Source organism: Lissotriton helveticus, chromosome 7, assembly GCF_964261635.1.
Source record: "Lissotriton helveticus chromosome 7, aLisHel1.1, whole genome shotgun sequence".
Lineage (NCBI taxonomy): Eukaryota > Metazoa > Chordata > Amphibia > Caudata > Salamandridae > Lissotriton > Lissotriton helveticus.
The window spans coordinates 280,543,366-281,120,081 of NC_136068.1; the positions used below are offsets into that span (position 1 = coordinate 280,543,366).

At 44.1% G+C, this 576,716-nt stretch overlaps 1 protein-coding gene across 1 annotated transcript; it reads right to left on the reverse strand.

Annotated features, from left to right (window-relative positions):
- Positions 1-78,970: 78,970 nt before the first annotated feature.
- LOC144766735 (protein-glutamine gamma-glutamyltransferase E-like) lies at positions 78,971-440,723 on the reverse strand. The gene is made up of 13 exons (XM_078650488.1): positions 440,598-440,723; positions 326,845-327,021; positions 292,868-293,092; positions 259,690-259,808; positions 258,633-258,761; positions 209,268-209,445; positions 165,785-165,920; positions 139,194-139,297; positions 127,217-127,459; positions 117,290-117,619; positions 116,950-117,110; positions 81,977-82,110; positions 78,971-80,127 (listed from the first exon to the last, which is right to left on the reverse strand). Exons 1-13 carry the CDS (start codon positions 440,620-440,622, stop codon positions 79,965-79,967), a joined length of 2,124 nt encoding a protein of 707 aa, XP_078506614.1. The 5' UTR covers positions 440,623-440,723; the 3' UTR covers positions 78,971-79,964.
- Positions 440,724-576,716: the final 135,993 nt, after the last annotated feature.

Here is a 576,716-nt window from a genome sequence, read left to right on the forward strand (position 1 = left end):
TGTATTTATTCTCAAAAAGGGAAAATGCTTCTTTGTTATATGGGATATGTTCACACTCAAGAGAAACAGAAAGATATGAAAGTTTTTTGGAAGTGTACAAAATACTATTCTAGCAAATGTTATGGTAGAGCTGTAACTCAGGAAACCACTGTGACTTATACTAAGGAACATAAACACCCACCCAATGTAACTGAAATAGAGATCAGAGAAATGCTTGATTCCCTCAAAGAAGCTAGTACTAGTACTAATGAACCAACAACTGCTATTTTGAAACATCATTTAAGTCTACTGCCCCAACATGCTTCTAGCCAACTACCATCTATAGAATCCCTTAAAAGAACTATAGCTAGACAAAAAGAGCTACATCAACTACTCCTCCCACACCTACAACTTTTGAAGAAGTGCAAATTCCCCCTGAACTCTCTGTAACTCACAGTAAAGAACAATGTATGCTATATGACAACACGTCAAAAAATAAAAGAGTTATACTGTTTGCCACAGAAAACATATGACTAAACTTAACTAATGCCAAACTTGGATGATGGACGATACTTTTTCTGTATGTCCTAAACCTTTTTACCAATTGTACACTATCCACGGTCATTTCCAAAATGCAAATATTCCCTTCCTATATGCCCTCCTACCAAACAAACAGCAATCTACCTATCAAGAAATACTAACCCAAGTCAAACAACATACTAACGACTATTTTCCACAAAGAATAATCATTGACTTTGAGAAAGCAATGATAAACAGCATCCTTAAAACATACCCACACACAGCAATACAAGGTTGCTATTATCATTTCAATCAATGTATATGGCGACATCTACAAAAATCTACATTAAGGGGTCGATTCCGATCCGGTAAAACGCGCTCCGAATCGTCGTACGGAGCGTTTTTTCCCCGTACGAATCGTACCCGTAAACGTCCCGTACGTACGACGAAGTACGATCCGCACCAGGAGCCGAACTCCGTACGAGTCGTACAGGACTCCGTACGACTCAAATCTCCGTACGAGTCTCACTCGGAACCCGCTGTACACGACATCACTACTGTTCGCGGCTGGTTTTTACGACCCAGCAAGTACGATTCGTGTCGGGTACGCACCGTACGACCCTTTTCCTACGGGAGCCGAAAACAGTCGTAAACGCAGAGTTCGCGCCTAAACAGGTACGGAACGCCCCCCCCGGGTACGGCACGTACCCCGCATGATCGCAGGGGTACACGCCGTACCCCTGTGATCATACGGGGTATGTGCCGTACACCCAGCGTACATGGGGTACGCGCCGTACCCCATGTACGGTGGGTGTACGGCACGTACCCCATGTGCGCTGGGTGTACGGCACGTACCCCGCATGATCACAGGGGTACGGCGCGTACCCCTGCGATCATGCGGGGTACGCGCCGTACGGTGTGTAGGTGATCGTGCGCTTTTCCGTACGAATCGACGTGTACCGTACGAATCGCGACCGGGTCGGACGATCGGGATCGGAATCGTCCGGTCGTACGGCGTCCGTACGAGTCGTACGGAAACGGCTCCGGATACGAATCGTACGGACGGGGATTTTACCGGATCGGAATCGACCCCTAAGTGTCCAGTACGCCACAGATAGCACCTTTGCTTATCAAATCAAAAAACTAATTTCCCTAGCCTATGTGCCTATGACAGATGTTGCTGAACACTATAACTTATTAATAGACAGCCCCTACTATAAAAGAAACGAAGAAAGACTAAGCCCTATGCTTGACTACTTCGAAGATACATGGGTAGGAAAGCTACACCGATCTGGCCATAGAAGACAACCGAAATATCAAATAGCCTGGTGGAATGTCTACCTTAGCACACTAAATAAGGAAGCTAAAACAAACAATGCAGTTGAAGGATGGCATAATGCCTTCCAATCAACTACAGGCAGAGGGACACCTACCCTTCACAAATTAATACAATCCTTACAGAAAGAGCAAAGTTACCAAGAGCTCCGAATGGAGCAATCACTAACCCTGATTGGACCTAAATTAACCAAAGAAACTAAAAAAAGTATAACACACTCCAAAGCCAAGTTACCCTCTATCCAACTACCAGAGGACTGGCATATCTCTCAATGATAGCTAAAACTATTCTATAAAACATAACATAACTATACATGCAACATTAGCCACTTCTAAATATAACAATTCCTACCTTTGTTATATCAATCAAATTGTAATTAAATTATCAAATACATTGTAAAAACATATATTAAATGTATTATGATAATTTTTTTTACAAAATGTTACATATAACATAACAATATAACAAATTAAAACAGTTTTCCCACCCAAAAGCATTTTTTTAAATACTTACATTTCCGTTGCAGCTTGAAAATTAATCCAATGTCAAACAATCCATACCAAAGCATTCAAAATGTCCATACAATCCAAGGAAGCCCAAAGGAAAATGGAAAAATACAAGCAAATCCACAGCGACTCCTCTCCAATGTAATCCACATGATGTACCCTTCAAAACCCGAAAATAGTAATTAAAAAAAATAAACGCTCCTGGAAAACCCGAAAAACAAAGTATGTGTGTAAAAATAAGAGTATATAATACTCGTCACACAACTTTTTTTTTTAAAACGGACCTCCTCCAAAACATTAAACCACGACGATAACCTGAAAAATAGAAACATACATACCCACCCACACAAAAACACCCATACAGATATAAAAACACATATTTATACTCTAAACATATCCATTTACAAACATTTAAACATATTAGCATACCTCACACACCTAGAACAGAAACACGGTAAAAACCAAATACCGTAGACTCTACCTAACACCTAAAACACAATCTAATATCGATAATACTATCTCAATAAACCTAAACACACCACACATACACTTAAAATAACTTCATTAACTTATAAAATATAATAAAAACAAACGTACCCTCTCCAACGCGAAGCAGCATCCAACCGCGAGCTGTTCCGGCACCAAATGAGCCAAAATAACATTGCGCGATTAAAAAATAGTCCCTGTATATGTGAAAAGGCTATTTAATTTCTATTTTTCAACACTTTAAAATTAAAAACCTAGTCTTACATTATATGTTATTAATACTGAATATTTCTTTTAATATTTATAAAATATCCTTTGTTAAAAAAAATGTTCTACACTGTTATTTAACTAACTGTTAAAAAGATAATATTATTTATATGTACACTTTGTAATTAATTTAAATGTAAAAATTACTTCTATATGTAACTTTGTGTTAAACATTATGTTTATAAATATGTTAATATTATTTTGAAAGTTACCTATGTATTTAAATATTTTTTTGATTATTTACCTATGTAAAAATTTATATTATTATTATTTTTAATATTAATTTTAGTAATTTCCAAAATAAACTATTACAATTTTGTAACCTACAAAAATGTTACTATTGTAAAAACTTTATAAAAATGTATCTATCAATGTTCTCTACTTTAAAAGATGAAAAATGTATGTACAACAAATATAACAATTATTTTCAACATGTTTATTATTAAAATAGTTCTAATTTGTATGTGATTAAAATAATTGTTATTAAATAAAATGTACAGTATGTTATTATTTTTGTTATTAAAAATTACAGTTAAAATATATTTGAATAAACATAAACATTATTTAAATGCAATTTATCATTTTTTTTATAAATGTATATATTGACTTGCTATATTTTTTGAGATAATAAACACTATTTACTTATTAATTTATACTGCAAATAAAAATGTTTCCTCTACTTCCCATTTGTTTTTCCATCTTGATAAACTGTTTTTCAATTGTTCCATTTAACCCTGTGTGTGTCTACTTTTTTAATATTCAAAAGAAATGTTAAATAAATATAAAATGTAATAATTGGAGATACTTTTTTTAATTTCATAATTATTAGAATGTATGTATCAATTTATTACTACACTAACAATAATTATAATTACTACTATAGTTTTTATATTTTATACAAATAATTATTACAGTATTCTACCAACAAAAAATAATTTTTCTACAAATCTTTTGCTGTTCCCACTGCATCAATTTTAAACTCACAAAAGGTACTAGACAGTAAACCCATAAAAATTACTATTCCAACTCCACCAAGTATAAACTCATGGAAGGGGCTGGACACTATACCCATATACATTTCTATTCCATCTCCAACAAGTATGAAGTCAGGGAAGGTGCTGGACACTAAACCAATAGAAATTACTATTCCCACTCCACCAAGTATAAACTCAGGGACGTTGCTGGACACTAAACCCATATAAATTACTATTCCCACTCCACCAAGTATAAACTCAGGGAAGGTGTTGGACATTCAACCCATATAAATTACTATTCCCACTCCACCAAGTATAAACTCAGGGAAGATGCTGGACACTAAAACCATATAAATTACTATTCCTACTCCACCAAGTATAAAGTCAGGGAAGGTGCTGGACACTAAACCCATATAACTTACTATTCCCACTCCACCAAGTATAAAGGCAGGTAAGGTGCTGGTCCCTAAAACCATACAAATTACTATTCCCACTCCACCAAGTATAAACTCAGGAAAGGTGCTGGACACTATAACCATATAATTTACTATTCCCACTCCACCAAGTATAAAGTCAGGGAAGGTGCTGGACACTAAACCCATATAAATGACTATTCCCACTCCACCAAGTATAAACTCAGGGAAGGTGCTGGACGCTAAACACATATAAGTTACTATTCCCACTCCACCAATTATAAAGTCAGGGAAGGTGCTGGACACTAAACCCATATAAATTACTATTCCCACTCCACCAAGTATAAACTCAGGGAAGGTGCTGGACATTCAACCCATATAAATTACTATTCCCACTCCGCCAAGTATAAAGTCAGGGAAGGTGCTGGACACTAAACACATATAAATGACTATTCCCACTCCACCAAGTATAAAGTCAGGGATGGTGCTGGACACTAAAACCATATAAATTACTATTCCCACTCCACCAAGTATAAAGTCAGGGAAGGTGCTGGACACTAAACCCATATACATTTCTATTCCCACTCCACCATGACTATATTCAGGGAAGGTGCTGGACACTAACACCATATACATTACTATTCCCAACTATTCCCACTCCACCAAGTATAAAGTCAGGGAAGGTGCAGGACACTAAACCCATATACATTACTATTCCTACTCCACCAAGTATAAACTCAGGGAAGGTGCTGGACATTCAAACCATTACAAATAGTATTCCCAATCCACTAAATATTTATTGATTGAAGGTGCTGGACATTAAAACAATTTAATACATTTTTTTGTTACAGATTAATTTATTTCTCAATATTATATTTTGTACCACACTATTCCCATAAAAAACAAAAAACAATCCTAAAATTTTTTGTTTTAATACCAAATTAAATATTAAAAATTTACTAAATGTATTTTTATAAATTAAATTATTTTTTAAACAAATATTAAAAATATTTTAAAGTTTTTACCAAACTATTCCCAATAAAAATCACAAACTAATCATAAATTTTACAGATTTAATAAAATTTCAAATTTTAAAATATTTTCGAAATTTTAAATTAATTTTTTTAATTAAATATCAAAATTTACATTTCAAAAGTTTAACAAACATTCCCACCCTAGTCCACTATAATACCATGAAGCAATAATAATACAAATATTCCATACACAAAATAAAATGTTCAAATATTTTTATTTTTAAATTTAAATACATTTGCAAATTTACTTCCGTATACAAATTTAAATTGTACATTTTTTTTACATTTAAATTGAAATAAATTTGCAAATCTATTTTGAAATATTGGAAAAAATATTTTACAATTTAAAATTAATATAAATTTGGAAATAAAAAAAAAATTATACACTTCCCACCCTATTCCCCTAAAAACCCACAACCCACTCCTAAAACATAAATATTTGCAATATTTTCCTGAATTTTTAAATTAAAAAAAATTTGAATATATATTTTAAAACACTTCCCACCCTATTCCCCTAAAAACCCACAACCCACTCCTAAAAATTATTATACATTTTTAGCTATATTTGTTTTTTTCCTCAAATTTTTGTATAATATTTGCTATATTTTACTCATTTTTAAATTTTATCTAAATTATTTAATATATATTTTAAAACACTTCCCACCCTATTCCCCTAAAACCCCACAACCCGCTCCTAAAAATTATTATACATTTGTAACTATATTTTTTAAATTTTTACTAAAATATTTAAATATTTAATAACACAAAATTAACTAAATTAAAAAAAATATTTAACACGAAAATAACTATTGCAACTTTATAAACAGTCTACATTTGAAAATTCGATATTCTGACAGTCGATATTCTGACAGTCTATATTTTAACTTTCGATATTTTTGACTAATTCAAAGAAACAATGTTTTTTACAGTCGATATAAATTAATCGATATTTCTAACTTCGATATTTTAAAAAAAACATAGAAATCGATAAAAATGACATCGATATTACTTACCTCGATATTACTGCCATCTCGATATTCTGGAGTCGATATTCTGTCCAGTAAAAAATAAAAACTCGATATTTTGACTGCACACCGCAATGGCCACTAGCTTGTCTAAAGCAGTCACAATAAAACACTGTTAATTTGACTTAGTGGCTCTGGATGAATTTTTCTTATCATAAGTGGCTCTTTTTATAAAAAAAAGGTTGGAGATCCCTGGTCTAGGTGAAATTTGATTTTGCTGCTCAGTCCCATGGCAGTGTGGCAATATCTGAATTTTAGGAAGGTATGGAGCACTCAGGATGGCGGTGGTCTAGGCTGCTGCCTGCAATCGCCTTGCCATTTCACAGCCCTACGTATAACGAGGTTGCATAGATTGCCTCAATGACCTTAGCTGAGTTCTGAGATCTATATATATAGTTTTTTCTCTTTGCTGCATCAAAATAGCTATTTTAAGCATCCTACAAGAAAGACAGCAGAAATGTGTTTTGTGTGGCTAGAAACTGAATTGTAAATTCTAAAGGTAGGAAGAGCCCTTTTTGTATGGTCACCCTCCCCCACTTTTTTCTCCAGTGCTGATGGTTATGACTCTGATAGTGCACTGGACCCTGCTGCCTAGGCCCCAGTGCCAGTGCTCACTCCCTAAGACTGTTATGTGTAAATTGGCAATCCCAATTGACAAGAACTTTATCCCCCTTATAAGTCCTAGTATATGGTCCTATGGGTACTCGGGGCATGGGTGGTAAAGGGGTATCCAGGGCTTGCAGCACTGTTTGTGCCACCCTAAGTGATGTAAATAAACTACTGACATCAGGCTTGCCATTGCAGAATGCAGGAGAATTGCAAACTGCTCAAATTCGACTTTACCCTCAACATGTGTGGCAAAGTCAATGTACTATCTTTGATATATGCCAGTAATCTTTAACGAAGGCCCCCTAAATCCCAGGAGTCAGAGTGCATTATATCAAAGGTGTGGACATGTAAGTGCAACCTTATATGACTTTATAGTGTCCTTTACAATTAAAATACATTATAAGTGATAGACGATCCATAGGATAACATGGGCTGGCACCCATGCAAACCCGAAGTTGGCTGCTCCATTATGGTACGGACTAAATATGTCTGTGTTTGGTATCAAACAACGTGCCTTTTTACCTCTGACTCTCATCTCGTGTTGTATTTGATGTGGCATGCACCCATATGGCTACCTTATATGCTGTCCACCTGTTTGCCCCAGCTTCTCTGTGCTCTAGCTGGCAAGCCCGTGCTTCCTGCACTTGCTGACACCAAGACAGAATTCTAACTTCCTGCCAGACTCCAAGGAGCCAGGAACAAAGGCCTGGGCAGGAAGGATGTTACACCTCCTCCCTTACAAGCAGGCCAGTGAAGTGGCACATCAAGGCGATAAGCTTCAAAAACTGCACCACCTCTAATATTCATCAAGGCTGACTCCCGGAGGCAGAAACAGCCCTCCACCAGCCCCAGGCACATTTGCACCTGGACAGGCAGGAAATCAGATAGTCAAGTAGGTGTATACCCCCAGAAGGATAGCCAACATCTCCAGGGTGGTCAGCCCACTCTGTACACTGGAAGAAGGGTTCTGCCATTAGAAGTTGCAGAATAGAGGGTTAATCTCAGGGATGACTAGATGTAGGGAATAACTGCCCATTGACTACTTGCTCCTACACCCCAAACTCCCCTAAATATAGGATTTAAGGGACACCACTGACACCAGAACCTCAGTCCCGAAAATCTGCATCAAAGTGGACAGAAGAAGAGACCTGTGTCTGCAACAACAGGACTTGCACAAAGCAAACGAGGGATACTCTGCACCTGTGGCAACACTCCTGGAACTGCCTGATCTAGACTCATTCTAGGCTATCTTTCGGTTCCCCCAACCAGAGGGACCCTTGTGGAAGTCGGAACCACCCTCCCTTCGCCTCTGGACTAGTGTCACTAGTCCTCTGAAAACTGCAGTTAAAAAAATGCTCTGGTTCTGAACAATCCCTGACCATGGGGCCTTCTGAGGAATTGCCCAAATCCAGATGGTCGAGTTCATTGTGGAAACTGTAGTCCTGCCTTCCAAACATAACAGGAAGTTACTGCGTTCCCAAGGACCACCAGACGCCAAAGTAACTTTCTGTTCACCTTACCGCTGCTAAGGTGTGTTGGTCACCAGGCAGGAAACTCCCCCATCACGCAACGCAGCACCTAGAGGGAATGTCATCTGACCTTTGACCAATGTCAGCAACCATCCGTTGTTGTTTTTTGTATCTTTTTCCCCTGCAGCAACACTTCAGCGCCAAAAACAGCTCTTCTGTAGCTCCTGTTCAGCACCAGGGACAGCCAGGGCAACTCTGCACTCGGGCTCCAGGGTAAAGGTGATGTGGGTCCCAAGACCAAGTCTTGGGACCCACATCACCTTTACCCTGCAAGCTTTCCATGCAACCTGACCTGCAAGTGACCGCTTATCACTAATGGTTTCTCCACTTGACCCCAATAATACAGTTTCACTGTATTGTTTTGCACTGACTATAAATTGCCTCAAAACTCTATAACTCAGTTATGTACATGCTATTCCATTTGTTTTGGTGTCTGAATTAAGATAAAAATACACTCTATTTTTAGAAATTGCTGTTGAATTTCCCTTGAGTCGTGTCAGTTACTTGGCATTTGTGTTGGTACTCTGAAATGCTTAACACATGTGCGTCTTTTAAACCTACCCTAAACCCTAAAATTATCCCTGGTACCCCAAAACCCATAACCACCCTGAACCCCAAAATTAACCCTTGTACCTCATAACCCAAATGCACCCTGAATCCTAAAATTACCCCTGGCACCCCAAAACCCATACCCACCCTGAATCCCAAAATTAACCCTTGAACCTCAAAACCCAAACTTACCTTGAACTCTAAAATTACCCCTGGGACCCCAAAACCTATACCCACCCTGAACCCCAAATGTAACCCTTGCACAACAAAACAAAAACACACCCTGAACCCTAAAATTAACCCTTGCACACCAAAACCCAAATACACCCTGAACCCTAAAATTAACCCTTACACCGCAAAACGGAAACCCACCCTGTGCCCTAACGTTACTCCTGGCACCCCAAAACCGAAACCCCCCTGAACCCTAAAATTACTGTTAGCACCCCAAAACCCTCCCTGAACCCTAAAATTACCCCTGGATCCCCAAAAACCAAAACCCACCCTGAACCCCAAAATTAACCCAGACAGCCAAAGACCCAAAACTACCCTGATCCCTAAAATTACCCCTGACACTCCAAAACCTAAACCCACCCTGAACCCTAAAATATCCCCTGGCACGAAAAAAACCCATACACACCCTGAACCCTAAAATTACCCCTGGCACCCCAAAACCCAAACCTACCTTGAACTCTAAAATCACCCTTGCTACCCCAACACACATACCCAACCTAACATTTTAAATTACCCTTTACAACCCAAAACCAAAGTCTACCCTGAACCCTAAAATTAACCTTGACACCCCAAAATCTATACCCCTACACCCCAATACCCAATACCCAAACACACCCTAAACCCTATACTTACCTTATACTTACATGTAAAACACATATACCTTTACCGTTCATGCCTTTACAATGAAATTTGTTGTAAAGACATGTATGGTAAAAGCATATGCATTGTAATGCCTTGCTTTGTAATGGCTTTGCGATGTAATTGTAATTGCGTTGTTATAACCGTGTTGTAATAGCAACATGTTGTAACATCCCGTTGTAAACGTTGTTTCCCCTTTACCAAGCATGCCTTGGCATGTGTAGTAAAGGCATATACGATGTAAAAGTGTGCGTTGTATTGATAACATGTTGTAACAGCACTTGCGTTGTTACAACCGCATTGTAATGGCATGCGTAATGTTGGCATGCGATGAAACGTCATATATTTGCTTTGGAACGCAAAAAACAATGGGGCATATTATCAACAACTAGCGATATTTATCGCTAAATAAGCTTAGCGACTTTTTTTTATCGCCGCGCATCGCCGGATTTTATCGCAGAGATAACGTGCTATTAGCAACGTTTATTTTTCAATGGGATAAAATATCCGGCGATAGCGGCGAAATGCGCGAATATCGCTGGGAATCCACCGATATTCAGGCATTAACGCCAATAGGGTCTTAACCTGAATATCCAACTCCCATTTGGATATACAGGTTAGGAAGTGGTCTGAGCAGGCGTTAGTTTCAGCGATATTCGCTCTTAGCGTGAATATTTTAATCGCTACGCCTGTGTTGATAATAGGCGATAGCGATGTTAGCGACTGCTTTCAGTCGCTAACAGGTTGGGTACGCCCACTTTGCATGACATTAGCGATAAATATCGCTGACATGCAAAGCGGGCCCCAAACCCCTCGCTATCACCTAAAAGCTGTTGCTAACTGATGTTAGCGACAGCTTGCTAATAGGGCGATGAAATTATCGCTGCTTTGCGGCCCAAAACAGCCGCAAAAGCGGCAATAATTTAATTTCGCCTGCCTTGGTTATATGCCCCAATGTCCCTGACATGCATGGAGTTTTCTCTCTTTTTTTGTGGGCCACTGTGTGGACCCCCATCCGGAAACACTATACCTTGGAGAAAAAGTGATGGTCCCCTTGTTCGAAATAGTGCTAGGCAACTATCACTATTCTCTTAGAGCGTTGTGACAGTCGGGTCTTCAGGTCAAAGGTATTAGCTGGCACACCTGACTAAGGCTTCGCCAGTGCAAAGCTAGCAGATCATGAACTCTAAATACAGGAAGAGAACCATGGATTCAGCAAGGGTGTGAAGTGCCAAATTATCATGTTTCACCTACTTCACTGTTTTTAAATGAACCCTTTACTCTCATGCAACTACGTTATTGAGCATTGAGGGGCTTATTTAGGAGCCCTTGCTTCACCTTTGCTCCACTGGGACGTCTCTTTTTGTGACGCACCAAAGGGGTGAAAAATGCACCATGTTGCATCATATCTTCAAAGTGACGTATCTAGGTAGATGCGTCACTTTGTAAACCCCTGCGCCACATTATACCTGCGCCAGGTATAATGTATGCAGGGTGGTCGTTCTGACGCAATTAAGCCTCGTAGAAGTGACTCTGTGAAATCTATAAGATTTCACTGCGCCACTTCTAGGATCAAATGCGTCAATATCTTACGCCTGCCTCATGCCAGGCTTAAGACTGACGCAGGCACATTTCACATGGGACTTGCCCATGTGTAATGAACCATTGTTAGAGTTGCGTCACTTTTGTGACACACTCCAGCAATGCGTCATTTTTGCGCCTATAGATACGTCAGAAATAGTGACGTATCTGTAACTCCTTGCGACATGATGCGTCATACTGTAAATATGACGCATCATTGGTATCGCAAGGAGATCGAAATGAAAAGTGACGCATCGCTGTTTTCTCGCAGCCACGCATCACTTTTCATAAAGGAGGCTCGAGTGTGGCAAAAAAGTATACAAAATTAAAATCTTACACGTTGCAGACTATTTAACGTGAAGACGGTTATGTCATTGACTGTTACACTTACTGTATTTTAGGTTTAGAATAGAACACTGCCTTGCATGATATCTAAGCGTGGGCGCAAAATTCGTTCCGTTCGCGGAATTTGCGGATTTTTGGCAAATTCGCGTTCCGTGAATCGCGTGAATTTGCCCCAAAATCCGCAAATTCGCAAGCTGGCGAATTGTTTTGCTTGGTCGCGCTTGAAAAATACAATATCGCGCGCGCGTGTGACTTACCGTGATTCTGATTGACATTTGGCTGCACTTTTTTGTGCAAGGAGTCCATGTTTGGGGGGGTGGGAGGAAGGAAGTGCCCCAGAGTCTCCAACTTCCTGTTCCTGTCCAGCAGGCTCCTCCCAGTGCTTTGTCCATGTCCTGGTCACTTTTGATTTGGATCTGGAGCTGGAAGGATTACTTTTTGTGGCTTCTGCTGGATATTTGTATTTGAGGACTTTTTGGACTTTGGAGTTTGGTGTTGTTTGTTTGGGGCATTGCAGTTGATGCAACTAAAATTGTAAAACTTTTTCACAACTTTAAAAAAACATATATTGCGGGTAGCCACAGTATCCAGAAGCCCCAGGGTTAGTCATGGGTGCATGACACAACTGTTTCTGTGAGTTTGTTTTTTAACTTAAATCTCATTAATATGTCCTGGAATTTTAGCTCACTGTTATATGTGGATTTTTTTTTTGGGGTGCCTGTACAGCCTCACTAGCCAGTAGGCCCAGGGGTAGTGAGTGGTGCATGGACCAAGTCTTTCTGTGGGGACTCTTGAATTTGAACATCATTGAGGGCATGGATGGCATTGGATTGTGGTGTTTTTGTGTGTTTGTCGAATTTTTGTGGGTGCTGTTGGGGCCTGACCATGTGGGTGGGGGCCATTTTGAGGCCTGGTCCAGGCAGGGCCTGGCCATGTGGCTAGGGGCCATTTTGAAGCCAGGCAGTGTGCTTTGAGCCATAGGCCTGCACCCAGCCTGCCCTGCTTTCACCCATTATGCCCAGGGGTAGTGAGTGGTGCATGGACCAAGGCTTTCTGTGGGGCCTCTTGAATTTAAACATCATTGAGGGCATGGATGGCAGTGGATTGTGGTGATTTTTTGTGTGTTTTCAACTTTTTGTGGGTGCTGTTGGGGCCTGACCATGTGGGTGGGGGCCATTTTGAGGCCTGGTCCAGGCAGGGCCTGACCATGTGGCTGGGGGACAAGGGGCCATTTTGAAGCCAGGCAGTGTGCTTTGAGCCATAGGCCTGCACCCAGCCTGCCCTGCTTTCACCCACTATGCCCAGGAGTAGTGAGTGGTGCATGGACCAAGGCTTTCTGTGGGGCCTCTTGAATTTAAACATCATTGAGGGCATGGATGGCATTGGATTGTGGTGTTTTTTGTGTGTTTTTCAACTTTTTGTGTGTGCTGTTGGGGCCTGACCTTGTGGGTGGGGGGCATTTTGATGCATGGTCCAGGCAGGGCCTGGCCATGTGGCTGGGGGACAAGGGGCCATTTTGAAGCCAGGTAGTGTGCTTTGAGCCATAGGCCTGCACCCAGCCTGACCTGCTTTCACCCATTATGCCCAGGGGTAGTGAGTGGTGCATGGACCAAGGCTTTCTGTGGGGCCTCTTGAAATTAAACATCATTGAGGGCATGGATGGCATTGGAATGTGGTGTTTTTTGTGTGTTTTTTTACTTTTTGTGGGTGCTGTTGGGGCCTGACCATGTGGGCGGGGGCCATTTTGATGCCTGGTCCAGGCAGGGCCTGGCCATGTGGCTGGGGAACAAGGGGCCATTTTGAAGCCAGGCAGTGTGCTTTGAGCCATAGGCCTGCACCCAGCCTGCCCTGCTTTCACCCATTATGCCCAGGGGTAGTGAGAGGTGAATGGACCAAGGCTTTCTGTGGGGCCTCTTGAATTTAAACATCATTGAGGGCATGGATGGCATTGGATTGTGTTGATTTGTGTGTGTTTTCGACTTTTTGGGGTGTTTAACTGATGTTCCTCTGGCTTCCTTTGCTTTTAGGTGCACAAGAGAACCACCAGTGCCAGGAAGAAGTCCTTCAGTGGTGTGTGCAGCACAAGGTCACGTGTGGCCACAGACAACTCTGCAACTCGTGCAACTGCGGCCTGCTGTTCTGACATCTGAAGAAGAAGGGCCCAAAAAAAGGTGGCCATAGCTCCTCTACAAAGAAAGTTGCCACTACCAGTAAGAAGTAGCAGAAGAAGCAAGTGGTGCCACTTACCAAGGAGACTGGTGTGCCCACAGACACTTTTTTCGGGAAAATAAAACAACGCCTGCATCAGCGGGGTCCACCGGGGACCAAGCTGGGAGCAGCACCTCCGCTTCATTGGGCTCTGTGCCACCACACTAAGTTAGGTCCAAGTCCATGAGTGCTGCAGAGGCAGCCACTTTGGTTGTTCAATCACCATCGACGAGTGATGTTGGCTCTTCGCAAGAAAGTAGCACCCAATCAACGCAGGGTGTAACTCAGCTGACGAGTGTTCAACAGCTACAGCCGCAACGACAACCACAGGTGCAACTAATACAAGGGGAGGCGCAAGTACATGCGCAAGGAGAGGCGCAAGTACATGCGCAAGGAGAGGCGCAAGTAGAGGCGCAAGTAGAGGCGCAAAGAGAGGCGCAAGGAGAGGCACAAGGAGAGGCGCAACTAGAGGCCCATGGAGCGGCACAACTGCCCACAATGCTTGTTCCTCCAGAAGTAGGAGCACATCAGGAAATTGAGATTCAAGCGGAGGTATCATCCGAGGAAGCCACTCCTCCTGAGGATGATCCATTGTCATCCAGATCCCCAGCAAGAAAAAGGTCAAGGAGAACTACTACAAGTTCTTCTTCAAGCACCCCTCCTTCTGATGATCTTGATCTTGATTGGAACCTACAAATGCAGTCTGAGGGGGAGGCACGCCATGACCCGACAAAGGTAGCTAAGCCTAAAAGAAAAGTTCCCGCAAGGCTTTCACTTATGGCTGATGATGACGATGAGCAAGAAGTGGTGCATGCTGCTGATGAACAGTCTGACGACGACCCAGTCATCACAGACGTCACTCCAGCCCCAGCGGGCACGCAGCAGACAGACATTTTTACCCTATCCTGAATTGCTGCTGAGCGAGATGTGGGCGGCGTGGCACTGGTACCACCACCAACGCATTTAACTACTACACCAATATGACCTACAGCTTCCATATTTTCTCTTCAGAAGGGCCGGCAGGCACCTCTATCCAGCTCGACCTCCATTACCTCAAATAGTGGTGCTGTAAGTGCACAACAGAGTCGAATTCAGCCACGCCCATCCTCCACTTTATCTGGCATTGAAACTGAAAGTAGCACCTCCACCACCAGCAGACATTTCCAGTACCCAGTTTGGGACTTCTTTAGTGTTAGCCAAAAGGCAGAAAAGATAGTCGTTTGTTCAATTTGTAGAACTGTAGTTAGTCTAGTAAGCTTGGTATCAACTATGGTACCGGAGGCCAGAGAGGTTATCTCCAAAAACACCACACTCTCATTTGGGAGGCGTACCTTAGGAAGATCCAGGGAGCCAAAAGTACAACAAATCCAAATGTATCCATTCATATTGCAACTGATGATGACGAGGGGCTGATCATGCAGGGGGAAGTGAAGAAGCGACAGACATTTTTTCTGGTACACCCAGTACCCCTGGCAGCAGCACTGCAGTGGTAGCACCCACACCCTCTAACCCTTCAACATGTATGAGAAACACTAAGAGTCTGGGAGAGACACCAATGTGAAAAAGTACATCAATGAGCCTAACTGGTTTGAAGAAGTCTGCATCATCATCATCACTTAAAACAGTCCAGACCACCATTAGCAGAATGTTTTGTTTGGATGCGCCATTTAAACGCAACTACCCAACGGTACGTCTCTATAACGCTAAGCTGGCTAAAATGCTAGCATTGGACCTTTTCCCTTTTTCTTTCGTGGAAGGGGTGGGTTTTCTAGAATTTGTGGCAACAGTCTGCCCTAAATGGAAGGTTCCTAGCCGGTCCTATTTTGCAAGGGTTGCTGTTCCAGCACTACATCAAGATGTGAAGGAGGTGATTGGCGCAGCTATTCAGAAGAGTGCTGTTCACACTATCCACCTGACAACAGACATGTGGACCAGTTGCCAAGCCCTTGATTACATGTGCATCACTGCACAGTGGGTCTCTTTTGCAGTGGTTAAAGACAAGTTAAAAGTAGGTGTTGACACGGACACAGTTTTTCAAGCTACTCGGAAACATGCAACAATAGCCATGTTTGCCATGGAGAAAACTCATACTGCACCTAACCTTTTTGGAGGAGTTTGATAGGAATGTCAATGAATGACTGCATCCAACAAATCGCATAATTGGTTATGTTTCCACGGATAATGGCAGTAATATAGTTAAGGCCATGCAAGATGGTAACTACTTCAGAGTGCCGTGTTTGGCTCACAGTATTAACATCGTGGTGCAAGATTTCTTGAAAAAAGAAAGCACAGTCAGCAAGTTACTGACCACCTGCTGAGGAATCTGCACACATTTCAGCCATTCTTTTAAGGCCCGGAAGGAGCTGAGGAGCATTCAACATGAACGTAGACTGCCAGTCAAAGGACTCATCCAGGAGGTGGCAACACGTTGGAACTCAACCTTTTACATGCTTGAGTGTCTGTCTGAGCAGTTGGGGGTAATCAATGAGTATGTCTATAAACTGGGTTATTCTATAAAAGACATGAGGCTAGAGTTGGAGGAATGGAAGCTAGTTGCAAGCCTGACAGACATGCTTCGTCCTTTTGAGGTCTTCACGTGTGAAGTCAGGAGGGAGGACTGTTCTTTGGGTAAAGCTATCCCATTGTTGCGCATGCTAGAGCACCAACTGAAGGCGGTTTCTTCAATGTTCCGAGATGATCCTGAAAAGCAAGACGCATATCAGTTGGCGGAGAGGTTATTAAGCCGCCTAGTTGCCAATGAAAGGCTTCAAAACATACATACAGAACAACATTACATTTGTGCCACTATTCTAGATCCACGGTACAAAAAGGCAGTGGCCAGCAAAGCATTCATTCCTTTTGATGAAGCAGATGTTTCAAAGTACAAACATTGGCTAGCTGTGTCAGCCAATGGGTTCGAAAAAGTGCGGCAGAAAATTGAAGTACAACTGAATCAGTAGGCCATCGGCGTCAAGTTCCACTTCTGAATCTGTGGCCGAAGGGAGTCACTTTCCCTCACAGCCGTTAACGACACCAGCAACCGTATCATCATCCTCACCTGCACCAGGCCCAGCCATAATATTGTCGGAAGCGGATTGGCTAACTCATCAAGGGTTTGCTCGTTCCAGTGATGCAAAGGCCACAGATGGTACGCAAAGTGGAGCAACCCTGGAGAACCTTGAGTCGATGGTGCAGGCCTATCTGGATGACCCAACAGAGGTCTTTGTTAATCAGAACCCATTTCTGTATTGGTATCGGAAAAGGCCTCATTGGCGACTGATCACCAACCTGGCTCTAAATTACTTGTCTTGCCCACTCGCAAGTGTGTCTTCTGAACGTGTTTTCAGTGCTGCTGGTGCCATTGTAACTTCAAAAAGGACCCGCCTCTCACCCAAAAATGTGGAGAGGTTAACACTGATCAAGATGAATCAGCACTTCATACCACCAGATTACAAAATACGTGAATGCACGCAGGAAGAAGAGGACACCGACTTAGGTGACGGAAGTTCTTCTCTGTTAGCTGACCTACTCCCGTCTCAATTCATAGAGTTTGAGGACGAGCTCTACTTCCCTGACACCGAGGCCTGAAAATGACTTCCTTTTTTATCGTCATTATTCACTTTTATTCCTGTGTGTCTTTCTTTGTTTTGCAACTTTTACCACAACAAAACTCTAATCACCTAATCACAACAAGTCCATCAGCAGCACTGTCTTCATCTTCTTTCCTTATTGATTTGAAGGTGCCGCAGTGTGCATTCCTGAGGTTCACAAGTTTACAACTCAATCATGCTCCTCTATCCTCCTCCTCCAGACTCCCCCTATCCATTTCCCTCAAGGCAGATGGCTGGAGTACACAGAATAAAGAAACTTTGTCTTCGTACTCGTAGACGAGTCCCCTCAAGTGGGACTGGAATTACTGAATACATGCTTGCTGATTGCTGACAGTTACTTCTGAAATTGATTGACAGGAGAGGCTGCCCTGCTGTCCCGCACTTTCAAAAGAAGATGCGGACAAAAAGTGGAACAGGTAATGAATAATGAGAAGAATATGGCATGCAGAGGACATCAATGGCTGTCTGGCTCTGATGAAAGCAATTGCTGTTTGTTTGTTGTGCATGAAATGAATCATATGTCTTCTGTTATTATTTATTCTTTTACACACTAAATGTAATTCAAGTCTACTCTGCTTTTTTTTACCTTGTTTAATTCAAATTGTACGTCAACTGCAGGGGCCACTACGTTGCATTTTCCAATATGAAAAATGTCCTTGGACTTACTGTTTGCCAATATACCATGATGATTGATTAAATATATATTTTTTTTCTTTACAGTCAGTCACTGGGATGGATGGATCATCAGCGTCGGTTTAGGGAAGAACTATGGCCAATTCATGAGTGTCAAACAGGTAAACCAGTCTACAACAACTACTACAGCAGAACTACATGTCTGTCTAGTCGTGGTATGGAGTGGTCGAGGCAGTGTAATGTTGTTATGCCAGGCAGATTACAGAGTACAGCAGTTCATGTAAAATTGGGGCTATGTGGCTTGCTGCATACAACTAGAATTGCTTTGTCTGTCTGTGTCAAAGAGCCTAGGTATGCTACATCAGGTTGCTTCACTCAGTGGTGCCTGCCTTGACCATCTGCATGGCCCTGCCACAAGCATGGGCCAAAAATCTGTTACGCTCAAGAGTTTGCGAATTTTCAGCAATTTCGCAAGATTCTTGGGTTGTGCATTTGCCACCGAAAACCAGTAAATTTCGCGAGCGGAACGGATTTTTGTTTTTGGCCCATGCTTGCGGCAAGGCCATGCAGATGGTCAAGTCCTTTGGCCAGGTGGTCCTGTTGCTCCCTGCGGAGGTTCTTCTTGAGCAGGGTTTTCACTCTCTCCATCTCCTGCTCAAGGTTGCACACCCTGAGGGTTAGGCGGTGGATGCGTGCCTTGCACCTGCTGTGGGGGGCAGCTGATTTTTTGGCTGCTTGGTGGTGGCGGGTGGCTGCGGTACCACGGCTCCGTACCACTGGAGGCTTGCGCTGACTGGCTGACACAGGGTGCGCGGAGGAGGATGCAGCTGTCGTGGTGGATGTTGTTGTGGACTGAGACTGCGTGTCCTCCTCTTCCTGGCCCCCCAGCCGCCGATATTCGGCGACAATCGCCTCCAGCTTCCTTTGCCGGGCCCGTCTAGCCAGCTCCTTCCGTGTTGGTTTGGAAGGAGCATCTATATGAAGAAAGAAAAACATACTGTAACCAATGCTCTTTAAGATTAACACAAAATAATTCCGCAGAAAGTTGTGTCACAGTAGCACTAGCAACTTGCAAGCACAGTACATAACATTTGTGGCCTGTATCTGTCTAACCTCTCACTTCGTCGGCCTCTGCTCTAACATTAGTGGGAGTTTCAGGAATCAATTCTACTAGCACTATATGGACTCACTACATTAGACTCAGACAGTACACCAGTCTTCTTCTTCTTCTCTCTTGTTTAGCAAAATTGGTACGTAAACTTCTGGAAGCCGGCATAATGCCAGCGCAGTCAACTTGCACCCGAGAAAAACAGACGCAAGCCATGATGACACAGACTTGCGTTACGTTACCACTCTAGTACATGCAGGTAGTGAAGCTCTTACTTTTCTATTACGGATGGCACTGGCCATACTCTGTTACAAGGGCTACTGTGATTGTGATTCTGAGAAGCATTTATATAGCGCATGGCTACCCAGAGGCATCCCAGCGCTTGATTAATTTAACTTTCACCCTGCAGTGCCAATGACTACTAGAAAAGGAAAATGAAGAAGATAAATAATATGATTATCTATCCCTTCACAGGATATTTGCTTACACATGGGATGCTTTGTTTTTTATTGAGTGAACACTGATAGGCTACACATGAATGACAGAATTGTAATAAAATTATTAACAGAGGTAGTGAGTGGCCCCTGAAATGGCAGGATATATGCTGTGCTTGCAAACTACTGTTACTAGTCATGGTAGTATTCTGATAAATTACATCTTCTTTTCATCGCCTTTGCTAGACAGGAACGGACGTGCGGGTGCGGTTTTAAATGCTCTTCTCCTCCCTTAAAGATTTATGATTTTGGAGTCACAAATTTTAAAAATGTATTGCTTTTGGTAGATTTAATTATCTTTGTGTACTCTGGTAATTTGGATTCGAATATGTTTTTCTGATTTCTCTTATTCTTTTTGTTATTACTCATTTAGCACAATGGGGTGACCTTCTCCAATTTTTCCTGACGCTATCTTTTCTTTTCACCAACTACCCTTTTCAACGAGTATAAACAGGATTCCCTTTGTCATCTTCATTGGAACTGATTTCAATCATGGGCTTTGCAGGCAGCACAAACATATCGAATTTGTGACATTAGGTCAAGACAAATACGTCCATCTCTTAGGTAAGATACAAGGGACTCATATGCCGAATTTATTATACTTGACTAGTATATGACGTTTATTTTCCTATATTATCAGTAAATGATCGTTTTTATACAGGCGATGAAATCATCTCATATGGGGTGGTATACTCTATCCCCCTGTCCATTTTTGACAATTTACCCATATTTCTCGCAGTATTCTGCACGATACATCTCCACTCAAATATGGCTGCCATACTTGCGCGGATTCACGCTGTAAAGACCTGACCTAGCATAGTCACATGGAGGGCCCACGTGATCGGGACTCCGATCAAAAGATCCACGCCGGGAATGGCGGGTTCTGTTGACTGTCGATTCTGAACACAGATTAAGGAGCAGGCGGTGCCGTAAACCCTATCAGAGGTAAGCACTATGAGATTAGATTCCACATGCCTAGATACGCGAATAGGCTTATCCATCCGAGACCGGACCATTATTATTCTTTTGCACAGGTACCACGGCAGGGCTTCACACTGCCCTTAACAACTTGAAAGTACGCCGTTCGATATCAAGGCAATACCTACCTATAAGAACCGTTGGCGCAAAGGACATAACACCCCCCTTTGGTAAACCATTTACTCTTTAGTGTTAGCATATTATGTTTAGGAGTACTATTTGTAACATAAGAAAGAAATAATAGGAAGGGACTTTTTGGGTTAATATGTTTGCCTAGATGTTGGGTATACTCTTTCTGTGTATCCGGGTTATTGGCCAGTTTCTCCAATTCAATCCTCACCATGCTGCACTTGGAATTTTAGAGCGGATGTATTTTAAGTCCATATTCCTTTTGTTGAAATGCACTCTAACTGCTGACATTACTATTAGATGTTTACGATACGTATGCCATCTATGTGCCATATGTCCACATTATTGAGCGTGATGTTACCACTCAGTTAAAACATAATCTATTGTCATCGATGATGTTAGAATTCATGTAGATAGATCTGTGCTACTGAGCACTACTTTGCCCCAGCAATTTCGACCTATAACGCTATATTTGTACGCTTTTTACCCAGGAGGCAAGATCCATTCTTCGCTCTGTTTACGAACACTACTATTCCCTACACAAGGAGGAACTAATTTGGATTCCATTCAGGAATACTATCTTAATTAAAGGTATTTGTCTCCCCCACCATAAAATAACAGACTAGCAATGAACCTGGGAATTGTTTGATGTCATATGTTTGGGATGCTAGGACGATTCTCGACAAGAAATGAACATAAGAAAAGGTATTCCTTTTTAGTGGATTCTGTTTTACGAATGACAATTTTTTGATCATGGATTTAAAGCAGAAAAGATACCGGTCACACGTTGGTATGTAATAATGCCGTGTGTTTATATAAAGTAAGGTTCTTAGAAACAGCATCCAAATTTGTATGTGGTTGGAACCAGTAGATTTTTATTGTTATTTTCATCATTATTCTCGCTTTTAGGTACTGGATATTTGGGTATTGAACAATATATAAAATCTGCGTCCACGGTGAACGTGCAGCTTATCCCTTGAATTATGGGACTCAGATGATGATAATTTTGGTGAGAATCCTGTTGAATTCAATTTCCTTATATGACTTTGGATCACAACTAGGGAGGAATGTTTCTTCTCACTTCTTTCTTTTTATTCTGGTGCGTCGTAATACTTGTGCACGATCTTTTCATCTCTTTTCTCTTCCTCATCTATTTTTTCATTTGTCTGACTGGGCTTATCGGCACCCTATTCTCTTGTTCCACTTGGCCTTTGCTTTGGATGTCCTTTTTCCCCTATGGGCATCTCAAAACAAATGGACTTGGTTTGATTCAATACCTAGGTGTGTATAATTGAGACACACACCTTTTTAATTTTAATGTTTGAGACCATGCACGGGTGAGGGCACGCGTGTTTTCAGACAGATGATGTACATGCCGTTCGGCATATGTATCTTTTTAAAAATCTCTTTGTCTATTGGAATATCCTTTAGTCATTTTTTAATTTAATTTATGTATTATGTATGTCAATGTTTGTGTCTACATATGAGGCGAATGTGTTTACGTATGTAAAAAATTCTTTTGCAGCCCTGACGAAATTCCCAAGGCACGAAAGGGAATGAAACGCATTGGCTGTGCCTCTGTATTTTACAAAGAATGAAATAAAGAAATCAATAAAGAAGGAACAGAAGATCCATAAATCTTATGAACTTTTTTGCAAACCATACTATTGAGTGCACCTCTCAAACTTTCTGTAAATCTTCTGTATAGGGAGAGGTGTGGCGCCGCGGCCAGGGCGCCTGACGCTGGAATCTGGGGATCAGGGTTTGATTCCCGGCTCCGGCGGCAGGTTAGCCCAGCACCATGTGACTCTGGGCAATAGCTCGCTTAATCTTCCCGACGGCCCCCAGCGCCTAGAGACCCTTACAGGTGATTGTGCGCTTTACAAATGTGGATTATTTGTATATCAGACATCCTTGGCAGTGGATGTGGAGAGTGGTTGCACCACAATAACTGACGAAACAGAGGAAGTTAATGTGCTAAACCTTGGTCTCCTGCTGTGTAGCTTTGGTTTTGGAGCTCTTCAAAGTAACACTTACTTCATCCAGTGACCATCTACTCTGTCTACATACACCTATGCTATCTATGAGTAAGATAGTACTATAATCCAGATATCCATACATTCAAAGTAAATGTCAATCATTCTTCTTAATGTCTCAACTGGACAAACCTTAGTTTTTCTCACGGAAAAACAACCTTTTTTATTTTATTTTTGAAACCGCCAGCCATGCATCCGTGCTTGACTTGCATTTGAATTTGAACCAAAGGATATATTTCGCACACATACAGTTTCTGTTTCACCCACCCAGGCAGTCCTCTTCCCTTTCTCCTTCCACCCATCCTTGCTTCAGCCTTCAACCGGCCATGCATCATATTCCTAGCCAACTCGGGCAGCATTCAAAAACACGTATCATTCTTTCCCAGTCATTACTTTTAACTCGCTCGTCCTTCCTTACACCCTTCTTTCCCTTTTCGTTCATCCCGTCCATCAACTTCATCTCTGATCTGACTTGGCTTCTCGATAAAACTTTCACAGCTGAGTTGAAGTCAAATTTAGAGGAGGCCATTGGTTACTCGTCAACTCCTGCCGCTAATGCTATTGCTCATGCGAACTCAAGGGTGAATGTCTTCTACCTGGTTGACAAAAACTTACTTCTAAATGTGTAAGTCTTCTTAACAGTAAAGTGTACTTGTAATGTACAACATATACACCCCTGCAGAGAGCACACTCTGCAGTCTGCAACCTCAATAAGTAAGAAATATAATAGCTTACCACTGCCCGCCACTACCGTGGCATCCCCCACAGCAGTTCCCGATGGCTGTTCCACCGCCTCCGCCCCAGGAGTGTCCACCTCCGCGCTGGCCCCGGCAATGGTGGATGGCTGTGCCGATGTTCCGCCTAGAAAATACATTTCATATTGTTAGATGCCATATACACCACTCCCTATTTTTTCTAGGAATGAAAAAATTTTACTAGTACTACATAAACAAATTTAATAATTTGTGACTCTCTAGTCTCGAAACTACAAATTTCCCTTTCTTCAGGGAAGGTTTTTTTGTTATTTATGCTTAGCCGTAACATGTCTTGCTACACTTTTTAGCACAACTTATGAATGTTTGCTTTTTAACACGCAGACAAGAGCAAGATCAGATCATCATCACTTGGAGTCAGCAACGATTCATACCCACAAAGAAGACTTGAAGTTCCAACCAGGTGAGGGCTCGCCAACAATTAATGTGTGAAATCAGCCACTTTTCAGTTTTGAATCCTTCACCGTTTACCTTATATGATGAAGTTGATTTTAATAAATGTTTTTACTTTTAATAACGCTTTAAAACTTACATAGACTCTGTGGTTTTTGGTCATGAGTGAGTGAGCGAAAGGGTTTGCAATCTGCAAACATGAGCCCGTGGCTCAGAGAGGTCGGGACTCTGACTCCGTAGTCTTATGTCCTGTGTTGTACAATCATTTGGGATCAATCATCGCTGCATTCGGGAGCTAACATAATGACTCTGACACATTAGTTAGTCAGTAAGGAGATTGGGGGTTCAACTTCTGTTATGACTGAGGTATGTGGAAAGTCTAACTGCGCCTATTATAATTTATAACCAATGCCCTATTTCTTGTCCATAGTTCTGTTTGTGCAGAATAGTCCCTGCAACAGTAGTAGTATGGATTGTGCTCCTATCCAATCAAAAAGTAAACTAGTATCTTATTCTTGGTGGCCATTGACATTTTATTGTTGGGAATTGTCAAAGCATAAACATTTAGAAGACTTCAATAGACAGTAAGGACTACCCAGAGGACTGCACTAAGGGGCATATTACCAACAACTAGCGATAATTATCGCTATGTTGGTTTAGCGGCGATATTTTTATCGACGAGCTGCGGGGATTTTTATCGCTTAGGAACCTTGCTATTGGAGAAGTGGAGAAGCGTGGCTCAGTGGTTAGAGGCCGCAGACCCGGAAGCTGAGATCGACCGTGGACCAGGGTTCTATTCCCCGCCTCGGCGGGTCTCGGGCTCAAAATTCCACGGACTCGACAATTCTCGCTCTGGTGCCTACTCAACTCACGGGGTCACATCCTGCGACTCTGGGCAATAGCTTGCTTAATCTCCACTATGGGCCCTCGCGGCGGGATGCCTGGCTTTCACCTTGTCGACACCCTGCCAGGGTTTCTCACAGGGGAATACCAGGACGGGTTCCTTAAGCAAGCGCCGGGACGCTTACGGGCAGCTGTGCGCTTTACAAGTCCAGCACATTTACATTTACATTTATTATCAAGGTTTATCTCCTAAGCGATAAAAATCGGCCGAAATGCATGAATATCGCTGAAAAGTCAGCAATATTCATGCATTACCGAGCTAATGCTCTTAGCCATGTTATCCACCTACCATTGGATAACATGGCTAAGAACTTCTCAGGGGCAGGTGTTAGCTTTTGGAGATATTCGCGCTTAGCGCGAATATCTCCAAAAGTTGGTAATAGGAGATAGCGATGTTAGCGACTGTTTCCAGTCGCTAACATCTTGGCACGCCCACTTTGCATGTCATTAGTGATAAATATCACTAACATGCAAAGCGGGGCCCAAGATGGTCGCTATCTCCTACTAGCTGTCACTAACTGGTGTTAGTGACAGCTAGGTAATAGGGAGATAATTTTATCTCCGCTTTCTTGGCTTTTAAAGCCAAAAAAGCGGAGATAAACGCCCTTGATAATATGCCCCTCAGTGCATAGCGCTATTGCTGAATAGAATAGGAGTTTTGTTTAACACCTTTTGCCAACTGTGCAAGCTTAGTTAGATACACAGACAGACTATTAACAATCTAGTAATACCACAGGGGGTCATACTAGAGGCAGGATAAGAATTTAGAAACAGTCTACAAGAAGATCAAAGACGATTTAGGAAAAAATAGAATGAGGAACGTTTGGAAAAAATACAGGTGCTGTTAAAGATAGAAAAGTATAATTATTAATATTAACAGGAAAACTTACTGGGGCCCGCAGAGGAGCCCTCGCCGGACTGATCCTGGCCTTCCTGCTTTTGTCCCTGCACCGCCGGCGCCGCTACCTCCGCCTGTGTCCCCTTGCCCCTGAGGGAAGCTGATGTACAACATGAAAGAAAGACACAAACATGGATGATTTTTGTCAACCACATCAAACATTTAAAAAAAACAATAACAACTTATTTCGGGGAAATAGACAACAATGGCATTACATTTATTTAACTATCTTATGTGGTCTAATAGTATATTGCTGGATTCGCAGACCGTCTACTTGGAAAGTTATGTTCTTCACTAAACCAACTCCAAAAAGGTTCTACTAGGACTGGCAGGCAGCACTCCGCAGCACGCAAAGTGACAGACAGTCTGTCATGATCACCACCACTATATCTTTTTGGTGGCAGGAGTACAAATGAAGGGCTGGACTTGAGCCTCTAATGTCTAGCATTACACAGTTCTGTAAAGTACACTGATACATAATCATCATCCTGGCCAAATGAACACAAAATTGAAAACAAGTAAGCACCGCCAGTGAGCAGGCCAGCACCTGCAATCACAGAAGCTTTTGAAACATAATTTACCTGCAATGTAATTGGCAGCATTCTTGCTCTTCGGAAAAAACAAACATTTGCAATATGATAACATAGAGCAGGAGAAAACAGAGTAGTGATTAAATAGCTACTACTACTCACCAAGCCCAGGGATCTCGACGCCTAGCAGGTCGAGCAGGTCATGTTCCAGGTCCAGGACTTCGGACCACCAGTGCGTTGCCTGGCTGTAGATGCGCCAGACCCCAAAATCACGAGACATGGCCCGGCACACCTTCCCCCATAGCTGGCGACGCTCCCGGAGCCCGTACCCGGCACCAGGCCTGCCGCGATGGTTTTGGGGAGGTGGCGCTGAATGAAGATATTTGATATTTGATATTTATTGATCTGTATAACGCTGAATCACTCATGAGGGTATCTCTGCGCTTGTGACGGAGGAACGTCAGAACTAAAGGGAGGGCATTAGAAGAGGTGGGTTTTTAGCATCTTTCTAAATTGAGCCAAATTTTGTTCTGAGCGTAACTGAAGAGGCAGTCTATTCCAGAATCGGGGGGCAAGATAAGAAAATGCCTTGCCACAGCTACAAGCCTTTCTGATTCTGGGAATGGTGAGCAAATGTTTGGTGCTGGACCTCAGAGTTCGTGCCGGGGTATAGGAGGAGCGCACAAAAGGAGATAGGTCCTTGGCGGGGCTGAGGGAGGGCTGGACCCTATATAATGAACAGACAAAAAAGTTGCCCCCTTCTCAATTCACTTTAAGTTAGGGACCAAATAAAAATTCATTGAATCTGGTCCGGTATATTTATTTATACCTGTTACTCATATTATTTCATACAAAAAATTCAAATAGCAGAATGAGAATACACAATACAAACAATTACTGACAATCTTACTAAATTATTACATAGACGACGTCTGGCTCCTGTGGCAGGGGAGCCAGACCGAGCTCTTGGCGTTCCATGACTGGATTAACAACAGACATAGTGACATTAAATTCTCAATTGAGACAAGCACCAGCAGAATGACATTTTTAGATGTCGAGGTCACCTGCGAGGATGGAAAACTGAAAACATCCCTATATAAGAAACCGACTGATAAAAACACTATTTTACATCATAAAAGCTACCATCCCAGAAGCCTGAAGGCCAATTTGCCGTACGGACAAATGTTACGTATCCGGAGAAATTGCTCCGAGATAGGGGACTACGACCATCATGCCCAGGTCTTCTGTAACGAGATGATCCATAGAGGGTACCCACGAAAGCTCTTGAAGAATTCGTACAAAAGGGCTAGGTTCACCCCTCGGGAAACCTTACTACAAACCAAGGAGAAGAAGGAACTAGACCGATTAGTATGCGTTACCACCTTTGGGCCTGACACGCACAAGCTTAGACAAGCGGTCCTTAAAAATTGGCACCTATTGGAAAACTTGGAATGCCCTTTTCCGCGCCCCATTTCCGCATATAAGAAAAATCAGAGTTTGGGACAACAAATTGTGCGAGCGGATCTCCCAAAGTCCCAACCAAAACATGATCTTCTTGCACTATGGGACATGAAACCAATAGAAGGACACCATCGGTGTGGTAATTGTGTTTCATGCGGCAGTACTATCGAAGGAAACGAGTTCCAACACCAAGGGGTCAAGTGGAAACACCTTGGTTTCTCAAATTGTAAAACCAAAAACGTAATTTATGTAATCATTTGCCCTTGCCCTCGGATCTACATAGGCAAAACAAATCAGCAGGTGAACCTCCGAATAGGACAACACAGATCAAGGATCAAAAACAAAATACTCACAGCCCCTATGGTGGAACATTTTGTTGAAATGTCACATAATGAGAATGACTTTAGGTGGTCTGTCCTTCACACAATGAGTAACGTACAGCGCCCCGCTGACATTGAAAGGATGCTACTTGAGAAGGAAGCATACCTTATTTTGAAATTTAACTGTATAATGTCTGGCTTAAACAATATGTCAGAATTGTCAAGAATATGAGACTTTGCGTCACACTGCCTGGGTGTCTTTTGCTAAGACTGAAACAATCTGTTAGCTACTATGCAATTTTGAAAAATTGTGCAAACTAACATCTAATTGCTCTAATACCTTTGCTAATGACACACCCCTGCCCCCCACTTTGAAATATGTGGGACATATTATAGAACTTCTACTCGCAAAATACGTACATGTTTATAAGGCGTTTATAATAATACACTACAATTCCCATAATACATTTGTCTAAACAGTAGTTCTTTTATACTTTGGCAATATGGCCGTCGGCTTCACAAACAAGCAGTGAGCGACCAGGAAGCAACGCGTGAACGCAGCAGAAACAGACTGCAGAAGCAGGTAATGCCATGCAGACGACTGCGCGGGCCGTTTTTAATTTATTACAAGCCCGCTACCCGCGAGATATTTGACAATTCGTTTCTCCTTCTAGAGAACGACCGAGTTTTTGACACAATCGGAACACGCGAGCACTAAAGGGAAGGCGAGTCCGATATACCTACAGCCCCGGACGGGGCGGTAGACGGGGGGTGAGAGGCGGTGCCTCGTTTTCACAGCAATACAGGTATGTGAGCCTTCGGACCCTGCTGCCAAAGTTGAACGAATTGCTTGATGATAAGTTTGAAAATACTTGTGTACTTACAAGTGTATTGCCCAAACAGGTAGACGTGGCAACGCTTAATGAAAATACGAAGCTGTTGATCGCGATTAAAACGGTGGTGTGCACTACAGGTATGAGAAGTAGATTATATATACTAGCACCTTGAGTTTCATCAAAACAAAATGGGTTGCTAAAAGCAGGTTATGTGTCGTTTTACTAGGATTTAAAGCAAAAGCAAAAGAAAAAGAAACTCCTCCGCCCCTCCTTGCATCGCAAGATTGCTCAGATTAAGGTATGAATTCCCTAAATATAATATTAGGTTGAACATAATGCCCCATGATCACGTCCTGTAAATGCGGACAATTTGTTGTTCATTTCCCAGATTGTTAAGTGGAAAAGGTTGTCCCAGTTGAGACCTGAAGAAAGGATTGATTCAAACAAATCATTTCAGGTCAACTACATAGCAACATACAGGTATATTTATCCCTTATCCGAACTGTGTTATTTTAGAAAAGAGGCCAATAGGTGTATTAAAACTTCGTTTTTTTGCATCCTAACAGAAAAATAACAGAGCCCTGATGATGGTTTGGACATTAATGGCCCGAACTTGAAACGCGTCGGCAAATCCAGCAAGAGCCAACTGTAACATCTAGTGTGTCTTAGGATAACAATGATTGATGCATTTCTTGCTCTTGTGATGAAGTAACGAAATGGTTTAATATAATGTAATATTATTGCATCGCAATTTGTATGGTTCGTTGGATGTAATATTGATGTTATTTTCTGTGGATATTTTTGTAATATGTTTTGTGTTAGTCGATAAATTAGTAAGATTGTCAGTAGTTGTTTGTATTGTGTATTCTCTTTCTGCTATTTGAAATTTTTGTATGAAATAATATGAGTAACAGGTATAAATAAATATACCGGACCAGATTCAATGAATTTTTATTTGGTCCCTAACTAAAAGTGAATTGAGAAGGGGGCAACTTTTTTGTGGGGTATAGGAGGAGAGCTTGTTGGTGAGATACCTGGAGCCCTTGCCATTAAGGGCTTTGTGAATAATACAGCCTATTTTAAACTTTAGCCTTTTCTTTATGGGGAGCCAGTGAAGTAGATTGAGGAGGGGTCCGGAGGGTGTTCTAGATGGGGCATTGTTGGTGAGTCGGGCAGCAGTATTCTGCACCACCTCAAGTTTATTAATGGCGCTTTCACTGGCCGACAACAGCAGGGCATTGCAGTAGTCAAGCCTACTCAATATTAGGGCCTGCATTAGTGTTTTTTTAGTGGAGGATGGTAAGAGTGGAAAAATCCTACGCAGGAGGCCAAGAATATAGTAGCAGGAAGCTGCAATAGTGTTGGCATGTATGTTATGTGTGAGTCTGTGATCAATCCTGACACCAAAGTTCTTAACCACTTCTTTGGGAGTGGGGCGTTCCCAGCACTTCCGGCCACCAAGTAGGTGACCAGTGAGTGGTGGCTCCTCCAAACAACATGATCTCCGAATTGCCCCGTTTAGTTGTAAATAGTTGTTACGCATCCAGGCAGCGATAGATGTCATGCCTTCGGAGAACAACAGATCAATGTTGGGTGTGTTTTTGTCAAATGTTAGAAGGAGCTGGGTGTCATCAGCGTATCAGATTGGAGTGAATCCCAAGGATCTCATGAGTCTGGCCAGGGGGTGACATATATGTTGAAAAGGGTTGGGCTTAGGCAGGATCCCTGCGGGACCCCCCTGCTCACTTTGGTAGTGGCAGATGTAAAAGATCCCGTGGTAACTGTTTGTGTTCTATCTGTAAGAAAGTTGGTGATCCACCTCAGTGCTTGCCCCTGAATGCCTAGGTCTTGGAGCCTTTCCAGAAGGATGTGATGTGAGATGGTGTCAAATGCCGCTGACAGGTCAAGCAGCACCAAAAGCGCTGCTTGACCATTGTCGGCAGCCATGCGTATGTTGTCGGTGACCTCAATAACGGCGGACTCGGTGCTTTGTTTAGCCCGAAACCCTGATTGAGAAATATCTAGTAGTTGGTGGGTGGATTTCCAAATAATTAGACAAGTGTCTATTAATGTGTTTCTCGATGAGTTTTGACAGTAAGGGTAAAAGGGACATGGGTCGATAGTTATTGATTTCGATGGTCGGGACCTTGGGGTCTTTACATATGGGTTTAATTTGTGCATCTTTCCAGGCCGATGGAAGGCGGCCTTCCCTAAGGGAGCAATTCAGAATAGAGCAGAGAACATCAGTGCGGCCACCTCCACTGCGCTGAAAATCTCCCGGGCTATAACTGCTTCCCCCCTTAAGCACCCGCATGGGAGCCGGGTACGGGGTGCAGGACCCTTCCCCTTGCTCTTCCCGGCTCCCTTTGCCATGGTCCTGGATAGCTGCAAAAAAAAAATAGGAAAGAATAGGGAAAAAGTTAAAAAAAGTAGCTTTAAGAGTAACCAAAAGTTAGAAAAAAACACAAAATAAAGATGTAGAAAAAGAGAGGGATAGATAATGAGTAAAAAAGATTAAAAAAAAGTTCAAAGAAACAAAGGATTGCAAAGATTAGGAGAGAATTGGAAAAGCATGCCCAGAACCATAGCAATGAATGAAAAACAAGATGGCCGCGCCCATTGAGGACCGCGTGGGTAAGTTTGCGCAATATTTCCCACGCGAGCATGCAGAAACGCACGCAAACACGTAATCGCGCCCCGCGCACAACGCGAGCATGCAAATAGCGACCATGTACGACCGCATGGGTAACTTCGCGGTTGATGCGCTGCAAGTGGCCCGTGAACACGCAAAAAGCCCCGCGAACACGCAAAAAAAAATCGCACAAATTCGCTGATTTTGCGGATTGCGAATTCGCGCAAATTAGCGTACCGCGCATTTGTGCATTTAGCCATACTTATTGACATTTAGAAAAAGAGAAATGCTTTGATTCCCATTAACCAAGGTGTGGTAAATAAATAAATAATTACCGGTACTATTTTTCTATGCATTAACTGAAAAAGGATAGCTCAATAAATAAGAGGCAGAATCCGTGGTATCTAAGTCATACGGGCTTTAATCAGATGGCTCGAGCCAATGGACCATCGGGTTCCATCACCTGCAAAGGTTCAGGAAGGGACAGACACAGGACAAAGGGAAAAAGCCTAATGTCATATTAACATCATACAGTATATATAGTAAAATAGTACAATTGCATTGAATACAGTAGGCGTAACAAGTGACAAACGGAAGATAAGAACATATGGGCGTAAAAAGAAGGCGTGCACAGGGCGTGCACGGAGACATGTGAGGTAAACGTCACAGAAGTGTCATAAATGGGTGGATACATTGAGGGGGCTACCTGGGCAGCTGGAACCTTTAACCTACTGGTGCGCGCAAACGGGCCATGACGTGTAACTGGGGAGAGCTGGGGGCTCTGACTTCTGGCACTAGAAGAGGAGACTAAAGTCTGGGATGTCAGGACGACCTGTACCTATAGCATATCTGATATCTTGTGTTTGGAGTACATGTTGCTTGAATCTAAAAGTCATCAGGGCAAAGGCTACTTGTCACTAAGGCTGGTGCATGCATATATTTCCTAATGTATTGTGTGTGCTATGAATCTTCTATGGATATTAATTCAGTAATTCTCTTGCAAGGAGACAGAAAGACTAGACTATAGATGAAGATGTTTATGCAGTTCGTTAGCTAGGAATGTGAAGCCGGGGAGCTGAACTGATAACTGTAGGCATAACATATTCTTGGCAGACAGGCAGGCAGGCCAGGCCGGGCACCGCGCTACTTGGCAGGAAGTAAGTGAAGGGTCAGGGATGCGGGCGGGGCGGCATCGCTCCTCGGAGTGGTTTCAGGAGACTTGAGGCTCGAATCTGGTGTCCGGGCCCTGTGAGGCCTAGAAACGGGGACAATTCGATAATTTAACGTGCACAATGTAAAAGACGTTGGCAACATAGGCCTAGAAGCCTAATTCACGTCGCTTTCATGGGGACTGGATAACTAACATACTAACGTTGGACACAACTATAAATGCGTCTTTATTCGGTGTAGGGGGTAAATATGCATATTAATCATGCACATATAACATACGATGGGGAACACGTAGGGACACATGACAGGGCAAAATTCAATTTTCCTCATTCCCTCCTTGTTCCCTACGTTTCCTTCAGGAAACATCAATATTCATGAGACCATCTATCTGTTCATAGAGCATCATTTGCTCGTCTTTAATCTTCTGGGAATGGGACTTTGGACTTGGAATACAAGAGGTAGCGCACAAGCCGCAAATCGCAGGGCCACATTGTAAACAGAGACAACAACTGAATATGATCATTACTACTACTCCTAAAAATGACAGTACTTTCCATCCCCAGGCAGATATTATATTCCAGAACCAACCGGACCATGTCCAGGTGCCTGGATTCTGGTGTAGCTGATGGGCTATTTTATGAAGTCTAGTTATTGCTGAATATACAGACGGTGCGTTATTAGGAATGAAAACGCAACAACTAGATCCGATGACTCTACAAGCTCCGCCCCTATCGGCCAGTATGACGTCAAGAACAAGGCGGTTTTGAAGAACGACAAATCTCATAGCAGATTGCTCTTCTGTTAAGTTACCTAGAGCGGAAGTAGTCTCATTCACTACTGCTTCAAGGGTTCTGGTTAACCTGCGTATTAGCTTACTATTCTGGATAGGTCCTATGAAGAAAAAGAAACCTGTATTGAAATCTGTATACTGTTCTAATGCAGTTTCAGTTTGATCGACAATTGGGGACTCGATCTCCCTTTTATGTCTGACGTGTACTAGATGTGTATTTCTGTGATAATCGGATGGAGCTAGGAAAACTGGTGGCAGTAGGAAAGCAATGTAACATGTTCCATCCCATTCGAGGGGCAGACGTACATATGCGGTCTGACCACATACAAAATATGAATGACGTGAGGCTTTGAAAGTAGATTTCCCACTGTCACTATACTCGACCACAGTAGTACAATCACTGTGTCCTAGAGGTACTGAACCATTCTTTCGGACACATAATTCGCCTTTCACTGGTAGAACTGTTATAGAAGGCAAATCTGGAGTAGTCTCGGACTGAACATTCAAAACCATGAAGTTGGAGGAAAAATTACCTAGATCGTATACTTCATTTTCTAGATCTAACCCTGTCCTATGGGAAAGACCTTCCTTGTCTGGAAAACATGTTCTATTCAAAAGGGACTTATCGTCTAAGGATGATGTTATCGTAAACCATGCTCCACACGAACCATTGTGTGAAAACGGATAGGGAAAGAGTGGCAGAACTCCCTTCGGTGTCTGGTAAGGGGGGAGTCGACCACACACCCAACAATTAGTGGCATTGCTGGTCTGGTGTGAATAGTGTAACATACGGATAAAAGTATTGTTGCGCATTGCAAGTCGATAGGATAACTCGTGAGGGGGTAGTTCACTAAAAGTGTGCTCTACTGTATCATTAGAAGAAAAATGTACATGCGGACCAAGAGGGGGAAAAATACATGTAAAACATAACTTATGCATGTGATCGTAAGACTCAGAAATAACATGAACAATAAAGTAACAACACATCGGCTTCGCAGACTTTTACAGTAACGTATTTTCTTGGAGTTTCGTCTAACTCTCTCACTAGGGGGGTCTATCTCATACATGTCAGGAACCTGTCTAACCGCTTCACCCGAGAGGGACTTAAACAATTAAACTGTCTGACTTGCTAGACCTTAATTTGAGTTTATACTCCTGCTGCGGAGTTTTCTCTAACAGGGGAAGTTTAGAGTCAGTATCGGGGCAGTCCTTGAAAAAAGTCTTTGGACGGAGTCCATGGAAATGCTTGATGTGGCTGGAGTGTAGCCAGCCCTTCCTGCCTTCCAGTTTCACGGCGGTCCTTGTGGTCATCAGAACAAGTTTCGGCTCCTTCCAGCGGGGTTCCAGAGGGCTTGAACGATCAAAATTCCTAACGAGGACGAGGTCGCCTGGAATGACCTCGTGCGGTTTCACCTGGGTGTTGTCTGGAAAGGCAGCCGCGACCTGTGAACGACAAGAGAGTAGTGCAGACATCAAGGAAGCTAGGTAATCTGTCAGCATATTACTGTCAACATCGGTAATTTTACGTGGCATAGGTGTACCCCACATGTTTGGGGGACGACCAAATACAACCTCAAACGGTGACAGACCTGATCGGGAGTGAGCGACCATTCTCATGTAGAAAAGGGCGACTGGCAGGGCTACCATCCAATCTACACCTTTCTCTGCACAGACCTTTGCAATACGTATTTTCAGAGTTTGATTGTGTCTCTCGACGAGGCCAGCTGCCTCGGGGTGTCGCACGCAGTGGAACTTCCACTGGTACCCTAACAGAAGTGATACTTGTTTCATGAGTTCGGATGAGAATGGCTGTCCGTTGTCTGAATACACGACCCTGGGCAAACCATAGCGTGGGAAAAACTCACGAACCAACTGCCTGGCAGTGGTCGCGGCAGTGTAATCTGGGACGGGATATGCTTCTGTCCATCTGGACAAAGCGCATACAACTACAAGGACATACTTGAAACCTCGACATCGATCCATCTGGATATAATCCATCTGGAGGACTTCAAAAGGGTGGTCAGGAGGATGGAATCCAGCTTGTTCCACCGGAACACCTTTACCTGGATTGAACTGACAACAGATCATGCAGGTACGCACTTTCTGTTTCGCTGCTGCTCATAAATGCTTGTTAAACCAGAGGTTCTGGATACTGTCTAACATGGCTTTTTCTCCTAAATGTGCTGGACTATGTGCGGTGGTAATAATGACTTGAACCATGGATTCGGGGAGAAACCATGTGGTTTTTCCCTTCGTCAACCATCCCTGATCTGTCTGGACCCCTCCTTGTTCAGACCATTTCTTGATCTCTTCTGGGGTAGCATGTGACTGTATGTCTAGTACGTCTTGTGTAGGGTCCTTAACTGTCATACAAGTCGTCTGGACTGGAACATCTGTCTTTGTCGTGTTAACTGGAATGTCTGGAGTCTGAGCTGTAAGCTTGGCTGTTCGATCTGCCAGATCGTTACCTTGGGAAATGGTGTCAGTGACTTTCGTATGTGCTTTGCACTTCATAACGGCAATGGCTGTCGGCAAATGTATTGCTTTTAACAGAGCTTGAATGAGGGAACCATGCTGTATCTTGGCTCCATGAGAGGTCATGAAACCTCTTTCTTGCCAGAGGACTCCAAAGTCGTGAACGACTCCGAATGCATAACGTGAATCTGTATATATGTTTACTTTCAGGTTCTTAGCTCGTATGCAGGCTTGGGTCAGAGCAATGAGCTCTGCTGCTTGAGCAGACAAGGTGTCAATACGATGTGTTTCTATAACTTCAGTTTCAGTAGTCACTGCATACGCGGCTACTAACTCTCCTGTACTTGTTCTCATACATGAACCATCCACGTAAAGTGTCAGGTCTGGGTCAGGTAATGCAATATCCGTCAAGTCTTGTCTTGGCTTTGTCATGGTGTTAATAACTTCCACGCAGTCATGTGTGGCAGGGCTTGATGTAATCGAGGGTAACAGTGTAGCAGGATTTAAAATGTTGCAGCGTCTGATTTCTATGTGTGGCTGAAACAGTGTCAGTTCATATCCTGTTAAACGTGCAATTGTCAAGTGCTGAGTCTGTGTTCGGTTTAACAGAACTTCCACGGAGTGTGGAACTTGTACTGTCAGGGAGTGTCCTAACACTATGGAATCACTTTGTCTGATAGCTAAAGCTGTGGCTGCAACTGACTTGAGGCACGCAGGCAGAGCCTGGGCTACTGGATCTAATGTGCTAGAAAAATAAGCACAAGGTTTGTGTTGTCCTGCTTGATCTTGCGTGAGAACAGATAATGCTGTACCATCACGTTCAGTGACAAAAAGTGTGAAAGGCTTACTGTAGTTTGGTGTCGCTAACACAGGTGCATTACATAAAGCTTTCTTTAACTCATTGAAAACAAGTGTATGTTCCTGGGTCCAAGGGAGGACAGTCGATGTGGCTGCCTCCTGTGTTGTCAACTGTATCAGTGGTTTGGCTAGATATGCGTACTGAGGAATCCATTGTCTGCAGTAAGAAGTGAGGCCGATAAAAGCTCGTACCTCCTTCTGTGTCTTGGGCTGTGGAAGATGTGCTATTAACTGGATGCGGTCAGGTGTCAACTGTCTACCCCTCTTGGACAGCAAGTGTCCAAGGTATACCACTTGCTGGACACAGAATTGCAGTTTCGAAGGGGACACCTTGTGCCCCATGTCTGCCAGGAAATACAAGACTGTCAGTGACGCACGTTCGCAGTCACGTTCTGTACGGGCTGTGATCAATAAATCATCGACATACTGGAGCAGGGCAGTGCCAGTTGGCATGTGAATACTGTCTAGTTGTCTTTTAAGTGCTTGACTGTAAATACTAGGACTTTCTGTAAAACCTTGAGGTGCACGTGTGAATTTATAGCTTCTTCCATTTAAACAGAATCCGAAAAGAAACTGGCTGTCTGGATGAATGGGGACACTAAAGAATGCGTTCTTGAGATCAATAACAGTAAAGAACGTAGCTTCAGAATCAATGGCAGTCAATAGGGAAGAGATATCTGGAACCACTGGGTACTGGGGTATGATACATTTATTGAGTTCTCGGAGGTCAATCACTAATAGATAAACTGGAGGTGCATTTGGATCAGTACGTTTAAGAATCGGAATGATAGGAGAATTACATACATTGGAGTCAGTTTCTACAACTACTCCTTGAGCAATGAGCTCGTCAATGATTTTCGATAAGGCTGCTACAGCCTCAGGTGGCAATTTGTACTGTCGGATTCGTGGTAATACAACACCTTGTTTCAGAGTGACACGATACGGTGTAATGTGCATACAACCTACATCAGTTGGACCTTGCGCCCATAAATGCTGTGGTACATTCAGTAATCTTGGATCAAAATCACGTAACACATAATGACCTTTAAAATCACGTAAAAACAATCTCACTCCTTCCGGAGAACAGCATATAACGGCACCTAACTCTTTCAATGTTTTAATACCAAGTAAATTTTCAGGACATGATTTCGTAAGTAACAAGTCTGTAGTTCGGGACAATGGACCAACTTCTAGGGAAACTGGTTTCGATATTTCATTAACAATAGGCTTTCCTGAAAATCCCAGGGAAACATTTCTTGAGCCTGAGAGCGGAGCCCCTGGAACCTCGTCATGACTGATGGTAGTCCTACTTGCCCCTGTATCAATCAGAAACTTTCTGTCTTTCCCTAATACTTGACTGTGTACATAGGGACCCTCTTGATCTACAGGAATCTCGATGAGAGGCAAGCCAACCTCCCTCTCAAGGCTGTTTCATGAATACTGCTGATATTCTGGATAATCTGACTGTGCGTACTGGTACATCTGTTGTGTAACGTGTTGTGTGGCAGCTATAGGCTGCGGTACTGTAACTGTCTGTTGTGCGTTCTGCGGTGGTTGCGAATTTTGCGGAACATGTTCCTGTCTAGGAGGACGCGGTCTCTCTTTCGTCTTACCTGTGGCTATGTTATGTTTCAGAACTGCACATTCGTTTATATAATGACCTGGCTGTTTACAGTAATTGCATGTCCCTTTAACGGGAGCTGCAGAATGACTAGTTTGATTCGTACCCCTCTTCTGACTATCTGCTGGAACAGACTGTGCAACTAGTACTTTCATTTTCGTATCTTTCATATGTCTCCTTTCGTGTTCTTGCTCTTCCCTGATACGGTTCTGGTGATACTGTAACATCTGTAGCATTTGGGACGGGGTATTAGCTTGCCATGTACTCTCGACTTTTAATACTCGATTTTTAACTTGTGGTAAAGAATTTTCAACTAGTTTGGTAACAAAAAGATGTGGATATGACTCACTACTTGTTTTCAGACCGCTATTAATAATGAAATATTTCTCAAATCTGGAATAAAAATCACTAGTGCCTTCGTCTTGTTTCTGTTTACAGGCTGAGATGGCATCCCAATCTTCCTTTTTCGTGGCTAGCAATCTTGGCAAGACTTGTATTAACAGTTCGGGCAACTCTTTGGCTTTATCCCCAAGACCAGTACCTGGGACTCGTGTGTTATCTTCGTTCTCTAACGCGGTCCAATCTATCTTTTTCTCTCCCACCTCCCATTCTTTTTCTTTGAGTTTTTCATATATGCCCGCAGGCAACAGGACCTTTAACATTTTGATGATATCAGGATACGTGTATTCTCCCATACGGAGCATATCTTTTAATTCACGGTGGAACCCTGCTGGATCTTTATCGTGACAGGGCACTAACTTTTTCATTTCTAGTAGTTCTATTTTTGTTATAGGGGTGTAAACAAATACTCGTTCGAGGTCACCCCCCGTTCCCTTAACAGGATGCACTTCTCGCAACGGATTCTGTCTGTCTATGTAGAATGGGGGTGAAACAGGAACAAAATGCGGAGTCAGGAACGTTCTGTCTTTGTGGCGCTGTTGTAGAATGACACTAATTAAATCGGTACCTAGACCTTTCCATCTGTTTAGGAGTAACTCGTTCAATACATTATATAATGGACCTGGATCAGAATGCTGATCCTCATACAGTGTAATGAGGTGCTGGATCATGTACATACCCACCAGTTGCTGTTCGGTTGGGGGCAGTTTCAGAAACATTTGAGCCACTACTTTGTCTGAATATGTGGTAGAATCGCTAGTCCACCGAACTGCTGATCGGGCGAGTTCCTGTTCATGCATGGTACTAAGCTCACTGTAACCTATTCGTAGTTTCAGAACATTATCGGTAGCCTGGAATAATTGTTCAAGAGAACACTGTTCTGGTACGGGAGGAGGAAAAGCTTTCTTGTAGTCTAGGCGTGTGTGTCTATCGGAAGGTCTCATCCTACCTACATACGCTATTCTGGTGGGATTCTCGTTGTCTACCTCTTCGTCTGAAGAGTCGTTCTCTTTCTCTGCTATTATCCTTGCTTTCTCCCTCTCGTGTATGCCTATAATTTCTTTACGAATCTTTCTGTACATGGATTCTATACTATTCTGTGTCTTGTGTTTTCCGTCTGCTATATTGTCACTCCATCTTATCAGGACTTTCATCTCTTCTGGATTTTTATCAGGGCGATCCTGGTCTCTTATTAAACAATTTATTAAAAATTGTAAAATCATGCTTTGAGTCTCGACTTTCCTGTATGCCATAGCTTCGTGAATACTTTCTGGTTTCTCCCCTGTTCGGATGAAATGATATATTCTGTCTAAATGTTCTTTCATATCTGATATGGTAATCAAGAAGTTTGCAACTCGTCGTAAACGTACGGAATACAATATCATGTGATCTTCACCTGGCACTGGGTCATATCTACAATCAGTAAGGTACCTTTTGAGTGCCTCGTACGTAGCCACTTTTGGCGTACGCTGTAATGCTGCGTCTCTCAGCGTCAGGCGTTTTGTTTGAGGTGGGGTAATAGGAATACCTCCCCCTGCTCCTCCTGGACTAGAATCGTCAATTAATACTGAATGTGCGACTGCTGGTAATGTGACTGGTAAAGTAGGTATACGTAATGCGGGTTGGTCCTGGGGTACTGGCACATGGACAGGATTCCCGGGACCAACGACTGGAGGCACAGTAATTACGTTATTAACGGGAGGTTGAACTTGAACAGGCGGAGTAGGATTCGTATTAGCATATTCTGGGATAGTGTCGTCTAGATAGGAAGAAAGGAAGATTTCGGCTGCGGTCGGTTTATGACGTAGCTTAGTCGGGACCAATGGTGGTGGTAAATTACAGAGTGTTTCCGGGGTCGCCTTAGGCAAACCCTCGGCGAGAAGAGGATACATACCTTTAATAAGGGCATTTCTCTGTCTGTCTGATTGTTCTGCTCTAACTCGTTCACCTTCTTCTAGTAATTCCCTTTCTTGGGCTTTTTCGGAGGATTCTCTACTTAATTCGGCTTTTCTGAATTCCTTTTCAGTTCTTTTATGCGATTCTTTACGCCACAATTCTATGGCATCTTTCTGGGATTGTCTGGCTTTCTTTTTCCATAATGCTTCTTCTACTCTCATGATGCACTCGGCATCCCATGTTCCCGAAACAGGCCATCTATATTTCTCTTCGAGATCTTTGGTGTAGTCCACCCATAAATCTAGATACAGTATGGCATCTAAGCCATGCTTATGATACATGAAATGTCCAGGACTGTCCCTAGGAGGGACAGGAACTGATTCTTCGAGTAACCCTTTTCTGGTTTTTATCTGACGTAACTTTGAAAAAAAAGGCATATTTGAACCGTACTTGAACTTGAACACAATACACAATGAACACAGTAATGAATAGCAAACAAATCACTCATACCACGACATTAAAAACACATTAATAACAGTTCGAACAGATACTACCTAATACATTTGAAACATAATACTTGAACTTCTCGAGAACAGACTTACTAGAATTACTGGATGCACTGCTAAAACAGTACAGAACATACCGGTCTCCTAAAGAGACACGTCATACCGTATCCACCTAAGTGAACACGTCGGACCGGATCTGTGTACCCAAACCCGTCGGACCGGGCACAAATTAATGAACCCGTCTAGATACGTCCCAGCAACGGTACTCACCGGGAAGCAAAACTGAAGGCCTCGGACTGGACTGGACTGCTACGACGTCTGGTTACTGCTACGCACTACGCATGCGCCTCGGGCTTCGGGCTTCGGAAACAGGTGGGCCTCCGGATACCTCGGACCTTGCTCTCTCGGCTTGGGCTCTGGTCGGGACGATCCGCCTTCCTCACCGCCTCGTCTGGATGCCGGACCGCAGTCTCCGTCTCCTCCGTGGGCCTGAGGGAGACTTGAAGCAGAAATATCTGCACGTGCACAGTAGGGGTCCGTCACGGCTGTAGAAGGGTCAGGGGGCCTGCGTTACATCGCCGGCGCGTGGGGAAGGGGCTCGTTCCTGTTCGGGCGCCATTTATGTGGTAAATAAATAAATAATTACCGGTACTATTTTTCTATGCATTAACTGAAAAAGGATAGCTCAATAAATAAGAGGCAGAATCCGTGGTATCTGAGTCATACGGGCTTTAATCAGATGGCTCGAGCCAATGGACCATCGGGTTCCATCACCTGCAAAGGTTCAGGAAGGGACAGACACAGGACAAAGGGAAAAAGCCTAATGTCATATTAACATCATACAGTATATATAGTAAAATAGTACAATTGCATTGAATACAGTAGGCGTAACAAGTGACAAACGGAAGATAAGAACATATGGGCGTAAAAAGAAGGCGTGCACAGGGCGTGCACGGAGACATGTGATGTAAACGTCACAGAAGTGTCATAAATGGGTGGATACATGGAGGGTGCTACCTGGGCAGCTGGAACCTTTAACCTACTGGTGCGCGCAAACGAGCCATGACGTGTAACTGGGGAGAGCTGGGGGCTCTGACTTCTGGCACTAGAAGAGGGGACTAAAGTCTGGGATGTCAGGACGACCTGTACCTATAGCATATCTGATATCTTGTGTTTGGAGTACATGTTGCTTGAATCTAAAAGTCATCAGGGCAAAGGCTACTTGTCACTAAGGCTGGTGCATGCATATATTTCCTAATGTATTGCGTGTGCTATGAATCTTCTATGGATATTAATTCAGTAATTCTCTTGCAAGGAGACAGAAAGACTAGACTATAGATGAAGATGTTTATGCAGTTCGTTAGCTAGGAATGTGAAGCCGGGGAGCTGAACTGATAACTGTAGGCCTAACATATTCTTGGCAGACAGGCAGGCAGGCCAGGCCGGGCACCGCGCTGCTTGGCAGGAAGTAAGTGAAGGGTCAGGGATGCGGGCGGGGCTGCATCGCTCCTCGGAGTGGTTTCAGGAGACTTGAGGCTCGAATCTGGTGTCCGGGCCCTGTGAGGCCTAGAAACGGGGACAATTCGATAATTTATCGTGCACAATGTAAAAGACGTTGGCAACATAGGCCTAGAAGCCTAATTCACGTCGCTTTCACGGGGACTGGATAACTAACATACTAACGTTGGACACAACTATAAATGCGTCTTTATTCGGTGTAGGGGGTAAATATGCATATTAATCATGCACATATAACATATGATGGGGAACACGTAGGGACACATGACAGGGCAAAATTCAATTTTCCTCAAAGGGGTTAACTTAATACCATTGAAACTATGCTCCTTTGTTGTGCAGGCTTCCCTCTCTTAGTTGGAAGATCTTCTCTAAACATCAATTTCTTGGTGTAAAGATCTTCTCTAAACATGTACCTGTATCGGCAGCTGCGGTTAAGTTTGTTGCTCTAAAATCTGACTGCCTGGGCCAAGCTGCCTTGCCTTGGCTTCTAGTGCCCCATCAGATGGTTGCTGAGTCACCATACCCTGAGATTCACGCTGGGAAAGCACAAGATCATAATTAGGTCCCGTCAGGACTATGGCAGATACTTTCCCTCCCGATAACGGAGCATATTAACAAGCCCCTATTGCCACCACAATGTCACAAAAAGTGACGTTGAGGTGACAACAGGGGCTTCACCCTATTTACAAGGCAGCGTTAAGCCACTTAGCATTGCTTAACGCTGCCTTGTAAATAAGGCACCCTTTCACGCTGTGCTTAGTGTGAAAGGGGAGAGCAATGGGTGATTCAGTGTCCGTTCCACCGCAACACCCTTTTTGATTTTGATGCTGTCCCCTATTTACAAGGATGGCATAAATAGGAGGCGCTGCCAGAATTAAGATCAGGGGAAAACCTGTTCTTAAACAGGCAAAACGAGGAGAAATGCTTTATTTCTCCTTGTTTTTGCTGTTTCCATATATGCTGCATTGTACAGCACACATTGAAACTGCACATTGCCCTTGATTGTTTACGTGCAGGAAGGTGACCCTTCCTGCACCTCGCCAAATGCAATGCAGCACGTGCAACAAAATTAGTTTTTTCCCCCGTTACTTACCTGAAATCGTCCGTTTCCCGCATTTTACAACTCCCACCCTGCCCCTCCCCCGCCCCACGTCACCGCCCAGTGGAACGCCTTACACGGCCGTGGCTAGTATTAACCACTGACAGAAGAGGAGAGATATAAATCATATAATGGTCTTGAGCATGCTGGGAGGATGATGAAGTAGATGGTACAGATAGAAGCCAAGCTGCCTCAGGATCCATACTTCCCAAGACTTTATCCAAGCTTTGTGGCTTGCCACTATTGTCTTAGGCCTAGGGACAGATAATGATGCCCCCTACTTTGCTGTGGGTACTTTGGCAGTATCTCCTCGGCTACTTGTCTGACTAGCACTCGCCTTGCCACGCTGCAGTCTCTTTTTCCCTGTGGTCTGTGGGCTATTGATATCAGGACGAGTGAGAGCAGCCCCCGATGATCGATTTTGAAGGCATCCTTAATACAGCGAGACATAGGGGTGAACGTGGGAACTTGCTAAGCCTGAAATTCAGGCAAATGTTTAAAAGTCACGAGCAAAGCCAGCTGGGCTACGTTGGACAGTCATATGTCTGCCTGGTCTCCGGAAGCTCAAGAACACCAACGGCTTGACTCGACCAGTGCCTCTCAGGAGATAGCTCCGTGCACACCTAGTGCCATGCCATCATGTTTCAGACACTGAGAGCTTGTTTGAGTTTGACTCGGAAGTCCAAGAAGCATAAGGGATCACTGTGATGAGTAGACTTAAGGATTGGGTGCCAGCTAAAGTCACAGGGGTCACCCGACTCCAAACAGCAATGGAAGGGAGGTCCCATAATTTGGGTGTTGTGAGCCTCACGCACTCTTAAACTCAAATGCAACAGCACCTACTGCACTAATTATAGCTTTGGCCCTTAGTAGCACTCTATCTGCCCTACCTCTGTGCAAACTTAGACAAGGGCACTGAAACATTTACATGAGCACTAGATACTCACAAGGTAAGAGTCATGTTTTTTTAGGAATAGAGAGAGTAAGTGATATGCCCAATACTGGGACTTGAACCTGATTCCCCAGTTCCAAAGTTCACAGCTGTTTTCCTTAGTCCACATCCCCTCCCTTTTTGCAGCAAAGGTGACATCTGCTGTAGTTTTACCAAAGAAAATGAACTTGCATACTCTTTATTGGCTGAAATGCAGTCATAATTGTGATACAGGGTGTCCCTCGGTCCCCTGAACTGCAGTCAGGCTGCACCTGCTTTACAAATGATAGCTGTTGCCTTGCGAAGAGGGCTGTACTTTCTGCCTTTTGTTAAAAACATGGGATCCCACCTTCCCCATCCATTTCACTCCCATCTTTCTGATGCTTAAAATAAGGTGTCTCCTCTGCTTCCTTCCAGTGGGCTGTTTCTCTGAGGCTCAAGGCAACGCTGGTACAGCAAATGTGCACTGGGGCCTTATACAAGCAGGAACGAATAGTGAAACAGCCATAATTAGGGGTTAATCAAGGCCACTAGAATTATAAGATTTTGTGGCAACGGTGTTCTTGGTATAGTTATGGATTTGCCATATTTGCCACAGAATCTGTCATGTGCTGCATCAACAGTAGGTTTTAACAAAAATAATTAGTTTGTAACTCAAATTTAAGAAAAGTTAAGAAAATCACCGCAACAAGTTTCAGCACATTAAATGGCCCTTTGCAAAGGTTAACTGGTCACTTGTCTGTTACTTATTGCTGCATTTGGGTGTTAAGCTAGTACGAACGTGATTAAATTTATACCCACAGTGTTAACAAATTCTTAAATGACAAGATAATGAACTAATACTATCACAAAATGTGCTACCTTATACCACAAACGAACACCCTCGATGTCAAGGATGAGGACACTGAGAACAGAGGGGATACTAACTTTCGCCCCCAATCTAAATTTGTACCACCGACGGGCAGCCTTCCTATTGAAGTAGCGGCTTTGAACAAGCTGTGATCTGCAGCGTGGAGGCTTTGGCCACAGAAGACAACACAAACTATAAGAACTTAACCAGAAAAGAGAAACTAGCCCTGGATGAATTGAAAAACAACCCTGAGATCGTGATCAAACCGGCGGATAAGGGGGGCGCAATTGCCATACAGAAAAAGTCCTTGTATGATATGGAATGTCTACGACTACTCTCGGACTGAAGGAATTATTCCATACTCCGCACTGATCCCACTGAAGAAATCAGGAGGGAGATAGCCTCGGTGGTGGTAGAGGCAGTAAACAACGAATGGATTACCACAAAAAAAGGCAGTTTCTTGTGTCAAGGAGAACCAGTTACACCTTATTTTATATGCTCCCCAACGTGCATAAGCCAACACGCCCTCCTCCAGGAAGACCTATAGTGTCAGGGATAAGGTCTTTACTAGAACCTTTGTCCCAGTTTTGTGATTATTTCCTAAAGCCTTTGGTACAAAGCAGGACGGCCTAGCTAAAAGACACAATGGATGTGTTGAATCTACTCCAGGAAGAACAATATGATCCAGAGAGAAATTTCTTAGTCAGCTTGGACATAGAGTCTCTCTACATGAATATCCCTTGAATGGAGACTCTATGGGTAGTGGAGGAAATCCTGTTCACATTGGACTGGGATTACCAGACACCGAGACCTTTCATTCTCCATTTAGCTGTGATAGCTCTGACGAGGAACTTCTTTAAGTACCAGGGGACATTCTATTTGTAAACACATGGGACATCAATGGGGAGTGTTTTTGCCCCCAGCCTGGCAGGGCTCTATGTAGCAGCATTCGAGGACCAACATATCTATGTACCTGGGGGCCCTTGGTATACCAATATAAAGCTATGGAGGCGCTACATAGATGATATCCTCCTTATCTAGGAAGGAGATGACAATTCCATTCAGGCTTTCCTTGAATTGTTGAGCACCCAGAATCCCTTCCTCCACTTCACCTCAACCATCTCAAAGGAGGAACTACCTTTCCTGGATCTAGTTATTTACCCACATGGAGGATTCCTACAGGCCAAGATGTTTCACAAATCTACAAACAGAAATGGATTACTCTTATTTGGGAGTTTCCACCAAAGTCCTTAAGGGAGAATTTACCGGTGGGTCAGTTCCTGCGGATTCGCAGGAACTGTTCTGACGCAAAAGATTTCAAGACAGAAGCGATTGCTCTAACAAGGAAACTTACAGAGAGAAAATACCCATGCCAAACGTTGGAGAGGCCCTACAAGAGGGCTAGCAGTTGCAACAGAGAAGCACTCCTGGAAACTAGGGAAAAATCCCCCACTGACAAGTCCATCTGTGTCACAACGTTTAACACAGCTTCAAATAACATCAAAAGGAGTATCCTGAAAAATTGGAAAATCCTTAACTCGAATGGCCTTGCTTTGGAATAACCACTCTTTTCATTGAAACAGAGTCAAAAGTTAGGGACCAGCTAGTACATACTAGATCGAGGGTGTTCTCCACCAGACACAGCCCTTCCTCAACAATCAAGAACACACGGACATTCCTCCGCCTTGTCTCAAGACATTCTAGATGCGCTGGTTGTGACGTGTGTCATCTAACAACAAATACCAAAATCGTGGACGTAGGACTGAAGTATCCTTGGGAGAAACGACAGCACACTAATTGTAAGACCTCAAATGTCGTCTACATGCTGAAATGTCCATGTAACCTTGTCTACATCCGCATGACAACAAGAAAGGTGAAGATAAGAATTATGGAACATAGGTCAACATTTAGGTGCCAGAGGACAGTGAGTGGACTGACCAGTCACTTTAAGGAGAGAGGGCATCTGGCCGATGTTTTCCAATGGATGATTCTGGACAGGCCGAATATCAATACCACACGTAATACAGAAAACACCCTCTTCCTAAGAGAACAAAAGTGGATCTACAAAGTCCGGAGTCATGTTGAGGGGCTCAATGACAAGATTCCCTGGTCGACTCTACACAATCCCTGAGAGATCTTTCTGAAGTTTGGGGCGATGAGGTAACCTCTATGTGCTTTACACTACTAGGCAGTTTTATTAAACTTTAGCCCCTTGTACATTACCCTCCCCCTTTTTTTCAGCAAAATACCCTGGATTTTCACACACTGAAGTTGGTTGTCTTCCTTTTGGGTCTTTTTAAGTGCCTTTACCGTTTTTTCTTTTACCCCATTTATCTAAGGGCACCCAGCTTGGGGAGGCATTGCTCATTCTGATTGCCTTTATTGATATTGAACATTTACTCTAACATCATGAACGAGTGTTCTCTACTTTTTATGGATGTTATGTTTAATATTGACCTCTTTTCATCCACCTTACATATTTTTTGCATTACTCAATACTAGCAGAAATGATGAGGTTTCTTCTAACATAAGAGTGGTCTATAACCCGCTACTCTATTCACATCTGCAATGCTACATACACTACATCTGCCATGACGAGGTATCAGGAGTCCTCGCATCTAGAGCCATCTTAGGGATATTTCCCTCCTGCGCATGCATGCAGATAGAGTGCCATACACTCCCCCCACCAGTATGGGGATTGAGAGTTGCCCATCTAGTCCGTCTCACTGGCCTTGTGACATCTGCCAACGCATGCATCTGACATTCTTGCATGGCTCAAGGTGAGACGGTTTGAAACTTGCTAAGACCAGTGAGGCCGATGACCTACACATCGATGCGAAGGACGGCTTGGAGGCAAACAACTCACCTTGATGAAGTAAATGCATTCTTTATGGGGCGGACAGTGATGACATTCTCTCAGTCCCTACGGGCTTGCTCAAACTGTTCACAATGGACGTTTCCTAGGAGCTGGTTTTAATGCAAGATTGATACTGATCATTTCTATACTCATTTCAACAATGTTGGATTTGAGTTTTACTCCAACATTTTGATGCTTACGAAAAGTATAACCACATGACTAGTCTCAATATCACCCAATGAGCTGATGTGTTATGTATGTTTCAATCTACTTTTTTCTGCCATAACGTGTCTTACAGAGTTTGTCTACAGAGAGTTGTTCTCACTCCCCCGCCATTTCGAGTGTTGAACATCAATAAACTCGGTAAGATCAACCGAGTGCATGGGGGTGTTTACTTTCTCTCCCGAGCAGTGATGGGTGGATCTTTTAACCCCTTCGCTGTGGGGGTTATTCCCCCGCTGTGCTGGGGGGCGTGCACAGCGCTCCAGTGCTGATGACGATCCCAGCTCGTCATCAGCCACAGTGCTCATGTGCTGATGACGAGCTGAGCTCGTCACGGCCACGCCCTTTCCTTAGAACGCTCAGCACAGTGGGGCAATTATCCCTGCGTGTGAGCGTTCTAACGGCCATGACGAGCTCAGCTCGTCATCAGCACACGAGCACCATGGCTGATGACGAGCTGAGCTCGTCATCAGCATGGGAGGGGTTAAACCCATTAGAGGGTACAGTGACCTGATATTGTGTTATATGGTGCAATGGCACCTAGTAGGACGTTTTTGGTATTCCCACTTACACTATGGGGCCAACACTAATGGTTATGTTCTATAATGTTGCGATAATGCCCACTGGGGTGCACTACCCAGGATGTTTGGTATATGTGTTGTCACTATTATCACAATAGCAAATACTATATCACCTGACACTTGTTTTTATGGGTCTTTTTGCATGTTCCCCATGGAAACCGCCCCAACACATTTGCAGGGAGTATTCCTTGAGAAGGGGTGCCTATTCCCTGCTCCTTGGTTCTGGACCAAGGAGCTAGGGGTAGTACCCATGGGATCTTTTCTTCCTTGTGAAGTCCTGAAGAAAGCTGTGGTAATGATTGATTGAATCTTTTATTCTGCTGAAACATGTTGACGTTTGCTTGTAGAGAGGAGGGGTAGGTGATTCAGTATAGTCCATCATACCTTCATCCACTGGTCAAATTCTTGACCTTTTTCTTTTTACTCTGGGCAAGGGAGTCCATAATTAAATTTGGATTGAGGACATCCTTTGATCCAGTTTTATATCACTAGTTCTGCACCTTTATTCACATTTTGATTGCGTGTTTTGTATTTTCTTTATGTGTTGTAATGTCTTCCCCTCCCTGTTGCTCATCTCCAGCTTTGGTGTGCGCGGAGGTGTGTTAGCAGCCCTATGATGAAGCATGACACAGCTTGCTGTGTGTGAGGGCAGTTTTAGACACTTGGGAACTCTCCCTGGGAACTCAATAGATTACAGTGATCCAACTTTAAGAGTACTACTTTTTTTGTGTTTTTAAAGCATTGGCGATATCAGGGGATTTACTATCGTCCAGCCAGGTTTCAGTGATGAATACTACATCAGGATTCATCTCCTTTATAGTGTCCCAAATTTCAAGGGAATGCTTGGGTACCGATCTAGCATTAAAGTAAATGCAGGTCAGTTTGGGCTGATCGTGGGTTTGTCTGTGTGACCAACCTGCTTGTACTTGGCTGCACCATTTGCAGTTGAGTCAGGAAAAGGGTCCTCCATGTTCCCAGGTAAGGCTTTCATACATGGTGATTTTTTTCCTAGAATGTACTTTGATAGTGTGAGGAGTCTGTTGCTAGATTAGTGATAGTAACCCCTGTTGTCTGGTTCAGGAGGGGCAGGGGTCCTGGCCCCTGGTCCCGGTTGGGCGTGGACGGGCGCAGATGGGCGCAGATGGACTTGCCTTAGGCACGCCATTGGCGCGCCAGCAGTGTGCCCGCTGCCAGTCCACTTGTACATCTGACAGATATGGGGGAAAGAGCAGCAAAAACTGATCCGCCCCTCTCCTCCGGAAGTGATTGGTGGTTGGCCAGGTGCTGTCTACCACACCCTCCACGCAAACGGCAGTGCCGCGGTGGACTTGTTGCATAATTATAGTCAATCCTACCCATTGATCTGCTACATAATTCTGGTGGGCCTCAGATTAGTTGGACCCTCATATTGCTCGACCCTGTGCAGTTGGTTAAGCACCAAGCATACAGGCTGCTTGGAAGCTGGTATATTCTGCAATTGATGGAGTCCCTTGGAGCTCCACCTTGACACATATTTACTCCTCTTGAGTGGTAATGTAAGGATGCTGTCAGCTGAGATCTAGAGTGTTTCCTTTTAATGGACACATGCTTATAGGTATATTCTGAATACTTATAACTAAAATATATACATATAAATGTATATTATTTTATCAATGCACAAGCTAGGAACAACATCCCTTTTGCAGTCCGAACTAAACCCAATCTTTTAAGATTCCATAAGTCCCTGAAAAGCCCTTCTGTTTCAATCCTAACTCTCCTTCAGTCACATCACTATTCACCTCTATATTTCCATATTGTATTCCCACTTGAGCACTAGGACACCTTTGGGTAACTGCATGCTTTATAAATCAAATCTTAGAAATAATGATTTACATATGCACAGTTCTTTTAGTGTCAGGATGGGACCTTGTAGCACTATAAATACACAAGTCACTATTACCTACTGATCATACCAGGATTCACTTCTGTGACCCTCTGGCCGCACACAGACATCTGCACTGATCTCATTAGTAAACAGACTTGATTATATAAAAGAGTACACGTTGGACCAATTAATTTAATTTCATATATTTTTATTTAAGGTGTGTGCATGCTTCTTTTATATTCAGTTTCCTTACATAATAGTTTGTTATTTTTAGACACAACTTTGACTCCACCACCCCTCTCTCTTACTGTTACTCCAAGGCACTCATGATTACTGTTTGACTTTTTTAATTTACTTCAACTTCCTAAAAGCCTGTTAATATGCCCATCAAACAGGTTCGCCCTTCCAGGCCATCATCATGGCTCGCTCTTCCAGGCCATCATTTGGCAATGACATGACATCAAGTCATTGCCAAATTATGTGTGCCTCCCCCTGGGAATGGAACATAGGTCTCAGAGGGGCGCGCCCCAGAGACTGAAGACCTCTGCTCCACACCTACAAAGGGAATGCAGTAACCAGACATGTTGGTTCAAGCTGTATAATCATGAAAAGCTTGATATTGCCACGACAAGGAAAAATGAGGCTGTTCAAAACCTAATGTGAGGGCACTGAATTAAGCCTCACCAACCAACAAAAGTCAATGGAACATGTGCAGATAGTTGATGTGAGCAAGCAGATCATCCTGACCGAATTCAGTGGGTGCAAACATTAACATTAAATTGTAACGGTGTAAATGTGCAAACAGACACACCCTACTAATATTGCAGTCTATGCATTGCGGTGCTATGTAATTACCTAAACATGCAGAAGGTTAATACCCCACCTGGAGAAACAGGCTTAGGAAGGGAAAAGGGAAGAAGTTGTTCAGTCACTATGCAAGAGTGTGTGAGACATCTGTGTGTGCGAGAGGAAAACGTTACTCTTAATGCTTTTTCTAGGATTGGAGGAACAGGGGGATTTGAGCATCTCCTGGAGTTGCCAGTACAAGATGCTGCATGTCTACAGGAATAGAGATCTGCATTAAGAAACTGGGTTTGCACTAGCTTCCCAAGGTGAAAATGACGCTGTAATGCAATCACTTTGGGAAGAGAGTTCAAAAGAGTGGGGAATATGTGATAATTTGAGCAAACTTGCAACAAAAGACAGATCTGGTAGCACTGTAGAAGAACACATAAAGGATCTATTCATGTTGCTATGCATTACAGAAAAGGTAAGGGACAAGTTATGGAGAAAGGATGATCTCTCACTAAAGGCAGTGCTGCTGATATCTAAGAAATGCAATTTCAGGATGGCATGTGTGCAAGAACTGAAAAGAGACAATGGGTATGGAAAAAATTACAAATAGTTAAGACAATATGTAATGGAAAGGATGGTGTGAAGTTTCAATGGAAGTGTTTCAGCTGTGTAATGCCAGTACGCATGCTGAATAGTAAAAGGATGGAATGTGACATATAGGATATGTGGATGAAAGGACACTGCAAGAATTCAAGAACTAGAAAAAGGTAAAAACAAGGTCAGGGAGGTCTGGGAGGAGGCAATGATAATGAGGAAGTGGCATTACAAGAATTGGGCAAGCATAAGAATGGGCCTCGGGAAGACATGCACATTGAGAAAGGTGGTGTGAAAATGTTTATTGATTCAGGGTGAACATATAACATTGATCCCAAAGAAAGTATTTGAGAAAGAAAGGAGAGGTGAAGTGAAACTGTTTAACACTGACATATGAACCAAGGATATGGTGGTCTTCCAATCAAATTAAATTATTAGGACAGTTTATTCGCGTAATTCAGTACAAGGATCTAAATTATCAGGGAAGGTTTTCATGTTAATATGAGGGGGTTCCATCATTAGCTGGTTCCACCCAAAAAAAAATAGGGGTTTACCTTGATCCAACCGCAGAGTCACTGGTTACATTGAGAGAAATACCAAATATAAGAGAAGTTAGAGTGCCTAAAACCAGGTATGAGGAGGAGTTCCCTGAGACTAGGATGCCTCCAAAGATATGGCTAGGTCCAAAGGAAGAGTTATAACTCAGAGCTTGAAAGGTTGGGAGTGTACCCATTTTGGCAGGGGAAGTCATCATGCAGGAGTTAAAAAAACTAAAATCAAATGGCATTAGAGACGAAGTTGAAGAGGTGGAATGGCTAGCCATTTCGACTGAAAAAAGAAACATTTTGCCAGGCCCAAATCTTCCTTTTTAATAATTATAGGTGTCCTCCAAGGTAGGCCCTGGAGGCTCATAATGCAGGTTACATGGTATTTAAAAAGTAGGACATGTGTACCTAAGTTTTATATGTCGTGATATTAAAAAACTCTCAGTCTTTTTTCACTGTAGCAAGACTACCTCTCCCATAGACTATGCAGAATACAGCACACATACAGAGAGGAAGTAACAAGGAGAAGTATACATATATTTCTGCTCGTTATGCCAGCATCTGGTAGGCAAACCATTTTGCCGCAAACCATTGTTTACTAACTTCAGTAAATATGGGCTTCCTTCAAAATACATGGTTGGATGCACTAGAACACCCATGCTCCACCCATGTAACATCTCTGGGATGCAAGGTAGGGCAAGGCAGCCCTATGTATTACTTTTGGGAAAACATCCTGAGCAAAGTTGTGTAAATCTTAATGTGCATGGTTTGGTAACTGCCAACATTGACTTTGCGTCGGAAGTGTCTGGTAATATGTTTCTAGTTCTGTTACTGCATGTGTAGTAGTGTGTGTGCAACTGCGTTGTTTGCACAATCTCTGCCAGATACAGATCCTAACAGTATGTCTCAGAGGTTTGGAGGTGGAAGTTTGTATGTCTGCTTCACTATGTGTGTTTGTGTTTTTAAAGTGCTCAGCAGTAAGAGATTTGCTGGGTGTGTGAATGTAGCTGAGTGCCTCGACATGGATCAGTAATTTAAACCTTTACAGCAGAGAAAGCTGATAAAGTGCAAGTTCACGAGTTTGAATATCCACAAAGCCGATGCAGACTTCCATCCTTTCCAAGTAAATACATTTAGTATGATCAAATTGTCAAAAAGTACCACATGTTATTTACAGCACTTTGAAACGGAAGAAGGTTGGAATGAATCACTTTCTAACAACAAGTTATGATAAAATCTGACTTTCTGATTATATATTTGGCTGCCTTGCGATTTGAAAATGTAGTTCAATCAATAAAATAGCGCTATTAAAAACAATTATGATCATAATGGTAAATGCATAAAAGCACGCTTAATTATAAAACCATTAAATTGATACTTTTAAATCCTGCCCCGATCAAGGTAGTTGTAGGGAATCAATTTAATCTTTCGAATGGGGCAACACAGATCCTTGCACCGCCAGTGGATGTATTTGAGTTAGCACTGCACATCTATTAAGAAAGACTATTACGTTTGTTACACGTGCAGTGTTTCCTCAATACATAGCCTGTATCGTATTGGATTTATAGAGGCCCTTCTGCAAGGCATGCACTATTTTGTTGGACACATATTGTTAGCCTTTTAATTGCCGCAAGGCACTGTGGAAATCCTTCAGGTACTGGAGTAGTTAATGTACTCCCCTTCAGACATTCTTCTACGTCTAATTTCTTAACAGGAAATTACTTCTAACCCAACGTCTGTTTGTGTTCACACACTCCAATATAAAGTTTTCAGAAATAATTGGCCTGATTTGGGCCATAGCCCTTCTCTATTATGTTGCCCCGTTTATTAAATACATTGAGTTACCTGTCTTATTTAGGATAGGTCCGTTGTCTTATCCTTCAGGCCTAATAAGTTCACAAATAAAAGTTAATGCCTTCCAGAGCTTAATTTGTTTCAGAGAGAACGATTGCAAATGTAACACAATTATGAAAGAGGGTTAAAAATGAATCTGCAACAGTGAATTTGCTAGACTTGAAATGTAGGGAGGTGGAATCAAGACTTGGCACTGTGGGTACAGGTAAAGCCTGTCATCCGGCAGCACTGACAACAGGCTCCTGAGAACTATGGGGCATATTATCAACAATTAGCGATATTTATCTCTAAATAGGCTTAGCGAAAAAAAATGTATCGCCGCGCATCGCCGGATTTTATTGCAGAGATAACATGCTATTAGCAACGTTTATCTCCAAAGCGATAAAATATCTGGCGATAGCGGCGAAATGCGTAAATATCGCTGAAAATTCAACGATATTCAGGCATTATCGCTAATAGGGACTCAACCTGAATATCCACCTCCCATTGGATATACAGGCTAAGAAGTTTTGGCGATATTCGCGCTTAGCACGAATATGTTAATCGCTACGCCTGCGTTGATAGTAGGCGATAGCGATGTTAGTGGGTACGCCCACTTTGCATGTCATTAGCGATAAATATCGCTGACATGCAAAATGGGCCCCAAACCGCTCGCTATCACCTAAAAGCTGTCGCTTACTGATGTTAGCGACAGCATGCTAATGGGACGATGAAATTATCGCCGCAAAAGCGGCGATAATTTCATTTCGCCTGCCTTGTTAATATGCCCCTATTTTCGGTCCCACCGCCTATTTTTTATTATCTTTTACAAATTAAACAATGCTTTCCAGCAACAAAAGTTTTTACTACCGCAGTAGTTTATATTTCTCGCGCAAACTAACAGTACTCAGCTCTGTTTATTTTATTAGTTTTAAAAATACCTTAAAAGAGCACCATGTTTGGCTTCGAAATGTTATCTCAAGGGAACACTTCAAAACAATGTGGCAACACCTTAGGCAACCTCTCGCCCAGCCCTCCGCGTTGCCTCAGAGTAATCTATGTACACATATCTCGTCCCTTTATCTCTAATTTCTGCAACTCCATTATCTGTCTCCTTCGCTCGTTTCATGATGCCACATTTGTTGCATGCAGACTTATGACATTTCCAAACGCAGTGACACTTGCACCAGCAATAACGATTTAAATGTTGATAAAGATTAGCTACTACAGAAAAAACACGTTTTATGGTCAATTTAAAAAGTGTGATATATACAGTACCCGACTTTCTTATTTATTATTTATCTGCCCATGTAACAATAGACTCGTTTTGAGGCCTACAAAAACTGGAGAAATTAATGGCAACCGCATAATTACTGCACAGTTGTTCCTTTGCTGTGGAGTTTTGAGTCATGTGGTAATAATCAGCCTGATTCATCAAGGTACCGTTTTGCGAGTCTCTAATAGAGATTCATAAGGAATCGCTATTAGAGACTCGCAAAACGGTATTCATGTAGGAATTGCTAAATTAATAGCGATTCCTACACATTCCTTATTTGCGAGTAGTAAATTGCTACTCGCAAATAAGGAATAACTCCCCATTCATTCCTATGGGCCAAAAGGCCCATAGGAATGAATGGGGAGTATTCCTTATTTGCGAGTAGCAATTTGCTACTCGCAAATAAGATAGCGATTTAAAGGGTGCCAGGGGTGTCCAAAGGACACCCTGTAGCACCCCTTAAATGCAAATTGGAACAGGTGTTGCGCACACACATGTCCAAAGGACATGTGTGTGTGCAACATGCAACTTAGAAAAATGCTTTTAAAAGCATTTTTCTAAGTTTTTGCTATTTACCGAGAGGTCTGACCTCTCGGTAAATAGCGGCCCGAAATTGCGAATTAGCAATTTATAATTGGTTGATGAATTGCATTTAAGGAATCTCTAATAGAGATTCCTTAATGCAATTCTTCGCACAATAGCGAATTCTGTAATAGCGAATATTGTATTTGGGATGATGAATCCCAAATGCAATAATTGCGCTCGCAAAGGGCCAGATTCTCAGAATCTGGCCCTTTGCGAGCCGATTTTCGTTTCATGAATCAGGCTGAATGTGAAGCTGCTGGGCCTTCACGTGCATGGGAAGCTGGAGCTATGAGTGTGGGGCCCACCACCTTTATCCAGTGGGTTATAGCTGAGGGCACTCCTCGAAGCCTCCACCCAGGCACACTGAGCTTTCCTTCAGGGACGATTCAAGGGTGACTTGTGCCCTAAAGCATTCAAGAACAATACACCCTTCCCACTGTTCTCTTTCTAAAGTACAGCCACAGTTGGGGTGTAGTGGGACTCTCACATCCATGGGCTCTGGCGCCACTGTACCTACTGCACTAATAATAGCTGAGCCCCTGCCTGTTTCTAGACAGTGGAGAAGTGTATTTTTCCTGTCTCTTGTTCTCTTTAGGTGGAATACCCGGCATAAATTGAAGCAGCACATACGCCTGCTTTCGGTTACCACAGGAGCAAGCAGGTTACCTGACTGCGGCCTGTGTGACGTTTGCTTTGGCCTCAACCCAAAGAGCTCTGTTTGCTCTGAGTCTCCTGCACGGACCCCTGGCGTCCCAGGGCCCTTCCTGTCTCAGAGCCTGCCTCTCAGTTTCTAAGCACCTGCAGCACAAACAGAGGTCCATTTTGGTGGGACAAGAGAGATTGTGTCCAGTTAGGGGGCACACTGAGGAAGAGATTTGTATGTTTTTTTGTGGGGTGGTAACGGGAAGGTTCCACATCTGCTGTCTGCGCTGGACCTATTTTGTATCTGAGGTAAACTTTTAGGGCCTCATTTACGAGGTTTGAGGCAGGGCAGCGCCGCAAAGAATCCAACAGCGCTGCCCTGCATCAAAAGAAAAGGGCAGGAATGTGCTGTATCTATAACATACAGCACATTATTGTCCTTTTCCCCTGAGCTGGCGCTCAATGGGGTGCCAGGCAACAATGCAAATGCAAAAACAACAGTTGATGGACATAATGCAGAACAATGTCATACATTCACCCCAGTACAGAGATCTGGGCCAAAATCCATAGTTTTTTTGCTCACCATGCCATTCCAGTTTTAACCCAGCCATATGCAAATCAGTCTTGACCCTGTGCCTCATGGGAACAGTCCAGCCTGAACTGCCAAGCCAGGTCCTCCCTGGACTGGAAACAAGCATCCTAAGACCAGTTTTGGGGTTTCAACCCTCTTCAGCCAGAATAGCTTGATTCCAGTGGCATGGAGAGCACAGGACCCACGTCAGGACGTACCCGTCCCACTCAGGGTGACAAATTCAAAAACTACAGTTGATGGAGAGAATGCAGAACAATGTCATACATTCACCCCAGTGCAGATATCTGGACCTAAATCCATCATTTTTTGCTCACCATGCCATTCCAGTTTGAACCCAGCCATATGCAAATCAGTCTTGACCCTGTGTCTCATGGGAACAGTCCAGCCCGAACTGCCAAGCCAGTTCCTCCCTGGACTGGAAAAAAGCATCCGGTCCTAGGATGCTTTTTTACGGTCCAAGGAGGTCCAAGGTCCAACTAGTGAAGTAGCTAGGTTGTAAAGGATGATGTAAAAATAAGAATAATGTTTACAGAAAATGATTTGAACTAAACTGAAAGGAATGTTGTAGTAAGCCCTGCTGAGTGGGCACTGAGGTCAAGATGTTTAGTTAAAAGTAAGGAACATTGACAGGATGGGACAGTGCTCAGCCTGTGTACTTTATGGTGCACAATACTAGGAAGGGTACCTGTATGCCCATGATAATAGCGCATCACACTTTTTATTGTGGTTAGCAGATCTTGAAGAAAATATAGCCCTGCAGGAATTTATTTGTAACAAGAAGTTTTTGCTGGAGAAGTCAGTTTAAATTTGAAAGGCTAAATAATTAATAATTTTAGATTTCTTGCAACAACCATAAACGTAAAAGGAATGGACACAAGAGATATTAAGTATGCTGGAAATTCCTAGAGGTGTTTGCAGACCTGCACAACAATGAAGGTTCATGAGTGAATAATATACACAGATGTAGAGATTCAGAGTATCCATATTATCTTCCTTTTAAGTAAATGATACATATTTCCCCAGCTGCTTGGGATTGGGAGAGAAAACTAAATTGTGTAACGTCTTCCCCTGCCAGTTCTCTAAAAATTTGTTTTATACTCACTACTGAATTCAGGACGCCCTCCAGTCATTGGAAGAGAGAGGTTGGACGCGATGCACAGCCTGGCTGCTTGTCATGAAACGCCTATGACCACGACCAAGGTGGAGCCGCAGAGCAAAGATATGCTGGACGAGGCACTAGCACCGACAAGAAGAATGAAAGAGAGAAGGGTTGTCCAGAAGCCCCCAGCCTGTTGGTCTACTTGTGCCTGAAGTCTCAACCCATTGGGCTTAATTGGTGGGCTCACTTGTGTGGAGTCTCTGCCCCCCTTGGTCCATCTCCAGTCTGACCCCACTCCACCCTCTCTTTCTTTGACTCCCCCAACCCCCTTTTTCACATGGGGTTTTAATCCACTTGATGAAGGAACAGTGCACGAAGATAGAATAGGGTTAGTAGGGATGGACTTCACGGATCAAGAATAAGGTGCGGGTACCCTGTCTAAGGTACCAGCGGTAGATTAGTTAGTGAACAGGGCAAAGGGACTGTGATCCCAGAGAAAGAACGACCTCGCCCTGCAACGTGGAATCTGGATCTGAGCTGGTGCTCAACAGCACCAACACTAGATGAACAATGGGAACCTACCAGTGATGGCTCACTGTAAAGGACACTGGAAAGAAGAGCTTTGACAAAAATCATTCCCTGACCATCAATTATATTAGGTAGAATTTCTCTCCCAATCACCTTGTATTCAGTATGCCCCAAATGGAAAAGAAACGGTTTTCCTTTGAATTTCTACATCAATTGCATTCATAGTGTCATTGTATTAATAATAGCATAGGAATATCATACCATATGGATGAAAGAGTAAACTGTGTATCACAAGGATTATACAAAGCCAGTTGCCCTCATAATTATACTTATTTGTTTGGCTCCTCACACAGTCCAGTTCTCAATAATGCACTTAGTGGTCCTTATCCTACAAAACAATTAGTATGAGAAACTCGTTTTTCTGTTAGAATGAATTTACTGCATCATCTAGGAATTATGCTTATCACCAAGTTTAAACGTGTGGTACAGCAAAAACCCTTTTGTATACACTATCTCCCAGTTTGTTACATTTACTGCATAAGTTATTGACAATGCTGTTTGTACTGATAGCGATCTTCTTCTCCTGCTGTCTGTGCATCTGCCTGTACAACCTGTATGCCACCAAAGACTACAATGAACAGCCCAACTGAATGTTTATCTATGGGGCTGGAAGTAAAGGGACTTATGGTGATAAATATTGACAAAGAAAAATGGACTCGATAATGATACCATCCTCTCCTCTACCACCCTCATTCCCCTTCAAACGATTATCATTGTTGGTTACCCACCCTCAGCTTCATGTATAATCATGTTAACGTGTCCACCACCACAGCAGATGAACCTGAACAAAAATGACCTAGCTTATGTTAAAAAGCAGGACTGTTAAAATCGATAATCTTTAGCTGTACATAAGCGGCGTTCATTTATGTTCACCACAGCCTTATTGTTAAAAGTAAAATGACGATCGTGAACATATCCTGCACCATCTTGTTTAGTGGGAATTTCTATGTGCACATAAGCTGCAGCCATTTTATCCATCACAGCCATTTTCTATTCTGTTGGTCACCTTTGTTTCACCCTGCCCTTACTAGCATCCCTCTGACCAACCTGGTATGTGAGCTGGGGGCTATAAACTCTATTGCCACGACGAACATCAACACCACTTGCTGCCACAAACTCGTTTTTCCTCTCATCTCTGTTTACAGGCAAACCCTTGGACAGTCTTACACAAACAGGTTCCAAATACCAAACAGACTCTTGGTTTATTGATCTGCAAACAGCAAGACTTGCTTTTGCCAACAATGGGACCTGTTTTTATCAACAGGACAGACTCTTAGATCTGGCCGGTCTCACATGTTTTAGACCCTGAAGCAAGGCCCTGCTGCACGATAAAATTGTCTGTTTGGCCTGGGTGGGATGATGAAACAATGTTGGGCTTGTGTGACAACCTGCCCGGGGCAGGGACTCAAGCTTGTGTAACCATGTTGATGAAACAATGTTGGGCTTGTGTGACAACCTGCCCGGGGCGGGGACTCAAGCTTGTGTAGCCATGTTGATGAAAACAAATGCATTGTGTCAAACCTGTATAAAATGAAGAGCCAAAGGTGTTGCTGGTAGAACACCTCCCTGAGACATCCCGGTGTCTGCAGTTGACATGGTCTCCTCTTGAGAGTAATAGAACTTTTTATTGCTTTCAAGTTACCAGCGCCTGCCTCATTATTTTGATAGCGAATCCAAGGTGAATTAAAGGTGATCCTGCGCCGGGCAGCATTGGGGGTCTTAGGAGACTCGCTGCTTTTCACAATACGAATGCCTTAAATCAGCAATGTAGCATCACCATCACTGCCTCCAATTTGTTAAGGACGGTACCTAGCCTTTACTACTTTTGGAAATACATTTTACCTGCTCAGCCATCAGGTTTGGGTAAATTATATTTGTGGTTATAGGAGTATTCTTCTTCTTCTTATAAATGGACTCAGTTAACATTCACACATAGCCTACTTAATTATGTCTTGTTTTCTATGAAGTTTTCAAGCTCATCTTCCTGCTAGTGGTCAAGAAGACTAAGAAATATCTGGCTTCATATTTTAATGGGCTTCAGCATTACTAGTACATTGCTACCCACCTAAATCTACTGTATACTTTATTCAACAGGATTTTGTCATATTGGAAACATGTTTGACAATATTTTAATGCGGTATGTGGTTCTATGTGAGACAAATTTATCTATGTAATGTTTCTTGTGGATGACTGACTGTTAGCCCTGTCATCCTTAGGGTGGTTTTCTTTTAAACGATTTGCCTGCTTACCTCCTCTTTTTGCTGATTCAATTTTGTGGCCCTAGGTTTCTGGGCACTTTACCACTGCTGACCAGTTCATGTACTACTCCCATAAACATGGAAACATTGGTGTACACACAAGTGGCATATTTAGTTTCCTTATAAGTTCTTTGTAAAGTGGTATACCATATACCCATGGCCTGTAAATCACATCTTAGTGGGCCTGCGGCACTGATTGTGCCACCCACACAAGTAGCCTTCCAAGCCTGTCTCAGGCCTATCAATGCAGGACCTATCTGTGCAACTTACTGGTACTTTACCTTGGCCTTGAAAACACTTTTCCGAGCCTTAAGTTCCCATTTTATAATATATTATAACACTTAAGTCACCACTAAGGTAGGCCCTTGGTGGCCCATAGTGTAGGGTGATGAGTAAGTAAAAGGTAGGACATGCAGGTTTAAGTTTTGCATGTCGTGACAAACACCCAAATCCATTTTTTCCTTCCCATATGTTAACATTGGGAATTCCTTAATACACCTTTAAATTGTAAGAACTGAGTATCTGTGTCATGTTTTATAATTTTGGGGAATGGTACTGTTAAATACTCTTTACTGGTAAAGTTGGATTTAACATTCCTATTTTAGAAATGGCACTTTTAGAAAGTGAATATTTTTCTGCTCTTACTGCCTTATGTGCATGCAGCCTGTCTCCAATACACACCTGGGGTTGGGGGCAGCTTCATTTTGTGCAGTCCCTCTAGATAGCCACAAACACAGTAAGGTTAGTTCCATAGTGCCCAACTACATTCTGATGGCTCATACAGGGCAGGAAGGGAGGGAGGAGCTGACACTTGTATCTGAAAAGGCAGTGTCCTATGCCCACTCACACAGCTGATTACCCTGATAGTCCTGAGCCACAGCTGGGAAGAAATAACCTCTGTGCAATTCAAAGACCCTTCTTCAAAGTCACTCCCACTTCAAAGGCACAACTGAGTATAAGTGCTCGGTCTCTGACCCCTCCAAACAAGGCATTGCTGGACCTGTGAAGAAGTCAGCCAGGAGAAAGGACTGCTGTGCTGTTACTAGGACTGCCACTCTGCTTTACTGATGCTCTGGAAGAACTGTTTTTCTGCTCCGCTGTGCTGCTTTCTGCCTTCTGCCTGCTACCCTATGCCCTGCTGAGGAAAGTGCTGGAACCATGTCAAATGAACCCAGAGTGACTCCAATGGCATGCTGGCTTGCCTCCTGTTCTGAAGTCTCAGGGACATCAAAGACTTCCTACAACCCTGCAACAGCACCTGGACACTGTCATCTGTGAGACCCTGCCCTGCCAAGTGGTGCCAATCCACTCAGGAGCTTTAAAAATTCATAACTCCAGTTCTGCTTAGTGGATTTTTGTCATTTTGGTCTTGTTTTATTCATCAAAGAATTGTCTATGTGTTTAATTTTCTGAGGGATCTTTTATAAGCCTGGGCGGAGTTACGCTACGCTGAACTTCGCGAAGTGCAAAAAAAACCTCTGCCGAGCTACGCAGAGCACCGCAAGCAACAGAGTGGGTTAAATAAATGCTATTCTCAGTGCCAGGTGCTTGTTCCAACCGTGCAATCATCGCGAACCACACCATGCACAGTGCAAGCAGGCACTGCTTTCTTTCTGCCACTCGAGCATACGCGACCACTCGCAATGAGAAATCTGACCACCCATATTCAGAAATCTCACCGGGAGGTTGATTTTCCTCGCTTGCGCTCGCCAACTTGACGTTGACAAATGCGAGTGAGGAAAAACAACATTTTTGAACATATGTACAAGCCCCTATCACCATGGGAACGTCACTTTTTGTGACGTTCCTGTGGCGATAGGGGCCTTGCCTTATGTACAAGGCTGCGCTAAGTCACTTAACGTGGCTTAACGCTGACTTATACATAAGGCACCCTTTTACCCTATGGTTAGCATGAAAGGGGCATGCAGTGGGTGTTGCGGTGGGCGTTCCACCATAACACCCATTGTATTTGACCTTGCCTCCTATGTACAAGGGTGGCGTACACAGGAGGCTGCGCCAAAATTAAGACCAGGAAAATCCTTGCCTTAAGTTGGCACAACTATGAGAAATGCATTATTTCTCCTCGTTTTTACTTTTTCCATGTGTTCTGCCTTGTGCAGCACAAATGGGAAAAGCCAAATGATGTGGTTTGTTTATGTACAGGAAGGTGTCCCTTCCTGGTCATCAACAAACCTTTGAAAACAATTCAATTTTGTAACTTTCATGTGTGCTGCATGAAGCTGCATGCATGAAAGTTACAAAATGGTATTTTAGGATTATTTATGTGGAGGAAGGGACACCTTCCTACACATATAGAATCCTCCCCTGCACCCAGACACCCTTGCACTCCGATGCACGGGTGCCTGCATTGGCGCTAAGTTGATAAACTTAGCACCATCGCAGGGGGAAACACAAGGCTGCACCCCATTCTTGTAAATAGGGTGCAGCCTTGTGTTTCCGAAGTGGCGGAGCGTGTCGTTAAGCCCAGGAGGCTAACGACACACTCCGCCACCTCATTGTACATACCCCCCTTAGTCTTTTTGAGGTGTTTTCATTGTGTTACTGTGTGTTGTGTTGCACAGATACCATACACATTGCCTCTATAGATAGGCCTGACTGCTCTGTGCCAGCCAACCAGAGGTTGAGCACAGGTTATCTTTTAGTGTGTATCTAGCCTCCCCTCACTATGATTGTGGTCCCTACTTGGACAGGGTGCATACCTCTGCCAAATAGAGACCCACGGGTATATTCTCAAGCAGTTATTGCCGCGTTAGCTGCACTTTTTTGCAGCTAATGTGGCAATATTTTTATAGCCCTATTCTCAAGCTGTCGCTAACAACCGTTAGCGACAGCTTTCTGGCATTAGCGGCCACTATTAACATCGCCAACGATGTTAGCAACAACTAACGCTAATCATATGCAATGTAGGCGTTCCCATGTTAAAACGCACGCTAACCCCCTTCACGATATTCTCAACCATCGGCGATGTGATCTAAAACAACTGCTAAGGCCCGTTATTTGCTGGAACTTAAGACCAGAAAATAGTTGGTCTTAAAAATGGGGATAACACTTGGGGACACATCTCAGCAGGTTTTGGGGCTGGACAGCGCAGCAAGCAATGTAGCAGCGCTGCCCTGTGACAAAACTACAGCGCAGGAATGGGCACAATCATTAAGATAGTGCGCATTCCTGGGCCCCAGTCATGAAAAGTGTTGCAGTGCTGCGACAAACAGCGTTGCAACAATTCTCACAATGCCCTTCTTGCCACAGCATGGATGCGCTGTATTCACTGGACAGTGCTCCATTACGCAAGTAATGACAGATATGTCAGGAATCCTGACGTATCTGTCTGTGCTAAAGTCACGCATTGCTGCAGTTGCTTCACAACCATGACGCAACTCCTTCAATATATGGGGCCAGCCTATCCCTGTGGTACTGAGTCACCCTCAAGCCTGCCATCAGGCAGGTGGAAGGTACTGACAAAGTGCCGTTCATTCGGGGGTGCCCGAATGTCGGCGTTGCTGGAGATCCATCGGTGGCGGTTGCACGCTGCGGTGTCATTGTTTGGAAGCATTGGTGGAGTGTTGGTGGGGAGGGATTTGACAAGACGTTATTCGGTGGCCTTGATCCAGCTGCAAGGAGGTGCGATGATGGCGATGGCGTTGTGTTGGCAAGGTGAAGACGTGACGTTACCAATGATGGTCGGTCCAGGAGAGTCCGAGTCGTCGCTGCAATAGGAGTTCCCGCTGGTGGAGGTGACGTGCTCGACCATGTGTCCTGCTATGTGGCTTGCTGCGGGGACTTGCTGCTTGCGTCTGATGTAGGGGACCTTCCCCATGAAGGATTAGTGTCCTGGTTACTGGGGTTGTCCAGGTGGAACTTGAGTTCACCAATTCCGATGTCCTAGGTGGATGGGAGACCACGGGGTGCAATGAGGTCTACAATAGTATAGGAGAATGAGGGGCCATGGCCCTGGGGGCCTGCACATGAGGGTGCCGCAGAGAATGGGCTTAGACTTTGTCTGGATCTGGGGTTTGAGGTGGTCCATGGTCACCCTTAGGCCATTAGAGTGCGTGGTCAGTCGGAGTGTGCTTCTGTAGGTGATGGTAAGGCCTCTTCCTTGATGGTCGGGGTGCTCCTTGCGGGTGAAACTGCAGTCGTCAGTGATGGCAATGGTGATGTCTGGTCCGGAGCAGAGGTTGGTCCTGGCAGGTGAGGTAGCATCCAAGGTTGATGGCGAGGAGGGTGATGGCATTGTAGCAGTGGAGTGTCTAAGAGGAATGCTCCTTGGTGCTGAGCACGGTCCAGGGGCAGATGGACGCAAAAGGTATAGCCTATGGGTTGCCTTTTGGCACCAGAGACAACCATTACAACGCAGGCAGTAATCGTTAACAAAGCAACTCCGACAACTCAAATGCCTTTTCATCGTATTTGATGACAACACATTGTGAGGTCAGTAATAGGGTAACATAAAGTGTTCAGGTGGGTATGGGTTCCGGACGTAAAATATGAAAAATGGGGTGTGCTTAGGGGTAAAATTATGAAAAATGGGGTGTGGTTAGAGGTACAATATGAAAAATGGGGTTATGTTTAGGGGTGAAATATGATTTTTGGGGGTCAAAAAGGAATTACAGTGTTCATGGTTGGGTTTGTGGTGCAAAGGCTAGCTTTGGGTTGCACTCACTGAAGTGAGAATAGTGCTCTTTATATCTCTGGTATGCAACACCTACTCTACTGTTGCAATGTGCCTAGTATCAGTATGCATTGGAATGGAATGCAATTGTGATGGCATGCGTTGCAACTACATTTGTGCCTTTGGCACACAAGTGGTACACCTGAAGTGCTGGGGGGGCTGGACAGCTGTGAGGTGGTAAACGCCGGAAAGAACACTGGAGGGGGCATGGACACTGGGATGTGTGTGTGAGCGAGTGTTGTAAAAAGAGTGTTGTAAAAAATTATAATGAGGGAAGTCTTACCTTGAAGCCGGATCATGTGTTTACATAGCTCATGCTCTCCTGCTTCTGCTTCCAGGAAAAGGAAATAGGCAGCCAGGCTCCCTCCCAAAGTCAATCACAATGCTGCAATGCGGCAATGAGATTGGTAATTGGCAACTTGACAAGCCATGCAGCCAGGGACTGGAAGGGTGGGCATGTTCTCCATGCAGGCTGTAATGCAGACTGCATTGCGAACAGGAAAGTGGCATGACTGGTTTGGGTGGCCTGAGTGGGCCGACCAAACAGTCATTGCGCACTTGAGTGGGCATGGCAATTCGCCCATGCCCTGCTCCGTGTTGGAGCAGTCCTAACCACCCTCCCACCCCTTGAGGATACATAGCATGATAACATCAGTTAGATATCCCTTGTTTTTCTGTTTTGAATCTGTTTTGTTGGCTGCTCTGAGCCCGCGCTTCCCGCTGCTGTTGACCCTGCGGCCAGCATTCCCTCAGTACCTTGAAACCCTCACAGGAGAGTGGCATTCTTACAATTCCCCCGATTGTTTGATTGATTGAGTGAACATCATGTGATGATTGATCCTTTTCTGCACTGCTTGAGGCAGTGGGGCAACGCTCTTCCGCAATAGCAGAAGAGCCGTCACTGGGGGTGCGTCTTCTATGTGTGTTAGGCCAGAGAGGCTCGTGTCCCCCCCTCCTGCACTACGAGTCCCACCTTCTCCTTACCTGGACATTGACACCGTGGCGCTATCCACTGCACTCTCTCCAAATATGTGACTCAGCCAGCAGGAGTCTCAGCCAGGTGTTATTTCACTGGGCTGGGTACAGCAGTCGCTGCCTGGTCCGCTGTGGACCTCACAATACAATACAGTTGATGCAGCATGGCCCCCTTAGGCGTGGAGTTGCATCGCTCACACAACACAAGTTTGGCGTAGCATAGGGGCCTCACTCTCCACAGCGTACGGCCAGCCTAACATCATCTGCCCTGTGATGCAGGGAGACGGCACACACCGTTGGTATTCCCCTCCATGCACACGGTGTAGTTATTGATCGTAGTATGCGATGCTGACCTCACTAGGTTGGTGCGCAGGAGCGCCTCTACCATCAAAAGCTTCAAGGGTCGTAAGGTGGTTTTCTCACACAGGTCAGCAATGTGTCTCCATGCGACTTGCCAGACTTCACTACTAGGTATGGCCGATCGCTGCTCCTCAATGTCTACCGCCATGGCTCATAAACGCCACAGCTCCTCCGCATTCCACTAAAGGCTCCAGATACAGGTCTAGTGAGGCATTCAGGCTCCAGACACAGGTCCAGCGAGGCATCCGGGCTCCGGATGCAGGTCCAGCGAGGCATCCAGGCTCCAGGCGCAGGTCAAGCGAGGCATCCAGGCTCCAGACGCAGTTCCAGCAAGGCATCCAGGCTCCAGACGCAGGTCCAGCAAGGCATCCAGGCTCCAGACACAGGTCCAGCGAGGCATGCAGGCTCCAGGCGCAGGTCCAGCGAGGCATCCGGGCAACAGATGCAGGTCCAGCGAGGCATCCAGGCTCCAGACGCAGGTCCAGCGAGGCAACCAGGCTCTCATCCTGGTCAGCCTGGATGTTCGGTGCCTTGAGGGGGTTGTTGATGTCTGCTGCACTTGGCCCTGGCTGCTCCATGCTGTTTTTCTCTTTTTTGGGGGGCATATTTTCTATTGGGGGTAGACTGATAGGCTATTTTTTCAAATAGAGATAAAAAAGCTCACGTTAGGCTGACTAACGTGCGCTTTTTTTTATCGCTAACAGGTCTTTGGTTGGTTTTCACCAGCTAACGCTGTGACCGACCTGACTCCATCAGAAGCGATCGCTCCCCACGGCCCCTGGCCCTTGCTGCTATCTCTGTGCTGCTCGCATTGCTTTACACATTACGACTGTACTATTGCCTGCATTGGTATTGTTGTGCTGCTCGCTCTGCTCTGATTGTTTAATTCTGTTGCCTGCATTAGCATCGTTGTGCTGCTCGCTCTGCATTAATTGTTTAATTCTTTTGCCTGCATTGGTATCGCTGTGCTGCTCGCTCTGCCTTGATTGTTTAATTCTGTTGCCTGCATTAGTATCGTTGTGCTGCTCGCTCTACAGTGATCAATACTGGCGCATGCATTGCCTCATTGAGTATTCCTGCCTCTGCATATATTACACGCTTCGCCTCGCGTTAGCGCTCGCATTACCAGCTAGACTCAAATGTAACTGTGCCTATTCGTGATAGTGCCTCTGACTACAACGTTTTAACTTTTGTTGCCCCAACCGGTTCCGGTTTCGATTCCGCTGCCATTTTGTTGTTGTTGCGCCTCGGAGCCCGTCCTCTCCACCCCGCCCCCGACTCCCAGCTGCTCCTCCCTCGCCCCTCCCCCTCCCCTATCCACATATGACAGGAGCTTTTTCGCGCAGCCTTCACGTGCAGCGGTCGCGCCCCATGCGCCCCGAAGGTGCGCCAAAGGTAAGCCCGTCTACGCCCGTACGCACCTGGACAGCGCCCAGCGTCAGACCCTCTGGCCCTCGCAAAACCCACCCCGCTCGCATAACATATGACGCCGCTACCCTCCTTGCCCTTAACCCCGGTCGCACACCACATTGCTGCGAAGCCACCCCAGGACACACCCATGGACCATTCACCTGCCACTCCTGCAAATTCACCTGCATCAGGACCCACACCAAATCAACTTCCTCCAAACACAATTCCGACTCTAACCACCTGAAGTGCATCCTGCTGAACACCCGCTCGGTCCACAGACACGCCACTGAACTCTGGGACTTACTCGACACTACATCGCCGGACGTCGCCTTCCTTACAGAAACCTGGATGAACGCCTCATCAGCGCCCGACATCGCCATAGCCATCCCGGACGCTTACAAGATCATCCGAAAAGACCGCACCAACCAGTCTGGAGGAGGCATCGCCATCGTCCATAAGAACACCATCCGAATCACGACCAGCTCCGACGATAACCTCGCGACCGCCGAACACCTTCACTTCCAGATCCACACCGACCCCAGGACCACACTTAGAGGCACCCTCATCTACAGACCACCAGGATCCCGCACACAATTCAAAGAAGACATCACTGACTTCATCAGCCCACATGCCATCACATCCGAGAACTACATTCTACTGGGAGTCCTCAACTTCCACCTGGAAAAGAAAAACAACAGCAACACCAACACCCTTCTGGACAACCTGGCCAATCTTGGACTCAAACAACTTGTTGACACCCCCACCCACTTAGCCGGACACACCCTCGACCATATCTTCACCTCCAGCAAACACATCTCCTTCAATCACACCACAGCTCTCCATTGGACGGACCACAGCTGCGTTCACTTCAGCTACAAAAAGACCTCGACCCGCAACCCCCACAACCCATTCCTCGAAGAAACTGGAACAAAATTACCACCGACCAACTCTTCACATCACTTAACCAAAACTCCCCTGCCAAATCATCGGACCCAAACCAAGCTGCCGACAAATTCACACAATGGATCACCCACGGCGCTGACGAATTAGCACCCTTGAAAAACCACCAGATCAAACATGGTAGCAAAAAGGCCCCCTGGTTCAACGATGACCTTAAGAAATCCAAGAAGCTATGTCGTACCCTCGAGAAAACCTGGAGAAAAAACCCAACCACTGACAACCTGACCACCCTCAAGGACGCCACCCGCAAACACCACCAATCGATCCGATCCACCAAGAAATCAGCATTCAAAGATCGACTCGACAACAACGCCCACAATAGCAAGGAACTATTCAACATAGTCAAAGAATTTACCAACCCCACCGCCGGCACCAACGACATCCCTCCCTCCCAAGACCTTTGCGACTCTATATCCTCTTTCTTCCACAACAAAATCGCCCACATACATAACAGCTTTGAAAACCAGTCCGAAGAACAGACCACTCCACCCACCCCCGAACCAAAACAGCACTCTCACAACCTTTGCGCCTGGAACCCAATCACTACTGAAGACACCATCCGCCTGATGAAATCCATCCACTCAGGCTCACCAACCGACCCTTATCCCCACCACATCTTCAACAAAGCAGACTCCATCATCGCACCCCATCTCCGCGATGTCATCAACTGTTCCTTCAACTCCGCAACCTTCCCGGAAAGGCAGGAAACATGCCGAACTCAGCGCCCTTCTGAAGAAACCCACAGCAGACCTCTCTGAACTTAAGAACTATCGCCCCATCTCACTCCTTCCATTCCCTGCTAAAGTCATTGAGAAGGCTGTCAATAATCAGCTCGCCGCCTTCCTTGAATCCAACAACTCCCTCGACCCCTCACAGTCCGGCTTCCGAGCCAAACACAGCACCAAAACCGCCCTCATCGCTGCTACAGACGACATCAGAACGCTACTGGACAACGTTGAAACAGTTGCCCTTATCCTACTTGACCTCTCCGCCGCCTTCGACACAGTCTGCCATAGCACCCTCATACACGCCTCAGCAACGTCGGAATACAAGGAAAAGCTTTGGACTGGATCATCTCGTTCCTTGCCGGAAGAACCCAGAGAGTCCGCATCCCCCCTTTTAGATCAGAGGCCACCAAAGTCATCTACGGCGTACCACAAGGATCATCACTCAGCCTCACCCTCTTCAATGTTTACATGAGTCCCCTCGCATCCATCGCGTGACAAGACAACCTCAACATCATCTCCTACGCAGACGACACAAAGCTGATCCTCTCCCTCACCAAAGACCCAAACACCGCCAAAACCAACCTACACGAAGGAATGAAAGAAGTAGCCGAATGGATGAAGAACAGCCGTCTAAAACTAAACTCAGACAAAACAGAAGTCCTCATCTTAGGATCATCCCCCTCTGCTTGGGACGACTCATGGTGGCCACCAACCCTGGGTACAGCACCCTTACCTACAGATCACGCACGTAACCTGGGCTTCATCCTAGACTCCTCCCTCTCAATGACCAGACAAGTCAACGCCGTCTCATCATCTTGCTTCAACATCCTACGCATGCTCAAAAAAATCTTCCGTTGGATCCCCATCGAAACAAGAAAAACAGTCACCCACGCACTGGTTACTAGCCGACTGGATTATGGAAATACCCTTTACGCCGGAACCACAGCCAAATTACAGAAAAAACTCCAACGCATACAAAACGCATCAGCCAGACTCATACTGGACATCCCCCGTCAGGCTCACATTTCCAGTCACCTGAAAGACCTCCACTGGCTCCCCGTCAACAAGAGAATAACGTTCCGCCTCCTCACCCACGCACACAAGGCCCTCTACGACCTAGGACCCGAATGCCTCAACAGTGTCCTTCTACACACCCACCCGCCAACGACGATCATCCAATCAAGCCCTCGCCGTAATTCCGCGCATCCATAGATCCACCATGGGAGGAAGATCCTTCTCCTACTTAGCGGCCAAAACCTGGAATTCTCTCCCCACTCACCTCCGCCTTACACAGAACCACCTCTCCTTCAGAAAGCAGTTAAAAACCTGGCTTTTCGAAAAGTAATGCACCCACCCTCCTTCAAGCGCCTTGAGACCCCCTGGGTGAGTAGTGCGCTATACAAATTACTGAACTTGAACTTGAACGCTGGAATTCCTGTCGCCATCACGCTAATGGTAGCGGCAGTTTTCACAGCTGATCCCTATAGCTATCGCCATGTAGCGACATGTTGTGAATACGTAGCTAACAAGGCAATAGTTTTCAGTGATACTCGGCGATAAAAAAAACTGCAGCTAACTGGGGTTTGTGATAGTTATTGCCATTTGTTGAGAATATGCCCCCGGTTTCTAACACTGACTAATGCCTACATTGCTACATTACTCACCTGGCTAATCAGCTGCTTGCACTTGGACTTGTTTTAGTTTCATTCAGGCGTGTGATATTAATGACTGACCTTAATGCCTCCTCCCAAGTTTGGAGAGTGAGATCAGAAGCCACCTCACTGGCTAGATTCCTAGAGTGTGAGTCCCTCACAGTGCACTTGAGTTTATTTTTTAAGTTTTATTGCAGTCTGTTTCATAGTGAGGATGAGTGGACACAACCTTGACCTTACGCACAACTTTGACACAGATTTTCAGCACATTTCAAATTTCATCTGTGCAGTTCATAGTGACAAGATGAAGTGGTGTTTAAGCCTGAAATTTCCAATTTCTAAATTCTAATTTAACCTTTTCTTTCCCAAGATAAATTCCTCCTAGCTACAACTGCCTTCTTGCAGGTAGAAGTAGGGTAACACATGTTGGGTGTGGTGTGTCCATTATGCATCACTGCCCCATGTGTCACATGGTGATATTGTGTTTTCTGTCTATTTCTATTGTTAGATGTAATACAATGTTGTAGAGAACAGTGCTTAACAAACCTATTTCTCATCAGTGTGAAGTGGTAGAGGTAATGAGAGAATTGTGTAACAATATCTAATCGAGTATATTTATTGATATTGATTTACCAACAAAGGTCTATGCTATGTCATGGTAGTAATAATGTTGTTTTAACATAAAAATAAGATCCCCAATGTACCACCATGGCAAACATGAGAGCGTTTTACTGATAGCAAGGAAAAGGACGAATGTGGAACCAAAATAGAAGAGAAGAGTGGGATAAGAACGTGGACAAAGGATCGGGCAATATTCTCGGTCATGATTCCTGTTTTTGATGCTTCGTCCTATTTATGCACTTGGGGCCTCATTTATGAGGCTGTGCGTCACTTTTACACCTCACTTTTTGTGACGCACCAGTGGCCTAAAAAATGCACCTTGTTGCGCCATATTTACAAAGTGACGCATCTAGGTAGATGCGTCACTTTGTAAACCCCTGTTCCACATTATACCTGTGCCAGGTATAATGTATGCAAGGGGGCGTTTTGGCGCAATCAAGGGTCATGGAAGTGAAGCAGTAAAATCTATAAGATTTCACTGCGCCATTTCTTGGCCGCTAATGCGTCAATTTCTTATGCCTGCCTCACAGCAGGTGTAAGACTGACGCAGGCCCTTTCACATGGGGCTTGCCCCATGTGAAAAGACACATTGCTGGAGTGGCGTCACTTTTGTGACACACTCCAGCAATGCGTCACTTTTGCGCCATACAGATACGTCAGAAATACTGACGTATCTGTAACTCCTTGCGCCATGATGCGTCATACTGTAAATATGACGCAACATTGGTGTCCCAAGGAGGGCGCAGTGAAAAGTGACGCATTGCTGTTTTCACGCAGCGATGCGTCACTTTTCATAAATGAGGCCCTTGGTATTTTCAGCTGCGATATGACCAGGTTCAGTAAACTTGTAACTGGTGTTCCTGTTTATGGACGGGCCAGGAATACACGTCATTACGAAGAGAGTAAGAAATAATAGCAACACTTGAACTATTTTGGTAACAGCAACAAGTTTTTGTATTTTTTTCCAAAAGAGGCAGTAATCCTAGTCCTCTATCCGATATTCTGGGAGGATACATCAGTGACAAAGCCCTTGAGAGAAAAATATTTGAACAATTCCTGAAATGCTTTCTGTGATAATCGATGTGTGGTCCCCGGTTAGGCAAATAGGTTCCCTGGGCCCCTCACGAAAGAGGTCTCCATGGTGACCCAAAACGGTCCGGCAATGTTGGGAGCCACTGCAGAGCCTCATGAACAAAAGGTGCATGAACTATGGTCTTGGTTTTTAATCTGGTCCGAGAAGGAAGCCCCACTTCTTCACTACTTTAACTTTAGATGCATAAACACATCTATTTAATTAAAAAAGAACGTTTGCTTTTTATCATTTTAAATAACTAGTTGGTTTAGCTTTACAACTTAGTTCCGGTAATGGTGGATTTAAGACTCCATAGGCTCATATTTAGCTATCCCACCCCGTGAAGTCAGGTTGTGCTCAGCTGTTACACAAGAAAGGTTAAACAATGAATATTGATCCTACTTTTTTACTATAGGCTCATACTTAATAGGCATATAAGGCCCTTGCAGTAAAGCTTTTTCTGCTTTCTACATACCAACATGCTACAGTACATATCATAAAACTCAAAATAAGTTTCCAAAAAATGGTGGAGGAAGACAAATGTACAGAGATAGTCTTCTTTTCTGTCTACTCTCCAACAGTCCTTCCTCACATAAAAAAAAATCCCAAAATCAGCGACCTTCTACCTACTCCACACCAAAACCCTGGCTAAAAAGCCTCCCTCTCGCTCACCTACAACATTGCAAAATGATTTATCTTTGTCACTTCGACTCTACAATCGCCGTCCTGGTAGGTATCACGCACACCATGCTGGACCCCATCAAAGCAGTGTTCCATTCACTGCTCTTTTACTGGCCTCTGCATGCAAAGTTGATCATACTTCACCCATTCTCAAAGAACTTCATTGGCTACCCTTCCCTGCTAAAATCAAACCCAGAATTAGATCTCTCACCTACAAACCCATCCCCCTAAACTGTTTCCCATACCTTTCTGATCTCACGATATCAGGAAGAGAAGAGGTCTGAGGAACAGATCCACTTTACTCATGTAAGTGGACCACATTTAAGGACCTCAAACACAAAAAGGACCTTCTGTAGTGCAATAGTCCCCCTCCCTGAACTCCCTCCTGACTGAACACCAACCCTACTAAGATTCAGGAAAAAATGTAAACTGCATAATTTCAGGATATATATGAAACTATCAACTCAAATGTAACAGCACTCGCTAAACAAATTCCAATCTGTTCTAAGCTCCAACCTGCAGTTGCATCTTGCGGCACCACTGTTACAAGTGATACTGGACGGACAACCAACCTACCCTACCATTCCCAATACTCAAATTTGACCTTTATTGTTTCATTGGCTTTGCTACTTCAGTCCTCTAGCTCGCTGTATACGTTTTGAGGACTTTGTGAAGCTCACAAATAACTCACCCTGAAAAGGTGCTCCAAAAAATGCAAAAATAAATAGATGATTCTAGCACACATAGTAGAAGGCGAAATTGAACTTCAACTTGGAGAGTATCAAATCGTATAACTTTCATCAATCTGCACTTTCATTAACATATTTTACCCAGACGTCCACACGAGGTAGCACTGTATAAGCCTAGAGGACATACATATTTTCCCTAATTAATAAGGTTTCTTTTATATTCCAATAACTGCGTTTATTTCTGTTGACTGCTGTCTGTAACGTTGTGCTAATCCAATCCAGATGTGCAGTAGTATCTGTAAGTATACATTAATTGTTCTCAACGTACGTTCTCGGTTGTGACTGTCCATGTTATGTCCGTATTAATCTTTGCTGAAAATTACTACTTTTGTTGTGCTAATAAACATTATCAAACTGAAAAAGCATTTCCATGTGTTTTCAATAGTACATATATTTACGATTTAACATATAGAATTTTTTCACAATACTGCTGAGTATTTCTCATTTTATTCATTTTTATTCATTTCTATCCCAGAAATATCTATGTACATGTCAAGGTAGAGTAGGGTTGATGAAAAAAAAAATGAGATATGCCTGCTATAATGTGTTTTGCGTGGAAGACCATTTTAAAATAGTGCTTAAATACGGACTTCATAAACGTGTTTTAAAATATGAAAAATTTGATGAATGTTGAACAAATGAGTATCAGCATAGGTGTATTCCAGAATACTGTCCAATATCATGCACATGATAAAAATAATTTATCTCCAGAAAACAGTAGATTGACGTATGAAGAAAACGTTGGTGTCACTAAATTGAATAGCTGGTATCTATAAGCAAAATAATGATTTTTTTCAAAAGAAAACAAGCTGGTGTTTAGGATGAATTGCATTTTCTAGCACAAAAACACAAAAAATTGAATTTTCAAGTAAAAATGTAATTATTTAAACCAACTCCAGGTTAAGTGTTAGTTGCTAAATTTATTACCAATTAAAACATTTCATTTAGAACCAAAAATAAATCTTCGAAACAGAATATGATTTTCTTTGTCAGAAAATTAATTTATTAACTATAAAATTACTAACTGGCATTTGGAGACAAGAAATTCAAAACCTACTGTTCAAAAATGTTTCAGGAAAGGATAACTTAACCTTAACTGTAGCAGTGCTATTTAGAAGATTCACTATTTGCACAATGACATTAGACAAAAAAATAGGAATTGTACACGTTATGGTTAACTGCTCATACATAACTGTCTTCCAATGCTGTTATAATTGACAAAAGCTGAGTGGCAGAATAACTATTTCATAAATACTATGTAGAGAAAATCCAATAACCGTTAACATACAACATTACCAAAGGTACTTGACTTTCTCTTCTAAAACATCTTCAATTTGTACAGATTCTCCTAGTGTCTAATAAAGTAGGACGCTCATTGGTGGCCAAATTATTTTAGTTGGATATTTCACCTCAAATTACCAGGTCTACAAGGTTTGGTATTTCTCTTGGATGAAGGTACCGGTCCATTCAGAGATTAATATTTTAGAATGGTGAATAACATACATGTGTCATTTTACTCCATGTTTCGAGATGCAAAACCATTGTGAATAGGGCACTTTTGGAACAAATGTCATCAGGTTTTTCCTGGCAAAATGTTTGTGGATTAAAACATTCTTGAATTGTGTGAAGGTTACAACTGGCTTATAAATCTGTTGGTGAGCAAACTCCTGTTATGCATTTAATGAGGACTTAGATTTTTGACCTGTTCTTTCAGGTCTGCAGATCCCCACAGGCTGGATGACCTGCATGATAAAGTGTTGTTCCTTTATCTGTAGATTTTTGATAGTGACCCCTTACACAATGCCAATGCCACAACTCCCCTAAACTCTTAGGAGCATATGTACAAGCCCCTATCGCCATGTGAATGCCACTTTTTGTGACGTTCCCATGGCGATAGGGGTCTTGCCGTATGTTTTACGGGGCTTACCGCTGCCTTCTACATAAGGCACCCTTTCATGCTATATTTAGCGTGAAAGGGGCGTACAGTGGGTGTTACGTGGGCGTTCCACCGCAGCACCCATTGTATTTGATGCTGCCTCCTATGTGCAAGGGTGGCGAAAATAGGAGGCAGCGCCAAAATTAAGACCAGGAAAACCCTGGTCTCAAGTTGGCCAAACGAGGAGAAATGCATTATTTCTCCTTGTTTTTGCTTTTTCCATGTTTGCTGCCTTGTGCCGCACACATGGAAAAAGCAAAATGCAATGGTTTGTTTATGTACAGGAAGGTGCCAATTCCTGTACATAAACAAACCTTTTAAAAAATGCCTTTTTGTAACTTTAATATGTGCTGCATAAGCAGCATACATAAAAGTTAAAAAAAATTGCATTTTAGGATTGTTTATGTGCAGGAAGGGACACCATCCTACACAGTAGCGGACAATGGTAGTAATGCTGCGGGGCGGAGTGGGGGTGGAGCAGGGTGGGGGTAGTAAACTATGAAATACGTCCCAACGGAGGTAAGTAAATAAATAAATAAATAAATAAAATTTGTTGCGTGCACTGCATTGCATTTGGCAATGCTGCGTACGCATCAAAATTCGTTTTATTTATTAATTTGTTTACTTACCTCCGTTGGGCCGTATTCCATAGTTTACTACCCCCACCCTGCTACAGCCCCGCCCAACCGCTCGCACCACTCCCACCACCGTCCGCTACTGTTCCTACACATAACCAATCCTCCTATGCACACAGACACCCTTGTACTCTGGTGCAAGGGTGCCTGCGTTGGTGCTAAGTTGTTAAACTTAGCCCCATCGCAGGGGGGAACGCAAGGCTGCACCACATTCTTGTAAAGATGGTGCAGCTTTGCACTTTCAAAGTGGCAGAGCGTGTCGTTAAACCCAGGAGGCTAACGACACGCAACACCTCTTCTATTGTACATATATTCCCATAGCATGGCCATTCATATCTGTTGTGGACATAATAATTTCCAGGACTCTAAAGCCACAAATAGATGTGTATGGGTTAAGGAACTTCTCCCCCATGATAGTCTTAGTAAAACCCGTTTTTAATTCCAGGCCCTGTTCATTAGTTAATTCTTAAAGTTCTAAAATTGAGATGCAACTATCAAATGCCTCTAGGCAACAATTTTCATGTACTTGTATAGGTACACTTATTTGGTTAACATTGGATTATTTTGTTCGTAAGAAACATTAACATATGAAACATCAAAGCAGGTTATCACATATTTTAATGCAAGTTGTGAGAAGATAGATTAACAGATGGTTACAGATTCCGCTGTTGCTGTTCAATAGTCTTGTGAGTGGCTCACAGGCGTGGGGCTTTTTCAAGGTGCTTCAAGAGAGAGTTTCTTATGGCAAGAATGCAAAAGTCACATGGTAAAAATAGTCTTAGGAACATATGTCTGGAAGAATATATTACTTTTAAATCATGGGTCCATGTTCACATGTTTGGTTTTATGTCACTGGTATTACAGGGTGCAGGAGCCTTAGTGCCTGCAGGTGATGTAATGCCATGAATCAGAAGGTCCAGGGAGGTACCAGAGTTGAGAATGCACCCTGTCTGTTTTATTCCCAGTTTCAAAGTCGTCTACTGAACTTGACGTCAAATTGTTTAAGATAAGAAAAGAGGAGAAAGAGAAGAGGTATTAAGACCTGCAATGCAAGATACCATCATATTACAAACTACCTTTTGTTCAACTGGAAATTTTATCTTCAACTACCACAACTTCCGCAAACGTTTTTACATTGCAAAACTTGTTACAAGAGAAGTTGACTCCAAGCTGCTTGTTGCCCATGGCAATGGGGCTGAAGTCAAACGAAGTTTTTAAAGTCTCCTTTGGCTTTATTGAGATTACTCTGAAATGATAAAAAAAAGTAACAGTTAATGCACGCAGTTTACCCGATGGAATGGGCACTGCAGAAGAGAAGCTCACTGAAAACCCCTCAAGTAAAGCATCCATATTACACTTGTAACACTAAGAGCCTGATTACGACTTTGGCGATCGTCCCGCAGAGTGCCACCCCAGCAGTCAGCGGGAGGTCCACCAAATCTGTAGTGAGACCGCCCTCCGGATTACGACTGGAATCCAGGTCAGGCGGACGGTGCTGCAGCGGTGCCTTTCTAAGGCTCAAAGGAGAGATTAGAAAGGCTCCGCTGTGGGACTGCCGCAGCACGTTCCGGCACGGGAGAAAATGCACCATGTAATGCATTCCTTCCATGCAGGAACTGGGGGCGGGGTTGCAAAAATACAGGGGGCACATCATGTGCCCCCCTGCATGCACCCATTTTATTTCTATTGATTATCTACATCAAAAACACCCTATTTTGGGAAAAATACGAGTAATTTATCTACACTATCGCCACTTGGTCACAGAATAGTGCATGACTCAAGCCAAAGTTAACCTTAAAAGATTGAACAAGCATATCTACCTTTAACAGGAGAGCTGGTTGACAAAGTCCAAGAATGCCCTCATGTCACACTGGGAGGGTCCATGTTGTGGCTCTCAGCAAATGAGGCAAAGTACCCGTTTCTGAATTATCAAGGCTAGCCTTTATAGAGGCAGTACAAGAGAATTCCATAGGCACAGAAAGGTAAGATGTAAATAATGTATACAATGACTATTAATTGTAGGAGAGTTGACCTCAATTTAGGTGCTAGGGTTGTGGAAAGTCATACATTGTCAATTCTATGCCGCTGACCCACCAGGCAACAAGGCAGTACAACCACACAATTTACTCTCTCAAAAACAACAGACAGGCCCAACCCAACTGAGTGTATGGGCCCAACGTGCAATAGCTAAAATACTGCTCCGCAACTCTTGAGCAATGCCTGACACTTAATAGAGAGGCAGGGTCCAACACTTAGTATGGCAGGAAAACTCATTTCCCTGAAGCCCGCCTCCTCTGTTTAGCAGTCAGAGAGTGAAGACTCTTCCTCCTGGGGGGCTGGGCAGCAATGTGAGCCTGGGTTGTTTTTCCTGCCAGTCCAGACCAGATAGCCTCCAATCAATGTTTTGCAGCAGTAAGCAACAAGGGACTCTTCTACATTCCCCATAAAAAATATGGGCCTCATTTGGATTTTGGAGGATGGGTTACTCAGTCATAACGGTGGTGGATATCTCGTCCGCCGAAATATAAATCCCATAGGACATAATGGGGTTTATATTTTGGCAGATGGGATATCCATCACCGTTGTGACGGACTAACCTATCCACCAAAATCTAATTCAGGCCCTATAACTTGATATTTTAACAATATTGCTCCCTTTTCGAAGGGTTTGTCAATGAGTGAGGTGCTGCAATAAGGTTATTTTGCAAATACATTTTTGGAAACACTTTTGGTGTGTTTCATGCTACTATGGCGCCCATCCCAAGTATATTGAAAGTTCAGATTTGGACATAACTGAGAAGTTCTTTCCTAACCTGGATTATGATGGGTCGTTTAATGTAAACTGCATCTAACTTCACACACTTAACCAGTAAAATAATAGTGGAAAATATCCAGTTCTCGGAATGTTAGAAATTCCTGTAGACATTTGAGTGCTCTAGCCTATTTCTTTGGTTATTCCTCATTCAGAGGTTTAAAACTCCCAATACTATGAGCATTTTTCTCTTAAGAGACACTGAACACCAAGGTCTTGTTATTGACATTTGTTAAAACACAGGCAGAACATCTTACATCATGAATAGTTCATTGTCTACTTACATTATCTCTAGTACTGCGTTTATCAAGGAGGCACCCACAATAGTCAGTTTGCCATCTGTTAATTCCTCGGAGAGAGGGTTGGAAAATGTGACTTCCCCTTTACCAGGCTTGTTCACAACAACTGGATCAAGCACCTGCACGACAAGATAAAGTGATTTAGTACAGAGAAAAACATGGAAAGCGAATGTAATAAAGAAGAATGAAACGTGGGGAGAAAGTGAGAATAGGGAAAGTAAGGTGGGGACAAAGTTGATAGAAACAATATGGGACAGGAAAAAAGGAAGGCAAAAGTGAAAGGAAAGGTAATGAAATGGGGAAATAATTAGGTAGAGTTATTGATAAGTGAGCAGAATGGGGCTACGGGATCTGAGTGAGACTGAAGCACTGAGGGAAGAAAAGATAAGGGGGCATATTATCAAGGGGGTTTATCTCCGCATTTTTGGCTTTAAAAGCCAAGAAAGCGGAGACAAAATGATCTCCCTATTACCTAGCTGTCGCTAACACCAGTTAGCGACAGCTAATAGGAGATAGCGACCATCTTGGGCCCCGCTTTGCATGTCAGTGAAATTTATCACTAATGACATGCAAAGTGGGCGTGCCAAGATGTTAGCGACTGGAAACAGTCGCTAACATCGCTATCTCCTATTACCAACTTTTGGAGATATTCCCGCTAAGCGCGAATATCTCCAAAAGCTAACACCTGCCCCTGAGCAGTTCTTAGCCAGGTTATCCAATGGTAGGTGGATAACATGGCTAAGAGCATTAGCTCGGTAATGCATGAATATCGCGGACTTTTCAGCGATATTCATGCATTTCGGCCGATTTTTATCGCTTAGGAGATAAACCTTGATAATAGCAAAGCTCCTAAGCGATAAAAATCGCCGCAGCTCGGCGATAAAAATATTGCCGCTAAGCCAACATAGCGATAATTATCGCTAGTTGTTGGTAATATACCCCAAGATTCATTAAGAAACAGATGCACAGAAATTAGTCATGGGTGACAGTGAGTGTGGAGAGAAAAAATATGTAGGTCATAGAAAGATATAAAATTAATGATTTTTGAGAATACTTATTTGCTCCTCAAAATCATACGACATTTGTTTATTTCGTACGGCCATACTGCCATTAAAGCTCCTGATCTCATCTGATTTCAGAATTTAAAATAACGTTATGGTGACTTTACTTTTTAAACCATGGACTACTGATTGATTAAATGATGCCATTGAAAACTCTACTTTCATTTGACAACACTGCTTTAAGAAAAAGGAGACAATATAAAAAAAAGAATGTTGCTAAAATACAGACGTTCCAGTCTGAATATTAAGACTTGCGAAGGATGGGTGAACAGAGGAAAACAACAAGAGACTGAGAAAATTGCACGGTGAATCAGACATCCCAATAGGTGAAGAGTAATGTGGAAAAGTAAATTTTGCCATGTTCTGTGTCACCACGCCTCATCCATCATATGTTATGTGTGCATGACCAATATGCATATGTTATTCCCCATGTCCGATTAATGACGCAATTACAGTTGTGTCCACCTCTAGTATGCCAGTTTCCAGTCCTCGTGAATACTACGAATATCAGGCCTATGTAAAGTAATGTTGCCACGTTTCTCAGTGTGCACGTTATTCCATTATAAAGTCCCCGTTTCTAGGCCTCAAAAGGGCCTGGACATCAGATTCAGCTCCTGTCTCCTGAAGCCTCGCTAAGGAGCGATACAGCCCCCACCTGTATCCTCGACCTTTCACTTACTTCCTGCCTCGCAGTGCCCGGTGCAGCTTGGCTCTGCCTCTGAGTCTGCCAAAAGTATGTTATAGTTCCAGTTATCAGTTCAGTCCTCCTTCTCTGCATTCCTAAGCTACTGAACTGCATCAATAGTTCCCGTCATTGTCTAGCCTATGCGGCTCCACGTTAGAGAAATACTGCATTTAATGGTCATTTAATATTCTTCATCACGCACTACATGTAGAATAATGCATGGTCCAGTCTTAGAGTCAAGTTAGCTTTTCCCCTCATGACTTCTAGTTTATATCAACATGTTCCCTAAACATCAGATACTAGATAGGGTTTAGGTACATGTCGCTCCGACCCTCCAGACTTTAGTCTCTGCTCCTAGCACAGAGTTCATAGCCCCCAGCTTCTCCTAGTGATACGTCATTGCCAGTTTGCGCGCACCATCAGGTTAGAGGTCCCGGCTCCTTAGGTAGCCCCCTCCTATGTTTCCGCCCCATTCATGACCTATTCTGTTACGTCTGCACCACATGTCTATGTATACGCCCAGTTACACCTACTTTTACTGTTATCTTTCGCGACTGCTACGCGTCACGCCTTCTGCTCCACCCACTGCTACGCCTACTGCAATGTAATACTATGTGTTTGCGTTATGTATATAAGTTCATGCATTGTTATTAGAAGTTAGCGCGCTCATCCCAGACCCAGCCCCGGCAGCTGCCGGGCCACTCTAGCCCTGCCATTCTGTTCCTATGCAGGTTGCCCTGATCCTGTCCTTATGCTGTAATAAACCTGCAGAAACTCCTACTACCTCGAATCTTGACTCTTATTTATTGAGCTATCTGTTATGATATATGCCTAGTCAAAAATAGGGTATTATTTATTGATTTACCACATAATGGCGCCCGAATAGGGACTTGCCCTTTCCCCACGCGTCGGTGAAGCCACGCCGACCCCCTGACCCTCTGCAGTCGTGACGGAACCATACTGGCCAAGTGCAGATATTTCTGCTTCAAGTATCCCTCAGGCCCACGGAGGAGACGGAGGAGGCGGTCCAGCATCCAAACGAGACGGTGGAGGAACGCGGCGAGTCCCGACCAGAGCCCAAGCCGAGAGTCCAAGGTCCGAGGTATCCGGAGGCCCACCCGTAACTGAAGTCCGAAGTCCGAAGTTCGTCGTCATCAGTCCAGTCCAGTCCGAGGCTTTCCGTTCCGTGCTGCCCGGTGAGTACCATTGCTGGGGTAGTATCTAGACAGGACCAATCTAAATTGACTCCTGGTCCGTGGGTTGGTGGTACCCAGACTCACAAACGAAGTGTTCACCTAGGTGGATACGGGTCTTGATGCGTCCTTTTATGGGACCGGTATGTTCCGTACTGTTACAGCAGTGCATCCAGTAACTCTAGTCTGTTCCGTTCTCGAGAAAATTCTTGTATTTCTGTTCTCAGTATTCCAGGAAATATTCTGTTCGAACTGTTATGTTATGATATTGTTTAATGTATTTTCAATGTCGTGGTATGCCTGAATTGTTTTCCCAATTGTTATTGTTCTTTGTGTATTGTATTGTGTTCCGATTCAAGTTTACAATGCCGCTCTTTTCCAAGTTACGTCAGTTAAAAACTAGAAAGGGTTTATTAGAAGAAGCAGTTCCTGTTCCGCCGAGGGACAGTCCAGGTCATTTTATGTATCAGAAACATGGCATAAGCGCCATATTGTATCTAGATTTATGGGTAGAGTATACCAAACAGTTAGAAGAAAAGTATAGATGGCCTGTATCGGGTACATGGGATGCCGAATGTATCATGCGAGTAGAAGAAGCATTATGGAAAAAGAAAGCCAGACAGTCACAGAAAGATGCCATCGAGTTATGGCGTAAAGAAGCGCATAGAAGAACCGAAAAGGAAGTCAGAAAGTCAGAGTTAAGTAGAGAATCCCAAGAACGAGCCCAAGAAAGAGAATTAATCGAGATAGGTGAACAAGTCAAAGCCGAACAGTCAGACAGACAGAGGCATGCCCTCATTAAGGGTATGTATCCTCTTCTTGCCGAGGGCTTGCCAAAAGCGACCCCAGAGGCATCCAGCAATTTCCCGCCACCATTAGTTCCGACCAAGCTACGTCACAAACAGACCGCAGCTGATATTTTTATTTCGTCCTATTTGGACGACACAGTCCCAGAATATGCAAATCCTGTTCGCGCTCCGCCAGTCCCTGTAAATCAGGCACTTCCCGCTCTTCCAGACACCGGAGTACCTGCTACGGTACCCCCGGTCCAGCTAGCATTTCAACTTCCCGCTCCGCCACGAAGAATGTCCGTCGATGATTCTAGTTTAGGGGCCGCAGGAGGAGGTCCTCCTCAAACCCCGCCGCCACACAAGCGTTTAACGTTAGCCGAATTACATGCACAAGCGTCACAGCGTACGCCTAGACATCAGACTGTAGCAGAAATAAGAAAATCCCTTGCCGAATGTGTCTATGATCCAGTCCCAGGCGAGGATAATATGGTTTTATATTCGTTCCGCGTAAGAAAGGTGGCTGAGTATCTAGTCGCCTTACCGAATATGAAAGAAGATCTAGACAGAATATATCGTTTCATCCGTACAGGGGATAATCCAGAAAGTATTCACGAAGCCATGTCTCAAAGGAAAGCCGAGATCCAGCTCATGATATTAAAGTTTCTGATTAATTGTCTAATAAGAGAACAAGATTACCCGTCTAAAGATTCTGCCGAAATGAGAATCCTGACAAGGTGGAGTGATAATATAGCCGAGGGTAAGCACAAGACCGTCGGTGCCATGGAAAGTATGTACAAGAAAATCCGTAAAGAAATAATAAAGATACACGAACAGCGTAAAGCAGCACAAGTAAGCGAGAAAGAAAGTACCTCTGATCCTGAAGAGGAAGACGACGAGAATTCCGCCAGAATAGCGTATGTAGGAAAATCTAGATTTCCAGATCGCCATTTACGTCTAGAACCCAAGTCTATTTTCCATCATTCAGTACCAGAACAAGGTTCTCTAGAACAAGTGTTCCAAGCTACCGATCACATTCTGAAATCACGAATCGGTTACAGTGAATTAAGTACTATGCATGAACAAGAACTAGTTCGATCAGCAGTCCGATGGATTACTGATTCTACCACTTTTCCAGACGAAATAGTGGCGCAAATGTTTCTGAAATTGCCCCCAGCCGAGCAACGACTGGTGGGTATGTATATGATCCAGCACCTCATTACTCTGTATGAGGGTCAGCACTCTGATCCAGGCCCGTTACATGATGTCCTGAACGAGTTACTCCAGTACAAATGGAGAGGTCTAGGTACCGATTTAATTAATGTCATTCTAGAACAGCGTCACAAATATAGAACGTTTCTGAACCCGCATTTTGTTCATGTCTCACCCCCAGAAAGTAAACCGTTTTACATAGACAGACAGAATCCGTTACGAGAAGTCCACCCAGTCAAAGGAACGGGTGGCGAAATGCAACGAGTGTTTGTATACACTCCGATTACAAAGATGGAACTTCTCGAGATGAAGAAATTAATTCCTTGTCATGACAAAGATCCAGCAGGGTTCCATAGAGAATTAAAAGACATGCTCCGTATGGGAGAATACACTTACCCAGATATCATTAAAATGTTAAAGGTTCTGCTACCCGCAGGGGTGTATGAAAAGCTCAAGGAAAAAGAATGGGAGGTGGGAGAGAAAAAGATAGATTGGGCAGTTCTAGAAGCTGAAGACAAGGCACGAGTACCAGGTACCGGTCTTGGAGATAAATGTAAAGAATTACCAGAATTATTAATTCAAGTTTTACCCAGATTATTAACAACTAGAAAAGAAGACTGGGATGCAATCTCAGCCTGTAAACAGAAACAAGATGAAGATATTAGTGATTTTTATTCTAGATTTGAAAAATGTTTCAGTATTAACAGTGGTCTCAAGACAAGTAGTGAGTCATACCCTCACCTTTTCGTTACTAAATTAGTCGAGAATTCAAGTTCACCAATTAAAAACCGAGTTTTGAAAGTCGAAAGCACCTGGCAAGCAAATACTCCGTCCCAGATGCTCCAGATGCTTCAGTATCACCAGAATAGAATCAGGGAAGAGCAAGAACACGGGAGAAAACGTATGAAAGATACGAAAATGAAAGTGCTAGTTGCACAATCTGTTCCTCAAGACAGTCAGAAGAGGGGTCCGAATCAAGCCAGTCATCCTGCAGCTCCCGTTAAAGGGAACTGCAATTATTGTAAACAGCCAGGTCATTTTATAAATGAGTGTGCAGTTCTGAAACACAACATAGCTACTGGTAAGACTAAAGAAAGACCACGTCCGCCTAGACAAGAACAAGTTTCACAGATTCCTCAGCCACAGAATGCACAACAGACAGTTACAGCACCGCAGCCTATTGCTGCAACACAGCATGTCACATCACAGATGTACCAGTATGCGCAGTCTGAGTATCCAGAGTACCAGCCATATTCATGAAACAGCCTAGAGAGGGAGGTAGGCTTGCCTCTCATCGAGATACCTGTAGATCAAGAAGGTCCCTATGTTCACAGTCAAGTATTAGGGAAAGACAGAAAGTTTTTGATTGATACAGGGGCAAGTAGGACCACAATTAGTCATGCCGAAGTTCCAGGGGCTCCTCTCTCAGGCTCAAGAAATGTTTCCCTTGGATTTTCAGGAAAACCTATCGTTAACGAGATATCTAAGCCAGTCACTCTAGAAGTAGGTCCATTGTCCCGCACTACTGATCTGTTACTTACTAAGTCATGTCCAGAAAATCTGTTAGGCATTAAGACACTGAAAGAATTAGGTGCAGTCATTTGCTGTTCCCCAGAGGGAATACGTCTGTTCCTACGTGACTTTAAGGGTCACTATGTATTACGAGATTTTGATTCAAGACTGTCTAATGTTCCGCAGCATTTATGGGCGCAAGGTCCAACTGATGTAGGTTACATGCAAATCACACCCCATCGTGTGACTCTAAAACCAGGTGTAGTGTTACCACGAATCAGACAGTACAGATTGCCACCCGAGGCTGTAGCAGCCTTATCCAAAATTATAAACGAGCTCATGGCACAAGGAGTAGTTGTAGAAACTGACTCCAATGTATGTAATTCTCCGATCATTCCAGTCATGAAACGTACTGATCCAAATGCACCCCCAGTATATCGATTAGTGATTGATTTACGAGAACTTAACAAATGTATTATTCCTCAGTACCCAGTTGTCCCGGATATTTCTTCCCTGTTAACTGCTATTGATCCCGACGCCATGTTCTTCACTGTCATAGACCTCAAGAATGCATTTTTTAGTGTTCCCATTCATCCAGACAGCCAGTTTCTTTTCGGATTTTGTTTAAATGGAAGGAGCTATATGTTCACACGCGCTCCTCATGGTTTCACAGAAAGCCCTAGTATTTACAGTCAAGCACTCAAGAGACAACTAGACAATATTCACATGCCAACTGACACTGCCCTGCTCCAGTATGTCGATGATCTACTGATCACAGCCCGTTCTGAACGTGATTGCGAGCGGGCATCACTGACAGTTCTGTATTTCCTAGCCGAGATGGGGCACAAGGTGTCCCCTTCGAAGCTTCAATTCTGTGTCCAGCAAGTGGTATACTTAGGACACTTACTGTCCAAGAGGGGTAGGCAGTTGACACCAGACCGTATCCAGTTGATAGCGAGTCTTCCCCAGCCCAGAACCCAGAAGGAGGTGCGTGCCTTTATCGGCCTTACTTCTTATTGTAGACAATGGATTCCTCAGTATGCATTTCTAGCCAAGCCACTGATACAGTTAACGACACAGGAGGCAGCCGTATCGACTGTCCTCCCTTGGACATCTGAACATACACTTAGTTTCAACGAGTTAAAGAAAGCCCTATGCCAAGCCCCAGTTCTAGCTACACCGAACTACAGTAAGCCTTTTACACTTTTCGTTACTGAACGTGAAGGTACAGCATTATCTGTTCTCACACAAGATCAAGCAGGTCAATACAAGCCCTGTGCTTATTTTTCTAGCACACTAGATCCAGTCGCCCAGGCATTGCCTGCGTGCCTCAAGTCAGTTGCAGCCACAGCACTAGCTATCAGACAAAGTGATTCCATAGTTTTAGGACACTCCCTGACAGTACAAGTCCCACATTCCGTGGAAGTTCTTTTAAACCGAACACAAACTCAGCACTTGACAATTGCACGTTTAACAGGTTATGAATTGACACTGTTTCAGCCACACATAGAAATTAGACGCTGCAACGTCCTGAATCCTGCTACACTGTTACCATCAGTTAATTCAAATCCTGACACACATGACTGTGTGGAAGTAGTCAACATTACGACAAAGCCAAGACAAGACCTGACAGACATTCCGTTACCAGATCCTGACCTGACACTTTATGTGGATGGTTCATGTATGAGAACTAGTACAGGAGATTTAGTTGCCGCGTATGCAGTAACTACTGACACTGAAGTTATTGAAACACACCGTATTGATACCCTGTCCGCTCAAGCAGCAGAGCTAGTTGCTCTGACACAAGCCTGTATACACGCCAAGAACCAGAAAGTTAATGTTTACACAGATTCACGTTACGCATTTGGAGTTGTACACGACTTCGGAGTGCTCTGGCAGGAGAGAGGTTTTATGACTTCTCATGGAACCAAGATTCAGCATGGTCTCCTTATTCAAGCTCTGTTAGATGCCATACATTTACCGACATCCATTGCTATCATGAAATGCAAAGCACATACGAAAGTTACTGACATTATTTCCCAAGGTAATGATCTAGCAGATCGCACAGCCAAGCTTACAGCTCAGACTCCAGACATTCAAGCTAATCCGACACAGACACATACTCCAGATCTGATTACATGTATGACAGTTAAGGACCCTACACAAGATGTCATAGATATCCAGTTACATGCTACTCCCGATGAAATCAAGAAATGGTCTGAACAAGGAGGGGTCCAGACAGATCAAGGATGGTTAACAAAGGGTAGAGCCACATGGTTTCTCCCCGACTCTATGGTTCAAGTCATTATTAATACCGCACATAGTCCAGCACATTTAGGAGAAAAAGCTATGTTAGACAGTATCCAGAACATTTGGTTCAACAAGCATTTACGAGCTGCAGCTAAGCAGAAAGTCCGTACCTGTATGATATGTTGTCAGTTTAATCCAGGTAAAAGTGTCCCGGTGGAACAAGGTGGTTTCCAGCCTCCTGACCACCCTTTTGAAGTCCTCCAGATGGATTATATTCAGATGGAGCGATGTCGAGGTTTCAAGTATGTCCTTGTAGTTGTATGCGCTTTGTCCAGATGGACAGAAGCATATCCAGTCCCAGATTACACAGCCGCGACCACTGCCAAGCAGTTGGTTCGTGAATTCTTCCCTCGATATGGACTCCCTAGAGTCGTATATTCTGATAACGGTCAGCCATTCTCATCTGAACTCATGAAGCACGTTTCCCTGTTGTTAGGGTACCAGTGGAAGTTTCATTGTGTACGCCATCCTGAAGCAGCCGGTCTCGTTGAGAGACATAATCAGACTCTGAAAATTCGAATCGCCAAAGTATGTAAAGATAAGGGTGTGGACTGGCTAGTAGCTCTGCCAGTTGCTTTATTTTATATGCGCATGGTCGCACATTCCAGATCAGGTCTGTCCCCGTATGAGGTCGTTTTCGGCCGCCCCCCTAACATGTGGGGTACTCCTAGACCCCGAAGTATTACCGATGTTTCAAGTAATATGCTGACAGATTACCTAGCTTCCTTGATGTCTGCCCTCAACTCATGTCGTTCACAGGTTGCCGCCGCATTTCCAGACAATACCGAGGTGGCACCGCATGAAATCGTTCCAGGTTCGCTGGTGATGATCCGAAACTTTGACAGATCAAGTCCGCTGGAACCTCGTTGGAAGGAGCCACGTCAGGTCCTCCTCACCACCCGTACAGCCGTGAAGTTGGAAGGCCGGAAAGGATGGATACATCTTTCTCATGTAAAACTTTTCAATGGATTAAAACCCGTTTCTAAAAACATTTCCAAGGATTCCCAGGATTTTAAGGACTGCCAGAATATTGTTCCTAAGGACTGTCCCGCAAAAGACATTGACACAACCCCTCCCTTGGTAGAGAAAACTCCGCAGCAGGAGTATAAGCAAAAGTTAAGGTCTAGTAAATTAAGTCAGTCAGTTTGATTGTATAAGTCCTCCCCTAGGTGAAACGGTTAGACTGTTTCTGACATGTATAAAATAGACCCCCATAGTGAGAGAGTTAGTAAAAACTCAATTCAATGTATCGTTTTTCTAAGTTTCATATTATTCATCAGCATAATGATTTCCTGCACCAGTTATGCATTTTTCCTGTATTTTCCAATTCCTCATGTAAATAAGTCTGCTAATGTTACAGTAGAGCACACGTTTAGTGATCTGCCTCCTCACGAATATGCTTACCGCCTCGCTATGCGTAACAACACATTTATCCGTATGTTACATTACTCACACCAGACCAGCAATGCCACTAATTGTTGGGTGTGTGGTCGACTCCCCCCTTTCCAGACCCCGAAGGGAGTTCTGCCACTCTTTCCTTATCCATTTTCACATAATGGTTCGTGTGGAGCATGGTCCACGTTAACGTCATCCTCAACAGATATGTCTTTTCTTAACAGTACATGTTTCCCAGACAAGCAAGGTTTCCCCCACAGAACAGGTTTAGATCTAGAAAATAAGGTATATAATTTAGGTAACTATTCGTCGAATTTCATGGTCCTGAATGTCCAGTCTGATACTACTCCAGACTCACCTGCTATTTCAGTACTACCAGTCAAAGGCGAATTATGTGTCCGTAGTCATGGTTCTGTACACGTAGGACATAGTGATTGTACTACTATTATCCAGTATAGTGACAGTGGGAAATCTATTTTTAAAGCTTCACGTCATTCTTATTTTGTTTGTGGTCAAACTGCATATGTTCATCTGCCCCTCGATTGGGAGGGAACCTGTTACATTGCCTTCCTACTGCCACCTGTTTTTCTAGCCCCACCTGACTATCATAGAAACACACATCTAGTACATACTAGACACAAGAGAAACCTCCCGATTGTCGATTATACTGAAACTGCCGCAGAACAATTCATTGATATTGATAAAGGTGTGTTCCCTTATTTAGGTACAGTTGTAAATAGTAAGCTAATTCGTAGATTAACAAGAACCCTTGAAGCTGTAGTAGATGAGACTGCCTCCGCTCTAGGTAACTTAACCGAAGAGCAATCCTTTATGAGAATTGTCGTTTTACAGAATCATCTCGTCCTTGACGTCATACTGGCCGATAGGGGCGGGGCCTGTAGAGTTCTCGGATCTAGTTGCTGCATTTTCATTCCTAATAACGCGCCGTCTGTTTATTCAGCTATAACCAGACTCCATAAAATTGCCCATCTGTTACACCAAGATCCAGGCACCTGGACATGGTCCGGTTGGTTCTGGAATATAATTTCCGCATGGGGATGGAAAGTCCTGTCCTTTCTAGGTATTGCAGTAGCGATCATATTAAGCTGCTGCCTCTGTATACAATGTGGCCCTGCGATTTGCGGCATTTGTGCTACCTCTTGTATTCCTAGTCCCAAGCCCCGTTCTAAATCCCGTCCCAGGATAATTCGAGACGAGCAAATGATACTATATGAAATGATAGATGGTATCATGAATATTGATGTTTCCTGATGGAAACGTAGTGACAAGGAGGGAATGTGGAAAAGTAAATTTTGCCATGTTCTGTGTCACCACGCCTCATCCATCATATGTTATGTGTGCATGACCAATATGCATATGTTATTCCCCATGTCCGATTAATGACGCAATTACAGTTGTGTCCACCTCTAGTATGCCAGTTTCCAGTCCTCGTGAATACTACGAATATCAGGCCTATGTAAAGTAATGTTGCCACGTTTCTCAGTGTGCACGTTATTCCATTATAAAGTCCCCGTTTCTAGGCCTCAAAAGGGCCTGGACATCAGATTCAGCTCCTGTCTCCTGAAGCCTCGCTAAGGAGCGATACAGCCCCCACCTGTATCCTCGACCTTTCACTTACTTCCTGCCTCGCAGTGCCCGGTGCAGCTTGGCTCTGCCTCTGAGTCTGCCAAAAGTATGTTATAGTTCCAGTTATCAGTTCAGTCCTCCTTCTCTGCATTCCTAAGCTACTGAACTGCATCAATAGTTCCCGTCATTGTCTAGCCTATGCGGCTCCACGTTAGAGAAATACTGCATTTAATGGTCATTTAATATTCTTCATCACGCACTACATGTAGAATAATGCATGGTCCAGTCTTAGAGTCAAGTTAGCTTTTCCCCTCATGACTTCTAGTTTATATCAACATGTTCCCTAAACATCAGATACTAGATAGGGTTTAGGTACATGTCGCTCCGACCCTCCAGACTTTAGTCTCTGCTCCTAGCACAGAGTTCATAGCCCCCAGCTTCTCCTAGTGATACGTCATTGCCAGTTTGCGCGCACCATCAGGTTAGAGGTCCCGGCTCCTTAGGTAGCCCCCTCCTATGTTTCCGCCCCATTCATGACCTATTCTGTTACGTCTGCACCACATGTCTATGTATACGCCCAGTTACACCTACTTTTACTGTTATCTTTCGCGACTGCTACGCGTCACGCCTTCTGCTCCACCCACTGCTACGCCTACTGCAATGTAATACTATGTGTTTGCGTTATGTATATAAGTTCATGCATTGTTATTAGAAGTTAGCGCGCTCATCCCAGACCCAGCCCCGGCAGCTGCCGGGCCACTCTAGCCCTGCCATTCTGTTCCTATGCAGGTTGCCCTGATCCTGTCCTTATGCTGTAATAAACCTGCAGAAACTCCTACTACCTCGAATCTTGACTCTTATTTATTGAGCTATCTGTTATGATATATGCCTAGTCAAAAATAGGGTATTATTTATTTATTTACCACAGTAACAGGAACACTAAAAGAAAACATTTCACAATTCAAAAAGTATTGGGCAAGTTTACATTTATTGGACCTTTGTGTGGAGAGAAGTTTCAAGATTTTCACAACTAACTTATATTTGTTACCGACATAAACGAGTATAATTTATTGTGTCACTCACTGCGAGATGTCACCTTAGGACTGCACAACAACAGTGGAGGAAGCAATTAAAGATTGTTCTAGCCTTCATTTCACGTTTCCCTTGTACATATGCTTAGCCTGTAAAATAACAAACAGGAATCCTACATTTTATTAAGTGAATAGGTATGTATGAGTTGAATATATGTGCATTGAAGTGTCACTGGTGCCCATTCACCATACTCGGACCACTAAAGAAAAGGATATAACCAATATAGTATGAATAATCTTTGACGCTTTAGGGCCAAAATAGGAATTAAAAAATAGGAATTAAAGGGGTGTTATGCTCTAAATTTACATAATTATAACAGGCCGTGGTATTATGGATGGTTTACAGATGGTGGAGCCACAGTCTTGGGGAGAGTATTTTCTGCAAGACTCCAGTTTAACAGGGCCACCATTAAATGATTCCACAGTATAAAGAGAAAAGCATGACATGTGACAAATGTGCTTCTGGTTGCTGGCACATTGGTTTGAAGAAACATTTTAGGGGGTGTAATGCTCTCTTCTACAGTTAATGAGCTTTTGTGTCCCACAGTTTTGATTAACATTGCAGACTTCTCCCTGAAGCTTCATTAAAAAGTCCCAGAATGCTTCATTTTCAAGTTTTGAACATCAGAATTTACATATAGGCATCAGGCTATTTGCCCGCTTTTCTGGGAATGGCTAGACGGGTAACAGCATGGGTAAGATTTTTCGGATTTTGTTAAAAACTTACATGTATCATTAAATCAGGATCACCTCTGGGTCTCTGTTCTGTGAAAACACTGAAGACTATAATTTAGTTGGTGGGCTTGCCTTTTCTTAATGCTGGGAGCCGTAGAGGGCTACACAACACCGCCAGCGGGTCACTCCCCTTCTAAAAAAACGTTCAGCCCTTGATTGTGACTAGCCTTGCAAAATCTGCCCAATTTTCCGTTGATCAGTGAAATTTTAAGACCTGCCTCATTGATCCTTGCTCATTTCCAGGAAATGTTCAAATTCATTGTACCAGTGAATCAGGGTTGAGGATGGTCCTGGACAATGTGTGATGGAAGATGGATGGCAACAGTGTTAAACTTCCTGTGGTGCAATACCAGAAATCTTGGCTCTCAGTGACTAGCATTGTAAGCAGTGAAGAGTAAAGGAGGACATTGGTTTGGACTGCCTAACTTCCCGTAAGTTTCTCAGTGGGCTGGGACTGATCAAGGTGCATGAAAAAGCGTAAACTATGTGTGTGTGTGCCTGTTTATCCCGTTACCTTGGCCTCTGTTGGCTGTCAACCACAGACTCCTGGCAAACACCTAACTCCCTCCTTCTGTAGTCAGCCCTGACACAGGGTGCTCCTCCGGTGTTTATTATGGAATGTTATTTTATAGTGAGGCAAAACATGACCAACATTTGGTGGCATCAATCTGTATTTGCTGGGCATCTCTTCCATGGAATTGCAAACATTTGCATGTGTGTTAAGGTCTGCCATCTGAGGCAGTAGCCTATGTGAGTGCTTCATATAACTGATATTTTGGTATTTGGAGGTTGAAATCACAGACTCAGTGAAAGTTGGTATTTGGGTAAGGGTAGTAGATATTTGGTGGATTTCTTTCCCAAAAGATATGTAAAACTGATGTAAAACCATTTCCTTTTGAGTTGGGGGCAATTATTGCAAATGGTATTTATTACAAATGGCACTTGAATCTATATCTGCTATTTTATGAGTCTCAAAAACCTTTATGTTTAACCAATATATTTAGTAAAGTGCACTGTAAAACGTGCTGTGTCGTTATTTTCCATAATATTTTTCAGGTTGGACCTCCCCAAACCCTGAGGGAAGGGTTGAATAGCAGCGCACTTGCTTTGCCCACTCACTTGATGCGATTTTGGGTCAGTATTGGAAATGTTTATACCATAATGGCAGGACCTCTATCCAGGCCCCTGGATCGGCCACTACGTGACCACATTCATCTCTCAGTCTCTTCACACATGAACTTTACCTCTTCATTGGGGTGGATCAGTTATGGAGGACATGTTCTGCTACACCAAAAAGCTGGAAGCAACTTAGATGCCAGGAAGCTCAGCTCATGGCATAAGGCACGTCGCTGTTAGACCTCCTCCCAAAATTTGTGTTTAAGCTATAATAGATAAGTTGGGAGCAGATGAGTGAGTTTATCTGCAATGCCTCATTAACGCCAGGGATATTTGTATTGTCAAGCACAAAAATACAAACGCTGAGGGAAGCTATGTATCATAGCAGAAAACATTCTGCTCACTGTCTATATTTTAACTACCCTGTGGGATCGTATCACTGAAGTTACTCTATGATTTGCCCTCCAGAGAAATGCACCCTGGACTTAAGTGATAACTTGTATGTCACAGGAAAAGAATGGAAACCGAGCAGTGTCTGTTTTCCTGATAATAGATGTGTCCCTCTCTGGCTTTTCACCACCATCTGTATTTCAGTTATGCCAAGGCAGTTGATTGGTGGTATTACATTGTGATCTGCCATGCCTGGTGGACCTCACACACTCCTTGTCTCTCTATACATTGCTTTTGGACCTGCCCCTTTCTGCAGGGTGCCCCCAAACCTTTTACTGTCCTTCTCCCCTTTTTGATGAATTCGTTTTTGTTGGCTTGACTACTTTTGGCACCGTACCACTCCTGACCCACCACAACGTGCATGTGCTCATTCCCTAAAACATGGTTATATTGGCATATCCACAATTGCAATGCTTAATTTACTTATAAGACCATAGTAAAGTGCACTACATGTGTCTGGGGCCTGTTAATTAATGCAAGTAGAGGCCCCGCAACACTGATTTTGCCGCACATTTCAGTAGCCATTTAAACATGACTCAGGCCTACTGCCGAAGAGCCTGTTTGTGCAGTTTGAGTGCCATCTCAATTTGCCATTTGAAACCCCTTGCCAAGCCTTAAACTCCCCTTTTATTACACATACGAAACGCTTAAGGAAGGTCTTAGGTAATTCATAGGGTAGGCCGCTGTGTAAGGTAGGACATGTACATTTTAGTTCTACATGTCCTGATAGTGAAAAATGCCAAATTTGTTTTTTACTACTGTGAGGCCTACCACTTTCAAAGTTTAAGATTGGAGATTCCTTAATAGATTTATTACATACAATTCCTGATTGCTAAAGAGTAGAAAAGTCATGTTTGGTACTATAGACTTGTAATGAGGAATCCTCTTTAATAGCACATTGGATTTATGATTACCACTGGTGTGGGGCAAGAGAGGCACTTTTGAAATTTAATGTGTTGGGTTCTGTGTTGGAAGTAGGAGGTGAACCAGTTTAGGACAGTGCCATTAAGGCCAAAATGATCTTTGAGTGCGTTAAGTAAGGTTGAATGGTTAACTCTATCAAATTCAGCAGTGAGGTCGAGGAGAATGAGTAGGGAGGTCTCGCCCTTATCCAGGTCGTGGTGGATGTCATCAACTATATTTTGCAATGCAATTTCAGTGCTGCAGCCTTTACGGAAGCCGGATTGTAGGGGGTTGAGCAGGTTGTAAGTGTCAATATGTTTATCCAGTTGAAGTAGTGCACATTTTTCAAGGGCTTTGGAAAGAAGGGGGAGGTTGGAGATAGGGCGGACGTTGTTAGGGTCGTTAGGATTGGCTTTGGGGGTTTTAGGAATGGGTGTGAATTGTCCGAGTTGGAGGGAGTCAGGGATGCACCCCATGGAAAGGGAGGAGTTGATGATATTGGTCCAATAAAGGACAATGACGTGCTTGAGATCTTGGACAAGGGTAGATGGGAGAGGGTCTTTCGTGTGAGAGGACGGTTTTAATTTGGATAAGATGTTAAAGACTTCAAGTTTCGAAATGGAGTGGAAATTCTGCCAGGAGGCATTCTTTTTAAGTTGTGGGTTGGTGAGGTAGGATTCAGGAGGGGTTGAGGAAAGTAGGTGTGGGGAGGAAGCGGGGGTAAAATCAGGGGGAGGGTGGTTTTGAGGTAGCATCAAAGGATAATTGGGGGTGGGAGGGATCTGAGTTAAAAGGAAGGATTGATCAATTTTGGCAAATTTTTCGGAGAAGAAGTTAGCAACTTCTTCACATTTCTTAGTGGAGGCCGTCAAGTTGAGGGGGCAGGGGAGGTTTGGTTTCTAACAATGTTCAACAGTTCTCTGGGTCTATTTTTGGCTCAGGCGAGTTGTGAACGAAAGAAAGATGCCTTTTCCAAGAAAATGTGCTTCTTTTAGATAGATCTAGCCGTTCTAAGGAGGGCAAGATGGGAGAAAGAAGGGTGTGGTCTCCATGTTCTTTCAGCTAGTCTAAGTGCACATCTTTCATTGTTGAGGTCTGAGTTAAACCATGATTTGGAAGGGATATGTTTTTGGGTTTTAAGTTTGGGATGGGCAAGTTGATCTAGAACCTTGGAGTCAGTTTTATTAAAGTGCTCAGTGAGCTCATTGGCATTGAGAGAGGGTGGGGTGAGACGAAGTTGAGTTTAGAGTTTGGACTCCAGTACACCAGGGGGATATGATTAAGATGTCTGGCTACTATTGTGGCTTTATTGTTTTTAGCTGGGGTGGGAGGTGCGGAGGGGGAAATCATGAACAATATGAGGTGGCGGTCAGACCAGTCAATTGGGATGATGTTGGATAGGGATGCCAAGTCAGTGTTTGCAATGATGGCGTCAAGAATAGCCCCTTTAGAGTGGGTTGGGGAATGGCAAAGTTGTTTGAGGTCGCTAATCTTGAGAAGATTAGTGAGAAGGTTGACTTTGGGATCCTCGAGTTCATTCTAGTGAAGGTTAAAATCTCCCAGGAAGAGATTTTTAGAGTTAGACAGTAATATTTGCATAAGAAGGTCAGATAGCAGATAGTTCCTCAGCGAAGGGAAGAGGATCACCAGGTGTGTGGTAGATATTGGGTAGTCGTATTGGAGGAGAGCCTTGAATCTTAAGTTTGGCTCCAAGGTATTCAAAGGTTGTGTAGTCAGGTCTGTCTTTTCTGATGATAGAGTAACCAGGGGAGGGGAGGAGAGTAAGTCGAGGATGGGTGTTGAGTGATCTTTGAGCCAAGTTTCCGTTAGAAAGGCAACACCAATATCTTCGCTAAGAATGGTTTCAGATATTTCTGTTGCATGTCGAATAGCCATGCGGCAGTTCAAGAGCATGCAGGCCAGGAGTTTAGGGTTAATTTTCGGGGTAGAGCACAAGTGAATGGTGGTAAGTTGAGGGGGATGTCTGGGGGAGATGGCAGAAGAGCGGATTCTGCTAATCCCCATAATAAGTGGGATGTTGGAGTGAGGAAAGGAAGGATCCTTAAGGGCGCATTTTTTAGGTAGGAGTTGCAGAAGTCAGAGAGGTCAGAAGCGGAGTAGTCACTCAAGGTGCGAAGAGGCCTGTGTGTACGCTTCTGTAGAGGCATGGTTTTCCAATGTTTGGGATAAGGACACTTTTGAGGGCCAGAGCATGGAGAGGAGGACCACGAGGGGCGGGTTCCAGGGTTGAGGGATTTGAGGTTTTTGAAATCCTCTTTATGTCGGGCAAGTTCGGTAACCTAGGTAGAAATATTGCAGTCAATGTCGCAAAGTGACTGGGTTAAAAGAGTGAGGTGGGATATGGCTGGGGCAGATGGAGGGGAGGAAGTATGTTCTGCGTTGTCCGGGGAAGGAGGTTTGGTGTTCATAGAGGGTGAGAGGCAGGGGGGGGCGAGAGGAGTACTGAGACTGTGATAGTGGGGGAGGCCTGGGTAGAGGAGGGAGAAGTGATCCGGCTTTGGGAGGGAGGGTGCGGGGTGGAGAAGGACAGGACATGTTATAGAGGTAGGAGATGGGAAGTGAGGAGAGGGCATAAGGGGTGTGGGGAGACGCAACATCAGGGTTGGGGGTTGGAGTGTAGTTCGGCGGAGGGAGGAGTAGGGGCATGAGGATGTATAGTACTGCGAGCTAGAAAGGGAGCTTGGGGGAAGGAGAGGGGTTTGAGATGGGTTTAGGGGTTGGAGGGTATCGGTCATTGGGGGCATGGTAGTTTGGGGGATGGTGTGTGAATTAGAGATGTTGCAGGGTGGATTCAAGAGAGGGTGATTGAATAGAGGTCTTAGAATGGGATATATCATTAAGGTTTGATATGTCTAGGGGGAGAAGGGTTAGGGTCGAGAAGGCAGGGAGAAGAAGGAGGAGTCTTGGGGTTGGGAAGATGTGGGGTGAGGAGTAGGTATGGACAACTGGTGGGATAGGGTGCTGAAATGGTGCTCGAAGATGGTGAGGTGGTGTTCGGAGGCTCTTATCAGGATGTTACCAGTTTTGAAAATGTAGATGTCAATTTCACATGGAAAACTTGGGGAAGGAGTAGTAGATAGTTTGAAACCGTAAGGTATTTTGGTCGATTAAGATACTGGGAGGGGGCGTAGGAAGGTGCTCTTCCATTTGGAGGGGCGTTTGGAGTAGAAAATGTAGTTGGTTTTTATAGGGGACGTGAGGCTGTGGTAGGTATCAATAATTAAGGTTTCTGGATGCCGAATTTATGTTTAAAAATTTTCATGCCATTTTTGGAAAGATTAGGAGGGTAAGGAATGGTCCAAGAGCTGGGGCCATGTTTGGTGAGGGAGTGGTCTTTGGAGGTGAGAGCAGGATAGAGGTGGGACGATCGGTCAGTTGGTTGGAGGTGTCGGGGAGAAAAGAAGGGAGGGTGGAGTGATATAAAGAGATTTAGGCAACAGCGAGGAGCAAGGCGTAGGGGGTTGGTGTAAGAGTGTGAGGTATGTGCTTGAGGGAAAGGATAAGGAGATTTAGTGACAGGAGTGTAAACTCAGTGAGAGAAAGAAAGTGAGTGGAAAAAATACAGGAAGTCGGATTGACAATTTGGAATGATAAAATTAGAAATTATTAGAAAGAGATTAAAGACCTGGACGGGGTTGGATGCTGGAAGGAGTAGTGGGAGAAGTATTTAGGGGGATTTGAGGAAATATGAGTAAGAGTTCTAATGGGGAGCAGCATTCCTACTGGTGGTGATGGAGCGAGATAGAAAACAGAATTCTGTTTAAACTCGTGAAGTCACATTTCCATAACATAAATAATAATATTAACGTTTGTGGTGTGTTTTGCTAACACAAACTAGATTAAACTTTACACATGGGGTTGGTAACACGTGTGCTCATAAATGTGCATAAATGTTGCATCTTTTGTTCGTGCAAAAATAATAAATTAATTTGTCGTTTTCGTTTTTGTCAATACTAAACTGCAGCGGATTTTAAAGAGCATGTGCTTATTTTGCTTTCCTTGTCTATGTGATGTCATTTCTACTATTCTAGGTGCACATAAGGTTTCATGGATTCATGAAGACTGGTAGATATAAAATGCTGCTTATATGTTGCTTGGTGCTAGGTAACGTTAGACTAATTGGGTGGGTTAATCAATTAGTAAATGAAGGGTGGATACAGAATAAATGACAATTCTTACATTAATACCTTCCTTGTGTTTGTTTTATACTAGAAAAATAAGTTGCCTGCTTTTGGGCCTAGTTTGCTCGAGTTTGCTAAACGATGAATTTAATTCTGCAAGGAGCACGAGATGTCTCTGAGAAAGAAAAAGCTTTCCATCAAAGTTGCATTCATTCAGCAAAGATGATGTGCTGTCATTATTCTGGCGGACGTGGCCAAGGTCAGAAACCGGTAGAAAAGAACTTTTGCTAACTTGGCATCCGCGGAAGTGCAATGGAGTCAGTATGAACTTTTGTTAAAATTGTTGCAAACCAAGGAAGCTTGGGAACACGTACAAGAAAGACAATGGTCCCAAAGAATATGACCGAATGGAAGTTTTGAAATGTAGGTGACATGTCACTTGTCACCCTTCATCCAATAAGATCTTGTCATTTGCAGAAAACTTTCCTTTACTTAGATTAGCTAGCATAGAAAGGTATAAAAAGTCCATGCCCTGGGGATGGGCTGGCTGCTGCTTTCTGACTTTCCGATGAGGGTATCGTGCTGATGGACTTTGCGTGGAACACGTAAGAATCCTCAAAGAACTTTACTTTATTTCCATTTTATTTAGCTCAGTTAGGAACTTAGGTTTTTAGAAATGCTAAACTTATATTTCCTTGCTTAAACTATATTTTCTCATGATACTTTGCAAACATGCTTACTATATTGCTAATAAAATTGCATTTATAAAACTATATTTTGAATTATCCACAATTAGTTAATAAAATCTTACTTTTGAAACAAGCTGGTCTTGGTTATTCAGAAGCGTAGGTTACTATTAGCTAGATGCCATCGCCATGGTGGTCATTTTAATAGTTAGGTTTTGTTCATATGACGTCAGCAATTATCGCGGTTGTATATAATGTGTATATAGTTTGTGAATAAGGTGTATATAGATTTAATTTGATCACCTGATTCAGTGGGTCAAATATGTCATGTTTGATTAATGGGTCCATGAGTTAGAGTAGTAATTTAGGTAACAGGTTATAGAGTTAGTTAGCGTTGGTTATGGCATATTTCCTATAGGCCGCTGGATCAATTCTTCTGGTAGCAGAAATTGATGGTTGCTAAGGGTAACCAAGGCGTTGCTAGGGGTAACTAAGGTGTTATTGATATGTTATGGTATAAAAATAGGATCGATGTTTAACATATGTTGAGTTAGTTTTCGTGCTATACGTGAATTGTACCAGTACAGATTGTGTGATGAGAAGGTAGTCACGCAAGACATCTGATCTGTTTGTGATATCGTCGTGTATCACAGGTGATATCGTCGTGTATCACGTGTTGTGGTCGTGCAACACCGTGTTGTGGTCGTGCAACACAGTTTTAGGGCTAGGTGTGAATCTTGTTTAGTGAGGATTTTCTAAGAAATTTGAGCAGCATGAGAATAGGGACAAAGCGCCTGTTGTAAAACTCACTGTGATAAGAGTATTAGTTATATTCGAGCTTGAGTGAAGGGTAGGATAGCGTCGGTATATGATTACCTATAAACAGGTGAGAGTCCTGTAAGGGTACATATTTTATATCTAGAAACAGGTGAGAGCCCTGTAAAGATAACGTCGTTATTTTGCTAACGGTGCATGATTTCTATAAACAGGTGAGAGTCCTGTACGGATTTCATGTGTGTTTGAAGTCAGGGAATTTTTTTCCGTGTGAAAGTGCGTGATTGTTTTGTAAGAAATGTTCAAGTGGAACTTTCGAACAGTCACTTAGTTGTGCGTTCAGAGGGAAATGAGTTCATATTTTACTTGATAGAAGGGTAGAGTAAGAGTTGCTCTACTGGCGAGTGAAAATTATTCTGTGAGAATAGCGTTGACTATTCCAAGTTGTGAATACTTGAATGCATGTAAACTATCCTAATTAGAGAAACAGTCAGATGAGTCCTTATTGTCATTGTTAAAAATTAATTTTAACAAAGAAAGTGTTCTCAAAATGGCGCTGTGAAGAGATTTTGTGAAGGAGGGGTAAGCGCAAGGAGTGAGAAACGAGAAACCGCAGCTGCTGTGTACGTCACAGAGCCGTGCTGGGATTGGGTGACATACGTCACAAGCCGTGCTCTGATTGGTTCTTGAGTCTCTGACGAACTGTAAGCCGATTGGTTCTTCAGAAAATCTTCATTTTTATTGGTTGAGTAGAAAAGTGACGTAGCTCAACCCCCATTGGCCTGTTGGTGTGTTTCGCGCACGGATTGGTTGTTTTAGCGGAACATCCCGGAAATATTTTACGAACAATTTTGTTAATTGGAATTAACTCGTAAAGATGAGTTATCATTTTAAACACGTTGAGAAAAAGCCAACGTTGTTTCAGAAACTTAAAAATTGTATATCGCCTGACAAGAAAATTGAAACGCGAGGTGGTAAATTACTTCATAAGTACAAAACATCTGCAGCGTATATGGAAGGTGAATATGGTTATCATACTGTTTTGTGGTTTGACGCCTGGAAACAATATACAAAGGATGACGGTGTTTTAGCCTGGCCTGATGATGGTTCATTTAATGTAAAGGTTTTGAGAAATTTGCGAGAAAAAATGAATGCTCTTAAACCCAAGCCAAGACCAACTCAATTTGAGGCTTTAGTTGAGTGGGAAGATGAAATGTACCAGTTACAAAGGGAAGCAAGTGGAATGAAAAGATCTTCTAAACCTCCAAGTTGGAAGAGAGAGACACATGAAGACAGAATGCGAATGTGGAGACAGGGAAACATGAGTGAGGGACTTTTTGTAATTAGAGAAATGGTTTCAGGTTCTCCTACTAGAAAAGAAACCGAAAAAAGAAATAGTGCTCCTTTAGAAAGTGAATCGGAAGATGCAGTTTTAGAAGAAATATACACTACAGATAAAAGGAATCAGTCTTTTAGACCTCCTAGGTCATGGTCTACTCCGGTGGTTTCTACAGAAACTTCACCAAGTGCACCTCCAATGAATGAAGCTCCGAAACTTTATCCAAATAATTGTGAAATTGTTGAAACTCCAAAAAGACCAGAATTTGAAAATGTCCGTAATGAGGGTAGATATTTTTCAGCGACTCCAAGAGCAAGGGAAGCTCCAAAGAATTATGTAAGAGAAACTAGAAATGTTGAGGCTGTTGATTCTTCTGAGTATTTACGATCAAAAGAAGAATTAATTCGACAAATAACAAAAAGCATGGAAGCTGTGACAGTTCCGGTAACTATTGGTCCTGTTCAGCCTGTTTTTGAGCAAAGAGAAACTAATAAGACAGGGTTAACTGTTCCTTTAAATGCAGAAATCCAGAAGGTTGCTGGAAAATTTTATTCAGATTTATCTGAAATAAACTCTTCAAGATCGAGAATGCCTGATTTAACTTTTAATGAGGATTTATCTCCAAAAACACCGATGGGTGCAGAATCTGATGCTGAGAGTCCTGAAGTTAGGGTGACTAAACCTAAACTTGATGTTGCAAAATTAAAAGCAAATATTGAGGAATTAATAATTGGTACGATTGGTCCTGACAGTCTGAATTATTATCGAGATGATGAACTACTGTTCATTTGCAAGAGTATGCAGTGGAAAACGAAAAACAAATATGACCAGTTGGAAGAACTGGCAGCTGAACTAGAAATTGATGTGAGCAGACAGAAGAATTTTGCAAAACATTACAGATTAGACTTTTCAGAAAGTGATATTGAAAGTTTGAATTCTATGGGAAGAATAATGCATATAAAAGACCTGATGGTGTATATTAAAAAATTAGGAGAACTGAATAAGTGGAGAGTAAAATGGACTAAAAAGAAGGAAGATGAGAAATTGGAAAAATTGTCAAAACAATTTCCAATGAGAGAAATTGCAGGTGGAGGATATGTTCATGTCCCATGGTCAAGACAAGACATACTACTGTTCACAAATGATTTTCCAAAACTGAGGGAAAAGCCAGTGGAGTGGTATAGGCAGGTGGATAGGTTTATCAAAGTCTCAAAAGTTCTGTGGATCGATCTGGATGGATTTTTTGACATAGTTGTCCCATCAGATCTTTGGACAGAATGTAAAATATCCATAAGCTGGCCAAAAACGGAACCTGAGAGGGTTAAAGAAACAGGTGCTCCAAATCCTCTTGTAATGGATTTCTACGAAAAAGTGATTTACTGGTTGAAAAACAAAATTCCACCAAAAGAAGTTGATTGGGTTAAAATAGAAAGAACAAACCAGGAAACAAAAGAATCAGTTCATTCGTTTTATGAAAGGTTACTGTTGATTTTTAAACAATACAGTGGCTATGAAAAATTAGACGAGAAGGATATGAGTCATTTCGTCTACAGATTTGTTTATTGTTTAAAACCATAAATTGCAGATATGATCAGGAATAGTATTGTTGGATGGCAAGCACTATCTGTTGATGACATTTTGAGAAAGGCAAAGTACTGCAGTGATGAGCTGGAAGTTAGACAAAAGAAGCTCAAAGAAAAAGCCATGGGGCTCAGGTAAAGGTGGCTGAGCAACAAATTGCCAGTCTTGGTAATAAAAACACAAATTTTGTGCAAACTACAAATCCGAACCAAGGGCAAGGAAAGTTTAAAAATAATACTTTTGTGAGAAAATTTAATCCAAAAATTGAAGAGATGAAACAGAGATTACCTTGTTTTAATTGTGGCGAAATTGGACACTGGAAAGACGAATGTAAGAAACCGCCTAGAAATTTAAAAAGCCCATTAATAAATCCACAGATGCAGAATGATGTTGACCTGCAGCAACAGCTACAGTTGCAACAGAGTCTAAACGAATTGAGTCTTCAACGACAGTTGCAGCAACAGGTAAATCAGCAACAGGTGAATCAAGTGAATAACCGTCAGAATCAATTGCCTCAGGCACCGTTTCCAAATTGTGGGGGAACACAGAAATATAATGTAGGTGTGGGATTTCAAGGAGAAGATCAGATAATAAAACCGAAAAGGCAGAGAATACAAAATACTGCACAACAGTTTTTGTTAACAGAAGGACAGGAGAGTGATTCTGATGATTGTTACTGACGGAGCCCGAGAGAGGAGGAAGAGTGTGTTGTTGGAGCCACTCTTGAGGTTGACCAGTCTGGTCCATTTGTAAATGGGAAAGTTAATGATGTAGACATCACTTTTCTAGTGGACACTGGTGCTACTCGTTCTACTGTTAGATCAGTGGAAATCGAAAACCTACCTCTCTCTGGGGATACCATCCAAGTTGTTGGAGTAAGTAATCAACAAATCAGGACTGATTTGACTGATCCAGTACCAGTTGAAATTGGAAATTTCAAAGACAAACACAGATTTGTGGTTTGTAACAGTAGTCCGGTGAATTTATTGGGCAGAGATATATTGTGTAAAATGAATTGCAGAATATATTGTTCTCCTGAAGGAGTTGAATTACAAACAATGGAAGAAGATGGCTTGTACAGATTAACAATGATGTTAATGGAAACAGAGGAAACAAAATTGTTTCCTGCATTTGGAAAAGAAAATCTGCCAGGAGAACTCAAAGAAACAGTAAAACCTGAAATATGGGATTTGACTGGGAATGAGATGGGTCTGATGAAACATGTTGATCCAGTCAAAATTACACTGAAGCAGGGAATAGAATTTCCTAATATACCTCAATACAAAATGAAAGCAGAGACAATTGAGGGAGTGATACCTGTGATTGACAAATTCATTAAACAAGGTGTCTTAAAAGAAATTGAGAGTAGCTCTTGTAACTCACCGATTATGGGAATTAAAAAGTCAAATGGAACGTATCGGATAGTTCAGGATTTAAGAAAAGTTAACCAGATCGTGGTTCCATGTTGTCCTGTGGTTCCAAACCCAGCAGTGATTTTGTATCAGATTCCACATGATGCTGAATGGTATACTGTCATTGATCTTTGCAATGCATTCTTTACTGTTCCTTTACATCCAGACAGTCAGGAGATTTTCGCTTTCAGATTCCAGAGTAGGACCCTCGCATGGTGTAGAATCCCACAGGGGTATACAGAGAGTCCTTCTATCTTTAATGAGCTGTTGAAAAGATCCTTGGAGAATTTGGACTTACCTGGCAGGTCTACGTTGGTGCAGTATATTGACGATTTGTTGATAGCTGCTAAAACGAGAGAGAATTGTGTGACAGACACAATAACACTTTTGAATCATCTTGCAGATGAGGGACATAAAGTGTCTCCAGCAAAATTACAGTTTTGCAAACAAGAGGTGAAATATCTTGGTCACAGGATTGCAAAGGGAAAAAGACAGGTGACAGTTGAGAGAATTAAAATGATTCAAGCAATGCAACCACCCAGAACACAGAGACAGGTTCGAATGTTTTTGGGAATGGTTGGCTACTGTCGACAATGGATAAGTGGATTTTCGGTAATTGCGAAACCACTACAGAGACTGACAAGATCAGATGTGAAAGATCCAATTATTCTCAATGAGGCTGAAATGGAATCTTTTGAGAACCTGAAAAAGAGCTTATGTCAAGCTCCTGCTTTGGGCATGCCGAATTATGAGAAAGATTTTGAATTGTATTGCAGTGAGAGAGAAGGATGTGCATTGTCTGTGTTAATCCAGAGACATGGGAATCTAAAGAAGCCCATTGCATATTTTTCTGCAGTTCTCGATCCCATTGCAAAAGCATTACCAGGTTGTTTAAAAGCAGTTGCAGCTACAAGTGTCAGTCTTGAACAGAGTGAAGGAATCATAATGGGATTTCCTGTGAAAGTTTTTGTGCCTCATTCAGTTGAAATATTACTGACAAGAGGTAAGACTCAACATTTAACAAGCAGCAGATTGACAAAGTATGAGAAAATCATACTATGAGCAGATAATGTTTCTATTTCAAGGTGTTTAAATCTGAATCCTTCAACATTACTGCCTGATTCTGAAATTGTTGATGAAAATGAAGTGGAACATGAGTGTTTGGATGTCATGGAATTTTGTACCAAACCAAGGCAGGACATTAAAGATGTACCTTTGCCTGAATCAGATGTTGTCTACTTTGTGGATGGCTCTTGTCTGAGGACAGAGGGAGGTGTTTTGAAAGCATCATATTCTGTCTGTACAGTTGCAGATGTTGAAGAAGCATCATGTCTTGAAGGAATTCGTTCGGCACAGGTGGCTGAATTGATTGCTTTGATTCGTGCATGTGAAATATCAAAGGATATAAGAGTTACCATCGTTACTGATAGTCAGTATGGGAACGGGGTTGTGCATGATTATGGACAGCTCTGGTCTCAGAGAGGCTATTTGACCTCAGCAGGCTCACCAATTAAAAATGCAGTCTTTATTAAAAGATTGATTGAAGCCACACAGTTGCCGAAAGAAATCGCAATTGTGAAGTGTGCTGCGCACACAAAAGGAGTGGATTATATCTCAAAAGGCAATGCCTATGCAGATGAGACAGCAAAATATTGCGCAAGAAAGGGTTGTGCATACAATCGGGAAAAGAGTAAAGAAACTGATTCAAATTCATTAATGCTAACAACAGTGGTAGAAACATGGAATGAGATCAGAGACTTACAAAATGAAGCAGATGATGAGGAAAAAGATCTATGGTTGCGATCAGATTGTAGACCACGTGATGAGGATGGAGTGTGGGTCTATAAAGATGGCAGAGTAGTTTTACGAAATTGTTTGATTGCTGATATGGCCAGATTGTATCATGGTCCAGCTCACCTTGGAAGAGATTCTATGATCAGACTTTTCCGAGAGACTTGGTTTAACACTAAATTTAGAACGATTGCAGAGTCTTTTTGTCAAAGGTGTTTGTCATGCCAACAAATGAACCCAAACAGAAAATCAGTTGTGGGTACAGGGATAATTGGTCGAGAAGGTGGTCCCTTTACCAGATTGCAAATGGACTTCATTGAAATGCCTCTACACAATTGTTTGAAATATGTTCTTGTGATTGTTTGTCTGTTTTCAAGGTGGGTGGAAGCGTTTCCTACAAGACATTGTGATTCAATCACAGTGGCTAAACTGCTGCTGAGAGAGATCATCCCAAGGTACGGTTTTCCAGTCACTATTGAGAGTGATGGAGGAAGCCATTTTGATAACAAACTGATGAAGTTGATATGTGAGGCATTAAGCATTGAGCAGAAAATACACTGTGCATACAGACCAGAGGCATCTGGGGTGGTTGAGCAGATTAATGGAACAATTAAAAACAGAATTGGAAAAATGTGTTTAGAGACAGGTGTAGAGTGGACTGATGCACTTCCACTTGTTTTAATGTCATTAAGAAGTACACCTGATAAAAAGACAGGTTTGAGTCCTCATGAAGTACTGATGGGGAGAGTCATGAGACAGGCTTTTGTACCTGTAGGCAAATTGTTGAGTATAAATGACAGTGCTATTTTGGATTACTGTAAAAGGTTATCTGATATAGTGACTTCTGTGTCTAATCAGGTGGGAACTGAAGCACAATCAAATGAGAAAGTTCTAACACATGATTTGAGACCTGGTGATTGGGTCAGAACAAAAGTACATCGGAGAAGAAATTGTCTGGCTCCTAGGTGGCAGAAGCCTAGACAAGCAATTCTGGTTACTACAAATGCAGTGAAATGCAGAGGATTGAAAAGGTGGATACATCCTAGTCATACCATTCCTGTGCCTACTCCTGAGAGTTCTGATGTAGAAAGTGATACTACAGATGATTCTGATTCAGAAGTAGAAGGTGAAACAAATCCAGAGACTGAAGATCGACAGGGAAGTCGACATCTGGAACCTGTGCCTGTGAATGAAGGATTAGTGACAAGAAAAAGCTCTGAAATAATTGAAATAGATTCTGGAGAAGAAGAGAATCTATCAGAAGGAAAAACGACTGAGGAGTCAGTCAAGAAGATTAATGGAGTAATTTCCATTGAAGACAGTGAGGCTGAACCGAAAGAAATTTCTGACCAGGAGAGTATCGAAAAGCAGAAGTTAAGCTCTGAAGTAAGGAACAGAAGTCCAGAATCTGGGAAGTTGGAGGTAATTGAAGAGGAGGAGGAAGACGAATTGCTGAGTACCAGTGATGGAAGACAAAGTGTTCCTGAAGGAGTGAAACTGCCGAATAGAGAAGTTCCTGAGTCAATAATTGAAGTTTCAGACAGTGATTCTGGAGAAAGTGACGTGGATGGTGAAAATAGAAGTCCAAAGAAAAGATCCTGGAAGTCTGACAAGAAAACTTCAGAACCAAAAAGAAAGTTTGTGAAAAAAGCAGATTACTGGCCTGGTGGAAGATTGAGAGTTAGGTTGATAAAGAAACCGAAGGACCAGGTGGAAGAAATCAGTAGTCAAAAGGATTCTGAAAAGGAAGTTGGAGTTGGAAGGAAAATTGAAGTTGTGACAAGAAAAGGAAAGAGGATTGTAAGGCCAAATCAAAAGTACAAATCACCTGAGTGGACTTATCTAGTAATTCCACCTGTTATTGACATTTACGATAGTAGTGAAGAAGAAGAAAAAATCGAAGAAATTAGTGACAATGATTGAGGTACAGAAATTTTAGTTGGGTTTTGGGTTTTTAGTTTTTGGCAAAAGGCTGAAGATATCTTGTTAGGTGACACAAGGTCGAAGAAAAGTTGTTTAGTTGAAGAAAATTCATTTGTGACATAAGGTCGAAGAAATACTGTTAGGGTTTAAAAAAAAAAAAATAATAAAAAAAAAAATATTTTAAAAGGGGGGTGTAAATATTTAATTCTTTTAGTTAAAATTTTAAAATAGTTAAAAAAAATTTTAAGGCAAAAACTAATCAAAGATGCCTTACGTTATGGAACAAAGTACTTCGAGATGTTCCATTTTTAAGAGATGCTGTAAGATGACTCTGGTGTGTTTGCTCATTTTAATTCTGCTCTGGGTAGTTTTAGCTGTTATTATTCCATTTGAATATAACAAAAATTTTCACAAAGTCAATATGACAAGCAAAGCTTCAGTTAGTCAAAGCAAAAATAGTGCAACTGGCAAAGTTATTGATCATCAACCTAACATTCATCAGGATAATTCAATTAGTGATTTTTCAAGCAATACATTCACAAAGCTTTTGAGTGAATATGTCAAGGTAATGGATGCAAAAGACTGCTACGTCTGTGTCAAGTTACCTGCGTCTGTTTCTGAGGGAGTGACATACAATATGCTTCCTCTTACATATGGTGTGACATGCAGTGTGTTAGCTAGTCTGTTCTATCAGACTGGACGTTTAGAATACTATTATTCAGATTTTGACGAGATTTTTGCTAATTTAAAAATTGAGGGTGCTTTGAATAGGCATAAGAGAGCTAAACAGATGAGGGAATTTTTCCTTGTTACTAATGAACTTACCTATGAGTATGCTTACAAAAATAATTTAACTTGCAAACTAAGCGCTGAGGGAAAGAAGTTTTTGAACCTGGTTGAAGAAAGGAGAGCAATTTATAAGAGAAATGAGATAGTCAAGCAGACTAAATCCAGGTTCTGGCAGAAACAAGATTAGAAGCTAAATGGCAAAATGCTTGATAATGTTGCAATTCATATAGACAAACCAGTTAGTGGTAAGCTTTGCATTAGAAGAGACAATACACTTTTTGATAACTACTTTGTGGGTGCGAGTAACTGTGAAGATACATATCAGATCATGGGAGGTTGGGGATTCAAAGGTGGAAAAGATCCAATTTTCCCTGGGATTTATTTTGTGTGTGGTGATAAGGCTTATTATAACCTTCCGGACCATTGGTGCGGAACCTGTTATGTTGGGATTGTGTTTCCTAAGATATTCCATGTTGACAGAGATTCAGAGGGTTTGTTCAAAATTCATAATCATGTAAATAGAGTTAAAAGAGAATCTTTTACAGAAGTGATGGGAGATATTTTCCAAGCAGTAATACCTATTGTAGGTATAACCCTGAACTCAGGTAGAATCAGAAAATTGTCCACAATAGTTGATAGACTGTCAACAGATACAGCTGATGGTTTCCAATTAGTAAACGTTGAGGTCATTGCAATTAGATCCATGGTGATTCAAGATCGACTTGCTTTAGATATACTCCTGGCAAAAGAGGGAGGAGTCTGTGGCATATTACATGTGCAACATTGTTGTACCTATATCCCTGATGAAAGTAAGAACCTTGAGATGTACATTAAAAACATCACAGAGATGCATTCAGAAATAATTCCGTTAGAAGAAGAAGATTTTTCAGAAAGACTTTCAAAAAGGTTCCAAGCAATTAAAAATTGGTTTCATGACATTGGAAGTTCAGTTCTTGGCAAGATTTTGGCACCTTTGATTGTGATAATATTTATTTTTATTTTGACAAAAATTGGTTGTTTGTTGCATAAGAGAAAGAGACAAATGAGAGAAAAGAAAAGAATTTATAAACTCAAAAAAGAAGAGGAGAGGGAGATTGAGTTGCAGGAATTACACAGAGTTCGTTACGATAATTGCAAAGATTTTGCAGAAACAGATTTTTAGAAATACTGACACAGATGAATTTGAATCATTTTCCTGTTAGTTTAAATTTCCAAATTTTGGGTGGTGGTGTGGTGATTTGTTAATCACCAGATGAGGGAGTTGATGGAGCGAGATAGAAAACAGAATTCTGTTTAAACTCGTGAAGTCACATTTCCATAACATAAATAATAATATTAACGTTTGTGGTGTGTTTTGCTAACACAACCTAGATTAAACTTTACACATGGGGTTGGTAACACGTGTGCTCATAAATGTGCATAAATGTTGCATCTTTTGTTCGTGCAAAAATAATAAATTAATTTGTCGTTTTCGTTTTTGTCAATACTAAACTGCAGCGGATTTTAAAGAGCATGTGCTTATTTTGCTTTCCTTGTCTATGTGATGTCATTTCTACTATTCTAGGTGCACATAAGGTTTCATGGATTCATGAAGACTGGTAGATATAAAATGCTGCTTATATGTTGCTTGGTGCTAGGTAACGTTAGACTAATTGGGTGGGTTAATCAATTAGTAAATGAAGGGTGGATACAGAATAAATGACAATTCTTACATTAATACCTTCCTTGTGTTTGTTTTATACTAGAAAAATAAGTTGCCTGCTTTTGGGCCTAGTTTGCTCGAGTTTGCTAAACGATGAATTTAATTCTGCAAGGAGCACGAGATGTCTCTGAGAAAGAAAAAGCTTTCCATCAAAGTTGCATTCATTCAGCAAAGATGATGTGCTGTCATTATTCTGGCGGACGTGGCCAAGGTCAGAAACCGGTAGAAAAGAACTTTTGCTAACTTGGCATCCGCGGAAGTGCAATGGAGTCAGTATGAACTTTTGTTACAATTGTTGCAAACCAAGGAAGCTTGGGAACACGTACAAGAAAGACAATGGTCCCAAAGAATATGACCGAATGGAAGTTTTGAAATGTAGGTGACATGTCACTTGTCACCCTTCGTCCAATAAGATCTTGTCATTTGCAGAAAACTTTCCTTTACTTAGATTAGCTAGCATAGAAAGGTATAAAAAGTCCATGCCCTGGGGATGGGCTGGCTGCTGCTTTCTGACTTTCCGATGAGGGTATCGTGCTGATGGACTTTGCGTGGAGCACGTAAGAATCCTCAAAGAACTTTACTTTATTTCCATTTTATTTAGCTCAGTTAGGAACTTAGGTTTTTAGAAATGCTAAACTTATATTTCCTTGCTTAAACTATATTTTCTCATGATACTTTGCAAACATGCTTACTATATTGCTAATAAAATTGCATTTATAAAACTATATTTTGAATTATCCACAATTAGTTAATAAAATCTTACTTTTGAAACAAGCTGGTCTTGGTTATTCAGAAGCGTAGGTTACTATTAGCTAGATGCCATCGCCATGGTGGTCATTTTAATAGTTAGGTTTTGTTCATATGACGTCAGCAATTATCGCGGTTATATATAATGTGTATATAGTTTGTGAATAAGGTGTATATAGATTTAATTTGATCACCTGATTCAGTGGGTCAAATATGTCATGTTTGATTAATGGGTCCATGAGTTAGAGTAGTAATTTAGGTAACAGGTTATAGAGTTAGGTAGCGTTGGTTATGGCATATTTCCTATAGGCCGCTGGATCAGTGGTGAGAGAAACAAATCGCCATAGTAGCACCAGAGTAGTGTAGAGATCACACTACTTAGCAGAGTGGCAATAGGAAAGAAGAGCAACAAAATTAAAATTAGTAAAAGTTAAATACAACAACAAAAATTGGGCACTTTGAATAGAGCATTTTAGCATCAGTCAGATTATTACAGGCAGTTACTAGTGTTTAGAGATCAAACTAATTAGCAATGAGGCAATAAGTAAAATAGAGCAGCACAAAAAGTAGATCAACAATAACACCCGAGTCAAAAGTACAGAGTCAATACGTTAGGAGAGGGTGAAGGTGACGCAGCGATGATATCTGGACAGAAAGGCCCGGGCGGGTGGGGGTGCGCTCAGTAGTCCGTGGAGGAGTGTTGGAAAACGAGGGCTCATAGGTAGTGGAGGTAGATCAAGTCATGGACCTCCTTCAGAAAGCAGACAGCTGGTAGAGGTCTGCAGTTTCAGAAGTGGGAGGGAAAGGTCAGTCACTATTTTGGAGGGATTTGTCAGAGCTCAGGGGCCATGGCGTCATGACAAGGCCAGGATTCCCCAAAGATGGAAACTGGCAGGATTTGGTATTCCCCAACCCGGGATCTCGTTGGGAGAACTCCTACTCGGTGGCCATTTTGCCCTCACATTGATCCTTGAAGGACTACCTTATCTTCATTCAACCCTCAGACTAAAATATTGTGCTTCACTGCTATAACAATGGATATATCTAAGAGTATTGAGTAATGCCCATTCTAATGTTCTCTAGATGAAAGGTAGCAGAAAGGTCATATGGTGATTAGCGTTTTGGGTTACTGTAATTATGCGGATTTGTTAGAATTTCCAAAGAAACAAACAGCCAAATCACCTGCAGCCAAGAAATAAGGACCCTTCTCTGAAGGCACCACTAAAACTAATTCTGATCAAACCATTCACTCACAGAGACACTACACGTAATCGTCTGTTCAGCAGCTACAACCACAAACAAATAGCCTCATTTTAATTACAGTCATCTGTCAGGAACAATAAAGTGGAAACAGGTATTTGGTATGACTATGGATCAGCAGTAGCATTGAATGATTGGCAATGAGCCCGAACAATCCTCAAAGTAGGCTAGTGAAGTTTATTCAAATTAAAGACACAGTACCATAGAAAATAAACTAAATGTGGGAAGATCAGTAAAAAAAACACACTTCCATGAATAAGTCAAAAAATGGAAAGAGATGACAGTCAGAGAAGCTAGAGGATGGGAAGTAAACATTAGTGTCTAGATACAGAGAAGGCATATCTCAGATCATTTAGAATGGGTGCAAAAGTAGTAACTGGAGTCAATGATTAAACTAAAGGCATAGAGGTGAGGGAATGATTTGTAAAGAGATATAAAATAAACAGTAAACGGCTCAAACAATGAAGCAAGAAAAAGCAGAAAGAGACGACATTAATGAAAGTTGAGGAACATGAGCAAAGAGCTAGCTGGTTACAACTGAGATAGAAGGATCTTATGACTGTGGATCCATAGACAGTTATACACAGGAGTAAACAGTAGGGGGGGGGGTTAATTATTGGAAAGATGTTGCAAAGAAATGCCTGGCTACTCACACTGGTTCCTGGAATGACCAAAACCCAGCAAAGGAAAATGTTGCCAGGCGCATCTCACACCCCATATGTTTCTCAGTCATCACACTTCCCTGTTTATAAAGCACCATGATTCATTTCTCACCTGGAGGCTAATTGGAGGGTGTTCCAATGTGATTGTCTTTTGCACCAGAAATGTTGCCTGCCCTTCAGCTTCACAGACAGCATTGAAGTGGACATTGTAATTATCTTTTGACAAATACTTTTCATATTGGCAATAAGTAACCGTAAATGGAATCTCCTTTTCTGTAAAGATACAGCAATTGACAAAAAATGAGTGCTCTAATAAAATTTTATTTTTTGATCTTCCATATATAACACAGATTATTAAAATAATCCTAAGGCATTCAAACCACCACACTACACTTAACTATTGAACTGCCAAAGAAGGAAAGTGGAAAGAAGCCAACTATATGGTAAATTACCTTCTGCAGGACCAAGCTTGACTGAAGTTTTCTCCCCAGAGACCTCAGTTGTCATTGTCCCATTGTACAGCATGGATGAGGCACAGATGTTCACCACTACATTCTTGGCATGCTCTGTGCTTGAGTTTTTCAGGATGAGGATCAGGTTGACATCCTCACCAAAATGAATGGACTGAATGATCTTGAATTTCCCTGAGACAGCTAGCTTGGCTGATGCAGTGGCATCGGCACAAGCATCAGCTGCAGCCTTCCCCCTTGATGTAGGTGGAGGAGTGGATCCAAACAGCTTGTTATATGCCTTTGTGAAAACGTCTCTCTCCTTCTTGGAACCTGAGCAGAAGCAAAAGAAAATGGAAAACTCCATGAACAGATTTAGTATAAAGTACAGCATTGTGTTGATTCTGTTGCTGCAAAGACAGCATTGCACTCATCTGAAGATGTTACTGCATATATATCTATCTTCCCACATGCTGAGAGAAACAGGAAAGTTGAAGTGTTCCCATCAAGACCTTATGAGAAACACCATGCAAGACTTCTAGGGAACACATTTTGTATGCTTCAACAAACCCTCCCTGCCTGGTTTTATGAGATGCACAACCTCCATTTTGTCTGCAACAATATCACCATTATCAGATAACTGGTGCTTACATTGATGTGTATGTTGAGGCCTAGGAGAAAACACTCATATATGGTCAGTGGTAGAAGCACATTTATGAAGGGGCAAGCATCGCTCATTTTAGGCCAAATTTGGAACTCACTTTTATTCCATATAGTCTGCTCGCAAATGTGTGCTACGCTGGTAATGCCAAGTGTAAGCTAACTGTTGGAAGCGAAATTTATGCCAGATGGCAAAGAAGCAATTTGAAACAGGCAACATAACTGAAGAATAAAACTGACATGATTACTATACCAGGAGTTTCATTCTAGTGTCAACTAGAATTGTATATACCATAATCCCCAGGGAACTTACCGAGGACACATTCAGGTGAAAAGGGAGACACGCCTTGCAGCATGAGTTTGGTATTTTGAATCTTAGCATGAGGAGAAGATAATGTGTTTTCCCCTTCATGCTACATAATTACTCATATTTTCTTGGAAAGGATTCTCTTGATCAAGGTGTTTCCCAGCCACTCTTTGCAGGTGTTCTGGGGGAAGTCCAGTTTCCTTCTAGTGGTGAAGACAGTTCCAAAGCACACGGTTCTCACGCTGAAATCAGCCTCAGTCCATGCAGGTAAGAGAGGTGGGGCCGGGTGGGTGGGAATTCGACGGACTATGACGAGGGGAAATGATTTCTTAAATATTCCCTTGTGGTCATCTGTTAAATCCCCCCCAACCCTGCCTCACCCACTACCACTCTAACCTGCACGGGCCACTCCTGGCTAAAATTTCATTCCTTGATACCTCAAGGTACACTGAATGGATGCTGTTTGGGGGGGTTGCATTCCTTTGGGCTGACATGCCCAGCAGGGGTTTAAATTCCAGAGAAGAGCGCATTTCAAGCACAGTTATTTCTATTCTGATTTCTGATGATATACAGAATCAGCTTCTATATTTTTGTTTCTGCTTTATGCTAAAGTGTTCTGGAATTCATAAAACAATTCCCATGTGAAATATTGCTCTACAAGACTTCTTTAAGGATTCTGGAGAAAAAAAGTCAGAGGAAGTGCGATTCTTGTTTTTTAGGTCGAGCCTGGGCAGCGCATTCGCTGCTATGCGAGCCATGCTGTATTGGAGTATGTACTTGAAGCCCGCCCACTCTCCGCCCATATTTGGCATTGGCTTGTCTCATTGTCCTTCGTAAACGCTGGCTTGTGATTCGATATTAGGCTTGTTACTCCCTCCTTAGTACCTCCTTGTCTTAATTTGTAACCCACCATGAGGACTGGCCCTTTTACTTTGGTTATTACACGGTATGTTTTCTTTAGTCTGTAAGCACTATTTTCTTCAATGAGTTTCTCTTACTGCAGGAGGGTCTCTCGTGTGCAGTTGTGACCACCTGGTTGTTTATTTAACTCGTAGCAAACAGGGAGCTCTTCAGGGGCCATGGGAGACAGAAGGGGGAAACTCCACAATGCCTTCAAGCATTTGAAATGCAACAGGTCTCGGATTGGTGAGAGTTTAAGTTATTGGCATTGTGAATGACAATGCCTTTTATTTATGTTTTAAAAACCAAAACATAAATAAAACGCATTCACATTTACAATCCAATAGATCAAACTCTCGTTAATGCGAGGCCAATTGCATTGCAGAAGCTTGTTTTCTTTTCATGTAGTGTTACAGTTAACAAGTGCCATGAAACTTTCATGGCAACTCATTGCTATATTAAAGGGATCCCTCACTTTGGATTTAACATAAAAGACATGTACCTTCCAGAAACGTTGCTGCAGAATTGTGTGATATGGTGCACTGACAAGAGGAAACCAACAAGGAAGTAGTGCAGACTATAAGAAATTATTTTGATGTCTTCCTCTCCCCATATTTCTTTAGAGAGAACATATGGAGGACCTGGTTATTAGCCATATAAGTTAATACCCATGTTTACATCAGGTATAAAACAGAGGGAGTTGAGGTAATGCATGAGTATACATATTCATCGGTAAACTAATGATGTCAATTTTCATTTTGTCATTTCAGGCCTCTTTCCCCGCTGTTCCCTTCTCCTCACCCGGCACCCCTAAGGTCCCGTCTGAGTCACTTGGGAACTCTGTTGTGCCTGGAGGTCGGCCTTTACTGAGTATCGTGCCATTCCTTAGAAGTAAATAGTGAAAATCTTGACCGTCCTGACAGAAACTGCTATTCCCCATTCTATCCAACAGTGAAGTGGAATTGTCTTGTGCGACCTCTGTAGCTGGCACTGTCAACACCTTCCTCCTGAGCTAATCCTTGTGTCACCTCAACCATAAAATAAATATTGATAAGCACCACCTTTCTTCGCCCTTCCAATATTGCTTATCCTTGATCTTTTAGAGAAAGATATAGGTCACTACAATGTCTGCATCCACTGTGGAGGGTTTATGCAAACAGAATAACTATAGTCACTAGAGCTGCTAGGCAGGGCATGTACGTCATCAGTGTCAATGGTGCACCACTATTCACAGATGTGGTGACTCCATTTACTGCTGGATGGGGGTCTGTGGGTCAGACATACTCCCTGATAGGATCCTGCATCCTCCTCTTAAAGGATCTTTAATATTATTCATTTTTTCCTTTACTTCTCAAATAATCTGTGAGGAGTAGCTCTTACAGAATGACTAAAGGGAGAAACAATGCAGTACTTATCCTCTCCCACTTGTGTGTCCAGTAGCGAGTAGTGACAGAGGGACCAGGAATTGAAAGGGAGACTCGCAATGCAGAGCAAACGATCTTGCAGGGGAAGGAAAGATGCTTTCCATAAAACCTGTCCATTATTGCCTCTTCGACCATTTACAATACTTGTGACCCAGGCCTGCCCTAATTAATTTCCTTTTGAGAAAGTTGCCTTTAACCAAGATCATGCAGACACACAAAAGGTGCATTATTTAAAAAGAGAGACTGATTTTCCTTTCACAAAACAAGTGACAGTGATAAATGAAATCCTGGCAAAGACAGATAAAAAGAAAGACCACTGAAAAAAAGAGTTAGCCAGCATCATATCATCATGACAAGCTATGATGTACTGTTGAGAAATGGAAATGCTGAATGAACCTACAGCTAAAGAGGAAGCAGTAAAGGGAAAAAGAGACAGAGAGAAAGAAAAAATGAGAAAGAAAAAATATATGTGTGACGGAGCGGATCCGCTACCCGAGTCCGCTGTCGAATGGTGGTCTGCCGTCCCTCCATCTCTCCCTCTTGTTTCCTCTCAGCAGGGTGACTGGCGACCATCTGCACCTTTATTATCTCCCGCAGAGACTGAAAGCGATCATGGCTCCTTCAACTGGGGATTCCACTGGGATGAAAATCCACCCCCATCTGACATCAGAGAAGCTCCAATACCAATAAGAGCGGATGAATCCCGGAACAGGGCGTGTGCCACCACCGGAGAGGAGTAAGTCGAGTTAGGAGCATGAGCGTTTGTGGTATATGCCGAGAAACCCAAAGAAGATGGAGGGAAGCGAGAGAGAAGCCCAGCCGAGGAGAAGCCAGGAGGCCAACATTCCCACGCATGTCTGTCACAGGTACAGGACAGGTTCTCATGGTGGGTTGGGAGGAGAGGTCAACCCTCCTCCTAAGCCTGATTCCTAGCCCTCCTGTTTTTAAATCACCTCACATCACTTTCACCTCCCTACCGAGCACCGTACCGCCGCATCACGTTGTTCACCAGAGTGCTTCACAATGTACACAAGTGTATGGTGCCTTCTTCACCCCCTGCCCCATGTGAGTGTGGCTGATAAGCCGAGCGTCCTCCTGATACCATTTTGTTTTCTTTACTTTATGCCTTCAACTCCCCTCCTCCTTTGACGGAAATCGGAAGGATAATGGAGATTGGATACCGGAAGTAGGAACGCGAAGCTGGAACCTACCGGATTGAATCAAGTGGCACCAGCCAAGACGGATACCACCCAAACGTCTTCAAGAAGAGCAACAACTCGACGCAAACATGTCTTTATAAAAATAAAACCTTATCTAAGTAGACCTGTTTCTCGAGTTGTTAATCCTACCCCGCCACAATATGGGACACACTCTACAGAACATCTCTTTTCCCTCCTCCCTCAATAAGACACACATTTAAGTTTCAGTGAAGGTTGCTTGGGGTATAAAACTATATGATTTTATTGAAGTAGATATACAATAGTACAGTTAAGGGATTGTTATCCAGTTAAAGTAAGCCTTTGATAGAGAAAAAATTGACATATGCATAAAGAAAAAAAGGGTCAGTGGAAGGAAGGAGCACTCTCAGGAAAAAGATATAATGAGAGTGGGATGAACACAAAGAAACTCAAAATATGGAAGCTGAAAACAGAATAAATCAAAATTAGCCCAAAAATAACTGGGAATGGGATGATGAACTACGTATAGTGAAACTGTTTACTTTCAAAGTGTAGATATCAGGGTGTGGAGGAGAATTTACAGTTGAGAGCAAAGCCATATATGCTTAACTGTTGGAATTAAAATAGTAATTCCAGGTTATGAGTTTTTATTGAGAGTGAGAACCTAGAAGATAACTACCAATCTGATTAGAGGTACATACGTGGATTATAAACTGTATATGTGTCTGGTTTAAGTTATATTCTGCTATTATTGATAATGATCCCTTTCCCGTTAAAGATTTCATGAATGTATATGCCTTTTTTGACATCGTAGACAACACACTACTGATGAACTTCTTGGTGTCTGTTGTCTGGGCCCTGTAATGTTTTCTAGAATGTGTATGTTCTGTTGTACCAGAGAGGCAGCAACAGGACACAAAAGGAACTTTTTTGTCACCAACTTCAACAGAATTTGTTATGTGGAGAATCACGTTCCCTGTCTTATTCACATCTGTTTGATCATTGCACGATCTTAGTGAGCAATGCAGTATCTTCCATTTATATACAGGCAGCCTTTAGATATGTCATTTTAACATGGGATCGTTTTTTCCCTAGTTTGAGGTGGGAAACTCTGAGGGAGAATTTTTTAAAGATAGAAGTCTTTCTACTACACCACAATTATCTACATGAAACCACTGCTGTTGGGAAGGGGGTTATTAGAAGTGGCAAATGTGTATCTGCCACTGGCAATAAGGACATTAACACAATATAGGGCCCAGTACAAGTCTTAGAAAATTATTCCCATGCTCAACCCTTGGTAGCTTGGCTGCGAGACAGCAGTCTTAACTTCAAAGACAGGTATGTAAAGCATTTAAAAAAAACAATCCAATAAATAATTAAGATACACTCACAACGCAAATCCAACACGCATTTATAAACATAGGAAACATTTGTATCTTTAAAATGACGCCGAAACAAAAAGAATCCAATGTAGGAAGCAGGAGATTTGATTGTTTAAAGATTTAGGACTATATAGCACATAGAAACCTATAGCCACTATTCGGACATCTCATGATGCTAGACCGGGTCAAAGTTTCAGGCCGACCACGACGGAGCCCTGCACACCTACCCCTCATGGTAGGTCTAGGTCAAAGTTTTTACCTTCTGACTTAGAAACTTTCCTGGAGCTTTTTTTCCCAGGGTCCCTTGTAGCTCTTAGCCAGTGTGGATTTGGTGAGGGTTTGCCGGCTTGCCTTGCAATGAGCTCCCGGTCAAACTTATGGAATTCCGACCTCTGGAGCTTTCCAGCGGGACGAACCAGGGATCCAGGCTGACTCGCAGTTGAAGGTGGGTGCTTTGGCTCTCACGGTTTGACCCGGTCACCTTTTCTATGTTCAGACTTAGAAACTTTTACTGAGCCTTGTTTTGCGGGTCTCTCGATGCTCTTCACCAGGCTGGATTCGGTGAGGGTTTGCAGGCTTGAGTTTCTGCCTACTTCCGGTCAAACTCTGGAAGTCGGACCTCCGGAGCAGGATGAACCTGGACGGTAGGCCCGCTCGCATTTGAGGGTTGCCGGCTTGGCTGGCCAGGTTGAGTCGGTCCACTTATGAAGCTTATTTCCAAAGCTGTTCCAAACTTCTGGCACTTCTTCCTGAAGTTCCCCAAAGCGTCCCAAGGTGTCCAACACATACTCCAATGGTCTGGCAGCTCCAACATGGTCCTTGCAAGTTTGGAACTTCAGTTCCCATATTTCTGTTGGACAAAACTCTTACAAATCCACTGGTGGTACTCCAGGCTGACGATTCTTGGTGGCGATGTTCCAGGTGAGCTCTGTTAACCTGTAATTTGTAGGGAGTCCAGTCTTTGGTCCTTTTGAAGCAATTTAGGTCCACAGGGCTGTCATTCAGGTTGTGCAGCAGGCACAATCTTCAGAGTGCAGGGCCTAGTTGGTGCCAATTAAAATCCTCAGCTGAACACTTCTCGCTTAAGTTTCAAGCAACAGATCTGAGCGGCTCAACGTCTCTCAGATACTTATTTCAAGTTCTCTGGGTCAAGCAGGAGGGCACTCCTGTCCAATGAGGTGCAGGGCATTACCCCAGGGCATGATCACATCTTCCAAAGTGTGGCACTATTTTCTCCTAGAGAGCACCATTTCTCCAAAATTCATAATGGCTGATTTTCCAACAGGGAGAGAAGAGCTGGTTAAACAGATGGTTAATCACCGTAGTCTCTCCCCCCTTGCCTCTACTCATTTCTTCCTTAATCCCACCACCTAGCTGGGTTCAAAGAGGCGAGGTGTAAATTGAAAATGACTTCTGCCTGTCTTCTCCTTTCATTGAAGAGTATGGTTTACGATCCCTCTCTCTGCTCTAGCATTCCCATGTAGCAGAACCCTGCCCATACAGAAGGGCTGTCTAACGCCGGGGGCTATTTATCATCTCATCAAAAGAGCCTGGCTAATCAACTTAACTCTGACCAATCAGGACATATCACTGGAAATCTTATAACATCTTCTCTGTACTCTTTAGGAGAAATTCAACAACACCATATTGTTGGATTTATCAATACTACTCTAGAAAGTCTTGGAATGGCATTTTTATGATTCTTCTAGCTGAACTTATTAGTTAATAATTTTATGCCATGTTAACCTAGGTGGCAGGGGATTGGCAATTGGTAAAATGACTTGATTCATTTTTCCTTTTTTTTTCTCAGAACTTTTTCATTAGCGACACAGGAAACAAAAAATACACAAACAAAACAAAGCAAGCAGCCTGAGGGACAAGACAATGAAAAGGAAAAAGAATAGTCTAAGCATATACAGAGTTGATTCATTTTTCCATCACCAGGGCTTATAAAAACATATCTTATAAGGATTCTGCCTATATCTGCAGGACCCCACACACCTGCAATAGCTAGGGGAGACTTTAGGGGTTCTGAATATGTAACCATATGGCAGATCCCCACTCCACAGTGTTCCCAGCACACAAGTCGATTTTGGGAAGCAATTTATAGCAATTTGGGGCGTGAATGTACAATTGCACTAAGCCCAGGGCATATAAAACTCATTTTATAAAGGTCATCCATATAAATACATGCCTTGGGGTACCTAATATGCCCAAACATTGTAGTTTATCAATTTTGTAAGTGCCACTAACACCACAGTCGAGTTGGGCACAATTTGTATTTTAAAAGCAGCCCTGCAACAAAGGGATGCTTTTAAACTGATCTCAGGCTTCAGCAGTCCACACAAGCCAGTGCAGAAAGGGCTGCTGACCTCTAAACTGCCATGCCCCATTATATATATACCAAGGACTTAAAGGTAGTTAAAATCCCCTGTCCTATTGTATGGACTATGTACTAGGCCCTTATAAGGGAGGTGATGCCAATCATTGGGGTACCCTAACCCATTGTGTACCCTGGTGTATGTAGGTGTTTTCACTGTATTCTAAGTGTCTCTTTCAGCATAGCACTGGCCCTGGCCCTGGTTAGGCAGAGCCCAGGTCCATCAGAGTCTGTTACCACCAGTGCCAGTCAGCAAAATAATTGGGGGTGCCCAGGGCTCAGGATGACTTTGCAACAACTGCTCAGTACTCTGCTGTCTGCACTCAAGGCATGCCAAAAGGTGTGACTTGGATTATGATCACAATCCTTTTTTTCAGTAGGAACCACAGTTCAAAGGGATGTTTTATCAGCTACAAGGCACGATATATCAGCTACCTGAAGCCTAACTTTATAAACCATAGGTCAGATCGAATTCAAATAACCAGTTATTAGTCAATTTAATAATTTAAAGCTTGTTATCTCCTTAATCCCCCAATCCTAAAGGATCCAATATCTCAAAATACCACTAGGCACATTGTCAACTTAGTCTCTTTATCAACTTTCAGGCAGGAGCTTTGCAAAAGTCTCAATTCTATGTTTTCCATTTGAATTCCAGCATGTGCAGACTCATTTGAATCAGACAGAAAATAATTAGCAGGGAATCAATGAGCGCTTCATAATCAGCCACTCAATTACTTTGGTCATTGTTCATTCATATTAAAAGGTATGGGAGACTCTAGAGTTTAAGTGAAGGATGCCATCCTTTTGAAAGTCTCCAAGCTATCTATGGGAATTCTTATATCTATTAAGTCTTGTTTACATTAACTCTTCTTCTACACAAGTTATGACACAAACACATACAGCTTTAGCAGCACAAGGGGCTGAAAATCAGAGGGACCCAAAGGTGGTCCACTCAGGGTAGCAGCCAGCAGACAGTGGCTGCAGGGCAGAACCCATTGTTATGAAAATGTAAGAACCTGAATGTTGGCAGCCTGTAAGATCAAGACTGCCATTAAAACTAACTACTTTATTGCAATGGAATCTGGAGGTAGCATTTGGTGGAAGAAGTTATGAAATGTGGGGTGGAAAAGTTAGAGACCATTAAATATGTATTACATGGGGATGGTGTCATTTCTCCTTGTACAAATGCTCATATTTGCATTTGTTTCATTGTGGTTCTGCTGTGTACAATATGAGGACCAAGACGTGCTTAATACATCAGAAAACACAGATATTATCAAAATGAATGTTGATGCATCTAGTAAATACCGTTTTTAGAGAATCCTTGAATGGCAAATCCATATTTTGTGCATTTGCATTTACTAGCCTGCCAACTGTTCCGTTTCATGGACACGTTACTTGATCATGATGATGATGACAAGTTAACACCTCATGTTGTGTTATTTGCTAAGGAGGTTGTTTGTCTTCCTGCTTATGTTGAACGTTTCATTGATGTTACACTGCATAGTACAGGTGCAAAGGAAGATAAAGCTAATTTGAATAAGTGCCTTGTAATGAGTGAGGACTTTGATAAATCCACATATTTTACCTGCCACTCCCTAAGTCTCAAATCACAAAGCATTTTCTGCAGCTATCTGTCTTTTACTCCAGAAATAGTGTTGTGGATCAAATCCAAAGTTATGATGCAACCTGCCCATACCTTCCTCATACTTGTAGCTGTTAGTAATATCCTTTCGGAGATTTTGCCCCACAGCCTTCGTGCTGATGTTCTTCCCAACACCACTGGAGTCACAACGAAGTTTCTCTTTTTTCTTCTGCCCCTCACAGATCCAGGAGACACGGTCAGCATTGACCTCGGCAAACACAAAGGGTGCGTCGTAGTCCAGGTCCACGTCTCCTTCTTTGATCGCCTTTACCGAGGTAGGACCACAGCGATAGATTCCTGGAAGCCAATGAGAAGACATTCAATAATCAGATGATAGAGCCACAACATGTAGGATACAGAGAACTAATGTAATAAAAATTGTTGCTTGATATTTTCTATGTGTCAAGATGCATGTTGGAGCAAACGCAAATGATAAACCTGTGTGTTGACATTGCACTTTTACAATGTGATCTTGCAAACACAACAAGATTACATGTAAGGATCCAAAATTGCAATGTACAATCCAGTGCTAAAGGTTAATTTTTAGATTGCCATTCTGTTTGGTATTTGTATATAACAGACCTACCACAGGGGTGTCCTTGCATGACTGTTGACTTAACCATAAGATTGCATACCAGAACTTAAATTCATGGATGGAAGGTGCAATATGTGAAGAGTGTTGTGTATGTAAATGTTTTGCGTTGTGAGTGACTGCCAGGGACGTGCTCCTATCAAGTCGTGAGGCCAATGCGTAATTTTCAATATGCAGGTGTAAGCCTGTGAAATTTCCTGGATTGTGCATTATGCGCAAAATTGTTGTCATTACGCATGTATAATTTTTGCGCCGGAAAGAAGATGACGAGACCTAAACTTGACCACTCTGCACATTCATTTGCAAATAACAATGGAACAGAGTTTTTTCTTTTTAGCCTGTTGTGTAGCTTTACTTTTATTTGTATTTGTATTTTTATTTTACAGAGTTTTATATAGCGCAAACTTGACCCGAATTGGGTATCAGAGCGCTTTACATAGCACCAGTTGCATTACATGAGGACACATTCATTTTTGTTAGGCACCTTGGGCCTCATTTATGAGGCCATGCCTCACTTTTACGCCTCCGGTGCGTCACTTTTTGTGACGCACCAGCAGGGTAAAAAATTTGCCTTGTTGCACTATATTTACAATGTGACGCATCTAGGTAGATGCGCCACTTTGTAAACCCCTGCGCTACATTATACCTGTTTTCATGCAGCGATGCGTCACTTTTCATAAATGAGGCCCTGGGAGATTAAGTGGTTTGCCCAGAATCACAAGATGTTCAGCGTCATTGCCAACACTTGAACCCAGTTCTCCAGATTCAAGGTTGACCGCCCTAGTCGTTAGGGCAATTCCTCTCCTCTCTCTTTTATCTGGCTAAAACTTTTTTTGTTTTTTTTAAGTAACTCGAGGTAACTCAAGTACTGATGCAGCTTTACACCCACTGACTCTGCATGCTTTGGTCGCCACTGCCTGGTGCGCATGTGCGATTTCCATTGTCAGTTCAGTAGCATAAGCAAAAGACTTTTCCCAGCTGGAAGGATAGGTGCAGTAAATCTCGGCTTTGATCTGCTGCCCGGCAAAGTCCCTGTGACAAAGTTGAGGGAGCCAGGTAAACGTCCACCCAAAAAGCAGCACTAATGAAGTAATTTTTTTTTTAATCTTTCCTGCAGGATCCTTCCTGGGGCAAGGAAGTGTGGGGAGTGTCCATTTTACCATCATTTGATAGATGAAGCCCTTTCAAGAAAACTGGAGTGTCTAAAAAGGCAACTGCGACCTAATTGAGAAAAGTAAGGACCTGAAGCCAAAGCAGCTTTCCTCAACTCCACCACTGCGGAAGAGTCAAAATCATGGATGGGATGGTCAATTCAATCACATGCCAGGCATTCTACGCCCAGGCACGGGTGAAACACCGTTCACGGAAATTTATAGGTCTAATGGTTTTGTCCCACTCCTTTTTTCTTCCCACTTTCTCATACACGTCAGTTCAATGTTCTTTCAACACTCAAAAAATTCAATTGTTACGTTCATACTTTTCTGAGTCAACTGCAGATCTGAATTTACTTCATCTTCCATGGTTGTGCCTTTTTTTTTCTCTCTCAGAGCATGTTGCAGTATACCAGAGGATGGCCATGAATTGAGCTTGATTTACTCCGTTGCAGTATACCAGAGGATGGCCATGAATTGGGCTTGATTTACTCCAAGACTTGGTAGGGGTACATTTAAGTGTGTTTTAACATCATTAGGGCTTTATTAACCTCAGAATTGTACTTTGTAAATTCCAATTGTTTTCCTTATCTTGTGGGGGACCCTGGTCGAGAACACACTCTCTCCCCAGCAGCTCCACGACAACTTCTCTGCCGTCAAGTTTCCTCTCCTCCTCCTGAGAGGGGTTCGAGACCTCTGCAGGCCAGTCACTGCCGTTGAGTGGAATATTCATCTTGATGGGCTAGTTCAATAATTTTGTGTCTTACTGTCTTACTGTTACTGTTGTGCCAATTCTACCGTTTTTTTCCTGCTTCCCTAATTCAGTCTATCTGAATCTACTGTACTGATCTACTGTTTTACCCTGCTTTCCTTTATTCATGCTTAATCTCCCCGCTTTGTTTCCCACCACTCTGCACGTCTGCTGCCCATCCCGTCTCCCAGCTGATTGTCCCTCCCCTTGTAAATGGCGGCCGCAACTTGGCCACATCGCTGGCACGCCGAAGGCAAGCCCAATTGCGCCTGTCCACGTCCCGAACGTGGCCAGTGCCAGGAACCCTGGTTCTCCAAGACCCTACTGCTATGATTCCACCAGCCTCCACGCACTCCATCCTGGAAGAGTCACCGAACACCACCCATTGACAATTCTCGTGCAAAACCTGCAGCAGATCCTTCACCTTCAACAATGCCCCCCCTACCACTGAAGGCCCTCCGGAGGCATACACCGCTAAAAACCTGACGTGCATCCTTCTCAACGTGTGCTACCGAGACGCTGTAGAGATATGGGACCTGAACGACACCATCTTGCCTGATGTCGCCTGTTCATGGAAACCTGGACCAATGCCACCTCCGGCCCTGACATCACCACAGCCATCCCTGACGGCTACAAGATCCAGAAAAAGGACCACCCCCACCACCCAGGAGGAGGACTCGCCATCACACACAAGGCCCCCTCTGGCTTTCCATATCCAGCATAAGCGACCCCCACTCCAACACAGAACACCTCCACTTCCAGGTATAGACAAGCCCCGGACCACACTACGCGGCACCCTCATCTACAGACCGCCAGGGTACCGCACCCACTCCGCAAGTACAATTGCTGAGCTCGCCGCAACACACGCCATCACCTCCACGGACTACATCCTACTCGGGGACCTAAATTTCCACCTCGACAATAGTGACGACCCCGACTCCTCGACAACCTTGGCCTGAAGCAGCTGGTCAACATGCCCACTCACAAAGCCGGACACACCCTCAACCCAATCTTTGTGGGACGGACTAACATCTGCTTCAGCTACACCATCCAGCCCCCCCGGACGGACCACCACTGCGTCCACTTCACCTTCAGCACCACCACCGCACCCAAGCCCGCCCTCCGCCCATCATGAAGGAACTGGAGCAGGGTCACAGAGGAACACCTCAGCACCACCCTCCTCCAAGACCCCCCCCAGCACCACTACCGACAGCAACTTCACAGCCATAGAATTTCACCAGTGGATCTCTGCTGTGCTGACAAGCTTGCACCCCTCCGCCACCCGCCAAACAACACCCTTAGAAAGCCGCCTGGTTCACCACAGAACTACAAGAAGTGAGACGTTCCTGCAGACGCCTAGAGAAAACCTGTATATTCTATATCAGTGTGATAAAGTGATAACCATTTTCATCAGTAGGCCGCGTTTACAAGATGGCCTTTTAGCCTGGACTTGAAGATTTGTGATCTAACAAATCGTGTATCAGTGGGAAGGACACTCCCTAAACTGTGGGCATTTCCTGAGAAGGGGTATTTGATGATTTGTTTCTCTATGAAATTCAGTGTTTTGAGAGGTTTTGCTTCTTAGGGACTTGTTTTAACCAGACAACCCTAGCTTTCGATTGATGTAAGGTGCGGGCGAGGTGGATAGAAGGCATTTTAATGTGAGAAAGGAATTATTTGATAATAGCGAGTGCTTTAAAGATTGAGGGCCAATTTTAGAGTTTGGAGGAACATGAAAATCTTATAATTTTTGGAGGAAACTCTAAATATGAAGTATAACCCATAGATGGTTTCCCCCCCCCAAATTCCACCCATACAGCAGAAGAAAGAAACTCAGCTGGTGCGTTTCTACTTTGTATTTACAGGGTGCTCCAGAAATGAGAGCATTTTCTGTTCCTTCCAAAAAGCGGTACTTAGCCATTTCAGAAACTTAAAAGCATGGATGAATCTGACAAAAATTCTTGCTTGGGTGAAACCTGCCTTCAGAGTGGTGTGTGTTTTGGAGAAGAATGACACGTAGACAGGATAAAAAGAATATTTAAGCTATCTTGGCCTGCATATGTTTTTATTGGCCTCTGGTTGTTATGCAAAAACGATCACGAAGACAGAAGAGTACATTATTATTGTGCATTTTCTACTCTTTATTCCATGTCAACTCATTTGTTGTATGAAGGAAAACAGACAAACATACTTTGCTCACCTGATAATTCCTCTTATAGGGGCATATTATCAAGCCTGGGCGATAAAATTATCGCCGCTTTATCGGCCGAAAACGTCCGATAAAGCGGCGATAATGGGCTTGATAATATGCTCTATGGAATTCCAATCGAAGCCCATGTTAGATGTGTTCACATCTAACATGAGCTTCGATTGGAATTCCACAGAGCATATTATCAAGCCCATTATCGCCGCTTTATCGGCCGTTTTCGGCCGATAAAGCGGCGATAATGTTATCGCCCAGGCTTGATAATATGCCCCATAGTTCGGGATTCAGCTCAGAGCCTAACAGCCAAACTAGAGATGAGTGATATCGGAAAATTCCAGAATTTCTAAACTAAACGCCAAATCCAGAGGAGATCTCACTAGTGGTAGTAGGGAGGAGAAAATTCAGTGGATTGATTTGTCCTCCTTATTTAACATGTTGAGGATTTCCCGTTACCGCCAACTATAAATGCCACATGATTTTTCTGTTTTGTTCTGTTTTGCTGTCAGGCTCCCCCCTGCTTTGCTGATTCACAAACTTGTACCAAACACAAAATGAACACATTTGTCTGAGGCCCAGACATTTTAACTGCACAAAGCAGGTGAGGTACCCAAGGGAAAATCGGTCCATCAAATGGGGAATGGCATGCGGGTGTTGTTGTGGTGGCACTGATTGCTATGTTATTCCCTATTGCATCTACAAAACTGCAGTGGGCAGGTAAAGCTAAGGGTAATAGCACATGAAATCTGCAGCACAGCCTATAGCTCTAATGTGCATCATTACCAGCCACTTGAAATGAGGACCTAAGCATCCAGAAATATGCATAAGTCATCTTTATTCGGTTTTGACATCCTGCAAAAGAGCAGCCCCTTTTCAAGCCAATAAGACACAAGCTTAATTAAAATGATTACTTCATGTAAGCAAACATGCTCTTAAATCTCTTTGCCTTGGTGTGCAAGAAAATGTAATACATCGGCAATAATAATTATGCAGCCTCCAAAACAATGCCTATATAGACACATTATGAAGAAGCAAAGACAAACCCTTTGACATTATCGCCACTCTATATCAACAGTTAAGATTTCATTAGTATTTCAGGTACTCTACAAACAAGGAAACTTACAGAGTACTATGCCTAACACAGTAAACAAACCTGGTATTACAACATTCTAAATTGACAGGTTGTCACTGTTGAGTTAAATCTGAAGCACACACTGTTTTTTTTTATACTGTCTATTAGGGTCCATGTGGGCAGGAATAAGTAGTTGTAATTATATTGTGAGCAATGTGTTGCAAGACTGTTTCAAACCTGAGTTTTCACACATTGAAAAACAAATTGGGTTTTAGTACTGAAAATATCGAAGTCTAAAACATTGCAAACTAAGTTGTTCTAATAGACAGTTTACATTTTGTATTTTTTGTAGCAAAATACTCGAGACCCTAGAAAAATTATCACTATCTCGCTTTGAAAATACAGTCATTTTCTTTGGTCTTAGAGGAAAAGGTAATGTATGTAAAAATGGGCAGTATAGGAAAGTGCCGCTTTTTGCATGGTTACTCTCCACTTTTTGCCTGACATCTGTTGCAACCTGATTTGATGTGCCTTAAGTCTTTGACAATCAGTTTCCCAGGTCCTGAGTCCCTTCCCAAGACTCTACCTTTATACCCACAACTGGCAAATCTCTGGCCACAGGTAAGTCCCTTGTAAAAGGTACCATGGGTACCAAGGGCACTCTGACCAGGGAAGGCCTCTAAGGGCTGCAGCACCTATTGTGCCACCCTTAGAGGCCCTGATCCTTAACACCCACACACTGCCATTGCAGCCTCTGTGTTTTAGTGCAGAGAAAAGTGAAGATTCGACATCGCACACATCCAAGTGTCATGCCTGCAACCCACTGCATGATGCCTAGGTAAATCACCCCTCTAGCAGGGTGCACTAGCCCTAAGATGATGGTACAGTGGCATGGGCCCTGTACAGCTACTGTGTCGAAGCCATTCTTAGACATTGTAAGTGTTGTAAAGCCATAAAAAGTATATGGTCTGGGAGTTGGTCATTACAAATTCCACAGCTCCAGAATGGCTTTACTAAGAACTGGGAAGTTTGGTAGCAAATGTCTCAGCACCTTAAAACTACACTGATGTTTGTGTTGAATTTAATGTAAAATGCACCCAGAGGGTATCTTAGAGATGCCGCCCAAAAGTCGACCAGCCCTGGTGTGGTTCCTGAATGGCTACCAGCCATTTTCAACCACCAGACAGGCTTATGGACCCCTGGGTAGAGAGCCTCCGCTCTCTGGGTCCAGAAACAACACCCATCCTAGGCTGAGGTGGCATGCCTCCTCCTCAAGGATGGGTCCACAAAAAGAGAAGCTTCCAAGGCCTGTCACCTTTGGAAGCTGTATTGCCTTTTGCTGCCCCCAGCAACTGGCACTGCTTCTGACCCCCAATTTAGGTGGCAGAATCGCCAGGAAAACCAAGCTAGCAAGAGCGGTATGCCCGCCTTTGCCAACCCAACACCTTAGGTCGGGAGGCGAGGTAAAGCACACATCTCAGCCCTCACTCGCCTGAACATGGGGGAACTCAGCCGATTATGGAGAGGCTCATGCTCCCTCCCACTGGAGGGTGGCATAATAGGGGTGTACCCACCCTAGGGAAGGGATCCATTAGTCCCGACCTCCACACCCCTTTAACGCCTCTAAATTTCGTGTTTAGGACAACACTGAACCATGCGTCCTCAGATTCTAGGAAGAAAAAAGGAGGACTGAAGAGCTGTGCTGACCCAAGAAGAATATGACACCTACAGCTTTGGGCCCAGCCCTACCGGCTGTCCCGACTCCCCCCTGACTACAGCAAAGAAACCGGAGTGTCCAGCAGCCCCCCCAGAGGACCTTCCGTGCACTCACCTTACAGTCTCTGCATCCCGTGAGCACAGGATGTGCAAAACAAAAGACTCCAAGACCAGAATCCAGATTCCGACAACTCCGTAATTCTACACTCCTCTGCACCCGGCCTCCAAGGCCAAAGGTCGAGTGGCCCAGCACCACAAGGAGGTCACCCCAGTGATCCTGATCTGGGATTTGGTGACCCCCGACCTACCACAAGCTCTGAGATGGCACTTCCAGCCTCAACCTGAAGGATTACCCCCTAACCACAACCAAAGGTGGCAGAAAGATTCCAGCCGCAACCGAAGCAGTCTGTAGAGCCCCATCGCGACCAAGAGCGGTCCAAAGAATCCAAATGCCAAAAGGGCCCCCACAGCCTTGGATGACCCCAGCGATTGTTCCCAGGCATCCCCTAAGACCCCAGCTTACCTCTCCAGCCAGTGACCACCTTCAGGAAGTCTTCCTGCCCAAGCCTGCAGCCCCTTTTCCCAACCAAAGGTCTTCATTGAGAAGTACAGGGTCCCCAACATCTTCTTGGACCCCTGCACCAGGACGCCCCAGTGCTGCTGCTGGTGCAGCTTCTGTGCTGTTTGTTGGTCCCTGCAGTGCGACCTTAACCCCAGGAGCTTTGCTCCCACACCCAATTGGCTTGCCCTTCAGTAGTCCCTAACCGAAGGCCCCCTTAGCCCCATTGGCTAACACTGGGCCCCAGCACTCTGCATCCAGCTGCCCAAGTACTGCTTGTGGTGCAACTCGAGTGACCATCTAGACCCTGGGGGACCTTGGTCCTAATCCCAAAAACTTCCACTCATAAGTTGTGTACCTACCTAAGAAGCCACTAACACTTTTTCTCTCATGGCCTATGTTAAGTGATTTTGGGCCTAAACTTTTTCAAGTGCTGAACTGATGTTTGTGTGGAGAAAAGAGAACTAAACTACAAAGTATAACATTCTTAGTTACATTGTATCGTGAGATCCTAAGGTGTAGTATCTAGGCACACCACCCTCAGTACTCAAAGTAATACAAAAGTAACTAAAAAAATAATCAGAAAGTAATTGCTGTGTAATTTAAACTGCATTTTAAAGTGAGACATACCTGTAAGAATTGCAAATCCTCAATTGCATTTCTGTGTAAAAGCCTACAATTGAAAGTATATTTTACCTACCTCTACCAAGTCCTGCTTGGTTCTGGAAATAAAACACAAGTATACCACTACTATAGATTATGTTTTTATCTCACCCACTCTTGAGGATTGTCTATTGAAAGCCGAGGTTATCCCTGCTACCCATGGTGACCATAATCCAATTAAAATAGATTTGAGATTCTCCCCCAGGCCGACTTATAAAAATCAATGTCACTCTAGGAATCTGACCCCCACTTTGGACAATCTAGGATTGGTTTGGAAAGGTGTAAATAACACTGACTTGTTTTATACAAAGGCAAGGGACTACCAGAGACTTATTGACTTGTGCCTGTCATCACAGCACCATAACCCTGAGGTAATTGGCGCCTTCACTAAACGTTTTGAGGCAATTAAATCAATACTATCAAAACCAATTGTCACAGCATAACACAGATCAAAAAGGTTCAACAGTGAATGTTCAGCAATTAACAGACAGCTATTTAAGGCCCTGTCAACCAACCCTACATGTCACAACCTTATTAAATCATTAGGCAGAAGTATAAGTCAGTTATTTCCCAAAAGTGAAAGAAATATTGAAAGAACGCCGGGATGCCCTTGCCCTTGCTTTTACTCCAAAGAATGGGAATGGTTTTTGGGCTGTGGTCAAAGACATGAGATCTGTGTGACAATCATTGACCCCGATAGGTTGTAATATAACTAGTGAGGCATGGGAGGCCCATTTTTCTATGATTTACACAGCCCCAGTACATGACGAGGATCTCTGTGAGCACCAGGCCCTCATTGGGATCTCAATATCTCTATCTGAAGTTGAGGAAGCCATTCAACAGAGCGTGGGTAACAAAGCTCCTGGACCCGACGGTCTGCCACTTGATCTCATCAAGCACAAACCAGATTTCTGGGCGCCGCTCTTACTAAATGTTTTTAACAATCTAACTAGTGCCCCGTTATCAAGTACCTGGTCAACCAGTATTATTGTTCCTATTTTCAAAAAGGGCGACTGCTCCTAACCAAGTTGCTATAGACCGATTTCCCTGATAGACAACACTCTGAAAAATCTAGGGACGATTTTGTACAATAAAATGAAAACATGGACCGAGGAAGACTGCATTTTTCAACCGCGCCAGTTAGGATGCAGGCGTAAAGTAGGGACAATCGAACAGTGCCTAAATCTTTATTTAATCAATGGAAAGTAAACCGCAGCCAGCGATACCCAATATAGCTGGCTTTTATGGACCTCACCTCAGCTTTCGATTTTGTCATTCGGTCAAGTTTATGGCCCACTCTTTTAGAATACAGTTTAGATATGGTTTTGGTTCATTTTTTAGCCTACCTGCAAAAGGATCTGAAAGCTTGGGTGAGGATTAGTAAGGGTTGTGAGGTTTCTAATGACATTAGAGTTTGTAGAGGGGTCAGGCAGGGGTGTGTCTTGGTCCCTCTCCTTTTCATCATATACATCAATGATCTACACAAGTCATTGATAGTACTCACCAATGAATTAATGGTAACACACTCCCCTCCCTATTATACACAGACAATGCAGTTTTAATGGGCCGTACACTGAATGCCCTACGCATCTTAGAGTGGGGTTTCGTGGATTTTATGGCCAGTTTAGATTTGTGAAACAATTAAAAAAAATATTTTATAATGGCTGCGGACGAGAACGAGTTTTTTAACTTCCTCACCGTGGGCACTCAAAGTTTACAATGCACTTGCACTTTTCCTTATTTGGGGCTGGTTTCTACTGCTAATGGTTCCTAGTCTGAACATGTGGCTTTGGCGTACAGCAGGAACAAGTTCTCTTCGGCTATTAACTCGATTCTTAATCTACCTCAGCCAAAAAAGACAGGGGCAGTTTTAGCAATTATGAAAATGTTTAAAGCATACCAACAGCAACATATGGCGCAGAGGTCTGGGGTTTCACAAAGAGCAACAGTATTCAGTGTGAAGAAAACAGATTTTGTCTAAAAACTCTTGGGTACACCGATCTCTGCATCCCAATATGTTTACCATAGCCATTCACTACATTGAAGACTATATTAAGGGCCACCCTGTCTTATTTTGGTTAGCAATTTGGAAACACTAAGCAGAGTCCCTTACAAGAGGAATAATAAGAGATTTCTTCAATTGTGAGAAGGGAAGATAAATACTGTGGCTACCACAGTGAGTGAGAGTGTAAGCAGTGTCAATCATGAACAGCTCTTTTCAAATCCAACTGAAATAGATAGTGTGAATAAAAAAGACCTTCGGTTGGCCTCATTTGCATATCACAGCAAAGCAAGACATGAAAATGAGATCAACAAAACCACTGTTGTAACCTACATTTCTATTGAGAATGTTTCACATGTGCCATCTAGTTATCTCTTAAAACCTATAGGCCGCTGTGAGAGGGGACTCCTTTTTCGTTTAAGGGCAGGCACTGTAAAATTCTTACTCTGTTTCCTCCTTGGGTACAATGCTAATCTAGACCATCTGTCATGTCCGTGCAATGGCCGGAGTGGGCAAACGATATTCAATTTTTTATTCTTTTGTAAATTTTATATAAAATATGCAAAATGGCTTTTGATACAATTTAAAAATAAATCTTGCCTGTCCATCATGAAGCTGCTTACATGAAAATTCTTACATTGGAAGATGATGAATTAGTTCTTCTTGTAGGCACCTTTTTGAAAGTCGCAGTGCGTCCCCGTAATACGATGTGCACCTTATCAAGGATGTTCTCACTGAATTAATATTTATACTGGTATTACGATTACCATGAACTAAGCGGACACTTTCTGAAGACTTGCTTTTATAATGACCATGAATGGCATGAACCGAGTTTACATTAATTGGAAAACTGTTGTATCCATTAATAATATGATGCATATTTATTCGTAAAGTTTTTATTGAATTCATTTTTATATTATTCTTACGACTAATATGAATTTGTGTATTTTAATGCTACTATGTAACTTGTGCTTTTATTGATATATTCCTTTCCGAATAAAGATTTTTTAATTGAATTGAACACACGTATACCTTTTTTCATACTTACCCAATTGGTCTGGATTCGGTCTCTGAGTGTGTGCATCTGCCTTGATTAAGGGAATACAATAAATGCTTAACGCACCCTCTGGATAAGCCTAACTACTCCCCCACACTACCACAAAGAGAGCTGCTGGTACTTACCTAATTTAGCCTCTGTTATACCTGTGGGGACTTCCTAGGCTCTGTGTACACTATACCTTACTTTGGTAAAGTATATACAGAGCCAGCTTCCTACAGGCAGGTATTTTGATTGACATCAAGTGAGAAATAAAGGGTTTTACCTGTACTTTTCTCCTGTGGTGTTGCGTCCAGAACTTGCCAACCATCATAGACAGCTCCCAGATCTTTCCTGGCAAACCAGCCTTCATTCCACACGTGAAAGTTCCTGATGATATGAATGAAAATTGAAAAGGGAGTTCAGGAAAGCAGACTGGAATTATCCAAAGGATAACTTGCTGTTCAGATCATAAGCAGGATCAGCTTTGTTACTTATGTCGACCACACAACATCACCCCTGCACATCCACATGCCATACAGTTTACAACATATCCTGGGATGTTAAGGACATCCCTGGACACGGTCATATTCAGCAGATGCTTTCTTGCTCCCCCTGTCTAGTACCTCAAGTCCCACCAAGTCACAGCTCTGCTAATATGCTTAGTTAAATCTCTCACAGCACCACTGTCAGAGCAATATTTTTCATAAAATGCTGTGCCCAGTGAAGAGGTTGAGAAATATTTGAAAATAATTTGGCAACATTTTGAACAAAGTTTATTATGACTGAAAGCCCATCCCAGACCTTCCTCAGACATAAGCCCAGAGGGCAGCAACCATAAACTTTATGATACTTGGCTGCTTTTAGCAGATCAGTATTCCCAAATCTTGAGAGAATTCTTTGGTGGCGACTTATTTTTATATGCCAAACTTTTATTTGAGAAATGGCCCTGACTTCACCCTCAGTGGATCTGTGCTAACTCAGTTAGCCCAGTTCAATCAAAGCCATTTAAATGAATGGGCAACCATCCACTGTGCTTTGTACATTTGGTCTGTTGGTCCTAAGGTAAATCTAAACTCATGTATTGTTCAAAAATCATTATTCCTTTTCTTGATTTAGCTTATGAGCGTGATTTAAAGGTAAATTACACAAACAGGAGACTTTAGATCACCCATGAATGGAGGGATGAATATGGGTGTCCTGGAAGGAATACTAAACTTCTGATGGATCAATTTGCCTCCTCAGACACCTTGAAATGTTTTCTTTGTTGCTTCCAGGGGTAGCTCCTCTACTAAGATGGAAGAGCATCGACCCACTGCTTTAAAGCAATGGAAAGGACAAATATAATGATATAACAGAGCATGATTTTCATTTTATTTTGTGTTTTGCAGGTACACTGCAGCCAGGTTGTTAGAGTGCATCCAGGCTCCCCTGAAGTCGAGGGAGGAGGAGTGGTGGCTTCACCTTAAGTGCGCATGACAGTTTGTCAGGCCGTCTCGGGCCAGCCAAACCTGTCATGCACACTTTGCATGTTCTCCACAGGCTCTATTGTACAGCCTGGGTGGAGAACATGCCCAGCTTCCCAGTACCTCTATGAGCGCTGAACAATGGTGCTCAGACCAATCACAATGCTGCTATAAGGCAGCGCTGTGATTGGTCAAGGGATTCTGGGAAACTCTGTACTGCCTGATTCCTGCTGGAGGAGAGGTGGCAACTGGTGACGGTGACCATCAGGTACGTTTTCTTTCTTTCTTCTTTCTTTTTTTTCCTAACCTCCCCCAACCCTCCACCCTGCCCGGCACTGTTCCATACCAGCCGTCACTGGTTGCTTCAAAACTGGTACCATTGTTTCAAACTATTTGCACACAAAGAGATATATTGCAAAACAATTTCAGAGAGCTAAGACAGGCATTTAAAATATAAGGTTTTTCTGACTTACAGGAAAAAACCATACTAAACATGAGAGCTAATTGTGAAAGTCTTTAATAGCTACATATAGCTGTTCTTTATGGGGAATCTAGAACTGAGGAAAAAGAAAAAAGCAACGATAGCTGCCAGTTGGGTTTGGACATGGGCTTCCTCCATGTTCCTGTCTTATTCTTATTCTCTATGTCTTATTGAATTTAGGGAGTTATTGAGCTATTAAACAAGGAAATAGGACACGAGTGTAAGTACGTTTAGACAAAGAAGCATGTTTTCGGGCTCTCTGTTAGAGAATTCTTTAATCTTGTTTTTCCTGAAGCTAAGGCCAACTAAGACATAATTCCTGTGATTTGCTACGAACAGCAAGCAAAAAATACTAAGAATCATCAATTTATAAAGCCATCATGACTAGCAGCCCCGTTTATCTGCACACCTTAGCCGCGGCCGTTATTTTACGGCAGTGCGGCGGTTCCCCGGAGTGGGCAGGGCCGCGTCGGCCGTTGGACGTTCGCAGCACCAGCGAGGTAGTGCTCGCAACGGCCAATGGCCGACTGCAGCAGGGAAGGGGCTAATGACAAAGGCAACAAATCTGGTGGTTCTTAGCACACCTGCAGCAAGGCCACCATTAGACTGGAGACTCAGGGCCAGATGTAGGTAATTTTATTTTACCACTTCTTAAATACCGAATCATACCGATTCGGTATTTAAGAAGTGGTAAAATAGAAGGAGGGAGATGTAGGTAAATCCAGATGTGGATTTACCGAATCGGAAATATTCGGTATTTACCGAATCGGTAAATACCGATTGGGTAATGCCCATTCATTCCTATGGGCTTTGAAGCCCATAGGAATGAATGGGCATTACCCAATCGGTATTTACCGAATCGGTAAATACCGAATTTCACAAGGGTGCAGGGGGTGTCACTTTGACACCCTCTAGCGCCCCCAAAACAGGTTCGGGTGCCATGTGGCAGGCATACCTGCCCTAAGGGCAGGTCTGCCTGTCATATGGCACAGGTGTGCATGCACACATGTGCATGCATACCGGAATCGGTATTTTACCATCAAATAGGATTTGAGGGTAAAATACCGATTTTTTAATGCTTGTGGGACTCAGAAGAGTCCCACCTACATATCAATTCTACCGAATCGGTAAAAATACCGACTCTGTATTTTACAGAATCGGTAAATTTACCGATCGGTAAATTTACCGATTCTGTAAAATACAGGGCCCTACATCTCAAATTGCATTTACCGGTCGGTAACGGCCGAATTCGGCTGTTACCGACCGGTAAATGCCTACCTACATCTGGCCCTCAGAAGCGTAAAAAAGACAATAGCAAGGCAGCAGGCAACCTGGAATTTGAATAACATCCTTGTATACCTAGGGATCACCCAATGCTATTCAATTTAGGAAAGAATTGAATACAAACATCTATAAGGAAAATGACATCAAAATGCAGTAAACAATCGAATAACCAGCTCCCTCACCTATCCCTCGTTGACTGCATGCTTTCTTCTGACCTTCTACAGCATTTCGGCAAGGTTTGCACAATACAAATACCACGTACATACATTCATATTTGAAAAGACTCTTAGTAACCGTACTTTATTTCACAATGCCTAAAAGAACTAAGGTGCTGATATCTTGTATTTTTGACTGGATTTCCATGTCCTGGGAGAATTCTGCATATTTCTTCATTTTCCCCAGATTTAGTCTATCTATTCACAAGAGCAGGATATGCTAACAGTAACTTTAGAGATGATACTGTTCCTTGAAATGGGGCTGCTGGATGGGGTATTGCTTTAAGACAAGTAATGTTTCTATTTTTTTATTAATATGTTTTAGTGTGACTGTTGTTTTCCACTGTGAGTATCCCAGTTTACCAAGTGGATGTTAGCAATTTATTTTGCACAGCCTTTTTATGAAATAAAATGTTTTTCCATGTTATAAAATATTGATATTAAAAATGCATATGCCTAGGGTACTTCCAGAGCAGTCTTCAAGAAAACAGGGCACCTTCATGTAACACCTCCCAAGATTAAATTTGTTATCCCCGGCGGGAAGCCTACTTTTTTATAACATAATCGAAAAAATTGATCTGGTTCAGACTATTGTTATGCAACTATTCTTCAAAGGGCATATTATTATTCATCCAAAAAAAGCTTATCCCTAACACATATTCCTACTGTCTTTGTGTCCATGTCCACAATACATGTTTCAGATTATTCTCAGTTTTATTTACTACCGAATCACATCCAGAAGCATGATTTCCTAGTTTCTATATATAGCAGAAATATCTGTTCCCTGTGGCATGCATGACATTTTGAAATTTCGGCAATATGGAGATTCAATTTGATGCCTCATATCTCAATCAAATTTGATCATTCAAAGGAGGTTGGTTACAAATCCAAAGGAGGTAGGTTATAATTACTGTCAGCAAACAACATGAGTCTTTGATTGGCAATTTCCTTCCCCACAGAATTATATTTTCAACCTAGTCTCCTTAATACAATGTTGTTTTCCATCAATTTATGGTCAAATATCTATCTGCATATTAGTGCATTCAATTTGCACATCTATTTCAGCTGTGAGTTACTGCCTAGAGAGTCGTCATTTTGTTTGGTAGGAGTTTAGAGCCTCATTCATGAGGAAGTCATGCAGTGCAGCGCGGCAAGTCACCTTGCTGTGCTGCGTGACAGGGAAAGGACAGTAATGGGCCGTATTTAAGTCACTATGGTGCATTACTGTCCTTTCCTTTGCACTGGTGCCCTTCTGATAGCCTAGCACCAACGAAGAAACACTTGTGCCATGCTACAAGGGTGCCTGTGTTGCATGCAGAATTGTTTTTATGCAGGAAGGGGCACCTTCATGTACTCCTGGGAAGCATGTTCCTCTTTCTATAAAGAAACAAGGAGAAATAGAGATATTTTTCCTGGCTACGCCTCCCCTGGGAAGGTGTATGTTTTTGGCACATCCCCAGGTTTACAAGTTCTTGTAAATCTGGGGATGCCTTGAAATCCATGGGAGCTGCATAGGAACACCCATACAATATCCATGGAATGCCTACCCAGGTTAGAGTAACAGAATGAAGTCATGCGTGCTGCATTGCATTTCTCCAGATTTCTCAATCCACTCAAAGACACACAAAGTGGCTTTGTGTAGCTTAAGAAATCTTACTTAAGAGGTTTGAGTAACACATGTACCACATTGTTTGGTGCAAATGTGATGCAACCCTCTCATAAATCAGGCCCTCTGTGTTTTTTTTCTCACAAAAATTAATCTTGAAGTCAATACTAAAGTGATAGGACTTGATGTCTAAAAGAGCACAATTTGTAATTTTGTTAGCTAGGGGAAAACCTAAAATATCGGATGTTTTGAATGTATGCATTGTCCTATAGTCTATCCTATTACAGTCTGTTAACTTCCTTAAATGCATACGTTGAAACAAATTCCGAACTGGGTTTAGAAAGTTAAAATCTCTCCAATCATGACATAGGAAACAATTTCATATGTTTTGACTCCAGTGTTAGTAATGAGGTTGGGTACTCTATATCTGGCCCACTAGAGTTAGCATCATTAAAACATAGTTTGAACGTTCATTGCCTCTTCAACTATCCATCTATTATATGTATCTGCCATACAGATATCTATTGAAATACCATTTCATTTACCTATCTAAATATTCGACTATTTGGTATGGGTCAATACTTCATGTTTTGTCTTAAAGGCTAGCACACTGTACAAGGGCACTTTTTATAGAAATGATATCTTCATGCACAATTAACTAGATCTGACCTTTGTTAGGCCTCACTCTTTTACCACAGTGTCTTTAAAATAAGGAAAACAATTGTCCTTCTAGACAAGGTATGTGAAGCCCCCGTGCACACTCTAACACCCTACTAGATGAGGTCTTATATGATGTATTGACAAGTGAGGGTCGGACCAGGTATACTAGTTTGTGACTGAAAGATGTGGCTGCTTCCGAACTCATCACACATCTGACCTCATCCACCATAGCATATATTGCTCATGATGTGCATGTGTGAAAGGAATGGAAGTTGTGCATGCAAATGCGAAGCTCAGGGGGGTCATGCAGTCTCTTCATCCACTTCCCATCGCTCTCAGAAGCGTTCTTTAGCCCTGTCAATTACTCTCACCACCCAGGGACAATCCAGGCAATACTACCTTGCAACATGAAGTTGTCGCGCTGGGTGGGAGAGGGCAGCTGGTCTTCCACACTGAGGACACGAAAAGGAGCAATCAATAAATGGGAAATGAAGCTGGGGAGCCTCTGTGAAGAAGGACGCAACCTGTCAGACACACATTGATCAACATTGTTCCCAGGCAATCCAGGCGCTCCAGAACCCAAATCGGCTCCTCCACGCATCCCTGAAAATGAGGCACAATGTCTAGTGTGCATCTGTAGGAGTCACAGCAGACAGTTCTGGTCATATACAATGCAAAGTTGCAAACTCAGCACCTCCCCGTAAAAAAGGCACAACGTCTGGTGCGTGTCGAGCTGAGTTGCACCAGACAATTCTGGTCACAATCAATGAAGATTTGCGAATTCCGTGTCTCCGTGGAAATGAGGCACAAAATCTGGTACACACTGATTTGAGTTGCACCAGACAATTCAGATCACACATAATGAAGAGTTGCAAATCCTGTGCCTCTCTGTAAATGAGGCACAATGTCTGGTACAAGCTGATTTGAGTAACACTAGAAAATTCCGGTCATACACACAGATGCAAGTTCAGCAGTGCCACACGAGGTAGAATGAGGCACTACTACGTGTGCACACCCAACTTCGAAGGGTTGGAACCCGTGATTCGGACACTGCCTGCAATAAGCTTGCACTCAGAGTGTCACATGAGAGAGATACAGAACGATCGATGAAGGGGGCCATGCGGGGTCCCATAACCAGTGAACTGGCTCACCATCAACAAAACACTTATGAGTATTGAGGCCCCACGATGCAGAGATCATGCTCCTGAGTAGAGGGCAGTACTTTTGAGGGTCTGCACCAGGCAATTCGGTCTCCAGGCACAATTCTTAGTTCCACATTCACAAAGCGCTACCAGTGGGAATCCAGCAGACAAAGTGGGCACTTAAGAGGGCACTGCTCTCCAAGTGTCACAGGTAGATGGTGTGGGTCCCTCGTGGGAGGTCTTTGATGTCCCTGAAACCTCCACAAGAAAACAGGGGCAAGGAAACAATCCCTTAGAGAGCATACTTCAGGGTGCCGCATAGCAGCAGGTAGTCAGCCCAAACCAGCCAATATTCAAGAAGGATGTATGGTCCTTTCCAATGACAGTAATCCTCCATGTGCACAACAGATTCCTCTGGCAGTATGGCAGTGTGCACCATGCAGTTCCAGGATCTCTGGTCCCATATCACAAGAGTATCTCTACCTTGCTGACGTATGGCTCCAGTAGGAATACTATAGTGTGCCTTTGAAGTGGGGGTGGTTCAGGGGGTTTAACTTTGAACCACAGTTGTATCCCCTAAATGTCAGTCCTGTCTGCCCTGGGGCCATTGAATGCAGATCTTAATCTTTAGTGAGCCATGATCTGACCCCAGAGGCCAATTATCAAACCTTCTTCCTTCAATCTATCCGGCTAGGCCCTCAAATGACAGAAGTCTGTTGTCCCAGCTCCATGCCCAATGTTTTAGCCCTCTCTGGAGAATGCACAGATGTGTTCCACAATTCCCCAGTGTGGACCAGTGTCAAACTAAGAGGAACACAAAGAGTTTTAGAGCAGAGAAGTGCCACTTTCTACAAGTGGCATTTCTAAGGTATTAATGACAAATCCCTCTTTACCACAGGAGAAGGTTTGTCATTGTGAATCCCACCCACTCGACCCAGATGATGAGCTAGGTGTAGTGGGGCAGAAGAGCAATGTGAAAGTGAAAATTAATACTAGTTACAGAGTATGCAAATTCCTTTAGTAGTGTGGTACTGGTCCAGGATTAAAAACAGAGCACTGCAGGAAGAAATTAGACCCACTTTAAGTGGCAGAAAAATGGTCGACATGTTTCATCCCCTTAACCCCCAACATATGTGTTGCGGCTTTCTTCAAGACCTAAAAGTCAGATCTGCTGCTCAATGTGCTCAATCAAAAAAATGAATGTGTTTAATAAGTCTGCATGGAAACATACATGTATACAAAACCATCCAGTGATCCTATGAATTGTCATAAAGTGAAGGATTCACTGGCAGTTGGGGGCACTGCTGCACTCCTGCAGCCTCCCCAACACATTCTTTGGGGTGCTGGTGGGGGTCCTGCCATTCTGTGGTACCCACATTCACAAACTTTGGGCTGAGTCCAAGACCTACAGGGCATTATGAGGTGCTCCCTCAGGAGCTTATGCATATTGTTTAGTAGCTTTGAACCTTCCTTTATTGAGCCATGCAGCTAGCTTTTTTCTCCTTTTCTTTCTTAGCTCTGGGGTGCCAAGTCCCACTCAGCCAAGCCCGTGTTCTCATGATGTTAGGAAAGCTCACCCCTGTCTACCCAGTTGGCTCCTGTGCCACCCGCTTTTCTGCGGGAGCCAGCAGCTCTTTCATCCCCTGCCAGAGGGCAGGGACCTTCTCATTAGTTGGCACGGGCATTGGGGCAGGTCCACCAGAGCTGGGAAAAGTGTGGCAGCACTTCCACTCCTTCTGGACCACTTCTCATTTGAAAACATCGGGCCTGGAGGGGGATCTTAGGCCCCTCCCTTTACTTTGTGGGAGCACGTTGGTGCTCCTGCCTTCCTCTTGGTAGTGGAAGGGCCCCTCTGGATCCTGGGGTGGGGGCCCCATGCATCCTCCTTTGAGTATTTAAAAAATAACAGTATTCCTTTAAGTGACTCCCTGATCTTCTGGGAGGGATCAAAGGTCAAGGATTTCTCCTGCTGAGATCTCAGGCGCTGTCCGAACTTTTATATGCGTTATGACTCATTTTGCTCCTGGTGGCAAATTTCAATTAGCAAATTGTGCCGTAATAACAAATGGTAAACTAAGTGTTAGAATGATACAACGTTATAAATGTGTGTTTTATTGATGTAAAGGCCTGGATGGAGTAGTTGCTCTTTCGTGCTGTGAAAGGCCTATTTGTATTTCTTATTTTAGCTGATTTGTGTAGGCCTGAAATGTATTTTACACTGGTAGAGCTCTCAATTAGAGGCAGTCAGCGAAATTCATGTGCATGCAAGGTTGTTCTGTTCTCATCTTTCTGTTGCAGGTGAAAGGACATCTTCTTCGTTAGTTAGACTATCATCTTTGTTTTAGGATTTGATAAAGCAAGATAGTGGTATTTGATTTAGGTTAATGGCGCCACCTAGAATTATCACACAAGTTATTTCTAAGATCCCAATATTGTATGGTGCTATAAGGTGAGAAGAACCAGACTGCTCCTCAAGATAGGCAAAAGTCTTCCAGAACAACCAACACTCCTTAGCACATGTGTCACTAATAAAACAACATAGGTTGACCTGTTTCCACAAGTTCAAACGTGATGTCCTTGTAAATGAAATTAGTCTTCCTTCTTCCTTGTTGGTCACTTTATTGTGTACAATTCTTCCCAGATAATTTCACTACAGCCAACACGTGTTTCGTCGCAATTGGGAGGTCATCCTGCGACTTCCTCAAGGCTATATCCTGAATGTGAATTGTTGTTTTTTATGCGGTGATAATTCCAAACCGCAATGGGTTTCTGGTGTAGTGGCGTCTAAAATTCCCCTTGAATTATACTGGTTACAGTTTCTTCCAAAAAATCAAAAGGGGGAACGGATCACTTGTCTTGGGACACCAGGGTTTCTTCGTTCTTTCGTTTCACGGTACCGATAAAAAACCCTCAATCACGTGCCAGGGCTCGGATGGCGGTATATCTTAGTTCTCTGCCTTGAAAGGTACATGGCAGCATCATCATTGGGTTAGTGGTTATGCTTCCTCCACCCAGAGTTAAACCACTGGTTGAACAAGTAGTGATCAGTGATCAATAACGGTGAACTACAAGTGAGTGAAAAAATGTTAAAAAGCATGAGTGGCCAGATAAAGAAGTTGCTCATTCTCTTTATGCTGAACCAAATTAGATTGATTCGTAGAATTAACTTTGCATTAGTGCCTATGTATATTTACAACCTCGTTATGAGGAGCTTGCATGTCCAGTTATTTTTTGCTTAATAATAAACCCCTAACATTTGAATTTGGGTCATGGATCCTTTCCGAGTTAGCAATTGGTTCATGCTAAATTGTTGTGAACGCATTGTTGCTCCCCTTTACACTTTTCAGCAGGTATTAAAGGTCCAGTTGACCAAGGATTCTTAGTAACTTTTATAGAGGAATCCGGCGTCATCAGTGTAGAAGTCCAGTTATTCCCTCAGACTAGTCCTTAGGTGTATAAGGGGACCAGCTTCTCTGGTCCTGGGGAATGCCCCACTGGTCTTGGGGGTACGTGTAATCAGAGTCCTTAGTCCAGATGGATATCAGGGGACTACCTCTTCCAATTGTCCATGACTGGTGCCTCTAGTCACAGTGTCCAGTAGAAAAACAAAACGAAGAGAGCTCTCCCCCTTGTGCAAGGCCTTTTAAGTGGGAGCAGAAGGTTCTAGAAGCGAGGCTCCTGTAGTCTATCCCAGGGTGTCACAATACATCTCCGCCCCTGTCCCAACCCTCCTGCACAGCACTGTGTGACAATTAAAAATGTCGTTACCCAGGAGTCACTGTCCACCTTTCCTCTGGAGGCCTTAGCTCTGCCCCTTACTGGCATCACTGCCAGGGCCATTCCCAGGAAAACCTCAAAGGGGAGCTGCCTCCTGTGCTGGCTCCAAAGGTTTGGGCTCCTTCATTTGTCCAGTGGGCTTGGCTGTCCCATCCTTGGTACAGTGTGGCAGCTGATGTATTCATGCAGATGCTTCATCCCCCCTTTTTTTCTCAGGACCTGAGTAAAGCACTGCAAATTGCTCCCCTTGTGTTAGGAGGCCTTTGGTCTTGCTGCTGTAGACAAATGTAATTGACTTGATACCTGAGCTGTGATCCTGAGCTGAGCCAGAGAAATATAACAATCCTGGAGGAACCATAAATTGTATCATCTTGAAGTCACAGATTTGGCATACAGGTTCCATTCCATTTCGATATGCCACTGGCCTCTGTAGGCTCAAAGAGGAGCAAAACATGGAGGTGGAGCCTGAAGATGGCCACTTTCTAAGTGAGCTCGCTTAAACATCCTACATCTATCCTGCACCACGATCCTGATGATGTTGTAAATATGCAAAAATAATAAATCGGAACACTTAACCGTTTTGTTGAGCTGACTCTCATAACCTGAAGTGGTCCAAAGCCGGAGAAAATAAACTTGGGAAAACTCAGCCGAGCATGGCCTGAACAGCGTGTGCGGCCATAGACCTGCCCCGCGACGAGACAAGATGTGGTGAGCATGAGATGACGAGGGCGCGCCAGGAGATGCGACTGGGTCTGTAGCCCTTGAATCACATGCTGTGAGCAGGGGAGCAGTGATTGCTCCTGAATGGTGTGGAGGCTGGAGAAGAACGCATGCTCCCTGCGATCATTACGAAGTCTGAAGGTGAGAGCTGCCTGGTGAGCAGACTGCAATCCTAGAACAGCGGCTGTGGGTAGCGCCTGTGCAATGCACTTGCCGGCTTTGCTTCATGAACCAGGGGCTCTGATCGGCGGTCAAAACGAGATACGCCATTTCTACCCTCTGCGTGCTTCGGTGAGCCTCCGCTACTTAGGCGCTCAATATAAGATTGGCCAGGTTGCACACCAGAATGAACAGCGCAAGCACCATGTGTTGTGCTGAGCAGGGTTGAACTGTTAAGAAATTCACTGTGCACATAGACCGACCCCAGTGCACTACAGGGTTGACTGGAGAGCCCAGCAGCTGAAACTGATTGAGAGGGGAAACATCACTTATCTCTTTGCTGGCCACTATTTAGCTGCAGAGGCCCTGAACGCAGATTAGCGCATAACTCACAAATTGCAATGAACCCACGAGGCACAAATTGTGAAAGAGTATATCTACCTTGCCAAGCATAACGTGTGCGATCCGGCCTAGCCGGAAGACACGATGCCGGAGAGCATCGTGGGTGGTTTCAACACCGCACATGCATTGTCCACAGAGGGGAGATCCCTACCCAACCCAGGACTCTTGCAGTGCCCACGCCTGATTACACACTACGATCCAGGTACCGAACCCCCCCAATGTGGATCCGTTACTAACCTCACAACAATACCCTGCGACACAGCAGAGTACAGCTGCGGCCAGAGCATCTACTGCACGGACATATGGGAATGCACTCTATACAGAAACCCTTGCCTCATAGCCCTGTAAGCGACAACATTTTATAAATAACTAACTTCTCCCTTGGGCCTCTGTGTCATCCCACGCCATCAGCCCTACAACGGTTGGGCTGATCTATACCACTGCAACATGGGTAAACCAGGCAGAAGTCAACCCAAACTAACGTTTGAGCAACAAAAAAAAACAACTGAGAATGACCCAGAAGGCATCACGGCGAACAAAAGGTCACATCCACTGCAGTGGGATTGCTACTGGAGACGTTCAGGCCATGTTCTCCTTGATACAAACCACCCACTCTAACATAGATGGCAAGATAGACTCTCTAACTTACAGAGTGAATCACATGTCTGAACGGCTGGACAGACAAACTGAAAGAAATGACATGGCGGAACGTTGCATATCGGATGCAGAGGATGCACAACGGCAAATTGAAACCAAGCAAGGCAAAATGGATAAACATTTAGAGGTGTTGATGGTGAAGGCTGAAGATCTTGAGGTGCGCTCTCACCGAAGTAACACTCGCCTTATGGGCATAGTGGAAACGACCAACACAGGGCCCATGGAATGCTACATCGGACAATTACTTAGAACTCTATTGGGCAAAGACACTTTCTCTGACGTTTTCATTGTTGAAAGAGCTCATAGATCACTGGCTCCACCACCACCACTTGGGGCCAGACCATGTCCGATCATTGCAAAAATCTTAAATTTCAGGGACCGAGATGTGGCACTCCACAAAGCCTGGGAACTGGGCAGCTGAAACCACCAAGGTATGGAAAACTCAGTTTATCTCAATTTTACCCCACAGGTCCAGGAAGCAAGAAAACAATTTGTGGCAGTAAAAAAGAAACTCAGACAACTAAATATCTCGTATGCAATAATCTACCCGGCTAGATTGAACATATCTGATGGTGGAAAAGCTGTGATTTACAATGAGCCAAAAGATGTGCTCAAATACTTGCAACAGAAAGGGACTCAAACTATACGCCGGAAATCGCCCAGAGGAGGGCCAGAAGAACAAAATGGTACCTCGGCCGTTGAATAATAGAGATATCTGCCCTGAACTGCTCCCTATTTAGAAATGTGTACAGCGAATTATATGACAATAACTACTTAAAGTTGCAGACAAGTGTTAATTGGCGTTTCATAATTACGAGTTTGCTATGCAACAGACGATATGACTTAATACAGGGTATCCGGCTGGCAGCATTCGCCCCTCTGTGTGTACCACAAAAGTTTTCTCTTCCTTAATGGGACGGGTTAGAGGGAGAAGGGTATGTTTTTTCTTCTGGACTGTCTTCATCATAATTCGGATGGCGAAGTGGGAGGGTCGGGAGGGGGTAAGGGAGGGGGAAATTCAGACATATATCACTTACCTTCTCAAGCCACTAGACAGATGTTGATGTCCATTGTCATCTCACAAGCACACACTACGTATTTACTAAGAATCGAGATAGCAATGCTGGTAAGCAATACTAGCAATGCACATATCTCCCTCATGCGCTATAACTGGAGACATATTGATGCAGACTAGCACTAACCCTACACCCTTAAACTGGCTACCTGGAATGTAAAAGGTCTTATGAAAAATTAGACAGGTTTTTGCTTACCTAGATAGACATTGAATAGACATAGAATAGACATAGCTATGCTTCAAGAGACACACTTTCTCAAATGCAAGGCAGACGGACTTGGAAAACGATGGGCAGAACTAGTGGTCTCATCCTCCTATTCTACATATGCACGCAGTGTAATAACCCTTATAAGGAAGGGCACACAATTCGTATCGGATCAAACATTAACAGACACACAAGGACGATATGTCATAATTACAGGAATACTATGAGGTACAAGAGTGGGTCTCATTAACACATACGGTCCAAACATGGATGACCCTGACTTCTTTATGAAGGTACTAGCAGCCCGTCCCGACGTTGTCCGGGTATGAATTGCTGCTGGCCAGTAATATATTGTTTTGTAGGATTTCGTTTTGATAGCATTTCTTATCTGTGACAGGCCTGTGAAATGCTCCGATTCACAGTGCACTGCTGATGCACTTAAGAGTGCGCGTTCAGTAGTGTGTGAACTCGAGTTTCCCTACTTTATTTTTCCTTGCAATATTATATAGCGCGAACTCGACAACATCACATGAGCACAATTTACATTACAGAAGAACACATTCATTTGTGGTAGGGACGGGGAGACAAAGCGATTTGCCTGGAATCACAGGATGTTGAGCTGATGCCGAGATTCGAACGTAGCTCCCCAGCTCTAAAGTTCGCAATTCTAGAACTTGTGGCGGGAGGTGTGTCTAAAAGTGTATGTCGCTGCTGGCCATCAATGAGAGAGACCTGTGCATTTTTCAAATCGGTGGTGAAAAAATATGAGTATGTTGCTGGAGATGTGGGCCGCTGTGCCACCAATGCACTTACCGGGGGAGGGTAAACACCCATTATTCCGCAACTTTCTTTCCGCATACCATCACTCCGCATACTTTCATTATGAAAGTACCATAACTCCGCAATGCCATTATAACGCATGGCATTACATTTTATGTGCTTTTACCACGCATACATTTACAATGAAATTCGTTGTAAATGCATGAATGATAAAAGCATGTTTTTTTTAATGTTTGGATAAGGTAAGTATGGGTATAGGGGTATATGTTTTGGGGTACTGAGGTATATGTTTTGGGGTGTTTGGGTATTTTAAGAGTTCAGATTTAGTTTTGGGTTATGGGGTACAGGGGTAGTTTTAGGGTTTAGGGATAGGTATGGGTTTTGGGGTACAGGGGTATTTTTAGGGTTCAGGGCTAGGTTTGGGTTTTGGGGTATAGGGGTATTTTTAGGGTTCAGGGGTAGGTTTGGGTTTTGGGGTACAGGGGTATTTTAAGGGTTCAGGGGTAGGTTTGGGTTTTGGGGTACAGGGGTATTTTTAGGGTTCAGGGCTCGGTTTGGGTTTTGGGGTACAGGGGTATTTTAGGGTTCAGGGGTAGTTTTGGGTTTTGGGGTACAGGATTATTTTTATGGTTCAAGGCTAGGTTTGAGTTTTGGGGTACAGGGGTATTTTTAGGGTTCAGGGGTAGGTTTGGATTTTGGGGTACAGCAGTATTTTAAGGGTTCAGGGCTAGGTTTGGGTTTTGGGGTACAGGGGTATTTTAGGGTTCAGGGGTAGGTTTGGGTTTTGGGGTACAGGGGTATTTTTAGGGTTCAGGGCTAGGTTTGGGGTTTGGGGTACAGGGGTATTTTTAGGGTTCAGGGGTAGGTTTGGGTTTTGAGGTACAGGGGTATTTATAGGGTTCAGGGCTAGGTTTGGGTTTTGGGGTACAGGGGTATTTTTAGGGTTTAGGGATAGGTTTGGGTTTTGGGGTAAAGGGTATATTTATAGGGTTAAGATGGGTTAGTGGTTAAGGGTGTTGGGGTATTTTAAGGAGTAAGGGTGGGTTATGATTATGGGGTGCAGGGGTATTTAAAGGGAGCAGGGTGGACACCCATAGCTGGAATGTACAGAATCTGGGAAGAAAAAACAATGAAATATTGGGCACAATTGCTTTTTTTTCCCCGTAATCCCGCGCCCCGCACATGCCACGCCCCCAGCACACGCCCACAGCACACGATATGAGACATGGCATGAAGGACGGAACGTACCAAACTCCCCCAGCGTTTGTCACGCCCCAGCACACGCCCACAGCACAACGCAGACATGCCCACAAGGGACTACTTTGCTGGCACGGTTCTTTTACCTTTTAAATGTATATGGTGGGCGTCTGTATAGCCTATGTCCTTCTGCTGCAACTACCCTTTCCAACGCTGTATTGGGTGTTGTGATTGGTGCTGTGGTTCCTGAGATTACCCGCCTCAAAGGTTTGGGCTCTCTCTTTATTGTATTAGTATAGATACACAGTAATACGGGCACTTCCAGCTATGGAGCTCTTATGGGGTGGGGGTATGAATGTAGCACTGGATAGTACATGTGTCAGATCACAAGCCACGACCGAATATCACCAGCGGGCTGCCGCAGTTATTATACACAGTATGAAAGAATTTCGAATGCAAGATACATGGCGCATGCGTAACCCGCACACACATGAAAAGCACCCACTCCTCAACTGCACATAACAGTTGGTCCAGGATTGATGACTGGATAATTACAGAACAAGCATGCACATGGACCCAGGATGTAAGACCACTCCCAAAAACATTATCAGACCATAAGCCTGTCCTACTAACCCTGCAAATACCTATATACACCCCACCGCCATTCGTATGGTGATTTAACAGCTCTTTTGGATCCACTCTATGCCAACGCGATTCGCACAGCAATAGAAGACTATTTTGCCACCAATAAGCAGTCTGTAGATAGCGCAGGCACCCTTTGGGAAGCCTTCAAGGTAACCTTACGAGGCATTTGCATCAACACCACTGCAGGGATCCTTAACGATATCCGTACCCAATTAACACAATGTGAAAGACTCATAAAAAAAATAGAAGCAGAATACGACAATACCCACAGTACAAATATCTATAAGTACCATAGGAGACAAAATAAACACCTATAATGATCTAGCAGACAATGAAGTGAAATATATAGCAAGACGCCACACAGCGTGCAGGATGGGTGAGTTAGGCAGACCGGGACGTATCCTGGCACACAAAGTATGCATAGAACACAAGCAATACACCCCATTTTGCAAATGGTAGATGACAATAATACAGAACACTATGACACAGCCGGTATCCTACACCCATTTATGGACAACTATGGCGCACTATATAAAACACGGGACACTGCACATGCACAGGAGATCCTAGGTTATTTGGAAGATATTGCGCTGGCATGGCTTTCAGACAGCCAACCTGAATTCCTAGCACAAACGATCACTATAGAAGAAGTACAAGCTGCTATAAAAACACTGCCAAAATGCAAAACTCCAGGGCCAGATGGATACACAGGGGAATTTTACAAGCATATTCCGAAATACTTAGACCATACCTGCTGGAAATGTATGACCAATCGTATAACACTCACACTCTTCCCCCAACACTACGTGAAGCACTAATAGTAGCATTACTAAAGCCGGATAAAAACCCGGCGTTGGCCGCGTCCTATAGACCACTATCTTTAATAAACACGGACACTAAGATGCTAGCCAAAATTATTGTGACCATGATACAACCGTTTATGACAGCTATTGTCTTACCAGACAAATCTGGATTTATACCATCCCGATCCACAACACATAATCTTTGTACCATATTTGCCCTGTCACATCAGCTGAATCCCGAGTTGGAGGCTGTGGCTGTGCTTCTGATTCAGTCGAATGGATCTGCCTGTTTGCCATTCTTCAGCAAATAGGTCTTTCACCCATGTTAATAAACTGGATTAAACTTCTCTACACTAAGCCCACTGCATGCATCAAAATCTATTGGCCATAATACAGATACAAAGAGGGACGCGGCAGGGATGCCCGCTGTCCCCTCTGCTATTTGCAATTGCTCTGTAAAATATGCCAGCAATATGCCCATAGGGCCTTACAATAAAGTTTACGTCCTATTGGCATATCATTGTATGCGGATGATATGGTACTGTATATTAAAGATCCCAACGTCAACCTATCACCAATAATTAGAGAATATATAAAATTCGCACGGCAATCAGGTCTGCAGATAAATTGGTTCAAAAGAGCAGTGATACCACTAACTGCAAATACGAAATCGCCACAAATGGACTTCCCTCTAGTCTCGCAGGAGGAGCCCGAGAAATAGCTGGAAATTTGGATTTATCGCGACTCCGAACTCGACCTCCGAATTAATTATGGCACTGCGATTGATAAGCTAGAAACACAAATAGACCGGTGGATCACACTACCTTTGTCCCTAGTGGATGGGATATCTCTTGTAAAAATGGTGATCCTACCCAAACTACTTTACCTTTCCACCAACATTCCCATACCTCCATCAGCCCCCATTTTCAGCCACTTACGTGCCAATTTGACTAAAGTAATATGGGCTGGGAAGCAAGCAAGGATAAGTCTGCACACAATGACACTGCCATACGCCTCTGTTGGATTCACAGTCCCTGATCTATACCTATATTACTTATATGCCCAAGCGCAATATGCTATGCATACTACTGGTTTCCCCCGATACGCTATATGCCACACCTTGCAGTAGAAGATGGTGACGCTCACCCGATTAAATTAGCACACATATTACCACATCAGCGGCCTCATTTGACCAAACACGAAATTAACACAGTACATACCGCGTCCCTGGCATGGAAGCATATTAGCCAGTTTACAAACAAAATCCCATTTTATGCATCAAACCTATCCCTGGCACAACATCCCGCTTTATCAGTTACACAAGAGAAAGGAAGTATGGGATTACTGGAACAGATTGACATCACAGTGATGGGAGACATATACCTGAACAGAACATTTCTATCACCAACCGACCTGACATTTGTGAGCAATCAAACACTGTTGTTCAAATTTGCTTATCACAGATTGCACGCAGCAATTCAGGAGCTCTACCTCACATATCCAAATGAAACCCCCTCACTAGAAACGCTATAATTATTAAAACCCACTCCAAACAATGCCCACATAGTTGCAAAACTTTACAGAACAATACTGAGTGAAATTTGCGCCAACACGCAAAAAGCACATGACAAATGGAATTTGTTACTAGACAAGCCTCTAGATGTGCATGAATGGCAATACTGCTGCACACTTACTGAGTTTCTTACACACAATGGGAATTTATGAATCATACACTATTAATATTTGCACCAAACCTACCACACTCTATTCCACTTACACAAACATGGTTTGCGTGCAGATACTAACTGTAAACACTGTAGAACAGACCAGGCTGGTTTTGGGCATCTAGCATGGTATTGCAGTAAAGTGAAACTCTACTGGGAAAAGGTTGTCAATCTGCTAAGCGTAATATTGAATTGTAAACTAGATTGCACACCACAACGATGTCTGTTGGGTCATTTGACGCATTTGAAATCTACCAAGAAAACGCTGGCCGCTATAATGTTACTCTTAGCAAAACGAAGAGTAGCCATGCATTGTGACAGCAGAAAGGCGCCTAGCATAGCTAGCTGGATACTTGACTCCATCTATTGTAAAGGCAACGTTTTGATATATGCAGAAGAGCTTCCCACAACTGCTAAACCTTCTAATTACTTGTAACCTCTTACCACCTACTTACGTGATTATCCTGACCTCTTTAAAACTGATGCATAAATACTGCTTTTGTTATCATTCTGTAACATTGCTGAGACGTATCATTGCCATGCTAATTATCACTAAGTGCTGTGCTATGTATAATTATTAATTGCATGATGTATCATATCAGATAGACTTGATAATGTAGATAAACATGGTTTGTTACAGTTAATTAAACACGTATAATTATTTTTTGGGGAAAAGGGGAGCGAAACACGACATTAAGGCAGTCAGTCAGTCAGTCAAGATTATGTTTTTTTAGACCATAGTCTTTAAAACGTACTAAAAATATTTGCGGTTAAAACATTCTACAAAACCATTTATATAACATTCACAAGTAAAAAACATTGCTTCGAATGGGTAACAGTAGCAGCAGAGTTTCTTTGGGCGGGCCTGTCCTTTAAAATATTATTTACACTTAAAACAAACGTTGTCACTCATAAAAGCTCTGTAATTCATCTATTTATCAAAAATTTCTAAAAATGATTGCTCAAATGTTTTTAAGAATATTTGTATTACCTTCATATTATTCCCTAGTGCGATTGCAATTTCAATTGTGGGCATTTCTGTTAGTAAGTTGATCACCTGTGTTCGCGTCCTTGTATCATATTTTAAAAATATTGGGCGGAGACATAGTTTGCGCTGCTCTAAAGTTAATGTGCAGTCTAATAGGATGTGCAACATATCACCTTTTGTGCCCAGCCAGCACTTACAGCACCCTTCGTTGTCCAATATTTTTGTTTTTGAGTCTACGTTTACCAACCATGGGTTTATACCAATTCGCAATCTTAGAATCTCCTGCCTATAACAATGGTTCGGTAGAACATCCAGGTGGGGGAACCAATTTCCATCAGACCAGGATTCCATCATGAACTGTACAGATTTTTTCTTGGCCAAGTATTCCATATCATATCTGGTACTTCAAGTCACTTTTAGTGCATTCTACTCGCAGGGATTCTTGGCAAATCTCAACTTTAATACACTCACATACCTGCTCAATTTTCTTCCTATTCGCTTTTGCCCACCTTAGATTACTGAATTGGATCTCACTTCTGCATACTTCTGATACTTTCTCTTTGTCCAGCCGTTTCCAAAATCTAAGCAAAGCTATTTGGGATTGAATCCTCCAGGCTGTTGTTCCTAGCTTAGATCTTATTGCTTGGATCACTGATGATCGTGGCAGGGACAGCAAGGTTTTCAGACACTTTCCTTCCTCCAGGTCCCAGACACCTTTACCGCTCAAATAAAGGACTTCTGTACCATAGAGTACCTGTGGGGGTATCTTTGCGCTGAATCCCTTTAATAGCGGTCGGTGAGACATGTCACCATAATCGCTGTTAAAGATTTTCAGGCCAGCGATTGATGTCAGGGCTTTCGCTTTCTGGGACTCAAGATGCGTGTTCCACTTTAGGGATTTATCAAACCACATCCCTAGATAGCGATATTCATTGACAGATTCCAATTTCAGGTCACCTAAATACCAATTAAACTTAATGTCTTGTTTTCCAAAACATAGGATTTTTGTCTTTTCCAGGTTTACTGTTAAAAATGTCCTTACACAATATTGTCTAATATAATTTAACTTTCTTTGGAGGCCCAATTCAGTCTGATCTAATATCACCAAGTCATTGGTGTACAATAGGCAGGGCACTTTTTTTCCATCCATTCTTGGACTTGCGCTTCTTTCAACTTCCAAGCAGGCCTGTAAATCAGCTAGAAATATAGAGAATAACTATGGGGCCAAGACGCAGCCCTGTCTCAGGCCATTTTCGATAGGTATTTTTGGCGTTAATGACCCCTCAGTATCCTTAATTACTTGTGCCCCGTTGTCTCGATGCAGTTCTTTTATTATGGCCAGCAGATCCTTGGGTATATTATTATTTACAAGAGTTTCCCAAAGACAGTTCGAATCTACCGGGTCAAATGCTGCACGAAAGTCTATGAAGCAGCAGCAAACCTTACCATTTTCTTCTGTAGACTTTCATGCTATTGCCCATAGGGAAAAACAGTGATCGATCGTAGAGTGTCCTTCTCTAAAGCCCCCCTGTTCAGTGGGAACTATAGAGAACTCCTCTACCCAATCATTTATTTCTGACTTCAGTATTATTGCCGGGAGATTATCTGGCCCTGCTGCTCGTGTTAGTTTCAGTTTCAATATTATACTTTCTGCATTCTGTTCAGTGAAGTCTGAACTAAATTCTTCTGTTGGTGCTTGCCAAGTCTGGGGTTCTTCCGCTACAGGATCACCCCGGATTCCATACAGTTCCTTCAGACACTTTATCCAGGCTGCCTCGCTAACTACACAGTTCAGTGTTCCTGCCGAGGGAACGGACGCTGCTTTTACCAGCTTCAAAAACTGCCTTAGGTTTTTCGTTTCAATTGTTTCTAGTAGGTTCACAAAACATTTTTCTTTGTACAACCTTTTTGCATCACTAACCATCTTTTTATACTAATTTTTCAATTTATTAAGATAGCTTTGTCTCTCTCTCGGTTAAACTTTTTCCTTTGGCTTCTTGTCACTGACCTTATCTCCCTTTTTTTATTTTGGCAGTCTACCGAGAACCATTTAGGTCGGCTAACCGGGTTTATTGCCTCTTTTCTTTTATCTTTTTTAAGTTCTTTTCTGAGGCATTGTACTACTTGGTCTATCTCATACCATTCCTGATTTTTACTCCCTAAAGCCCCCAGTTCGACCTTATGCTGGAAATTCTTTAGTTTTTCCAAATAATCTTCCGTCAGCCTTGTTGATGCTCGTTTGGGGTAATCAACTTGTTGTGGGATCACTTTCTCTCGATATTTCCTAGTTCCCCCATATATATTCAACGGGTTGTGATCGCTGCCTCCACTTTGGGGTGTCTTGTATTCTCGTACTAAAGGAAAATTCCAGGCGAATATAAACACAAAATCAATTGGGCAGTTTCGTGAACCTATTTTAAAAGATTTCTTTGCAGGGCAATCTGCTTTAAATCTGCTGTTTAGGCAGAGGAGACCCTTCGTCCCTAGAAAATTTACCAGATCTGTGTCCTGCCTCGTGCTTTCACAAGCTTTAAACTTGGCGTGGTTTATTCCGTAAGCGTCCAGTAGTTCCTTGTGCCAACGGTCAACATCCTTTGGAATCAGTTTAAGATTAAAATCCCCCATAATGAGAAACACGTCTGAATCATACTTTTCGCATAGGGAGTCTATATCCACTTTAAAATTCCCCATCTCAGTTCCATTCTCTACAACATTCACCCAATGCATATAAACATTTATTACAATTATATTTCCATATTTCTTATCCTGGGTCAGCATGGATACTCTACACACCAATAGCCATTTACATTTCACAATTAGCCTAATTACGTTTCTTATTACTTTTGTCGATAGAAGGGTCATAATACCCCCAGCCGGGCGTCCAAATCTTTTTTTCTTTGCTGGGCGATTTAGTTGGAGGTAACCATCGAAAATTGGGGTTTCGTCGCTTTACCAAGTCTCTTGTAAACAAGCAATTTCCGCATTAACTAGTTTCTTTATTTGCTCTTGTTTTATCTCATTTCCTAAACCATTGATGTTCCAAGATAAGAGACTTAGGCCATGCAACACCGTCTCTTCCTATTCCACCTCACTTAGACCACCTTCATCCATTACCTCCATATACTTTTGGGAGGGGCCTGCAAGGCTACTACTTTGGCTCCAGTTGCCCCAGGAGAGATCATTTACTGAATTGTTTACCACTATATTCAGGATGCTACCTTCTTCTTCATTATCCCTCAGTAGCTTCACCTGTCTCCTACCAAGGCCTGCATGGCACTTTAGGAAACTATTTCCTAGTTGGGGGTTTCCCTTTAGTTCACTCTCTGGGATTAGCCTTATACCTTCCTGAAGTATCTCACTGGCGGCTTTATCAATGGACGATTTTACCAGGTATGAGTAAAACAATACTCTTGTAATTGCTTTCCCATTTATTTTTTCGATAAAACCCACCTGTCTCAGATCTTTTTATCCTATCCCCCTCAGACTTGGGCATTTAGAAAATGAAAGTAGGATTTGTGCCCTGTTTAATGGGTTCATCGTCCTCAACTTCTTCCCCCTTTGTCCGGATTGCTCTGGTTCCAGGTACAACCATTTGTTACTACCAGGCTCTAACCCCTTCTTGGGGGCTTCTAGACCTTGCTGCCTGTAGTTTATCCTTCCGGTAAACCACATTTTACTTACTATTTCTGGTTTACCTTGTTGGTGTAATACTTCTGCTTGGTTGTAATACCTTTGGGTGTTCCTGGTTTGACCCCTTTGGGAGGCGTTTACCATCTGGTTTATGTTTGGGGTTTTAGTTTTTAGTTGCTCCTTTCTTAAGCCCTTACTACACCGACTTTTTACTTGGACAGTAGGGACATTTCTCTTAACCTCTATTATAGGAGTTTTAATGGGTACTGATTTACAGGCAGAAGAATCTAAGCTTGATTCTTCATCTTCCACCCTTTCCTTCCTTTTCCCCATTGTTACTACTTTCGTTTTCCTCTTCTTACTTATCTTTCTTTTCATATGACCCCTAACGCATTCACCTCTTCTTTTTATCAGCATTGGGCATTTAGATATATAAACCTTTTGTGGGGATATATTTACTCTCTGCCTCCGTTTAGATTCGTAGACTGGGGCCAATCACTGGTCTTAGCATATGTTGCATTTGCCCTTTAATTCCTACCAGCTCCTCTTCGATCTTTTTTAAATACAGCTTTTGCGATTTCAAGACCCCATTATTCAACATAGTTACTTCTAAAATCCCCTGAAGGGTTTTCTGTAGCATCAATAATAAGTCCATCATTGAGGTGGAGGGTGATGCTGAAATGTCCAGGTCCTAGAGACTATTTCTCTTTGAGGCAACTGGGCATCCAGTCCTTGATGTTTCCTGCTGGGTTAGAGTTTTAGACCCATTTGGATGTTGTACTAATCGGTTTGATGAATCTCCCCAGATGCACCTTAATGCTTGATTATCATTTTCCATTGACTCTATATTCTCTGATTCCAGTATATGCCTTGAGAATAGATTTGGAGAAGATGACAAACGCGGAACTTCTATTTGCTCTTTTGGGCTCAGCACGGAGTGATTTATTAAAAAAGATGCCGCCATTATCTCCACTGGAGGGATTCCTGTACCATTCCTATTCGGGCATTCCTCCTCCTCCTCCTCATTTTCCATGGGTACTACGGTTTGCTCTTTTATTTTATAATGTTTCCCTAGAAAGTCCTTTACAGAATTAGTTGTTGAGGAGCTACCTTTGGGGTTGGGTACTGAGGTGCAAACGTTTTGAGCTTGAGGGGTCTTTTTGGTGGCTTTTTTTGTTTTTTCTCTTCTGGTGTGCTCCTTTACTGACCCCCTCGGGGCTAGCTTGGCTTTCTTGACTTTCATCCAAAGTTCTAGACCCCTATGGTAGCTCGCTCCCTAGGCTTTCCTCCCCTGATACCTTGCGGGCTTTTTGTTTCCTCTTTGGTGCCATCGACCTTTACTTCAGAGCTGCTTCTTTTCTGTTAGGCACTTTTGTCTCCGATAATATAATGGGAGGCGTATTCCTAACTTCGCCCCCTACAATTGCCCTCAAGTTGAAAAAAAACTGTTTAACACTTGTCGAACATTAGAGGGACAAAGGGAGACTATGGGCGTTCTCTCCTCATACACTCACTTACCTCTGTTGTGCCATTTGCCCAAGCCTGCCTGCCAAGCAATGTTTGTGGTTTCCTTGTTATCCCTGGACATGGGCCGGGTGCCCTCCTCCTTCCACTTCTCCCTTATTCCCAACTGGTTATTCCTTATTCATCTGGAACTACCAGGGCGGGGGAGCTAACACTTAGAGCTCCTTCTCCCCACCCTTCCTTCTATTGGGAGTTCTGGGGTTTCTGGGTATTATGTTAGTCCTTCCTACCTGCCCCACACGGACTCTTGACTCTTGATGGTCCTCTTTTGTTTGTGCGGGCTTGGCTCTCCCCTCTCCTTCCTCCTGGGGCAAAAAGTCTGCTCGAGCCCGGCAAACACCAAATGGCCCAGGCGCTTACCACTTCTCCCCGTGGCGTGGCTCGATTCTGCCAGGCGGCTCCGGAAGACTCCGGGCGGGGTTACCGCTCCTGCACTAACCCCGTCAAAACGCCGCTGTAACGCTGTGATGCTGCGTAGCACCCTCTCCGGCGTCCGAGGTGTTTCTCGGCGATCTCCCAGTTGGGCTGCGCTCCGCGTTCCACGCTCTGTGGATGGCTCGGTTCACTCGGTTTGCGGCAGGACGTTAGGTAGGCGGGGCAGGGCGGCAACAAACAGAGGCAGTCTTCCTTTAAGGTGTATAATGGTGTGTCACTGCTGACAAGAAAGTATACCACACTGGCTTTCCCTATGAGTGTACATTAACATTATGAGTCCTACCCCAGGTCAATATCTAATCCTACAGAGTTTCCTATGCGCTAGGCTACCTGTGCGCAGTTACCCGACTGTGCAGGACAGGAGTCTCACACGTGAAACCCACACAAGTTTTCACTTGTATCTAGCCAAGTTCCCCTTACCATGTGCAGTCAATTTACTGTATGTTTACCATGGGTAAGTCACCGTTTGTGATGCTAATCCACTGTAAAAGGTCAAAGCCAGTTGATAAAAAAGCAAACAATCCAGGGGGATTTGATAGACAGAACCCATTAACCCACAAGTGGCCCAACATTTACTTAAATCATCCCCTTCTGTTATTTAATCTTGCGAGAGTTGATGAAGAATTAATTTTTGGTGGTATCCTGGATTCCTGGAAATGTGTGTAGGATTCATTATCGAATCAGACGGATACATACTTTTTGGGGAATATTCTCTCAGACAATCGAAATGTGATATAAGGTTTTACCTGAGTACATATTCAATAAGATCTGTACAATCAAGAATTTGACCCACAAAAGGGAATTATTTTGGAGCATTGTTTTGGACATTGAACCACAGTTTTAGGGCCCTTTTACAAAGAATTTCCTATCTAAAGTTAGTCATCTCTGACTGAGCAGTCATCGAGAATGCCATCATGGAGTTCGAATATCAGTGACAGAGCATTTCTTATAAATGAATTTTAAGTATGGTTGTAATTTCTGCACTTTCTGCTATTTTCTCCTTTTACATTTCAACAGGTTGTGCCAATTTTGATTGTGTGATAAGTAGTGATACATGAGGAATTCGGTGAACCAAACTCTATAGGTAATTTCTCATTTTAGAACATGGAACTAGAGTGACAGTCATTTTTAGCAATATTCTGTATGTTCATGTAGCTTTAAATTGATTTCTGTGGCTATATAGAATTGGCGCACCCAGGGCGATGATTTTTAAGCAAGACTCTAAGAGAGGGTGAGGGATTTCAATTACCACATGCTCCTTGACAGTTAAATGAAATTAAAAGAATGGTTCAATATATTTACCATACGCTGTCATCACTTTTCTCCAGGGGTTTTCCAGTCTGGTCATAAAATTCATCAATACTCAAATTTCCATTTGTATCATGGGCGGAGCTGAAGTTTGTGACGACACGAGCTGGAATCCCCAAACACCTGAGGACTTTGAAAAGAAAATCAAAGATAGAGTCATGAATGAAGACATACATTCAATGCAAAGATGTTGTTAGCGCCAGAACTTTAATTATAGGTGATTTAAAGTCCTTCACTACGAGTAACTTGGAATGCAATCATCTGAAGTCAAATCATTGCAAACTGCAAGGCAGGGAACACTCTACCTGGAGATAGCTGTCACTGGTCAGGTAAGGTCAAGTTCTTAAAAGTGTTTTGCACAGCTAAGTCAGAGTTAGGCTTTCGACTATCTTCATTTGTAAGATAAAATCCACTTTACTCATTCACAGGATCTTCTTGCTCTGACTAACCTGTAGTATGATGTTATTTCCAGTGTGATTAAATCTGCTTACCTGGTGGGTTGCACATTGCAAAATAGAGGCACCTGCAAAAGGTGGTTGAATGCCAAAACATAAACGTTGTTGAGTACTCACAAATCACAGAAAATTGTTGTTTTAAGAGGTAGGAGTCAATAAAAAAAAACATTTTAAGGGAGATTTGGTGCAGAATGCAGCCAAATGTGGCAGTGTAGAGGAAGATATGGATCAAAGAGGAATTTTTTTTTTTTCAGTGGGGAAAAAATGTGACAGTGCAAATACTTCAGCCTCATATTTCCACATGCAGGAGCATACATGTCTACATTTCCATGTACCAAATGTTTACATTTGTGAATATTCTTAGTAATCTACTACATCCACACGTTTGAAATGTATTAAACATATAGTCATAAGCCTACTTGAACATAGTTTTTGGTGTTCTTTAGAATTGTATATAGTCCAATTTCCACTTTCTCTGTCTTGACATACTGAGAAATAATTAAAGTTATTCCAAGCTCCTATGCATCATGTGTCTCTGGTCCAATTTACAGGTTACAAAGACTGTGACTATATTCTCTTTTATGTCTGGCTAGAGACAGCCTCATGTTGTGATGGCAAAACAGGGAACACATAGGCGACTGTTTAGTGTTCATTTGGGCATTTATTCATCTTGCTTTGTCTTTGTGGTTGATGAGAAATGTGGAGCAGCGCAATTTAGGCTCCACCCTTACATGTCACAAAAGCGCAATGTTCACGTGCACCTGACACAACATGTGTGGTGTGTCTCAATTTTATTTACTTGAAATGAAGCATTTAACCACATCATTGATATGTATACATTGTAGAAGGTAGAGACTCAAGCGGGTGTGTCGGTTAAATATTAGTCTATCTAGGACAATATATCATTCTCATTTGCACTTTGTTTCCAGTTATATTGCTTTTAGTAACATATATTGCATATGTAATCATGAACTTATTTATCCAAGTTTGCATTTATTCTGAAGTTAGATGTGCATATATAATCAAGGACAAGAAGAACTATTGAGCAAAAGAAGCCTCCTATTCATCACGTATCCGGAATGATGAGATGCTCAAGGTTGCAAAGACTGTTCAAGTTCTGGGATGGGAAAGTCGAAGGATGTTGCCAATACCTACTGTAGGGAGGAGACATAATTGGGTTTCTGGTGAAGCTGGGAAAGTGAGGATTGTCTTGAAATTTCTTGGTTTGATCAGTCTCACACCGTTAGAGCTCAGACCCAGATCCCTTTCGATTTTGAGGGGTACCGGGCTCTCTGTTTCCCTTGCAAGTGTGTAGCGTTATGCTAAGCACGCTGGGCCTCATTTATGAAAAGTGACGCATCGCTGCGTGAAAACAGAGATGCAGCACTTTTCATTGCACCCTCCTTGCGACACCAATGATGCGTCATATTTACAGTATGACGCATCATTGCGCAAGGAGTTACAGATACGTCAGTATTTCTGATGTATCTGTATGGCGCAAAAGAAACGCATTGCTGGAGTGTGTCACAAAAGTGATGCAACTCCAGCAATGTGTCCTTTCACATGGGGCAAGCCCCATGTGAAAGGGCCTGCGTCAGTCTTATGCCTGCTGTGAGGCAGGTGTAAGAAATTGACGCAGTTGCACCCTAGAAGTGGCGCAGTGAAATCTCGTAGATTGCACTGCGTCACTTCTATGACCTTTTCTTGCGTCAGAACGCCCCCCTGCATACATTATATCTGGCGCAGGTATAATGTAGCGCAGGGGTTTACAAAGTGACGCATCTACCTAGATGCGCTACTTTGTAAATATGGTGCAACAAGGCACATTTAAACGCTGCTGGTGCGTCACAAAATGTGACGCACCGACGGCATAAAAGTGACGCACGGCCTCATAAATGAGGCCCTTATTCTCTTTTTAGAAGATTTCTACTTGAGTTTTCAATATGCCGGCACATTCCTGCATGTCTGAATTCCTCACAGACCTTCCCCCAATGACTCATTTGCATCTTAGATTTAGTCTTGGGTTAAATGACTTTAGAATCTTTTCATGTCCAGAAAGGAGGATCTGAGTTTCGTTAAGGTACACCAATTTCAATTTCTTATTATCTGTATTGAGGTGACTGCGTTGATTGTATGTCTTATGCTACTGAATCTGAATATTTTTCGATGTGTCAGCTTGCCAGTTGTAATTCTGTACCTTTATAATATGTTCTTGATTTGCATATATATTGGTTTGATTATTAACTTGCAATAAACCCATTAACTTCATTTACTGATTCTTGGTCCTCTTTGAGGGTCCACATGGGCTAGATGGAAGTTGAACTATTTTACCAATGCTGACTCCCATGACGTTTCAGTCAACTAAAAAAGGTTAATCGGATGATAAAAAGGCAATTACATTCCTGCTTCACAATTGAGTTACGGAGCTTCCAGGCCTCTAGGCAGTGACTGTTTTACGTCCTTTTTTTTGCACAGCATTACCTGAAGTGCTCTTGAAAGATTCTTAGGTGAAGCTCTGGCTATCAATATTGAATCCAACTATAGCTTGCTCAACTTTATCACCTTAGCTTTGCCAAAGGGGCAGCAAACTAAATTAGCATTCCAGGCACCATAAAGACTGTCTTTGTTTTTGTCAGCAACAGAAAAGCCACTGGAGCTCTCAACAATAAAACGGGAAGCACAGGAGTATCTGCTCTCACGTCCATCTGCTTACAATTCCCCTGCCGACTCTACTGGAATATTGAAAACTAAGGGGCATATTAACAAGCTGAAGTATCGCCGCTTTCTCGGCACAATTCGCAGAGAAAGCGGCGATACTTCCAGCGCCCTATTAACAAGGGCATTGCAACGCCTGCCTCAAGCCCACTTTGCATGTCAGCGAGAAACATCGCTAATGACATGCAAAGTGGGCGTTCCCACGTCCAACCACATGTAAAATGTGGTTTGAGGTGGGAACACCCTATCACCAAGGCAGGCGTTGGGAGGAAAAGACCTGCGATAAACTCGTTTATCGCAGGTCTCCCAACGCCTGCTCTGACCAGGCATTAGGCATTGATAACATGGGGGTGTGGATCATACAGCTGAATCCACCCCCCATATTATCAAGGCACACATTAGCGCGTGAAAACAACGCTTGTTTTCACGCACTAATGTTCACTATCGCCGGCTATCCCAGGATTTACTATCGCCTACGTGTTGTGCATTGATAATAACGCGCTAACACAGCGAAAAAATACATCGGTAGCCGGCGATAGTGAAATGTGCGATGTGCGTTTTGTAACGCACATCTTGTTAATATGCCCCTAAATGAGAGGGACAGGTCACTGTTTTGCTAATGTCATACTGAATATGACATCAGCCAAGCTCATGGGAATTAGACTGAGAAATGTGGTAGAGATGTGTCAGATTGGATGTATGTGAAGGGTGTTTAGAGGAGCAATGTAGATTACAAGAGTCCTTCACTTTACTCTTACCTTTGACTTTCAGTGGCTACCCAAGTGCATTTTTTAATTTGGCCACTAGAGGTCTATGTGTACTAACAAATTATCTGACCTGAAGTAAATTCAAGCAAATGCTACAATTAAATCTCAAAACAGGTTTACCTGAGTCACCATTTCCAACTCCTGATATTCGCAATATACATGAGACCTCATTTGACTTCACCTGAGACCATGTTCCAGAAAGGGAGCTGTGGGTGCCTATGGCATGGGCGCCAGCTTTCTGAGGGGCACTCTGCTATTACAGAAGTGGCAATGCCAGGGCACTCTGCTATTACTTAAGAGGCTTCAGAAGGCTCTGTGACCCATTCTGTAGTACTTACAGCACTGGAGCACATGTAGCCACAAAGATGTGGAGCACAGTCAGTGAGCCCTCTGTGGGTGACTGCTGTAAGAGGGTAAAGTGTGTAGTCTAGAACTCCTGACATCTTCCTGCAGGGGGCTCTTTATTCCTCTTTGAAGTTCAGGCCGGGTACCTGCCTGTACTGTGAAAGACAGCGGCTGCTCCAAAGAGCCGCTTCGCCTTTCATGAAAGTGCTGCCCAAAATTTGAGTCTAACCTGGGGATATTGCAGTATCTACTATAAGGCACACTGTCCACCATCTGTGCCGGGTGCGCGTCTGAAAGGTGCTGCATGGCGCAAACAGAATCAGTGCACCTTATCTAAAATAAATAATATAACCCCAGGGTAAAATCTTGCATAACGCATAGTTTGATCTTTCCAAGAGGGAAATGTTTTGCATCTCCCCTTTGGCTTTTTCTATCAACACCTATCCTAAACACCTGTTTGTTTTGATTTTCGACCATGTGTCTCCCCTACTGCAGGTGATCATCCTTTTCCCCTTCCGCTTTCAAATAGGTAGAATGCCCAGAATTATCTGCAGGCAGTGGATTGACTTTTAGATGTAGTGGTTACTCACAAATACCTCTGTCTCGAACAATTTTCCAACACCCGTTAGTTCATCTCCCTGCCATGCAAACAAGTCTCTTGCAGTTTTTAATGTTCCTGCCCTGTTGCCTGGGAATGAGACATTCACAACAAGTTTTAATCAACCTGGTCCAACCACCCCTTTAGTCAAATCTGGTTTTAATGGGTCATGTGGCATTGTCTCATGGAACACTGAGGGCCTCATTTATGAGGCCTTGCGTCAGTTTTACGCTTCCGATGCGTCACTTTTTGTGACGCATCGGCGGCGTAAAACATGCCTCCTGTTGGGCACTATTTACAAAGTGACGCATCTAAGCAGATGCGTCACTTTGTAAACCCCTGGGCTACATTATACCTGCGTCAGGTATAATGTATGCAGAGGGGGCGTTCCCATGCAAAAAACCTCGTAATAGTGACGCAGTGAAATCTATGAGATTTCACTGCGTCACTTTTAGGACGCTGTTGCGTCAAAATCTTGCGCCTGCCTCACAGCAGACGTAAGACTGACGCAAGCCCTTTCACATGGGGCTTTTCCCATGTGAAAGGACGCATTGCTGGAGTTGCGTCACTTTTGTGACACATTCCAGCAATGCGTAACTTTTGCGCTTACAGATACGTCAGAAATACTGACGTATCTGTAACTCCTTGTGCCATGATGCGTCATACTGTAAATATGACGCATCATTGGTCTCGCAAGGAGGGCGCAATGAAAAGTGACGCATCGCTGTTTTCACGCAGCGAAGCGTCACTTTTCATAAATGAGGCCCTGGGTCTTCAGGATAAGGTAACTGTACAAGACTGGCTTGATATCGTCTCTACTACTCACATGGGGGCATATTAGCAAGAACCTCTTTAAAATTATCGCTGTTTTAGCGGCAGGAAACTGCTGCTAAAACAAAACGGCGATAATGGGCTTGCTAATATGCGTTATAGAATTCCAGTAGAAGCCCAGGTTAGTTGTGCAGCACATCTAACCAGTTTTTTCTCAAAACAAGGGGGACCCACTAGGTGGCTATGGACCATGGGTATCAGTTAATTTACGAAAACAAAGGTCCTAAGCCTAGAGCAATATTACACACCAATGTTATATAGACCACAATAGGCTGCTAAATACTTTTTCCTTTGCCCAGCCGGGCAAGGGATTTATTTATAAAATATAACAAGTGTTTAAAACTTGGAATACATTTTAACAATAAACATTTTGGTTCGTAGTAAAGCACAGTCCTGTGCCGTACTTAAAGGTGAGAAGAGATTAAAGAAAAGGTATAAATAGAAAGGAAATTTGACTTCAGGCAAAGAAAGGTGAGCAAACTGGGCACTGTTTTACATCAAATTTGTCAGTAGTTCCCAGAGTAGCACATACAAACAGTAGTATACATTAATTAGCTGTATGTCTACCAAAAAGAGTCGACGGCGTTTCGATCCCGGGCTCAATTTATAAAGGGATCATCTTCAGGACTTAGAAATTATATTGCCTGGTATAACAGTTTATGCGCCTGTTAGGGAGGAAAAACAGGGAAAAAACAGAGAAGCAATAGAAATTAGGTTGCTTTCTGATGCTGAATATAGAGGTCAACCGATCCACATTAAATACTTACACAATTCGGAATCGCAGTGCAGTGAGGGTGCCAGCAGGCGTGTTATTTAGATAAGGTGTACTGGAGCGAAGTACTAGTGCTCGGTGCCATCAATTATATGGGCACTAATTTCAGGTAGATTTACACGGGTCGCCACAAGTACTGGGGTCACTCCTTTTGGCTGCAGCGTGACACGTTGGAACATTGTGCCTGGGTGAGGGCGATTATAGGTGAGAGGCTGCAACCTCCGTGGGAGTGAGGAGGAAAGCAGCATGTGCGATTACCTAGTGTTGGTGTCAGGCATCCAAGTGTGGGCACGTGAACGCCTCTAGGGTGCGAAATTCTCTGCTTACCTCTGCACCAATATGAGGTAACTGGTTTACGGGCAGAGGAGGGATGGTTCCGGCGCTGGGCGTAAATAACCGCTGGCGCTAGATATAGGAAATAAACGGGAGTTAAGAATTGGTAGTTAATCAGGTTCGAAGAAAAGACATGAGTCTTGAGCTAAAGCATACTATACGTGCAGGAAAGGTCCTGATTTGCACGGTATTGTAGTTTGTTGAGGAAGCGCGTGATGGTAATTTCAGAGTGGGGAGCGTATCAAATTTGACCCGCTGAAAGAAAAAGGTGAAGGCATTATCGGGCCGATGGGCGGGGGGCCAAGAGCCTGTGGACCAGTCCCCACTTGCTGGTACTCACTACCAATGCCCCACTCCAAGATGGCCGTTCCATCACCCATAGCCATCTGTGGCCCTCCCGTAACGCCCCGATCACGTGACTAAGATCACATGATTCTATAGTCTTAAGTCAAGATGGCGCGTCCACTCCCCAGGAAGCAGCTCACTCGGGGAAGCACCAGTGGACCCACAACGCGGCCGACTGCCTCGGATATCATTCCACTAATCGGTAAGAACCCTATCCGTAGGTTAGACTACGACCCCCTGCCAACCACTGAGCCTCGAACTTTACCTATTCTCCCTCTTCACAGCGGATCGTGTAATCTACCGACCGCCACTTTAAGACAGCGCCACTCGAACCTGTCGTGACATCCTACACCGATCCTCAATCGGTATGTTACTGGTCCACAGGCTCTTGGCCCCCCGCCCATCGGCCCGATAATGCCTTCACCTCTTTCTTTCAGCGGGTCAAATTTGATACGCTCCCCACTCTGAAATTAACATCAAGCGCTTCCTCAACAAACTACAATACCGTGCCATTCAGGACCTTTCCTGCACGTATGGTATGCTTTAGCTCAAGACTCATGCCTTTTCTTCTAACCTGATTAACTACCAATTCTTAACTCCCATTTATTTCCCATATCTAGCGCCAGCGGTTATTTACGCCCAGCGCCGGAACCATCCCTCCTCTGCCCGTAAACCAGTTACCTCATATTGGTGCAGAGGTAAGCAGAGAATGTCGCGCCCTAGAGGCGTTCACGTGCCCACACTTGGTTGCCTGACACCAACACTAGGTAATCGCACACACTGCTTTCCTCCTCACTCCCACGGAGGTTGCAGCCTCTCACCTATAATCGTCCTCACCCAGGCACAATGTTCCAACGTGTCATGCTGCAGCTAACAGGAGTGACCCCAGTACTTGTGGCGATCCGTGTAAATCCACCTGAAATTAGTGCCCATATAATTGATGGCTCCGAGCACTAGTACTTCGCTCCAGTACACCTTATCTAAATAACACGCCTGCTGGCACCCTCACTGCACTGCGATTCCGAATTGTGTAAGTATTTAATGTGGATCGGTTGACCTCTATATTCAGCATCAGAAAGCAACCTAATTTCTATTGCTCCTCTGTTTTTTCCCTGTTTTTCCTCCCTAACAGGCGCATAAACTGTTATACCAGGCAATATAATTTCTAAGTCCTGAAGATGATCCCTTTATAAATTGAGCCTGGGATCGAAACACCGTCGACTCTTTTTAGTAGACATACAGCTAATTAATGTATACTACTGTTTGTATGTGCTACTCTGGGAACTACTGACAAATTTGATGTAAAACAGTGCCCAGTTTGCTCACCTTTCTTTGCCTGAAGTCAAATTTCCTTTCTATTTATACCTTTTCTTTAATCTCTTCTCACCTTTAAGTACGGCACAGGACTGTGCTTTACTACGAACCAAAATGTTTGTTGTTAAAATGTATTCCAAGTTTTAAACACTTGTTATATTTTATAAATAAATCCCTTGCCCGGCTGGGCAAAGGAAAAAGTATATAGCAGCCTATTGTGGTCTATATAACATTGGTGTGCAATATTGCTCTAGGCTTAGGACCTTTGTTTTCGTAAATGGGCATCTAACCTGGGCTTCTATTGGAATTCTATAACGCATATTAGCAAGCCCATTATCGCCGTTTTAGCGGCAGTTTCCTGCCGCTAAAATGGCGATAATTTTAACGAGGTTCTTGCTAATAAGCCCCATAATCTGTATCCAGGAAACTTGGCGGGTGGACCCTCTGCATGTTGAAGGTTTCTCTTTCCTATTTACAATAGCAATACCATCATATGCAGGTCATGCTAAAGAGGGTTTACAGATGTTGATTTCTAATTTGCTGCATACTATCATTTGATCCCCTTACTACCAGTTTATGCTATTATCATTTAAGGGGGAGGATTGTTTTGATCCTAAATATTTTTTATAAAATGTGTTTGATTCCACCCGCTGTAACATTAATGCTCTGGAAGTTGACAGACGCTTTTCTAGAGCTTTCAACTTTTCCCTCTCTAATTGCATGGGCTGACGATTTTAACATACACAGATGTAGCCATTCGGTAGACAGGTGTGCGGACTTACAAATTTGGCAGGTGTTGGTATCTCTCACTTCCTTCATACGGTGAGGCTTTATAAACTTTGATCCACAAACAGGACATGTTACTGCTGGAAGACCACAACGCTATATGTAATCCACAGATTCATACATTTGTGGGGAGAGGTACACACTCTACAATCGATCATTTTTTAATTAGCTCCATTGTCAATCATTTAGTCTCCAATATTAAGGATCAAACAAAGAGCTACAACCCAATAGTGTTTTTTTTGACTCTACATGCCGATTGCTTTATATCCACTAATAGCGTATTAAATGTTGACCTTGTCAGGTCAAACAGTGTACGCTTTAGATGGTCAGCAGTTGACCACATGTGAAACTGCAGAGGTTTTTAACCCTGAAGACAAATTAGTTTGATCTTTGTGTATCCCCTAATGTGGTATTGATGGGTTGGTCTCCGCCTTTGAGTCAATCACTGGGGTTCTCAATTCCCTTTTGTTGCATCCTGCTATGATAGGGTTGTTTGATAGACATGGTTGGTTCAATCATGCATGTAATCAGGCCTTCAAAAAGTTGAGGGCTGCCCTCCATTGCATCCCAAGAGACAATTCTGTTATTAAACCTCTAAGGAAATATTAAAACAAGGCATTAGCCTTTAGGAAAAATTAGTTAAGGGAAAAGGTCTGGTTAACTCTGATCCGGGTGGCTGAAAGTAATCACAACACTTTGTTTTGAAATACCGTAAATGCCCCATTTTTAAAAAGAGATTCTATTCCCGAATTAACATCACATGTTCCCTTGAAAGTTTGGGTAGATCCCTTTGAAAGGATCTTTGATCCTCTGGTCGCTATCGTGTCAAGACTCAGCCTCTTGGCTGCTGAAGAAGCAGAAATTAGCCCCATTTTTAAGGGTTGCGTGCCCTTGGATTTCACACTGAATTAGGTTCTCGATGCTTTGAAAGGTTATGCCAAAGGTAAAGCCCCATTTGATACTTTCATTTGTATGGGTGAGCTATGGGGCTCAATTTTGACTAGAGTTTTCAATGCGTCGGAAAAGGGTTCAGCACCATCTACATTGGCTAGTTCAAGTTTTTTTTCCTATGTTCAAGAAGTGGGACAGGTACAACCTTAAGTGTTACTGCCCCATTTCCCTTCTTGATTAATCTGCAAAATTCCTGGGTAGAGTTGCCCAGCAGAAACTGGAGGACTGGGCCTATGCTAATTCCATTCTTTTGGATGTCCAGTACGGATTCAGGAAGGGAATTGGGACAATAGAACAATCAGTAAATCTCAAACTTCTGATTTGGAAACACACACAGGCAAAGCCAGGATCCTCTACTTATGTTTAGCTGACCTTAGTAGAATTTTTGCCAAGTGGACCACTCAATTCTGTTGCATATCCTGCTTTCATATGGGGCTCCTGAGAATACTGGTTGTCTTGTTGGAGTGAAACAGGGGTGAGTGTGGTCCCATTTTTATTTCCACTTTTTATAAATGGTGTAGATAATACTTTTTGGTCCTTGCATGCCAGTGCTCCAACCGTTGCAGGTCACACTGTTCCCTTCCTCCTGTATGGCAACAATGTGGTCCTATTATCTAAGACCACTGCAGCGATTAATGGACACCTTTGTGGGATTCATGGAATCCAAGAAATGAAATATCTGCAAAACCAATACATTTGTAATGTCTTTTGGGAAAACTCCACAGAAGGTTATGCCTTTTTTCTTGGAAAGCACATCCATTGCAAAAGTGAATTCCTTTTTGTTGTAATCTCCATCTGTAATGGTACGCTCCTCCCAGCCCTTCCCTCTCCTCCCTTTTGGTACAGTCCCCTGAAGCTCACCTTGGAATGTGGACAGTCCCGCGTCAGTTCAGAGAGTTGGATGACCAATAAAGCAGACTTGTCATCTTCCTTGAGGTCTACTTTCTTCATTATAACATGGCGACGTCTGTGCAGGGGTCAGAGTTGGTCATCTCCCCTATTTGTACTCTCTCCACTGATGCTGCTGGAGAATAGGAGAAGCAAATTCGGGTGCTCGCAGATGAAGAACTTAACACCAGAGGAGAAATACTTCAGTGAGCAGCTGACAAGCACTCCAGAGCGGGACATCTGATACTTGTGGTGTGCTGCATATGCGGAACGTGAAGCGAAAGGTTAAAAGCACAAATTAACGGTAGCGGAATCCCCTGAGTGGAGGCGGGGTAAGGAGCCAAGTAAGAGCTGTGGCAGAGTGTGTCAGCCCTACACACAACCTGGCTGGTGTTCCCTTAAACTAAGACTCAGCGAGGCGAATAAGGGGAGCATGCCTGCACTTCAACTTTAAATGTAGATCCCTTCGCCTGTAAAGAGGGTCTCCCTTAAATAAGAGTGTGAGGAGGCGGCAGTGGAGGCTAGAATTCCTGTGTGTCTGCGGGCATTTTTTACAGAGCGCCACAGCCCTAACTACCCCCGAGGCGCAGTTTACAAGCTGCGTGTGTCACCAGGCAGAATCGGGAGACGCAGCATGAAGGCCAGTGATCTTTTTGGTGGCAGTCTATCTACCCTTCTGTGAGGCAGTACAGCAGTGAGGGAGCAGCGTGAGAGGCACAGTTCTGGAGTGTGCACTGTCCCTATTTCCTCACCTGTTGAGGAGGTGGCAGGCGGTGTACTCCAAGCGCCATTGCATGGGTCCACGAGGCGCTGTCTACAGTTCTGTTTGTGGCAGCCAGGCAACATCTGGACACGCAGCACAAGGACCAGGTCTCCCCAAGGGACGACCAATCTACTTTTCATGAAGGCGGTGAAGCAACAGGGAGCAGCAAATGAGCCTCTGTAGCAGTGAGTGGTGTGTGAACCTTCCACAACAACTTTGACTTTTCCCTGGGGCATTTCCATCGGACGCTATGTCCAATCCCTGTTTCCTTCGATTTGTGCCAGGTGCTATGTCTTCCCTCTAAGAATACAATTGTGCAAGTTTGGGAACTTAACGGATTCTCTTATTAGAGATCAACTGGTATGTTGCACAAACATCATGCGCATACAGGAAAAGTAACTCGCTAAGAACCCATGTTTGCGTGAAACTGTCAGCATTGCTAAATCAGTAGAACAGACAGCCAAGTGCATAAAAGAAATGAAGACCACGACGGGAATGGTGGCCAATGTCCAGGTGGAGCCTGACGTTAGCGAAGTGAATAAAGTAATAAACAAGAGCAATTCACACAAACTTCCCAGCAGTGAGAGAAATTACAAGTGTTTCAGATGTGGCAGCGGTAACCATCTGGCTAATAATGTCCATTGTACAGCCAGGAGTGACACGTGCAAGAAATGCAATAGGAGACGACACTTTGCCAGATTGTGCAGAGACGGGGAACTTCATCACGGAGAGAACATGAGCACGGAAGGCCACATGAGCAAAGAAGTCAAATGTGTGATACCAAGTGAGAGGAAGTACGTGTCCCAGCTCAAAGATGTGACCGGAACCATAAACATGATGTATCCCAAGTGTGAAGTCAAACTAAACAACAAAATTGTCACCATGTACGCCGACTCATGTTCTCCTTTTACCCTGTTAAATTGCAGGGACTATGAGAGCATTAGCAAGCTGGAGAATAATTCATTGCGGGCAGCGGATATCTCTCCAATGGAATACAACAAGGAGCCTATTCCCCTCTTAGGCATGGATGTGATGCAGATCGAATTTAAGGGGAGGATCATTGCAGGCAAAGTTTACATTGTGGAGGGAGGATCCAACCTGTTAGGGTAGCAACACCAAAAGGAGTTAGGGATAATCCTCAACCCCAATAAAGAAGAAAATTTGTGATGAGTTCCCAAGATTGTTCGAAGACAGATTGGGCCTCCTATGTGACTATCAGCACAAGATCAAACTCAAAGCTAATGCTAAACCAGTGGTACACAAATTGCGTCATGTACTGTACCAGATGAGAGAACCTCTAGAGAAGGAACTTAAAAGGTTGTGCAATTTAGGGGTCATACAGCCAATAGACATGTCAGAATGGTTGGCGCCAGTCGTAATAGCAGCCAAAGCCAGTGGGGAGGGCATCCGTTTATGTGTGGACTTACGCAGCCTAAACGACAACATCTGGGTCGAAAGGTATCCTCTTCCAAACATAAATGAAATGCTCAGCACAATGGGTCAGGCCAGATTCTTCAGTGTCATTGATCTTTCGATGGCCTACCACTAGGTTGACTTACACCCTGACTCAAGGATTTTTACCTGCCTTTATAACGCCCCAAGGAGCATTCATGTTCAAGAGAATGCCTTTTGGTCTAGCTGCGGCGGTATTCCAGAAAATAATGCACCAAGTCTTAAGAGGAGTGAATCAGACAATGTGCTTCCAGGATGACATTCTAGTGTATGGAAACTCTGTAGAGGATCATGACCGCATTCTTCGACTGGTATTCACTAAGCTAATGGACGCGGGGTTGACTGTGCAGAAGTCTAAATGCCAAATTCGGGTGACTTCTGTCGACTATCTTGGCCATTAAATTTCGGAACAAGGTTTTAGACCAAAGAACAATCTGCTTAAAGCTGTAAAAGATGCACCTTACCCGCAGAGTAAGTAGGAACTCAAATCATTCCTGGGCCTGATGGAGTACATGGCGAAGTTCGTCAAAGGTTTTGCTTCCAAATGCGATCCCTTACGTGAACTGCTCAAGAAGGACAGAGACTTTGAGTGGCTGGACCAGCACAGGATCACTGTAGACAAGATGAAGGAAGAAGTTTTGTAGTCACCAGCCTTAGGTTCATTTGACCCCACAAAGACAACTATACTTACCACCGATGCCTCCAAAAAAGGTCTAGGGGCCACCTTGTCACAACGGGACGGTAAGGAGGAAAAAATAATCGCATTTGCATCCAGGAGCCTGTCCAAAGCAGAAAGCAATTATTCTGTAATTGAAAAAGAAGCACTGGGGGTTTACTGGGCAGTGAAGCATTTCAAGTTTTTTTTTATGGGGAATGAATTTTACAATCCGCATTGACCATAAGCCACTTACATTTATTTTTACTGTAAAGGGAACGGAGAACTGTATGCTGAGGATTGGCAAATGGATCCTAGGACTAAAAAATTTCAATTTCAAAGTAGAATATGTTCCAGGGGCCGAGAACAAGATAGCGATTACCTGTCAAGGGCACCTGTGGAGATTGAACAAACTGAGGAAATGTTAGACAGCCCCATCATGGTGGTGGACGAGCCAGCACTGACGGAGGAAGAGTGGGTGAAAGGAACAGAGGAAGAGGGAGACATGAGGAATCTCAAAGAACTCATCATGGAAGGATGGCCCAGCAAGTGCAGCGATCTCCAAGATCGGATCAAGGACTTTTGGGAAGTACGCCACGAACTAAGCATCATAGGAAACCGCGTCTACAGACAGAACAGGATCGTACCACCAAACAACCTCCGGAAGAAGATTGTAGAACTAGCTCATGAAGGGCACCTAGGACGCAGCCTCACCAAACAAAGAGTGAGGGAGAAGTTTTGGTTCCCCAGAATGGATGCAATGGTGGAACAATTAGTTAAAGATTGCATTAGTTGTGACAGAAGTGACAAAAGCAAATCCCTAAGGAAAGCACCTTTATCACCAGTGGAAGTACCCACCAAACCATGGAGCACACTTGCTATGGACATCATAGGGCCCATGGATAGTCTGGGGGTCCAGAAGAGGTTCATGGTAGTTCTAGTTGACTGCACTTCGCATTAGGGGGCAGATTTATGAGTTCTGGCGCATCTCTGCAAATCAGCAGGGATGCGCCAGAACTGATGCGTCACGCAATTCCCTCCTTGCGGCACCACAGATGCGCTGCATTTACAATGCGGCGCACCATGGTGCAAGGAAGGGCAGATGCGTGACGCATCTTGTGGTGTACGGGCGGCGCATTGCTGGAGTAGCGTCGCAAGTGCGACGCAACTCCTGCAATGTACAGAGGCCACCCATACATAACGTGGTGTGTCACTCCTTACGCCTGCTTCAAGCAGGTGTAAGGATTTGACCCAGCAGCATCGTAAAACTGACTCAGTGAAATCTTGTAGATTTCACTGCGTCAGTTTTACGGGGCTTTCCTACGAGGGAACGCCCACCCTGCGACAGAACACCCACATGAAACCTGACGCAGGTTTCATGTGGCGCAGGGCTTTACAACGTGACGCATCTGCCTAGATGCGTCACGTTGTAAATAGGTCGCAGGGATGCACCACGTTTCCGCGCCGTTGCGTGACGCAACGGCAGCGTAAACGTGGCGCAAGTCTGACATAAATCTGCCCCCAAGTCTCTTACAAATTTCTACATCACACAAACACAAGTGTGGTCCTTGAATTTCTGAAAGATGTCTTTGCAAAAGAAGGCATACCATCATCCCTAGTTACCGACAATGGGGTACAGGTTACGTCACAGCTCATGATTGACTTTCTGACCAAGATGAATATCAAACATGAAAGGACAGCCCTTTATTGCCCAAAGGCCAACGGGTTAGTGGAAAGGGTTAATAGGCTCATCAAAGAACACATTCAGCTAGCCACCATGAATGGGTGGGAAATAGAATCCTCCCTGCGTGATTTCATATGGGCATACCACACCACCCCCAATCTAGTAACAGGTGTTTCCCCTTTTGTGTCCCTTAGAAGGAGAGAACCCTGCACCAAGCTCAACCCTGGTTGGTTGGAGGGGGGTGGTGTCTAACCACAATCCAAGAGTAGCTAGCGAGAGGGTGAAACTGCACCAGGAGAAATACAAACGCTGGTATGATTAAAAAAATTGTGTAAAATCACCCGGGTGGAGCGTTGGGGAGATGGTGCAGGTGAAAAGGAATGTGCAGGGGTCACAAAATGCGAGCAAGTTCTATCCTCCCTGTAGAATAGCCAAAGTGTTCAGAAATGTAGTTTGTTTGGAGAATGGACAATATTGGAGCTGTGACAGAGTTACAAGAAGTAATGTGTTTTCTGATGATGATTAAGGAAGATGTGTTGTAATCTCCATCTGTAATGGTACGCTCCTCCCACCCCTTCCCTCTCCTTCCTTTTGGTACAGTCCCCTGAAGCCCACCTTGGAATGTTGACAGTCCCTTGTCAGTTTGGGAGTTGGATGACCAATAAAGCAGACTTGTCATCTTCCTTGCAGTCTACTTTCTTCATTTTAACACTTTTGTTATCTGGGCAGTCTCTTTTCTAGTAATGGTTCTTGGGTTCAACATACATAATGCCCAGCTTAAGATGAACAGAGTTTGTGAGGGTGTATTTAGGTTCTCTTGCAAATTTGGCTGCCACCCTATTAGGGAAATGATTACCATCTACAAAGCTAGAGATGGGGTGTGGGATCAAACGTCTAGCAGCCCTTTTTAGGCTGAGGAAAACGCCTTTTTAAGGTGCCTTTTGTGTACTCCCCCTTCACCGCAAGCTTCTATTATTCATAAGACAGTGGGGTTAATTCACATGTATAACACTTTTTTACTCAAACCTATTTTACTAAGGCATTCAATATGGGCCAAACCAGAGATAGAATGTACTAACACAATCATACAGGATTGTCTAACATAAGATTATGGTTTACGAATCCTGTGCTTGTTTTATATTAATGACACCTTCAATTTGGAGTTCGGTTTCCCTGGGCTGCCGGAGCGGTCCAGAATTCTTATGCTCCAGATATCCGAGGGTAAGGCAGTTTTATCTGTTGTGTGGGCAGAACTGATGATGCTAGGAAACCCCTAATTATCACATACTTGTCGTATGCCATGCCTGATGGTTTTCAAATGTATTTGTCATTCAGTCAGTCAAAGAAGCTTTATTTCGGCCATATGGCCATAAAAGCACATAGAATAAAAAAAATAATACAATTCATTTTGTAAAGCAAAAGAGAAACAAGGACAATTAAAATGAAAATGAATCATCATAAAACTTTATATTGGAGCTGTATTAAAAAGAAATACAAGTCCAGATTGTGCAGAGTTTTCTAGTTCATTATTAACTACACTTCCTCGCAGCGATTCTCGGTACTGAAATAAATACAAGCATGTTCAGCATGTTCAGCAGTAGATATATATTCTATCTTGGGAACAAGAGGAGTTGCAGTATCACATGTTTTAATCGATGGCCAGTACATTAATCTATGTAAAACTCCTATCTTTTGATTGATAAAGAAGCTTCCGACATGATCTAGTAGCTCTGCGGCAATATAAAAAAGCATACTAAAACATTTTAGAATAAAAAACGTTAAAAAAAAGATAAACAACCCAGAGGAAGACAATTTACAAGGGCAGTGTACAAATGTGGCATAGCATCATATTTATTAAATAATGGGAGCTAGGGATTTTCTATAATCGTTTTCCTTAAGATGGCCCTGCGAATGCAGCACATCAAGTAAAGAAATCCAGAAATAGTGAACACAAATAATGTGTCTGTTTCATGTTTGAGGAGCCTATAGACCGCAGTATAATGTCTAATCCCCAGATTTCTGCAAAGTTGGAGCAGCCATTTAGACCTTGGCTTTCTATAGGCTGGGCAGAAGAAGAGAACATGTAGTTCTGTTTCTTCAGCTGTGTCACACCCTGGGCAATCCAGTTTGAGCTTTCCCAGCCAATTGTTGGTAAATACTCGAAGCGGGAGTCCCACATGTCTGAATTGAAGGAACAATTTCTTTGCCAATAGTGGTTGGATGCAATCAAGTGCCAATTCCAACCTATATTGTTGCTTGTTGTCCAGGAACCTGGCAGTCAAGCTACTTGGGGTGGTCCTCTGGCAGAGTTGGGCCAGTTTATGCTCTCTATAGGAGTTAAGTAATACCTTTTTGGAAATTGTGGAACATGTCTCTTCAGGTGCAATCCACAGGTTTGCTCTCCCCAATGCCTTGCAAGAATGTATGTCATTACATCGCATACTAATACCACGCGTGCCATTACAATGCGGGTATTACTATGCGATGGCAATGACAACGACATGCCAATACATCACAAGCTTTTACTATGCCTTTACCACACATGCCATTATAACGCAAAGGCATGCGTGATAAAGATATACTTCTGGTTAAAGTTTGCAAGGTAAGTGACTACCCTACCCCTACACAACCCTCCCCCAACCCCCAGTCCTCTCCCTTCAATTACATTACACTACACTGCATGACCCCCAACACTACCCTAAAACACTACACTACACACACTACAACACTACCCTAAACCCTAATGCACAACACTACACAAACACTACAACAGTATCCTAAACCCTAAAACACTACACAAACACTACAACACTACCCTAATCCCCAAAACACTACACAAACAATACAACACTAACCTAAACCCAAAACACTACACAAACACTACAACACTACCCTGAACCCTAAAACACTACACTCACAAACACTACAACACTACCCTAAACCCTAGAACCCTACACTACACAAACACTACAACACTACCCTAAACCCTAAAACACTACAATTACACTACACTACAACACTACCATAAACCCTAATGCACTACACTACACAAACACTACAACACTACACTAAACCCTAAATCACTACACTACAAAAACACTACAACACTACCCTAAACCCTAAAACACTATACAAACACTACCCTAACCCCTAAAACACTACACTACACTACACTACAACACTACCCTAAACCCTAAAACACTACACCACACAAAAACTACAACACTACCCTAAACACTAAAACACTACACTACACAAACACTACAACACTACCCTAAACTCCAAAACACTACACAAACAGTACAACATTACCGTACACCCTAAAACACTACACTCCACAAACACTACAACTCTACCCTTAACCCTAAAACAGTACACAAACACTACAACACTACCCTAAACCCTAAAACACTACACAAACACTACAACACTACCCTAAACCCTAAAACACTACATTACACATACACTACAACACTACCCTAAACCCTAAAACACTACATTATACAAACACTACCCTTTACCTTAAAACACTACACAAACACTACACTGCCCTAAAACACTACACTACACAAACACTACAACACTACACTAAACCCTAAAACACTATTACTACCCTAAAACACTACACTACACAAACACTACAACACTACACTAAACCCTAAAACACTGACACTACCCTAAAACACTTCACTACACAAACACTACAACACTATACTACAACATAAAACACTGACACTACCCTAAAGCACTATACTACACAAACACTACAACACTACACTAAACCCTAAAACACTGACACAACCCTAAAACACTACACTACACTGCACAAACACCCTAAAATTACCCTAAAACGTAAAACACAACCCCACACAACACAAACATTACAACACTACTTTAACATTACCCAAAACCCTACAAAAGTAACCCCCACCCCAAGCACAAACACCTTACCTCTCTTTCCTCATGGTTCCACTCCAGCGTCGCCATCTCTGCTCCCGGTTCCTGCTTCCTTCTTCCTGCTTCGAGGGGCGGTGCACGCTGGTGTGAGGAAACAGCCTCAGTTTCCTCACAACGACTTGGATAGCCAGTACATCACATGCGTTATAAAAGTGCATGCGATGTAATGGTATGCAAAGTAAACACTACGCATTGTTACATCACATGCGTTGTAACGCATGCGATGTAATAGCTACATGTGGTAAAAACCACGTAGTAATTGCTGTTTCCCGCCTGGCAAGAATTCCTGATATAGGCTAGCCATGATAAATTCCCTGCACCCAGGAGGGTGATAACGTCCTTCAACTCCTCTCTATAATTGTCTAACTCTGGTGTGCTCCACAGGCGGCACCAATATAGGAGGGGTCTAGAGGCGACTGCGTCAGCTATAGGACCAATCCCCAAGTCCATCCTAAGCGGTGTTAATGGGGTGCTTGTGGAAAAGTAAATTTTGCCATGTTCTGTGTCCCTACGCCTCATCCATCATATGTTATGTGTGCATGACTAATATGCATATGTTATTCCCCATGTCCGATTAATGACGCAATTACAGTTGTGTCCACCTCTGGTATGTTAGTTTCCAGTCCTCGTGAATACTACGAATATCAGGCCTATGTAAAGTAATGTTGCCACGTTTCTCAGTGTGCACGTTATTCCATTATAAAATCCCCGTTTCTAGGCCTCAAAAGGGCCCGGACCCTGGATTCAGCTCCTGTCTCCTGAAAGCCTCGCTGAGGAGCGATACAGCCCCCACCTGTATCCTCGACCCTTCACTTACTTCCTGCCTCGCAGTGCCCGGTGCAGCTTGGCTCTGCCTCTGAGTCTGCCAAAAGTATGTTATAGTTCCAGCTATCAGTTCAGTCCTCCTCTTCTGCATTCCTAAGCTACTGAACTGCATCAATAGTTTCCGTCATTGTCTAGCCTACTCGGCTCCACGTTAGAGAAATACTGTATTTAATGGTCATTTAGTATTCTTCATCACGCACTACATGTAGAATAATGCATGGTCCAGTCTTAGAGTCAAGTTAGCCTCTCCCCTCATGACTTCTAGTTCATATCAACATGTTCCCTAAACATCAGATACCAGATAGGGTTTAGGTACATGTCGCTCCGACCCTCCAGACTCTAGTCTCTGCTCCTAGCACAGAGTTCGTAGCCCCCAGCTTCTCCTAGTAATACGTCATTGCCAGTTTTCGCGCACCATTAGGTTAGAGGTCCCGGCTCCTTAGCTAGCCCCCTCCTATGTTTCCGCCCATTCATGACATATTCTGTTACGTTCGCATCACATGTCTATGTATACTCCCAGTTACACCTCTTTTTACTGTTATCTTTCGCGACTGCTACGCGTCACGCCTTCTGCTCCACCCACTGTTACGCCTACTGCAATGTAATGCTATGTGTTCGCGCTATGTATATAAGTCAATGTTTTGTTATTAAATGTTAGCGCGCACATCCCAGACCTAGCCCCAGCAGCTGCTGGGCCTCTTTTCCCCTGCTGGGCCCCAGTTGTCCTGCTGGGCCCTGTCATTCTGTTCCTATGCAGGTTGTCCTGATCCTGTCCTTATGCTGTAATAAACCTGCAGAAACTCCTACTACCTCGAATCTTGACTCTTATTTATTGAGCTATCTGTTATGCTATAAGTCTAGTCAAAAATAGGGTATTATTTATTTATTTACCACATAATGGCGCCCGAATAGGGACTTGCCCTTTCCCCACGCGTCGGTGAAGCCACGCCGACCCCCTGACCCTCTGCAGTCGTGACGGAACCATACCGTGCACTGGCAGATATTTCTGCTCCAAGTATCCCTCAGGCCCACGGAGGAGACGGAGGAGGCGGTCCAGCATCCAAACGAGACGGTGGAGGAACGCGGCGAGTCCCGACCAGAGCCCAAGCCGAGAGTCCAAGGTCCGAGGTATCCGGAGGCCCACCCGTAACTGAAGTCCGAAGTCCGAAGTCCGTCGTAGTCCAGTCCCGTCCGAGGCTTTCCGTTCCGTATTGCCCGGTGAGTACCATTGCTGGGGTAGTATCTAGACAGGGTCAGTCTAAATTGACTCCTGGTCCGTGGGTTGGTGGTACCCAAGCCCACAAACGAAGTGTTCACCTAGGTGGATACGGGTCTTGATGTGTTCCTTTATGGGACCGGTATGTTCCGTACTGTTATAGCAGTGCATCCAGCAACTCTAGTCTGTTCCGTTCTCGAGAATTCTGTTCTGTTTCTGTTTTCAGTATTTTCAGGTAGTATTCTGTTCGAACTGTTATGTTATGATATTGTTTAATGTATTTCCAATGTCGTGGTATGCCTGAATTGTTTTCCCAATTGTTATTGTTTTTCGTGTATTGTATTGTGTTCCGATTCAAGTTTAGAATGCCGCTCTTTTCCAAGTTACGTCAGTTAAAAACCAGAAAGGGTCTGTTAGAGGAAGCAGTTCCTGTCCCGCCTAGGGACAGTCCAGGTCACTTTATGTATCAGAAACATGGCATAAGCGCCATAATGTATCTAGATTTGTGGGTAGAGTATACCAAACAGTTAGAAGAAAAGTATAGATGGCCCGTATCGGGTACATGGGATGCCGAATGTATCATGCGAGTAGAAGAAGCATTATGGAAAAAGAAAGCCAGACAGTCACAGAAAGATGCCATCGAGTTATGGCGTAAGGAAGCGCATAAAAGAACGGAAAAGGAAGTCAGAAAGTCAGAGTTAAGTAGAGAATCCCAAGAACGAGCCCAAGAAAGAGAATTAATCGAGATAGGTGAACAAGTCAAAACCGAACAGTCAGACAGACAGAGGCATGCCCTTATTAAGGGTATGTATCCTCTTCTTGCCGAAGGTGTGCAAAAAGCGACCCCAGAGGCATCCAGTAATTTCCCGCCACCATTAGTTCCGACCAAGCTACGTCACAAACCGACCGCAGCTGATATTTTTATTTCGTCCTATTTGGACGACACAGTCCCCGAATATGCCAATCCTGTTCGCGCTCCGCCAGTCCCTGTAAACCAGGTAATTCATGTTCCTCCAGACACCGGAGTACCTGTTACGGTACCCCCGGTCCAGCCTATAGTTCCACTTCCCACTCTGCCAGGACGTAGAGCCTCAGTAGACGACTCCAGTTTAGGGGCCGCAGGAGGAGCTGCTCCTCAAACCCCGCCGCCACACAAGCGTTTATCAGCACTCGAATTACATGCTCAAGCATCACAGCGTACTCCTAAAAGTAATAAGTCTGTTACAGAAATCAGGCAAGCCCTTAACGAATGTGTTTATGATCCAGTTCCAGGCGAATATACTATGGTTTTATATTCCTTACGTGTAAGGAGAGTGACCGAGTATCTAGTCACCTTGCCGAATATGAAAGAAGATCTAGACAGAATATATCGTTTCATCCGTACAGGGGATGATCCAGAAAGTATTGGCGAGATTATGTCTCAAAGGAAAGCCGAGATTCAGCTCATGATATTAAAGTTCCTGATCAATTGTCTAATAAGAGAACAAGATTACCCGTCTAAAGATCCCGCCGAAATGAGAATCCTGACAAGGTGGAGTGATAATATAGCCGAGGGTAAGCACAAGACCGTCAGTGCCATGGAGAGTATGTACAAGAAAATTCGTAAAGAAATAGTAAGGTTACACGAACAGCGTAAAGCAGCACAAGTAAGCGAGAAAGAAAGTATCTCTGATCCTGAAGAGGAAGAGAACGAGAATCCCGCCAGAATAGCGTATGTAGGAAAATCCAGATTTCCAGATCGCCATTTACGCCTAGAACCCAAGTCTGTTTTTCATCATCCAGCACCAGAACAAGGTTCTCTAGAACAAGTATTTCAAGCTACCGATCACATTCTGAAATCACGAGTCGGTTATAGTGAGTTAAGTACCATGCATGAACAAGAACTAGCCCGATCAGCAGTCCGATGGATTACTGATTCTACCACTTTTCCAGACGAAATAGTGGCACAAATGTTTCTGAAACTGCCCCCAGCCGAGCAACGACTGGTGGGTATGTATATGATCCAGCACCTCATTACTCTGTATGAGGGTCAACATTCTGATCCAGGCCCGTTACACGATATCCTGAACGAGTTACTCCAGTATAAATGGAGAGGTCTAGGTACCGATTTAATTATTGTCATTCTAGAACAGCGCCACAAATATAGAACGTTTTTGAACCCGCATTTTGTTCATGTCTCACCCCCAGAAAGTAAATCGTTTTACATAGACAGACAGAATCCGTTACGAGAAGTCCACCCAGTCCAAGGGGCGGGTGGCGTAATGCAACGAGTGTTTGTATACACTCCGATTTCAAAGATGGAACTTCTTGAAATGAAGAAATTAATTCCCTGTCATGACAAAGATCCAGCAGGGTTCCATAGAGAATTAAAAGACATGCTCCGTATGGGAGAATACACTTACCCAGATATCATTAAAATGTTAAAGGTCCTGTTACCCGCAGGGGTGTATGAAAAGTTAAAAGAAAAAGAATGGGAGGTGGGAGAGAAAAAGATCGATTGGGCAGCTCTAGAAGCTGAAGACAAGGCACGAGTACCAGGTACCGGTCTTGGAGATAAATGTAAAGAATTACCAGAATTATTGATTCAAGTTTTACCCAGATTATTGACAACTAGGAAAGAAGAATGGGATGCAATCTCAGCCTGTAAACAGAAACAAGATGAAGACACTAGTGATTTTTATTCTAGATTCGAGAAATGTTTCAGTATTAACAGTGGTCTTAAGACAAGTAGTGAGTCATACCCTCATCTTTTCGTTACCAAATTAGTCGAGAATTCAAGTCCACAAATTAAAAACCGAGTTTTGAAAGTCGAAAGCACCTGGCAAGCAAATACTCCGTCCCAGATGCTCCAGATGCTCCAGTATCACCAGAATAGAATCAGAGAAGAGCAAGAACACGAGAGAAAACGTATGAAAGACACGAAAATGAAAGTGCTAGTTGCACAATCTGTTCCTCAAGACAGTCAGAAGAGGGGTCCGAATCAAGCCAGTCATCCTGCAGCTCCCGTTAAAGGGAACTGCAATTATTGTAAACAGCCAGGTCATTTTATAAACGAGTGTGCAGTTCTGAAACATAATATAGCTACTGGTAAGACTAAAGAAAGACCACGTCCGCCTAGACAAGAACAAGTTTCACAGATTCCTCAGCCACAGAATGCACAACAGACAGTTACAGTACCGCAGCCTATTGCTGCAACACAGCATGTTACATCGCAGATGTACCAGTATGCACAGTCTGAGTATCCAGAGTACCAGTCATATTCATGAAACAGCCTAGAGAGGGAGGTAGGCTTGCCTCTCATCGAGATACCTGTAGATCAAGAAGGTCCCTATGTTCACAGCCAAGTATTAGGGAAAGACAGAAAATTTTTGATCGATACAGGGGCAAGTAGGACCACAATTAGTCATGCCGAAGTTCCAGGGGCTCCGCTCTCAGGCTCAAGAAATGTTTCCCTTGGATTTTCAGGAAAACCCATCGTTAATGAGATATCAAAGCCAGTTACTCTAGAAGTAGGTCCATTGTCCCGTACTACTGATCTGTTACTTACTAAGTCATGTCCAGAAAATCTGTTAGGTATTAAGACACTGAAAGAGTTAGGTGCAGTTATTTGCTGTTCCCCAGAGGGAATACGTCTGTTCCTACGTGACTTTAAGGGTCACTATGTGTTACGAGATTTTGATTCAAGATTGTCTAATGTTCCGCAGCATTTATGGGCGCAAGGTCCAACTGATGTAGGTTACATGCAAATCACACCCCATCGTGTGACTCTCAAGCCAGGTGTAGTGTTACCCCGAATCAGACAGTACAGATTGCCACCTGAGGCTGTAGCAGCCTTATCCAAAATTATTGACGAGCTCATGGCTCAAGGAGTAGTTGTAGAAACTGACTCCAATGTATGCAATTCTCCGATCATTCCAGTCATGAAACGTACTGATCCAAATGCACCCCCAGTATATCGATTAGTGATTGATTTACGAGAGCTTAATAAATGTATAATTCCTCAGTACCCAGTTGTTCCAGACATCTCTTCCCTGTTAACAGCCATTGATTCCGAAGCCATGTTTTTCACTGTCATTGACCTCAAGAATGCATTTTTTAGTGTTCCAATTCATCCAGACAGCCAGTTTCTTTTCGGATTTTGTTTAAATGGAAGGAGCTATATGTTTACACGCGCTCCTCAAGGTTTCACAGAAAGCCCTAGTATTTACAGTCAAGCACTCAAGAGACAACTAGACAATATTCACATGCCAACTGACACTGCCCTGCTCCAGTATGTCGATGATCTACTGATCACAGCCCGTTCTGAACGTGCTTGCGAGCGAGCATCACTTACAGTTCTGTATTTTCTAGCCGAGATGGGGCACAAGGTGTCACCTTCGAAGCTTCAATTTTGTGTCCAGCAAGTGGTATACTTAGGACACTTGCTGTCCAAGAGGGGTAGGCAGTTGACACCCGACCGTATCCAGTTAATAGCGAGTCTTCCCCAGCCCAGAACCCAGAAGGAGGTACGTGCCTTTATCGGCCTTACTTCTTATTGTAGACAATGGATTCCCCAGTATGCATTTCTAGCCAAGCCACTGATACAGTTAACGACACAGGAGGCAGCCGTATCGACTGTCCTCCCTTGGACATCTGAACATACACTTAGTTTCAACGAGTTAAAGAAAGCCCTATGTCAAGCTCCAGTTCTAGCTACACCGAACTACAGTAAGCCTTTTACACTTTTTGTTACTGAACGCGAAGGTACAGCATTATCTGTTCTCACACAAGATCAAGCAGGTCAATACAAGCCCTGTGCTTATTTTTCGAGCACATTAGATCCAGTCGCCCAGGCGTTGCCTGCGTGCCTCAAGTCAGTTGCAGCCACAGCACTAGCTATCAGACAAAGTGATTCCATAGTTTTAGGACATTCCCTGACAGTACAAGTTCCACATTCAGTAGAAGTTCTTTTAAACCGAACACAAACTCAGCACTTGACAATTGCACGTTTAACAGGTTATGAATTGACACTGTTCCAGCCACACATAGAAATTAGACGCTGCAACGTTCTGAATCCTGCTACACTGTTACCATCAGTTAATTCAAATCCAGACCCACATGATTGTGTGGAAGTAGTTAACATTACGACAAAGCCAAGACAAGACCTGACAGACATTCCGTTACCAGATCCTGACCTGACACTTTATGTGGATGGTTCATGTATGAGAACTAGTACAGGAGAACTAGTCGCCGCGTATGCAGTGACTACTGACACTGAAGTTATTGAAACACACCGTATTGATACTCTGTCCGCTCAAGCAGCAGAGCTAGTTGCTCTGACACAAGCCTGTATACACGCCAAGAACCTGAAAGTTAATGTTTACACAGATTCACGTTACGCATTCGGAGTTGTACACGACTTCGGAGTGCTCTGGCAGGAGAGAGGTTTCATGACTTCTCATGGAACCAAGATTCAGCATGGTCTCCTTATTCAAGCCCTGTTAGATGCCATACATTTACCGACATCTATTGCTATCATGAAATGCAAAGCACATACGAAAGTCACTGACATTATTTCCCAAGGTAATGATCTAGCAGACCGCACAGCCAAGCTTACAGCACAGACTCCAGACATTCCAGTAAACATGACACATACTCCAGATCTGATTACATGCATGACAGTTAAGGACCCTACACAAGATGTCATAGATATTCAGTTACATGCTACCCCCGATGAAATCAAGAAATGGTCTGTACAAGGAGGGGTCCAGACAGATCAAGGATGGTTAACGAAGGGTAGAGCCACATGGTTTCTCCCCGATTCTATGGTTCAAGTCATTATCAATACCGCACATAGTCCAGCACATTTAGGAGAAAAAGCTATGTTAGACAGTATCCAGAACATTTGGTTCAACAAGCATTTACGAGCTGCAGCCAAGCAGAAAGTCCGTACCTGTATGATATGTTGTCAGTTTAATCCAGGTAAAAGTGTCCCGGTGGAACAAGGTGGTTTCCAGCCCCCTGACCACCCTTTTGAGGTCCTCCAGATGGATTATATTCAGATGGAGCGATGTCGAGGTTTCAAGTATGTCCTTGTAGTAGTATGCGCTTTGTCCAGGTGGACAGAAGCATATCCAGTCCCAGATTACACAGCCGCGACCACTGCCAAGCAGTTGGTTCGTGAATTTTTCCCTAGATACGGACTCCCTAGAGTCGTATATTCTGATAACGGTCAGCCATTCTCATCAGAACTCATGAGACACGTTTCCCTGTTGTTAGGGTACCAGTGGAAGTTCCATTGTGTACGCCATCCAGAAGCAGCTGGACTAGTCGAAAGACATAATCAGACTCTGAAGATCCGTATAGCAAAAGTCTGTAAGGACAAAGGTGTAGACTGGCTAGTAGCTCTGCCAGTTGCTTTATTTTATATGCGTATGGTCGCACATTCCAGATCAGGTCTGTCCCCGTATGAGGTCGTATTCGGCCGCCCCCCTAACATGTGGGGTACTCCTAGACCCCGAAGTATTACCGATGTTTCATGTAATATGCTGACAGATTACCTAGCTTCCTTGATGTCTGCCCTCAACTCATGTCGTTCACAGGTTGCCGCCGCATTTCCAGACAATACCGAGGTGGCACCGCACGAGATCGTTCCAGGTTCCTTGGTGATGATCAGAAATTTTGACAGATCAAGTCCGCTGGAACCACGTTGGAAGGAGCCACGTCAGGTCCTCTTGACCACCCGAACTGCCGTCAAGTTGGAAGGCAGGAAGGGGTGGGTACACCTTTCTCATGTAAAACTTTTCAAAGGACCGAAGCCAGTCTTCAAAAACATTTCCAAGAACATTTCCCAGGATTCAAAGGATTGCCAGAACATTGTTTTAAAGGACTGTCCCGCACCGGACATTATTACAACCCCTCCCTTGTTAGAGAAAACTCCGCAACAGGAGTATAAGTTAAAGCTCAGGTCTAATAAGTCAGCCAGTTTGATTGTATAAGTCCTCCCCTAGGTGAAACGGTTAAATTGTTTCTGACATGTATAAAATAGACCCCCATAGTGAGAGAGTCAGTCGAAGTTCACTTCAATGTATCGTTTTTCTGAGTTTCATATTATTTCTCAGCATAATGATTTCCTGCACCAGCTACGCATTTTTCCTGTATTTACCAGTTCCTCATGTAAATATGTCTGCTAATGCTACAGTAGAGCACACGTTTAGTGATCTGCCTCCTCACGAATATTCATACCGCCTCGCAATGCGTAATAACACATTCATCCGTATGTTACATTATTCACACCAGACCAGCAATGCCACTAATTGTTGGGTGTGTGGTCGACTCCCCCCTTTCCAGACACCGAAGGGAGTTCTGCCACTGTTTCCTTATCCATTCTCACATAATGGTTCGTGTGGAGCATGGTCCACGTTAACGTCGTCCTCAACAGATATGTCTTTTCTTAACAGTACATGTTTTCCAGACAAGCAAGGTTTTCCCCACAGGACAGGTTTAGATCTAGAAAATGAAGTATATAATTTAGGTAATTATTCGTCGAATTTCATGGTCCTGAATGTTCAGTCTGATACTACTCCAGACTTACCTGCTATTTCAGTACTACCAGTCAAAGGCGAATTATGTGTCCAAAGTTATGGTTCTATACACATAGGTCATAGTGAATGTACTACTGTTATTCAGTATAGTGACAGTGGGAAATCTGTTTTCAAAGCTTCACGTCATTCTTATTTTATTTGTGGTCAAGCTGCATATGTCCGTCTGCCCCTCGATTGGGAGGGAACCTGTTACATTGCCTTCCTACTGCCACCTGTTTTCCTAGCCCCATCTGATTATCACAGAAACACACATCTAGTACACATTAGACATAGAAGGGAGTCCCCAATTGTCGATTATACTGAAACTACTCTAGAACAGTATACAGATTTCAATAAAGGTTTCTTCTTCTTTGTAGGACCTGTCCAGAATAGTAAACTGATCCGTAGGTTAACAAGAACCCTTGAAGCTGTAGTTAATGAGACTGCCTCTGCTCTAGGTAACCTAACCGAAGAACAATCTGCTATGAGATTTGTCGTTTTGCAAAATCGTCTCGTCCTTGACGTCATACTGGCCGATAGGGGCGGGGCCTGTAGAGTCATCGGATCTAGTTGCTGCATTTTCATTCCAAATAACGCGCCGTCTGTTTATTCAGCTATAACCAGACTCCATAAAATTGCCCATCTGTTACATCAAGATCCAGGCACCTGGACATGGTCCGGTTGGTTCTGGAATATAATTTCCGCATGGGGATGGAAAGTCCTGTCCTTCCTAGGTATTGCAGTAGCGATCATATTCAGCTGCTGCCTCTGTATACAATGTATTGTAAATAGAGGGGTTCGACCCATATAGTCAGTGGGACCTGGGTAATAGATTGAAGTATATGAAGGGGTCCCAGACAAGGAATACACAGAATATATAAAATCAACTGGATTATCACACAATTATATAAGATCAAACACACAAAGTAACGGTTGACAGTGTTTTTATTTTCACTGAACCCACAAGACCATATAATGGTTATATATTCACTAGTATTTATACACAAATGTCAAATGTGCCCACACAAGAGAGGGGAAGGAGTGCAAGGGGAGGGGAGGTGCTTCAATTAGTTAACATCACTAATTAGAAAAATCATTAAGAACAAGTCCACACATGAAACCATCATTGTCATTGATCTATGAATCGGAGATCAAGAGAAAATACATGTTTTACAAAACATTCCACATAACAGAGACTCCTGTAATGATTATTATTATCAATCTTAGGGTGAGGAGTTCGTCTTGAGTAGAAAACGGTCTACGTTTCGACCCAGGGGTGTAGGATGATGGATCCTTACTAGCGGGTCTTCTTCAGGACGTGAGGGGGGTGTGGTGAAGGAAGCGGTGGGGCCGAGTCCTAAATATGATAGTAGAGAAATGCGCAATTACTGTTGCGGTCTCAAAAGAGTCCCGAAGTACATAGGTTAAAAAGGCCAAAGGGCCAATAAACAAAATACTAAGCGTAAGAGGGAAATTAAGGGTTAAAAAGGAGGGTAGATATACTGAGGGCAGGACAACAAATGATTACCTGGCAACGCAGGTAGACAGGGCCAAAGGCCTACTGGGCGTGTTATGTCTCCTGACGTAGTGAAATCCTTCAATAGCCCAAGAGTTTTGTTAGAATTAACCAAGCGCTTGTCTAAAAAACATTAAAAGAAGAAATTTTGTCAAAAGACCAAAGCGCTGTATATGCAGGCAAAGCTAGCCTCGCATTATCGAAAGGACTGTGACTCACCCAAACCGGATGATGAAATTCTGTCAACAAGGGGCAGACACAGCGTGTCTCCTTAAAGGCGGCGGATGACTCCGTGGTTTTGGCGTCCCCAGAATTAATCAAATCAAAACATCTAAAGGGATGAATTATGAAGGATTTTTTAGGCGATTAGGGCTCAAACCAGTAAAATAAATAAATGATAGCAGTGTCTGACAGGAACGGTACAGTCACACCACGCACAGAGGGGCACACGATACAAAGTAAAACGTGGAGCAATGGCGTCAGGCGCCTACCTTGTATTCTGTGGATCACCCGTTCCATAATTACCAAAGATTAAAGTAGGAATGAAACCGGCCTCGTCTAAAAAACATCAAATGGAGAATGTTGTCAAAAAGACGGTGCGCTGCATATGCAGGCTAGAGCTCAACTCGCATTGTCAAAACATTGTGACTCACCCGACAGGATAAAGAATTTCTATCGACAAAGAGCAGACTCAGCATGTCTCCTTGTTTGGCGGCGGGGGCCTCCGTGGTCTAAGCGTCCCCAGAAATTGTCAGGTACATTTTGGAAACCATCTGCGGGGGTGAATTACGAGGGAATAGTAAGGAGGCGGTTTGGGCTCTAATTGGTAAAAGATAACAAACGCGGCTCCTATGCACGGACTCACCCGAAATGGGTCAGAGCGGAGCCATCCTCAGCGCGTGTCTACCTGGAACCAGGAAGTGTTTCCATGGTTACCAGGATCAATTTTAAAGACTCCCAAAAGAAAGACTCGCTGCTGAGTAACATAGTGACAGAACTTGGAGGAAAGACTACTACACCCGGATACTTAAGGGGTTTCATACATCATCAGATGAAAAAGTTGCCTAAACCAATATGCATGGTGACATAATCATAAGGGCCACAAATAACAAAATTTGAGAAAAAGAATGAAAATTGGTATTCAATAAAAGAAAAATGGTATTCAATAAAAGAACACAAGTCAGGAAGCACGGACCTGCCGCACAGGGCGGTCTAGCACTCACTTACCCAAAGACATTATAGATCATAAAAAATTCAAGGAGTATGAAAGATCATATAAACATACTTATAAAAAATTTTATGAAACAACCTCATTCAGGGAAAAGGCCTATACGTATGTCGTAGATGGGCTCCAAATGCGCGGACCAAACCACCATGGTAGTCAAGGCGCAAAACTAGGTCCATAGATTATTTACATCAATACAATCAAATGCACGTTAACCCCGTATACTCATGATTGTGCAAAAATGGTACTTCATAGGCGCGGACCAACCATGCAAGGTAGTCTAACGCCTATGGGTCATATTTAGTTTGCAAACCACATGCATGATACTATTGGTGTATACTGCAGATGCTGAAACAGCGTGGAACCACCAAAAAGGTTGGGGGGGGGGGGGGGGGGGGTCGGGGGAGGGTCAGGGGGAGAAATTGAGTCTGAGCATTTTAGTACGTGTTAGGAACCTAAATCACAGGGTAGCCATTTGGGCAAAACTGCTTTCCGATTCATTCAAACCACTGGACACTGAGTCAAAGAGACGGATCCATTTGATCTCCCTAACATTGAGGACGGGTTCAATGCTGCCGCCCCTAGGGCCCAGTCGGACCTGTTCCAGGATAGTCCACTTCAGGCTTTCAGGGAGGTGATTGTGAATGTTACAGTGTTCAACCAATGGGGCTCCTACAACCTTACATTTCACGCGGCTGCAGTGCTGCAAAAAACGTACCTTCGCACGTTGCTGTGTCTGGCCCACATATATCTGGTCACAGGGGCATATTATGCAGTACACCACATTGGTGGAGTTACAATTGGTATGTGACTTGAGGGGAACTTGATGTTGTTTATGGATGAAGATCTTCGTCTGAATGGTCGAGGGGCAAGCTTTGCAGGACCCACATCGATAATGTCCCACAATCGGAGGGAGGTTCCACATGGTGGTGATCGACGGTTCTGCGGGACTTGGTAGGAAGGAGCGCACCACATGGTCTCTAATATTCCTTGCTTTTTTGAAAGCATGAAGGGGCGGGCACTTCGTATTCAGGTCTTCGGATATCAGATTCCAGTATTTGTTGATAGTTTGTTTTATCTTGTTGCTTTTTGTGGAAAAGGTTGTAACACAGATCATACGATCCTCACTCTTATTCTGTTTATCTCCTGGTTCAAGTAAAGTCTCCCTTGAGTTGAACCATGCTCTCTTCATGGCTTTCTTTACCAACCGCCTGGGGTATCCACGTTCCAGTAGTCTGCCCATTAGGATTGAGGATTGATCCATGTAATCCTCCTTTTTGCTACAGTTGCGGCGAATCCGCAAAAATTGGCCGAAGGGGAGGTTGTCACGGAGGCCCCTGGGATGGTGGCTGGAGTACAGAAGGAGGGAGTTCCTCTCCGTGGGTTTCCTGAACAAATTGGTCTGAAGGGTCTCATTCTCCACAAAAATCGTTAGGTCCAGGAAATCAATGGACTTTTTATCAAACTTAGTCGTGAATTTGATATCTGGTGATCTATCATTGAGCCAGGTGAAGAAATTGGTGATATCGTCCTCGGTACCGGACCAGACACAGACAACGTCATCTATGTACCTCATCCAAAGGTGTATCTGAGATCTAAAAGGATTCGCGTTGGTGAGTACAAAAGTGTCTTCATACATTGCCATAAAGATTATGGCCAGGTCGGGAGCAAAGGCCGCCCCCATCGCCACGCCCTTGGTCTGCAGGTAGAAGGAATTGCGGAAAATGAAGAAATTCCTCATCATTGCAATTTTGAGCAGTAGGATGATGAATGAGGTTGGTACCTGGACAGGTGCCTCCCGTTTGTCAAGAGCAATCGACATTGCAACCAGGGCCTCATCCTGGGGTATGCTGGTGTACAAAGACACAATGTCACATGTTACCAGGAGGTCTCGTGTGGAATCAAACGGGTGCCCATCGATCAGATTGATGGTTTGGGTGGTGTCCCTTAAGTATGTAGTCGTAGCCTCGGCCAGTGGTTTTAAAAAGAAATCAATGTACCTGCACAATGGTTCCAGCAGGGAGCCACATCCCGAGACGATGGGGCGTCCAGGGGGTTTTTGGAGATCCTTGTGGACTTTGGGTAAAGTGTAGATGGTAGGGAGGCGAGGATGCTTCTGATTCAAATACTGGAATTCGTGTTCCGATAGAAATCCTTGTTGGAGGCCGTCTTGGGTGACTTTCTGGATCTCAGCCATGATGCTCTGGGATGGGTCCCCACCCAGTTGTCTGTAACTGATCCCGTCATTTAGTTGTCGTAGGATCTCATTCGTGTAGTTATCCTGGTCCTGTATTACAATTGCGCCACCCTTGTCCGCAGGTTTAACAACTATTCCGGTGTTATCCTTCAGGGATTGGAGTGCAAATTTCTCAGCTTTGCTCGTATTGTATTTGGTGAAAGTATTGTCTTCCAAGATGGTCTGCACATCGCGAAGTACTAAACTTTCATACGCCAAAATCCGTTGGCTCATGGCATATGTGGAAGGTACAAAGGTGGACGGTGGCCTCAGGTTAGTTGCTGAGGAGGCTGGTTGGTAAGGCTTATCCTTGAAAAAATAACGTAATCTTATCTTCCTAAAAAACTTGTGGAGTTCGACCACAGTGTTGAAGGAATCGGGTCTTGAATTTTACAACTTTCTCGGATTCTTCATACAGTTCGGGCGAGGATTCAGAACGAGCCGGCCCCAGCAGTGCATACGGCTATCAGGACTCCTACGGACCATCGCACCAACCTCCGCCCCCTTTTTTAGGACAGGGAGGATGGCGACCCCCAAGGGGCAGAGGGGGCAATTGGGACCGTGGGACTGGCAGAGGCCAATTCAATGCAGGCCAGGACTGGGACTCCGGGAGAGGGAGAGGTTCGAAGCAAGTGAGCTTCCCCCAAGAGGAGCACGGGGAGAGATCCACACGCAGGAAGAACTACAGGTGGTAAAGGAGACCTCTCCACTGATTAACATCTCTACTTATACCCTTAAGGAGGATGAAACCAAAGTATTGAGCCGTGGTTTATCTTTTGTCCCCACCTCAAGACCCGATTCCTTCAACACTGTGGTCGAACTCCACAAGTTTTTTAGGAAGATAAGATTACGTTATTTTTTCAAGGATAAGCCTTACCAACCAGCCTCCTCAGCAACTAACCTGAGGCCACCGTCCACCTTTGTACCTTCCACATATGCCATGAGCCAACGGATTTTGGCGTATGAAAGTTTAGTACTTCGCGATGTGCAGACCATCTTGGAAGACAATACTTTCACCAAATACAATACGAGCAAAGCTGAGAAATTTGCACTCCAATCCCTGAAGGATAACACCGGAATAGTTGTTAAACCTGCGGACAAGGGTGGCGCAATTGTAATACAGGACCAGGATAACTACACGAATGAGATCCTACGACAACTAAATGACGGGATCAGTTACAGACAACTGGGTGGGGACCCATCCCAGAGCATCATGGCTGAGATCCAGAAAGTCACCCAAGACGGCCTCCAACAAGGATTTCTATCGGAACACGAATTCCAGTATTTGAATCAGAAGCATCCTCGCCTCCCTACCATCTACACTTTACCCAAAGTCCACAAGGATCTCCAAAAACCCCCTGGACGCCCCATCGTCTCGGGATGTGGCTCCCTGCTGGAACCATTGTGCAGGTACATTGATTTCTTTTTAAAACCACTGGCCGAGGCTACGACTACATACTTAAGGGACACCACCCAAACCATCAATCTGATCGATGGGCACCCGTTTGATTCCACACGAGACCTCCTGGTAACATGTGACATTGTGTCTTTGTACACCAGCATACCCCAGGATGAGGCCCTGGTTGCAATGTCGATTGCTCTTGACAAACGGGAGGCACCTGTCCAGGTACCAACCTCATTCATCATCCTACTGCTCAAAATTGCAATGATGAGGAATTTCTTCATTTTCCGCAATTCCTTCTACCTGCAGACCAAGGGCGTGGCGATGGGGGCGGCCTTTGCTCCCGACCTGGCCATAATCTTTATGGCAATGTATGAAGACACTTTTGTACTCACCAACGCGAATCCTTTTAGATCTCAGATACACCTTTGGATGAGGTACATAGATGACGTTGTCTGTGTCTGGTCCGGTACCGAGGACGATATCACCAATTTCTTCACCTGGCTCAATGATAGATCACCAGATATCAAATTCACGACTAAGTTTGATAAAAAGTCCATTGATTTCCTGGACCTAACGATTTTTGTGGAGAATGAGACCCTTCAGACCAATTTGTTCAGGAAACCCACGGAGAGGAACTCCCTCCTTCTGTACTCCAGCCACCATCCCAGGGGCCTCCGTGACAACCTCCCCTTCGGCCAATTTTTGCGGATTCGCCGCAACTGTAGCAAAAAGGAGGATTACATGGATCAATCCTCAATCCTAATGGGCAGACTACTGGAACGTGGATACCCCAGGCGGTTGGTAAAGAAAGCCATGAAGAGAGCATGGTTCAACTCAAGGGAGACTTTACTTGAACCAGGAGATAAACAGAATAAGAGTGAGGATCGTATGATCTGTGTTACAACCTTTTCCACAAAAAGCAACAAGATAAAACAAACTATCAACAAATACTGGAATCTGATATCCGAAGACCTGAATACGAAGTGCCCGCCCCTTCATGCTTTCAAAAAAGCAAGGAATATTAGAGACCATGTGGTGCGCTCCTTCCTACCAAGTCCCGCAGAACCGTCGATCACCACCATGTGGAACCTCCCTCCGATTGTGGGACATTATCGATGTGGGTCCTGCAAAGCTTGCCCCTCGACCATTCAGACGAAGATCTTCATCCATAAACAACATCAAGTTCCCCTCAAGTCACATACCAATTGTAACTCCACCAATGTGGTGTACTGCATAATATGCCCCTGTGACCAGATATATGTGGGCCAGACACAGCAACGTGCGAAGGTACGTTTTTTGCAGCACTGCAGCCGCGTGAAATGTAAGGTTGTAGGAGCCCCATTGGTTGAACACTGTAACATTCACAATCACCTCCCTGAAAGCCTGAAGTGGACTATCCTGGAACAGGTCCGACTGGGCCCTAGGGGCGGCAGCATTGAACCCGTCCTCAATGTTAGGGAGATCAAATGGATCCGTCTCTTTGACTCAGTGTCCAGTGGTTTGAATGAATCGGAAAGCAGTTTTGCCCAAATGGCTACCCTGTGATTTAGGTTCCTAACACGTACTAAAATGCTCAGACTCAATTTCTCCCCCTGACCCTCCCCCGACCCCCCCCCCCCCCCCCCCCAACCTTTTTGGTGGTTCCACGCTGTTTCAGCATCTGCAGTATACACCAATAGTATCATGCATGTGGTTTGCAAACTAAATATGACCCATAGGCGTTAGACTACCTTGCATGGTTGGTCCGCGCCTATGAAGTACCATTTTTGCACAATCATGAGTATACGGGGTTAACGTGCATTTGATTGTATTGATGTAAATAATCTATGGACCTAGTTTTGCGCCTTGACTACCATGGTGGTTTGGTCCGCGCATTTGGAGCCCATCTACGACATACGTATAGGCCTTTTCCCTGAATGAGGTTGTTTCATAAAAAAAAAAATTTTTTATAAGTATGTTTATATGATCTTTCATACTCCTTGAATTTTTTATGATCTATAATGTCTTTGGGTAAGTGAGTGCTAGACCGCCCTGTGCGGCAGGTCCGTGCTTCCTGACTTGTGTTCTTTTATTGAATACCATTTTTCTTTTATTGAATACCAATTTTCATTCTTTTTCTCAAATTTTGTTATTTGTGGCCCTTATGATTATGTCACCATGCATATTGGTTTAGGCAACTTTTTCATCTGATGATGTATGAAACCCCTTAAGTATCCGGGTGTAGTAGTCTTTCCTCCAAGTTCTGTCACTATGTTACTCAGCAGCGAGTCTTTCTTTTGGGAGTCTTTAAAATTGATCCTGGTAACCATGGAAACACTTCCTGGTTCCAGGTAGACACGCGCTGAGGATGGCTCCGCTCTGACCCATTTCGGGTGAGTCCGTGCATAGGAGCCGCGTTTGTTATCTTTTACCAATTAGAGCCCAAACCGCCTCCTTACTATTCCCTCGTAATTCACCCCCGCAGATGGTTTCCAAAATGTACCTGACAATTTCTGGGGACGCTTAGACCACGGAGGCCCCCGCCGCCAAACAAGGAGACATGCTGAGTCTGCTCTTTGTCGATAGAAATTCTTTATCCTGTCGGGTGAGTCACAATGTTTTGACAATGCGAGTTGAGCTCTAGCCTGCATATGCAGCGCACCGTCTTTTTGACAACATTCTCCATTTGATGTTTTTTAGACGAGGCCGGTTTCATTCCTACTTTAATCTTTGGTAATTATGGAACGGGTGATCCACAGAATACAAGGTAGGCGCCTGATGCCATTGCTCCACGTTTTACTTTGTATCGTGTGCCCCTCTGTGCGTGGTGTGACTGTACCGTTCCTGTCAGACACTGCTATCATTTATTTATTTTACTGGTTTGAGCCCTAATCGCCTAAAAAATCCTTCATAATTCATCCCTTTAGATGTTTTGATTTGATTAATTCTGGGGACGCCAAAACCACGGAGTCATCCGCCGCCTTTAAGGAGACACGCTGTGTCTGCCCCTTGTTGACAGAATTTCATCATCCGGTTTGGGTGAGTCACAGTCCTTTCGATAATGCGAGGCTAGCTTTGCCTGCATATACAGCGCTTTGGTCTTTTGACAAAATTTCTTCTTTTAATGTTTTTTAGACAAGCGCTTGGTTAATTCTAACAAAACTCTTGGGCTATTGAAGGATTTCACTACGTCAGGAGACATAACACGCCCAGTAGGCCTTTGGCCCTGTCTACCTGCGTTGCCAGGTAATCATTTGTTGTCCTGCCCTCAGTATATCTACCCTCCTTTTTAACCCTTAATTTCCCTCTTACGCTTAGTATTTTGTTTATTGGCCCTTTGGCCTTTTTAACCTATGTACTTCGGGACTCTTTTGAGACCGCAACAGTAATTGCGCATTTCTCTACTATCATATTTAGGACTCGGCCCCACCGCTTCCTTCACCACACCCCCCTCACGTCCTGAAGAAGACCCGCTAGTAAGGATCCATCATCCTACACCCCTGGGTCGAAACGTAGACCGTTTTCTACTCAAGACGAACTCCTCACCCTAAGATTGATAATAATAATCATTACAGGAGTCTCTGTTATGTGGAATGTTTTGTAAAACATGTATTTTCTCTTGATCTCCGATTCATAGATCAATGACAATGATGGTTTCATGTGTGGACTTGTTCTTAATGATTTTTCTAATTAGTGATGTTAACTAATTGAAGCACCTCCCCTCCCCTTGCACTCCTTCCCCTCTCTTGTGTGGGCACATTTGACATTTGTGTATAAATACTAGTGAATATATAACCATTATATGGTCTTGTGGGTTCAGTGAAAATAAAAACACTGTCAACCGTTACTTTGTGTGTTTGATCTTATATAATTGTGTGATAATCCAGTTGATTTTATATATTCTGTGTATTCCTTGTCTGGGACCCCTTCATATACTTCAATCTGTATACAATGTGGCCCTGCGATTTGCAGCATGTGTGCTACCTCTTGTATTCCTAGTCCCAAGCCCCGTTCTAAATCCCGTTCCAAGACAATTCGAGACGAGCAAATGGTACTGTATGAAATGATAGATGGTATCATGAAAATTGATGTTTCCTGATGGAAACGTAGTGACAAGGAGGGAATGTGGAAAAGTAAATTTTGCCATGTTCTGTGTCCCTACGCCTCATCCATCATATGTTATGTGTGCATGACTAATATGCATATGTTATTCCCCATGTCCGATTAATGACGCAATTACAGTTGTGTCCACCTCTGGTATGTTAGTTTCCAGTCCTCGTGAATACTACGAATATCAGGCCTATGTAAAGTAATGTTGCCACGTTTCTCAGTGTGCACGTTATTCCATTATAAAATCCCCGTTTCTAGGCCTCAAAAGGGCCCGGACCCTGGATTCAGCTCCTGTCTCCTGAAAGCCTCGCTGAGGAGCGATACAGCCCCCACCTGTATCCTCGACCCTTCACTTACTTCCTGCCTCGCAGTGCCCGGTGCAGCTTGGCTCTGCCTCTGAGTCTGCCAAAAGTATGTTATAGTTCCAGCTATCAGTTCAGTCCTCCTCTTCTGCATTCCTAAGCTACTGAACTGCATCAATAGTTTCCGTCATTGTCTAGCCTACTCGGCTCCACGTTAGAGAAATACTGTATTTAATGGTCATTTAGTATTCTTCATCACGCACTACATGTAGAATAATGCATGGTCCAGTCTTAGAGTCAAGTTAGCCTCTCCCCTCATGACTTCTAGTTCATATCAACATGTTCCCTAAACATCAGATACCAGATAGGGTTTAGGTACATGTCGCTCCGACCCTCCAGACTCTAGTCTCTGCTCCTAGCACAGAGTTCGTAGCCCCCAGCTTCTCCTAGTAATACGTCATTGCCAGTTTTCGCGCACCATTAGGTTAGAGGTCCCGGCTCCTTAGCTAGCCCCCTCCTATGTTTCCGCCCATTCATGACATATTCTGTTACGTTCGCATCACATGTCTATGTATACTCCCAGTTACACCTCTTTTTACTGTTATCTTTCGCGACTGCTACGCGTCACGCCTTCTGCTCCACCCACTGTTACGCCTACTGCAATGTAATGCTATGTGTTCGCGCTATGTATATAAGTCAATGTTTTGTTATTAAATGTTAGCGCGCTCATCCCAGACCTAGCCCCAGCAGCTGCTGGGCCTCTTTTCCCCTGCTGGGCCCCAGTTGTCCTGCTGGGCCCTGTCATTCTGTTCCTATGCAGGTTGTCCTGATCCTGTCCTTATGCTGTAATAAACCTGCAGAAACTCCTACTACCTCGAATCTTGACTCTTATTTATTGAGCTATCTGTTATGCTATAAGTCTAGTCAAAAATAGGGTATTATTTATTTATTTACCACATGCTCCTAGGGAGGCCCAACAGTTGCCTGAGAAATACATTCTCTGTCATAGATAGTAAAGTTAGGGGGCAGTGACCATAGTTCTGCCCCATATAGTGAAGCTCCCCATGCCTGTATTTTATAGATTTCTGCTGGTGGACCTATCACTTTTTGGGTACAGTTTTTATATATTTTTAAAATGTCCCCTGTAGACTGAGTCAATTTTAAATTAGCTTTCTTTATTTGGGTCCCCCAGTCCATCTTATCATTGAGTGTATTCCCTAAATAATCAAAGATGAACACCCTCTCTAGGGCCCTTCCATCCAGTTTGGGATGCGGACAATTAGTAGTGTTGGCATTAAAAACCATATATTTGGTTTTTTGGAGATTAATCTCCAGTCCCCTCTTCCTGCCAAAAGCACTAAATTCCTCAAGTATCCGCTGCATACCCATAGACGATTTAGAGAGTAGCACCATATCATCCACAAACATAAGTGCTGGAATTTTGCGGTTCGACAACCTTGGTGCATCAATATCTTTTCCTGCTAATAAGGTTCCAAATAGACCATTTAAAAAGAGGGAAAAAATCGTCGGGCCAAGACGCATCCCTGTCCCACCCCTTTCTCAACAGGGAAGGGAGCGGAAAGTTCACCTTTTTTACCATATCTTATTCTTGCATAATTGTCTTGGTGCAGGCGTTTCAGCTGGTCGCAAAGATTTTCTGGTATTCCCATATCCAGAAGTATGCTCCATAGCTGATCTCGCTGAACCATGTCAAATGCAGATTTAAGATCCACAAATGTGAGGTAGAGGCTGCCACCCACTAAAACCACCATATTCCAATGGATTAGTTGCAATCTAAAGATCTGGTCAATAGTGGAGGTCTTGGCCCTAAATCCTGCTTGTAAAGGTGTCAATACCTTATTCTCTTCTATCCAGGATTGCAGACACCCCAAAAGCACACAAGCAAAAACATTTTTAGTGACCTCTATGAGGCTTATAGGGCGATAGTTAGCTGGGTTGAGAGGTATTTGTCCTTGGTGTAAAATACACAACATCGTTTCGTTTTCACTAAACTGCGGCTAGGCATTGTACATCACCTGGTAACTTTCCCAATCATTAACCAATGACAAAGAGGATATGCTCTGTCCCCATGTGACGGAATCTCGAAACGCAACACTTAGCACTTTATGCTTTTTTTGCAAATTTTATTTGGGCTTAAGGAAGCATTTTTTAAAACCAATTTTCATTGCACACAATACCAGGGACCACAATCCTGCAATGCATTTTCTGTGCACTATGGAGTCCCATGCTGTATGTTTTAGTGTCACCTCTCATATCTGGAAAGCAATATGTCCTAGGAATAGTATTTCTAATTAATTATAGCACTGTTTGGTCCATGTGATACGGAGCCTTGGACGTATATTTTAATGTTTTATATTGTCTTATGATGTTTTGCATGTCACTGATTGTTCTTTTATGGCCTATGTTGCTAGTACCGAAATAAAGATTATGAATCGAATCACTTCCTGTGTCAACTTTATTATCCAATACCTGCATTTATTTAACAGGGTGTGTTTGATTTATTAAACACACACCATGAACTTTTAACGTAAAAAGGGAGAGAAAAATAGATACCCATCTATAGTCTGAATTGCACAAAGTGAAACCAGGAAACCTTGGATGAACAGTGGCTTTCCACAGGGCCGGGCTGGGTACCTGAAACTGGCCCTGGCAAACTGCTCGGCCTGCCCCCCTCGGGGGGAAGAGGGTGAGTTTGACTGAACTGTTTGTTAGTTTCGGCCAATTTGGTTACAGGTCTGCCAATATTGCCGGCACGGGTAATAAAAAGGCCCCCCCAGAGGCCCAAACCCGCCCCCACCATGGCGGCCCACAGGGAAAATGCCCGGAGTCCGCTATGGCCAGTCCGTCCCTGGCTTCCCAGCTTGACCAAATTGTGCGAATTTAGGCAAATACGTTATTTCAGTGATACCTCATTTTGCTTCATCATGACATTTGAGAGCACCTTGATATATATGACTTCAGCATGTCCATTACACAAACATGTCTCATGTGTTTGATTTAATAACCTATAATAATGTTCCATGTATAATACCATCATAAGACACATAGAAGTAGCACATTACAAATGACTCATCCCCTAGTTCACTAATACAAAAACAACAAGCTGATGGAAGGAATGTGTGACTTAATCTTAGTCACTGGCAATCGATCTGAGCTGCATTCCAGACCATCGCTTTTTTGCCTTCTGCGAAATTCTAGAGAGAGAGACCAGCCTTAAGAACAACTTGGGCCACACCTAGGTAGTACATGACAACTTATATGCCTTATAACCTATATGCTTGCTTGGTTCAATAATGTCATCGTTGTGAGGGTGGGGAGGGAGAAAGAATGTTTCTAAGTTCCTGTTGAAAAACTATCAATTCCAATAAATGCCACATAATGTGATGATATACTCTTTTGTACTACAGTGAAACACTTTGACATATGACAGAAATACACTATTTTGAATGCTTGCCGCTTAGTACCATACCTGTGCAGGTCACACCCGCGAAGACCCAGCATTGTCCATATTCCACTGGTGAGTAGCTATGTTGGCCCCACTTTCGCAGAATGGCCACGCTTCCGTTCCAGCTGCCAGGATTAGCTCCACCTGAGTAATCACCACTCCAATTTCCGACCAGAACCCCATTATCATCCTGGCAATTCACCTGAACCAAACAAGAGAGCACAACAGCAGTCAGAATGGCTACAGTGGTCTAAAAAGCACTGGACATTTATTCAAAATTTGCAATTGAGAAAAAGTGGAGAAATGTATAACATGCATTGTACAGTGTCTCCTGTGACTGGACCCTCTTGAAGTACTAATAGGAATTGAGACTGCCTGCCACAGAGGGTGAGCATGAGAGGGACGATGACATCCATTTGGTGGCCTCCAACATTGTTTTTGTAAAGAGTTCAGTTGTAAAGTTCAGAAGAATAAAAAGAATAGGTTTGGCATTACCTAAGGAGGCAAACAATGAGTCATGTTTAGTTATTGTGGGTTGCACTGGTAATGTTAATGAAAGCAGAGAAAATATTGGGGGAGATTTACAAAATGACCACACAACACAGTGCAGCAACCAAAGTGTTGTATGAAAGGAGGTAGCAGAATAACACAATTTCTACTACAACATGGTGCTGGTTTCCTCCTGCTCTGAGCCGGCGCACTTTAGGCTTTCATGTGCCAACCTACATCATCATGCAATGGTGTGTGCATTCAGTTATGCATAGGTTTTATACTGGTGGGGACCCTTTTAGTACAAAAGCCATTCCTAATAATTTTCCTACTTTGTGTGTGTGCCACACAAATGCAAAGTTGGGAAAATGTGGAGATTCTTAAAAGTGCTCTACAGTTAGAGGGTGTCATTTTTGGGCGCAAATCCCTGTCTAAAACTGTTAAAAAAAAAAAATTGCACTAAGGCACACGGATCTGTGGATAATTTGAGCTGGTGTAGTAGGTGGTGCCTACAGGCACTCATTTGTGGTGACTGGTATTTATTTTCTTCAACAGACTTTGACCCGGAGCAAGAGAGAGAAAAACACAAAAGGGGAAAAGAGGAAGGAAGAGGTATATGGAAAGACCAAGACAAATAAAGTGTGGGGGAAAAAGAACCTGAAAGAGTGAGAAAAAGGACTAGGCGCAATTAGTGGTGGATGAAAGAGGCTTGAGATGGAATCAAAACTATGAATCCCTGGCAGTTGGTGCTCTCGACATTTGATAGTGCTTCCCACAAGCTTTTGAACAAAAATTTGGGGCACAGCACTTACAAATTAGGCATCATCCTAGGTGGTTGCATAGGAGAACCCATTGTACACACCTTGATACAAAGTAGCACCAAGGAACACGTAGTGAAACTGTTTGTTACTTTAGGCGACTTTCCAATGAAAATCAAGATTTGCGTTGGAAAATAAATACCTCCATACATTTTGTGCTGGATTAACATCTTTTTTGGTGAGACAAACCCAGTGCAAAATGTTAGTAAATCGAACCCAGCTTCTTATGAACTTTGAAAGCACAGCTTGTGCTAACCAAGAATACTTTTGAGGGGAGCAAAAGAAACTTTTCAAGAATGCATGTATTTAGGATCTTATTTTATTGTCTGGCTTGGAAAAGCATTCTTATAAAATATGAAAACATGTCTGACTGCCTCTGTTAAAAAGCCTTATTTTTAAAGTTGTTTCATAACTCTAGTGTAGGGACATTGTATACCTGTGCCAATCCTGGCATTTTTATGTCTTGTCTAGACAGCACTTGCACTGTCTCTTCGAGATATGCTTTACTCTGGATATGTGAATAAAGGTCCGCCTATTTTTCACCCATCTTTTAAATTGGCTCCTGTCCTTTGTAAATGGTGGCTTTTTATTGGTTATTAGGCGTTGTAGTCCCTCCTTAGTTCCTCCCTGTCTCTTTTTCAAACCTCCCATGAGGACAGTCCCTATTACATGTTATGTTACGCCTAAGTTTTAAGTGTAACCTCAAGACACTATGGGGCATATTATGAAGGGGCTTCGATAATATTATCGCCGCTTTAGAGCCCATTTTCGGGCACAAAGCGGTGATAATATTATCGCATTATCAGCAAGGACATGCTAGGGCGTGTTTCCTTGCCTCAGCGACCATTTTCAGCACACCTCGCAATGCATCGTTAATGAGATGCAAAGGAGGCGTGCCTGACAAAACCCCATGGGAAAATATCGCGAACCCAGCTTTGCGATATTTTCAACGAGGGGTAGCGATATTTGAAATCGTGTTAGGTATGCCTTAACACAGGAATTTAACGTCTGTTAAATTCCTGACTATGTCATACCTAACATCGGGGGTGGATTGTGTGGCTGAGACCACAGGCCCTATCATCAATGATATCGCCGTTTTCCATGGAACATCGCTGGAATACCAGCGATGTTCCATTGAAAATATCACTATCGCTGGGATAATTATCGCCATTGCGCTAAGGGTTGTTAATACAGCGCTAGCATGGCGATAATTATCTGCGATAACCAGCAATAAACATTTTAACGCTAAGGGCAGCCAGCGATAATTATCGCAGCTGCTTAGTAATATGCCCCTATTTTCTTAAAGGCCTTCAGACAGGAACCCTCACTTGGTCCCAAACAAGATTGGAAGTGATTATTACTTTAATCGTTAGCATATCTCACATTTATATTAGACTTTCTATAAATTTCCATTCATCAGCTCCATAGAGAGTACAATCTAATCCGGAATTAATATATTGATTCTTTTGTCACATTTCAAAGCTACTAATTGTATATATTGAATATACTGTGGTACTGTCTCCCATACAATGATTAAGGATAGAGTAGATTTACTGTTACTTCAAACTTTATGATGCTCACTAGGGACATCTAGGCACAGCTTGCTGTACTGCACCTACACATCTCACATTTATATTAGACATTCTATAAATTTCCCTTCATGAGCTCCACATAGAGCGCAACCTAATCCGAAATTAATAATTTAATTATTTGTCACATTTCAAAGCTACTAATGGTACATATTGAATGTACTGAGGTACTGTCTTCCATGCAATGCATCATGGGTAGGATGGATTTACCATATCTTCAAAGTTTATGATGCTCACTAGGGACATCTAGGCACAGCTTGCGGTAGTGCACCTACACATCTCACATTTAGATTGTCTTCCATAAATTTCCATTCATCAGCTCAAACATAGAGTTCAACCGAATCCGAAATGTATATACTAATTGTTTTGTCACATTTCAAAGCTATTAATTGTATATAGGGACATAGCTATTTGACTGTACTCGTGGTACTGCCTTGCATGCAGCACATTAGGGGATTACCATATGTGACCAAAATGTTGATGCTTACTAGGGACATCTTGGCGCAGCTTGCGGTATTGCACCTACACATTAGACCTTCTATAAATTTCCCTTCATCAGCTTGACATAGAGTACAACCTAATCTTGAATGAATATAATAATTATTTTGTCACATTTCGAAACTACTAATAGTATATATTGAATGCACTGAGGTACTGTCTTCCATGCAATGCATCATGGATAGGTTGGATTTAAAATATCTTCAACATTTATGATGCTCACTAGGAACACCTAGGTGCAGCTTGCGGTACTGTATCTACACATCTCACATTTATATTAGACCTTCTATAAATTCCCATTCTTCAGCTCCACACAGAGTACGACTTATTTCAGAATTAATATAATAATTGTTTTGTTATGTTATGTTATGTTATGTTATGTTATGTTAATTCTGTTTATATAGCGCATGGCTACCGCAGCAATGGGGCGTCCCAGCGCTTGTGGACATACCAGAAGGCAAAACAAAGCAGCCAGTGAGAGTATGTTAAATGGAAGAGAACAACCAAGTTTTAATCTGTTTTCGAAATAGCATGTGTTTAGTGGTGGCCCGTGGCCTTAGGGGGATCGAGTTCCAGAGCTTCGGGGCCAGATACCTGAAGGAGCGGTCACCGGCTCTACTCCTCCGGATCTTAATTGTGCGGGCAAGAGATAGATCCGCCGAGCGGAGGGCACGCGTGGGGGCATATAGGGAACAGAGTCCCTGCAAAGTTTGGGGGCCAGCGCCATACAGGATTCTATGGGTTAGGCATAGAGTTTTAAATTGAATGCGTTGTTTGATCGGCAACCAATGCAGGCGTCGAAGAATCGGAGAGGTATGGCAGGTTTTTGGTAGTGCAAACAAAATACGGGCGGCAGCATTCTGAGCTCTTTGTAGCCTATTTATCACTCTCAGGTTAGAGCCAGGCATAAGAGCATTGCAGTAGTCTAGATGGGATAAGACTAGGGCCTGGACTATGATCTGACGAGTGGGAGGCTCAAAGAAGTCGAGAATGGGTTTGAGGGAGCGTAGGCGACCATAAGAGGTACCTGCCACTCTTTTGGCATGGGTCTCTAGAGGAAGTGAGTTATCCAGCATCACGCCCACATTTTTAACTACCTCCTTAGGAGTGGGGGGAGGTCCTAGTGTGGGGGGCCACCAGTGTTTGTACCATTTCTGTGTTTCGTTGCCTATGAGAAGTATCTCCGTTTTAGATTAATTTAACTGGAGACAGTTCTGAGACAACCAGTTTGATATGACCAAAATATCTTCCTGGAATTTGATTTGGTCCGCCACAGTGTTTTTGGAAAAGGTGAACATGAGTTGTGTATCGTCCGCGTACGATATTAATTTAATCTAACGTTCCCGGGCCATCATGGCCAGGGGGTGGACATACACGTTGAACAATGTGGGGCTGAGCGCAGAGCCCTGCGGAACGCCACATTCCAGGAGGTGCCTGCTGGACGAGCACAGCGGGGCATGCACCTGGAAGGAACGGTCGGATAGAAATGACACGAACCAATCCAAGGCACTCTCCCTGACTCCGATCTCCCACAGTCTCTCAAGCAGGATCCTGTGGGAGACCGTGTCGAAGGCCGCGCTCAAATCCAGCAGAATCAGAGTCGAAGTCTCGCCCTGGTCCTGCGCCTCCCTTAGGTGTTCCGTGACGGCCAATAAAGCAGACTCTGTGCTGTGTTTGGCACTGAATCCATTTTGGGACTCGTCCAGAATTCCGTTGGACTCCAGGTAGGTGGTCAAGATGGAATTCACATGAGCTTCCGCCACCTTGGCAAGGTACGGGAGTAAAGAGATAGGTCTAAAACTATCCGGTCTGGCGGGGTCTAGCGAGGGTTTTTTTTAGAAGGGGGACTACCTTAGCATGTTTCCAAGATTTAGGGATGGCGGCTGACTGAAGTGAGTTGTTGATCAGCGCCTGCCCCTCCCGCAGAATGGAGTCATGGAATGATCTAAACAATTCAGGTTTGACGGGATCTTCCGGGGAGCCGGACTTTACTTTTTTGGCCAGGAATTCCATCTCAGTCTGCTCAATGGGAGGAAGGATTTGTAGTGAATATGGGAGGTCAGTTGGGCCTATGGTGGAGCTGGGGGTCGTAGTGTGTCCATCCGGGTGTAGAGAGTTGTAAATCCCTTTGACTTTGTCAATAAAGAAGCATGATAGCTCTTCGCACTGTGCGTCAGATACTATCAAGTTACCTGTTCCCTCCGGAGCCTTGGTCAAGTCCTTCACCAGAGCAAAAATAGTTTTGGAGCGGTTGGTGCTGGAGTTGATCAAGTCAGTGTAATAACTGACTTTGGACGTCTTTATCAGTTTGTGATATGCTTTAGTGGCAGATCTGAAGTTAATTTTGGCCAGGTGATCATATGATCGCCTCCAGATGCGCGCCAGTAGCTTACATTGCTTTTTTTTAGTTGTGAGTGCCTCAGAGTACCACGGATGGGACTGCACACGCTTAGGTCTCGACCGTTTCATAGGGATGAAATGATCGAGTGACTCATTTATCCACTCCCTGTAAGCTGTGTCGGCCTCCTTCATATTGCTGGGCCAGATTGGGCGGGAAGTTTTCAGTCTGGCTTCAAACATGACATTATCCAGTTTGTTCCAGGGGCGCCTCCACAGAAGGGGAGGGAGCTTTTCCCTACAGCTAGCTGGAATCTTGATCGAGATTAGGACCGGGAAGTGATCGGTCCAACTGAGGGGACTAGGAGTAGTGATTGTAACTTCCTGGATGTTCGTGAACACCGGATCTAATAGGTGACCTGCCTGATGCGATGGCCCATTGACTAGCTGGTTAAGCTGGCAGGCCTCCAGGTCGCCCAGAAACTTTAGTATGGTGGGTGAATCACGACGCTCAAGATGGAGGTTGAGGTCCCCCAATATACTAAAGTTTGCTGATTGTAAAGCTAGCGCCGAGATGGTCGATACCAGTGACTCCTGGAAGGCGCTAGCTGACCGAGGGGGGTGATATATCAGGAGCCCCGTAAGGGTAAAAGTATCGGAGACTCTTATCTTAAATATCGCACTTTCGCAGCTGACTATGCTTGTGGGGTTGAGGGTACAGGAATAATTGCTTTTGAAAATCACCGCTAAACCACCCCCTCTTCCCATGGGTCTATTCTGAGCACATATAAGATAGCCTGGAGGGAGAGCCAGGGCAGAAACGGCCGAGGTGTCATCGGTTAGCCACGTTTCTGTCAAAAAATAGGAGGTCGGGGGAACGATCTATAAGGAGCTCATGAACATCTTTGTGGTGTTTCACTAGGGACCTACAGTTTAGGCTCAGTATGTTAATTTTGTGGAAATCTTTGCCACTGAGGCTGCAGATAATGGCGTCGGACAGACCTCTGTGGCCTTAAAGCCGCAGTGGTCGCATTGTGCACAGGGGGAACCGGGGTGCCACAAATGTGCCGTACAGTCTGCCTGACTCCTGATAGCAATCAGCTCCTCTCTAGCGTAGGGGGCCATTCGATTGCCTATCAGCCAGGGGTCCAGGTGCCTGGCGACGGACCAGCGCGGACGGGCGCAGACGGGCTCACCTTTGGCAAGCCTTCGGCGACCCGGCGGCGGTCCGCCGCACGCGTCCGCTGTGTGGGACAAGGTGGTGCTGCCTAAGAAGGCACCGGTCCCACCTCTGGCAGAAGTGTGATGCCCTCAGGGGCCGGGCCAAAGGTCAGGAACGCCCTCCACACAAGCGGCACAAGCCGTGGTGGAACGGGGCGGCGACCGAGTGAAGAACGAGGTAGGTTGCACAGAAAATACAATTTAAAAACAGACTACAATAGCGTGACTTTAAAAACATAAGTCAAACTACACAATCGCTGCTGCGGCGCCTAGCATATCAGGCGCATCCGCTGCGCGGGAGAAGGTGGTGCTGCCTAAGAAGTCACCGGTCCCGCCTCTGGCGGAAGTGTGACGCCCTCAGGGGCCGGGCCAAAGTCAGGAACGCCCTCCACACAAGCGGCACAAGCTGTGGTGGAACGGGGCGGCGACATAGTGAAGAACGAGGTAGGTTGCACAGAAAATACAATTTAAAAACAGACTACAATAGCGTGACTTTAAAAACATAAGTCAAACCACACAATCGCTGCTGCGGCGCCTAGCATATCAGGCGCATCTCAAAGCTATTAATCGTATATATGGATATAGCTTTTTTAATGTTCTTGTGGTACTGTCTTGCCTGCAATGCATTATGAGAGTACCATATGTGAACCAAAGTTTGTGATCCTCACTAGAGACCTCTAGGAGCAGCTTGCAATACTGGCAGTGCTGGTGCCTTGCTCTCTAGGGACATCTAGGAGCAGCCCGTGGTACTGCACCTACCACATCTCACATTAATATTAGATGCTCACTAGGAACGTCTAGTTGCAGCTTGCGGTACTGTATCTACACATCGCACATTTATATTAGACCTTCTATAAATTCCCCTTCTTCAGCTCCACACAGAGTACAACTTATTCCACAATTAATATAATGATTGTTTTGTCATATCTCAAAGCTATTAATTGTATATATGGATATAGCTAATTGAATGTACTTGTGGTACTGTCTTGCCTGCAATGTATTATGGGAGTGCCATATGTGAACAAAAGTTTGTGATCCTCACTATGGACCTCTAGGAGCAGCTTGCAATACTGGCAGTGCGGGCGCCTTGCTCATTAGGGACATCAAGGAGCAGCCTGCGGTACTGCACCTACCACATCTCACATTTATATTAGATCTATACATTTCTCTTCATCAGCTCCACACAGAGTACAACCTAACCAAATTCGGAATTAATATAATTCTTTTGTCACATTTCAAAGTTACTGATTTTATATATGGACATAGCTATTTGAATGTACTTGTGGTGCTGTTTGGCATGCAATGCATTATGGGTAGGGTGAACTTACCATATCTTCAAGGAGCAGCTTGCGGTGCTGCACCTAGACAAGCAGTGCTGGTGCCATGCTCAATAGGGACCTCTAAGAACAGCTTTCAGTACTGCACCTAGACATGCAGTGCTGGTGCCTTGCTCACTAGGGAGCTCTACGAGCAGCTTGCTGTACTGCACAGAGACATACAATGTTTGTTCCTGGCTCACTATGCAATAATTTCCAATGCACTAGGTCTTACATTACTGAAAGTATGAGCTATTGACATTTTATTATTTGCAACGCCAATACCTCAATCTATCAGTAATGCTAGACCTATTGCATTGTAATTCTTGTTTCCTTTGACAATGAGAATGGTACCTCGGGCCGCCTACAAACTAACTTCCAAAAGGGGAAGGGCAGATTGAGAAAGTTGGCCTCTGGGTTACAGCCTCTGCTTATGAAATATGCATTTCCTCGCAGTTACATAATGTCGGCGTCCACTTCTGAAATTCATAAGTTTGAGCAAGAGCCCATTGTAGGAATCAATATCATTATAGCTCTGTTTCCAGCAATAAGCGCTTTACATCAAAACAAATGTGCACGGATCAGGTGTCTGCCTGACCAATTTGGTATGAAACTGGTTATGTAAACGAACTGAGTGTTAGCAAAGAACCTTTCCTATTTTAATAAATAGTGTAGGTTGAGACTTGAAAAAGGGATAAAACCAGTTTTACTTCAGAGTCTCTTAGTTGGTTTTGACCCAGAAAATGGGATTCTGGCAAACTAAGAAGAATCCTGCTCAGTGGCAGTCAATTGCCAATGAGCCACTGAATATTATTTCTATAGGTGTCACTGGTCAGTAGGGGATCAATTTCTTTCGCTTCCTTGGTAGAAGACTCCCTTTAAATATCAATTGTAAAGGCCAGATTATGGAAACAAATAGATATTAACAGCATCAGCCAGTGCCTTAGACCAATTTAGTGGGTAACTTGGAGAGTCACAAACAACACCTGCAATACTTGAGGACAATACATCTCTGCAATCCTGGAGGATGTGGTAAAGCTTGGGAAGTCCTCTAAAATAGATAAACCCATGTGGATGAAAAGTGCTTGTTGAACCGTTCTATCGTCTCAAAAATACCTCATGTAGCAATGATATTTGTGGTTGTGCGTCACTATATGAAGGTCAACAATATCAAACTAGAATGATATTGGCCATTTCACCCCATTTCCTTTGTATTATTAGGGTAAGTGAAGAACTCCTATTTTTCACCCTCTATCTACTTGCCTTCAACATATTGTGGTAGTTCATGTAGTGGATGCAGTTGGTTTGTCATGCAAGATACTATAAGTGATAGAGTGACCACAACCTATATAAGTAGTTTAGGATGAGGAGCATAGACTATGGTACAGCAAAGGTTAGGCCCATAGTGAGAAAACAGTTACAAAAACAGGCCCACATGTTACATAAAGTAGAATCTAGATACAGATATGCATTAACAATAAAAATGGATTTCCAAAGATCAGTCACTGAGGAAATGTATGCATATTTGTAATGAAGTCATATTAGTATCTTATGGCGGTAGAGAACCTACATAAGTAGTTAAAAAAAGAATCAAACTATTAAAAATATTACTTATTGAGAATAACTGGGAGTAAAGGCGATGAATGTCGATGGGCAATAATACAATGTAGCCCTGCCTAATGCCATGTATCACCTGTGACACTAACACATTTGTATGCCCTTTACCGCAGATCAGCGAGCAGAATAATATGTCACACATCTCACACATTTTAAGTATGAGTACTAAATAACCTTAAGACAGTCATTGGTCATCTTGGTGTTGTGTGGACTACCTTTTTATGGGATACACTTTGGAGCAAAATACATTCCAGCATTTACACAGTCAGTCTCACTCAAACCTTATATTTCTTTTATAACAGACTTTTTTACACTCCTGCTCGCCTTTTTAAATATAACCTCTTGCATCACATCAATTGCTGGTGCCGCTATACCTAACAGGGCACAGACTTTCACAGGTTCTTTTCATGCTAGCTCTTGCCACTTTATGGGGTTTGATATGGGCTTGCATTGGAGCTGTTACCCGGATTTCCCTACAACTTTCAAATGATTTACTGTTTTTGGGTGGCTTGTATGAAATCTGGAGTTCACACAGACTGCTTGGGAAACTGGTAGATCTCTTTCTTTCTATAGCGATTTGTGTTATTATTTCTATTGTGAAATCTTCAAATAGTGGCACTCTTCTAAAGTGTAGGAATTCAGTCTGAAACCATCATAGACTGGACAGGTATAAACTTGACTAGATGAAACTTTCGTGCAAGCATCATCAGCAAAGTAAATATACTTCTTCCCTCCATCCTAACCATACATTATATTACTTGCTTAAGCTGTTCTTTTAGTTTATATAGCGTGAACTAGACCAGACGTTATCAGAGCACTTTTCCATGAGCGCACTTGTGTTACAAACAGACACATTCATTTGTGTTAGGAGCAGGGATAATACATGATTTGCCCAGTTGTGGGACACCCCCGCGCCGCACGGCCACCAGCTGCTGCGTGTGCCCCTCGCCTGCCCTCTGCGCCGCTGCTGCCTCGTTCTGCCGTTTGCCGGCAGGCGCCGCTGCGGCTGTTTTTGCCTTCTCCTGCCTAACATTTGTGCCTGTATTTTATCAACTTTGTTTTTCTCCTTGTTTTCCTTGTCTTGTTGGAAAATTGTGCCTGTACTGTTTATTTAATATTTTCCCCGTGTTGTGGTTCCTTCCTCGCCGCCCTCCGCCCTCCCTTCCCGCCACCGCCGCTTTTCCCCGCCCCTTTTTCTAATCTGTACCCTCCCCGCTCCCGCCTCCCAGCTGCTCCGCCCACCCGCGCACTTGGCCTTAAATGGCGACCGTGCGACGCAGGTGAGTGTGACCCACTTGTGGGACACCCCCGCGCCGCACGGCCACCAGCTGCTGCGTGTGCCCCTCGCCTGCCCTCTGCGCCGCTGCTGCCTCGTTCTGCCGTTTGCCGGCAGGCGCCGCTGCGGCTGTTTTTGCCTTCTCCTGCCTAACATTTGTGCCTGTATTTTATCAACTTTGTTTTTCTCCTTGTTTTCCTTGTCTTGTTGGAAAATTGTGCCTGTACTGTTTATTTAATATTTTCCCCGTGTTGTGGTTCCTTCCTCGCCGCCCTCCGCCCTCCCTTCCCGCCACCGCCGCTTTTCCCCGCCCCTTTTTCTAATCTGTACCCTCCCCGCTCCCGCCTCCCAGCTGCTCCGCCCACCCGCGCACTTGGCCTTAAATGGCGACCGTGCGACGCAGGTGAGTGTGACCCACTTGTGGGACACCCCCGCGCCGCACGGCCACCAGCTGCTGCGTGTGCCCCTCGCCTGCCCTCTGCGCCGCTGCTGCCTCGTTCTGCCGTTTGCCGGCAGGCGCCGCTGCGGCTGTTTTTGCCTTCTCCTGCCTAACATTTGTGCCTGTATTTTATCAACTTTGTTTTTCTCCTTGTTTTCCTTGTCTTGTTGGAAAATTGTGCCTGTACTGTTTATTTAATATTTTCCCCGTGTTGTGGTTCCTTCCTCGCCACCCTCCGCCCTCCCTTCCCGCCACCGCCGCTTTTCCCCGCCCCTTTTTCTAATCTGTACCCTCCCCGCTCCCGCCTCCCAGCTGCTCCGCCCACCCGCGCACTTCGCCTTAAATGGCGACCGTGCGAACTCCGCCCTCCCTTCCCGCCACCGCCGCTTTTCCCCGCCCCTTTTTCTAATCTGTACCCTCCCCGCTCCCGCCTCCCAGCTGCTCCGCCCACCCGCGCACTTCGCCTTAAATGGCGACCGTGCGAACTCCGCCCTCCCTTCCCGCCACCGCCGCTTTTCCCCGCCCCTTTTTCTAATCTGTACCCTCCCCGCTCCCGCCTCCCAGCTGCTCCGCCCACCCGCGCACTTCGCCTTAAATGGCGACCGTGCGAACGCGCAGCGGTCACGCGCAGCGGGCGCGCCGATTGTGCGCCGAAGGCGCGCCAAAGGTAAGCCCGTCTGCGCCCGTCCGCGACCGGATCGCGATCAGCGCCAGGACCCCTGGTCCCCACCGACGGAAGCCGACCCGACGAACCTACAGCGCCGCCGACCTCATCGCACTCAACACCGGCCACATCCCAGAATGTCACCGAGCCGCCCCGAAGCACACCCACGGACCCTTCAGCTGCCACGCCTGCAAGTTCACCTGCATCCGGACCTTCCCAGCACCCGCCAAGCCGAACTCCAGCAGCACCCACCTCAAGTGTATCCTGCTCAACACCCGCTCCGTCCACAGACACGCCGTAGAACTCTGGAACCTGCTCGACACCACCGCCCCCGACGTTGCCTTCATCACCGAGACCTGGATGAACGCCTCCTCAGCCCCAGACATCGCCATCGCCATCCCAGAGGGCTACAAGATCGTCCGAAGGGACCGCGACAACCAGACCGGAGGAGGCATCGCCATCATCCACAGAGACACCATCCGCATCACTACCAACACCGACGACACCCTAACCACCGCTGAACACCTGCACTTCCAGATCCACACCAACCCGAAGACCACCCTCAGAGGCACCCTGATCTACCGACCCCCGGGACCACGCACACGATTCAGCGAGGACATCGCCGACTTCATCAGCCCGCACGCTCTCCCCTCCGCCGACTACATCCTCCTGGGGGACCTCAACTTCCACCTGGAGAACAACAACGACCGCAACACCATCACCCTGCTCGACAACCTCGACAACCTCGGACTCAAGCAACTGGTGACCACCCCCACCCACCTCGCCGGACACACACTCGACGCCGTCTTCTCATCCAGCAAAGACGTCACCGTCAGCCACGCAACAGGACTCCACTGGACGGACCACAGCTGCGTCCACTTCACCTTCAGAAGAACGACGATCCACCACCTCCAGCAACAGGTTGCTCGAAGAAGCTGGAACAAGATCACAGCCGACCAGCTCGCCGCCTCCCTGAGCCAGCACCCTCCCGCCAACTCAGCGAACCCCAGCCAGGCCGCCGACAACCTCACGAAATGGATCAACGACTGCGCAGACGAACTCGCCCCTCTGAGAACCCCACCCAGCAGATCCGGCAGCAGAAAAACACCATGGTTCACCGACGAACTCAAGAGCTCCAAGAAGAACTGTCGAGCCCTCGAGAAAGCCTGGAGAAGGGAACCAACGACGGACAACATGACCACCCTCAAGCTCGCCACCCGGAAACACCACCAACTGATCCGCGCCACCAAGAAAAATGCATACAAGGACCGGCTGGACAACAACGCACACAACTGCAAGGAACTCTTCAACATCGTGAAAGAGCTCTCCAACCCCAACGCCGGAAACAACGACATCACCCCATCGCAAGACCTCTGCAACTCCCTCGCGTCCTACTTCCACAACAAGATCACGGACATACACAACAGCTTCAACAACCAACCAACGCAAGCCACAACCGCAACGACACCCACCACCACCCTCCGCACCTGGACCCCGATCAGCACCGAAGACACCATCCGCACCATGAACTCCATCCATTCCGGATCTCCGACTGACCCCTGTCCTCACCACGTCTTCAACAAAGCCGACGCGGTCCTCGCACCCCACCTGCGGGACATCATCAACACCTCCTTCGACTCCGCCACCTTCCCTGAGAGCTGGAAACACGCCGAACTCAGCGCTCTCCTCAAGAAACCTACAGCAGACCCCACCGACCTCAAGAACTATCGTCCCATCTCGCTCCTCCCGTTCCCGGCGAAAGTCATCGAGAAGACCGTCAACAAACAGCTGGCCGCCTTCCTCGAGACGAATGGATCCCTCGACCCCTCACAGTCCGGCTTCCGAGCGAACCACAGCACCGAGACCGCCCTCATCGCCGCCACCGACGACCTTCGAACTCTGATGGACAACGGAGAAACAGCGGCCCTCATCCTCCTAGACCTCTCCGCGGCTTTCGACACTGTCTGCCACCGCACCCTAGTACAGCGCCTCAGCAACATCGGAATCCAGGAGAAGGCACTGGAATGGATCACCTCCTTCCTCGACGGAAGAACACAAAGAGTCCGCCTACCACCGTACAAGTCAGAGGCCACCAAAGTCATCTGCGGCGTCCCTCAAGGATCCTCACTGAGCCCCACCCTCTTCAACGTCTACATGAGCCCCCTCGCGACCATCGCACGCCAACACAACCTCAACATAATCTCCTACGCCGACGACACCCAGCTGATCCTCTCCCTGACCAACGACCCCGCCACCGCCAGAGCCAACCTGCACGAAGGGATGAGAGACGTAGCCGAATGGATGACGACCAGCCGCCTGAAACTGAACTCAGACAAGACGGAGGTCCTCATCCTGGGCTCCACGCCCTCCGCCTGGGACGACTCCTGGTGGCCCCCCGCCCTGGGCACCGCACCCAAACCGACGGACCACGCACGCAACCTGGGCTTCATCCTGGACTCCTCCCTCTCCATGACCAGACAAGTCAACGCCGTCTCCTCGTCATGCTTCAACATCCTGCGCATGCTACGTAAGATCTTCCGGTGGATCCCCACCGAGACGAGGAAGACGGTCACCCAAGCCCTCGTCACCAGCCGACTGGACTACGGCAACGCCCTCTACGCCGGAACCACTGCCAAACTCCAGAAGAGACTCCAGCGGATCCAGAACGCCTCGGCGAGACTCATCCTCGACATCCCCCGACGCAGCCACATCTCCGGACACCTGAGAGATCTGCACTGGCTCCCGGTCAACAAGAGAATCACCTTCCGGCTCCTCACCCACGCGCACAAAGCCCTACACGACCAAGGCCCGAGCTACCTCAACAACCGGATCACCTTCTACACCCCCAAGCGCCTCCTCAGATCTACCAACCACGCCCTCGCCGCCGTCCCCCGCATCCGAAGAGCGACAACAGGAGGACGATCCTTCTCCTACCTGGCCGCCAAGACCTGGAACTCACTTCCGACCAATCTGCGCCTGACCCAAGACCACCTCTCCTTCAGGAAGAAGCTCAAGACCTGGCTGTTCGAGCAGTAGCGGCACCCCCCCCCCCTCCCAGCGCCTTGAGACCCTACGGGTGAGTAGTGCGCTCTACAAATGACCTGATTGATTGATTGAATCACAGGATGTTGAGCATCCCTGTCGAGACTCAAACTTTGAGGTTGATCGCTCTAGCCTTTAGGCCACATCTTCTCCCAAAAATATGTTTATTTTTATCTTATATTTGGTGTATCTCTTGGCTTTCACTCTCTTTATTCCTATGGCTATCACTCAATTTTACTCTTTGTAGTTTCTCCCTCATTCTTCTTCTCGTTTCCTCTTGTTCTCCTTTTTCACTTTATTTTTCTCTATTCAAAATTGATGCATTGAGCTCGCATTGCATTATTTTTTCAGCGTATTCATTTTTTAAATGTGAAATATAAATACTATATGCTAAAATGTCGGTTGAACCTGGGTGACATGGAGAACCACGCCTTCGTGTAGCCAGGTAATCTGTGATCCCACCCCCCGGCAATGGCGGTAGCTGTGAGCTGTGAGCTGAACTCAGTGATTGGCACGCTGCTTTAGAAGAGCTCGTTTCCAGCGCTTTCCTCTTCTTTTTTCTCCCAGAATCCATGAGGTGGAAAACACGAGGGGTATCAGGCCGAGTGGTGTTTTTTTGGTGGAAAACAGCAGTAGACAGCGGGAGTCTGCGGGGGAAGAATTTTACGCACCTATTAATTATCGTGATTAGCCCATGACTAGCCCGGAGACGCGAGGTATCAGGCGCTCTACTGCAAATTCCTTCTCCCCCACTTCTGTGTTGCGGTAGGGGGGCGCCTGGAGCAACATTGTATCTCGATCCCTGCTATGGCTTCTATTTCTCAACAAAGGCTTGAGCTTGCTTCCTGACTGCACCTAATTCGATTGTTGATTATTATCAAGAGAAACTAGGCGGCCAGCTGGAGGGGAGGCTTTTAAGGAGAGGAGCCAGAGCCAGAGCTAAGGAGACAGGCGAAGAGAGGAGGAGGTGAGGAGCTGGGAGGTTTGTGATTGTGCAAGACTGTGGTGGTGCCATTGTGTAAGCCTGAGCTGAATAGAAAACGGAGTAAAGCGTAAAGTGGTGGAGAGAAGTGGCGTTAATACATAACTGACAATAGATTGAAAAATATAACGAAGTTGAAGAGGGGAAAAAATGGGAAAACCCCAGAAAGATGGGAATACTGTGAACAAACCCAGTAAAGCAGAGGTTGCGGCTCGCAGTAAAGCAAAAACTCGCCAAGCAGGGGCTAAAAAAATGGCACTCCGGGTCGCAAAGGACAAGGATAAGGAAACCAACTCCACTTTCCCCAGCCACAATAGCACCTTTGAGAGTTCAGAGGATGAGGAACTCTCCTCCACCGCCATTATCACCATTTTTCCACGGGGTAAGGGGCAATCGGGGGCAGCAATATTAATGTCTGATCAGACTATGGCTACATCGGAGCGAGTAGATGCTGTTGTTGCTTCAACTGAGCCGACTATCCCCCTGCAAGATGGCCCAACTAAAAAACTAAAGGGAATAAAGGAATTTCCATTGTTTATAAAAAAGACTGTCTTGCAACTCCCACACCCACAATCTTCCTTGTCATTTTCTGGCTCTGTTGAAATACCTCTTAACACCTCCAACACCATTCCGCTAGAGCCAGGACTGGCTACACCAGGATTACAAGTCCCTGAAGCTATTGAAGATCAGGTAGCGACGCATCAAATTCTGGAAAAAACTCGCCTAGATGCTCAGCCAGAGCCAAATTTACCTCAAGTACATGCCTTGGTAGTGCCCCACGCACTTTCAATCTCCCTATCCACGGCGGGGAAGACGCTGCTCGGCTCGATCCTACTCAAGAAGCAGCCCAAGACTTGGCCCAAACTGAGGATTTGACACAGCTTCGGGTCCCTCCACAAATATTGGTTTCCTTGACTGACCCGAAGTCTCCTCAAGGGTTTATTGCAGGGAATCTCCCTCCCGCTGCAGATATTCCCGTCGTTTTCCCCAGTCCAAGTAGACAGCCAGCCGGTGAATTCCAGATGAATATTAAAGATATGTTGAATCTAATCCTGGAGGAAGTCCGTGAACTGAAGAAAACTCAAAAGGCTGGGCTTGCCGCTCTTAATCAACGATTAGAGAAATTCGAGGAGACAATGTCAAGCATTCCAATCAGACTCCAGGAGGCTGAAGCTAGGTTCGCAGTCCTGGAAGAACAGATGACTACCGTAATGCAAGATGCCAAAGCAATGGGCAAAAGCAAGAACCTCCTCGAGAGCAAACTGTAGGAACTAGAAAATCAATCCCGGAGATTCAATCTCTGGATCGTGGGAATTCCGGAAGGTATTGAGGGTTTCTAAACACTGCAGTGGGTCAACTCATTCATTGAACAAAAAGTTATCCCGGAATTTGAAGGTGATCTTACCATCACAAGGGCTCATCGTGTTCCTGCTCGCCCGTTTCCCAATTCTACGTTGCCAAGAACAATCTTGCTAAACTTTGCTGACTATCGGGTAAAAGAGAGAATACTGACTAAAGCTATTCAACAGAGACATTTCATTGTGAATGACTCTGTAAAATGTTGTATCTTCTCTGATATGACTGCTGAGGCGGCTCGTAGGAGAAAGGAATTTGTAAAGATTAAGTATGGGCGAATTTTGCAGAAATCGGCAAACAAAATCGGCGAGTTCGCGAAAAAATGTGCGTACTCGCGGATTTGCCCAAAATCCCAGTGGCTAATCAGTAAGTGCTACCTCGTTGGGTAAATGTATAGTGCTGCTTAAAGTGCCAGAAGATTTGTCTCCAGTAACCGACCATGTGTGTGTTACTATGACATCGCGCCGAAAGGTGCAGGGGTCCCTTGAGTGAGTTGTCCATCATAGTGGGTAAATGGCGGCAAGACGGTGCACACAGCTAGTGTGTGGGCGGGGCCAAAACGGGCGGGCTTCTATGCAAGTTCACATGCCTCTTCTGTGTACAAAAGGTCAGAGACCGATCAGAGCAGCAGGTGAGGAGAAAGAAGCTCCTGGACACAGGAACTGCACGGGGATTGCGCTCGTGAAAGTGAAGGTTGCAAAGGCCTCTATCCAGCATCACAGCTAATTTTCGACTGTAGATATGGGGAGAAAGCACACCTGCCCTGCCTTGAGCTTCAACTCGGGCACCTGCTGTAAGTGCTTCCTGTTGAGGTTTAATTTTTGTGAGAGGAGCATCGTGCCAGAATGAACCCTGCCTTTCATATTTATCCAAGAAGACGCCACCGTTTTGTGCGATACCTCTCCTCACCTGCAGTACTTTCTACTGGCTAATCAGTAAGTGCTACCTCGTTGGGTAAATGTATGGTGCTTTCCCTACACTACAGCTGCGTAAAGTGCCAGAAGAGTTGGCTCCAGTGACCATGTGTGTGTTACTATGCCATCACGCCGAAGGGCGCAGGAGTCCCTTGAGTGAGCTGTCCATCATAGTAGGTAAACTGCACGTGGATTGCGCTCGTAAAAGTGAAGGATGCAGAGGCCTCTATCCAGCATCACAGTGGGCTTGCAAGCCCGCTGTGATGCTGGATAGAGTCCTCTGCATCCTACACTTTCACGAGGGCAATCCCCATGCAGTTCCTGTGTTCAGGAGCGTCTTTCTCCTCATTTGCTGCTCTGATCGGTCTCTGACCTTTTTTACACACAAGAGGCATGTGAACTCGCATGCAAGTATGCAAGTTCACATGCCTCTTGTGTGTAAAAAAGGTCAGAGACCGATCAGAGCAGCAGATGAGGAGAAAGAAGCTGCTGGACACAGGAACTGCATGGGAATTGCGCTCGTGAAAGTGAAGGATGCAAAGGCCTCTATCCAGCATCACAGCATCACAGCTACTTTTCGACGTTGGAGAAAGCACACCTGCCCAGCCTCGACAAAGCTCACGATTGTTTTTGGGCTGATGAATGCGTTACTGAACTTGAGCTTCAAATCGGGCACCTGCTTTATTTATATATATAAGTGCTTCCTGTTGATGTTAAATTTTTGTGACAGGAGCATCGTGCAAGAATGAACTCTGCCATTCATATTTATCCAAGAAGACGCCATCGTTTTATGCGATACCTATACTCAACTGGAGTACTTTATACTGGCTAATCAGTAAGTGCTACCTCGTCGGGTAAATGTATAGTGCTTTTCCTACACCACAGCTGCGTAAAGTGCCAGAAGAGTTGTCTCCAGTGACCATGTTTGTGTTACTATGCCATCGCGCCGAAGGGCTCAGGGGTCCCTTAAGTTAGCTGGGCATAAAAAAAGAAAATCCGCCCTCTCGCGAATTTGCGAATTTTTGCCAATTTCGCGAGATTCGTAGATCGCGAAATTGCCGAAAATCCGCACATTTCACGAGAGTAACACATTTTTGGCCCATGCTTAGTGAAGATCCTCCACTTATTCAAGGCTTATGGGGTGCAGGCTTCCTTTGCCCAGCAGTGTAAATTGAAAGTTTTAGTTAAGGGCAAATTTTTCATGTTCTCTGATCTGGATGAAGCCCAGGATTTGTTAAAAGAGATCTCGCAGGGCTCCAGGGCTTAGAAAGAAGTATTCTGGGTTTCGGGCAATATTCCGGGCACTGTCATAGTTAAAATATTATAATTTGGAGTGTCCCCTTACCTCACTCCATGGAAGGTCTAGTTGAAAGTTTTGTTGTTTGTTTAATTGTTATTCTACCATAATTGGGGTTCTACCCTTAAGATGTATGTGTGCTTATATGTTTCATCAATATTGGATATTATTGAGAATTGCTGGGGGGTGGCGGTGGGGGTAGGATCACACAGGTGTAATTATATGACACCCAGGTTAGGGGGGGGGGGGGAATGTGGTTAGGGTGGCAGGTTGGGGGTCCACAATTCGGGGGGGTCTTTGCTTTCAGGGGGGGCTTGAAGGGTAAGGTGGAATGGGTTAATAGCAGTAACAAGAGAAAGAGCCCAAGGTACAGATATAACTCAATTAAAAGCTTAATGCTATTTTGCGATTAGAAACTTTGATGGAAACTAACAAATGTAACATCTTATCCGTCAACGGCAATGGAATTTTAAACAAACAAAAATATGGTGCTCTCATAAGATGCTTGATATCCTTCAATCCCCAAGTGGTGTTTTTTCAGGAGACACATTTAAAATCAAATTCTCCTAAATTATTTTTACCCAGACTTTTTTCTCATGTATTTTTTGCATCGGCGGGGTCGGCCCTGAGAGGAGTTGCCATCTATTTTTTCAGAACATTATCTTGGGAATTTTTACAAGTTCAGAGAGATCCACAGGGGAGATGGCTATGGGTAGTGACTAGGTTACAGGGGAACATTTTGAAGTTTGTAAATTACTATGGTCCGGTCTCGGACGATACTTCCAGTCTGGTCAAAATTAATGAGCTTTTGAGGGAGGCCTCGGGGCAGTTTATTGTAGGAGGGGATTTTAATTTCATAGAGGATTTGAAAAAAGACACATCAAATAAAAATAAGAAACAACTGAAACTGAATACCAAAAGAATTATGGAAGCCCTTAAACTTGAATACCAATTAGTAGATCCCTGGCGTAATAGCAATCCAGATAAAACAAACTTTACTTGCTATTCGCATCATTTTCGAACTTCATCTAAAATCGATTTTTTTCTCATATAAAGATCTCTCCAGGTCTCCAAGATAGATAGCGGATGTAATCCCTTCTCAGACCATGCAAAAGTTGAGCTTAAATTGAATTTGGTGTGGAAAACAAAGAGCGGTCCAAGTGGCAGATGGATCGCACTCTGCTCCAAGATCAGGATTGGGTGGTGGGCTTTAGAAACTGGATCTCTGAATATTTTAGATCAACAATAACACTGTGGAGCCTTTCTCTGTGTGGGGTGGGTTCAAAACGGCAGTTCGTGGCCAGATCATCGCCTATACAGATGCCCAGGCTAATGGCAGGAGACTTAAAATAGCCAAACTGCAAACTTCAGCTGAAAAAGAATATGCCCTTCAGCTCCAACAGTATCCTAATAAACTTGAGCAGGCAAGAGCAGCTCTGAGTGACTTCTTTGTATTAAAAGAAATTTGCAGTAAAAAAATTTACCAGCAAAAGGTGTATGAAGATAGCCAGCTAGTAGGGAAACTCTTGGCAAACACAACAACAAAAAAGACAGGAGTCGGCAATAATAGTGAAGGTACGGGATCCCCAGACCGGCCAGGAAGAGGTCAATGGTGATAAGATTTCACAGATTGTTTTAGAACATTTTCACCGTATTTATTCCGCAGATTATCTAGTGGGGGAAGAACTGATCTAGAACTATTTTTCTAATATAGATATCCCCAAACTTTCAGATAAACGGACAAGCCAATTAGGATCTGATATAAATTCTGCAGAAATATTGACCTCTATTAAAGTAACAGCTGGGGAAAAAGCATGTGGTCAGGATGGTTTCCCTATCGAATTTTGTAAAACCTTTTCTAGTGAATTGTTGACACCATTGAAAAAAAGATTTAATTATATTAAGCAAGGAGGGTTGGTTCCAGCAAGTTTTAAAGAAGCAACAATTTTGTCATTTGTTAAAAAAGATAAAAATCCTGAGGATGTAAACTCTTATAGGCCATCAGTCTTTTAAATTCGGACAAGATTTTAATGAAAGTATGGGCCGAACGATTTTTATTTGCTGCCCCGGAAGTAATTGATAGTGATCAGACAGGCTTTACAGCTGGAAGATCTATGGCAGCTAATACTGAGTTTTAATACAGGCCTTGGATTATTTTAACACCAATTTAACCCCGGCATGTATTATAATGGTCGATGCTGAAAAAGCATTTGACCTGGTTAATTGGACAACCCTGTTTTTCTCCCTGGGTCAATTCGGATTCCCAGCTCAGGTTATTGATATGTTACACAATATTTATCAGGGGGCCTCGGCCCAGGTATTAATCAACACAAACCGAGCAGGGCCAATAAAAATAAACCGGGGGACTAGACAGGGTTGTCCACTTTCGCCGCTGCTTTTTACTTTTTTTATAGAACCATTAGTAACTAAAATTAGAAACAATGCTGCTATCCAATCCCCTATTCCCCAAATGGCCAAGCTGAAAGTTTTCACGGATGACATTATTATATATCTGATGCCCAATAAAGAAAATATGGAAAGTGTATTGAGGGAATTTAGAGATTTTGAGCAAATTGGGGCTACAAAATTACTCCTAAAAAAAGAGAGGTTCTTGCCTTCAACACTGATCTAATTTTTTTTCCATCTTGTTTGCGAGTACAAGCCGCTAACCAAGATCCAGTTAGATATCGTGGGATATTTGTAACTAGCCAGTACCATCAGCTATATCATCTGAATTATACAAGAATGAAAAATAAAATTAAGAGACTTTTAGATCAGTGACTTTTACTCCATCTTTCACTACTGGGCAGGGTTTATTAATCAAAATGTCAATATTACCGCTGCTTATATTTCTATTCAGTAATGTCCAAATAAAAATTAATTTATGCTTTTTTAAAGAAATGGAAACGATGTTTAGAGGTTTTATCTGGGGAAAAAAAGTATCCAGGGTCAACCTGTCAGTAGTATAACTATCCATCCACCAGGGGGGCCTAGCTCTACATCATTTAAAAATGGATTATGAGGCTGCCTTTTTAGATATAGTGGCGGGATTGATAGGATCCAAATGTATCCGAGATAGCTTCTTCTTTGATAAAATGTTACAAGAAATTGGCTCTCAAACTCAAGTGTTTTTAAAAACCTCCAAACTTAAAAAAAAAACAGATACAAGACCTTAAGGAAATATTCTTCTAGACTTCAGACCTTTATTAACAAGACTGGCTCCTCAGGCGTACAATATCTGAGTTTGAGCAAGTTTACCAGTCTAAGCCTCCAATTCAAGATAAGCCATCTAACTAATTGGGAAAATTGTGGGCTGCGGGAGCTAAGACATTTCGTTATTCAAAATAGGGTGGTTGCTTGGCAAGAGGTGATGATAAGAGCTGATAACCCTAGGAGACCGACTTTTTTTTAAATATTTGCAAGTTTTAAAAAATATTAATGGCCTTTTTGCGTCTCCAAACGAATTGGTGGTAGCCCTTTATGGGGCCAAAATCAATAGCATAGGGAACTGGTACAGGTTGTTATATCGCCAAGGACAAACATCATTGATAGAAAGTCATTTGGGTAAAATTGGACATGAGACACAATGTGCTTTTTCATGTAAGGACTTGGAGACCCAATGCCAACTAGGAAGCAAATCCCTGCGCGCGGCCAATTTTAAAAGGATGGCATTTTTATCACGCTGGCTTGCCTATTTGACTCCGTAGGCCTTGGGGAAAAGATATACGAAGGTTGAAAACAAGTGTTTTAGATGCCAAGCCAATGGTCAGGGCGGGTGGCACCACATTTGTTTTACCTGTCCACGGCTAGAGCCCTTTTGGGAGGCAATGTTTGCGGATATAGAGCTGGCAATCGGGAAGAGAATGCAGCCTGAGGCTGTGTTGGCCCTATTTGGGATATGCAAAGATAGAATGATGTTAACCAAGGCTGAGGAAATGTTCGTATTTATCTCTTGTACTGTAGCCCGCTCCTTAATCCTCCAGAACTGGAAATCCAGTGACGTTGAAGTGATTCAATAAAATGAAAAGGACTCGTAATTTCGAAAAAGCATATGCAAGTCAGGTGGGAGCCATTAGGAAATTCGAAAAAAATGGAAGTATTTTAAAAATCCAGAACAGCTAAAGGGGGTTGATTATATACTTGATACTGATATTGATACTGATGTTGAAATTGTAGAAGCTTTAGCGATTAAGACCACTAGCACTGTTACCTTGATGGTTGCACTTTAGAAGCATTAGCACTTTTGTGGTCATTGCGCTTAGTAATATGTAATATTTGCACTTTTCTGCTGTTGCACTTTATCGCAGGGTTTTGCACGTTCTCTCTTTTTAAATTATTGATGATGATATTGGCTGCTACAGTTTTATCTTTTTATTCTTGTCAAGGAAGGAAGAAGCTATTTAATGTTTTTTTTTTTTTAAAGGTTTCAATAAATGTGTTTTTGATTTTGATCGCGAAATCTATATCATGTACCTAATTATCTGCTCAATAAAAATTAAACAAAATATATATATAGATACTATATTACGTAAACTGTTCGCGGTCACAATACACATCTACAATGTATTCTATGTATTTTGTTCTTTGCTTTATAAAATGTGTTTAAAAAAGGCAGTTACTGCTCATGCTCTATCAGATGGTTTCCTCCTTGTTGTCAGTCTTTACTGTATGGACTGCTACGCTGGTAGCTGCACAGATGTCTGCAGCTGGGCAGCTAAGGAGTACATTTACCTTTTATATCTAAAGCTCAGACTTCTCTGCTTTAGTCATTAGGATGATTCTGCCCAGGCACCTCCTTCCCAATGCCAGTACATAGGATGTATTTGTAAAGCTGCATACCTGGGGAGCAAACTTGTGACTATGAAGCCTGAAGCCTGTGCAGAAAGAAAAAGAGTCGAGAGGAGAGGGCACAGGGTACTGTTGAAGGATACACTTCGGAAAGGAGAGGCGAAAGATGCTAGTCGAAGAACAGGAAAAACGATAGACAATAGAGGGAGGAGGAAGACAAGATACTTGGCAAGGAGGAAAATAGAGTTAATCTTTGGGTAGGACAGGAGGCAAGAGATTATGGAGGAGTGAGGGTTACTGGAGAAATGTACTGCAAAATAACGTGTGTTGCTACGCCGCTGTGCAATTATGATACTGTGAACTTCGCTGGAAATTAGTTCCGTATCCATGGACATTCCCATGGTACTAGTCGAAGTGTCAATGAATATGGAGTGTTAATAAGAGCCCTTAGAACTACTTACTTAAAATAAATGATACTTGTGGTCCAATGTGGCAGATGAAATTGTAGTATGTTTATCTAGGGACCTGTATCGATACTCCTATTTCTGACCTTTGTCCGGTTATAATTCACTAATATCCATACAACGGCACAGAAACCCGTTTCATAAATTAGTCATAGCGCATGCTGTCACATTAAGCAAGCACTATTCCTCCAGCCCCCTAGAAAGCACACCGAGTTCTTAAACAAATCCAAGCCTCGAGCAAACCTGGGAAATCCCCGCCTGCTATGTTTTGATTTAGTCCAAGAACTCCTGTAAAGCACTGCAAGAACACTCAGTTCTTAGTGACATCTTATTGACGTCTTATGTCCATCCTTACGTCAAACCCAGCACCTCTCAGGTATAAATATACCAACGCTGCCCTAAGCAGAGACACGGTGGTGATGAACCTGGAGCAGTGACTACTTGCCGGAGAGCCCAGCTGATGCGAAAGCCCACGGACGCTGCCCCTCCCCTTTTGACGCGCTGAGGAAGACGCTGTTTTTTCTCCGGCCTCCAGCGTTTCCAGCCCACCTTCGCGGGTGACTGGGATACCGAGTCCTGAGAAAGAGATACCAGACCTCCAGCCTTCTAAATCCCAGGTACTGAACTGACTAAACCCTTATAGAGAATTCTTGAGTCAGATTCTTGGCAAAACAAACTTAACTTAAACTGCTACTTACTTACTCCCTCCCATGTGTTAGGCTTAGGTCAGGTACACCGGGGTAGGCGTAGTTAGAAGCACCAGTTGAGTACGATTAGTCAATGTATATATGTATGTATATCTTTTATCCATTTTAAAGTATCATATGGCTAAGAAACCATATCAATGCTTTTACAGTATTATTTTATGATCCTACTTTTACTGTATGCACTTCACTTAACTATAAGTATTGCAATTGTAGCGATTCATTTCTCTTGTATGAGAAAAGAGACTGATCAATAAATAACACCTTTTATTGAAAACGTCCGTCTCTTCCTTTTCTCTACAATCTGGTGAAACTAAGTATGCACGTATTGACTGAGTAAAATAGCTGTCTTTTGTTTTCACACGACTCTAGAGATATATTCTTGATCAGGGAGAGCAAAGTTGTCATATTCTATGGTTGTCAGAAACTAAATCCCTTCTTGTCTATCCAGGGAGGTTAAACTCCTCCTCGCTTATTCGAGAAAGTTTCTAGTGAACTCTGAGCTAGCTGGCACACAAAACTTAAGTCTAATATCGTCAGTAGAAGACCTAGTTAACCTCTGTCCTACGTCTATACTATTGAAGATATTATTCCAATGCGCAGAGCCTATTGGGAATATAGGAACTACACTACATGGCGCCCAACGGTTTGGTAAGGCGATAAATCTAACGCAAGACATTAGAGTAACTCAGTCGTGCTTTTTCACACAGACCCTTTATCCCGTAAATACTCCAAAGACGTCTGGAGTGGGTAAAAGGTTAAAATCCCCCAAACTTAGTAGGAGGAGACTCCTATGTATGGTTTTTGGTTTATTCAACGTTGAAGGATACAGTGTTCCAAAATATTGTTCACCTAATCTTTGTTTCCCTGGAAACCTGATCTGCAACAAAAAACCTTCTTGTCAGTAAAATGTCAGACAATGAAGAAGAAAGAGTGGCAGCTAGAATAGCAGCTCAACTCCTAGCAGACGACACAAGTCTCCTACAGCAAGACCCGGGTGCAATACTCATCCCGGTCAGCATAAGAAAAACTATAACTCTTAAGCTAATAGAAAATGGACTGACATCGAGAGGTGGTACAGTCATATTCGTAATTGAGGCACATGAATATAGGCAGACAGAGGTATTCTATTCATGGATACACTTTCCAGCAGCAAACGCTGTCACACATGAGTTCCACTATTACAAAATAGAGGAACCACCGGATGAGTACACTCCTTTCGAGGAGGTGGAAATACCATTAAAATACCAAGAGCACCTGCTCTGGTTTAAAGGCGCCCTAAAACATAATGATCACATCACCAGGCTCGGTCCACTAGGTAGACCAGGAGCAACGTGGCCGGTTCTAGCCAGCTACACACCACATCCAGACATTGAAAAAATGTCTATACCAGAACTTTTAACACAGCTTAAAATACTGATTAAAATTCATAGACAATTAGTCCAATATGTAATGTGGACTTCAACAGTCCAACCAGCTATTAAAATTCCACAGCTGACCCCTCATCAGGGGAACACAAATAAAATCACACCACAGAACATACTATCATGTCTGGGTAAAGTACCCATTAAACGGGAACAAATTCCATTCTGGTTAGCACAAAAAATCACTCAAATAGAGGCGGTATTTCCGGATACTACCCCTGTTGAGAAACACAGAATTCTGACTATCTGTCTTCCAATGGGGATCGCACCACATGTGGAGTACTGTGACACTTGGGGCACAGTCTTTGCTTCCATTTACACAAAAACACATGGTGTTCCGCCCATGGCGGTAATACCAGACGTACTAAGACAGATTCAAAATGAATACGGTCCAGAACCTGCTTTAACTCTGGGTATGAAATTACTGAAAGACTTCAAGCAGGTCTCGGCTATATTACTAGCCAACATAAAAGGTGAAGCAGCATCTGTAGCGATCCGCCAGAAGTTGAAAGAAACAGATATAGCAGAACAACCATTTGAACTTGCCAGATTCATAGAAAAATCCTATGAAGAACTAGGAAGAGATAGTTTGGGTGGGAAACCAGTGAAACCCCAACTAACTGAAAATCCTGAAAAGGTATTTATTAAAAACAATGTAACCGCTCCAAAAAAGAGCTGGGATGGAAATAAACAATCCACTCCCAAAGAAAAAAGATTCCAGTCCAGAGGAAGGTCTCCTCGACGGAGAGAAAGATCTCCGGACCAAGGACACAAGTCTCCCCAGAGGGAGACCTCTGAGAAAAAATACAACCTTAGAAATAGGGATAATTTGAAGAAACCTGATAGATATCAAGATATTGATACACGTCCATCTCGATCTTTTCAGACTTCCTTGCAGAAATCGGAAAGAAGAGGACGGTCAGAACACAGGGAAGAGCACTTCAAGTCCAAAGACAAGGAACCTGCTCATCAAAGTAAAAAGTTACAATTTCCAAAGAAGAAGGTAGCCAGTATTAAAGTAATCAAACATGCCGAGGATACTGAGGACACAGCTGAAAAATGGAGAGTGGGCTCAGACAATGCTAGACAGCGCAGCAGAAGTGAGCATAGCTCGCAAGATCCTGATGAATCATATGGAGACAGTGGACACGAATGAATACATTCAAGTGGAAACTGCAGATACCAGAGTTAGCAAACCTCATAAAATATACGAAATAACATTACGTATAGAGGGAGATAAGACTAGGAAAATAAGGGGTCTATTTTGGGATAATCTCTCCAAAGGCTATGACATCCTTTTAGCTGAAAAAGACTGGCCCCGGAGTTTGTCAGGGAGTGCCCTCATGGCGAAGAAATGATTATGCCTGCCTTCTCAAATCACATTCCAATACATAAAAAATATACACTTGCAAGAAAGTGGGCAGTAGCCCAAGCTCCTGCATTATATAAAAACCATGTAGGATGGGATGAGGACTCACCTCCTCACAAAATCCAGTTAAAATCTCAACCAACTGCACAAAGGCAGTACCCAATTAAGCAAGAAGCAAAAAAACAGGTCAGGGAGATCTTAGATCAACTTGAATACCAGGGGGTGATTGAAACATGCACCTCACAAATGAACAATCCTTTGTTTCCTGTCTCCAAGCCAGATGATTCATATCGTCTAGTTTTGGATTACAGACACCTTAACTCATGTTGCAAGACTTTTGCAGTACAAAACTCACACAGTGCAGCACTAATGAATAGCATAGTGCGCAAAAAATACAAAATAACATTAGACATCTCTAATGGATTCTTTTGTCAAAATATAGCATCTGAAAGCAGATATTTGACCGCTTTCTCAATAAATGGCTCGCAGAAAAATTTCTGTCGTTTGCCACAGGGGTTCAAGAACAGCCCAGGATTATTCTCAGCGAGAGTAACAGAGTTACTAGAAATATATGATGATGAGGCATTATCTTATGTCGATGACATCTATCTAACAGATGATGACTTGGATACTCACTTGAAAAGAGTGAACACCATAATACTAGGGTTCGCAGCAGAGGGTTATAAATTCAACTTCAAAAAGTCAAGAATTGCCCATCTAACTGTCCTGTTTTTAGGATATGAATTATCAAGTGAAGGCAAAAGCCTGGCAGACAATTTCCTAGAGAAATGTGCCATAATCCAAGCACCAAGAACGCTGAAAAACTTACAATCAATTCTAGGTTTCCTGAATTTTGGTAGAACTTACATTATAAATTATGCAGAGAGGGTTAAACTTCTCTATGACCTAATAAAACCAGATTTTAAAACAATCAATTGGACTCAAAAACACACAGAAATTTTGAAATCATTGCAAACAGACATGTTAGCTAAAACAAAATTGCAAACACGCGATAACACACGCAACCTTGTACTCCGAGTCATCCCAGGAAGATGCGGATTCACATACCTGACCTCCAATGAGGGAGAAACGGTACCAATAGCATACAAATCTCATTTGTACACAGAAGCTGAAAAAACATTCAGCATTAAGAAAAACATTGTTCATGCGGTTCAAACAGCTGTAGCAAGAGAAAGAGACCAAGCTGACGGCAGACGGATTACAGTCAGAACAGCAGAATCAGCCTTTGAGGCATTAACAAGCCCATGTAATTTACCTACTATGGCATTAAATCCAAAATGGATACAATGGGAAAATTCTCTTGCTACAGAAATGGTGAAATATTACTTTGACCCGGAAATGAAAAAATTAAAAAATCTAGAATATGAAAGAGAATATCCTCTGCCAATCGACATTCTGCCCATACGACAGTACGCCTATGTGATATATACAGACGGACATGCCCAACCCTCAGTTTGGGGAAAGCAAGCCTATAACGCCACATGTGAGATTGTAAAAAACGTGTGGCGCGGAGAAAAATTAAGACCTCTGTTAACGAAAACACACTCAGTGGAAAATAATTCAGAACAACAAACTGAAATAATAGCGTTAAAAATGGTGCTAGATAATGCGGACCGCGAATTCCCGACACTAATAGTGTGCGATTCATATTACTGCGTCAAAACATACAATAACGACTTGCAGAAATGGGTTCAAAACGGTTACAAAGATGACACAGGTGCCACAATAAAGCAAAAATCGCTTTGGGAAGTAGTAGTTCTTTTACAGAAAGAACTACCAAAGACTCACGTGATACACTCACTGAGTCATCAGCGTGATGGCGTTCACGTTGCAGGGAATTCATTGGCTGAAACAGCCCCAGCGGAAGCAACTAAATCGGCTTCCGTAGCTACAAAAAAGCGTTCGGAAAAATACATTGACGGGGAAACAATGCTGGCGGTGAAAACGTCATCAAAAGGCGACTGCTCAGCGCTACCCATCATGTATCCACTCAATTATACATACATAATAGATGCAAACTCCGTTCCTTTTGCTCATATCCCTGAAGTGGGGGATAGAGTAATTCCAAACACACGAACAGGAGAATATTGTTAATAGCAGACGCACATATGGGTGAGGGTCTTAGACACCTTAAGCTAAAGGATTCTCTGGAAGAATTGCAATCCACATACTGGTGACCAGGAATGAGCCTGCAACATCACATATTTGCAAAAAACTGTCCAACTGCAACAGAGATCGCAGTGGCGACTGAGACGGTTTATTGCCATGGCGTTTCGCTCAAGAAGGGATTAAACAATAAATATATAAAACCCAGTATGAATAATGCGTCATATTAACATGTAGAGACTATTTTCACTTATAATGTAGACCCCAGCGCTCGGCTGACGCCAGAACTGTTATAAAAGATTTGCGAGTCTTTATCGGCTCATACGCAATCGGCATGCTACATTCTGACCATGGTCCTGCTTTTAGCTCTCGAGCTTATAAGGAGGCCATGACCAGCATGGGCATTGCATTGCGGTACTCTTGTCCCTTTCATCCTGAGGGAAACGGAATTGTGGAAAGAAAAAACCGTGACATAAAGCAATCTATAACGGCAAAGGTATTAGGTTCGGGGGCTGGGTGGGTCAAACATTTAATAAGTGTCCAACGTAGTCTTAATAATCTGCCAAGAAATTCTCTGAGAGGTCTCAGTCCGTACGAACTATTGTTTGGGACTAGAATGTTAATCCAGGACCTCGATAGTCAAACTTCAGTGGTTAAAGAAAAATGCTTTGATATCAAAGATCGTTTGGCTATTTTACAGGACTTAAACGAAAAAAGAAAAGACCTGAGCAACATAAAATTGAAACAACAGCCAACAACCACTGAAGAAAAACCACCTGTCCCAGCAAGGCCTGTCTGGATTCCAAAAATCGGGGATCTGGTCAGAGAGAAGATCGCGGTAAAGAAGGAATTTGGGCCTTCTTACAGAAAATCAGTACCTGTTTTGGCTATCAACGGGACAAGATCAGTTGTATTACCGCCCCTTGCTGGTAAAAAGGAGAACCGAGTTGTATCCATCGACCTGGTTAAACCACAATCATGTGGCCGATAATAAGTAGTAGGCCAAGTGGACTCCCAAGAAATAGCAGAACACCAAAGTTTGCTACAAACACAGAGGTTCAAACTGAGAGACTAATCACATTTGATAAACCTACAGTGAATCAACAAGGACTATGCAACAAAGCCATGGAACTTAAACCTCTTGAAACCCAAATCCAAATCTTACATCAAGAAACACCAGTCTACAATGGTGTAACCACAGACTATGCTAATGAAACAAAGAAAATTCCCAAAACAAAAAGCAATCCAGAAGCAATTGAAACAATTGACAGAACAGCATCAGGCTACTTCATCAACTTCGATGATTTTTCTGAGGATCCGAGTGAACCTGAGGAACAGACGACAAGAACAAAGACTTTTAAAAACAAAGCAAAAGAACTCTTTCATCAACTACAAGAAACATATCTGATTTCTCCATGGATTGAATTTTGGGTGGCACAAGGTGTATTTGTCCTCATACTTTGGCTCATCATGGTACTATGCTTGGGACATTTCATTGAGGGAAAATATGTTACAATGGACACAGCAAGTCAGAATATTGGTCCTGAAACCACACAAGTCTTCCACACATCGAGAAAAGAGAACTTTCTTCTGTAAACTTCACAGCCAATCCTATACCCGGTGGGGTAGCATGGGACAAAACTGATTACGAAATATATGGCCCGGTCGAGCTCTTGAAGTATCCTCATCAATTTAAGGTTTCATTAGGTGACTTTGTAAAACCAAGCACATTCGCTGATGATTGGGACTTTGAAAGTATTAATGATATGATGTCAGATCTAGTGATGTCAGCTAAATTTACAGTACATGATTATTTACAGGGTTCATCTAATTATGACCAGATGTACTGTTACAACCACTATGGTAACCATTATCTGCATAAATCTGCTCAACCTAGAAATGTTTTTAATTATAACCAATGGGAACATTGTGCAACTCCACCAAAAGGCAGTTCGAAAACATTTTATGAAAAATTTCCATATTTCTCAGGGTTTAACACAAGTAATGCAGAAACGTTTTATTTCAAATTGTTAAATAAGACAGGAATGAAAACCATGCTAACAAACACAAAATTAATCTGTTCAGAATCATTTTTTGACAAAATGAATACATTCGGTTTTGATTTCTGGAACAAAAATATTGAAACGAAAACAATCTGGGGTACAAAAGATTGGCAGGTGCAAGGTTTAGAATCATTATTTAGAGCCTGCATGATCCCAGAACAAATTATATCCTTGAATGGCACAATTCAACAGACAACCTGTCTTGGCCTAGCCAAAATGAAAGACTTGAACAAACCGTCTATTCCAAAACCAACACCTGACAGTAATAGCACTACAGATGTTGAGATAGACGTATCCCATATTTTAAACCAAAACAGAACACATCCTGATTGGAAGAAATGGTTGATCTGGCCCACAGACACAAATAACTGTCAAGATAGATTCCTGAACAAAATACAGGGGTTCAAATTGACCAGGCCAGACCCTAGATACTCCCAGAGACAACATCCAGGGATTGTAACTACATACAGTGTAGGGAAACTCTGCCTCGAATGGCTACATACATCCACACTGGCAGAAATCAAGCAACACTTGACTTTACTTAAAGAAGGTGCTGACTTGCGTGATTTCATTATGGGACCGCGCAAACAGCGTCAAAAACGTTTCATAGCGGCCTCTATATATGCAGCTTACAACGAAGCTTGGAAAGAAACTCAAATTGAGACAGCAGAGAAAATACGGGAAGTTGACCGTGTTAATTTGGAAAAATCACTTTCTGTTGTGGACAATGGGTTAATGACTCTGTCTTCCAGAATATATTCACTGGACAGTATTGTATCATCTGCAATGGATATAATAGAGCAAGACTTACTGATGTTGCAACACGGTCAGTCCCAATTACGTTCTATTGTACAGCTTGGCTGGACATTACAAAATCTGCGTTCAGGCTACGTGCCTTGGCGTTTAATCAACACAACGTCATTATTCACTATCTTTAACCTTACTGATACACAAATCAGCTTGGCACAAAAGGGTGCAGAATATACAATTCTGAGCATTGAAAAACTTGAGAGATTACCATTGACAATGTCAGAACGACCTGTCATTGAATGGATAATACATGGGATAATAACTATTCCGATAACGACTTTCCAATTTCGATACTGCCAAAAATATATACAGGCAGGCCAGTATGAAAGGTTGGGTAAAGGATACATTAAGTCAACATGGAACCTACCTTATACACACACATGTTAAAGTGAAAAAGGACAGAGTGTATTTCTTAGTGGTAACAATTGTGAAAAATCACTAAGTGGTATACTTCTGTGTCAGGGCATAAATCTGCATGGGACCTGTGAGGGGACTTCAAATAACCTTTCATGTCACCAGCTCGGCACACCTGCAATGCAAATAGAACCATTCTTTAGACGGCTTTCTAACGGGAGCTAAATTCTAATTGTGGATCACAGATGTTGTGGCTTGCTGCCAGGAAAACCTTATCTAGTAAGCGTAAGCCCCATGGTCACTTGCTGTGAGCGAGTATTGTATCCAAACGACACTCCAGACAGGGAGGGAAAAATTTGGCCCAGTTTCAAAATCTCTTCTATTCGAATTGATACTTTAAGCAGAATGAAGACTGTGCTCCTACAGACGCCAGTTCATTTGACGTCATCAAAAGAAACGTACGATCTTCAAGTTGCGAGGACAACGGAAGAGATACATGCATTGTTATCGACAAATTGCCCCCTACACTTCGCAGAAATGCTAAACAAAATCTTAAATATTTCTGATACAAATGGTATCGCGAGTGTATTTAAGACCGTTTTTTCGGGACTGTTAACCCCATTCAAAGCAATCCTGGGAATATTTCCCAATTTTGTACATTCTGTCTTTGGCGGACTTCCACTCCTGTTGGGACTCGTAGCAGGCATCTTATTTTTTCTACTCCTGCTTCGTTATGGCAAGCCATGTCACAGACAAAACTCCAGCAACAATGGAAGAAACGATCCTAGCTATACGCTATCAGGACCACATAACTAAAGTCCTTGGATTAGCCCGGCTAAGAGATCTGAATATGACCTGGTTTCTTTCGTTCAGACCCATATGGCAGAATTGTGTCTTACCTATATTGAGGTGCATGCTATGCGGCGAAGAATGCGTGTTGGACACCTGTCTTACACTACAATCAGAAGTACCATTGGATACAGATACTTTGTTGGGTCCAGTAAAGGCTCATGCATTGTGTTGTCCCCAGCGGCTACCTATCCTGATGACGGCATTCGTGGAGACTTCACCACTATGATTGAAGGGTAGTGAAGTACAAGATGAGAGCAGCATCAACCAGGTACGACCTTCTGTAAGCAATGCTGATCGAAACATCACTGAAAGTGAACATGCGCACGACTGCATGGTAGCGACATTTTCCAATTTGGTCGAACTTTCACCTGAGGCGGTAGACTGTTTTTTTGAGAGTCTGTCTGACATGATGTTTTCAGCCGAACAGAAAGAATAACTTTAAGCAAACGAACACACAGCGTTCCCTGAACTCTGAATTTGGCCTTCAGCTTTAGAAAACAAAGCTACTGAGAACTATTTTTTTCTTCCCCTGAAAAAGAAAACTTTTTTCCAAAATCCAAAATATTTACCTTTTTTTGGCACTTATCTTCTGCTTAAAGTAAAACTATTCTTAGAGAACAGAGCTTCTATTTTTAGGAACTCTAGAGACAATACATTACCTCAACCTCTAGCATATTTACAAGTAACTGTATTTATATGTGATGAAGTGGTCTCGCACTTTTTTTTTTGTATTAAGAGCCATTTCATGTGTAATTTCGCAAATCATTCATGCTGATATAAATGTGCTTCTTTTTCTTGAATGATTACTCTGCTTGATTGCATACAGTACCTATACTCATTTTCGTGTATTTCGCATATGCCATTTTTCAAATGCAAACATGTATTTTGGGGTGGTTCGGTATACGCATGCACTATTAGTTATGTTTACTATTGCTTAGGTTAGTAAATATGGACATGAATTCATGGAATGGGTGTAGTATGTTCATCTAGGGACCTGTATCGATACTCCTATTTCTGACCTTTGTCCGGTTATAATTCACTAATATCCATACAACGGCACAGAAACCCGTTTCATAAATTAGTCATAGCGCATGCTGTCACATTAAGCAAGCACTATTCCTCCAGCTCCCTAGAAAGCACACCGAGTTCTTAAACAAATCCAAGCCTCGAGCAAACCTGGGAAATCCCCGCCTGCTATGTTTTGATTTAGTCCAAGAACTCCTGTAAAGCACTGCAAGAACACTCAGTTCTTAGTGACATCTTATTGACGTCTTATGTCCATCCTTACGTCAAACCCAGCACCTCTCAGGTATAAATATACCAACGCTGCCTTAAGCAGAGACACGGTGGTGATGAACCTGGAGCAGTGACTACTTGCCGGAGAGCCCAGCTGATGCGAAAGCCCACGGACGCTGCCTCTCCCCTTTTGACGCGCTGAGGAAGACGCTGTCTTTTCTCTTGCCGAGAAATCCAGCCTCCAGCGTTTCCAGCCCACCTTCGCGGGTGACTGGGATACCGAGTCCTGAGAAAGAGATACCAGACCTCCAGCCTTCTAAATCCCAGGTACTGAACTGACTAAACCCTTATAGAGAATTCTTGAGTCAGATTCTTGGCAAAACAAACTTAACTTAAACTGCTACTTACTTACTCCCTCCCATGTGTTAGGCTTAGGTCAGGTACACCGGGGTAGGCGTCGTTAGAAGCACCAGTTGAGTACGATTAGTCAATGTATATATGTATGTATATCTTTTATCCATTTTAAAGTATCATATGGCTAAGAAACCATATCAATGCTTTTACAGCATTATTTTATGATCCTACTTTTACTGTATGCACTTCACTTAACTATAAGTATTGCAATTGTAGCGATTCATTTCTCTTGTATGAGAAAAGAGACTGATTAATAAATAACACCTTTTATTGAAAACGTCCGTTTCTTCCTTTTCTCTACAATCTGGTGAAACTAAGTGTGCACGTATTGACTGAGTAAAATAGCTGTCTTTTGTTTTCACATGACTCTAGAGATATACTCTTGATCAGGGAGAGCAAAGTTGTCATGTTCTATGGTTGTCAGAAACTAAATTCCTTCTTGTCTATCCAGGGAGGTTAAACTCCTCCTCGCTTATTCGAGAAAGTTTCTAGTGAACTCTGAGCTAGCTGGCACACAAAACTTAAGTCTAATATCGTCAGTAGAAGACCTAGTTAACCTCTGTCCTACGTCTATACTATTGAAGATATTATTCCAATGCGCAGAGCCTATTGGGAATATAGGAACTACACTACAAAATCAGAGATTCTGTATAAGATGCTTCTCTTCCGCGTTGCCCTTGTGATGGATTGTCCATTCAAGCCACGAAGCACTTCATGCTTTTGTGCACATTGTATCGCACTTTATGAGCCTGTTTTTATGCCTTATTTTATGTTACATTGGTTTTAGTTCACATCAAGAAGGGCTGATTAATTTACTAAATCTAAAATCACCTCTTTTATGTTTTACAGTTATCAATTATCTCTCCTCAGCCTTAAACGTAATAAAGAGAAAGATATATGTGAGTTGATTATGATCAATCTGCAATCTAATGAAATATGCAATTTTTGTGTGAACACAAGCCTGCCTACTTGAAATTAAATATCTTGTAATTAAAATATCTATAAGCTTTTATTTGAGTATTATCATCACAATGTGCGCTTAGTTTTCTTAATCAAAAAATGTACATATTTTTGAAAATTATGATGCACATATATTTTAATGTGCTTTTATGGTCATAGGCTGACCGAATAAAGAATATTGACTGACTGATTGACATTGTACGAAGGAGTTGTATTAATGGTTAATTTTGTTTTCGAACTATGACACTGTGAACTTGACAGGAAAATAATTCCATATCCATGTTCATTCCCATGGTAATAGTAGAAGTATGAATGAATATGGAGGGTTCATAAGAGGCCTCAGAACTACTTACTTAAAATAGTTGATACTTGTGGTCCAATGAGGCAGTAGGAATCAGAGATTCTGTATTAGATGCTGGTAATCATTTCAAATATGGGCATATATCAAAAGTACTACCCTTACTCTACAATCTTCTCTACTAATGCCTGATGATCTCTTCGATCTTCCATATTCTTTGGTTTGCCACTCTCAACCGCTGTTGGCAGAGTTAAGTTTGTAAACTGGAACAAGATGGTAGAGGCATAATGTGAATAGGAGTACACGTGCCGGGTAAGGGTGATCGTAACTAAGTTGCATACTCTTGTATGATGTAGCATTCATGACAAATCTATAACTGTGCCACCAAGGGCATGATCACTGTGTCAAGTTACTCCTTGACATTAATAGGACAAATTTAATGGTATTTGAGATGCTTCCAGTCGTAAAGTTCGTACCAGTAGGAAGTAATGTATTTAAATAGTACTATGTTGATAAATTTGACAAATTGAATTGGGATCATTATGGTGTTTTTTGAAAATATTAAGTTATCTCTTTCTATTTTAGAGGAATATAACCATAGGATAATGCATTAAATACATTCAAGTTTTAATAATCTGATTCTATAGTTTTCTTTTCATTTCAAGAGAAAAATATGAATGATTGATCTAAATGAAATGCACATTCTGGATAGAGAAAGACTGAAAGAATGGAGACGCAATACAGAGTCAAAGCACAACAAAAGACAAAAAAACACCACAGCAGTCCATAGGTAAACTCTATCAGGATGTTCTACATGCTATAGAAACAGAAAAGTGAGAATTTCCGAGGACCACATTTCAGTGTGGTAAATAAATAAATAATACCTCTCTTTTTGACTAGACATATATCATAACAGATAGCTCAATAAATAAGAGTCAAGATTCGAGGTAGTAGGAGTTTCGCAGGTTTATTACAGCATAAGGACAGGAACAGGACAACCTGCATAGGAATAGGATGACAGGGCCCAGCAGCTGCTGGGGCTGGATTTGGAATGAGCGCGCTGACTTTTAATAACAATACATGAGCATATATACATAACGCAAACACATAGCATTACATTGCAGTAGGCGTAGCAGTGGGTGGAGCAGAAGGCGTGACGCGTAGCAGTCGCGAAAGATAAGGGCGAAAGTAGGTGTAACTGGGCGTATACATAGACATGTGATGCAAACGTAACAGAATATGTCATGAATGGGGCGGAAACCATGGAGGGGGCTACCTAAGGAGCCGGGACCTCTAACCTGATAGTGCGCGCAAACTGGCAATGACGTATCACTAGGAGAAGCTGGGGGCTATGAACTCTGTGCTAGGAGCAGAGACTGAAGTCTGGAGAGTCAGGGCGACATGTACCTAAACAGTATCTAGTATCTGATGTTTAGAGAACATGTTGATATAAACTAGAAGTCAAGAGGGGAAAGGCTAACAGACTCTAAGACTGGACCATGCATTATTCTACATGTAGTGCGTGATGAAGAATATTAAATGACCATTAAATGCAGTATTTCTCTAACGTGGAGACGTGAAGGCTAGACAATGACGGAAACTATTGATGCGATTCAGTAGCTTAGGAATGCAGAGAAGGAGGACTGAACTGATAACTGGAATCATAACATATTCTTGGCAGACTCAGAGACTGAGCCGGGCACTGCAAGGCAGGAAGTAAGTGAAGGGTCGAGGATACAGGTGGGGGCTGTATCGCTCCTCAGCGAGGCTTCAGGAGACAGGAGCTGAATCTGGTGTCCAGGCCCTTTTGAGGCCTAGAAACGGAGACTTTATAATAGAATAACGTGCACACTGAGAAACGTGGCAACGTAGCTTTACATAGGCCTGATATTCGTAGTATTCACGAGGACTGGAAACTGGCATACTAGAGGTGGACACAACTGTAATTGCGTCATTAATCGAACATGGGGAATGCATATGCATATTTAATCATGCACACATAACATATGATGGATGGCACGTAGGGACACAGAACATGGCAAAATTTACTTTTCCACATTCCCTCCTTGTCACTACGTTTCCATCAGGAAACATCAATATTCATGATACCATCTATCATTTCATACAGTATCATTTGTTCGTCTCGAATTATCCTGGAACGGGATGTAGAACGGGGCTTGGGACTAGGAATACAAGAGGTAGCACAAATGCCGCAAATCGCAGGGCCACATTGTATACAGAGGCAGCAGCTGAATATGATCGCTACTGAAATACCTAGAAAGGACAATATTTTCCATCCCCAGGCGGAAATTATATTCCAGAACCAACCGGACCATGTCCAGGTGCCTGGATCTTGGTGTATCAGATGGGCAATTTTATGGAGTCTGGTTATAGCTGAATAAACAGACGGCGCGTTATTTGGAATGAAAATGCAGCAACTAGATCCGATGACTCTACAGGCCCCGCCCCTATCGGCCAGTATGACGTCAAGGACGAGACGATTCTGTAAAACGACAAATCTCATAGCAGATTGCTCTTCGGTTAAGTTACCTAGAGCAGAGGCAGTCTCATTTACTACAGCTTCGAGGGTTCTGGTTAACCTACGGATCAGTTTACTATTCTGGATAGGTCCTATAAAGAAGAAGAAACCTCTGTTGAAATCTGTATACTGTTCTAGAGCAGTTTCAGTATAATCGACAATTGGGGACTCCCTTTTATGTCTAATGTGTACTAGATGTGTATTCCTATGATAATCAGGTGGGGCTAGAAAAACTGGTGGCAGTAGGAAGGCAATGTAACAGGTTCCCTCCCAATCGAGGGGCAGAAGAACATATGCGGTTTGACCACAAATAAAATAAGAATGACGTGAAGCTTTGAAAATAGATTTCCCACTGTCACTATACTTGACAATAGTAGTACAATCACTATGTCCTACGTGTATGGAACCATTATTTCGGACACATAATTCGCCTTTGACTGGTAGTACTGAAATAGCAGGTAAGTCTGGAGTGGTATCAGATTGAACATTCAGGACCATAAAATTCGACGAATAGTTTCCTAGATTATATACTTCATTTTCTAGATCTAACCCTGTTCTGTGGGGGAGACCTTGCTTGTCTGGAAAACATGTATTGTTAAGAAAAGATATATCTGTTGAGGATGACGTTAACGTGGACCATGCTCCACACGAACCATTATGTGAAAATGGATAAGGAAAAAGTGGCAGAACTCCCTTCGGGGTCTGGAAAGGGGGGAGTCGACCACACACCCAACAATTAGTGGTATTGCTGGACTGGTGTGAGTAATGTAACATGCGGATAAATGAGTTATTTCGCATAGCGAGGCGGTAAGACAGTTCATGAGGGGGCAGGTCACTAAACGTGTGCTCTACTGTAGCATTAGCAGACTTATTTACATGTGAAACTGGGAAACATAGGTAAAATGCATAACTGGTGCAGGAAATCATAAGGCTGGAAAACAATATGAAACATAGAAAAACGATACATCGGATTGAGTTTTGACTAACTCTCTCACTATGGGGGTCTATTTTATACATGTCAGAAACAGTCTAACCGTTTCACCTAGGGGAGGACTTAGACAATCAAACTGACTGACTTATTTTACTAGACCGGAGTTTTAGCTTATACTCCTGTTGCGGAGTTTTCTCTAACAGGGGAGGGGTTGTAGCAATGTCTTTTGCGGGACAGTCCTTGAGAACAATATTTTGGCAATCCTTCAAATCCTGGGAAATGTTCTTTAAGACGGGTTTCAGTCCATTAAAAAGTTTGACATGAGAAAGGTGTACCCAGCCTTTGCGTCCTTCCAACTTCACGGCTGTACGGGTGGTGAGGAGGACCTGTCGGGGCTCTTTCCAACGAGGCTCCAGCGGACTTGATCTGTCAAAGTTGCGGACCATCACCATGGATCCTGGAACGATTTCATGCGGTGCCACCTCGGTATTGTCTGGAAATGCGGCGGCAACCTGTGAACGACATGAGTTGAGGGCAGACATCAAGGAAGCTAGGTAATCTGTCAGCATATTACTTGAAACATCGGTAATACTTCGGGGTCTAGGAGTACCCCACATATTAGGGGGGCGGCCGAAAACGACCTCATACGGGGACAGACCTGATCTGGAATGTGCGACCATGCGCATATAAAACAAAGCGACTGGCAGAGCTACTGCAGCTCGTAAATGCTTGTTGAACCAAATGTTCTGGATACTGTCTAACATAGCTTTTTCTCCTAAATGTGCTGGACTATGTGCGGTATTAATAATGACTTGAACCATAGAGTCGGGGAGAAACCATGTGGCTCTACCCTTCGTTAACCATCCTTGATCTGTCTGGACCCCTCCTTGTTCGGACCATTTCTTGATTTCTTCGGGAGTAGCATGTAACTGTATGTCTATGACATCTTGTGTAGGGTCTTTAACTGTCATGCATGTAATCGGATCTGGAGTGTGGGTCATGTTAACTGGAATGTCTAGAGTCTGTGCTGTAAGCTTGGCTGTGCGATCTGCTAGATCATTACCTTGGGAAATAATGTCAGTAACTTTCGTATGTGCTTTGCACTTCATGATAGCAATAGATGTCGGCAAATGTATGGCATCTAACAGAGCTTGAATAAGGAGACCATGCTGAATCTTGGTTCCATGAGAAGTCATGAAACCTCTCTCCTGCCAGAGCACTCCGAAGTCGTGTACAACTCCAAATGCGTAACGTGAATCTGTGTAAACATTAACTTTCTGGTTCTTGGCATGTATACAGGCTTGTGTCAGAGCAACTAGCTCTGCTGCTTGAGCGGACAGGGTGTCAATACGGTGTGTTTCAATAACTTCGGTGTCAGTAGTCACTGCATACGCGGCGACTAGTTCTCCTGTACTTGTTCTCATACATGAACCATCCACATAAAGTGTCAGGTCGGGGTCTGGTAACGGAATATCTGTCAGATCTTGTCTTGGCTTTGTCGTAATGTTAACTACTTCCACACAGTCATGTGGGTCAGGATTCGAAGTAACTGATGGTAACAGTGTAGCAGGATTTAAAATGTTGCAGCGTCTGATTTCTATGTGAGGCTGGAACAGTGTCAATTCATAACCTGTTAAACGTGCAATTGTCAAGTGCTGAGTTTGTGTTCGGTTTAAAAGAACTTCCACAGAATGTGGAACTTGTACTGTCAAGGAGTGTCCTAAGACTATGCAATCACTTTGTCTGATAGCTAGGGCTGTGGCTGCAACTGACTTGAGGCACGCAGGCAGAGCCTGGGCTACAGGATCTAATGTGCTCGAAAAATAAGCACAGGGCTTGTATTGTCCTGCTTGATCTTGTGTGAGAACAGATAATGCTGTACCTTCACGTTCAGTAACGAAAAGTGTAAAAGGCTTACTGTAGTTCGGTGTTGCTAGAACTGGAGCTTGGCATAGGGCTTTCTTTAACTCATTGAAACTAAGTGTATGTTCAGATGTCCAAGGGAGGACAGTCGATACGGCTGCCTCCTGTGTCGTTAACTGTATCAGTGGTTTGGCTAGAAATGCATACTGGGGAATCCATTATCTGCAGTAAGAAGTAAGGCCGATAAAAGCACGTACCTCCTTCTGGGTCTTGGGCTGAGGAAGACTCGCTATTAACTGGATACGGTCTGGTGTCAACTGCCTACCCCTCTTGGACAGTAAGTGTCCTAAGTAGACCACTTGCTGGACACAGAATTGAAGCTTAGAAGGGGACACCTTGTGCCCCATCTCGGCTAGGAAATACAAGACTGTAAGTGATGCTCGCTCGCAAGCACGTTCAGAACGGGCTGTGATCAGTAGATCATCGACATACTGGAGCAGGGCAGTGTCAGTTGGCATGTGAATGTTGTCTAGTTGTCTCTTGAGTGCTTGACTGTAAATACTAGGACTTTCTGTGAAACCTTGAGGAGCTCGTGTAAACATATGCTCCTTCCATTTAAACAAAATCCGAAAAGGAACTGGCTGTCTGGATGAATAGGAACACTGAAAAATGCGTTCTTGAGGTCTATGACAGTGAAGAACGTGGCTTCGGAATCAATGGCTGTCAATAGGGAAGAGATGTCTGGGACAACTGGGTACTGCGGAATAATACATTTATTAAGCTCTCGTAGGTCAATCACTAATCGATATACTGGGGGTGCATTTGGATCAGTACGTTTCATGACTGGAATGATCGGAGAATTGCATACGTTGGAGTCAGTTTCTACAACTACTCCTTGAGCGATGAGCTCGTCAATAATTTTGGATAAGGCTGCAACAGCCTCAGGTGGCAATCTGTACTGTCTGATTCGTGGTAACACTACACCTGGCTTGAGAGTCACACGATAGGGTGTGATTTGCATGTAACCTACATCAGTTGGACCTTGCGCCCATAGATGCTGCGGAACTTTAGACAGTCTTGAATCAAAATCTCGTAATACATAGTGACCCTTAAAGTCACGTAGGAACAATCGTATTCCCTCTGGGGAACAGCATATAACTGCACCTAACTCTTTCAGTGTTTTAATGCCTAATAGGTTTTCTGGACATGACTTAGTAAGTAACAGATCAGTAGTGCGGGACAATGGACCTACTTCTAGAGAAACTGGTTTTGAAATCTCATTTACGATAGGTTTTCCTGAAAATCCAAGGGAAACATTTCTTGAGCCTGAGAGCGGAGCCCCTGGAACTTCGGCGTGACTAATTGTGGTCCTACTTGCCCCTGTATCAATCAAAAACTTTCTGTCTTTCCCTAATACTTGACTGTGAACATAGGGACCTTCTTGATCTACAGGTATCTCGATGAGAGGCAAGCCTACCTCCCTCTCTAGGCTGTTTCATGAATACTGCTGGTACTCTGGATACTCAGACTGTGCATACTGGTACATCTGCGATGTAACATGCTGTGTTGCAGCAATAGGCTGCGGTGCTGTAACTGTCTGTGGTGCATTCTGTGACTGAGGAATCTGGGAAACTTGTTCTTGTCTAGGCGGACGTGGTCTTTCTTTAGTCTTACCAGTAGCTATGTTGTGTTTCAGAACTGCACACTCATTTATAAAATGACCTGGCTGTTTACAATAATTGCAGTTCCCTTTAACGGGAGCTGCAGGATGACTGGCTTGATTCGGACCCCTCTTCTGACTGTCTTGAGGAACAGATTGTGCAACTAGTACTTTCATTTTCGTATCTTTCATACGTTTTCTTTCATGTTCTTGCTCTTCTCTGATTCTATTCTGATGATATTGAAGCATCTGCAACATCTGGGACGGGGTATTAGCTTGCCAGGTACTTTCGACTTTCAGAACTCGATTTTTAATTTGTGGGCTTGAATTCTCGACTAATTTGGTAACAAAAAGGTGAGGGTATGACTCACTACTTGTCTTGAGGCCACTGTTGATGCTGAAACATTTTTCAAATCTAGAATAAAAATCACTAATATCCTCATCTTGCTTCTGTTTACAGGCTGAGATTGCATCCCAGTCTTCTTTTCTAGTTGTCAATAATCTGGGTAGAACTTGTATCAATAATTCTGGTAATTCTTTACATTTATCTCCAAGGCCGGTACCTGGTACTCGTGCCTTATCTTCAGCTTCTAGGACTGCCCAATCAATCTTTTTCTCTCCCACCTCCCATTCTTTTTCCTTGAGCTTTTCATACACCCCTGCGAGCAACAGGACCTTTAACATTTTAATGATATCTGGGTATGTGTATTCTCCCATACGGAGCATGTCTTTTAGTTCTCTATGGAACCCTGCTGGATCTTTGTCATGACAGGGAATTAATTTCTTCATCTCGAGGAGTTCCATCTTTGTTATTGGGGTGTATACAAACACTCGCTGCATTTCGCCACCCGTTCCTTTAACTGGGTGGACTTCTCGTAACGGATTCTGTCTCTCCATGTAAAATGGTTTACCTTCTGGAGGTGAGACATGAACAAAATGCGGGTTCAGAAACGTTCTATATTTGTGACGCTGTTCTAGAATGACACTAATTAAATCGGTACCTAAACCTTTCCATCTATACTGGAGTAACTCGTTCAGGATATCATGTAACGGGCCTGGATCAGAGTGCTGACCCTCATACAATGTAATGAGGTGCTGGATCATATACATACCCGTCAGTCGTTGTTCGGCTGGGGGCATTTTCAGAAACATTTGTGCCACTATTTCGTCTGGAAAAGTGGTAGAATCAGTAATCCATCGGACTGCTGATCGGGCTAGTTCTTGTTCATGCATGGTACTTAACTCACTGTAACCGATTCGTGATTTCAGAATGTGATCGGTAGCTTGGAATACTTGTTCTAGTGAACCTTGTTCTGGTGCTGGAGAATGAAAAATAGACTTGTGTTCTAGGCGTAAATGGCGATCTGGAAATCTAGATTTTCCTACATACGCTATTCTGGCGGGATTCTCGTCCTCTACCTCTTCAGTATCAGAGTTACTTTCTTTCTCGCTTACTTGTGCTGCTTTACGCTGTTCGTGTAATTTTATTATTTCTCTACGGATTTTCTTGTACATACTCTCCATAGCACCGACGGTCTTGTGCTTACCCTCGGCTATATTATCACTCCACCTTGTCAGGATTTTCATTTCGCCTTGATCTTTAGACGGGTAATCTTGTTCTCTTATTAGACAATTGATCAGAAACTTTAATATCATGAGCTGGATCTCGGCTTTCCTTTGAGACATGGCCTCGCTAATGCTTTCTGGATCATCCCCTGTACGGATGAAACGATATATTCTGTCTAGATCTTCTTTCATATTCGGTAAGGTGACTAGATACTCGGCCACCTTTCTTACGCGGAATGAATATAAAACCATATTATCCTCGCCTGGGACTGGATCATAGCCGCATTCGGCAAGGGATTTTCTTATTTCTGCTACAGTCTGATGTCTAGGCGTACGCTGTGACGCTTGCGCATGTAATTCGGATAACGTTAAACGCTTATGTGGCGGCGGGGTTTGAGGAGTACCTCCCCCTGCGGCCCCTAAACTAGAGTCGTCTACTGAGGCTCTTCGTCCTGGCAGAGTGGGAAATGGAAATGTAGGCTGGACTTGTATGGCGGGCTGGACCGGGGGTACCGTAACAGGTACTCCGGTGTCTGGAGGAGCGGGAAGTGCCTGATTTACAGGGACTGGCGGAGCGCGAACAGGATTTGCATATTCTGGGACTGTGTCGTCCAAATAGGACGAAATAAAAATATCAGCTGCGGTCTGTTTGTGACGTAGCTTGGTCGGAACTAATGGTGGCGGGAAATTACTGGATGCCTCTGGGGTCGCTTTTGGCAAGCCCTCGGCAAGAAGAGGATACATACCCCTAATAAGGGCATGCCTCTGTCTGTCTGACTGTTCGGCTTTGACTTGTTCACCTATCTCGATTAGTTCTTTTTCTTGTGCTCGTTCTAAGGATTCTCTACTTAATTCTGACTTTCTGATTTCCTTTTCAGTTCTTTTATGAGCTTCTTTGCGCCATAACTCGATGGCATCTTTCTGTGACTGGCTTTCTTTTTCCATAATGCTTCTTCTACTCGCATGATGCACTCGGCATCCCATGTACCCGATACGGGCCATCTATACTTTTCTTCTAACTGTTTGGTATACTCTACCCATAAATCTAGATACAATATGGCGCTTATGCCATGCTTCTGATACATAAAGTGACCTGGACTGTCCCTCGGCGGAACAGGAACTGCTTCTTCTAACAAACCTTTTCTAGTTTTTAGCTGACGTAATCTCGAAAAGAGAGACATTGTAAACTTGAATCGGAACACAATACAATACACGAGGAACAATAACAACTGGGAAAACAATTCAGGCATACCACGACATTGGAAATACATTGAACAGCATCATAACATAACAGTTCGGACAGAATGTTACCTGGAATACTGAGAACAGAAACACAAGAATTTCTCGAGAACGGAACAGACTAGAGTTACTGGATGCACTGCTGAAACAGTACGGAACATACCGGTCCCATAAAGGGACGCATCAAGACCCGTATCCACCTAGGTGAACACTTCGTTTGTGAGTCTGTGTACCACCAACCCACGGACCAGAGTCAATTTAGATTGACCCTGTCTAGATACTACCCCAGTAATGGTACTCACCGGGCAGCAAGAACGGAAAGCCTCGGATCGGACTGGACTGCTACGACGACGGACGACGAACTTCGGACTTCAGTTACGGGTGGACCTTCGGATACCTCGGACCTTGGACTCTTGGCTTGGGCTCTGGTCGGGACTCGCCGCGTTCCTCCACCGTCTCGTTTGGATGCTGGACCGCCTCCTCCGTCTCCTCCGTGGGCCTGAGGGATACTTGAAGCAGAAATATCTGCCGGTGCACAGAAGAGTTCCGTCACGACTGCAGAGGGTCAGGGGGTCGGCGTGGCTTCACCGACGCGTGGGGAAAGGGCAAGTCCCTGTTCGGGCGCCATTATGTGGTAAATAAATAAATAATACCTCTCTTTTTGACTAGACATATATCATAACAGATAGCTCAATAAATAAGAGTCAAGATTCGAGGTAGTAGGAGTTTCGCAGGTTTATTACAGCATAAGGACAGGAACAGGACAACCTGCATAGGAATAGGATGACAGGGCCCAGCAGCTGCTGGGGCTGGATCTGGGATGAGCGCGCTGACTTTTAATAACAATACATGAGCATATATACATAACGCAAACACATAGCATTACATTGCAGTAGGCGTAGCAGTGGGTGGAGCAGAAGGCGTGACGCGTAGCAGTCGCGAAAGATAAGGGCGAAAGTAGGTGTAACTGGGCGTATACATAGACATGTGATGCAAACGTAACAGAATATGTCATGAATGGGGCGGAAACCATGGAGGGGGCTACCTAAGGAGCCGGGACCTCTAACCTGATAGTGCGCGCAAACTGGCAATGACGTATCACTAGGAGAAGCTGGGGGCTATGAACTCTGTGCTAGGAGCAGAGACTGAAGTCTGGAGAGTCAGGGCGACATGTACCTAAACAGTATCTAGTATCTGATGTTTAGAGAACATGTTGATATAAACTAGAAGTCAAGAGGGGAAAGGCTAACAGACTCTAAGACTGGACCATGCATTATTCTACATGTAGTGCGTGATGAAGAATATTAAATGACCATTAAATGCAGTATTTCTCTAACGTGGAGACGTGAAGGCTAGACAATGACGGAAACTATTGATGCGATTCAGTAGCTTAGGAATGCAGAGAAGGAGGACTGAACTGATAACTGGAATCATAACATATTCTTGGCAGACTCAGAGACTGAGCCGGGCACTGCAAGGCAGGAAGTAAGTGAAGGGTCGAGGATACAGGTGGGGGCTGTATCGCTCCTCAGCGAGGCTTCAGGAGACAGGAGCTGAATCTGGTGTCCAGGCCCTTTTGAGGCCTTGAAACGGAGACTTTATAATAGAATAACGTGCACACTGAGAAACGTGGCAACGTAGCTTTACATAGGCCTGATATTCGTAGTATTCACGAGGACTGGAAACTGGCATACTAGAGGTGGACACAACTGTAATTGCGTCATTAATCGAACATGGGGAATGCATATGCATATTTAATCATGCACACATAACATATGATGGATGGCACGTAGGGACACAGAACATGGCAAAATTTACTTTTCCACATCAGAACAACTGCGTCTTCACCAAAGATAAGAAATCTCAAGCTCACCATTGCGCTGATAACTCTGCTCACGTAGACGGGATTATTTCTCTGTGTACAATCTAAGGATGGTTCCTTGCAGTGCTCCAAACTCTTATCCAGAATGGTGAGACACAAATCCAGAATTTTGTTTTCAAACTAACAATAAAAAAATCACATAAATGTTAGGAAAATAATTATTTAGCTTCTTCAGAAGTATATTTCTGAGCTCTTTCACTGTCACTAAAGTCCTCCCTTCAAGAATGGCTCTCATATCATAGCAGCCAGGCACTAGTACTGCTCAGAGATAGTAGTCAGTAAAATGGCAAGCTGGGTGAGTGTATAACTGGAAGCAAAACCTATTCTATAGAGAGTTAGAGAACCCCTGCAAAAGGGGGGAGTAGAATACATCAAATAGCTTACTCTTATGCTACCCATTAACAACAGTATAACAGTTCCTTTTATACTTTGTGCATCCAAAGAGAATGTGATATATCTGAAGACCATGAAGATTAAAAGGGGAAATATAGAATACATGCCTACAGTATAATCATAAAAGCAGAGAAACGCACAGATTTAAATCAATTAAACTTATTGCAGCTTTATGACCAACTCTGACTGTAATCCCTAATCCGAATCTTAACCAGCAATACTGCCCTGAGCCCTAATCCTACACCATGACCCAAAAACCTACTATTCCTAAACCAAAATCCCAAACTTAATCACATTTCAATATTTTAAATGTCATATTGTCTGCTACCTGCGAACTTCAATGAAATAGGTTTTCTATACTTTATTTCTGGTTCTTTAAGATACCTCATACTTTTACTTCAGGACAATAATTAAAGTATTTGTACCTAACTTTTATTTATCTTTAACCCTTTCCTAAGCTCTACCAAGTTTTTGCAGCTACGTATCATTCTATACCAAATGAGAAGGGATGGCTCTTTTGAAGAGATTTTATTGAACAATCTAATGCCTGTATCTTCTCGCTGTACTTTATGTTGGCGCCTGGAAAATATCCACAGTTTCATGTTTTCTATCTGACTTGTCTTATCACCTTTTTTGTTGAATGATCTGAACGTACCTGGCCAAAATTCCATCCTATCTCTGTAATGTACTTATCATGACCCCGGTAGATAATTCCTGAGTCATTCAGAACATACTCCTTCCTTTCGACATCGATGGGCATAAATACATCATCATCTGAAAAAACAAGGCGAAAATATTATTTACATTTTCCAGGGATCTAAAATGTGTGTGTTCATTTTATATAACTGTTTTAATTTTTTTCAACGTATGTGTTATTTCTTTCTTAGTGTGTACAAATCTTTCTTATATTTACAGTTTGAGTCTTCAATTTGTTTGCTCCATTGCCATGTAACAGTCCCACCTTCATTTGTGTAGTGCAACAGAAATTACACTCTCTAGGAATATGAGCGTAGCCTAGTGCAGCATATTCTAAACTGGAGAAACAGGGAACTAAAGAAGAGTATGAGAAAATGAGATTAATATCCAGTTGGCACGCAATTAGCAATAATAGAGCTAAAGAACAATGGGCCCCATTCATAAAGATAAAATGAAATGAAAGTCTAACATGACGACCTTCGGCATCCACAAAGAGCATTTGCTACTCGTAAATGCCCTTTGTGAATACTGAAAGTCATAAAGTCGTAAAGTCGTAAAGTATAACCTTTGATAAAAAATGCCCTTTGTAAATACCAAAAGTGGTGAAGTTAGACTTTTGTCTCAGTTTACTTTTGTGAAATTGGCCCAATATATTTAAAGTATTAAAAGAACCACATGACTAGTCTCCATATAACAAAGTAAAAAAAAGCAACATTAAACACATGGAACTCTATGGAACAGCCAACGGATGAGGCCCATAGTACCATTTACCGAATGAAAATTTGACTGACCAAAACTTCCCTTCCTTCTCTCACTGTATATAAGTCACGATTCAATCACTGCACGATACATCACTAAGCACTTGAACTTCACTGTTCCCACAACTGATGCGCCGTTTATATTATATAAACAGTTTTTTCAATGAAAATAAGGTATTTTTTAATGCAAATAGTTCATATACAATAGCCTGCGATACCTGATATGGTTTGGATTTGTTTAATTGTATGATTTATTCATTATTGTGTTTGGCTTTTGGCTTTGTGGCTCGGATTATCCCTTTGTGAAAGAAATTAAGTGTTAACTATTCAGTAGAATGTGTTAAGAAATTTGTCTGAACCCGACAGGACCACTGCAGATTTGTTTGATCATCAGTTTATGGACTTTTCACTGTTGGTGCATCTCCCTAAATATGTTTCACCCATGGTAATCACATGGACTGTGCAAGTTTACCACCAGTATCTTCCTTTAAAGATAAGGCCACTGCAACTCAGCTATGGTACATGTGAACACCGGCACATGCCTGTGCACATGGTTGCGTGCTGCGAGTGTAAGATTACCATCATGCACAGCCTGGTAACAGCACACAAGTAGCCTGGCACATAAGGGACTCTGCAGGGTGAGACTTTGACCTGAGATAGGCCTTATAATATTAGTGGTCACTTACAGGTAGAGTCAGTATGATTTATTATCTTGTCTGCAGTGACATTTTATTATATAAAAAGGGCAAAAAGTGCTTTAGAGTGCAGTTTTGCTTCCCTTAGGTCTATACAGTCCCATGAGGTTTTAAACTGGGGTGTACATGGAAAACAGGCACCTAGTTCATATTCGCAGGTCCCTAGATCATACATGTACATCTTTTGGGTCATCCAGATTTGTCATTTTTCTATGGCTCTGCTTAAGATCAGAGCCCAGACCTTTTGTCCCCCAGCTGGACCAAGTTAATTACAGAGGAAACAAAGGCCCCCCAACACAAAGGTACTAATATACAGTGCTTACCTCAGCTCCTGAAGAGAAATGAGTGGGGACGAAAATGTGCCTCTGTTAATTACCTGTTACACTTTATCGGGGCTGGGGACAGTCTAGGCCCACTGAACAAAAGAGGATGTCCATACAAATGGAGCCAACGCTGTTGGGGGGGCTCCTTGAAACGTTGATGGGAAAGGCCTAGCAATGATGTTAGCTAGGAGCACAGGTGAGGCCCCAAGAGCAAATGTGACCAGTGACTCCTAGATGACACCTTCTTGAACTCTCCCAGCATGCTGTGCAGGAGGGTTGGGACAGAGGAGGAGAGGTGTTGTGGAACTCTAGGATTGGCCAGGGTTGCCATGTTCTAGAACCATCCACACCTTTTTAAAAACTCTTGCACAAGGGGGAGATAGTTCTGTTTTAGTCTGTATTTGCTTTTTGCTGCTGGACCAAAGGACTGCGACAGCCTTAGCATCTGGAAGGAGAAACCTACTGATGCCAAAAAGACTAAGGGCTCTGCTCTAGTTGACCCCAGGACCACTGAGTTTCTCTAAGGGCCAGTGAGGCTTGCCTTCTTACACCGCCTGGGACCTGTTGGGGAAACATCTGGACTTCTGAGTCCAGGGACAAAGATCAGGAAGAAAGCTGGCACAAAGAGACTATGGAATCGCTCCTTGTAGATTACACCACTTTTAAAACCAGGTGGCCTGCTTGAACTGCTCCTGGTGGCAAGAACTCACCACCCTGTGTAAATTGTGTCCATGGTCATCCAAACCAGCCCAATAGGGCATGAGTTATGGCCTTTTAAAGGTTGGTGAACATTGACTTTTCTGGGAAACAGTCTCATGGAGCTCTGCTCACAAGCTGAAAATAACCCTTGAGTGGGGCAGGACCTGGCAGTTGGTGTAAGGAGTATCTTTGATTTTTACCCAAGTGTGGATCATGCGTGGGGCCCTCAACTGAGGCTCATTCCTGCCACCAGGGGTTCCCCAATCTGCCTAGGGGGCCAACCCAGTAAGGAAAAGGAGGCATGATGGAAAATGGCCCTCTCTGAAAGGTCACCCAAAACTTTTTGCCTTCCTCCTCCACTTTGGCTGAACTTTTTATGTTGGCCTTAAGACTCTGAGCGCCTTACTACTGCTAATCAGTGCTAAAGTGAATGTGCTTCTTCCTTAAACCTGTGTGCTACTGGTGTATACCTGATTGACATGTTTAATTTACTTGTAAGTCCTTTGTAAGGTAGTATATCATATACTCAGGGCCTGAAAGTTCAATGCTATTAGTCGGCTGTAGCACTTGTGGTTAATAATTTGGGGCCCAGCTACTGCTCATTATAGCTATCCACTGACAACTTCTTCGAAGGAAGAAATGGCTGTAAAGAGAAGCCCTTCTGCAACTTCTCAGCCTAGTAATGTGTCTGAGAAAAAAAAGATTTGAAACTCGGGAAGCACAATGAGGGTTTCAGCGTCAAAAGAGAGGAGAGATAAGGCCTGACAAGGGACAAGTCATAAGAAAATGATGATACTGGGTCATGACCCAGTCCTCTTCCTCAAGGATTTGAGTTCTGACACCCTGGTAAAGAAAGGAGTGTTCCTAGAGCTGAAATAAAAACTGGGTTACATATTTACAAAAGTGTCTTTGTTATCTCACCGTGCAAAGCAATGTAAAGCACCACAATGAAAAGACGACATATTTTCAAGGGCCAAAAAGTATTTTTCGGTCAAAAGTTGACACTCAGTGAACACCAAAGTCTCTTTGCATCAACTCCATATTAATTTACATAATAGTGGCGTGTCTAGCGTGGAACAGCGTGAAAACCATCGGTTTTGGCACAAAGCCGTTTATACTAAAGTAGTGTGTGAACCTGCTTTGCTCAAAATCCCAAAGTCTAGTTAAACCAATGGCAAGGAAGAAGTCAAGCGTTAAAGCATTTGAGGTCTCTAGTTTTAAGAGGTGTGCTTTACACTGAAGAGCACATTTACACCTGAATTGTTTTCCTCATGTAAGTATTTGTACTAGAAGGTGTACTTTGGATACTTAGCCTATACTACACACTGCTGGCTGAGCATTAAGCTCACCAGCCTTTTTGCAGTGCAAGCTTTCAATGTTCATTGAAGGCGCTCCAAAGGCAAGACCGTCTGCGCCCGTCCGCGCCTGACCGGGCCCAGGGCCAGGTACCTCTGCCCCAACTCCCTCAGCTCTCCGGCGCTACCCCAGAGAAAAACTACTCCAAATAAGGCATGCACCAAACTCACTATGCACCCACTCTATTGTCATGGAGGAACTGCAAATCAAATGCACCCACTGCTCTTACGAGCTTTCACATATGGGATCTCAACATCCAGCAAGCAAAACGTTTAGCATGGCCCTACTGAACTGCAGATCCTTAACCAAACATTCCCTGGAAATCTCTATCCTCCTACAGGACACAAATCAAGACGTTCTGTTCCTCACAGAGACCTGGCTTGGTCCAAACTCTGGCCCTTCCCCCGGGTTACCTGATCCAACACCTTGACAGAACTAATGGCAAAGGCGGTGGAATAGCAATCGTTTATAAAAACGTTCTAACCTTCAGCATCCTGGACAGCCCTATTTTAGACTGTGAAAATGCTCACTTCACCATTCAATTTACCCCCTCGAGTTCATTCTCTGGTATCCTTATCTATAGCCCCCCGGGAGCACAGGGACAATTCTGCAGCTCCCTACTGTAAAATACCCTCTCCCTGGCCAGTGCCTCACCTAACTTTAATCTTCTTGGTGACCTAAATCTGCACTTTGATGACCTATTGGATAAAATGGCTGGGGAATTCGCACTTGACCTAGCAGCCTACCAACTCCATCCTAAGATCCACCCAGCCACACACATGAAAGGCCATCTCTTAGACCCTATTTTTTCAAACTTAACTGAACTAAAAGGGCTGAAACCTTGCCCCATTCCATCGTCAGATCACTTCTTAGTGCCTTTCTTCTGGCACACACTCACCGAGAGCCCCCACATGCCAACCTCACGTACCCTAGAACGATCTTGGCCCATACTTGCTGTAGAGGACTGGAAGCATGAACTAGAACTAACCAAGCCCACATTTGACTCCGACCCATCAGCAGCAGACAACAAATTCTCCTCATGGATTGAGAACTCACTGGATATAGTTCTGCCCAGAAAAATCTTATTAAAAAAAAGCGGAACAAACAAATCCCCTTGGTTCACTCCAGAACTCCGTAATCTAAAAAAGAAATGTAAGAGATTAGAAAGAGCTTGGATGAAAGACTTCGCTAGCAATAAACAAATTGAATATAGATCAGCCATCACATCCTATAAAGCAGCCCAAAAAACAATGCAGGCCTCCTACTTCAAAGGAAAAATCCTATCCTCCTCCAATTCCTCAAGGGAAACATTTCGCATTGTCAAAAAATGTTTAAAGGTACGCGATCCACCACCCGCCCCTGACCCTTCCGGTCGCTGTTGCGACGAACTGGCAGAATTCTTCTCCACCAAAATTCAAAATATCCTAAAACTCCTCCCATCCAACCATAATGACCACCTCCTAGAGCCCCATTGTTCGAAACTCCAGAATAAAGACCACTGTTTAGAATCTGTCACCCCTCTCTCAGAGGAACTTCTCTCCCTCATATTAAAATCAATTAAGAGCAGTTGTCCGCTCGACCCTGCACCACTTAATATCTTACAATCAGCAGCGCCCACCATCAACTCCACCATTATCAACCTAATCAATGTCTCCCTCATTAAGGGCATCGTCCCCTTGAACTGGAAAAAGGCCACAGTAAAGGCACTGCTAAAAAAGTCCCACTTTGACCTCACGGAGTTGGGCAACTATCGCCCAATCTCCTTGCTACCAGGAAAAAGCAAGGTGGCGGAAAAATGTGTCAATGGCCAACTCTCCGCCCACCTCGAGTCCGAGGGACTACTTCACTCCTCTCAGACGGGTTTCCGCCCTGGCCAGGGCATGGAAACCGCACTGATAGCAGTGGTTGAAGAGGCGAGAAAGATCCTCAACTCAGGTAGATCCGCAGCAGTGATCCTCCTGGACCTGAGCGCAGCCTTCGACACGGTGAACCACCGTATTTTGGTGCACCGGCTCAACAAACTAGGAGTCACTGGCTCAGCCTTATCCTGGCTGAAATCGTTCCTGGAAAATAGAACCTTCTATATTTTCGAGGGTAACATTCGATACCGACCCCTTCCACTTCACTGTGGGGTTCCCCAGGGCTCGTCCCTGTCCTCTGCGCTTTTTAATGTGTACATGTCCCCACTGGCAGAAATAGTAGCCCCTTTTGGTATTAAATTGGTCACCTACGCAGACGATACCCAACTTATCGTCTCAATAAACCAGATGGATCAAGCCCTGTCAGATCTAGGCTTCTGCCTTAAAGAAATCACCTGCTGGATGTCCAGATCGCATCTCACACTTAACGGCGAAAAAACACAGCTCTTACTGCTGGGCAACCAGTCAAACCTCTTCCCTAATTCCATGTGGCCGGAATGTATGGGACCCACGCCCACCCCAAAAAAAGAGATTAAAAACCTGGTCATCTGGCTTGACCAGGACCTAACTTTTAAAACCCAAGCAAGGAAAACCGCTGAAATCTGCTCTATACTCTCCAGACTGGACTTCGGCAACACCTTCAATCTGAGCGCCCCTAAAACAGCCATTTCTCAACTCCAGGTATTCCAGAACTCGGCAGTGAGACTTCTTCCAGGCTCTAAAAGATGGTGCTCAGCCTAGCCCGCCCTAGGATCTCTCCACTGGCTCCCGACTCAGAAGAGAGTCAACTTTAAAGCCCTGTGCATCACGCACAAAATCTTCCAGGGCAAGGGTCCCCCCATCTAACACGACCTGATTAAACCTTATAAAGCCAATAGAATGCTACGTTCAGAATACCTCCACTTGGCCGATACCCTGAGAATCAAGACAGGAGGCCACCTCTTCTCCCACAATGCTTCCAAGCTCTGGAATTCCTTGCCTCTCAACATCCGCAAGGAAACCAACCTCCTGACCTTCTGCAAGCACTTGAAAACCTGGTTCTTCTCGTAATTTTCATCCTGTCTCTAGCCAACCCCACAGCACTGGGAGGCCTCCGGGTAGCCACGCGCATTATAATTTCCAATTCATTTAATTTCATCTAGTGCAGGGCCGGCTTTAGCACTGGTGGCGCCCAGTGTGGCAATCAATTTTGGTGCCCCCAACCACATGACCTCTGTAGGACTTGGCCCTTTTTGGCTAAAGTTCCCTAAACGTTTTGCTTTCCCCCAGACCTTTTTTCAGACATATTGTTGCCAACTTACATGCTTTAGACACTTTGCCACTGCTACAGAGTGTCAAAGTGCAAATGCTCCCTGTATAAAGTGTAATGGTAATTGGTTGTCCATGATTGGTATGTTTGCCTTACTAGTAAAGTCCCTAGTAAAGTGCACTATGTGTGCCCGGGATGGTAATGCAAATGCTACTAGTGGGCCTGCAGCACTAATTGTGCCACTCACACAAGTATGCTTAAAAAGGGAACTCAGGCCTGCCATTGCAGTGCCTGCGCGCAGTTTGTTAAACTGCCATGTTGTTCTGAAACGTACGCCCACTTACCAGACCTTACCCTTCCCTTTCTATGCACATCAGACACCCCTATGGTAGGTCCAGGCTACCCACTGGGCAGGGTGTAGTGAATGTGAAAGGTAGGACGTGTACCAAGGTGTGTACTATGTCTTGACAGTGAAATAATCTCTATTTCGTTTTTCACTGTTGAAAGGCCATCTTGCCCATAGGATAGAATGGGAAGGCTATGTAATATGTTTTCCGGCCTATCTTCCTAAAGGCTTAAGATGGAGAGGTGACGTTTAGTGTGCCTGAACTCGCAATGTAATAACACATCTTTTTATAAAGGTGGTTTTTGCATTGTGTGTTTAAAAGCCACTCTTTTAGAAGTGGCTGGGTTTTTGTGCTCTCATATTTCTGTGTGTCTCTTCCTGGTTATGGATTGACTGTCTGGATTTGAAAGTAATAGGATCTGGGGAATGACTTGACCCAGGGGAGGACGTGAAAGAGCAACAGGCTGACCTGCATCTGGGGTGTAGGGGGAAGTGTAGCCCCTAGAGGTGAAGAGGCCTGGGTTGCTGCTATAAAATAATTGTCCCATCTCCTGCTGAGGGATTGAGAATCCAGACCCCCACTAATCAAAGGTAGAAGGTGTCACTGGCAGGGAGGCAGCCAGAACTGGTTTGATCAGGAGTCAGTGCCCCCCTGAACACAAAGACTTCAAAGCCATTGAGGGGTATAACTATGACAGCTGAAGCCCCTGAACTTTGAAGAATGGCTTGATCAAGATTGAACTAGACTGGAGCTACTTCGTGGTCAAGAGGAACCTTTGCCAAGGAAGAAACAACTGAAGAGACTGAAGGAAAGGACTGACCCTTGCTGTGTGTCCTGGGGCTGGCCTGCAGTTTTCTTTTTTAACCAAGAAAAGGCTAAAGGGACTTTGCTGTGTGCTGTTTCCCCCTGCTTGAAAGGACTTTGCTGGGCTGTGTCCTGAAGTAACTTATCCCCAAGGGCCCGAGGTGAGCTGGCTCCCTGTTGCGGAAACACAGGAACACAAAAGTTCCAGGAGAGTCGCAGCGATGCTGTGTGCGTGTGCTTGTTGCAGCTTGAGACCCTCGTAAGGTGTGCCCTGTTTTTGTGGGCACTTGGAGTCCAAGCAAGGATCAGCAACGCTGTGTGCGTGTGCTTTCTGCAGCCTGAACCCTTTGTGAGGATTGTCCAGTTATCGTGTTCATCAGAATCCAAGTGAGTCTCATCGACGCTGTGTGAGTGTGCTTTGTGCAGCGTGAGACCTTCTTGAGGATTACCTTGTTATCGTGCACCCAGAGTCCAAGTAAGTCTCATCGACGCTGTGTGTGTGTGCTTTATGCAGCGTGAGACCTTCGTGAGGATTGCTTTGTTAACGTGCACCTGGAGATAAAGTGAGTCTCAGCGACACTGTGCATGTGTTCTTCGTGCAGCCTGAGACCTTCGTGTGGAGTGCCTGGTGATTGTGCCCCAGAAGCTCAAGGGAGTCTCAGCGATGCAGAGTTCACAAAGATTGCATCAGAAGCCCAAGCCACTGGACGAGGAGAGTGAGTTCGTGCCCCCCAGGTAACATGTGTCGACTCCTGGGGCGGGGTGTGGGCTCAGAGGGAGACGCTTTCGGCATCTTTCTCATTCTGGCAGCACGAACCTCTGCTTTGGCTCGTATTGTGGCCCGTATTACTGAGAGAGTGTCAGTACCCGGGCCAGAGTGCGAAGCTGCACTTTTTGTTACACCACACCTGTGTTGGGGGCAACTTTTGACAGAGGCGGACTGCGAGTCAGAGTGGCAGAGAGACTGCCTAAGGCACTGTGATCCGTGCCGGAATGTATTACGCATTATCTTATTTCTGTATAACAGAGTACCTGATTGTCGTATTACACATTGCATCATTTCTGCATAACTGAGTACCTGATTAGTATATTACGCATTGCATTATTCCTGCATAACGAACTACCTGATTAGTGTATTACACATTGCCTTATTTCTGCATAACAACGTACCTGGTGGTTGTATTACGCATTGCATTACTCTTACATTGCAAAGTTCCTGATTGTTGCATTACGCATTGCATTATTTTTACATTGCAAAGTACCTGATTGTTGTGTTACGTAATGCATTATTTTTACATTGCAAAAGTGCCTGATTCTAGCATTACAAACTGCAAAACATGGTATTAGGATTACAGTGGAATGTTTAGAAGTGCTCATTAATATCGCCGGAACTTACAAGGGCTGGCTAGCCGGACAACCGGCCACGAGAGATAGTACACATATTCATATGTTGGATTTATATTGTGTGGTCTTATCGTATATCTTTTTATATAAAATGTATACTAGTTTTTATAAAACTCATGTGGAGTCTATTTGTGGTGTCATCATTGGGTTGCTCTGAGCATGGTTGCGAATACTTTACACATTTGCCTCAAAGATAAGCCTGGCTGCTCGTGCCAAGCTACGAAGGGGGTGAGCAGGGGCTATCTCAGAAGGTGATCTTCCTTTCCCTGATGTGGAAACGCGGGTCCTTCTTTGGCCTAAGGTACCTACCTCAGACAACCAGGGATCCCGGGTCTAACAAGCTCTTTCTCTGATTCTCTCACTACCACTGGGCAAAAGTGCCCCTCATCACTCCAATCATCAGTTATTGCTAAACGCAGCACAGCCCCTGAGGTCAGCACCCCCGTCCACAGGTCATTGCCCTGTGCGACCGCACTGGTCGCACTTCCATAAAGCCGACCCTGATCTAGTGCACCATTTTTTGTCCTTTGTTTGAAGCAGCACTATTTTTCACACAGCATTTCGTTGCATAAAGGACAATAAATCTGGGTTTGGGTGTGCATGCGATGTTACTTTGCTACACCTTCTTGTTACCCTTAAGATGGCACGTGGTGGGAAATTGTATTTTTTCTCAGGTAGATGGCCTTAGGTCATTATTGGACAATCTGAAAGCAAAGATGGGGAGATTTATGGATGAGACATGATCGTCATGAGTTAGGAGTGACTTAGGGGCGTGTGAGCATTGGTTCTAGGGCTGTTGTGATGAGACTGGACCTTCTCTGCGTGGAGTGTTCTAGGGACTGTGGGGGGAGTCCTTTGGCTGTATTTGTTTCAAGCTCACATTTACTCATTTATCTCTGAAAATGCGATCTTATCTCTCACGCTGTTCCACTCCTCCCCTCATGCAATAAATCGCTGTGACATGTTTATGAGTTGGAGCACATCTATGAACCACTTATACACACCAGATTATGACACTCACAGGCAACACCTCAAGCACTACTCTTGAAGCCATGCATAACAAATGAGGTAGATGCTTACTTGTCCATCCTGGCGACACTGGGGATAAGAAAGCGCTAGATAAATGCCATTACAATACAATGAAATAGGGAGCCTTTGTTGCATCTTTTAAGTGTTAAAGTGGGGGCTCTAGGACTGAACATCATTTTCAGAGATATATTGTGAAAAAGAGTGTGTCCTGAATAGAATACACAAATTTATCATCCCAGTGAGTATAGCTTATCTATAATTAACATCAATTGGGCAATATTTTGTCAACGATATTTAGGACATCATATTTATGTCAAATGATAGTCTGACTACCATATTCTGGTACCACCTCATATTGACAATTAGCGCCGCTGCGGCCCATGCAGATAAGAGCACTGGAGCGCTGGGACCCGGCGGGGGAGATTTTCGATGGCTGATGACGAGGGGAAATTAAATAAATAATTCATTTTCCCTCGTCATCCTCTGTCAAAATCCCCCCCACGGGGCCCCACCAGGCCCCACCGTCCCACGGCTCTTACCTACACGGGTCGCGGCTTGTGCTAAAATTCTGACTTTGTATAATTGTAACAATTGCCCAAAATCAGAATTGTCGATTGTCAAGAAACTGTAGAGAATTAGAGGTTATTATTAAAAAAAAAACTTCCTTGCACAACCGGTACATCACTTTTTCTTATATTAAAAGTGAAGCACCTTTGACACAAGGGGTGTTTTGTAAATAAGCTCCATAGTCTTTATGCATAAAAACTGTAGCAAAATGTATTTGCTGCCACAAGCATAAGCAGCAAAGTTGTACAAATTTTACAATAATGGGGTCTCAGGTCTACTTCTATCAGCTGTGCTTCGGTATCCTGCTCCCAGAGGTCAGTCCTTTGCTGTGACGCTGTAAATGTTTTTTTCATTCGTTCGCTTATATTCCGGATATTAGGGTGAACTTTAAAATCTTTACCCAACAAAGCCCGACCCGAGTGAACACAAAACTGTAAAGCTGCTACTTTTTCAGCCTTTTTGCCTTACTATTACATTGTTATCACACTTGCATCAGGAACATAAGGGCACATGCATCAACATTGCAGTTTCGATTCCTTAATTGCGAAAAATAAGGAATCACAATTAAGGAATTGCAAACTGCAATGCATCAAGAAATCGCTAAATAAATAGTGATTTCTTAAAATTCCTTAATTGCAATTCTCAATTTGAGAATCGCAATTAAGGAATCCCTTCCCATTCATTCCTATGGGCCTAGAGGCCCATAGGAATGAATGGGAAGACATTCTCATTTTGCAAATCGCAATTAAGGAATCGCAAAATGAGAATGCAATTTCAAGGGTGCAGGGGGGGGTCCAAAGGACACCCTGTTGCACCCCTGAAATTTGACTTTAAGTACATTTTTCCCACTCACATGCCCCAAGGGCATGTGTGTGTGTAAAATGAAACTTTGAAAAATGCACTTTTGTGCATTTTTCAAAGTTTTCGCAAATTACCATGAAGGTCAACTTCATGGTAATTTACCTCTTTCTATTTGCGAATTCACAATTTTGAAAGTGTCATGCATTGCATTTAAGAAATCGCAAATTGCTTTTTCTTAAATGCAATCGCAATTTAAGAAATCGCAACATAATTGTGATTCCTTAAATTGTGAAAAAATAAAAAAAACATGATGCATCCCAAATTTGTAAATTGTATTCGCAAACGGCCGAATTTTGCGATTCGCACCGTTTGCGAATGCAATTTACAATGATGCATGTGCCCCTTAGAGTATTCTGCACATTTTCTCTCCACACATCATGTCTCACAGAATATATGTGTAAGCATGGCAGCATGATCTTTACCTTTGGAACACAGAGATTGTCACTAGGAGAACAGCAGAAGATATGATAAGAGCCTAGAGCAGGCATGGAACTGTTCCATTCACATACAATACACCTATCCCATCACCCTGTAGCCTAAACCTACACCAACACTTTACACCCACTCCACCTAAAGCATTGACCTACATCAGCAACTAGATCCTACACCTGCTATACCCTATCTGCTACCTACACCCCCTGTATCTCATTATCACTCTACACCAATAGAAGCCTACACTACCACACAGCCAGTGCTTAATTTGAGCCAGGAGTTACCAGTGCTCAGCACCTGCACTTAACTGTCAACACGGCACTTATGACAGCCTGCCACACGGCGGCACTGTTTGTCCAAATCCAATCCAAAAATTATTTATTTTGGCCATTTGAGACCATAAAAGATTCATTAGAAAACATTTAAAACACATAAAACATACAGTAAAATCAGGGCAAGGAGCAACAGACGAATCAGTTCAGTTTCCAGGAAGGTCAAAGGTACTGCGAACACAGTTAGCTACATTTTGTTACAGTCCAATACATATTTAGTAGGAAATTAGCCTTTCAATATTTTTCCCCTTATCTGCCACATGGCCATTAAGCACTTGGCGACTGCAAAAACTATATAATGCATGGTACTTGTCTTCAGGATTCTATATGATTGTAAATAGTTTCTGATGCCCAAATTCCTGCACAGTGGCGCTAGCCAATATTTCCTCGGTCTGTTGTAGGTAGGGCAAAAAAAACACACATGTAGTTCATCCTCCTCGTCCCCACTGCACCCAGGACAGATTTTATCGTCCGACGTTGTCCATTTACTAGTAAGGGCTTTAAGGGGCAGCGTTCCAAACCTCCATTGAATGAAAAGCTTCCTTGCAAGAATAGGAAATATGATGTCCATAAAACCTTCAAAATAAAAAGAATTTTTGGTGGCCAAAAATTGTTTGGTTAGGGTGCCGACTTTTGATATACACACGAGCGAGATTAGACTTAATCCTTAAAAATCTTACAGCCTGATTCATGTACATGCCGTTTTGCGTGTCCCTAATAGCGAATCATAGCGATTCGCTATTGAGGACATGCAAAACGGCATTCATGTAGGAATTGCTACTTAAATAGCGATTCCTACATGTTCTTTATTTGCGAGTAGCAATTTGCTACTCGCAAATACTCCCCATTCATTCCTATGGGCCAAGAGGCCCATAGGAATGAATGGGGATTTGCGAGTAGCAATTTGCTACTCGGAACTAAGATAGCGATTTTAAGGGTGCCAGGGGTGTCCAAAGCACGCCCTGTAGCACCCCTAAAATGCACTTTTGGACAGGTGTTGCGCACCCACATGTCCAAAGGACATGTGTGTGTGCTACATGCAACTTTGAAAAATGCTTTTAAAAGCATTTTTCTGAGTTTTTGCTATTTACCGACAGGTCTGACCTGTCGGTAAATAGCGGCCCCAAAAGTCCAAAATCGCTATTTTGTTTTGTGTCATGAATAGCATTTGAGGAATCTCTATTAGAGATTCCTTAAATGCCATTCCACGCAAATATGCGAATTCTTACATAGCGATTTTTGCATTTGGTATCATGAATACCAAATGCAAAAATCGCACTCGCAAAGGGCCAGATTCTCAGAATCTGGCCCTTTGCGAGTGCAATTTACCTACATGAATCAGGCTGTTAGTAACCATCTTGCGTGACACCCCATGACAACCTCTTTCGGGATCGTCCCACAACTCAGGTAGTCCCAGGCGGTAGAATTCTTGCTTGACATATGCCACCCATGGAATTCTGTCAGAGTGGTTTAGGTCCAGGATGTGCTTGAGATCTTGCCTGTAGTGGGAAAGTTCACCCGTGGTCCATAGCCTGTGCCAAAACCTCAATGGTTTTATGGCCAATTCATCCCCTATTGAGGGGAGCCCCAGATCTAATCTCAGAGGTAACAGGGGTGTACCTTGGGGAAGGGCCAACAAGCGTCTAAGGAAGTTGTTTTCCACCTTGATGAGTTCTGTCCCAGCTTTGTGGCCCCATAGCTCACCACCATAGGATGAGGCTGCGTAGCATAGGTTGGGTTTTGTACATCTCCAAGGCTGGACTAACAGGTTTGAAGGTTGATGAACTCGAAACCTTCAAAATTGCTCCCACCATTTGGGATAACTTTAAACGGGATCTTGCTATCTGTGGACCCCACGATAGATTTTCATGTAAAGTTACCCCCAAGTACTGGAACGTTCTAACCCTTTCCAGCCTTTCGGATCCCAGGGATGGGTTGGGCTTAGTTGTTGAGGAGGGATTGAATACCATGAATTTGTTTTTTTCTGCGTTGATCTCCAGGCCATGCGCCCTGCAGAAATCCCCAAACCCGTCCAGTATCTGTTGGATCCCCATCTGGGATTTGGAGAGCAGAAGGGTATCATCGGCAAACATAATTGCCGGAACCCTCCTACCTGCCAGCCTACGTGCATCATTGTCCCTGACATTGTCAAGATGGGATATGACATTGTTAACAAAGAGGAAAAACAGGGTCGGTGCAAGGACGCAGGCCTGTCTTACCCCCCTGAGAACTGGGAACCTAGAAGACAACGCTCCATCCCTCCCACACCTAACCTGGGCAAAATTCCAGTCGTGGAGCCTGATTATTGCCTGTAGCAATTGTGGAGGAACGCCTAGCTCCTTAAGAACCGCCCATAATTTCTTGCGGGGTACCAAATCGAATGTGGACTTCAGGTCCACAAACACCATGTACAGACTCCCCCCCTCGATCACCACTGTTTTCCAGTAAAGAAGAACGAGGCGGAAAATCTGATCCATGGTGGACGTGTTTTTCCTGAAACCCGCCTGGAGGGGACTGAGAATCGCATTGTCCTCCATCCAGTCAAGGAGATGGTCCAGGAGAAGGCGGGCAAAGAGTTTATGGGGTACGTCTATGAGGCTGATCGGCCTGTAGTTGGCTTGGAGGAGAGGAGAGCCCTTTTTAAAAATCGGTACTATCTCTGCCCCCAGCCAAGTGCAGGGGGTCTCCATCCCTCCCAAAATGGAATTAAATATAACTAGGAAGTAAGGACCCCAGATCTCTGGATGGTATCTAAACAAATCTCCAGGGAGTTTGTCGAGGCCTGGGGCCTTCCCCAGCGCCAATCTCTCCATAGCATTTACCACCTCACCCAGTGTGAATTCTAATTTGTCTGCGGACTCATAGGGGGTGTCAAGTGCTACCTCATTGGCAAATACGGGAGTGTCATTTTTTTTATTTTTTATTTTTTATTGTTTGTCCTCATACGCCCACAAAAAAGATAATTTCAGTATTGATTATACCAAGAATCTTTATGGGTGCTCTTTTTGCAGACACCCAATATATATCTCACGATACCGCCATGTAAAGCATCAGCTCAGTTTTCCAATTTTCCAGACCCTTAAACTGATCTTAGGGGGATCCATTCTGCAAAAAGGCATAATCATTGGACAAAGTTGATCAGAGCCCATCGAGCCAATTAATGCAAGGAATCCAGAAGTGCTTCCTGCTCTTCCAGACCACTTTATCCAAACTAAGAGTATGCCTGATTGCCCTAATCCAATCTACATGTGACGGTGCGTTAGTGCTCACCCACAGTTTACATATTTCCCTGCGAGCAAGAATAATTAAATAAAGAAATAACTTATTGACATCTTGAGGTGCTTCTTCATAATTAGGGGGGATTCAAAAAAAAAATAATTGTATACTAACCTGTATATCATACCCAAAGAGGGCTTTCATACCTTCTTGTACTTCGAACCAAAAATCTCTAAGCGCTGGACAGGTCATAAACATATGAAGGTCATCTGCTTTTTCCAGATTGCATTTTGGACAGCATGGAGTAGGCCCCTTTGAAAATTTGGCCAGCCTAGCCGGCGACCAGTATACTCTATGGAGAGAAAACAGGTGATTCCGCTTTAAATTGGCTGGAGATACCGTAAGATGTAGTAAATCAAAGGATACTTGCCATAGATTCTGCAAATCTGCATCCGGAACTTGGTCCCTCCAAAGTTGTTCTGGAAGTCCAAATACTCCATCTTCTCCCTCCAGAATTGCCCAATAAAGCACTGATGTTTTGAGTCTTGCATTCTTCAATAGTAGTTCCTCCAGAGCAACATTGACGCCTTTATCCTCTGTCACACCCTGGGCCCAGCTTTTGATTTGTAGGTACTTAAATTTAGATACGTTTTTATTCGTGAGAAGAGAAATATCCTCCCAGCACAAAAGGTTCCCTTCCGGCAGTAACTGGCCCCAGAGCCTAATATTTGCGCTCTGAAGTGCAGTAGATAGTAAGTCTTTAGTCCATTCTGGAGAGCCTGGCGAATCCCAAATTGGAGCCATAGCAGAGTAATATGGAATATTCAACGACTTCCTGACTCTGGCCCACACAAATGCCAAGTCTCTGAGTACCTTTAATCGCACTTTTTTAAAAAAACGCATGTCGCCAAACTTAAACATAAATGCATGAGACCCTCCCTGGATCTCGGATAACATAATTTGAAACATATAATCAGTTTCTGTCCCCCCTAGGGTATCAAATAGCCTTATTCCTGCTTTCAATAATAGGGTCCAAGCATAAACTCTCAAATCTGGTGCGCATAACCCACCCTTGCCTTTCTTTCTGCGTAGTTTTTTCCATGAAATTCTTATGCCTTTTGAGGCCCAAATAAATTAATTCCATTTCGCTTGAATCTTAATTAGTCTGGTTTCATTAAAGGCAAGAGGAATGTTCTGAAATATAAATATTAATTTAGGTAACAGCATCATTTTTACAATATTTATTCTTCCAATTAAGGTCAAGGGCAGAAATGACCAGCTTTTTAAAGATTCGGCCACTTCCTTCTCGATTTTTGCAAGATTTTTATCCGCAAGTAGGTTTATATCCTGCGTAACTTGGATTCCCAGATATCTTAATTGGTGTTTCAAAATTGAAATAGGAGTTGTCTGGGTTATATTCCAACACATACATTCTGATTTAGATTGGTTAATTAGATATCCTGAGACTTGGCCGAACTGCTCTGCAGCATTATATATAAGGGGAATTGATTTAATAGGATCCGAGGTATACAACATCAAATCATCCGCATATAAAGAGATTTTTTTCACCCAGTTTTTATATTTAAATGGTGGAATATTTTGATCTTGTCTGATCTTTTCTGCGAATGATTCGATGTATAAATCAAAGAGCAAGGGTGAAAGCGGACACCCTTGTCTTGTCCCTCTTTGAATTTTTATAGGAGGGGATAGGCTTCCATTTATTAATAGTCTAGCCGTCGGAGCTTGGTAGAAAGCTGCTATTACCCTACAAAAGTTCCTACCCAAATTAACCTTTTCTAATACTTTAACCAAAAATTCCCAATTGACGCGGTCAAAGGCCTTCGCGGCATCCAATGTGATAACCGCTAATGGAATTTTATATAGAGAGGCAAGATCGATTGCTCCCACCAAGGCCTGTGTAAGATCTTGTATGGTACGCCCTCTGACAAAACCCTTTTGGTCTAGATGTAATAAGTGAGCTGCCACCCCATTTAATCTCTCCGCTAAAATTTTTGCCATAAACTTATAATCTGAATTAAGGAGAGAGATTGGCCTGTATGAATCACATTTAGATGCCTTCTTCATTGGTTTTAAAATAAGGACCACTATAGCATCATTCCATGAAACAGGAATATTGCCTCCTTCTTCGTATATAGAGGTAAATAACAGCTGCAGAACTGGAATAACTATCGGAGCTAAAACTTTATATACCTCAGAAGGTAACCCATCCGGGCCCGGGGCCTTACTTCTCTTAGCGGAGTCTATCGCCAGAGCTATTTCAGTCGAGCTGATATTTCTGTTAAGATTATCCGAGGCCTGGTCGTCCAAGACTTGAACCTGATATTGGTTAAGCCACGACTGAATTAATTCCTGACGTGGAACTAAGCCCTCTTTATAGACTTCATCAAAGTGATGAAAAAAAGCCTTTTCAATGTCTTCTCTATTCTCTGAGATCACATCCGTATTGGTTATCTGTACGTTTTTAATTGTGCGCTTCTTAACTTCCTTTCTTGTTTTCCACGCTAAGAGCTTTCCACTGGCCTCTCCATATTCAAAGTGTGCCAATGAGCTAGCCTGCCATCGTTTCCTCTGCCTTACATCTAACACCTGCTCCAACTGTAGTTTACAATTTATTAGATCTGTTTTACTGTTTTCTCCATTTGCTAGACTAGGGTCAAATATAGCTCGTTCAAGGACCTTAATTCTTGCCTCAATCTGGGAGATTTGCGCCTTATATGCTTTATGTTTTGCGACCTGAAATGCTAATAACCGGCCTCTTAGAAAAGCTTTATATGTATCCTAGACAACCGAAAGTGCAGCTGTGCCTAGATTTATTTTGAAGAACTCATTTGATTCCTCAAGCAATGTTTCTATCACTTCTTCCTCCAACAGGATACTCCTGTCAATAGTCCATCTCTTAACTAGCTGTGGACCTAACAATTTTAGGGTTAAAGTTACCGCTGAATGATCAGAAATGTGAGCACCACAATGTTTTATCTCCCCCACTTGCTGACCTAAATGTTCGGCAATTAAGAAGAAATCTAATCTCGATTTATGTCGTAGTTTCTTGTTGTGGAATGTAAATTCATTTTTGGTAGGATTCTTTTGTCGCCAAACATCCTTCCAGCCAAACTGGTTGATCGCAGTAAGTAATACTGCTCTGGTTTTAGGGTTGTGAGAGAGCCTTACCGAAGGTAACTTATCCATCTGTGAGTCAAGTACTAAATTAAAATCCCCGCAAAAATCACCGGATCCTCAAAGTCCAAAAGCTCAACTAAAAGTTCTTTAAGGGGAAGAGTGTCATCCAAATTTGGGCCGTAGTATCCTACAATCGTAAATTTATAAGAATAGTACTTTATTTTTGCTATAACCCATCTCCCCTTTTTGTCAGATTTTGACTGTAACACTGAAATCTCAGAATTAGATTTAATTAATATAGCCACTCCCTTAGTAGAAGTTTGTTGTGAGGTAGTTATCACTTGGTGGATCCATTTTTTCTTACTACAAATGTCTCTTAACTCTTGTTCAGTAGAGTGAGTTTCTTGTAAAATAAAAATGTTCTCAGGTGTATCCCTTAAATACTGAAATATTCTCTCTCTTCTGTGCTTAACTCGTAAACCATTTACATTCCACGACAAGATCTTAAGATAAGATATGGGGGCTGCCCTACTTTGCGCTATTTTTCCTTCCAGAGATGAAAACAACTAAATAAGGGATATGGCGATTTGGACATTTATTTTTTTCCCCCATGCTCCCCACCCGGTGTCCCTACCTCCCCCCGCCCCTGTCCTGACCCTCCCGTGCTCCCCCGGAGAACCCCCCTCCTTTTCCTTGACCTAACTAGGCCTTTGAGACTCCCCCCCAGGCATCTGATCAGTATCTGTCAAGAGAGTAGGAATATGTAACTCAAAAAAAAAAAGACGTTAATACTGAATAAAAAATAAACTATAGACATTAGTGTCCTTAATGCTTCTTAGCCTGCTCTCTTTTGCTTTCGTCAGTGAGTAATTGAAGGTATTCTTCTGCCTCATCCAGTCTTTTTAGGACTCTCATTTTGTTATTATACATCACTTTTAGCGATGCAGGAAACTTGAGTTGGGCTGTGGCGCCCAGTTGTTTAAAAGGCTCAAGCAGCTTACCAAGCTCCCACTGCCTAGACGCGGTAATAGAGGAGACATCAGATCTAATTTGGTATGAAAAGTTGTCTACTGAGAGATCGCTGCTTCTTAGGGTCGAGGACATGGCGGCTAGCAGGAGGACATGGCGGCTAGCAGGCGGGGCTAGTCGGGAGGCTCCGGAGACTCGGGCGTTTGGTCGTTTGCGCGAGATGTGAGATTACCAGATTTGCAGAACGGCCTCGGAAAACACTGGATTTTAGCCCATTAGCGTACATTGAGCAGCACAAGTGTATTTTCCTACGCGGCTAACCTACAGCTCAAGGTGGCAGTAAAACAATCCGAAGGGGGAGGAAAGAGGGGCTGTAACCGCGAGGCATCAGCACACGGCCTCAGCACACGGCCTCAGTACTTCACGGCGGCGGCGGCGGCAGGGGAGGCAGTAGCCTGAGCTCCAGCATTGCCTGTGAGGACGGAGGACGGAGGACACAGGCTGTTTTTTGCTCCTCAAATCTCTTTTCACATTTGATATTTTGTGACCAAGGCAGCCTGGAGAGGAATAACGGCAAAGAGACGGCAAAAGCCGTAAATCTGCTTTCTCTACGGACTTCTCCCTCCTTCCCTAAGGTAGGACTGCAATATGTTTTTGGGTATGGGCAGGGGCTGAGCAAATGGACAAAAGCAGCGTACGACCTCAAGAAAGGGAGAAGAGCCGGATATAGGCTCTTTTCTTTAAGGGGTGATACAGAAACCACGAAACTAAAACTACCTAGACCACAATGCAATGGGCTAAATAAGACTGTAGCTAATACTAAGACTTTTGCTGAAACAGTTTCTTTACCCCCTTTATTGCGTATGTCACAAAGAGAGATTCAAGGGGCCCGGGCCTCCGGGTATACGCTAAGAAGCAAGGGAGGCAAGCAACTGGCATCAAATGGTTCTGCTGATACCCCCTCCTCTGTTAAATCTAAGGGAAAATCCTTAAAGAAACTCGACAAGAAAAATACTAAAGCACAGAAGCCGGTTGCAAAGGATAAACCACTTCCGTCTCTGAAAGCTTACTTTAAAGCTGTGCCTACAGTTTTGGAACTTAATTTGTCAGAGGGGGCCTTTCTCTGGGAGTCTTTAAGGGGGATACAAACTGCTAATAAATTTCAGCCTCTGGAGGGCTTAGAGTCAGAGTTTGAGGCGGGCTTTGAGATGGAGCAAGGTTTTGAGCTGGTAGAAACTTTAAAAAATAACACAATGCAAAGCTCCAATACCAAGGTATCTGAGTTGGAAGGGGGAGTGTTAACTCCAACAATGAATATTGACAAAGAGGACGACGTATCTGTAACTCCCTCGAACATATCAGCCACTGATCAGTCCGTCATATTAATGCTACAAGCCCTCAGTCATGAGGTAAGAAGTGGTTTTGAAGCATCATTAATTAATCAGCAAGAGATAAAGGAAAAATTTGATTTATTAGCTGCCAGAACCACTGAACTGGAGTCTTCAGTAGCGGATCTAAAAATGCTTGCTACGCAACATAATAAGAAGCTAGAGGATCTCAGACAGAGGGAACAAGGACTCCAAGAAAAAATGGAGTCTTTAGAAAATGCTCAACGGAGAAATAATCTACGCCTCTTGAAAGTCCCGGAAGGGGCCGAGGGGGGAAATATTAAAGGGTTTGTGGCTAAATTAATTAAACAATCCATTGAGCTTGATGAGTCAGAAGAACAAATATTAAAAGACATCCAACGAGTTCATAGGGATCCATTTAGGTTGAACCCAAATAAAAGCAGACCCAGGAAGATTTTAGTCCATTTTCTGACTTATACCCTAAATACGGGAGTGTCTTGGTACAATTTACTAAAATGAGATTCCCATTCCGAGGCAGCAATATTCGGCTCCACAGCTGATTTTGGCTCACCTGTACCTGTATGGACGAGAGACCAGAATGTTCTTGAATCCCTGGTTTCCAATGCCAGGGATAGGTCCTGCCATCTATCCCAATCCCAATCTGACTTTGCCTGGGCGATGGCTTCCCTATATTTGTGTCTCAACTCAAGTACCTTGTCCTTATTGGTACCAGACTTTATCATAAAAATTAGCTCGGTTTTTATCTTTTTACATGTGGAATTATACCAAGCTGAAGTTAATGTCCTCTTCTTCCTAGTCCCCACCTCAGGGTAAAAAACCTCTCCTAAACTTCCCACTAAATCTGCATAGATTTGGGCTAGTTTCTCATTAAAATCGATGGCTCTTGGTTTATTGATTAGTTCATCCATTTCAACTAGCTTTGGGAGTGCCAGGACATACATTTTTGTGATGGACTCTGTTGAGGTTACCAATTTCCCCCATCTTACCCTGCGTCTATTGTTGGATAAAACTAGGTTCCCTGTGTCCTCACTTAGATCTGTAAGTGGCGTCCCTTCTTCGGGCATAGGGTGTACCATATCTAAGCAAAGGGCATTGTGGTCACTTTCTGATCTTTCAATTACCCTCAAATCCAAAACCTTGGACCACATGCCTATATCTACAAAAATGTAGTCCAAGCGAGACTCGTGGTCCTTTCTATTAAAGGTACACAATGAGGGGGTGTCAGATGGAGTACACCCATTGCAGGCCCTCAGGGCATAATTCAAAGTTAGGGACGTAATCTGCACCGCTAGAGGGGACCATGATTTCGGGTTTGGGGATTGGCAAGGGGGAATCCCCCAATAGTCATCCTCAGCAGTTAGGGCACCCTCCTTCAGACCTTTCAATGGTTTGAAGTGGCAGTTGAAGTCTCCGCCCATCAGTATCTTACAATCGACGGGTAATTGCCCAAGAAATGAAGATAGATAATCCAAAGTGGATGATTCCGACGACACACTGACTGGGCGCGAGTACACATTGACAATCGCCAGATTAAGAAGAACACATTGAATGTCCTCCGAGAAAGTTGGTAATGTCTCCGCTCTACAGCCAATGTGACTCGCCACCCAGACAGCGAGTCCACCTGAAGGCCTGCCTTTACCGCTCCACCTAGCATGGGTATAGAAGGTTGCATAACCCGCCCAGGGATACATTTCCCTAGCCCAAGTCTCCTGAAAGAGACAGATATCGTTACTGTCTACTAGGGAGCCCCAGTCATTAGAAGCTAATTTATTGGCGATGCCTGCAACATTCCAGGAAAGGACCTTCATAATTCCCGAGCCTGACTTAAGTGCCATTCCCCTCGCTCTCTCACCAACATTATCTGTAGATGGTGATAAAGGCCTATCCAGTAATGCTTGCCCCTCAAGGACCCCCAAATCAGTTGCAATTTGAGATGTTAAATTATAGTGAAATGATCTTAGGGACAGGTTGGCGGGGTAGCCCTGGGTACTAATGGTAGGTAAGCTCTCCGATGATAATACGATAGGGCTACAGTTGGTATTAACAGTGGCAACTGTCCCTGTTTCCAGCATAGCGATATGGGGGACCACCCCTTCATTATCCCCAGTACATGCCACCATCGGGAGTCAGTCAACCTGGTCAAGGCAGCTATATCTATTAACATGAACATAATTGCTGTATGCAGAAATGTCATGACGAGGGGGCCTCTACCTTGACCCATCGATAGCAAATCCCACCCTAGTCCAGCCGTCGTTTGCCCCCAATTGCAAATCGTCGCCACTTGGATAAAAAAACGACAACGGGACCAGTTCTATGGATGTGTTCCCCGTACTCCCGAACCAATTACATATACGGGGGACAATCTGGGAATTCTTAAAGCTTACAAGGATACAATCTCCCCCTTTTTTCTTAACAGTATACCCTACCCATGGGACCCTCCTAACCATCGTACTTCTCCTCGCAAATTAGGTGGTAAGGGCCGGTGAACATTCAACCAGCTAATAACTTTGTTGCGTAAGGAGTTAAAAGATTCTACCACGTGGCTAGAAAGCTCGGGTACCCCAGTCAGGATTACAGTGTAGGCTGCTGCCTCTGGAGGCAAATTAACTACTTTTGGCCGGTTTGAGCTATTACTAGTCCGGGTAGGGCAGTCGGCCATTACATTGGGCAATTTTTCCTGCCTCATTGCAGTGTTCGAAGTAGGCAACTTCGACTTCCTAGCAAGAGGCACCGGAGGGATTTGCCTTGGGAGAGGTAATGGGTCGGGTTGAGGTAGGGTGACTGTGGGAACATTCGCCATGAGAGAGGAAGTGGGCTGAATTGGATTCACAGCAGTAAGATCACTAGGTAGAGGGGGAATCCCACTATTTGTCCCATTTACTCCGTTAGTGCTAAATCGCAACCCTTGCTGGACGGCCGTACCCCCGCTTAATTTTTCTATGGCTAAAAGTCTAGCATCAATACAGTCGAGTTCAACCAGCAGGGGATCCAGCACATTTTTAAGGATGTTAGTGAAAGAATAAATAATATGGTCCGAGCTGTTAGAGAATCCCTCTCCAAAAATAAACGGGCCAGGGGGCGGTGGCATATGGGTGTGGACAGGGTGTAAAGGGCTCACCATTTCAGTGGCAGTCACGGCAGAAGATGTTTCCGTGGCGTCAGTAGTGTTACCAATGGTGTTTAAGGCGTAATCTACTTTTGCCCTCTTAGCACCCTTTGACAGCCTAGGTCTTTTTCTTTTCTGGACTGCACCCTCCCGAAGGCCCCTAAGGTGTGATGCAGTAGAGACATCCCCCTCTACCCGAGTTGGAACTGGATGGGATGTTAGGGGAGGCGTCGACTCATGAGTGGTCATGAGTGAGTCTCGATCTCTTTGTGAGTTAGATGGTGTCCTCAGCTGTTGCAACACTGACTCTATTGTTTGGTCGATGCTATCCAGGAGGGATAGATGGGTAGCATCCAGCAGTTCGGGGGATCTAACAATCATGGATGAGCCCGGAGAAACTAGCTGCAAGCTTTCAAGCCCCTCTGCTATCTTTTTTTCTAGGACTGTGAGGCCTTTGTTAACCACAGAATTTGCCTTAACGAGAAAACTATCAAGAGTACCTGTAACCAGGGTGGCTGCCTTGCTCCTTGTCTCCCTTGTTGCCATATTGTTCAGCACCTGCTGCACAGGACCTAATCCAGTGATAGAAATTAGTCCGCTAGACACAAACTTAGGGGGGTGGCCCAGTCCGGTCTCACCCGTGCTCAAACAGGCTATAACGGGCCCGCCCTTGGCCCGTGCTTCGCCCTGGCGCCGTCCCGCGTGCGTTCCGCGATGCGCGTCCGGGGGCGTGAACTTGTATCCAATGGCCCCGGGGGCGGGGTCAATCGGGAAGAGTCACCAGGTGCGGCTGGTAAGCACGCCGCTAAGAGCCTTGAACCTCGCAGTCCCACTGTGACGCTGAATCTTCTTCCGCCCGCGTTGATCCGCTATTGCTGGGACACAGGTGAGGCACAGAACTCCACTCGCCACTCCACACAACTACAAGCGGCCCCCGCGGAGCGGGGGCCACGAGTCGTGGTTTGAGCACACAGATGGGGGGCGGAGTCAATCGGGAAGAGTCACCAGGTGCGGCTGGTAAGCACGTCGCTAAGAGCCCTGGGAGCCCTGGGACTCGCAGTCCCGCTGTGACGCTGAATCTTCTTCCGCCCGTGTTGATCCGCTATTGCTGGGACACAGGTGAGGCACAGAACTCCACTCGCCACTCCACACAACTACGAGCGGCACCCGCTGTTTGTGTAATTTGGAGATGAGCACAACAACAGTTGCTTATTAGCTTAATATACATTAAAAATGACAAATATCTGCCACCCAAGTCATTCTTATATCTTTGGCGGCTTGGAATAATCTAAATCGTCACACTTGTAGGAGTGTGATGGTTAATATTTATGTTGGTATTGGCATTGACTACACTGACAGGGGCAAGGGTGGTGCAAGCCGCAGTGACCTCCTGACGAGGGCTCTTGCATCTATGTTTTTTTTTTTTTACAATTTTCCTCACTGCCCGCAACAGCTATACGTTAACCAATGGTCGTAATTCAGGTTATGATAGTTATCTAGCACAATATTTTTGTTGCCAATATTCTGACTTACAACCATCAAAGAAGCATGCACTGATGCTCTTTACACGTTCTATGAGTGAGGGAAGCGTGTACACCTATTGCAGTTTCACCTGTCTTATGTGTGATGAGAGCTTTGCTGCTGAGCTGTAGAAGTTCCAAAGTTGAGTAAAGCGTGCAGTACTGCTGCACACGATATGCTGTTTTGGTGACTGAGAGAAAGCAGTACTGTTGTTCCCATGCTTCATGTTTCTGCAGGTGTGGGAAGCTTGCACTACTGCTGCTTGTGATCTGCCATTTTGATGAAAGAGGAAAAGCAGTACTGCTGTTCCCGTACTTCGGGCAGATTATCAAGGGCCTTATCTCCGCTTTTTTGGCTTTAGAAGCCAAAAAAGCAGAGATAATACTTTTGCTCTATTTACAAGGCAGTGCTAACATGCATTAGCGCATGTTAGCAGCCTTATTACCAATGCCTCCCTTTGCATCTCTAATGAGATGCAAAGTGGGCGTTTCCTACTAACGCAACACAGGAATAAAGGAGTTACAGCACTACTCCATATCAACAAACTGGCAGAGGAACCAATTCCGACATTAGAATCCGGGCTAATCGCGGATAACGCCAAAAGCTAACGTCTACTAAAAAGCAGTCTTAGCTATACATATAATGGGAGGTGGATTCTCTGGCTGAATCCACATCCCCCTATTAGCAAGGATTACCTGATCGCTTCCCTTGTAGGGCTGGATTTCCAGCGTTGTGCGCGGATTTCGCCGCTATCACCGGATTTAATATCGCTGTGGAGGTATGCGTTGGTAAAACGCGATATCTCTGCGATTAAATCCAGCGATAGCCGGCGTTAAGCTAATCCGCGCTAAGCTTTCTCAGCGATGTTTATCGCTATTCTTTGTCGATATGCCCATTCATGTAGCTGCAGGTGTGGGAAGCTTGCGCTTCTGCTGCTGCCTTTGCTGCTTAGTTTTGTGTGCGAGGGTAATTTGTCTGCTACTGCCAGTATTGTGCGTTATCTGCTCGTAAAGGAAGCTTGCCTATGGTGTGCCTGCTTTTTAGGGACTAATGAATTTGTGAAACCCTTTTCGCAATATCAAAGCAAACATTATTAGCTTTGTTAATATTGTATTATTAGATTTTGTTAGATAATAAAAGCATTGCTGTTATGTTGTGCCTTTAATTAATTCTTGTGTATTGCTTTAAGGCTCGTGTTAGAACGAGCTATCTAGTAGAATGTATTGTATGAATAGATTCTTATTCCATGTTGAGGCAGTTGTAGCCTGCCTGAGCGTCTGAACAGCTGTGTTACCTGACTCCACCTGTATTACCTTATACTTGGAATAAACTCCTTTGGAAAGGAACCTGCCTCCTTGCTACTTTACAAGTGGCGACGATTGGACGGAATTTGGCACCATAAAGCCTACAGCCTCGTAGAAGAAAATTTTTAAATTTTTCACCATCAATTCATCCAAGAAAAAAAGGAAGCATAATCTACTGTTCTCCCTACATCCGAACCATCGAAGAGTGTGGGACATCCAAGGAACTGTAGGTTCGTATACTGTTTATTGTGGCTGAGACTTACTTGACGTGGAACTTCCGTTGGTTGCGCATGCCGGCATCTTTCAGTCGGAAGCCGGATTCTTAATTCTCCTGACGCGCGACCACGGCTCACTGCCATACGTCACTCACGCATTCTCCTTGACCGCGTGATGACATAATCGCGCCAGGTCACGTTGCGTGACCCTGCGTGGCGGCCATCTTGGATTGGTCGGAAAATTTTGGCATTTCCTCCACCGAAACGCAGAAAAAATTACCACAATAACGAACCTCGAAAACGAACCTTGATGAAGCTGTGCTAAACTTATGACGAGTAAATTTGGACAAATTACTTCATTAGATGTGGGTAAAAGTAAACAGGTGAGATTGTCGGGGCACTCATTTCGTTTTTGTAACAAAGTATAACTATTACAAAGTAGGGTGTTTTTGATAAAAACCTTTCATACACTCTATAAGTACTATATATAAGTACTATATTTATGGATTCTGGGGATCAAACCCAAAGTGAAAGAGAAGAAGTAATGGCTCAACAAAGTTTTGTTATTAGCCCCCCACAACCTTTTTGGGCTACTGGTTCACAACCAGATATGAAGTGGGTGGAGTAGAAAGAGTATTTTAATAATTACATCTGTGCAATTGATGAAAATACAAAAATGAAACCAGAACAAAAGAAAAGAATACTTTTACATTCTCTGGGTCCTAAAGGATTAAAGACATATTCACGTATGCAGAAATTAGCTAATGCTGATTCAAGTGAATTTGACAATGCCATAGCAGATATGGACAGGTATTTTGCGCCTAAAGTATGCATAGGTGTAGTGAGACACAAATTCTTCCAAAGGAAACAGAAGAAGGATGAATTAGTGGATGAATGGGTTGATGACCTTAAAAAACTTGCAATTGACTGTAAGTTCAGAGACTTACATGATGAGCTTATTCGAGATCAGCTAGTTATGCACAATGAAAATTCTCCAATTCAAGACCGCCTATGGGTGAATGGCGACGCACCTCTTGATGATGTACTTGCAATAATGAGGAAAGCGGAAATGTCGGGGAGATGTGCCACAGTTGTTAAAGATACAGTTAAAGATTTAGACAAGGCATCATCTGCTGTTTTCAAAATCCAAGGAGCACCTAAATATCAGAATAAACAAATTCCGAATAGAAGTTTTGGTCAATCCTCCAAGGGTCAAGGGATGGACAATAAGATGGAGGATAAAAGGTGTTACCGGTGTGGCAGCAAAGAACATATGGCGTACTACAAATCGTGCCCTGCCCTACGGAAAAAATGTAGCGTTTGTGGTCTTATTGGCCATTTTAGCAAAATGTGCCGTAGGCGCACTAATGTCAAATGTATTTGGAATGAGGACGAGTGCGTGAACGAAAGCAGTGAGGATGAGGAGAATTGCGTAAAAAATGTAAGAGGGAATTACATGTTAAACATTACTGAGGAAGGCAACTACATGTTGAACATAACTGATGAAGCGATGGAGGGCAAACCTATATGTGAAGTCTCTTTTGGTGGTATAAAAGTTAAAGTATATGCAGATTCAGGGTCTCCATATACAATTATCAACGAAGAGATATGGAAAAAGAACTTCACACAGAAAATAGGGGATAAATTAAATGCCTCAGATGTTAATCCAGTGAGCTATACAGGAGGTAAGATTGACCTTTTAGGTTTTAGATGGCTCACTTTCATTTTTAAAGGTAGGGTGACAAGGGGGAAATTATACATATCTAGAAAAGGACCTTCTGTCCTGGGGTGGTATGACCAAAAGAATCTCCATATCATTTTAGATCCAAATAGCAAAGAAAAAGTACTAGTGGTAGATGAATGTAGCAAATTGGAGGATATTGTGAAGAGAAAATTCTCCAGTGTGGTAAATGGACAGTTAGGCAAACTTAAGGGTTTTGAACATAAAATCGTGCTCAAAGGGAATGCACAACCCAAAGTGCATAAGGTTAGACCTATTCCCTTATTAATAAGAGACGAAGTAAAGAAAGAAATTCAGAGCTTATTAGCCAAAGGTATTATCGAGGAACTAGACTCATCGGAGTGGATTAGTCCAGTAGTGGTAGCAAGAAAATCTAATGGAAAAATCCGTTTATGTATTGATTTACGCCACCTTAATCAGAATATTGTGATTGAACGTTTTCCCTTACCAAAAATTAACGAGATGGTTTCCTCCTTGAGGGGAGCGACCTGGTTTTCCACAGTAGACCTTTCCGCTGCCTACCACCAAGTAGTTTTGGAACCTGAATCTAGGCATCTAACAGCCTTCATTACACCATTTGGCTGTTTTCAATTTATTAGGATGCCATTCGGCCTTGCATCGGCTGCAGCAGTGTTCCAACGCTTAATGCACAAACTATTTGGTGATATGGTTGGCATTTGTTTCTTTCAGGACGATGTTCTAATTGCAGGAAATAACAAAGAAGATCATGACAAGAAACTGTGGAAGGTTTTTAACACACTTACTTCAGCTGGGTTGACAGTTGAGCTGTCTAAATGCAAGTTTGGCGAAAGAAGTGTTTCATATCTAGGCCATAAAATTAGTGAAGAGGGTGTCAGACCAAAAACTTCACTGATAGAAAGTATTGTTAACTCACCTGCACCTGATTCTAAAGAAGAAATTAAGTCCTTTTTGGGTATGGCTGAGTATTGCGCCAAATTCATTAAGAACTTCGCTTCTAAAGTATATAACATCAGATCCTTGCTGAAGAAAAATGTAAAATTTGAATGGTCTAGGGAATGTGAGAAAGAGTTTACTGAAATTAAATGGGAGTTGCAGAAAGTAAATGCTTTGTCTAGTTTTGACCCTAATTTGGACTGCTGCCTGACTACTGATGCAAGCGATAAAGGATTAGGCGCAGTTTTGTCACAAGTGGATGACAAAGGTAAAGACAGAATCATCTTATTTGCATCCAGAGCCTTGTCACCAGCTGAAAGCAGATACCCTATAATTGAGAGAGAAGCTTTGGCTTGCGCCTGGGCTTTAGAACACTTTCGTGCATTTGTTTGGGGGAAAATGGTTCACATCAGGACGGATCATAAACCGTTAGTACACATTTTATCCACTGATGGCACTGCTACTGCTTCTGCTAGGCTGGCGAGGATTTCTATGCGCATGAAAGAATACATTTACAATATCACATACGTACCAGGGAAAGACAATGTTGTTGCTGACTGTCTGTCAAGGCTTCCTTCCCCTCTAGAAGAATGCGTTGACGATCCCTGGGGGAACATTAGTGTAGCATTTATTCATGATTCTGGATTCCCAGCAATTAGCAGGGAAGATTGGATAAGAGAACATAAGGCAGATAAGGTATTAATAGAAATCTCAAAATTCATTTGTCAAGGTTGGCCTAAAGAAAAGTTGTTATCTGGCTCTATAAAATTGTTCTGGGAGATACGATCAGAGTTATCTATGGAGAAGGAAGTTTTATTGAGAGGAGATAGAATAGTTCCACCTTCTGGGTTGAGAAGAAATATCCTACAGTTATGTCACGAAGGACATTTCGGTATAGTAAGGACTAAGTTGGCAGTTAAAAATTTGTTTTGGTGGCCCAAGATTGACAGTGAGGTAGAAAATTTTGTCAGAAATTGCCCTGTTTGCAGTTCTGCAGACAAATCCTTGAGGACTTTAAGACCAGCAATGAGTGATGGACTCATTCCTAACATACCTTGGGAAACCATTGCTGTAGACATATTTGGTCCAGTGGGAGACCCGAAAGAATATGGGATAGTTGCTATAGATTTGTTTACCAAATGGCCTGTAGTTAAGTTCGTAGACAAGATAGATACTTTAGCTGTATTGAAATTTTTAGATAAAATTTTTGTAATGGAAGGTTTACCAGTTAATATCTTGACAGACAATGGTGTACAATTCATGTCTAAAATTGCGAAAGATTATTTTGTAAAATGTGGTATTACACACAAAACAACCTCATTGTATAATCCCAGCGGGAATGGAACTGTTGAACGCTTCAACAGAGTGATTAAAGATATTTTACAAGCTGCAAATTACAAGGGACTAGATTGGAAGATAGAAATACAGAAAGCTGTTTGGTCTTACAAAGTGACTTTGAATAATAGCACAGGAATTTCTCCCTTTGTGATGATGAGAGGCAGGTTACCCAGGTGTAAGGTTAATCCCAGCTGGATATTTAAAGACAGTGTACAACAATGGTCACCAGTTGAGGTCAAGAGGAATTTAGAATTGATACATGACAAAAGTAAGACTTACTATGATCAGCGCCATAATGTAAAAGATGTCATTGTAAAGACTGGAGATTGGGTCAGGATAAAAAAACCTTACAAGGTTTTGAAAGGAGAGAATAAATTTGATTCACCTAAACAAGTTCTAGAAGTTCTTAGGAATTCAGTCAGGTTAAGTGACGGAAAAGTATGGAATATGAAAGATGTAGCGTTGGATATTGTTCAAAATCATGAGGAGAGTGAAATAGTGAAGGACAAACGTACTGACTTTGATTGGGTGGAAGATTATTTTCATGGCAGCGAATTGCAGTCCCATCTTTCGCCTAGTGTTTCTCTTCCTCAATTGAGGGAGGGGGAGGTGGTAACTAATTCTCCAGTTTCTCCTGGATGTCAAGCCAATGAATCTTTGCATGAACCTTGTAATGCTGAACATGGACCCAGCAATATTGACACCAGTAGTGTGTATGAAAATACAGTCAATAGAGATGTGATTACAACACCTATATTACCTACTGTTAAAGTTTCCAATAGGACGCGTATGTTGCCGTATTGGTTAAAAGACTACGTTAAATAATTTAATAAGAATTACTTCAATTTTCCTTTCTTTTATTTTGTTGTTTTACTTTTTAGGAACTCCTTAGTCATTATAGTGTGGGGGGGGGGATGTGTTATGTTGTGCCTTTAATTAATTCTTGTGTATTGCTTTAAGGCTCGTGTTAGAACGAGCTATCTAGTAGAATGTATTGTATGAATAGATTCTTATTCCATGTTGAGGCAGTTGTAGCCTGCCTGAGCGTCTGAACAGCTGTGTTACCTGACTCCACCTGTATTACCTTATACTTGGAATAAACTCCTTTGGAAAGGAACCTGCCTCCTTGCTACTTTACAATTGCTGATTTTCGCTTTCCTCGGATGCTTTCTGCAGTCCATCTGTCTGTGACATGACCTAGAGATAATTATGTTTTGAAGGCATCCTATAGAGAAGATGCAAATAAATCCGCACATCAACTTTCATATTTAGTGCTTTCTTTCAAGTCAATGGCAGGTTATGAGATAAGGATATCATTCTTTTAATAATATCTTTGTTTTACTCTTTCTGTGACACATATTGTAAACTGTTGTGGTACCCTGGTTTGTGGGAGAAAGTTGGACAATATTGAAATAATAGTGTTTCTTTTGTATAAGTTTTAAAAGTTTGCTGCAACGATTTTTGTTAATCAAGCAATAAAGAATTAACTAACTAAAAATATTGAAATTAATGTTAAAAGTACTTGGTACCTGCACACCAGGCGTTGAAGAGCAAGACGAACTGGCCGAGTTTGATGGTTGAACTCTTAATGCTGGAGGAGATGTGGGCTCTTAAGTCGTAGCGTCCAATGCTGGCAGTAGGGGGGCTGAGGATTGTGTAAGTAATGGTGTTTGAAGGCCCATGTTCCGGCACTGCGCTCCAGGAACCTTTTGCCGCTGAGCTAGGTAGAGGAAACTTGGTCTTTGGAGATGACACTGAAAAAGTAAAGGACACGTGAAAAAGAAATTAATGCGTCTATGGTTATCTTGCAGGCGTAGTTGCAATGACAACCTTCAAACATGATACAATGATTTGTTTCTAGACTCTTTTAATTGAGGATGTTCTTCGTTTCCAGGCATTGTAAACAACATGTTCTACCACTAACAGCTTTTTGTAATGGAACTCAAGGTGTTGACCTCCGAAGGATGGAAGGACGAGTTATCCATGCCAAGATTCGAATCTGTGACATGCAAATCACTGATCTGAGAGTTTGCACACTTGCCAGCCACAGATCTGAGTAATGGTTTGCACAGATAGGCATAGAACACAGTAGCCCTGCTGCCTTCCAGTGGCGGCTCCTCGAGGGAGTGCTGTGGGGCAGTGGGGCGGGGGAGGGGTGGAGTGTGGTGTAGTAAACTCGGGCATACGGCCGAACGGAGTTAAGTAGATAAATAAATAAATAAATAAAACAAATTACATTGCGCGTGCTCCCTTACCAAATGGCAATGCAGCGCACGCAATGTAATTTGTTTTATTAATTTATTTATTTAACTCCGTTTGGCCCTATGCCGGAATTTATTACCACCACACAGCACTCCCTCGAGGATTCCCACTGTTGCCTTCCCATCTCTAGAGAACCTGGCTTGGCAGCTCAAGCTGCACTATTCCCATTGGTGAAAGACCAATTCCGATTTGCATTGGGCTAGAATGCAACCCCCAGTGTTTACTATTGGTTGAGATTAATTCAAACACACATTCCCATGCTTTAAGTGGGCTAACACAGGTATGAAGTTCCTCAAATTTTATTGTAAAAAGGGAGAGCATCACTTTAATTCTGAGATTAAAAACAAAAGTACTGGTAATGCCTTCCCAAAGGTCTAGGATTGCATCTTACTACACACTAAACAAACAGCTGCGCCGCTGCATTACTGAGCAACAAAGCTACCTCTTGTATAGTTTGCCCTACAAGACTGCCTCAATTGTCTACATTAGCTAAAGTCTTAGTTAAAAGTTTATAAAGAAAACCCTGGACTTCACAATACCATATCAAGTTAATATAAGATATAATTCTAGCATTATTATTGTACATATTCTGCATAGAGGCAGTAACTAGAAGTTTTTTTTTGTGTGGAGCACTGAGTGATCCTGCGTCGAAGATGTGCTGTGCACTGCCAGTTCCAAAGAGCTGCGGGGTTGCGAGGTGGAGTGCTGTGTTGTCATGGAAGATGCAGTTGACGAGGAGCTTGTGATGTGAAGGCCTGCGTCAAGGTTTCGCTGCACAGTGGCAATTTCAATAGTGTGCCTACCGGGTGCGAGTCGCCCTCCCATAAAAGACATGAAGCAGGTTGTTGTTGTTCACCGCGTAGTCTTTTATTGAAACTTCAAGCAGTGTCATTAATCCTTTATTCATCTTGGATTATTAATCCTTTATTCATCTTGATTAAGGTAAATCTTTAAAATACTTTACTTATCAATGCCACAGCATACGAATAAATCTCAAAGTTGTACATTGTCATTATATTTACAACCCACTCTCCAAGGGGCCTTTTGCTTAACCTTCGGGCTGTGCCAAGAAAGCGGAAATAAAATTATCTCCCTACTACCTAGCTGTCGCTAACACCAGTTAGCGACAGCTAGTAGGAGATAGTGACCATCTTGGACCCCACTTTGCATGTCAGTGATATTTATCACTAATGACATGCAAAGTGGGCGTGCCAAGATGTTAGCGACTGGAAACAAGCGTGAATATCTCCAAAAGCTAACACCTGCCCTGAGCAGTTCTTAGCCATGTTATCCAATGGGAGGTGGATAACATGGCTAAGAGCATTAGCTCGGTAATGCATGAATATCACTGACTTTTCAGCGATATTCATGCATTGCGGCCGATTTTTATCGCATTTGCGATAAACCTTGGTAATCCCAAGGTTTATTTGCGAAACATACAGTCACTGGATGTTGTCATCAGTGATGTCATTTGAGATGTCATCAGTGATATCATCAGTGATGTCACTGACCATGTCATGAATGATGTAATATGTGACATCATCAGCAGTGGATTGCGGGTGCGCGATATATAGTTAGTGCAACTAACTATATATGGAATTTCAATGGTTTTGTGTGGGTAAAATAAGGTTTTTTAAATGCTAATTCCTAACGATATATGGTCTATAACCTATGGTTTTTTCAGTGAATTTTCAAGGTTTTGTAAATGCTAATTCCTAACTATATATGGTCTATAACCTATGGTTTTTTCAGTGAATTTCAATGGTTTTTTAATAGCAAATATCATAAGCTGTCGAATGTCAAGTACGTGGTAAGTAAAAACATTTTCGTGTTTATGCACACTGATCTGCTTTGAATGCTGCCCCCCCCCCCTCATTTCTATTAGGAGTACTCTCTCTTTGCAGATAGTGAAAGGTAGTTAACGCAGGCCTTTGCCCCCGTTGTAATACGTCGTGCCTGCTTCTCTCTCCATTTGATTGATTGTTATCCAAGCATTTACTGTTTTAGAATTGGTTCTCTTTGGTTCATTCTCTATTTACAAACAAACACAGAGTCGCAATACTCTGTTTAGTCTTTGCAGATAACGAAAAATCGTGTAAAAAAACAAAAGGAATCGAGCAAAATCAGTAGGCCACTAATGGGATCTCTTTTTGACCTCGCTAAAATAGAAACATTAGGAACAACCCCTCATGACAAATACGAAACTAGTGAGATGAACTGAACTCCACACCATGATGGCTGCAATACAGCTCGGCTCCGCCATCCACCCCGCCCAAAATAACGATAAAGAGCGGCTGCCATGATTGCTTGCGGAATGGCCACGACGGAGCTACGAAATGGTGGTGCTCTCATGCTAACCCCAGCTTCAGTCTGAAACATCCAGAAACACTGTAGACTACCAATTCGATCAGTTCCGGTAGCGCCCCAATGTAACCTGGTAGAGAAGAACTAGCCCTCCCCTCTTTGACTGATGGTTCTTGTTGCCTGTCCCTTCTGTTGTCATTTAACAGAACTATTTAGCCTGCTGAAAGGGGTTGTGTTCCGACCGCTGGTTGGTGGAGACATTTTGACTATATTCTGGACCTGCGTTGTCGCGTAATGCGTCATATGACGCGCCGCGTTAGCGCATCCGGAAGTCATCCGGGGCGCGACGCGCAGCGCGTAACGTAAGCATAACAGGTCATGTGACTTGTTAATAAAACTTTTCATTGGTTCATTTTACTTTTCTTATTCTAATGATGAAAGGCTTGGTCATATGACCTAAAAATTACGCTTTTTATTACTTCCGAACATTATTTTTTCTTAAATATATGTTATAATGTTCCAGGCTAATGTACTTTCCCGGAAAATTTACAACTGTCCTGCAAGTAAAATATATTCTTTTTTCGAGAAAAAGGGCGTTTCTTCGTCCCATGATGGAGCCGTTGAGCAAAAGAGGGTCGACCTGCTGTCTTAGTCGCCGATACGCCTGAATATGAGATTCTTATCGATCACTTTATGTTGCAGGAGTAGAAAACACAACAGCCCTTGACCATTTATCTTTACTGCGTTCCTGCGTATTATACCTTTTACCCTTCATGTAATTGGTCTGCTTTATTTCACTTGCCTTTTAATGATTCTAAAACAGTGACTATTATTAAAAACTTTACCAATGTATATACTACTACCATGTTTTCTTTTAAAAACCTTTATTGTGAAAATTTCATTATACAAATACGAGCCTATAACCACGTGGGCCGGCCACGGAGCAAACTGTAATCGTATATGATGAGTAGACATTTACACTGTAGAGGAACGTAACGGGCGGGCCATTAGGTTGCAAGAACTAAGGTGTCTAACAGTTGCGGAATCGGTGGACGTACATTTTATAATTAAAATACGACAGGGCCAGTTACAATAAAATTATCTAGATATACATTTGCGGGCAAGTACCATGGGTGACGTTAATTCGAACTTTCAATAGTACAGTAATCAATAACACATCAGAACTTAATATCAATAGGGATGTCGAAATACTCAATCAATTCTCGTCCCCGCCCGCCATGTGCTTCAAAACTGCATACGTATCTCGTGATTTCAAGGTTCTGCAACCAGTACACAACAAGGAGTTACGAGTCCCATTTATTCCGGCGCCATTTTGGGCGAGGACGGGCAGGTCCAGGATATAGTCAAAATGTCTCTACCAACCATCGACTATGATGATGTTCATATGCTGTATTTATAGAGTAACACTCATCTGTCCACATGAAATTAATTTGCCACAATCTAAACATGTCATTTTAATCTTTCCAAAGTTCTTCTAAATATTTGGGACCGTTTCCCTTGCCTCTGATGCTGTCAGTGCCACTTCTTTGATGAATGTACTGGCAGGTCGGGGGTTCTCCTCCAAATCTCTCTTTTATGCAGCACTATAATTAATTGGTGCCACCTCTCCATATGACGATGCATGGTATAGTTACCATAACTATATTTTTTTTCGGTTCCTCTGGAGAGTACATCGTGGCAGATGAAGCGTATAACGTACCGGGCATTTACCTTTTTTTGCATGTAGAGGAAAGGAAAAAAAAATCGAGCGTCCGAGTTCTAAGGTGTCCCAGGGCATTTTAGTGGACCAGGCCCAAATCCAAAGAACAGGCCGCCATTTTGAGAGTCCTGTTGCAGCCGCCTGTCGCTGTAGCATCAAGAGCGGCCGAAACTCAGCTGAATGGCAACTGAAACGGTAAAGGGGCGCCCCACTACAGCAGACGAGCCTCCACCTAGGAAGGCCCGTTCACGCCGCCTCCTCCCCCCCTTCGGGCACCCCACGCCGTTATTCGGAGCAGTATTGTAGGATGGCCACACCAGTGCAGCAACTTGCTAGACACCACCTCGGTGGTAACCGAATCTCAGCGCCTTGTGGTGTCTTCTATTCAGAAAACATTGTTGTGCTGCCTTCGACCTATTCGCCGCAAGTGCGCACGCAACTCAGCTGCATAGCTTGCTAGACACCACCTCGGTGCTAACCGAATCTCAGCGCCTTGTGGTGTCTTCTATTCCAAAAATATTGTTGCGCTGCCTTTGGCCCCATTCGCACATCGGTCCGCTACTGACGCCATCTCACAGGCCAACGGGGCGCCCCACGCCGACTTTCAGCATTGTAGGATGGCCACACCAGTGCAACTTACTAGACACCACCTCGGTGCCATCCGGATCTTGGCATCTCAGCGCCTTGTGGTGTCTTCTATTCAGAAAATATTGTTGCGCTGCCTTTGGCCCCATTCGCACATCGGTCCGCTACTGACGCCATCTCACAGGCTAATGGGGCGCCCCACGCCGAGTTTCAGCATTGTAGGATGGCCACACCAGTGCACCTTACTAGACACCACCTCGGTGCCATCCGGATCTTGGCATCTCAGCGCCTTGTGGTGTCTTCTAGTCAGAAAATATTGTTGCGCTGCCTTTGGCCCCATTCGCACATCGGTCCGCTACTGACACCATCTCACAGGCCAACAGGGCGCCCCACGCCGACTTTTACCATTGTAGGATGGCCACACCAGTGCCACAACTTGCTAGACACCACCTCGGTGCCATCCGGATCTTGGCATCTCAGCGCCTTGTGGTGTCTTCTATTCAGAAAATATTGTTGCGCTGCCTTTGGCCCCATTCGCACATCGGTCCGCCACTGACGCCATCTCACAGGCCAACGGGGCGCCCCACGCCGACTTTCAACATTGTAGGATGGCCACACCAGTGCGGCAACTTACTAGACACCACCTCGGTGCCATCCGGATCTTGGCGCGTTGTGCTGCCTTCGGCCTATTCGCACATCGGTCCGCTACTGACGCGAACTCACAGGCCAACGGGGCGCCCCACGCCGACTTTCAGCATTGTAGGATGGCCACACCAGTGCTGCAACTTGCTGGACACCACCTCGGTGCCATCCGGATCTTGGCGCGTTGTGTTGCCTTCGGCCTATTCGCACATCGGTCCGCTACTGACGCCGCCTCACGGGCCAACGTATTTTCTCCGCATTTTATACCCTATGCCGCATAACAGGTCATGTGACTTGTTTATAAAACTTTTCATTGGTTCATTTTACTTTTGGTTTCCTAATGATGGAAGGCTTGATCATATGACCTAAAAATAACACTTTTCATTGGATGAAAACTTTTTTTTTCCCAAACGATGAAAGCCCCACCTTGTTTCTGGATCTTTCAGACTGAAGCTGGCGTCACCATGAAAGCACCACCATCTCGTGGCTCCGTCGTGGTCATTCCGCGAGCAATCATGGCAGCCGCTCCCCACCAGAAGCCTGCAGGAGTCGGGGGCCCCCAAAACTTTTGTTGAATCCTCAAGGCGGAGGGGACGCTTTCGAGAATGGGGTCCAAGACCTAGCAGACAAGCGTCCGATTTCCAAGGTGTCCCAGGGCCATTTCAGTGGACCAGGCCCAAAAAGGAAAGAGCCTGCCACCATTTTGAGAGTCCTGTGACAGCCGCCTATCGCTGCACCGCAAGAGTGGGCGCAACTCAGCTGAATTGCGGCTTTTGACACAGTGGACCAAAAGCGGACGGAATGGCAACTGAAACGGTAAAGGGGCGCCCCACTACAACAGACGAGACTCCACCTGGAGAGGCCCGTTCACGCCGCCTCCCCCCCCCCCGGGGCGCCCCACGCCGTTATTCGGAGCAGCATTGTAGGATACCAAAACCAGTGCGGCAACTTACTGGACATCACCTTGGTGCCATCGTTCTGCTGCCTTGGAACTATTCGCACAACAGTTTGCTACTGATGACCCACCCCCCGCGACGCCCCACGCCGGATGCCGAAATCAGTGCGGCACCCAGGCAACATCACCTGGGTGCCGTCCAGAAATCTGGACGTTGTGCTGCGTTGGGACTATTCGCACAGCCGACCGCTACTTCGTTGCTTTTCCCTAAATATGTTTAAATGTTTTTACTGTTTTTGTTTTGTTGTATATATTTATAAGTTATTAAAGTTTTATAATCTTACTACTTTGTTGGAGTGCTATATATTTTTAATGTGACACATAATTGTAAAAACTTTGATGTACAAAGAGTCATCCCAGGAATCTTCCGCTTCAGGCTCGGTCCCCTCCCCAATCACAATACAGGATGGTTTTCAGATAGTAGGAACGCGTGTGCTGTGACGGATCTCATCGAGTGTGAGCCTTGATCTACTATAACTCCTTTGAAGAGGGGTGATTCTTTACAGCTGGGGCCATAAACTACATCTGCAGGGCTAGCTGATAGCCTAGGACCGGCCTGGACAATCGGACACAGAGGAAAAGGAGTGTCAGAGGGTGCGGTAGTGAATAGGGCGAAAGGGAGGTGTCGGGCGGGCACAGGGTGTGATTCTCAGGGAAGAGCAGCGCAGATGGAGGAAGGTTTATTACCCATGCATAAGACAGAGAACGGGGGTGACCAGTGCCTGGGGTAGATGCTTGCGAGGGTGGGGAGCCATGCTAAGGATCGACAGCGTGCAGAGAGTGGGTCTGGTCAAGGCATCTAAAATGACTGCCATGCACGACAAAAGTGTGGCATTTGAAAAAAGGAAAGATGGCGCAGACAATGTTTTTCAACACTTCCTGATTTCCTTCGAATCGAACGTTAACAGACGTTGGGGCATATTACCAAAGTTAAGCGATATTTATCCCTAACGATGCTTAGCAACGAATTTTTTACCGCTAAGCATCGTCAGAAATTATCGCAGATAAACCTTGCTATTATCAAGGTTTATCGCAAATGCGATAAAAAACGACCGCAATGCATTAATATCGCTGAAAACTCAGCGATATTCATGCATTACCGAGCTAATGCTCTTAGCCATGTTATCCACCTCCCATTGGATAACATGGCTAAGAACTGCTCAGGGCAGGTGGTAGCTTTTGGAGATATTCGCGCTTAGCGCGAATATCTCCAAAAGTTGGTAATAGGAGATAGCGATGTTAGCGACTGTTTCCAGTCGCTAACATCTTGGCATGCCCACTTTGCATGTCATTAGTGATAAATATCACTGACATGCAAAGTGGGGCCCAAGATGGTCGCTATCTCCTACTAGCGGTCGCTAACTGGTGTTAGCAACAGCTAGGTAATACAGAGATAATTTTATCTCCGCGAAGCGGAGCGCTGTTACAGATATATATCTTTTTTTGAACGTTAATTTCTCAAAATCCACTGAAGCACATATATTGAGACCTAGCAAAGGCACATCGAGCTACCAGTCCCTACAATTTTGCCAAGTTTCGTGCAAATCCATTCAGCCGTTCGATTATTATTATTTTTTTTTTTTTTTTGCCCCGCGGGGCCCTTTTAAAACCTCCACATCAAACCTAGGGGGTCAGGGAGGATCTACTATGCCCCCTTATGGTCATTTGCCCCTTCGCTTTGGCCTCCTCTTGTCGCTCGATCCTACCGAGAGACAAGATGGCGGCCGCTACGGACTGTTTGGAATGTTTACAGACGCCGGAGAACCAATCAGCTTCGCAAAGCTCCGTTACGCGAAAAGTACGCGAAGCGGAGCGCTGTTACAGATATATATCTTTTTTTGAACGTTAATTTCTCAAAATCCACTGGAGCACATATATTGAGACCTAGCAAAGGCACATCGGGCTACCAGTCCCTACAATTTTGCCAAGTTTCGTGCAAATCCATTCAGCCGTTCGATTATTATTATTTATTTATTTTTGCCCCGCGGGGCCCTTTTAAAACCTCCACATCAAACCTAGAGGGTCAGGGAGGATCTACTATGCCCCCTTATGGTCATTTGCCCCTTCGCTTTGGCCTCCTCTTGTCTCTCGATCCTACCGAGAGACAAGATGGCGGCCGCTACGGACTGTTTGGAATGTTTACAGACGCCGGAGAACCAATCAGCTTCGCTTCACAAAGCTCCGTAACGCGTAAAGTCCGCGAACCGGAGCGCTGCCTGGTCCGCTGTTACAGATATATATCTTTTTTTGAACGTTAATTTCTCAAAATCCACTGGAGCACATATATTGAGACCTAGCAAAGGCACATCGGGCTACCAGTCCCTACAATTTTGCCAAGTTTCGTGCAAATCCATTCAACCGTTCGGGCTAAAAGTGAGGCCAACCGCCCTATGGAAAACTCAATGTTAAAAACACGTTTTGGGACCCCCATTTTTTCTCGGCCTCCCCTTGACGAACCCCCCCCAAATTTTCAGGGGCTGCTCAGAAACAAAATGTTCCATTTTCCTGAAAATTTCAGCCAATTTCGTCCACAAACGCCAAAATTATTAGACATAGAATTTTCAAAAATCCCATAGAGAAAAAATCCTAACTATATATACCTACTGGCGACCGCCAGTAGGTAATATATATTTAGTTCTTAAATGCTACAAATAGCAGACGGTAATGCTGTCTGGTGGCCATCTTGTAGGAGGCTTTCCGATTAACGAACCAAAGTACGCCATTTACAACAATGTTCTCAGCAAAACGCCTGCGTTTGTGAAAGATGATAAAACAAGAATGCTCAACGGAAATACAACCAAAACAGAAGCTAAATCATAGCACTAACTTCAGTATATTGTACAATATGATTTCTGAATGAAGGAATCTTCCAAACGCATACTTCTTTTGCTTTTATCTTCACTGTTATACTGCCTAAGGTGGTTAGCAAAAACATCTATTATGGCGGCCGACACACTCTTGAAATGAGAAAATTATTAGTCTCACCAAAGCTGTTAGATGTACATTAAACATTGGTGCACTTAAACTTTGTGTTGTGTTGTTGGCGCTCAGTTTTCAATAAGCAAGTTTTGTTATTGCATGTGAAAAGTAAACCTACCAACCATTTTAGAATGGTAGGCTTCTTTAGGCAAAACATCAAGCAAATTATCCTCTATGCTTTGCATAGGTCTACAATCGACAGTCCGTTTTCTGTGTTTACAGAGAATGTGATGAAATCCGCAGCAGCATTCCGTGGTGATTTACAGGAGACTCCTGGGACCCAGAGAGCAGAAACCGCAGGCCAAGACATGCAGCTCCAGGTCCCACACGCTCCGCCTCACTTCCCCAGCCACAAATAAGCGCCAAGTCAGGCACAGGGACGTATGAAGGGGTGTCCTTGTTATAATTATTGTGGACAGAAACGCCCCCTGTGCATGCATCCAGCAGCATGGGATCAGTGCTCAGCAACATTAAATACTGCTTAAAATATTTGTGCCACCACAGGGATTTTACTGGAATTTTATCTTTTACCACTTTGAGTTTTAAATTTAAAGTATGCTATTTTGTTCTAACCGTGTAATAATATTACACAAGGGTTGGAAAGTGTGCTAAGTCATCAGTAACGTAATAAATGCTTTATATGCAGAAACAGATTGTTAGTGCAGTGATTTATTTAGAAATCATCCTTTTTAGTATGAAAGGTGTATGCCTTACTGTTACAATATGGCAAACTTCTTATCACTATCTAATTGGCAAGTTGTTTCTGTCTTAGGAATCATATGTACTTTTTTAAGCAACATATGCTGGTATAATTGTTTCAGCAGTTTATTTTTAAGTCCCTTTAATTTTTAACCCCCTTGTAGCTAACTGTATCCAGTAGAACTAGCTGTAACTAATTGAGCAGCAGGAATTTCTTCTAGGCATTCTCTCACAAATGGTGTAGTTTATTTAATTAGCCGTTTTTATTATGCCCCTGAACCGATGACTATGACACAACTTTACATTACAACAACGTTACCATGCCAAGGATTACATCAACGCAGAGAGATGGTTTAACAGCTTTGAAACATATGCTTGGCCAAAAAATATTTTTTTAATTCGGGAAATTACTTTACAGTTGTTCGTCAGAAAAGGTGGTCCTTGAGTGGCGAAATATGGAGAGGGGTCACTGTTCTTAAATTGGACAATAAAGAGTACCAGTCTGCAATGGTTGACTGGGAAAAGGCGTGTTTCTTTGCTGTAGATGTAATTTTTTAAGTTACAAGGAGATTGTGACTTGCGAGCATCCAGGCAGTGGAGGTGGTGACGTCGTTGAAAGTATACCCGCTGCAGAGTTTAGAACAGCCCTGAGTGGAGAAGTTTATATTTCGTGGGCTCATGCTAAAACAGCATTTTTTAAGTCTAGTCATATTTTTATTGCAGTGCGAACTCAACCCAAAGGTCTTTACATGAGCGGCAGTTGCATTACACAAGCACACATTAATTTTTGGTAGGCACAGGGAGATTAAATGATTTGCCCAGAATCACAGGATTTTGAGCCAAGGCTCAAACCTTTTTCCCCAGCTCCAAAGGTGTAAAAAGGGGCATGGCCTCGGACGAACTCTCTGCAACGCAGTCCTCTGGCGCTTACTGGAAGTTCCTGGTGGGCTAGTTGGCCCCCAGGGTCCCTCAGGATTCAAGGGGACTTAATCCCCTAACTTTACATTTATCACATTAGCCCCGCCCCCTCGCTGCACCATCGTGCAAACACGCCCTGTGGTGCATTATAAGTTGGGGGATTAATTCCCCTTGAATCCTGAGGGTCCCTGGGGTCCAACTAGCCCACCAGGTACCTCCAGTAAGCACCACAGAGCTGCTTTGCAGAGAGGTGTAAAAAGGGGCGTGGCCTTAGACCACCTCTCTGCAACGCAGCTCTGTGGCACTTACTGGAGGTACCTGGTGAGCTGGTTGGCCCCCAGGGACCCTCAGGATTCAAGGGGAATTAATCCCCCTACTTAAAACCGGCCAGGGGGTGTGTATGCACAGTGGGGAAGGGAGGGGGCGGGCCTATTGTGACATGTGTGTACTTATCCAATCATTACCCCGAAACCCAAGCACTGATAAATTCACCATGTACTCTCCTTGCAGCACTCTAATCATCCAGTCACTACCCATGCACTCATGCAATGACCCATGCACTAACTCATGCGCTGCTACAATACCCTGAGCACTACCTATGCAGTCCAGCCATCGCTCTGTCACTACCCATGCACTCCTCCAATCACCCAGCCAGCACCATGTACTTATCCAATCACTCCGCCAAAACCCAAGCACTTATAAATTCACCATGCAGTCTCCTTGCAGTACTCTAATCATCCAATCAGTACCCATGTACTCATGCAATGGCCCAGGCACTAACACATGCACTGCTACAATCCCTTGAGCACTACTGATGCAGTCCAGCCATCTCCTTGTTACTACCCATGCATTCCTCCAATAACCCAGCCAGTTCCATGTCATTATCTAATCTTTCGCCAAAACACAAGCACTTATAATTTCACCATGCACTCTCCTTGCAGTACTCTAATCATCCAGTCACTACCCATGTACTCATGCAATGACCCAGGCACTAACACATGCACTGCTACAATCCCCTGAGCACTACTGATGCAGTACAGCCATCTCCTTGTCACTACCCATGCACTCCTCCAATCACCCAGCCAGTTCCATGTCCTTGCAGTACTCTCATCATCCAGTCAGTACCCATGTACTTATCCAATCATTCCAACAAAACCCAAGCACTAATACATTCACCACCCTCTTTGCAGCACTCTAATCATCCTGTCACTACCCATGCACTCATGCAATGACCCAGGCACTAACTCATGCACTGTTACAATCCCCTGAGCACTACCCATGTAGTCCAGCTATTGCCCTGTCACTACCCATGCATTCCTCCAATCACCAGCCTGCACCATGTACTTATGCAATGGCCCAGTCACTAACACATGCACTACTACAATCCCCTGAGCACTTCCCATGCAGACCTCTAACTACATACACACTACTGATTCACTCTTCCAATTACACAGGAAGTACTCATGCACTCCAGAAATCCCTCTGTCACTACCCATGCACTACTCCAATCACCCATCCAGCATCATGTACTTATCCAATCACTCCACCAAAACCCAAGCAGTTATACATTCACCATGCTCTCTCCTTGCAGTACTCTCATCATCCAGTCAGTACCCATGTACTTATCCAATCACTCAGCCAAAACCCAAGCACTAATAATTTCACCATACACTCTCTTTGCAGCACTCTAATTATCCTGTCACTACCCATGCACTCATGCAAAGACCCAGGCACTAACTCATGCACTGCTACAATCCCCTGAGCACTAACCATGTAGTCCAGCTTTTGCCCTGCCACTACCCATGCACTCCTCCAATCACCCAGCCAGCACCATGTACTTATGCAATGGCCCAGGCACTAACACATGCACTGCTACAATCCCCTGAGCACTTCCCATGCAGACCTCTAACTATGTACACAATACTGATTTACTCTTCCAATTACACAGGTAGTACCCATGCACTCCAGAAATTCATGTGTCGCTACCCATGCATTCCTCCAAACACCCATCCAGCATCATGTACTTATCCAATCACTCCGCCAAAACCCAAGCAGTTGCAAAATCACCATGCACTGTCCTTGCAGCACTCTAATCATCCAGTCACGGCCCATGTACTCATGTAATGATCCAGTGTGATAAGTTGGCCTGGCATATGCTGTCCAGTAGTTATGGTAGGCACCCTGTACCAGCCCAAACAACCCCTTAGAGGTGCTAGGTTAAAGACAGCCCTATTTGAAAGCTATCCTAGCGGTAGCTATGGAGAACAGCCTTCAGGCTAAGTCTTGAAGGTATGTAAAGTAGCTTGTTTTACCAGTCTATAATCTATTGAATGGCTAAATGAAAGGACAACCACACCAGGTATATATTACCTACTGGCGGTCGCCAGTAGGTATATATAGTTAGGATTTTTTCTCTATGGGATTTTTGAAAATTCTATGTCTAATAACTTTGGCGTTTGTGGACGGAATTGGCTGACATTTTCAGGAAAATGAAACATGTTGTTTCTGAGCAGCCCCTGAAAATTTGGGGGGGTTTCGTCAAGGGGGGGCCGAGAAAAACGGGGGGTCCCAAAACGTGTTTTTAACAGTGAGTTTTCCATAGGGCGGTTGGCCTCACTTTTAGCCCGAACGGCTGAATGGATTTGCACGAAACTTGGCAAAATTGTAGGGTCTGGTAGCCCGATGTGCCTTTGCTAGGTCTCAATATATGTGCTCCAGTGGATTTTGAGAAATTAACGTTCAAAAAAAGATATATATCTGTAACAGCGGACCGGGCAGCGCTCCAGTTCGGGTACTTTTCGCGTTACGGAGCTTTGTGAAGCGAAGCTGATTGGTTCTCCGGCGTCTGTAAACATTCCAAACAGTCCGTAGCGGCCGCCATCTTGTCTCTCGGTAGGATCGAGAGACAAGAGGAGGCCAAAGCGAAGGGGAAAATGACCATAAGGGGGCATAGTAGATCCTCCCTGACCCCCTAGGTTTGATGTGGAGGTTTTAAAAGGGCCCCGCGGGGCAAAAAAAAATAAAAATAATAATAATCGAACGGCTGAATGGATTTGCACGAAACTTGGCAAAATTGTAGGGGCTGGTAGCCCGATGTGCCTTTGCTAGGTCTCAATATATGTGCTCCAGTGGATTTTGAGAAATTAACGTTCAAAAAAAGATATATATCTGTAACAGCGCTCCGGGCAGCGCTCCACTTCGCGTACTTTTCGCGTTACGGAGCTTTGTGAAGCGAAGCTGATTGGTTCTCCGGCGTCTGTAAACATTCCAAACAGTCCGTAGCGGCCGCCATCTTGTCTCTCGGTAGGATCGAGAGACAAGAGGAGGCCAAAGCGAAGGGGCAAATGACCATAAGGGGGCATAGTAGATCCTCCCTGACCCCATAGGTTTGATGTGGAGGCTTTAAAAGGGCTCCGCGGGGCAAAAAAAAATAAAAAAATATCGTTTTTTTGGTGGGGTGCGCCCGGTTAGCGTAACGGGAAGCGGACTGGGGAGCGTACTACAAGGAATGAAGAATGATTGACTTTTAACTTATTGTATGTTTATAGACTTTTTTTAAACTTTTTTTTCTGCTGAGTGACGTCTCGGCCTATCTTCACGGGATGCAGTCCCTACCATCTTGGCGTTTAAGCCCAGGGGGACCGGTAGTGTGGGAGAGATAACGGGGCATATTATCAAGGGGGTTTATCGCCGCTTTTTTGGCTTTAAAAGCCAAGAAAGCGGAGATAAAATTATCTCCGTATTACCTAGCTGTCGCTAACACCAGTTAGCGACCGCTAGTAGGAGATAGCGACCATCTTGGGCCCCACTTTGCATGTCAGTGATATTTATCACTAATGACATGCAAAGTGGGCATGCCAAGATGTTAGCGACTGGAAACAGTCGCTAACATCGCTATCTCCTATTACCAACTTTTGGAGATATTCGCGCTAAGCGCGAATATCTCCAAAAAGTAACACCTGCCCAGAGCAGTTCTTAGCCATGTTATCCAATGGGAGGTGGATAACATGGCTAAGAGCATTAGCTCGGTAATGCATGAATATCGCTGACTTTTCAGCGATATTAATGCATTGCGGCCGTTTTTTATCGCATTTGCGATAAACCTTGATAATAGCAAGGTTTATCTGCGATAATTTCTGACGATGCTTAGCGGTAAAAAATTTGTTGCTAAGCATCGTTAGGGATAAATATCGCTTAACTTTGGTAATATGCCCCAACGTCTGTTAACGTTCGATTCGAAGGAAATCAGGAAGTGTTGAAAAACATTGTCTGCGCCATCTTGCCTTTTTTCAAATGCCACACTTTTGTCGTGCACGGCAGCCATTTTTGATGACTTGACCAGACCCACTCTCTGCACGCTGTCGATCCTTAGCATGGATCCCCACCCTCGCAAGCATCTCCCCCAGGCACTGGTCACCCCCACTCTCTGTCTTATGCATGGGCAATAAACCTCCCCCCATCTGCGCTGCTCTTCCCTGAGAATCACACCCTGTGCCCGCCCGACACCTCCCTTTCGCCCTATTCACTACCGCACCCTCTGACACTCCTCTTCCTCTGTGTCCGATTGTCCAGGCCGGTCCCAGGCTATCAGCTAGCCTTGCAGATGTAGTTTATGGCCCCAGCTGTAAAGAATCACCCCTCTTCAAAGGAGTTATAGTAGATCAAGGCCCACACCCGATGAGATCCGTCACACCACACGCGTTCCTACTATCTGAAAACCATCCTGTATTGTGATTGGGGAGGGGACCGAGCCTGAAGCGGAAGATTCCAGGGATGACTCTTTGTACATCAAAGTTTTTACAATTATGTGTCACATTAAAAATATATAGCACTCCAACAAAGTAGTAGGATTATAAAACTTTAATAACTTATAAATATATACAACAAAACAAAAACAGTAAAAACATTTAAACATTTGTAGGGAAAAAGAAGGAACAATGGTCAGTAGCGGTCGGTTGTGCGAATAGTCCCAAGGCAGCACAACGTCCAGATTTCTGGACGGCACCCAGGTGATGTTGCCTGGGTGCCGCACTGATTTGGGTATCCGGCGTGGGGCGTCCCGGGGGGTGGGTCGTCAGTAGCGGTCTGTTGTGCGAATAGTTCCAAGGCAGCAGAACGCGCTGAAATGTGGATGGCACCAAGGTGATGTCCAGTAAGTTGCCACCCTCCGAATAACGGCGTGGGGCGCCCCGGGGGGGGGGGGAGGCGGCGTGAACGGGCCTCCCCAGGTTGAGCCTCGTCTGCTGTAGTGGGGCGCCCCTTTACCGTTTCAGTTGCCATTCCGTCCGCTTTTGGTCCACTGTGTCAAAATTCGCAATTCAGCTGAGTTGCGCCCACTCTTGCGGTGCAGCGATAGGCGGCTGTCACAGGACTCTCAAAATGGCGGCAGGCTCTTTCCTTTTTGGGCCTGGTCCACTGAAATGGCCCTGGGACACCTTGGAAATCGGACGCTTGTCTGCTAGGTCTTGGACCCCATTCTCGAAAGCGTCCCCTCCGCCTTGAGGATTCTACAAAAGTCTTGGGGGCCCCCGACTCCTGCATGCTTCCGGTGGGGAGCGGCTGCCATGATTGCTCGCGGAATGACCACGACGGAGCCACGAGATGGTGGTGCTTTCATGCTGACGCCAGCTTCAGTCTGAAACATCCAGAAACAAGGTGGGGCTTTCATCGTTTGGGAAAAAAAAAAGTTTTCATCCAATGAAAAGTGTTATTTTTAGGTCATATGATCAAGCCTTCCATCATTAGGAAACCAAAAGTAAAATGAACCAATGAAAAGTTTTATAAACAAGTCACATGACCTGTTATGCGGCATAGGGTATAAAAAGCGTAGAAAATCCGTTGGCACGTGAGGCGGCGTCAGTAGCGGACCGATGTGCGAATAGGCCGAAGGCAGCACAACGCGCCAAGATCCGGATGGCACCGAGGTGGTGTCCAGCAAGTTGTCGCACTGGTGTGGCCATCCTACAATGCTGAAAGTCGGCGTGGGGCGCCCCGTTGGCCTGTGAGATGGCGGCAGTAGCGGACCGATGTGCGAATGGGGCCAAAGGCAGCGCAACAATATTTTCTGAATAGAAGACACCACAAGGCGCTGAGATGCCAAGATCCGGATGGCACCGAGGTGGTGTCTAGCAAGTTGTCACACTGGTGTGGCCATCCTACAATGCTGAAAGTCGGCGTGGGGCGCCCCGTTGGCCTGTGAGATGGCGGCAGTAGCGGACCGATGTGCGAATGGGGCCAAAGGCAGCGCAACAATATTTTCTGAATAGAAGACACCACAAGGCGCTCAGATGCCAAGATCCGGATGGCACCGAGGTGGTGTCTAGCAAGTTGCCGCACTGGTGTGGCCATCCTACAATGCTGAAAGTCGGCGTGGGGTGCCCCGTTGGCCTGTGAGATGGCGTCAGTAGCGGACCGATGTGCGAATGGGGCCAAAGGCAGCGCAACAATATTTTCGGAATAGAAGACACCACAAGGCGCTGAGATTCGGTTAGCACCGAGGTGGTGTCTAGCAAGCTATGCAGCTGAGTTGCGTGCGCACTTGCGGTGAATAGGTCGAAGGCAGCACAACAATGTTTTCTGAATAGAAGACACCACAAGGCGCTGAGATTCGGTAGGCACCGAGGTGGTGTCTAGCAAGTTGCCGTACTGGTGTGGCCATCCTACAATCCTGCTCCGAATAACGGCGTGGGGTGCCCGAAGGGGGGGGGGGGAGGCGGCATGAATGGGCCTTCCTAGGTGGAGGCTCGTCTGCTGTAGTGGGGCGCCCCTTTACCGTTTCAGTTGCCATTCAGCTGAGTTTCGGCCGCTCTTGATGCTACAGCGACAGGCGGCAACAACAGGACTCTCAAAATGGCGGCCTGTTCTTTGGATTTGGGCCTGGTCCACTAAAATGGCCCTGGGACACCTTAGAACTCGGACGCTCGAATTTTTTTTCCTTTCCTCTACATGCAAAAAAAGGTAAATGCCCGGTACGTTACACGCTTCATCTGCCACGATGTACTCTCCAGAGGAACCGAAAAAAAATATAGTTATGGTAACTATACCATGCATCGTCATATGGAGAGGTGGCACCGATTAATTATAGTGCTGCATAAAAGAGAGATTTGGAGGAGAACCCCCGACCTGCCAGTACATTCATCAAAGAAGTGGCACTGACAGCATCAGAGGCAAGGGAAACGGTCCCAAATATTCAGAAGAACTTTGGAAAGATTAAAATGACATGTTTAGATTGTGGCAAATTAATTTCATGTGGACAGATGAGTGTTACTCTAATAAATACAGCATATGAACATCATCATAGTCGATGCTTGGTAGAGACATTTTGACTATATCCTGGACCTGCCCGTCCTCGCCCAAAATGGCGCCGGAATAAATGGGACTCGTAACTCCTTGTTGTGTACTGGTTGCACAACCTTGATATCACGAGATACGTATGCAGTTTTGAAGCACATGGCGGGCGGGGACGAGAATAGATTGAATATTTCGATATCCCTATTGATATTAAGTTCTGATGTGTTATTGATTACTGTACTATTGAAAGTTCGAATTAACGTCACCCATGGTACTTGCCCGCAAATGTATATCTAGATAATTTTATTGTAACTGGCCCTGTCGTATTTTAATTATAAAATGTACGTCCACCGATTCCGCAACTGTTAGACACTTTAGTTCTTGCAACCTAATGGCCAGCCCGTTACGTTCCTCAACAGTGTAAATGTCTACTCATCATATACGATTACAGTTTGCTCCGTGGCCGGCCCACGTGGTTATAGGCCCGTATTTGTATAATGACATTTTCACAATAAAGGTTTTTTAAAAAAAACATGGTAGTAGTATATACATTGGTAAAGTTTTTAATAATAGTCACTGTTTTAGAATCAGTAAAAGGCAAGTGAAATAAAGCAGACCAATTACATGAAGGGTAAAAGGTATAATACGCAGGAACGCAGTAAAGATAAATGGTCAAGGGCTGTTGTGTTTTCTACTCCTGCAACATAAAGTGATCGATAAGAATCTCATATTCAGGCGTATCGGCGACTAAGACAGCAGGCCGACCCTCTTTTGCTCAACGGCTCCGTCATGGGACGAAGAAACGCCCTTTTTCTCGAAAAAGGAATATATTTTACTTGCAGGACAGTTGTAAATTTTCCGGGAAAGTACATTAGCCTGGAACATTATAACATATATTTAAGAAAAAATAATGTTCGAAAGTAATAAAAAGCGTAATTTTTAGGTCATATGACCAAGCCTTTCATCATTAGAATAAGAAAAGTAAAATGAACCAATGAAAAGTTTTATTAACAAGTCACATGTCCTGTTATGCTTACGTTACGCGCTGCGCGTCGCGCCCCGGATCACTTCCGGATGCGCTAACGCGGCCCGTCATATGACGCATTACGCGACAACGCAGGTCCAGAATATAGTCAAAATGTCTCCACCAACCAGCGGTCGGAACACAACCCCTTTCAGCAGGCTAAATAGTTCTGTTAAATGACAACAGAAGGGACAGGCAACAAGAAACATCAGTCAAAGAGGGGAGGGCTAGTTCTTCTCTACCGGGTCACGTTGGGGCGCTACCGGAACTGATCGAATTGTCTACAGTGTTTCTGGATGTTTCAGACTGAAGCTGGCGTTAGCATGAGAGCACCACCATTTCGTAGCTCCGTCGTGGCCATTCCACGAGCAATAATGCTAGCCGCTCCCCACCAGAAGCCTGCGGGAGTCGGGGGCCCCCAAGACTTTTGTAGAATCTTCAAGGCTGAGGGGACGCTTTTGAGAATGGAGCTCAATCTCTAGCAGACAAGCGTCCAAGTTCCAAGGTGTCGCAGGGCAATTTTAGTGGACCACGCCCAAATCTGAAGAGCCGGCCGCCATTTTGAGAGTACTGTGGCAGCCGGCTATCGCTGCACCGCAAGAGCGGGAGCAACTCAACTACATGGTGAGCGAGACGCTGTAGTCGAAAGAGCGGGCGGTAAACAGCTGAATAGCGGAAGAGGCACAGTGTAGCAAAAGCGGGCGGAATGGCAACTGAAATGGTAAAGGGGCGCCCCACTACAGCGTGTCTTTAGGTGAAACGGATTGTGGGACAAGGTCAAGAATGGAAGAGTTACCAAAAGGCAAAAAGTTCCGCTTGATCCCGGGAGCCGGCCACCTATGTCGGGGGCGATCTCAGGCTACACCAGGAGAACACGACTTGGGGAGGGAGCCGAAGCCAAGCGCCCCCTCCGAGTCCGCGCCATCACACCGTCCCTCGGGGGCCTCCGTCAAGCGGTTCAGGGTGGCACCGCATTACATTGTTCACAAATGCAGTCACGTCCTCAAACAGCCCCCACTTTACTTTGAGAATAGTGAAGCTGAAGCAAGTGCAAATAGGCTTCAGACAGTGTTACAAGCACTCCTCAAAACTTTGAACCATCAGAGTGCATGAGTTTCATGCTCGATCGATTGAGCTAGCCGGATCGGGCAACAAAAAGTATAAAATAGTTATGTAAATAGTTGTTTAATAAAATGTTTTACCCTGTTACTTTGCTGGTGTGTTGTATATATTTGTAATATTTGCATAGAGTTTATCGTTATTTTGGGCGGGGTGGGTGGCGGAGCCGAGCTGTATTGCAGCCATCATGGTGTGGAGTTCAGTTCATCTCAATAGTTTTGTGTTTGTCATGAGGGGTTGTTCCTAATGTTTCTATTTTAGCGAGGTCAAAAAGAGATCCAATTAGTGGCCTACTGATTTTGCTCGATTCCTTTTGTTTTTTTACACAATATTTCGCTATCTGCAAAGACTAAACAGAGTATTGCGACTCTGTGCTTGTTTGTAAATAGAGAATGAACCAAAGAGAACCAATTCTAAAACAGTAAATGCTTGGATAACAATCAATCAAATGGAGAGAGAAGCAGGCACGACGGATTACAACGGGGGCAAAGGCCTGCGTTAACTACCCTTCACTATCTGCAAAGAGAGAGTACTCCTAATAGAAATGAGGGGGAGGGGGGGGGCAGCATTCAAAGCAGATCAGTGTGCATAAACACGAAAATGTTTTTACTTACCACGTACTTGACATTCGACAGCTTATGATATTTGCTATTAAAAAAACATTGAAATTCACTGAAAAAACCATAGGTTAGAGACCATATATAGTTAGGAATTAGCATTTAAAAAACCTTGAAAATTCACTGAAAAAACCATAGGTTATAGACTATATATAGTTAGGGATTAGCATTTTAAAAACCTTATTTTACTCACACAAAACCATTGAAATTCCATATATAGTTAGTTGCACTAACTATATATCGCGCACCCGCAATCCACTGCTGATGATGTCACATATTACATCATTCATGACATGGTCAGTGACATCACTGATGACATCACTGATGACATCTCAAATGACATCACTGATGACATCACTGATGACATCTCAAATGACATCACTGATAACATCTCAAATGACATCACTGATGACATCTCAAATGACATCACTGATGACATCACTGATGACATCTCATTTGACATCAATGACCACATCACTGATGATATCATTCATGTGACAATACAATGCATCTCCTCACACTTTAATATAACCTCTGTTACACCCAGTGTTAAATACAGAGTATAATTTTTGAAACCATTGACACACCAATACTAGTTACTACATACGCACTCAGTGATTCCTATGTTTACACACACATTCACTCATTTACCCATACAATCATTCATACATACAATCACTCATCTTTACAACACTATCATATGCACTCATACACCTATACAGACTCTCACACTCTGTCACTCATCCATGGAGTTACTCACACACCTAGTCAGTCCTGTAAATAATCAATCACACTTCCATTTTCTAATCTATACAGTTAAACATAGAGCACCTTACATTTTGAAACATATACTAACACATACTTACTCTCTTATACAATCATTGATACAAGTACACATTGATCTGCACAGAGTCACACACCTCCCAGCCACCCATACACACTCTCAGTCTCCCATACAAATACTTGGGCAATCAATCAATAACCCATATAGTTAATCATGTAGCTAATGATTAACACATGCAGCAGTTTACAGAACAACAGACATAATGATGCACAAATTAAGACAGTTTAGTCACTAACCCATGCACTCAGTGAGACACATTTAATCACTCACTCATACAGTCAGTCATGCACCTACTAAATCCTTCATCCAGACACTTATAAATCCACTCATTCTTCAATATGAATTTAAATATATATTAGTCTCTTTATGAGGCTAAAGGTTAATGCACATACAGTACACTTAATATATCACAGTAAATTAGCACAGTGTACGTTGAACCCTAGGGGCGTACCAAACCATATATTAAAAAAGTGGTATAAGAACCACGAATTGACTAGAGACAAGGCTTAGAGCCTGTAGAATTGCTGGGACCACCAGGACCCACGGGGGATGCGTGCAGTATGAGAACACAGCAGCGAATCACCGTTAGCTTCTATGGGAATAGTAGCGGTTGGAAATGTAAAGATTAAGGACACTTAGGAGAGGTCTTTGAGCAAACCACTTTAGACTTGAGGGGTACTAGGGCCAACACCCACGGAAGCACTGGAGTACTTGAGTTACCTCACCAGGAAACCCAGGTGCATAGGTATCTTTTGGCGTCGGGAATCGTTGTTGATTCCAATGGCGATCTGCTGCAAAGTGCTGCTGCTGTTGAAGTGAAAAGTGTCCAGGGTGATCCAAGACTGGATCGAAGATGAGAAGAACCTGAAAGCAGAGGGGACAGAGTCTGGGTCACTTGCCAGTGACCAGGGGTACGATAGATGAATGCCCACCGCTGTCGGGTGATTTCAAGTTGAGGAGGTGAAGCTTGACTCTGCAGCCACAAAAACCAGGAGGTGCCTACAACAACCAGGAGCTAGATTTGAGCTGTCCCACAAAGGATGTCCAGTGCTGTATCATTGGTGACCCGATTGGACCCAACAAGCCTTGGCAACAGCAACCCACACAGAAAGTGAAGAAATGCTTCGGTGCGGACCACCAAGGTCCGAGGGACTCACAAAGTGGTGGAGAGTCAGGGGACGTCAGGAGCAATCAGGAAAATTCAATGGAAGTCAAATTTGACTTCTCAGGGACCCACAAGTTGATGGACCAGGGTTCGCAAAGGTACCTCAAGCAAAAACACAAAGGGCCAGCTCACGGAACACTTGTGGAGTGTAGGCCAGCAATCTTTGGTGGAAAAGGTGCTTGGGGTCTGGGCTACAAGAAATCCAGTGCACAGCCTCAAGGGACATCGAGAAGTTAATGCACTTACAAATGTGCACGGTGTCCAGGGGTTCTGGTTCCACATTACCCATGAAGGCTACAGGTCTCATCTATGTTGGGGACTCAGGCCCGCTTTGGGGAAGTCTGGAAATCCACCTCCTATGTTGCAGATACTTCGGAGTCTGGTGGGAGCTATGCTGGGGACTCAGGCCGGCTTTGGGGAAGTCTGGAAATCCACCCCCTATGTTGCAGATACTTCAGAGTCTGGTGGTAGCTTCAGAGATGCAAACTGGTCAGATGCATCTTTGGTGCCTGCCAAGCAGGGGAGGAACTCCTTTACTACAAAGGGAGATTCTTCAGTCATCCAGCGTCGTGCAGATCATTGAAGTTCCAGGATTCAGTATCAGAGTTTCACCCAGGTGTAATCTAAAGTCCTGTAGCCAGGGGTTCCTTTCTTATACCCAAGGAAGGGGTTGGACATACTCTGGGGACACACCTATGGGAGGGTTTGGAAAGAGGGGTGGCTACACCTATTTCCTTTGTCCAGTTTCATGCCAGAGCAGGGGCTGGTAGCCCCTGCAACCGGTTTGAACTGGGCCATGCACAGGGACACCAATTATGCCCCCAGTGCAGACTTCAAAGCACTCTTGGAGTGCACCCACCCAATCCCAATACACTAAAGCCTGTCTGGGAGGTCGTTACACCTCCCTGTGACAGGAAACCTATTGTCCAGGCCTCCCCTGCCGGAGTTTCATCCAGCAGCAGGAGGACAGACTCGTGTCTGTGGCTACAGCATCCATTTTGTGATGGCAGGACTCTTTTAAACTGGTACCGTGTGTACCGGTGTGGAGATGCCTCTCCGTCTAGAAGGATGGAATCATACCCCGCCACCTGGTCTGGCAGGGGGGTATGATTCCAAAGTGTTTGATACCAAACACAACATGTTTCTGTGCAGCCATTCCACAGTTGGCATGTACCGCAAGGTTAAAATGCACTCAAGAGTATATGGTCTGGCTGCATCACAGAACAGCCCCAGAGAATAGGTTCTGAAGGCTGCAGAGGGGCCCTGCTCATGCATGGGCACCCCCTCACACAAAACCCAGCACTCTGCCTTCAGGATTGATAATACCTGCCATGGGGTGACTGAAAGGTTTATATGTGTAGTGATTTAATGTAGATATAGGTAACCTATATCTAAGTAAGGGGTACATGCACCACCTTACCTAGGCTGCAGTAGCAGTCCTGTGTTGTCATTTTGGAAGGCTTCCCAGGATGCCATAATACAGGCTGCAGCCCCTGGTAGGCCTTTGGAGTACCTATGCACTATGTACCTAAGGTACCATATACTAGAGACTCATAAGGGTACCCCAGTAACCAAACTGGAGTGTACCCAAAGTACTCAGAATCAATTTGGAGAGTTAACAGCTAGGCTGGGGTCCTGGATAGCAGGGCCCCAGCGGACTAAAGTCGAAAAACAGTGAAACATCAGCAAAAAGTGGGGGTAACCATAAGAGCAGATTCTACTCTCCTCCACCCAGGCACTAACACATGCACTGCTAAAATCCCCTTAGCACAACAGATGCAGTCCAGCCATCTCCTTGTCACTACCCATGCACTCTTCCAATCACCCAGCCAGCACCATGTACTTATCCAATCACTCCGCCAAAACCCAAGCACTTATAAATTCACCATGCACTCTCCTTGCAGCACTCTAATCATCCAGTCATGCACTCATGCAATGAATGAGTGCATGCATGTACTCAAGCAATGACCCAGGCACTGACTCATGGCAAATACAGAAGAGGTCATGCTAATCACAGGGGTACCCCAACACATAGTGTTCCATAGTGTATGTAGGTGTTTTCACTGTATTCTAAGTGTCGTGTAGAATAGCACTGGCTCTAGGCCTGGTTAGTCAGAGTCAGTTACCACCAGTACCCGGCAGCAAAAAGTTGGGGGCACAGGAGGACTTTCTGCTCCTCTGTTGGTTTGTTCTGCAAATCTCATGCTTCTTCCTGCACTTTTCCTCGTCTTTCTAGACTTCTGTTCCCTCTTTCCGCATTCATCTTGCTTCTTTCTGCACTTTTCTTCCTCTTTCTTCACATGTCCTACCTTTGTAGGCATAGTTAGAAATTAGCATTTAAAAAACCTTTGAAATTCACTGAAAAAACCAAAGGTTTCAGGGAAGTTATAGTTAGAAATTAGCATTTAAAAAACCTTACAAATTCACTGAAAAAAACACAGGTTTTAGGAACGTTATAGTTAGTTGGCCATTTCACTCATACAAAACCAGAGAAATTCGGCCAGTTCAGCTAACTATAACTTGCGCCCCCGCAATGCACTTCTGATGACGTCATGTATTATATCATTCATGACATGGTCAGTGACATATCTGATGACATTACTGAAGATCTCTCAAATGACATCACTAATGACATCATCCACAAGATAATCTAATGCACTACCTCATACCCTAATATAATAACTTACACACCACCACTCCTCCATAGAGTTACTCACACATCTAGTCAGTCATGCAAAAAATCAATCACACTCCCATTTACTCACCTATACAGTTATACACACACCACCTCACTTATTCACACACATACTAACACATACTTACACTCTTATACAATAACTAATACAAGCACACACTGATCCATACAGCCACTCTCACAATCACTCACTCTCACATATAGTCATTTATACACTCCAACACTCACATATACTGCCTTTCGCATATGCAGTTACTCACACATGTACCAATGAGGCCTCCATTAACTCACCAACACACCCATACACACACTAACCTACCCATACAGCCCTTCACAGATGCACTCTTAAACCCATGCACCCAGTGAATCATCCACTCACACATCTATGCATGGAGTCACACCCCCACCGACCCAGACAGATACTCAGGCACCCATACAGATACTCAGACAACCTATCAATAACCCATATAGATCCTCATTTAGCTACTCACCAACCCATGCAACCACTTACACACCAACTGACAAACTAACCTGTGCAAATGTCTGTATCAGTCACTAACCCACGCATTCAGTAAGACACATTGAATCACTCACTAATACAGTCAGTCACAAACCTACTAAATCATCCATCCAGACACGTATGCACCCACTCATTCTTCAATACACTTTGGCATATATATATAAAACATATTTAAACTTTATAGAAACACACAGTCACTGGATGGTGTCATCAGTGAGGTAATCAGTGATGTCATTTGAGATATCATCAGTGATGTCACTGACCATGTCATGAATTATGTAATATGTGATGTCATCAACAGTGCATTGCATGGGCGTGAGTTATAATTAGCTGAACTAACTATAACAGACACATTTCTCTGGTTTTGTACGTGTGAAATGTCCAACTAACTATAACGTCCCTGAAACCTGTGTTTTTTTTCAGTGAATTTCTACGGGTTTTTAAATGCTAATTTCTAACTATAACGTCCCTGAAACCTCCGTTTTTTTCAGTGAATATATTTATATTTTTATATATATCAAAACAATACCCGTTCAGGCATAGAGTGCCAAATACATTAAGCAACCAAAAGTTCCTACGGTTAGGTGGAGAGCAGCTACTGTATACAGCACCCTACAACATCAGCAACATTGCTCACCTCAAATGTCTGCTTTTTTTATCAAAGTTTTTAAGCATGGGATGAGCACATTGCTATCCATGCCAAAATAGAAAGGGACTAAGGGGATAATAATGACTTGACAAAAGGTAACATAGGTAACATGAAGAAAACATGTTTAGGACCACCCCTTTTTCTCTGCCCCCACTTGACGAATCACCCTGAAACTTTCAACACGGCAGCTGAAGTGACTGGGCCATTAGCTTTGAAAATTCTGCAAAGATTAGTCAACGGCGACAAAGATATTAGCAAAAGAAAAAATGCTTTTTTAATAGAAACAAGGTCCTAACTATAACTACCTACTGCGACTGCCAGTAGGTAACCTATATATATATATATATATATATATATATATCCTTGCTTCCTTGTGTTGCCAGGTCGCGCACTCTGACACGGGTGCTCGTGTGCGGGTGACAACACCCTGCTTCAATCCAGGCTTTCCCTTTCTCACCTTACAAAGAAAGCACAGCACTCGCAGGAGGAGGGTACAAATACTTTATTGCTCCCTCAGAGAACCAGACGCGTTTCGGCTACCGCCTTAGTCTATGGTACAATGGCGCGCCATTTTTTGTTTTTTTAAATACCCTTTACGTGCGTGTCATGGAGATAAACAAGGGACAATTACATAGTCGCCATCTTATGATGGTTTGTATAACGTTTCAATTCCGCCCTGGATGGGCATTACACCCCTATGCATATAATTCATACGTAGCGGCTTCGTTTCATATCAAAATTGCAATCAATATTATATGTTATAACATTTCATTATTCTGCAATTAATATTCGATCATATCGCCCTGGATGGGCTTGTTGACATTTGTTATACAATTTCTCCAACATATTGCCCTGCATGGGCTTCCCTCAACCAGTTACCTCCTTTTCACAATAGTACAATTTTATCACCCACTGTGTAAACCCCTATCATTCCAACTCATCTTATTTAACTTAAAAACTTGAAACAGGTACAGTTATCATCCTCAAAATATTCTAACGGAGCAGGGAGCCCCCTACCCCAAATGCACTGTCATCTCTTCATGGCTATTCAGACCCCCAGGCACCTTTGTTCCAATATCTATTATATATCTGGATTCCAGCCTTCTCAATTTCTTCAGCCTATCCCCTCCTCTTGGGCTCGCTTCTATATGGTCCACCCCAAAATAGGATATGAGGTCGCTGTTATTTTTGTGATATTGTTTAAAATGCCTGGCTACTGGGTATACAGGATCACAATTCGTTATAGCCCTTAGATGTTCTAGGATGCGTAATTTCATAGGGTTCACAGTGCTGCCGATATAACGTAGTCCGCATGGGCATACGAGGCAGTATACTGCGAAAGGAGTAGAGCATGTAAGGAACACTTTTATTTTACGCTTCTGTCCTCTGACATCGTAAAAGAGTACTTTTTTGCTTTGTTTGCACGCCTTACACCTTCCACACGGATAGAATCCCGGCTTATGTTCTCCAAATGGTCGGTCTACTGGGCGTGCCCGGTAACTCTGTGTCAGTGTGTTCCGTAGTGCCATAGCCCTTCTGTAAGTCACCATAGGTTGCTTGGGCATATCTGCTCCAATAACTGGATCAGTGGTTAAAAGTGTCCAGTTCTTTCTTAAGATTTGTCTTAGTCCCCCTGCACCCTCTGAAAAGGTGGTAATGAATCTAAACCTCCCCTCCTTCTCGATTTCCTTTGTTTTTACTTTTAGCATCTCTTTTCGGGGCATGGCATTCACTTTTCTCTGGGCATCTTCCAGACATCTGCCATTATATCCTCGTGCCTTAAACCTGTCTACACTCGCTTGTGCATTTCTGTTGTAATCTTCCTCTAGAGTACAATTCCTTTTAATGCGGAGTAATTCTCCGTAGGGAATACTGTAGATCAGTTTAGGCGGGTGGCTACTGCTGGAATGTAATATGGAATTTCCTGCCGTGGGTTTCCTGAATAGCTGTGTATATACTTTACCCTGTTCCTTTCTTATTTCAAGGTCAAGGAAGTTTATTTGGTTCTTACTTATTTCTGCCGTGAAGTGTAAGTTATATTCATTCTGGTTCAGTTTGTCTATGTACTCTTCCGCCTTGCCTTTGGATCCCCGCCATACAAGTAGCAAATCATCTATGTACCGGTACCAGACCAGTACATGTTGGGACCATTCTGTATATCTTGCATGCCATGCCACATTTTCTTCCCACCACCCCACAAATATATTGGCGAAGCTGGGAGAATAGCTCGTGCCCATGGCTACTCCGACTAATTGTCGATAGTATTGGTCTTCATACAAAAAAATGTTATTTCCAAGACTAAAATTTAGGAATTCCAAAAGCATTGCATTATGATCTGTGAAGCTTGCTTCTCTTGTGGACAACATTTCATTTATTGCAAGCATCACCTCCACATGGCCTATGCTTGTATATAGACTAGTAATGTCCATCACTATGAGCAGGTCCCCTTCTCTTAGGGTAAGTTGTTCCAACTTGCCCAGTAAATCTTTCGTGTCTTTGATATAGCTACGCAAGTTTTTCACATGATCAATTAAAAAATAATCAATGTACATAGATAAGTGTTCCAACAGGCTGCCCTGTGCACTTACGATTGGTCGTCCAGGAGGTTTCAAACTGTTCTTGTGTACCTTGGGTAGATGGTAAAAACATGGTGTAATAGGATTCAGATTTCTTAAGTACAGATATTCTTCTGTTTCGATGATCCCCTTAGTATGCCATTTTTTCAACATTTCATGGCATTCCGTAATGCTATTGAGATATTCTTTCCTCCCCACCTTTTGGTAACACTGTTTATCCTGTAGTTGTCTCATGGCTTCCGTGTTATAGTCCTCATAGGTTTGTAGAACAATGTTCCCTCCTTTATCGGACGGTTTCACAACCAGTTTTTTGTCCATTCGTAAGTTATTTATGGCCTGCCACTGACCGGGTGTTAAATTCTTACGCTTGTTTGTGTGTCCTCTTTGTTCCAGTTTCCTTAGTTCCTTTGAAACTGCTTCCGCAAATAGGTCTATGTTGTCACTGGGCGTCTGTGGTACGAATGTAGATGCAGGTTTAAAGTTGGTTTCTCCCCCTCTTTGTACTATGTCTGATTGGGAAAGGTTTTCGGGTTGACTCGCTCCCTCATTCTTCAATTGCTGTAAAACATCCAGAGTCGGTAAATCCTTTACTCTGATTTGTGGTATTGTTTGTTTTACTGATTTCTCGGTTGTTTTTTTAGGGCGCTGTTTGTAAAATTTGTGTATTTTCAATTTTCTTGAGAATTTATACAAATCAATCTTTGTTTGTGTATATTCCAATTGCTTGGAAGGGCAAAAGGAGAGCCCCAGTTGCAAAACGTATTTCTCATCATCCGTCAAAATACGTGGACTCAGATTCACAATTGTCAGATTGTTCTCTTGGCTTTCATCCCTTATTGTCGCTTTCTGTTGAATCTGCCACTGCGTGTTGTCGGTGGGGAGTAATTGCTTCCTCCTCCTCCACTCGCCCCCCCTCCGCGTGGTGCGTTTCTTCGTTGGTCCGGGGGTTTTCCCCTTCCTCCTTGTTGTCGCGATTGTCGTATTATTTGAAACTCGTCGCGAAAAGGGAGTTTCCGTGTTTTTGCGTTATCCCTTGTTTCCTGGTCTCTCCTTGCCTCTTCATTCTCAGAAACTTCTGATTCCGTGGTATCACCCGACTCTCCCCTTTCATTTGCTGTGGTCCCCTAGGCAAACCTAGATGTCAAGGCTTTGACCTGTGCATCGTATCGTTTTGCAAATGTCAATACCCGCCCTGACTCATAGTCTCTTTCATCGCGTTCGAATTTTTCTTGCTTACGTTTCCTGATTTTATCTTCATATGATTCCAATCTCTTCATCATATTGCTTCTCAGTTCATCCAGTTTCTTTTTATCTTCTCCCATGCTTTCTATCTCCTTTTCCAGCTCCTTGATTTCATTTCGTGCTTTTTCATGGTCACTCCATGCGAATTTGATTAGTAATTTCTTTGTAAGGTGAGAAAGGGAAATCCTGGATATATATATATATATATATATATATATATATAAAACGAAGAGTCCTGACCGCCAAAGGTAGCGGTTTCAACAGGCGCAGACCTCCACTCCAATACTCGATGTTTAGTCAAATATCAAACATCAAAAAGTAGCCACATCACAAGTTCCAGTGCCAGCAATCCATATTTATTCCAGCAAAGTGCAAGAGCAAGTGCCCTCCCTGACGCGTTTCGCTATATTACCTACTGGCGGTCGCGAGTAGGTAGTTATAGTTAGGATCTTTTTCCATAGGAAATCCGCAACATTCTATTGGGAATAACTTTGGCGACGAATGAGGGATCTGCCTGTAATTTTTTTTACCTTTGCCTCGCTGCGCTCCGCATCTTCCCTGAAAGTTTTGGGGGGATCCGTCAAGCGGGGGCCGAGATAAAAGGGGGGTCCCAAAACATGTTTTCCCCATGTTAATTTCCATAGGGCGGTTGGACTCACTTTTAGCCCGAACGGCTGAATGGATTTCCACCAAACTTGGCAAAATTGTAGGGACTGGTACCCCGATGTGCCTTTGCTATGTCTCAAGATATATGCTCCAGTGGTTTTTTACGAAAATTAACTTTGAAAAATATATATTGGGCTACATTGGGCTATATATATGTTAGAGCCCAAATGTAGCCCAATGTAGCCCAATGTAGCCCAATGTAGCCAAAGATGGCCACCAGAGACAAAAAAAAACAAATGTAGCCCAAATATCAGCCAGATGTAGCCCAACTATAGGCCAATGACAGAATGTCCCAGAGTGTTCTAAAGAACAACTAGAGCGCTAACAGTCTTACTTATGACAAAAATATGGCACACCTGAGGTCATCTTGATTGGAATAAAGTGTTAACACTTAAAACATTTAATTTGCAAAGGAACAAAATGAGGGGGTTCATTTTGCCATTTGAGATGTCATCAGTGATGTCATGAGTGATGTCACTGACCATGTCATGAGTGATGTAATGTGTGACGTCATCAGCAGTGCATTGCACGCGCAAGTTATAGTGAGTCCAACTAACTATAAAGTGGGAATTTCAATGGTTTTATGCGAGTAAAATTTCCACCTAACTATAACTGGTGTGAAACCTATGGTTTTTTCAGTGAATATATATATATATATATCACTCAGTTCCTGGTTGCCGGGCCCCTGCAGCGCTCTACGTCGGTTTGTAATCCTTGCGGCAGAACCAAGCCGCTTTCAATGCAAACACAATTCACTCCTTGTAGAGTGAATAAACAGGACGAACTCACGTACTTCATTTTGTTTTACTTTTTATTCTTTTTAAACCTTCAGATGGATATTATGGCAGGCAGGCACAGATCAACGTGTTTAGGGAGCCCTCTCCCTTGCTCACGATCAACCTGGCCACAGGGTTAACACACCTATACATTCAAATGATGACTACATCACTTTCTATTTACTGTTCGTGGTGACCCTGAACCTTCTGGAGGATGTAGTTTTTTACCTTATGTACAAATCTTCCCCGTGATTTAAATTTGAATCAAACTAACAGTGATATTTAATAGTGTCTCACATATCATTCTTTAGCATTTCGTGATCATTTTAAAGGATTTTTTTTGAGGCCCCTTTGTGACATTTTTCAATCCTGGAGAGCAACTTTTTTCTCGCAACAATAATGTTATCCTGCATTTACTGTGTTATGCTTGTAAATGTCTCCACATTTTATTTGGCCCTTCTGTGGGTCTTCAGAATGTTGTTCGGGTATTGGTGACAACTAATTTTTACTCTCTTTTTTTTTCGCCGGTGTTGGTATCCTTTGGCTGCCGTAATGACAATTTGTAATGCCCTCTAGTGGGTAGATTCTTCCTTTCAAACTTTTTAACATTATTCTTGTTTTTGGTACCCCATGGTGGGTATACTCCGCATTCTTCTTTTAAGTTCTTGTCAATGTCACTTCCGTTTTTTCTCTACCCTGTGATTACCATTGTTGCTCTTCTACATTGTTCGTTGCTTTTTGATCCCTCCATTTTCCTTTTATTTTTTCCTTTTCTATGACGATTTTTTTCCTTTGTTTTTTCTGCTTTTCTTCTTCTCTTTTTACTTTCTTTATTCCTTCCTCGATGTCATTTTATTATACTGACTCTCTTTTATTATAGGTGAATGTAAAGTTCTTCTGATTGGTTAAGACCAAATGGGTGAACTTCTTACTGAAATTTTACAAGGCATGTATCTTGTTCATCAACCCCCCAAATAATCTTCACAACATGTTTTACAGCATTTTAGTTCACTGTTTTTCTGCTCATGGGTACTGGAAATATGTCTGAAGAATTACGTAGTTTAGCGTAATAGTTCTTCTACCTCGGATGTTGATATATATAAACTGAGTTCTCACCAGATGCCATTTTTGGAAGCATGCTAACTTTATTTAATATTGTCAAATTCGTGCTAGATCAAACATGTCCCACCCCTCACAGACATTAGGATTACATAACTGACATTATATCCACAGTTTTTGAAGATTGTTAGAATACTCACCGGTCTCTGCAGTGAGTTCGATGCTCTCTCCACTCTGAAGAGCTCTGTTGAATTTCACAATGATTTTAAAAGGCTGGCCTCTCCTTAATATTAATTCTTTGCCGCTGTATTCGCTCGTATTGTGTGCAGTTCTGTTTGCAGGGATCTGCAGGTCAACCACGTCTGCCAATTGTAGGGCTGTGGAGAGACACAAAATCAGTAGATATATAACAACGACCTGCCTGCTGCAGGCCTGTGACGAGAAACAAAGTCAGTGCATGCATAAAGTGTGCGGTAACGAATGTAATGGATGTAATTCCTGGTTAAATAAAATAATTTAACCTAAACTGACATCAACTGCTTAGATTTCCCTACTGAACACATTGGAGTAAAACCTTCTAAACACCATAGAGCGTATCACTGAGCAAAATGACCCATTATTACAATTTATTGATGTAGGTTGATAGCAATAGTTGGAGTAAATATATGGTTTTGGGGGGGAATTCACAGAAGGATGTTAGTCTCCTCATCCTGATTCATGGAAGCAGCACATGAACAGTAAACAGTAGTAAGGACAGCTGCCTTCTACTGAAGCACGGTTTAAGTAGTTGTATTGCTAATTACAAATACATGACATATATCGATTATTTGACTCTAAGATGCCAAGCGTCCTGCTTGCAGAATGCATACCCTGATGGGGTTGCCAAACTCTAATAGATTAATTTGTGGGCCAGGATACATTTTTCATTAATGCTGCATTACTAGATATGTATTGTGCAAAATGGCAATACAGACTAAAACAGCCAATTCGAATACCCGAGAGATAATACTGAAATGTTTTAATATTATGGTGGCTTAGATTTAACATTTGTATCACACTGAAATTTGCTTGCAACTCTCACGAGAATCATCAATCAAGATTTAAGTTTGGACTATCTTGATCCGGACAAATTTAATAAAAGCGTGCAAATCTAGGGTAAGATATGTTCTTTGTTATGATATTGAGAGCTATACATTTTTTTGAATGTATGTATGGAGTGCAAACGAATACCCAAAGGCGTCTAAGCGCTAAAAGAAACCTAAAGTGATGGCCAGATCTTAGCAATACTCAAACGTTTGCATTTATATAGAATTAACTAACGGGTGAATAGCCTGGTCTTAAGCCTCTTCCTGAAAGAAAGCAGGTAAGGAGAGTTCTTTAAATTTGTGGGAAGATAGTTCCATTTTGTACAGAACACCTTATCCTGGTTAACCTAATGCATATAGATTCAGTTTCAATTTAAATACAAATGAATAGAAATAATACAATTAATTAGAATGTGTTACAACACAAATGAAGAGTGTGAACATCAATTTTAGGTGATTATGATGATAACTGAATTTAAATTCCATTTTTAATGCTACCTACCTACTCAAAATGCTTATTTCTGAGACAGGGTGGTGGTACCTGCTGTGAGCGACGCTGTTACCAGTTGAACCTGGTCATGGTTATATGTTATGAAAGGTATGCTTAGTAGTTTTACAGATTCCATCAATGCAAGGCCTTTTCCATCAACATCAAATGCACTCTGGTTGACTTTGCATTGGGTGACTGAGTGAGTGAGGTCCTCTTTATTTCACAGTAACACAGTTCAGATAAGATTCATTACAAATGGGGGAAGGCAGGTTCATCTATAGCCTTCAGGAATATCAAGTAACCTGTTCTAAGCTTAAGCTTTTCCTCTGCATACTAAAGTATAGGAGAATCACAAGAATGCATTAGTTGGCAAACTATGTCTGAAGTGCCCAAAGTAGGTCCCAGTTGTGAGTCCGCTTAGCGCGGGGACACTCCAGATGGCGTAACCATGCACTTTAGAAATGTTAACATAAATAAATAAATAAATAAAATGAGATAAAGGCAGTTCATGCAGAGGCAATCCAATGCATGGAGGAGGCCTACTGACAGAAAGCTCCTTCTGGCCTCAGAGTTAGTGGCATAGGGAGAGAAGAGCCCCTGCACATGCATATGTACAATGTCAGAAAAATAAACTGGAGGGGTATCATAGAAATTATGCTTTTACCATAACGATCAGAGGTTTGTATTAGAGGTGGACAAAGGTCTGTAAATTTGTTCCACACTCAATACATTAAAGTATTATGCTTGGAGGGTTGTCTGCATGAAAATGCTGTATGAGGGATGCCCTCATCATGTACAAAAGATAGTATAAGATAGTTGAAGTAGCTGCACTCTAACTGCAATAACAGTTAAGAACATAATTAGAATCTATTGCTGCTAAAGAGGTAGACAGCATTAATTCATATTCAGATAGTGTTTCCCGTGGTCTTGACAGTTTGGGCTGGAGTTTTTGGTATGTCGAGGGTTAAACATAATTGTGAGGGTTTCAAACATGTCTGCTGCTCATTAGTCTAAAAAAAGTAATAAAAACTTTTTGAAACAATATAAAGTCCATCCTTTCAAAGAGAGAAAGTTGTTTACAAATGTTTAAAGGAATATTGCACGTTACATCGCTTGCTATCACAGCGCATACTTTTGCAACGCGGTAGTTACAATGACTGCGTTGTTAGTACGCATTACCCTTACATCGCAAGTCATTACAACAACTTACAGTTGGGGACTCACTGGACTTAGAAATAGTATTATTTACTATTCCTTCTCCAGTTTGCGCAACAGTAGGAAAGGTGTTGGATTTTATATCCAATACCTTAGCGCCCCCTACAGCAAGTCGTTCTAATGACTTGCGATGTTAAGGTATTGCGTACTAACAACACGGTTGTTGTAACGACCGTAATGTAATGGTACTTCGTTGTAAAAATAGCGTTATAAACTTTTTTTCCCGTTTAACATTCAAGATGGATGAATCTACAGAGAGTGGCATTCCTCCATATTTGCCCCAAAATCAGACCACTTGCTGCTCCAATAAATTGCAAAGTATCACACATCTGCAGGTTTCTCTCAATGCAGATAACATTAGAGTGCATGATCCTATCGTTAGGAAAAGACCAAGCGGGTACGGCTTTCATAGAAAGGTATCCTGGAGAAAGCCCACTCTCTCCAAAAAGAACATTGCTGAATTGCTTAGGATGGCAAAACAGAATGGAATAAACCACAATGTCTTCTGGACAGATGAGGCCAAAGTGCACCTGTTTGTCTGTAATGCACAACCATATGTTTTGCGAAATAAAATGATCAGTACAGGAACTGGACGCCAACCATCAAGGGTGGTGGAATGGAAGCAATGCAGGAATTCACCGCCACTGATCTAGAGTGGAGAGGCGGCTGGATGGGTGGGGGTTGAGGGTGCGATAGGGGAATACAAATAAATAAACAAAAAAAAAGACCCGGCTAACACTGCCTAGCAGCTCCTCTCCAGCTCTTCTCTGGCGTTCCAGCAGTCTTTGGACCTCAGCACAGGCTCCCCACCCAATCCAGACGCTGTTCTCATGCTAGCCTGGGAGAAGCATCTGGATTGACCTGAGCGGGCTGGCCTGATGCTTGCCCAATCACAAGGAGCCTGTGGCTTCTCTCCAACCTGGCTGTGCAACACAGCCGGGTTGGAGAAATAAAAGTGTGCATGTTTGTTTGGCTGACTTAAGACAGCCGGCCAAACTGACATGCACACTTTGGAGAGCCCAGTCGGTCACTGCTCCAGTACTCTGCTGCCAATCGGCAGCAAAGGACACGCCCCATTTTTCCTTGCTCGGGAAGGCTAGCAGTAGCGGTGCTCCATTGGCAATGAAAATATTTCATTGCCATTTTATTTTTCATGCTTATCGCGACACAGAGGGTGGGGTTCAACACCCCCCACCTAATAAGGAAACCATTGCAGTCTTGTTGATTTCGTTGAGTTTTAATTTAGACTTTTAGTAACAGGGGTAAAGGTGCAAAAAGGTAGAGAGGTCAGCAAACTTAGCGCCCTTGAATTGGGCAATAGTATCAGTTGTTAGCTGCAGAGCTTAAAATGGGCAGCAGAGCAATAAGAAATGTTAAATAAAAATGAGTTATGAGACGTCAACAGTGTGCCCTGTATGCTAATACTGAAAGCGGAGAGGATATGGCACAACAGCCAGAGCTGCCGACTTTGAACCTGAGGAACAAGGTTGAGCCTCAGCATCAGCTCAGCATCCTGTGATTCAGGGCAAATCACTTCACTTTCCAGTGCCTGATTGGAGCCATGTGCAATTAAACTGGTACTCATGTAAAGTGCTCCAAAACCTTGGTGCTAAATAAAACTGCAACAAAAAAGGCCAGTGTCACCAAACTGCAAATTTCAGAGATTTCATACATTTGCCGAATTATGCATTAGATGTACAATATTCACGAAACCAGTGCTGCTCATATGGGTGAGGAGGGCGCTGCTGAAAGTTATGAGAGGCAACAGTCAGATAAATCTGGCTATTAAAAATAAAAAAATAAAAATTCAGATGCAGATTGACAAAAGCACCACAAATTGTGCTGACTGATATTCATAGCTCCCCCACCACGCATTGTTAATGAAAATTAATAAAGAAATTCACCAAATCTCCAAGCACTCTTGCTTTCTCTTTAAAGGTCACTCCCATAACAACAATAGGCCTCACCAGTTCGGCCTCTGCATGGCCTGCATGGCCCCTTAATTTCTTCCTTAATCTTTGGCACAGCTGAAGGTTTAAAAAAAGCCCCCAACTGCCTGCACGTTGCTGTTGAATGAAAAGCAGACAACTTGCTGGAGCTGCTGAATGTGTCCCAGTGTCTGAAAATGACACTGGGACAAGTTCAACTTAATTTTGTGGGCCCGAACGTCTTGGCAGGGGGACGGCAACGCGACCACCCTGTGAAAAGAGTGGGTGGACGCCGTGTACCCGCGTGTACCCCCGACTCGTTCCCTGCCTGCACTTATTCGAGGTGGCCCCCATCGCATAGGGAAGAGAGCTGAGTGGACGTCGCTGCAGGATTTAAGATTCTACAAAACTGAACCTGAATCCCCGAAAGTGTTTGTTTGCTGTGTTTAGCCTCTGTTTCACGGTTCCCTTTCTCCTGCACCTAATTCTGCTCTTCATTTTGTGAGTGTGTTGAATAGAGACTGTGCTGTCTGCAAATTATGGCAATATTCTGTAAAAAATAAGGGGGCATATTATCAAGGGATTTATCTCCGCTTTTTTGGCTTTAAAAGCCAAGAAGGCAGAGATACATTATTTCCCTATCAGCAACAGGGTGCTAACACGCAAATTTGCATGTTAGTACCCTTTTTCTCTACGCCTCCCCTTGCATCTCTAATGAGATGCAAAAGGGGCGTTCCAGAGAAAAATAATAGGAGAAATGTTGTTAAGCGACATTTCTCCTATTATCAAGGATTTCGCTAACCCTGTTAGTGATAAAAAAAAGCAGCGCTAACCGCGGTTAGCACTGCTTCTACACCTGGTATTTTCCTGACTTAGCCATGATATCCTATGGAAGGTGGATATCATGGCTAAGTTTGTGAGCCCCTATCATCAAGCTAACGCCAAACTTCGAGAGATTATCGTTGGTTTTCCAGCGATAATCTCTCATTTGACAGTTAGCGCGAGGATTTTTATCACTTCTGAGATAATCCTTGCTAATAGCAAGTTGTCTCTGCGATAATTTCCGGCGATGCTTAGCGATAAAAAAATCGTTGCTAAGCCTTGTTAGCGATAAATATCGCTAATCGTTGGTAATATGCCCCAAGGTGCCTTGGGGACACTAATTCAGAATTCCTCTCTTATTCAGTTATCCTGTCGTATGTATAGTTTACACCAGTTCAGATTGAAGATCCGCGCACGATGAGGAAGTGAGACCTGCTCTCATCTTTGCCAGCATAGCACCATCAGCGATGCCCGAAGGGCAAAGTGTGTCATCCTACTCATAGCGCTTGAAGACTGGAGTAATGTAGACACTAGTCAACATGATTACAGGTACACTGCACATCAACTTTAGAGAAATACTTCATTTACCGACATCAGCAAAACGTTGTTCATTGTGATCTCGGCCATTTTGCTCCATCCCCAGCCCATCTGATACTAGGGTAAAGTCAGAGCACTTCTAGTCCAATTAATACGCCAAGCAGCATCCTTTTCATTGGAACCATCCCTTTTACTAACTTAAAAGCATCCAAACCAATGACAAGGCACCAGTGAGTCACCGAGACTTGCTGAAGTGTGATTCACTATCCTCAAGTTAAGACCTGTTTGAATGGTCCTAATTGAAAGAAGACTTTTCTATATTGTTCAAGATACTTCCTAAGTTTGTACAAGTGATACTGTAAAGACAACACCCTGAGGGCAAAAAGTTGTTTCTGTTTCAAAGAAAAAAAAAATCCTTTCTGAGATAACAAAAAGCTAAGCAAGCATGAGTTGCAACATGATCACATGTTACAGCTCAGTGGATTCATGATTTTGCTGTAGACATCATCTGCATAGAGGTGGGCTGGACACTGCAGATTCGAGCAGGATGCTTGGGTCTGACTCATTTCAGCTAAAGGCCCTCTTGGATCTTCGAGCCAGAAACGAGCGCAGCCTTCATGTTGTTGTTGACGTCTCCCCCCCACAATCTCTCCAAAGGCAGAATAAATAGAGATGCCCATTTAGTGATTCAGTTGTATAACATGAAATCAGCAAACATGGGATGAAGACCAACCTAACCACTTGAGTATAGTGTGTGATCCTGGGCAACTATCTTATTTCACTCTGCCTATATTCTTTCCTTAGTCTTCGCATTTGGAAATTACATAAAATACATCAGTTCCGGATGTGCGCTGTGCAAAGACCTCCACGAAATGTTTTCCTATCATTTAATATTGTTGCATCTATGATAACAACTTAGGCCACATATGGGGTACCTATGGCAAAAAACTACCACCAGGTTCACTAATGGTACTGTCCTCAGGGTGGTGGGGGAGATGCGTGACTTTTTCTAAGCTCTTGTTCAAATCACTTCTAATAAACGCCACTCTGCAGCTACCCGCCACCCACGAAGGGAGCTACCCTAAAAGGGCGGCCTTTTAGTGCAATGTGGGCACTAACCCCGCCCCTTCTAATGCCAGGACTCAGGGAGGAGTCTCCCCTTGTCTTAGGGGCACTAGGCGCGCCACTTCCGGCAGGCCGAAGAGATGGGGAGGGTATTTATGCCTCCTCCGGCCATCCTGGTGTCCTCTTTGCGCCAGACACGCCGTCTCCTTCCCTACCGCTTACCCGGCGTGGGGCTGGCAGGCAAAGTACATAGAACAATGTAAGGTTTTCTTTGTCGTTGCAGGTGGAGTTACAGGGCAATCTGGAAGCATATGGGTACAGAAGGGTAGCTCTGAAAAGCACAATAGCGGTGCCATAGCCAAATCTCAGGAGCCTCAAGGGAGGGTCCTGGAAGAATTACGTTGGTGCCCTGTAAGTCCTTTGGGCGGTTGTGGGCCTGAACAACCGGGGGCTTGCCTTGCTAAGCTCTGCCCTGAAAGGGGTGTGAGTAATAAGGAACCAATGTGTCACGTGATCTGGAAAGAGGATCACCCCATAAGGTGAAGCACTGATTGGGTTCTCCACAGTTTTGGCTCATCAGGCGGGCAGGGCAGCATAGGTTGGTAACAGCTGTCTGCCCTTGGATCGCCCGTAAGATAACTCACCATATTGCATACTTTTGTATGGAATAAACCTGCAGCAATATTTTTCCAAAACAAACGTGTTGTGTATTTATTTATTCATGCATGCTCTGTTATTGTGTGGGTGGGGTGTGTTGCTAATAATGGCACTAAATGCTTTGATACAGTGTAGAGTACCTAAAAAAAACATTCCCATAAGTTAAAGATATACACATTCTTTTTTAATTCTGAAGAGTCTTTATCATATTTTTACAAGTCCCTTGCTGCATGATTTACATGCCAATTATATTGTTTGGGGCTATTGGGGCCTCGTTGGGCCACTGACTCGGCTATGCCAAGGCCCTCCCTAATATTTTGCTGACTTGCCCCTCTGTATCGCTGCGACCTTGGAGTTACATCCATGCTGTTCCAAGTTTGTGGTTTTAATCCTACCGATAAAATTAGAAAACATTGCCCTGCTTTACAACTCTGCTTTGTTTACCCTGCAGCCCTTTCACCCTTTGCTGACACTAGTCTGGGATTGATGTGCGTACGATGAAAGGAACTAGCAAGCTGTATTTAATTAACTTCAGCACTCCCTGAGTAAGCGCACAGGAGGGGAAGGTGCAGCCGGACCGATGGGGAACCAGCCACAAACCTTTACAAGGGGGATGGGGGGCAGAACCAAGAGTGGGCATCAACGAAGCCCTGGAAAGCGTTGGGTGTAGATGGGTCAGCGTGGAGGAGCTCAGGAGTCACCTGGTTGCTCCAAAGGCAACTGGCAATGGTTTGGCCACTCATCACACCTCTTAAAGGGCCAGCAAATCATTGGATTTTACTGGCCTGACCATGACTGGGACATAAGGCTCGCAATCCTAGCTGCAAGAAAATTGTGTTTGGAGAGCTGGGCATTGCTGGAGTGAAGCTGGTCTGGATGGATTGAAAAGTACTAGGAGTAGGAACCACAACTGGAGTGTGAGTGTGGGCAGAGCAAGGCCAAATCAATTTCCCACTGCAAGGTACCATGCCTGGTAGTCAGAGTGCTGGCACCTGTCCTGGTTGCTCTGGGAGGAAATGCTGCTAGCCTGCCAGGTACTGGAGCGAAGATGAGGACGACGAAGGAGGAGCACACCAGAGAAATGCTGAAGCGGTAACCAGAAAAAATCTGAGGGACCAGAGCTGGACAGCGACTTGCAAGAGGTACTGGAGAGAATGTGGACATTGGTGGCAAAACAGCACAAAGACTTGGGCAGCAAGCAAGTGATGGTGGCATCACCCATCACCCCCATATTTTTGGCACAGCATGGGTTCATGGCCAGGACTTGGCAACGGGGCACCAAAAGCGACAGCGCCAGCTGTGGGTAAACCACAGGTGGGAGCACAGGAAAGAGGGGTGGCAGTAGGACAGCCCAATACAGAGAGGCAACAGGGTACCTCAAAAGCAGCAAGGGAGGCCAAGAAGCAAATAGGTGACACAGTAGGCAAAAAGCCAAAGGCATAGGTGCCCAACGATCTCACAAAGGCCTGGGTTGGGGCAGAGAAGCAGTAGGGTGTGAAAGTCAGCCCGCAAGTGAATACTTAAGGCCTTCACCATGTGACCCACTAGTTATAGGTAGGGAAACTGCTTTGGCCAGCATCATCCCATTTTTGTGCAGGAGAGGATCTGGTGCAAGGCGTATGTAAACATTTTCTCACTGTTGGAAGTACTCCAGGCAGGGTTAGACCTAACAGTACAGAATAAGAAGGATGAGGATAAGAGGGAGACATGGAAGCAGCGAGTGGAGCATAACATTGAGAATTGGCTTCAGCCTTCAGAACATTAGCTAGCGTGTTTGTGGAGAAGTTCCTGCAGAGCACAACGGCCCTGTTCTTACACCAGCAGAGAGTGAACGAGGTGCAGCTAAAATATCAAGGGAATGCCTGGCTCCTGTATGACGAGGGCTTCATTTGAAAGATGTAAGCCTGGCTGTGCACAGACGGAGACCACCAGGATGTGGAAGGGTATATGACCCATATGGTGGCTGTCACGGAAGGAGTCAGTAGTAAGGAGTCGCCTTTCTGGGAAACAGGACATAAAGGGAGGCTGGTTGGGATTCGCCATGAAAACAAACCAAGGGTGTATGTATGAGGTAAAGCAAGGAAAAGCCGGAACACAGCATGCTGGAGGTTTGCCAGGCATGATTGCAAGTGGGGACTATACGAAGCTGGGTTTCTGTTTCAGTAACCCCCTGCACACTTTTCATCAGATTTTTGATGCATTTTGACTTGATGTGCCTTGGGTCCCTGCCAATCAGGTTCCCAGGGCTTGTGTTCTTTCCCAAAACTGTACCTGTATAACCCCAATTTGCTCCTCTCTAGTCTCATGTAAGTTGCTTGTAAAATTTTCCATGGGTACCAAGGGCCCTGTGACCAGGGAAGGCCTTTAAGGGCTGCAGAACCTACAGTGCCGCCCTTAGAGGTGCTGTACCTTAAAAAGACGCACACCGCCATTTCAGGCTGAGTGTTTTGGTGCAGTGAAAAGTGAAGAATCGACATGGCACAGATTCCTGTGTATCATGCCTGTAACCCACTGCCCCTCGTATAGGTAAGAAACCCTCTAGCTGGTGTACTTTACCACTGGTGAGGGTAAAGTTGCATGAGCACTGGACCCCTGCAGTGTCTAAGTCCAATCTTAGAAATTGTAAGTGCAACAAAGCCATAAAGAGTATATTATCCGGGAGTTTGACATTATGAACTCCACAGCACCATAATGGCTTTACTGAATTCCGGGAAGTTTAGTAGCAAACTTCTCAGCAAAATAAACCAACACTAATGCCAGTGTGGGATTTATTATGCAATGTACTCAGAGGGCATCTTAGAGATTCCCCTGAAAGACAACCAGCCTCTGGTGGGTTTTCTGACTGGGCGGAGGTGGTCACACCTCTCCCAGTTCAGAAAGAGCCATCTGTGGCAGGGCCGCTTCAAAGGCCTTGTAATGTGACCCCAAGCCTCTCCTGCTATCAGGAGCAGGCCCCCTTCCTGTCTCTCCCCCTTTCAGGATGAAGATAGAAAGGAAAAATTAGGGCAGCCCAGAAGGTGTGCCCACCTCGGCCAACCCCACCCCTCAGGTGGGGGAGGTGAGGTGAAGCTCACTCTTCAGTGCTCGCCATCTTGCGGCTGGTAGGCACTCTCCAATCAGGGTTAAGGACTGTGCCCACCCCCCACGTGGAGTGAGCACATCAAGGTATAGCCACCCTAAGGATGGTAGCCCATTGGCTACTGACCTCTAGACACCTAAAACACCCCCTAAATACAGTATTTAGGGGGCAGCCCTCAACACAAAAGCAGATTCCTGCAACCTAAGAATAAGAAGGACCAAAGAAGTACTGGCTTGGCCCCAGCCCTACCTGCCCGTCTGCAGTTTCCAGAGGTCCAGTGCCAAAAGTCACCTTCTCCTGCAGCCAGCAATCTCCAGAACCACTGGAAGGACTGACTGCCTTCCTCAAAGATGGGATCTCCTGTGAACAACCACTCTAATCAAAAGAAACTCCCAAGACAGACTCTGAGCCTGCTGGGGACAAAGAAACCCGATGCCTGGAATCACCACAACAACCGACTCCTATGGCCCAAGTCGGAGCAATCTGAAAAGTAACATACAAACTAATCTCAATAGTAACTGAAAAGTAATTCCAACTGTTTTATGAACAACTGACTTACCTGTAACCAATACAATTGCATTCAACTGCTTTCAAACTGTATTTAACTGAAATATTTGTCATGTATTCCTATAGGTTCTGAATCGATCCCCCTATTCCTGACCCTCTACTGGTTAAACTAACTATCAAGTTAACTAACAGTCAGCCCATGAGGCAAGAAAAGCCCACATGATGCAGATACCGTTATCTGACGCAGTCACACTACGGCACAGGAACGTGTTATCTGATTAGGTCATAACGCTTGAGATCTAATTAGACAAGCGACATTCCTCCAGTCCCTGATAAGGCATACGACGTTCTCATAACAAATCAAACCTATGACAACCTCGAAAATCCGTGCGGCCATTGTTTTGATTTCACAGAGAACTTCAGTAAAAGAATGTGCTAACGAGCAAGTCGTATGACATCTTTATTGACGTATCTATGTCCATCCTTACGTCAATCTCGGCACCTTTAAGGTATAAATATTGCCGATCTTGCCCTATGCAAACACACGCGTGGTGACAAGACGGAGCAGCCATACTTGCCGAAGCCCAGAAGCAGAGCAGACCCCGCTGGCAGCAGCCCCGCCTTCCTGACGCGCTGAGAGACGCGCTGCTATCTCTTGCCGAGAGACCCAGCACCGGCGCTTTCGGGCAGCCCTCGCAGGCAGCCTGGAATATCGAGAGCAGAGAAAGAGATACCATTCCTCATTCATCCTAACTTCCAGGTACAGAACTGAATAACCCCTCACAGAGAATTCTTTAGTTATTCACTTGGCAAAAACAAACTTAACTTAAACTGTAACTTTCTATTCCCGCCCACGCATTAGACTTAGGTCAGGTACACGGGGTAGGCGTATTTAGAAACACCGGTTGAGTACGTTTAGTCAAATGTATATGTGTATGTAAATATATTTTAATCATTTTAAACATCATATGGCTCAGAAACCATATCAATGTTTTTACAGTATTATTTTATACTATTGCTTTTAATGTATGCACTTTACTTAACTATAAGTATTGCAATAATATCGATCCATTTCTCTTGTACGAGAAAAGAGACTGATCAATAAATAACACCTTTTATTGAACACGCCCGTCTCTTCCTTTTCTCTACAATCTGATGAGACTAAGAATGCACGTACTGACTGAGTAAAATAATTGCCTTGTGCTCACAGGACTCTGGAGATACACTCTTGATTAGGGGAGAGCAAAGTTGTCATGTTCTATGGTTGTCAGAAACTAAATCCCTTCTTGTCTAATCAGGGGAGTTAATTCTTTCCTGAACATTCGAGAAAGTTTCTAGCGAACTCTGAGCTACGCTGGCAAACCCAAAACTTAAGTCTAGTATCGACAGTAGTAGACCTAGTTAACGTCTGGCCTAGGCCTTTACTGCTGTAGGTATTATTCCAATGCGCAGAGCCTATTGGGAAGATAGGAACTACACTACATGGCGCCCAACGCGTTTGGAAAGGGCGATAAAACTAACGTAAGACATTTAGAGTAACTCAGTCGTGCTTTCTCACTCAGACCCCTTTTCCCAAATACTCCAAAGATGTCTGGAGTGGGTGAAAGGTAATATCCTCCAAAACCTCGCAGGAGGGAACTCCTATGTAAGGTTCTTGGTTTAGTCAACGTTGAAGGATACACTGTTCCAAAATATACTGCATCTAATCTTTGTTCCATAAGAAACCTGATCTGCAAAAAAAAAGAATAACCTTTCTAACAGTAAAATGTCAGAACGTGATGAGGAAAGAGAGGCAGTTAGATTAGCAGCTGAAATAGTAGCAGCTGATACTGCAGCACTAGATGCGGACGGGGATATAATACTCATCCCGGTCGCCAAAAGAAAATCTATAACCTTAAAACTTATAGAAAATGGACTGACACCTAGAGGTGGCACAGTCATATTCGTAATTGAGGCACACGAATATCGGCAGACAGAGGTATACTATACATGGATACATTTTCCAGCAGCAAATGCTGTAACAAAGTACTTCCACTATTACAAAATAGAGGTTCCCCCCGACATTTACACTCCTTTCGAGGAGGTGGAAGTACCACTCAAATTCCAAGAGCATTTGCTCTTATTTGATGGCGCCCTAATACATAACAATCACATTACAAGGCTCGGTCCTTTAGGTAGACCAGGAGCAACGTGGCCGGTCTTAGCCGGATACACACCACACCCAGACATCGAAAGAATGTCTACAGGAGAGCTGTTAATACAGCTAAAACAATTACTAAAAATTCATAGACAATTAGTCCAGTATGTAATGCGGACTTCAACAATTCAGCCAGCGATTAAACTTCCACAGCTGACCCCTCACCAGGGGAACACAAATAAAATCACACCACAGAACATCCAATCCTGCCTAGGTAAAGTTCCGGCTAAACGGGAACAGATACCATTCTGGTTGGCACAGAAAATCACCCAAATAGAGGCGGTGTTTCCTGACACCACCCCGCTGGAAAAACACAGGATTCTGACTATATGTCTCCCAATGGGAATCGCACCACACATAGAGGACTGTGACACATGGGGTACAGTCTTTGCTTCAATCTACACAAAAACGCACGGTGTTCCATCCATTTCGGTAATACCAGATGTGCTAAAACAAATTCAAGATGAATACGGTCCAGAACCAGCTTTAACTCTTGGTATGAAATTACTGAAAGACTTCAAGCAGGTCTCGGCTATATTACTAGCCAATATAAAAGGTGAAGCAGTAAACGTGGCGATCCGCCAGAGGTTAAAAGAGACAGATATAGCAGATCAACCAGCTGAAATTACCAGAATCATAGAAAAATCTTATGAAGAACTAGGTAGAGATAGTTTAGGTGGAATACCAGTAAAACCGCAACTGACTGAAAGTCCGGAAAAATTTTTTTTAATAATAATTCACCAAAAAAGAACTGGGATGGAAACAAACAATCCAATCCAAAAGAAAAGAAATTCCAGTCCCGAGGAAGGTCTCCTAGGCGAAGGGAGAAATCTCCGAACCAGAGACACAGGTCACCCCAGAGTGACCCCTCTGGGAAAAGATATAACCTTAGAAATAGGGATAATATTAAAAAACCTGATAGATATCAAGACATTGATACACGTCCCTCTCAATCTTTTCAGACTTCCTCGCAGAAATCGGAAAGAAGAGGACGATCAGAACAAAGAGAAGAGCACGCCAAGTCCAAAGACAAGGAACCTGCTCAACAAAAAAAGAAATTACAATTTCCAAAAAAGAAGGTATCCAGTATCAAGGTAGTTAACAATGCCGAGAATACTGAGGACACAACTGAAAAACGGAGAGTGGGCTCAGACAATGCTAGACAGCGCAGCAGAAGTGAGCATAGCTCGCAAAGTCCTTATGAATCATCTGGAGACAGTGGACACGAATGAATATCTTCAAGTAGAAACTGCAGACACCAGAGTTAGCAAACCCCACAAGATATACGAGATAACATTACGTATAGAGGGAGATAAGACTAGGAAAATAAGGGGACTATTTTGGGATAACCTCTCCAAGGGTTATGACATCCTTCTAGCTGAAAAAGACTGGCCACCAGAGTTTGTCAGGGAGTGCCCTCATGGCGAAGAAGTAATTATGCCTGCCTTCTCGAATCAAATCCCGATTCATAAAAAATACACACTTGCTAGAAAGTGGGCAGTGGCCTTAGCACCTGCTTTATATAAAAATCATGTAGGATGGGATGAGGATTCTCCTCCTCACAAAATCCAGTTAAAATCACAACCTACTGCACAAAGGCAGTACCCAATTAAGCAAGAAGCTAAAAAACAGGTAAATGAAATACTAGATCAGCTAGAATACCAGGGGGTGATTGAAACTTGCACCTCACAAATGAACAATCCTTTGTTTCCGGTCTCCAAACCAGACAATTCATATCGTCTAGTTTTGGATTACCGACACCTTAACACATGTTGCAAAACCTTTGCAGTGCAAAACTCACACAGTGCTGCACTAATGAATAACATAGTGCGCAAAAAATACAAAACAACCTTGGACATCTCCAATGGATTCTTTTGTCAAAACATAGCACCAGAGAGCAGATATTTAACTGCATTCTCAGTAAATGGCACTCAAAAGCAATTCTGTCGGTTAGCCCAGGGGTACAAGAACAGCCCGGGGGTATTCTAAGCGAGAGTAACAGAATTACTGCAACTATATGATGATGAAGCATTATCTTATGTCGATGACATTTACTTAACAGATGATGACTTGGATACTCACTTGAAAAGAGTGAACACCATAATACTTGGGTTCGCAGCAGAGGGTTACAAATTCAACTTTAAAAAGTCTAGAATTGCCCATCTGACAGTCCTGTTCTTAGGATATGAGTTATCAAGTGAAGGTAAAAGCCTGGCTGACAATTTCCTAGAGAAATGTGCCGTAATCCAAGCTCCTAAAACACTAAAAAACCTACAGTCAATTCTAGGCTTCCTAAATTTCGGAAGAACATACATTGCAAATTACGCAGAAAGGGTCAAACCCCTTTATGATCTAATTAAACCAGACTTTAAAAGATCCAATTGGACTCAAACACACACAGAGATTTTGAGATCCTTACAAACAGACATGCTAATTAAAACAAAATTAGAAACACGTGATAACACACGCAATCTTGTGATTCGAGTCATCCCAGGGAGATGCGGATTCACATACCTAACCTCTAATGAGGGAGAAAAGGTACCAATTGCATTCAAATCACACTTATACACAGAAGCTGAACAGAAATTCAGTAATACAGAGAAAATCATTTGTGCAGTTCAAACCGCAATAGCTAGAGAAAAAGACATAGCTGACGGTAGACATATCACAGTCAGAACAGCAGAATCAGCCTTTGAGGCACTAACAACACCGTGTAATTTACCAACAACAACATTGAATCCGGAATGGATACAATGGGTGAATTCAATCACAACGGACAAAGTATACTACTACTTTGATCCAGAACTAGAAGAATTAAAAAATCTAAAATATGAAAAGACGTATCCTCTGCCAATCAACATTCTGCCTCTACGACATTACGCCTGTGTAATCTATACAGACGGACATGCTCAACCCTCCGTTTGGGGAGAACATGCATACAACCCCACATGTGAGATTACAAAAGAAGTGTGGCGCGGAGGTAAACTAAGACCTCTATTAACAAAATCACACTCAGTAGAAACTAATTCAGAACTACAAACTGAAATAATAGCATTAAAAATGGCGCTGGATAATGCGGATCGCGAATTCCCGACACTTATAGTGTCAGATTCATATTACTGCGTCAAAGCATATAACAAGGATTTGCAGACATGGATTCAAACCGGTTACAAAGATGACACAGATGCACCAATAAAGCAGAAACTGCTCTGGGAACAAATAGCTCTTTTACAAAAAGAACTACCAAAGACTCACGTGACTCACTCACTGAGTCATCAGCGTGATGGCGTTCACGTTGTAGGGAATTCATTGGCTGAAACAGCCGCAGCGGCAGCCACTATACCGGCTCCCGTAGATCGAAAAAAGCGTACATTAAAATACATTGACGGTGAAACAATGCTGGCGGTGAAAACGTCATCAAAAGGCGGCTGCTCAGCGTTACCGATCAACTATCCACTCAATTATACATACATAATCGATGCAAACTCCGTCCCTTTTGCTCGAATCCCTGGAGTGGGGGATAGAGTGATTCCAAACATGGACAGGAGAAGCTTGTTAATCGCAAACGCACACATGGGCGAGGGTCTCAGACACCTCAAACTGAAAGATTCTCTGGAAGAATTACAATCACGGTACTGGTGGCCAGGCATGAGCCTGCATTACACCATGTTTGTAAAAAATTGCCCAAACTGCAACAGAGATCGCAGTGGGGAGAGAAACAGTTTAATACCTCGTCGTATCAAAGGCAGATAATATGACCAATAAAAAGCAGGGCTTGCGATTAACATATACAGGCTAGTTTCCACTTATAATGTAGATCACCAGCACTCGGCTGACGTCCGGACTGTTATACAAAGATTTGCGAGTCTAAATGGCATATACGCTAAGAGCATGCTACGTTCGACCATTGTTTTCACTCAAGCCCACCAGCCTGGGGGGAAACATGGCCGAATGAGCAAAGTCCAGCGGGAATCTTCTCACTTCCTTCCTGAGGGTACGGGATGGTGTAAAGAAAAAACCAAGGCAGAAAGCAATCTATAATGGAAAGGATATTAGGTTCGGGAGCTGGGTGGGTCAAACATCTAATAAGTGTCCAACGTAGTCTAAATAACTTGCCAAGAAATTCTCTGAAGGGATTCAGTCCGTACGAATTATTATTTGGTACTAGAATGATTATCTCTGACCTCGACAGTCAGACTTCAGTGGTTAAAGAAAAAAAGCTTTGATGTCAAAGACCGTTTGGCTATTTTTCAGGACTTAAACAAAACAAGAAAAGACCTGAGCAACATACAGTTGAAACAACAGCCAACAACCACTGAAGAATCACCACCTGTCCCAGCAAGACCTGTCTGGATTCCAAAAGTCGGGGATCTAGTCAGGGAGAAGATCGCGGTAAAGAAGGAATTTGGGCCTTCTTACAGAAAAGCAGTTCCTGTCTTGTCTGTCAACGGGACAAGATCAGTTGTACTACCGCCACTTGCTGGTAAAAAGGAGAACCGAGTTGTATCCATCGACCTGGTAAAACCACAACATGTGGCCGATAACAAACAGTAGGCCAAGTGGACTCCCAATAAGTAGCAGAACACCAAGGTTTGCTACCAGTACAGAGGTCCTAACAAAGAGGCTCATCACATTCGAAACGCCTACAGAAGAACAACAAGGACTATGCAACGATGCAATAGAACTCAGACCTCTGAAAACCCAAATAAAAACATTTAGCAGAGACACACCAATCTATAATGAAGTACCAAGTGAAAATGCAAGAAACAAAAATCCTGAAGCAATTGGAACAATTGACAGAACTGCATCCGGCTACTTCATCAACTTCGATGATTCCTCTGAAAGCCTCAGTGAATCAAAGACACAGCCATCATCAAAATCCTTTAAAGACAAAGCTAAGGAACTTTTGAACCAACTGAAAGAAACATATCTGATTTCTCCATGGATTGAATTTTGGGTGGGTTTTGGTGCATTTATCCTCATACTTTGGCTCATCATGGTATTAACTTTGGGACGCTTCATTGAGGGAAAATATGCTAAAATGGACACAGCAAGTCAGAACATCAACTTGGTCCTCAAACCACACACACCTTCACACGTCGAGAAAAGAGAACTTTCTTCAGCCAACTTCACAGCCAATCCTATACCTGGTGGGGTAGCCTGGGACAACACTGACTATGAAATTTATGGTCCGGTCGAGATCCTGAAATATCCACACCAAATCAAGATCTCCTTGAGTGACTTTGCAAAACCAAACTCATTTGCTGATGATTGGGACTTCGAAAGCATTAATAACATGATGTCTGACTTAGTAATGTCTGCTAAATTTACAAAACATGATTATTTGCAAGGTTCTACAAATTATGATAGTATGTATTGCTATAACCACTATGGTAACCATTTTTTACATATATCTGCACAACCTAGAAATGTTTTAAATTATAAACAATGGGAACATTGTGCAACACCTCCAAAAGGGAGCTCAAGAACTGTTTACGACAAATATTCATATTTTTCAGGTTTTAACACAAGTAATGCTGAAACATTTTATTATAAATTGTCAAACAAGACAGGGATGAAAACCATGATAACCAACACAAAGTTGATATATTCAGATTCATTCTTCGAAGAAATGAATACTTTAGGATTTAATTATTGGGACAAAAATGTTGAATTGAAAAGTGTTTGGGGTACAAAAGAATGGCAAGTACAGGGTTTAGAAGCTTTGTTTAGAGCTTGCATGATCCCAGAACAAATGATATTTTTAAATGACACTGTTCAACAAACCACCTGTCTTGGCTTAGCCAAAATCAAAGATTTAAATAAACCGTCTATTCCAATGCCAACAATGTTTAGCAATAACTCTGATACAGATGAAGAGATAGACGTAAACCATATATTAAACAAAAACAGAACACATCCTAATTGGAAACAATGGTTGATCTGGCCCACAGATACAAATAACTGTCAAGACAGATTCCTGAATAAAACACAGGGGTTCAAACTGACCAGGCCAGACCCTAGATATCCCCAAAGACATCACCCAGGGATAATAACAACCTACAGTGTGGGCAAAGTATGCCTTCAGTGGCTACAAACTTCCACACTGCCTGAAATTAAGCAACACCTAACTTTACTTGCTGATGGTGCTGACTTGCGTGATTTCATAATGGGACCACGCAAACAGCGTCAAAAGCGTTTCATAGCAGCCTCTGTATATGCAGCATACAATGAGGCCTGGAAGGTTAATCAAATTGAAACAGCAGAGAGGATACGGGAAATTGACCGTATTAATTTGGAAAAATCACTTTCTGTAGTGGACAATGGGTTAATGACTCTGTCCTCCAGAATTTTTTCTTTGGACAGCATTGTGTCGTCAGCAATCGATATATTATCGCAAGACTTACTGTCATTACAACATGGTCAGTCACAATTGCGTTCTATTGTACAGCTTGGCTGGACGTTACAAAATCTGCGTTCAGGCTATGTGCCTTGGCGTTTAATCAACACAACGTCACTATTCCAAATCTTTAACCTTACTGATAGACAAATCGGTATGGCGCAAAAGGGTGCTGATTATACAATCTTGAGCATTGAAAAACTAGAAAGATTACCAATGACAATGTCAGAACGACCTGTCAGTGAATGGATAATCCACGGAATCATAAATATTCCAATCTCAACCTTCAGGTTTCAATACTGCCAAAAATATATACAGGCTGGCATGTACGAGAAATTGGGAAAGGGGTACCTTAAAACAACTTGGAACCTGCCCTATTCGCATGCATGTGTCAGTAATAAAGGACAGAAAGTGTTTCTTAGTGGCAACAATTGTGCTATGTCACTAAGCGGCACGCTTCTGTGTAACGGAATTAGTTTGCATGGAGCCTGTGAAGGGAATTCATACAACCTTTCATGTCACCAGCAAGGCGCACCTGCAACTGAAATAGAACCATTCTTTCAAAGACTCTATAATGGGAGTTACATTCTTATTGTAGACCGCAAATGTTGTAGTCTTATGCCCGGGACTCCTTATCTAGTCACTACGACTGCGAAGGTCAAGTGCTGTGGACGTTCTTTGTTCCCCAGCTCCTTTCCAGACAGGGAGGCAAGGGCATGGCCCAGTTTGAAAATTACTTCTATTCAAATAGATACTTTAAGCAGAATGAAAACAGTGCTTCTTCAGACGCCTACAAGGCTCACGTCATCAAAAGAAACGTATGATCTACAAGTCGCAAGGACGACTGCAGAGATACATACATTATTATCGACTAATTCCCCCGTACATTTCGCGGAAATCCTGAGCGAAATCTTAAATATTTCTGATACCACTGGGGTCTCAATAGTATTTAAGACAGTATTTTCGATGGCATTAACACCATTCAAAGCCATACTGGGTATTTTTCCAGATTTCGTCCATTCGATTTTTGGCGGACTTCCCCTGATCCTGGGACTAATTGCAGGAATCCTATTCTTAGTCCTTATTTTTCGTTATGGCAACCCATGTCACAGATCAAACTCTCGCAACAATGGAAGATACATTCTAGCCATTGGATACCGGGACCGGATATCAAAAATCCTGGGACTATCCCGGCTTAGAGACCTGAACATGACTTGGTTTCTATCATTTCGACCAATGTGGCAAAGATGTGTTTTACCTGTATTGAGATGTCTGCTATGCGGAGAAGAATGCGTGTTAGACACCTGTCTGACGCTACAATCGGATGCGCCAGTGGATGCAGATACATTGTTGGTTCCTACCAAGGTTCACGCTTTGTGCTGCCCTCAAAGGCTGCCAATCCTGATGACGGCATTCGTGGAGTCTTCACCACTACGATTGATGAGTAGTGAAGTTCAAGATGAAAGCAGCATTAATCAGGTACGACCTTCTGTCAGCAATGCGAATCAGAATGTCAATGGAGACAATCATGCACACGAATGCATGGTTACACCTATTTCCGACTTAGTGGAACTTTCCCATGAAGCTGTTGACAGTTTTTTCGAAAGCCTTAATGATATGATGTTCTCTCCAGAACAGAAATAGAGACTTTTGAGCAAGCTCGCACACGGCGTTCCCTGAATTCGGCCTTCAACTTTAAAAATAAAGTCACATGAACAATTTTTCCCACCAGTTCACGGACAACAATTTTTTAGCAGCCCCAAATTATTTTTTACAAAATTTTCGGGACACTTATCTTCTGCTTAAAGTAAGAAACTATTCCTAGAGAACTAAGATTTCTATTTTTAGATACTTTATAAACTTTAGTTGCCCGCTGGTATGTTCACAAATATTTTATCATGTGATGAAATGGTCTCGAACTTTCTTTCTGTATAGCCATATTAAGAGCCATTTCATGTGTATTTCTCATATACCAAATAAGCAATAATGTCTACAAATGCGTGTTTACTTTAGCGTTTAATTCATAGCTTAAGTGCATACAATATATATGACTGCAATTTTTCAGTATATTTGAAAATTTCAAAATGCATTTATGTTTTTTGGGGTGGTGAGGTATACACTATACTCTATAGTATGTTGTACTATGTTATACTATGCATAGATTAGTAAATATGACCATAGTTAGCGTGGAGTGGGTGTCATGTATTCCTAAAGGTTCTGAATCGATCCCCCTATTCCTGACCCTCTACTGGTTAAACTAACTATCAAGTTAACTAAGAGTCAGCCCATGAGGCAAGAAAAGCCCCCATGATGCAGATACCGTTATCTGACGCAGTCACACTACGGCACAGGAACGTGTTATCTGATTAGGTCATAACGCTTGAGATCTAAGTAGACAAGCGACATTCCTCCAGCCCCTGATAAGGCATACGACGTTCTCATAACAAATCAAACCTATGACAACCTGGAAAATCCGTGCGGCCATTGTTTTGATTTCACAGAGAACTTCAGTAAAAGAATGTGCTAACGAGCAAGTCGTATGACATCTTTATTGACGTATCTATGTCCATCCTTACGTCAATCTCGGCACCTTTAAGGTATAAATATTGCCGATCTTGCCCTATGCAAACACACGCGTGGTGACAAGACGGAGCAGCCATACTTGCCGAAGCCCAGAAGCAGAGCAGACCCCGCTGGCAGCAGCCCCGCCTTCCTGACGCGCTGAGAGACGCGCTGCTATCTCTTGCCGAGAGACCCAGCACCGGCGCTTTCGGGCAGCCCTCGCAGGCAGCCTGGAATATCGAGAGCAGAGAAAGAGATACCATTCCTCATTCATCCTAACTTCCAGGTACAGAACTGAATAACCCCTCACAGAGAATTCTTTAGTTATTCACTTGGCAAAAACAAACTTAACTTAAACTGTAACTTTCTATTCCCGCCCACGCATTAGACTTAGGTCAGGTACACGGGGTAGGCGTATTTAGAAACACCAGTTGAGTACGTTTAGTCAAATGTATATGTGTATGTAAATATATTTTAATCATTTTAAACATCATATGGCTCAGAAACCATATCAATGCTTTTACAGTATTATTTTATACTATTGCTTTTAATGTATGCACTTTACTTAACTATAAGTATTGCAATAATATCGATCCATTTCTCTTGTACGAGAAAAGAGACTGATCAATAAATAACACCTTTTATTGAACACGCCCGTCTCTTCCTTTTCTCTACAATCTGATGAGACTAAGAATGCACGTACTGACTGAGTAAAATAATTGCCTTGTGCTCACACGACTCTGGAGATACACTCTTGATTAGGGGAGAGCAAAGTTGTCATGTTCTATGGTTGTCAGAAACTAAATCCCTTCTTGTCTAATCAGGGGAGTTAATTCTTTCCTGAACATTCGAGAAAGTTTCTAGCGAACTCTGAGCTACGCTGGCAAACCCAAAACTTAAGTCTAGTATCGACAGTAGTAGACCTAGTTAACGTCTGGCCTAGGCCTTTACTGCTGTAGGTATTATTCCAATGCGCAGAGCCTATTGGGAAGATAGGAACTACACTACATATTCTTGCTAAATATTATTACACTTAGCTGTACCAGGTCTGGCTTGGTTCTAGAAAAACAAATACAACTAAATATTATTATTATACAAACAAATTGGTCTGAGTTCAGTCTTTGAGTGTGTGACATCATTTTTTGCCTGAAGTGCGCACAATAAAGGCTGAACACTACCCTCTGATAAAGCTTTACTGCTCACCTACTCTACCACAAATAGAGAGTATGGTATTATCTATTTTTACCTCTGCCTACCTTTGGGGATCTACTGGACTCTGTGCACTCTATACCTTCATTTGGTATAGTATATACAGAGACAGGTTCTTACAGGGACAGTCCTGTAAGTTCAGGGACACCTGCAGCAACTGCGAAGAGGCACATTCAGCCATCGAATGCAAGAGGGCCAAAGGGGAAAGGGAATGCCAAAAACACAGTCAACAAAAACTAAGAGTTTGGAAGCAGTGACAATGGAAGTGAAGGATTTGTTCCCCACACAATTGCCCCACCCGTAAAAACGGCAAATTTGCTGCAGTTATTGAGCAGCTGCCCTAAGGATAAAGAGAAACAGTTACTAGCAAACCAAGGGCCCTATAACTCCTGATGTAAGCCAAAACTTGAAGTCAGTCAGGGACATCCTGCCCAAAGCAAGGGTAAAAAGAAGACAGGCAGGTCCGCCAGGGGGGATCGCCAACTCCTTTCTCAGAACCTCCATGCAACAACTGTGTGGTGTCACCGCTAGGGTTGGTACTGAAGAAGGAGCCCAGTCAGTTTAGACTAATTCACCACCTGTCACATCCAGCTGGGGAGTCGGTAAACAACTGGCTGGATGAGGACAGCCGTTTGGTATCCTATGCCACCACAGATGAGGCCATAGACCAGATCAGGACAAGCGGAAACGGGTCCAAGGCCGACATCCAATCTGTATTCCTCTTGTTACCTGTGCATCCAAAAAGCTATCACTTGCTAGGTTTCAAACTGGGGGAAGGGTACTACCATGATAGGGGCCTGCCAATGGAATGTGTGATCACCTGTGCTTCCTTTGAGGCCTTAAGCAGCTTTCTGGAAAGGGCCTTGGGGAACGTTCACCAGCTGGGAGACGTATTTATTACCTGGATGATTTTTGTTCCTCAGCAAACGGGCTCCTCTGAGTGTTCAGGTCTGTTGTGGCAGTTTGTGGCCTTGGCTGAAGAGCTGGGGTGCCCCTAGCTCAGAAAAATACACTTTTCTCTACTATACAACTGACCTTCCTGGGCATTCAGTTAGACACCATGCAGGACTGGTGTGGACTACCAGCAACAAAGGTGAAGGACCTGAAGAACATGATGAGGGTAGTGCTAGGGAAGAAGAAAGCTAAGCTCGGTGAAATTCAAAACCTTCTACGCAAACTTAAACTTCACCAACCAGGTGATCCCAGCAGTGAGGACATTTGCCAGGCAACTGGCATACTTAACAAGATGGCTTACTAAGAGACAGCGCATGGTCAGTCTGATACAAGGGGTAAAGGAGGATCTAAAGCAATGGGCAGCATTCCTAGCCGTCCATAATGGGACCCTGATCTGGTGGGAATTCTGTATAACAGCAGAGCAGCTGGAACTGTTTACTAATGCAGCTGGGAGCGACACCTTGTGGGTCATCTTTGGCTTGGCATGGGGTGTGGCATACCGGCCGGCAAGTTGGCATGAAAATTGGAGCATCAAGACATTGGCAGTGCTAAAACTCTTCCCAATCATAGTCGCTTTCTCTATATGGGAAGAGCGTCTCGCCAACAGCAGATTACATTATGAGTAGACAATGACATGGTGGTCCAAGCTTTCAATTTGGGGATGGCGCATTGCCCAATAGTGGTATGCTTGCTGAAGCATTTGTTAGGCTGCCAGCTTGGGCTAATACTGCTGTCAGGACTAGGCACATCCTTGGCATTAAAAATGCATTGGCTGACGCGGTGTCTCCTTTTCAGTGGCAGAGATTCATGAAGTTGGCGCCGCACATGGGCCTCGACGGGACAGCGATACCACAAGAACTGTAGAACCTAGTAGACATGACCTGAGCATGCTGGTAAACAGTGCACTAGCTCTCAAGACAGCGAACAAGTGCTGTAAGTGCTGGGAGACTTTTTACAGGCTTCAATTGGCACCAAGAGAGTTGGCAAAGTGTTCAGTAGGGAAGTGGAGGAATGTATGCATTGGGATTTAAAAAAAAAATATATAGAATTTGGGTGCAAACCCACATTAGATCGGTTTCTTACAACACAAAATTAGCAGGTATCAGCGACAAAGCCTGTACTTTTTACTGTAGGGAAGCCATGAAGGGATGTGGGCACCTCCAACCAAGACAAAAGGACAAGAGACGCCCCATATATTTCAGCACCTTGCAAAGAGTGGTCAACAAGCTTCAAAGCATATGCACACATAGGCATGAGCCACTGCACTTTCGAGTGGATTTCTCCCTGGCGTTCATCAGGGCATACAAAGTCAGCGAACTGGTGGCTCCGGCCAGATCAACCCGGTGTTGGCCTGCTTGAGAAGAAGTAACCTGCACTTGCAGGACAGCACCATAAACATATATTTACATAGACAAAACAGATAAGGAGTGCAAAGGCAAGCACACATGCCTGCATTGCATAATGGACAGTTAATGTTGCACAGTTTGCTGCATGAGTGATTACTTAAAAATTCAGCCCAGGTTGAGCAGGCCGCTTTTCTACCATGAGGACGGTTTCTACCTTAGCTGCTTTCAATATAATGCTGTGGTTAGATGGAACATTAGCACAGCAGGGTTCACAACTAAAATATATGCACCATATTTCTTTCGCATAGACACCACCATGACAGCTACGGTCAGCGGCCTAGAGGTAGTGTGATTCAGGCAGATGGGACGGTGGGCTTCAGGGGCCTTCTGGGACTTTATACCACCTAACTTAAACTAAGTTTTCTATTGTGACAGGTTCCATTAGTCAGGCGCACAGGGTGAACATCCTGGGACACTTGTCCGCCATTGCACATTGGTGGGTGCCGGTACGAAGGAATAACTAAGGAAAGTGGCTGCACAAAATGAAGGTCTCATGGATGGGCTAGCCAGGGAATGCGATGGGAACACCAGCTCAATGGGCATCACAGTCATTGACCTTTTTTTTATGAACTACTGCTTTGACTGTTTTATTTCAGAAAAACAAACAGTACTGGGTGGGCCAAACAATGTTTGTGCTTTGTCTACATTGCATCAGCCAAACAGGAGGATGGAAAGAAAGCACAAAAATCCAGGGTTAGCTGAAGGTTTCATGGAGTTAATTTTAAAACAGAAAACAAAACCTCTCTCCCTAGTGACCAGGGTGAAGCATTGTGAGGAATGTGGTGTATTATATGCAGTGGCTGTGAGAGATCACCATATTACACTCATAATTTTCTCTAAGCTCCAGAAAAGCTTGTTTGTTAAGTCTTAGTTCAACCCTGGGTAGGTGTGGATTCAAGCAGTGAGGCTTAAACAAAGAAACACGTGTAGAGCATTTAGAAATACCAAACAATGAAACAAAAGAGTCACATAACACAAAAAAGATCCTATGCTAATTCATAAAAATAGATAATATTCTTATGATTTTTCAGATACCAGAATGAAAAAACATTGGAGATATAGATTTTTAAATAAAATTTAAATTACAACTTTTCACAAACATGTGAACATTCAATGGCAACTACGGCAGTAAGCGAAACGGACACTTTGCAAGACTTTGTAAAACTTTTGAGGAGCTGTGTCTAGGAACTCTGGCCTGCTTTGGGCAACCAACTCCGACAGGGAGCTGGTCAAGTGGGCCAAAAAAGAGTTGTAGGACAGATGCCTTGTCACCAAAGCAGTCTCCAGTCCAATCCCAGGCTCCCTGGCCAGAACACCATACACTTCAATAGAATTGCCCTTATGGAAGGGATACAGGAGGCTGAAGATACTGTAGAATGCTATGATGGGCCGGGGCAACCAAACAGCACTCTAATTACTCCCCCGGATCCAGTGATCACGGTGCAACTTTTGAGTGTTAGGGCTCGGTCTCTTAGGCTGCACATCAGCAGTCACTGCCAGTCAAGTGATTGTAACTACTGATTTGTCAAGGAGTGCCACTTCAGCTTTTGCGGCACAGTAACAGGAAGTCAGCCAACTGACTCTTAGAGTTCACCTTTTATGTCTGGAGCTCAGGGATGACTTTTCCATGAGCCAGGTACCACAGGCACAGTCCTCTCTTTGCTAGCCCAAGAATTATCAGGTGCAGTCCAGTGATTGGTGCAGCCTCTCTTGCCAGGTCCAGCTAACAGAAGAGTAGTCCATCTTCGGCCCTCTCTCCAATGCTGATGTGATCCAAGTTCTGGGTGCCAGGGTTGACATATTAATTCCTGGAAAGAGCACTCAGGGGGATGTTTCCAATGGGCTACCAGATCCCTTTCCATCTGATGATGCCTTCCTGTGATATGTGGCATATAGGTATCCAGGAGTGCAAAATTCTCCCAAGATGGCAGCACTCCTCTCTTTGTGTGTGACGTTTAGTAGCCCAACCTAGAGGTGTGGTCATCTGAGGGCTACAAGCCCATGAGAAAACCAGTTTGCAACTTTCTTCCCTTCTCTGTCCCCAACACTAGCCTGTCTACCAGAACAAAAGAGTAGCACCCTCAAGTGTGTCCTCCATTTACCCTTCAAAAAGAACTCCCCCTTTGAAGCTCACCCTTTAGGCTCACACCCTGATTGGCTTCCTGCCAGGGAGAGATGACACCTCTTCCAATGGCAGTCCTCTATTGTTTCCTTTCCTAAGAGTCGTCACACCTTTCACAATGTTAGTAATCCCGTTCAGGAGTGAGCACAGCTGAGTTGTCTGGGTGTAACCCTACACTAGCCTATGGGGCTACTAGCCTTACCACATTCAAATGACAATTTATGTTTTTACTGTTTGGACATATACAAATATATGTTCATTTTTTTGATAAACAGTGCGCTGCCTTATGATTCAATGGACCTACTATAGGTGTGACTTACATACATTAAAAAGGGAGGTACAGACTTTGTCATAAGTTTAAATGGCAAATTCGATTTAGCAGTTTCAAACTGCTCTACCATTCTGTAGATATAGGCTGGGAGACATATTATACTTTATCACAGTCGGAGTGGTGCAATAAGTGCTGCAGCGATGAGTGACAACTTAACTCACAGGCCCTGTAAACCCCTGGTACCATATACTAGGGACCTATAAGTGAGTCGTCATTCCAATTGGGTATAAGCCAATCACACATTACGCTGTGCAATGGCACTGAGGTCTGGTTTGCAGGCCTCAGTGCACTTGCGGAGTGGCAAAACCAGTAGCAGGAGTCCAAAGTCTTGGCGGTGATCATTTTAAAAGAGGCATTTTGTTACAAATATTATTGATCCGTATGACTCCACTAAAATTATGCTAAATTGTTCTTCATATGGTTTAGATTAAAATAATCTAATCCGCTTATATCTGGAACACCAAGGTTAACATTTGTAGTCAACTTCCACAATTAGGAAAAAAATCTTTAGTTACCTAACTAGAGTGTCTAGACTGCAATCTCTTGCAAGAGCAGTGGTGTCCAAAGTGTTTGAAGGGAACCACTACTTATGTAAAATAGCAATTTAGCGAAAGTGAGCATCCTGAAAATATGGCATGGATCCAGCCCTCCTGGACCTACTCTGAAAACCCCTATGTTATAAGCATCCTCATACGCAAATGCTTCAAATAACACAAAAAAAGCCTCACTGACTGTTGTAAATATTGCCTCCTTCTAGTTTTTTTAATCTTCTTACACATATCTATATTCTATCAGTGTCATCAGCTATCCTCAATATACAGTACTATATGAGGGGTATCCAACATATTCCAGGATGGTCAGGTCTGTGCCAGATGATTTTAGAGGTAAGAAAAGGGGGTGGTGATGGACAGAGCATCTGAGTTAAACAGAACACTCATACCCAGTCAAAAGATCAGGGCTTGATCCATCACCGTTTTTTAGCTCACTGCACCATCCCAGTTCAGAACCTGGCTACATGCAAATTAGTCTGTCCCTGGCCCAGTGCATCATGGGAACAGGGCAGACCAAACTACCAAGCCAATTCTTTACTGGAAAGGAAACAAGCTTCCGAGGACCGGTTTCTGGCATTGCAGCCGTCTTCGGCCCGGCTTTCTTGAATCCAGATGGTGCAGTGAGCAAGGGACTCATGTCTGAGCATACCCTGCCACTCCTATAGTGGCCAAAACGATTCAGAAAAGGGGGTGGCGATGGACAGAGCATCTGAGTTAAACAGAAAACTCATACCCAGACAAAAGATCAGGGCTTGATCCATCACCGTTTTTAGCTCACTGCACCATCCCAGTTCAGAACCTGGCTACATGAAAATTAGTCTGTCCCTGGCCCAGTGCATCATGGGAACAGGGCAGACCAAACTACCAAGCCAATTATTTACTGGAAAGGAAACAAGCTTCCGGGGACCGGTTTCTGGCATTGCAGCCGTCTTCGGCCCGGCTTGCTTGAATCCTGATGGTGCAGTGAGCAAGGGACTCATGTCTGAGCATACCCTGCCACTCCTATAGTGGCCAAATCGATTCAGAAAAGGGGGTGGTGATGGACAGAGCATCTGAGTTAAACAGAACACTCATACCCAGTAAAAAGATCAGGACTTGATCCATCACCGTTTTTAGCTCACTGCACCATCCCAGTTCAGAACCTGGCTACATGCAAATTAGTCTGTCCCTGGCCCAGTGCATCATGGGAACAGGGCAGACCAAACTACCAAGCCAATTATTTACTGGAAAGGAAACAAGCTTCCGGGGACCGGTTTCTGGCATTGCAGCCGTCTTCGGCCCGGCTTGCTTGAATCCTGATGGTGCAGTGAGCAAGGGACTCATGTCTGAGCATACCCTGCCACTCCTATAGTGGCCAAATCGATTCAGAAAAGGGGGTGGTGATGGACAGAGCATCTGAGTTAAACAGAACACTCATACCCAGTAAAAAGATCAGGACTTGATCCATCACCGTTTTTAGCTCACTGCACCATCCCAGTTCAGAACCTGGCTACATGCAAATTAGTCTGTCCCTGGCCCAGTGCATCATGGGAACAGGGCAGACCAAACTACCAAGCCAATTCTTTACTGGAAAGGAAACAAGCTTCCGAGGACCGGTTTCTGGCATTGCAGCCGTCTTCGGCCCGGCTTGCTTGAATCCTGATGGTGCAGTGAGCAAGGGACTCATGTCTGAGCATACCCTGCCACTCCTATAGTGGCCAAAACGATTCAGAAAAGGGAGTGGTGATGGACAGAGCATCTGAGTTATACAGAACACTCATACCCAGTCAAAAGATCAGGGCTTGATCCATCACCGTTTTTTAGCTCACTGCACCATCCCAGTTCAGAACCTGGCTACATGCAAATTAGTCTGTCCCTGGCCCAGTGCATCATGGGAACAGGGCAGACCAAACTACCAAGCCAATTCTTTACTGGAAAGGAAACAAGCTTCCGGGGACCGGTTTCTGGCATTGCAGCCGTCTTCGGCCCGGCTTCCTTGAATCCTGATGGTGCAGTGAGCAAGGGACTCATGTCTGAGCATACCCTGCCACTCCTATAGTGGCCAAAACGATTCAGAAAAGGGGGTGGTGATGGACAGAGCATCTGAGTTAAACAGAACCCTCATACCCAGTCAAAAGATCAGGGCTTGATCCATCACCGTTTTTTAGCTCACTGCACCATCCCAGTTCAGAACCTGGCTACATGCAAATTAGTCTGTCCCTGGCCCAGTGCATCATGGGAACAGGGCAGACCAAACTACCAAGCCAATTCTTTACTGGAAAGGAAACAAGCTTCCGGGGACCGGTTTCTGGCATTGCAGCCGTCTTCGGCCCGGCTTGCTTGAATCCTGATGGTGCAGTGAGCAAGGGACTCATGTCTGAGCATACCCTGCCACTCCTATAGTGGCCAAAACGATTCAGAAAAGGGGGTGGTGATGGACAGAGCATCTGAGTTAAACAGAACCCTCATACCCAGTCAAAAGATCAGGGCTTGATCCATCACCGTTTTTTAGCTCACTGCACCATCCCAGTTCAGAACCTGGCTACATGCAAATTAGTCTGTCCCTGGCCCAGTACATCATGGGAACAGGGCAGACCAAACTACCAAGCCAATTCTTTACTGGAAAGGAAACAAGCTTCCGGGGACCGGTTTCTGGCATTGCAGCCGTCTTCGGCCCGGCTTGCTTGAATACTGATGGTGCAGTGAGCAAGGGACTCATGTCTGAGCATACCCTGCCACTCCTAATGTGGCCAAAACGATTCAGAAAAGGGGGTGGTGATGGACAGAGCATCTGAGTTAAACAGAACACTCATACCCAGTCAAAAGATCAGGGCTTGATCCATCACCGTTTTTTAGCTCACTGCACCATCCCAGTTCAGAACCTGGCTACTTGCAAATTAGTCTGTCCCTGGCCCAGTGCATCATGGGAACAGGGCAGACCAAACTACCAAGCCAATTCTTTACTGGAAAGGAAACAAGCTTCCGGGGACCGGTTTCTGGCATTGCAGCCGTCTTCGGCCCGGCTTGCTTGAATCCTGATGGTGCAGTGAGCAAGGGACTCATGTCTGAGCATACCCTGCCACTCCTATAGTGGCCAAAACGATTCAGAAAAGGGGGTGGTGATGGGCAGAGCATCTGAGTTAAACAGAACACTCATACCCAGTCAAAAGATCAGGGCTTGATCCATCACCGTTTTTTAGCTCACTGCACCATCCCAGTTCAGAACCTGGCTACATGCAAATTAGTCTGTCCTTGGCCCAGTGCATCATGGGAACAGGGCAGACCAAACTACCAAGCCAATTCTTTACTGGAAAGGAAACAAGCTTCCGGGGACCGGTTTCTGGCATTGCAGCCGTCTTCGGCCCGGCTTGCTTGAATCCTGATGGTGCAGTGAGCAAGGGACTCATGTCTGAGCATACCCTGCCACTCCTATAGTGGCCAAGTAAAGAATTGGCTTGGTAGTTTGGTCTGCCCTGTTCCCATGATGCACTGGGCCAGGGTCAGACTAATTTGCATGTAGCCAGGTTCTGAGCTGGGATGGTGCAGTGAGCTAAAAAACGGTGATGGATCAAGCCCTGATCTTTTGACATGGGTAGGAGTGTTCTGCTTAATTCAGATACTCTGTCCATCACCACCCCCTTTTGTGAATAGATTTTAGAGGTAAGCATATGATATAGCAAACACAAGAAGATGATGGACAGAGCTCGGAAACTTTTCAGAATCTCACCCCAATTCACAGATTTGGATTGAATCACATCATCATTCTTTAGCTCACTTCGACACCTCATTTCAGACCCAGATACATCCAAACAAAGCTGTTCACTCTAAGTTGGAAAGGTATGCCCAGAGGTGGGCCCCTTGCACACTTTGCCACTGGATTCAAGGTAGCCTGGCTGATGAGGGGTGTTACCCCAAAACCGGTCCCAGGATGCTTGTTTCCCATCCAGGGAAGACATGGCTTGGAAGTTCATGCTTGACTGTTCCCATGAGGCACAGGGTTGAGAATGATTTGCATGTAGCTGGGATTTGCATGCCATTTTTATTCTAATAACAGCTCTACAGGTAATCAGAAACCTTTTGTTAAATTATTGAAAATGGAAAGTGATTTTTAATGTATGTTTAAATTCAGCTACCACTTACAAACTTTCACTTCTGTCTTTTTTTTCTTTTTTTTCCGTACTTTTGCACAGCCCACAACAGGGATAGTGCACCAAACATGCTTGTCTGCTTGTAAACTATTTAAACCATGAGTGGCTGGTGTTGTTTGCATACTTACTTTCATATAATGCACTTAGGAGTCTAAAACACACAAGGAATAATCTGAGAGGGCTACTGAAGTACTTTCATCTATCTAGAGATACTTTGAAGGACACGAGACTTGCTTTTTTATTTAAAAAAGAAAAGCTGCACTAATATTAAGGGGCAGATTTACAAGCCCCTTGAGACACTTTTTCACCACCGTGGCGCAAGGATTGACAGATGCATGATGCATCTATTGGCGTAAAGGCAACACATTGCTGGAGTCGTGTTGCAGGCATGACGCAACTCCGCAATGCTTCGTAATGCCTGTTTCTATTATGCTTCTTCACTCCTTATGCCTGCTTCAAAAAGGTGTGACTCAGTGAAATCTTGTAGATTTCACTGTGTCACATTTACAAGGGTTTCTTGCGCTGGTACGCCCACCCTGCATAAATTATACCTGACGCTGGTATAATGTGACACAGGGCTTTACATCGTGATGCCTCTCCATAGATGAGTCACGTTGTAAATGTGTTGCAAAGTGGTGCATTGTTTATGAAGCCACTGCATCACGAAAGTGATGCAACTGCTGCGTAAAAGTGTTGCAAGGGGCTTGTAAATCTGCCCCTATGTATGCAGGGTGGGCGTTCCGACGCAAGAAAGCCTCATAAAAATTACGCAGTGAAATCTACAAGATTTTACTGAGTTCATATTAATACGCCACTACGCCAAAATCTTACACCTGCTTAAAGCAGGCATAAGGAGTGACGCAGCATAATAGAAATAGGCATTCCGAAGCATTGCTGGAGTTGCGTTGTGCCTGCGACACGACTCCAGCAATGCTTTGCCTCTACGCCAATAGATGCCTCATGCATCCGACAATCCTTGCGCCACGGTGCACCGCATTGTTAATGCGGCACATCCATGGTGGCGCAAGGGTTTTTTGCGTAACACAAATTAGCTGGCGCATCTCTGCTGATATGAAGAGATGCGTCAGGTCTTGTAAATCTGCCCCTATGTATTTTCCAATCCAAATTACGTTTAAACTCTGAAAGGGATGTACAAAGTGCTCTCAAAAATGTTTTGTCATCTAGTAACCTCAAAGACAGACTATATAGTATTCATACTACCGATGGTGGTCACATTAGCACATATAGAAATAGCATAAAGAAATTGTGAACAATCAAAAAACATCAAACAGTAGCTAGAGTGGCCTCAAAAATGAGACATAGCACCATTACAAGGACGAGATGTTGCTCATAATTAATTCTTGCCTCGATCTGCAAGTCTGACAATGATAGTGAGTGACTAGGAATGACCCATCTCCCTCTCAAAGAACCATGTAAAGCAGCAGAGGGAGTCGGAGACAACCTCAGAGTTCACATTGTAATGAAGCCTCGGAAATCGACACACATGGTGGAAGCTAAAGAGATACACATCACCAGCATTCCATACTTTTCTACTTTGTTGGTTGTAGGGGGCTGAAACAGAAACCCGTTTCAATAAGAGATTAATTTTGGATACGCCACTGGGCAGGTGGAATCGCTGGATATCTAAGTATGTCGGGTGGTCCTTTGCCAGGGATTCCTCTAGTGCCAACCTGGCGAGCCACCCGCAAAAGGCCCAAGTGACCTCTTATGTTGCCAGTACTTAAGCCTGGGTGTCCAAGGCCAACTTCAAGAAGAACATCAACCAAGACAAAGCTGCACCCATTTCAAACATCACCAAACAACATGCTCCAAAAGCAGCTTGAAGAGAGGAATCCTACGGCTTCAATCCACTAGTTGCTAAGCTTGCACATCAACACCAACATCAGCTTCAAGTAAATGCCTAGCACAATTGATTCATTGATGTATTGTAGTGTGTTTATCTAGGTCCCTGAATCGATATTCCTATTCTTTGCCCTTGTCCGGTTATAAATCAATAGTATCCCTACAACAGCATAGAAACCCTTTTCATAATTCAGTCATAGCGCATGCTGTCACATTAAGCAAGCCTATTCCTCCAGCCCCCTAGAAAGCACACCGAGTTCTTAAACAAATCCAAGCCTCCAGCAACCTGGGAAATCCCCGCTGCTTTGTTTTGATTTCGTCCAAGAACTCCTGTAAAGCACTGTAAGAACGACCAGTTCTTAGTGACATCATTATTGACGTCTTATGTCCAGCCTTACGTCAAACCCGGCACCTTTCAGGTATAAATATACCAATGCTGCCTTAAGCAAACACACGGTGGTAATCCTGGAGCAGAGCAGCTATCTACTTCCGAAGAGCCCAGCTGATGCGAGAGCCCACGGACGCTGCCCCTCCCTTTTGACGCGCTGAGAGAGACGCTGTCTTTTCTCCTGCCGAGAAATCCAGCCTCCGGCGTTTCCAGCCCACCCTTGCGGGTGACTGGGATATCGAGTCCTGAGAGAGAGATACCAGCCCTCCTGCCTTCTAATACCCAGGTACTGAACTGACTAAACCCTTACAGAGAATTCGTATTAGGCTTAGGTCAGGTACACCGGGGTAGGCGTAGTTAGAAGCACCAGTTGAGTACGATTAGTCAATGTATATATGTATGTATCTATTTTATCCATTTTAAAGTATCATATGGCTAAGAAACCATATCCATGCTTTTACAGTATTATTTCATAATCCTGCTTTTACTGTATGCACTTTACTTAACTATAAGTATTGCAATTGTAGCAATTCATTTCTCTTGTATGAGGAAAGAGACTGCTCAATAAATAACACCTTTTATTGAAAACGCCCGTCTCTCTTTTCTCTGCAATCTGGTGAAACTAAGTACGCACTTATTGACTGAGTGAAATATCTGTCTTTTGTTTTCACACGACTCTAGAGATACACTCTTATTCAGGGAGAGCAAAGTTGTCATGTTTTATGGTTGTCAGAAACGAAATCCCTTCTTGTCTATCCAGGGAGGTTAAACTCCTCCTCGCCTATTCGAGAAAGTTTCTAGTGAACTCTGAGCTAGCTGGCAAAAAACTTAAGTCTAATATAGTCAGTAGAGACCTAGTTAACCTCTGTCCTACGTCCACACTACTGAAGATATTATTCCAATGCTCAGAGCCTATTGGGACTATAGGAACTACACTACATGGCGCTCAAACGTTTGGTAAGGCGATAAATCTAACGCCAGACATTAGAGTAACTCAGTCGTGCTTTTTCACACAGACCCTTTCTCCCGTAAATACTCCAAAGACGTCTGGAGTAGGTCAAAGGTTAAAATCCGCCGGAACTTAGTAGGAAGAGATTTCTATGAATAGTTTTTTGGTTTATTCAACGTTGAAGGATACAGTGTTCCAAAATATTGTGCACCTAATCTTTGTTTCCTTGAAACTTGATCTGCAACAAAAAACCTTCCTGTCAGTAAAATGTCAGACGGCGAAGCAGAAAGGGAGACAGCTAGAATAGCAGCTCAACTCCTAGCGGATGACACAAGTCTCCTGCAAACTGACCCGGATGCAATACTCATCCCGGTCAACATAAGAAAAACTATAACTCTTAAACTTATAGAAAATGGACTAACATCGAGAGGTGGTATAGTCGTATTCGTAATTGAGGCACATGAATATCGGCAGACAGAGGTATTCTATTCATGGATAAACTTTCCAGCAGCAAACGCTGTCACATGTGAGTTCCACTATTACAAAATAGAGGAACCTCCGGAAGAGTACACTCCTTTCGAGGAAATGGAAATCCCATTAAAATACCAAGAGCACCTGCTCTGGTTTAAAGGCGCCCTAAAGCATAATAATCACATCACCAGGCTCGGTCCACTATGTAGACCAGTAGCAACGTGGCCGGTTCTATCCAGCTACACACCACATCCTGACATTAATAAAATGTCAAGCGAAGAACTCTTAGTTAAAATAAATGAATTAACACAGGCATATAGAGACTTAGTTCAATTGGCAACTGAGGATATAAGTTTCCTCCAGAAATTGAAAGAAACAGATATAGCAGAACAACCATTTGAACTTGCCAGAATCATAGAAAAATCCTATGAAGAACTAGGAAGAGATAGTTTGGGTGGAAAACCAGTAAAACCCCAACTAACTGAAAATCCTGAAATAATATTTATTAAAACTAATCTAAACACTCCAAAAAAGAGCTGGGATGGAAATAAACAATCCACTCCCAAAGAAAAAAGATTCCAGTCCAGAGGAAGGTCTCCTCGGCGGAGAGAAAGATCTCCGGACCAAGGACACAAGTCTCCCCGGAGGGAGCCCTCTGAGAAAAGATACAACCTTAGAAATAGGGATAATTTGAAGAAACCTGATAGATATCAAGATATTGATACACGTCCCTCTCGATCTTTTCAGACTTCCTCACAGAAATCGGAAAGAAGAGGACGGTCAGAACACAGGGAAGAGCACGTCAAGTCCAAAGACAAGGAACCTGCTCATCAAAGTAAAAAAATTACAATTTCCAAAAAAGAAGGTAGCCAGTATTAAAGTAATCAAACATGCCGAGGATACGGAGGACACAGCTGAAAAACGGAGAGTGGGCTCAGACAATGCTAGACAGCGCAGCAGAAGTGAGCATAGCTCGCAAGATCCTGATGAATCATCTGGAGACAGTGGACACGAATGAATACATTCAGGTGGAAACTGCAGACACCAGAGTTAGCAAACCTCATAAAATATACGAAATAACATTACGTATAGAGGGAGATAAGACTAGGAAAATAAGGGGTCTATTTTGGGATAACCTCTCCAAAGGCTATGACATCCTTTTAGCTGAAAAAGACTGGCCAATGGAGTTTGTCAGGGAGTGCCCTCATGGCGAAGAAATGATTATGCCTGCCTTCTCAAATTACATTTCAATTCATAAAAAATATACACTTGCAAGAAAGTGGGCAGTAGCCCAAGCTCCTGCATTATATAAAAACCATGTTGGATGGGATGAGGACTCTCCTCCTCACAAAATCCAGTTAAAATCTCAACCAACTGCACAGAGGCAGTACCCAATTTAGCAAGAAGCTAAAAAACAGGTCAGGGAGATCTTAGATCAACTTGAATACCAGGGGGTGATTGAAACTTGCACCTCACAAATGAACAATCCTTTGTTTCCTGTCTCCAAGCCAGACGATTCATATCGTCTAGTTTTGGACTACAGACATCTAAACTCATGTTGCAAAACTTTTGCAGTACAAAACTCACACAGTGCAGCACTAATGAATAACATCGTGCACAAAAAATACAAAACAACATTAGACATCTCTAATGGATTCTTTTGTCAAAACATAGCACCTGAAAGCAGATATTTGACCGCGTTCTCAATAATGGGCTCGCAGAAAAAATTGTCGCCTCCCTCAGGGGTTCTAGAACAGCCCAGGATTATTCTCAGCAAGAGTAACAGAGTTACTATAAATGTATGATGATGAGGCATTATCTTATGTCGATGACATCTATCTAACAGACGATGACTTGGATACTCACTTGAAAAGAGTGAACACCATAATACTTGGGTTCGCAGCAGAGGGTTACAAATTCAACTTTAAAAAGTCACGAATTGCCCATCTAACTGTCCTGTTTTTAGGATATGAATTATCAAGTGAAGGCAAAAGCCTGGCAGACAATTTCTTAGAGAACTGTGCTGTAATCCAAGCACCAAGAACGCTGAAAAACTTACAATCAATTCTAGGTTTCCTGAATTTCGGAAGAACTTACATTCTAAATTATGCAGAGAGGGTTAAACCTCTCTATGAACTAATAAAACCAGATTTTAAAACAATCAATTGGACTCAAAAACACACAGAAATATTGGGATCATTGCAAACAGACATGTTAGCTAAAACAAAATTGCAAACACGTGATAATACACGCAACCTCGTGATTCGAGTCATCCCCGGAAGATGCGGATTCACGTACCTGACCTCTAATGAGGGAGAAACGGTACCAATAGCATACAAATCACATTTGTACACAGAAGCTGAAAAAACATTCAGTATTAAGGAAAACATTGTACATGCGGTTCAAACAGCTGTTGCAAAAGAAAGAGACCAAGCCCAAGGCAGACGGATTACTGTTATAACAGCAGAATCAGCCTTTGAGGCATTAACAAGCCCATGTAATTTAACTACAGTGGCATTAAATCCAAAATGGATACAATGGGAAAATTCTCTTGCTACAGACAAAGTGAAATACTATTTTGGCCCGAACATGAAAAGATTGAAAAATCTAGAATATGAAAGAGAATGTCCTCTGCCAATCGACATTCTGCCCATAAAACAGTACGCCTGTGTAATATATACAGACGGATATGCACAACCCTCAGTTTGGGGAAAACAAGCCTATAACGCCACATGCGAGATTGTTAAAAATGTGTGGCGCGGAGGTAAATTGAGACCTCTGATAACAATGTCACAATCTGTAAAAAACAATTCAGATCAACAAACTGAATTAATAGCTTTGAAAATGGCGCTAGATAATGCCGATCGCGAATTCCCGACACTAATAGTGTGCGATTTGCATTATTGCGTAAAATCATACAATAATGACTTGCAGAAATGGGTTCAAAACGGTTACAAAGATGACACAGGTGCCACAATCAAGCAAAAATCGCTTTGGGAACAAGTAGTTCTTTTACAGAAAGAGCTACAAAAGACTCACGTGATACATTCACTGAGTCATCAACGTGATGGCGTTCACGTTGCAGGGAATTCATTGGCTGAGGCAGCCACAGCGGAAGCAACTAAACCGGCTTCCGTAGCTACAAAAAAGTATTTCAGAAAAATACATAGACGGGGAAACCATGCTGGCGGTAAAAACGTCATCAAAAGGCGACTGTGCAGCGCTACCCATCAACTATCCAATCAATTATACATACATAATCGATGCAAACTCCGTTCCTTTTGCTCAAATCCCTGGAGTGGGGGATAGAGTAATTCCAAACACGAACAGGAGAGTCTTGTTAATAGCAGACGCACACATGGGTGAGGGTCTAAGACACCTTAAGATTAAGGAATCTCTGAAAGAATTACAACCAATATACTGGTGGCCAGGAATGAGCCTGCAACATCACAAATTTGTGGTAAACTGCCCAGACTGCAACAGAGATCGCAGTGGCGAACCGGCCGATGTATTGCCATGGCCCTTCGCTTAGATAGGACAATGCTATCTATATGCAAAACCCAGTAGGAATAATGTGTCATATTAACATATAAAGACTAGTTTCACTTAAAATGTAGACCCCAGCTCTCGACTGACGCCAGAACTGTTATAAAAAGATTTGCGAGTCTATAGCGGCATAGACGCAATTGGCATGCTACATTCTGACCAGGGTCCTGCTTTTAGCTCTCGAGCTTATAAGGAGGCCATGACCAGCATGGGCATTGCATTGCGGTACTCTTATCACTTCCTTCCTGAGGGAAATGGGATGGTGGAAAGAAAAAACAGAGACATATAGCAATCTATAATGGCAAAGGTATTAGGTTCGGGGGTTGGGTGGGTCAAACATTTAATAAGTGTCCAACGTAGTCTTAACAATCTGCCAAGAAATTCTCTAAAAGGTTTCAGTCCGTACGAACTATTAATCGGGACTAGAATGCATATCCAGGACCTCGATAGTCAGACTTCAGTGGTAGAAGGAAAATGCTTTGATATCAAAGATCTTTTGGCTATTGTACAGGTCTTAAATGAAAAAAGAAAAGACCTGAGCAACATAAAGTTGAAACAACAGCCAACAGCCACTGAAGAGAAACCACCTGTCCCAGCAAGGCCTGTCTGGATTCCAAAGATTGGGGATCTGGTCAGAGAAAAAATCACGGTGAAGAAGGAATTTGGGCCTTCTTACAGAAAAGCAGTACCTGTCTTAGCTGTCAACGGAACAAGATCAGTTGTACTACCGCCCCTTGCTGGTAAAAAAGGAGAACCGAGTTGTATCCATCGACCTGGTTAAACCACAATCATGTGGCCAATAATAAGTAGTAGGCCAAGTGGACTCCCAATAAATAGCAGAACACCAAAGTTTGCTACAAATCAAGAGGTTCAAACTGAGAGACTAATCACATTTGATAAACCTACAGTGAATCATCAAGGACTATGCAACAAAGCCATGGAACTTATGCCTCTTAAAACCCAAATTGCAACAGTTCGTCAAGAAACACCTGTCTACAACGATGTAGCCACAGACTATGCTAATGAAACGAAGAAAATTCCAAAATAAAATCCAGAAGCAATTCCAACAATTGACAGAACTGCATCAGGCTACTTCATCAATTTCGATGACTTTTCTGAGGATCCAAGCGAACCTGAGGAACAGCCAACAAAAACAAAGACTTTTAAAGACAAAGCCAAAGAACTCTTTCATCAACTCCAAGAAACCTATCTGATTTCTCCATGATTGAATTTTGGGTGGTGCTAGGTGTATTTTTCCTCCTGCTTTGGCTCTTCATGGTACTGTGCTTGGGACACTTCATTGAGGGAAAATATATTACAATGGACACAGCAAGCCAGAATATCAACTTGGTCCTAAAGCCACACAAGTCTTCACACATCGAGAAAAGAGAACTTTCTTCAGTAAATTTTACAGCCAATCCGATACCCGGTGGGGTAGCATGGGACAAAACTGATTACGAAATCTATGGCCCGGTCGAACTCTTGAAGTATCCACATCAATGTAAGATTTCTTTACGTGACTTTGTAAAACCGAGCACATTTTCTGATGATTGGGACTTTAAAAGTATTAATGATATGATATCAGACTTAGTTATGTCAGCAAAATTTACAGAACATGATTATTTACAGGGTTCGTCTAATTATGACCAGATGTACTGTTACAATCACTATGCTAACCATTATTTGCATAAATCTGCTCAACCTAGAAATGTTTTTAATTATAATCAATGGGAATATTGTGCAACTCCACCAAAAGGCAGTTCAAAAACATTTTATGATAAATTCCCATACTTCTCAGGGTTTAACACAAGTGATGCAGAAACGTTTTATTTCAAACTGTTAAATAAGACAGGGATGAAAACCATGCTGACAAATACAAAATTAATCTATTCAGAAACATTTTTTGAAAAAATGAATACATTTGGTTTTGATTTTTGGAACAATAATATTGAAACGAAAACCATCTGGGGTACCAGAGATTGGCAGGTCCAAGGTATAGAATCATTATTTAGAGCCTGCATGATCCCAGAACAAATTATATTCTTGAATGACACAATTCAACAGACAACCTGTCTTGGCCTAGCCAAAATTAAAGACTTAAACAAACCGTCTATTCCAAAGCCAACACCTGACAGTAATAGCACTAAAGATGTTGAGACAGACGTATCCCATATTTTAAACCAAAACAGAACACATCCTGATTGGAAAAAATGGTTGATCTGGCCCACAGACAAAAATTACTGTCAAGATAGATTCCTGAACAAAATACAGGGGTTCAAATTGACCAGGCCAGACCCTAGATACTCCCAGAGACAACATCCAGGGATAATTACAACATACAGTGTAGGAAAACTCTGCCTCGAATGGCTACAGACATCCACACTGGCAGAAATTAAGCAACACTTGACTTTACTTAAAGAAGGTGCTGACTTGCGTGATTTCATAATGGGACCGCGCAAACAGCGTCAAAAATGTTTCATAGCGGCCTTTATATATGCAGCTTACAACGAAGCTTGGAAAGAAACTCAAGTGGAAACAGCTGAGAAAATACGGGAAATTGACCGTATTAATTTGGAAAAATCACTTTCTGTTGTGGACAATGGGTTAATGACTCTGTCTTCCAGAATATATTCACTGGACAGTATTGTATCATCTGCAATCGATATAATAGAGCAGGACTTACTAATGTTACAACATGGTCAGACGCAATTGCGTTCTATTGTACAGCTTGGCTGGAAGTTACAAAATCTGCGTTCAGGCTACGTGCCTTGGCGTTTAATCAACACAACGTCATTATTCTCTATCTTTAACCTTACTGATACACAAATCAGCTTGGCACAAAAAGGAGCAGAATATACAATTCTGAGCATTGAAAAACTCGAAAGATTACCATTGACAATCTCAGAACGACCTGTCATTGAATGGATAATACACGGAATAATAACTATTCCGATAACAACTTTCCAATTTCGATACTGCCAAAAGTATATACAGGCAGGCCAGTATGAAAGGTTGGGTAAAGGATACATTAAGTCATCCTGGAAATTACCTTACACACACACATGTTATAGTGAAAAAGGACAGAATGTATTTCTTAGTGGTAATAATTGTGAAAAATCACTAAGTGGTATACTTCTGTGTCAGGGTATAAATTTACATGGGGCCTGTGAGGGGACTTCAAATAACCTTTCATGTCACCAGCTTGGCACACCTGCAACTCGAATAGAGCCATTCTTTAGACGGCTTTCTAACGGGAGCTACATTCTAATTGTGGACCACAGATGTTGTGGCTTGGTGCCAGGAAAAGCTTATCTCGTAAGCGTTTCGTCCATGGTCACTTGTTGTATGCAAGTATTGTATCCGAACGACACTCCAGACAGGGAGGGAAGAATTTGGCCCAGTTTGAAAATCTCTTCTATTCGAATTGATACTTTAAGCAGAATGAAGTCTGTTCTTCTACATACGCCTGTGCCCTTGACGTCATCGAAAGAAACGTATGATCTCCAAGTTGCAAGGACAACGACAGAGATACATGCATTATTATCAACAAATTGCCCCTTACACTTCGCAGAAATGCTAAACCAAATCTTAAACATTTCTGATACGAATGGTAGCCCTAGTGTATTTAAGACAATTTTTTCGGGACTGTTGACACCATTTAAAGCAGTCCTGGGCATATTTCCTAATTTTGTCCATTCGATCTTTGGCGGCCTTCCACTCCTGTTGGGACTCGTAGCAGGCATTTTATTTTTGATACTCCTGCTTCGTTATTGCAAGCCATGTCACAGACAAGACTCCAGCAACAATGGAAGAAACGATCCTAGCTATACGCTATCGGGACCGCATAACTAAAGTCCTTGGATTAGCCCGGCTAAGAGATCTGAATATGACCTGGTTTCTTTCATTCAGACCCATCTGGCAGAATTGCATCTTACCTGTGTTAAGATGTATGCTGTGCGGAGAAGAATGCGTGTTGGACATCTGTCTCACACTACAATCAGAAGTACCATTGGATACAGATACTTTGCTAAGTCCCGTAAAGGCTCATGCATCGTGTTGTCCCCAGCGGTTACCTATCCTGATGACGGCATTCGTGGAAACTTCACCACTGCGATTAAAGGGTAGTGAAGTACAAGAGGAGAGCAGCATCAACCAGGTACGACCTTCTGTGAGCAGTGCTGATCCTGTCATCATTGAAAGCAATCATGCTGACGACTGCATGATTATTTACAACAAGGGGTGGTGAGGGACAGAGTCTCTGAATTAAGCAGAATACTCTCACCCAGTCAAGAGATCAGGGCTAGATCCAACACCGTTTTTTAGCTCACTGCACCATCCCAGTTTCAGAACCTGGCTGTATGCAAATTAGTCTGTTCCTGTCCCAGTGCATGATGGGAACAGGGCAAACCAAACTACAAAAGCCAATTCTTACACTGGGAAGGAAACAAGCTTCCGGGGACCGGTTTCTGGCATTACAGCCGTCTTCGGCCCGGCTTGCTTGAATCCTGATGGTGCAATGAGCAAGGGACTCATGTCTGAGTATACCCTTCCACGCTTAGGGTGGACAAAAATATTTACAACAAGGGGTGGTGAGGGACAGAGTCTCTGAATTAAGCAGAATACTCTCACCCAGTCAAGAGATCAGGGCTAGATCCAACACCGTTTTTTAGCTCACTGCACCATCCCAGTTTCAGAACCTGGCTGTATGCAAATTAGTCTGTTCCTGTCCCAGTGCATGATGGGAACAGGGCAAACCAAACTACAAAAGCCAATTCTTACACTGGGAAGGAAACAAGCTTCCGGGGACCGGTTTCTGGCATTACAGCCGTCTTCGGCCCGGCTTGCTTGAATCCTGATGGTGCAATGAGCAAGGGACTCATGTCTGAGTATACCCTTCCACGCTTAGGGTGGACAAAAATATTTACAACAAGGGGTGGTGAGGGACAGAGTCTCTGAATTAAGCAGAATACTCTCACCCAGTCAAGAGATCAGGGCTAGATCCAACACCGTTTTTAGCTCACTGCACCATCCCAGTTTCAGAACCTGGCTGTATGCAAATTAGTCTGTTCCTGTCCCAGTGCATGATGGGAACAGGGCAAACCAAACTACAAAAGCCAATTCTTACACTGGGAAGGAAACAAGCTTCCGGGGACCGGTTTCTGGCATTACAGCCGTCTTCGGCCCGGCTTGCTTGAATCCTGATGGTGCAATGAGCAAGGGACTCATGTCTGAGTATACCCTTCCACGCTTAGGGTGGACAAAAATATTTACAACAAGGGGTGGTGAGGGACAGAGTCTCTGAATTAAGCAGAATACTCTCACCCAGTCAAGAGATCAGGGCTAGATCCAACACCGTTTTTTAGCTCACTGCACCATCCCAGTTTCAGAACCTGGCTGTATGCAAATTAGTCTGTTCCTGTCCCAGTGCATGATGGGAACAGGGCAAACCAAACTGCAAAAGCCAATTCTTACACTGGGAAGGAAACAAGCTTCCGGGGACCGTTTTCTGGCATTACAGCCGTCTTCGGCCCGGCTTGCTTGAATCCTGATGGTGCAATGAGCAAGGGACTCATGTCTGAGTATACCCTTCCACGCTTAGGGTGGACAAAAATATTTACAACAAGGGGTGGTGAGGGACAGAGTCTCTGAATTAAGCAGAATACTCTCACCCAGTCAAGAGATCAGGGCTAGATCCAACACCGTTTTTTAGCTCACTGCACCATCCCAGTTTCAGAACCTGGCTGTATGCAAATTAGTCTGTTCCTGTCCCAGTGCATGATGGGAACAGGGCAAACCAAACTACAAAATCCAATTCTTACACTGGGAAGGAAACAAGCTTCCGGGGACCGGTTTCTGGCATTACAGCCGTCTTCGGCCCGGCTTGCTTGAATCCTGATGGTGCAATGAGCAAGGGACTCATGTCTGAGTATACCCTTCCACGCTTAGGGTGGACAAAAATATTTACAACAAGGGGTGGTGAGGGACAGAGTCTCTGAATTAAGCAGAATACTCTCACCCAGTCAAGAGATCAGGGCTAGATCCAACACCGTTTTTTATCTCACTGCACCATCCCAGTTTCAGAACCTGGCTGTATGCAAATTAGTCTGTTCCTGTCCCAGTGCATGATGGGAACAGGGCAAACCAAACTACAAAAGCCAATTCTTACACTGGGAAGGAAACAAGCTTCCGGGGACCGGTTTCTGGCATTACAGCCGTCTTCGGCCCGGCTTGCTTGAATCCTGATGGTGCAATGAGCAAGGGACTCATGTCTGAGTATACCCTTCCACGCTTAGGGTGGACAAAAATATTTACAACAAGGGGTGGTGAGGGACAGAGTCTCTGAATTAAGCAGAATACTCTCACCCAGTCAAGAGATCAGGGCTAGATCCAACACCGTTTTTTAGCTCACTGCACCATCCCAGTTTCAGAACCTGGCTGTATGCAAATTAGTCTGTTCCTGTCCCAGTGCATGATGGGAACAGGGCAAACCAAACTACAAAAGCCAATTCTTACACTGGGAAGGAAACAAGCTTCCGGGGACCGGTTTCTGGCATTACAGCCGTCTTCGGCCCGGCTTGCTTGAATCCTGATGGTGCAATGAGCAAGGGACTCATGTCTGAGTATACCCTTCCACGCTTAGGGTGGACAAAAATATTTACAACAAGGGGTGGTGAGGGACAGAGTCTCTGAATTAAGCAGAATACTCTCACCCAGTCAAGAGATCAGGGCTAGATCCAACACCGTTTTTTAGCTCACTGCACCATCCCAGTTTCAGAACCTGGCTGTATGCAAATTAGTCTGTTCCTGTCCCAGTGCATGATGGGAACAGGGCAAACCAAACTACAAAAGCCAATTCTTACACTGGGAAGGAAACAAGCTTCCGGGGACCGGTTTCTGGCATTACAGCCGTCTTCGGCCCGGCTTGCTTGAATCCTGATGGTGCAATGAGCAAGGGACTCATGTCTGAGTATACCCTTCCACGCTTAGGGTGGACAAAAATATTTACAACAAGGGGTGGTGAGGGACAGAGTCTCTGAATTAAGCAGAATACTCTCACCCAGTCAAGAGATCAGGGCTAGATCCAACACCGTTTTTTAGCTCACTGCACCATCCCAGTTTCAGAACCTGGCTGTATGCAAATTAGTCTGTTCCTGTCCCAGTGCATGATGGGAACAGGGCAAACCAAACTACAAAAGCCAATTCTTACACTGGGAAGGAAACAAGCTTCCGGGGACCGGTTTCTGGCATTACAGCCGTCTTCGGCCCGGCTTGCTTGAATCCTGATGGTGCAATGAGCAAGGGACTCATGTCTGAGTATACCCTTCCACGCTTAGGGTGGACAAAAATATTTACAACAAGGGGTGGTGAGGGACAGAGTCTCTGAATTAAGCAGAATACTCTCACCCAGTCAAGAGATCAGGGCTAGATCCAACACCGTTTTTTAGCTCACTGCACCATCCCAGTTTCAGAACCTGGCTGTATGCAAATTAGTCTGTTCCTGTCCCAGTGCATGATGGGAACAGGGCAAACCAAACTACAAAAGCCAATTCTTACACTGGGAAGGAAACAAGCTTCCGGGGACCGGTTTCTGGCATTACAGCCGTCTTCGGCCCGGCTTGCTTGAATCCTGATGGTGCAATGAGCAAGGGACTCATGTCTGAGTATACCCTTCCACGCTTAGGGTGGACAAAAATATTTACAACAAGGGGTGGTGAGGGACAGAGTCTCTGAATTAAGCAGAATACTCTCACCCAGTCAAGAGATCAGGGCTAGATCCAACACCGTTTTTTAGCTCACTGCACCATCCCAGTTTCAGAACCTGGCTGTATGCAAATTAGTCTGTTCCTGTCCCAGTGCATGATGGGAACAGGGCAAACCAAACTACAAAAGCCAATTCTTACACTGGGAAGGAAACAAGCTTCCGGGGACTGGTTTCTGGCATTACAGCCGTCTTCGGCCCGGCTTGCTTGAATCCTGATGGTGCAATGAGCAAGGGACTCATGTCTGAGTATACCCTTCCACGCTTAGGGTGGACAAAAATATTTACAACAAGGGGTGGTGAGGGACAGAGTCTCTGAATTAAGCAGAATACTCTCACCCAGTCAAGAGATCAGGGCTAGATCCAACACCGTTTTTTAGCTCACTGCACCATCCCAGTTTCAGAACCTGGCTGTATGCAAATTAGTCTGTTCCTGTCCCAGTGCATGATGGGAACAGGGCAAACCAAACTACAAAAGCCAATTCTTACACTGGGAAGGAAACAAGCTTCCTGGGACTGGTTTCTGGCATTACAGCCGTCTTCGGCCCGGCTTGCTTGAATCCTGATGGTGCAATGAGCAAGGGACTCATGTCTGAGTATACCCTTCCACGCTTAGGGTGGACAAAAATATTTACAACAAGGGGTGGTGAGGGACAGAGTCTCTGAATTAAGCAGAATACTCTCATCCAGTCAAGAGATCAGGGCTAGATCCAACACCGTTTTTTAGCTCACTGCACCATCCAAGTTTCAGAACCTGGCTGTATGCAAATTAGTCTGTTCCTGTCCCAGTGCATGATGGGAACAGGGCAAACCAAACTACAAAATCCAATTCTTACACTGGGAAGGAAACAAGCTTCCGGGGACCGGTTTCTGGCATTACAGCCGTCTTCGGCCCGGCTTGCTTGAATCCTGATGGTGCAATGAGCAAGGGACTCATGTCTGAGTATACCCTTCCACGCTTAGGGTGGACAAAAATATTTACAACAAGGGGTGGTGAGGGACAGAGTCTCTGAATTAAGCAGAATACTCTCACCCAGTCAAGAGATCAGGGCTAGATCCAACACCGTTTTTTAGCTCACTGCACCATCCCAGTTTCAGAACCTGGCTGTATGCAAATTAGTCTGTTCCTGTCCCAGTGCATGATGGGAACAGGGCAAACCAAACTACAAAATCCAATTCTTACACTGGGAAGGAAACAAGCTTCCGGGGACCGGTTTCTGGCATTACAGCCGTCTTCGGCCCGGCTTGCTTGAATCCTGATGGTGCAATGAGCAAGGGACTCATGTCTGAGTATACCCTTCCACGCTTAGGGTGGACAAAAATATTTACAACAAGGGGTGGTGAGGGACAGAGTCTCTGAATTAAGCAGAATACTCTCACCCAGTCAAGAGATCAGGGCTAGATCCAACACCGTTTTTTAGCTCACTGCACCATCCCAGTTTCAGAACCTGGCTGTATGCAAATTAGTCTGTTCCTGTCCCAGTGCATGATGGGAACATGGCAAACCAAACTACAAAAGCCAATTCTTACACTGGGAAGGAAACAAGCTTCCGGGGACCGGTTTCTGGCATTACAGCCGTCTTCGGCCCGGCTTGCTTGAATCCTGATGGTGCAATGAGCAAGGGACTCATGTCTGAGTATACCCTTCCACGCTTAGGGTGGACAAAAATATTTACAACAAGGGGTGGTGAGGGACAGAGTCTCTGAATTAAGCAGAATACTCTCACCCAGTCAAGAGATCAGGGCTAGATCCAACACCGTTTTTTAGCTCACTGCACCATCCCAGTTTCAGAACCTGGCTGTATGCAAATTAGTCTGTTCCTGCCCCAGTGCATGATGGGAACAGGGCAAACCAAACTACAAAATCCAATTCTTACACTGGGAAGGAAACAAGCTTCCGGGGACCGGTTTCTGGCATTACAGCCGTCTTCGGCCCGGCTTGCTTGAATCCTGATGGTGCAATGAGCAAGGGACTCATGTCTGAGTATACCCTTCCACGCTTAGGGTGGACAAAAATATTTACAACAAGGGGTGGTGAGGGACAGAGTCTCTGAATTAAGCAGAATACTCTCACCCAGTCAAGAGATCAGGGCTAGATCCAACACCGTTTTTTATCTCACTGCACCATCCCAGTTTCAGAACCTGGCTGTATGCAAATTAGTCTGTTCCTGTCCCAGTGCATGATGGGAACAGGGCAAACCAAACTACAAAAGCCAATTCTTACACTGGGAAGGAAACAAGCTTCCGGGGACCGGTTTCTGGCATTACAGCCGTCTTCGGCCCGGCTTGCTTGAATCCTGATGGTGCAATGAGCAAGGGACTCATGTCTGAGTATACCCTTCCACGCTTAGGGTGGACAAAAATATTTACAACAAGGGGTGGTGAGGGACAGAGTCTCTGAATTAAGCAGAATACTCTCACCCAGTCAAGAGATCAGGGCTAGATCCAACACCGTTTTTTAGCTCACTGCACCATCCCAGTTTCAGAACCTGGCTGTATGCAAATTAGTCTGTTCCTGTCCCAGTGCATGATGGGAACAGGGCAAACCAAACTACAAAAGCCAATTCTTACACTGGGAAGGAAACAAGCTTCCGGGGACCGGTTTCTGGCATTACAGCCGTCTTCGGCCCGGCTTGCTTGAATCCTGATGGTGCAATGAGCAAGGGACTCATGTCTGAGTATACCCTTCCACGCTTAGGGTGGACAAAAATATTTACAACAAGGGGTGGTGAGGGACAGAGTCTCTGAATTAAGCAGAATACTCTCACCCAGTCAAGAGATCAGGGCTAGATCCAACACCGTTTTTTAGCTCACTGCACCATCCCAGTTTCAGAACCTGGCTGTATGCAAATTAGTCTGTTCCTGTCCCAGTGCATGATGGGAACAGGGCAAACCAAACTACAAAAGCCAATTCTTACACTGGGAAGGAAACAAGCTTCCGGGGACCGGTTTCTGGCATTACAGCCGTCTTCGGCCCGGCTTGCTTGAATCCTGATGGTGCAATGAGCAAGGGACTCATGTCTGAGTATACCCTTCCACGCTTAGGGTGGACAAAAATATTTACAACAAGGGGTGGTGAGGGACAGAGTCTCTGAATTAAGCAGAATACTCTCACCCAGTCAAGAGATCAGGGCTAGATCCAACACCGTTTTTTAGCTCACTGCACCATCCCAGTTTCAGAACCTGGCTGTATACAAATTAGTCTGTTCCTGTCCCAGTGCATGATGGGAACAGGGCAAACCAAACTACAAAAGCCAATTCTTACACTGGCAAGGAAACAAGCTTCCGGGGACCGGTTTCTGGCATTACAGCCGTCTTCGGCCCGGCTTGCTTGAATCCTGATGGTGCAATGAGCAAGGGACTCATGTCTGAGTGTACCCTTCCACGCTTAGGGTGGACAAAAATATTTACAACAAGGGGTGGTGAGGGAAAGAGTCTCTGAATTAAGCAGAATACTCTCACCCAGTCAAGAGATCAGGGCTAGATCCAACACCGTTTTTTAGCTCACTGCACCATCCCAGTTTCAGAACCTGGCTGTATGCAAATTAGTCTGTTCCTGTCCCAGTGCATGATGGGAACAGGGCAAACCAAACTACAAAAGCCAATTCTTACACTGGGAAGGAAACAAGGTTCCGGGGACCGGTTTCTGGCATTACAGCCGTCTTCGGCCCGGCTTGCTTGAATCCTGATGGTGCAATGAGCAAGGGACTCATGTCTGAGTATACCCTTCCACGCTTAGGGTGGACAAAAATATTTACAACAAGGGGTGGTGAGGGACAGAGTCTCTGAATTAAGCAGAATACTCTCACCCAGTCAAGAGATCAGGGCTCGATCCAACACCGTTTTTTAGCTCACTGCACCATCCCAGTTTCAGAACCTGGCTGTATGCAAATTAGTCTGTTCCTGTCCCAGTGCATGATGGGAACAGGGCAAACCAAACTACAAAAGCCAATTCTTACACTGGGAAGGAAACAAGCTTCCGGGGACCGGTTTCTGGCATTACAGCCGTCTTCGGCCCGGCTTGCTTGAATCCTGATGGTGCAATGAGCAAGGGACTCATGTCTGAGTATACCCTTCCACGCTTAGGGTGGACAAAAATATTTACAACAAGGGGTGGTGAGGGACAGAGTCTCTGAATTAAGCAGAATACTCTCACCCAGTCAAGAGATCAGGGCTAGATCCAACACCGTTTTTTAGCTCACTGCACCATCCCAGTTTCAGAACCTGGCTGTATGCAAATTAGTCTGTTCCTGTCCCAGTGCATGATGGGAACAGGGCAAACCAAACTACAAAAGCCAATTCTTACACTGGGAAGGAAACAAGCTTCCGGGGACTGGTTTCTGGCATTACAGCCGTCTTCGGCCCGGCTTGCTTGAATCCTGATGGTGCAATGAGCAAGGGACTCATGTCTGAGTATACCCTTCCACGCTTAGGGTGGACAAAAATATTTACAACAAGGGGTGGTGAGGGACAGAGTCTCTGAATTAAGCAGAATACTCTCACCCAGTCAAGAGATCAGGGCTAGATCCAACACCGTTTTTTAGCTCACTGCACCATCCCAGTTTCAGAACCTGGCTGTATGCAAATTAGTCTGTTCCTGTCCCAGTGCATGATGGGAACAGGGCAAACCAAACTACAAAAGCCAATTCTTACACTGGGAAGGAAACAAGCTTCCGGGGACTGGTTTCTGGCATTACAGCCGTCTTCGGCCCGGCTTGCTTGAATCCTGATGGTGCAATGAGCAAGGGACTCATGTCTGAGTATACCCTTCCACGCTTAGGGTGGACAAAAATATTTACAACAAGGGGTGGTGAGGGACAGAGTCTCTGAATTAAGCAGAATACTCTCACCCAGTCAAGAGATCAGGGCTAGATCCAACACCGTTTTTTAGCTCACTGCACCATCCAAGTTTCAGAACCTGGCTGTATGCAAATTAGTCTGTTCCTGTCCCAGTGCATGATGGGAACAGGGCAAACCAAACTACAAAATCCAATTCTTACACTGGGAAGGAAACAAGCTTCCGGGGACCGGTTTCTGGCATTACAGCCGTCTTCGGCCCGGCTTGCTTGAATCCTGATGGTGCAATGAGCAAGGGACTCATGTCTGAGTATACCCTTCCACGCTTAGGGTGGACAAAAATATTTACAACAAGGGGTGGTGAGGGACAGAGTCTCTGAATTAAGCAGAATACTCTCACCCAGTCAAGAGATCAGGGCTAGATCCAACACCGTTTTTTAGCTCACTGCACCATCCCAGTTTCAGAACCTGGCTGTATGCAAATTAGTCTGTTCCTGTCCCAGTGCATGATGGGAACAGGGCAAACCAAACTACAAAATCCAATTCTTACACTGGGAAGGAAACAAGCTTCCGGGGACCGGTTTCTGGCATTACAGCCGTCTTCGGCCCGGCTTGCTTGAATCCTGATGGTGCAATGAGCAAGGGACTCATGTCTGAGTATACCCTTCCACGCTTAGGGTGGACAAAAATATTTACAACAAGGGGTGGTGAGGGACAGAGTCTCTGAATTAAGCAGAATACTCTCACCCAGTCAAGAGATCAGGGCTAGATCCAACACCGTTTTTTAGCTCACTGCACCATCCCAGTTTCAGAACCTGGCTGTATGCAAATTAGTCTGTTCCTGTCCCAGTGCATGATGGGAACAGGGCAAACCAAACTACAAAAGCCAATTCTTACACTGGGAAGGAAACAAGCTTCCGGGGACCGGTTTCTGGCATTACAGCCGTCTTCGGCCCGGCTTGCTTGAATCCTGATGGTGCAATGAGCAAGGGACTCATGTCTGAGTATACCCTTCCACGCTTAGGGTGGACAAAAATATTTACAACAAGGGGTGGTGAGGGACAGAGTCTCTGAATTAAGCAGAATACTCTCACCCAGTCAAGAGATCAGGGCTAGATCCAACACCGTTTTTTAGCTCACTGCACCATCCCAGTTTCAGAACCTGGCTGTATGCAAATTAGTCTGTTCCTGTACCAGTGCATGATGGGAACAGGGCAAACCAAACTACAAAAGCCAATTCTTACACTGGGAAGGAAACAAGCTTCCGGGGACCGGTTTCTGGCATTACAGCCGTCTTCAGCCCGGCTTGCTTGAATCCTGATGGTGCAATGAGCAAGGGACTCATGTCTGAGTATACCCTTCCACGCTTAGGGTGGACAAAAATATTTACAACAAGGGGTGGTGAGGGACAGAGTCTCTGAATTAAGCAGAATACTCTCACCCAGTCAAGAGATCAGGGCTTGATCCAACACCGTTTTTTAGCTCACTGCACCATCCCAGTTTCAGAACCTGGCTGTATGCAAATTAGTCTGTTCCTGTCCCAGTGCATGATGGGAACAGGGCAAACCAAACTACAAAAGCCAATTCTTACACTGGGAAGGAAACAAGCTTCCGGGGACCGGTTTCTGGCATTACAGCCGTCTTCGGCCCGGCTTGCTTGAATCCTGATGGTGCAATGAGCAAGGGACTCATGTCTGAGTATACCCTTCCACGCTTAGGGTGGACAAAAATATTTACAACAAGGGGTGGTGAGGGACAGAGTCTCTGAATTAAGCAGAATACTCTCACCCAGTCAAGAGATCAGGGCTAGATCCAACACCGTTTTTTAGCTCACTGCACCATCCCAGTTTCAGAACCTGGCTGTATGCAAATTAGTCTGTTCCTGTCCCAGTGCATGATGGGAACAGGGCAAACCAAACTACAAAAGCCAATTCTTACACTGGGAAGGAAACAAGCTTCCGGGGACTGGTTTCTGGCATTACAGCCGTCTTCGGCCCGGCTTGCTTGAATCCTGATGGTGCAATGAGCAAGGGACTCATGTCTGAGTATACCCTTCCACGCTTAGGGTGGACAAAAATATTTACAACAAGGGGTGGTGAGGGACAGAGTCTCTGAATTAAGCAGAATACTCTCACCCAGTCAAGAGATCAGGGCTAGATCCAACACCGTTTTTTAGCTCACTGCACCATCCCAGTTTCAGAACCTGGCTGTATGCAAATTAGTCTGTTCCTGTCCCAGTGCATGATGGGAACAGGGCAAACCAAACTACAAAAGCCAATTCTTACACTGGGAAGGAAACAAGCTTCCGGGGACTGGTTTCTGGCATTACAGCCGTCTTCGGCCCGGCTTGCTTGAATCCTGATGGTGCAATGAGCAAGGGACTCATGTCTGAGTATACCCTTCCACGCTTAGGGTGGACAAAAATATTTACAACAAGGGGTGGTGAGGGACAGAGTCTCTGAATTAAGCAGAATACTCTCACCCAGTCAAGAGATCAGGGCTAGATCCAACACCGTTTTTTAGCTCACTGCACCATCCAAGTTTCAGAACCTGGCTGTATGCAAATTAGTCTGTCCCTGTCCCAGTGCATGATGGGAACAGGGCAAACCAAACTACAAAATCCAATTCTTACACTGGGAAGGAAACAAGCTTCCGGGGACCGGTTTCTGGCATTACAGCCGTCTTCGGCCCGGCTTGCTTGAATCCTGATGGTGCAATGAGCAAGGGACTCATGTCTGAGTATACCCTTCCACGCTTAGGGTGGACAAAAATATTTACAACAAGGGGTGGTGAGGGACAGAGTCTCTGAATTAAGCAGAATACTCTTACCCATTCAAGAGATCAGGGCTAGATCCAACACCGTTTTTTAGCTCACTGCACCATCCCAGTTTCAGAACCTGGCTGTATGCAAATTAGTCTGTTCCTGTCCCAGTGCATGATGGGAACAGGGCAAACCAAACTACAAAATCCAATTCTTACACTGGGAAGGAAACAAGCTTCCGGGGACCGGTTTCTGGCATTACAGCCGTCTTCGGCCCGGCTTGCTTGAATCCTGATGGTGCAATGAGCAAGGGACTCATGTCTGAGTATACCCTTCCACGCTTAGGGTGGACAAAAATATTTACAACAAGGGGTGGTGAGGGACAGAGTCTCTGAATTAAGCAGAATACTCTCACCCAGTCAAGAGGTCAGGGCTAGATCCAACACCGTTTTTTAGCTCACTGCACCATCCCAGTTTCAGAACCTGGCTGTATGCAAATTAGTCTGTTCCTGTCCCAGTGCATGATGGGAACAGGGCAAACCAAACTACAAAAGCCAATTCTTACACTGGGAAGGAAACAAGCTTCCGGGGACCGGTTTCTGGCATTACAGCCGTCTTCGGCCCGGCTTGCTTGAATCCTGATGGTGCAATGAGCAAGGGACTCATGTCTGAGTATACCCTTCCACGCTTAGGGTGGACAAAAATATTTACAACAAGGGGTGGCGAGGGACAGAGTCTCTGAATTAAGCAGAATACTCTCACCCAGTCAAGAGATCAGGGCTAGATCCAACACCGTTTTTTAGCTCACTGCACCATCCCAGTTTCAGAACCTGGCTGTATGCAAATTAGTCTGTTCCTGTCCCAGTGCATGATGGGAACAGGGCAAACCAAACTACAAAAGCCAATTCTTACACTGGGAAGGAAACAAGCTTCCGGGGACCGGTTTCTGGCATTACAGCCGTCTTCGGCCCGGCTTGCTTGAATCCTGATGGTGCAATGAGCAAGGGACTCATGTCTGAGTATACCCTTCCACGCTTAGGGTGGACAAAAATATTTACAACAAGGGGTGGTGAGGGACAGAGTCTTTGAATTAAGCAGAATACTCTCACCCAGTCAAGAGATCAGGGCTAGATCCAACACCGTTTTTTAGCTCACTGCACCATCCCAGTTTCAGAACCTGGCTGTATGCAAATTAGTCTGTTCCTGTCCCAGTGCATGATGGGAACAGGGCAAACCAAACTACAAAAGCCAATTCTTACACTGGGAAGGAAACAAGCTTCCGGGGACCGGTTTCTGGCATAACAGCCGTCTTCGGCCCGGCTTGCTTGAATCCTGATGGTGCAATGAGCATGGGACTCATGTCTGAGTATACCCTTCCACGCTTAGGGTGGAGAAAAATATTTACAACAAGGGGTGGTGAGGGACAGAGTCTCTGAATTAAGCAGAATACTCTCACCCAGTCAAGAGATCAGGGCTAGATCCAACACCGTTTTTTAGCTCACTGCACCATCCCAGTTTCAGAACCTGGCTGTATGCAAATTAGTCTGTTCCTGTCCCAGTGCATGATGGGAACAGGGCAAACCAAACTACAAAAGTCAATTCTTACACTGGGAAGGAAACAAGCTTCCGGGGACCGGTTTCTGGCATTACAGCCGTCTTCGGCCCGGCTTGCTTGAATCCTGATGGTGCAATGAGCATGGGACTCATGTCTGAGTATACCCTTCCACGCTTAGGGTGGACAAAAATATTTACAACAAGGGGTGGTGAGGGACAGAGTCTCTGAATTAAGCAGAATACTCTCACCCAGTCAAGAGATCAGGGCTAGATCCAACACCGTTTTTTAGCTCACTGCACCATCCCAGTTTCAGAACCTGGCTGTATGCAAATTAGTCTGTTCCTGTCCCAGTGCATGATGGGAACAGGGCAAACCAAACTACAAAAGCCAATTCTTACACTGGGAAGGAAACAAGCTTCCGGGGACCGGTTTCTGGCATTACAGCCGTCTTCGGCCCGGCTTGCTTGAATCCTGATGGTGCAATGAGCAAGGGACTCATGTCTGAGTATACCCTTCCACGCTTAGGGTGGACAAAAATATTTACAACAAGGGGTGGTGAGGGACAGAGTCTCTGAATTAAGCAGAATACTCTCACCCAGTCAAGAGATCAGGGCTAGATCCAACACCGTTTTTTAGCTCACTGCACCATCCCAGTTTCAGAACCTGGCTGTATGCAAATTAGTCTGTTCCTGTCCCAGTGCATGATGGGAACAGGGCAAACCAAACTACAAAAGCCAATTCTTACACTGGGAAGAAAACAAGCTTCCGGGGACCGGTTTCTGGCATTACAGCCGTCTTCGGCCCGGCTTGCTTGAATCCTGATGGTGCAATGAGCAAGGGACTCATGTCTGAGTATACCCTTCCACGCTTAGGGTGGATAAAAATATTTACAACAAGGGGTGGTGAGGGACAGAGTCTCTGAATTAAGCAGAATACTCTCACCCAGTCAAGAGATCAGGGCTAGATCCAACACCGTTTTTTAGCTCACTGCACCATCCCAGTTTCAGAACCTGGCTGTATGCAAATTAGTCTGTTCCTGTCCCAGTGCATGATGGGAACAGGGCAAACCAAACTACAAAAGCCAATTCTTACACTGGGAAGGAAACAAGCTTCTGGGGACCGGTTTCTGGCATTACAGCCGTCTTCGGCCCGGCTTGCTTGAATCCTGATGGTGCAATGAGCATGGGACTCATGTCTGAGTATACCCTTCCACGCTTAGGGTGGACAAAAATATTTACAACAAGGGGTGGTGAGGGACAGAGTCTCTGAATTAAGCAGAATACTCTCACCCAGTCAAGAGATCAGGGCTAGATCCAACACCGTTTTTTAGCTCACTGCACCAACCCAGTTTCAGAACCTGGCTGTATGCAAATTAGTCTGTTCCTGTCCCAGTGCATGATGGGAACAGGGCAAACCAAACTACAAAAGTCAATTCTTACACTGGGAAGGAAACAAGCTTCCGGGGACCGGTTTCTGGCATTACAGCCGTCTTCGGCCCGGCTTGCTTGAATCCTGATGGTGCAATGAGCAAGGGACTCATGTCTGAGTATACCCTTCCACGCTTAGGGTGGACAAAAATATTTACAACAAGGGGTGGTGAGGGACAGAGTCTCTGAATTAAGCAGAATACTCTCACCCAGTCAAGAGATCAGGGCTAGATCCAACACCGTTTTTTAGCTCACTGCACCATCCCAGTTTCAGAACCTGGCTGTATGCAAATTAGTCTGTTCCTGTCCCAGTGCATGATGGGAACAGGGTAAACCAAACTACAAAAGCCAATTCTTACACTGGGAAGGAAACAAGCTTCCGGGGACCGGTTTCTGGCATTACAGCCGTCTTCGGCCCGGCTTGCTTGAATCCTGATGGTGCAATGAGCAAGGGACTCATGTCTGAGTATACCCTTCCACGCTTAGGGTGGACAAAAATATTTACAACAAGGGGTGGTGAGGGACAGAGTCTCTGAATTAAGCAGAATACTCTCACCCAGTCAAGAGATCAGGGCTAGATCCAACACCGTTTTTTAGCTCACTGCACCATCCCAGTTTCAGAACCTGGCTGTATGCAAATTAGTCTGTTCCTGTCCCAGTGCATGATGGGAACAGGGCAAACCAAACTACAAAAGCCAATTCTTACACTGGGAAGGAAACAAGCTTCCGGGGACCGGTTTCTGGCATTACAGCCGTCTTCGGCCCGGCTTGCTTGAATCCTGATGGTGCAATGAGCAAGGGACTCATGTCGGAGTATACCCTTCCACGCTTAGGGTGGACAAAAATATTTACAACAAGGGGTGGTGAGGGACAGAGTCTCTGAATTAAGCAGAATACTCTCACCCAGTCAAGAGATCAGGGCTAGATCCAACACCGTTTTTTAGCTCACTGCACCATCCCAGTTTCAGAACCTGGCTGTATGCAAATTAGTCTGTTCCTGTCCCAGTGCATGATGGGAACAGGGCAAACCAAACTACAAAAGCCAATTCTTACACTGGGAAGGAAACAAGCTTCCGGGGACCGGTTTCTGGCATTACAGCCGTCTTCGGCCCGGCTTGCTTGAATCCTGATGGTGCAATGAGCAAGGGACTCATGTCTGAGTATACCCTTCCACGCTTAGGGTGGACAAAAATATTTACAACAAGGGGTGGTGAGGGACAGAGTCTCTGAATTAAGCAGAATACTCTCACCCAGTCAAGAGATCAGGGCTAGATCCAACACCGTTTTTTAGCTCACTGCACAATCCCAGTTTCAGAACCTGGCTGTATGCAAATTAGTCTGTTCCTGTCCCAGTGCATGATGGGAACAGGGCAAACCAAACTACAAAAGTCAATTCTTACACTGGGAAGGAAACAAGCTTCCAGGGACCGGTTTCTGGCATTACAGCCGTCTTCGGCCCGGCTTGCTTGAATCCTGATGGTGCAATGAGCAAGGGACTCATGTCTGAGTATACCCTTCCACGCTTAGGGTGGACAAAAATATTTACAACAAGGGGTGGTGAGGGACAGAGTCTCTGAATTAAGCAGAATACTCTCACCCAGTCAAGAGATCAGGGCTAGATCCAACACCGTTTTTTAGCTCACTGCACCATCCCAGTTTCAGAACCTGGCTGTATGCAAATTAGTCTGTTCCTGTCCCAGTGCATGATGGGAACAGGGCAAACCAAACTACAAAAGCCAATTCTTACACTGGGAAGGAAACAAGCTTCCGGGGACCGGTTTCTGGCATTACAGCCGTCTTCGGCCCGGCTTGCTTGAATCCTGATGGTGCAATGAGCAAGGGACTCATGTCTGAGTATACCCTTCCACGCTTAGGGTGGACAAAAATATTTACAACAAGGGGTGGTGAGGGACAGAGTCTCTGAATTAAGCAGAATACTCTCACCCAGTCAAGAGATCAGGGCTAGATCCAACACCGTTTTTTAGCTCACTGCACCATCCCAGTTTCAGAACCTGGCTGTATGCAAATTAGTCTGTTCCTGTCCCAGTGCATGATGGGAACAGGGCAAACCAAACTACAAAAGCCAATTCTTACACTGGGAAGGAAACAAGCTTCCGGGGACCGGTTTCTGGCATTACAGCCGTCTTCGGCCCGGCTTGCTTGAATCCTGATGGTGCAATGAGCAAGGGACTCATGTCTGAGTATACCCTTCCACGCTTAGGGTGGACAAAAATATTTACAACAAGGGGTGGTGAGGGACAGAGTCTCTGAATTAAGCAGAATACTCTCACCCAGTCAAGAGATCAGGGCTAGATCCAACACCGTTTTTTAGCTCACTGCACCATCCCAGTTTCAGAACCTGGCTGTATGCAAATTAGTCTGTTCCTGTCCCAGTGCATGATGGGAACAGGGCAAACCAAACTACAAAAGCCAATTCTTACACTGGGAAGGAAACAAGCTTCCGGGGACCGGTTTCTGGCATTACAGCCGTCTTCGGCCCGGCTTGCTTGAATCCTGATGGTGCAATGAGCAAGGGACTCATGTCTGAGTATACCCTTCCACGCTTAGGGTGGACAAAAATATTTACAACAAGGGGTGGTGAGGGACAGAGTCTCTGAATTAAGCAGAATACTCTCACCCAGTCAAGAGATCAGGGCTAGATCCAACACCGTTTTTTAGCTCACTGCACCATCCCAGTTTCAGAACCTGGCTGTATGCAAATTAGTCTGTTCCTGTCCCAGTGCATGATGGGAACAGGGCAAACCAAACTACAAAAGCCAATTCTTACACTGGGAAGGAAACAAGCTTCCGGGGACCGGTTTCTGGCATTACAGCCGTCTTCGGCCCGGCTTGCTTGAATCCTGATGGTGCAATGAGCAAGGGACTCATGTCTGAGTATACCCTTCCACGCTTAGGGTGGACAAAAATATTTACAACAAGGGGTGGTGAGGGACAGAGTCTCTGAATTAAGCAGAATACTCTCACCCAGTCAAGAGATCAGGGCTAGATCCAACACCGTTTTTTAGCTCACTGCACCATCCCAGTTTCAGAACCTGGCTGTATGCAAATTAGTCTGTTCCTGTCCCAGTGCATGATGGGAACAGGGCAAACCAAACTACAAAAGCCAATTCTTACACTGGGAAGGAAACAAGCTTCCGGGGACCGGTTTCTGGCATTACAGCCGTCTTCGGCCCGGCTTGCTTGAATCCTGATGGTGCAATGAGCAAGGGACTCATGTCTGAGTATACCCTTCCACGCTTAGGGTGGACAAAAATATTTACAACAAGGGGTGGTGAGGGACAGAGTCTCTGAATTAAGCAGAATACTCTCACCCAGTCAAGAGATCAGGGCTAGATCCAACACCGTTTTTTAGCTCACTGCACCATCCCAGTTTCAGAACCTGGCTGTATGCAAATTAGTCTGTTCCTGTCCCAGTGCATGATGGGAACAGGGCAAACCAAACTACAAAAGCCAATTCTTACACTGGGAAGGAAACAAGCTTCCGGGACCGGTTTCTGGCATTACAGCCGTCTTCGGCCCGGCTTGCTTGAATCCTGATGGTGCAATGAGCAAGGGACTCATGTCTGAGTATACCCTTCCACGCTTAGGGTGGACAAAAATATTTACAACAAGGGGTGGTGAGGGACAGAGTCTCTGAATTAAGCAGAATACTCTCACCCAGTCAAGAGATCAGGGCTAGATCCAACACCGTTTTTTAGCTCACTGCACCATCCCAGTTTCAGAACCTGGCTGTATGCAAATTAGTCTGTTCCTGTCCCAGTGCATGATGGGAACAGGGCAAACCAAACTACAAAAGCCAATTCTTACACTGGGAAGGAAACAAGCTTCCGGGGACCGGTTTCTGGCATTACAGCCGTCTTCGGCCCGGCTTGCTTGAATCCTGATGGTGCAATGAGCAAGGGACTCATGTCTGAGTATACCCTTCCACGCTTAGGGTGGACAAAAATATTTACAACAAGGGGTGGTGAGGGACAGAGTCTCTGAATTAAGCAGAATACTCTCACCCAGTCAAGAGATCAGGGCTAGATCCAACACCGTTTTTTAGCTCACTGCACCATCCCAGTTTCAGAACCTGGCTGTATGCAAATTAGTCTGTTCCTGTCCCAGTGCATGATGGGAACAGGGCAAACCAAACTACAAAAGCCAATTCTTACACTGGGAAGGAAACAAGCTTCCGGGGACCGGTTTCTGGCATTACAGCCGTCTTCGGCCCGGCTTGCTTGAATCCTGATGGTGCAATGAGCAAGGGACTCATGTCTGAGTATACCCTTCCACGCTTAGGGTGGACAAAAATATTTACAACAAGGGGTGGTGAGGGACAGAGTCTCTGAATTAAGCAGAATACTCTCACCCAGTCAAGAGATCAGGGCTAGATCCAACACCGTTTTTTAGCTCACTGCACCATCCCAGTTTCAGAACCTGGCTGTATGCAAATTAGTCTGTTCCTGTCCCAGTGCATGATGGGAACAGGGCAAACCAAACTACAAAAGCCAATTCTTACACTGGGAAGGAAACAAGCTTCCGGGGACCGGTTTCTGGCATTACAGCCGTCTTCGGCCCGGCTTGCTTGAATCCTGATGGTGCAATGAGCAAGGGACTCATGTCTGAGTATACCCTTCCACGCTTAGGGTGGACAAAAATATTTACAACAAGGGGTGGTGAGGGACAGAGTCTCTGAATTAAGCAGAATACTCTCACCCAGTCAAGAGATCAGGGCTAGATCCAACACCGTTTTTTAGCTCACTGCACCATCCCAGTTTCAGAACCTGGCTGTATGCAAATTAGTCTGTTCCTGTCCCAGTGCATGATGGGAACAGGGCAAACCAAACTACAAAAGCCAATTCTTACACTGGGAAGGAAACAAGCTTCCGGGGACCGGTTTCTGGCATTACAGCCATCTTCGGCCCGGCTTGCTTGAATCCTGATGGTGCAATGAGCAAGGGACTCATGTCTGAGTATACCCTTCCACGCTTAGGGTGGACAAAAATATTTACAACAAGGGGTGGTGAGGGACAGAGTCTCTGAATTAAGCAGAATACTCTCACCCAGTCAAGAGATCAGGGCTAGATCCAACACCGTTTTTTAGCTCACTGCACCATCCCAGTTTCAGAACCTGGCTGTATGCAAATTAGTCTGTTCCTGTCCCAGTGCATGATGGGAACAGGGCAAACCAAACTACAAAAGCCAATTCTTACACTGGGAAGGAAACAAGCTTCCGGGGACCGGTTTCTGGCATTACAGCCGTCTTCGGCCCGGCTTGCTTGAATCCTGATGGTGCAATGAGCAAGGGACTCATGTCTGAGTATACCCTTCCACGCTTAGGGTGGACAAAAATATTTACAACAAGGAGTGGTGAGGGACAGAGTCTCTGAATTAAGCAGAATACTCTCACCCAGTCAAGAGATCAGGGCTAGATCCAACACCGTTTTTTAGCTCACTGCACCATCCCAGTTTCAGAACCTGGCTGTATGCAAATTAGTCTGTTCCTGTCCCAGTGCATGATGGGAACAGGGCAAACCAAACTACAAAATCCAATTCTTACACTGGGAAGGAAACAAGCTTCCGGGGACCGATTTCTGGCATTACAGCCGTCTTCGGCCCGGCTTGCTTGAATCCTGATGGTGCAATGAGCAAGGGACTCATGTCTGAGTATACCCTTCCACGCTTAGGGTGGACAAAAATATTTACAACAAGGGGTGGTGAGGGACAGAGTCTCTGAATTAAGCAGAATACTCTCACCCAGTCAAGAGATCAGGGCTAGATCCAACACCGTTTTTTAGCTCACTGCACCATCCCAGTTTCAGAACCTGGCTGTATGCAAATTAGTCTGTTCCTGTCCCAGTGCATGATGGGAACAGGGCAAATCAAACTACAAAAGCCAATTCTTACACTGGGAAGGAAACAAGCTTCCGGGGACCGGTTTCTGGCATTACAGCCGTCTTCGGCCCGGCTTGCTTGAATCCTGATGGTGCAATGAGCAAGGGACTCATGTCTGAGTATACCCTTCCACGCTTAGGGTGGACAAAAATATTTACAACAAGGGGTGGTGAGGGACAGAGTCTCTGAATTAAGCAGAATACTCTCACCCAGTCAAGAGATCAGGGCTAGATCCAACACCGTTTTTTAGCTCACTGCACCATCCCAGTTTCAGAACCTGGCTGTATGCAAATTAGTCTGTTCCTGTCCCAGTGCATGATGGGAACAGGGCAAACCAAACTACAAAAGCCAATTCTTACACTGGGAAGGAAACAAGCTTCCGGGGACCGGTTTCTGGCATTACAGCCGTCTTCGGCCCGGCTTGCTTGAATCCTGATGGTGCAATGAGCAAGGGACTCATGTCTGAGTATACCCTTCCACGCTTAGGGTGGACAAAAATATTTACAACAAGGGGTGGTGAGGGACAGAGTCTCTGAATTAAGCAGAATACTCTCACCCAGTCAAGAGATCAGGGCTAGATCCAACACCGTTTTTTAGCTCACTGCACCATCCCAGTTTCAGAACCTGGCTGTATGCAAATTAGTCTGTTCCTGTCCCAGTGCATGATGGGAACAGGGCAAACCAAACTACAAAAGCCAATTCTTACACTGGGAAGGAAACAAGCTTCCGGGGACCAGTTTCTGGCATTACAGCCGTCTTCGGCCCGGCTTGCTTGAATCCTGATGGTGCAATGAGCAAGGGACTCATGTCTGAGTATACCCTTCCACGCTTAGGGTGGACAAAAATATTTACAACAAGGGGTGGTGAGGGACAGAGTCTCTGAATTAAGCAGAATACTCTCACCCAGTCAAGAGATCAGGGCTAGATCCAACACCGTTTTTTAGCTCACTGCACCATCCCAGTTTCAGAACCTGGCTGTATGCAAATTAGTCTGTTCCTGTCCCAGTGCATGATGGGAACAGGGCAAACCAAACTACAAAAGCCAATTCTTACACTGGGAAGGAAACAAGCTTCCGGGGACCGGTTTCTGGCATTACAGCCGTCTTCGGCCCGGCTTGCTTGAATCCTGATGGTGCAATGAGCAAGGGACTCATGTCTGAGTATACCCTTCCACGCTTAGGGTGGACAAAAATATTTACAACAAGGGGTGGTGAGGGACAGAGTCTCTGAATTAAGCAGAATACTCTCACCCAGTCAAGAGATCAGGGCTAGATCCAACACCGTTTTTTAGCTCACTGCACCATCCCAGTTTCAGAACCTGGCTGTATGCAAATTAGTCTGTTCCTGTCCCAGTGCATGATGGGAACAGGGCAAACCAAACTACAAAAGTCAATTCTTACACTGGGAAGGAAACAAGCTTCCGGGGACCGGTTTCTGGCATTACAGCCGTCTTCGGCCCGGCTTGCTTGAATCCTGATGGTGCAATGAGCAAGGGACTCATGTCTGAGTATACCCTTCCACGCTTAGGGTGGACAAAAATATTTACAACAAGGGGTGGTGAGGGACAGAGTCTCTGAATTAAGCAGAATACTCTCACCCAGTCAAGAGATCAGGGCTAGATCCAACACCGTTTTTTAGCTCACTGCACCATCCCAGTTTCAGAACCTGGCTGTATGCAAATTAGTCTGCTCCTGTCCCAGTGCATGATGGGAACAGGGCAAACCAAACTACAAAAGCCAATTCTTACACTGGGAAGGAAACAAGCTTCCGGGGACCGGTTTATGGCATTACAGCCGTCTTCGGCCCGGCTTGCTTGAATCCTGATGGTGCAATGAGCAAGGGACTCATGTCGGAGTATACCCTTCCACGCTTAGGGTGGACAAAAATATTTACAACAAGGGGTGGTGAGGGACAGAGTCTCTGAATTAAGCAGAATACTCTCACCCAGTCAAGAGATCAGGGCTAGATCCAACACCGTTTTTTAGCTCACTGCACCATCCCAGTTTCAGAACCTGGCTGTATGCAAATTAGTCTGTTCCTGTCCCAGTGCATGATGGGAACAGGGCAAACCAAACTACAAAAGCCAATTCTTACACTGGGAAGGAAACAAGCTTCCGGGGACCGGTTTCTGGCATTACAGCCGTCTTCGGCCCGGCTTGCTTGAATCCTGATGGTGCAATGAGCAAGGGACTCATGTCGGAGTATACCCTTCCACGCTTAGGGTGGACAAAAATATTTACAACAAGGGGTGGTGAGGGACAGAGTCTCTGAATTAAGCAGAATACTCTCACCCAGTCAAGAGATCAGGGCTAGATCCAACACCGTTTTTTAGCTCACTGCACCATCCCAGTTTCAGAACCTGGCTGTATGCAAATTAGTCTGTTCCTGTCCCAGTGCATGATGGGAACAGGGCAAACCAAACTACAAAAGTCAATTCTTACACTGGGAAGGAAACAAGCTTCCGGGGACCGGTTTCTGGCATTACAGCCGTCTTCGGCCCGGCTTGCTTGAATCCTGATGGTGCAATGAGCAAGGGACTCATGTCTGAGTATACCCTTCCACGCTTAGGGTGGACAAAAATATTTACAACAAGGGGTGGTGAGGGACAGAGTCTCTGAATTAAGCAGAATACTCTCACCCAGTCAAGAGATCAGGGCTAGATCCAACACCGTTTTTTAGCTCACTGCACCATCCCAGTTTCAGAACCTGGCTGTATGCAAATTAGTCTGCTCCTGTCCCAGTGCATGATGGGAACAGGGCAAACCAAACTACAAAAGCCAATTCTTACACTGGGAAGGAAACAAGCTTCCGGGGACCGGTTTCTGGCATTACAGCCGTCTTCGGCCCGGCTTGCTTGAATCCTGATGGTGCAATGAGCAAGGGACTCATGTCGGAGTATACCCTTCCACGCTTAGGGTGGACAAAAATATTTACAACAAGGGGTGGTGAGGGACAGAGTCTCTGAATTAAGCAGAATACTCTCACCCAGTCAAGAGATCAGGGCTAGATCCAACACCGTTTTTTAGCTCACTGCACCATCCCAGTTTCAGAACCTGGCTGTATGCAAATTAGTCTGTTCCTGTCCCAGTGCATGATGGGAACAGGGCAAACCAAACTACAAAAGCCAATTCTTACACTGGGAAGGAAACAAGCTTCCGGGGACCGGTTTCTGGCATTACAGCCGTCTTCGGCCCGGCTTGCTTGAATCCTGATGGTGCAATGAGCAAGGGACTCATATCTGAGTAAACCCTTCCACGCTTAGGGTGGACAAAAATATTTACAACAAGGGGTGGTGAGGGACAGAGTCTCTGAATTAAGCAGAATACTCTCACCCAGTCAAGAGATCAGGGCTAGATCCAACACCGTTTTTTAGCTCACTGCACCATCCCAGTTTCAGAACCTGGCTGTATGCAAATTAGTCTGTTCCTGTCCCAGTGCATGATGGGAACAGGGCAAACCAAACTACAAAAGTCAATTCTTACACTGGGAAGGAAACAAGCTTCCGGGGACCGGTTTCTGGCATTACAGCCGTCTTCGGCCCGGCTTGCTTGAATCCTGATGGTGCAATGAGCAAGGGACTCATGTCTGAGTATACCCTTCCACGCTTAGGGTGGACAAAAATATTTACAACAAGGGGTGGTGAGGGACAGAGTCTCTGAATTAAGCAGAATACTCTCACCCAGTCAAGAGATCAGGGCTAGATCCAACACCGTTTTTTAGCTCACTGCACCATCCCAGTTTCAGAACCTGGCTGTATGCAAATTAGTCTGTTCCTGTCCCAGTGCATGATGGGAACAGGGCAAACCAAACTACAAAAGCCAATTCTTACACTGGGAAGGAAACAAGCTTCCGGGGACCGGTTTCTGGCATTACAGCCGTCTTCGGCCCGGCTTGCTTGAATCCTGATGGTGCAATGAGCAAGGGACTCATGTCTGAGTATACCCTTCCACGCTTAGGGTGGACAAAAATATTTACAACAAGGGGTGGTGAGGGACAGAGTCTCTGAATTAAGCAGAATACTCTCACCCAGTCAAGAGATCAGGGCTAGATCCAACACCGTTTTTTAGCTCACTGCACCATCCCAGTTTCAGAACCTGGCTGTATGCAAATTAGTCTGTTCCTGTCCCAGTGCATGATGGGAACAGGGCAAACCAAACTACAAAAGCCAATTCTTACACTGGGAAGGAAACAAGCTTCCGGGGACCGGTTTCTGGCATTACAGCCGTCTTCGGCCCGGCTTGCTTGAATCCTGATGGTGCAATGAGCAAGGGACTCATGTCTGAGTATACCCTTCCACGCTTAGGGTGGACAAAAATATTTACAACAAGGGGTGGTGAGGGACAGAGTCTCTGAATTAAGCAGAATACTCTCACCCAGTCAAGAGATCAGGGCTAGATCCAACACCGTTTTTTAGCTCACTGCACCATCCCAGTTTCAGAACCTGGCTGTATGCAAATTAGTCTGTTCCTGTCCCAGTGCATGATGGGAACAGGGCAAACCAAACTACAAAAGCCAATTCTTACACTGGGAAGGAAACAAGCTTCCGGGGACCGGTTTCTGGCATTACAGCCGTCTTCGGCCCGGCTTGCTTGAATCCTGATGGTGCAATGAGCAAGGGACTCATGTCTGAGTATACCCTTCCACGCTTAGGGTGGACAAAAATATTTACAACAAGGGGTGGTGAGGGACAGAGTCTCTGAATTAAGCAGAATACTCTCACCCAGTCAAGAGATCAGGGCTAGATCCAACACCGTTTTTTAGCTCACTGCACCATCGCAGTTTCAGAACCTGGCTGTATGCAAATTAGTCTGTTCCTGTCCCAGTGCATGATGGGAACAGGGCAAACCAAACTACAAAAGCCAATTCTTACACTGGGAAGGAAACAAGCTTCCGGGGACCGGTTTCTGGCATTACAGCCGTCTTCGGCCCGGCTTGCTTGAATCCTGATGGTGCAATGAGCAAGGGACTCATGTCTGAGTATACCCTTCCACGCTTAGGGTGGACAAAAATATTTACAACAAGGGGTGGTGAGGGACAGAGTCTCTGAATTAAGCAGAATACTCTCACCCAGTCAAGAGATCAGGGCTAGATCCAACACCGTTTTTTAGCTCACTGCACCATCCCAGTTTCAGAACCTGGCTGTATGCAAATTAGTCTGTTCCTGTTCCAGTGCATGATGGGAACAGGGCAAACCAAACTACAAAAGCCAATTCTTACACTGGGAAGGAAACAAGCTTCCAGGGACCGGTTTCTGGCATTACAGCCGTCTTCGGCCCGGCTTGCTTGAATCCTGATGGTGCAATGAGCAAGGGACTCATGTCTGAGTATACCCTTCCACGCTTAGGGTGGACAAAAATATTTACAACAAGGGGTGGTGAGGGACAGAGTCTCTGAATTAAGCAGAATACTCTCACCCAGTCAAGAGATCAGGGCTAGATCCAACACCGTTTTTTAGCTCACTGCACCATCCCAGTTTCAGAACCTGGCTGTTTGCAAATTAGTCTGTTCCTGTCCCAGTGCATGATGGGAACAGGGCAAACCAAACTACAAAAGCCAATTCTTACACTGGGAAGGAAACAAGCTTCCAGGGACCGGTTTCTGGCATTACAGCCGTCTTCGGCCCGGCTTGCTTGAATCCTGATGGTGCAATGAGCAAGGGACTCATGTCTGAGTATACCCTTCCACGCTTAGGGTGGACAAAAATATTTACAACAAGGGGTGGTGAGGGACAGAGTCTCTGAATTAAGCAGAATACTCTCACCCAGTCAAGAGATCAGGGCTAGATCCAACACCGTTTTTTAGCTCACTGCACCATCCCAGTTTCAGAACCTGGCTGTATGCAAATTAGTCTGTTCCTGTCCCAGTGCATGATGGGAACAGGGCAAACCAAACTACAAAAGCCAATTCTTACACTGGGAAGGAAACAAGCTTCCGGGGACCGGTTTCTGGCATTACAGCCGTCTTCGGCCCGGCTTGCTTGAATCCTGATGGTGCAATGAGCAAGGGACTCATGTCTGAGTATACCCTTCCACGCTTAGGGTGGACAAAAATATTTACAACAAGGGGTGGTGAGGGACAGAGTCTCTGAATTAAGCAGAATACTCTCACCCAGTCAAGAGATCAGGGCTAGATCCAACACCGTTTTTTAGCTCACTGCACCATCCCAGTTTCAGAACCTGGCTGTATGCAAATTAGTCTGTTCCTGTCCCAGTGCATGATGGGAACAGGGCAAACCAAACTACAAAAGCCAATTCTTACACTGGGAAGGAAACAAGCTTCCGGGGACCGGTTTCTGGCATTACAGCCGTCTTCGGCCTGGCTTGCTTGAAACCTGATGGTGCAATGAGCAAGGGACTCATGTCTGAGTATACCCTTCCACGCTTAGGGTGGACAAAAATATTTACAACAAGGGGTGGTGAGGGACAGAGTCTCTGAATTAAGCAGAATACTCTCACCCAGTCAAGAGATCAGGGCTAGATCCAACACCGTTTTTTAGCTCACTGCACCATCCCAGTTTCAGAACCTGGCTGTATGCAAATTAGTCTGTTCCTGTCCCAGTGCATGATGGGAACAGGGCAAACCAAACTACAAAAGCCAATTCTTACACTGGGAAGGAAACAAGCTTCCAGGGACCGGTTTCTGGCATTACAGCCGTCTTCGGCCCGGCTTGCTTGAATCCTGATGGTGCAATGAGCAAGGGACTCATGTCTGAGTATACCCTTCCACGCTTAGGGTGGACAAAAATATTTACAACAAGGGGTGGTGAGGGACAGAGTCTCTGAATTAAGCAGAATACTCTCACCCAGTCAAGAGATCAGGGCTAGATCCAACACCGTTTTTTAGCTCACTGCACCATCCCAGTTTCAGAACCTGGCTGTATGCAAATTAGTCTGTTCCTGTCCCAGTGCATGATGGGAACAGGGCAAACCAAACTACAAAAGCCAATTCTTACACTGGGAAGGAAACAAGCTTCCGGGGACCGGTTTCTGGCATTACAGCCGTCTTCGGCCCGGCTTGCTTGAATCCTGATGGTGCAATGAGCAAGGGACTCATGTCTGAGTATACCCTTCCACGCTTAGGGTGGACAAAAATATTTACAACAAGGGGTGGTGAGGGACAGAGTCTCTGAATTAAGCAGAATACTCTCACCCAGTCAAGAGATCAGGGCTAGATCCAACACCGTTTTTTAGCTCACTGCACCATCCCAGTTTCAGAACCTGGCTGTATGCAAATTAGTCTGTTCCTGTCCCAGTGCATGATGGGAACAGGGCAAACCAAACTACAAAAGCCAATTCTTACACTGGGAAGGAAACAAGCTTCCGGGGACCGGTTTCTGGCATTACAGCCGTCTTCGGCCCGGCTTGCTTGAATCATGATGGTGCAATGAGCAAGGGACTCATGTCTGAGTATACCCTTCCACGCTTAGGGTGGACAAAAATATTTACAACAAGGGGTGGTGAGGGACAGAGTCTCTGAATTAAGCAGAATACTCTCACCCAGTCAAGAGATCAGGGCTAGATCCTACACCGTTTTTTAGCTCACTGCACCATCCCAGTTTCAGAACCTGGCTGTATGCAAATTAGTCTGTTCCTGTCCCAGTGCATGATGGGAACAGGGCAAACCAAACTACAAAAGCCAATTCTTACACTGGGAAGGAAACAAGCTTCCGGGGACCGGTTTCTGGCATTACAGCCGTCTTCGGCCCGGCTTGCTTGAATCCTGATGGTGCAATGAGCAAGGGACTCATGTCTGAGTATACCCTTCCACGCTTAGGGTGGACAAAAATATTTACAACAAGGGGTGGTGAGGGACAGAGTCTCTGAATTAAGCAGAATACTCTCACCCAGTCAAGAGATCAGGGCTAGATCCAACACCGTTTTTTAGCTCACTGCACCATCCCAGTTTCAGAACCTGGCTGTATGCAAATTAGTCTGTTCCTGTCCCAGCGCATGATGGGAACAGGGCAAACCAAACTACAAAAGCCAATTCTTACACTGGGAAGGAAACAAGCTTCCGGGGACCGGTTTCTGGCATTACAGCCGTCTTCGGCCCGGCTTGCTTGAATCCTGATGGTGCAATGAGCAAGGGACTCATGTCTGAGTATACCCTTCCACGCTTAGGGTGGACAAAAATATTTACAACAAGGGGTGGTGAGGGACAGAGTCTCTGAATTAAGCAGAATACTCTCACCCAGTCAAGAGATCAGGGCTAGATCCAACACCGTTTTTTAGCTCACTGCACCATCCCAGTTTCAGAACCTGGCTGTATGCAAATTAGTCTGTTCCTGTCCCAGTGCATGATGGGAACAGGGCAAACCAAACTACAAAAGCCAATTCTTACACTGGGAAGGAAACAAGCTTCCGGGGACCGGTTTCTGGCATTACAGCCGTCTTCGGCCCGGCTTGCTTGAATCCTGATGGTGCAATGAGCAAGGGACTCATGTCTGAGTATACCCTTCCACGCTTAGGGTGGACAAAAATATTTACAACAAGGGGTGGTGAGGGACAGAGTCTCTGAATTAAGCAGAATACTCTCACCCAGTCAAGAGATCAGGGCTAGATCCAACACCGTTTTTTAGCTCACTGCACCATCCCAGTTTCAGAACCTGGCTGTATGCAAATTAGTCTGTTCCTGTTCCAGTGCATGATGGGAACAGGGCAAACCAAACTACAAAAGCCAATTCTTACACTGGGAAGGAATCAAGCTTCCAGGGACCGGTTTCTGGCATTACAGCCGTCTTCGGCCCGGCTTGCTTGAATCCTGATGGTGCAATGAGCAAGGGACTCATGTCTGAGTATACCCTTCCACGCTTAGGGTGGACAAAAATATTTACAACAAGGGGTGGTGAGGGACAGAGTCTCTGAATTAAGCAGAATACTCTCACCCAGTCAAGAGATCAGGGCTAGATCCAACACCGTTTTTTAGCTCACTGCACCATCCCAGTTTCAGAACCTGGCTGTATGCAAATTAGTCTGTTCCTGTCCCAGTGCATGATGGGAACAGGGCAAACCAAACTACAAAAGGCAATTCTTACACTGGGAAGGAAACAAGCTTCCGGGGACCGGTTTCTGGCATTACAGCCGTCTTCGGCCCGGCTTGCTTGAATCCTGATGGTGCAATGAGCAAGGGACTCATGTCTGAGTATACCCTTCCACGCTTAGGGTGGACAAAAATATTTACAACAAGGGGTGGTGAGGGACAGAGTCTCTGAATTAAGCAGAATACTCTCACCCAGTCAAGAGATCAGGGCTAGATCCAACACCGTTTTTTTAGCTCACTGCACCATCCCAGTTTCAGAACCTGGCTGTATGCAAATTAGTCTGTTCCTGTCCCAGTGCATGATGGGAACAGGGCAAACCAAACTACAAAAGCCAATTCTTACACTGGGAAGGAAACAAGCTTCCGGGGACCGGTTTCTGGCATTACAGCCGTCTTCGGCCCGGCTTGCTTGAATCCTGATGGTGCAATGAGCAAGGGACTCATGTCTGAGTATACCCTTCCACGCTTAGGGTGGACAAAAATATTTACAACAAGGGGTGGTGAGGGACAGAGTCTCTGAATTAAGCAGAATACTCTCACCCAGTCAAGAGATCAGGGCTAGATCCAACACCGTTTTTTAGCTCACTGCACCATCCCAGTTTCAGAACCTGGCTGTATGCAAATTAGTCTGTTCCTGTCCCAGTGCATGATGGGAACAGGGCAAACCAAACTACAAAAGCCAATTCTTACACTGGGAAGGAAACAAGCTTCCGGGGACCGATTTCTGGCATTACAGCCGTCTTCGGCCCGGCTTGCTTGAATCCTGATGGTGCAATGAGCAAGGGACTCATGTCTGAGTATACCCTTCCACGCTTAGGGTGGACAAAAATATTTACAACAAGGGGTGGTGAGGGACAGAGTCTCTGAATTAAGCAGAATACTCTCACCCAGTCAAGAGATCAGGGCTAGATCCAACACCGTTTTTTAGCTCACTGCACCATCCCAGTTTCAGAACCTGGCTGTATGCAAATTAGTCTGTTCCTGTCCCAGTGCATGATGGGAACAGGGCAAACCAAACTACAAAAGCCAATTCTTACACTGGGAAGGAAACAAGCTTCCGGGGACCGGTTTCTGGCATTACAGCCGTCTTCGGCCCGGCTTGCTTGAATCCTGATGGTGCAATGAGCAAGGGACTCATGTCTGAGTATACCCTTCCACGCTTAGGGTGGACAAAAATATTTACAACAAGGGGTGGTGAGGGACAGAGTCTCTGAATTAAGCAGAATACTCTCACCCAGTCAAGAGATCAGGGCTAGATCCAACACCGTTTTTTAGCTCACTGCACCATCCCAGTTTCAGAACCTGGCTGTATGCAAATTAGTCTGTTCCTGTCCCAGTGCATGATGGGAACAGGGCAAACCAAACTACAAAAGCCAATTCTTACACTGGGAAGGAAACAAGCTTCCGGGGACCGGTTTCTGGCATTACAGCCGTCTTCGGCCCGGCTTGCTTGAATCCTGATGGTGCAATGAGCAAGGGACTCATGTCTGAGTATACCCTTCCACGCTTAGGGTGGACAAAAATATTTACAACAAGGGGTGGTGAGGGACAGAGTCTCTGAATTAAGCAGAATACTCTCACCCAGTCAAGAGATCAGGGCTAGATCCAACACCGTTTTTTAGCTCACTGCACCATCCCAGTTTCAGAACCTGGCTGTATGCAAATTAGTCTGTTCCTGTCCCAGTGCATGATGGGAACAGGGCAAACCAAACTACAAAAGCCAATTCTTACACTGGGAAGGAAACAAGCTTCCGGGGACCGGTTTCTGGCATTACAGACGTCTTCGGCCCGGCTTGCTTGAATCCTGATGGTGCAATGAGCAAGGGACTCATGTCTGAGTATACCCTTCCACGCTTAGGGTGGACAAAAATATTTACAACAAGGGGTGGTGAGGGACAGAGTCTCTGAATTAAGCAGAATACTCTCACCCAGTCAAGAGATCAGGGCTAGATCCAACACCGTTTTTTAGCTCACTGCACCATCCCAGTTTCAGAACCTGGCTGTATGCAAATTAGTCTGTTCCTGTCCCAGTGCATGATGGGAACAGGGCAAACCAAACTACAAAAGCCAATTCTTACACTGGGAAGGAAACAAGCTTCCGGGGACCGGTTTCTGGCATTACAGCCGTCTTCGGCCCGGCTTGCTTGAATCCTGATGGTGCAATGAGCAAGGGACTCATGTCTGAGTATACCCTTCCACGCTTAGGGTGGACAAAAATATTTACAACAACCCCCTTTTCTGGACGACTGCATGATAGCGACATTTTCCAACTTGGTCGAACTTTCACCTGAAGCGGTAAACTGTTTTTTTTTTAAAGTCTGTCTGAAATGATGTTTTCCCCCGAACAAAAAGAATAACTTTTAAGCAAACGAGCACACAGCGTTCCCTGAACGCTGAATTTGGCCTTCGACTTTGAAAAACAAAAGCGACTGGAAATATTTGGAACTGTTTTTTCTACTTCCCCTGAAAAACGAACGTTTTTTTTCCCCGATTCAAAAATATTTACTTTTTTTTGGCACTCATCCTCTGCTTAAAGTAGAACTATTCTTAGAGAACAGAGCTTCTATATTTAGGAACTCTAGAGACAATATATTACCTGAGCCTCTAGCATATTTACAAAGTAATTGTATTTATATGTGATGAAGTGGTCTCGCCCTTTTTTTTTCTGTATTAAGAGCCATTTCATGTGTAATTTCGCAAAATCATTCCGCTGATATATGCATCCTAGTTTATGAATGATTACTCTGCTTGAAATACTGTACCTATACTAATTTTTCGTGTATTTCGCATATGCCATTTCAAATGCAAAATGTATTTTGGGGTGGATCGGTATACACATGCACCATTAGATATGTTTACTATTGCTTAGTTTTAGTAATTATGGACATGAATTCGTGGAGTGGGTGTAGTGTGTTTATCTAGGTACCTGAATCGATATTCCTATTCTTTGCCCTTGTCCGGTTATAAATCAATAGTATCCCTACAACGGCATAGAAACCCTTTTCATAATTCAGTCATAGCGCATGCTGTCACATTAAGCAAGCCTATTCCTCCAGCCCCCTAGAAAGCACACCGAGTTCTTAAACAAATCCAAGCCTCCAGCAACCTGGGAAATCCCCGCTGCTTTGTTTTGATTTCGTCCAAGAACTCCTGTAAAGCACTGTAAGAACGACCAGTTCTTAGTGACATCTTTATTGACGTCTTATGTCCAGCCTTACGTCAAACCCGGCACCTTTCAGGTATAAATATACCAACGCTGCCTTAAGCAAACACACGGTGGTAATCCTGGAGCAGAGCAGCTATCTACTTCCGAAGAGCCCAGCTGATGCGAGAGCCCATGGACGCTGCCCCTCCCTAAGTTTTTTGCCAGCTAGCTCAGAGTTCACTAGAAACTTTCTCGAATAGGCGAGGAGGAGTTTAACCTCCCTGGATAGACAAGAAGGGATTTAGTTTCTGACAACCATAAAACATGACAACTAGCTGATTTTTCTAAACTTGGCATTTAATTTATGTTGGATCTAGGTTAAATGTCACACTCTGGCCTGAGGTTGCACACACCTTACCTCTTGGCTACAATTAAAGAAACAGAAAAGGAAGAAGGAAGATGGTTTGCATTCTCCTTTCGCTCCGGAACCAGTCAGATTTTAGGACGTCCAGACATCATGAATATCTTGGTTCCAAAGTTCAGTAGTTGCCGGATTTGTCCTTAACCTGCCTCCTTACTTAACCCTAAAACGATCCCCACCACCCCAGGACCAGTGGCTGACTTTTGTAATTTACTTCTGGAACTTATTTCTAATTATACTTGCAAGTATGGTAAATTCCTCCTGCTGGCGACTTCAATATTCGGCTCGGATCTATAATTAATCGACATTTAAGTTCCACAGCAGTTGTACAATTTCAGCACCAGCTTACAATGGTTTTGTAGTAAAGTGTGGTACACCAACTGAGTGAAACCGATTTCACTATACCATGTTAGTGGCAAAGTATTCATTGTGGCACTGAATTGCTTAGCACAGAGACATAATAACTGCAAAAATAGGGTCTAGAAGATGGTGAAAAATCTATGGAGACACTTAACATATCTTGAAACCACATTTGCTAGGTTTATCCTATCACAACAATGGAGGAGTTTTTTAAAAATCTCCAACCTGGATTCAAAGTTTTATGCAAATTTGCAATGTATGTAATGGGTAGATTGTGTGTCTTTTTATCAGTTGCTCATGCCGATATAATACAAGCGCATTTTAATGGGCATTGACTAATGAATGAATTGTATTATCTCTGCTTCTTGGGGAAGAGTCTTGCAAAGCAGAAACACTCAACTATGTGGGTTGCACTGGATGGTGCAGGGCACAGAACATTTAGCATAAACAATTTTGTGCCAAAGACTTAAATATTTATTTTACTGTCAGTGAAGCATGTTGTCTGCATTTTCTCTTGTTCTGCAAATCTTAGTAATCGAATTACCACCAGCAACCATTACAAACATGAAATAGAGCAATATAGAGTTCCCAGGGGTTTAAGTGGGCCAGGTCTCACCGGTACTGAGCGCCGGCAGTTTTCTAAAGGGTGCCTCGAAACAGGTCTCTATCGAGCTCTGTTTTGTGCCCTGGCACAGGTGTCCTTTTTTTCCAGACTGCAGTGACAGCAGGCACATCATGTGCAGGGCCGGACAGGCCGTTGCGGGCACCGGGCAATCCCCCGGTGCGCCTCAAGGGTGGGAGCCGGTTTTGGGCCCCTGGGGCAGTTTTTGTTAGAGGGCCGTTTTTGCAGCATAGCTGCAAAATCGGCCCTGTAACAAAATCGGCCGAAAACCAGCCCGGCAAAGAGCTCGGTCGCACCACCAACCTCCCCCCGGGGGCCGGCCGAGCACTTTCCCAGGGCAGGTTTTCGTTCCCAGTCCGGCCCTGATCATGTGGCATGCTCACACAGCTCACTTCTCACTAGTGGAGAAGATATGGCATGAAGGCATTCCAGGTGAGCGTTGTATGGGAAGGGAAATCCTTTATAGAGTCATTTTCTCTCTGGATTTCCCTTCTCTTTTTGAAACTCAGGAGCAGCAACGTTGTGGTGGTGTCACCAGGGCTTTACGTGAACGTCTTTTCAATATTAAATACAAACCATAGTTGCTGCTTATTTATTTTATGCAACTAACAACCATTGACAAAGCCAATAGTCCTGACTTGTCGTAGGTATGATGTTACTTGTTGTATTATCTATCTAGATCAGTATTGAAATGGAAAAATAGAAGTGCAGGTACTCTGTACTAGTGTATCTGCTTGTTTCTGAGAACTGGTGGTACTCCCCTATTAAAAGTATAGCATTTCTCTTGATAAGTGCCGGTACTCTCCCTCTCAAAATAAAAAGTGCTGGTACACCGTATCGGACAGTACCGACCCATTTAAAGCACTGATCTGGATGCAATGACAGAACAGAAAAATACAAGTCGGCATGCACACTATGCTAAGCACAGATTTTTAGATTACGTGTTTTTAACCCCTTGCGTGCATCGGACGGCCGGCAGCCGGCCGACGTCACGGTGGGCGTGTGCGGAGGCCGGCCGGGGGCCATCCAAACCACGCCCACACCATAAATCACCCGCACAGCGGCGGAATTTCCGCCGCGGTTAAAGGGTAAAGCTACGCCCTTAATTACATTGGCCACGCCCCTTTGCGAGACCCGACTGCCCCCCACCCAGTTTTTTCATCCCACTTACAACCCTGGAGTTACTATCAAGCATCAAACCATCACTGCTGGTAAATTGAAACGTCTCTGAAACTTTTGACACTGACTAACTGTGGTGCAGTAAACAATTGTTTATAGTACTGCCACTACCAATGACAAACTAAAATGCAACAGACTAACTGTGGTGCAGTAAACAATTGTTTATAGTACTGCCACTACCAATGACAAATTCAAATGTAACAGAAATTTTTAAAAATGTTGCATTACATGGGCAAAGTGATCCCATCTGTGGAGCAGGGAGCTCATTTTATTAAAATGTTAGAAATGCTGTTATGCCACAAATTTTTATGATCCCCGAACACAAACAAGAAAAACAAGACTTTCTGCAGCAGTTTGTCTCTGGTGGACAAACTCATATGACTGTGGGACTTTAGTACTGAACCAGGGGCCAGTAGGTGTGAAAGCAGCCTCCAGTGGATATTTTCTAGCCTGTGTTTTTTTTTGTGCAGCTTTTTCGTTATCTTGATAAAACATATCCGTAACAAAATGTTAGTCACTAGATTAAAAACACTTTAACAAAAAAGTGTGCATGACAGTGTATTCCACCGACTTCACGATCCCACCCTAGAAAGTGGCAAGTAATTTAGCAGAAAGCATTGTTCAGTGAAGCGCCAGCGTGTGGTAATTGTTTTCCTTTCAAACGTAAACCTGAAATTACAGAGTGCTTCCCTCATTCACAAATGCCTGTTGTGTAATAAGATGCCTTAATTGAATGAAACCTTGTTGTCAGAGTTCTCAAGTAGTTTATCAGTTTAGGATTGTTTCCTTTGCGTGCTGGTATTCGTAGTTTGAATTCAGGGGATACATTGCACTATGTTCTTTAAGGCAAAAATAAAATCCTGAGCTGCGTTTCATACTCCTGCATAGAGCAGGCACTTATTTCCAAAGTGTGGGAGAGTACTAAGACCAGGGCTTTAAGTAGGATGAAAAACATGGGGCGGGGGGGGGGTCTCTCAAAGGGACGTGGCCGATATAATTAAGGGCGTGGCTTATAACATTTATGCTAAAGATCTGTGCTCAGCATATTATCCCGACTTGTATTCCGCTGCTTCTGTTATTGCCTCCACATATATAATACTAGAAGCAACATTACACCTTAAACAAGCCAGGACTATTGGCTTCATCAAAGGTTGCTAGTTGCATGAGATAAATATACTACATGCATACATACAACTATCGCTTCGTTGTTTATGATATTGAAAATGTGTTAGTTCTTGCGCAAGAGGTTGTGGCGTAATGGCTAGAGCTGGCAACTTTTTAGTTGTGGAAGCAGGTTGAGCCTCCGCAGTGCTTCTGGACAGATCACTTAATTGCCCGTGCCTACCAAAAAATAAATGAACATGTACTTGTTGGTGCTCATATGAAGCACTTCGGGGAGATTTACATTCCCCTTGTGCCACTGGTTCGTCACTTTTTGTGTTGTACCGGTGGCGCATGTTACTGCTCCATATTTACCAGGACAGGGAAAGCCACCCTGCTTGACTTTTCTTGTCCTTCTTGTCCTTGTAAATATGGCCCATTTACATGCAACACTTTGCCTGAAAGGGGCGTTCCATGGGTGTTGATGTGTGTGTGCCCGGCAGCACCAGTGGAACTAGACACATTTCCAGATTTACGAGGAATCATAATTCTGGAAATGCGTGTTAATGCTACGCCTCCCCAGGGGAGGCGTAAGGAGGCGCAACGAGGAGAAATGTCCTCATTTCTCCTCATTTTCTTTTCCTCTTTCTATGAATGCAGCGCACATAGAAAGAGGAAACCACCTCTAATGATTATTTATGTAAAGGAAGAGTGACTTTCCTGCACATAAACAATCATTGAAACAATTATGTTTTTCATCTTCTATGTGTGCTAATGCAGCACACATAGAAGTTGAAAAACGGCATTTCAGATTGTTTTTGCACAGGAAGGGTAGCCTTCCTGAACAAAAACAATCTCCCCACCACACAGGCATCCTTGCACCATGGTGCAAGGGTGCCTGTGCCGGCGCATGGCAGCAGTTTGTGCACCCGTGCAGGGGGAAGCACAGAGATGCGACATATTGTAAATATGTCACATCCCTGTGCTTTGAAAGTGACTCAGTGCGATGCAGCCAAATGGCTTGCGTTCCACACTGAAGGTCATATTTACAAGCCCCTTGCGCCACCCATACTTCACTTTTTTCTATGTTAAAAGTGACGCATCAGTGGCACAAGGGGCTTGTAAATAAGCCCCAGAGTCACTTTCTTGTAAATCAAAAACAGTGAACTGCTGCAGAGTTCAGATGTTCCCATTCTGAGTGTGAGGGCGAAAATGGAAAGCCCGATAGGGTCCCGTCTCCGCACCACTTAAACCCCTAACTAAAACGGCTCTATATCTTGACCTAAGTTACTGATGCACACTCCGTGTCACCAAGGATCCAATGTTCCAGTCTCGGGGATCCCTCTTAGTTTAAAGGATACAATGAAAAGAACAAGGACTACAACACCCATATTGCAAAGTGGCGTTATCAAAACATTTAAGACTTGAGATGCGCATTGTTGGCGACAGCTATCTGGAAAGGCGAAATGGATTAAAAGGGTGGGCTTTTTTTTGTTCCAAACGATGCCACTCTGAAAACAAACTTCCCAAAACCATTGCTCGAATATTCTGCAGGGATTATTAGGCATAAAGTCATGAAAGGCTGTTTTACAAATACCTCTAAAAATACATCCTTGCTCTGCATAGTTTGTACAATGAAATATAGTTTTATCTGTGTTTGCTTTTATTTAACAGGGCAAATAAATACCGCGAGATTATTTTCAACGTGCTGAATGTATGTGAATGAATGCATATCGAACACACAATATACGTAGTCGATGTGGCATACTGGTCAGATCTGCCGACTTCGGGACAGGAGAACCAGGTTCGAGTATCTCGCCTGTTTAATATCCCGTTATTCTGAGCAAATCACTTATTCTCCCCGTTCCTTAGTGCCTAACTTAAAAAAGAGTGTCCTTGTATAATGTAAGTGGTGCTAATGTAAATCGCACCAATATGTATGAGTCGAGTTGGAACTATTTAAAACTGGAACAAATTAAACATATATACTTCTCTTTGCGCACCAAACGTTCGTTCCTTATTTCACTGACCCTGCCATTGACTCTCTTTCTCTGTGTCTCCCTTTTGTGTACTCACCTTTCATGCTTGCACGGGTTCACTTTTCACGTGTTTCGCTCGAATCTTCTCTGATCTATCTCCTTGATCCGGACGGTGTCTATATAGCACCTACGTGAAAAGTTAAGCCCCTCCTCCGGTTCAGACGTGACCCTGTGACGGCCGTGGTCTTTTAACCAAACTAACTCGTTTTACTTGCTTAAACTAAACATAGTGCGACAACCGGAATGAACAATTTTACAGGAAACATTTATTTCCTGCAGAACTGGAATATTTCGCAAGGCCTGTGAACTTAAGGGCAGCACAACAGATGTTTATTTTTAAGCAAATGCATTTAGCACAAAAGTGTATTAGAGTAAAATTAAATGCACATCAACGTCTTACCAAATCAGCAGTATAGCGCAAGTTGTGTCTCCTACCTGCTGTGATGAGGCCCCCTAAACCCCCAGTTTCCCATGTCTCACGGATATATTCAGGGCTGAAAGGAGCCCCCTCCCCCCAGGACTGGGGCGGCGGCCCCTTGAATTGTTAGGGACACGTTGCAGTCTTGCGTTTCCTCCTGAGTTGGCTCTACACTTAGCAGTGTAGCGCCAATGCAGGCACCAATGCAACGTAGTGCAATGGTGTCTGCGTGCAGGGGAAAGATTGTCCCCAATCCTCCACACAGGCAATCTTGAAATGCCATTTTGTAACTTCTATGTGTGCTGCTTAATGCCAGTAGCGGTCGGCAGTAGGTGTTTCTGTAGAGCGCTGACTAGCGGTCGGCAGTAGGTGTTTCTGTAGGGCGCTGACGTGGGCAGGGGGAGGGGCAGGGTGGGGGGTAGTAATGTATGGATTACGGAGTTTTACAGGTAAGTAAACATTTAAATAAATAAAACAAATTTCGTTGCGCGCACTGCATCACATTTGGTGATGCAGTACGCGCAACGAAATTTGTTTTATCTATTTAAATGTTTACTTACCTGTAAAACTCCGTAATCCATACATTACTACCCCCCACCCTGCCCACGTCACCGCCCTACAGAAACACCTACTGCCGAAAGCTACTGGCGCTGACACACACTCGGCTTCCTTTGTGTGACGGTTCACAATGCACATATTCTTCTTACAGGTCACTTGAGCACATATACCGAGTTGACAGGATTAGTACAGCTTTTTAGCCATGAACGGGGAATAACACTACAGAACCTGTAATTACTGCGTGCATTTCCGGTCTTGGTAAGCTTGTTGGTGTTTTACCCTGAGGAGACACTACCACTCTACACAAATTGTCTCTTGAGTACTTTGCAAACTGAGACATCATGAAAACTGAATCACATTCGGTTTAGGACTGTGACCACCCAACAGCACCAAATGAAATCAAAACACAGGCGAGTTATCATAAGTTTCTATGCAAGACAAAAGGGTGAACTTAAATGAGTTGTAGAGAATATACTTTTTTATGATGGGTTAGATTGGAGGGCCATACTAAATCGCTTGAACATCTTCTATAATGCATTCATCAAAGAGGAGGGATGAGGAAACTTGTCCCATTCGATTCCCCAGGGGTAGAGTTTTAATTAATCAAAGAGAAGGGGACACTTGTATCTACACGAACCATTGGTTCAAATTGACAACCCTCATAGACGCTGAAGATTTAGACGTAGCGGTATATTTGTTTTTCCGCCCCTCATCAAGCGTCATGGCATAGTCATTGGGTAGTCAAAAGGTTAAGTATGCCGGCCTCACCCGAGGCACCTCTGGAAGAGTGTAGAAGTGTCCAGAGATCAGAAGTTGTACCTCCAAATGGAAAGGAACACAAGGTCAAACTATGAGGGAAATGTTAAAAAACAGTTTGCACACCTCAGACAGATTTATTCGAAAAGGTGAGAACTGTTGACTAAAAGAATAGGGTATATTCGGTAATCAAGTCACTAGATTACCATATACAATTAGTAGTTAAAAGTCGACATGTTTCAGCTCCTTATGGCCCAGCCGGGTCTGTGGAGCTTTCGTCAGGACAACAAAACAAAGCGAAACGTACTTACACAACTTGTGCAGTATTCATGTGTTTAGGTACTCACAGATTCATTTTCCTGTATTTTGGATACATAAAACACAACATTATATGGTTCATATATATGAAATCGGCATACTGGACTGGCCGCATGCGTCGCAGTCTGTGACACATTATTCTAATTAGAAGGTGCCAATTTTTAGAATGTGCGTGATAATGCATGCACACATACTCTATATGGGAGGTGAAAGAGTGGGTGGGAAAACAGGTTAGGGTCTCAGTCAGAAACGAACAAATCTATGTTATGGAGTTAACAATATTAAGGTGACCACTAGCAAGCAGACATTCCTAGTATATTAACACTGGTATGATTTTCAGAAAGCGCTAACATTGTGATTCAGTGAACATTGTCTAATTATCTTTATAATACTCAGTTCGGAGGACAAGCTGGTAAATAAAGAAAAGAAAAGACGCTAATACATCTTTATATCATTTGGAGAATCTCCGCACTTAAATACCTGAGTACACGGAGAAGAACTCCTCTTCAGAGTGCTAAGAGCCGCTGCGGATTGTGGTCTTTGCTGCAAGCGATAGACACATAGCGTGAATAGTATGGTTATACGGAGGGGCCCCGCCAGGGATTAACTCGGGAGGGTTCTCACTTACCCACGTGTCGGTCCGTTCAGTGCTTGTACTGACTCTGCCTCTGGAAGCGCCGAGGCGCGGAAAGGCAGCGTTTTATGACAAGTTATCATAGAAATGGACAATGTCTACGTTCTGAAAGACAGACTAGCGTCAGAGGGCAGACCATGATGTTTCAAAGTTTAAAAAAAAAAAACAAGTAATTCCTTGATTAATATACTCAATAAATAGGTGCTGGAACAACACAAATATTATGTGTCAAGTATTGTTCATGAACAGGAATTAAGATGTTAAGCAGAAACGCTATCTAATACTAGTGCCCTATACTCAGATAAGGTCTGCAAACTGATGTCATAAAATAAGAGAAGGTCTAATTATACCGAACAAACCCCCGTGTAGGGAGCCGCACATACCAGTAGTAGTTAAAGTTATGCTGAAACCGTTCAACAAAGTGCTCTACCTACGTGTACATCTTCATACGAAAGACGATTAATTCCAAAAGGGTCATTTTGTTTAGAGTGTTCAGGTTGTCACATCTCAATGGGGAGATCTGTCGTAATGAGAAGTGTGACAGAGTAAATGAGCAAATTTTCAAAGTGACATGTTCAGAGACACATGTTGAGTTGGGCTAGATGTAGATTGCACACTCATAACAGATAGGGAGATTGGTGTACATCTTACTATGAAAAACGATTAATTTCCAAAAGGGTCATTTTGTTTAGAGTGTTCAAGTTGTCACATCACAGTGGGGAGAACTGTGGTAATGAGAAGTGTGACAGAGTAAATGAGCAGATTTTCAAGTGAAATGCTCAGAAAAACATGTTGAGTTAGGCTAGATGTAGATTGCACACTCATAACAGATAGGGAGGTTGGTGTAAAAGTCTCCCTAACTCTTGTGATTGGAGCTGAGCATTACACAGAACTCAAGAAAAATGATGCCAGGGAATATTATCGTTCAACCCAAACAAGTGGGTTTTCAAACGATTCACCCATCTTTGCTCCTTTTCGAAAAGGATTTGTTCAGAATTAGTGTCTCTATCTTGCAGCATCTCAAGGACTGTCCAACTCAGGTCATCACATGTGTGGCCCATTTCGACAAAGTGGGCACATAGTTTTGTTGTGTTCTTTTTTAGCCTCACATTGCTCCGATGTTCTCCGATGCGGATTTTCACCTTCCTGCATGTCATCCCAATGTATTGTTTTTGGCAGGGGCAGGTGATGAGGTAAATCACGTGGGTCGAATTGCAATTGGTGTGATAGCGTTGGGTCCATAGTAGTTGGTCAGTCAATTGCAAAGTTTTTGTGCTCTTAGTGAATTTACAGACCCCACACGTCCCGCAGGGGTGATGTCCTGTCATCGGGGTCATGCTATGGTCTCTGATTCTTGGAGGTGATCGTTTCTTAAGAGGTCTTGTGTGGACCAACACATCTTTGATGTTTTTTGTCCTTCTATTGGCAAATCTCGGCTTTGGCCAATTGAAAGCACCCGAGGTGATGATGGACCACTTCTTCTTTATCAGTTTTTGGACCTCATACGTTGTTGGACAGAAGGTAGTGACACAGGTCACCAGGTCTTTTATCGGCTCTTTTTCAAAAGTCTGTAGTAGGCAGTCTCGTGGTTGATTGTTTGCCCGTTTTCTGCACTTTGCAATGACCCGGGGGGTGTAATCCCTGGCTTGCAGTTTGTCACTTAAAATTTGCGCCTGTTGGGTGTAATCACTGGTTTTACTGCAATTTCTTTTATGGCGCAAAAACTGGCTGTATGGTAGATTGTCCCTTAAGGCTGAGGATGGTAGCTCAGGTACGACAACAGACTGTTTTTAGCAGTCGGCTTAGTGTATGTCTTAGTTTCCAGTTTGCCGTTGTCACAAAAAAGCGTCAAATCTAAAAAGTCAATGCTTTTGTTGCTCGCTGTAAACGTGAACTTAAGCCACCGGTCCTGTCCGTTTAGCCAGTTAATGAACGTCTGTAGATCTTGTTTTGTGTCCCAAATCAGTAAAACGTCATCAATATAACGTTTCCAGTACAGTATACTGGAAACGAATGGATTTAAATTATTGAGGACGCAGTTTTTTTCAAACTGACTAACGTATAGCCCGGCTACCGATGGAGCAAAGGCACTGCCCATAGAAGTTCCATGGCATTATAATAATATTCCCTGGCATCATTTTTCTTGAGTTCTGTGTAATGCTCAGCTCCAATCACAAGAGTTAGGGAGACTTTTACACCAACCTCCCTATCTGTTATGAGTGTGCAATCTACATCTAGCCTAACTCAACATGTTTTTCTGAGCATTTCACTTGAAAATCTGCTCATTTACTCTGTCACACTTCTCATTACCACAGTTCTCCCCACTGAGATGTGACAACTTGAACACTCTAAACAAAATGACCCTTTTGGAAATTAATCGTTTTTCATAGTAAGATGTACACCAATCTCCCTATCTGTTATGAGTGTGCAATCTACATCTAGCCCAACTCAACATGTGTCTCTGAACATGTCACTTTGAAAATTTGCTCATTTACTCTGTCACACTTCTCATTACGACAGATCTCCCCATTGAGATGTGACAACCTGAACACTCTAAACAAAATGACCCTTTTGGAATTAATCGTCTTTCGTATGAAGATGTACACGTAGGTAGAGCACTTTGTTGAACGGTTTCAGCATAACTTTAACTACTACTGGTATGTGCGGCTCCCTACACGGGGGTTTGTTCTGTATAATTAGACCTTCTCTTATTTTATGACATCAGTTTGCAGACCTTATCTGAGTATAGGGCACTAGTATTAGATAGCGTTTCTGCTTAACATCTTAATTCCTGTTCATGAACAATACTTGACACATAATATTTGTGTTGTTCCAGCACCTATTTATTGAGTATATTAATCAAGGAATTACTTGTTTTTTTTAAAAACTTTGAAACATCATGGTCTGCCCTCTGACGCTAGTCTGTCTTTCAGAACGTAGACATTGTCCATTTCTATGATAACTTGTCATAAAACGCTGCCTTTCCGCGCCTCGGCGCTTCCAGAGGCAGAGTCAGTACAAGCACTGAACGGACCAACACGTGGGTAAGTGAGAACCCTCCCGAGTTAATCCCTGGCGGGGCCCCTCCGTATAACCATACTATTCACGCTATGTGTCTATCGCTTGCAGCAAAGACCACAATCCGCAGCGGCTCTTAGCACTCTGAAGAGGAGTTTTTCTCCGTGTACTCAGGTATTTAAGTGCAGAGATTCTCCAAATGATATAAAGATGTATTAGCGTCTTTTCTTTTCTTTATTTACCAGCTTGTCCTCCGAACTGAGTATTATAAAGATAATTAGACAATGTTCACTGAATCACAATGTTAGCGCTTTCTGAAAATCATACCAGTGTTAATATACTAGGAATGTCTGCTTGCTAGTGGTCACCTTAATATTGTTAACTCCATAACATAGATTTGTTCGTTTCTGACTGAGACCCTAACCTGTTTTCCCACCCACTCTTTCACCTCCCATATAGAGTATGTGTGCATGCATTATCACGCACATTCTAAAAATTGGCACCTTCTAATTAGAATGATGTGTCACAGACTGCGACGCATGCGGCCAGTCCAGTATGCCGATTTCATATATATGAACCATATGATGTTGTGTTTTATGTATCCAAAATACAGGAAAATGAATCTGTGAGTACCTAAACACATGAATACTGCACAAGTTGTGTAAGTACGTTTCGCTTTGTTTTGTTGTCCTGACGAAAGCTCCACAGACCCGGCTGGGCCATAAGGAGCTGAAACATGTCGACTTTTAACTACTAATTGTATATGGTAATCTAGTGACTTGATTACCGAATATACCCTATTCTTTTAGTCAACAGTTCTCACCTTTTCGAATAAATCTGTCTGAGGTGTGCAAACTGTTTTTTAACATTTCCCTCATAGTTTGACCTTGTGTTCCTTTCCATTTGGAGGTACAACTTCTGATCTCTGGACACTTCTACACTCTTCCAGAGGTGCCTCGGGTGAGGCCGGCATACTTAACCTTTTGACTACCCAATGACTATGCCATGACGCTTGATGAGGGGCTGAAAAACAAATATACCGCTACGTCTAAATCTTCAGCGTCTATGAGGGTTGTCAATTTGAACCAATGGTTCGTGTAGATACAAGCATCTTCTATAATGGTCGGAAAGGCCATTGCATCCAAGAAGAATATGTATGTTCAAAGAAATCTATGGCAACAATGGTGTTGTGTACTATACTAGCCAGGTCAAGGCACGTGTTTGTGCTTAGTTGGATGCTTTTGAAAAGTTAGGGGCATATTAACAAGGGCGATAATTATCGCTAAGCGCACTTAGCGCTAGGCTAATTATCACCGGCCAACTCGTAATTTTATAGCGGAGGTAGCGTGCTAGCAGCAACGCTTATCTCCAAAGAGATAAAATTCAGAGGGCAATTGTGAGATTATCGCTGGAAATACAGTGATAATCCCACAAGGTTTGGCGATAGCTTGCTGATAGGGATAGACATACTTAGCCATGATATCCACCTTACATAGGATATCATGGCTAAGTCATAAAAATACCAGACGTAAAAAAGCAGCGTTAACCGCGGTAAGCACTGCTTTTTTTTAACACTAACAGGGTTAACGATATCCTTGATAATAGGAGAAATGTTGCTTAGCGACATTTCTCCTATTATTTTACTCTGGAACGCCCCCTTTGCATCTCATTAGAGATGCAAGGGGAAGCGTAGAGTAAAAGGGTGCTAACATGCAAATTTGCGTGTTAGCACCCTGTTGCTGATAGGGCGCTAGTTTTATATCTGCTTTTTTGGCTTCTAAAGCCAAAAAAGCAGCGATAAACCCCTTGTTAATATGCCCCGTAATTCTTAATACAACTTGAACTCCAAAAACAAATGATCAATAAATTCCTTATTGTGGAGTGTAGCAAACCGAGATCACGCAGTGAGATTGGGTTGTGGGCAGTGAGGATGCATAATGAGTGATGAAAATCATTGAGTGGTGAGAACTGGTGGCTCAGGTGGACTAAAGCATCCACTGCTCAGGCCTGTGACTATTCCTGGGGTGCCAGCTGCACTTGGTCATTCAAGTTCAAGAATAACTTTATTTCGGCTCAAAGAACCATAAAAAGATTTACAGATTAAAAAGGATTAAAATACAGTACATACAAGATTCACGATAAAAAGTTAAAGTCTCTACACACATTTTTCTCATAATGCTTTCTGATCGCAATAGAGCCTCTAATGTAATTAGCTACTCCAATACAGATTTCAGCCGCAGCCAAAGACTGTAAAAGATTAAAACCATCAATATACGTGAAAGGTCGAGCATACGAGCAGGGGCGAGCATTTCTAGTAATGGGAACAGAATTCTAGTTCTCTACGATTTATACAATGTGTACACATGGTCGTTCATTCCCATGACATCAATTGAATGAAAACCATTCAGTTTGGTAGCAATAAAGACCAGCTATAATCCTTAAGAACCTACTATATAGATTAATGATTTGTTAAGTACATTGTTATGTTTAAGGAATGATAACCAGGAAGATGACCTAGGAGAATTTATGAGGATGTTTGAATCACATAGAACAAGGAGTGTAACATAGGCCCTTTCAACCTGTGCAGCGCATGAGGGTGTCAAACCCTTCAGGGGGCTCCATTCCATCTATGGGCCCCTGTTCAATTAAAGGCCGCTCGCAAGCCGTTTTGTTTCCAGGGACCTTTGCTGGGAGCTTGATTGCCTTCACGGATTGAGCCACGAGGACTTTTGATTCGAAGGAGCACTTTCATACCGAGCAGGGCCCACTGAGGGGAATCGGATATCAGCAGCAGCAGGGGCCGGGACTGCGAGAACCAGCATCCTAAGCGCTTTATCAACTCAGCGCAGCTGGTGTCTCTTCCCGCCCCTGCCCCCCCACAGGCTATTTACGGCTCGCGGCCCCCGCTTCGCGAGAGCCGCTCGCAAGCCGTTTTGTTTCCAGGGACCTTTGCTGGGAGCTTGATTGCCTTCACGGATTGAGCCACGAGGACTTTTGATTCCAAGGAGCACTTTCATACCAAGCAGGGCGCACTGAGGGGAATCGGATATCAGCAGCAGCAGGGGCCGGGACTGCGAGAACCAGCATCCTAAGCGCTTTATCAACTCAGCGCAGCTGGTGTCTCTTCCCGCCCCTGCCCATCCCCCTCCCCCTTCCTCTACATAGACACGCCCTTTCCCGCGTATCGCGGGACGTGCGCGGGTCGGAGCACGGGGCGAAACCCGGGCAAAGGGTGGGCCGTTGAGGCCGTTAGAGAACGGTAGAGACCGGGCCGGGCTACCCCCCTTGGCTCCTTAGCTCTCTATTACTATTATTGCCCTGACTTCACTAGCTCTTTGTGGGAACCAAGGGACAATGTCCATGCGTGAAAGCAGAACCAGGGCAGCCAAAGGGAAGCGGTTAAATGGGACCCCCTACGACTTCATAACCAGGACTAATACAGCTATAGATGTAGAGATCAATAAAATGCAGCAGAGAGTCTCTATGGATCTAGATGCAGCTAGAAGAATGTCCCAGGAGTTGGCAATGGCTAAGAAATCATCCTTAGGTCACTTTGCATCTGCAAAAACCCCTGAGCGTCGGTCTGGCCCAGTATTAAGTATGACGCAGGCGGATGTCCATCAGTCCTTGGTCATAACTTCCCCCCCGCCAGTCCCTAAACTGGGGTCACCCCATCCTTATATCAATCTGAGTCCATCTGTGGGTGGGGCGGTTCCGGCAAGGAGGGCACCAATACAGTTAACTCCCAAGGGAAAGGGGGCGTGTGGGGGGAATTTGTGTGTTATTAAAGAGGGTGCTATCCAAAAAAGAAAGCGTAATACTACATCTGCCTACTCTAGGAAGAAGGTTAAAGTGGCAAAGGCCCAGTATTTTAAGGGTGGGAAGCCTACTGTAGTTGGTGGGGGGGCACACCCCCTCTTGTACCCCCAGTTACTGAAATAAACAGCATGAATGCCGATGAGTCTAGCTTGGTTGCAGCAGAAGGGGAACAAGACTTAGTAATTGAATGTGAGAATGACGGGGTACCTGTATGCGTGGTAGAGGGAAGAGATGTGGAATTTTTGAAAATTGTTTGGGAAAGCTAAAAAACTCCTAACCCCTCTGGAAGTTAGATTATCACGCATAGAAAATCAGATACTCGAGGCAGAAAAGAGCATTCTAACCTTAGCAACCCTTAGTATAGTGGAAAATATTTCTAACAACACACCTGGTATAAATAAAACTACACCAGCACCTACTGTTATCCCATCCATAATACCTGCGATTAAACCCATACCTAAACCCCGGTCTAAGGCTCTCGAAATCAAAGCTAATTACACAGTAACGGAGGTGTCTAAACAGTTGCCTGCACATTCTGTATCAGCCCAGAAAGATACGACCGCCCTGAGGGTTAAAGAACCTAAGACACACCAACATAACCTACAGGGGGTCAAATCTAGGTAGAAACAGCGTGGGGGTTTTATAGATCTTCCCCCAGATGCAAGGCCGTTTGTAGTGGTGTTAACAGGAGTTCCGGAAATTGCCTATCACCATCGGGAAGATTTTGGGTCATTGAGAAATAAGGTAACACACTGGCTGAATGAAAACAGGCCGCTACCCAATCATCTGAGAAGTAAAATTCTAATCGTGCGAAGGGTACCTTGGATAGGTACTTCACATAAATCTATTCCAGGCGATTGTATTATTGTCTCATTTGAAGACCCAAACACAGTACATCATATATGCTCATGGAACAGCTATGGGGGGAATTCGCCCATTGAAGTTAAACCACTTACTTACTTTTATCCCCCGCAAATACGTTCTAACTACGGGGGAACTGGGCACCGGCTAGAAACTATATTCGGGGTGGGACTGGAGACGGTTGGCAGGGCACCCCAAGCTGGTGGAATGGGGCACCCACCTACAACAGATTCAGCTGTCTTGAAGATGTAGATTGACTCTCCCCTGGGATAGTTTGTTCAACTTGTTTTGATGACACATTCTCTACATCATGCCCTAAGCTCACGTTAACTCCATGCATCCTTGAAAATAGCAACCTACCGGCTAGTATGGCTTTGATCACAGGGAGGGAGCTTCCAATCGTTTAGATGTGGATCCAGTCCCCAAGCTATCCAGCAAAAAGATAAGCCTGTTAGTTACAGTTGAACATGGTGGGAAGGGTATACCCTCACAAAGGGAGGTGTATGAAACATGTAGGTTGCCCCACGATGTGATGACTTTTCCGGTGCCACCCTTATTGGATGCAGCCACCCGAGATGAAGGATCTCCTGGCAGCAGCCCCAACCCGTTATCGCTGTTGGCTATGGGGGGGTGTCTGCCCGGTCCTCTGCGGAGGTCCCTGGGGGGTCCTATCCTTGTTTACGGATGTGGCCCCCAGTATCGCCTCTGACCCTCATGCGAGTGATTGTGTGCTAGGTCTGGAAGGAGTTGGTGGCGAAGCGCTGAAAGTGCTTAGTTGGAACATAGCAGGCCTTGCACGGAACATTGACATACCCGATTGGAATCTATTTGTAGAATCCTTCGGGATTTCTCTATTCCAGGAAACCTGGTGCTTGGAACCACGCCACAAGGTGGGCTTTACCACCTACTTTGTCCCTGCGTCACAACCACCCGGAGGGAAGGGCCGCCCCTCCGGCGGCCTACTAATCTGGGCGAGCATCTCACTGGGTCTCTCCATCAGGCCCATTGCCACTAAATCGCCTGATCTGCAGAAAATCTTAGTTAGAGGGCCATGTGGGGGGAGGAAGCTTGAATTCTTTAATATCTATGTCAGAGGATCAAGGGGTGGGTCCTCCACATTGTCCCTTATGGGCATTGAGGAGGGTCTCAGTTCTTGTGGTCCTGACTCTTTTGTCATACTAGCCGGGGACTTCAATTGCACATTTGAACCCCTGGCTAGAGAGGATATATTGGGCACTAGGGAGGATGATGTTAAGAGAGGTATCCCCCCTCTTACATTGGCCCCTATCAGAAGTTGGACACAAAACGCCATTGACCTGAATGCTCTCTGTTTGGAATATGGCCTGAGGGCAACCAATCGCAGATCATACTCAGATTCCACAGGAGCACATACGTTTAATAGAGTCGGTCACTCTTCGCGAATCGACTTCATTCTTTTGAACTATAGTCTCTGGGCCCACCTGATAGATATGGTGGTTTTACAGTCCTCTGCTAGCGACCATAACCCTCTATTCTTGTCCCTGTCTCCCCTGTGGACGGGTGTGACCCCAGCCCAAACCCCACAAGCGTGGAAATCAACCCATGAAGTATTGCCCTCTAATTGTGGAAGGCGCCTAAAATGGAATATCGTTGCTGCAAACGAGGAAAAGATCCTGGGTGTTAAACACATAATGTCTAATACCGCGTTGCGTTTAAACTCCATTGAAGACAGTATGATTGAGGTTCCTATTTTGTTTACCGAAACAATAAACGCATTAGGCGAACTGTTCATGGTCCGCTCCTCCGGCACAAGGGGCAATGCAAGAGGTAGACCCATGGGTAATGCGGGCTGGTTCTCCTCTGCCTGCCGTGTTGCCAAAAAGGAGCTAATCAAAGCAGTGAAAGCAAAGGATGGGGCCCAGATTAGTTTTGCTAGGCGTAACTATAGAGGGACTTTATCAAAGGCAAGGGCCGAGCATGAGAACCAGTTTTGGTACGATTTGAAGGCGGCCAGCTCCAGGAAGGACTCTAAGGGTTTTTGGTACCTAATAAGAGCTAGGGACAAACCTGTGGACTCTTTTATAATGTGCAACATAACTGAGGGAGTGTGGTTTGATCACTTCTCCAAGCTTTATACAATGGTTGAGGGCCCTGAGACTACCCTGACGGAACAGTACCCCATGGTTCGCTCAGAGCCCGATGAAGAATTTCTATTCACATCTAAGGAAGTAGAAGGGGCTATTAAGTGCCTTGTCCCTAATAAGGCAGCGGGCCCTGACAGCCTCCCGGGAGACTTGCTCCACCTTAACCCAGCCGAGTGGGGGAGACTTATTGCCTCCTTAATGAATGCTGGCTTGGCTGGTGCGGCACTCCCGGACTCATTGAAGGGCGCAGAGGTCGTCCCGATCTTTAAGAAAGGGAGTCGGGATGACCCTGCTAATTATCGCCCTATAAGCCTCTTGGATTCCACGCAGAAGGTGGCAGGGAAAGTGGTTCTAGGAAGGGTCTTGCAGTGGGTCGAGGAGGACGATATTCTTTAAGACTTTCAGGCTGGTTTTAGAACTAGTATGGGGACGATCGAGCAAGCATTTCGGTTAATGATGCTCTTCTGGAAAGTGGTTGTACTGGGCAAAGGCAGTTTGTACCTTGCATTTATAGATCTAAGGACTGCCTTTGACCTGGTCCCACGTAACCACCTCTGGAGTGTACTCGATGCACTAGGCATTCCCACATACTTACTGAATATCCTAATAAAGTTTCATGCAGACAACTATGCACAGATCAGGTGGGGTAAGCAGGGACAAAAAACAACACGAATACCTGTAAATAGAGGCGTCCGCCAGGGTTGTGTGCTAGCCCCCACTCTGTTTTCAATATATGTTAATGGAGTGGTGGAGTACTTGCTCCAACATCCTGCAGATGCACCATCCCTGGCTGGCAGGAGAATACCTACCCTCTTATTTGCAGACGATACCCTCCTGATCTCCAAATCACCAGCGGGTCTGCAGAGTCTCCTAACCAGCTTTAAGGCCTTCTGTGACTCGAGGGGATTAGTTATAAACACAGAGAAGACTAAGTTCCTGGTCCTAAACCCCCCGAAGAAGTCAGTTAAACCACCTACCCTAGATTCAGTTCCACTCGAGAGGGTCAAGGAGTTCGATTACCTCGGCATTCGTCTCTGCGACTCTATGAGTTGGAAATCCCACCATCAAAAGATGCTGCTGACCCACAAGAGGGTGGTGGGGGCCCTCCTCAAGGAACAACGTGCCTCCTCCCTCAAACCAATTGCACCGGTTCTTGATATCTACAGGGCACGAGGTGTCAGTGCAGCTCTCTATGGGGCAGAACTATGGGGTGTACAGAACGTGGACCAGTTGGCCCGCTCAGCAAGTAAATTCCATAAGGACTTAATGGGCCTCCCTCAAAGCACACCAACTCTACCTCTTCTTTTGGATATGGGCACCCGTCCTATTAGTGATCAGGGGAGGCTGCGCCCACTCCTCTTGTGGGCACGTATCTGGAGAGTCCCAGAAATGTCCAGCTACGCAGAAGGTTTAAAAGAGATCCTCCTAATGTCTGGCTGGGCTAAGGTCCATTGGCTAAGGGAAGTCAAGCGCCTTCTTATTGACCTGGGCCTTGAAGACGCCTGGATTACTAGAACCGCTCCGCCCAAGTCAATTTTGAAGAAGCTATTTTGGAGTTGGGTGATTGATGGCAGGAATAGTAATGCCAACTTGTGCAGGTCCACGGTGGAATTTCTCTCGATCAAGGAGGTGCATTTCTGCGAACCATATCTGGATACTATCTTAACTACTTGGGACAGGGCTCTATATTTTAAATTTAGAGTAGGCGTACTTCCAGTGGGGAAACACACTGCCAGTTGGAAGGTCGTGGTGCAGACAACTCCCTTCTGCCCTTGTTGCTTGAACAGAATAGAGGCAGTTCCGCACTTATTGTTCGAATGCCCGGCCTATGCAGCCCCTCGCCGCAGATGGCTGAAGCCACTCTGCAGAGAACTCGGGACTAGATCCCATAAGGAGGCCTTAAGAATTTTAAAAACGGACCCTCGGCCCCTGTTTGCAAGTGGACTGGCGAAATTCTTAGGCTGGGCATGGCGCATTAGATTTAACAGGCTCTCATACCTTGCTTGATATGTATCTTAGATTGTTTTTATGCAACGTCTATGAAATTTGCTGTCTGAATTGTATGTTATTACTTATGCACTGGTTTTACTGTTTTTTAACATACATGTTTTGCTTTGCACTGGTTTTTACTGTTTTTTAATATACATGTATTGCTTTTTATGATATGAACTATATCGAAATAAAGCTATTACTTACTTACTTACTTACAATTAAAGGCCAATGAGTATCTCTAAAATACAGGAGACTAAGAGGCTCCTCTTCATATTCTGCATGGGGACACTATCATTTTGCGTTACACTATTGCATAGAACAAATATGATGGCTTTGAAGAATGTGACGAGAATGTGATGATGATTAATGAGGAAGTATGATTCTCAGCTTCTATTGTCCATAAAATACTTTATGGTGAAACACGGAATTGCCTGAAAAGTCTGCCATTCTCAGATGGCTCTTGCTCACTTCAGAGCTCTGATAGAGCTAAAAAAATGAAGAACTTGTTAGAAATAGGATTCCTGATTGGCTGAGGTATACACCCAGGAGAGGCAGACACCACCACTCTAGATACACAAAACCCAAGCTCTCCCTCTGGTAGTTTGCACAGAGCAGTCAGGCTTTTCTACAAAGGCATTGTGCAAAGTATTTGTGCAACTCACACACACACACACATACACACACACATACGCACACACACAGCAACACAATGAATACACCACAAAAAGACTACACACATTGAGAAAAATAGAGAATATTTATCTCTGCAAAATGAGACAAAAATGACAAATATCCCAAAAGTAGAAGTCGAGATATGAATTTTTAAAGACTAAACCAAAAACTGTGCTGAGAAGTCAACAGCACTAAAAGGTTACTTTAGGTCATGCTAGACCAGAGTAAACCCAAAGTGTAGGCAGACCATTATGAAGCGCAGGTCAGATACAGTTCCAAACAGGTCCCGCTGATGTTTTACCTTTTCAATCTGAGCCAGGAGCCCTGTTCGCTGAGGAGACGGTCACTGGGAGCAAGTAGAGCATCGCTAGTGATGATCTTCTAGGTGCAAAGACTTGGCTGGACATCGCGGAAAGTAGACAGGCCTTCACAGGTTTCTGTGCGAGGGCACAATACTGCAGTGACTCACCCTGAGCCTTCAAGTGAGCAGCTCAGTCCCAGAGCAAATGTGCCAGTTCACGTTCGCGAAAAGATTTCAGGGGCCCAGAAAACAATTCCATAGGTCACTACTGCAGAGGCACCTCTTGGGGGTCAGAAGTGAGTTGAAGACAGGCCCAGGTCCTGTAGACAATGAGTTGGAAGTCTTTTATGTCCCTGGGACTTTAGAAGAACAAGAGGCAAGCCAGCATGCCCTTGGACATCACTTAGAGGGAAGGCACAGTCATTCCAGCAGAGCCAAGGAGCAGCAGAGCAACAAGGAGAAAAGCAGTTCTTCCAGAAAAGCAGTTCAGTTGAGTCCTTTAAGCTGCACAGCAGTCCTTCTGACAGAGGTTCAGTTCAAGGTCCAGAAGTGTCTGATTTTAGGTCAGAGACTGTAGGAAAGTAGGATCTGCTTCTTATGGTTGCCCCTACCTTTTGCTTGATGTTACACTATTTTTAACTAGTCTGACTGGGATCCTGCTAATCAGGACCCCAGTCTATCTGCTTTTTCCCTGAAATGTATTGATATGTACTTAGGTACTCTCCAGAGTGGACACTGGGGTACCCTTATAAGTCCCTAGTGTATGGTACACATGTACCAAGGGCATAGGTACCCCAGAGGCCTCCCATAGGCTGAAGTATGTATTATGCCACCCATGAGAGGCGTGCAGAATGGAACTACGGGTCTGCCATTGTAGCCTGTGTAAGCTGGACCATTTACATTAGATATAGGTTTGCTATATCTATGGGTCACTACACTTAAACCTTATAAATCAACCCTATAGCAGGCCTTAACAATCCTGAAGACAGGGTGCTGGGATTTACGTGAGAGGGGCCCCTGCATAAGCATAGCCCCTCTGCAGCCTTCAGAGACCATTCTCCCGGGTTGGCTGTGACACAGCCAGACATATAGGTAGAGGTGCATTATATCCTTGCGGTAAATGCTATATCGAAAACGGCTGAAACAAAACATGTTGTGTTTGGTAGCAAACACCTTGGAATCTTACCTCCACACCGGTAAACGGTGTGGGAGGTATGATTCCACCCTTCTGAAGCAAGCTTCGTGGGTCCCTGGTCTTCCCGGTACCAGCCTTCTCGACCCGGACAGCACAAAATGGTTGCTGCCGACCAGAGACACATTTTCGCCCTCCTGCTGCTGAGCCAAGCTCAAGCAGAGGAAGGCTGCACAATAAGCATCATGTCACGGGGAGTTGTGACCACCTCCCAGATAGGATTTGGTGTATTGGAGCTGGGTGGGTGCACTTCCAAAGTGCTTGAAAGTCTGCACGAGGGGCACATTTGGTGGCCATTTGCATAGCCCAGCTCAAACCAGTTCTTGGAGCTATTGGCTCCTGCTGGCGCAAAACTGGACAAAGGACATGGGTGTAATCACCCCCCTGTCCTGACCCTCCCCTGGGAGGGTCCCCTGAATCTGTCCAACCCTCCCCGTGGGTACAAAAGGGCTTACCTCTCTGTAGGACCCTAGATTCAACGTGCACAAGATTCTGAACAAGATACCACTGACCTTCGACCGTCTGGACACTCTGGACTTCGACTGGGCCTGACTTCGTCCCCCTCTCTGTCTAAAGCATCGTTTGTGCTGGTGCACCATACAGACTCTGTGCAGGACCTGTGGAGCATCAAGGACAATTGAAGTAACTTCCTTGGAGTGAAGGAATTACTCCCCTGCATTAGCATGCATCGTAATGCAACTGACCAGTCTACATATCCTGGACTCCTGCAGACTCCAAAGGCTCCAGCAACACAGGAGGTGGATTCCTATGTTTTGTGAGGTTGAGCTGCTCTTCCACCAAGTTTGAGGCCAGTATCCCTTGTGCGGACCACATAACCTAAACACCTGTGGACCGTGTACATTTGCAAGTGCATATGCTTGTTGGTGTTTCCCAGCTTTGCGCATTGGGGAGTTGATATCCCCAACCTCTGTGCATATTTTGTATGGAGGACTTTGGCCTACTCACACTCTGTGCCCTGCAAGCTGTTGTTTTGTGAAACTGCTAGAGATCCCCTAGCGACTCCTGTGGCTTTGGCCTGTGGGTTTATTTGAGGGACAATCCTTATGTTCTTGGGGCTCCTGGTGGCTCCAAGTCTTCCCTGACTCCCCTTGCTGTGGTGCGTCCTCTGGTCCTTGCTGGGCTAGACCGTAATCTTTCTTGACCTTCTTCGTGGGTTGCTATTGCCAAGGCTTGTTGGTCCTCCCGCCAGACACCGACCCCTCAGCACTCGACATCGTTGATGGGACAACTCGTTTCCAGCTCTTGGTTGTCCTCGACGTCCCTTGGTCCCCGCAGCTGTAGAGTCAAGGTCTCCGTCTTAACACCTAAAGCACCCGGCATCGGTAGGCATTCGTCTACCGAGCCTCTAGTCACTCCTGCATGACCCAGGCTCTGTCCCCTCTACTTTCAGGTTCCTTCCATCAAGAATCCACCACCTGCGGATTCCACCAGACACTTTTCTTCTTTCCAGCAGTGGCATTTCTTTGAAGACTCCCATTGAGAACGACGGCGGTTTCCGACGCCACTTAAGCCCTATGCACTCAGCTCCTCTGGGACAGGTAACTCTGGTACTTTGGGGTGTCTCTCCAACCTTCTATGTTCCAAAGGGTTTCCACATAATCCCCTGGGAAGGATCCATAAACTTTAAAAATGCAATTGCGACTCTCCCATCGAATTGAACGTAGCATGGGGTTGTGTTCTCACACTGCACCTGTCGTCCATGGGGTCCCCACTTACTCACCTTGGGCGGTTCCTTGGGGTCCCAGCGATTCTACGCACTCTAGACATTGTCTTCACTCAAGTTGTGGTTCTTATACCACTATTTCAGTACATGGTTTGGCCTCCCCTCGAAGCCCACTGTGTATTAGTGCTACTTACAAATGTTACTGTGCTACAGTATTATGTGCCTTATGTTTATCTGCGTGTAGCAGATACTGTGAGGTAGTTAAGGTGTTATAATAATAAATATATGCATTCTGGTAAAACAAGCTGCATACCATTCCTTCAAAAGTAAGTCTGAAGGCTGCTCTCCACAGCTACCACTTGGATAGCTTTCCAAGGTTATCTTTGACCTCTTAAATCACCATAAGGGTTGTTTGGACTGGTGCAAGGTGCCCATTTTAACTAGTGGGCATCAAATACCAGGCCAACTTCTCACAGAGACCCAGTACGTAAACCCAAAAATGCCTTTGATGTTGGAGGTCACTTCAAATGAGCTCTCTGAAGAGCACAAGGGTCCCTTTTAACCCAGTCCTGCCTGTCAGGGTAACACTGGGGGGGGGGGGTAAATCAGTGCTTTGTGTGTGGACAAGACACAATCTATTGAAATGTAAGTGTCCCTCCTTTCCATTCTACCCTGCCCTGGAAGACACATCACAATGTAGAAGAGTGCTCAGAATGCAGATGAGCCTCACCTTCCTATGTTTGTATTGTCTAGAGGGAATGCATAAAGTGTAGCTGTCACCCAACCCAGACATGTACTGGAGACAGGCTGTCAGGCACAAAGAGAAGTAAGTAGAGAGAAATGTCCACTTTCTAAAAGTGGCATTTCTAAAACAGTAAGGTTACATCCAGCTTCACCAGTAAGGAGGATTTATCATTACCATTCCAAGCATATCCAACATGAAAAAGACGCTCCTCTCTGATCATGAATTGCCACTTAAAAGTATATAAAGGAATTCCCAATGCTGGCCTTTTAGAGGGGTAGGTGTCACAGTAGTGAAACGCAAAACAAAGCTGTTTGTCACTACCAGGAAATGCAAAACATAAAGGTACATGTCCTATATTATACTTACATAGCACCCTGCCCTTACGGTTACTTAGGGCCTACCTTAGGGGCGACTGATATGTAATAAAATGGGAGTTTAAGGCTTTGCAAGTCATTTTAAATGCCAAGTTGAACTGTCAGTAATCTGCACACACAGGCATTTCAGTGGCAGACATGAGACAGGTTTGATAGGCTACTTCTGTGGGGGGCACAATCAGTGCTGCTGCCCACTTATAACATTTAAATTACAGGCCCTGCGTACATGGGATGCTACTTTACAAGGGACTTACAAATATGCCAAACAGGTGTAAACCAATTATACCATATTTAGAGGAGAGAGCACATGCACTTTAGCACTGGTCAGCAGTGATAAAGTGCTCAGAGTTAAGAAACCAACAAAAACAGTATCAGAAAAAATAGGAGGAGGAAGACAAAAAGTTTGTGGAGACCCTTCAGGGAGGGCTATTTCCCAACTGAACTCTTAATTATGTTTTCTTGCAGAGCGAGCCAAAAGTATTGAACTTGAATCGTACTGCAGTCAGAATATACCACTCCTAAGGCGCATTAAAAAATGGTGTTTACTATGACAACAGCATTTTCAACTTTGCATGGCTACATAGTCTTTATTCTTGTTGTGAACGTTGGCAAATGTGTTTTTGTAACAAAAGCTTTCATAATTTTTGTAAGTTTATGAATATGTAATGATTTATCCTATGCAATTGATTATGTTAATGCCTCCTCATACCATCAAAATACAATGCATCCTCTTGCAACTTAGAACCCCTTTATCATTATAACTGAGTTGATGCATGTTTTGTGATGATCATTTTGTCTTATTGCTGGCTTAGTGTCTGCGTTTCCCAAAATTGTTTTCAAAACATAAAAAAAATTGATAATTAGATACTATGAAACCCAGGTATTGGAACATATTTTAGAGAGAGACTTCGCAATGAGGTTATCGAGACAGTTTGAAGCATCAACGTTAAAGGGAGGCGACAGCGGGAAGAAGTGGTCTTGAGCCTTTTGCTGTTTATGTTCCAGCCTCGAATAACTGGCATAGGAAATAGCTAGCTTGCACTTTCATAATGAAAACACAGGTATGCTGTGCAAACCATTCCCGGAACTTGAAAACAGGCTCTATGTTTACTTCTCCATCTAGCACTTAGAAATAGTGTGAGGGTTGTAGGAAATGGGATTATTGATTGAATAGTGAAGAACCCACTTCAAACAACAGCCTTGAATAACGGTGATAGGAAATAGCTAGATAGGCAATAGCTAGCTTGCACTTTCATAATGAAAGCAAAGGTATGCCGTGCAAACCATTCTTGGAACTTGAGAACAGGCTCTCTGTTTACTGCTCCATCTAGCACTTAGAAATAGCATGAGGGTTGTAGGAAATGGTATTATTGGTTGAATGGTAAAGAACCCACTTCAAACAACAGTCACAATTCTTGTCAGGTGAACCACAAAAGCCACAAAATAAACCTGTGCTTAACACTCTGGTAGCTTGAAAATCAAGCAGCCAGGCTTATCTTAGAGGCAATGCGTAAAGTATTTGTGCCACACTTAAACTGTAATAAAGTGGAAACCGATTTTTCACTGGACACATAAAACAACATGTCCCAGTTTATAAAAATCATGTACCCTGTCCTATGAGTGGTTCAGGTCTATCTTAGGTGTGACTTATAAGTTTAAAAAATGAGGTTTTAGGCCAGGAAAAATGTTTATTTGAGCCTGGTCTAAATGGAAGTTTAAAACTGCACTACTGGCTGCAGTGGACAGCCTGAACCTTGTTTTAAAGTGCTTCTTTAGTGGGTGGAAGAATGAGTGCTGCAGCCCACTTGTAATATTTAAATTTACAGGTCCAGGATACAGGTATTACCATTTATGACAGTTTTATAAGTAAAATAAATATGCTAATTAGGTTTATACCAAATTTACCCCTAGATAACGTATCAAGCAATTTATCTGAAATTGCCACAATTTCACACATCCCCTTGAACATGCTGTCTCCGGCATTGCAATTATAGCGGGCGTGTATTAGTTCATTGGCTTGCAGGGACACTCATTCCTCTTAGATCTCTTGGATACAGTTGTGTTCTCAGGGGTTCTGACTGCCCACCACCATTTCGGGTTCACCAATTTGATAAACTCGGTGAGTGTTGGCTGGGGGCAGGGGTGGAGTTGTTCCCCTGGTTTTAGCAGTGATGAGGACATGTTGTTTTCAACAACAAGTGGATGTAGTAATGTTTTTACGCATGACAGCAGCGTTTATGAATATCTGGGACTTACAGGGTCATATCGCAGATGGATTTGTTAGGAGGGGTTAAGATAATGATACGGTTAACCTGGGCATTGAAGAACAGATAGTTCCATCAGTTTGATGCCTGCTTCTTCACAGAGGGGATTATTGTTTTTTACTCATATTCTTTTGGAGAATATGGTGATTACCAGTATGTACCCAGCTCCCCTTGACAGGCATATGTATGTTGTGTCTTTTCAGAATTTGTATCCCGTGTTGGCCGGAATTACCTCCACACGTTTGGATCTTTCTAGGTTCATGAACCCCAGCAACTGACCAGAGTAAGGTTATGTGGGGAACCTGACTGGGACTGGTAGAAGTCCTGAGGAAGACCGATGTGACCTTCTTTTGGGGGCACATTAAGACGGTCGAAACATGTTGACACTGGCAGTTTAAGGAGGGGTATTTTTGAGGACCTAGCTTTCTCTATAACACACCCATCCTTCACGATTTTAATCCTGGCCTTGGGACCCGTGAATGAAGGGTTCTGAGAGGGTACCCATGAGCCAGTTTTAAGCACTTTCTTTGCTGCACCTTTTCTATAACTGTACCCAGTTGCCGGGTATAACACACCCTATCGCTACTGCATTTCACTTTTATGTTGTTTATCTTCCCCCTCCCTATGCTCCATCCTGTGCGTGGCTACGCCAGGGTGTTTTGTAAGCAGACCCGATGATGAAGCATGTCACACACATTTTTCAAATACACAATTCGTGCATGTAAATCATCTTTTTCTTCTCTCTACCCCTCTTGGTGTTAACATGTTATACAAGGGGGTTTGGGGTAGATTACATTTTTGACCCTCTCCCCTTTTTTTGTGAGAAATAATACACTCATTCCTCCCCCAGTTCAGTTCTGTTTAGAGCATACAGCCCCACAAGTGATCAATTTGGGGCCCACAGAAAATGTCCATCATTAATAGTTGTGCTCAACGTAAGTTACAATGTAACCTGTATCAGTACCCAAGATAATTGTAGGTGTCCTATGTCAGTACTTTGCATTAATCTGACTGGTGATACTGCATCCACCCACTGAAACCCATCTAAAATAGGCTCAACTTCCACCCCAAATAATTTTATGCAGTCATGGCTGCTATCTTCTACCCGCTGTGGAGTGGGTGGCAGAGAATGGGCTGGGGGATCGGGTTAAAAAAAATCACTTATGTCTCAGCCCGCCGGCTGGCCGGCCACTTCCTCCCCTCCTGCGTCTTTTTCCTTCTTTGGAGAAATAAGAAACAGAAACCGACAGGGCTCCCACACGCCCCACAGCCAATCACAATACTGCAATTCAGCGTTGTGATTTGTCCGCACGCCCGTCAGCCAGGGGCTTGAGGGGTGGGCATGTTCTCCATGCAGGCTAAAATGCAGACTGCAAGGAGAACAGGAAAAGTGTGCTTGACTGGTTTGGGCGGCCCGAGAGGGCCGACCAAACAGTCATTGCGCATTTAGGAGGGTTGTACCACTCCTCCCCTGCTCGCCCCCTCACACAAGCTGCTGCAGCTTTTTCTTGCTGCATCAAGGCAGTGGGGTGATGCTCCTCCTTAACGGAGTTGTCGCCACTGATCTCACATCTGTAACAGGCACTGAATGTGGCTGGAATAAGCAGAGAACCCGTTGCATTAGTCTTTTTACTTCTGTGGAGGTACTCTGCTTTAAAGAGACCTAGGGCACAGATGTCATTCCTGTTGCATTTTTTTTTACCTTTCTTTGTTCCCTTATTTCCCTCTTCCTTTGCCCTCCCTTGCTTGGAACATGGAACGCTGTACCTGCGCTGTACAACTCCTCTTCCATGTTCCAGCGCTTGCTAGCGGACAGTTAATGCTTTGACTTTGCTGCACTAAGTTGTACTGTGCCCTGCTTGAATTAAACTTGAAATTCTTACCTACAACTTGGATCCTGATTATTTTACAATGGCGACGAGGGATTGAAGACTTCACCAGCTAATTTTCACGGTGGGGCACAGGTGCTGTGATGTCTTCCGGACCCAGTTTCCCTTCTGGTCGTTTTTTGATCTTCCAGGTTATCCTGCGTGCTGCTACTATTTACGCTGCGCTCTTCAGTGAAAATCCCACAATTTTCTATGCTTTCTTGTGCTTCTGGCGGATTTTCATCCTGTTTCCAAGGATTGCCGGAATTAAAGGATTTTTCCACTAACACTGTTTCCAGGATCCCGGCTGTGACGCTCTGCTCCTCCCGTCTGTACAGAGGTTCCCTGGTTATGCATTTCCACGTATTCAAGTTGATCATGCTGTGCGTCATCACGTCGGCGGCCATATTGTAACAGGTTTGATGCGGTTCCTATTGCCATAACGTTAGGTATTTCGAGTGTCTCTGCAATGATGTTCTGTCTATTGTAGTAGACACTTTGAAGTTTCAGCGATCTTGGCACACAGTGATAGCAATCTCCACACACAGCGATGTGCACATTTTGCTGAGTTCTCTCCACACCTTCGTTTCTTCTACAGGTAGGAAAAGCCTGTATTGTTTGGTGACAGGCACACCCTGACTATTACATTTTTATTATTCATAGCCTGTTATTTTTGGTGACAAGCACACTTTGGACTTCATTCAGGTTTATTCTCATTACTACAGCAACTTTAATGTTTTTTTATTACTGTTGACATTTATTATACATTTACTTGTGCCTATATATATTGCACTGTTTTTCTCCTCAATTTTCTTCTTTACTTTGGTGTGGTTCATTTTTTTTACTATTAGTGTTTGTTAACATTTGTACTGCATTACCATAATTCATTTTGATCCACTCTCTACATTTTTACAAACAAAGGGAGACCACCCTATCCCATGGACAAGATGGAAAGAGGAATTTTTCACTTATCTGAAGGCCATTGATGGGGAACGTATGTCAGCTGAGAGGAAAAAGAACATCTTCCTCTATTGTTTAGGTTCTGAAGGACAATTAGTATACAGAACTCTTCCTCCTGTTAGGTCGGGTGGTGAACACAATGTCTATGATGAAGCTGTTTTGCGCATAGAGGCCAGATTTAAGCCAATGACTAGTGTAGCCCTGAACAGGTTTAAATTTTACACTAGAGCTCAGGATGATGGAGAACGTTTTGAGGAATTCATCACTGCCCTCCGTGCATTATCTTTACATTGCAACTTTGGTTTCATGACCGATAAAATGATCAGAGACCAAATCTTTGTGCATTTGAGAAGTAAGAAAGTTCAGGAGTACCTATGGATATTGGGCAACCCTAATTTGGAGACTGCCATTAGTACCGCCAAAGCTTTAGACCAATCTGATGAGTTGATCAAGTCTCTTAGCAAAAAAAACAAATCTACTATGCCTAGTGAAGTTAATACTGTTAACTCTAGCACACCAAAGGATTACTCCAACTACAAAGGGGAAGTTAAAACAAAACAATTTTATTGTTATAGATGTGGTAATCCTGACCATGTGGCTTCATTTCCACGTTGTCCAGCTATTGGTAAAGAATGTAACAAATGTGGGCGTTCAGGACATTTTTCAAAAATGTGTAAAAATGTGTCCAAGGTTACTTTGGATTCTAGGAAATCCTTATTGTCTTCTTCCAACTTGGGAAAAGGGAAAGTTTCTTGTGTCTCTTGTGATCTTTCTGCTTGTGATCATTCCCAGTGGGATTTAGAGTCTGGTATTGTGGTTTCAATTCAAGATTCCTTTGATGTGTCTGAGACTGATAAGATTTGTTCTCCTAAATAAATTGTATACATCATGGGAAGAGAGTTGGAGCTCATGGCAGACTCGGGATCACCTTGGACTATAATTACAAAAGATTATTGCTTACAATGGGGAAATTAGTTGATTTTAATTTGTTATGCAAACCTGATATTGTAGCATTTAATTTTGATGGTTCCAACATTGATTTTATGGGTTTCAAGGAAGTGCTTATTGAATTCAAGGGGAATTTGGGCACTATAAAATTGTATGTATCGTTCAAAGGTGTCAATGTTTTAGGCTGGCGTGGCCAAGCCAAGTTAGGTATTCTTTTGAATCCCAGGAACATGGAACCTGTTTCTGTACTTGCTCTGTCACCTGTTAGTAATGATTTCACTAATTTGTTTCCTCAGGTGTTCTCTGATGATCTGGGCAAACGTAAGGGTTTCAGTCACAGGATCAAAGTCAGGGTAGGTTCTGTCCCTGTTAAACAAAAGTTGAGAGGAGTTCCCATTAGCATTAGAGCGGAGTTAAAGGACATGTTGGATGTGATGGTTAAGAATTACATTATTGAGGAAATTGAGTGTTCTGAGTGGGTTTCTCACATTGTTTTAGCCCAAAACCTGATAAAAGTATTAGGTTGTGTGTTGATTTGAGCATGTTAAATGTCAATTTAGTTGCTGAATGCCATTCGCTTCCTAATAATAATGAGATGGTATGCATGTTGGATGGTGCCTGCATTTTTTCCACTCTTGATCTTCTGTCAGCCTACCATCAAATTGAACTTACTGATGATTCCAAACACTGTAAGGCTTTTATCACGCCTCATGGCCTTTTTCAGTTTAAAAGGATGCCTTTTGGCCTAGCTTTGGCCGCATCGGTTTTTCAGAGGGCCATGTACCACATTTTTAAAGATGTGAGCACTTTCATTAAGTGTTTCCAAGATGATATACTTATTTTCTCTAAAAACGAGGAAGATCACTCTCATCATTTTAAGGAAGTTTATTGTAGGTTAGGAAAGTGCGGACTAACACTCAAAGCTGGCAAATGTAATTTTTATGGTAAATCTGTGGAGTATCTAGGCCATACGCTTTCTGGGGATGGCGGGGTGCCCAAGAAATCTTTGGTTGATGCTCTCATCAATACACCAGCTCCTGACAATAAAGAGAAACTTCTTTCTTTTGCTGGTCTATGTGAGTACTACAGTAAATTCATACAGAACTTTGCCACCAAGATGGGGCCCCTCAGAGAATTGACCATAAAGTCTTCTGAGTTTATCTGGTCAGATAAACAAGACACAGCATTCAGACAGATCAAGAATGAGATCGTTAATGCTCCCACCCTTAAGTCTTTCTGCCTCAATAAGAGGTGCATCATCACTGTGGACGCTAGTCTGTATGGACTTGGTGGAGTTCTTAGCCAGTGTTCAGGAAGAGAAGAGTGGTGTGTAGCTTTTGATTTTAGGACACTTTCTTTGACTGAGGGGAGATATGCTGTGATTGAGAGAGAGTTGTTGGCATGTATCTGGGCAATCAAACACTTTTGTATCTATGTGTGGGGAAGCAGATTCATGCCTAGAACTGATCGTAAGCCCCTGGTCGGCATATTATCTCGTGGGGAGGTTGGAATTCCACTCCCCGCATAGCCCTACTCACATCTCATCTACAGGAGTACGATTTTGACGTGGTGTATGTTCCTGGCAAGAGCAATGTCACTGCTGATATTCTTTCTAGATTGCCGTGCGTTGACAAGTGTGTTTTTCCTTTTGAACAAGATGTGTATATCGTTGCCACCATAAAAGATTTTGTCTCTCATGAGTTTGTGAATTTGTCTGAAACTGAGTGGACAACAGAGATGAATAATGATGTTTTGTGTCAATGGATTTCTAAATGTGTGAAAAATGGATGACCTAAAGAAAAATCTGTCACTGCTGATAATGCCCCTTTTTGTCGGGGGTCTGTTGAGATTGAAGACATTGGGGTTTGCTTTTCAAAGGAGGCAAGATCATCCCTCCTGTATCTATGCAGAATACGATTTTGTTACTTGCCCACCAAGGACATTTAGGTATGTCCTCTATGAAAAGGCTCATCACAGCCAATTTTTGGTGGCCTGGGCTCGACAAAATGGGCGATAGGGCTGTTAGAGAATGTCCTGAATGCATCAGTAGTGATAAAATGCTTCAGGTTTCTTCTGCCCCCCCTTAAACCTGTACCTTGACCTGAGTGTCCTTGGCAAAAGGTGGCTTTTGAAATTTCAGGACCCTTTAAACATTTGCCTTTGAATGCCCGTTTTGCTCTAGTCATAGTAGACTATCACTCTAAGTGGCCAGAGGTTAAGTTTGTTGCTAATGCTTCTACTCAAGTTATTATCACCTTTTTCAAAGAAGTTTTTGTGAAGGATCCCCCGAGATTGTTGTAACAGATGGGGTACAACTCACGTCACATGAGATGGATGATTTTTTTCATATGTGTAACATCAAACATGTGACCACATTGTTATATGAACCAAGGGAAAATGGCCAAGTGGAACGGTTTAATTGAGTTCTTAAGGATGGTATTCAGTCAGCAGGTTTGTCAAGTGAGCCTTGAATGGATGTGGTGAGAAAGAAATTGTGGATATATCGCATCACTCCACACTCAGTAACGAGTGTAAGTCCTTTCAGGCTATTGAAGGGCAGAGAACCTATTTCCGAGATTTGTCCATGGTGGATAAAAAGAGTTAATAAGGTGGATGACAGTGTTGATGCCAATCTTGTTGCCAAACGGGTGGAAATAAACCAAGACAAGATGAAAGTCCTATTTGATTCCAAAATGAATGTCAAAGATCCCAGCTTTGGGGTAGGAGACTGAGTTAAGATAAAAAACCTGGTTTCTTGGCAAAGGGTTTTTCCAAGTTTTAACATCCTATTAAGATTGTTAAAGTTAGTGTAAGAACAGTGTCATTACTCAGGATGGTAGAGCATGGAATGTAAGGATGGTTGCAAAATGCAAGACTTTACATGGTGATGGAGCTCCACTGTTAAATAATTCTCCCACTTCCACTGAAAACCTTTCTCATTCTACCCAATCTGCTGCTTCCAGAGTCAAGAGTAATGTTCGACCCAGATTTTTGCCTGTACGGTATCTGTCTTGATTTTTCCTCTACTTTCGTTTTGTGTTAGGGGTGAAATGTGTTGCATTCTTCTTTACCTTTCTTTGTTCCCTCATTTCCCTCTTCCTATGCCCTCCCTTGCTTGGAACATGGAACACTGTACCTGCGTTGTACAACTGCTGTTCCATGTTCCAGAGCTCGCTAGCGGACAGTTAGTGCTTTGACTTTGCTGCATTAAGTTGTACTGTGCCCCGCTTGAATTAAACTTGAAGGGCCTGATTCACAGAACTAACTTAAGACAAAATCCTAAACTTACTACTTTTGGTATTCACAGAAGTGAGGACTTTGTCTTAAGTTTGTCTTAAGACAGACTTAAGACAGACTTAAGACTAAATCATAACTTAAGTCTGTCTTAAGTCTGTCCTAAGACAAAATTAAGACAAAATCCTAACTTCTGTGAATACCAAAAGTAGTAAGTTTAGGATTTTGTTTTAAGTTAGTTCTGTGAATCGGGCCCGAAATTCGTACCTACAACTTGGATCCTGATTATTTCACAATTCCCATTCCTGGTTATTTGGGGTTTCATACTAAGGCTATTAAAAAGCAAATAAGTGTAGAGCATTTGCTGGCTTGTCAATTTTCATTTTCAATGTCTTTTATTTATCAGCTAAACAGCTCAAAATCAGGTATCCCATTGCTGCCGCCCGTCTAATTACAGGGGAAGCTCGGTGCACACCTTCCACTTTTTAATTAATTAATGTGCACATTGTACACTTTTTAATGAATTAATGCACACAATGTCAAATCTCGAAAGGTTAAAGACCTCCAAGCCCTACTCACTGACTTAAATAGTTATGGTAACACCTCCTTCATTTTGAACGGTGATTTAATTCACCATTTGTTTTTTTCGAATTTGGAAAATGCCTGGGACCAAGCACATAACGAATTTTGGAATATCCCTGTAGGTTACATAGTACAATCGTGCAAAAAATATAAAGCTACAGAATTGGTTAATTTTATGAACATCAGGGGCCTCATTTATGAGGCCGTGCGTGAGTTTTGCGCTTCCGATGCATCACTTTTTTGTGACGCATCGGCGGCGTAAAACATGCCTCCTGATGCGCACTATTTACAAAGTGACGCATCTAAGCAGATGCGTCACTTTGTAAACCCCTGCGCTACATTATACCTGCGTCAGGTATAATGTATGCAGAGGGGGCGTTCACCCGCAAAAAGCCTCGTAATAGTGGCGCAGTGAAATCTATGAGATTTCACTGCGTCACTTTTAGGATGCTGTTGCGTCAAAATCTTGCGCCTGCCTCACAGCAGGCGTAAGACTGACGCAAGCCCTTTCACATGGGGCTTCCCCCATGTGAAAGGAAGCATTGCTGGAGTTGCGTCACTTTTGTGACACACTCCAGCAATGCGTCACTTTTGCGCCTACAGATACGTCAGAAATACTGACATATCTGTCACTCCTTGCGACATGATGCGTCATATTATAAATATGACGCATCAATCATGTCGCAGGGAGAGCGCAGTGAAAAGTGACGCATCGCTGTTTTCATGCAGCGATGCGTCACTTTTCATATATGAGGCCCCTGAAGCATGAGAGCATTAAATGACTGGCTCACTGGAGGTATTCTTATTAGTCCAACCCAAGTTGCAAGACAGTTCTGGGCTACTCTTTTTATTGTCTAGAACACTTTTATCTCCATACTGCACAAGTTCAACCACATTCTGCAGATTTTTAAACCTAATTTTTACTTAGGGATTTCGCCTGGTGCCCTGCAGCAGAAACCTGTCACATGGCCATGAAAAGCGTGCATGACATACACAGAATGGAAGTTTGAACCTACGACTGGGAGATTTTTGTTTATAAAACCCATTCAAACTCCCATAGCTCATGCGAAAATCACTGCTTGAGAAATATTCATGATCTGCTGAAGCAGTTTTACTTCTAGTCACAAAAAAAGTGCCCCCAGTTAACATGTCAGCCTTTAGGTTCCAAGGGGACATGGTATTCTATAAACCATAGATCAAAGAAGAGAGAACAAAAAGGTGCGATCAAATTTATTGGCTGATATCAAGACATGTAAACTGTATGTCCCTATAAACATTATTGACGGCTGTAAAAGGAATACTTGATTTCATTGGGAAAGCTAAACAAGCACATAATGATTCCGTAATGGGTTAGAAATACAAAATACATGTAAAGCAAGGATATCGAAAAAGTTCTGGGACTTCATTAAAACTTTGAAGTTCATAATTTGAACCAATACATTATTTAATTGTCTGTGGTGTTGGGTATTACTTCAATACATTTTAAAGTGTCTTAGTGAATCAATTACAATGCCCTGTAAAATAATCTACCCCGGGATAAGAATCAGACTGATTTCGATAGAGGAGGTGCAGCATTTTTTATTTATCTAACTCCAACCAATGTGTTATATCCTTTCCTGTACCTCCGTTTGTGTTACAGCCTTATGTTGGAGCTCTTTGCTCTGTGTTCTATTTCTGGTGTCATCTGGTTGAATGTTTAAGGGTTTCTTAGATGCCTTGTCACTGGGTTCTTTGTATTTGAAAAGGGTTTGGGAAGCAGTTGGAGACGGATGTGTATCTGCCTTGCTGTCTTGTCTGCTGTGTAGCTGTTCTTCAATAAACCTTAACTGATCCTCCTAAGTCTCACAACGTCTTCACTACAATTTGTGGCAACGATCTAGCTACACAGCCACTCACTGGACCCTGCGTGCATCTTTTCCTACCTTTGATTTACAAGATGTAAGGCCTTCTCAACCCTGCTGTAAGACTGTTTTATGTTGTCCACATCGCACACATCGTCACATAGTCTTTGCCAAAATCAAGTTTCCATTACGGGCGTATCCAGAGATCTGTTATCAAATCACCTTACCTGTTACCGTCTCCTTCTCAAGCATCTTCAGGAAGGTTTGCACTTTGATTCTGCATGCTGTTCAGACCTCCGCTGCATTCTGTAAGCGCCAACGTTAAGTCCCAACATCTCAGGCCTGGTGTTACGTGTGCATGCGTGCAGGTCAGGCAAGGCCTCATCTTGCCTGACCTGCCTGACTATACACACATCACGCAACGCTGACTTCATCATAACTGATCGCCTAGCAACAAGACAAGCTGTTGACAAGAAAGGCCCTCATCTCTGTTCTCAGTTGATCATGACGATCGGCATGTATTTTTTCTGTTTGGCAACAGAGGCTCATATTCCTATTTTCAGCCGATCACGACGATCGGCACGTCTTTAAGCTGTTTGGCAACAGAGGCTCAAATTCCTATTTTCAGCCGATCACGACAAAGATCACCACGTCTTTAAGATGTTTGGAAACAGAAGCTCATATTCCTATTTTCAGCTGATCGCGACGATCGGCACGTCTTTAAGCTGTTGGCTGTTTGGCAATGTACCTCAGTGTGCTTCACGTGACTATGTCTTACACTTTGGCTTAATTAAACAAAATTTTGGCGAGTATTCAGATTTTCTTTGTTCACAAGCTGTTTGGGCAGCTATTCTCCTCATCATACACTAGTCTACATGGTAATTCGCACACCTGTCTTGTGCGGATGTTTATATGGTGATTCCCACACCAGTCTTGATTACATTTTTCTTTTTTTATTCATATGCTTTTTCATTGTTCTATCTCCATTTGTGACTATAAATTTAATTTTCTTTCTTTTTCTGTTCATTGTACGTATTTTGCTACTGTGTCCTTCTCTCTTTTCAATATTTTACCTTCCGTTTCTTGTTTTCCTGCAAGCCATGCAGTCAGTGGATCCGCCTCCCTCTTTTCTAGAATCTCCAGGAGAACCTCCCAATTGGTGGGAGATATGGTTTGATGCCTTTCAAATTTACCTTGATTCCATTGGTGCTTCCAGATTCAGTAACAAACGTAAGAAATACCTCCTACTTCATTCCGTGGGTTTTGAGGGGAGATCGATTGTCAAGTATCTTCCTGAAATAAATAATCTTCCTGAGAATGTTGTTGATGTCTACCAAGACACTATCACAAAACTTAAAACAAGGTTTGATAAACAACCTAGCTTGATGGTTCTCCATAACAAATTCCTAAAGAGACAGTGTGAAAGCGAGAATGTTGACTCCTACATTTCTGCCCTACATATGCTTGCATCTGTTTGTCAATTTGACGTGTTCACAGTTCAACTGATCAGGGATCAATTTGTGTGCCACTGTATAGACAAACAGATTTGACAAAAATTGTTGTCTCTAGCTAATACTTCTCTGGAAGAAACGATTCAAATTGCAAAAAGCATTGAGACAGCTGAAGGAGCAAGAAGTTAAGTCTGTTGATTCTGTCAATATTGTCATTGAAAACATTAAGAGCAAACAATTTACCCCTCGACAATTTTCTTCCGAAAACAATGCTTCCAAGACCCCAACTGTGGGTAAAGGTGTTTCAGTTTGCAATCCAGATTTCCACAATGTTAAGCACATGTGTTACCGCTGTGGGAATCCACCTCATCAAAAGGGGGCGAAGTGTCCTGGGGCCAATGTGGTCTGCAGTTATTGTAGAAAAATAGGTCACTGCGCAAAGGTTTGCTTGAAAAAGAAGAACCAAAGAGGAACTGTTGCATGTGTATTAGAATCAGATCAAGAATCTGATTCTGAAGTAGTCTCAGTGGTTATTGATTCTCATGATGTTGTCTCAAATGTACATGATTCCCCTGATTGCGTTGACCCTATTGTTGAGATTTGTGTAGGAGGTAAACCACTAAATCTTCTTGTTGACTCAGGTGCCAGATTTAATATGTTAACTCACAAGCTTTTCTGCGAGACATGGGGAGATAGGGCTCTTCAACATCCTGATCGCGCTCCTGTCTCGCATGAGGGAGGAAAAATTTATCATTTAGGGTTCTTTGAGAGTGAATTTATATTCAAGGGCAGGAAAATTAGTGGGAAGGTCTACGTTGCGGTCAAAGGGTTGAACATTTTGGACTGGTACCATCAGGGATTATTCAAAATGATCCTCAAACCAGGCACTTCTGAACAAGTTCTTGTAGTTTCGGATGATCAAGATTTTAGGGAATGGAAGGAACGTTTCCCATCTGTTTTTTCTGCGTATCACAGAACCATACGAGGCTTCAAACATAAAATTATTGTAAAAGATGGCGCTCTTCTAATCAAACAGTGTGAGAGATAACCTAGAGTCTGAACTCAAGTCTTTGTGCTACGAATGGATCATTGAACCTACAGAGTCCTCACTCTGGGTTTCACCCTTGGTCGTCACGCGCAAGAAATGTGGTAAGTTGTGCGTTTGCGTGGACTTGAGGTCCCTCAACAGAGAGATCTGGGTCGACTCTCACCCATTGCCAAAAATTGTTGATTTGTTTTCAAGTGTCAGGGGGTCACGCTATTTTTCCAAGCTGGATCTAGCCAGCGCATATCATCAGATAGAGCTGGATTCAAAATCACGCCCCCTCATGGCATTTGTGTCACCATTGGGTACATTCCAGTACAAAATGATGCCCTTTGGGCTTGCCCCTGCGGCTTCCATTTTTTAATGTGTCATGCAGAATATGTCGGGTGGTATTGATGGAGTTCTAGTCTTTCAGGGTGACGTTTTGATTCCCTCCACAGATATTCTTTCACATGAGACCTTGCTAAAGAAGGTTCTTGAAACCTTCAAGAACCATGGTGTGGTAGTTAAATCTGAAAAATGCTAATTCCTCTGTGATGAAATTGAATACTTAGGTCACCTTATCTCTGCGGAAGGAATCAGACCTAGGCAGGGACTTTTAGATGCCATTACTAATGCACCTGCCCCAGTTGATAAGACGGGAGTCAAGTCTCTACTTGGACTCTTGGAGTATTATTCAAAGTTTATCCCCAATTAAGCCACTCTTGTACGTCCCATCAGTTCTCTTATCAGATGGGGAGTATATTTTGTTTGGGGGGATGAATGTGCATCTGCTTTGAGCTGTGTGAAAGATTTTCTGAAAAATAGTGCTGCTCTCAAGCCTTATGACCCAAGTTTGCCCTCTTGCATAACCGTTGATGCGAGTCAAGTGGGGTTGGGGCTGCACTAACCCAAGATGGTCACAGTAGAGAAAATACTGTTGCGTTCGCTTCTAGGGTCCTAAGAAATAGTGAACTCCAGTACTCGATGTTGAGAAGGAACTCTTGTCCTTTTTGTGGGCCATCAAAATGTTCCGTCCCTATGTCTTGGGAAGGCATTTTTTGTTGAGGACCGACCATAAGGCTTTAATAAGTATTCTTGGTGCTGGCACCAGTAAATGCTGTTCCCCTAGAATCCTCCGTATGGTGTCTCGTCTCATGCAGTACCAGTTGAATGTTGCCCATGTCTCTGGTGGTAGGAACGTCAGGGCTGACTTTTTGTCCCGGTTTCCCATGGATGATAATAAAGGGGATTCTGACTTTACTGATTATGGGGAGGAAGATTCTGATGATTGTCTTGTAGCCTCAATTGACTTACTAGAGCATGGTATTAGCACAGAAGACAAGTGGGTGAAGGCTCTTGCTGATGATGACTTTCTGCAACAAGTCTGTGGGTTTGTTAGGTCAGGATGGCCCACAGAGCGTGTTCTTCATCAAGGTTTGCAACCTTTATGGAAGGTAGAGTCTGAGATTTCCCTGGAGGGTGGTGTTTTGCTTCGTGCTGACAAACTCTTTCCCCCACAGAACCTTAGTAGACGTATTATTACTAGTGCCCATGATGGTCATTTAAGGTCTACACTCACTAGGAGATGAATCAGAGAATGTTTCTGGTGGCCCTCTATGGACAGTTAAATCAATGAAATAGTTGATATGTGCCTTATTTGACGGTCGGCTGACAAAGGATTGAAAGTAGTCACCCCGTCGATTCTTCCCATTGAATGCCCTGCTGGACCCAGGTCCAAAGTGGGTTTGGACATCATTGGGCCTCTTGAAATATTACCTGGTGGGTGTCGCTTTATCTTGTTTTTTATTGATTATGCCTCGAAGTAGCCTGAGGTAAAACTTGGCAAGGATGCCTCCACTAGTAACATCATTTCTTTTCTCAAGGATGTTTTCATGCGGGAGGGGTTTCCAGAGCCATGGTGACAGATAATGGTATACAATTTACCAGTGCCAATTTTCTGAATTTTTACAGTCATGCAGCATCAAACGTGTAAGGAATTCTCTTTTCCACCCCCAATGCAATGGGCTTGTTAAGCATATAAATAGGGTTGTCGGGGACTGCATTAGGTGGGCCAAATCCGGAAATTGTGACATTCTCAATTCTCTAGAAAGCATGTTATGGTTCTACAGGACCACTCCCCACTCTACAACAAAAGTTTCTCCTTTTGAGCTTCAAATGTGATGGAAGGCAAACACTAATTTCAAGCCTGCCTGGATAAACAGGTGGATTAAATATGTGCCTGATATTGATTCTCTTATGGAATTGGCAAGAGAAAATGTTTCCTGTTCTCAACACAAACAAAAGTCATGGTTTGACAAAAAAAATAAGTCTCCTTTTCATGTAAAGAAGGGCGAGAGCAAGTTTGGTCCCCCCATTTCTGTCACCAAGTTTGGAAGGAATGCTGTTCAAGTTGAAGGGAGAAAGTGGTGGAATGTGTGTAAAGTTGTAAAAGTTAAGAATGTTGTTCAAGTACATCATCCTGATCTCCTGGTCTGGGCGGTACTGGATCCTCCGAGGTTTCTCTGTGCAAGATCAAGAGTTGTTCCTAACAGGTACCGGGTGTGAAATGTTTATTGTCATGACTTTGCTCTTACTTTGCAGCACTTATACTGTTCATGATGTTTTTTTATTCTTTTTTGTTTTTACTTTATTTTAGTTCGTTTTAGTTTGTTATATGGAGAAAGGAGGATATGTTATATCCTTTCCTCTACCTTACTTTGTGTTACAGCCTTATGCTGGAGCTCTTTGCTCTGTGTTCTATTTCTGGTGTCATCTGGTAGAATGTTCAAGGGTTGCTTAGTTGCCTGGTCACTGGGTTCTTTGTATTTGAAAAGGGTTTGGGAAGAAGTTGGAGACTGATGCGTATCTGCCTTGCTGGCTGTGTAGCTGTTCTTCAATAAATCTTAACTGAATCCTCCTAAGTCTCACAACGTTTTCACTACACAGTGGGTGTAGGATCTGAAACTATAAGGAGACTATCACAGTTGTCTTTTGCTGCTGCCTAACTATTACAATACAGTGCAGAATATATCTGAATTCTTAATTTCTGAGATTTAACCAACAGGGCTCCTTTCTGGTAATGTTACCAAGTGGATTTATTAAATTAATTTTATTAGGTTCATTCATCCTAATTACTCATTTATGGTCTTTGTGTGCTAATAATGAGGTTTAAAATTTGGTGTGAACATCACTTCTCTCTCACTCCATCCATGCCGGTACAGAACCTCAAGCATGGGCCTGATTACGATGTTGGTCAGAAAGCTTCCGACCGACAGTCGGATTCCCCTAGACCGTGTCGGAACCCTTTGATCGAATCGGTTGAAAACAATTCGAACAGACTGATTACGATGCTCGCGGTTGGAAGGGGAACCGTTAGGTCATTCTGAATTGGTTCCGACTGGCATTCAGAGAATCCGAGTCTGTCAGAACTGATTCATACAGCTCTACGAACCGTGAATCCTACCGATTATGATGGCGGATTCTGACAGCCTTTCTTACTCGGTCTGTCCAACAAGAAAAGGCTGTTGGAAACTGAATTTGGGGGCTCCTAGCTGGCCCCCCTTAATCCTGAGGCCTCTGGTTTGGGGTCAAGGGGTTACCCAAGGGAGCCCCCAGTACAACCATGCACAGTATGGCAGGCACCATGGTGCGCCCTCAACAGGGTGCAAGGTTTACCGCAGACACCCATTTTCCCTATAGGAGCCTGTGTTGTCGGTCGGAACACAGGCTCCCATTGAAGTCAATGGGAGTCCTTACGTACCATGGGCGGAATCATCAAAACCTTGGTCAGGCAGAAACGCTAACCGCGAGTCAGTCGAAACCGAATCCAACAAGGAGTTGGGTGGTTTAGTTTCCGACCGACATCATAATCAGCCCTTTTGTATAAAACCTCAAATGGACAGACCAGTGCAAGAAAAAGCGAAGCAGATTATATCCTATGAAATACCATAAAGGGCCCTGCAGAGCTGTTCAAAGCTTGTAGCATATTGAAAACTATAAAACTGGTTGTCTATTTCTCACACTTCATCATCCGCCACACTGCTATGCGCTCCGTCATTACCACAAACATACATAGAGGTACATTAAGTACCATTACAATGCATGCCCTTACTACAATGCTATTGTTTGGATGTATGACGTTACAACGCATACTTTTATAACGCCTACCTTTACATCGCATTTTTTACAACGCATACCAATTACAACGCATAATGCTTTTGGGCGCTGGATAGTGAATAGTTTAATTTACTATTCCAACTCCAGTACCCGTGGATAGTAGGGAAGGTGTTGGATAGTACATTAACCCCTTCGACGCTCATGACGAGCTGGGCTCGTCATGAGGTAGCCTCCTCGCACGCTCATGACGAGCCCAGCTCGTCATGAAACATGGGAATGATCAAATCCCAGCGTACGGGCGGAATTCCGCCCGCACGCATGCGGTTAAACCTATTCCCTATCCTAGAGCGCCCCCAAGCGCTATGCGTTGTAATAGTTTGCGTTGTAAAAGTTGCGTCGTAATGGTAGTGCGTTGTAAAAGTTTCGTTGTAAAGGCTGTTCACCCTATTGTTTACCAAACAATGTATTTTTTGTAGGGGAAAATGTTAATTTCAAATTAAATAAATAGTAATAAATGACAGTTAATATAGATAGTAAAATGCTATACATGGATATGTTTGGAACAATAGATTTTTGACATTACATACTATGATAGCTGATAGCAAAAACGTTCTATATAAGAACATGATTTTGCATGGTGCATCTCCATGCAACATAACACAATACCATGCAATATGCCAAAAAAAAATGCACATTTTCGAAGCGATACACAAATTATTTCCAACACAACAGCATGATGCAATCCATGCCAAAACAAAGCAACACTGCGCAAATCACAAATACATTATTACAAAGCGTCGCAACACAATTAACCCTGGGCATAGTTCACGAAGTAGCGCTACACGTAGCTACGCGAAGTGCATTTCGCGCTGGTTGCACAGTGCAGGATGCTTATCCGCACTGTGCAAGCAGTGCAAACTGCATCTTTCAAAGTGCAAGAGGTAATTTTCTGCCGCTCGAGTAGATTTTTACTCAAGCGGCAGCTTTCTCAACGCATATGCAGACTGGTAGTTTCTCATCACGAGCGGTCGCGAGCATACGCGACCACTCGCAATGAGAAACACCTGAACCCACGTTGAGAATCTCGCCGGAAGGTTTATTTTCCATGCTCGCGATCGGCAACTTGATGTTGCTGATCGCGAATGAGGAAAATGTCTCGCCGGGATGCCATTTTGCTTGCTCGCGATCACCAACTTGACGTTGAGGACTACGAGGCAAGCAAAAAAAGACTGCTGCGCTACTCTACGCTATGCGTGTTTACACTGTGCTACGTGCGATTCTCGTAGTGCGAAGTAGCGCCAACTTCGCAAACTTCACAAACTACGCGAGGGTAGCGTAGTGCTTTGCCCAGGGTTAAACACAATGCAAACCAAGGCAACACTTTAAAATAGTTTTCCACATTTTCCAAATGTAAATAAAAATGAAAAACACATTTCAACATTGTACAAACTGTTTATAAAACAGTTTAACAAGTTCAATATATACACAATTTCCTTTCTTTCATTTCAGAAAAAACAACCAACCAAGATGGCTGTTGCATACTGCGAGAAAGGTCAAAAGGACATTTCTTTTCAAAAACAAAATAATAATACATTTAGTCACAGTTTAAAGTACTGAAAAAAACACTTTTCAAAGCAAATGTAATCATTCATTATAGTTTACCCCCCAAAAACATATAGCAGGAGCCAGCCACCATTTTGTATACAGTGGTTCATTGGCTTCTGATGTGACCACACACACCACTGAGACCAGGAGAGTGCAGTCAAAGACATTTCCAAACAGAGCCCTCTATCTACACAAGTAAGTATATGCTTGCCATTAATCGTCCTAAGAGAATACGAACTAAATAGCCAAAGCAATAACATTTAAAAAATGTTTTTACTTTTCAGATATATTGAAGGTCACCTTCAAACACCACCTTTGATCCATTTCCTACTGTGCCAACAATGTAAGTTACCATTCACACTTTTTTCTGTGATAAATAATAGCAAAATGATAAATTAGGTAAAACCTATAACCTATTCATGCACAATGATGTGCAACATTGGGGAGGGTAAAATGTCCTATTCTACTACAGCCAAATACTTACCTCAAGGAAGGTGCTGGACAGTGAATCGACGAAAATACCAATGTCACTCTTCCAAGTACTTGCCTCAAGAAATGAGCTGTACAGTGACTGGGGAGGAGCAAAATTACCATTCTCACTCCACCAACTACTTACCTCAAGGAAGGTGCTGAAAGGCAACTTGGCGGCATAATTACTATTTTCTAATTGCTCCAAGTACTTACCTCAGCGAAGGTTCTGGACTGTGGCTGAGGGGAAATTACTATTCTAACTCCATGAAGTAAATACCTCAGGGAAGGCGCTGGACAGTGACTGGGGGGCAAAATTACCATTCAAACTCCACCAAGTTCTTACCTCAGGGAAGGTGTCAGAAAGTGGCTGAGGGCAAAATTAAATTACTATTTAAACCTGAACAGTGACTGAGGGGCAACATTACTATTCTAACTCCACCAACTTAGATTACTATTTTCTGTTGACTACTACAATCTGAATTTCAGTTAATAGATGTGCTTGGCAGAACCACCAAGATGTTTATGTAGGTGCTGGACTGTGGCTGCGCGGCAAAATTACTATTTTAACTCCACCAAGTACTTACCTCAGGGCAGGCACTGGACAATGGCGGATGAAATTACTATTCTAACTATGGCAAGTGCTTACCTCAGGGAAGGTGCTGGACAGCGGCTGGGGGAAAAAATTACTATTCTAACTTTGACAAGTACTTACCTCAGGAAAAATGCTGGCCTGTGGTTGAGGGTCAAAACTAAGATTCAAACTCCTCCAAGTAATTTCTTCAGGACATGCTCTGGATAGCAGCAGGGTGCGAAATTACTATTCTAACTCCACCAAGTACTTACCTCAGGGAAGGTGCTGGGCAGCAGCTGGGGGCAAATCTACCACTCTAACTCCACCAAGTACTTACCTCAGGGTAGGCGCTGGACTGCAGCTGAAGGGCAAAATTACTATTTTAACTCCTTAAAGGCATTACCTCGGGAAAGGTGCCAGACAGCAGTCGGGGGCAAAATTATTATTCTAACTCAGTGAAGTACTTACTTCAAGGAAGGCTCCAGACAGGGGCTGGAGCAAAATTGCTATTCTACCTCTGCCAAGTACTTGCCTCCGGGAAGGTGCCAGACAGTAGCTGAGGGGCAAACTTACTATTCTAACCCTGAACATTGACTGGGGGGCAAACTTATTATTCTAATTTCAGCAAGTACTTACCTCAGGAAAAGCACTGAACAGTGGCTGAGGGGCCAAATTACAATTGTACCTCCGCAAACTACTCACATCAGTGAAGGTGGTGGACAGTGACTGTGGGAAAAATTACGATTCTAACTCTGCCAAGTACTTACCTCACGGAAGAAGCTGGACATTGTGTGGGGGCAAAATTATTATTCGAAATGCACTAAGTACCTACCTCACATATGGTGCTAGACAGTGACTGGGTGATAAGATTACTAATATAACTCCGCCAACTACTTACCTCTTTTCCTTACCTTAGACTACCAGTCATTAAAGTATAGGAATGTCCAGCGACTGGGGATCAAATTAGTGGAAACTCACACACCATATTGCAACGAATACAGCAGTTTAAAGATAAGTCATTCCCAAAAAGATACTAAAAGAAAAAAAAAGAAAAGTAGTTAAAATCTCAGACACAACTCAAAACCCATAAAATACACCTCTGGTTACTCTAGGTGACACTGTGGAAAGGACCGCAGAGCATAACCACTCTGCCGCTGCAAAGGAGATTGAAGTGATGGAGAATATTGAAAATGCTAGCTTCCACCTCCAATGAACCCTATGGCCAAGTTTTGAGGGAGGTAACCCAAAACATCCCCATTCATGCTGCTCGTATGATTTAAAATCCAACACCTTCCCTAGTGTCCGCACAGACTGGAGTTGGAATAGTAAATTATACTATTCCAACATCCAGCACCTCTACAGCAAGTAGTTGTTCCGACTTTCATTGTAACGGTATGCGAAATAACAACGCAGATGCTGTAAGACCACGTTGTTATGGCATGTGTTGTAAATGCATGCGAAAAAAAGATATATATTCGACGGAGAATGGTTCAGAGACAAAAAGGTGAGTCATCTCCAAATAATAATTCCACAATCCTACTCTGATATTAACATACCCACTGAACTTACAGATACTTTTACAGACAAACTTTTCCTACTGTGTGACAATGAGAACCCACTAAAATGGTTACTAATCTTTAGTGCAATGCATAACTTGGTAACCCTGGAGCATACTGAAATGTGGATGATTGATGGAACTTTTTAATCAACTCCCTATCCATTCACCCATACGTACACTATACAGGCCAACATTAACAACACTACTACTCAGCGGTGAGTGGACTGCTTCTACTCACATTGATTGCTGCTAGCACTGGGCACTTTACTTGTTAATCACTATAATGAATTCTGTTGCATTTTGCTCAACTATTGTTTTATATTGAGGGCTGTTTTAAAATATGTTATCTCTTTTTACCGTTGCTCATTCCTTGGGGGCAAGTTTCACTTCCCTGGTCCGCCGAAACTTCACCGTTTGTTACGGAGGGAAGTGAAGCATTCCTGACATACTCCTCCTACCTTCTTCCGGTTGCTCACAGAAGGTTGCACCACGCTCTAGTTCTTTTCTGACCGAGCCTATATGTGGGCATGCTGGGTCGGCCGCGCAACGGGTGTTCCGCCGGCGCTCCAAAGGCAAGCCTGTCTGCGCCCATCGGCGCCCGGAGTGCAACCAGCGTCAGAACCCGTGCCCTTTTCACCCTGCAAACGTACACCAGAACTGAACTTCATAACCTAACAATTGGTGAGTGTCTCACCCCCACATTGTAGCTAGATCGGACGACCTACACCCCCCACAAGATGCAATTTGTGTGGTCTGATGGTCTGCATCCGCCCATTAGGAGCATACATAGCAATTCAAGTGAGAGCAGAGCACCACCAATGAGATTTTTCTAGTTTAAAAAATAATTTTTACAATTTAAATATAATATGACATACACTATAAATTCACATTTTTAAAATTAATACACCTATATTACAATTCATACCTGAGTATTAATACACTTTCCCCTCAAAAACCCCATATCCCTTCAGGTTTGTTTTCTAGTGTTGAGATATTTAAAAAAAGATGTAAATTATTAAAAACACTGTAGATTCAAATTTTAAAAATTGATGCGCAAGTATTACATATACCTCCTGAGTTTTAATGCATTGCCCCATGCCCCTATATCCCTTTCATCCTATCCCTAAAGGTTTGTTTTATACTTTTAAAAACATTTTTTTAAATAGAATTACACATACCTGCGTATTAATACACTTACCCACCCAATACCGCAATATTCATTGCATCAAATCCGTGATACATTTTTTGGTTAATTTTAAAATGTATAAAATGAATCTTACAAAAAAATATATAATATAAATATAAACCTATAAAATATATATCTATCTATATATATATACATATATATATAGATAGATATATATATATAGATATAGATATATATATATAGATATATATATAGATATATACACACAGCCACTAGAGGGAAAGATAACTTGATAGATCGTACAATTTAGAAATTGTTGTTTAAAAGAAATTGGAAGATAACGGGAAATACCCACCAGAGGGTTATTATGAACAGCACACAACTTTAAAGTTCGAAATTGTATATTAAGGATAATATTTTAATTGAAGGTCATGCGTCACGAACATATTATTCACGGCAATGCAATCGTCAATATAAATCATGAGTCAAATAATGCACTATCATGAAGGGAACTTTCATGTTGTGATTAACCAGAATGCCTAGCTGCCCTGTATAGGATGTGATGTCACACTACTTTTGAAATGTTTATTTAACTGCAAGCAAAAAATGTGGTTCCATGTCAGTCTCGTGAGCAAGGTCTAGCACACTGATTGCGATCCAGGAGTGCACGAGGGAAGCCCTGTGGGGAAAAGGAATGCATATATATATATATATATATATATATATATATATTACCTACTGGCGGTCGCCAGTAGGTATATATAGTTAGGATTTTTTCTCTATGGGATTTTTGAAAATTCTATGTCTAATAACTTTGGCGTTTGTGGACGGAATTGGCTGAAATTTTCAGGAAAATGGCACATTTTGTTTCTGAGCAGCCCTTGAAAATTTGGGGGGGTTCGTCAAGGGGGGGCCGAGAAAAAAGGGGGGTCCCAAAACGTGTTTTTAACATTGAGTTTTCCATAGGGCGGTTGGCCTCACTTTTAGCCCGAACGGCTGAATGGATTTGCACGAAACTTGGCAAAATTGTAGGGACTGGTAGCCCGATGTGCCTTTTGTAGGTCTCAATATATGTGCTCCAGTGGATTTTGAGAAATTAACGTTTAAAAAAAGATATATATCTGTAACAGCGGACCTGGCAGCGTCCCAGGACGCGTACTTTACGCGCAACGGAGCTTTGTGAAGCGAAGCTGATTGGTTCTCCGGCGTCTGTCAACATTCCAAACAGTCCGTAGCGGCCGCCATCTTGTCTCTCGGTAGGATCGAGAGACAAGAGGAGGCCAAAGCGAAGGGGCAAATGACCATAAGGGGGCATAGTACATTGTCGCTCACCCCCTAGGTTTGATGTGGAGGTTTTAAAAGGGCCCCGTGGGGCAAAAAAAAATAAAAATAATAATAATCGAACAGCTGAATGGATTTGCACGAAACTTGGCAAAATTGTAGGGACTGGTAGCCCGATGTGCCTTTGCTAGATCTCAATATATGTGCTCCAGTGGATTTTGAGAAATTAACGTTCAAAAAAAGATATATATCTGTAACAGCGCACCGCTTCGCGTACTTTTCGCGTTACGGAGCTTTGCGAAGCGAAGCTGATTGGCTCTCCGGTGTCTGTAAACATTCCAAACAGTCCATAGCGGCCGCCATCTTGTCTCTCGGTAGGATCGAACAGCTGAATGGATTTGCACGAAACTTGGCAAAATTGTAGGGACTGGTAGCCCGATGTGCCTTTGCTAGGTCTCAATATATGTGCTTCAGTGCATTTTGAGAAATTAACGTTCAGAAACAAGATATATATCTGTAACAGCGCTCCGCTTCGCGGAGATAAAATTATATGTGTATTACCTAGCTGTTGCTAACACCGGTTAGCGACGGCTAGTAGAATATAGCGACCATCTTGGGCCCCACTTTGCATGTGAGTGATATTTATCACTAATGACATGCAAAGTGGGCATGCCAAGATGTTAGCGACTGGAAACAGTCGCTAACATCGCTATCTCCTATTATCAACTTTTGGAAATATTCGAGATAAGCGCGAATATCTCCAAAAGCTACCACCTGCCCTGAGCAGTTCTTAGCCATGTTATACAATGGGAGGTGGATAACATGGCTAAGAGCATTAGCTCGGTAATGCATGAATATCGCTGAGTTTTCAGCGATATTAATGCATTGCGGTCGTTTTTTATCGTATTTCCGATAAACCTTGATAATAGCAAGGTTTATCTGCGATAATTTCTGACGGTAAAAAAATCGTTGCTAAGCATCGTTAGGGATAAATATCGCTTAACTTTGGTAATATGCCCCAACGTCTGTTAACGTTTGATTCGAAGGAAATCAGGAAGTGTTGAAAAACATTGTCTGCGCCATCTTGTCTTTTTTCAAATGCCACACTTTTGTCGTGCACGGCAGCCATTTTAGATGCCTTGACCAGACCCACTCTGTGCACGCTGTCGATCCTTAGCATGGCTCCCCACCCTCGCAAGCATCTCCCCCAGGCAGTGGTCACCCCCGCTCTCTGTCTTATGCATGGGTAATAAACCTCCCCCCATCTGCGCTGCTCTTCCCTGAGAATCACACCCTGTGCCCGCCCGACACCTCCCTTTCGCCCTATTCACTACCGCACCCTCTGACACTCCTTTTCCTCTGTGTCCGATTGTCCAGGCTGGTCCTAGGGTATCAGCTAGCCCTGCAGATGTAGTTTATGGCCACAGCTGTAAAGAATCACCCCTCTTCAAAGTAGTAGATCAAGGCCCACACTCGATGAGATCCGTCACAGCAGAAGCGTTGCTATTATCTGAAAACCATCCTGTATTGTGATTGGGGAGGGGACCGAGCCTGAAGCGGAAGATTCCAGGGATGACTCTTTGTACATCAAAGTTTTTACAATTATGTGTCACATTAAAAATATATAGCACTCCGACAAAGTAGTAAGATTATAAAACTTTAATAATTTATAAATATATACAAGAAAACAAAAATAGTAATAACATATAAACATTTTTAGGGAAAAACAACGAAGTAGCGGTCGGCTGTGCGAATAGTCCCAACGCAGCACAACGTCCAGATTTCCGGCGTGGGGCGTCGCGGGGGGTGGGTCATCAGTAGCAAACTGTTGTGCGAATAGTTCCAAGGCAGCAGAACGCGCTGAAATCTAGATGACACAAAAGTGATGTCTAGTAAGTTGCCACCCAGCAAATAACGGCATGGGGCGTCGCGGGGGGTGGGTCATCAGTAGCAAACTGTTGCGCGAATAGTTCCAAGGCAGCAGAATGATGGCACCAAGGTGATGTCCAGTAAGTTGCCGCACTGGTTTTGGTATCCTACAATGCTGCTCCGAATAACGGCGTGGGGCGCCCCGGGGGAGGCGGCGTGAACGGGCCTCTCCAGGTGGAGTGTCATCTGTTGTAGTGGGGCGCCCCTTTACCGTTTCAGTTGCCATTCCGTCCGTTTTTGGTCCACTGTGTCAAAAGCCGCAATTCAGCTGAGTTGCGCCCACTCTTGCGGTGCAGCGATAGGCGGCTGTCACAGGACTCTCAAAATGGCGGCAGGCTGTTTCCTTTTTGGGCCTGGTCCACTGAAATGGCCCTGGGACACCTTGGAAATCGGACGCTTGTCTGCTAGGTCTTGGACCCCATTCTCAAAAGCGTCCCCTCCGCCTTGAGAATTCATCAAAAGTTTTGGGGGCTCCGACTCCTGCAGGCTTCTGGTGGGGAGCGGCTGCCATGATTGCTCGCGGAATGACCACGACTGAGCTACGAGATGGTGGTGCTCTCATGCTGACGCCAGCTTCAGTCTGAAACATCCAGAAACAAGGTGGGGCTTTCATCGTTTGGGAAAAAAAAAAGTTTTCATCCAATGAAAAGTGTTGTTTTTAGGTCACATGATCAAGCCTTCCATCATTAGGAAACCAAAAGTAAAATGAACCAATGAAAAGTTTTATAAACAAGTCACATGACCTGTTATGCGGCATAGGGTGTAAATTGCGGAGAAAATACGTTGGCACGTGAGGCGGCGTCAGTAGCGGACCGATGTGCGAATAGGCCGAAGGCAACACAACGCGCCAAGATCCGGATGGCACCGAGGTGGTGTCCAGCAAGTTGCAGCACTGGTGTGGCCATCCTACAATGCTGAAAGTCGGCGTGGGGCGCCCCGTTGGCCTGTGAGTTTGCGTCAGTAGCGGACCGATGTGCGAATAGGCCGAAGGCAGCACAACGCACCAAGATCCGGATGGCACCGAGGTGGTGTCTAGTAAGTTGCCGCACTGGTGTGGCCATCCAACAATGCTGAAAGTCGGCGTGGGGCGCCCCGTTGGCCTGTGAGTTTGCGTCAGTAGCGGACCGATGTGCGAATAGGCCGAAGGCAGCACAACGCGCCAAGATCCAGATGGCACCGAGGTGGTGTCTAGTAAGTTGCCGCACTGGTGTGGCCATCCTACAATGCTGAAAGTCGGCGTGGGGCGCCCCGTTGGACTGTGAGATGGCGTCAGTAGCGGACCGATGTGTGAATGGGGCCGAAGGCAGCGCAACAATATTTTCGGAATAGAAGACACCACTAGGCGCTGAGATTCCAAGATCCGGATGGCACCGAGGTGGTGTGTAGCAAGTTGCCGCACTGGTGTGGCCATCCTACAATGCTGAAAGTCGGCGTGGGGCGCCCCGTTGGCCTGTGAGTTTGCGTCAGTAGCGGACCGATGTGCGAATAGGCCGAAGGCAGCACAACGCGCCAAGATCCGGATGGCACCGAGGTGGTGTCTAGTAAGTTGTCGCACTTCTGTGGCCATCCTACAATGTTGAAAGTCGGCGTGGGGCACCCCGTTGGCCTGTGAGATGGCGTCAGTAGCGGACCGATGTGCGAATGGGGCCAAAGGCAGCGCAACAATATTTTCTGATTTGAAGACACCACAAGGCGCTGAGATGCCAAGATCCGGATGGCACCGAGGTGGTGTCTAGCAAGTTGTGGCACTGGTGTGGCCATCGTACAATGGTAAAAGTCGGCGTGGGGCGCCCTGTTGGCCTGTGAGATGGTGTCAGTAGCGGACTGATGTGTGAATGGGGCCAAAGGCAGCGCAACAATATTTTCTACAATATTTTCGGAGTAGAAGACACCACAAGGCGCTGAGATGCCAAGATCCGGATGGCACCGAGGTGATGTCTAAGTTGCGGACCGATGTGCGAATGGGGCCAAAGGCAGCTCAACAATATTTTCTGAAGAGAATACACCACAAGGCGCTGAGATGCCAAGATCCGGATGGCACCGAGGTGATGTCTAAGTTGCGGACCGATGTGCGAATGGGGCCAAAGGTAGCGTAACAAGATTTTCTGTATGGAAGATACCACTAGGCGTTGAGATGCCAAGATTCGGATGGCACCGAGGTGATGTCTAGCAAGTTGTGCCAGTGGTGTGGCCATCGTACAATGGTAAAAGTCGGCGTGGGGCGCCCTATTGGCCTGTGAGATGGTGTCAGTAGCGGACTGATGTGCGAATGGGGCCAAAGGCAGCGCAACAATATTTTCTGACTGACACCACAAGGCGCTGAGATGCCAAGATCCGGATGGCACCGAGGTGATGTCTAAGTTGCGGACTGATGTGCGAATGGGGCCAAAGGCAGCGTAACAATATTTTCTGTATGGAAGATACCACTAGGCGTTGAGATGCCAAGATTCGGATGGCACCGAGGTGATGTCTAGCAAGTTGGTGTGGTCATCCTACAATGCTGAAACTCGGCGTGGGTCACCCCATTAGCCTGTGAGATGGCGTCAGTAGCGGACCGATGTGCGAATAGGCCGAAGGCAGCACAACGCGCCAAGATCCGGATGTCACCGTGGTGGTTTCATAGTTGAGAGGCACTTCATCTGCAGTGGGGCGCCGAGATCCGGATGGCACCGAGGTGATGTCTAGCAAGTTGCTGTACTGGTGTGGTCATCCTACAATGCTGAAATGTAGTGGGGCGCCCATTTACCGTTTCAGTTGCCATTCAGCTGAGTTTCGGCTGCTCTTGATGCTACAGCGACAGGCGGCTGCAAGAGGACTCTCAAAATGGCGGCCTGTTCTTTGGATTTGGGCCTGGTCCACTAAAATGGCCCTGGGACACCTTAGAACTTGGACGCTCGATTTTTTTTTCCTTTCCTGTACATGCAAAAAAAGGTAAATGCCCGGTACGTTACACGCTTCATCTGCCACGATGAACTCTCCAGAGGAACCGAAAAAAAATATAGTTGTGGTAACTATACTATGCATCGTCATATGGAGAGGTGGCACCAATTAATTATAGTGCTGCATAAAAGAGAGATTTGGAGGAGAACCCCTGACCTGCTAGTACATTCATCAAAGAAGTGGCACTGAGAGCTTCAGAGGCAAGGGAAACGGTCCCAAATATTTAGAAGAACTTTGGAAAGATTAAAATGACATGTTTAGATTGTGGTAAATTAATTTCATGTGGACAGATGAGTGTTACTCTAATAAATACAGCATATGAACATCATCATAGTCGATGGTTGGTAGAGACATTTTGACTATATCCTGGACCTGCCCGTCCTCGCCCAAAATGGCGCCGGAATAAATGGGACTCGTAACTCCTTGTTGTGTACTGGTTGCAGAACCTTGAAATCACGAGATACGTATGCAGTTTTGAAGCACATGGCGGGCGGGGACGAGAATTGATTGAATATTTTGACATCCCTATTGATATTAAGTTCTGATGTGTTATTGATTACTGTACTGTTGAAAGTTCGAATTAACGTCACCCATGGTACTTGCCCGCAAATGTATATCTAGATAATTTTATTGTAACTGGCCCTGTCGTATTTTAATTATAAAATGTACGTCCACCGATTCCGTAACTGTTAGACACCTTAGTTCTTGCAACCTAACGGCCCGCCCGTTACGTTCCTCTACAGTGTAAATGTCTATTCATCATATACGATTACAGTTTGCTCCGTGGCAGGCCCACGTGGTTATAGGCTCGTATTTGTATAATGAAATTTTCACAATAAAGGTTTTTAAAAGAAAACATGGTAGTAGTATATACATTGGTAAAGTTTTTAATAATAGTCACTGTTTTAGAATCATTAAAAGGCAAGTGAAATAAAGCAGACCAATTACATGAAGGGTAAAAGGTATAATACGAAGGAACGCAGTAAAGATAAATGGTCAAGGGCTGTTGTGTTTTCTATTCCTGCAACATAAAGTGATCGATAAGAATCTCATATTCAGGCGTATCGGCGACTAAGACAGCAGGTCGACCCTCTTTTGCTCAACGGCTCCGTCATGGGACGAAGAAACGCTCTTTTTCTCGAAAAAAGAATATATTTTACTTGCAGGACAGTTGTAAAATTTCCGGGAAAGTACATTAGCCTGGAACATTATAACATATATTTAAGAAAAAATAATGTTCGGAAGTAATTAAAAGCGTAATTTTTAGGTGATATGACCAAGGCTTTCATCATTAGAATAAGAAAAGTAAAATGAACCAATGAAAAGTTTTATTAACAAGTCACATGACTTGTTATGCTTACGTTACGCGCTGCGCGCCCCGGATGACTTCCGGATGCGCTAACGCGGCGCGTCATATGACGCATTACGCGACAACGCAGGTCCAGAATATAGTCAAAATGTCTCCACCAACCAGCGGTCGAAACACAACCCCTTTCAGCAGGCTAAATAGTTCTGTTAAATGACAACAGAAGGGACAGGCAACAAGAACCATCAGTCAAAGAGGGGAGGGCTAGTTCTTCTCTACCGGGTTACATTGGGGCGCTACCGGAACTGATCGAATTGGTAGTCTACAGTGTTTCTGGATGTTTCAGACTGAAGCTGGGGTTAGCATGAGAGCACCACCATTTCGTAGCTCCGTTGTGGCCATTCCGCAACCAATCATGGCAGCCGCTCTTTATCGTTATTTTGGGCGGGGTGGGTGGCGGAGCCGAGCTGTTTTGCAGCCATCATTGTGTGGAGTTCAGTTCATCTCACTAGTTTTGTATTTGTCATGAGGGGTTGTTCCTAATGTTTCTATTTTAGCGAGGTCAAAAAGAGATCCCATTAGTGGCCTACTGATTTTGCTCGATTCCTTTTCTTTTTTTTTACACGATTTTTCGTTATCTGCAAAGACTAAACAGAGTATTGCGACTCTGTGTTTGTTTGTAAATAGAGAATGAACCAAAGAGAACTAATTCTAAAACAGTAAATACTTGGATAACAATCAATCAAATGGAGAGAGAAGCAGGCACGACGGATTACAACGGGGGCAAAGGCCTGCGTTAACTACCTTTCACTATCTGCAAAGAGAGAGTACTCCTAATAGAAATGAGGGGGGGGGGGGCACCATTCAAAGCAGATCAGTGTGCATAAACACGAAAATGTTTTCACTTACCACGTACTTGACATTCGACAGCTTATGATATTTGCTATTAAAAAACCATTGAAATTCACTGAAAAAACCATAGGTTATAGACCATATATAGTTAGGAATTAGCATTTACAAAACCTTGAAAATTCACTGAAAAAACCATAGGTTATAGACCATATATAGTTAGGAATTAGCATTTAAAAAACCTTATTTTACTCACACAAAACCATTGAAATTCCATATATAGTTAGTTGCACTAACTATATATCGCGCACCCGCAATCCACTGCTGATCATGTCACATATTACATCATTCATGACATGGTCAGTGACATCACTGATGACATCACTGATGACATCTCAAATGACATCACTGATGACATCACTGATGACATCTCATTTGACATCATTCTTGTGCTAATACGATAAACCTCTTCAGACTCTAATATAACCTTAGATACACTCAGTGTATACAGACACTCACACACTGCCACTCATCCATGGAGTTACTCACACACCCAGTCAGTCATGCAAAGAAACAATCTCACCTCCATTTCTTCAACTATACAGTTAAACACACCTTACTTATTGAAACATATACTAACACATATTTAATCTCTTATACAATCCCTGATACAAGTTCACAATGATCGATACAACCACTCACTCATTCAGTGGCTCTCATGCACAGTTATTTATATATGCCAACTCTCACATGTACTGTGTTTTACATATGTACTTACTATGACATGTAGCATTGAGATATCCATTCACTCATCAATACACTCATGCACACAGTCAACTGCCCATGTAGCTGTTTCCACATGCACTCTTGAACTCATACACCTAGTGAATAAACTGCTCACACATCTATGCATAGAGTCACACACCTTCCAGCCACCCCCACACAAACTCAATCTGCCATAGAAATACTTGGGCAACCAATTAATAACACATATACCCTCTCGTATAGCTAATGATCAACACATGCAGCAGTTTACAGAACAACAGACATAATGATGCACAAATTAAGACAGTTTAGTCACTAACCCATGCACTCAGTGAGACACATTTAATCACTCACTCATACATTCAGTCATGCACCTACTAAATCCTTCGTCCAGACACTTATACATCTACTCATTCTTCAATATGTAAAACATATTTAAACTTTACAGAAACACACAGTCACTGGATGACGTCATCAGTGATCTCATCAGTGATGTCATTTGAGATGTCATCAGTGATGTCATCAGTGATGTCACTGACCATGTCATGAATGATGTAATATGTGACATGATCAGCAGTGGATTGCGGGTGCGCGATATATAGTTAGTGCAACTAACTATATATGGAATTTCAATGGTTTTGTGTGAGTAAAATAAGGTTTTTTAAATGCTAATTCCTAACTATATATGGTCTATAACCTATGGTTTTTTCAGTGAATATATATATATATATATATATATATATATATATATATATATATATATATATATATATATATAAATATATATATACACCACAGTCTCCCTCCGAAAAAGAAGCAGAAGCCCTGAGGAGAACTGGTTGGAAAGGCTTTTATTTCCTCAGAACGATTCTCGTGGCGGCGGATGCATTTCTGCATTGCGCCTTCTTCAGCGCCCAACACAAGAAAGGAAAGTCATGGTAAGTGTTCGCCTTGCTGCCTCTTCAGTAGATGACGTTGGTCCGCTCCTCCCCCAAAAAGCAATCCTGCTCACCTGTTGCAGGGCGTTACAAAATGTTCGGACTACAACTCCCAGGAAGCTTAATGTTCAAAGCAGCTTGGGTCAGTGAAGTGAGGGGAGTGTGCTGGTTAAAATAACAGCAGCGGATCAGAAATAAAGCAGGATACCAAGACCCTCCACAAAAGTCCTGTGTCAATAAAGTCTCTCCTTGAGTCCCCTCGTACCGCCTCAGCCCCCCGCACAGGAAGAGGAATGAGCATATATATATATGAACTGAAGCTCCCAGTCGCTTCTTCCAATCCCCTCGGACCGGCGCAGCGAAGACAGAGACAGACCACAATTCAGGGAATAGTTTCTTTTTACTGCAGCATACGAATGGTAGTTAAAACAGCAATGACGCGTTTCGGGCGTAAACACCCTTGTTCACATGCAGTTAGTTACAAGTTTGAATACATTTTTATAATGCAAATCACTCTGCCTACCTCCCGCCTCCAGCTTGGTCATGTGATCCATGAACATGAACAAAATACTGTTTACCCGAAATCTCGAGGGCTAGCAGCATATATTATAAGTTAAATTAATATAAATATAACAGTGTTTCCTATAGTGGTGATTGTGTATTATAATCTGCATAAATGCAATTATTTAACATTGAATGGAAAACACAGCACATAATGTGACATCATATAGTATAAGATACATTCGAGTTCTCATGTCATTTGAAATATTTCCTGGATAAATCCATGAACTGATAAATTTAACCTGTCACAAGCTATGTGCATACTCATAGGTCACTAGTTCCTCTCCAAACTATTAAAATTTATGCTGGGTATTTGTAGGCATTAAAGTGCAAAAATTAGAGCAAGAGATATATAAAATGTGACTGAACTATACTGCCCAGTGTGCAAAAAAGCTTTCAATTACAGTGCAAATATTCACGTCTAAAAAAGTGATTAAAAGGACTTATAGTGATAAAAACGAATCTGAGTATTGAAAATGAGTTAGCTTGTTACCCTTATAAAAATTGGCCGTAGCCATATTATATTTTTAAAAGGTAAATCTAAAACATTTTTAAAAACCCGTAATTTCATCATCATATGTATAAAAAACGTGAAAAAACCTCATAAAAGAACAATTCATGAGATAAAAAATATAGAAAATAGAATAGAAAAGTGGAAGCAATGCTTATAAATATTAGAAAATTATTGCATTTATGCATAGAGGAAATTCATCCTAGTGTGGATAACAGGGAACCAGACTATCCAACGCTATATACAAATAAGTATACTGTAGAACAGGTAAGAACCCTGAAGCAGAGATTCCAGATGGACAACAGGGAACCTGACTGTCCACCCGGAACGGTCAATGGCAGAAACATTAAGTCGCTAGAATTTTTTTAAATTTTATAACAATAATGACGATTTTGTACAGTGTAAGTATGAGTAAGAAAGCAAAGGGCCTAGGGAAACGCAGTGGGCTAGCTGTACATAGGTCAAAAGTTGTTAAAGCTCACAAGAAATTATGAATATCTTCTGTATTATTGAGGCCGTTCGGCACTTACCGTCAAATTCCAAAATAAATCGGGTTTCCAACTGCCTCAATAATAATTCCCTGTTACCTACTCTATGAGGTTTTGGGACTGAAGCAATTACAAAATAAGACAAACAGTTCAAGTCTCTATCATGTTTAAGAGCAGAATGCCGTGCTACTGGGTAGGCCGGATCATTATGTAATATAGCTCTTAAATGCTGTAAAATCCTGACGTGCACTGGCGATTTTGTACTGCCTATGTAGTTTAAATTACATGTGTATATATGCAAATACAAATACAAATAAAATAATTGGCATCTGAATCCTGTGGTCCGTGTCTGTATTTGCTAATGATTGACGTTGACCAAGCTGCTGAGGACAAGTTACAGAGTGCTGCATATATATATATATATATATATATATATATATATATATATATATATATATATATATATATATATATATCTGTCTAATTATTTTTTTCCTGTACCTACAGATGCTTACTTATACTTACATACATATTTACCAAGTAATGCTCGCTAACATATATATATATAAACTCATAAAAATAATTACATAAGGAATTGTTTATTCAATATTAAGTAATATAAGTCTGTCCCAGTGATGCCACGTGATGCATTGGACATTTTTCACGACCGCATTACAGAGGAATTAAAATTGCTACATCTTAAAACTTCCAAGAACAAGCACAAATTCGAAGATGCAAAAACCCAGCGGTACTTCCAACTCATGGATAAACTCAGAAGCAGTTACTCTGTGGTGATTAACAACTCCGATAAGGGAAGAAACATAGGGGTCCATTAGGATGTCCGCCGGCCTAGCGGAGGCAATCCACCCGACATCACAAGCCCAAATGCCCCCCGCCATATTAGGATGGCGGGGGGGATGGCAGCGGTGAAAAACACCGCCCGCCTGTTTTCCGCCCCGGTCGCCTTGCGACCGCGGCGGAAAGGGAATAATATGGTGGCGGTGTCCAATGGACACCGCCAGCCATATTACGATGCTGAGGGAAAGGTGCCTTTCCGCAGCGGCAATGCTGCCACGGAAAGGCAGGCGGGTTTGCTGCGGGGGCCCCCTGCGGGCCCCCCTGGAGTAGGCAGAGGTGGGGGAGGACAGGGGGGTATCTATGGTACCCCCCCACATTTGCATATGCAAAGCGGCAGGCGCCGCGCGGTGCCTGCCGCTTTGCATATGCAAATGCGAAAAAGCATTTTTAGCATTGTGGCGGGCGGTGCAGAGTGCACCGCCTACCACAATGCTAAAACTACAGGATGTGCCCGCCACTGTGGTGGGCACATCCTAATTCCCCCCACGGGACCCCCGCCCTTATGGCGGGCGGTCCCGTTCTCCGATAGGGTGGCGGGCAGACAATGTCCGCCCGTCATCCTAATGAGGCCCATAGTATTGTGGGATAAAGTGCAATATAAACAGGAAGCATACAGACATTTGAACAACGCTGAATGCTATGAACTTTCCAATGGGGTAGCAGTTAAGAAAGTCAGTAAAGATTATAAAGAACAACTCAACGGTTGGAAGAGAGAAGGTCTAATCACTAAAGACGAATTTTGCTTCCTCCATGAAGAGTTTCCTACCCTGCCCACTTTCTACTTGATCCCAAAGGTTCATAAGCTTGTGACCCCGGTCCCAGGAAGTCCAATAATCTCAGCAAGAGATAGTGTCTTTGAAAATACATCCAGATATGTCGATCACTACTTACAAGAACATGTAGTAACTTTGCCCACCTATCTCAAAGACACTAATGAATTTCTAAGGAACCTCAGCCTAATACAGTGGTACAGTGAGTACTTGCTTATGACTTTAGACATTACCTCCCTCTATACGAGCATTAGGCATGTAGATGGACTCAATGCTGTAGACCATTTTTTGAAAAACAGATGTATTTCAATGTATCAGCACAACACTATGCTACTTAGCATGATAAACTGGTGTTTGTTCAATAATCTGTTTATGTTCGATGGCAAGATTTTTAAGCAAGAACAGGGCGTGGTCATGGGCGCATGCTTCTCCAACAGCTATGCGTGCTTGCACGTTGGCTGGTGGGAGAAGCATGTACTTATGGTGGAACATAAAGCACTGGTAGACACACATTTAGTTCATATATGGAGGTACATAGACAACATTTTTGTCGTTTGAAAAGGCACCAGAAATCAGGCCTTACAATTTGTTAATGCCATTACCAACAATCAGCTGAATCTGCAATTCACAGCACATACTGAACAGTGCACAGTCAACTTTCTTGACATCACAGTATACGTTGAAAATGGAGGGTTAGAAACACGGTTGTTTCAGAAGCCCACGGCAGGAAACACACTTTTGCACGCCACAAGTTTTCATCCTCAGCACACAATCTCGAGTCTACCTTATGGTGAGTTTCTGAGGATACATAGAGCATGCAGTACCACTGAGTCATTGGCCGAAGCAAAGCTTGCAGCTAGAAATAGGTTTCTTCAAACAGGCTACAGAGCCAAATTGCTTGATTCTGCCCTCAAGAAAGCCAATGCACACGACAGACAAGCTTTGTTGCAACCTCATTCTATATCGGCTACGCCAGCGACACAATCGCTTTCCCCCGTGAGCCATATTGAAAGCCATACCCGTAGTGAATTGGTCACATGCAGGTTTATTTCTACGTACAGCAGGCAGGCCAATAGGCTCAAGGGCATAATCAATGCCCAGTGGCCTATAGTATTGCCAGATACCACCTTGTCTCAGGTTTTACCTACTAAGCCTAACTTCACGTACAGAAAAGCTCGATCTATGCATAGTGATCTTGTTAAAACCAGTCCAGAACTTGACCAAAAAACAGGTTGGCTATCCCCCATCAAAGGCTTTTACAAATGCAGCACATGTCGTGCGTGTAAATTTGGCATTAATGTAAAAACCTATATGACTGCCTTCTCGGATGCCCCCGTTAACTTGAAGGGTCACTATACGTGCCGCAATGACCACATGGTTTATATTCTGCAGTGTGTTTGTGGTTTACGCTACATAGGCAGCACAAAGCTTCCGGCGTATCAGTGTATTTTACAACACCTCCAGGCAACTGTGAATTCTGATCCAACGTATCCAGTTGCCCGACATGTCAAAATGGAGCATGATAACAACCTCAATGTGCTTAAATACTTTGTCATCGACAGTATTCCCCTCAACAAGAGAGGAGGGAACCGAGAAAAGCAGCTTAGACAGCTAGAGACAACGGGCCTCATTTATGAGGCTGTGCGTCACTTTTACGCCGCCTGTGCGCCACTTTTTGTGACCACCAGTGGCGTAAAAATGCGCCTTGTTGCGCCATATTTACAAAGTGACGCATCTAGGTAGATGCGTCACTTTGTAAACACCTGCCCCACATTATACCTGCGCCAGGTATAATGTATGCAAGGGGGGCGTATTGACGCAAGGAAGGGCCGTAGAAGTGACGCAGTGAAATCTATGAGATTTCAGTGCGTCACTTTTAGTACTCCGTTGCGTCAAAATCTTGCGCCCGCCTCACAGCAGGCGTAAGACTGACGCAGGCCCTCTAACATGGGGCTTGCCCCATGTGAAAGGACGCATTGCTGGAGTTGCGTCACTTTTGTGACACACTCCAGCAATGCGTCACTTTTGCGCTTACAGATACGTCAGAAATACTGACGTATCTTTAACTCCTTGCGACATGATGCGTCATACATTAAATATGACGTATCAGGAATGTCGCAAGGAGTGCGCACTGAGAAGTGACGCATCGCTGCTTTCACGCAGCGATGCGTCATTTCTCATAAATGAGGCCCAAAGTATATAATTGAGCTCGATACTAAGGGGCCCATTACGATGTCGGGCGGATTGCCTCCGCCAGGCTGGCGGTAGCCACCGCCGGCCTGGCGGAGGCAATTCGCACCGACATCCACACTACTTTCCCCCCCCCGACATACTAATATGGCGGGGGGGACCTCGGCAGACGGAAAGACCGTCCGCCGCTTTTCCACCCCGGTCGCCTTGCGGCCGGGGCGGAAAAGGAATAATATGGTGGCGGTGTCTATCAGACACCGCCAGCCATGTTATGATGGTTGTATTTAGGTGCCTTTCGGCGGCGGCGATGCCGCCGCGAAAAGGCATGCGGTCTTCATTCTGGGGGCCCCTGCGGGCCCCTATAGTGAAGGAGAGGTGGGGGGTGCACACCGGGGGGTACCTGTGGTACCCCCTAATATTTGCATTTACAAATCGGCAGGCACCGCGCGGTGCCTGCCGCTTTGTAAAAGCAAATGCTGAAATGCATTTTTAGCAATGTTTCGGGCGGTGCAGAGAGCACCGCCTGCCACAATGCTAAAAATACAGGATGTGCCCGCCACTGTGGCGGGCACATCCTAATACCCCCCACGGGACCCCCGCCCTTATAGCAGGCGGTCCCTATTACCACGAGGATGGCGGGCGGGCAAAGTCCGCTGCCATCCTAATGCCCCTCTAAGGCTCCAAAAGGGTTGAACATCTGTGAAGATTTACATCATTATCTGTAAATAACCCTTGCATGCAACATCAGGACATCTAGCTTTAGCTCACACACTGCGATGTCATAGTTTTCTGTCCATTTCTCTGCTTGCTGTATAATTCTGTTATTAGTTAAATGCTAATTTATGCCTGTTTTCAGACTTTGGTATGCGGACACTACCCGCTAGACATTGTCCCCCCTCAAACTCGTGACACACCTTGTGGAGGGTTTTTGCTGAACAACTCTGAACAATTTTATAACATCTCTGCTCCACTTTTTCTCTAGGTTGTCTCTCGGGAATTATATTTTTTTTGAGCACATGTCACTTTTCAGCACACTTCTATTTTGCACTACACATTAGGATGAACAGTTGTGGTGAAGGACCCACTTTTTACTTCATCAAGGGTTCAATATAGTAACACCGTATCTGTAAATGTTCTTTTTCTGTGCGCAACAGGAGTTTGAACAAGATATTGAACACCTAGTTGACAGGGATGATAGTTATGAGAATCACGGTGTTTTCTCCATTCGTCATCGTTTTTTCTCTAGAAATATTGAATAGTGGTGCAAGCATTGGAGCGAGTATTTATTCCTCTTTTCTGTTATGTACATATCATACTTACAAGTTAATGGGGTATGCGAGGAGCACTCCGCTAGTCAATCTTTATCACTTAAATCTAACGGTGCTGCGGCTAATTAGGATAGTCAATCCTAGTGAAAAATGTGCATTAGGACGGGTTATGAACCCATCTAGCCGTGCACTGTTCACTCGGTGTGTCGCACCTTATAAATCTTAAAAAACTATTATGCAAATCAATATACCAGAAAACAAATGTTAAGAGATCTATTGCAGAACGCTATTGATCAACAATGGATTGAGGAAAACACCTGAGCCTACCTGAACACAACAAATCCAAGATGTCCAAAATTATACATGATTCCCAAAGTTCATAAACACCTGACTAATCCTCCACTTAGAACAATCGTCTCGGGTTGTGGGTCAATATTTGACCCCTCGGACGTTATCTCGATTACTTCTTTCAGAAATTTGTGCAAGGTTGGTGTTCCTACATCAGGGACACAACTGATTTTTTGAATAAATTATCAAGCATCCAACAGGCATTTGAGGAAAATTGGATTCTGTGCACAATAGACGTAACAGCGTTATACACCACGATCCCACATTCATCAGGCTTAGAATCGAGTGAATGGGCATTACTAAGAATGGGAGACCTACCAACAGACAAAGTGTTTTTATTACAACTCCTTAAATTCTGTTTACACAACAGTTATTTCCAGTAGAAAGACCGATACTTTGCTCAACTATCAGGAACATCGATGGGTTTTGCAGGAACTCCAGCATATGCAAATATATTTATGGCGCAATTTGAGGCTGACAATTTGATGAACACGAATGAATGGCAACACATTAGAATGTATTGTCGGTTTATTGATGATATGTTCCTAATATGGGACGACTCTAAGGAATCATTACTGGAATTAATTCAGCAACTCAATCAGGTCAACCCGAGAATAGCCGCAGCACCGTTAGATTTAAGTGATAAATATTGACTAACGGAGTGCTCCTCGCATACCCCATTAACTTGTATCGCTCACAGTCACCCTAGCAGGGTAGCACCCAGCGTTTCAGGATGCAGTTCGACACAATCTCAGGAATTACGGACAATCGAGCTAACACCATGGCCTACACAACAGAACAGGCCGATGAAATATACTCACTAATACAGGAGGTGAGATCAATGGACGCCCATGGTGGCTCAATCAGCCAACAACTCAAACAACTGGAATATTTGACGCGACGGCAATTAAACCAACGTCGGCATGCATCAACCTTGGTGCAGTATCATAAAGCGAAGCATATTCCCAGAGGATTAAGGTTATCAATAAAACCAATGCTGTTCTGATTCAACTTAAATGCTAAATTCATGGACAAATGGTATAGCATTCTGAACAAATGTTCCCTGGATTTGATATTATTAATAGTAGAACAATTATCTAAGACCATACGAGAACTGGAGGAAGAAATCTTTAATTTGAAAACAGAATTGGAAACTAGGATGGAAGCAGACACGTGGAAAATGAATTTGGAAGGAATCAATCAGAAGCTCGACAAGTACAGTAAAGAGTTACAAGAGGGCAAATTGCGCAAGTATAAGCGAGACACGATTGATTATAAATTAAATGAAGTTTATACGTGGGCGGATATTTATGCCCACCGCCAATTCAACCCAAAAAAACCGAACTCAGTAACTCATTCGTCTGAGGAGAGCCTTGTAACGGATAAAGAAACGTCCATCAGCAGAGGACCAGTTAGATTACCACCATTAAATACTGATGCCTCGCAAATAGCAACAACAAGTGGCAATGTGACTTTTTTGTGCCAGGAACAGAACCAAGGACAACCACCCACGCAACAGTTGGTAGCCCTAGGAGGAAACGCAAAACCCGGAGAGGAAACGGCAGGAAAATCACTCCGGAGCAGCAGGACAGTGGTTTGATCATTAACATTTCTTCTGCAGCACTCTCACAAAAACAAATTATGGTGCTTAACAAAGGACTTTCATTTGTGCCAACAACAAAAGCAAATGAGATGGAAACAGAGGGAGCAATTTATCGTTTCATGAGAAATCTAAAATTACGTCATTTTTTTACAAATGTTGTTGACAAAACAGAAAAGAGTGAGATCAATGAAGAAGCACGGCGGTTCAAACCTAAGAGCACTTACCAACCACCAGTATCACATAAGATGTTAGATACTTTTGAGATCATGGTTAGGAAGGACATACAACATTGAATTTCAGGAAAGAGAAACAACATAACCTCACCAAGGCAGAATTACGCATAATTCAAAACATTGCAAACAACAAAGATCTTACAATACAGCCTGCGGACAAGGGAGGAGCGATGGTTATAATGGACACTCATTTTTATGAACACAAAGTGAACGAGCATGTGTCAGACAGCAACACATATCTATTGCTGGACTGTGATCCCACGCTTAGGTTACAACAAATGTTAAGAGATCTATTGCAGAACGCTATTGATCAACAATGGATTGAGGAAAACACCCAAGCCTACCTGACCACAACAAATCCAAGATGTCCAAAATTATACATGATTCAGAAATTTGTGCAAGGTTGGTGTTCCTACATCAGGGACACAACTGATTTTTTGAATAAATTATCAACCATCCAACAGGCATTTGAGGAAAATTGGATTCTGTGCACAATAGACGTAACAGCGTTTTACACCTCGATCCCACATTCATGTCGCCATGTGTCGCCTTTGATGGCGACACAACATCTACCAGCAGGCCACTCAGCTGTGGAGTACCGCAGGGCTCGTCTTTGAGCCCTGTGCTATTTAACGTATACATGGAGCCTCTGGCTGGGGTAGTCGAACCGTACGGCATTAAGATCGTGTCGTACGCCGACGATACCCAGCTGGTGGTTTCATTGGCCCAAGACAACAACAGACAACCCTCGGCTGGCCTGCTGAACTGTTTGGAGAACGTGAGGGAATGGATGACCAACTCCTCCCTCAAATTGAATGGAGGAAAAACAGAGCTCATGCTCTTAGGTCCAGCTTCACCAGTACCCTTTACCTCCTTGTGGCCCGACGGTCTAGGCGCACCCCCTACTCCCAAGGATAGTGTGAAGAGCCTGGGAGTATGGCTTGACAACAAGCTCTCTTTCTCCACTCAGGCCACCAGGCTGTCTGCCACCTGTTTTGGTCTACTTAGATCACTGAGGAAGGTTCTTCCACTTCTGCCTTTAGATGCTAAGAAGGTGGCGGTACAAGGCCTTATCCAGTCCCGTCTGGACTCGAATAATGCTCTCTACCTCGGGGCACCCGAGATGACCCTTCGGAAGCTTCAGGTGGTACAAAATTGTGCGGCACGTACCATACTCCAGATTCCACGATTCCAGTCGGCCAGACACGGCCTGAAAAGCCTACATTGGCTGCCAGTGAAGCAGAGAGTGGCTTTCAAGGCACTGTGTATCACGCATCGGGCCTTCTGGAAGACCGGCCCAGCAATTAACAACAGCCTGGTCACCCCCTACCACCCTAACAGGAACCTTCGGTCTACGAGTGCCTTTTTGGCAGTTGTCCCTAGAGTGAAGAGAGCTAGGTCGGGGGGTAGGCTGTTCTCGCTGAACGCCGCCAAGCTTTGGAATGCCCTGCCCCTCACTCTTCGATCTACATCCGACCTGCTCTCATTCCGTAAAAAGCTGAAAACTGTCTTATTTGCCAAATCCCCTTAGTTCCTGCTCCCCCGGCCCCGTCACGTCTCTGTTGAACTCAGCGCTTGGACGCCTCTGGGCAGCAATTGCGCTTAACAAATCGATAAATAAATAAATTCATCAGGCTTAGAATCGAGTGAATGGGCATTACTAAGAATGGGAGACCTACCAACAGACAAAGTGTTTTTATTACAACTCTTAAAATTCTGTTTTCACAACAGTTATTTCCAGTGGAAAGACTGATACTTTGCTCAACTATCAGGAACATCGATGGGTTTTGCAGGAGCTCCAACATATGCATCTATATTTATGGCGCAATTTGAGGCTGACAATTTGATGAACACGAACGAATGGCAACACATTAGAATGTATTGTCGGTTTATTGATGATATGTTCCTAATTTGGGACGACTCTAAGGAATCCATACTGGAATTAATTCAGCAACTCAATCAGGTCAACCCGAGGATTACATTTACTTACAAATTCATGAGAAAATAATAGATTTTTTGGATGTCAGAATCATTAAAACACCTACAGGATTTGAGACTAAATTATATTCCAAGCCAACAGACCTCAATAATGCATTGAGCTACGACAGTTTTCATCCTAGGAGTTTGATACAGAACCTTCCTTTTTCCCAATTCATCAGAATTAGGCGAATTTGTTCAAACACGAACACTTGTCAAATGAAACTGCAAGAACAAGCACAAATATATGAGGCAAGAGGTTATCCCAGAGATCAATTACAAGAGCACATCCAGAAAGTAATGAAGATGGACCGACAAGAACTGTTGAGACCGAGTAAGAAAATTACCAGTGACAAAATGTTTTTTGTCACTAAATATACAACTCAATCAAAAGCTATCAAACAAATCATAAATCAGCGATGGGAATTGTTAACCACAGAATCTGATTTTAAGGATCTGTTCAAAGAAAAACCAATGCATGCCTACACTAGGGGACAAAATGTAAGACAGATGCTGAAACGACCACAAACAACACCTGTAGAAATAGATTATAAAGGAACAGTACGTTGACAGAACTGTACACACTGCAACAACGTGATCACGGGAAACTTTTTCACACATCCCACAACAGGAACACAGATAAAGTTAAGACACACAAGTGATTGCAACAGCCAGCATGTAGTTTATGGCATTAAATGTCCCTGCGGGATGATGTATGTTGGCAAAACAGAGCGTAAATTAAAAACTAGACTAACGGAACATAGGAGCAGAATCCGTAACTTGAATTTGTCATCACCATTAGTTACACATTGGCGAGACACAAAACATACCATCTCGCAAATCCGTTTTCTCATCATTGAGAAAGTAGAAATATGTTCAGGAATAGACAATTATCAAAGGTTGTTACAACGAGAATTGTATTGGATAAAATTCTTGAATACTATGATTCCGATTAGACTCAATGACCGGTATGATTTATCATGTTATTTGTAGACACAGTTATTGGACTTTGTATACAGTAGGGAATGTTAAACTTTGTCTGTATAATGAACGGCATATCATGGAGTGAGCTATTGGTAATTGTTTGTATCGCAGTATAGCAATGATGATACCGCTATGACATATGATTCCATGAATGATTACAAATGTTAACACTATATGATGAGTACAACATTGATGATGACATAATTTATGTGTGGTAGAATGTCTTCTATTTTCATAGAATACAATGCATTGGTCTAATTTGTAATGGTGGAGTACATTGGCCATCAATCATCGTGTTTCATCCATTGAAATAGAAAATGTATATAATCTATTACATGACACATTACATCACACGACATTATCACGTTTTTTTCGGCAGACGCATTTCCTTTCGGAAAACGTCAGTAAAACAGATTTAACGACATAGGAATTACATATCGCTTTATCTGACCAGTGTGGCAGAACATGCCGGTATACCATTGTTTAGAGTAACACTATAACAATGCTTAGTTCCTATATTGACTAGGCTAAGATGGCACCTCAGAGCGAGTTACCGAAATACGAGTAACTTCGACAGTCCGTTTTTTATCTCCCAAGCCGTGTTCACATGATAACGGGTTAAAAACAGACAAGTAATGGCGGCGTTGTTGAACGCGGGTCGAAGCTCATCGGGAACGTGAGAAGGAGATAGTGCCACTTATTCAGGTAAACACTGCGCACGAGCGATTTTTTTAGATAGATACTGTATCTGATCACGGAGAGTATTGTCAAATATTGATAACGTTGTCTCCGGTTTATTTTTAGAACGGAAGAGACAAATATAAAGGTACGAATACACGTGATATTGACAATATCGAGCACATAAGACTTTGGCTCGCATTTTACTATAACAACCGGCATATATATATCTTTTCAGGGTGGAGTTACATATCGACTACACAACAGGTATGTCTGGTTTATTTATAAGACGTAATCTGTTAGCGAGAATTCGGTATATTTAGCTTCATTATAACAATGAATGCGCTTATTGTTGTTTTTTATTCAGGCGGTTTGCCGATAATAACACATGGAACGCGGTAAGCATTTAACTTTATTGAGACCATAATTTTTGATGAGCATTAGTGAGTCAGTCCCTGACAGATACGTGACTTACATATATTATTATCATTTTCAGCTTCATCAACGAATGGTGATTTCTTTACACAGGTATGATTTACATCATTACCAAAATCATATACATGGGCGTCCACAAATCATACATGACATTCACATATTTTCGTTTTTTATTTTTATTTTCAGATGGCCCCTGATGAAGGTACTCTCAGTACCGAAATGCATTGGGCATGAATAAGAAACTGTGTTGTGAAATGATAAAGTAAAGCATATTGTATATGTAAAGTTAGATAAAGAAATGAATTAGAAGAATCATATGCTGACAATATGAAATCATTTGCACTGAAGTAAGAGTGTATGATCAACCATACAAATGAGAATTAAGCGTTAAAATAAAGAACGCCTACCTTCGTGCTGTGTGTCGGGGCTGGGCAGCAGATCTTGGACCCTCCCGCGGACTTCTGTGACCAGCGCAGCAGCTTGCCGGACCCGCTTCGCGGGTGCCGCATCGCGCTAAGGACCGAGGGCTCAGGCAGCAGGACTGTGTTGTGGCCGGTGGAGAGACTTGGAGTGTGGCAGTAGCTTCAGGGGTGGTGCGCGGCAGGGACTCTGTCTCCCAGGAGTCCCTGCACACCCAGGAACATCGCGGACGCGCCCCCTGTTAGCCACGCCCCCTGCCTGTCCAGGTGATTAAAGTTAGGCTCTTCTTGTGAGCCTGTGGGACGCCTACCTTCGTGCTGTGTGTCGGGGCTGGGCAGCAGATCTTGGACCCTCCTGCGGACTTCTGTGACCAGCGCAGCAGCTTGCCGCACCCGCTTCGCGGGTGCCGTATCGCGCTAAGGACCGAGGGCTCAGGCGGCAGGACTGTGTTGTGGCCGGTGGAGAGACTTGGAGTGTGGCAGTAGCTTCAGGGGTGGTGCGCGGCAGGGACTCTGTCTCCCAGGAGTCCCTGCACACCCAGGAACATCGCGGACGCGCCCCCTGTTAGCCACGCCCCCTGCCAGTCCAGGTGATTAAAGTTAGGCTCTTCTTGTGAGCCTGTGGGACGCCTACCTTCGTTGTGTGTGTCGGGGCTGGGCAGCAGATCTTGGACCCTCCCGCGGACTTCTGTGACCAGCGCAGCAGCTTGCCGCACCCGCTTCGCGGGTGCCGCATCGCGGGTGCCGCATCGCGCTAAGGACCGAGGGCTCAGGCGGCAGGACTGTGTTGTGGCCGGTGGAGAGACTTGGAGTGTGGCAGTAGCTTCAGGGGTGGTGCGCGGCAGGGACTCTGTCTCCCAGGAGTCCCTGCACACCCAGGAACATCGCGGACGCGCCCCCTGTTAGCCACGCCCCCTGCCTGCACCGCCCCTTATTTCAACAGCTCGTCTACCGTTTAGCGAGACCCCGAGCGAAGCCCGGGCAAAGGGCGGGCAGTCTGTGGCAGTCCGGGGCTGTCAGAGGCTGGGCTGGGCCACCCCTCTGGCATCAGAGTTCCTTATAGCGCTGCCGGACTTTCTTATTCCAGCGTGAGTACTTGCTCTTCCTCTGTTACCTGAACTAATGACCACTCGCTCGGGGAAAAACTTAAGGGGAGGAAGCGGGGGGTGCCCAAGTGGCGCCATAGGCACCATGGACAAATTTATCACTCGGGTAGCAGCAGTTATAGAGAAGGAGATAGTTATGACGGAGCGCCGGCTCTCGCTGGAGTTAAACCCGTCTAAGAGATCATCTCTGGGCTCTATAGCCCGAGTAGAATCACCCATAAGTATTCCTGCTCCACCTCCAACCCCTCCCCATATTCACGATGAACCTCGGCTTGTCTCACTGAGGGCTAGCATTGATAGATTGGAAAATTTGGCTGCACTATCCACTTACTATCCTGAGGTTGTTGACACTGAGGCCCCCTTTCCCATGGCTTCCCCTGTTACACTAACTAGCCCTGTGCCCACTGTTCCTTTAGCAAGAAATCCTGGGTCCCTGGGCAAACCAATGCGGTCCCCAGGATTTCGGCTTTAGGAAAAACAAAAAGGAAAAGGATTGTTAGCCCGTTCAAAAAGAGCTCCCTGAAACTGTATAAGAAATCGCGGAAACAGGGACCTAAGGGCTCAAGTTTTAATCATCAATCTATTCCCCTTTTGTATTTAAGGGGATGGGTTCCACTGCTGAAAATGTCATTGCCACTACCTTCACAACCCCCCAGACTATGTCTTCCTGTGCCCCCGGCTACTTTTGCTCAGATGGAGGGGTTGTTGAAATCCCTGTTGTCCCCGATTGCCGATAGAGTTGCAGGGTTGGGAGAAAGGCTAGACAGGCTTGAACAATCAACCCTGGACAGCTTTTTCTCGCTGAAAGCACTCATTAAACTCCATTTTAAGACAAGGGAGGACGGGCAGGGAGGGACTTCCCCTAATAATAGTTCCACCATGGTGTCCCAGCTCGCCTTGCCAGATATATCTTCTGTGGCCCATGTAACAACACCTCAGCCGGTTGACATAGCACCTGCAGCGTCGCTGAGGGCTTTTCCTTTGGGTAGTACTGGTCAAAGAGCGCAAGCTGTTACAAGTATTCCGAAGCACCCTAAAGCACTAGGTCGGGCTGAGCTGCCAGGGGGGAGCGGTCAAGCAATAATAAAGGGAAACCCTAAAGGATCGGGCAAAGCCAAAGCCACTCCGCAGGCCAGCACTGCTACAACCTCACATGCTAACAATCCCCCTACGAAACCGCAAATACCATCACCAAACGTTGTCCACAAAGCCACATTCCCTAAAATTGCCCCTAAATCTCCCCCAGTAAACGTACCTTCACTGAAGGCTGGCCACAATGAATCCCCCCAGGCACTATTAAATAAAACTATGCACTGGCTCGACTCCAATAGACCCCTTGCGAGGGGCCTTGATGGTCACATTATAGGAGCCAGAAGGGTGAATTAGGTTGGCTATGGTAACAAGCAAGTGGAAGGAGACTGCGTGATGGTCAACTTTAGGGACAGCAGAGTAGCACAATTTATTTGTGACTCCAAACCTAATTCTGGGGGTCAGGGAATTGGTCTAGTGGACCTAACATTTTTCTATCCGAGACTAGCCCCAACTCCGATTGGCCGTGATTTCGGCTCAGGGCAGAATAACAGCTCCAACCGTCTTGATTTCCCTCCTAAACCACTATTCTATCCTCATGCAGTCTGGCCACCAACTGGGTGGAGACCTCCGGGTTAATGAATCAAACCTAATCCTGGGGAGGCCCCCGGAGTTGGTAATCTTGTTGGCGACTCTGATCCGAGTGGGCTGACTGTTGATCCAGTTACACCCCCCACGTGCAGTGAAACCACCACTACTATGCATGAGAGAAGCCAGGCTCTAGATGAGCAAGAAGGGGTTAGTACTCTAGTGCTCCAGGAATCTGTGGCGGGAGAAAATGACCTTATCTCCGGCGTTGTTACAGCTGTGACGGATCCAGTTTTAAGGATTTTCAGCTGGAACATCGCGGGAATTGATAGGAAGCTGGAGTTGCCTGAGTGGACTGCCCTTGTGGAGGGATACTCCATTTGTATATTCCAGGAGACATGGGCCATGGAGCCCTGTCACAAGGTGGGCTATTCGTCGCACTTTGTTCCCGCTGTTATGTCTGAGGTAGGGAGGGGGCGCCCCTCGGGGGGCCTCCTCATTTGGGTTGCAGTCTCCCTGGACTGCAGGGTGGAGGCGCATACCACAAATTCTCCTGATATCCTCAACATTATGTTGAAGGATTTCCGGGGTCGCCCTTTCTTAGACATCTTCAATGTCTACGCTAGAGGTACTAGGGGGGGAGTACAATCGGCCACTATTGCACTTCTGGAAGACCTGCTAAGACAACGGCCAAGAAACTCAAGCACTATGGTGGCGGGTGACTTAAACTGTACGTTCGAGCCCCTGGGACTCGACGATACGTTAGGCATGGAGGAGGAGGATGTGAGAAGGGGGATTCGCCCTGGCTCTGCCCCCATCAAGAAGTGATTTCAAAAAGGGGGTGGTGATGGACAGAGTATCTGAGTTGATCAGAACACTCCTACCCAGTCAACAGATCAGGGCTTGATCCATCACCGTTTTTTAGCTCACTGCACCATCCCAGTTCAGAACCTGGCTATATGCAAATTAGTCTGTCCCTGGCCCAGTGCATCATGGGAACAGGGCAGACCAAACTACCAAGCCAATTCTTCACTGGAAAGGAAACAAGCTTCCGGGGACCGGTTTCTGGCATTACAGCCGTCTTCGGCCCGGCTTGCTTGAATCCTGATGGTGCAGTGAGCAAGGGACTCATGTCTGAGCATACCCTTCCACACTCATGGTGGCCAAAATAATTTCAAAAAGGGGGTGGTGATGGACAGAGTATCTGAGTTGATCAGAACACTCCTACCCAGTCAACAGATCAGGGCTTGATCCATCACCGTTTTTTTTAGCTCACTGCACCATCCCAGTTCAGAACCTGGCTATATGCAAATTAGTCTGTCCCTGGCCCAGTGCATCATGGGAACAGGGCAGACCAAACTACCAAGCCAATTCTTCACTGGAAAGGAAACAAGCTTCCGGGGACCGGTTTCTGGCATTACAGCCGTCTTCGGCCCGGCTTGCTTGAATCCTGATGGTGCAGTGAGCAAGGGACTCATGTCTGAGCATACCCTTCCACACTCATGGTGGCCAAAATAATTTCAAAAAGGGGGTGGTGATGGACAGAGTATCTGAGTTGATCAGAACACTCCTACCCAGTCAACAGATCAGGGCTTGATCCATCACCGTTTTTTAGCTCACTGCACCATCCCAGTTCAGAACCTGGCTATATGCAAATTAGTCTGTCCCTGGCCCAGTGCATCATGGGAACAGGGCAGACCAAACTACCAAGCCAATTCTTCACTGGAAAGGAAACAAGCTTCCGGGGACCGGTTTCTGGCATTACAGCCGTCTTCGGCCCGGCTTGCTTGAATCCTGATGGTGCAGTGAGCAAGGGACTCATGTCTGAGCATACCCTTCCACACTCATGGTGGCCAACATAATTTCAAAAAGGGGGTGGTGATGGACAGAGTATCTGAGTTGATCAGAACACTCCTACCCAGTCAACATATCAGGGCTTGATCCATCACCGTTTTTTAGCTCACTGCACCAGCCCAGTTCAGAACCTGGCTATATGCAAATTAGTCTGTCCCTGGCCCAGTGCATCATGGGAACAGGGCAGACCAAACTACCAAGCCAATTCTTCACTGGAAAGGAAACAAGCTTCCGGGGACCGGTTTCTGGCATTACAGCCGTCTTCGGCCCGGCTTGCTTGAATCCTGATGGTGCGGTGAGCAAGGGACTCATGTCTGAGCATACCCTTCCACACTCATGGTGGCCAAAATAATTTCAAAAAGGGGGTGGTGATGGACAGAGTATCTGAGTTGATCAGAACACTCCTACCCAGTCAACAGATCAGGGCTTGATCCATCACCGTTTTTTAGCTCACTGCACCATCCCAGTTCAGAACCTGGCTATATGCAAATTAGTCTGCCCCTGGCCCAGTGCATCATGGGAACAGGGCAGTCCGAACTACCAAGCCAATTCTTCACTGGAAAGGAAACAAGCTTCCGGGGACCGGTTTCTGGCATTACAGCCGTCTTCGGCCCGGCTTGCTTGAATCCTGATGGTGCAGTGAGCAAGGGACTCATGTCTGAGCATACCCTTCCACACTCATGGTGGCCAAAATAATTTCAAAAAGGGGGTGGTGATGGACAGAGTATCTGAGTTGATCAGAACACTCCTACCCAGTCAACAGATCAGGGCTTGATCCATCACCGTTTTTTAGCTCACTGCACCATCCCAGTTCAGAACCTGGCTATATGCAAATTAGTCTGTCCCTGGCCCAGTGCATCATGGGAACAGGGCAGACCAAACTACCAAGCCAATTCTTCACTGGAAAGGAAACAAGCTTCCTAGCGTGTAAGGGTATACTCAGATGTGAGTCCCTTGCTCATTGCACCATCAGGATTCAAGCAAGCCGGGCCGAAGACGCCTGAAATGGCAGAAACCGGTCCCCGGAAGCTTGTTTCCTTCCCAGTGTAAGAATTGGCTTTTGTAGTCTGGTCTGCCCTGTTCCCATGATGCACTGGGCCAGGGACAGACTAATTTGCATACAGCCAGGTTCTGAAACTGGGATGGTGCAATGAGCTAAAAAACGGTGTTGGATCTAGCCCTGATCTCTTGACTGGGTGAGAGTACTCTGCTTAATTCGGAGACTCTGTCCATCACCACCCCTTGTTGTAAATAATTTTGTCCACCCTTAGCGTGGAAGGGTATACTCAGATGTGAGTCCCTTGCTCATTGCACCATCAGGATTCAAGCAAGCCGGGCCGAAGACGCCTGAAATGGCAGAAACCGGTCCCCGGAAGCTTGTTTCCTTCCCAGTGTAAGAATTGGCTTTTGTAGTCTGGTCTGTTCCCATGATGCACTGGGCCAGGGACAGACTAATTTGCATACAGCCAGGTTCTGAAACTGGGATGGTGCAATGAGCTAAAAAATGGTGTTGGATCTAGCCCTGATCTCTTGACTGGGTGAGAGTACTCTGCTTAATTCGGAGACTCTGTCCATCACCACCCCTTGTTGTAAATAATTTTGTCCACCCTTAGCGTGGAAGGGTATACTCAGATGTGAGTCCCTTGCTCATTGCACCATCAGGATTCAAGCAAGCCGGGCCGAAGACGCCTGAAATGGCAGAAACCGGTCCCCGGAAGCTTGTTTCCTTCCCAGTGTAAGAATTGGCTTTTGTAGTCTGGTCTGCCCTGTTCCCATGATGCACTGGGCCAGGGACAGACTAATTTGCATACAGCCAGGTTCTGAAACTGGGATGGTGCAATGAGCTAAAAAACGGTGTTGGATCTAGCCCTGATCTCTTGACTGGGTGAGAGTACTCTGCTTAATTCGGAGACTCTGTCCATCACCACCCCTTGTTGTAAATAATTTTGTCCACCCTTAGCGTGGAAGGGTATACTCAGATGTGAGTCCCTTGCTCATTGCACCATCAGGATTCAAGCAAGCCGGGCCGAAGACGCCTGAAATGGCAGAAACCGGTCCCCGGAAGCTTGTTTCCTTCCCAGTGTAAGAATTGGCTTTTGTAGTCTGGTCTGCCCTGTTCCCATGATGCACTGGGCCAGGGACAGACTAATTTGCATACAGCCAGGTTCTGAAACTGGGATGGTGCAATGAGCTAAAAAACGGTGTTGGATCTAGCCCTGATCTCTTGACTGGGTGAGAGTACTCTGCTTAATTCGGAGACTCTGTCCATCACCACCCCTTGTTGTAAATAATTTTGTCCACCCTTAGCGTGGAAGGGTATACTCAGATGTGAGTCCCTTGCTCATTGCACCATCAGGATTCAAGCAAGCCGGGCCGAAGACGCCTGAAATGGCAGAAACCGGTCCCCGGAAGCTTGTTTCCTTCCCAGTGTAAGAATTGGCTTTTGTAGTCTGGTCTGCCCTGTTCCCATGATGCACTGGGCCAGGGACAGACTAATTTGCATACAGCCAGGTTCTGAAACTGGGATGGTGCAATGAGCTAAAAAACGGTGTTGGATCTAGCCCTGATCTCTTGACTGGGTGAGAGTACTCTGCTTAATTCGGAGACTCTGTCCATCACCACCCCTTGTTGTAAATAATTTTGTCCACCCTTAGCGTGGAAGGGTATACTCAGATGTGAGTCCCTTGCTCATTGCACCATCAGGATTCAAGCAAGCCGGGCCGAAGACGCCTGAAATGGCAGAAACCGGTCCCCGGAAGCTTGTTTCCTTCCCAGTGTAAGAATTGGCTTTTGTAGTCTGGTCTGCCCTGTTCCCATGATGCACTGGGCCAGGGACAGACTAATTTGCATACAGCCAGGTTCTGAAACTGGGATGGTGCAATGAGCTAAAAAACGGTGTTGGATCTAGCCCTGATCTCTTGACTGGGTGAGAGTACTCTGCTTAATTCGGAGACTCTGTCCATCACCACCCCTTGTTGTAAATAATTTTGTCCACCCTTAGCGTGGAAGGGTATACTCAGATGTGAGTCCCTTGCTCATTGCACCATCAGGATTCAAGCAAGCCGGGCCGAAGACGCCTGAAATGGCAGAAACCGGTCCCCGGAAGCTTGTTTCCTTCCCAGTGTAAGAATTGGCTTTTGTAGTCTGGTCTGCCCTGTTCCCATGATGCACTGGGCCAGGGACAGACTAATTTGCATACAGCCAGGTTCTGAAACTGGGATGGTGCAATGAGCTAAAAAACGGTGTTGGATCTAGCCCTGATCTCTTGACTGGGTGAGAGTACTCTGCTTAATTCGGAGACTCTGTCCATCACCACCCCTTGTTGTAAATAATTTTGTCCACCCTTAGCGTGGAAGGGTATACTCAGATGTGAGTCCCTTGCTCATTGCACCATCAGGATTCAAGCAAGCCGGGCCGAAGACGCCTGAAATGGCAGAAACCGGTCCCCGGAAGCTTGTTTCCTTCCCAGTGTAAGAATTGGCTTTTGTAGTCTGGTCTGCCCTGTTCCCATGATGCACTGGGCCAGGGACAGACTAATTTGCATACAGCCAGGTTCTGAAACTGGGATGGTGCAATGAGCTAAAAAACGGTGTTGGATCTAGCCCTGATCTCTTGACTGGGTGAGAGTACTCTGCTTAATTCGGAGACTCTGTCCATCACCACCCCTTGTTGTAAATAATCCCATCAAGAAGTGGACGTAAGTGGCGTTACAGATCAATGCACTAAATTTGGAATTCGATCTGAGGGCGGTAAATGGGAGGTCCAAATCCGACCTGCAGGGTGCACATACATATAATAGGCCCAATCATACATCGAGAATAGATTATATTCTTCTCGATGTATGTCTATGGAGCACCCTGAGCGACATGAAGATCGTTGAGAGCACCGATAGTGATCATAATCTCCTGTCTCTCGACCTGTCTCCAGGGTGGTTGAGGGACATGGTTAGGTCTCAACAACCCTTATTGGCACCCAATACCCAGAGGTTCAATGTATCTAACTGTGGGAGGCGGTTAAAATGGCCCAGGATCGCCCTGTCCAGTGAGAAACTTTCCACCATAGGGGCCCTGCTGGCTGAGGCTCAGAGTAATTTGGGTCTATTGCCTAGTACATCTAAGGAGATCACGCAGGTTTTTTGTGCCCTAATTGGGGCACTGGGCAAACTCTTTGTTTTGCCCAGCGGCGCCCGGGGTATGTCCAACAGGAAAGACCCCTGGACAAAACAGGGTTGGTATACAACTAAATGCAGGTCCCAGAAAAAGGCCCTGATAGAGGCTGTTAAATCTAAGTCCCCAACAATTGTTAGAACAGCCAGGAAGGACTATTCTCTGACCATAAAGGTGGCGAAAAAGGAGTGGGAGGAGAAGTTCTGGGAAGATCTTTTGGCTGCAAGTAGGGGAAAGGATGCAAGGGGTTTCTGGAGTTTGATTAGGAACAAGAATAGGCCAGACGGGTCGCTGGTCCCTTGCAACATCCCAGCTGAGCTCTGGTACACTCACTTTGAAGCCCTGTATTCTCATCCTGAAGGGACTCTTAGCGATTCCTTTTCCTTGGAGAACGACACAATGGCCAGTGACACGGATGACTTCACTGAGAGGGAGGTGGAGGCTGTAATTAAGTCCGTGGTCCCACTAAAGACTGCGGGCCGGATGGGATACCCGGCGATTTGCTTCGTGCCAATCCAAAGGCATGCGGTAAATTGGTCGCCACGTTATTAAACGCAATCATGAGGGGCGCACAAGTACCTGATTCCTGGAAGGGGGCGGAGGTTGTCCCGATTTTCAAAAAGGGGTGTCGGGACAGCCCCGCCAACAACAGACCAATCAGCCTAATTGACTCTTCCCAAAAGGTGGCAGGGAAGGTGATTTTGGGGAGGGTCCTACAGTGGGCTGAGGAGCACAAGATATTGTCAGACTTCCAGGCGGGCTTTCGCTCAGGTACAGGGACGATAGAACAAGCATTCAGGTTGACCCTCCTGTACTGGAAGGTGGTGGTGTTGGGCAAGGGCAGTCTTTATTTGGCCTTCATTGACCTGAAGACTGCCTTTGACCTAGTACCAAGGGAGGAACTATGGAGGGTTTTGTAGGGGCTGGGACTACCCGCCTACATCCTGTCGCTTCTTATCAAACTTCACTCGGATAACTATGCACAGGTGCGGTAGGGCAAGAATGGGGAGAAGACCAACAGAATTCCAGTGCAAAGGGGTGTCCGCCAGGGTTGTGTGCTGGCTCCCACACTATTATCACTATATGTGAATGGTGTGGTTGAGCACCTGCTTAAGGAACCTGCAGATGCTCCGTCCCTGTCGGGCACCCGTATTCCCACCCTGCTCTTTGCCGACGACACCTTGCTTATTGCTAAAACACCGCAAGGTCTCCAAAAGCTCCTCACCCGCTTCCAGGAGTTCTGTTCCCTTAGGGGCCTCATAATTAACGTGGACAAGACCAAATTCCTGACTATGAACCCGCCCAAAAAACTAGGGCCACCTCCGATTTTAAATACTGTTCCGCTGGAGAGGGTCCTTGAGTTTGACTACTTGGGGATTCGCCTCAGCAACTCCATGAGCTGGACCCCACACATCCACAAGATGTTGCTTAATCACAAAAGGGTGACTGGCGCCATACTTAGGGAACATCGTTCTTCCCCCAAACATTGTATCTCCCCAGCTATAGAAATTTACAAAGCCAGAGGGGTTGCAGCGGCTTTGTATGGGGCAGAGCTGTGGGGTTCCACAAACCTGGAGGCATTAGGCAAGGCAGAAAGCAAATTTCTGAAAGAACTCTTGGTACTCCCATCAAGCACACCCTCAGTTCCAGTGCTTCTCGACTTGGGTTGCAAATCAATCATGGACCAGGCGCGACTGCGGCCTTTGCTTTTGTGGGCCCGTCTGTGGAGGTCCCGGAGCTAGCCTCCTACGCAGCCGGTCTGTCTGAGGTAATTGCAATGGAGGGATGGCACCGAATCAAATGGCTAAGGGACATTAAGAGCCTTTTGGTGGAGCTGGGCTTGGAAGACTGCTGGGCTACTCGATCTGCCCCTCCGAAAGCCACCCTGAAGAAGATATATTGGGATTGGGTGGCCACCAAACTCATTCGCAATCCTCGTCACTGCAACTCGACCGCAGCATTCCTGAGAATCAAAGACGTGGTTGCTTATGAGCCCTACTTGGACTTAATTTCCATTCCCCTGGATAGGGCTCTTTATTTCAAACTTAGAGTGGGTACCTTACCCTTGGCCGACTTGGTGTCCAGGTGGAGATCTTCAACCTCCCAGCCCTCAGCATTCTGTGCGGTGTGTTTGACACGGGTTGAGTCGGTGGCACATTTCTTTTTTGAATGTCCTGACTACCGTGCCCCAAGGAAACACTGGTTACTACCTCTATGCAGGCTCCTTGGTACAAGACAGCATGTGGTGGCCCTCCGCATTTTACTGACCGATACATACCCTCTCATTGTCTGTGCTGTCTCCAAATTTTTAAAATGGGCTTGGATGATCCAAGCAAAAAGGCTTTCCATTTCAATGTAATCCTATTTTAACTATTTATTGTATCTTTTTCTATCTGATTGTTTTATGAATTACTATTGTATATTTTTACAAGCCTTAGAATTGTATTTTGTAATGTATCGCTTTTAAGATATTTACGTATCGAAATAAAACTTTTACAACAACAACAAAATAAAGAAATGTTTTCTGGTATATTGATTTGCATAATAGTTTTTCAAGATTTATAAGGTGCAACACACCGAGTGAACAGTGCACGGCTAGATGGGTTCATAACCCGTCCTAACGCACATATCATACTTACAGGCATGTCCATATGTTATTAAGCATATGTGGTTTCTACGCATTTGTGCAGTTATTCTATGAGTTTGTTATCACAAGATACGACGCATTCACTAAGTATTGAATTATGTGAGATATCATTTTGCTCTCAAGGCATGTATATTCTGTACATTTGTATATGTTGTATATAACATTCATTTCATTTCATCTTTATTTCGACAAAGGAAATGTCATAAAAGAGTGCACATTAAAACATCATATATCATTACAATTATAAAAGAAAACAGGTTCCAATGTTAAAATTATTTTAAATACATTGTCAAACCACAAATCATAGGGCTGTCCCCAGAGAAGGCCTCAGATCATCACAGACCACAGAACACCTTAGGGAAATTACACAATTGTAGTGCATCTCATTTTTCCAACAATTTTCTTCTAGTGTTCCACATGGCAGCCAGGAATTTCGCGACCGCAAAAACAATTATTGCGGACAAATCTGTTTTTAGTATTCGATAGGAGTGAGAACACTGCCTAATACCCAGATTTTTGCAGGTAGGGATAATCCACTTCTTCCTGGAGTTCTTGTAGGAAGGGCAAAAGAATAGAATGTGTAACTCGTACTCTATTTCGGCGCTACACGCAGGGCAGTTTCTGTGGGCATTAGGATGCCAGCGTGAGGTCAGGGCCCTTATCGGTAGGGAGTCTTATCTCCATTGGAGATATAGCTTCCTATGACCGTTTGGGCTAATAATGTCAAAAACAAGCTCCAGTTTATAATAGTGCTTTTGACCCAAAAATGATCTCGTCAGTGTTCCAGTTTTGGCATTGGTTAGACAGGCAGACGTGTTTTTATCATAGTACAGGCTAACCAATTCCCGTCTGGATAGACCACTGCACGCTTCCTCAGGGTTCATCCTTAGTAGAGAACATCCCAATCTATCGAATTCTTGCCTAATATATTTCAGCCAGGGCAAGTTCCAGACATTTGGTGTTTTTAGAAGTTCTGCGAGCTCTCACCTGTAGCTGACAAGTTCCGGTGTTACCCAAAGACGTCTCCAGAAGGTAAGGGGTTTAAGTCCCAATTCTTCCTTGAGGGGTCTGAGTCCCAAATCCATCCTGAGGGAAAGTAGGTGTGTGCTGGCTGGCAAGGATACCAGCTGCCTGAGAAACCTGTTTTCTATAGTGTTGATTACAGGGTGGCAATTATAGCCCCATAGCTCACCACCATAGATCACTGCTCCCCGTGCCTGCATCTTATAGATTTCAAGGGGGGGAGAGATAGGTTTAGAGACTGATTGCTTCAGAAGTTTGAGAATCCCACCTGCTTTTTGGGAGAGTTTTAGTTGGGTTTTAATCTGGTGTTGTACCCAAGTCATATCCTCATTTAGAGTTAGTCCCAGATATTCAAACATTTGGACTCTCTCTAAATGAACACCTCCTATAGCAGGGTTCGGGCGGGTTGTTTTCGGTGAGTTAAAGATCATGAACTTCGTTTTGGATTTATTTATTTCCAGTCCCCGATCATGACAGAATGAGACAAATGCATCCAAGACTCGCTGTATGCCCATTGGTGTCTTAGCCAGCAACAGGGTATCATCTGCGAACATAATCGCAGAGATCCCTTCACCAGCGAGCCTTGGAGCGTCTCTATTGTGGACCGAGTTCAGGTGGTTGATTACTCCGTTGACAAAGAGGCAAAACAGGGTTGGTGCCAGAACGCAACCCTGCCTTACCCCCCTGCCAACGGAGAAGCTAGATGACAAAATGCCCTGTCTCCCACACCTTACCCTTGCGAAGTTCTGAGAGTGGAGACTAATTAAAATATTTAAGAGGGGAGTTGGAATGCGTAAATCCTCAGTACGTTCCAAAGTTTCCCCCATGGGACCAAATCAAAGGCCGCACGGAGGTCAACGAAAACAGTATAGAGCGACCCGCCCTGGACTTTGGCCGTTTTCCAGTGGAGCATGTTTAATCTAAAGATCTGGTCAGTGGTGGACACATTCCTTCTAAAGCCTGCCTGAAAGTCACTCAGGATTTCTGCATCCTCAACCCAATCTAAAAGTCGGTCCAAAATAAGCCTTGAGAAAAGTTTTTGTGATACATCTATTAGGCTGATTGGCCTATAATTGAGTGGAAGGAGAGGTGATCCCTTCTTAAAGATTGTGACTAGCTCGGCTCCCAACCAAGTATTGGGAGGTGCCATTCCCCCGAGGACTGCATTAAAAAATTTCTGGAGGTAAGGGGCCCATATCTCGGGTGCCTGTTTATAAAGGTCCCCCTGTACCTTATCCAACCCTGGGGCTTTTCCCGTTGGGAGCTTAACTATGGCCGCACGGACCTCAGCTAGAGAAAACCTAAGGTCATGGGGGTCAGGGGCCAGAGTGCTTGCTATATTAGTCATGTGGGCATATGTGCCGTGGGTATCTTCTTTATAAAGCTCGGCAAAATGTTGTTCCCATACCTCAGGAGCAATGTTAGGTGTTACTGCCTGGTCTGGCTCTGATGAGCCAGTACTCACAATTAACCAGAACTTACGCTCATCTTTAACTGCGAGTGCAGTCGTTAAATTTACCCATTTCCCACTGTCCCATTCCTCCTTGGGATGACGTGTAAGGTTCCTATATACCTGTCTCCTGGCTTTTATGAGGTTGTATATAGCACAAGTCAATATCGAGTAGTCGCATCGCAATGCTGTTCCAATGTTAAATAATTTACACTTCAATTTTATCACTGTAAGGATGACGGAGCAGGCTAATGATCTATGGTTGCCCAAGATTAATTCTGTTATTTTTCATTTTTTCCGTCTTTGTGCTATCTTTCACAAATGATAGTTATGTATTATTACATGTTGTGTTGCCATTGTAACTTCGTGAACCAAGATGTAATAGAACCCGATGTATATAGACATTGTTTATTCCAGTGGCTCGAGTGAGTCTTTCACCAGTAGTTTTTTCACATGTTAAGTATTTCTACAGTGTTCATCCATGTGGTAGTTTCTACAGTCACGTGTTCATGTCACTTTTTGTATTTAAATCTGACAACCAAGCGACGCGGGTATGTGAGCAAGGCCACTCCACTGGCCGAAATGCGTCATCTGTCCGTATGATTTACACTTTTATGGAATAATAAAGGTCACTGTAGCCGGCAGTGATTGAAATCAGCTGAAGAGTCCGTCTCTCTGTTTGGTGGGTTAAAGCACCAGAGTGGTAATTGTATATATATATATATTACCTACTGGCGGTCGCCAGTAGGTATATATAGTTAGGATTTTTTTCCTATGGGATTTTTGAAAATTCTATGTCGAATAACTTTGGCGTTTGAGGACGGAATTGGCTGAAATTTTCAGGAAAATTGAACATTTTGTTTCTGAGCAGCCCCTGAAAATTTGAGGGTGTTTCGTCTAGGGGGGGGCGAGAAAAAAGGGGGGTCCCAAAACGCGTTTTTCCCATGCAATTTTCCATAGGGCGGTTGGACTCACTTTTAGCTCGAACGGCTGAATGGATTTCCACGAAACTTGGCAAAATTGTAGATATTGTTTGCCCGATGTGCCTTTGCTAGGTCTCAATATATGTGCTCCAGTGGATTTTGATAAATTAACGTTCAAAAAAATATATATATCTGTAACAGCGCTCCGGTTAGCGCCCCGGTTCGCGTACCTGACGCGTAACGGAACTTCGCGAAGCGAAGCTGATTGGCTCTTTGGTGTCTGTCAACATTCTAAACAGTCCGGAGCGGCCGCCATCTTGTCTCTCGGTAGGATCGAGAGACAAGAGGAGGCCAAAACAAAGGGGGAAATGACCATAAGGGGGCATAGTAGATCCTCCCTGACCCCCTAGGTTTGATGTGGAGGCTTTAAAAGGGCCCCGCGGGGCAAAAAAAAAAAAAATGTTTTTTTTGCGTGGGGAGCGCCCGGTACGCGCACCGGGAAGCGGTCCGGGGAACGTACTATGAGGAAAAAAGAATGATAGACTTTTCAAATATTGTATGTTTATTGATTGTTCGTTTTGTTGTTTTTTTTTTGTTTTGTTTTATTTAAGTAGCAATATGTAGGTACCAATGCAGAGTCAAAAAATTAATATACACCGTCTCCTTTGTAGATATCTTGCATGTTGTTTCAGAAGTTATTGTGGAATATGGAATCCATATCATAGTCTGTCAGGAAAGCAGAAAGAACATGGAGGCAGGAGATGAAAAAGAGATGTCAAATACACATTGGAGATAATATAGTTGGAGAAAGGAAGTAACTATGAGCAAAATTACTATGTAACATAAAAAAGTTGCACAGTATACTATAAGTCTGACTTTACATTATAATCAATTAGGTACTAGTTTATGAATTACATATAAAATGATTAAAGTCTCGAACAATTTTTGATTTTTTTTTTTTTTTTTTTTTTTAAAACCTTTATTGAACAATGAAAGCTCACAAATACGGGCCTACAACCCCACGGGCTGGCCACAACAGAATGGGCAAAAAAAAAAACGCAGCACATGAGAAGAAGATCTGCACAGGATATGACATCAGGAGCACAGGTGAAGCAATAAAAGGCATCGAGCGTTCAGCAAGAACAGGATAATAAAGGTTAATTTTCTAATACGGGTTGGGGAACAAAGGAATAACGGGCCGTATATGAGACCACAAGGGAGGGACCGCGGCAAGCCGCCATTTTATAAACACAGCGTAAGAAAATGAAGCCATATAATCAAATCTAGCAAAGGACATAAACAGAATCAGACCATCAAGTAGCGACAGTGGCATCAGTCAACCGCGCCCACTCACCACCGCCCCTACCCGAACAGAGAAGACGAGGTCAAAAAGCCCCATCACAAAAGCAATACAATATGCACCCCAACGGAAGAAAGGGACCTCCATAAAGGAGGAAGGGGAAGAGGGAGAAAGGAACGACAAAAGGGACTCCCGCCAAATCACGCACCCCCAGGGGGAAAAACAGGACAATAAAACCGGCATGCGATGTAACAGAAACATGATACCAAAAGAAGCAGCGAGCCACAATCAGTCACACACCGGAAGAAAAACAGAAAACCCCCGGGGGGAGATACGAGGTGACAGAGTCCCGAAAAAGTGAATACACAAGAGCCATAGAACAAAAAGGGAAATTAAGGGGGGGAAAAAGACCCCCCGACACAAACAGACCCCCCCCACCCTCCCCTAAGCCCACCCTGCACCCCTGCAGAAGGCTACGGCCTACCCCCCCGCAGCGTGCCTGTCGCCCTAATTAGAACCCGAAATATAGTGGAGCAAGAAAAGTCGGAATTAAAAGACAAAAAAGGGGGAAGGAAGGGAAGAAGGAAGGGATCAGAGACATACATACATACACACGGGGGAGGGCCGGAGACAGGAGTAAACGCACCCAACCACCCGCCTGGGTTAAAGGTCCAAGTCCTCGGGAAGCCAAAGAGTATCAGGCCAAAGCCCAGGAGCACAAACCAATTACACAGAACCATATCAGGACACAAAGATCATCCAACCATTCATGAACTACCGCATATAAAAGTCAGTGTTTATCAGCCCTGTCCCTTTTTATCCAAAGCAGAAAAGGTCCGATCCGACGAGGACCCCGCCACAAAGAACAGAAGGCAGACAGCAGGAAAGTCCAATGGCAGTCCAAAAAATTCACAGGAGGAAAAGCACGGAAGATCCAGGAAAGTCTCAGAATGTAGCAAACGATGCAGGCACAGTTCCGAGGATATATCCAAAGAAACCAACCCATCCGGGCCGGCACAGGAGACATCACCGGGCAGTGGTGATTGAGAGGGACCAGGAGAATCATGGAGGTTCGGCAAGACAAGATCCAGCTCCCGGGCCAGGGGCAGAGGAGGCAGCACAGAAGGAGAAGGTGCCATCAGGTTGCGCACCTCCGGGGTTGCAGCCGGGGCCGAGTCCGCCAGGAGAATTCCAGCCACACCCCGCGACATCAATGCCTCATCCGGCCGTGGGGGCCCGGGAGGCCCGCAGTGAGGAATCATCTCCAAAGCCATGAGAGGCGTGGCCACCGAGAGCCGCCAGGAGAGCAGGATGTTTAAGATCCCCTTAAGTGCAGGAAAACCTTTACAGTATCCGACACCCGGGCCTTGCGGCGGGCCCCCAGCGCTCGTCCAGGCCCGGCCCAGGCAAATGGGGTTGGCCGCCATCTTGAGAGCCCAAACAGGCCGCGCGGCCAACAGCCTCCGCCGGGGCGGCAGTCAAGCAAATGAAGTCCCGCCGACAGGCAGTAGAACACCCCGGACAGGAAGGGGGGCCACCAGAAGAAGGGGATTCGCCGGCCCCCCAATGTCGCCGGTCCCGTTCTCCGAGTCCGGGCGGTAAAAACAAAATGGCCGGACCGGGGAACAAAGGGGGAGCAAGCCGGACATACGAGGAACCCCTACAATGAAAGGCAGCGCCACCATCCAAGGCCGCCGCCACACAGGAGTCTCTCAGCCAGGAACCTCCGGCTCACACGAACAGCGGTCCTCCGATCACCTCCAACGCGCCCCGAAGGGCAAGCCCGCGGGCTGCATCCGGCCCAGGAGCCGGGAAGAAGAACCAGGCCAGTCCGTTCTCGAGTCCCCGGAATGAGCGGGGGCACTGCACCGGATCCACAGCAGCCAGGACAACCGGAACAAGTGGTAAGTGCCTGCAGTGCGCCGTAGTAGTACCACACAGCAAGGAGGGCTTCCCGGGGCAGGATAAATGCAGGATAAATGTGAAAAACACAGGCGGGCGAACGGAGCCGAGCTAAAGCGCGGCCATCCCGGTCGCGAGCTAGGCTCCTCCTCAATTTTTGATTATTGAATATACATTTATTTTTGTGATTCTTTTTCCAAATTTAACAGAACATTTAACAACAAATTGTCGGAAATGTCCTCATTTTCAATCAGCGAATCTACTGCATCTACACATTGAACTAATTCATGGTCCCGTGATTCATCCATGAAATCTGAGTCATCATTGTCCTCAATAACTTTTTCTGTGTTGTTCTCCAGAACAATTTTGAAGGAAATAATCTGCTCTCCTTCCATTTTCTTGCTGTAATTTGCATAAAAAATAAATATATCAGTAGAGATAGGGCACTGTTGGGTTTAAGTTCAGACAGGTACTTGTGGGTTTATAACAGAGAAGTTATCTATGGGCACTGTATGGTTTCAGGCGTGAAGTAGTACTATTAAAAAGTGCCTGTGAAGAAGTCTAAGTAAATTCATAATTATAGCACAGAAACCTAAATCAATCCATAATTATAATAACCAAGCCTTTCTCAATGTCTAACTCTTACAGAGGGACAGTATATAACTATCTGAAAATGTTTTCCCAAATTAATTTAAAGTGCCTAACATAGTTCTCCTTTCAAATTTATAAAATAACATCTTACCTTTTAAAAACAAGATTAAGTTGTCAGTGAAAATGCACTTGCAATGTACTTCAGGAAGTAGTAGTCAAAATGGCTGTGTTTCTCTCTCTTTTTTTATATATATTCAGGTACATAACCAATCAAATGTCAGGTAAAAAAAGTAGAAAATGAAAGTAACATTTTAATTGGTTGTCAATTCCAACACTTCAGATGTGTTTTGTGAAGTAATTTACCTCAGGGTATTTAGAGAGGTCTACAGGCTAAATGGTTAAATGGAATTCCAACCAAATTTGTGAAAATGGTAGGGATTGGTATGTAGTATGAGCTAATCTATATTTGGTGAAAGTGTCTCCAGTGGTTTTTCTGTAAATTACTTTCCCACCTTTTTTAAGCGAGTGCTTCCCGGTGCGCGCCCCCGGTACGCGAACCGGCAGCGTTACGGGAGTCCTCCATTTTGTGTTTCAGTAGAATTGAGATACAAGATGGAGGGCAAATAATGTTCAGAATGGGTAGAAGGGGGCATGGTACACGTATCCTGACCCCCTAGGTTTTCTGAGGGTGGTTGAGGAGGCCCATATGTGCGAAAAAAAAACAATTTTTTTTTCAAATTTTCGCGCGGTTAGCGTCCGGTGCGCGTACCGGGTAGCGCTCCGGAAAGCGTAAATCGTGAAAATTAGTAAAAAAAAAGTTACATTTAAAATTTGTTTATAGTGATCATAGTTAGGGTAGCTCTGAGAAGAGCTTTTGGGTCTGTGGTAGATTTAGGTACTTATAAGTAGGTACCAATACAAAGTCTTAAATTCAGGATGAAAACTCTGTTCCCCTCATCTGAGAAGTGAACTCCATCTTCTCTGTAGATATCTTGCATGTAGTAACACAAGTTATTGTTGTAGATGGAGCCCATTCCATGGTCTATCATGTAAGCTGAAACAGACTTATTTACATGCTTCCTCGATTTCTCAATTTGTGGACAAAATTCGTTTGACCACCTCCATTTCTGTCTTTGGCATATATTTTAATATACCAAGGCAGTTTGAGGAAAAAGTGCCATCAATTGCTCAAAGGTGTCCTTTAAAAGCATTTCCAGACCTACCCCAGCCAAAGTGCCCAAGTCATTTCCTCCACAGTGCACAATTAACAGGTCAGGTTTTGGAAAATGCAAAAAGGTTTTCACCAATGGTATCAATTGGTGACATCTTAATCCTCTGTGGCCAATCCAGTTGATTTCCACATTTTGAAAATTGAGGTTGTGTAAATTTCTGTAATCAGCATACCTTTGAGCCCAGTAGATGTAACTATGTCCAACAATCCAGACAGAAAACATGGTGAGAGAAGGTTCTGCTTCAGTCAGATGAAGTGTGGTAATGAAATGGCAGTTGAAACAGTAGGAGTATGTAATGAAAAAAACTGCAGAGTTTCTGTGCTAATGAATCAGTAGCAGTGATTGGTGGATTTTGATTGCTGAAAACAGAAAGTTAGGGTGCATGGATGAGTTCTTTGAAAGATGTAATTTGAATGGTCAAGAAAAAATCATTTTATGAAAGATTGCACTGGATACGCAGGTGTACTGAGAGTTCAGAGTTCAATTGAAACATTGTTGTGTGAGCTTGCAAGCATCAGAGGTCTTTCAGGAGGTGGTTGCTATGGAAAAAAGGCAGAAAGGGCAGAAGGGGGAAGGGTGTTGATTTGAAAAAAGTGAGGGAAGAGTTTTGATTGGGTGACATGAGAGATATGTATGATGAATTACAGCATTTCTGTGCCTTTGTTGGTTGCAGCCTCTGGAGTGCATACCCTTTGCTCTGCTAAAGACAAATTGATGTGTGTCTGAGACTGTTTTAAAACTCTAAAAGTATTTGCTAAGGTGAGAAAAGATTCATTTAATTTAAATAGAGAATAGTATGCTTTAAGGAGAAAATTATGAAGAAAGTTGTGTATTTAAAATGTTGCTTTGTGTCAAGTGTTTTACAAATAGATTTGGTTTCTTTGAGTTACATAGCCATGTTAAAAGTGACGCAAAAGTGGTGGAAGGGCCTTAAAAATACGCTTTCATGTGTGTTAGGGCATTTTAAGTCACTTCCCTATGAATGTGGGTAAATAAGTGATTTACTTGATGTGTTTAAAAACGTTTTTTGAAGTCAATTAGGTTTCTTGATATGTACTGCTAGAGTTTCATAGGCTGCCTGGGGCATATTTAGAAGGACTTTGAGTCACTTTGATGTTATTTTTCCCATTTTAATTTAAGACATTTCCCCGTGGTGCAAGGTCCTTGTAAATACGCCCCCATGTGTGCTTGGCAAATTTAGATTTTGTTTCTTTGAGTTACATAGCCATGTTAAAAGTGACGCAAAAATGGTGCAAGGGCCTTAAAAATACGCTTTCATGTGTGTTAGGGCATTTTAAGTCACTTCCCCATGAATGTGGTTGAATAATTGGTTTACTTGATGTGTTTAAAAACTTTTCTTGAAGTCATTTAAGTTTCTTGATATGTACTGCTAGAGCTTCATAGGCTGCTTGGGGCATATTTACAAGGCCTTTGAGTCACTTTGATGTTATTTTCCCCATTTTAATTTAAGTCATTTTCCCGTGGTGCAAGGTCCTTGTAAATACGCCCCCATGTGTCCTTGGCAAATTTATATTTTGTTTCTTTGAGTTACATAGCCATGTTAAAAGTGACGCAAAAATGGTGCAAGGCCCTTAAAAATACGCTTTCATGTGTGTTAGGGCATTTTAAGTCACTTCCCCATGAATGTGGGTGAATAATTAGTTTACTTCACGTGTTTAAAAACGTTTCTTGAAGTCAATTAGGTTTCTTGAAATGTACTGCTAGAGGTTCATAGGCTGCTTGGGGCATATTTACAAGGCCTTTGAGTCACTTTGACGTTATTTTCCCCATTTTAATTTAAGTCATTTCCCCGTGGTGCAAGGTCCTTGTAAATACGCCCCCATGTATGCTGGGCAAATTTAGGTACTGACATGGTGTGCTTGTACATAGGAGCTGTGTTGTGTTTTCAAATTAAAACCACAAAATCGTTTTTTTTAAAAAAGAAATGCTTTTTACATTTCATAAGAACGTCAATATGGTGTGTGCTTCTTTAAATAAATATTTAATTTACACCATGAATATGGGAGAATAATTTTATTTTTTGCCGGTGTAAAAACACGTGCACACACATTGTGCGGATGAGGTTTAGGCCTGTCCAGGGAGACAGAGGAGGTCTGGCCTTTGTTCAAGAGTACAGTGGACATGACTCACTTCATTGGTAGGCCTGCACATGTATTATGTCCTCTGTACTCTTCAACAAGCCTAAATTTCATCTGCAACCCTGAGTAGGCCTCACCTGAAACAAACCTCTGGATAGGCCACACCTTATCGGCATCTTGAATCAATCATTTAAAATGTTAGGGGCAGATTTATGATGGCCGTTCGCCTCTTTTGCGCCGCCATTGCGTCACTTTTGTGACGCAGCAGCAGTGCAAAAGATGCACCATGTTGCAAGATAGGCGTCACTTCATCTGCAACAAGATACCGTCAGTTTAAACTGTATATATTTAGGACTGTGTAGGGGGCATGGAGAAGCTGAGGCTTCTGTAAGTGTCAAAGTTGTTGCATACAGTGCTCACCTTCTGCGTACTCTTTCATATGCTAGACTACAGCTGCACAATGAGATACCTAAGCAAAGGAAACACAGGTGATGTGATTGTGAAATGAGGAAAAAAAATGCACGTTTTTCAATTACATCACCTGAGATACCTAAGCTGAGGAAATACAGGTGATGTGATTGTTAAATGAGCAAAAATATTTGCACGTTTTTCAATTACATCACCTGTGTTTCCTAACATTACGAATCACATTGTGCAGATGAGGTTTAGGCCTGTCCAGGGAGACAGAGGACGTCTGGTCTTTGTTCAAGAGTGCAGTGGACATGACTCACTTAATTGGTAGGCCTGCACATGTACTATCTCCTCTGTACTCTTCAACAAGCCTAAATTTAATCTGCAACCCTGAGTAGGCCTCACCTGAAACAAACCTCTGGATAGGCCACACCTTATCGGCATCCTGAATCAATCATTTAAAATGTTAGGGGCAGATTTATGATGGCCGTGCGCCTCTTTTGCGCCGCCGTTGCGTCACTTTTGTGACGCAGCAGCGGTGCAAAAGATGCACCATGTTGCAAGATAGGCGTCACTTCATCTGCAACATGATACCGTCAGTTTAAACTGTATATATTTAGGACTGTGTAGGGGGCATGGAGAAGCTGAGGCTTCTGTAAGTGTCAAAGTTGTTGCATACAGTGCTCACCTTCTGCGTACTCTTTCATATGCTACACTACATCTGCACAATGAGATACCTAAGCAAAGGAAACACAGGTGATGTGATTGTGAAATGAGGAAAAAAATGCAAGTTTTTCAATTACATCACCTGTGTTTCCTAACATTACGAATCACATTGTGCAGATGAGGTTTAGACCTGTCCAGGGAGACAGAGGAGGTCTGGCCTTTGTTCAAGAGTGCAGTGGACATAACTCACTTCATTGGTAGGCCTGCACATGTATTATCTCCTCTGTACTCTTCAACAAGCCTAAATGTAATCTGTAACCCTGAGTAGGCCTCACCTCAAACAAATCTCTGGATAGGCCACACCTTATCGGCATCCTGAAACAATCATTTAAAATGTTAGGGGCAGATTTATGATGGCCGTGCGCCTCTTTTGCGCCTCCGTTGTGTCACTTTTGTGACGCAGCGGCGGAGCAAAAGAAGCGCTATGTTGCGCCATATTTACAACTTGATGCATCTAGGCAGATGTTTTACGCTGTAAAATCTTGCCCCACATGAAACCTGTGTCAGGTTTCATGTGGGCGTTTTGTTGCAGGGTGGGCGTTCACTTGCATGAAAGCCCTGTAAAACTAACACAGTGATATTTACAAGATTTCACTGAGTCAGCTTTATGGCATTGCTGAATCAAATCCTTACGCCTGTTTGAAACAGGCATAAGGAGTGACGCACCATGCAATGTGTGGTTTGCCCATGTGCATTGCAGTAGACATGTCGCGCTTACGACGTGATTCCTGCAATGCGCCGCTTTTGTGGCACAGATGCGTGACGCATCTGTGCTGTTTTTGCTCCATGGTGCACCGCATTGTAAATGCGGCACATCATGGGTGGCAGAGCAGCGGCGCACGTTAACTGGTGCATCCCTGGGGATGCGCCAGTTAACATAAATCTGCCCCTTTACATTTAAGTATGAGCAGGGGACACAGAGTCGGTGAGGCTTATCCAAGGTTAAGAAGAGATGAGTCCTGTTCACTGAAAACTTGGACATAGGCCTCACCTCCTCAGCATCGCTGGACATGGTTAAATAATATCTGCAAAATGTTACTCTTGTTAAACAATGTTACTATTATAGTCTCTGAGATTTGTCTTTTACTCTGCAACATCTCATTGTTGTTCTCTTTCTTTAAAGATAACGACAACATCAAGCATGAGTGATAATGAGCAATCTGTTGATCTCGATCTTATCATTGAACTTGTCATTGAAACGTCAGTGGAAGTAGATCCCTTGGATGATTTAAATCCTGTGGATGAAGAAGAATATGATGAGGATGCCGATTTGTCAGAATTGTATGACATAGGGTGGGAAGCTGACCTGCTCGAGCCTATGGAACTATAAAGACTTATTTTTAAAAGTTACTGGAAATGAAAAGTAACCATGTTAACCGTTTTATTTAAAATTAAATACAACTTCAAAAACAGCTTGTGTGAATTGTCTTTAATAAAATAGTGAAATATGCTAATAAAATTAGTTCAGATTCACATATAAAAGAGCACAGGTCAAATGTAGAAGCATTCCATTTCTTTGCTACTATTTGTGAGTTTTAAATTTGCCAATGCACTAAAAATTATTGTATGTAGAATTGACAACTAGTATGTTAATTTTTTGACGACTGTTATTGATTTACTGTTTGGTAATAGTGGTTAATAACATTTTTATTATATTTTACCACAGATTCAACTGCAGATCATTTCAAAATTACACAATGCCATCGAAGCAAAGAAGGAGAAAGGCTACAAAACGTCAAAGACAGCAGCTTACTACATGCTTGCAGCAGTCCTCTACAATAAAAACTCGTCAAGTCACCAAGAAAGCTCCGGGTAAGACAACGAAATCATTCCGAAGAAACATTTGCAGAAAAAAAGTATCACTACAGAACATGTTTTAGTCTAGAAAAGGAGAGCCAATTTAAACGGAAAGGAAAGGCCAATCAAAAATGTTACTGCTAGAGCAGGAGATAACTCTGTGCATGGTAGTAGAAGGAAAAATCAGTTTAGGGACATTCGTAGATGAATGTTCCGCAACAGGATAATTGGCAATTTGTTAAAAAATATTAAGAAAGGTCAACAGAAAGTGGCTTTTTATAAAAGAAAGAAAAATATTGAGAAAATTATTGATCAGGCATTCGAAATTAAGCGAAAGTTATTTATTTTGATAATCAATAGAATTAGGAAACTAAACATGGCAATTTATGATTTCAAATCAAATAGTAGATGGAAAAGAACAGTTAATCGTAGTAATTTTTGTGAAGTTTTTTCAGGAGAATGGATGCATAGTTCAAGTTGTGAGGCATTTCTTAATGAGGAGAGTTATTTCCAGGATAATGATTTGGTGCATGCAGTTGACACCAGTGGTCGAGCAGGTGAAAGATGGCTGTCCGGTTGAAAAAGAAAAACTTGTGTCAACAGAGGCAGAAGAGGTGTTAGGTAATGAGGTTTTAGGAAGACGTCCTAAGGGACCAGTGTACTCCTGGAAGTGTAGTAGTATTTGCAGTGTGCGACAGGATTCCATCAATTTGCTTTGTGATTTTGTACGGACATTTAATAGGAAAAGTTTAAAACAGAAAATGAAGTTGTTGCAAGAATTAGATCCTTGCAGAGTGAGAGAAGTGACAGGTTTGCATGGTCATTCATTGGCTTGTCTTTCCGGGAGAGTATGCCAGAGTGTTTTTCATCATTTCAGGATGCTAGCAGTGCATCATAATAAAGTGAGGAAATTGGTTAGAATGTTGTATTATGCTAAGAGTCCAGCAATTATGCTTAAACAATTATGCGCTGCTCTTTTGCATGGTTCTGAAGTAGATGTGAAGAAAAGTTGTGAAGAAATTGAGTTTTGTTACTTTGCAAGTAAAGAGGAGAATGTTGAAATTGACCCAGAAGAAGAAGGTAATGTGGAAGAGAGTGTACAGATTTCCAGTACAGATAATTTTCAGAAGGAAATTGCCACGTTTCAGGTGAAATCAAGTGAGAGGCCTAATTTCACTTGTGTGTGTTGTCGACGCACTTATTATAAGAATCAGACTAAGTTAGTGGATTTATATGCAAAAAGTGAAAGGGAAAATAATAGTGAATGGAAGGATTTCGCAACATACTTGATGGTAGAAAATTGTTTTGATTTGGGATCGGATCTACGTGTGTGTACTTATTGTTGTAGCAAATTAAATCAAAACCGGATGCCTGCTAGAGCGGTTCATAATAATCTGGAATTGGTTGACATTCCTTCTGAATTGAAGGATTTAAATACTTATGTATCTATTTTGATTCAAAGTGTCCATCCCTTTCAGGCTATTGTACGAATGGAGCCAAAGACTGGGAAATTGCCTCCATCAGATTTACAGAGAGGATTAAAGGGAAGAGTTGTTTATTTGCCTCTAGATTTGAAGAAAAACATTAATACAATTGGAGTAGAGAAAGTGGAAGAGGAACCTCTGGTTATCTTAGTTAACGGGGTTCCGACAAAGAGTAAAAAAATCTGGCAAGATTTAGTGGATGTTAGGAAAGTCAAAAAGGCAATATTGTATTTGATGAAAAACAATCAGCACTACAAGAATGTATGTGTTGCAGAAGAGGAAGTAAGTGAAGAAGAGGACAGCGATTTGTGTGCTGGACAAATTGAGAAAGTAGAAGCCTCTAAAAATGAAGAAATATATGAACATTATAGTGTTCATCCTTTGCATTCCAAGGAAGTCATGGGGAATGCTATTGAGTTGTTTCAAATGAAACAAGCCAAAGGGAGTCCCATTAGTGTTTGGGAGGAAAGTTTGGAAGCTCGGTGTTTCCCACAGCTATTTCCAACAGGTCAAGGAGGAAGATATGATGAGCGACCTCATCAAATTCCTGCTTCTGAATACCGGACTTTACGATTGTATGCAGAAGATCCTAGGTTTCGTCAATGCATTCCCTATTTGTTTCATCTACTGTTTGAAAGTGATCTGTCTGGACTGTCATATGCAGTGAACCACATTTTGAAAAGTGGTGTACAGATGCAAAATATCTCGGCAAGGGACTTTATGGATAAAGTCAATGTGCAAGACAGTATTTTGGATTCTCACCTGATTAATCTCATGGCGTGTCAGCCTGGTACTAATGAGTACTGGTACCGTCGTCATGGTGATTTAAAATGTATGCTGAGGAACTTAGGAACTCCCACATGGTTCCTCACTCTCAGCTGTGCCGAGTATGGCTGGGAAGACTTACTTGAATTTCTACGAGAAGCAAATGGAAACATTGAAAATATCGAATTCAAGACACCCGGAGAACTGTGCTCTTTGGATCCAGTGAATGTATGCAGGTACTTCAATCATAGATTTGAAGCTATGATGTCTTTCATCATGAACAAGAAGAATCCACCTCTTGAAGAGGTGTTGGATTTCTTCTGGAGAAAGGAGTACCAAGCAAGAGGTGCTCCTCATATACATATGCTGCTATGGATCAAAGATGCACCCAAATTTGGAACAGATCCGGATGACTTAGTGATGAGTTTCATAGAACAGTATTCTACATGTGCTGTTCCAAAGACAAAGGAAGACAAAAGCCTAAGAGAACAAGTTTTACACTTCCAAAGCCATCGTTGTGGAAAGTACTGTCGTCGTAAATTCAGAAACAAGGACAGGTTCTACACAAAATGTTGTTTCGCCTTTCCACGACCGGTGATTTCTAAAGGAAGAGTGAACAGTTTGATGTCTTCGCTGCGACATAATGTGACGAGGAAATCACCCAAAAATACATACAATTTGAAAAGGAACGAAGAGTCCAAGTACATCAACGACTACAACCCAGTGATTTTGTCCATGTGGAATGCTAACATGGATATACAGTTTGTGGCTGATAACTGTATGGCTGTGGCTCGGTATGTGACATCTTACATCACCAAAAAAGAAAAGACAGAATTGAAGGATATGTGGGAGGACATTTCCCATGAAAAGAGCCTCAGTAAGAAGTTGTACAGTTTCAGTCTGAAGATGTTGTCGCATCGAGAAATCGGAGCTTACGAATGTTCTGACCGGTTGTCTTCAGCAAGTCTCTATGCCAAATCTAAGAGTATTATTTGGGCGAGTCTTGGTCTTGCTGCAACGCGTAATCGAGTTCTGAAACCTGTGCGGGAAATTGAGTGTTTGGCGGAAAAGGAGCCAAACAGTACCGATATTTTGAAGACCAACATGTTGGATACATATTATCCAAATAGAAGCAGTCACCTTGAGAATGTTTGTCTGTATGAGGTTCTACAAAATTACAAATTCAAGAGGAACATCAAAGAAGATATTGATAAAGGAGTGTATGCTGTAATTGGAAGTGAGGGATGTCTGGTCAAGCAAAGAAAATGCCAATTGGTAAACCATCGAAAATTGAGTGGCGAATCTCCTGAAAGAAAAGAGTTTTTCTATTTAGCTCTTTTGCAACTTTTCAAGCCTTGGCGTGCAGAAGAGGAACTGCTTGGAGATTTCCTCTGTTACGAAGACTCTTTCAATGCCGCCAAGGAGACCATAGAATGTCCTGTTTTTCTCAAATATCTAGAAATGTTGAATGCGGAAATCGAGCAGGAAGCAACGATTGCAGCCGAGATTGCTAGAGACAGTTCTCAGGACAGTCAGAGTTCTGTTTCATTGAGTCAGGATCCACTAGGAGGACCAGTTATCGAAAATGAAGCTGCCACTGCCATGATTGAAGTAAAAGGAGCCATGGCACATGCTCAGGAGGATGCGGTTAACTTAGAAGACTTGGAAAGACAACTCAACGTTGAGCAGAGGAAAATATATGATGAAGTTACCAACCAAATTGATCATGGATTAAGTCATGAGAAGAAAGAGTGCTCATGTACGTCGTTGAAGCCTGTCCGACTGTACGTGAGTGGAGAAGCGGGAACTGGAAAAAGTTTCCTCATTAAAGCAATTTCATGTTATTTGCAGAAAAGGACTGAGTCATCGCTGTCTTGTGTTGTCACCGCTCCAACTGGACTGGCAGCACATAACATTAAAGGTATTACTTTGCATCGTCTACTGATGCTGCCAGTGGAGCATGATAACAAATTACAATACCACAAGTTATCTGGAGATGCTTGTTGTGAAGTTTCCAGAGTCTTGAGGAAAATGAAACTTCTTATCATTGACGAAGTAAGCATGGTTTCCAATGTCATGCTTGCCTTTGTGCATTTGAGAATGCAAGAAGTTCTCAAAACAGAGTATGATGTGTTATTTGGTGGCAAACACATCATTGTTTTCGGTGATCTTCTGCAGCTGACACCAGTGAAAGGACAACCAGTGTTTAAACTGCTTACGCATGAAGATACCAGGAAGTGCCTAGGGAGCATTGGCAACGTTAACATATGGTTAAACTTCAATTATGCTGAGCTGCGTGAAAATATGCGTCAGGCGAAGGATGAAGATTACAAGAATATTCTACAAGATGTTAGAATCGGGAAAGTGACCGAGCATGGGAAAGAAGCTTTACATGCACGATTACTGTCAAATTTGTATCCAGAAGAAGACGTTCTGCCAGAGAATATTTTTCAGAAAATTACTGAGAAGAAATCTGGAATATGTTTGATGCCAACTCTTGCAGAATGTGCCATCTTCAACAACAAAATGTTGAATTTAAAAAACCAAGAGATTGTGAAACTGGAAGCTATTGACAGAATAGAGCATATGGGAGCAACAATTATTTTGTCTGAGAATTTGAAATCTAAATTGGATTCATTGGAGAAGACTATATCTAAAACTGCTGGTTTTGAAAAGACTCTGAATGTGTGCTTAAATTGCCGTATCATTTTGAGAAGGAATTTACATGTTGAAAGAGGTCTGGTAAATGGATCAATGGGTAATGTTGTTGATTTTGAGAAATACAGAAATAGAGATGGAATTGAATTTTTAAAAATTAAATTTGATGGCATTGAGGAAGTACAGCTAATTGGTCGTTGCTCTGCTAGGTTTTTGCTTGTAAAAGACTTATATGTTCGCCGTAAGCAGTTTCCTATTTGCTTGGCATATGCGGTGACAATTCATAAATCGCAAGGTTTAAGTGTAGACAGTGCATTGGTGAATATTGGCAGTTCTGTGTTCAAGGAGGGTATGGCATATGTGGCATTGTCACGAGTCAGAACTTTATCGGGATTGTACTTGATTGAGTGTGATGTCACAAACATTTGTGCGGATCTAGATTGTGTTAAGGAATACAATAGGTTAAGAAGAGAGTATGCGCCACATTTGCCTCAATATCCTTTGTTTGAGAAACGTGTGGTAGGCCGGAAACAAAGAAATGTGACCAATAGTAGGGAGGTTGTAGCAAAAAGACGAAAAGTCGATGAACCCGAAATTATAAGCAGAAAAAAAATGGATTCTGTTGAAGATGTTGTTGGTTTTCAATCTGAAAATAGTTCTGGTGTCAACTGCTATGCTAATGTAGTGGTTAATGTTGTCTTTTCTCTAGAAACTTTAAAAGAAGAGATTGTGGTCAATTCGGATCAAAGATTTTGCAATTTGTTGAATTCTGTGTTAGAGAAATGTAGCACTGATAGAACAAAAATAGAAAGTGTGTCTGAAATTCGAAATCTGTTAGACAAATGTTCAGGTCAAACGCAATTCTCTCAAAATATTCAGCAAGATTGTCAGGAGTTTTTAATGTATATGCTTGATGTATTGCAAGATGAAGGTGTAGATGTACATCATCTGTTTGGGCTTTCTTATCAATGGCAGCATGACTGCGAGAACTGTAGGGTATCAAGTACTACTAGTGTAGACTCAGAAAGATTTATATATTTAACTTTGCCAGACAGTAAATCAGTGTCCTTTAATAAGCTAGTAAAAGCAGCTGATCACAACATGGAGTGTAGCCAATGTAAGTCTGCAATGTTGTCCACATTATTTATACGAACATATGGCCAGTATGTCATTTTAATGTTCCAACGATGTAGGCCTGATGGAACAAAATTGACAACTTTAATTAAAAATTTTGTGGCTTCGCAGTTGTCAATATCAGGAAGGACTTTTGTAACTGCAGCAATTATATATCATGACGGTCCTTCAACAACATCAGGACATTACACAGCTTATTTGAAGTCTAGAAACGGCTGGTCATTCTGCAATGATTCTGTTTTAACTTAAAAAAAAAAATTGCCTTTTGACCTTAAAAATTCTTACCTGGTGTTTTTACAACCAAAATTTTAGAGAAAGAATCTTGGGATTAGCTCTGAGGAATTTCAAGAGGTTCTAATGGCTCCTACACTATTTGGCCTTGAGGATAAGTGTAGTACAGAGTAAAAAGTTATTTTTGAGTTTTAAGTAGTTCATGAAAAAAAAGAAGGTTTTCTTACAAAAAGTGGTGGGCACGGATTAGTTAAAGGACAACAGAGTATTTCCCAAAGCAAACGGTATTCTTACCATAACACTTGACGTCATGGAAAAATAACTGCACTTTGAATGAGTTCAGAAAAACTGTTTCTTTTAATAAGCTAATTCAAGCAGGCAATCAAAACAAGGAGTAGAGGTAATGTAAGTCTGCAATGCTGTCCACATTTTTTGAACAAACTTTTGGTTATAATGTCATTTACAAATTCCAACTATATAAACCTGATGAAAGTAAGTTTTCAACTTTAATTACAAATGTTGTGGCTACACAGTCGTTGATTTTAGAAGGAAAACATTTCTAACTGCAGCTATTATATGACATGATGGTCCTTTGACAACATCCACTTATTACACAGCTTATTGAAAATGTAAAAAAAGCTGATGTTTCGGAAATGCTTCACATTTGACTATGAAACAATGTTGACTTTTGACTTAAAAATATTCTTACTTTCTGTTTGCAGAAGAAAGAATTTTGGGTAGGTAACTGGCCTATAATGATTCTAGGAGTTGATATAATTTAATGTACTGTTTTAAATTGCTTTGTGATTAAAAGTGATGTAGAGAATTAAATAATTGTAGTAGTCATAGAGGTAGTGTAAGTGTGCCTCATAGTAAGCAGTATCAGTGTCATAGGAAATGTGGAACATGAGTGAGCAAGAAGGGTAAAATATTACTAGTACAGGATTGTAAAAGTGATCTTGAACGTTTTCTTTCTGAAAGTTGCGGAAACAGAAAATGACGGGATTTGTTTAGAAAAATTCCAAGAGTTATAAATGGCTCTTACACGATTTGGCCTTGTGGAAAAGTGCGGTAGAGAGCGAGAAGTCATTTATTGTATGTAACATATTTGTCAAAACGATGGAGCTGTTCTTTCAGAAAGTGGCGGGCTGAAAATAATAACACCACAACAGAGTATAAGCTGTTCATATGACATTCTTCGACGTCATGGAAAGTAAGTTACTTTTAAGGAGTTCTGATTTCTGATTGGTTATGTTATATGGGTTTTTTAAACACAATCATTTTGATTGGTTTTTTTTTCCCCGCTGTTATATGATAAATACCTTCAAGTCACTGTTTTTAGTGAAATTTGAAATATTCTGAGAACAGCAAAAATAAACCATTTAATATGTATAATTAATTCTGTACTTTTTTTATTTATGATATACATTTAGAACTGTGTAGGAGGCATGGAGAAACTAAGGCTTCTGTAAGTGTCAAGGGAGGTGAGTAATGTACATTGCTCTGTTACATACAGTCCTCACCTTCTGCGTACTCTTGGATATGCTAGACTACATCTGTACAATGAGATACCTAAGCTGAGGAAATACAGGTGATGTGATTGTTAAATGAGCAGAAATATTTGCACGTTTTTCAATTATATCACCTGTGTTTCCTAACATTACGAATCACATTGTGCAGATGAGGTTTAGGCCTGTCCAGGGAGACAGAGGAGGTCTGGCCTTTGTTCAAGAGTGCACTGGACATGACTCACTTCGTTGGTAGGCCTGCACATGTATTATCTCCTCTGTACTCTTCAACAAGCCTAAATTTAATCTGTAACTCTGAGTAGGCCTCACCTCAAACAAATCTCTGGATAGGCCACACCTTATCGGCATCCTGAAACAATCATTTAAAATGTTAGGGGCAGTTTTATGATGGCCGTGCGCCTCTTTTGCGCCGCCGTTGCGTCACTTTTGTGACGCAGCAGCAGTGCAAAAGATGCACCATGTTGCAAGATAGGCCTCACTTCATCTGCAACAAGATACCGTCAGTTTAAAATGTATATATTTAGGACTGTGTAGGGGGCATGGAGAACCTGAGGCTTCTGTAAGTGTCAAAGTTATTGCATACAGTGCTCACCTTCTGCGTAGTCTTTTATATGCTAGACTACATCTGCACAATGAGATACCTAAGCAAAGGAAACACAAGTGATGTGATTGTGGAATGAGCAAACAAAATTTAACGTTTTTCAATTACATTACCTGTGTTTCCTAACATTATGAATCACATTGTGTAGATGCCTCACTCAGTCTATATCTGACACTCTTTCCTTCACTTCCTCTGTCTCCTCTCTCCCTCACTCTCTTTTCCTTATTCACCCTTTCCTTATATAGTTTACCTTACTCACTTTCTTTTAGTAGCTTACACAACTTCAATTTAGTTTTCTCTTCTATCCTTCTTTTCTGTCACTGAAAGTATCTTCCTTTTTTTCTCTTAGTAATTTACTCTATTACAATTTCTTTTTGTCTCTGACTGTCTATCACTGTTTCTTTCTCTTTTTTTTCTCTGCATGTTTATCTCTAACTTTATTTCTTTGTAAAATTGGATGATTGTCAATCTTTTCCCTTGTCTTTTCTAATTTTTAAATACATGTTTTAATATTTTTCAAATTTTTGTTGTTTCTTTCACAGCTTGAAAGTATAAAAATTACAAGTGACTAAGTTATCGACAATTGTAAGGTAAGTGTTTTGTACTCTTTTCGTTACATTTCTATCACATTTAACTTCTATTAGTTCCACTGCTTCATTTCTTTAACCCTCAGTTTCCTGCCTTTGCTACTTCCCTCATTCCTTTTTCTATTACTTACTTACTCTACTCCTTCCACACCTTTTCTCAGTCCCTCTGTTCTCATAGTTCCTCACTCCTGTTCACTCACTCCGTCTCTATTACTCTCACTATCTCTGACTCATCACTCTTTCACTACTTGTTCATTATGCTTTCTCCCTGTAGTTCAAGCACACTAAGGGGCATATTATCAACACAGGCGATGAAATTATCGCTGCTTTTATCGGCAGAAAACTGCAGAAAAGCGGCTTTAGCGGCAGTTTTCTGCCGCAAATGCGGCCTTACCGGCAGTTTTCTGCCGATAAAAGCAGCGATAATTTTATCGCCTGTGTTGATAATATGCCCCTATGTTATTTACATTTCTTTGCTGTTTCAATCATTCCTTTTCTGTCACTTCTTCTTTTCTGCTTTCTGTTTTTTCTCTCTGTTATTCCACATGTTTTAACCTTGGTCACTATCATACATCTTGTTTTATTCCTATTTACTTTTGCTCACTGTTTTCTTAACACTTTCCCTCAGGATTGTTCTTTTAGTCTGGTTCTATCCCTACCTCTCATTCCACACCCTTTACTGTTTTTCTTCTTATTTTGAACATTCACTCACATTCTCTAAGAAACTCTTGTTTATTATTCTTCTACTCTCCTTTTTTTCTTTCACTTCCTTATCTATTTTGTTTTTCACAATTATACCCTCTTCCATCTTTTCTTCGGTAAATAGATCTATTAAACAGTATCTCTGTGTTACTCCCTCTAGCTGTCTTTCTTTTAAAATTACTCTCTGTTTCCTTCCCTTATACTTACTCTTCTTTTTTTTTTTTTTTTTCTTTTTTTTCTGGTTCGCTTTCGGTTCGCGTACCGGCGCGCGAACCGGGAAGCGAATCAAAAGAAATAGAGGTTGCCAGAGTGCTAAACATTCTAGCAATTTTTTATAAAGGGCAGGTAGTTCTGAAAAGAACTTTTTTTTAAATTATTTTTGTTGTTTTATATTTTTTTAAATATTTTTCTGGACATTTTTTTACTTTTTTTGTATTTTTTGAACGGTTTTATTTATTTTTTTTCTTGCGGGGGGGAAACGAAAATGATTCATTATAAAGGGCTCAACAGGAGTAAAAAAAAAAAGATAATTTATTGTCTGGGGTGTTTTGGACAATTATGGTTGTCGATAGCTCTGTTGATTAAAGTGATGCTACTCTCCCTGTAGCAAATCAATTGGCCGCAAAAAATGCACACATGCTTCACAATCCCAAACTTCAGCTGGATATTTGGGACCATCTCCCTCGCCTCTGGTCCCGTCACTGCCTCTACATTTGATGTTCTGGCCACAGGAGGGGGGTTATCCTGCAGGTCACGTACCTGCGCAGCACTATAATTATTAGGGTACCACCTCTGCATATGGCGATGCATGGTGTAATTGCCATAGCTATATTTCTTATTCACTAGATGTATGAGTTCAAAAGTGCATGTGGAAACAGCTGTATGGGCGGTTGACTGTGTGCATCAGTGTATTGGTGAGTGAATAGATATCTCAGTGCTACATGTCAAAGTAAGTACATATGTAAAACACAGTACATGTGAGAGTTGACATATATAAATAACTGTGCATAAGAGCCAGTGAATGAGTGAGTGGCTGTATGGATCATTGTGAACTTGTATCAGGGATTGTATAAGAGAGTAAATATGTGTTAGTATATGTTTGAATAAGTAAGGTGTGTATAACTGTATAGTTGAGGAAATGGAGGTGTGACTGACTAGGTGTGTAAGTAACTCCATGGATGAGTGACAGTCTGTCAGTGTCTGTTTACACTGAGTGTATCTAAGGTTATATTAGAGTCTGAAGAGGTTCATCGTATTATCACATGAATGATGTCATCAGTGATGTGATCAGTAATGTCAAATGAGATGTCTTCAGTGATGTCATCAGTGTTGTCATTTGAGATGTCATCAGTGATGTCATCAGTGATGTCATTTGAGATGTCATCAGTGATGTCATCAGTGATGTCACTGACCATGTCATGAATGATGTACTATGTGACATGATCAGCAGTGGATTGCGGGTGTGCGATATATAGTTAGTACAACTAACTATATATGGAATTTCAATGGTTTTGTGTGAGTAAAATAAGGTTTTTTAAATGCTAATTCCTAACTATATATGGTCTATAACCTATGGTTTTTTCAGTGAATTTTCAAGGTTTTGTAAATGCTAATTCCTAACTATATATGGTCTATAACCTATGGTTTTTTCAGTGAATTTCATTGGTTTTTTAAAAGCTAATATCTATAGCTGTAAAATGTATTCTTCTTTAAATCCAAAAATATATTTTATATGTTTATTAATATTTTTTTTTTTAATTTTTAGGTCACCTGACCTAGCCTTACATGATTATGAAACCAAAAGTGAAATGAACCAATGAAAAGTGTTATTAACAAGTCACATGACCTCTCACGCTTATGTTACGCGCTGCGGAACGCGCCCCGGATAGCTTCCGGGTCGCTGCGCTTCGCGGCTCGGTCCGCGCCCCGGAGCACTTCCGGGTGCGCTAACGCGGTACGTCATAATACGCATTACGCGGCAACGCGATACGTCGCGCTTTCGCGACGCGCCGCGGATCGCTTCCGGGTCGCTGCGCTTCGCGCCTCGGTCCGCGCCCCGGAGCACTTCCGGGTGCGCTAACGCGGTACGTCATAATACGCATTACGCGACAACGCGATACGTCACGCTTCCGCGACGCGTCACGATGTTGATTTCTAACGCGGCAGTTGCGCAAACGGAACGTTTACCGGTTCGCGGACCGGGTCGCGGCATCAATTTGAGCTAACGGAAAGCTTTCCGGTTCGCGGACCGGGAGCGAAACAAAAAAAATATTTAAAAAAAATGTATTAATAAACATATAAAATATATTTTTGGATTTAAAGAAGAATAATAAAAAAAATAAAAAAACAACAAAACCAACAATCAATTAACATACAGTATTTGAAAAGTCTATCATTCTTTTTTCCTTATAGTACGCTGCCCAGAACGCTTCTCGGTTCGCGAACCGGGCGCTACCCACGCAAAAAAAAACAAAAAAAAATTATTATTTTTTTGACCTGCGGGGCCCTTTTAAAGCCTCCACATTAAACCTAGGGGGTCAGGGAGGATCTACTATGCCCCCTTATGGTAATTTCCCCCTTTGTTTTGGCCTCCTCTTGTCTCTCAATCCTAGTACGCTGCCCAGAACGCTTCCCGGTTCGCGAACCGGGCGCTACCCACGCAAAAAAAACAAAAAAAAAATTTTTTTTTTTTTGCCCCGCGGGGCCCTTTTAAAGCCTCCACATTAAACCTAGGGGGTCAGGGAGGATCTACTATGCCCCCTTATGGTCATTTCCCCCTTTGTTTTGGCCTCCTCTTGTCTCTCAATCCTACCGAGAGACAAGATGGCGGCCGCTCCGGACTGTTTAGAATGTTGACAGACACCGGAGAGCCAATCAGCTTCGCTACGCGAAGTTCCGTTACGCGTAAAGTCCGCGAACCGGAGCGCTGCCCGGTCCGCTGTTACAGATATATATCTTTTTTTGAACGTTAATTTCTCAAAATCCACTGAAGCACATATATTGAGACCTAGCAAAGGCACATCGGGCTACCAGTCCCTACAATTTTGCCAAGTTTCGTGGAAATCCATTCAGCCGTTCGGGCTAAAAGTGAGGCCAACCGCCCTATGGAAAACTCAATGTTAAAAACACGTTTTGGGACCCCCCTTTTTTCTCGGCCCCCCCTTGACGAACCCCCCCCAAATTTCCAGGGGCTGCTCAGAAACAAAATGTTCCATTTTCCAGAAAATTTCAGCCAATTCCGTCCACAAACGCCAAAGTTATTAGACATAGAATTTTCAAAAATCCCATAGGGAAAAAATCCTAACTATATATACCTACTGGCGACCGCCAGTAGGTAATATATATATATATATATATATATAAATATATATACGTCTAATTATTTTTTCGCTGTACCCACAGATGCTTACTTATACTTACATACATATTTACCAAATAATGCTTGCTCTCATATATATAAACCTATAAAAAGAATTACATAGAGAATTGTTTATTCAATATTAAGTAATATAAGTTAAATTAAATATGTATTTGGTTATTATGTAAATATTGTAATTTTTTTTATTGTTATTTGATTTTTTGGGTTTAATTTTGGATATATAATTTATATTTTGTATAGTATAATAAGTCATCTATAATTTAGAAATGTGCTGCTTGGTTTGTAGGGGAATAGAGTGGGAAATTATTTCAATTAAAATAGTTTTCTTCATTAATGTTTTATGTTATTTAAATAGTATATTATATTTATTATTTATAATTTTTATATCTTTCATTCATTTAGTTTATTTTAATTTTAATATTGTTTTATTTATATTTTAAGTAATCTTCTTGGTGTTTTGGGTTTTTTTCAGTAGTAGTGGGAGAACCCAATTCTATGTATGTTTATTTAAATATTCAATTTATTTATACATTTATTTTGTATATTTATAATAAATTGTGCATTTTTTAAAAATGTATACTATATATATATTTTTTTTTTTCACTGAAAAAAACATAGGTTTTAGGGATGTTATATTTAAATTTCAAAATACTTTATTCGGCTTTACAAGTAAAACCACAAAAGTTACATAGCACAATAAAGCAATTTAAAAAGTATAATTCATGACAATAAAAGTAATAAGTAATCCAATAAAATACAGTGAAATATATATATATATACATCTAAAACGTGATAAGGGAGGGAAAGGGGAGACAGGCAAGCAGTGTCCGTAAGTTCATCTACATGGGAGGAAATGAGGGATGTCCTACCATTAGTGGTTTTTTAGTTCTCCATGCAAATTCAAGATCTCAATGCAGATTTTTTTAAAACTGCTACAAATGGTATACATTCTGGTTTCAACAGTTGTAAGTAGAATAGAGCTGGGCGGGCCTGAGTATAATTCAGCTTCTTTAAAAGGGGTATTTACCCCTTCCGTGCGGGGGTAATTCCCCTGCTGTGCTGGGGGGCGGGAGGCGCGCACAGCGCCCCGGTGCTCATGACGAGCTCAGCTTGTCATGAGGCACAGTGCTCGTGTGCTCATGACGAGCTGAGCTCGTCATGACCATTCCCGTTTTCGTGGAACGCTCAGCACAGCAGGGGAATTATCCCTGCGTGTGAGCGTTCCACGGCTCATGATGAGCTCAGCTCGTCATGAGCACCGGAGCACCGTGCCTCATGACGAGCTGAGCTCGTCATGAGCACGGAAAAGGTTAAAAAATATCTGCGAGGAACTTTGTAAAAATTACCAAAAAACATAAAGTGCAGCAAATCCTAAGGAGACACTCCATCCCAGCCACAGGATGCTAACACCTGACCTCTACAGCTCCCTTTTGGTATGGCCAGTAGCAAGTGAAAATAATCCAAACGGAACCTGATCAATAAAAAACGCTCATGGGATGACAAAGGCCACAGGAGATATGGTTCTGTAGAAGAAGTTGTTTTGAGCATGACAAATTTACGGACGCTATGTTTTCCCAGTGCAACACAATCTCTACCACGCTTTTTTAATGTCTTAAAAGGCTTCTTAACAAAATCCACGTCCTCTACAGTAATAAGATCAGGCTTTAAAAATAGGTCAGGCCGCCCCAGCTCTTCAAAACATCCCTTGATGTATTTTAACCGTGGAATGCGCAACATATAATCAAGGCTTAAAATTTCTCCTAAGATCTGATGGTTAAGAACTAGATCCTTGTTCAGCCAACAATTGAGCCAAAACAGCAAAGGGCAAATAGCCAAGATATCACAAATGAAAGGCAACCCTGCTTCTTCATGAACCACCAGATTAGAAGTGCCTCTAGGCACTCCAAGTAGATGTTTAAAAAAAGTGTTCTCCACCACCTGTAGGGCATCAGTTGCTGTAAAACCCCATATTTCACTCCCATAGCTTGCGATGGCGACACTTTTCGCCTGGTATATTTTCAGCATTGCAGGAATAGGGAGCTTACCCATCTTAGTGGCAAAGTTGAAAATTGCTGTGTTCGCCCTTACAACCTCCCCCTTTCTCCTCTGAATAAGGGACCACCAGTTCAGGTTGTCATCTAGTAAAACACCCACGTAAGAGAAAGTCGCGGTCAAGGTCACCTTTTCGTTGCTCACTTTAAAGGGATACTGCTTCTTCAGGCGAGTACCGACCTGCATGATGTAAGATTTAGAATTATTATTTGCTAGGTCACGGTCTTCCATGAAGCTCCGAAAGGTGTCAAGCAGGGTCTGCAGGCCCCTTGCTGACCTGGCAATGAGGACCACGTCGTCTGCATGTAGCAGAACAGGCAAACCTCAACGCCCCACATAAGGGAGATTGGCCCCTGTTTTTACCAAGGTCTTATGTAGGTCGTTAATGTATAAATTAAATAGAAATTGGGCCAAAATGCATCCCTGCCGTACACCCCTGTCAATTTTAAAATCCCTTGAAACACAAAGATTCTGGGCATATCTGATGTTAGCCTTAGTGTCCCTATGCAGATCCTCTAGGAAGTCAACCAAGTTGTCCTCCACCCCCATGGCCCTCATGGATTGCCACAGATTCCCCCGATTGACACAGTCATAAGCGGAGGAAAGATCCATGAAGGCCATGTAGATAGTACCTTGGTGGGCAACTGTGTACTTCCCCAGGATCAAGAATAAATTGAGGCATTGGGCTAAAGTGGAATGCCCTGGACGAAACCCTTATTGAATGTCAGTGACAATCCTGTTCTCTTCCGCCCAGGAGGCTAATCTCTTCAGAATTACCCCACCTACGATCGCCCTTCTTGAAAACCGGCACAATTGTTGAGGTGCCCCAGGACTCTGGGCAACTGACCCTAGCCACCACATTTAGCACGGCCACCAGGACCGGGGCCCAAAAAAGTGGGTTTGATTTAAAAAAAATCAGGAGGAATACAATCTGGGCCTGGAGCTTTATTGCACGACAGCCCTAAGATGCCCATCTCCACCTCCTTCTGCTCGAACAATACTGGGATGTTAGTATTAACCCTAGCTTGGAGTTGTTGGAATACTGTATCACTTTTGAAAATAGATTTAAAATGTGCCACCCATTCGTTCTCAGTTATATTTGTGCCTATTTCTCCGTCCCCAACCTTCTCAAATAGGGTATGATTAATAATGCCCCAAAACCTAGAAATACTTCCTAGGGTACTTGGCTCCAATAGTTCTCTCCAGGTTTCCTCCTTCAATTTGCCCTTCTGGGTAGCCAATGCCCGCTTATATTTGAGATGATGGGCGCTGATCAAAGATTGATCCCTCGGGATAGCTTTTAAGGCTTCCTTTAAGTGTCTTGCAGCTTTTGAACAGGAAGCATCAAACCATCTGGGTTTAAGAGCAGTGTTCTGCGAGGAGGGGCACTTAATAGTGTCCCTACCTTGGCGATAATACCCTCAAAAGCCTTGAAGACACCCCCGGTTCGGGAGCACGGAGACACACAGGATGCTTTTTCAGATGCGCATATAACTTGTACCTCGCCATAAAATAAGTCTGGAGATACCTGGGACCACTTTAGGCGGCGCCTTCCATCCATAGATCTCATCATGCCTGGCACTAACACCCTAGCTTGACTTGACAACAGGCGCCCCCCCCCCAAATATACACAGATGAGGGTATGATCGCTAAATACACTGGCCATAATTGTGAACCCTCGTAGATTGCTCTGTAGGCCAGCTGAGATCAAAATATGATCAATGAAAGAGCCCTTGTACCGACCTTTAAAGGAAGGTACAGGCTGTTTGCTAAGCAAGGCAGAAAAGGCCATTGACGGTAGCAGATCAAATTCATTGAGCAGATTATTAAGGGCATCCCCCTGAACAGTATGCTCAAAGTGAAAACCCCTCTCTCATACAAGTAGTTTTGGGGTCACCACAAGGGTGGATGTTAAAATTCCCCGTCACCATAAGACTATAAGCAACAGGACCGCAGGACTGCCTTATAAGGCTACTCAGCTGAGCAACCTTACACTCCCCCTGAGCACTCAATACATTGTAAAAATTAATGATGCCTAAGCTATCCTTTCCTCTCTTAAGGATGATAGCTTCAAGGTCTTTGTTAGCAAAAGGGAGTTGCTGGATCCTACAGGTCACAGCCAACGCTAAACAATACAGCCAGACCACCACTAGCTCTTCCATGCACTGACGGGGACGCCGGAACAAAAAAGGCTTTGTATCCCTCCAAGGACAGGTTACAGTCTACCACCCAAGTCTCCTGGAAACAAATCACAGAAAACTGTCTGATGAACTGCACCCACAGAGGATCCTGGAATTTATCCGCCAAACCTGCAATGTTCCATGACAGGAAATTGTAAGCTGCTTTCCTTGGTGTGCAGCCGGTGAAAACACCTGCTGCCGGGGACTGTGCATCCCAAGCTGCTCCATACTGCAGGGCATAACACCCCGGGAAATTGGGCGGGGAAACTCCTGATGGTGGGATAGGCCTCTAACTGCCTCGGGATTCATATGTAGTCAATCACTCTCGTCAAACCTTGAGAGAACTGAAAATCTATTCGAAAGCTCTAGCCGGGGAGCAGTCTGATGCCCAACTGGTCACAACACATTGGAAGTAACATGCCCCCAATGCCTTGGAGGGTCTCTTCGAATTCACCTATTGTGGAACAAACTTGGATTTAAGCAACTTCTATGCTCGGCCTTATAGAAAAAACCCAGGGGGAGAACCTTTATACCAGAATCACTGTGGGTGGTATCAAGATTAACATGCTGGAAGATTCTCTCCACAAGGAAGCTTCTATTGAAATTCACAATAATACAGTCACCCCCTCGGGTTTCCTCAAGCTCCCTATCCACCCCACGTGGTGGACCATGATGGTATTATGTTCCACCATTGGGCCCACGGAGGTATTACTAGATAGCCAATGAGTTATCTTATTTTTAAGTTAGGAAAAATTCTTCTGTGACCCTTGAGAGAGTGGCGGATCATTTGCCAAGATTACTACCAGTGGCGTGGATTTTGGTGGGATATTGATGACTGCTAAATTCTGGGGGTCAGAAGTGGGGAATCCCTGCGGATCAACCAATGTTATTCCTGATCTTTGGGAAGACTGTCCCTGGAGATTTGTAGGCGGATGTCCATTGGATGCCAGTCTTACACTTATACCGCCAGCCAGACCACCTATGTCATTGGCGACCATATTTACACCACAATGTTGGACACTACTGGGAGGCCGAGGTTCTGCAGCTACCCCAGGTAGAAGTAGAGAGCTTGGCATCATAATAACAATATTCGAATTAAGTATGGGCGAATTTTGCGGATCTGCGATCCTCAAATTCACACGAAATCGCAAAAAAATCCACAGATTTTTAGAGTAGAGTACTTTTTTACTGGCTAATCAGTAAGTGTTACCTCGTTGGGTAAATGTATAGTGCTTTTCCTACACTACAGCTGCGTAAAGTGCCAGAAGAGTTGTCTCCAGTGACCATGTGTGTGTTACTATGCCATCGCGCTGAAGGGTGCAGGGGTCCCTTGTGTGAGCTGTCCATCATAGTGGGTATATGGCGGGAAGACGGTGACACCGCGAGTGTGTGGGCGGGGCCAAGCGGGCGGGCCTTCTATGCAAGTTCACATGCGTCTTGTGTGTAAAAAAGGTCAGAGACCGATCAGAGCAGCAGATGAGCAGAAAGAATCTCCTGGACACAGGAACTCCACGAGGATTGCGCTCGTGAAAGTGAAGGATGCAGAGGCCTCTATCCAGCATCACAGCTAATTTTCGACGGTAGATATGGGGCGAAAGCACACCTGCCCAGCGCCAGGGTCCCTTGAGTGAGCTGTCCATCATAGTGGGTCAGGGCGGGAAAACGGTGCACACCACTAGTGTGTGGGCGGGGCCAAAGAGCGGGGCTTCTATGCGAGTTCACATGCCTCTTGTGTGTAAAAAAGGTTAGAGACCAATCAGAGCAGCAGATGAGGAGAAAGAAGCTCCTGGACACAGGAACTGCACTGGGATTGCGCTCGTGAAAGTGAAGGATGCAGAGGCCTCTATCCAGCATCACAGCTAATTTTTGACTTTAGATATGGGGAGAAAGCACACCTGCCCAGCGCCGGGGTCCCTTGAGTGAGCTATCCATCATAGTGGGCCAGGGTGGGAAAACGGTGCACACCACTAGTGTGTGGACGGGGCCAAAGAGCGGGGCTTCTATGCGAGTTCACATGCCTCTTGTGTGTAAAAAAGGTCAGAGACGATCAGAGCAGCAGATGAGGAGAAAGAAGCTCCTGGACACAGGAACTGGCCGGGAATTGCGCTCGTGAAAGTGAAGGATGCAGAGGCCTCTATCCAGCATCACAGCTAATTTTCGATGGTAGATATGGGGAGAAAGCACACCTGCCCAGCGCCGGGGTCCCTTGAGTGAGCTGTCCATCATAGTGGGTCAGGGCGGGAAAGCGGTGCACACCACTAGTGTGTGGGGCTTCTATGCGAGTTCACATGCCTCTTGTGTGTAAAAAAGGTCAGAGACCGATCAGAGCAGCAGATGAGGAGAAGGAATCTCCTGGACACAGGAACTGCACAGGGATTGTGCTCGTGAAAGTGAAGGATGCAGAGGCCTCCATCCAGCATCACAGCTAATTTTCGACCGTAGATATGGGGAGAAAGCACACCTGCCCAGCGCCAGGGTCCCTTGAGTGAGCTGTCCATCATAGTGGGTCAGGAGGGGAAAACTGTGCACACCACTAGTGTGTGGGCGGGGCCAAAGAGCGGGGCTTCTATGCGAGTTCACATGCCTCTTGTGTGTCAGTCAGTCAGTCAAAACCCTTTTATTCGATTAATTAAAATCATAAAAAGACACAGGTACAATCAATTCATATCAAATAAACAACGACCATTTCATATTATAATTTAGTTTTTTTTTAAAACATCGAAATTCATCTAAGACAAGGTATCAATTAGACAATTAATTCATGTAATACATCTTAAAATTGACACTCTAATTCATTTATATTCAGACAGGCATATTCGGGGCACGTAAACTCTTCTTATTAATCCGCACTCCGGCTACTAAAAAGCTTGCAACGTGGAATGTAACACGGGGACTACTTAGCAGTTGCAAATAAAGAAGGGCAGGCCTAACCTGTGTAAATCCCGCCTCCCTCAAAATAGGCAACAAATATTTTTGCCTAATATCTGAGGAGGAGAAAGAAGCTCCTGGACACAGGAACTGCACAGGGATTGCGCTGGTGAAAGTTAAGGATGCAGAGGCCTCTCTCCAGCATCACAGCTAATTTTCGACGGTAGATATAGGGAGAAAGCACACCTGCCAAGCCTCGACAAAGCTCACAATTGTTTTTGGGCTGATGAATGCGTTACTGAACTTGAGCTTCAACTCGGGCACCTGCTGTAAGTGCTTCCTGTTGTTGTTTAATTTTTGTGACATGAACACCATGCCAGAATGAACCCTGCCCTTCATATTTATCCAAGAAGACACCACCGGTTTGTGCGATACCTCAAACCGCCCAAAATCCGCCCGCGAGCGGATTCGCAAATTTTTCGGCAATTAAGCGAGATTCGCGGATCGCGCAATTGCCGAAAATCTGCAAAATCTGCGAGCGGAACGGATTTTGCGCCCACCCTTAATTCGAATTCGAAGACACCGGTTGGGAAGTATGGGAGGGTTCCAGAGACTTATTTTGTTCTGCAAACATTTTCTCTATTCAATTTAACTTGTCTAAAATGGGACTCAACTTGTCTTCCAGCATGCAACTCATGGTTGATTTAAAGGCTTCCATCATATCCCGGTTGACTGTATTTACTGCTGGCTGTGCGAGTGCCTTGATTTTGGAGACAGGTTTAGGCGGTACATTTGGTCTAATTGGTTTGGCTTGACTCCCTATCGGCTTAGATTTCCTTTTCACGCTCCCACTAGAACTAGGGGCCACCCTAAGATTTTGTAAGGGGCCAGCATTGCGGGGAGCTTCCAGGGACTCATGAGCCATAATACCACCATGCCCAACATTCCCTAACATAAGGGAAGAGGTACCACTCTCCCTGTTCACAATGGTCACAGCGTGAGAGAGTACTCTATGGGGTGCCACACGAGAAGATCCTTGCATAGGGGATAGAGCTTCAATAATCTGAGAAGCCTCACCCAACCCAGGGGATGAGAGAATGCTCAGTAATTCGGTGATACCTTCCCTTATGGGTTAACGGGCCCCCCAAAAGAGAGAATAGGCCTTTTGAGGGAGATCTAGAAAGACGCCTATTCTTTAGTTCCATTTCCCTATCGATGACTGAGGCAGCTCTTGGTAAAAAGGCATCCATAGTTGTAACAATAGCCCTAGTTGCAACCCTTTTCCCCTCTTGACACACTTGAGTCTTCCTTCTCCCCATGGCAGACACCTAAGATAAACCCCCTACACCAACAAAGCGATATCAGCACAAATATCCGCACAATACCTAAAACCCTGGTTGGAATAGACCACAACAGAATATTAGGAGAGACAATAGAAACCTTTATATGTATTACTATTCCCACAAAATGGGGCTGTACCAATACGCTTCTACAGACGAGCCAGCTCGATAGATGCAAAGTCCCAGTCCACAAGATCCTTAGTGTCAAATTACTCTACAGCTTACAAGTTAGAAACCAAAAGGGGGGCCCGGCCCGGCCTTATCCGGCCCCTGATGGGCACAGACGGGTACGCCCTTGGCCCGGGCTTTGCCCGGTGCGCCCACTCGCGACCTGCGTAGCGGAAGCACTGAGCTCACTTAAAAGGTGGCGGTCGCGGTGGGTGTGACGGGGGTGTTATAGTTAGTTAGACATTTCATTCGTACAAAACCATAGAAATTCCCCTGTCATAGTTAGTTCAGCTAACTATAAATCGCGCGCCCGCAATGCACTTCTGATGATTTCACATATTGCATCACTCATGACATGATCAGTGACATCACTCATGACATCACTGATGACATCTCAAATGACATCACTGATGACATCATCCTTGTGATAGAGTGGCAGACCTCCTCTCACCCTAATATAACCTTTGATATACACGCACTCAAAAATACAAACTAACATTTTCAAAACAATGGACATACCAATACCAATTACAACACACCTATTCAGTAATTCCAAGAACTACACACACATCCACTCATTCACCAACAGTCCCTATACAGTAACTCATACATGTACTCACTCATCATATGCACTCATACACCTATACATCCTGTTACACACCGCCACTCATCCATTGAGTTACTCACACACATAGTCACACATGCAAACTAAGTATCAAACATCCATTTAATTGCATATACAGTTATACACACTACCACACTTACTTCTACAGAAACGTACACATACTTACTCTCTTAAACATTCACTTATAGAAACACCTATTTATATGTACAGGAACTCTTCCAATCTCTCACTCTCACATATACTCACTTATATACACCAATACTCCCATATACTAGTTTAAAACATATGTACTTACTCATAAAGACACTATTGAGACAATCATACACACACTAACACACCCATACACACACTGATCCACCAATACATTCCTGCATACATGCTGTCTTCAACACATACAAACAGTGAGTCACTCATTCATGCATCTATGCACTAAGTATTACCCCCCACCGAACCATACAGACGCTCAGACACTCAAACTGATACTCACAAAACCAACTAATAAACCATATAGACACTCATGCAGCTACTCACTAACCCATGCAGCCACTTATACACAAAGTGAGAGACTGATACAGATGTTTATATTTTTAAACATTACTCACTAACCCATGTATTCACTAAGATACACTTAATCAGTCAGTTATGCAATCAATTTTACATTTTTTTAATCCATTTAGACACTTATATACCCATTAATTCTTCCATCCACCTTGAGATACACATATATGAAAGATATTTAATTTTCATAAAAACACACATTCACTGGATGATGTCAGTGATGTCATTTGCGGTGTCATGACTGATGTCATGAGTGATGTCACTGACCATGTCATGAGTTATGTAATATGTGACGTCATCAGCAGTGCATTGCGGGCGCGCAAGTTATAGTTAGCTGAACTAACTATAACTAACTATAACAGGGGAATTTCTATGGTTTCGTGCGAGCAAAATGTACAACTAAATATAATGCCCCTGAAACATATGTTTTTTTCAATTAATTTCTAAGGTTTTTTTAATGCTAATTTCTAACTATAACGTGCCTGAAACCTATGGTTTTTTCAGTGAACATATATATATTAATTATACTATGTATAGATGTGAAAATGTCTTGGTCCGCCTCTTTGCCTTGGTGACACTGGGTGGAACTGACAAATGCAAAAACCACAGTCCTCTTATGGCTCCGATGACGTCATACGGTGTCGCGAGCGGGGCCATGCTATTATGACGTCCTCGTCGACGTGGGAGAGCTAGGAAAGAATTTCCGCGGAATGCTGGTGCAGGGGATATTCACCTAATAGTTCAGGCTAGTCCTTTCGGAGCAACTGTTTTTGTTGCCACTCCAGAAACCGAAACCAGTGATCCGAGGGCAGAGGTTCAGCAGATGGCACAGAAAGTGGGGTGCCCAGTCGTGTGCACCAGCGGGGCAGCGAAGTGATAAGCACCACAACCCACAAAAAAGGTAACAAGGGCACTGATAACACAGGATCTTCTCTTTGTATCTGGCAGGAACAACAAAGTTAAAATGCCCTAGTACCAAAATATAGAATTAGTGCTACAACAGTCTTCAAGAAGACCTGCGATGCTGCTTCTACCTCCCGTACCCTGGAGGCGGCACATGGGTCACGCAGTACGGTCATACTGCGGTGAGACGCACACTCGTTGACCTCTCATGGCACTGCCCCACACTTCAGGGAGGACGCTTTCCATTAGCTATGTTTTCTGATGACATGTTGCGCCGGCCCGTCCAACAACAGAACTCCTTTAGATCCAAACAGACTCTTCCACTCTCTCACCGGAAGTGAAACCAGGCCACGCGGACACTTTCACAATACAACAGCCGGGAATGCACTTTTCGGTAAAAATACACATTCCTTCCTCCTAATTAATCAAATAAACGTCTCTGTGAAGAACAGGGGCCTGCTTCGATGGGTAAACAACCATTACAACGCATGCATTACCATGCATGCGTTTTACATCGCGAAGTCATTACAACTCTTTTTTTTAGAACGCATGGTCATTTACCACGCAGGCCTTTACAACTAATTCTGTTGTAAAGGTATGTATGGTAAATGACAATGCATTCTAAAAAACATGTAGACGATCCACAGCATTGTAGGGAAACGGAGGCTGTATCGTTTCCTCACAACGACGTGCACCGCCCCTCAGAGACGACGTAAAGCAGGAACCATGAGGAGAGAGGAACCACAAGGAGTGAGAGGTAATGGGGATTGGGCATGGGGTGGGGTTTCTTTTCTAGGGTTTAGGGTAGTGCAGTGGTGTTTGGGTAGTGTAGGGGGTCATGCTGGGGGTAGTGTTTTAGGGTTTAGGGTAGTGCAATAGAGTAGGGGGTCGTGCTGGGGTAGTGTTTTAGGGTTTAGGGTAGTGCAGTGATGTATGGGTAGTGTAGGGGTTCATGCTGGGGTACTGTTTTAGGGTTTAGGGTAGTGCAGTGGTGTTTGAGTAGTGTAGGGGGTCATGCGGGTAGTAGTGTTTTAGGGTTTAGGGTAGTGCAGTGGTGTTTGTGTAGTGTAGGGGGTCGTGCTGGCGGTAGTAGTTTAAGGTTTAGGGTAGTGCAGTGGTGTTTGGGTAGTGTAGGGAGTCATGCTGGGGTAGTGTTTCAGGGTTTATGGTAGTAGTGCAGTGGTGTTTGGGTATTGTAGGGGTTTGTGCTGGGGTAGTGTTTTAGGGTTTAGGGTATGGCAGTGGTGTTGGGTCGTGCAGGGGGTCATGCTGGGGGTAGATTTAGGGTTAGGGGTAGTGCAGTGGTGTTTGTGGTGTGAGGGGGTTGTGCTGGGGGTAGTGTTTTAGGGTGTAGAGCAGTGCAGTGGTTTTTGTATAGTGTAGGGGGTTTAGGGTATTGCAGTGGTGTGTGTGTAGTTTACGGGGAGAGCTGGGGTAGTGTTTTAGGGTTTAGGGTAGTGCAGTGGTCTTTGGGTAATGTAGGGGGTCATGCTGGGGTAGTGTTTTAGGATTTAGGGTAGATCAGTGGTGTTTGTATAGTATAGGGGGTAGTGTTTTAGGGTTCAGGGTAGTGCAGTGGTGTTTGTGTAGTGTAGGGGGTCATGATGTGGGTAGTGTTTTACGGCTTAGGGTAGTGCAGTCGTGTTTGTGTTGTGTAGGGGGTTGTGTTTTAGGGTATAGGGTAGTGCAGTGGTGTTTGGGTAGTGTAGGGGGTCATGCTGGGGTCAGTGTTTAGGGTAGTGCAGTGGTGTGTGGGTAGTGTAGGGGGTTGTGCAGGGGCTAGTGTTGTAGGGTTTAGGGTAGTTCAGTTGTATTTGTGTAGTGTTGGAGGTCATGCTGGGGGTAGATTTAGGGTTTAGTGTAGTGCAGTGGTGTTTGGGTAGTATAGGGAGGTAGTGTTGTAGGGTAGTCGAGTGGTGTTTGTGTAGTGCAGGGAGTTGTGCCGGGGGCAGTGTTTTAGGGTTTAGGGTAGTGCAGGGGTGTTTGTGTAGTGTAGGGGCTCATGCTGGGGGTAGTGGTTTAGGGTTTAGAGTAGTGCAGTGGTGTTTAGATATTATAGGGGTAGTAATGGGGTAGTGTTTTGGATTTACGGTAGTGCAGTGGTGTTTGTGTAGTGTAGGGGGTAGTGTTTTAGGGTCTAGGGTAGTGCAATGGTGTTTGTGTACTGTAGGGGGTCGTGCTGGGGGTAGTGGTTGTGGATTTAGGGTAGTGCAGTTGTGTTTGGGTAGTGAAGGGAGTCGTGTTGGGGGTATTGTTTTAGGGTTTAGGGTAGTGCACTGGTGTTTCTGTAGTGTCGAGGGTAGTCCTGGGGTTAGTGTTTTGGGGTTTAGGGTAGTGCAGTGGTGTTTGTGTAGTTTACGGGGTAGTGTTGGGGGTAGTGATTTAGGGTTTAGGGTAGTGCAGTGGTCTTTGGGTAGTGTAGGGGTTCTTGCTGGGGTAGTGCTTTAGGGTTTAGGGTATGGCAGTGGTGTTTGGGTAGTGTAGGTGGTCATGCTGGGGATGGATTTAGGGTTTAGGGTAGTGCAGTGGTGTTTGTGTAGTGTAGGGGGTTTAGGGTAGTGCAGTGGTGTTTGTATAGTGTAGGGGGTTTAGGGTAGTGCAGTGGTGTTTGTGTAGTGTAGGGGGTCATGCTGGGGTAGTGTTTTAAGGTAGTGCAGTGGTGTTTGTGTAGTGTAGGTAGTAGTGTTTTAGGGTTCAGGGTAGTGCAGTGGTATTTGTGTAGTGTAGGGGGCCATGCTGTGGGTAGTGTTTTAGGGTTTAGGGTAGTGCAGTCATGCTTGTGTAGTGTAGGGGGTCGTGTTTTAGGGTATAGGGTAGTGCAGTGGTGTTTGGGTAGTGTAGGGGGTCATGCTGGGAGTAGTGTTTTAGGTTTTTGGGGTAGTGCAGTGGTGTTTGGGTAGTGTGGGAGGTCATGCTGGGGGTAGATTTAGGGTTTAGTATAGTGCAGTGATGTTTGGGTAGTATAGGAAGGTAGTGTTTTAGCGTTTAGGGTAGTCCAATGTTGTTTGTGTAGTGTAGGGAGTAGTGCTGGGGGTAGTGCTTTAGGGTTTAGGGTAGTGCAGTGGTGTCTGGGTAGTGTAGGAGGTAGTGCTGGGGTAGGGTTTTGGGTTTACGGTAGTGCAGTGGTCTTTGTGTAGTGTTGGTGGATGTGCTTCGGGTAGTGTTTTAGGGTTTAGGGTAAAGCAGTGGTGTTTGTATAGTGTAGGGGGTAGTGTTTTAGGGTTTAGGGTAGTGCAATGGTGTTTGTGTACTGTAGGGGGTCATACTGGGTTCTAGTGTTTTAGGGTTTAGGGTAGTGCAGTGGTGTTTGTGTAGTGTAGGCAGTCGTGTTTTAGGTTTTAGGGTTGTGCAGTAGTGTTTAGGTAGTGAAGGGGGTCGTGTTGGGGGTAGTGTTTTAGGGTTTAGGGTAGTGCAGTGGTGTTTGTGTTGTGTAGGGGTCATTCTGGGGGTAGATATAGGGTTTAGGGTAGTGCAATGGTGTTTGTGTAGTGTAGGGGCTGTGCTGGGGGTAGTGTTTTAGGGTTTAAGGCAGTGCAGTGGGGTTTGTTTAGTGAAGGGGGTTATGCTGGGAGTAGTGTTTTAGGGTTTAGGGTAGTGCAGTGGTGTTTGTGTAGTGTAGGGGTTTGTGCTGGGGGAGATTTAGAGTTTAGGGTAGTGCAATGGTGTTTAGGTAGTGTAGGGAGTCATGCTGGTGGTAGTGTTGTAGGGTTTAGGGTAGTGTAGTTATGTTTGGGTAGTGTAGGGTATCGTGCTGGGGGTAGTGTGTTAGGGTTTAGGGTAGTGCAGTGGTGTGTGTGTAGTGTAGGGGGTCATGCTAAGGGAAGTGTTTTAGGGTTTAGGGTATTGCAGTGGTGTTTGGGTAGTGTAGGGGGTATTGCTGGGGTAGTGTTTTGGGTTTACGGTAGTGCAGTGGTGTTTGTGTACTGTAGGGGGTCATACTGGGTTCTAGTGTTTTAGGGTTTAGGGTAGTGCAGTGGTGTTTGTGTAGTGTAGGCAGTCGTGTTTTAGGTTTTAGGGTTGTGCAGTAGTGTTTAGGTAGTGAAGGGGGTCGTGTTGGGGGTAGTGTTTTAGGGTTTAGGGTAGTGCAGTGGTGTTTGTGTTGTGTAGGGGTCATTCTGGGGGTAGATATAGGGTTTAGGGTAGTGCAATGGTGTTTGTGTAGTGTAGGGGCTGTGCTGGGGGTAGTGTTTTAGGGTTTAAGGCAGTGCAGTGGGGTTTGTTTAGTGAAGGGGGTTATGCTGGGAGTAGTGTTTTAGGGTTTAGGGTAGTGCAGTGGTGTTTGTGTAGTGTAGGGGTTTGTGCTGGGGGAGATTTAGAGTTTAGGGTAGTGCAATGGTGTTTAGGTAGTGTAGGGAGTCATGCTGGTGGTAGTGTTGTAGGGTTTAGGGTAGTGTAGTTATGTTTGGGTAGTGTAGGGTATCGTGCTGGGGGTAGTGTGTTAGGGTTTAGGGTAGTGCAGTGGTGTGTGTGTAGTGTAGGGGGTCATGCTAAGGGAAGTGTTTTAGGGTTTAGGGTATTGCAGTGGTGTTTGGGTAGTGTAGGGGGTATTGCTGGGGTAGTGTTTTGGGTTTACGGTAGTGCAGTGGTGTTTGTGTAGTGTAGGGGGTCATGCTGGGGTAGTGTTTTAGGGTTTAGGGTAGTGCACTGGTGTTTGGGTAGTGTAGGGGTTGTCTTTTAGGGGTTAGGGTAGTGCAATGGTGTTTGCGTACTGTGGGGGTCGTGCTGGGTTCTAGTGTTGAGGGTTTAGGGTACTGCAGTGGTGTTTGTGTAGTGTAGGGGGTCGTGTTTTAGGGTTTACGGTCATACAGTAGTGTTTGGGTCGTGTTGGGGGTCGTGCTGGGGAAAGTGTTTTTGGGTTTAGGCTAGTGCAGTTGTGTTTCGGTAGTGAAGGGGGTCGTGCTGGGGTAGTGTTTTAGGGTTTAGGGTAGTGCAGTGGTGTTTGTGTAGTGAGAGGGTCATGCTGGGGTTAGTGTTTTAGGGTTTAAGGCAGTACAGTGGTGTTTGTGTAGTGAAGGGGGTTGTGTTAGGTGTAGTTTTAGGGTTTAGGGTAGTGCAGTGGCATCTTTGTAGTGTAAGGGGTTGTACTGGAGTAGATTTAGGGTTTAGGGTAGTGCAGTGGTGTTTGGGTATTGTAGGGAGTTGTGCTGGGGGTAGTGTTTTAGGGTTTAGAGTAGTGGTGTTGTGTAGGGGTAGTATTTTAGGGTTTTGGGTAGTGCACCCAAACAGCCAAAATATCCATGGACAAAGGGGATCCTGACTCTTTTGAACGCTCCACCAATTGAATAATTTGGGTCAAGGGCCCTATCACGTCCAAGACCTATCAGTTCCTTTCTTGGGATCCCTCATATACTTGAAGAAAAAGGTACATTGTTTCTCATCAATTTCAGGCATGTGTGTCACATTCCCCTTCAGTGAGGGCCCAGGGCATTCTCCCCTCATCCTATTTCTGACCTCCCTTTCAAGGGGTTGATGGATTTTCCCCACCACATACTCTGCCACTTTGGCGTCAGGGGTCCACTCCGCCGACCTAGGATTGTAAATGTGGGTAGGCTCGAACATGTCCTAGTGGACCCTGTCCCCAGCCGGGGACTGAGAGGAGTGGAACTCTGGATTAAGCATGGGCTGAAAATGTGTTCCGCTCGTGGAATTTGTGAATTTTTGGCAATTTCGCAATCCGCGAATCGCGCAAAATTGCCAAACAATTCGCAATTCACGAGTTTGCGATTTTTTTTTGCTTGTTGGCGCTTCAAAAATACAATCTCGTACGCGCGGCGTTGACTTACTGTGATTCTGAGTTCGCCGAGTTGTTTTCCTCACGGTTTGCGTGCGCTGCGCCATTTTGGATCTGGCTGCGTGATCACGCGAGACTTTTCGACTGCGAGTACGTCATGGAGTCCCGCCATCTTGCACTGCGAGACTTTGAGTACGCGAATACGTCATAAGGGCCCATGATCATATATCGCGAGAGTAAACAATAGAGACTACGTAGATGCGACGCGCAGCTGACATCCGGCGGGAGATTTGAACAGCTCGCTTTCCCGAAGTCGCAAAAATTGCAATTCTGCACAAGAAATCTATCGCTGGCACCATAAACCTTCTGAAAATGATGATTTGGATCAGAAAAACTCCTCAGATTGACATTTGGCTGCACTTTTTTGTGCAAGGAGTCCATTTGTGAGGGGGTGGGAGGAAGGAAGTGCCCCGGAGTCTCCAACTTCCTGTTCCTGTCCAGCAGGCTCCTCCCAGTGCTTTGTCCATGTTCTGGTCACTTTTCATTTGGATCTAGAGCTGGAAGGATTACTCTTTGTGGCTGCTGCTGGATATTTGTATTTGAGGACTTTTTGTTTGGATCACTTTTGGATTTGAGATTTTACAAGTAAGTTGGTGTTGTTTGTTTGGGGCATTGCAGTTGCTGCAACTACAATTTATAAACTTTTTCACAACTTTAAAAAATATATATTGTGGGTAGCCACAGTATCAAGTAGGCCCAGGTTGCATGATACAACTGGTTCTGTAAGTCTTGTTGAACTTAAATATCATTTACAGTCCGGCATGGATGCCATGGAATTGAATAGCTCACTGTTATATGTGGAAGTTTTTTTTTTATTTTGGGGTGCTTGTTAAAGCCACACTAGCCAGTAGGCCCAGGGGTAGTCAGTGGTGCATGGACCAAGTCTTTCTGTGGGGTCTCTTCAATTTAAACATCATTTAGGGCATGGATGGCATTGGATTGAGGTGATTTTTGTGTGTATTTCGATTTTTTGGGTGTTGTTGGGGCTTGGTCCAGGACCTGGCCGTGTGGGTGGGGGTCTAGGGGCCATTTTGAAGCCAGGCAGTGTGCTTTGTGCCATAGGCCTGCACCCAGTCTGCCTTGCCTTCATCCATTATGCCCAGGGGTACTACTCAGTGGTGCATGGACCAAGTCTTTCTGTGGGGTCTCTTGAATTTAAACATCATTTAGGGCATAGATGGCATTGGATTGAGGTGATTTTTGTGTGTATTTCGATTTTTTGGGTGGCGTTGGGGTCTGGTCCAGGGCCTGGCCATGTGGGTGGCGGGGGCCTATTGAGGCCAGGCAGTTTTTGCCATAGGCCGGCAAGCTTGCGGGCCAGTAGGCCTAGGGTTATGAATGGGTGCATGAAACAACTCTCTCTGTGTGGTCTCTCTTCTATTAATTTAAACATCCATTTTTGATTAGAATTGCAATTTTTATGTTGGGTCTTTCCGTTTTTGGGTGTGTTGTGTTAATAATAATAAATGCCTAGTTGCAATAGTATTAATTGAAGCACCACATATGCAACATTTATTTAACTGATGTTCCTCTGTCTTCTTTGCTTTTAGGTGCATAAAGACTGGGAACCAGGAATCATCCTCATCATCATCACTTGTTGTAGTGCCAGGAAGAAGTCCTGCTGCGGTGTGTGCACAACGTCACGTGACGTCACGTGTGGCCACAGACAACTCTGCAACTCATGCAACAGCGTTCTGCTGTTCAGACATCTGAAGAAGATGGGCCCAAAGAAAGGTAGCCTTAGCTCCTCTACCAAGAAAGTTGCCAGTGCCACTGCCAGTAAATAGGAGCAGAAGAAGCAAGTGGCACCACTTACCAAGGAGACTGGTGTGCCGACCGCCAAGTTTTTTGGGGAAAAAAACTACGCCTGCAGCAGCGGTGTCCGCCGGGGACCAAGCTGGGAGCAGCACCTCCGCTTCACTGGTCTCAGTGCCACCACGCCAAGTTAGGCTTAAGCCCATGAGTGCCGCAGAGGCAGCCACTTTAATTGCTCTTTCACCATCGACCAGTGATATTGGAGTTGACTCATCGCAAACTAGCATCCAATCAACGCAGGGTGTAACTCAGCTGAGGAGTGTTCAACCACAGCCTCAACCACAACCACAGGTGCAACAAGGAGAGGCGCAAGGAGAGGTGCAAGGAGAGGTGCAAGGAGAGGCGCAAGGAGAGGAGCAAGTAGAGGTGCAAGAAGAGACGCAAGGAGAGGCGCAAGGAGAGGCGCAAGGAGAGGCACAAGGAGAGGCACAAGGAGAGGCACAACTGCCCACAATACTTGTTCCCCCAGAAGTAGCGGCACATCAGGAAATCGAGATTCATGCGGAGGTATCAAGCCCTCCTGATGATCCATTGTTTTCCAGATCCCCAGCAAGGAAAAGGTCAAGGAGGGCTAGTACAACTTCTTCTTCAAGCCCCCTTCCTTCTGATGATCTAGATCTTGATTGGCACCCACCTATTCCATCTGAGAGGGAGGCACGCCATGAGCCGACAAAGCTAGGTAAAAGGAAGGTTCCCGCAAGGCTTTCAGTTATGGGTGATGACGAAGAAGAAGTAGAAGTGGTGTATTCTGCAGCTGATGAAGAGTCTGACGATGACAACCCAGTCATCACAGTCGTCACGCCAGCCCCAGCGGGCATGCAGCAGACAAACATTTTTACCCTATCCCGAAATGCTGTGCAGGATGTGGGCGGCGTGGCACTGATACCACCACCAACACAGGAAACTACTACACCAACACGACCTACAGCTTCCATATTTTCTCTTCAGAAGGGCCGGCAGGGACCTCCAACCAGCTCGACCTCCATTACCTCAAGTAGTGGTGCTGTAAGTGCAAATTCCGCCACCCCATCCTCCACTTCATCTGGCATTGTGGCACCATCACCACCACCAGAAATCTCAACTCCCCAGTTTGGGACTTCTTTAGTATTAGCAAAAAGGTGGAAAACCAAGTTATTTGGTTGATTTGTAAACAAGTAGTTAGTCGGGGTAAGCTTGGTACCAACTATGGTACCGGAGGCCAGAGAGGTCATCTCCAAAAACACCACAGCATCCAGTGGGAGGTGCACCTAAGTAACATCCGGAAAGCCAAAAGGAGAAATCCAAATGTAGCCATTGATATTGCATCTGATGACGAGAAGCTGATCATGCAGGGGGGTGGTGAAGAAGCGAGACATTTTTTCTGGTACACACAGTACCGCTGGCAGCAGCACTGCAGTGGTAGCGCCCACACCCTCTACCCCAGCAACATCTATGTGGCACAGTAAGAGTCTGGTAGAGACACCAATGCGAAAAAATACATCAATGAGCCTAACTAGGTTGAAGAAGTCTGGATCATCATCACATATGAAAACGGTCCATACCACCATTAAAAGCATGTTTTGGTCAGAGGCGCCATTGGAACGCAACCACCCAACGGCAATTCTGGCTAAAATGTTAGCGCTGGACCTTATCTCCATTTTTCTTTCGTGGAAGGGGTGTGTTTTCTAGAATTTGTGGCAACAGTCTGCCCTAAATGGAAGGTTCCTAGCCGGTCCTTTTTTGCCAGAGTTACGGTTCCAGCACTACATCAAGATGTGCTGGACATGATTGGTTTGATTTGATTTGATTTGTGCATTTGTAAAGCGTGCGATTGCCCATAGGCGTCTTGGCGCTGTGATTTGACTCTGACTCTTGAGGTTTTTAATTTAGGGATATGCAGAGAACAGCCACGTTTTTACTTGCTTTCTTTAAGATATCAGTGATGGACTAGTTTTTATATCTAGCGGTAGTTTGTTCCAGATTCTCGCTGTATGTAAATGTAAATGTAAATGTATAGGCATTTATATAGCGCACTACTTACCCGTAGGGTCCCAAGGCGCTTCGACCGCTGCGAAACCCTTCCTGGTTTCCCTGAGAGATGGTCCCTTAATGGGTATCTCCAGGGTGAGACCAGGCATCCCCGGCGGTCTGGTGGGGCCGTTAGTGAAGATGAGGCAAGCTAATGCCCAGAGTTGCCGAGTGTGATCGCTGATCAGAGTGGGAACCGAGGCGAGAGAATTATCGAGTCCGCTGACCCTGGTCCAGAAACCTGCCGCGCCGGGAATCGAACCCTGGTCCCGGGCCGTCCTCTGCTCTCGGGTCTGCCGCCTCTAACCAGTGAGCCACACTACTTCACTACCAGGAAGCTTCTTCCTCCCCAGTTTTCTCTCTTGAATCTTGGTACCGCAATTATTTTCTTTTGGCCAGATCTGAGGGTTCTATTTGGCTCATATATTTTTAGATGAGTTTTTAAAAATTGGGATCCGGTTCCATTAGTTGCTTTATATGCTAGGCACAGTATTTTAAATTGTATTCGTTTTTCGATTGGCAGCCAGTGTAGGTCTCTAAGTTTGTGGCTGATTCTTTCAAATTTAGGTGTACCTAATATCAGCCTGGCTGCTGCATTCTGCAAACGTTGGAGTTTGATTAGGATTTTTTTTCTGGCTCCAGCGTATAGGCCGTTCCCGTAGTCCAGTCTGGACAAGGCCAATGCTGTCACCACTGTCTTTCGTGAGTCAAGTGGTATGTAGGGTAGAATTTTTTTAATCATTTTTAAAATGTACCACAGGGATGATGCCAGTTTATTCGCTTGGGCGTCAAAGGAGAGGTTAGTGTCTAGCGTAATTCCTAGGTTTTTTACCTTCTCCGTTGGTTCAGGACATCCTCCTAGTTCTTTTGGCCACCATGAATGGGACCAGATTTTTTTGTCCCCTCCTAGGATCATGACCTCACTTTTGTCTCCATTCAATTTTAGACAATTTGTTCTCATCCATTGGCTTATTTTTTTCATGCAGATTTGAAATTTTTCTGCTGTGTTCTCTACGTCTTCATTTATTGACACCACAATTTGGGTGTCGTCGGCGTAGGATATTGGGGTGAATCCACAGTCCCTTATTAGTTGTGCGAGGGGGGTGACGTATAAGTTAAAAAGAGTGGGGCTAATCGATGAGCCCTGTGGGACTCCACATGGTAGGTTGAATTGATTAGATTTTGCTTCTCCTGATTCTATAGAGAACGTTCTGTTCTCTAGATATGAGGTGATGAGTGCACATGCTGATTCATGCAATTGTGCTGTTTTCAGACGTGTTATGAGGGTCTCATGGCTAATCGTATCGAAGGCCGCCGATAGATCTAGTAATATCAAGGCGGCCTTCGATCCGTTGTCCAGTACTTGTCTAAGCTCCTCCACCGCTGTAATAAGGGCGGTTTCGGTTCCATGTCCTTCGCGGAAACCGAACTGCGAATGGTCCAGCCAGTTGCCATCCAGTAGGTACCGGGATAATTGTTTATTTAAGAGTTTCTCTAGGATTTTGGCGGCGAATGGGATCCTAGCTATTGGCCTATAGTTATTCGGGTTTTCGCAGTCCAGGTTGGGTTTTTTTAAAAGTGGTCTGATCGATATCATTTTCCAGTCATCGGGAAAGATGTTGGTTTTAATGATTTGAGAGAATAATTTCTCTAGTACTATGCTCAGTTGATCGGAGCAGACATGCATTATTTTGGAAGGACATGGGTCCATTGGGCTGCCTGAATTGATGGTATGGATTTCTTTTTGGATCTGTTCCACTGTAGGGGGGGTGAATTGGAAGAATGTGGTGGGATCTGAGTCCTTACTCACTGGGGTTGTTGTTGGTGAGTTATCTTTTATGGATATTTCTGTGTTATGATTTTTAAAGGAGTCATATACTAGGGATACTTTGCTGACAAAGAATTCTCCCAACACGTTGCAGAAGTCTGAAGTTAACGTTTCAGAGTTGTTGTTCTCGAATTTTGATAGTTTTTTGACAGTGTCGAATAGGGTTTTACTTGAGTTTTTTGACTCATTGATTTTATGGATAAAGTATTTACTTTTTTCCGTTATAATTAGTTTTTTATAACAAGCTAAGGTAGCTTTGTATTCTTGTTTGAGATCGGTGTCATAGTTAGTTCTCCATTTTTTTTCCGCTCTTCTACATATCTGTTTCTGGATTCTTAGTGCTTCCGAGAACCATGGCTGTGAGGGGGTTTTTCTCTTTAGTGTGGCTTTTTTTCGTGGGACTGTTTGCTCTACTGCATTCTCTAGCCATTCATTAAATTGTTTGCAGGCTGTATTACAGTTTTCTTGAAGTGCAGGGTACGAGGATTGCAGTATATCAATGAATGTCCGGTTATCTAATTTAGACCATTCTAGATATGTCGTTTGCTTAATATTCTCCATAGGTCTTCCTGTGTCCTCATTAATTTCTAATGTGGAACTGATGAGTTTGTGGTCTGTCCACGGGATAGGAATGGTATCTGTTTTTGTTAGATTTACACAGGAGGTGAAAATACCATCCAATGTATGGCCTGCTTCATGGGTATCCACATGTACTTTTTGTTTTAGGTCAAAGTTTAACATTGTATCAATGAATGAGGCTACCTTCGGGTCTGAGGTTTTTTCTAAATGTAGATTAAAATCTCCTAAAACTGTGTAGTCCGGACTAATCACACTAGATTCGAGAAACGGGCTTAACAGTTCGATCAGCGCCGTTTTTGCATTAGGTGGTCTGTATATAAGTAGTCCATTGAACGAATAATTGTTCGTGACTTTTATTTGAAATGTTAAAGTTTCACAGTCTGGGGTACTTCCTTTATCTGATGTTTTAATTTTGTAGTCGTTCTTTGCTATAATTGCCAATCCTCCTCCACGTTTTATTTTTCTATCCGCTCTGGAGAAGGAGTACCCCTCTGGAATAGCTAGGGTCAAATCGGCGTCTGATGCTTCGTCCGCCCAAGTTTCGGTGACAAATAGTATATCAATATTATAATTGTCTATTAGTTCCGCTGTTTGTATATTGTGTTTGACTAAAGATCTTACATTGAGCAACGCAATTTTCAGATGGTGCTTTCGGTGTTTTGGTTTTGTCGAATTGGTCAGGTTTTTAATGGGGGAAAAGTGAAAGGTTTGTGAGCATGTAGGACATTTTTTACCTTCTCTGTTTGGATCTATCTGGGCACATGATGCTCGTGGTTTCAGTCTATGAAGGTCTTGACTGGAGTATCGCTGTATTCTTTTTCCTGTGTTGTTTTGAACAGGGGGTATAGCCCTGGGCCCGGTCTCGGCGCGGACGGGCGCAGACGGGCTTGCCTTAGGCGCGCCTTCGGCGCGCAGGCGGCGCGCCCGCTGCGCGCGTCCGCTGCGCGTTTGTGGGGGACACATTTTATAGTGATGTGGAGGGGGGCGTGTCCAGCGTCAGTGGGCGTGGCTTGTGCTCGCTCCGATTCTGGCGCCAAGAACTCTGACCCGCCGCAGCCCTGAAATCGGCAGCGCGGGGAGTTCTAAGCAGGTAAGGTGAGGGGGGTGCTTTGGTTTTTAAAGTGCAAATTCAAGTCAATCTTTTAAAACACAGCATCAGTTATACACACGCAAATTTTAAAATCAAGTCTTTAAAATAATGCAGTACAAGTATTTAGAAAAGCTCTCCCGGCTATCTCGCCTCAGGAGTAGAGTTTATCTCTGATTAGCGGCTTGTATTTCGCTCGCTCTTAAGGGATTTGCAAGGGGGCGTGGCCAGCGTCAGTGGGCGTGGCTTGTGCTCGCTCCGATTCTGGCGCCAAGAACTCTGACCCGCCGCAGCCCTGAAATCGGCAGCGCGGGGAGTTCTAAGCAGGTAAGGTGAGGGGGGTGCTTTGGTTTTTAAAGTGCAAATTCAAGTCAATCTTTTAAAACACAGCATCAGTTATACACACGCAAATTTTAAAATCAAGTCTTTAAAATAATGCAGTACAAGTATTTAGAAAAGCTCTCCCGGCTATCTCGCCTCAGGAGTAGAGTTTATCTCTGATTAGCGGCTTGTATTTCGCTCGCTCTTAAGGGATTTGCAAGGGGGCGTGGCCAGCATCAGTGGGCGTGGCTTGTGCTCGCTCCGATTCTGGCGCCAAGAACTCTGACCCGCCGCAGCCCTGAAATCGGCAGCGCGGGGAGTTCTAAGCAGGTAAGGTGAGGGGGGTGCTTTGGTTTTTAAAGTGCAAATTCAAGTCAATCTTTTAAAACACAGCATCAGTTATACACACACAAATTTTAAAATCAAGTCTTTAGTACAAGTATTTAGAAAAGCTCTCCCGGCTATCTCGCCTCAGGAGTAGAGTTTATCTCTGATTAGCGGCTTGTATTTCGCTCGCTCTTAAGGGATTTGCAAGGAGGCGTGGCCAGCGTCAGTGGGCGTGGCTTGTGCTCGCTCCGATTCTGGCGCCAAGAACTCTGACCCGCCGCAGCCCTGAAATCGGCAGCGCGGGGAGTTCTAAGCAGGTAAGGTGAGGGGGGTGCTTTGGTTTTTAAAGTGCAAATTCAAGTCAATCTTTTAAAACACAGCATCAGTTATACACACGCAAATTTTAAAATCAAGTCTTTAAAATAATGCAGTACAAGTATTTAGAAAAGCTCTCCCGGCTATCTCGCCTCAGGAGTAGAGTTTATCTCTCTCTCTTATTGGGGCAGCTTTGCAGAAGAGTGCTGTTCAGACTATCCAACTGACAACAGACATGTGGACCAGTTGCCAAGCCGTTGATTGCATGTACATCACTGCACACTGGGTCTCTTTTGCGGGGGTTAGAGATAAGATAGCTGCAGGTGTTGACAGTGTCACAATTTTTCAAGCTACTCGGACACATGCAACAGTAGCCATGTTTGCCATGGAGAAATCTCATACTGCAGTAAACATTTTGGAGGAGTTTAACAGTAAGGTCTTTGAATGGCTGCAGCCAAGAAGGCACATGATTGGTTATATTTCCACGGATAATGGTAGTAATATAGTTAAGGCCAAGGCTGATGGTGGCTATTTCAGAGTGCCGTGTTTGGCGCACAGCATTAACATTATTGTTCAACATTTCTTGAAAAAAGAAAACACAGTCAGCAAGTTACTGACCACCTGCCAAAGAATATGCACACATTTCAGCCATTCTTTTAAGGCCCGGAAGCAGCTGAGGGTCATTCAACGTGACCGTAGAGTGCCAGTCAGAGGAATCATACAGGAGGTGGCAACACGTTGGAACTCAACCTTCTACATGCTTGAGCGTCTGTTTGAGCAGTACTTGGTAATCAATGAGTATGTCTTTCACGCACGGGGAGCTTCTATGAAAGACATGAGGCTAGAGGTGAAGGAATAGGACCTAGTTAAAAGCCTGACAGACATGCTTCGTCCTTTTGAGGTCTTCACGCGTGAAGTCAGCAGGGAGGACTGTACTTTGGGCAAAGCTATACCATTGTTGCGCATGCTAGAGCACCAACTGAAGGCGGTGTCTTCAACGTTCCGAGTTGATGCTGAAAAACAAGATGCATATCAGTTGGCGGAGAGCTTATTAAGCCGCCTAGTTGGCAATGCAAGGCTTAAAGCAATACATTCAGAGCAGCATTACATTTATGCCTTTTCTGGATCCACGGTACAAAAAGGCACTGGCCAGCAATACATTCATTCCTTTTTCTGGAACAGATGTTTCCAAGTACACACATTGGCTAGCTCTGTCAGCCACTCGGTTCAAAAAAGAGCGGCAGGAAATTGAAGGAACAACCACAAGTACTACTGAAGCAGCAGGCCATCCGGCATCAAGTTCCACTTCTGTTGCCGAAGGCAGTCACTTTCCCTCAGAGCCGTTACCGACAACAGCAACCGTATCATCACCTGCACCAGGCCCAGCCATAATATTGTCGGAAGCGGATTGGATAACTCATCAAGGGTTTGCTCGTTCCAGTGTTGATGCAAAGGCAACAGATGGTACGCAATGTGGAGCACCCCTGGAGGACCTTGAGTGGATGGTGCAGGCCTATCTGGATGACCCAACAGAGGTCTTATTTGATCAGAACCGATTGGTGTATTGGTATAGGAAAAGGCTCAATGGCCACTGATCACCAAGCTGGCTATAAATGTAATGGTTTCCAGGCTTGTTCCGCAGGAGCGTCAGGAATCTGGAGATTAGTCCACAGCCTTGCCCTACGGCCTTTCGACTCTATCAGACTCTAGAGTATCGAATGGCTCGCCAGGGGAAAACAGGGAAACAAAACAAGGAAAGGCGGGGAAAATAACAGGTCTTGACTGTGGACTTCAGGGTGGACACTTGGTGAAAAAGCAGGCTGTAAGGGAAGGAAAAGATTACTATCTATACCTGGTTACAACACAATGTATATGCACAATGCCTATATATATGTACACAAATATCACCTACCACAACTAATCGTCTGGACCTTGAAATATTGCAGGTGGGTAGAATATGGTGTTCGCTTTCTGTACACAACAAGACAAAAAGATAATAAGTAATCTATCCCCCTCAATGTTAGCAGGTGAAGGTAAATGATCCGTAAATCTCACCCCGTTATTCTTTTGAGCAAACTGGAAGAACATCCAATTCTACTTCAAGGTGGGGGGCATGTGTGCTAGCCTCTCTTTTGGAGTATGTACAAGTGTAAATCTGCCAGACAATATCACCATTAGACATCTACAACAGTAACCCCCCAACATATATTAAGAAAGGCAGCGCAACGCGCTGTTACCGTGATTCTTAGTAGCTGAGTCTCGAAACACACCACACACTGGTCCACGCAAGTGCCCCAAACAATAATATTCCAAATGCCAAAGGGAAGGCTGGTAGGGTGATTCAACCAACGGGAGTCAGCTCCGGCCAGTGAACCAAGATGCAGATGCAATCGGCAGCACCCTGCCGGGCGGCGGGGAAAGACCCGGCCGCCGGGCGGAACACCAGGAAAAGGGGAACCAGGAATAGCAGTACCCGGCCAGATGGCAACAAGCGTGTTTGTACGAACTCTGAAGAAGGCAGCAGAATACGCTGACACCAAAGGAAAGGGCGTCAGAGTGAAAGCTTAACTGAAGAAGGACGGCCACAGAATAACAAACTAACAGAAAACCCTCGCGGAGGAGGTAGAGTAACAACACAGGAAACAACCATCCAAAGAACCTGAAGTCAGGCTATTCGTACAGTGACAGAAAACACGGAAGTGAGGGCTAGTCTCTAGAATGCAAAGCGGCGTTCCGCTGGTCTAGTGCGACCTTTATAGTGCCCAGGCAATTAGAGCTGCTTCTCAAGTGGGACCTCGGGGCATGACAATAAATTATTTGGCTTTCCCACTCGCAAGCGTGTCTACTGAATGTGTTTTCAGTGCTGCTGGTGCCATTGTAACTTCAAAAAGGACCCACCTCTCGCCCAAAAATGTGGAAAGGTTAACAATGATCAAGATGCATCAGCACTTCATACCACCAGATTACAAAATACGTGAATCTACGCAGAAAGAAAAGGACACCGACTTAGGTGACGGAAGTTCTTCTTTGTTAGCTGACCTACTCCTGGTTCAATTCACATAGTTTGAGGACTAGCTTTAATTCCCTGACACCTAGGCTTTAAATACTTACTTTTGTTTCCCGTCCTTATTCACTTTTATTTCTGTGTGTCTTTCTTTGTTTTGCAACTTTTAGCACAACAAAACTTTAATCACAACAAATCCATCAGCAGCACTGTCTTCGTCTTATTTCCATATTGAAGGTGCCGCTGTCTGCATTCCTGAAGTTCACAAGTTCACAACTCAGCCATGTTCCTCTATCCTCCTCCTCCAGACTCCTCCTATCCATTTCCCTCAAGGCAGATGGCCGGATTACGCAGAATCAAGAAACTGTCGCTTCATAGACGAGTCCCCTCAAAAAAAGTGGGACTGGAATGACTGACTATGCTGACTGTTACTTCTGAAATTGACACGAGAGGCTGCCCTGTGGCCCTTCACTTAAGAATAAGATGCTGACAAAAAGTGGAACAGGTAATGAATGATGAGATGGCCTGAAGTGGACAACAATGGCTGTCTGACTCTGATGAAAGCAATTGCTGTTTGTTTGTTGTGCATGAAATGGAATCCTATGTGTTCTGTTATTATTTAATCTTTTACACACTAAATGTAACTCAAGTCTACTCTATTTACCTTCTTTAAAAAAGGGCCAGGTGGTCTTTCAGCTCTCTCCGGAGGGCCTTGAGCAGGACTTTCTGCCTCTCCACCTCCTGCTCAAAGTAGGCCACTCGCAGGGTTAGGTGGTGCACACGTGCCTTGCAGGTACTGTGGTGGGCCGCTGTTGGTTGCGCTGCTCGGCGGAGACGGGCGGCTGCCGGACCACGGCGCCATACCGCTGGAGGATTGTGCTGGCTGGATGACCCAGGGGCAATGGAGGAGGATGCAGCTGTTGTACTTGACTCCTCCTCCTCCTGAGCCACCAGCCGCCGATATTTGGCGACAATTGCCTCCAGCTTCGGGCGCCTGGCCCGGATAGCCAACTCCTTCCTCGATGGTTTAGAAGGAGTATCTATATGAAGACAGAAAAAAATACTGTAACCAATACTCTTTAAGATTAACACAAAATAATTCAACAGAAAGTTGTGTCACAGCACTAGCAACTTGCAAGCACAGTACATAACATTTGTGGCATGTATCTATCTAACCTCCCACTTTGTTGGCCTCAGCTCTAACATTAGTGGGAGTTTCAGGAATTCTACTAGCACTATGGACTCACTACATTAGACTCAGACAGTACACCACTCTTCTTCTTCTCTCTTGTTTAGCGAAATGAGTACGTAAACTTGTGGAAGCCGGCATAATGCCAGCACAATCAGCTTGCACCCAAGAAAAACAGACGCAAGCCATGATGACGCAGACTTGTGTTACTGTTACCAGTACATGCAGGTGGGAAAGCTCTTACTTTTATATTACGGGTGGCACTGGCCATACTCTGTTACAGCAAGGGCTACTGCTTAATTAATTTAACTTTCACCCTCCCTGCCCCTGACTACTACAAAAGGAAAATGAAGAAGATAATATGATCATCTATCCCTTCACATGATATTTGCTTATATAAGTGATGACTTTAGGTGCTTTGTTTTTATTGATAGGCCACACATGAATGAAAGAGTTGAAAAAAAATTATTAACATAGGTAGTGAGTGATCCCTGTAATCCCCGGAGTAAGGCACTTGTGACTTGACTTGATAATGTGAACTATACAATATAGATACACAATATATGCTGTGCTTGCAAACTACTGTTAGTCAAGGGAGTATTCTGAAAAATTACAACCTCTACTTTCCTCAGCTTTGCTACTCAGGCACGGATGTGCGGTGTTACATGTTCTTCAAACTAACACTCTTCATCCAGTGACCGTCTACTCTGTCTACTCTACATACACCTATGCTATCTATGAGGAAGATACCATCCAGGCATCCATCCATTCAAAGTAAATGGCAATCATTCTTCTTAATTTCTCAACTGGACAAACCATACTTTTTCTCACCGACAAACACCCTTTTTATTTTATTTTGTAAACCACCACCCATGCACCCGTGCTTTATTGAATTTGAATTTGACCCAAAGGATATATTGCGCACACATACAGTTTCTGTTTCATCCACCCAGGCAGTCCTCTTTTCTTACTCCTTCCACCCATCCTTGCTTCAACCGGCCATGCAACAGATTCCTTCCAGCCACCTTTGCCTGCATTCAAAAACACGTATCATTCTTTGCCAGTCATTAATTTAACTCGCTCGTCCTTCCTCCTTCCTTACACCCTTCTTTCCCTTTTCGTTCATCCCATCCATCAAGTTCATGTCTGATCTGACTTGGCTTCTCGATAAAACTTTCACAGCTGAGTTGAAGTCAAATTTAGAGGAGGCCATTGGTTAGTCGTCAACTCCCGCCGCTAATGCTATTGCTAATGCGAAGCCAAGGGTGACTGTGTTCTACCTGGTTGACAAAAACTTAGTTCTAAATTTGTAAGTCTTCTAAACAGTAAAGTGTACTTGTACTGTACAACATACACCCCTGCAGCGAGCCTACTCTGCAATCTCAATAAGTAAGGAATATAGCAGCTTACCACTGCCCGCCACTACCGAGGCATCCCCCACAGCAGTTCCTGCTGGCACTGGTGGCACCACATCCGTCCCTGGAGTGACCACCTCTGCGCTGGCCCCGGCACTGGTGTTTGTCTGTGCTGATGGTGTTCCGTCTAGAAAAAATATTTCATATTTTTAGATGCCATATACACCACTCCCTATTTTGTCTAGGAATGAAAAATTTTTTTACTACATAAACAAATTACATTATTTGTGACTCTCTAGTCTAAACTAAAAATTCCCCTTTCGGAAGGGGAGGGTGTTTTTATTTATGCTTAGCCATAACATGCTACACTTTTTGGCACAACTGATGAATGCTTGCTTTTTAACGTGCACCAGTTTTCTCATAACAGACTGAAGATTCCCTTCTATGAACAAGAGCAATATGTTACTCATCATCATCAACACCTGTACTTTAAGTTCCAACCAGGTGAGGGGTCTACCACAATTAATGTGTAAATCAGCTACTTTTCAGTTTTCATGAGTTCACCATTTATCTTCTATGAAGTTGATTTTAATAAATGTTTTTATATAATGCACAATTGAAAATTGATATACAGAGTACATACAGAGATAGTAGTTTTACTTTTAATAAAGCTTTACAACTTCCATGGTCACCGTTGGGTCATTAAAGTACGTGGTCAGTCAGAGTGTGCTTCTGTAGGTGATGGCAATGCATCCTCCTGGACGTTTGGGTGGTCCTTGTGGGTGATTTAGTAGCCTTCAGTGATGGCGATGGCATTGATGATGACCGGTCTGGAGCAGACGTTGGTCCTGGCAAGCGATGTGGCATCCAGGTTTGATGTTGAGGAGGGTGCTAGCGCCGTGGGGGTGGAGTGTCCAAGAGGAAGGGTGCTTGGTGCTGAGCATGGTCCAGGGGCAGACGAACACTGACGGGCTTGCCTATGACTTCCCTTTGGCATGGGAGACAACCATTACAACGCAGGCATTACATCGTAATGCCTTTAGAACGCAAATCCAACAACGCAGATGCCTTTACATCGCATTCTATTACAACCCATTGTGAGGTCAGTAATGAGGTATTTTTATTTTTTAGGGTGGGTATGGGTTTCGGGTGTCCGAGATAAAATGTGGGGTATATTATCGGGTAAAATCTGAGATTTGGGGTGTGTTTTGGGGTCAATTATGAAAATTGGGGTGTGCATTTGGGTAAAATATGATTTTTAGTGTATGTGTTGGGGGTCGAAGATGAATTTTAGGGTTCAGAGTTTGCTTTGGGGTGCAAGGGTTAGTCTTAGGGTTGCACTCACTGAATTCGGAATAGTCATGTTCACATCTCTGCGAACCAGCACCTTCCCTTCTGTTGCAATATGCCTAATATTCGTATGCATTGTTGTGATGTATTCCTATAGGTTCTGTATCGATCCCCCTATTCCTGACCCTGTTCTGGTTAACAAGTTAACTAGCAGCCATCCCATGATGCAGAAACCGTTATCTGATTAAGCCACACCACGGCACAGGAACGTGTTATCTGATTAGGTCATAACGCTTGCCATCTAATTAGACAAGCAATATTCCTCCAGCCCCTGATAAGGCATACGGAGTTCTCAAAACAATTCAAACCTATGACAACCTGGGAAAAACCCTGCGGCCATTGTTTTGATTTCACCGAGAACTTCAGCAAAAGAATGTGCTAACGACCAGTTCGTATGACATCCTTATTGACGTATCTATGTCCATCCTTACGTCAATCTCGGCACCTTACAGGTATAAATATTACCGGTATTGCCTTAAGCAAACACACGCGGTGGTGACGAGATCGGAGCAGCCAGACTTGCCGAAGCCCAGAGCAGAGCAGACCCCGCTGGCGCAGCCCCGCCTTCCTGACGCACTGAGAACGAGACGCTGCTTTCTCCTGCCGAGAAATCCAGCTCCGGCGCTTCCGAGCAGCCCTCGCAGGCAGCTTGGAATATCGAGACCAAAGACGAGAGATACCATCCCTCATTCATCCTAACTTCCAGGTACAGAACTGAATAACCCCTTGCAGAGAATTCTTGAGTCAGTCACTTGGCAAAACAAACTTAACTTAAACTGCTACTTTCTATTCCCGCCCACGTATTAGGCTTAGGTCAGGTACACTGGGGTAGGCGTAGTTAGAAGCACCAGTTGAGTACGATTAGTCAAATGTATATGTGTATGTATCTATTTTATCCATTTTAAACCACCATATGGCTTAGAAACCATATAAATGTTTTTACAGTATTATTTTATACTTCTGCTTTTATTGTATGCACTTTACTTAACCATAAGTATTGCGATAATATCGATCCATTTCTCTTGTATGAGAAAAGAGACTGATCAATAAATAACATCTTTTATTGAACACGCCCGTCTCTTCCTTTTCTCTACAATCTGGTGAGACTAAGATTGCACGTACTGACTGAGTAAAATAAGTTGTCTTTTGTTTTCACACGACTCTAGAGATACACTCTTGATTAGGGGAGAGCAAAGTTGTCATGTTCTATGGTTGTCAGAAACTAAATCCCTTCTTGTCTATCCAGGGAGGTTCAACTCCTCCTTGCCTATTCGAGAAAGTTTCTAGTGAACTCTGAGCTAGCTGGCAAACCCAAAACTTTAAGTCTAATATCGACAATAGAAGACCTAGTTAACGTCTGGTCTAGGCCTATACTATTGAAGGTATTATTCCAATGCGCAGAGCCTATTGGGATAATAGGAACTACACTACATTGTAATGGAATGCGATATAATGGTATGCGTTGTAACTCCATATATATCTTTGACACACCAGTGGTACGCCTGCTGCGCATGACCGCACAGCAGCCGCCATTGAGAAGTGCTGCTGGGGGGACAGGACATCTGGGAAGTGGGAAACACCGGAAAGAACACACAATGGGGCATGGACCTGGGTGTGTGTGTGTGTGCGTGTGAGCGATTGTTGTAAATATTTAGATGAGAGAAATATTACCTCAAGGCCGGGTCCTGTGTCTTCCTTGCTTCTGCTCTCCTGAGTCTCCTTCCAGGAACAGGAAGTAGACAGACAGGCTCACCCCCTTAGGCCAATCACAATGCTGCAATACAGCATTGGGATTGGTCATTGGCGCCGGGACGAAGCATTCAGCCAGGTGCTGGAGGAGTGGGCATGTTCTCCATGCAGGCTGTAATGCAGCCTGCATTGCGAACCGGGCAGTGTGCAAGACTGCTTTGTGCGCCCTGAGTGTGCCGACCAAACAGTCACTGCGCATGAGAGGGCATGCCACTCCGCCCCTGCCCTGCTCCATGAGTGGAGCAGCCCCACCCACCCTACTGCCCGCAAAGAAAACATGGCACGATAACATCAGGAAGTTATCATCATGTGATGATTGTTCTTCTTCTTGCACTGCTTGGAAGCAGTGGGGCAATACTCTTCCACCATAGCGGATGAGCCGACACTAGGGGTGCATCATCTACAGGTGCTAGGCCTAGGCGATTTGACCCCTGGACCTCCTCCTCTACGTGTTCCACCTTCTCCTTACCTGGACATTGGCACCGTACTGCAATCTGCTAAACTTTCCTCAAATCTGTGACTCAGCCAGCAGGAGCCTCAGCCAGGTGGGATTTCACAAGCGTGGGTACAGCAGTCGCCGCCAAGTCCACTGGTGAACCTCCCAATGCAGTTGATGCAGCAGGGAACTCTTAGGCGTGAACTTGCAGCGCTCCCGCAACACAAGGTTGGTGCAGCTCAGGGGCCTCACCCTCCACAGCGTCCGGCCCGCGCAGCCTCGTTCGGCCTATGATGCAGAGAGGTGCTGTTCACTGTTGGTAATCCTCTCTGTGCACCCCGGTGTAGTGGTGGATCACAGTATGTGATGCAGACCTCCATACGTTGGTGCGCAGGAACGACTCTACCATTCACAGCTGTAAGGGGCGCAAGGCAGTTTTTTCATACAGGTCAGCAACGTGTCTCCATGTGACCAGCCAGGCTTCACCACCAGATATGGGTGATCGAAGCGCCTCAATGTATATCGCCACGGCTCATCGACTCCACAGCTCCTTCGCATCCCACTCCAGGTTCCAGACTCGGGTCCAGCGAGGCATCCAGGCTCTCATCCTGGTCATCCTGGATGTTGAGTGGCTTGAAGGGGTTGTTGATGTGTGCTGCACTTGGCCCTGGCTGATCCATTCTGCACTTCATTACTTTTTTGCCTATTTTCTGCATTCTAGGCTACTCCACGCTACACCACTCTACATTACACTATTATACTGTACGCCACTCTGTACTATTCCACTCCAGCCTATGCCACTCCACTGTACGCTCTTCCACTGTATGCTCCTCCACTGTACGCCGCTCCACTGTGCACTATTCCACTGTATGCAACTCCACTCTCCGACACTACACTCTATGCTACTCTACTTTATGCTATTCCACTCTGCACCACTTCATGGTACACCACTGCACTCTATGCTATTCCACTGGATGAAACTCCACTCTACGGCACGCAACTGTACTCAAGTGGAGTATACACTACTCCACTCTACCACAACCCACTGTATGCTACTACACTGTACAGCACTACATTGTATGCCACTTCACTGTAGGTCACTACACTAAATGCTTCTACAGTCTAAGTTATTCCACTGTATGACCATGTACTCTGTGCAACTCCACTACATCACTAGACTTAATGCCACTAAACTCAGCATTATTCCACTGAGCACTTCTCCAGAGTATGCTACTCCACTGTATGGCACTCAATTCTATGCTACTCCACTGTAGTCTACACTAGTCCGCTCCTCCCCACTCCTGTGTACACCACTCCACTATATGCCACCATACTGTACACAACTCTACTCTACGCTATTCAACTTTATGCCACTACACTTTACATCTCTCCACTTTATGCAGGTCTACTCTCCACCACTCCACAGTACGCCTCTCCACTCAATGCATGTAAGTCCAATCTATGCCACTCTACTCTACGCTATTCCGGTCTACGCCACTGCACTGTATGCCAGTCTACTCAACCATACCTCACTGTATGGCACTGCACTGTACATCATTCCAGTATACGCTCTTCCAGTGTATACCACTACACTGTACAACACTCCAATCTATGGTACCCCACTGCATGCCACTGCACTGTATGCAAACCCACTCTATACTATTCCACTGTAAGCAACTTCACTGTACTACTCTCCAATGTATGGTATCCCACTCTATATCACTCCACTGTACGTCACTCTACTATACTCTATTCCTTAGCACATCCCTCCCTGCATGCCACTCTGATTTACACCACTCTCTCATGCGTCTGCGTTAGCCCAGGTAGGCATTAGTGGCATTTTTGCATGTCCGCGATCCTTTTTCCTAAAGTTGACTTCTCTTTGCTACATTAAAGTTTGACACACATTTTACATTCGTGGGACTAAAGTCTCAGTCGAGTTGCACCTAGTGCTGTTCTTCCTTCCTAGTCTGCTCACTTAACTATGGTGTGTTTATCATGTTTCAGGAGTCCCCATACCCCAGTCTCCGACAGTCATAACCTGGAGGTGCTTTCATCAATGTTGGTTAACTGTTTCTTTGCTATGTAGATCAGTGCATTTGCACATCTTTGCCCAACCATGGAAACGCTCATTTGCTGGCAACTTATTATTTATGCTGCTGTCTTATCAGTTCAGCCCTTAATCTTCCTGTCTTCCTTAGTTCGTCTGTTAATTTGGTACTTTCAAGAATTTGCAATTCTTGTCTCTAGCAGATTTATTCCTATTTCTGAGCTATTTTTCATGTGGGTTTGATTCATAGAATTTAATGAGCTGTTTGCCAAGAGGAGACTAATTCCAACAGAAAATGCCTTGATGTACAGGCATAACCAAATCCGATCAGTCTCCTGCCTGTCGGTATCCTGCCCACGTTTTGAATTTGCATGTTCAGTTTTCATGCAAGATACCTTCATGTAGATTTTCCAGCATTTCACGTCATTTTCGTGAATTTTACAGAATTGGCATGTCTCCAATGCTATTTTCCAGTGAACCAAGAAACCTGAAGAACTTGTTTCTGGAGGTGGGGCTTACATATTTCTCTCAAGGTATTACGTTTCAGGTGAGGCAGAAGCTTCGTGTAAAATGGATATTACTCTTGCATCTCTGACGCATATACCTTTTTATTGATTCTCATTCCAGACATATACAACTCCTTCTTTCCCCAGACAAAATATCTAAATGTATAATTTTCGATTCTACTGTTAATTCCTATTGTACTGCATTATATATGTATGTCTTAAGAATCTTTAATAAACTCACTCTTTAATTATAAAAAAAGATGGAAATACCCTAGTTTCCTTTTTTTGCACCGGAACACTGGCAAAACTTTTGAGTTTCTTGAAACAAGAATCGGAAAAAATGCAATTTTATTCCAAATATCTGCAGACTATAAATAACAGAAACACATGGGGGCAGATTTATGAAGGCCTTGCGCCGCCGGTGCGTCATTTTTTCCCATGTTAAAAATGACGCACCGGCGGCGCAAGGCCTTCATAAATCTGCCCCCATGTATTTACAGGCACTAGGTCAATACTATATGGGAATAATACATGAGTTGCAAGAAAGGCCTTGTATTTCTAAACCGTTCACAGTTTGCTCATTCACAGTTCTTTGATAAGTTTGTTACTTTATATATGTTTTTGTAGTACGCGTGTCTGCAATTGCTACAGTTACACTGCCGTGCTTGAAATTCAAATAAACAAACTGTCATTAATTGGCTGGTGAAATTTCCCTTTACACTTATTTGTGTGAGGCAACAGCATTAGTTTGGTTTGTCAATGCTTTCAACAAGGTTTTTGTTCCTCTTTTGTGCTGGCTGTTCTTTTGAAGGGGGACTTAAGGTAGGTGGAAAAGCCATTGAGTGGTAATAGTATTGACTGTGCTTGTGCAGCAGGGACACAGGTTATATTTTATATGCACCTTGTGGACTTGCTGCCAGTAGAGTGTCTGCTAGCCAAATTAAGTCCACTATAGGAATGGTATGGCATATAATGCACTGTTTGTTTTAATACCTTGAAGTACCATATTTAGTAGAACCACTTGGAAGTTAGCTCTGCTGAGCGCATGTAACTCCATACTCACCAAGGGGGTGTCCTGCTTCACACTCCCAACCAAATATTAGAAATACAGCACTCCCACATGGAGACACACCACACAAATTGAAGCAAGAAAACACCTGGAAAGGGGTTTCACTCATAAAATGAGGCATATCAAAAGACAGTTTTCAGAATAAAGCATGGGGTTTTATCTGTGCAACACTCTCTAGCAGATAGACTTTTCCATAAATATATATCAACAGCCAGAAATCATGAAGCACGAACGTACAAATAATTAAAATATGAACTGTGTTTTCATTAAATAATGAAAAAAATCAGCAAACTGCTTCAAGGATTTCAAGTGGAAACTACTTGTACCAGCCTTCTCACTAAGGGATCAGAAGAAGTGTAATTAATTGAACTTAATTGCTTACAGACTTACCAACGTGATCAAGGCTGCAACGGCAGAAATGCCTCAGTGGCAGAAAAAGATTGATTAAATATATTTGTTGACAGAGCTTTTGAGAGTGCAGCGTCATTTTTGTCTGTTGAAATAATTTCTTTGGGAATATTGGTCTCATTCCAACTCTGGCACCAGCAGTTGAGCGCAGGCTTTTGACCACTTTGGGGCATATGTACAAGGAGTTTACACCGCATTAGAGGCACTTTTCAGATGATTTTGAGGCAAGATTTTTATTGCCTTATGTACAAGCTGCTGCTAACCTCTGTTAGCTGCAGTTTTTAGGCAAAACACCCATTATAAAGATTGCCACTTCTGTTAGCGATAATGACATGCAAGGGATGCGTTCCCGTGCAAAAAAAGCCGCTAACCCCACTTAGCGATATTTACAAAGGGATTCCTTAAGTTTGAAAGACAAAAAAAACCTGCCTGTGTCTGGAATTAGAGGCAGTTTTTTAAGACCAGAAAATACATGATCCTAAAAATGGAGATAACCCTTGGGGCCTCATTTCAGCAGGTTTTGTTGCTGGACTGTACTGCAAGCAATGTTGCTGCACTACTTTCCTACGACACAATTACAAGACAGGACTGCTCACCATCAATAAGATAGTGCGCGTTCTTGGGCCTCATTCAGTGCTGCAAAAGTGTTGCAGCACTGTGACAAGACAGCGTTGCAACACTTTTCACTACCCCCTTCTTGAAACACCACAGATGCGCTCTATTTACTGGACAGTGCTCCATGACGTACGTATTGACAAATACGTCTAAAATCCGGATGTATCTGTCTGCGCTAAATTCACCCATTGAAGTAGTCGTGTCACAACCATGACGCAACTCCAGCAATAAATTGGGCCAGCCTATACCTGTGGCACTGCATCACTCTTACGCCTGCCATCATGCAGGCATAAGGTACTGACGCAGTGCAGTTCTTGAGGGGTGCCCGGGTGTCAGCGGCGCAGTTGGAGATCCATCGGTGGAGGTTGCATTCGGCAGTGTTATCGTCTGTAGGCGTTGGCGGAGTGGTGGTGCTGAGGAAGTTGACGAGATGTACTTTGTGGCCTTGATCTAGCTGCGAGTGGGGCGATGATGGTGGTAGTATATGGTGGGCATGGTGAGGATGTGATGTATACAATAATGGTCGGTCCAGGAAAGTCCGGTGGTGTTGCTGTAGTTGAAGGTCCCGATGGTGGAGGAGATGTGCTCGACTGTGTGTCCTGCTATGTGGCTAGCTGCGGTGATAAGCTGCTTGAGTCTGATGTTGGAGAGCTACCCCAGGAGGGGGTAGTGTTCTGGTCACTGGGGTTGTCCAGGTGGAACTTCAGTTTGCTGAGCAGGATGTCGTCTGTGGATGGGAGAGCCTGGTGTGCAAGTAGGTCTACAATGGTATCGGAGAATGGGTGTCCATGGCCCTGGGGGCCTGCAGATGAGGGTGCCGCCAAGGATGGGATTGGGGATGGTCTGGATCTGGAAGTTGCGGTGTTCCATGGTCACCGTTGGGTCATTAAAGTGCGTGGTTAGTCAGAGTGTGCTTCTGTAGGTGATAGCAATGCCTCCTCCTGGACGGTCGGGGTGGTCCTTGCGGGGGATTTAGTAGCTGCCAGTGATGGCGATGACGGGTCTGGAGCAGATGTTGGTCCTGGCAGGCGATGTGGCATCCAGGGTTGATGTCGACGAGGGTGCTGGAGCTGTGGGAGTGGAGTGTCCGAGAGGAAGGTTTTTAGTGCTGAGCACGGTCCAGGGGAAGACGGACACAGTCGGGCTTGCCTATGGATTGCCTTTGGGACGGGACCATTACAACACAGGCATTACATCGTAATGCCTTTAGAATGCAAATTCAACAACGCAGGTGCATCTCCATCGCATTCCATTTAAACCCATTGTGAGGTCAGTAATGAGGTATTTAAAATTTTATGGGTGGGTAAGGGTTTTGGCTGTCTGAGATAAAATGTGGGGTGTATTATGGGGTACAATCTGAGATTTGGGGTGTGTTACGGGATCAATCATGCTAATTGGGGGTGCATTTGGGTCAAATATGATTGTTAGGGTGTGTTTTGGGGCTCAAAGATGAATTTTAGGGTTTGGGGGAGCAAGGGTTCGTCCTGGGTTGCACTCACTGAAGTGGGAATAGTAATGTTTACATCTCCGCAATCCAACACCTTCCTTACTGTTGCAATATGCCTAGTATTAGTATGCTTTGAATGGAATGCGATATAATGGTATGCGTCGTAACTCTATATATACCTGTGGCACACCAGTGGTACGCCTGCTGAGCAGGGCAGCACAGCGGCTGCCATTGAGAAGTGCAGCTGGGGGGACTGGACAGCTGGGAGGTGGGAAACGCTGGAAAGAACACTGGATGGGGCGTGGACGTGGGGGGTGTCTGTGTGAGCGGTTGTTGTAAATATTTAGATGAGAGAAATGTTACCTCAAGGCCGAGTCCTGTGTCTTCCTTGCCTTTGCTCTCCTGAGTCTCCTTCCAGGAACAGGAAGTAGGCTGCCAGGCTCACCCCCCTAGGCCAATCACAATGCTGCAATACAGCATTGGTATTGGTTATTGGCGCCGTGACGAAGCATTCAGCCAGGAGCTGGAGGTGGTGGCATGTTATCTATGCAGGCTGCAATACACCCTGCATTGCGAACAGAACCGTGTGCAAGACTGCTTTGTGAGGCTGAGTCGGCCAGCCAAACAGTCACTGTGCAGTTGAGTGGGCATGCCACTCCGCCCCTGCCCTGCTCCGTGAGTGGAGCAGCTCCACCCACCCTCCCGCCCAGAAAGGAAACATGGCACGACAACATCAGGAAGTTATTATCATGTGATGATTGTTCTTCTTCTCGTACTGCTTGGAAGCAGTGAGGCGATGCTCTTCTGCCATCGAGGATGAGCCGACACTGGGGGTGCGTCATCTACAGGTGCTAGCCCTGGGCGACTCGACCCCCGGACCTCTTTCTCCACATGTCCCACCTTCTCCTTACCTGGACATTGGCACCGTGTGCAATCCGCTAAACGCTCTCCAAATCTGTGACTCAGCCAGCAGAAGCCTCAGCCAGGTGAAATTTCATAAGCATAGGTACTGCAGTCGCCGACAAGTCCACTTTTGAACCTCCCGATGCAGTTGATGCAACAGGGAACCCTTAGGCGTAAACTTGCAGCGCTCCCGCAACACAAGTTTGGTGCAGCTCAGGGGCCTCACCCTCCACAGCGTCCAGCCCGCGCAGCCTCGTTATGCCTATGATGCAGAGAGGTGCTGCCCATTGTTGGTAATCCTCTCTGTGCACCCTGGTGTAGTGGTGGATCAAAGTATGTGATGCAGACCTCCATACGTTGGTGCGCAGGAGCGCCTCTACCATTCACAGCTGTAAGGGGGCGCAAGGCAGTTTTTTCACACAGGTCAGCAAAGTGTCTCCATGTGACCAGCCAGACTTCACCACCAGGTATGGGTGATCGCCACGGCTCATTGACTTCACAGCTCCTTCGCATCCCACTCCAGGTTTCAGACTCAGGTCCAGCGAGGCATCCAGGCTCTCATCCTGGTCATCCTGGATGTTGAGTGGCTTGAAGGGGTTGTTGATGTGTGCTGCACTTGGCCCTGGCTGATCCATTCTGCACTTCTTTACTTTTTTGCCTATTTTCTGCACTCTAGGCTACTCCACTCTACACAACTCTACATTACACTATTATACTGTACGCCACTCTGTTCTATTCCACTCCAGTCTATGCCACTCCACTGTACGCTCTTCCACTGTATGCTCCTCCATTGCACGCCGCTCCACTGTGCCCTATTCCACTGTATGCAACTCCACTCTCCAACACTACACTCTATGCTACTCTAATTTATGCTATTCCACTCTGCACCCCTTCATGGTACACCACTGCACTCTATGCTATTCCACTGGATGAAACTCCACTCTACGGCACTCAACTGTACTCAAGTGGAGTATACGCTACTCCACTCTACCACAACCCACTGTATGCTACTACACTGTACAACACTACATTTTATGCCACTTCACTGTAGGTCACTACACTAAACGCTTCTACAGTCTAATTTATTCTACTGTATGACATGGACTCTGTGCTACTCCACTACATCACTAGACTTAATGCCACTAAACTCAGCATTATTCCACTCAGCACTTCTCCACACTATGCTACTCCACTGTATGGCACTCAATTCTATGCTACTCCACTGTAGTCTACAGTAGTCCGCTCCTCCCCACTCCTGTGTACACCGCTCCACTATATGCCACCGTACTATACACCACTCTACTCTACGCTATTCAACTTTATGCCACTACACTGTACATCTCTCCACTTTAAGCAGGTCTACTCTCCACCACTCCACAGTACGCTTCTCCACTCAATGCATGTAACTCCAATCTATGCCACTCTACTCTACGCTATTCCAGTCTACGCCACTGCACTGTATGCCAGTCTTCTCAACCATACCTCACTGTACGGCACTGCACTGTACGTCATTCCAGTATACGCTCTTCCAATGTATACCACTACACTGTACAACACTCCAATCTATGGCAACCCACTGCATGCCACTGCACTGTATGCAAACCCACTCTATACTATTCCACTGTAAGCAACTTCACTGTACTACTCTCCAATGTATGCTATCCCACTGTATATCACTCCACTGTATGCCACTCTACTATACGCTATTCCTTAGCACATCCTCCCTTCATGCCACTCTGATGTACGCCACTCTCGCATGCGTCTGAGTTAGGACTGGTAAGCATTAGTTGGATTCTTGCATGTCCGCGATCCTTTTTCCTAAAGTTTGCTTTTCTTTGCTACATTAAAGTTTGACACACATTTTACATTTGTGGGGCTAAAGTCTCAGTCAAGTTGCACCTAGTGCTGTTCTTCCTTCCTAGTCTGCTCAATTAACTTTGGTGTGTTTATCATGTTGCAGGAGTCCCCATCCCCCAGTCTCTGACAGTCATGGCCTGGAGGTGCTTTCATCAATGTTGGTTAACTGTTTCTTTGCTATGTAGATCAGTGCATTTGCACATCTTTGCCCAACCATGGAAACGCCCATTTGCTGGCAACGTATTATTTATGTTGTTGTCTAATCAGTTCCGCCCTTAATCTTCCTCTCTTCCTTTATTCGTCTGTTAATTTGGTACTTTCAAGAATTTGCAATTCTTGTCTCTAACACATTTATTCCTATTCCTGAGCTATTTTTCATGTGGGTTTGATTCATAGAATTTAATGAGCTGTTTGCCAAGAGGAGACTAATTCCAACAGAAAATGCCTTGACGTACAAGTATAACCAAATCAAATCAGTCTCCTGCCTGTCGGTATCCTGCCTACGTTTTGAATTTGCATGTTCAGTTTTCATGCAAGATACCTTCATGTAGATTTTGTAGCATTCCACGTCATTTTCGTGAATTTGACAGAATTGGCATGTCTCCAATGCTCTTTTCCAGTAAACCAAGAAACCTGAAGAACTTGTTTCTGGAGGTGGGGCTTGCATATTTCTCTCAAGGTATTACGTTTCAGGTGAGGCCGAAGCTTCGTGTAAAATGCATATTACTCTTGCATCTCTGACGCATATACCTTTTAATTTATTCTCATTCCAGACATATACAACTCCTTCTTTCCCCCAGACAAAATATCTAATTGTATAATTTTCGATTCTACTGTTAATTCCTATTATACTGCAATATATATATATGTATGTCTTAAGAATCTTTAATAAACTCACTCTTTAAATAAAAAAAAAAGATGGAAATACCTGTTTCCTTTTTTGGTACGGGAACACTGGCAAAACCTTTGAGTTTCTTGAAACAAGAATCGGAAAAAAATACAATTTTAATCCAAATATCTGCAGACTATAAATAACAGAAATACCATATATTTACAGGCACAAGTTCAATACTTTATGGGAATAAATAAATGAGTTGCAAGAAAGGCCTTGTATTTCTAAACCTTTCACAGTTTGCTCATTCACAGTTCTTTGATAAGTTGGTTACCTTTAAATATGTTTTTGTAGTACGCGTGTCTTAAATTGCTACGGTTACACTGCCGTGCTTGCAATTCAAATAAACAAACTGTCATTAATTGGCTGGTGAAATTTCCCTTTACACTTATTTGTGTGAGGCAACTGCATTAGTTTGGTTTGTAAATGCTTTTAACAAGGTTTTTGTTCCTCTTTGTGCTGGCTGTTCTTTTGAAGGTGGACTTAAGGTAGGGAGGAAAAGCCATTGAGTGGTAATAGTATTGACAGTGCTGTGCAGCACGGGCACTGGTTATATTTTATATTCACCTTGTGGACTTGCTGCCAGTAGAGTATCTGCTAGCCAAATTAAGTCCACTATGGGAATTGTATGGCATATAATGCACTGTTTGTTTTAATACCTTGAATTACCATATTTAGTAGAACCACTTGGAAGTTAGACCTCCTGAGAAGTCCGCATGTAACTCCATACTCACCAAGGGGGTGTCCTGCTTCACACTCCCAACCAAATAATAGAAATACAGCACTCCCACATGGAGACTCACCACACCACATTAAAGCATGAAAACACCTGGAAAGGGGTTTCACTCACAAAAAGAGGCATATCAAAAGACAGTTTTCAGAATAAAGCACAGGGTTTTATCTGTGCAACACTCTCTAGCAGATAGACTTTTCCATAAATATATATCAACAGCAAGAAATCATGAAGCACGAACGTATAAGTAATTAAAATATGAACTGTGTTTTCATTAAATAATGAAAAAATTCAGCAAACTGCATCAAGGATTTAAAGTGAAAACTACTTGTACCAGCCTTCTCACTAAGGGATCAGAAGAAGTGTAATTAATTGAACTTAATTGCTTACAGACTTACCACCGTGATCAAGGCTGCAACGGCAGAAATGCGTCAGTGGCAGAAAAAGATTGATTAAATATATTTGTTGACACAGAGCTTTTGAGAGTGCAGCGTCATTTTTGTCTGTTGAAATCATTTCTTTGGGAATATTGGTCTCATTCCAATGCTGGCACCAGCAGTTGAGCGCAAGCTTTTGACCACTTTGGGGCATATGTACAAGGAGTTAACACCGCATTAGAGGCACTTTTCCGATGATTTTGAGGCAAGATTTTTATCGCCTTTTGTACAAGCCTATGCTAACCTCTGTTAGCTGCAGCTTTTTTTGCGAAAACACCCATTATAAAGATTGCCACTTAAGTTAGTGATAATGACATGCAAGGGATGCGTTCCCATGCTAAATCAGCCGCTAACCCCACTTAGCGATATTTACAAAGGGATTCCTTAAGTTTGGAAGACAAAAAAAACTGCCTGTAACTGCAGTTAGAGGCAGTTTTTTAAGACCAGAAAATACATGGTCTTAAAAATGGAGATAACTCTTGGGGCTTCATTTCAGCAGGTTTTGTTGCTGGACTGTACTGCAAGCAATGTTGCTGCACTACTTCCCTACGACAAAACTACAAGACAGGACTGCGCACCATCAATAAGATGGACTGCGCATTCTTGGGCCTCATTCATGAAAAGTGTTGCAGCACTGCGACAAGACAGCGTTGCAACACTTGTTTACTACCCCCTTCTTGAAACACCACAGATGCGCTCTATTTACTGGACAGTGCTCCATGACGTAAGTATTGACAGATACATCTGAAATCCTGACGTATCTGTCTGCGCTAAAGTCACCCATTGCTGTAGTCATGTCACAACCATGACACAACTCCAGCAATAAATTGGGCCAGCCTATACCTGTGGCACTGCATCACTCTTACGCCTGGCATCATGCAGGCATAAGGTACTGACGCAGTGCAGTTCTTGAGGGGTGCCCGGGTGTCAGCCCAGTTGGAGATCCATCGGTGGAGGTTGCACCCGGCAGTGCTATCGTCTGTAGGCATTAGTGGAGTGGTGGTGCTGAGGAAGTTGACGAGATGTACTTTGTGGCCTTGATCTAGCTGCGAGTGGGGCGATGATGGTGGTTGTGTATGGTGGGCGTGGTGAGGACTTCATGTATACAATAATGGTCGGTCCAGGAGTGTCTGGTGGTGTGGCAGTAGTTGAAGGTCCCGATGGTGGAGGAGAGGTGCTCGACTGTGTGTCCTGCTATATGGCTAGCTGCGGTGATAAGCTGCTTGAGTCTGATGTCGGAGAGCTACCCCAGGAGGGGTTAGTGTTCTGCTAACTGGGGTTGTCCAGGTGGAACTTCAGTTTGCCGAGTAGGATGTCGTCAGTGGATGGGAGAGCCTGGTGTGCAATTAGGTCTACAATGGTATCGGAGAATGGGTGTGCATGGCCTGGCCGGCCTGCAGATGAGGGTACCGCCAAGGATGGGGTTGGGGATTGTCTGGATCTGGAAGTTGAGGTGTTCCATGGTCACCCTTGGGTCATTAAAGTTTGTGGTTAGTTGGAGTGTGCTTCTGTAGGTGATGGCAATGCCGCCTCATGGACTGTCGGGGTGGTCCTTGCAGGTGATTTAGTAGCTGCCAGTGATGGCGATGACCGGCCTGGAGCAGATGTTGGTCCTGGCAGGCGATGTGGCATCCAGAGTTGATGTCGAGGAGGGTACTGGCGCTGTGGGGGTGGAGTGTCCAAGAGGAAGGGTGCTTGGTGCTGAGCATGGTTCAGGGGCAGACGGACACAGACGGGCTTTCCTATGGCTTGCCTTTGGCATGGGAGCCGTCCATTACAATGCAGGCATTACATTGTAATGCCTTTAGAACGCAAATCCAACAACGCAGTGCCTTTACATCGCATTTATTACAACCCATTGTGAGGTCAATAAATATGTTTTTTTTATTTTCAGGGTGGGTATGGGTGTCGGCTGTCTGAGATAAAATGTGGGGTGTATTATGGGGTAAAATCTGAGATTTGGGTGTGTTTTGGGGTCAATCATGAAAATTGAGGTGTGCATTTAGGTCAAATATGATTTTTAGGGTGTGTTTTGGGGATCACAGATGAATTTTAAGGTTCAGGGTTTGCTTTGGGGTGCAAGGGTGAGTCTCAGGGTTTCACTAACTGAAGTGAGAATAGTAATGTTTACATCTCCGCAATCCAACACCTTCCCTACTGTTGCAATATGCCTAGTATTAGTATGCATTGTAATGGAATGCAATATAATGGAGTGCGTCGTTACTCCATATATACATTTGGCACACCAGTGGTACGCCTGCTGCGCATGGCTGCACAGCGGCCACCATTGAGAAGTACTGATGGGCGGACTGGACAGCTGGGAGGTGGGCGTGGATGTGGGGTGTGTGTGTGTGAGCGGGTGTTGTAAATATTTAAATGAGAAAAATATTACCTCATGGACGGGTCCTGTGTCTTCGTTGCTTCTGCTCTCCTGAGTCTCCTTCCAATGAACAGGAAGTAGGCAGCCAGGCTCACTCCCCTAAGCCAATCACAATGCAGCAATGCAGCATTGGGATTGGTCAATGACGCTGGGACAAAGCATTCAGCCAGGTGCTGGAGGTGTGGGCATGTTCTCCATGCAGGCTGTAATGCAGCCTGCATTGCAAACAGGACTGTGTGCAAGACTGCTTTGTGCGCCCTGAGTGTGCCAACCAAACAGTCACTGCGCATGAGAGTGCATGCCACTCCGCCCCTGCCCTGCTCCGTGAGTGGAGCAGCACCACCCACCCTCCCACCCGCAAAGGAAACATGACACGATAACATTAGGAAGGTATTAACATGTGATGATTGTTCTTCTTCTTGCACTGCTTGGAAGCAGTGGGGCGATGCTCTTCTGCCATAGCGGATGAGCCGACACTGGGGGTGCGTCATATACAGGTGCTAGGCCTGGGTAAGTCGACCCCCTGACCTCCTCCTCTACGTGTCCCACCTTCTCCTTACCTGGACATTGACACCTTAGTGCAATCCACTAAACTCTCTCCAAATCTGTGACTCTGCCAGCAGGAGCCTCAGCCAGGTGAGATTTCACAAGCCTGGGTACAGCAGTGACTGCCAAGTCCACTGGTGAACCTCCCGATGCAGTTGATGCAGCAGGGCACCCTTAGCCGTGAACTTGCTGCGCTCCCGCAACACAGGTTTGTGTCAGAGTCCCACAAGTCTTACCTTTCACTTGTGAGGCAATCTCGCAGAGGCAACATGAACCACCACCGCCGTTCCCAACCTTACCCTACTAGATATGTGAACACTGACCAGGATGCAGATTGGACCAGGGGTAGAAGCCAGAAAGGGGCTGTGTGTGTTCCTGGAATCCCTCAAGACACTGGGTCTGTAATGGAAGTATAAGGGCACAGCTATTATCTCTGAAACACCCTTACCCCTTCCCATAGTCTCAGAACTACTAGATCAAAACAAAAAGGACAGTATGATTTACCTTGTATATACACCAAGGAAGATATCAACAAGGAACAGCAAAGAATAGGCGCTCCTGCTCATATATTAGGAAACAGAAATTCTTCAGTGCACCTGGGAAAGCACGTGGATATGTTCCTGAGGTAAAGTAGCCGACAAAGTACTAGCGCTCCTGCGCGTCGTAAGCAAAATCAAAAAATCAGCGCTCCTGCACAAATAATAAAGAGGACCTGAAAGCACACATGCGAACACACTCCTGTGCGTGCTGTCAGTGAATAAACCAAACCAGGCTTCTAATAAGGGTCACAGGTCAGGGGAATGCCTGCACGTAAAGGCAGTCTTGTGACAGGCAAGGTAGGGGGCTATGCTTCTTTAGAATAGTCAGCCCAAGAAATAACACACAACACCAGTCCCTCCAGACATATGAACAAAGAAGAAGAACAGCTACCTGCAGGCGAAGGAGCAGAGCACAGCAATCCATCCGCTGGCAGCTACGGCGTTAATCCAAAGCGTCGGTGTAGTGGCTGCGCCGGCTGTTACGCTTGTAACATCGGAAGTGCCGTGACCAGGGTGGCATCCGCTTCCGTTCACTGAAGCTAGACCGCTAACCTGTCTCCACACCGTGAAGCCGTGATGGCGCTACATAAGTTGTGCGGTTCAGCTGTAGTACGTAACCATGAAAGTTCGGCACAGCTAAGGGGCCACACCCTCCACAGCGACCGGCCAGCGCAGCCTGATCCAGCCTGTCATGCAGAGAGGTGCCACCCACTGTTGGTGATCCTCTCTGTGCACCCCTGTGTAGTGGTAGATCGTAGTATGTGATGCAGACCTCCATATGTTGGTGCTCAGGAGCACCTCTACCATTCACAGCTCCAAGGGGCGCAAGGCGTTTTTTTCACACATGTCAGCAACGTGTCTTCATGTGACCGGCCAAACTTCACCACTAGATACGTGCGATCGCAGCGCCCCAATGTATACTGCCATGGCTCATCGACTCCACAGCTCTTTTGCATCCCACTCCAGGCTCCAGACGCAGGTCCAGCGAGGCATCCAGGCTCTCATTCAGGTCATCCTGGATGTTGGGTAGCTTGAGGGGGTTGTAGATCTGTGCTGCACTTGGCCCTGGCTGCTCCATTCTGCATTTCATAGTTGTTTGCTTATTTTCTATTGGATGTCGACTGATAGGCTTTTTTTTCCATTAGAGGAAAAAAAACTCACGCTATGCTGACTAATATGCTTCTTTGCCGCTAATGGGCCTTTTGTTGGTTTTCGCCCCTAACGCCGGAATGCCTATCGCTATCATGCTAATATTAGTGGCAGTTTTCACTGTTGATCCCTGAAGCTGCCGCCATCTAGCGACATCTTGTACATACGTCGCTAACAAGGTGATAGTTTTCAGTGGTACACAGCAGTAAGAAAACTGCAGCTAACTAGCGATAGCAGTAATTTTCGCCAGTCCTTGTACCTATGCCCCTTTGTGTTTATGTAAATGACTCAGCCGCTGCGCCCGGCATGAGGAGATGTGATACAAACCTGGATTCTGCCATGGAGGAAGTACAAGAAACACCCAGTCTCTTACGTGTGTACCAACAATTGAAGATTAAATGATCCAGGACAGGCAACTTCTTCAGACAGCATTGTGTGCGTTTTGCCAGGACAGCAGAAGTGCCAGAGACAGCCTAGCAAAGGATGATGATGGCATGTCTTTGGGACACATATTTCCCATACTCTTGCAACCCTGAAAAGACAAGGGTTCAGGAGTTCCGTGGCTGAAAATCAAGTCAGATAGAGGAAAAACAATTAAGAACTGACTGATCAAAGTACTGGAACTCTTTATTAAGGATCTCATTTTTGAAGCATGTCCAGATAACGAATTAAAATACAAACTGTGTTTTCATTTAACATGAACTATACCTACACTACAACTACCCAACCTAACACTTAAAATACTTAACTGTTTCAAGGATTAAAAGCGCCGACCTGACAAAGAGCAGCTCAAATGATGAAGCATGACACCTTGCCGGGTGTGAGAGGGCCTTATTTTCTAAGAGGAGGAATCCTTGTCCTCCTACACTTCATGACCATGCAAAAGCAGTTTTCCCTTGTCTCGTAATTAGGAACAGCATACCTTCTGTATCTTTACTAATAATGGTACATGCACTGTCACAAGCAAATGAGACTGTCAGTGTCAAATGATGGTGCCATGACATACCCTGACTGTGGGTGACATGTACAAGGAATTGGAGGAGGGAGGCATTAGCCCTCTGTGTGTAGTGCCACCCTCATCCTCTCCTGTAACACAGTGCTGCATCATATGTACAATGCTTATTGGCAGGCCTGCAAGTCGCCTAGTGACCGTGTGCTGTTTATCAAGTCTGCCCAAGCACAGGCACTCTTGAACAATAGTGCAAGGTTTTCTGTGTGAAAGGGGGCTTTTTAATGTGTTGGAAGGTTACTCTACCTGCACATGAGCAATCCTGGAACAGCCCGTATACACACTTTCATCTGTGCTGCATCATTCAGCACACATGCAAACACTTCAGGTGGCTGAACACTCACTTGTACATGAAGCGCTGGCCCTCTCTCCACCACTACATCACAATAGGTGACGTGTTGCTGCCAAGAGGGGGAAACATTGTTCCTCAAATTTGTCAACCATGCATGTCTTGGATCTGCTATGATCAATCCATAGAACATTCTAACAATGCAGGCCTCTACAACGCAAACTGTTACAATGCATTCCCCATTGTAACGGCACCCTGGAGTCATAATAGTCACTGTGTTGTAATGGGTAATGCTTTCTCACAGATAGCGTTGTAGAGCCCTCTGCATTGTAAAATATATGGCACAGCAATAAATGCAGAGCTAAAGCATGCAGTGTAAATGCATGCAAAGTAATGTCACCAATTTGGACAGAGGGGCTCGTACACCTGAGTCGACCAGTGAATGACCCCTAGGAGACAACTTGACAACACCTGTGAAGTGGCCAAACATGGCAATGAGATTCATAGGCCCATCTTTGCTAGGTGTTTGGGGAACGTGCCATTGATATGCTTGGCTCAAAGCTACGCACTGCTACTTCAGTTATGCTGGTATGCAGCATACTTACGAAATCACACTGCTGATCGGTGTCTGATCACGCACAGCCTGTAAACGACTGCCTCCTTGTGCATGATCAGGCCAACTTGCACAGTCATCTCAGTCAAGGATGTACATGCATTCCATATCTGCACATACTCATCAGGAACACCACTTACACGTCTCCTCTCCTATCTGTACGCTCTGTAATCCACATGCATGTGCTGTTGGGACAGGACTCATAGATCAAATTTGCATGTGTATCACTGACTAGAGATATGCAAAGTTACATCTGAAAGACAAATGTATTGCTCAAACTTCGCTTACATATCTGTACGCACTTCTGACTTCCACAATACATCATCACACTGTAGGCAAGGTACATTTGATACACACCCATACTGCAGACCACAACATCTTTCATTTGATCCTGACATTCATGAAATAGCACTATGCCAATTTATGATGGCCAAACTCACCAGTGGCGTGTGGGTCTGTGAAGCTGTCGATGTCCCCCTGAGTAATGAGAGGTCGTCCAGCTGTGAGACATGAAAATAAATGTGTTTTGGTATCAGACGTAAAATCTCACGGGTCATATTCATCATATAAATCATCACCATAACTTACAATGCTCCGTAACTGTACTGTTGCATTTCATGTTGGCTACATGATTGGGTCTATTTTCCCTGCCATTCACACGATACCTGTGAATTCTGAATTGGGCACAAAAAGACAATGATGCTATCAAACTTGCACATACTAGTTGTGTGACACATTCACAAGGCCCCATTTGTACACGTACCATGATGTACCATGTTATATCAGACCCCAAAAAACACCATGAAGTGCTTGTTTTTTGTTTCACCCCAAATTACACCCACAAAAATTCATATGTCACCACAAATGACACCCTGCATTTCATAGTTAACCACAAATGACACCCTAATATTCATAAATCACCCACATGGCACCCTAAAATTCATGGTTAATCCCAAATGACACCCTAAAATTCATATTTTGACCCAAACTACTCACTAAAATTCATAGTTAACCACAAATGACACCTTATATGTCATATTCTGACCCATATAGCACTCTAAAAAGTAGATTTTAGTACCAGAATTTACAGCCTACAAAGTCTAGTTTTCCACATATGACACCCTAGTAAAAAGGGACTCTCTGTACAGAGGAGACATACCCACCATCAAATTACCATTGTGATTTTATTACCACTTTATGTTATACTTACACTTGTCAGAGTGATGTACTTATGCAGAGGAGAAACATGCACACAGGGTATGTGTGTGGTGTTGTCAACATGCTATGATTATCTTGCACACTATTTCTGGGCTGTACAACGGTTTGCCACCTGTGATGTCAAGGCAGCGGAAAGATGACTTTAGCATGCCAAATGTGCACTCCACAATGGACCTGGTGCGTCCGAAGGCCAAAATATACTGCCCTTGGGCCTAGGTGTTAGTGGCTCGGAGGGGTGTCATCATCCATGGGGTGAGTGCATATCCTTGATCACCTGTGACGTGTAATGAAGAGATGTGTTCATTAGTGGATATGCATGCTGAGTTGGCAGTGTTAATAGTTTTTTTTTAATCTCTTTATTCAGTTTTTTAAAAAAAATTCCCAGAGATCAGCACGAAATCACTACCAAATTCACAATATACCAATATGAGGTTTTAGGAAGAGGAATACAAAACGTTACTTAAAATGATTGCAAAGCATAAAAAAAGAGAAACATTTTAGGTGGAAGGAAACAATATATCTAACAAAAACAACATTAGTCTAGGTTCATAAAGAAACCATTTGAGCTAAAACCACCGTAAATAGATCCACCCTCCGACTCAGCTTATAAACCTGGATTATTACAATTTCTATGGATGCTTTCATCTTGCTAGGGGGGCCCATATACCTCGCCCTAACTATTTCGATTTTTGCTCCTTCCTCTCATAGATAGCTATTTCCATTGTATATATTGAGAGTAAGCGCGAAAGCGATTGATGAAAGGTGGGGGGTGAAGGGTCAAGCCAGGCAGAAGTGATACTCATCCGTAATACAGCCATAGCCATAAAAAGAAATTGATAAGCCATTTCGTGTCGCTCCCTAATGCTTACTCCCAGTAGAACCAGAGCGGGAGTTAATATAATTTTTAGTTCCAGTGACAGATCTAACAATCTCGTAATGGATTCTAACACACACTGAAGGCGAGGGCAGGATGCAAGAATATGCACATGATCTGCTGCCAACGCACCACACCACGGACATGTGATTCCCGATAACCCACCCCACTGCGCAATTCTCGCTGGAGTATAATATAAAGCAAAGACAGTTTTTAAATGTTGTGCTTGGAGACCGGCAGAGCACAGAACCATCTGAGCTACTTCTAGAGATTCTGCAAGCCCTCTGGTTCAGCCCCCACACGTTCCACCCATTTATTATCATGCTTGCCTAAATAATCCTGCTTTAATGCTATCAGTTCTACATACAATAGCCTAATGGTGCTCTTGGTACTGCCCATAATAATATCTATAATTTTATTTCTACTAAACCATCTATGCCCCCCCAACTTTTTACCAAAATAAACTACGCAACTGCAAGTATTTAAAAAAGTTGCCCCTTTCCAACCCGAACTGCAGCTGAATATCGCCAAACTAACGAAGCCCTTCATTCAATATTAGGTCCCCAGCTATCCGAACTCCCTTCATTGCCCAGACTGCCATAACCTCATCTGAGAAGATTTCCGGACGGGTTTGGTTTTTGTAAAGCAGGGTGTAATAATTAAGTCGCCCCAAACCAATCTTTCTTTTTAGTGCCCCCCAGATTTTAAAGGCGGCTACAAGAGTCTTAAATGTTGTCCTTTTATAGTTACTGGGCTCTGTACATTTTCAAAAACAATTCTCTGTATGTTCCCCTAGTAGCAGCTATCCCCGGAAGATGAACCAAACAATGTACCCATGTATTGGGGAGCAGCAGCCCAATATGAACTTCAAAAACCGGGAACTGAAAACCCCTCTTTCTCCTGTGGTAAGGACATAAACAGGAGAGCCCTCCTAGTTTTCCTGTCTGCCCAAATAAATCGATTAATTATACCTTCCAAAATAACAAACCAATGTTTTTGAATTTCCAATGGAATTGCCCTAAACAAATAAAGAATCTTTGGAAAAAACCTCATCTTCACCACATTACATCGTTCAACAAGTGATAAATGAAGATTATTTAGTCTATCGAAATCCGCTCTCGCCTTCCTGATTACTGGCTCGATGTTCTTGGCTACCACCAAGTTCTCTAAATCAGGCATGATTATAATTCCCAGGTATACTGCTGAATCTGTAACATGAGGATCTTCAATATTAGCAAGCTGATTCTTTATAACTTGAGTTTTTGTTCTATTTAGAGAATACCCTGAATATGTGCCAAAATCTTGTGCTATTGACTCCACCACCGCCATCGCCGAAGACGGATCCGTGGTAATGATGGCCACATCGTCGGCGTAAGCTAAACCTTTAGATTCAGCGCCCTGACAAACAATTGGGGGGATTCCATTATTGGCCTCAAATAGCCGTATTAAAGGGTCCATATATATAGCAAACAGCAGGGGTGACGATGGATACCCCTGCCGGGTCCCCCGCTGGATAATGAAAGGCAAGTATGGCCACCGTTTAGCCTTGGGCAGGCTGTGGGTGCCGAATAAAGTACCTGAATAGCTTTAATAAAACCCTCCGCCAACCCAAACTATCTCATCAATTCCCATAGAAAATCCCAGAAGACCCTATCAAATGCTTTCTCAGCATCTAATAGCAAAGCGGCTATAGGGTGTCCTGAGATCCCCGTTGCATCGAAGAGTGTTATCACTCGCCGTACATGGTGCATGGTTCCGCGGCCCATTATAAACCCATGTTGACAGGGGTGAATAGTTTTCCTTAAAATACTGTTTAGCCTTGTGGCCATGGCTTTCGAAAAGATTTTAACATCGTTATTCAATAATGTTATGGGGCGATTTGAACCTGGCTTCCGAGGTGGCTTACCTTTTTTTAAGAAAACTATAACATCCACACCGGCCCAAGACTCAGGTGCGGGCCCCCCCATTGAGCCAGCAGGATAACCTCAATCAATTCCGGTCCAATAATGACTATGAATATTTTATAGAATTCTAACGGAATCTGGTCAGGGCCAGCCGCCTTACCAGATTGTAAATCTTGCAGAGCCCCCATTATTTCTTCATGAGTCAACACCCTCTCGAGTTTCTCCTTATCCGCAGGATCAACCTTATGTACAAATATTCTATCTATATACTTTTGTATATCCAACGACGCCTCTAATGATTCTTTACTGTATAAGTGTTGATAAAAAAGCCTAAACGTCTCTCGAATCCCTAGAGAGTCTGTTATAACCTTCTTATTAACATCATAAATTTCAGCCATCTCACCAGCTGACAATTTCTGTCTTACTCTTACAGCCAGAGTATGCCCCACCCGCTCATTATATTCATAACAATGCTCTCTTTATACCAAATAAATTTCTGCCGCTTTTGCAGCGATATGTTCACTAACCTCAGCCTTGTTTATAGCTAGCTGAAGTATTATTTCTTCAGCCGGCCCTCTCGTACTAATAGCAATAGCCAATGCCTCTTCCAGCTTAGTTAACTTATCTTTAAACGCCTTCTCCCGCTGTAGCTCCTTCTTCTGGCGATGCAGACTATAACTAGTGGTTTCCCCTCTGACCCCCACTTTAAAAGCGTCCCAAACTATTTCCGTATTTGTACTCCCACGATTAACATCCCAAAATTCTTTACTCCACCCCTTCAAGTGAAAAACATAACCTCTGTTTGAAAGTCATCCCCGGAAATGCTTGTCCCCCCTAGTAAAGCTAACTGTAAGAGCTAATGGATTGTGGTCCAAAAGTATCCGAGGATGCCTCTCAATACGAGAGTTGGAGAGAAACAAAAAAATTGCCTAATCAGAAAATAGCCTTATGCGGTGCAGAGAAAAAAGTCCTACCTAAATCTGTAGGTTTCAAGAATGCCCATACGTCTGTTAAACCATTATTGATGACTACGTTTGTTAAAGCAACACCAACCCTTTTTTTCCTAATATAATATTTGCTTCCTGGAGTGCCCCACTAAACCCTAATACCATTAATATTAAAATCCCCATATATAATCATTGGTGTGGGCCACATTGCTAAATTAGAATCTAGAGATTCTAGCATTTCCGGGTCATCACATGTTGATCCATAAAGAGAACATAGTGTAAATGTATTGCCATTTAACAAGCATTCAACCAACACCCAGCAACCCCATTGATCAGCTGACTTTCTTACAACCTTTACATCGTTCCTCCGGGTAAGAATTGCCACCCCCATGGAAAGTAAGCCCTGTGTCGTATGCACCATGATTTTATATCCCAATCGTTTCAAGATACGAGCTCTGCTACCGTCTATGTGTGTCTCTTGAACACAAAGAAAATCTAAGCGTAAAGATTTGAGCCAAATTGCCACCTTATGCCTCTTATTTTGATAATTTAATCCACAGGTATTAACTGTTGCGATCCGTAGTCATGGTTTAAAATTTCCCCTTTCCTTGTAAAGAACCCACATCCTCCTGCCCTCATTAAATCTCTCACTGATGCTCATCACACTCATTCGACCACCGTTTTGTCTCAGCTCCTTCCTAACCCTCGCAAACCGTGCTAACTCATAGGGCCAGATGTAGGCCTCCAAATACCGATCGGCAACGGCCGATTTCAGCCGTTACCGACCGGTATTTGGAGTTTGAGATGTAGGGGGCCTAAATTTACAGAATCGGTAAAGTTACAGATTCGGTATATTTACCGATTTGGTAAAATACCGAATCAGTAAATTTACCGATTCTGTAAATCCAGATGTAGGTGGCACTGAAAACAGTGCCACAGGCCCTTAGGAATTCGTTATTTACCACCAAATAATACTTGGTGGTAAATAATGAATTTCTGTGTACATGCACATCTGTGCATGGACACCGGTGCCATGTGGCACACATACATGCCCTAAGGGCATGTATGTGTGTCACATTGCACACAAGCCAGAATCAGGGGTGCAACAGGGTGTCAAAGTGACACCCTGTCCCCCTTGTAAATTCGATAATTTTACCAAATCGGTATTTACCGATTCTGTAATTGACATTGATTCCTATGGGCCTCAAGGCCCATAGGAATAAATGGCAATTACGGAATCGGTAAATACCGGTTCGGTAATTACCGAATCTTACCGTTTCGGTAATTGAATTGGTAAAAATACCTACATCCCGATTGCCAGTTCCTAAATACCGAATCGGTATGATTCGGTATTTAAGAATCGGTAATTGGGGATTACCTACATTTGGCCCATAGTGTGCTGACCCTAAACCAAACCCCACCATAGAGCCAGCCTCCCACCCCCCACCTCCTTACAGGCAACTTGGTTAATCATGACCTAAGTATGGCAGCTGAACTTCCATCTCAGGCAGCGCCAACCACAGCCCCCAGAAATCCCCCAAATTAATAAATAGCCTTAATGGACTGATCCGTGATATTAATCAAAACCAGTGAACCCCAACCCCTAAGATTTCCCAAGTAGCAAACCATGGTGACTAAAGAAATTATACTTCATATCAAACTGCTTCACACAAAGAATATACCATAACCCCGTAGAGCATTAATCATCAACTGTTGCCTCCCCACTACAGTATAAATTGTGGCCCTCTGCCCCCGCATTTCAGTTAGCTCCGTAAGGAATTCCTGTGCCTTTACCTCAGAAAAAAAAAATCCAACCCTCCCCTTATGGATAACTTTAAGCCTAGAGGGAAAAAAATCAAAAAAGTGTCGCAAGCCACGCCCTGAAACGGAGTTATCATCTGTCGAAAGTCTCCATCTCCGTTCGACTATTGTGTGGCTAAAGTCTGGCCGAGCAGCAGTGTTAATAGTTTTGTGATGTGTGATTTGTGCTACTTTGGAATTCCTGTTTGCCACATGTGGTTGCTGACAAATAACCAGCGTCAATGCAAATTACATTGCCTCACCGCTGCTCGTCCCTCCCCCAAGACTATTTAATTGTGTGCGCTGCGCTTTTGCATCACTAGCACTCCAACAGCGCACCAATGTCAAGCCCTGTCTGCACATGTCCGCAAGCCTTACACCAAAACCGGCAGGGACCCTGTCTCTCCTAATATCTAGCACTACCACTCATCTGCCCTCCTCACAGTCAAAGCCAGGAGAATGTTTAAATGCCAATGGGCCACACCAGACTTGGCTCACCTTCAGTTCTGCTGCTGCCGCCAGACCTTCCCCACCACCCAACACCTGAACTTTCCGATCCAGACCTGCCACAAAGCAACAGTCAGTGGCACCCTCACCTGCAGGGCCCACAGAGTGCGGGAACGCTTAGCCAACACCAACAACATCATCACACACCACGCCATCTACTCCATGGACTATGTACTCATTCCTGAGCAGAGCCTCCACCTCACCTACCACAACAACTCTAAATCCATTACCCTCTTGCAGTTGCTTGCTATCATCAAACTGAGCCAACTCTTCACCACACTATGCCACAAGGGAGGGCACACCTTTGACCCCACCTTCGCATGTGGAAACTCCGTCCACTTCATCAACACCACACAAGGCCCATGGAGTAGGAGTGACCAGTACTGTGTACACTTCCTCGTCGAGAAACCCCATGACACCCAAACCCACAGCAGACACCACACAAAGTTACTGGAGCTGAGTCACCGAGGAGTTTGTACACTCCACCATCAACTGCAACACAAACACTGCTGCAGCTAACACCAACAGCGCTGCCCGGGATGCCACACATGTATCTTCAACTGCGCATACACACTTGCCCCAATATGTTACTCCAACATACAGCGTGCAATGAATGCCTCCTTGGTCACCAACACCATCCAAGATGACAGATGCATCTGCAGACACCCAGAGAAGAACAAGAGCTACATGAAGGGAACGATTAGACATCACCACCTACAAGGACACCAGGCTCATACTCTCCCTCACCAAGGTGCACACACACACCAGACTAGGCTTCCATGGAGGATTGTAGCAAGTTGCAACATGGATGATCAACGGCTGGGGGGTGCTTTCCAAATAGTAGACATTAGTCCTCATCCTCGTGACCACCCCATCAGCATGTGGCAACACCTGTAGGGCCACCGCTTATCGCATCCCTGACAACTCTAGGTACCTAGGCATCGCACTCGATTCCTCCCTGTCCATGAACAAACTGGTCTATGCATTGGCCTGCAGCTGCTTCGACAGCCTCTGCATCCTCCATGCGACCTTCACATGGCCCCGTCCATCAGGTAGGACAGTAACCAACACAGTCATTGCCTTCAGGCTGGACAACAGAAACACAATATCTGCCCACATGGACATGTCTGTGCTCTGCATACTCCAGACTGTCCAGCACACCACAGCCACACTCGGCCTTGTGTAAATACTTTCTTCATAGGTCGAGTCCCTCAATGCACATACTTGGTTCCAACCTCTCCCCACATTTGTATATGTGTGGCGGAGGTGCTATGCCTTTGGGGATGGTTTGTCTACATGGCTATCCCCAGTTACCACAGTTACTTGTGCTGTTGTGTCTGGTAGGTGGGCATGTTGATTAACATGTTGTATGTTAGTTTGGAACATGTGCATTCTCACAATTGTGACCTCCATGATTGTGGAGTTGAGGTGTGTGGTGTGTTCAGTCAGAACTTCCCATCAAACAGTGCATTTCCATATGTTATGTTATGTTATATATGATTTGTAACGCACACAACTACTCAGGAGTATCCTGGCGCTAATGGACGTGAGCAGAGAGGGCACCAATGAAATTAACTAGGAGGGTTGAAAAGATGAGTTTTGAGGAGTTTCTTGAAGATACGGAGGTCCTGTGTATGTCGCAACAGGCCAGGAAGTTTGTTCCATAGCATGGCCACTTTTACTGACCATGATTGACCACCCATCCTGGAACGGCGAAATCGCTGAATGACCAGTAGGCGGCAAGAGGAGGAGCGGAGCGAGCGGCACGGCTTGTAAAAGGCCACGCGCTTCCTAATATACAAGGGTCCAGAGTCATGCAAGGCTTTATGCGCCATGACCAAAATCTTAAATTGGACCCGCTGAGCCACAGGTAACCAATGAAGGTCACGTAGCAGGAGCCTCGCACTGGAACGTTTGGCCGTGTGCCACCCTAAAAACGCTGGTTGATAATGGACTGGCGGAAGATGTAGGAATCATGGGAACTTGGCTACAACATTGGTGAACAGGCCCCGGTGTCCACTATTGCCTGCACATTGATTGAATGTATGTGCTTTCTGTACCCTTATGTACTTCATCTGGCTCCCACAGAGATCAGTGCATTATTAACACCAGTCCTGAACCAAGCTCTGACTTCAGGAGTCTTTCCGTCTGTATGGAAAAAGGCTTGTGTTCGCCCGCTGCTAAAAAAGATAAAACTTGACCCCCTTGAAGAAAAACATTATCGCCCTATTTCTTGCTTGCCTCTGCCTGCCAAATTGCTGGAGAAAGCCATGAACTTGGAGTTATCCTCATAGCTGGAGATGAATAACTTGCTCGATAACACCCAACACGGCTTCTGTGCAAATCACTCCACGGAAACAGCATTAATAATGGCGGCAGAGGAAGTACGAAAGGGCATGGATCAGGGAAGTAGAGTTACTTTGGTCCTGCTGGATTTAACAGCAGCCTTTGACACCGTGAACCACAAGGTACTTATTAAAAGGCTTAGGGATTCTGGTGTCAAGGGCATAGCACTGGATCTTCTCACCTCCTTCTTGCAAGACAGAGAACAAGTTATCCTCTGGAATGGTCACCAATCAGAAAAATTTACCCTTCCAGGTGGAGTCCCGCAGGGGTCTGCTCTGTCGCCTACCTTGTTTAATGTTTATGTCTCCCCTTTGGTGAAATTAATTCAACAACAAGGCCTTAAGCTAGTGTCTTATGCAGATGACACTCAGCTGATAGTGTCAGTTTTGCATTCAATTGAGGCCAAGGCAGCCGATTTCTCCTTGTGTATGTCCAAGGTAATGTCCTGGATGAATTTGAACTTTTTAAAGCTCAATAATGCAAAAAGAGAAGTCCTTGAGTTTGGCCAAAAAGCTTCCATCTGGAATCAGCTTTGGTGGCCTAGTTCAGCGGGGGCTTGACCGCTTCCAGTGACTAAAGTTAGGAATCTTGGTATATAGTGTTTGACAAAGACATGTCCTGGCGGCCACAGAATACCCAAGTGGGCTCAGCATGCTTTTTCATGCTAAAAGGGCTGAGAAAGATACTGCCGTTCATCCCTATTTCTCTCAGGAAAACATTCATAATTGCTACCATCTTCTCTAGAATCAATTATGGGAATGTCCTTTATCTGGGAGCTGGCACTGCTCAAATGGCCAAGCTGCAATCAGTCCAGAATGCAGCAGCGAGACTACTTCTCAACCTGCCCAAGCATCATCCTACTTCCCAGTCTATTAGGCAACTACACCGGTTTCCAGTACAACGTCGGGTGGAGTTTAAAGCATTATGCTTAGTTCATAAGGTTTTGGCCAGAGATGGGGCTTTAGATCTTCAATCTCTATTCTCTCGATATCAGCCAAGCCGCTCCCTGATGTTCCGAAAATCAAAAGATCACGATGGGGAGGCAAAGGTTTCTCCCATCTGGCCTCAAGGTTATGGAACTAAGCTCCATTTCACCTCAGATAGATCACTAGACTGTTTAGGAAGGAAATTAAGACATGGCTTTTCACTCAATGATGCATCGGTTAGCACCTGGTTGGTTGCCTTGCTCAGCGCCAAGACGTCTCGGCATTAGTGCGCTTTAGAAATGCCATCTGTCAGTCAGTCAGTTGCGGTATATGTGTGCAGTGTCCGCAGGGGACACAAGTAGGACATGTGTGCAGTCAATTTCCCCCAACACCTGTGGGAAACGAGCTATGGTGTAAAAGCCTTGCTTGGTCTCAAGCTGTTCCTGCACAGTGTTGGGGAAGCACAGGTGCTGGAGTATCAGGTTGCTGATGGCATCCAAGGCAGTTGGGCGGAACTTTTATAGGGCTGGTTGTGAGACTCCTCCGACTCTGGCAGTTGTTGTTTGAAAGGTACCAGAGGCCAACATGTGCAGCACGGCCAGCAGCTTTGTTTGAGGAGGGATGTTGGTAATCCGCTCTGTTGGTGCTGTCAGTGTAGGAGAGTAGGATCTGCTTCTTGTTGTTAGCCCCACTTTTTGCTGATGTTTCACTGTTTTCAACTTAGACTTGTTGGGATACTGCTATCCAGGGCCCCAGCCTAGCTGCTTTCTCCTCTAAATTGATTGCATGTACTTTAGGTACACTTCAGATTGGATTCTGGGGGACCCTTATAAGTCCTTATTGAATGGTATACTATGTGCACAAGGCATAGGTAATCCAGCGGCCTCCCAGGGGTTGTAGCATGTATTGTGCCACCCCTGAGAGACCCCTCAAACTGACACCACAGGTCTGCTACTGCAGCCTGTGTAAGGTGGTGCATGCACCCCTTACTTAGATGTAGGTTCACTATATCTACCTTATATCATTGCACAAATAAACCTATCAGGCACCCCTGTGGCAGGCCTTATCAATCTTGAAGGCAGGGTGCTGGGTTTTATGTGAGAGGGTGCCCATGCATTTGCAGAGCCCCTCTGCAGCCTTCGGAACCTATTATTCGAGGTTGTTCTGTAATGCAGCCAACCATATACTCTTAAGTGCATTATAACCTCACTGTAAATGCTAACTTTAAAATGGCTGCTTAGAAACATGTCATGGTTGATCCACCCTCCTAAAGGGATATATGCGACACACTGATACACCTGGTACCAGCTTTCTCAACCTGGGCATCACAAAATGGATGCTGTC

What these genes read in the sequence shown, in the direction of transcription:
- LOC144766735 (XM_078650488.1), bottom strand. Translation starts at nt 440,622, where the DNA reads ATGCTTGAGAAGGAGACGGTAACAG. An exon ending in GCAGAGTTATCAGCGCAATG is followed by an intron (nt 209,446 to 258,632) that starts GTGAGCTTGAGA and finishes TGTTTGGTTCAG; the next exon opens with GTGAATTGCCAGGATGATAA. An exon ending in ACCCTCCAATTAGCCTCCAG is followed by an intron (nt 82,111 to 116,949) that starts GTGAGAAATGAA and finishes CTTGTCGTGCAG; the next exon opens with GTGCTTGATCCAGTTGTTGT.